This window comes from Tachysurus vachellii, chromosome 4 (genome assembly GCF_030014155.1).
Source record: "Tachysurus vachellii isolate PV-2020 chromosome 4, HZAU_Pvac_v1, whole genome shotgun sequence".
NCBI classification, from domain to species: Eukaryota; Metazoa; Chordata; class Actinopteri; order Siluriformes; family Bagridae; genus Tachysurus; species Tachysurus vachellii.
This window is the reverse complement of record NC_083463.1, coordinates 10,015,313-10,547,812: the sequence shown is the minus strand read 5'-3', so window position 1 is coordinate 10,547,812 and position 532,500 is coordinate 10,015,313. Positions and strand designations below refer to the sequence as shown.

Below are 532,500 nucleotides of genomic sequence, written 5' to 3'. Positions count from 1 at the left end.
CCGGAATATTTACGACAGTCCAGTGAAGGATTATGAGAAAATGATGGCACTTATCCAAATTGAGAGTGAGAAGGCTGAACTGAGGTAAATGGTTCATGGTCAAAGCTCACCTGCATTTCCACGTTATATATGTTTTTGTGGACACAGATCTAATTATGTCAATAACGATCATGCTATTTATGTTAAAAGACTGATAACCGAAGGCTCCATTGTTAAGTCAGTTAAAGTTGTCATGTGTTTTGTCAGCTAAACCTAATGAAAAGTCCTGCCACATTTACAAAGATTAGTAAAACGCTTTTGTTTATAATCAAATGTGTATTTTAATAATTGCTAATCACCTGTAAACACCCTAGCACATTCATATCACAACTCTCACAACCCTAACTTTAGAGTTTAATGTTTACTGATTGTGTGGGTGGGTGTGTGGGGTTGGGATGGGACACAATGTCGAAACAGGTCTTTATCTATAAAATGGATGTTTAAATACATTTCTCTGAAGATATATGCATGTAGACATTCAGGATTTTACACAAGATCCTATTAACGTCTCTTATTACTGGTTTTAAACACTAATTTGCTGCATAGCTACATATTTGAATGGGATTCGAGGCATTCAGCTTTGAGGGAAGTTAATTCAACATAATGGCAATTTTTTAGGTTCAGTTTTTTTTTTTTCCTTCCTAAAGAGTTAGGGTTAGAATATATACTCAATTTAAATTGCCTTAAATTTACATTTAGTTAAACAATGAATGGCCAATTTTAAAGTTAATGCTTTGGATTAGATTATGAAATTTGTAATTTGCACTGTTAAATTTAACAAGTAAAGTGTTACAGTACAGTGAAATGTACCAAAAATGTCAGGTTTTTGTTTTTGAGGCAATGCATAGAGGGAGATATGGGTGCCAAATATTGGTATTAAATCTTATTAATTTGAGTCTAATCTGACCTCTGCTCAGATCTTTTCACCTGTGAGTTGTTGAGGTCAATATTGCAAGGCAATATTGTGAATTGATTTTTATTTATTTATTTTTTAAAGTTTTCTACTGTAACACATTTTAAAATGAAAGTTTTTACTTATTTGTATTTCATAAGTTTCTGCTTTATTAGTCTAACCAATAAAACGTCTTGATTTATTTTTCCACAGAAAAAAGCAGCTTGAGGTTCGGAAGCACATGAGGGCAAAAGGAGATGGACCCTGGTTTTATATCGACACAGTTGATAAGAACCTTATTGACCAGAGTCCTAAAGCAACACCTGACAATTAAAGCCTGGGGTGGACATCTGATAGCCACCACCTGAACCTGAACTATTGTCATTATACAATGTATAATGGATACTGATATTTGTGCAGATATATTTGTGTTCTTTTGCTGCTCACACCAATAAAGTGTAGAAGCCAAATCATAGCTTTCTAGTATTCATTTTAAAGTTATCTGAAACCTTAAATTACATTTAATCAGTGTTTTTGTGATTGTTGCATCCCAAGATGCTTGATGTTGCAGCAACCTTTCCATGTTTTAAAAATTAATTCATTAAAATGAAATAATTTCAAATAATAAAAAAACCTAATTGGATTGGCACACGATTTTTCTAAACTATTACCAGTGAAAACACACATGTAATTACTTTTTTGTGTGTCATGATGTTTTTCACACTGTGTATTTTGGCCCAAATCTGCAGAGAATCTGTGGTAATCTGCAGAGGGTGCTGGGTTTTGTATTAATTTCTGCAATAACAAAATCACCAATCCTGAAGGTATTAATAATTTCCAGACTATACAATTAGGAAAGCCTTAATAATCTTAAATCTGTTTAGATGCAGAAAAGGTGTAAAAGTGGGACTACAATAAAGTCATATCCTAAAATGTTTTATTCCCAGAAAGGAAAGGTTGGTTTTAGGTCTGTTCTTTAGGGAGAGTTTCAGAAGGAGTGTTTTCAGCAGTTATACAACTCTTAATTGTAAAGTTCTTACTTTGCTCTATTCATCACTATTATTATTATTATTATTATTATTATAATTTTCACAGATTAGACCAACATCTGCAGATTTTTCAGTTCTCGATTGTTAAACATATACATGGCAATAAATATAGCATACCAATGTTATAGCTTCTTGGTTGCTTCTCTGACTATTCCCTTTTTCACAGTCCAGGACAGTGGGTGGAAGATGTTGTCTGAGACAGCCAGTAGCTTATACAACATCCTTCTTTCTGACACTACAGTCAGAGAATCCAGCTCCACCCCACATCATCACTGGCCTTACGGATGACTTTTTTCAGTCTGTTGGCATCAGCTACCTTCAGTCCAGCATTCAACAGCAGAAAAGATACCACTAGCTACAACCGACTTGAACATCTTCAGCATCTTATTAATCTATTGTGTGAAATCCATGTATCCAGGTAACCAGGCAACCAGGTGTAAACAAGGTCACGTTGCGCTTACTTTGTTAGCACTTATTTAAAATACAAATTTTGCCCTGCATTTTGAGATATACATTTAAAAGATTTTTTTAACCCATTATTTTAAGTCCCATAATTTTATCTTTATTAGTTTTTGTTATAACAAAAAGAGAAGGTGTCTAAAAGACATTTTGATAACTTCGTGTATCTAAACTTTATTGTTGGTTTTTTTTTATAGTATATTATATATTTTTTATAGTATTAAGTACTACTTGTCTAGCACTAATTAATTTGTGGATTATTATATATTCAATATTATATTGATTCAAATATTTTACCCTGAATGTGGTGCCATGTATCCGGAGGAAAATGCACGAATACACACAGCATGGAGTGGTTTGATGAACATGATCATGAAGTCAAAAGACTGTTCAAAACTATTCTTTTTAGTTTATGTGAAGTGTCCTAGGATTTACAGAGGTCATTGGGTGTTATCTATTTTAGAATAATAGGAACATAAACTACTACTATTACTACTACTAATAATTATGATAATAATAATAAAAATCAGAAGAAGAAGGGGGGGTTAATAATGTTCTGGTTTCTGTCACCACCATGTATTAAACAGAGTACAAAGTGGGATTTATCTAAATAATGGAAGGAAACATTGTTAATATGGACAGTTAAAAAACAAAAAAATGAACTTTAGCCTTAAGCTCAGTTTTTAGCCTTAAGAAAAAAGTGACAATAAAGACACCAGACTCAGACTAGTAGATATTAGATAGTAATACTGTATTTCATAGTTAATGTTTCTAGTTGTAAAGATTTATATTTCCCAGTGGAATCTAATCCACAGATATTCACAACCATTCACCTACTGTACATACATAATATAATATTTAACAAATGTGGTGGAAATGCTGAAATACAGTAAAGTACAGGAATTTTTACCATATTGCCCCAGAATTCGCTTTGCTGTATTTATAATCTAAGGAATACAGATCTTTAATAAATCGACTCTGGACTTTAAAACTTTCCGCTTAATTTTTTTGATAAGAGGAGACACAAGCAGGCAAATGCATCTGAATCCCTGGACATCCATAAGGATTTTGTGGAGATGCATAACAAGAGTAGCTTAATACTTTAAAGACACACACACACATTTTCGTCTAACAAAATCTGTGAAACTTTTTTTTGTAATAATCTACAGATGATATAAACTGCAGCAGGGCTGTTCAAATTCTAAATGTCCAAATGTGGCTTATACTACTTGGGTGTCATATGACTGATCAGTCATGTAACTGATCAATCATGTATGTGACCGAGGTGACTGAGGCAACTGTGACAAGGAAAAACTCCCTTGGATGATAAAGGAAGAAACCTTGAGAAGAACCAGACTCAAAAGTGAACCTCATCCTCATTTGGGTGACACTGGAGGGTGTGATCATAAATATACAGTCCAACAATTGTGTATTGATGAGGAGGTTGTTGACCTCAAAGACCACATCTCTTAGTATGTCCGAATATTTCATGAAGCAGATTCCAACAGGAGCTGGTAAATCTCTAGATATCTCGTTATCCCTACATGGTTTGCCTCATCTCAATAAAGGTCTTAAATCTTCATGACAGGCAAGACAATCAGAGCTGGTACAATCTCTGGATGCCTCGTGATGGGAAGAAATAGAAAAGCAGTGGTGCGAATTTAGCGTAGCTGCTGTTCATAATATTAGCAAGCACTAGATGATAATGTACATGTACTAGAGCACAAGATTATGGGAAGTAGTACAGTATGTGTAAGCCTGATTAAAGAGGTAGGTTTTTAATCTACATTTATTTGGCTATTGCAAAGTTTGGGAGCTAAATACGAAAAGCTCTACCACCTTTAGTATACTTGTGATCTCAGAAAGTGTGAAGGATTGTAGCATTAGAAGACTAGTTAGATACATGGGAGCTAAACCATTAAGAGCCTTGTATGTAAGTAGCAGCAGTTTGTAATCAATTCTAAACTTAACAGGTAGCCAGTGTAGAGATGATAAAATTGGGGTTATATGATCATATCTTATTGTCCTGGTAAGAACTCTGTATCCTATTTATTAAAGATGCAGGACAACCACCTAGTAATGCAATACAATAGTCCAGTCTGGACGTCATGAATGCATGAACTAGCTTCTCAGCATCAGATAAGGATAGGATGTTTATTAGTTTGGCAATATTTCTTAGATGGAAGAAGGCTGTTTTTGTAATATGGGCGATATGATTTTCAAAAGACAAGTTGCTGTCTAATATAACACCCAGGTCTTTCACTGTAGTAGTTATAGTACATTCCTATAAATTAAAGTGGAATGTGAGCTTCTGTGTACTGGTTTTTGGATTGATAATTAATATTTCTGTCTAATCATAATTTAACAGCAGAAAATTACAGGTCATCTAATCTTTTATATCTTTAATGCACTCGGTTAACCTAGACAACTTAGCAGCATTTATTAGTACTCATTTACAGCATTCAGCAGACACCCTTATCCTTCAATTTATACAACTGCGCAATTGAGGGTTAAGGGCTATTCTCAGGGGGCCCAGCAGTGACAACATGGTGGACCTGGAATTTGAACTCACAACCTTCTGATCAGTAGGCCAACACCTTAACCACTAGGCCACACCCCACTACTCTAATTCTGCAATGCGCTCTTTGTCGGAGATGTGCACCCTGGAGCGACAGGATGCTTTTTAAAAGATTCAGCCCTGCAGGACACATTCAATCTGTCCACATCTGCAGGGACAGGTGGACTTGCTACCCGCTCAGCTACTTTTGTTGTGAAGCTGATGGTAAAACAAACAGAAGAACACTGTTCTCTACACTGTTTCTGCAGATTCTTAACAGTTTTTGCAGCCAACTAAAGGCCATGTGTAATTTACGTAGTATTTTATAGTTTTATTATATGGATATGGTCAAGTTGTAAAAGGCAACAATTTCATCAAGAACCTGTATGAGTTCATCATCAACATGACCCTGTTTGACACCTTCTCTCTGTATGGGAGGATAGTGTCATGCAAATGTTTGAGTTTGAGCTGTTCTGAATAGTTGAATATGTGTGCAGCATAATTAGCATGTGTGTATTAGCTCAGTTTGATTGTAAACTGTGTGTTGACACTGTGTTTCTCCTGAAGTTTGTGGACTCAAAGTGATGCGGGTAAATCCAGTACGAGTCGGTGAAGGCAGCGGTGTTGGCCATTGAGCAACTCAATGGAAAACTGATGAACGGCCGCCAAGTGTAAGCCACGTGTAAATTAATGTTTTTACCAGACAGGGTTTTTTTTTTACATTGTACTTTAATTAAGATTAAGAATAATTAAGATTAAGATTTCTTGAACTCTTTATATACATTATATACTCTTATATACTCTTTATATACAGAGGTTATGTTTGGTCTTATGAGGGTATTTCAGTCAACATCAGATGGTAATTGTACTGCCGAAGACATAGCTTTTAACACCAGGCTTTAGATAAAGACTCTAACATCTGTTGTGTTACAGCAATATCAAGTATTTTAAGTCCTACAAGGAGCCTGAGGCTGAGGCACTCAAGGCTGAGGAACGCAAGGCTGAGGCACAGAAGGCAGAGGCACACAATAACCTGTATGTCAAGAACTTTGAAAACACCATTGACAACGAGTACCTGCACACGCTCCTGTCTCCTACAGGTGATGATAGAGAATAGGGATGCCAAGGGATTTGGATTTGTGAGCTTTACATCATCCCAGGATTACATGATGGCCATAAATGCTATGAATGGCAGGATGAGGAGCAGGAAGCGGGTGTATGTTGGACTGGCTCACCTTCAGAGGGTGTTCGGGCAGCAGTTTAACACCTCACAGAAACTGCACCAACCAGTGCTGCCTCCGTGCAACAAGACGAGCACTTCAGCCGTTGAGACACCTCCTTCAGAGAACATTGTCTAAACTGTCAAGGCAGCTGCCTTGAAGGACACTATCCAAATTTTCGAGACAGCTGCTTCTTCAGAACAATTTCCAAGCCGTGGACACTGCTGCCTCAGAGGACACCATGGAAGCGGTTGAGACAACTGCCCCAGAAGACACTGTGGAAGCTGTTGAGACAGCTGTCCCACATAATACTGTCCAAGCCGTCGTGACCGCTGCCTCAGAAGACATTGTTGAAGGCATTGTGAGAGATGCCTCAGAAAACAATGTCAAACTTTGTCCATCACAATCTCACTGGCATTGTTTGCCCTATTTGCTGCTGTGACAAATTTTTAGAATAATTTCTCCAACAGACCATGAGCATACTAGTTATCTCTGAAATCTGAAGAAATCTCAAATCTCTAAATCTTATCATGAACACATTGAAATGTAATAGCTTGTTAATAGTTTGTGAAATAGCTCGTGGACAGATCTTAGCTCACATCTGTCTCTAGTCCGTCCTGGGTTTTTCATGCTTTTTGTTTATTGGTGAAAACTACATGAATTGGCCCAGGGTTCTTCTTTTAAACTCCAACCAATGAAGACATATGTAATTACTTTCTATGGTAGCCATACTCATGTTTGATGACCATGAAATGAGGAGGGCTTTGGCTGAACGAGGGTAATGATGATGTCAATCGACGTATCTCAGCCCAAATCTGTGGACATTTTAAAAAACTGCAAGTTTCTCTGACTATCGCAGACTTTGTTTAATTTTGCATATATTCCTGTAATCCAAAAATCGTTTAATCCTTAAGGCACTGTCTTTTATTTCTGCAAACGTGTATTGAACATTCAGTACTTACACTGGTCGGTGCTGTTTTTGTGTATTGTCTTTTGTGGACTGTCTTTTGTCTTGCATTTTTTGTTTGCAATGTTTTTTTGTCTTTTGTCCTGCACTGTTTGTTTGTCTTTTGTCTTGTCTTGCACTGTTTGCACCAGGTTGCACAGATGCACTTTATGTATCTAGAACTAACTTACTAAGTCCTTAGCTCTGTATTTGTTTTATGTAGCACCATGGTCCTGGAGAAACGTTGTCTCATTTCACTGTATACTGCAACAGCTATATATGGTTGAAATGACAATAAAAGCTTCTTGACTTGACATTTAGAACGTCTTATAGGTGTCTTTCCAGGTGTCTTTCCAGCTATCACTTTGCAATTCTTATTTTCACCTGATGGTGGCAGTAGACTGACTTCATTAACACAGTTATCTGATATTCCAAGGGCCTTTTCCCTCTGTGACTAAACATGCAAATGAATTCACTGGCAGATATTTAGTTATGTTTATAGACAAAAAATGTAGCTGGCATGTAGCTGGCATAAACATCACATCACTTGATTGATTAGTTTGGTATAGGGCCTACTTTTGCAGCCAATACAGAATTATTTTGTCTTGGGAACAACAGATAAAAGTCCTGCACAGTGGCCAGATGGATTTTGAGCCATTCCTCTTGCACAACATTGGCAAGGTCACTATGTGATGCCAGTTTAGCAAAACAACCCTAAATGGCTCAATGATATTCATATCTGGTTACAGTGCCGTGCCCATCTAACACAAATAATGGGCCTGATATTGCAGCCCAAACCATCACTGATCCACCAGTGTTTCACCTGCATGCAACAGTCCAGGTGGGGCTCTTTATTGGGGCTTCTCCACACTGTAACTCACCAGAAGTGTCAAAAACTGTGAAGGTGAACTCAATACATGTTTCACATTGTCAACAGCACAAGATTTCCACTGATGGCACCAATAATAGAAACTAATATTTGGTAATGGTGCAAGTTTCCCACTAGACCTCGTGCATATAGGCGTAAAACCTCCAACACTATATTATATTGGCCAGTGTTTCAGTTTCATTGTCCAACCCCTGTATATGTGGAACCTGTAAATCAAGTACTGTTAGTAAGTAATTTAAGATGATGTTCACAAAAAACTCACAAGTATTAATAATATAGTTGACCCACGTACGGTCAAATATGTTATGCAAAAATAAATTAGCATAACCCCAACCATCTCTGTATTACAGCCAATAGAAACCTACATAGATACCTACATTGCCTTGAATATATTTGAATTCTAACCAATCAGCGTTTAGGGGTTCTGTGGACGGGGTTCGGCTGTCTTTTCTCAACAACACGGCCGTCCAGCGCCTCCGCCCACCTCCAATGTTTTCGTCGTCACATCCCTGCTGTTCACGGAGGGAATGTCGGCTGTGCGCGGGTTAAAAATAACCCCATCGTCTCCTCTTCTCCTGGTGGACGCTTGTCTCTGGGTCACTCGCAGCATTCAGTGGCTTCACTGGTTAGCAGTAGGAACATGCGAAGATGGCCACGGATCTGGGAGAGCTGCTGGTGCCGTACATGCCCACCATACGGGTGCCGAGATCAGGAGACAGAGTGTACAAGAGCGAGTGCGCCTTTTCTTTCGACTCTCCGGTGAGTTAAAGTAGAAAAGAGAGAGAGAGAGAGAGAGAGAGAGAGAGAGAGAATCACACTCCAGGTGTTGGATCACACTGAGGGTTTCCTTGGCACGTGGAAGTTGACAGAGGGATGATCAGGGAGGATATGCACGAGCACATTGAATGTAACAATATGCGGAAATAACACACACACACACACACTGTTTTGTTTACGTCTTTGTTGTTAGAGGTGTGACAGGAGGTCCGTGGGCTAGACACACACACACACACATACACACAGATGGACAAAAGCAGAGTATTTTGATGTGGAATCTGTTCTAGGTCTAAAAAAAACCCACATATACCAATAGCTTGGTGTGTATAAGGGTTATAGAGGGTGAGTGTATGGTACCGGAGGCTGACACGTTATCTGTGTGTCAGAAAAATGAAAAACAATAGCAACTTAAGCTTGACGTCCAGCAACATACAGCCTTTGACCTGAGTATTCCTTCCTGTCCTGACAAACCAGGCTTTTCCGGGACAATCCCAGACATCCATGTCCATTCACAAATCTGAGGAGTGAATTCAGTTTCTTCACACCTTAATAGCCATGCTGATTTAATGCTCTAGATGTGTCCCTTAGCAGTAGCCGTTTTAAAGGTGACTCAGCTGTTTGGAGCTCATTGCAGACTATTTTTACCCCCTTGCTGTTAAAGCTCATGTGTCACGCTGAGCCGATGAGAGCTTTTTTTAAGTCCTGGGGTCTGTACGCTGGCTCATTTCGCAAAATTAGACCAGACAGTTTTTTTTTTGTGTTCGTTTCCACTAATATAAACACCCGAGATTTATTAATCCAAGTGATAACCAATCCACAATGCTTTTAAATTCTTAAATCTCTTCAGGATTTGTTTTTGATGTAAACAGCCCACACGTATGATTTTCCAGATTTCTTAAAATTTTGTTCCATTTTGTTTTCAATAATAGAAGAGACACAAAGTTTACCTGTAACCCAGTGCATTAGCTCAGTGCAGTCTGAGTATGCAAACTAAGAGCAAAATATTTTCTAATAGGAATGAATACAATTTTTACTTTCCTTATAATAATATCATGTTACATGTTTGGTATTCTTAACAGTCTCTTGGACAACACTGTTCTACATACACTATGTTACATTGGTGTTTGTGTGTTTTCTTCTCTCTCTTTTTCAGGAATCAGAAGGTGGGTTGTATGTGTGTATGAACACATTCCTGGGCTTCGGAAGAGAACACGTGGAGAGACATTACCGCAAAACTGGACAGAGTGTGTACATGCACTTAAAACGTAATGTGAAGGAGGTAAGAAAATTAACTGGTCTTTATTTTCCATTTTTATCTGTTTTTTAAAGCTGTTTCCCGAGAGACAGACTTGTTGATCTTTTGATGCTTTGTCAACAAAACACAATCATGTAATTTGTGCGGAAATTAATGAATTAAACCATCTCATATGTAGATACATATGTATACATGGATATACATTTTTAATATGCAGAGGAGCAGCATTCGGTTAGAAATAAAATGAAAAGACTTCTTTGCTTAAACTTTTATCATATTATCCCGTATGGAACGAAAATTGGGACATGACCAAACTACTGAAATACTAAGTAAGAAATAAAACATGATGGATTGTAGTTGGGTGGGTTCTAGTAAAATAATTACTGTGATTAGTTTCTTATTCCATCATATACTAAAGTGTTTATTGCTCTTATGCCTCAGCAAGTATTTATTTATTTATTTATTAAAGAATTCACATCATTCATTTGATACATTTATACTTTATAGAAGCTATAAACATCCTTCCTTCACCAGCAGTAATTTATTATTAACTATTTTGAAGTTCATAATAAAAAACTGCTGCTTGTCTTGTTATTAAGAATTTAAGAACACTTGTGCTGAAGATTTTGTTTCAGAAAACCTAAAGTTACAACTATTTTTCTGACAGTTATGCTACCAAAACGTCCCCTCAAAGAAACCTTGAGCGTATCAACAATTACAAGTGTATTTACAGTCTTTTTCAGTGCCATACAAGTCAATGTACATATTAATATAGAAGCCCTAAAATATTTAATCTCAGTCTCAGACATCATGCCCACGAACCTTTTTCTGAATGTCTGAAACACTTCAGGAGTTTCTAAATCATCATTTGATTTGTTGTATTCTGCAGCATTTCCAGAAGATGTGTGTTGTTTTATAATGGTCCACTTAGAAACAAAGCAGTCAGGATAGAGAACATTGAGTTTACAAATTTGAGAATAAGCACTTATTGGCTTCAGCTAAATCTGTATTTTCAACTGACTGTACTCATTAATTTGCATGACTTTCTTAAATGAATGGTCTATGGTTGCATGCCAGTGTTTGCCAGTTTGTTGGGAAAACGTCATTACGTTTCATGCCCCTGAACGTGATGCGATAAAAAAAAGTGATTTGTTGCTCATTCATGTCATTCATGTCACTCATGTCATTCAGTCACCGTCTTGGGCTGTTCTTGGCCAATAAAAGCTGCTATGAAGTACAGCTCTTCTGTTGTCAGTCTGAAGGTCTGTGTACACAAGATTATAACATGGTACATATATAAAACTGTGACTTGAATACAGACAGAGCTACTGTCTTAGCTGCGGTAATAGAAAACTAGTCACTTTCCGACCAGTTCCAAATCAACAAGCTGTTTTTTTCCATACACTATCAGTTTTCTTCTTTAGTTGTTGCTGCCATTTAAATTGAGTATAAGTTGCACTTATGTCTTTGCTAGAAAACATATGTCCGTATGAATGATTAATAACAACACTGACATTTGTGAGCTGGGAGTCCAGATAAAGATACCTGGTGTCTAACGGTAATCATTTATATGCAATAACACTCTGTCTTTAGTTTTCTTGCCTGCTTTCTTGGTTGTTGTGGTGTTGTGGCTGTGTGCGTTCACACACTGTGTATTGTTCTTGTTGTTAGCAGTATGGAAATAAACAGTGATGCCACTTCTTAAGTGTTTTTGCCAAATGTGACACTATTCATATTATTGTGTTTACAATTAATAATGCTGAAAAAAAATGACACTATTCTTTTGTTTACAGTAGTGGCTTACTGTTTCCTAATAGATTATGCTATGATTCAGTGATTTTAATACCAGTTCTTATATCTTACCTAATTTGTATTGCTCAAAGCAAACGGTGATCAATAGTGGAAATGTGAGTGCAATGATTATCACTTTTTAGCAAATTAACAGTGTGTGTCCACTAACCACTATGTATTATGTGCTATAATATATACCACAGCATAGCAAGCTGCTAAGATGCTACAGTGCCACTGTGTTAGTAGCATTCTGCTGTGGTCATGATTAGAAATCCTTACTCATTGAATATTAAATTACTCTTGAATATGTAATTAAAACCTAGTGCTAATTTTAATAGAAATACTTTTTGTAGTTGTTTGTCCTTTATTCCACTTGACCTTGTTAGCAAGACTGGCATCAGTAAATAGGGCTATTTTCATGTCAGGATCTTTTAGGTAACAGCTGGATGCATTTCTGAAGCTCTAGTGTCTGCTTTTCTCCGCTCAAGGAATCGCTTGTGATTGTGACAGCAGGTCTTGTAGTATAACACAAATACAACTTAACAATGCGTTTCTCACAATAATTGTCCAGTATTACAAACAGGCGTCTATGTACCCACTGAGATAAGCTATTACCCTAGTGCTGCAATTGATTTGTACTGTATTATGAAGATTTTTATTGTAAAGTTCAGAATCATAAATAGTGTTGTTGCTTATCACAGAAAGCTACAGGTGCTGCTGGGGGTGCTGTGCCAAGAAGACGGAATGGAAAAATATTTTTAGGTAAGACTGCTGTATACTATATTCTGTATGATTATAATTTATGATGTTATATTCTGCCTTATTATTATTTTTTTTAGTGACATTTCCCCCCATATTCACTAAACTTTGCCCTCTCTTGACAGAGCTAAATTTAGGTCATTTATTTGTATGTGCAGTTAGTAACTGTTCTAAATCCAAAGTGCCACATGCTCACTCAGGTCTGATCTACTGCTGGGGAGGGTTGGTTTACAGTGGCTTGATGAGCCTGTTGCTCCTGCTCTCCCGTCAGCTGCTGTGCCCTATCAACCCTCGCGGTTGACACACTTCCACTGTTGGAGGAATGACGTTGACTGGGGTGTAGCTTCTATTGTAATGGAACCTCAAATTCTAGTTAATCTTTCCACATTAAATCTGCTCTTGCACATTCAGATCACATTTTCTTGCTTGCATATGTCATTAATTGAACTGTATGACCTTCCTATTGAGGGACAGATAAAGACTGATAGTGTCATTTGTCTCTCCTGACATTGACCAATGTGGAGATGTAATCAGCCAGGACAACCTCATGCGTCATGGGACAAGAGAGCGTAAACAGACCTTAAAATGGAGATACTTTCTCTGAGATTAGTCATTTCCAATTCTCAGTGTATGAGGTTCCCTCTCTCTGTTGATTGACAGTAACATCAGCAGGCTGGCAGGGTGAATGTCTTTGTGTAGTACTGACATGTGTGTGGGATTCTGACAGAATAGTAAAGAGATTGCCAAGCACAATTTAATCCCATCCATTTTGAATGTAGTGAAAATGTGCGAGATTTGTATCTGAAAATCTATCACTGAGTTGTTAGCTCATATTTTCTTTTATTGCTGATTGTATCTTTTTATATTCATAAAGTATTTGCTATTTTTTTAAAAAATATAAATGATTATAGATATGATTTGTTTGCTGTCATGCTGATACATGTCTGATCATCTCTTTTCATGTCTTTCTAAGATTTAGAACTTAACCGTGACTTTAACGGGGATGATTATGAATATGAAGATGAAGCCAAGCTTGTCATATTCCCAGACCACTATGAGATCCCTTTACCAAATATCGAGGAGTTGCCTGCCCTGGTTAGTGTGAGACTAATCTGTGTGTGTCCTGCATGCAAAAGATGTGATTTCAGAATGAATACTGTTTTCTCCTTCAGCCCAAAGCTCTCTAGTCTTAATATCATAGCAGAAGGCCATGTGTAATCATTAATTTTATATAGATCAGTTGACAGCAGCCACACATAGGGTTAAAAATATGTTTGACAGCATGACTGTTGTGTATCAGTGAAGAAATATTTAACACCAATTATAGCAAAGGGACTATAGAAGTATATAATTTGATAAAGTCCAATAAAGTTTGGAAAATTATTTACAAATAAAAAAAATTAAAGTTATGGTTCTTTAAACGTGGTGGTGGTGTCAAGAGAGCTTGTCAGTCATCACCGAGAGATGATTGGTCTCTTGTACACAGAATCATGTTTTTTTTCTTTTCTTTTTAATAATGTACACCATGTTCAATGTTTTTTTTTTTTAACCAAGCCTTGAATGATACTGTTTAAAGAACTTTGCTCCTTAGTCTTCATGAACTAATTATGTGATATTTAATGGCAGCACCATGAACAGTGAGTTTCACACAAATAGGGTGAATATTGGTGCAATCACAATAAAAAAATGATGTGATCGCCTAATGGTTAAGGTGTTGTGCTATCAATCGGAGGGTTGTAATTTCGATCCCAGGTCCACCAAGCTGCCACTGCTGGGCCCCTGAGCAAGGCTCTTAACCCTCAATTGCTCAGTTGAAATAAATAAATAAAATTAAATTAAAAAATGAGATAATGTAAGTCGCTGTGGATAAGAGCATCTGCCAAATGCTGGAAATGTAAATGCAATTAAAAAAAATTGTTAATTAATTGCAAATAATTTTGCAAACTATATTGACTTACTATCCACTTCACTATGGGCAATTTAGTGTAGTTTCATCCACTCACTCGCACTCATTTTCTACCGCTTTATCCGAACTACCTCGGGTCACGGGGAGCCTGTGCCTATCTCAGGCGTCATAGGGCATCAAGGCAGGATACACCCTGGACGGAGTGCCAACCCATCGCAGGGCACACACACACAAAAACACACTCTCAATCACTCACGCAATCACACACTGCAGACAATTTTTCCAGAGATGCCAATCAACCTACCATTCATGTCTTTGGACCGGGGGAGGAAACCGGAGTACCCGGAGGAAACCCCCGAGGCACGGGAGAACATGCAAACTCCACACACACAAGGCAGAGGCGGGAATCGAACCCCCAACCCTGGAGGTGTGAGGCGAACGTGCTAACCACTAAGCCACCGTGCCCCCTGTAGTTTCATCCAATCACTGCAATTTAGTCCATTTCAGTCCCAGGTTCTGACACTACAAAATTTTACTGACAAAGAAAATGTACTGTTTACAGTTGTACATAGCTTTAAGATGAATGCATATTTGTTGCTAATGGCTCTCCCCCTTCCCCCTCACATTATGTAGACAAACATTAAAGCTATTCAAGCACTCACCAGACATCGTTGTTAGTCTCTGGAGGTCATTTGTAGTCATTTGTAGAAGAAGCATATTGATTACAGTTGTCATTGAATGTCCTAAGTGTATGTCAGGTTGTGGATGTGCTGCACATGCATCAAAATACACTTTAAATCCACCTCCAAAGAAGGTCAATGACACCTGAATATATTTTCTAATGTGTGATACTCCTGACTTTAGAAAGTGTAGAATGACTGAGTGAAGAAAGGCATTTCCAGTTCTCCAAAATCTGTATCCATACAGTGTTTGCATGTTAATGACAGGTAATAATAACTTGGCTGAGAATTTGAATTATAGCCTCTATACTCAATGACGTTATTAGGAACACTATACTAATACCAGGTATGGCCTCAATTTATTTTTTTGTTGCATGGATTCCACAAGATGTTGGAAACATTCCTTTGAGATTGTGATCCATGTTGACATGACTGCATCATATAATTCTTGCAGATTTTTCAGGTGCACTTTTGTGCTGCAACTGTCCCAATTCTACCATAACCAAATGATTGTTTTGGATGTTGCTGGGAAGGCCAGTGAGGAACATTGAATTTGTTTTCATTCTCATGATACCAGTTTGAGATGAATTTTGCTTTGTTAGATGGTGTGTTATAATGGTGGAATTGCTCATTAGAAGCCACGCAAGGATGTAAATGGTCGTCATCAATGCTCAAGCAATGATTGCTATTAATGTACCCAATTTGTGTCAATAAAACACTCCCTCCGTTGACCCAAGGCAGGTTGGGTTCTTGGATTTATGCTGTTGTCACCAAATTCTTCCCCAACTGTCTGTGTGCCTCAGTAGAAATTTTAACAGTCTTTAACTGTCCAATTTAGTGAGTATGTGTCCCCTGCAGACTCTTTGTGTTCTTGGCTGACAAAAGTGGAACCCAACAAGGCCATCTAGTGTTCTAGCCAATCTGCCGCAGTGTTTTTTATGCTCATAGAGTGGTTATCTGTGGTCTTTCTGTCAGCTCGAACCAGTCTGACCATTCCATATTGACCTCTCTCATCAACAAGGTGTTTTGATCCACAGAAATACTACTCATTGGCTCATTACACCATTCTGACGAAACACAAGATAGTTTTGAGCATGTAAATCCTAGGAGAACAGCATTTATAGAAATACACAAACCAGCCCGTCTGACACCAACAATCATGCCACAGTCAAAATCACTGATACCATATTTTCACCCATTCTGAAGGTTGCTGTGAACATTACCTGAAGCTGATGGATTTTTGACTTTTTTAGGCATTGAACTGTTGTTACACAATTGGCAGATTAGATAACTGCATGAATTAATAAAGTGATCATTGAGTGTAGGTGCCTGCACAAAAGTACCATGTATTTATACTACTGTCTCTTGTAAGTTTATATATATATAAAAATGTGTATTTTTGTCCCATTCAGGTGACAATTGCTTGTGATGCTGTACTTAATGCTGCTTCAGCATACAAAAAGCAAGAGCAAGATTCATGGGAGGAGGAGCTTCAAGTGTCCAAGCATGCCAGAGGTCTCAGACAACAAGAGAACCGGGGTCGGATTCCTCCAAGGTTAGTGCAACTGCAATATCAGTTCAGTATCAGATGGACTTCCTGGCACTCTAGTAATGGTAGTGGAGGAGTTCAGAAACCCCCTTTAAACTGATACACTGAACACTTATGTCTTCATGCCTTAATGTTTCTTCAAACTGTTTAATAAGTTTGTGGAAATCCCCAGTGGATAAATATTATAATGTCCTTAATTATATTTTGAAATCACAGCATGAAACAAAACAACAGTCAATTTGTTAGGCTTATAGTCATGGGTCCCTAGAAGGTTTTATTTTTTCTGTAATTGGAATTAAATTCAATAAAATGTAAGTTTTGCTTTTTTATTAACTTATATTGTAGGCATTTTTTAAAATCAGTTGTAAACACTGAATCATTTCTGAAATGATTTATTCATTTTAAACTTCACGGTATGCTAAACAATTTTCAATGATATTACATTTTACTATAAAATACGTTAACGTTGTTAGTGTCTTTTTATTTCCGTATGATGTTATGGCTGGTATTGAAAAAAATATAATCAGTATTCACTTAACTTTAGGACACTTTTGATATCATGCAAAATATCATGCAGCCCCTGTGTATATTTAGTAAACAGATTAAATAAATTCAAACAGTAATGATATCCTCAACAACGAAAAGATGTGACTGGCAGTGTGAGGAGTTTCTTTTATGTATTTGCTTTTTGTTTAGTGGCTGGAAGTGTGCCAAGTGTGAAATGCGAGAGAACCTGTGGCTGAACCTGACAGATGGCTCGGTCCTCTGTGGGAAATGGTTCTTCGATGGAAGTGGCGGGAACGGACATGCCCTCGAGCACTACAAAGAAACCAAGTTCCCACTAGCAGTCAAGTTAGACACCATCACCCCAGATGGAGCAGGTCAGTGCCTCAGGTTTGGATTTTAATTTCTCACTGAAACTGCATTGCATGCAAGGTATTATAAGATAAGATAAGAAAAGATATACCTTTATTCGTCCCACAATGGAGAAATTTCTCTGTCACAGCAGCAAAAATATATAAAAGGAATTAATTATAAACTAATCATTCCACATGACATCAGCTAATAGGTTTGGCTTGCTAAGAACATGTTTTTTAAAACAACAAAGTGTTCAATACTGTTGTTTTTTTTAAACAGATGTTTACTCCTTCGATGAAGAAGAGGCGGTACTTGACCCTCACATATCAGAACACTTGGCACACTTTGGAATAGACATGCTAAAGATGCAAAGGGTCTGTTTTTGGAACTTCATTCAAAAATGTGCTTAGTGTTTGATTCTTTGATTTTGATTCAGATTTCTCTGTTTGTCTTTACCAGACAGAGAACGGCCACCACACAGACAACCACGTGCAGCCTCAAGCCACTGAGTGGGAGGTTATTCAGGAATCTGGCCTTAAGCTGAAGGCAGTCTATGGTTCAGGGTACACAGGCATCAGAAACCTGGGCAACAGCTGCTACCTCAGCACCACTATGCAAGTGCTCTTCAGTATCCCTGAGTTCCAGAGAGCGTAAGTGTCCTGATTGTGGTGAATAAATAGTGTACTTGATGCATGTTAGCTTACATTACGGGACAGAAATGAATGTAAATTTTGAGGTATATAAAGCAGTCTTGCATTAATTGTGGTTAAAATTTCTAGGTATGTTGGTAATCTACAGAGAATATTTGACTACTCACCCCTTGATCCTACCCAAGACTTCAGCACACAGATGTGAGTGGTAATGTGAAAAATGTGAGGCATAATATCACACATAACATATCACACATCATATTAATAAAACGATCTGAGGATGAAAGCCTGGTGTCTAAACACTACAGTGTCAGCTCCTGAAACCCTCACTTGATTAGCAATGGACATTATATTGTGTATTAGTGTTAGCCTAATAGATTTTATTATTCCATTATTATGCATACATATTATAGCAAAAGTGGAAAAGGAGATAAATAATAAGCTCTATAACCAGATCAGGATGAATTCTTGTCTGTAAATGAGTATTGAATTCTGAAAAGTTGTTCTTTGATGTAAACTGTAGCAATAAAACACACACGTTACGCCACATGCTTTGTTGTTTCTGTGTACACCAGGGCCAAACTGGGTCATGGACTACTTTCAGGCCTGTATTCCAAACCACCATTCAAATCAGAACTCATTGAACAGGTGATGAAAGAAGAACATAAGGTTGGTCTGTCCGGCTTGTTATTTGACTTGAGCATGAACAACTTAGACAGAATGTGAACAATTAACAAGTAAATTCTTACTTATTATGCAGTTCTGTTGTGCTACATTTTGGTTATGTTATGTGTGTAATAATAATAATAAGTTCTTTGTGTTGGCATTTGAATGCTTGTGATTAATCAATGCATGAATGAGTTCAAATCACAAATGATGCTGTAGCCATCCATGGTGTGGAGTCCAAGAGAGCAAAAAATTGGCTGTGCTATCAGTGAAGGAGGGGTGACATACTCTTGTCTCCCCTCTTAATTACAGCAGCACCAGTCAATCTTGGATGTCTGTGAGTTCACGCATGCGGAAGTTGGTGGATAGTGCTTTTTTCCAACTCTGCTACGTCGTCCCTTTAAGTTGCATGACAACAATTGTGACAGACTGGTTTCATGTGCCTCGGAGGGAGCATGTATACACCTTTGCTGGTTGGACTCTGACTGTAGTTCCACCAAGACGAATCACAGGTTTATATGAATGAGCTTATTCTAATCTGTTGTTATTATTATTATAGTAGGATTAGATAGCAGATGATCCACATAAGTGGGTTGTGTTTAATAACATAAAATGTTACTGTTGAAATTGTGATATTTTCTTTGAGGAGCAAAGAATGTAGCATTTATGTACCATTTTTATAAGAAGTGTCCAGTATCAGTATTGTATCAGTCAGAGAAAAATCTATAATTGTAAAGATTATGACACAGCAAAATCTTCTCAGTAGTAAGACAATAATAACACAAGCTACAATTGTAGAAAAATAGAAAGTTGGACTGCCTGTTTATAGCTCCTATAATACAAGTGATAACAGGTTTCACAGATGCTCTACAATATTAACCCTTGTATGATGTTCGTATTTTTGTTACTCAGCCAGTGTTCGTGGGTCTGGTGGACCTGCTGCATTTTTGGGTTTTTAATTCAAAACAATCAAAAATTTTATGTTAAAATACTCTACAGATGTTTACTTCATCCCAATTACAAGCAATATAAACAGCATATATGGTTAATATTTGCCCTTTACCGTTATTACATCACATTTTTTAATTAAAGTGCTACTCGTTTTTTGTTGTTTTTTAATAAAATGTAATAAAAAAAGAAAATCAAATGTAATCACGTTATGAGTGGAAAAACATCAACAAATTTACAAGGAAGCAAAGTTTTTCAAAACTATTGATGTTTATGAATATGGGTCCCACAGACCCGAACAACATACAAGGGTTAAACCATGTTCTTTAATCATAAGCAAATTTGAGCATAACAGGAATAAAACACTTTGATATGCACATTTATTGGAATATAATCAAAATCTGGAATTTAATGGTATCCCTCCATCCAGTCATTGATTATTTTCTTCTAACAACTCACCCTGCTTTGTATTATTCCTGTCATAATTTCTCTGTGTTTTTTATATGCAGTTTGTGTCACATGCATTCACATATTAATTTCCAAGAGCTGATATCACACAGCTGTTGGGTTGTGAAATGCATAACGATAATTATTTGCTATGAAGTATTCCTTACTTTTCTGCTGTGTTTGTAAAAACTGTACGCAGAATGAATTCATCAGTAACCCATTTTACTTTTCAGTCGCCTGCTTCCGCCTATACAAAAGGGAATAGATGAAGTAAAGAAGCTCACAAATGAATTGTCATTGTCTAATATGCTGTTTCCTCTGCAGCACCAGCACAGAGGGATTTCCGCCAGAATGTTCAAGGCTCTTGTCAGCAAAGGCCACCCGGAGTTCTCCTCAAACAGACAACAAGACGCCCAAGAATTCTTCCTGCATTTTATCAACCTGGTAGAAGTGAGAACTTATTCCTTTTTATCAAAGAAATATTACTGTTGTAGCAAAAGTAGCTCCATTAGTTCAATGTGGGTGGGGGTAGTTATTCTTTTTTATTAACCACTTCTCAGGTTTATCTGAGATTTTGTGACATGTGTGCGCTCCTTCTTGACATCTGTCACATGGCTCTAGTTTCAGAAGACCTCTCTGCATCGAGGGCTGCCATATTTACACTGGTACTCTTAAGTGACTTTCTCAATCACGTTAAAATTAGAACCTGTTATCAGTTACACGAGGCAGATAATGCTTCCTATTTACATTGCCTTCATGTCCAGAGTTAAACCTACTGCACTGAAAGCTCTCATGACACAAAATCAAGTGTAGCTATTTTAAACACAATCTCCTGTATTATTAATATATCAGATTATCAAAAGAGAAATAGAAATCAGGTTGTAAAATTGCAGTCATGACAGAGCTGTTTTTTTTCTCTGAATGTGTAGCCTGATTTATTAGTGGAGTCCTGGAGAGTGTGGGTTCTGTAAGCTGTACTGTAAGCTGTACTTAATTGGCTGGCTCTGGTAATTCATTGCTGTTATGGGAAAAATATTCATTGCTGATATATTTCTGTAATGCCTCAGAATAGAGAGACTGCAGCAGCATGCCTATTTTAGAGGCAGACTCTGTGAACTTTAAATTATAGACCTGCTCATTTTGTCGCCAAAATTCGGCCTGTATTTGTATGTGTATTTTTTTTAATGTTTTTTTAATTGACTATATTCTCCAATGTTGTCCCATGAAATAATGAAAGAAGGCAGTTTGCTTACTGAGTACTTCAAGGGCTTTTTATCACTTTCATTTTGTCCATTTCCAGAGGAATAGTGCTGGCTCAGAGAACCCCAGCGACGTGTTCCGCTTCATTGTGGAGGAGCGTGTACAGTGCTGCCAGTCCCAGAAAGTACGCTACACACAAAGAGTGGACTACCTTATGCAGCTTCCTGTCCCCATAGAGGCCGCCACCAACAGAGGTAAAGAGGAGATGTTGCATAAATATCATAGCAGTCCTCTCTTTCTTTCTCATTCATTCAGAATAAAGGTCTGCATTACAATTTTTTTAAACATCAAACAAATAATAAAATGATTGTCGGCCTGGATTTGTATATGAATAGGATTATTTTCGCTTATTATTTTGTGCTTATTACCACAGCACATCCTGAAGTGTTATTCTCTATACTCTTATACTACAGCAGCAGTTCATAGAAGCTCAGTAGTAAGATACATCAACTACTTGGGAAAATGTTATTATTATACGGACACCAGGTGGTGCACAGTTCACGTTTTGTCTATTACTCTGATCAGTAGTCAAAGGCTGTCAGCATCATGTAATTATTTTTGTATTGCAGAAGAGCTTATAGCATATGAAATTAAGCGGAAGGATGCTGAAGAAAACTTACATGCTCCTCCTGATCCAGTGAGGGCCCGCATTCCCTTCACCGCCTGCCTACAAGCCTTTAATGAGCCTGAGAACGTTCCGGACTTCTGGAGCTCGGCACTGCAGGCCAAGTCAGCTGGAGTAAAGTAAGCAAGGTTCTGGTCCAAAGCCTGGGAAGGGTTTTACAGAGTCGGGTCACTGAATACACATAGACTAAGGGAAAAAGGTTTTAAGAGAATTATTGTTCTCAGACTCCAACAGTTGAAACATAACAGCATTTGGTTTGATATGAAGTGTTTAAGTTTTTTGATAGAAATACTGGTTTGATAGAAGTATTTGGTTTATGAATATTTAAAAACTTTCAAAAAAACTTTGAAAATTTCATTTTTCATTCATTTATTGGGGTTGATGATTATATTTAAGCACATTGTTTTCTCCTACTAAACAAATATATATATGTGTGTGTGTGTGTATATATATATATAATATTGTTTTTTCAGGACTTCTCGTTTTGCATCTTTTCCTGACTACATGGTTGTACAGCTGAAAAAGTTCACATTTGGAGTGGACTGGGTTCCTAAAAAGTTAGGTAAGTATATTGCTTCTTGTCTGTTTGTTTTTTACACTAATACACAAACACTGAGCAGGCTGCATTGGGATATATGAATAAGCACTACAAAAGCCGGACATTTGCAGATTGCACACTTGCACATCCTGCACTTTAACATTTATATATGTTCATACTATATGTCGGACCTTATGCACATCACTGAATCACAGTGTTTCTTATTATATTTTAGATTTGATATATTTTATTAGATTTTACTGATATACTTGTTATTTTCTTTGACACACACACACACACACACACACACACACACACACATATATATTGTATTCACCTGTGCTTTATCTTTATTCTTTTTTTAACTAAATGTCATACTGTGCATAATTATATATAATAAGACAAATAAAATTTGAATTTGAATGATGTGGTCTAGGTATATACTGATATTTATTTATTCGGAGACATGCTTTGCCTTAATCATTTTACAAAACAGATCAGTGTCTCTCTTTTGTAATAGTGGACATCTGTTTTTGCCAATCACAAGCTGTCTTGTGTAACTCGGACACATCACATGATCAAAGGTGCTTAGGCAATACACAAACTATAAACACTATCAGTTTGCAAATCTTTTTTGCTTATGTTTTAGGCAGATAATGTGTGATTTAGTCCAGTAGAGGGCATCGTGGGTCCTGTTTTTACTGTTTAGCGCATTTGAGAAAGATGCAGAATTGCAGATTTTATCCAGTTTTGTGTTACATTCAGGATTTATTTCACTACTCTTGAATGTAACACAAGAAACACACAAAATGGTATGACTTTTATACACACTTCTTTATCAACTTTGTCCTGATTTTTCTCCAACCAGATATTTCTGTAGACATGCCTGACTTTATGGACTTGAATTGGCTCCGAGCTACAGGGCTACAAGCGAGTGAAGAAGAGCTCCCTGACCTTACACCTCCTATTGTCATTCCTGAGGACACAAGAGGTAACATTTTCTATATTTTGTTAATTCATTCTGTGCCTGTAAGGAAATGAACTTCCTGAACATTGCAAAATTTGTAAAAGTGCTTTAGATTCTCTAAATGCTGTTCAGAAGGTGTATTTTACATAGTACACTTATGACCATGTTTTTCTGCTGTTAAAAATAAAAGAAAAAATATATACAAATGTACAAAAAGTATATATATATATAAATCATATTTAACTGGAAATGCTTTTTTTCCCCCACAGAGAACTCAGTAAATAATTCTTTGGAATGTAAGTGTTATTTTTTTCAGTTTTTCATGTTATGCGTTATAAATATGAGTCTAGCTGGTTAGTTTTTAGTCATAGTAAATCCACCATGAGATTACTGTCTAACATTATGGCCTTTTCCTAATGAGCCCCGGTGAGATGCTTCACTTTTTGTATGAGCCATCCATATAAGCTGTAAACTGTTCATTCTTTACCATTTGTTTCCAGCTCCGGAAATAGATGAGGCCTCTGTGATGCAGTTGGCAGAAATGGGCTTCCCTCTGGAGGCCTGCCGGAAGGCCGTGTACTACACTGGGAACATGGGAGCTGAAATGGCCTTTAATTGGATCATTGCTCACATGGAGGAGCCAGGTAAGACTGTTGTGTGCTGTTCAACAAGAGCAGCTCTTATTAGAGGAATCTGTTGTCAGCACTATATACGAACACTAACCATTTATCACAGTTGGAAACTGAAATTGTGTTTTTGGAAGATTCACCGTCATTTAACCTGTTTCTCTCAGATCACTGTTATTAAAACCAGGCTGTACAATATTAAACAATATTATGGGCAGATTGTGCTTTAGATTATTAAATTACTATGTGGGCCTTATATTTTATTTCTTTATGAAGCCCTATATGTGGTGAAGGCATATTCATTATGTGCTGCATATATTTCTAATTATATGTTCATCCAAATCCTACAGTATACTTATGGAATCTTTAGTGTTTTATTACAAGAGAGGCTTAGCTTATTACTTTTGGGAATTCATGGAGAATTTACAAAGAATAATTATGTCTTTGAAGTGCTATAAGTATGAATTTATTTAAAAGAAGTAAAAACATTAAGGCTAATGGGAAAGAAACCATGTGAGTGTGAAGTGATTATAAGGTCTGTCTGGATTAGCCAGAATCACAAAAATAAAGCACTCTCTTCAGATGTTTTACAGGGAGACGGCACTTTTCCTCTGCCTGTGTAATTTGGAGTAACAATCAAAAATACACATGTATTACACAACATTAATCGGCTTCTACAATTTTTTTGTTTTTTTAAATGCTGTAGTTAGTCTCTGGTCTTGGTTGGTGACGATATATATCTCAGCATCTAACTAAATCTTCTACGTATGTGAAGACATTTTATGTGAGATTTAATGTAAATTTGAAATTTACATTAAATTTGAAATTATATGGTTAGTTATAAGTGGCTTGTTGTTGTGTATGTGGCCGTTCCAGAAGTTTTTTAGAGCCTGGGAAATTGATTCAACCCGATTCATTTTGACCATATAAAATGCTATAAGCTGATCATGTTGCTTTTCAGAATTGTTACAGAACAAGCACCTTACCTCTCAAGTTTTATAAGTTTTATACATTATCATATGAAACCCATTTTCTCAACACAAATCTAGTATTTTACTTTTCAGTCAGACTCTTGTAATGTATGTTGCTCAGCAATGCAGTCACAAGAAAGTAAATACAGCAAGTAGGCAAAGTAGGAGAGCGAGAGCGAGAGGGACAGCGTGAGAGAGAGAGAAAACCCATTTACATATGGCAGGAACATGAGTGCTTGTACAGTATAAGACCACTCTTAAGAACTACCACAACTGTCTTTGCTCCAACCAGAGGTTTAGTCTGTAATATGAGAGTATTCTTAGATTTACACATTTCTCTTCTGTGCATTAAACTGTTCAGTGATTTGTAATAATATGCATTTAGTGAAGTACATAAAGACTGAATTCAAATATTTTACCTCTCTGCTTAAGGTCAGTTGTTTAATGGAGTTTAGCAGACATGCCATCATCCTGCTTCCTTTGTGACCAATTAATTTCCCTTTCTGGGAAATTAACTGCATTTATTCCAGGTTGCAGACCACTTTCCCTGTGTGGTTGATCTGGTTAGAGTGTCTGGGTGTCAGACTCCAGGCTCTAAAAGAGCCTAAGTACTGCAATGGTTGTATTTACAGAAGTTTCGTTCTGTGCTGCCTCTGTAAAAGGGAGCAAAATAGAATAACCAGCAAACAACCAATCAGGATAAAAAGGCATCAATCATTACTTGTTTATCAATTAAGAAGGGCATCATAGCATTCGTATGCATGTCTTTAAGCTTGTAGCATTGTTCTGTACACTAAAGGGAACAGATGTATTTGAACTTTTTCATTTAATATAGTTTTCTTATACTTTCTTAAAAAGTACTTGTTTGCCTGTATGCTTTTCTGGGAGTCTGGGATTTTGGGGAAATACATACATGACACATATAAAGCACCCTACTTTCTCATTGGGGAAAATTCATATGCAGAAGATTTCCTGCTGGGTTTAATTGCCTGTTGATGTAAATATGCTCCAAGTCATGCATACTTATAGATGGCAGATGGCTCTTACTTAGACCTGTTGCGTTTTCTGCAGACTTTGCCGAGCCCCTTGCAATTCCTTCATACATGGAGGCAGACCTTCCCAGTGCCAGCTTTCCTACTGCCACCCCTCTGGATAACCAGCCTCCTGAAGAAAGCATCTCCATCCTCACCTCCATGGGCTTTCCCAGACATCACACCATTCGAGCCCTGAAAGCCACGGTATGTGATCTCTACCTGTTTATTGTTTTTGTTTATATCACAACTGTTAGCTTAATGTGTTCCTGTTTAGAGGTCTGTCAGTTATACTTCAACAATTTTAAAAGTTTAAAGACTTCCATTGCTATCTCACAGCTTCAGTACCTGGTTCAATTGTGAGCTTGGGCAACTGTCTGTATGGAGTTTCTGTCCATGTTCTTTCGTTGTCCATGTGAGTTTCCTCTGTGTTCCATGAAATATGCCAGGAGGCCGATTGGATAAGAAAATGCCTTTAGGTGTAACTGAGTGTATAGATGTGTGTGCTAATGGTATCCCATCCAGAGTGTATTCCTATCTCACACCCAGTGTGATACACCACAACCATGATAAGGGTAAAGCGAGTGAGTATTAGGCCTGACCTCATTATTAATGTATATATCCTTTTATTTTTAGCTTGCCCTGTCTTGCGCAAGTATTCACCCTTTTATCTTTCCCACATCAGCGTAGTGTTACAACCTGGAAATGTATCAGCCTTAATTGGGATTATCAACTATTTTTGTACACCCTGATTAATGCTCTCCTTATCTTGTCACTGACTATTGGTGTATGGTCATCTCTATAGTGAGGGGCAGTTGTGCTATATTCTTTCTATTTTTAACTATCATTTTAATGATGCTCTGAAAAGTTTATAAAGTTTGTTATATTGTTTAATAGTCAGTCCATGACTGATGGTTCAATACTAGATATGTTTTGATTGCTCCTCAAACTTCATGATGCTGTTTGTTTTGATCGGTTCCGTAACAAGATGATGTCACACTTTAATTCCACACTGGTGATATCCATAATTCTATGATTTCTGATGGCTCCATCAAAACTAATTACGGGTTTCGCTGCACCTAGGGTCAATACTTCACAAAAATGTGGTGGTGATATACTGAAGCAGTGAGTTTTTGTTAGATAAAACTAGGGAAATTATATAAGCTGTGGATATAATGAGATATAACTTTATACATTGTAGTTTGTTTTGAATCATTTTAGTCAGCAAAAAATTTTAGTTGCCTTGTATCCAGCTCTCATATTTATATATGAGATTGATTGAAAGCAAGTTGAGACATGTCATGATTTCGACAAGACACTCAGCGGACAAGCATGCGAGACTCATACCCTGCATCTCGGCTGCTAAATTCAACATTCAGCTTCTTGTCATGCTGAAGTATTGATGCTTATTTCGGTGAATGGTTTTCTAAACATAGTAGTCATGTTGTGTAACAGTCTAGGTTTATTATTGTCTTCTTCTACATTATATTTTTCCTCTTCGTGGTTCATTATTCAATTATATATCTTTTTATTTGATAACTATGTATTATCTCAGGACCTACGTTAGGAAACATCTGTGGTTGAAGAGTGAGGAAATTCAGGGGCTTGAGTCTTTAAGAAATCCCAGAAATGGTATTCAGTAAACTTATTTTCCTAAATATAATTTGAAATGTCATCCTATGTAGTTTTAGTTGGTAGCAGCACATTAGTGGCAATTTAGTCAGAATATTTTTTTCCCTTTGACAGCAAGTTAGGCAGAAGGAAGGGTATGTGAGGCAGTGAGCTCACATAGAGCAGGCCAATAATAGCCAAACAAAATTAGCAAATGTGCCACCTACATGTCCTACACTGGGTCAGAATAATGACAGCATCTCAGGCCACGGTGGCTATCATAACTGGTTGTGACTCATACGACTATTTCAGATCATGTGTCTTATGTCTTAAAGAAGCTTCTGACTGTACAATGACACCGAGATTTAATTAGGAAATGTAAATATTGGTTGTTCTGGGCCTCCTGGTGGTCTAGCGGTAGGATCCCGCGCTCTCATTGCCGTGGCCCGGGTTCGATTGTCAGGCAGGCATCTAACCCAGCCACTGAAGATTCTCAGTGCTGGCCCCTGTGTGTGTTTACAGAATAATAACCTGGAGCGGGCTTTAGATTGGATCTTTACACACCCAGAGAGTGAGGAGGAGAGCGAGCCTATGTCTGACATGGCAGACACAGAGCCCAACGATATGAGTTTCTCAAATGCCAACACACACAGTGACTCAACACTGTCCCCGGAGCAGGAAATGTGTAGTCCACGTGTACGAGATGGCCCTGGACGTGAGTATCCTTCTCATCAAACAGCATCAACTCAAACACTAGTGTGGAATTTAAAATGTACTCTAAAAATATTACTCATTAGAAATAATCAGGTATAATGAATTTATTATTTTATTAACACTACAAATCACAAAAGTACATTTACCAAGATACAGAACACTATTCCAGGATCTAGAGGAAATTTAAGGATTCCATTGCTTGATCATGAGGATTTATAGACCTGTCTCAACTAACCCGAGGGCTCAGGGTGGTGGAAACTGTTTCAGAAGCTCATATGCCATTTAGTAACTCAAACATCTTAACTAGGACACTTTAGTCAATGCAGATGGTGGAAACTGGCAGGCCGTTTAACATGAATAAGGTTTGCATAATGTGCTAAAAGTAGGGAAGCCAGCCAGAAACATGTTACAATAGTTCAACGGTATATTACTTTTTCAGTGGTCTATATTCTTATAGAATATGTCTTATTTGGTCTGTGTTTCTCAGATGATAATATGCAATTGTTTTACTGTAGGTTATGAACTCTTTGCCTTCATAAGTCACATGGGAACATCAACTATGTCAGGTCATTATGTATGTCATATCAAAAAGGAAGGAAGGTAAGGTTCTTCTTAGCAATTGATTTTAATCATTTTTAAGGATTACACTCAAAACTGTAGTCAACTGTAAATATTGTGACTGACTGACAAATAAATAACTCACATCTTTTTTTTTATCCTTTTGTTTTAGATGGGTCATTTACAATGATCATAGAGTCTGTTTGTCGGAAAAGCCTCCAAAAGACTTGGGTTATATTTACTTTTACCGGCGCCTGCCCAGCTGCTAGATTTGGACCTTAGGGAGTAGAACCTCACTGCCTACACGTCACAGAAGAGGAGGAGGATATAACTGACAATGCTGGAAACCTGGGAGGTGTTCACACTGTAGAGAAGGAGAAAATTCATCTCAAACCCTGCAAAGACCTGCAAAGAAAAGGCTCAACCAGTCAGGCACGGTCAAATGGACGGAACTGAATGTGTGTAATAATCTGTTCGTTTGATCATTGTTGGTTTGCTGAGGTTATGTACTGTACTGGGGATACTGAGCGATGTGTGCCATTTAAAATATGATACAGAATAATGTTCTAATATATATACACCCAAATTTGTTTTCTCTTTCAATGCCTTGAGCAAAACTCTATGCCAGTATTTTCAAGCGATATCTTCTTTTTGAAAATCATGCAAACCAGCTCTGATTTGATCCAAGTTCGATTGATGTTCTTGGAATTACATTTTGAAAGAGCACCGGAACACATTAGTGTGTTAAAAACATTTGTAGGTTCACTGAAATTTACGAAGTAAAGTGGAATTTAGGTAACGTAATATTATGCACAAATACGCACAATCTGTTAAAGTATTGTGCAAAGCAAAAATAATTGTAAAGTTTAAAAGCATCCATTTTGGGAAAAAGTTTGTTTTTGTAGGAATTAAATATGCACTGTTACAGTATCTTTATATATCCTTGATCTTTTGGGGGAAAAATGTTCAGTCTTGTAAAACTTCAGCACAACATAATTACAATACATTATTATGTATGTTTAAACCATTTGTCAGTATAACAAGACAAGAATAAAGTACCAATGATTTGTTTTGTGCAATAGATACGTGCTTTATACTCATTACCCTGTCCAGGTTCTCTGACTACGCAGGTCTGATTCACCAATGTTTTTCTTCTCAAACACGTTCACAGACCATTCGTATCCAATAAATAAGCAATATATACATTGACTAGTGGATTCAACTTTCTAACATCATATGCAGCATCTTACATCAAACTTGGATCTCAGATCCTTGGGTGATGTGAATGTGGAATTTACTCTGTACGGTGCTCAATAATACCAAATTTTCATCTTTTACAGTTTTAGGTTTTTCACGGAACGCCACCCCCCACCCTTTTAATTAATAATCATAGATTAATGCATATGAGAAAGTGATATTTCTCTTGTTTTACACCATCTACTCACCCACTTTGTTTCTTGGACTAGACAAACCATTATTTCTTGACTGTTTTAATATTCCAGTGTTGGTTTCTTGTTTTTCTCACTTTCTCTCTCTTCTCTTTCAAACTACATCTTAAGAGTTAATCAAAACGTCATACACTATGGCTGCATTCTACCTGTCTGCCTTTGTTCTTTTCAGAGTGTGAAAGACGATGCTTCGAACACCTCCTTCTTAAGCAAGCCTTCGTATTATCAGCTTGCACGCTACAGTCCAAAATGTGCAAGTTAGCCATTCGATATTTTGAAATGTATAATAGAACTTATGTGGTTCATCTGTTTCTTCATGTTTTTCAAGGAACTGAATGTCAAATGGTACAAAGATTTTATTGAATTATTTTCTTTTTGCAAATGAGTGTGCCAATCCTATAGTTATGCATATTTACACACCGTTCTTTTGTAATGGATCTTCCTATCCTAATACTGCATACAACATTATGAGGGCAAATGAGTTCATGAGAACTATCTGTCCAATAACACTATTGACTGGACTATTAAATAAACCAAATCACATGAGTGTTGACTGTTTTTTCTTTTGACGAGGCAAAATAAATCCATGCGTCATGTGTTTAAAAAAAAATAATTAAAGGTAGGTTTAGAGATATATATGCTATTAATACTATTAATGATTAAAGTAAAACAGCTGAGGTTGTAAAACAGAACAGAAAGTCCACAGTGTATATTACATTTTATTTTATTTTAAAAGATCATTTTCATATGTTTGTTCAATATTTGATATATTATGTTATGTTTAAGTGTGTTGCACCAGACTTATTGAAGCCTGTGACATATTATTAAGAGATGCAGCATGTATAGTTTCGTCATAATAAGGACAGATTCATGTCATGTCACTGATTGCACACTTGGTTGGTTCAGGCTACTACGCTTTGCATGCGCTACAGGCTTCAGTAAATCTGATCTCTTTTGTGAGAATAGTATGAACAGATATACAATAAAGTAGATTTCATCTAGATTACTAGTTGCATTGCAAAAACGATCATTATATAATCTGCTTTAAGTTAAATGTACATAAAATTTAATATATACTGAAATGCAAAATCAGGATTATGTACGTCATAGAAATGAGAGATAGAATAAAAGAGGCATGACAATTTCATGCATATAAATAAAGCAACTGCATTCAAAAAAATAAGTGCATTCAGCATGCTGTCCTCATAAATAAGGAGTTCTAGAGTATAAGGTCATCTAGATCATCTCACCTGAGATTGTACAGAGGTCTAAAAAAGGGGGGAGACATTCCTCGGGCTCTACCAACATATCGGTTAGATAATTTACAGTAGGAAGTAATCAGCTAGAAAGCACAGGCCTGTCACTGAGAATTTACAGTCATTTAAATAAGCAAGTCGTAAAGAGCTTAACGTAAAAACGATAACTCAAATAAATATATTTGGTCACTCGTGCTAAATTCAAGCAGAAAATATGTGCCCTGTAAAGATGGATATGCAAACTTCCTCATGTTTCATCCATGCTGTTTGTGTTGTCCTGTATACATGGACTAATTGAGCTAGTTATACTGAGAAGAAGCAAATAAGTGCATATTTAATTAACTAGCTACCATGTTTTTCCATGGTGTTTCCTTAGTAAGGTGCCTAAACGGTAGTTCTGCTTCCATCTTTACAAACAAAAACAAATTAAATCATGATCTCAAGTTATGCATCATTCATTATTTTGCCCAAACTGTTTTTTTTTTTTGACACTTTCACACTTCTCATCACATCACATGCAACAAAAGTCTTAAATGAGCTTTAAGACACAATGCAATAACACAAAGCATAACATTATGTCAAGTAGAACTGTGGAGGACAGTCACCTGATATTTTGTGGGTCTTTCATAAGACAGTCACATATGGCATTCAGTGATATATAGTATATAAAGATGCAAAATGAAAGCCTTGTTTCTTTGTAAATGATAACCCATCAAGAGGCGAACTAACTCATCTGCATCTACTCATCATACCCATAAAGTCTCTGAAATGACTAATAGTTTGACATGCATTTTAAATAAGGCTTTACAGTCTGTTCTGCAGCAAAGTCACAGCAAACAACAGATTTTTTCCCCGTAACACTACATTTAGGAAAAAGCTGAAATAGGACCTGTGGGTTATAGCACTGAACAATTTTAAACTATTGCTTTGATCTATCTGACAATTCAGATCTGCATCTGTTTCATCATACAAAAGACATACATGAGAAATGTAACTGCTTTGAGTTACAGACTTTTTCCATAGTTCTTCCAGCATATCCATCCTCCACCTGGCAAGACCTCACTAACTACTATTTTCTCTAAGGCATAATTCTACAGTCTTCCAGGCATTGTGCTCTTCTCTGAAATCATAGTTCTTAGGAATGTAAAGGTGCTCTGCGGAAAGAAAAAGAAGAAGAAGAAGAAAAAAAAACCCTGCTTCCTTCATTTGAAGGACTTTGGGTTCTTGGCTTTTACTCAGTCAAAAAATGCCGGTTTACATGTCCAGGTTAAAGGCTCTCATGAGCAAGTCCAGGTCCCCAATGTTTGCTGCCTGAAAGAGCTCGGGCTGGTCCATCATTGAGAGTGCTATCCTCAATGCTGCCCAGATGTTTCCAGACATGACCTGGTGTGAGAGCTGTCGACTCCTGCTCTTCCTCTGCAGGCTCAGTGCTGTCAGGAAGTTGCTGGCTGCTTCCCTGCAACAACAGATGAATTAATTGAACCAAGAACTGAGCACATGATGCTGCTAAAATTTTGCTTAGATACTGCTAAAACCTGGTTGCCTCTGCCAATCAGCTACAATTTGGCTACAGATGGACCTTGGATCAAAATAATGGCACTATGTTTTCTATAAAGAATATGAAGAAAGTGGTCCAAGATCCATCTACAGAAAGAGGAATAATGTTGTTATTCTGTTCAGGGAAGTCTGCACCAAGAATTAACATACACAGATGCCAATAATTGTGAAACCAATATTTAACTAAAAAAAAAAAGGCCTTTGAATGTGTTGCTCATGATTTACATTTATTGCCTCAGGGAGTTTTTCTTTGCCACCACTGCCTCTGATCGCTCATTATGGATAAATATAAACTGAAGATGTAAACATTTATTCTGAATTTTTAGATTCCTGAAAAAGCTGCTTTGTGAAGTCTAAAGTGTTGTTCAAATAAAATTTTTGGTTTATTTAGATTAATAATTTTGGAATTGACTGTAGTAATACTGTTCCAGTCTTCCTCATGTGTTGTGTCCTTTGGCAATATCGTTACATTGAAATCATCCAATAGGATCATTCAAAATTCAGTAATATGGATGTGGGATGCTGCGGTTGTCATATGACGCTGATTTAAAATGTAAGAACCCAGGTGAGGAGATAAACACAGACCTGTGTGCACCCAGGTTAATGCAGCTAATGCCCAGGTTGTAGCGAGATCGAATGAAACCAGGCTGGAGCTCCAAAGCTCGGGTGTATGCTTCCACTGCCTCCTCACTGCGGTCTCCGTTAGCTAGTGTTGCCCCGAGACGATTCCACAGCAAGTAGTCCTGTCAGTGTTGAGAAGGAATATATATTATTTATTTAGTTACTCCACTTCTGACTATACTTTTAAGCATTTAAGCTTTTACCAGCTTCTACAATCTGGTCATCGTTAAGAAACATGCTTTACAAATGTAATATCTGGATTTCAGTCCAATTTATTTTGTATAGAGCATTTTAATGAAAGAAATTTCACAAACCATTAATACAGATGTAGATTTAGATCCCTAATAAACAAGTCAGAGGTAACAGGAACCAGACGCAAAAGAGAACCACTTCTGTTTGACACGAGATAGAGGGATTATAAAACACTATAGTATACAGGTGTGGAAGAGCAAGTAAAGACAAACAGTACTGAAAAATGTGTAAATCCTTAGGCTATACATGTGTGAATATACCACTGTAATTTCCGGGGCCCTTGTTTGTAAAGCCTTACATAATTAACTACATTATTAGTATGAAAGAACTGAAGTGTATTAAATAATACTTTTTAAAGATAAAGCTATTTGCTTTGGGTGGATATTAGAAATTTTGATATCCAAAGTGATTTAAAGCTTTTGGAGCATGACATCTATTACATTTCCATCATTAAGTAAATGCGCAAAAGCAAATGGATTCCTGATTTATGTTTGATTTATGACTATGAAACTACAATGTCACTTTTTGATCTCCTTAGATTTATTATTTCCTGCCATGATGCTGACATAATCTCTAAGCTTTAATTTGTCCAAAACTAGACCATATCTATCTATATCTGACATCAGCATTTAAAAAAATCCCAGTATTAAATCTTTTACATTGTACATTATCCAAAATAAACCCCATTATCCGTAATCTTCTTGAGGTCTGTTTCAGTCTGTCTAAAGAATCTCTATACTGCCATGTTTTTAGAGAATGCAGCTCTGTGCTCATGGTGTGTGTCTGAGCAGCTTGATGCCCAAGAGATACCCGGTGTTGGGAAATGGTGCAGACATTATGTTTCATTGTATTCAGGAACTGAGTCCCCCAGAAGGTGAGCACACATTACCATGTCAAATAAAAGAGGAAGGATTTTGATTGTGTGTAAATGTGGTCTATGTATGGAGACTGAATTTAGCTTGGAAAGCGAGTTCAAACAAACACTTATTACACATTCTTTTAATAATGGCAGTAGAGTATAAAGCTTCACTTACGATCAAAATGAAAAATGAATTGAATCAGTAGCTTGGTGCCAGATTTTGGGCATTGTGATGGTTTACAATTCAATCTGCATTGCTTAGTACAATCTGTACATCTTGACACATCTCTTAGTAACATCTTCATAAGCACTGTGTGTGGTGAGTATAAAAATTTATGGCACAAAATGATGAAGTCAGTCAAAAAATGTGTTTCCCCTGTCCATGGTCCTAGTTCACTTGATTTCACTAGTTCAATGGTTTTTTATTCTACAGCATTTTTTCTTTTGTGCTCAGCCCACTAGTTTTTGGATATTGATTACGGATTTGTGCATATTGATCCTGTCTGCCTGAGCACTTACCCCTGCTATGGAGTCAATGCATAAAAATAAAAAAATCATGTGTCTGGACCTCATGGGAAAGAGCTGGATTTATTTATTTACCCTTTAACTTTTAACCCTTTAAAAAATTCTGAAAAGATGAATAAATGAATAAACTATGTCTAAAAATCCTCATACAATCCTATCTGGCACCAATAATCATGCTGTGGTTAAAGTCACAAAGATCATATCATATTTTCCACCATTCCGTTTGATGTGAAGATTAAATGAAGCTCTTGACTTGTATCTGCAGGTCTTTATGTATTGTACTGCTGACACATGACTGGCTGATTGGATAACTGCATAAATGCGCAGATGTAAAAGTGCTCCTAATGTGTTGTATGTCTTAGAGCAGCAGTGTGTCGGCAGAACGGGTACCTCTGGCCGGACAGACAGTGCTGTGTTAAATGCATCTACAGCCTTGTTGAACTCAGAGCTAAGGTTGTAAAGCACACCGAGGCCCGTCTGCAGGTCCGGGTCAATCGTGTCTGGATTCTGTTGGGCTGCTTCCAGGAACAGCTCTTTCAACTCAGGTAGCAGAGAGCTGAAATGATTGAGAGAAAGATTTATGGTAAGACAGATACTTATCAGAGACTGAAATCACTGAGTTAATATACTGCCCAAAATAATTAGTTCTTGCTGCTATTATAATACCATTCATGGAGTTTTGGAGCTGAAGGAAAGAGTGTGAGTTATTTTGATTACTCAAATGAATCATCAATGAATAATCCAGTAAACCAGCCTATCGTTTTTTAACCTTCTGACATTCAGTCAATTCGTCATTTTTATAGGAGTGATCAATAAAAAAAAAACATTTGACAGTCGTGGACACCTTCTTTGGAGATTCTTGTTTGGATTTACAAGTGTAAATAATTTAAAAAAAAAAAAAGGAAATTAACACTTATTTCAGTTTACGTCCCCTGGTGATCCAGTGGCAGGATCCCATGCTCTCAAAGCCACAGCCCAGGGTTTTCTTCAATTTTACTATTTTCTACTAATTTAGGTAATTCATAATGAGATAATGACATATTAGTTAGAATTATAAGTTAGAATTATTAAGTAATGTTTTGCAAAAAAGCTTTACCCCAGGGGCAATTCCCTAAAATTCCCTAAAAGTAATGAATTTGTCTATATTGGACAACAGAGAAGGTATTAAATGTGTTTTTAGGCATAATGGTTAAATTCTCCTTTCAAAATTCAAAGCAAATTTAAAATTCATAAGAAATATAGTTGGAAACCCTCACCATGCCATTGGTGCAGAGAAGGAGAGTTGGCGTGAACTTGGTGAACCCTGCAGGTTATTGCTGTTCTTCAGGTGGTGTTTATATTTGGGATTATGTCTCAGCCAGCCTAGTAACGCCTCACATGCTTCCTGCTTCATGCCTGTGTTGGTCAGGCTCACCGCCAATGCCATGAGGGCCTGAAGGTTGTTGGGGTGGAGCTCCAGGCATCTGCACATGTGAACGCACACATATATCAAAGACCCCCCCAGTGCGTGCACACACACACACACACACACACAGTCTTCAGGTCTGAATCAAATGGACTGCAGCTTTGATGGACACTAATTAGCTCACAAGCAGCATGATGAGTAGCAGATGTTTCCTTTTTAATTTACAGGTGACTACTTGCACCATCTCATGAGGGTAGACATCACGTTGCACAAAAAAGTGCTTTATAAAGTTAAATTCAGGAACTTTTTTATTATTAAAATAATATAATAAAAAAGAGAAATGTAACGAAGCCCTGGCAGCACAGTATAACTACCGTAGTGTTACAGTAAAGTTCCTGTACATTTACCTCACAGCATTTGTTGCTACATATTACTATAAATAATATATACTGGCAAAGGTTTATATTCACACTGACATTAAATTGTCCTCACAGCTTAAAAACTAATATATTTAAAATTTCATTTACATTGTTGATGAATACTAAAAAAAAAGATACAGCGCCACTTAATTATAACTGATAAGGCTTAAAAGAGCTTGAACTCACATCATTACTGCTATTTTTCTTTAAGTCCTGAGCAGGGAAAACATGCATGGGAACTCCAATGTGCTGATAGAATGGTTATTATTTTTTTGTTTGTACCTGTCTGTGATATACAGTATTTTGTAATACAACAGTTAGATCTGATCCAGTAATTTGATCTGATCGGACAAGCATAGCTCCTAGAGTTCTAATATTTACTATAACAGCACTGAGACATTTCATTACTTTCTCAGTCTTGTCTGTATTCACTACAGTAGCAATTCTAGCAATAGTTTTCATCATCTTGGAGCACAATGTGAGGAAAGCTTTCAGGAGAGCGACCAGGATGGCAGCAGTACCAGAAAGTATCTCAGGTAGGGTCCTTATAGTCTGTGCTGTCCAGCTAGCACCGGTTGTTCACAGAAATATTCAACCTCTCACTGTCACAGCTGGTAATTCCCACATGCTTTAAACAGTCCATTATCGTGTCTGTTCTGAAGAAAGCCCCAGAATACCTGCCTCATTGACTATCACCCAGTAGCCCTGACCTCTGTGATGAAGTGCTACGAAAGGCTGGTCAGAGACTCCATCACCTCTTTGTTAATCGACACCCTGGATCCATTACAGTTCGCATACTGTACTTTCCCAATGGCTTCAGCTGATGATGCTATCACGCACTTCCTTCACAAAGCCATGAACCATGGGGGAAACTATGTTAAAATGCTTTTTTGTTGACAACAGTAGACATCCATACAAAATCACAATTAAGTTGAAGGACCTGGGGTCTGAGATTTATATATATATATACAGTACTGTGCAAAAGTTTTAGGCAGGTGTGAAAAAATGCTGTAAACAAAGAATGCTTTCAAAAATGGAAGTGTTAAACATTTATTTTCATAAATGAACAAAATTCAGTGAATGAACAAAAGAGAAATCTAAATCAAATCAATATTTGGTGTGACCACCCTTTGCCTTCAAAACAGCAGCAATTCTTCTAGATACACTTGCACACAGTTTTTGAAGGAACTCGGCTGGAAGGTTGCTCCAAACATCTTGGAGAACTAACCACAGATCTTCTGTAGATGTACGCTTTCTCACATCCTTCTGTCTCTTCATGTAATCCCAGACACACTCGATGATGTTGAGATCAGGGCTCTGTGGGGGCCATGCCATCACTTCATGCTGGTTTGAAGGCAAAAGGTAGTAACACCAAATATTGATTAGATTTAGATTTTTATTTGTTTGCTCACTTTGCATTTTGTAAATTGACAGAAATAAACACTCATTATTTATATTTCTGAAAGCATACATTGTTTACAGCATTTTTTCACACCTGCATAAAACTTTTGCACAGTACTATATATATATATATATCTCGTACCTTCAGCTTTTCCCGTTAGGGGGCACCACAGAAAATCATCAGTTTCCACCCAACTCTATCCTCGGTATCCTCAACTCTCACCAGTTCAAATTCATGTCCTCTTTTAACATATCCATATATCTCCTCTTTGTCCTTCCTCTTGACCTCTTACCTGGCAGCTCCATCTCCAAATTTCTTCTACCAATATACAAAACAGCCAACTATCCATAAAATATACTAAATATTCACTTCCTTTCGTAGCCTGGCTTCCACTACTTTTTCCCATAGCTTAATTGTGTGGCTCATCCACTTTATCAACTACATCACCCTTGTACTTAAAGATCAGCATTAGAACACTTCTCTTATGTATAAATATCTAACAACCTATTATAATTCTCACTCATCTCATCACTCATCTTCTACCGCTTATCCGAACTACCTCGGGTCACGGGGGAGCCTGTGCCTATCTCAGGCGTCATCGGGCATCAAGGCAGGATACACCCTGGATGGAGTGCCAACCCATCACAGGGCACACACACTCTCATTCACTCACGCAATCACACACTACGGACAATTTTTTTCCAGAGATGCCAATCAACCTACCATTCATGTCTTTGGACTGGGGGAGGAAACCGGAGTACCCGGAGGAAACCCCCGAGGCACGGGGAGAACATGCAAACTCCACACACACAAGGTGGAGGCGGGAATCGAACCCCCAACCCTGGAGCTGTGAGGCGAACGTGCCAACCACTAAGCCACCGTGCCCCACCCTATTATAATTATTTGGATTATTATTATTGGATTGGTAGAAAAGTAATTCAAGGAAATGGCTAAATGTTTGGATATGTGATGGTCTGGAAATGCAGATATTTGGACACATCAAATTTTTATTAGAAAGTTACAGAGTCTTATATTGTACTACAGTATATAATATTTGCTGGTGCATGGTGAATATTGAGCTTTTTGAGTGTAACTGGTGATTAACACAATCAGATGAGTTTTCTCTGCTGATTGCTTAGAGGAACCTTTTGTAAGATTATGGCTTCTCTGTCTGCAATAACTATAATCTGCCAAATGTCTTGCTGCTTATAAAATACAATTTTAATAGGATCAATTTTTTTTTTTGTACAGAAATTATAAGAGCAGAGAAATATATTCTTACAGCAAAGAAATATATTCTATTCAGTTTAGATAATTATGCAAATCAACACTGCTCACATCCTTGCAGTAACCATGGGCAATTTATCCTTTTTCCTCCCATATTGCTAATGTTACACGCTCATGTAGGTATCTTCTCTACAACATCAGAAGGATTTGCCTCAGGTGCATGTTCATTCTCTTGTCATACTGAGACTGGACTACTGCAACTCACTGCTGGCAGATTTCAGAAGAATGGAATTCATTCTCCATCCCGAATGCAGCTGCATGACTTCTTTTCAACCTAAGTTCTCCCACACCACCTCATTGCTGCTGTCCCTCCACTGGCTTCTGGTAGCTGAACACATCAAAAATAGACCAGGTCCTTCTAACCTTAAAGCTCTTGTCACTCCTCGCACTGTACCATGCTCCCTCTTACTAGAACTACGTGACTAGTCCCACCATCTCTCAGGGTAAGAGGTAGATATACAGCAAGACTCTTTTGTGTTCTGGAACTGAGGTGGTGAAATTAACTTCCCCTAGATATCCAAACGTCTTCAAACGACAGGTGAAGACATCCATCTTTCTGAAACAATAAAACTAGCACTTTTCCCTGTTTGTTTTTATGTATTAAAAAAACTGAGTTTTAGGTTGATGATATCCTAAGTCTGTAACCTACAGTCAATCAGTGAGAGACCTCAAAGCTTTTTGTACGTTCCTCTGGATAAGAGCTTCTGTCAAATACCGAAAAAGTAAATTGCTAATAGCCTTTAAGTGTGCATTTAGGGTCATAATTAACTGTGCATATTAAGGTCATTTCTTCTGATAAATAATATTTAAATTCATTTTTCTTCACTTTAATCACACCATTTTCCTCACATTATTTTGTTTGCTAGTGTGCTTCAACTATTTCAAATTTGTTAAGAGCAAGTTCCATTATACATCTTTTTTCCTGAACCTTTCTTTATATCATACTGTGTTTGCCAGAGTGCTTTTGAATGAATAGTGCTGGAAAAACAACATGACCAATCCCTGGGGAGTTGTGTGTTGGCACCTCCTTACCTCTGGAGGGAGACAATCGCTGCCTGCTCATTCTCATTCTCTGCCTGTGTGGTCCCCAGGACTTGCCAAGCCTTAAAAATACAATAGAAATGGAAGGCTGAACAGCAGGGTTATCACCTAGACGCCAGTGAGGGAAATGTATTGTTGAAGGGCCACAGCACATTTCAAGGAAGTCTTAGAATTTCTAGCAATGCTGAAGAATCTTGGGTCGTGCTGAATAAATTGTCAAAGTGGTTGTAGAATAAATTTCCATCTTCTTGCTGCTGTTTTTTAGTGATAGTATTTTAGTGATCAGAATCACTTTGTTGGCAAATAATTAGCAAGTATATGAATTTGTTTGGGTGTGAATGAATGCTGTGGTGGACATAATTTACGGAATGAAACGTGGTATTACTGGAAAATAATCAGTGATGGGGTGGTGCTAAGTGGCTTCAATGAAGATTTTCTGGTTGAAAACCTCTCCTGATACTTTATTCTTCATGCACATGATATTGCTCTCTGCCCTGAGTTTTTTTTTCTTTCTTTTTTAATCTATTCTATTTGTATGTTATTATTGTCTTATTGTTTTTATCTTTGAAAGGCTGTATCTGTTTGTCCTTTGACAATGAAAAAACCAACAAATAAAAATATAATATAAAAAAGTACTTACTGTACCTAGAACAGTATATCCCATATTGTTTTCTTCCTGTCATACCATGTCAATTTGCTAACACAAATAATTTTAATTGATTAAAGAATGATATTAAAGAATAATATTATATTAAAGTGAAAAATCCTGTGAACGTTCTTTTTATTGCTTACATTATAAATGTTATAGAGTATAATAATTGTCCCATCAACACATTCTCTCTCTCTCTCTCTCTCTCTCTCTCTCAGCTTGCCATGTTATTGTGAAAATACACAGCAAAAAGTTCTCAATTTCTAGTGGAAAAACTCTTGTCAGAAAAGATTGTTATAAGATTGTTACAAGATTTTGACACTGGACACTGGAAAGGTACATAAATATCTCCTCACTAAAATCTTAATATTTATAATGTTTTGTAAAAAACAGCACGTTATTGTATGTCAGAACACTTAATTTGGATAATTTAATGTAGTTACATTATTATAATTGCCATGCCGTCACTGTTATACTAATTAAACTGCAGTGTTGGCTTATGTGGGCCTTTATAGAGCCAATAGCTCTGGGTTATATGCAAAGGCATCAGTTACTAATGAGCCTAAAAGTATTCAGCAGCATTGGGGGATAATCCAACTTGGTGCTAAGATAGAATAATAAACAACACAAAATAGACAGAATGTTCAATTTATAGTGAGGAAAGGTCTGGGACTTTTCTATTGACTGAGCCAGCAAAAGTGAAGTACACTTCGACTGTCTCATCAGAGCAGGCAAACACAGCCTTCTTGAGATCTCATCATGCAGCTCGGTTAGTTCACAGTGTGCTCACAGTATTAAAACTCAAACCAGTGAATAGCTGTCAAGGTGCATGCTGATGCATCCATGGTACTAAGGGATTGGTTTGAGAAAACAGCCTCAGTTCTTTTCACCTTTATTGTCCACTTACAGTACCTCTGAGTCTTGAGGGTCTTGCAAGATGGCCGACTCCAGGAGAAGAACAGCATTTGGAAGATCTCCGTCTCTGGCCTTCCTCAGCCCCTCTTCAAATGCATTTGGCCAGTCTTTATATGGATTGTCTGTGTGGAAGTAATATCCCTGAAACAAATAAAATATTATATACTGAGATGAATTCAATATAGCTGTTTTAAAAGGTAAATACATGGGCCTTAAGGTGTGGCTCAATGTGATGTGGTACAGTATACCTTTTCATGAGGAGATACGGTCGAGGGAATCTGGCCTTGCTCGTTCTCTGTGAGCCAGTTTCTGCGAGCCAGTTCTTCCCACTCAGCTTGCATCTTGTCCCAGAACTCAGTGTCTGACTGAAAAACACATTTGAACCAAGAAGAGTTGAATATAAACTTCACAGATCTGCAACAACCAAACTCCCTGCAGTCAGCAATCTGAATAATGAATCACTGTGCATTAATATTGATGAATGGAAGTCATGAATTTGAAACTTTGCTATAATTCCTTATTACTTGAAAGCGCAGAAAGTGAATTACTGTACTAAAGTAGCCTGCTGGCTAAAGCACGGTTTCATTTTTTGGCAAATATGTCACTATCATTTAAGTAAATATGTCATTATCACTTTTTTGGTGTATTTATTATGTCTTGAACAATTTCAAACAAAGTTTTGAACAATTTTTGACCACTGGCTCTATTAATATTCAAGCCATCTGCCTCTTAAACTGCCCACTGTGTCTGAGAACCACTCATGTGATGGTGGCTGAGTAGTTATTTGAGCTATGACAAATTAGATGGGATGTTATTTTGTTCAGCACTGTCCCTTGTGTTGCTGAGATAATTGCTCTTTTACGGTCTGTGATGGGCACAGCGTTGTTAAGCATCCAATTATTATAATTGGACGACCCCCTGTCAACTTTGAGCAGTGACAATCTAACTAGTCAAAGGGCAAAGTTGAAAGCTCATTATCTCTCTTGTCCTACAGATCTTTCAGGAGGTTTGTATGGAAGGTTATAAAGATCCTTAGCACATCTGAGCTGCTGAGATGAGAGGCTCTTCATTCATTGACATTTAAATTTGGCTTTTGTCTGAAATGTGGAAGCAAGTGCTGTTTATCTTTTCGATCTTTTTTTTAAATCCGTTCCTGTACTTTTTCTTATCTATATTATTCTTCCTTGAACAAACAAGCAGTGTAAAAATATCCCAATCACACACTAACAACTAGGAGACAGCTCTGGCAGTAGTAAAATAATAACTTGCTTTTATGTCACTCTTGCTGTAGGTATTAAATTGAGACTGAGACCTCCATAAGCTAGTATTGGGCCTGTACAATAAACAAAGCCAAAAAACCTGAAAACAGTAGCTGTCAGTTAAGACAGGTGTCAGTCTAAAAATGCTCTTCTTATAGTTTGGTGAATCTAGAGAGGGGAGACGAGAGATAAAGTTGTATGACTGTAATAAAGCCTGACATGCAGCCAGCAACTCAGCTGCCCATGACAGAGGGCATAACTGGTGGCCCTTAGGGGCCAACTGAGGACAAGAGGGCAAAATATCATCTGGGGAATGACTCATTTCCAATTATTCACTTTTTCTAAGCACAAGCCTTATACAATCACTTTTTGAGATGCTGTAAATCTACTGGTAGCAAGAACTTCAGGTAAAATACACACTTATAATCTATATTTGTACCAAAGAGCATGTGAAGCTGTAGGACACACTCAGAAGCTTGGTTTCTATGTATTTTTAGACATATTAGAGAAGAATATTGTGTTTTAACTGTAATTAATTCAGCCAAAAAATTATGCATCACTGACATTTAGACTTTGACAAAAGGCTTATTCTGCAGACTTAAAATATGCTTCCAGTTGATACACTTTTATTGTCTTATGCTTATATTTAATCATAAAGCAATCTGTGAAGTACCAAAAGAATGACAAATGATGGCTGCCTGTACACTATTTTATGACAATGATAAAGAGAATTTCATAAGCTTTAATGTCTTCTTAAGTAAATAGATTGAGCAATTAAACTCATACAGAAAATGATCAACCTGGTTTCTAGATCCACATGAGAAAATTATAGCTTGACTTTCTATGATAATTATTTAACTGCTTTAAAACTAAATCAATCTATACATCATTTATTTATGAATAATATTTAGATCTTTGTATTTTTAAAGATTAAGGAGGAGTGTAAGACATGTGCATAGGTTTTAACTCTCTATTTATTCATTTACTTTCTGTAGATACTTTATCCCCATCAGTGTCATGGTGGATCTATCATGGAAACACTGGATGTGAGACAGGAATACACCAAGAATGGGATGCCAGTAGAGCACCATGTGTGCGCACACACACACACACACACACACACACACACACACACACACACACACACACACACACACACACACAATTCACCCTCTGGCATGTTTTTAAGTGGTAACAGGAGAACCCAGAGGATATCCACATGTACACAGGGAGCACCTGGAAAGAATCTCAGCACAGAGAGTAATCTGAGTTCAGGATTGATCTGAAGGCCCCTGTGCTGTAAGGCAGAAAAGCTATCTGCATTGTCCCATTCTCCCAACTCATTGTTGTGAATCAATAAAAATAATCAACTTATTTATATTATTGAAATAATCTAAGCTCAAGTTGCATTTACAAAGTTGATAACATATATCATGGAGTCGTTTCTTACTGTTTGGTGTCAGTAGTGTTTGTTCTTTTGGCTGCTCCCTGTTCGGGGTTAATACAGTGGATCACGTGGTCCACATATTTGATGTGGCGCAGGTTTTATGCCGGATGCCTTTCCTGATGAAACACTCCTATTTTATCCAGGCTTGGGACCGGTACTGAGAGTTAGCTCATCAATGCTCATCACGGCAATGAGAGCTCGGGATCCTGCTGCTGGAACGCCATATAAAATATGTGTATTCTTTTCCTTTGCAAATATTTAAGTTAATTTAGCCCTAAATCAGAATCAATTGCAATCAGAAAGATAAATGAGATCCTTTGTATCAGTTTCTTTGCTTGCACTGTTTTTAACAGGGTGTGGCATTTAAATACTTCATGATTTTCAAGAAGCAAAGCAATTGACAAGCTGTCAAACTCTTTGTGGTAAAATCAACCCCTGCTGTGGGAATAAGCACTACCTGTCATTTTGTATCAGCTAAACTCCAGTTTGATAATAGAAAGCAATTTCCCCAACTGTGAGGTGAAAAGTGTGTTGTTACAGATGAGGATCATTCTTGAATGACAGTGTAATTTTTATGTTGAATATATGCTATGTTAGCACTGTACTGTACTCTAAAAATCAGGGTACTTAAAGCATCAACCACAGGCTCACATTTTCACAATAATATTTGCCTACCACCTAAGTGGTGTAGACCACTGCTACACTAGCCAGACTGAAGTAAAAATAAATGACCTGTACCTGCACTAATGGCACTGTCACTGAGGAGCAGCCCACCTCATGTTCAGCTGATTCTCACCTGCTGTTGCTCCTACTTGCTCCTAATGAGAGCAGCATGGCTTTTTTTGTACATGCAAAAAAAAAGACCTGGGTGGCCACAGCTCTTCTCTGCTGGTGGTCTATTATTCAGAAAACACCAAATTAAAAATACGAAGAAAAAAAGTGTTTTAAAGGGTCCGACCACCCTTGCAGGTCATTCAACTTTCTTAGACACTGGGAAGAATTATTCTGGAAATATGCCATAACCACATTTTTTTTTGCATCCTGCTCTAATGTGCCGCATTGGCTGGGGCTTAACAGATATTCATTTTTAAGTCCCTTTGCTATTTCTTTGTTCTGGACAGCCAGCAATTACACAAATGAAATGGATTGGAAAAAAGCCTGCAGCCTGAAAAAAGACCACAGGAAGTAGATTTCCAGGCAACTAAGCGCTGCACAAGGTTCGTAATTAGAACAAATGTATGCAGATAAGAAGCTACACAGAACACTCAGCTTTGAGAGACATTGGAAGTTTAAGTGTCTCAGTATGCAGGATGCCATGATCAATTAATCTTCCATTTGCACTCGACTGCAGCAAACTGGAGCTCACCAGTGAAACCAGGCACTCTGAAGTGTTAAGTGACAATATAAAAACGCTGTCTGGAGTGTTCCTTCTGGAGTACCCCTGACAGGTTTGTATCTCCTTGGAGTGTGTCTTCTTTCAGTCATTTATAGTCACCAATCATTTGTCATTTTGCCTTCCAGCACCCTGCTCCTATAACCACATATAAATATAATACTAAATAAGTCTCTTACAACCACCAGAGCAGGCAGGGACAGAGCAAGATACAGGTGCATCTCAATGAATTAGAATGTCATGGAAAAGTTCATTTATTTCAGTAATTCAAATCAAATAGTGTAAAAATAGTGTATTATATAAATTCATTGCACACAGACTGAACTAGTTTAAGTCTTTGGTTCTTTTAATTGTGATGATTTTGGCTCACATTTAACAAAAAACAAAAATTCACTATCTCTATTTTCTAAATAATATCTCTATTTTTAGTGAATTGTTGGCCTTCTGAAAAGTATGTTCATTTACTATGTACTCAATACTTTGTAGGGGCTCCTTTTGTTTAATTACTGTCTCAATTCAGCGTGGCATGGAGGTGATCATTCTGTGACACTCCTGAGGTGGTATGGAAGCCCAGGTTTCTTTGACAGTGGCCTTCAGCTCATCTGCATTTTTTGGTCAAATTCTTGAATTGATTTTGCTCGACAAGCGTCTCAGTGCTACGGGTCTCCCGGTTGGTTGTCTCCCGCTTTTTCTTCCACACTTTTTCCTTCCACTCAACTTTCTGTTAACATGCTTGTATACAGCACTCTGTGACCAGCCAGCTTCTTTGGCAAAGAATGTTTGTGGCCTACTCTCCTTGTAAAGGGTATAAATGATTGTCTTCAGGATGTCAGATCAGCAGTCTTCCCCATGATTGTGTAGCCTAATGAACCAAACTGAGAGACCATTTTGATGGCTCAGGAAACCTTTGCAGGTGTTTTGAGTTGATTAGCTGATTAGCATGTCACCATATTCTATTTTTTGAGAATTGTTTGGATTTTGTTAAATGTGAGCCAAAATCATCACAATTCTGGCACAATTAAAAGAACCAAAGACTTAAACTACTTCAGTCTGTGTTTACTGAATTTATATAATATACAAGTTTCACTATTTGAGATGAGTTACTGAAAAAAATTAACTTTTTCACGACATTCTTATTTATTGATATGCACCTGTACATATCAGCACATTCAGTCTAGTAATCCAAAGTTTTTGATTTCATGTCACAGGATATAAGTGATTAATACATTTTAAGTGTAAGTAAATATAAATATAAAGAATGTGAGACATGGTGCCAGGAGAGTAGAAGTGTTGCATGAAAGTTCCCTCACAGTTTAATCCTTAACTCAGGTTACTGACCATGTGAAGTTTCTTTGGCTGTTCTACCCATGTACATATGAGTTTCTTCCAGTTTCTTGATTTACCTTCTTAAAACATGTTCCTAGATGATTCGGCTATGTAACCAAGAATGTGCATGGTGCTCTGAGATAGACAGAGTGTATTCCTGCCTCGAACCCAGTGTTCCAGAAACAGGCTTTAGATCTGCTGTGAAAAGTTTTTGACGTTCCGTTGATAATTTCACATTTCTAAAAGAATCTTTTTGATTCTCGTCACCAAGAAATTACATAGATGTTTTCACCTAAGCTATCCATTATATAGCCTCTAATTACTATGTGATGTTGAATAATCCTAAACAGCTGGAGTGTAGCACCGAGGTGAATAGGATTATCTGATTAGGAACTTTGCTTTAACACTACCGCTATCTGAACCCACATGCTTCAAAAAGAAAGGAACAACTTGTGTGCAATATAATGTGTGATGTATTTGTCCATTGACAAGCTTTATAAGACATTCAGTGAAAAATTCTGTGTGCTGCAATCATACAATCCAATTTCACAGTTGTCAGTGCATCATCCAATTACTACTTCACATTTTAAACATGATGAGATTAAATGATATTTCACATTACATTGCACAGACAATGTTAGTTCTCAATCAGTGTCATATACAGTCATGTGAAAAAATTAGGACACCGCATGGAAGCCTGTGTTTTTTTTAACATAGTTAAACATATGGGTATTTGATCTAAAGAAAGGTCAAAAGAAAGGCCTTTTTTAAAAGATCTATAAAATGTTATGATAAAAATGTTATATAAAAAAAAGAAAAATTAAAGGACACCCCTTCATTTATCTGTACTTGGATAAAATGACCTACAGGTTTATCACAACAGGTGCAAATTATTAGAATATTGTTACAGAGCATTTTGAAGAAAGCTTGTCTTATTTATACCTCAGATATTTAGCTCTTAATGGTTTGCCTCTGGATAAGTGAGAGGAATCACCATGGTGAGATTTACATTTACAGCATTTAGCAGACACTCTTATCCAGAGTGACTTACATTTTTTTATTTCAGTTTATACACCTGAGCAATTGAGGGTTGAGGGCCTTGCTCAGGGGCCCTGCAGTGGCAACTTGGTGGACCTGGGATTCGAACCAATGACCTTCCGATCAGTAGTCGAACACCTTAACCACTGAGCTATCATTTGATAAATGATCTCAAAAGAATTTGTAATCAGATATTCCACTGTCTGAAAATCATTTACAAGTGGAGAACATTTAAAACAACTGCCAACATGGCCAGGTCAGGCCGTCCAAGCAAATTCAACCCAAGATCAGACCACGAGATTCTTAAAAAAGTCTCCAAAACCACTAAAATATCAGCACAGGACCTACAGCAAGCTCTTGTTACAGTTAATGTCAAAGTGCATAATTCTACAATCAGAAAGAGACTGTACAGCTTTAATTTTAATGAGAGGTATGCAAGGAGGAAACCTTTACTGTCTAAGAAAAACATGAGGACAAGACTGAAGTTGCCAAAGAACACAGAGACAAAGGCCAAGACTTCTGGAATAATGTGCTTTAGACAGATGAGTCTAAAACTGAATGTTTGGACACCATAACAGAGGCCATATTTGGACTAAACCATATCACATATCACAGCATTTCAGCAAAAGAAGCTCATACCAACTGTGAAACATGAAGGTGGAAGTGTTATGGTTTGAGGATGTTTTGCTGCAGCAGCACCAGACCAGATCATCATCACAGAATCCATTATGAATTCTACATTGTATCAGAAGGTGCTTGAGGAACATGTGAGACCATCTGTCAAAAAAACTGAAGCTGAAGCTGGACCTGGTCCTTACAACATGACAAAAACATACCAGTAAATCCACCAAGGACTCAATGAAAAGTAAAAAACAGTGAATTCTGGAATGGTCAAGTCAAAGCCCAGATCTAAATCCCATGAGATCCTGTGTGGTGATTTGAAATGGACTGTGCATGCAAGAAACCCCTCAAACATACAGATGAAAGAATTCTGCTTTGAGGACTGTGGGAAACCAGTTTGTCAGAAACTGTTAGACGGCTACAAGAAACATCTCATTGAGGTTATCTCAGCCAAAGTGGGAAACACTAGCGATTAGGGCACAGGGTGTCCTAACGTTTTCCTTAGATGAAATACTCATTTTGTTGATTTCTTTTGTTTAATAAGTAAGAACAAAATAAAGTTAACAAAATAAAGGATTTTTTGTTGTTTACATGCAATTATATCACTTTCATCTCCAGGCACAAATTAAAACATATCAGAAATTGACATGTTGACATTTCTTAATAAAAAACTGAATATTTAATGGAGTGTCCTAATTTTTTTCGCATGACTGTATATATAGGTATATGTATAGGTGCAAAATATACATATACATTCAAGTGTGTGTGAATTTTGTGTTTGTTTTTTAAACGTTATTGTGAAAATCCAACAAACATTCAAGGAGCATATTTATGTTTTTGTCATGTCATTTAATTAAGTATTATTACTATATGTAGTATACTATATTCAGATTGTTTTCTTGCTGTGATATGGTATGCAGTTATACTAGTATTTCCTCATCACACATTTGTGAATTTGTCTAAATATATGGCTTACTTCCACAGCTGCTTTGGCGCGCTCAAACTCCTCCTCGAGGGACTGGTTTCTAGATAGGAATCCTCCACCCCACCTCTGGTCTTTGCTCAGCCGTCCCTGTAACATGCAAAAGTGCACACACACACACACACACACACACACACACACACACAAACACAGAGCATGAGTTAGACCGCACAAGTTTGACAGCATATAGGTAAACCTCTGTGGTCTCTGTTCTGAGAGAAGAATCGCTCTGTCCTTTCAGAGCTCTGATGCATTAACAGCTCACACTCACACCCCTCTCAAACATTCTGTTGTCTTCTTCTGACATCCTTTCCTCAACCACTCGGCTTGACTGGCCCTGAACTGACATGCTGACATGCCGCAGTCAGTAAATGGACATTTGCATGTTTTCTCTTCTCTATGCATGTATGCAAAGCTTTATCATTATTTTGGATCAGAAAATGGCATGACATTTCAGAGAGGCACACGGGTAGGCATGCTGCATGTGAAGCAAAGCAACTAATTTCACAGCCTAAAAATAACATTATATAAAATCCATGTGTCTCACTAATGTAGAGCATTCAAAAATCAATCATATTAGTCGATGTTACATAATTTTAATGGACAAGAATGTAACATTTGTCCATTAAAATCATATAACACATCTGGTAGCACTTTGATTACTTTCACTTTCAATTTCTGTATCAATTACTCTGTCCATCAGTCCTTAGTCTCTTCTTTTCTTCGGAAAAATAAAGAGAAGTTTTTTTTTTTGCAATACCAAAATGATATCTTACCTAGTGAAAATTAAATTAAAATTGATCGTTTCTAATTATGAGATTAGAAATTAGACATAAATGCTTGAAACAAAAAAGCAACTGCCAAAAGGATAAGACAGTTTCAAGCTCAAAATTAGCAAAACCTTGAAAATTTAAAACTATGAAGTAAATGGAAAGTTTGTTCAATTTGTCTATATTCAAGGTATTTTTACATGTTAGGATATCATTTTGCAGTGTGGATTCCTTTTAATAATTCATGGAGCCCCTGCTTATCACAGGCAGACCTCGGCTACCTGAATTCAATCTTCTGTATAAGTCTCACTGAACAAAGAGTACAGAAGGGGGTGTTTTGGTCCTGCCTCACTGGGCATTCATCAGTTGCCAGGGTTAAGGTATTAAATGGATTTCAGGAAGTTATAATGGAGATCTCTGAGCAGACAATCAGTCTTGCTTTAGTGTGCTGTAACCCTAGCCTGAGTCCTGATGACTAATGTGCTCCATCAAACTCTGAGTCAGAGCAACAATTACCCTAAACATTGCCCTTTCCATTTTTGTGGCCCCTTATTGTTAAGAACCCAATCAACTAAGAGTTACACTGATGTGAGCAACTACGGTGCAAAATGGATCCGCATGGCAGACTGATCCGAAGAAATATTTTAGAATGCCATTTTGTAATGACCAACAGATTCAGTTCCATTCATTGCTGGATTTGATATAATAATAAAGAAAAAATAACGAAGACCAGATATACATACATATTTTGCACTTGGTTTCAGGTAATATTTAGTCACTTTCTGAGCAAAAAAATATTGCGTGTTGCGAACTATCAAACAATTAGCCTAAATGAGCACTTTAATTTTGGTTCTCTCCTCATACACATGTATGTATGTAAATAAGAAACTGAAGATCAGGTATAACAATTAAAAAAGAAATGGCCATTGTTTCGCAGTGCTATTGTATCATTCGTTGAGATGGACATTTTTGCATTTTCTCTTTTCACAACTAATAAGCCAGGACTTAGTTGAAATGACTAGTTTTTATAGGAGGTAATAAACTAAAAGTAATGTATATAATAATAATAATAATAATAATAATAATAATAATAAAAAATCAGATCTACACATTAAAATTTTTTTCAGTCTAATATATAAAATGTTTGAGACCATTTCAGAAACTCTGTGAAATTATTGTAAAGACAATCTATGTTTTAACAGTGTTCTGTGACTTGGCAACCCTGCTCATATTTTCTAAAGAGATACAGCAGGATGTGCTGAAAGAAAAACACTATTCAGCTCTTAGAACAATGGAAAAAGTACAGATTGCTCTTGCTTTAATTTTATTGTAAGCTATTGTTTCAACTTTTAACGAGTGAGTCCTGCAGCATTAACTATTTTTGTTATCACTTCTAAAATTCTGTTTTAGATTTACAATGTGCTTCTCTAGTATATTTTGATGAGGAAAGGCTTCGCTTTAAAAAAAATGTAAAAAAAAAAAAAAAGCATGCCTCCAGCTTAATGTAATTAATAGGCTGTCTTAAGTGCAGCAATGAGATACAGCTTTAGTAAATTGAAAGTGAATTTCAGATGCATCAGTAGTGCATAGTAAAGTCGATTCAAGTTGTGTTTTGAATGGACTTATACTATTCTGTTTAATTCTCGAGACCATTCCTGTGTATCATGCACATCATGCACGTTTCTTATTGTACAATGTTATTAAGTGATATCATCAGATGATCATCAGCTCAACATCCAAATACTTGTTTAAAGTCCATAATAAAAGTTATCAGTCTTCAGGTCCACAGGTTGTTTTCGTTACACGAATTTGTCCCTGCTAACCCAATCTCCTGCCTTCTACAGTGACCTGTAGTTTACTTGCTGCAGTGGACACCTTATACTGTGGTAAGCACAGGAAAAGACTGCTGAATAATTAATGAGCTATCAGTCTAACAACAGATGCTGTAGCAACAGGAATAGCAGCCTAGCAGACCTGCATGCTCCAATGAGGACACAAGCACATAACATTTGTACCCTGTAGCAAAAGAAAAAAAAGAATTGAATTGAATTGGTGCTGCCATGGCATTGTCCATTTATTGTAAATAATTTAAAAACGCTGTGGTGATGCTGTTGGCATGACATGGCGCAAATGCATATACCGCTCAGCATGTCATACATAAAAAGCAAAGAGAGGCTTACATGTCTTCCACTAATATACTGCCTGTTGAGCTGTAATGACAGAATTCTATGAGTTAGCAGATAATTTCCCACCATATATATTTCCATGTGTTTACACTATAAAACAACATTTCAAGCATGTGGTTTGGCATGAAATCGGAAAGATTACATTAAAATGCAGTATTTCAAACAAGTGGATGAAACATATTTATTTTCAATTGCTATTGTAATTTTTCATATTTCTGTAAAGTTGCTTTGAAACAGTGTCAATTGTTGAAACCGCTATACAAATAAAATTAATTGAATATTAAATAATACTTTATATAATGTATAGATTTCTGGGTATTTTATTTCAATTCCTTTCAAGTTTATTGTTTGTAGTTTGTACTTATGAGAGATTTTTTTTCTTTAGAAACCCCATAGCACTGAATTTGTCTATTAAATTGACTATTGATACTATTTTTACATAATGCGACTCGTATAATATGAATTCTATCAATTCTCTTTTCCTCTTTTCACATTGTTAAGGATGTTGTGGAGTTTTTCTACCCACCCCTGTTCATTCATCACAATTTAATTCATGTTGGAGTTTAAGTGCTATAACTACTATTCCAGAGGTGATATTTTCAACATGTAAAAAATAAAGAAGCTTACTTGAGTCGAAGGAGATGTCTCTGTATCAGCTTTGTAATTTATTTCTAATGAGTTCTTGGTGGCTGTATCGGGTTGCGTTTTGCTGTCAGTAGACCTTTTGGTGTATCATAAGGGACAGAAGCAATAAGACAGTGTTTATGGTGATGAATGCTTTAGTATGCTAGATACCCAGAGAAACATTTCCTCTACTGCTTTGTAGAACATATAATAGAGAAGAGATTTACCAAGCAAAATCTCCAGAATTTTTGGAAGACCGCCTTTTGTCCAGCTTCCATTTCCTGCTACCGGTTCTCTCTGGATGAAGATTGAGTTCCTCCCATTTCTCCAGGGGAGAAGGAATACCTGTACCCAACATTTAACAAGATAAATATTATCTAAGATATAGCAAGTGATTTATTTAAAGGTTACACACATTTCACGTTTACTTTCCCCTTCGACCTGAATACCTGAATCCAGAGAATCTTTCACAGGTGTCTGAGAGCAGTGCTTGTTCTGTTCAATGTCTACTTGGATCAGCTCAGTTTCATCTGTTTTCTTTTTATGTGGCGTGCTCTTGGATGACATTGGACTCTTTCTGGACTCTTTCTTGTCTTTGCTGTTCCTCCTGTCACCAGGCTCACTCAGGTCTAGCAGGTCCAGAGAAGAGGACAGCACTAGGAACAAGAGATATAAATGTGTTCAATAGCTTCCTGAAGTTTAGGATGACCTCATTATTCTTTATTCTCTTACCCTTTACTCATCTCCTCAAATAGCATACCACAGTTTCCCTCCCAAAATTAGCAGCACTGTAATATGATGGGAGAGGAACGACTGCTTCACAGGAGATTGGCTAATTTGGGAAAACAAAATCTAATTAAAATATCTAATCTTAGGAACAGCTCGTTTTTATCCACATTACTGAACAATGCAAAATCCAATACAATCACAATCAAAACAAAAGCTGATCTATAGCAAAAGCATATGGTTCCGTCTGTTAATTAGTATGCATGTATAGAGGCAAGGCATGGATGTTTCGTCAATGTGGCCTTTAGTTCAGAGAAATGTCTGCACGTTACATCAGCATTTATTATTTGCACTGTCTACAGAAAGAAAGAAGAAACTATGACACTCCCTGTTAATGGCCATGGCTCCTATAAGAGCAGCCACTGTAAAAAAACAGCATGTGGATCTGACAGCCAGTGGGTTCAGAATGACATTATCTTTGATTTTTGATCATTAGAATTTATCCATGTTTAGGAGATCCAGCACTATTTTTGGTTTGAGTTAAATACTCAATAATGGTCACCTAAGATCATACACATGTTTGTTTCATATATCAAGTTTCTCACAGTTGTAAGCAAACACTGAACATGGTCACTGAAACCAAAAGGAGTCAATTAGTAGAACCATTCAAAATGCAGTGAACATACACCTACATCAGGGAAAATCAATGAAAAACCATTACACAATTATTACGCTACATGATTTATTCAGTACTTTGTGTGATTCCATGATTTAAAAATGCCTATCAGAGCATAAGAGGTTTTGCTGCTCTTAACAGTCAGAGACACACTGCTGAAGCAAATGCTTTACATTAATAACCGGAGCAACCAACTGTACGGCAAATCACACAGAAGCAGGATGCATAAACTCTTTTAGATATGCTGACAGTTACTGTAGAGATGCACTCATGCAGGTATCCAATCTGCTAATCATGTGGCAGGAGCACAATGCATAAAATCATGCAGATAGCGGTCAAGAGCTTCAGTTAATGTCCACATCAAACATGTAAATAGGGAAATATTGATCTCAGAGACTTTAACAGTTGCATGGTGATTGGTGACATATGTGAAGGTTTGGGTATTTCAGAAACTGCTGATCTGAGATTTTCTCACCCAACAGTTTTTACTTAACAGACAAAAAGGAACAGGAAGTCTATACTATCTCAAATAAGCATTCTTTACAAGCAATTAGAAAATAAAAGCCATTACAGTGCATCAGCAAGACGAGGCTGTAATTTGGTGTTCATGTCAGTTTTGTCATTTGAACTTCAGGCTCTACATTGCATAGCTGCATTCCATTCTTGAACTTCCAATCCAGTGTATGCTCTCTCTCTGACTTCTCCATCAATACGACATTGCTGAAAATTAGAAAGTGAGAACTGTCTAGAAGCATAAGCCACCCAAATGTATTTCCCAGAGGTATCTTAGAAGCAAACCAGAAAACAAAAAAGGATGGTGATCTTGTCCCTAAACCAAATACAGATAGACATTTGTTTAAAAAAGCAATAAAAGAAATCACTTTCCTCTGTGATGCATATTTTAAATTACACAAAATTGCTATGGCAGCTGTTTTTGTATTAATATTCAGAAGCGAGCAGAGAGGGAGAATATTAATTGTTACCCAAGGAGAAATAAAATGGACATGTCTGTGGTTTTTCTTAATTAAGCAGATGTGACCAGATGTTCAGCTGTTTATAAATCCTGCATTCGGTCTCGGTAAGATTTCCTCAAGAGAGTAAGTCACACTTTCTTACAATGCAGCAGTATCAACTGGGGGTTATAAAAGCAACTGTAAGAGAATTTAGTCAAAAAAAAAAAAAAAAAGACTTTTTCTAGTCTTACATGATGTAAATTCGCATTAGAACTAAAGACTTAAAAGCTGTCTGATAATCAAAGCATAATCATGCAAAGAACCTGAAATTGCTCTCTAAATAAGCATCTTGTACTTTTCAGACAGAACTAAGTGCCAACACTAAGTCTTTTGTTTGCACCAAGAACCGCCCAGTCTTTATCTTAGAGTAACAAACTGCTGTTTTATTGCAGATAGAAGGATCTTCCAAATGGAAAGTGGAGGCAATCAGAGCCTGGAGAGTGGCCTCTCCAGATATATACACAATTAGAGACTAACAGCAAAGGGTTTCCTCAATGGGTGTAGATGTCTTAAGTGTCTTGTAAAAGAGGAAAGCTAGAATGCATGAATACAGATCTTTAGTCTTTTTGTGTACTTGAAATAATGAGTCTGTCTGAAACCAAGCGCTCTCATATTTCTAGCACTAGATCTTCACTGAGCCATGTTTTGGAAGCACAGTGTTCATTTGTAGAAGGCAGTAAACATCTCTCTCTAATAACGTGCTTACATATATTAAAAATTGGATTGTTCTCAACTATACACAGTACAGTGTGTGTGGAAATGATTTTCATGACTGTATGTGGCAAAATATGGACTATATTTGGAATAAAGTGCAGTTACTACATGCAGATATTGGTCTGAGGTTGCTGAAATGGTTGACTATTTAATAAATATTTATTAATATGGGCATTAATATATAAACATAATGCCATAAATTGGCTAAATAATTAAGAATCATTTATAAACAAAGAACTTGAAGTAGCATGTCCTATTGTTTGAGAGCAGATTGCGAAGGGTTTTATTCTGGTTGGAGCTCATGAACATTTAGAGTGAGGGCTGGAGCTAGACATCTTGAGAGGGAGGTCAGCTTTTCCATTACCTGCTGTGTTAGAGGTCACAGGGCGGGCAGCTCCATCACACTTGGTTTCGCACAAGAAGTCGTCAATGGAGGGGCTTAGCAATGGACGGCTCTCTTGTTGTTCACTCACCAGCTGAAACAAAACAAAAGAAAACAAGTGCAATAGTTCACTGAGAGAGACATAAATGTGCATTTTGGTAAATGCAGACAGCCACCTTTGAGAAACACAGTCTGATTTCTCAGTCCCATTCTAACTCTAATCTATTTACAGATAATACAGTACATTCAGTTCCCAGCTTTGGTCCTGGTGTTGTGTTACATGACTCCTCTATCCTTTTTTTGCTTAATGTAAGCTTTTGTTAATTCCTTGAAGGCCAAGTTGCAACAGTCCTGACATAGTCAGCTGACAGTGAAAATGAAAATGAAATAACACACTATATGATGGTTTTGGCATTTCATTACACACATGTATAGTTCATGTAATTAAGATGACATCCCCCAGCTATTCCTTATGACTCTCATCTTACAAGTGCATACATTTTTGAAAGGTTGTCTGGCCTTCAGGGAGTCCAGCATCAAAGAACTGAGAAAACACATCAATCATCATCCAGCTTTCATGGTGCTCTTTCAGTCATGTTAGACTAACCCAAGTGAAAGGACTTTGTGTGTGCACTGCAGGCATCTTCTATTGTAAGTAACTCTAGATCAGGAATGTCAGGTCTTAAAGATGGATCAAACTATAAAGCACTGACGCTGATCATTTTCTCTTTCTATGCAGCAGCTGCTTGTCTATACTGCTGCTGTAAATGTTTTTAATTTAAAATAAAATCCATACATGTGTGATTTATCTATGCTACACCGTTATGCTTCGAAGAGAAATAAGGCATTTCATGTCCTGGACATTCATAGGCAATAAATCACATGCAACATTGGATCCCATCCACAACAGACAAACTAATGTATGGGTGTGTTTCAGAAACAAATATGAGCCTAGTTTGAGATTTTTGAAATTTTTGGATTTGCCTCATTGGCGAGTACCAAATATTTAGTGACATTCAAAAATGTAGTTTAATTTTTTAATTAACTGTGAAAGAATGAAATTAAGACCCTACTAGATTGGGGAATAAAAAAAACCAAACACAAACAGCCTTTACTTCCTGTTCCTGTTCCTGAACAGAAATGTACTGTGCAGCACAGACTGTATCATGTTATATAATGTGAGTTCATGGATGGGTAAACAAGTTAAATTAAGCTAAACCATAAATGTATTCTCAAAATAAAACCTCATTAAATATCAATCAAACAGATATCCAATCCTGTTTGTTGCTCGCACTTACAAGCCCTGTAATAATGAGAACAAAAAAGTTAATTGAACCCAGACAAGGGATATGCATTTAGCCAGCAATCATGCCTTAGCATTTGCAAGGAGAAATTTGCTGATATTTTTAGCTATTCTTTAGGAGAACAGATAGTATTTGTGTGCAGTCACTTAATGCTGTTGCCATAGTGACTTTGAATACATCCCAAAACACATACAACCTTATACTACATAATCATAATAGCATCTGCTGTTGGTGCCATTTTTTAGTAGCATGCCTCTAGCACTGCTAGTAGGTTTTTGATGCTGGGGAATGCTTCAGGCTTCCTGACATGAACTTCTACAGTTAGTGCACCTTGGGGATGAAGAAACGAAGACATTACACATCTCAATCAGGGTTTATGGATCTGTTGTATACAAGTTATATACAATCTGTGAAAATGAAATGATGGTCTTTTCCAAAGCAAAATCATTAAACAGAATAGATTTGTTAATGTGGAAGTATTTGATGTATGGATAGTTATAGAAAATATAGTTGTAGCAGAAACAGGCTGGAGGTTTCACTGATAGCTCACAACTGCTCTTAAGTGCCATTTCTATTAAGCATCTGTTAGTCTCATTCCAAAAAAAATTAATTCATTCATCCTCTAATTGCAAGCAAAATATGAGGCCAGAAAGTCTTTTAGAGCTATGCAATCTAATTAGATCATTTTCTCTCTGTATTCAATTAAAACCATTCTGCACTGAATATGAATATAAAAAGACAGGCAATATTGATGGCAATCGTTAAGAGGACTAGGTCTATCCTAGTAATTAAACTAAAATAATTAATTAAAATAAATAATTGTAATTTGGCAAAAAGACAGTTGTTTGCTTATGGTTTTTGTATCACTGCATCAGCAGGTTGTTAAATTAAACCTTGTGGTTGCTCAAACTCACATTCTGAATGGAGAGAAAACAGAGCTAGTTTTGCTGGAAGCCTGATTTGGGACAGGTCCTTAATGATACTCAGAATGGGCGTTTACACAAACTGCAGTAAATCAGAAAATATAATTCGCATGACTTTGTCAGGAATTAAAATGATGACAGAGTATAGGTAATACATTAAGCTAAAGATTCTTAATATCCAAATTGAATAAATTAATTAGCATAATGTATAGTTATATATGGGCCAGTGGTATCACTTGACCTAAACTACCTATGCTAATGCAGCAGTAATATGCTGATGTACCCAAACATAATGACAACAAACAAATCTGTCTGCAAAAGAGACATGTTTTCCATGTTGGCTAAAGTAGCCTAGACAAAGCTTGGACTTTTTTTTACCTAGTGCCCTGTATCTCTCATAATGTTATGTTGTGTTCTAAAAGCATCGCCATTCATTAAGAATTAGCCAATAGTAGTTCAGATGGAAATGGGTGTTTACCAGCTGCTAAACCAGCATGAGGTGTAAAGTATTGAACTAGATTGCATCCAGACAAACTATCATGTAAATAAGAAACATGACTAATGTGCTATTTATCATGAGGTAAAACAGAAGCATTGTCAAATGGAAAGATAAATATCAACAAATGACAAATTTAGGCTACTTACTCATCTGAAACCCCCTGATATGAGCTAGCAATAAAAGGATTCAAACTCAAGTGCAGGATGTGGGGGCATCAAGGTCATATATTACATAAGTATTTAATTAGGATGGGCTAATTAGTCCAGAATAATTTTTCACTCTTCTGGGGTTTACACCAGAAACATTTTTCTGATGACCTGTCATGCTGTGTCTTTTCACAACTGCCAATGGGCCTAATAATGTGCATAATGATTCTGCTTACCCTTTCCACCCACTGCAAAATCTAGCTGGAAGTGAAAGGCCAAGTAATTACCTATGTTGCCCAACAAAAAGCATGAATAATGTTAGCTTGTACTTTCATAATAATTACAGGAGCTTTTCCTAATTCATTATCCTGAATAGGAAATTTTCTTGAGCACTTGTCCGTCTGTTGCCTCTCAGCAAAATCAGAAAAAAACATTTTGTACCTTTTTTGCTCTTATTCCCTGCAATGTATTCTTTCCCTTTGTTTACACAAGCTGGAGGGCAAATTCGAGAATTATGTAATGGAAAAGCTCAGCTAATTGTGTCGCTCGAGTATGGTTCCTATTGTCATCTCTAAGATATTGTTGTCAAGGGAAACCAGGAGCAGTGAAGCTGGCAGGAGTCTTGAGGGACAGAGACAGGCCAGCAGGGCAGGAGAGGGGGTTAAGGAGACAATCATTACACTGCTTTAGATAACAGCAGGAATTTAACTTCCTGCAATGCATGACTATTATATTTCAGCAGGACTGATTTTCCTAAAAATACTTTACCTTCCCTTCCTATCTAAATGGTGAAATTTAAGCTACCTGATGTCTCCTATCTTTGAGGCAGAATTAAATCAACGATTCAGCATTCCTCCTGTGCTTCAGGGCTTGTATTAATTTATCTGGGGAATAGAATAAAAAATGACACAATCAGACATTGTACCATTCATGATTTAGAGGTTTAAAAGTAAACCTTGTCTGTTCTATATTGATTTTTTTTTGAAGGTCCACATCTCTATTGACTTTTTAACAAAGTAAAAAATCCAGCATTGCTTGACTTTATTTCCCCCAACTGTGTTTCATTTAGTGCTTGAGAAAATATAGACCTGATGTAAACATGCAATGTAAGCCTGATTGCGGAACTGAATTGTGGAGTACCTCATCATTTTATTCACAATTCCATCAGAATTAAACCGAAAATAAGACGACTCAATTAAACTAGCACATGTATTGTTACACAAATTGAAGGAACGGATTTCACACCTACAAGAGCTCAGCATACACACAACTACATGCACACGCATATAATAAGTTTAAAAAGCATTTCACAAAACAAATGACTGGAACACACAGGAAACACACAAGCAAGCCAAGAGTGGCATTGGCTAAACCCAGACCAGACACAGAGAAGCAAAGCAACTCACTGTAATACACACATACACAAGAGAGACTGCTTAGAGACATCTAAGGAAGTTGGAAAAGAAATTCATGCTGTTACTACAGAATGAAACAGAGACCAAGGTTAGCTGCTTATGAGGTGTAAAAAACCCATTATGTCAAGCAGTGAAGTACTACTCTGGGAATGATTTCTCCTTTTATTTCATTCCACCACTTATATTATGGAACAGGCCTGTCACCTTGTGACAAAGTTGTGCTTAGGAGAAGTAAGATTGGATACAACTAATGTCTACTTAAACTCATTTAAACAAACCCAGTTATTCCCATTTCTGCAGCTAAGATTACGTACAGCTAAACATACTAAAGAGCTCCGTTTTAAACCCCATAGAGCAGCTCAGAATGAAATAAAAACAGCATGTGGGAATTGGTCAGTGAGTTTTTGATGGGAGACAAATACTATGAGTTTAAAGCTTTTAAAGTAGAGGTTACATATGGGATGGTCAAAGCCTTGCCATTGGTTAAGTCCAATCCAAACTGACAAGGCCTTTGATCCTCAGGGTTGCTGCGATATTTCTGCCCACCTTGTTGGTCATCGTGAGGAGGGGTTTGCCTTCTGGGGACGCCTTATTGGGTATCTCCTTCAGGACCATGGCAACGGCCTTATCTGCAGCCCTAGAGTCTTTCCCCTATAACAGTGAAATCAACAATGACTTGTGTCAGGACAAAAATGTTCAGTTATTCCAGTATATTAATCCTCCTAGGGTGTTTATTCTCTAATGTTGCCCATCACACACTTTCCTCACATACATCACTCTGTCTGCTGATGCAGGGGCCGAAGCAGTGATGCTAACATCCACAGGTTTGTCTTATCATAAACAGTCTTGACGTTATTATTATAGAGTTCTAGAAAGTCAGCCATTACTGTACTCAGTCATCACTCTTAAAAAAGGAGTCTGACAGATTCAAAAGCTAGTTATGTAAGAGTACCAAATTGATCCAAAAACTGACCTTTATGCTAGACAGCAAATAATATATACACCGAAAAACCAAGTCACTGACTGTGAAGAGCATTTTAACTAAGCTAAAAGAAATAAAGTAAAACAAAGAAACTGAACTGATAACAAGACCCTTAGTGTGTTGGGTTTCACAGAAGATCCTGATAGGAGAAATAAAGAGGTGGTGAGATATAAAACGCTACCAGAGTGCTTAGAAAATCTTGGCTATGGAGACTGATAGAAACTTGATCTTGTCTTATATTGTGAATTGTTACTTCGCGGTAGAACACACCTGCTTTTTATTTTTTCATTTATTTTTAACTAAATTTGTGAATTTATTTTTATATATAATTTGTCAATTTTCATTTTTAACCTACAAAACATTGTTGCTGCAAAGATTAGTACTCATATGTGTTTATTTCAAAAGTGACTTAATTTATATAGAATATTTTAATAAGGTGTGAATATTGTGAGATTTATACTAAAACTCAAATTTGCTATTTTCCTTTTCAATTAATGAATTAATTTTTGATCTAACATTAAGTCATTCCTTTGGACTGTGCATCACCAAGTCAGACATATTGTAAGTAAAAATGTTTTACATGCTATGAAATCTTAGTGCAGATGCAAGTCAGACAATGTTTGCTTGCTCAACATGATATGACATGTTCTATGTGTATATTCTATGTGGAACTGAACATACAGCAATAGTACGGCAGAAATGGTATGGATCAGTCGGCTTAATTTAAAACTGAAGAACAATGTTTGAATTATTGATATATACAGTTTAACATACAAACCTGTAAAATCTTAATATTAATAGAGCCATGTTTTGAGTGCTGTAGAATATTAAGGCATAAACATGTTTACTACTGACAAGACCTGGATCTGCTACAGCAGATGCTATAACGGAAATTTAATTTAATATATTTAACTAAACTCAGAATCAGTGCCCCCCAAAATTCACCCTCAAATAGACATGTTAAGCAGTGAAAAATAAACACAAATACAGGGTTGCAGAATTCTTTATTTGCTGACTAATTTTCTATAACTGTAGTATAGAACAGTACTTCAGTAGTTCTGACTGTAAGCCAAGCCCAAGTTTATATAAATGGACTCATTCCTATATTTTATTGCAAGGTGCCACTGTCGGGCTTTTGAACATGGCCCATAACCCACTCTGCTTCAGGGACACTGTATCACAGCTGACCCTGTGCTCTGACCTCAGCTTCCTAACAAGCTGGGACATGTGAAGAAGTGAACAGTTTCACTGTAGTGCAATATATAATACATGTGACAAAATAAAGGCTGCTAACAACTAACACAGAGACTTGCATTGTGGATGTGCCACATGAACAGATTTTTAAAATCCTGTGTCAGTGCTTTGTAGCAGCCAAAAATAAAGCTGCTCGTTTAGGTTTTCCAACATGGGAATGATTTGTTACTAAGCTAAGATTTTTGTTTTTGTTGTCTTAATAATTTCAAGGAAGTTGACTTCTACTGTGTTTGTTCCACAACCTCAAATGTAGCTAATACATAAAGCATATGATGTATCATTCTTCTTTGTGCCATTATGTTATTAAAAATTAATCAATGTTAAATAAAAAATGGCCTTGATTAATCTCCCCATTGTTGATTATTTTCCTATAACAGTCCATCCCATCTTGATTTATTTCTTTCATAAATACACATAAAAGAGTCCTAGCTGCACTTCTTCACTTCTGACATTTCTTCCAGCAGAATACTGGAGATGTCTTTGTGGGCACTTTATATATGAATAATTTGCTTTATGACCCTGTCTATTGTTAATAGTGTGTTCCAAATAAAGCTTTCCCATTATTATGATTAGGAGCTATTATGTACTTCTGTGGTATCAAAGTGCTCTTTTATAGTGGTTCGATTACAGAATGCTTAACTGACTCAAATGTGCAGAGAAAGTAAATTAATGTGATTATCGTGTAATTAAGTATGCAAGAGAACTATGACTATTTATAACTATTAACCTCAATAAATTCATCATGTATCAGTCTACTATAAGATTTTTATTTTAATCATAATTATATTTAATTGAATACTATTATCAACTGCATAATCAGGCTGAGTTTTCTATCACTTAATTCCTCTGAACTTAAAGGTAAGCTTTTATTTTACTAGAAGTAGTCCAGCCATAACTACAGAGCTGCTTCACAGAACGCTCTAATCAAGAAAACCTAGAAGTCTTTGAGACATAAAGTGCATGCTGGTCATTTTAATAATCTGAAAGGGTCTTCAACAAATCAAGTTAGCCTGGCACCCTGTAATATTGTTCTTCTTACAGATACTTACCCTGCACATCTATTGATGTAGCTTTTGAACCAATCAGCCATAATATGAAACCACTGACAGGTGAAATGATTAAAATTGATTTTCTTATTATAATGGCACCCAACAAGAGCTAGGATATATTAGGCAGGAAGTGAACAGTCAGTTCTTGAAGTTGACCATTGGAAGCAGGAAAAATGGGCAAGTGTAAAGACCTAAGTGACTTTCACATGGGCCGACTTGTGACATTTACAGTATATGACTGGATCAGTGGTTAGTTCTAACCAAAAGTGCTCAAAGGAAGGGCAACCGGTGAACTGGTGACAGATGGAAAATATCACACTATGGAATGTGATGGACAATGTTCTGCTTGCAAAACAGGACCTGCTTGTTCCTGGTTCATAAGCATGTTTTACAAATATTGTTCTGAAATGGTTTGACAAAGAGATTAAGGAGTTGCCCTAACCAGATCTCCATCTGAGCGAGCACCTGTAGGATGTGCTGGACAAACAAGTCCAATCCATGGAGACCCCACCTCACAACTTACAGGATTTAAAGGATCTTCTGCTAATGTCTTGCTGCCAAAAAACACAGCACACTTTCAGAGGTTTTGTGGAGTCCATGCATCAACAGGTCAGAGCTATTTTAGGCAGGTGGTTTTTATGTTATGACTAAACTGTGTAAGTGTCTGACAGGGATAAATGACAAATTAAAAAAAAAAAACACACACACACACAGTGGCTCTACTATAGTGTAGGGGTTATTTAGCTGACATGGTTTGGGATATGGGACTGTCACTCAAATTCAGTACAAAGTTCTTCTGACTGATCACCTTTATCCTCCGATGCAGCATTTGTATGTGTATAGATAACAAATAGAATCTGTCCTAGTGATTTCAAAAGTCAGGCCTCCATTGTAAATAAGAACCTGTTCTTAATGACTTGCCTGTAAAAATAAAGGTTAAAAAAAAAATTTAATTATTCCAGGACGACCCTGCCCTCATCTGAAGGGCTCAATAAATATTTTGAAAATAGTAGTATGTTATAGCCTTCAGATCTCAACTAGTTATACACTGGACTGATCTGGACTGATGTTGGATGAGAGAATATCTTTTGAAAGAACCGTGTTTATGGCATGTAAAGTAGCAGAGACTGATCAATGCCAAGTCACATTAAAGCTGTACTGGTGGTTCAACATCATACCATGACACTTAATATTTGCGTTTATTTGAATTTGTCAGTAAGTTTCTAACTTTAAAAATAGTTCAGAAGGAAGAGGACTGCAATGCCTGTTGCTTGTTCAGTGTTTGGTCATCTTGTAGTCCAGCTTGTGATCCTAAGATTATGTAACAGCAGTGTGGATAACGACTTTTAGTTCCAGAGCTGCTTCTGGCATGCAGTTTTTTGTCCACCATATTGATGCTCCACCTCAAACAGAAATCATGTTAAATGCCATTGATGCTGCACACACCATAAATTATCTGGGCTCAAGACACAAAGCCATTAGGTGTGTATGTAACATAGCACTGCACCGGGACACCAAAGAGAAATGAGCTATGGCCTATCTTGAAAGGAATAGGGAGCTCTTAATGAAGCCTACAGAGACGGATGTTAGGACATGTCCTTGCACAGCACTGTGCAATAGTTCATCCAAGAATTTGTCGTCCGCCTTAACCCTTCCACATGGAGGAATGAATCACGATCCCAAGCTGTTAGTTGTTTGTGAAAAGCTCCACACAGAGCAATTTCTCTCATGTAATCCCCTTTTAAGGCTTCCTCTGTGGATGTGTGTACATGAACGAGCAATTCATATAGCAATTCATGATGCAAGTACTGTGTTTTAGAGTGTTCAAAGTAACTGTTTTACAAAGTGTCTCCCATTCCACTTAATACTTTTAAACAAGCCTGCAGAAACACAGTAAGATTGGAAAGGGTTGAGAGACATGTTCAACTCAGTCGCTTCATCCTATAATCTAGAAAATATGGCATGCAGTTTAATTTAACAGCTTTCAATCTATCATGAAAAGTTGCTGAGCTGTTTTTTCCTGGCATGAACATGCACAATACAAGCCCTGAGACTAATATTATCCAACTGTCAAAAATGCTGTACTCAGCCTGGAATACACAATGACTGCCAGAACTTCTAAAATTAAGGACACTGTGTAAACCTCAGGGAAGCACAAATACAGTCCTAATTTATTAAAAAGGATACTTCTGGTTGTAAACTCTGATTGACTGAGCTATTGTTAGATCCCCAACATACACATACCTATGAGTGCTTCACAATAATTTGAATTCTGTATTAATACTGTATGACAGACCTTAAACCAATAAAGCCATTGCTCTGCCTATACAATACTTTAATCCATGACTGTTGTGTTCCTCAGCAACCAAACCTTACTGTTAACAGACTACATTGCATCATGGAAGAATTGTCTACTGTCTGCTATATTGTTTTTGTCACCATTTTAATAAAGCGATGTCACTTGCAGGTATGCATTACAGTGACCTGAAATGAAGTGCTTAAAATAAAAGTACCCACTTTTACAAATGCTCACATAACATAAACCTTCTCATGCAGTGAGTTTACTCTTTTCATGGAAAAGTAGTTGCTTAAATAGTTGGTGATGGATGACCAGATGATCTCATTTACTAATTTTCTTATTCAATGATTTGTGATCTCTTGCATATTTAAATACAAATCAGACTATATGAAGAAAGATTTTCTGAAGACACTTTTATTACATATAACCTAGAAGAGAGGAAACATCATATCGCAAAAGTCCAACTGACTCAGGCTTAACAAACTGGTGGTCAGACGAATGAACCTCTCCTTTAACCCACTGGAGAGCTTAAACATGCAAAGGACAGTCACTAATATCTGCTCAAAAACTGCTCAAAGATGACAAAGAGGGGATATTTCGATCTGATCCATACCAACTCTTCACTGGTGTACAACAGAGCTCAATACGTAGACCTTTTTTGTTCTCCCTCTATTGCTGGTCTCTAAGTGAGTTCAAATCCTCACATAAGTTTTCCTCCCACAGTCAATCATGCTTCTACATGGTTCCCAGATATAACTATGTAGAACCATATTCTGGGAACCATATCAGCTGAAACTTCCTCCCAAAAAAAAAACATCTCTAACATCCCTGGTGATGCGTCCTCATGTCAAGATCGTGTGATCTCCCTGGACATTTCAAATCTCACCATCTGTTACTGCATACCACCATCTCTTCTTGTTTCATGTCACTAAGCACTCATACTGAGTTTTCCTTTACATAATTATGAGACTCTGTCCACTCATATTCACAGAGACTACTTAGGTACATGTTCAATCTCTAGTAGTTTCGAGACAGGACTGCATCTCAATCCTTGCAGGTCTGCCTTTGCATACCATGCAACCTTCAGCAGTTGATCCATAATGCATCTACGCAACTGCAGCCTGCCCAAATTTCTAACCTTCACTGCCACTTCACTGCCAGATTTAAAACAGTGATGCTTGACTATAAAGCTAAAAACAGACTAGTGCCAACCTATCATGAATCACACCCTGTTCTTTGATACACTTCCTCAGATCCCCTAGCAGTGCTTGAATGGACCCTCCATGTGTCAGTGTCCCAAAAAGACATACATGTCTTGTCACTTATGAAATCAATTTAGCCTGGCTTTCTTTCACTTTCTGTCTTCAAATGAAGACTAAAGTCCTACCTCTTCATGAAATATGTACATAAATTACCATTTGTACTAACCCTCAACCCTGCTTTTTTAGACTGATTATACTTTTATTCCTTGACGTAGGGAAACAGTATGAAGACGAGTTATTGGTTGTAAGTTCTAAGCATATCTGTGTGTCAATCTGAAATAAGGTGTCAGTCAAATGCAATAACTGCAAATGTAAAATGTGACTTTTTTTTCGTGAAAATGAAAAAGAAGATAGTAAAGAATGGAAAAAACAAAACAGATGATCCTTAGTGTGGCATATACCGCAATGGCCATGAATGGCATTAGACACTGTGTCATTGTCATTTTTCATCAATTTGCTATAAGCACTTCAGGCGACTGATCTAATTAATAATGACTCTGAGCCTAACACTAATTAGTACAGCTTGTACATCCAGAGAAAGTGATCAAAGTCAAGTTGTTTGTATGTGTGGTCATGTTTGCAGTGCTACAAACCTCCTTGCACACACTTGACATATTTGATGAACAAAAAGGTGAAATGGATGTGCATAGAAATACATATATTTCCCACATGCATCTGCAGACCTCAGGATGGCATTTCTAAGCACAAGGAATCATCTCCTGATTGCATAAACATTGGTATCTGTCCCCCTGTGCTCTGATTATGTAAAGTTAAATATAGCTGAAAGTGATAAAAAGAGTTTATCCTTTATCCTTTATCTTTAGCACCTGTGTTTAACCTGCCAGGGAAGAGCAATGCCAAATGTGGCAGAAAGATTGAATTCACAATGCACTAACCTTAAATTGACCTTACTCGCTCTCCTTTACAACAGTGATGTCTCAGTTACTAAAGCGAACATTTTTACATGAAGACAAATAGTTCTATATTTAAGAGGTTCAAGAAAAATAAACTTGTCTAATAATGATGATGATGATGATGATTACTATTATCATTATAATTATTATTATCAGAAGCAGCAATGATCTTTATTTAGTTTACTTTTTTAGAAAAAGTATTTACATTAAGATAAGGTACAGTAAAGTATTTACACAATATATTTTATTTAGCAAAATAAAAAGTCTATAAGTATGTTTTTAGTACACAGGACATTTAAACTAGCTTTTAAAAAACCTTTAGGCTCTGGTGCAAAAAAACATTTCTTTTTGCATGTACTGTATGAGAACTACATGAGAAATTCTCTACTTGCTGATTTACAAAATATAACTGTGTTAATGAATTTACAAGCAAAAAGGGGGCTAGAAAAATATTACAATTAGTTTGTTTTGCTTGTGTTATATGTTATTCAAAGCCATAGCTTGCACTTTGATCATAGCATGTATACTGCCGGTGTACATTAATTATAGTGGTGATGTACTGCTATGACATATTTGGAACTGAGGGTGAATTAGACAAGTCAAGTCACCTAGATATGGAAAGAAACTGGAGAAATCCCAATGCAGACGTGGAAAACATGTACAGAAATTACACAGAGACAGTAACCCAAGCACAGGGTCAAACCAGAACCATGGACCTGTAAAATGGCAACACTACTCCAAATGAATGTTTGTCACATAAAACGTAATTCAACACATACGTCATTGAGGAAGGTGTTTCTTCTGTGGATAGTAGAGAGTTTTTCTCTTTTTCTCTTATTACATTTTTCCAAAATTGTAGTTATTAAATTTACCGGCTTATCAAAACAAAGTGAAACAAAAATAATGAATTGCATTTAATGGAATAATTACATGGAGATATAATTACAGCAAGGCAAACTGATTTACAACAAAATATGATAAACAAGTTGTGGTGTAGGGCCTATCCATTATATAATATAATTATTGGCTCATGTCTCAGCATGAATACAGTTCAGTGCAGCAGTGGCCAGATTCTTATCATTTCTAAAACCTATTAATAATACAGAATAGACACTAACTTTAATATTGGAGTACAACTCTTTTTCTGAATATTGTGGTTTTCCACAATAATGAAACGAAATGTAGTGTTTATTGATGCACAGTGCTATCATGTCCTGAATTTTTTTGCTGACTGTTGATTCAGTATATAATGACTTGGTGGATGTTGCTGTGTGGAATGTCCTCCTCTCAAGGATAACTGGTTTCTGTGTGTTTAGAACTCATTGAAAAGCAGTTTTGGTCCTTGTATATGACCAGCAAACTCTGATCCCCTTATGCTTTACCAGTAAGGCCCATTAGCTTCATTATTTCAGCTTAACTATCTTTACAAAGCCCTAAGAGCAGCAATTAATCAATATCTTGATTCGATCTGATGGGTTTTTAGAGGCTACTGGAATCTTTGAAGTCTGCGTCACTACTGTTTCTGTGGAAACATACACCACTGGAAAGAGGAGAAGCACGTGTACCTACACACACCAGGTCCTCTCGGGTAACAAATTACATCTCAAGAGAACTGAGCAGGAGCTTACTCTTAGAGAGGCTAAAGGAATTGCCAGTGCATCCTAGAGTATGGTCTTCGAAGTTGCTCATAAGGACGTGGCAGTGACGCCCAGTTAAAAGGTCTCACAAGGCTTTGACTGGCCTTTTTCATCTCTAGCCCAAAGTCTCTGAATCCCCTGATCAGAGAAAGCATTGCTCAATTCTCAATTTGCACACAGCTAACAAACACAATCGGAAGTGTGAACAGCAAGGTTAGAATGATCTGAAATTGATTCTTTGGTACTTCAAGCAAAACGGTGAAAACATGTTACTCATTCATATCTACATGTGTGCTTTGAGGTAGGAGATCTTGAATTACTTGAATTTCCCCTATGGGGGATTAATAAAGGGCCATTTCTCTCTCTGTCATATAACAAAGAGTGGAATTCATGAAGGGTTCATGGAGGGTTCTGGACTATGAACGACTAAAACACAAGATGGAAAAATCTGTTAATTAATAATTCATGAGACAGTTTCAGTGTACCACAGATCAATGCTCATGGAACCCTTAAGGATGAAGTTCACTTTCTTGTTTTTAAATAGTAAATTTAAATGCAGGCATGATTTTCATGCAGGCATGATTACTATGTATGTGTGGAGATGAGAAAACAATGCTTACTCATCCTACAGTTTTTTTCCTTGAATTGTTTTCTTCATAGTTACATTGGCTCTGTCTCGGCCATAAGCTGGAATATCATATCAGGGCTTCTTTTCATTCATTCATTCATTCATCTTCTACCGCTTATCCGAACTACCTCGGGTCACGGGGAGCCTGTGCCTATCTCAGGCTTCATCGGGCATCAAGGCAGGATACACCCTGGAGGGAGTGCCAACCCATCGCAGGGCACACACACACACACACTCATTCACTCACGCAATCACACACTACGGACAATTTTCCAGAGATGCCAATCAACCTGCCATGCATGTCTTTGGACCAGAGGAGGAAACCGGAGTACCCGGAGGAAACCACAGAGGCACGGGGAGAACATGCAAACTCCACACACACAAGGTGGAGGCGGGAATCGAACCCCGACCCTGGAGGTGTGAGGCGAACGTGCTAACCACTAACCACTAATTAATTGGATAGGAACATTGCTGTACAAAACATGTTTTTTTTTCAATTCTAGCTTGAGGTGAGAATTAATAGCATGCACAATTTCATTTCTGAAATGAAATGACTTGATTTTGCAAAGTCTGTGATAACATTTGTTCAATATTTAATTGGATCAGTTTTGTTGAAACAAGCAGGCCCTGGCCTGACCTTAATGTTGCTTGGAGTTTTATGAACATAAGCGTCTGGATAACAAAAGGGGTTATAAAATACTGCTGCCAACAAGATTTAAAATGTAAAATAAATAAATTCCAGTGTTGCTTTTAAAATAATTTACTGCATTGTGATAGCAATGAAAATGATGTACAGATATTAAGCAACTTAAAAGATGCAGCAAAACAACCCAAGCAAACAGGTTAATAATATATACAGTAACCCATACTTTACATGGATCCCAAGCTTATGATGTACTGACCTATTACTCCTGATCACTGAGCTGTCACATCTGTCATTGTACAAAATAATACATAACTGATGATAAATGTTTAATTGACGGAAAACACATGATTGACGGAAAACACATAACTGACGGAAAACACGACAAAAACTCAAACTAAAAATACGAGAGGCATTATCTCTTTCATTGGCCATTACTTTTTCTACCCTGACCTAGTAAAAAATCAAAGCTACTTTATCTCTCTGAGCTATGCTGTACCTTTTTATTTACACAGTATTTATTTAAAATATGTTGTATTAGGTAGAAACTAAATAGATGAATATTCTCAAATATAACCATAAACTAACATTGTTCTGTTAGAGATAGAGCTGTGATCCACCATCAGTTTCTTTACAGCAAAAGTCTATTTTTATATGTGCTGAAAATCAAACCTTGAATAAATGCAAATGAACAGGTAAAGTAATTAAACCGTTTTCTTGTTGTTAAAGTTTGTTTAACAATCACATTCCGTACATGAATAGTACTCTCAAGGTGGTTTCATTGATGTTCACCGGTTCAGTGTTCCAGGGATTTCCTCTAATTTACAACAAAGAACAGCAGGGTTTCAACCATCTACAGGGTTAATTTAGTAACCAGCTAGATGGCAAAATGCTGTGCAGGTGTGTTGAATAAAAATAAAGCACACCCCAGGGAGCCCTGCATTAATCTTTGCATATCTCGGTAGGGGAAGGGCCTTTTAGGTCCTACCTGCAAATTATCATGAGATATGTACGTGACAATCTGCAAGCTTGCAAACTTTAGTTACCACATATTGCTTATGTATACATCACACAAGACCTCACACAACTTCACACAGACAAGATAGTGGACGTGCACAAAGGTCCAGTAAAACCATTCAGTAATGGCCCAGTAAAGGGATTGGCCAGGACAAGATAAATGTGCTGCAGTAATCTGTTATAAACTGATCCATTTATTAAGCAGTTGAGTATTAATTTATTTTTAATAATTTTTAATTGAGTCATTAACTTAAGATAAGGCTTTACTCTTGTGATGAACATCACAACACATTGTTCATTTTCAAGTTCTGTTCCTCCTTAACCATTATGTCCACTGAGACCTGTGTTTACCTCACTTGTGAATGATGAAGTTTACAGAGATGCTGTAGAACATCACACCTGTGTCGAAGCTGTGAAATCTGTATAGGTATGATGCAGCTTACTGCTGAGCTTTTATGGAAAGTTTACTTCCAAACCTAATCTAACACAACTGATTCAGCTCATTTTTTTCCCCAGAAGACCATAATTAGCTGAATCAGCTGTGTTATGTTATATTTTGAAATAAACTCTGTTGGAAACCAGGACTACAGGAAGATTATAGACTCCCTAAGTATTCATTTTTGGACACCACTTATGTTTATGATGAATGCACATTTGATTGCTTCTCTACAAAAGCTAAATGTTAAAAATTCTACTTTCATGCAAGAAGGTAAACCTCACACTAACTTTGTAGACAATGTTTAAGTACATAGGACATCTAACTACAGTATCTCAGCATATCTCACATAACCATACACTGGCAGTTACACAAACTGTTTAACTGTAGTTCCTGAATAAGTACAGTATGGAATAAAAGATGACTGGAAGTATTCTTAAAGGAAAATAATCCATAGTAGTTTGATGCCATCTTTAAGTGAATTATTTTTCTTGTGATTTAACAATTATTAAAATACAGTATATTACATTTATTACAAAATTGATTGAATAGTATAGCATGCTTTTTTACTGTCTATATTTAGAATTAATGTAGAACTTGCACAAGACAAGTTAGTTGCTACATATATCTACTATAAACAGTCATTCCCTTACCAGTCTCTAGATTTTTCTCTCTCCTGTTAATAAGGCAACAAGCACACCACATATGTTACAAACTGGAAAGTCCACTGTCATGAAGACTGACATACAAGATTGATGTTAAACGTTTACTTTAAAATTTCACCATACCATTAGTATGTGTTTTCAGCATGTATTTAATTCCTTACTAATATTAGACTTAGATCATGTAGATTATCCACCAGGCAAGTCCTTTACTCTGAGTTGTTACTGTGGAAACCGCAACCTATTACAACCATAATAAAAACCTTTCAGCACTACTGACAAAGCTGCTGTTAAAGATATTAATCAACACCACACGGTTAATTAGATTTGAGAAGTCAATAACACTGTAGTGTAATATGCTCTAATAGTCCAGGACTTGAAGTGTGTAATGAAAATTCGTAGCACGTCCTGGAATCAGCGAAGACTTCTAATAATGATTATGATCATGTATTTGTTGACCTTCCTTCATGATACAAGTGTGCATTACCTATGTGACATAAGTGGCCACTTGCAGAACAAGGATATCATATCCTCCAGGAATCTCCCAGAATCCCTTGTAAGCTATCACTCATCATCATTTCACCTAATCACACCTTAACCCCATAAATACCCCTTAGTTTGATCTGTCTAATATTATGGGTATTTGGGTTCTATGGGTCCCATATGGTGTATGACGTTTTCCCTTTGCATTAACCTTAGTATATATAGCGTCTGGTTTGTATTGTTTGCCTTCGAACATTTTTAGTGAAGACCATTATTTGTTTTAACCTGCATATATCTCTGCCATGCTCTCCAAGCCTGAAATTAAGAAGCAGTGTATAGCAACAAAAGAGAAACACTCTGTAGTTAAAAATACTGATTTTCCCCATCAACATCCTTCAAACTATGTATAGAATCACATGATTTTATAAATAAGCAAACAGAAGATTTAAGCCTCAAGTCAAATAATCATTGGCTATTAATGGACCAGTTGGTTACATAAAGCTTTAATTGATATATACCATTTTTTACTCCATTAGATAAAAACTCTAATTACTAAATGTTTAATGTGATTTAATCCCATATCCTGCCAAAAGCTCATCTAATGGGCATCACCTGAGATTAAATAATGGATAAAGATCATGGTAGAGAGATCCCTCATGAGGAAATGGCAAGTATGAATAAGTAAAACAGTAAATGTTTGTTATGAAGTAGCTCATTGTTATAATGTACTGGTTTGTATGGAATCTTTTACTCTATATACAGGCAGGTCTTATTGGCTTGAATGAGCTCTAAGGACGGAGATGGAGCTGAATGTGTTCAGATGTCCCACTTTTTAATCTATATGCACTGAGCATTTAATTCAATATAAAATAAAAAATACAACTATAAAATACAACTGCCTGATAGGTGTCTGAAAACACCTACTCAACATCCTCAAAATGAAACAAGTCTGCATTTAATCATTATATTATGCTGGACAAGAACCGGACAGAGGTACTGTAGGATAACAAAAGCTTTTCTTTTTTTCCCCCTCAAAACACAGAGCAGCTATTGAAATTTACAGGTAATTATAGTAAACCTGCATTTTCCATGTTTCATGAAAAATATTTACCTTTCACTACGAACATTCATGTTAAGCTGTTTGTTTTTAAGGGTTTTGTTTGATCTTTTTCTATTTATTCCTTTTTCAGTGGTCAAATACATATATAAAATATCCTTTTTACTTGAATACACCCACAACTGTGGACAAATATATTATCTGACATCATAGTCCAAATAAACTCAGTTTATTTTGTCCAAATAAATAAACTCGCTGTATGAACATTTCCTTCTGAAGGTGAAATAAAGATAATCCTACACCCACATTGTGTGAGAGATTCAAGAAGATGTATTCAACAAATAGAGTCATAGAACTTTTTATACAAACATAAACGCTTGCTTCTTTGTCCAGTGAGGACATCTAGGTCAATTCTGCTGCAAGGCAGAGTACAATCACAAGCTTAACTTTAAGTTTTAGAGACTTTTTAAACACACACACACACACACACACACACACACACACACACACACACACACACACACACACACACACAAATCTCTTTTTCTCACAGTGCTTAAGTTTACATTATTTCATATATCTGTTATTATATACACAAGTATTATTTGAACAATATTAACTCAAACTTAAAAAAATATCTCCTTTACATAATAATAATAATGCAATGTTATATTTTCTGTATATCTTTTTTTGTAATTATTATTCTCCTTAACAAGATATGCTCCTTAACAACTGCTATACACAATTGTTTGTATATAGCAGTCTACATTGAAAAAAATAGAAAATGTGGTTGTCAGATTTAAGAGAAAACAGTAGGGTTAGTTTATTTATTCTAATTTTATAGTTTCTTATTAAAACATGATTTCATTGTTTATATTTAAATGAATGTATACCACTATCTAATCTACTACCTTAATTATGTAAAGCAAGCTTGATCAGTTAATGGAGCATTAATGTTACTGAATTTCATGAAAATTTCATGAGGATGCCACCAGTGACAGGAAAAAAATGAAGTAGAAAGAAATGACCACAATTAAATGAACTTGATCGAATCATGCATGGCATGTTAGATGTCCTATTATGTTACAGCCTCAGCGCTTCTGGGTCCTGGGTTTGATCCTGAGTTCAGGTCAGAGTGTGAAGTTGATTATTTTAAATTACATGATAAAAAACTTTGTTAATTCATTCAATTTGTAAAACAAAAATGGACAGATTTTAATAAAGTTTTTCCAGTATAATGTAGTTATTATTTTCCAACCTAATAAGTATTATGCTGTGAAACCCCTTGTTTAGACACAACAGCTACTCCTCTTTGTGGACCATAATTTTATGTTCATGTGGATGCACTTCAGGTGAAAATGAGAAGACGGCGTGGTTAAAATCTTGGTTAGCACCACATTGATGCTCATCAGAACAAAAAGCCATAAGTTCCATTAATATTGACTTATATTCTGACTCTGAACGCTTTGTCATCTAAGATAACTAGCCTTATCCTTTAATGAAAGAGCAAAGTGCCCATTTCTCTTTCAGGAATATTGCAGAAAGCAGGGGAGACACAATGAGTCTGCTGCTGGTATCACTTTACTGCACTAGATATACCCTGATTACCTCAGCAAAGGCAATTCCCAGGACATTGCCTCGATTGGTGACCTAGATCTATGGTGCTCAAAGAAACATAGCCGTATGGCTGAAAAGGAAATGAAGAAAGTCCAGTTCACAGGGGTTACTTTCACAGGTTTTTCCTGATTGGTTATATTTTTGCTTCATTTCAAAGCAATTCTCGACAAAAATGTCCTTATAGCTTAATGAACAGACCAAATCTGTGTCAGAAAAGCTTAGCCTAAAATATTTGCATAGCAGGCCATGGCACGTGGCAACAACCCTACAAAATTTGAATACAAGCCTTTCTGAAGCCCTTGCTTTGAGAAGCCCTTTCTTTAAGCTACTGTACCATACATTCCTTAGGATGGCATAACATTCATTTTTTGACTTTATCCAAGACTTCTCTGATAATAATGCTGTACCTGATGTAGCCTTATTTTAGTTGTCTGTGACTGAATCAAATTGAGTTTTCATTTTTCATTTTTTCACGTTTTAAAATTTATGCCAAGCTTGTGAATTACAATAACATCAGAGAAGATTTGTGTAAGATTTATGTGCCTATGTATCCACTTTAAACCTCATCAGCTCAAACAGAGAATGCCAGTGCACACTTCCCAATTACCAACTGGAAGTCTGTATAGTATTTTTCTCATCAGTGAGACGTGATAAATTACACATCACGGCATAATACTGCCATATGCTGAAATGACACACCTCATAGTTATGTGTAATTGTGCAGCTAATGCCGTTTGAAAGATTGATTTGCATGCTGTGTCTCCGAATGAATTTAACAAAATGTGGTGCATATGGTACTTTATTGCTGGACACAATTATTCAAGAAAAATTTTTATGCAATTCAAGGGGACAAGTATACAGTATATGCTTAAGCATATCTAGTAATATACAATTTTTAACAGAAGTGAGTACACCCCTGTGCAATATCACGTTATTGTCAAAGGATTCACAATTGTATCACGATTATTTTTATGTTGACAAATAGATTACTTCCTCTTAGGAGCAATCACAAACAAGTACTTTACAAAGACTATATTGAAAATACAGGCCCTAAAGTCAAATCTCAAAGCAACGAAAGTGAATACATATGTGATTACTGAAACAAAATTGAGTGCACTTGTGAGTTCCTATTAGCCTAATTGCCTGCACACGGTTATAAAATAAACTGTGAGGATTAGAACTTTCTCAGTTTTGAACCTGTGTCTTTCTGTATATCTGCATCATGACTTCACATGGGAAAGAATTACCTGGGGAACTGAAAACTGATTGTAAACCTTCACAAAGTTGGAAAAGGGTACAAGAAGAACTATGAAAAACTAAAAATTAGCTGAAACAACTGTTGACTTTCAGTAAACAGAAAGTATACAAAGAGAAATAGTGGCTGTCCTCCTAATATTGACACCACAGAGAGTGCACTATTTGTACAATGTAGCTCTGGAAAACATACAAACATGTGTTTCAGATACAGGGCAGAGGTTATCAATGGAAGTCGGAGTGTCTGAGATGTAATGGTAGGGACTTCATTACCTATGAGGTGCGAGAGCGCGAGGGGAGGAAAAAAGAATAAAATGGCGTTCGCCATGTGAGTTATGCATGAATGTGTGCTGCGTGCTCATTAAGAGAATGTAGAGAACATTATATATGTGACAGCTGCATAACATCAACTGCTATGGATGGCATCCAAGAAAATAACCCTTGCTTGCTCTTCAGCACAAAACTACAAGATTACACTTTGCTAAAGTACATGAAAAGAAACTGGATGTATACTGGGAGTACATTCATTGGCCAGATGAGACCGAGATGAATTTGTTTGACTCAGGTGCAGCCCATCATGTTTGGAGTGAACCTGGCCAGGACTACCACGGTAAATGCACAGTGAAACATGGAGAAGGGAGTGTGATGATATAGGACTGCATGAGTGCTAAAGATGTTGGAGAGAAGACATTTAAAGATGGCACCATTCATGGCTGTGAATAGAGTAAAAAAATACTAGCTGACAAAATGATTCCCAGTTTCCAGAAGCTTGGAAGAAGAGGAATATTTCAGCATAATAATGATCGAATACACAGTGTCAGATTCTTGCATGAGGTTCTAAAGGAGTAAAATTGGAAAACTATGACCCAGTTAATTATGATGCCTGATTTGAATCCAATAAAATATCTTCGGGGTGTTTTGAAGAGAATAATTGAGCTGCACAATCCATCCCATCTCAAGACTGAAAATTGTTCAATACTGGTACAAACTGTGCCAGGAGGAGGAGGCTTGAGTCTGTCAAAAGGGGAACGTACTGTACATAATATTAAAATGTAAATCTTTTATATAACCTATAAAAAACTATATAATCATACATAGACATTTTTCTCAATTAGACTGGATGCATTTCTGTGCATTTGTCTGTAAACTGACAGACAAAAGGTTTCTATAAACATAGGAATTCCTTCTACTGTTACCATCATCTTTTCCATCATCAATAAAGATTTGTGAACCTGAGACAGAAGCAGCTATGCAAGCCCAAGCCATGACAAAACCTCCACCATGCTTGACAGAAGAGCTAATGTGTAGATCCATTATTTCTCCATACTTTGGTCTTTTTATAATCTTGATTGAGATTAATTTGAGTTAAGAAATTTTGTTCCAATATTTCTGATCACTTGAAAAATTGGTAGGCTCAAACAAAAGGTGTCATGTTCCAAATTGTTTAACACATCTACATGAAAATATTAGTAAACTGAAAGTGGATATTCCGATCTATCTTCTCATAATCATCATTTGATCTTCAATCTATAGCAAAAAAATGAGCATATTCTTGTGATATTCTATTCAGAAACACACATGTTTTTTTAATGATTGGGCAACTGAGCAACACAGAGGCTTAAATGCACCATGGCTATAAAGCTATATTCACACCATGCACACATACATGGAATACACTTTACTTTACTTTAATTTCACAGCATTTTGATACATATCTCTGTCCTGTGTGCAGTAAAACCCATTTATAAGCCAGACAGGACAGCCTACATTAACAAAACCACAAGACTGAATGTATATCCAAATATTCGGAAAAGGCTCCAACTGTAGACCTTTTTAAAAGCAATATGTGTGTAGATGTTGATGTGAGTCATTCCAAAAATAATAAAAACAGGAAATGCACTCGGACAGAATGACATGAAAATGAACATTGACATTAAAAGAGGTAATGTTCCAGCAGAAGGAACACTAATCACTGTCTTTTCATTAAGTGCAGACACCTCAGAGGAAGGCTTTATGTCAGGAGAAATTGAAGGCCATATTTTTATATAACTCTCTCTACGAAACGAGTCTGACAGAAAAATAATTTGGATTTAATACTGGCCAGGTATGACAAACTCAAGAGGAACTTCTAATAAGCATTTTCATGCATATCTATTATATATCACAAGACACTTTTGACAAAGGAAAGACAGCTTTATACACTTAACAACCTGTATCTGCTGTATAAAGTGCTATTTTGTAGGTCGACCCAGAAGTTAGCATGTCCCGGGTTCACTTGACAAACAGTCAATAAGATTTTTCCATTACATTTTGTATTACTGCTTATTATGAAAATAAGCTCTGTGACCAGCAAAAGTTAATGATTCTTACACGTTTGTACATCAAAATAATCTTAACAAATGAACACAACATTTGTAAATTGTGAATCCAACATACCATCTTCATAAAACACAAACAAAATCTAAAATATTTTGAGCATGTGTTAGCCACATACATTATATCAGACATTTAACAAAAAAAAAAAAAAAAAACATTAAAAAAGCGATGACTTCAGGACGATGGAACCAGAAGTACAAAAATAAGAATTTTTACAACTCATTCCTGCAGCACTTTATGGATACCATATATAAATTCACAGATTTGTTATCTACATAGTAAACATTAATGATAGTGGTATAAGCACTGATGTAATTTAGTAATTTACACACAAATGTAGCTGGCAGTTAATGGGGGATCATTTGTCAGTTGTCAAGAGAATCTTAGATCTAGGGAAGAGATACATTAGTACTTTCAGTTCCAAGTCTTTTACATTCATCCTAATGGCTCAATATCTCAAAGATGCAGCAGATTAGGTTGTATTGATTCATCTCTCTTTTTGGATTGGGTTTTACTGATAGATTTCATTGTTCTTCCTGTCCAAAGCAATTATTTTTATGGTTAATATGAGAATAGTGTCAAACAAGGCCTGTTAAACTTTTTGCAACCAGGGACGCCTTTAACTATCAATAAATTCCATGAACCTCATCAGTAGAGATGCGCTTTATGAACATAATCAATTCCCACAATATTAACTATTCAAATATTAAGCTCATATTTAACTGTGGGTAATAATATGTGTGTTATTTATTAGAACACACTGTCATTAGATTTTCATAGTTTATTTATTTTAGTTCTGCTGGTTTTTAATTAGATTTTTGGATTAAACCAGTTTAATTCTATTGACCAAACAAGCTAATCAAACAGGCTATGAACTATAAGAATTTAAACTATAAGAATTTTGTGATTTCTACTATTGTAATATAATTTAAAAAAGAAAATTACAGCCCTCTAGGGTTGATTTATGGACAAATGGGTGTCCTGAGTCTCCCAAAACCAGGGGATTAGAATAAAACTCTATCATGAACAATAATGACTAACACTGCCATTAATGTCAATGGTAGGATGTTCTTATTAACATCTACTGCTGTACCTCCTTGGGAAATGTTTTTTTCTTTCCTAAAGAAAATATTGCATGAGGAAATCCATTCTTACTTAAATGTTGTGAACCTATTGACATTCGATATGCAGAAATGCAAAGATCCATCTGCTTTCCTGATGTTGAACCACAGAAGCTCTCTTATCTGTGACTCATATTCAAATGTTTGTAATAAGCAAAATCAGAGGCCACATTTCATGGAGAGCTTTAAACTGAGATAGTAGATGAAGAAATTAGAAGCCTGACATGAAAACAGCTACAGGGTTCACACTGCAGCTGGCCATTTCATGTAATGCTATTGGATCATTTTGACATTAACGACATTTGGCAGATGCTCTTATCCAGACCAACTTACATTAACCTCATTTATACAGCCGAGCATCTGAGAAATGAGGGCTTTGCTCAAGTGCCCAGGAGTAGCAGCTTGGGGCCCTGGGATTCGAACTCACCACATTATGAACAGTAGTCCAACACCATAACCACTGAGCTACCATTTGACTTAAACACACGGAAATCCCATCTGATGTACATATGTGCTGTATTACATTAAATGAATCCCTGTTTGTCATGTTTTGCTTGTAATACAAACCTTAAGCAGTTGAATTCTTTCCAGCTTGGCTCTTGGCCGTGGATGCCGGCTTAAGCAGGGACAGTGATGTCCTGATATGTCCGCTCTAAGCCTGGCATCTGGAGAGCAGATTAGGACAGTAGAGCTCTATCATATGGGCAGCTGTGCAAGGCCAGATACTGTATTGGGCTTTATCATCTCTGTTTTCATGGACCACATGTCGGCACACATTGAAATCACCCAGTTGGAATATTTTATCGGAACGTGATGGAATACCCATTTATGGCCATGATTCATTTCTCAGTTTCATTCATATGCATAGCACAATTACAGTGATCCATTAAAATCTCACCTGACATAAAATCTCTCTCAAATATTTCATCATCCTCACAATATTATCTTTCCTGGAAATGATGAAAGCTTGAACACTATTATGTACATATTCATTGCTAGGGATAAAAATAGCAGAGTGAATGTTTGCTCTTTACGAACCAGAAAACTGTGAAAAGGTCTGGTTTAGCATGTACAGCATTGATCATAATTCTCCAGAGGATTGGGTAGCAGGGGTATCTAGGTAATATGATATTAGTATGTACCCTGGACTCTCCACAGTGCAGAGTGTGGCATCCCTTCTATGTCTGCTGCGTGAACGGATTTAGAAAGCATATTGGCTGCCTTCCACATATCGACTTGAACGTATGGAGTTACAAAGCAGCTTTCTAATCTTAGGAACTGTGCTTGTTCTAAGTGATGAAACTGAGTCGGACGTTTCCCCACTCTCGGCTCTTCACTTTATCTCTATTTCGTGCACATCAGAGTCAGCCCATCCACTCCATCATGCCCTAAATGACAGATGTGCGCAGCTTGATGTGTTCTTTTCATCAGAGCGGCATTGTTCTAAGCAACTGAAAAAGACACAAAGTGCTTGATGGCAATCAGTTTTCAGGGAGACTGGAAAGAAGGGAATATATTTTCAGATGAGCAAAGTATAGCAGTGGCCTGAACTGTGCTTTTTTTGTAAGAAGGGGAGCACTTTTATAGTCAGACTGTAGAAGCTAATCACTTTACATGAAGAGTTCATCATGGAAAGCTTTTTGGTAAAAAAATTGTCTTCAAGCCTGTTTTGGAATGAGAGCGCTCTGTTCAAGATTAGAGAAGCACTTCGGCCCTGATTACACAAAAGCTTTAAGAGACTCTGATAATCATGTCATCATCCATCGGTGATCATTCCCCAAACAAAGCGGCCAGTCTACATAGATAATTTAAACGTATTCTGAACTACTCTGAACTACTGATTGGACATACATTGTTATTCTGAATATGTGTGAACAAGTATCATTCGTTTTCCTTTCACAGCTTGCCGTTAATGTTCACAGCAAACTTTAGAATAAAGAAAAAGTGTGATATCTGTTACTTTGATTGTGTCATGAATGTTAATAACAGAGGGCAAGTTTGAGTATTTCAAAAAGTGCCAATCTCCTGTGATTTTCACACACAAGAGTCCGTAGATGGTACAAAAAACAAACAAAAAAAAAAACATTGACTAAGTGACGGTTCTGTCAGTAGAAACGCCTTGTTGATAAGAGAACTCAAAGGAAAACAGCCAGATTGGATTAAGCTGCCAAGAAGCCCATAGCGAATCGAAAAGCATGCAATATACATCAAACCCTACAGTGAAAGACCACACTGGTTCCACTCCTATCAGCTAAAGAACCTGAGGGTTCTTCCTCATTCTCCTCTGTTCTCTCTCACTAACAAAGAGTATCAGCATGATTTTATGTAATGTGTTGCTGCCATATAATTGGCATGCTTAAAAAAATATATAAATGGTGATAAATAAAGTGTTCCTAATAATCTTTACTGTGAATTTATATGGTTGTAAGAGAAGATTAAAAATACATAACACATTAAAAATAAACAGTGCTTAAACATTGCGATATTAAATAAAAAGCATAATATTGTGGGCAGAATTTTAAAAAAAACAGAGCCTTTCATTGAATTGATGCAGGAAATGAAACTGTTTGCTATTCATCTTTACTGGAAAAAGTGCAGCATTGTGAACTGCCTGGTCTTTTTAATTAAAGGAAATATGACACTGTCATTTAAAAATGGTTAGGAAGTTCAATGGTGATGGGACGACAGGGATTTTGTTGAGAATAAATAAATGATACAGTGGGATACTGTTGTTTTTCTCTGAATGCTGTCAACTGTGTTGAACAGCAGGAGTCCTTGACAGGGCCACGGTCATGACTGACCTTTTCCTATCAGCTGCTCTAGCTACAAAACGAAACAACAGTGCCTGTAGGTAGCATGTAATTGCCGTTCTAGGCTCCTGAGGAGTTATCAAGACAAAATAATTCACAGACAAAATAATTGTTACAAAACAAAAGGTCTTAGTGGAGCTCATATTTATACATTAAACATAGTGTCTTGTATATTAAGGTATACATCACTGCTGGTTTTGCCATTCATTTTGTTTTACACTGACATTACAATTTTGTCATTAATTTCGAAATGTCATTGTAAATTCATTAACTACAACTACAGCTCATGTGTCAGCATTTATGGCATTTCCTGTAAATGGTAACATTTAGTTCCTTCCATTTAGCAGCAAACTACGTTTCTCCTGACCTTTTCTCTCAGCTCCTTTTCACACAGTTTCTTCCACTCGAGAAATAATAATGTGCATTTTTACCTGCGAGCGCCCACTTCTCCTCTTGCTGGCAAATAAGCCCGGCCTTCAAAGGTATTGTTTCCTGTTGACGACTGATCTTTATGTGGTGAGCTACACATGTCAGTCACACGGACCTTCACATGTTTCTTTCAGGTTACACAGTCTTTGGAATGATGATCATAGACATTCTTCCCATGTCTATGAGGGTTTCTTCTATTTTGCTCTGACCTCCCTAAAAAATGCCAGTAAGCGAAATGTCTACTTAAAATAACCTCTATGGGTGAATGACTATATGTGTTATACTGTGAGACAAAGTATTTGTGCAGTGTATATGTGTCGCTGACCAAAAGAAAAAGTGATCACTGAATACTAAATGAAAGAATGAAGCCTTAAGAATAAGAAGCCTTTTTCCAGAACGTAATTGGTTTAAAATGTGAGAATGTAAAGTTCAAGGCAAAGAATATCTAGTCTCTATATATAATCTCTCAAGTTGTAAAAAAAAAAAAAGTGCTATGACTCTGAGGTAGAGATTTATAGAGGTGTCTGGGTTAATCTGCTGAGAGCGCATGTTTGCAGAATAAGTGGGTCTGGCCAGACAAACAGGCTGCTTCAGCAGGTGGAATTCCACAGGGATGGCTGCATTTTATAGCATCTCAAACAACAGGCTGACACACCCAGAATATGAGGCTAGAGAAGCACATTACATTGCACAGATGTTACATATATAATATTCATATCCATCTTTCAACGATATCCATCATCATCTTTTTTCTAGCGCTATTGCTTTCTCATAAACAAACACATGCACACACATACACAACCCTAAATACATGCACTCGCAGGTGTTCAACCTTCGGTTTGTTGATAATTTGAATGATTCCCCATGACTGATGACAGTGCAGCTGACTGAGCGCCTCTGCACTCTTTACACTTTCAGAGTAAATGTGTGCGATTCAGGAAGTACCATGCATTAGCGGCCAGTAAGACATGGCTCACTTTGTCAGCCCAAAAATAGATGCGCTCACTGTCGTCTACCATGCTAGAAAACAGAGCACCCTCCGTGGCCTCAATAGCACCTCCATTTGTTTTCTGTGTGCCTTCATGGTGAATGTTCAGGATGGTTAGTGCTGTGGCGGTGGAACTGCTGCTGGCTGTGAGTCATTGTGTTTTCGTCATTGCCTCTGTGAAGGGAGGTCAGATAAGATGAATGGGAAGCCTGGCTGAAGCAGCTAAGTGTTTTTTTTTGCCATGCATCTAACTGAATCTACTGTACTGTCCACAAAAAATATAACACACACTTCAAGTGCTGGTGCATTTCTGGAACCTACTGTACTGTATATTAGCCTTACAATTCATCCCAAAACTATTTCCTCCCTCTCCTATATACTGTTCCATCATTACAACCTCTTCTTTTTGTATCCATTTTTTTCCTTTGTTTATCTTTTACTGTAGCTACCATATATGTATATGGAGGAGTGATTCATATCATTTGACTGATGCTATCTGATTCTTAATGGTACCTATAGAAGTGCCTAACAATTCTTATTTTCTTTTTCATTTAAAGGTACAGATTGGTCATGGATGTGATTAAGAGAACAGAACTGCCCATGCACTTCACTCTGAGACCCTTTATTAAGATAATATATATTAATATTGTGGTCGCTTACTGTACATAATCTTTGTAAGACCAGAGCGAAGGAGCGTAAGAGAGTATATTTTTGAGCACACAATCCCCCTTTCCCCAGTCTACTTAACACAGATAGAAGGTCAGCTGGTACTGTACATCCTCAGAGAGGCTACAAAAGGGAGCAGGTGATCAGCAGTTCACACTTCTGAAAGTAGAAGGCAAGAAAAACCTCATTTAGCCCCTCAACAAAAAAGAGATAAGTATGTCTAAAAATGGCAAGAAGAAAGACAAGTTAACAGCGTCATCTGTTTCCAAGAAACAGATGCAACTACATGTAATCCCAATAGTAAATGAAAAGATAACCTGTCATGAAAAAAGCATGAGAGCTTACAATATCTTAAAGCATATTGACTGCATTGATGACACCCTGCTGATCCTCAACGGCAGCAATCTCATTTCATGCAATTACACTCATATCATCTTACAGTAATTATCTGGTTCACTGGTATCAAGAGTCTCAGCATCCTCATCGTGGCCGTTTTTATTCTCTTCCAAACATTACATAACAAGGCTTTGAGTCCAATTATTTGTTTGTGTCGCAAATAAGCTCATAAAATTAATTTGCAAAATCAGAGCAGCCTTTGTATTTTCTCTCTGATCTCTGTGGAGCAGTTTTAAAAAAGCTGCTGGCTGGCTTTAGCAGCCGAAAGAGAGCGAGTAGAGACAGAGAGTGAAAGGCAGAAATGAATATGAGTAAATTTAAATAATTACATAATACATCTTTATTGAATTCATCTTTGTTGGACCAATAGAATTCTGAACCAACGGATCCCATTGCTTTTGTCGGTGGGCTTTGCATGGGCTCATTATTCGTTTGCGCTTTTTTCTAACGTAACTAACGAGTTTCATAAAAGCTAAATGTGCGTTAAACATTTTTAAACATACTTTAAACATGGTTTTTAAACAACATGGTTTATGGGCAAGGTCTTACACTGACATTACAAACTTAATTCCTGCTCATGCTTGATATGATTCACACACTGGTGAACATGTGTGATCCACAACACAAATTATCCTCAATAATAAAGGATGTATAAAAACATTTACAATTCAGAGTTGTTTTTTCTTTTTTGGCAGTACGTAAAGATCTGGAGCAGATCCTCTGTTCAGCCAAACATGTGCTTTCATGTAAATGATGAAAGCAGCTTATTAAAAAAAGCTTTTGCACAGACCATTAAAGGTTTATTTGTTTTATTTACCCTCTCTGGTCTGATTAGTTGAAGTAACAACATGATTTAAAGAAAATTGATTAAGAAAACTCAATTTTTAAAAATAAATATAAAGAGAAGTATACACTTTTCACAAATATACAATTTTCAAATCATATTCAATACTGAATCACATTCAATACTACATCAACGGTTGTGGGTATGTGATGCACCACTACAAAACTTGAATTTGAGCATTAATGCTAAATGTCTCTGTTATTCACTTGTTTTAGCTGCTTAACCAGGATTTAGGAATTTTAATTGTCTAGACCTTTACCACTTTTCGTTGAACAAGCTTGTCCTACATTTTTAATGAAAGTGCCTTAAAAGTTTAAACGGAAGAACTTTAATACAGGAACATCAAAATCCAAATATAGTATGTATTCAAGATGCTTGAATTGTGACCTCTGACTGAACGTTCTGTTGTTGAATACATAAGTGTCATCATGTCAATAGGGAACCTTTATGCTTGAATATGATAACACCGAGCCCAATGCCTGTCTCTCCCTAAACACTCAATGCCTTGACACAATCCAGATGAATGTGTATGGCTCATTGAGTTGATGTGCTGTTACAGGGCATTGCACTCTGATCTCTGAGAGGTCTTAAATAGAGATGTATTACTTTTGAGAGCACATCCGAAGCATAAAGGTGGAAATTAAAGCAAGACTCAGCAAGCCCATTTTAGCCCAATTATGAATACAGCCTAGGGGAAACATTGTCCTGTTCTTTTATTACAAAATTTAATTTATCTAACAAAACACAATCCTACTGGCTATATGGCTATCAATAGACAGGATATCAATATGTATATATATAAACACCACTATTTTTACCTTTGCCAGTCTGCTTTGCAAATTTGCATTAACATCATGCTAAAGATTTGCATATATTAAAACAATAAACGATCATCATGCCAAAGCAGCACTACCAACCAACTAGGCAGAAATGTTTAGATCTCACTGATTGATTAGTCAGAGAATAGAGGTAGCTTTTTATGGCCATTAATTGGATCACGGAAAGCGCTTCACTGTCGTAAATCCCGACAGTGTGTCTGAGCCTTGTAAGGTTTATTTCAAATATTTTCTGTGTGAAAATTCACAATATCAAGCACATAAATACAAATATTTGACAACAGTGACTAAAGCATTAAATCACTCATTTCAAACAAGTTTGATATCTCAAGAGACTTACTCAATGTGCCACACATTTCTTTTAAAATAAAACAATATCCAAAAGAGGCATGGCATTTTTATGATATTAAAGGAGTCAGCACAGAGGGAAAGGCCAGGACATAGTATGAGCAGGTTTCAAACATTCAATATCCTGATTACAGAGCAAACACTTTACCACTGCTTCACCTGGAACCTGGTTATTTGGTATTAAAATACTTTTCGGTTATATTGTCTCATCTGGTTTACTGGTCAGAGAAGACACAAAAAAGTTAGTTAAAGCACAGAACAATATTTGAGTAAAAAAGGATTGAAATCTATATACTTTCAAATACTGGATGGAAAAAACAATATCTCACTGATGTCTTAGAGAAACTATATCTCTAATATTTTTTTTTTATTACACTTGCAGATGTTACTTGTTTATTCATTTATCTTCATTTATTATGTTCAGGATGGAAGTGGATCCAAAGTCTTGAAAACACTGGGTATGAGGTAGAAATATACACCTTGCACACAAACACATTAATACATTTATTCACATCTTGAGGCCATTTTACCATAGTTACTTCACATATGAGCATGTTTTGGGGAGCTGGGAAGAAACTGGACATACACACACACACCAAAATGAATATATGAAAATATGTGAAAATCCGCACAGAAAGTAGCCAGACCTTGGGATCAAACTGTTGACACAGAAGCAGTATTATATTAGTTTCTCCACTCAAAACATTTAGTTTTCATATTTATACTATATTTATTACATTATGAAACATCTCTAGCATAAGGCACTCCTGTCTTGTCCAGTGGCTTAATGAAAAAAATAAAATCAAGATTCCATGGCAAAGTTTTTGTTTTTCTCCAGAGGCTTTGAACGCACCGTCCTTTTCTCCTGCAAAGTATCTCCCAAGCTAGCCTTGCATTTCATCCTTATAAGTAGCCTCAAGAGAAGTGACATACTTGACCTAATCAGCTTTTATAGAATATTAAAAAAAATATATTTCCCCACAGAAGAGCAGATTTCATAATGGCGAGTCAGCATTTCAAAAGCTTCCAGTGAGAGGGAAAGCACTGAGATGAGTGCACTAATGGTCTCCTTGAGTCAGCGCTGTAATTATACTTGCTAGCAGACAGCACACCTTGAGTGAGACAGATGGTCTGCTGATTTTAGGCTTTGAAAAGCTGTCATCTATCTCTCTTTATTGTACAATTCTCGGCAGGCTCAGTTATTGAAACTTCAGAAAGCAGAGCTGCATTTTACTACACATCAGCATCAGTCTGCTAAATGCTGTAAATGTAAATGTTATCTAAAAACATGGGAAACGTATGTCTTGCTCGGAGGTTAATACATTTAATACATACTTTTTAAAGGAAAAGTAACAATCAGCATCATATTGATGTCTTGTACACTTGCTGAAAATGTTGGAAAGTTGCTAAATAACCACAGAGATACTTGTCTATGTGGCTTGTGATACTATACAGTTTGTCAGGGAAATAATCATTACATAAGTAATAACTGCAGTATTAGCATTATTAAACCTGGAATCACTTGATTTAAATATAAATATTGTATTAAAAAAAAGACTGTGTACGCTGTTATGTACAGTAAATCAACTCTGCATGCTATCTGATATCTGATAAGATCAGTTGTGCTTAATCGGAAAATACCTCACTTGCTTAAGTTGATTTACTAGGAACAATGTCAACATTTAAAATCATTAAGCCTCTTTGTCGCTAGAGGGAACTCAGAAAGGGCATAAGGACCATCTTTCCTAAATCGCCTGCATAATTGTGGGGTCCCACCTGCCTGGATGTAGTATATCAAAGCACTGCAACACCATTCACATAAACAAGCCATATACACTCCCACCCCTAAACACCAGAATACTTCTCAAGTGTGTTATGAGGTGTCTCTAGAGGTTTCATTGTGTGAGAGCTCCAGATGGGCTGCTGCACTTCTCCCCAACATGTGCCACACGCTCCATCACTTTCATAGGCAGTGCAGTTAAAGGCAACAAGAAAGAGCCCCTGCTGAGCTTTCAGAAAGAAAGTGCACCAGAAATTGTCTCACCAAGGCACAAAAGGCTAAACATGCTCAAGAGGACTGCATCCTCAGCACTTCAGGATTTGAGAAATTTAGAGAGACACATGCAGTGCAGGAACACACAAAAACTTTGTTTGAGTCTTGATTTCAGTTTCAGCATCTGTGAGAATCCAACTCTTCCTTCTTGCACACGAGGGGATGATGTTTAGATATTGCAAATTCTGCACACAATGTCTTTAAACTCACAATAACTCATCATTCATTTATATGAGATAAGTGTATGGGCAAGGGAATGCCTGCATGATAACATAACAGAAATAATACTGGAGGTTTCAATGTTCAAGCTCAGCTATGACTGATTAGATCTGATGTTTTCTATATGAAATCTGATAAAGAGAAATACTGAATAAAGATTCACAGAAAAAGTTTGCTGGTCTATAAAATTACAGGCTCTTGTGACCGAGATAGGGGTTTTCTGTCTATAACCATAAAGATATTACACAAAAACAATGAGGAAAGGTTTTTACTTCTGCTTAATCGTGCCCATGCTGAGATCAAACTGCAAAGACAATGACAGATAAGAAGGTTCTTGGGTGAAAACAGTCGATCCAAAAATGTCTGAGTAAGCTAGATAAGTGGAATTTTCTCAAAGTTCAAGAATCAAGTCAAGTTTCAATGAACTGTTGTATATTTATGTGCTTTAATAAATGGACATACTTTTTAATCAGATACCAGCTCTCAAAATATAAGTGGTAATCAATCAGTGCAATTTCTAGCCATTGTAACTTAACTAGGTTTTAAAATGCTATTAACATATTTCAGTCAAAGAAAAGCCTGTAGCTTTCAGAACTTTGTTAAAAGTGTGAAAAAGTTTTTTTTCTCACATATCAACTTGCCACTCAATGAAGCTTGCTTGAGGGAATTGAACTATACAAAAGGCAGGTATTTCAAACACGTCAACTTTATCAAGATCCTGAAGGTCATACACTTTCAGCAATGGAACAAAAAAAAATATACTGAGTTACACAAGGTGTTTTATCTGTTCCAGTATAACAGCAATGCCAAGAGTGAGATGGAAAGATCACTGCAGCAGATAACGGCTTTCAGATAACTCATGATAACCGAATTGAATTGTCTTAGCCAACTCAAAGCACCAAATGTACTCACCTAAATCCTAAACCACTGCATCACTACCGCAAGCTGTAATCATCTAAGTAATTGCCATTGCTTCCAAAATGATTGGATTTATGCCTCTTTCATTCAAGACATCTGGTATGCTTGTTTGTTCAAACATAAAGACCAGATTCATTCTCTGTCTCATAAACCAGATTAAATTTCTAGTGATGTGATGGATCTTGTTCCAGTAAAAGATTATAATTGACGAGGCTGTTGTGTTGTATTGTACTGTATTAAGCATAAGCAGATACATGTCTGGTAAGTGTCACTGAAATAACATTAATTAATCTCATTATGTTGCCGTTAAAAAGAGAACTTTTGACATGACAAGAGAAACTCTGCAGGGAGGGAGTCAGCGGGAATTATTGATTTCCGATGCCTTCTAGTGTGTTAGGTGAGTACGATGTTTATTACGACTTTGTCACTGTGGACTGTGTACAGTATCTGTCACTGCAGTTGTAATAAGTAGAGATCAGTTTTCAGGTTTTTTCAACGATGCTGCAGAAAAGCAATAACCACATCTCATCCTTAGCCCTCTAACCATAACTATTTAGAGTTGAACAAATTTCTGTTTATTAATATTGGTATCCTTGGATTGTAATCCATGGATCTGTTCACAGAGGCGTACCAACAGAAACACTCATGAAGTACACTTAAAACCTCAGATTTTCACTGAGAGGACATTTGCCTGTGAATTACCTTTTACTCTACAGGGAAATTTTTATTCTCTCTCATATGAGGCTCTAGCAGGTGTTGGGTAACCCTCAAGTATACATCAGCTGGGATTTCTTTGTTCCTGAATTGCAAAACAGCTGGTTCAGCTGAATAATACCAGGGCTTTTATTTCATCATACTTAGAAAACTGCTCATAAAAATAGTGCTAAAAAGTACTCTTCAGTGCTCTTTAGACAGTCATTCTAGAAAATGTTTTGTAAACAATAATGAATAAATATGAATTGCATGTTTATTTTATTGGGCCGATCAGCCATAACATTAAAACCACTGACAGGTGAAGTGAATAATATTGATTATCTCTTACAATTCGTCGCTGTCAGGCGGAATCCTCATATCTCCAAAACCATTATTTTTCAGGAAATTAAAAAAACGCCGTATTTTTTTGAGTTATTAAACATTGTATCGTTAAAGTTGTTATTATACCTTATATTGCTATCATATACTGTTGTGTACCAACATTAACACAACATTTTCCCAAAGTCACGTTTTATCTGAGATACAAGCTTTATGACTTGGGAGCAGGGAGGTACGAGACTATGCTGTCATTGATAAGAACGGTACGGACACAGACGTCGCTGCTGCCAGCAGTGTTCAATAAAGTCTGCGGTCACGTTGAGCCTTTTGACAAGAGAAAAGGCTTCAATAGTTAACCAAAGCTAATGACTGTAGTTACATACATCTTCCTAAACTCTATTTTAAAGGTTTAAGAGCTATAAGTGATGCAATACAAAACACGATAAGCTGATTAGGCTGTCTAATAGGTGGAAATTAGTCTAATTTTACCTTTGTGGCTCACGGGTTTCTTTCTGCACAGAAGCATTACAGCTATCGATTTTTAACAAAACAGACCTACTCAAATGTATCTAACCTATTTTCACTTGTTAGTGTCCAAAAAACAGTGTTTTATATGCACAGTGCCAAGAGAGGCATTGTCTATAAGTAGGCTGACTTAAAGTCAGTAAAATAATAAAAACAATAATTTAATAGTGGTATCCAAAACATTCAATTGAATTCAAATATTATATTATCCGCGTTGCAGTGGATTGTCTTGCGCTAAATTCCTGTCCTCAGACGAGCACCAGAACTAGCGGGGGTCAAGATTTTTTTTTCTTTGAGCCCCACGAAAATCACTTTAGATATCACTTTAAGATGTGTTGATTCGTTGCGACTCAATCTTGGGGAGAAATATGCCGCGAAGCTCTCCCGTGGAGTGAAGAAGAGGTGGAGTTACGAGATTTCTCAGACAGTTGAAGTGTCCAATGGAGTTATGAGATTTGCGGTCAAGCTATTTTCAAGACTTTAGATTGGTTAATAACTTGTAAAAATAACAGACCCACGTGGGGACTGACCAATAGTATCGATATGTGAAAAAATATGAAATTGACCAAATTTGGACATACGAGGTTTCCGCCCGACAGCGACGAATTGTATCTAAGGTTGTGGGATATATTAGGCAGCAAGAGAACAGTCAGTTTGTGAAGTCGATGTGTTGGCCACACTGCAAATATTGTTCAGGAATGGTTTGAGGAACATGAAAAAGAGATCGAAAGGTTGACTTGGCTTACAAATTCACCAGCTCTCAATCTGTGGTATCCACAGAGGCCCTGTCTGAAGACTTACTGAAAATAAAGAAACTGCTGCTAATGCTTTGAGGCCAGATACCACAGCACACCTTCAGTGGTCTTGAAAAGTTCATGTCTTGATGGATCATAGCTATTTTGGTAGGGGAATCTACACAATATTAGGCAGATGGATTTATTGTTATAGATGATCACTGTATTTTGTTTGCAAAATTTGATATATAATCTACAGCATGTGCAGTGGACTGTTATCCAGCTGTTTTCTGTCTTTGATCTACAAAATAAATGACTAAGAATTAATGACAAAGCTTATGAATAATAGAAGCTGAAGTGTGTTAGAGGTGTTTTTTTTGTTGTTGTTTTTTTTTTTCCCCAATTTTTTTTGTTGTTTAAACTCTGCTAAATCTGAACCTTCTGCTTTCTGTCTGATCTGGTGAACACTATATGTGTTTTGCCAAAGTTTTTTGAAAGGCATGAAAACAAAAAGCATGTATTAGGTACCAAAATACATGGAAAACACAGATTGGGTTAAAAAAAAAAAATAATAATAATAAAGAAAAAGCAATGAATATGACAAAATATTTTAGCTTTGTTTTCTCCGCTCTAGTTCATTTAAGTAGCGCTTGTTAGCAGTCTAGCTGTGCCTTACAAACCCAGACATGAGCCTCAGGGAACGCCCCTACGTTCAGTCTGCGATCTGGTACTTAAAGAATGATGTGAGTTTACAGAGGAGAAACCTTTTTCACTCAACTAGAGCTTATATTCTATCTAGCAAATGCTTAATCACTACATATGCTTCGTTCTGGATAATATACGGATGATATATATGGTTTATAATTCCACAGAATGAGCACAGTTACACAATGGGGGTTAGAGCTGCATGGGCACTACTGCTAACAGTCAGGAAGTCACAGTGAGAGCTAACAGGGTGATGGTAGCTAAGAGACAAGTTGATTTTGAGAGGATTTGCTCTTTATCTGCTATTTAGATACTGTGACAACAACACTAATGTACATGCAGTTTTTTTATTCTCAAAACAGATAAGTGATTCTGAGCAATGGTGAATACTTGGGTTACTATTTAATGACACTACTTACGTGTGTTGTGCGGTTTGGGACACAGCCTTACTAATTCTAACTAAATGTGCACACTCACAGCCTTGAGATTAATGTTTGTAAGATAAAAATGCGCCGCAACCCACATTACAGAATGCTGTTCCTCAAGATGATTATAGAGAAATTTCCAAAATCTTATATGCTATAGTTATATAATCCATTACTACAAAATATATAAATGCACTGTTCTATCTATCCATATATAGATAATATATTCTATTCCATCTATCATGCATGCACTTACTATGTTATACCTGATAAGATTATGCATGTTCAGATATGAGCTGATTTGTTTGGGCTGATTTAATACAAGCTTTATCACCATTCATACCCAGAAAAAAATGTATTAAGCCTCTTGCTCTCTGGAGGGGACAATAAATACTGCATCTCCAGTTGGATGCAAATAAACACTGTGGAGGTAATTGAACACTGTAAGCATCCATTCAACACTGTGGGTGTTAATTTAACACTGGGGATTCTACCGAGCACAGTCATTATAACATTTTTCACACTCTTGCTTAACATAAGAACACAACCAAGATAAACAATCCGTAGTTTTATAAATCCACACTACAAGCTACAATACTGTCTGGAACCCACAGTATATACTGTAAAATAACACAATATACGCTGTTAATATAACAGTATTCATTTGTGCCCATCACTTTAAGAGTAAGTCCAATGCCACACATATTATATAACATTATATATGACATTGCTGTGGTGTTAGTGTAAGTAAGAGTTGCTGAACATGCCATTTCTGCCAATATGCTGGAGTCTTTACGACGATAGTGTTTAGCCTGCTTTTGCTGCCCAGCTGGTAAAATAAAAGGTTGTAAGTCAATTACAACGATTGCACTTAATAATCTGATCACTGATTAGCTTGTGGGAAATGGGCCAGGCAAAATTGTGTTCAGGGACCCTCACAAGCTGAGCTCTGTCCCGCTTGAGCAAGAGAGAAACGGCTCTCAGTGCAGAGCTGGAGTCCAGCACACTTTGGTGGCTTCTCTGCTCTAACACACCTACTAAACCTGACCACGACCTGATCATGAGGTGGAAAATTATCAAATGGCAGTATACTTGGGACATTCAATTCATGTGACTTCAGTGTCCATTTGTATCCAGAAGGATATAGATATAAATATAAAAAAGTTTTTAATTTTATATTCAGCAATGAGGTTGTGCAACTTATTAATCAGCTGTAGTTTTTTTTTTTTTATTCAGTGGTCTACATCTGGTCAGGCATGCGCAATATGACACCCAGTTTGTTTGTTTTTTGCTGTTTTTTTTTTTTTGCTCTAACACCATTAAATAAAGTTATTATGTCACTGTGCCAGTTTGCCACTCTTAGAACTAAGGTACAAAGCTGTACTTTTTCTTGTCTTTGGGTGGTACCATAAAGGGTAGAGCTTTTGTCCCTTAGTGTTTATCTTAAAACTGAAAATTTTATTTAATTAAATTTATTTGTATAGCGCTTTTAACAATTTCCCATTGTCTCAAAGCAGCTTTACAGAGGTATGGAAACAGAAAAGTGTGAAAAGAAGTAAATATATAATAATAATAATAATAATAATAATAATAATAAGAAGAAGAAGAAGAAGAAGAAGAAGGAGAAGAAGAAAAAGAAGAAGAAGAAGAAGAAGATGAGGAAGAAGAAATAAGGATAAAATAAATAAATTAATAAATACAATTAAAGTTTAAAATGAATTTAAAAAAGATTAACTTAAAATTTAAAATATCACAATAAATCTATATATATACTATAAACACATTAGTACAGCATACTTTCATAAATAACATAACTGAGAAATAAATGCCACTGATGTACCTTTTTTAAATCTATTAAAGGTGGACCACATGCACTTCACATGTAAAAGAGGTACAAAAGATGTCCAGTTCATGTCACCACCCCAACCACAAGGAAAAGTATCTCTTGGTGCGTTTATTTGTGAGATACAGCAGGCTGATGCTGGTGCTTGAACATATAAGCATTGCAGACTCAGGAGCAACTTTTCACTCAGTACCGTAGTTCACGCAAGAAGAAACGCTGATCATGCATAATCATAATCAACCCGCATGGAAGTGATGGATTTATTAGCTTACCTGCAGGTGCCCCTGGTACATATTGAGCTGAGAGTTATCAATTCGAGGTTCAACTAATGGAACATAACACCTCTAAAGAAGTGCTAATACACATGAAGAGTAGTGCAGGAGGTCAGTGTGAGATGTTCTTCTGATGGTTCTTGTACGTAGGTACTCTTTAGTCTCTTATCCAACTCGGTATGGAGCTGCGTCCCGATGCGTAAAACGCATTGTCTCTTTCATTCCCCTCCCGCTGATCTTCTGTAGTAGTTGCTGTTAACGCTTGCGAGGTTTATTCAATCTCCCAGCTCATCTTCCTTCCCATACTTGCCCTACCCATTCGTGTTTAGGCGGAGCTCCTACACTCCTATGCAAAATCTTCACTGCGCTCAGTTTATCATCCCGACACCTGGTTGCCAGATAGACCCGTATCATGCATTAATTGATGGGTTGGTGCTTTCGCTTTTACGCAGTTATTTATTTATATATTTATTTAGTTAGTTAGCAATGAAATACATACATTCTAGCAATAAGCAACATTTTCCCTTTAAGTGGATATCAGCTTTTAGGTTTCTAGGATAACCTCAAGTCATCCTCACCCCCCTAACCACAAGACTTAATAATGGTTGGGTTGAACACATTTCTATTTATTGCTGATGCATTTTCCAATTTAAAAATAAAATTGATCTAGTATTCGGGTTTTCATTCACTCTGGCAACATTCTAGCCACGGGTATTGCGACTCACCTTACTGATTCGATTCTTTCACCCTATCAACTGAATCGAACTGTGAGAGTTGCTTCTTTGATTCGCCATACTAGGTGGCATCCAGAAGTGTTTGGGTTAATTAGGTTCGACATTTACACTAATCCACATTCACAACTTTATCATTTTGTTTATATCTACAGAACACCATATCTTTAAGGCTTAATCTATATTTTATGATGTAGGATATATAATAATATGTACTGTAACAACCTAATGGTATTTATCCTTAGGTTAATAACCCAGATTAATAAATTAGTCATACGAACAGAATTTTTTCTAAAATTAAGTGTTTAAAAAGAAAGTCATACTGTAGGTAAGATCACAGCTAATAACTAAAATTGATTCATGATCCATGAACATATATATTGAAATGCTGCCGTGCGTCATTTTTACAGAAAATCCCCAAACCTCAACTTTTCAACTACCCTTCTACAGTCCTGACCTACAATAAAACACACATATTTGTTGTTTGTTTTAATTTTCTGTTTCTGAAACACTTTTTGATGAACAACAGATGCACCCACTTTCACTTGAGGTTTTATTACATAACAGATCTGTCAGTTCACTCTAAAGCAGCTGCTGTGGTAACAGTAAGTGAGAAAAAAATCATAAGTCTATTTATAAAGCACATTCAAAACAACAAAATTGACAAAAAAAAGTGTTGTACATGGTTAAGAGCTTTTAAAACACATACTTATAAAGAAACACAAATGAAACATAGAACACTGATAAGAGGAGCTGTATTTCTAATGCAATCACACAAATCAAAATGCTATTTTTGGCAAAAGTATGTATTTCCTCTTTATTTAAAGACTTGGACTGACGGGACACACCTGATGTCAAATAGGAGGCTGTTCCACAACAAAGACAGTTAATGTAAAAGCACAGTCATGTGAAGGGTAGAGTAGGGCTGTTACAGCCACATGACAGCTGCAATATAGCAGTGCAATATTGCTGATATACGGTATTAAACAAGTTTCCGCATTTGGATTACAGTTATTGGAGTGAGAAAACATCTCATTCAATCCCTAGCTACACAGAGTGTTTTATTACATGTCATTTCAGTTTCCTATTGTAGAAATCCCCATTGTTACTGTAAGTACTGTAGATCAAGTAAAGTTTGTTATTTTACCCCACAGAAGACTGAGCAATCAAGTTAACTTAACTGTAGACTTCATGAATAAAATGAATATAAAACAATAAAATATGACAGGCAATTACAATATAAATCTAAGCATTTGAATATACATTGAAATACTTAGCCTGCTAGTATGTAATTGCCTGATAGCTGATTGCGACTTCACTTTATTCTGCTAGCTAGGAAGCATATATACAGTATTTAGAAGAAAATTAGCTAAGTGTAGTACTGAATATGGTAAAGTGCTTTCATGTGAAAATAATAAATAAATAAATAAATAAATAATAAAAGTTTGTGTTGCTAGAAGTTGATGAGAAATAAAACAGGGTCTATAACTTGATACATGATACATGATAACTGATACATGCAAAATGAATGAAATTAATTCTTATTGATCAGAAATAAGGGGGCACGGTGGCTTAGTGGTTAGCACGTTCGCCTCACACCTCCAGGGTTGGGGGTTCAATTCCCGCCTCCGCCTTGTGTGTGTGGAGTTTGCATGTTCTCCCCGTGCCTCGGGGGTTTCCTCCGGGTACTCCGGTTTCCTCCCCCGGTCCAAAGACATGCATGGTAGGTTGATTGGCATCTCTGGAAAAAAAATTGTCCGTAGTGTGTGATTGCGTGAGTGAATGAGAGTGTGTGTGTGCCCTGCGATGGGTTGGCACTCCGTCCAGGGTGTATCCTGCCTTGATTCCCAATGATGCCTGAGATCCCCGTGACCCGAGGTAGTTCGGAAAATGAGTGAGAGTGAGTGAGAGTGATCAGAAATAGACACCCAAAGTAGACATTTCTGTGTTTTTACACTGTGAGAAATTGCTAATTGGAATAATTAGCAATTACAATTGCAGGACAAAGAATATTATAAGTATTGTGGTCTGAGTGAAATAAATAGCTCAACAACATGCACATGATCTCCAAGTGCGGGTATTGTGGTACACCATGGTACACTTCTTATTTTTAGCTGGAAATTTCAGGTCGACATGAAAGAAATGTAATTCAAAGAATGTTATAAATCAAATGATGGATGTCTCACTTCAGTCAATAGTCGATGAATTGTCTGCTGAAATAGGCAAGCTTTCATTAAAAAAGTAACTGGCCTAATAATATTATATTAGTCCTGGAATCCCACTAAAATATGCACCTTTAATACAGAAAAGAGTCCAGTGATTAAGTGACTCAAATATTTATAAATGATCTTAAGAATAGAACATTTCCTTCATTATAAAGATCCATCATAAATGTCTCCAACCGCTTTGAGTCTGATGAAAGACCTCAATTAAAATTGTATAAAGGCTATTTTGGGGGACACATCATATGGTTTCACATCCATATTAAAAAGAATATAGAGATGTACAAAAATTACTGTAGGCAGAAACCCAGTTAGAACTGCATATACCTGGCACAGCTATTCAGACTAGACTGCTTCCTGCCTTAAACTTTGTGAGTCCAGGTCACATTGTGTCTTAAATGTATTATTGTGTTCTGTCAACACATTCCAATCATTATGTAGCACATCCTAGTGTAGAACACACAGCTCAGCCAGTAAATGCTGCCAGTGTTTGTGTGTGCTGTTGTCTGGCTATTAACGATGCGATTGGCGGATCCCCAGTGTACGACAGTGAAACGTTTGGTTGGAGTGGAGCGTTTCCAAGGCAGGATGGGAAAAGTGACACCACAGCATGATAAACAAATCATTTAGAGTCAGGATAGACGGGAAGTGTGCCTGTCATCATTTCTGACATCACAGCAAATAACGTTTGCACAGGCTAGTTGTACAAAACAAAGGAGGGTTATGAACTTTATACTAGCACATATTGTACTGTTCCAAATTCTAATTTTAGTCTATTAAGATGTTTGTGTTTAATTCACACTGGTAATAATTTGTGTTTGGTTAAATGGTTAAGGAAAAGTGATGTGACCTGGGATCGAACAAAAGTCAAGATTGACAACAAATAGGAAAAATAATAATAAATAAATAAACTTTTATTGTTGAGAGGTACCAATCAGAATATGGATGTAAAAGACATCAAAGGCATTGTATGTGCCATGGGGAAATATGAAGACTGTGTAGAATGTGAACAGTGTGAAAATAATGCAGGAATAAAGAACATAGAACTCACAGGACTCATCAAAATTGCTTTCATGATGCTTAGAGCAACAGTAAAGGAGCTGCATGAATTTTCTATCAGGTACTTTCATGTGGCATTACCCAGAAGCCATTTCTGACAAAACAAAGTACATTCTAAACATCCACATAGAAGTTACATTTTCAAAAAAAATGCATTAATTCATCCCAAACTATGAAGGGAAATGTTGTAGGGTCTGATGAGACAAAGGTTGAACTTTTATTACTTTAATTTAAAAGATATGTTTGTCACAGAGACAACACACCTGATCATCCAAGGAATGCTATACCTACTGTGAAGCATGGTGGTGGTAGCATCATGGCATAGGGCTGCTTCTCTTTAGCTGGGACAGAGACTCTAATAATAATAGATGGAATAATGACTAGCTACAAATATCATGCAGTATTTGTAGAGAACGTACTGGCCACTTTCAGAAAGCTAACATATCCAAGCCAATAAAGTCAGAGCCCAGACTTCAGTTTTATAGAAAACATGTTTAATGTACTTGATCTGTTTTGAATAGCACTCAATTATTGCTTATATTTGATGTATGACCAATCATTTCCAAAGCATCTGCATCTGTTTAGAAGATAGAGGTAACGTAAGCCTGATTACGGAGCCCATTCTGCCATTTGAGATGGTATTGATTTCCCAAATAAGCATGGAAAACATGAGCCTATTTATCCTTACTTAAAATTCATGTAGCTCAATAAAAGCAGGATGAGACGAGTTTATGACTGTAATGAATGATGCCTGCCTCTGTGTCTAAAGTTTACATTCACCACTAATGCTTTAAATTATTAAAGTAATTAAATTACTATGTGCATCTTTTCTCAGAAATATTAGCTAGTCCATTAAAGACTCTAAAATCTTATTATTACATTGTGGCATCTAGACAGACATGTTCTGATGAATAATTTGTAAGCCTAAGTAAAGCAAAAGCCTTCACCTGTGTAGTGCATATTCTTTTCTGGTAAAAGACTAGCACTCTGACTGTGGTGAAATCCACACCAGTACAGCATGATCTCATGTAGTCAATGTCAAACAGTTCAGTTTACAGTTACCTAAAGCAACGAGAGTGTGGATGTGGTTATCAACACCAGTGTTCAGTCTCAAAGGCTGAATTTATGTTAGAAGATACAGTAAATGAGATAAGGATCTTTTGCCTAATAGGATGAAAGGAAGGAGGCTAAATATTTGTTAAAAAAGGAGAGAAAAGTGTGTTGGAAACAGGAAGAATCCACGATGCTTACTGCACATTTCTCCCATTAGGGCCAAGGCTATGTGATGAACCTCTTGTAGCTTGTCACCAGGGATCCAATCACAGTGGAGGTCGTCACTCAGAAACACTCAACTCCCTACCAGCACACTGACAGATCTGTAATTAGCTGTGCTTCCTTACAGTATTATGTCACACCTTGACACACATATACAAACACCAAATACAAACACAGAAGTGCAGCATGACGCATTTTGAACGTGTTGCGACTTAAAATAAATGCAAAGAATTTAGAGTACATTCAAAAGTTTAATTTATATTTTTAAGAGTATAATTTATTATTTAATGAGAATCAGTTGAATGTGAATTGATCTTGTTCCGCTGAATGAACTGATACTCATTATTTAATGTTTTATAATCATCTAGGATTTATGTATGCAAATATAAATATATATATATGCTTTTTTTTTTGCAATATAAGCACTTTTACATAGATTTTTGAAATATTTATATTAAATCCTACTTGAAAAGCAGTAAGTTTAGTTCAGCTACAGAAAAAGTGCCATGGAGTCATCTGCAGTTTGAAATCCTATTGTAAGCATGCCTGTGTAACTGATGTAAGTCATCAAGGTCACATTCTTGTAATTTTTATTTAACCATTTTAACGTCATCATCAGGGTTAGACATTTCACTGAGCACTAATAAAATTCTCCTTATGGCAAATCCTTGTGCTAATTTAATAAACAGACATATGTACACAAAATGAGGGGCAGGTTTATGATAGATTTTATGGTGAAAATTTTTACTAAAGAGATGTTTGTAAGGCTCTGTCCTTCTATGCACGTGACTGGTAGTTGTTTGTGACTAGAAATTGTTATTGCTAGTGATTGTTTTCGTAAAATATGACAAGGACAGAGGGGACTGGAGATGAGTTAAGCTTATAAACAGCTTCTGGTTGGCCTTGGTAAGGACAAGATTAGCTTGATCAGGAGGTGAGCAGGCATTTTGCATCTAAGCCAATGATTGATGATGTTTTCCCTTTACATGTTTTCTTGTTTGAAGCATGCATATAAAATCTTGACGTAATCAATGATCTGGGCCCTGCCTTACTTATGCTACACAAGGTAAGTACAAAATTGTGAAACCTTTTTACTCTTGCCCGTGCCTACCAGTGTGATACTTTATACTTTACATCTCTCAAACTCAAAACTTCCACAACAATTTATAGCAGGAAAATATAATTTTCTTGCATAGTGTTATGATCCACTTTGACGAGAAATGCCCTGAACAAGAAAAACAATAACCATGACCTCTTGCAAGGCTACAAATGAGTCAACGTAAGAAAGCTAATGAACGTTGAAATGAAAGTGAGTGTCAAGAGCTATCAGTTATAATATCCCCAACCCACACATTCACCTCATTCCACACCCTCATCAATTCTATTATTGTATTTCAACCATGGTTGGAGCTCATTAGGCAGCTCTCATCAATACATGCATGGCCAAAGGCCTCATCACACCATGTTTTTCTGCCATTTTGGGTTTTTACTTTTCTTGTAACCTTCGCTAAAAATCACATGACAAGTAAAACTGGCCACTTGAATCAGTACTGTGATACTTTTGTGATTTAAATTGTTCATGACATCAAACTGTACTGCATACTCAAGAGTCTTGTGTGGTAAGTGTTATTTTTTGTCTGTCCATAGCATTATGATCTGTATGTTAAAATCTTGTTAAACATCTGATGATCTGAAGAGGTATTCTGAGGCATGCTTATGTACAGTAACTACAAGGTCAAATACATGTAATAGTTATGTAAATATTTAAATGCCATCATCTGTGAAACATTTTTATTATTCTAATCTTCATCCGTTAAAAATAACACTCAAAAATGAATGACATTAAAGGAAGTTATTACACATATAAAAGCTAAGACATCAACACTCTTGAGAGGAGAGATATCTATAGTCTTAGAAGGAAAGACATCTATAACCCTATAGGAAAGTAAATATGTAGTCTATGTATGTAGAGGAGAGACTAATGAAGTCTTAGGAGGGGAGACATCTGAAGTCTTAGGAGGAGAGATATGTGAAGTCTTATGAGGAAAGACTTCTGTAGTGTTATCTGGAAAGGCATTTGTAGTCATATGAGGAAAGGCATCTATAGTCCTACGAGGAGAGTCAACTACTGTATAGTGTGGTGAGAAGAACTCTATGAGGAAAAAAATCTATAGACATATGAGGAGACAAATGTACAGTCTTATATGGAGAAACATATATCGTCTTGTGGCAGAGACAGTAATAGATTTGCATAAATGATTAGGGTTAGACGCAGCAATATTAAAACACATGCATTAAGAGTGTGAATGCATGGCACATGTGCTCTGAGCAGGCACTTATAAAAGGGCACTGAGAATGTTAAGCACACCAGTCCTATCATCATGACAAATAATTATCAATACGACATGCTTTATTGCTACAATTGTTGAAGAGAAGTCTAGTGTTGAAGGGTAAAAGGGCTGAGAGGAAGCGATTACAGAGCCAGTGCTATACACACAATTATAAATCACATACAATGATACAAGACAAAGCACCCAAGTACTTTATATAATTAGAATGGAAATGTCTTGGTGTGTTTCCAATCAGAGATTAATTGTGGCAAATTTCAGCAAGATACTACAGTGTTGCTACAGAGAGATGAATTACTAATATAAAGCTGCAGGTGCCAAAAATGTTTTAAGCAGATGATTTAGAGAATTTGTTAAGAGCGAGTCTCTTCTCATTTGCCTTAAATCACCACTTTTATGACGAAGTTAATTTTTAAAAACTATTTAAGACTGTAGAGACGTCTTTTGAAAAGATAAATGAATCCAAAGTTCTTGTTTTCTGATGCACTATATTAATATCCTTCATGATTTATATCTTAATCTCTTCCATCTGTCAGCACAACTGATATAATCCTTGAAAAAAGTGACTAAATGAAAACACAGTGGCACTCTTTAGTGCAAATTAGTGACGGGCATTTTTTGGTAACTTCAACAAAAGACTGACTAGACTTTTACTGTAGTGAATATGATGTCTAGTTTATAACTGGCTGCTCTAATGTAAACCATAATTAACTTATTTAGAGGAGGTTCCACAACATTAACTATTAAACTATAAATGTATGACGTGTCATTCATTCATACATATACACATTTTTAATTGTTGGTTTATTGCTGTGATGTTGGAGGAATAAAACACTTCAGGGCATACTGCTTTAGAAAAATCTTTTCCTATTCAGCAAAAACTGCTATAGCCAGTGCAAATGCAGCTTGCTAAAAAATATGGGACAAAAGACATTACATAATGAATTACTCAGCACAGAATTGAAGTTAAGTAAAGTGCTCACTGTGTGAGAAGTGTGTGTGTATTTGTGTGTTAGTGTGTGAGGTGAGTGTGGTATAAAAAGGCTGTCATCCAGACTTAAATTTTCTAATTGAACACTATGTGAGCATTTGCACATATGGGCTTACCTGAAGGCAAAATCATGCAAAAAAAGTTTTTCATTTTAGGATAAACTGACTAATATGAAGTATCATCTACAAGGACATTTCTCATGATGTCTAATAACATAAAGCTAAAGCTCATTTGAATTAAATGCTTACTATTAAGGCATAGTAATCTTTATTTTTATGCCAATATAGAACAGCTTTGCCATTATAAAAAAATCTATAACATCTATCAATAATGAGCAAGCCGGAGGTGAAGGTGGCAAGGGAAAACTCCCTGAGATGAAGAAACCTTGTAAGGAAAAAGGCTCAGAAGGGAACCTCGTCATCATTTGGGTGACACTGGACAGTAAATAATATAAATGTAAATAATGTCCTTTCTACAACATTTTATAATTGTGCAGCCGAGAGCTGCTGAGGAACTATTGGGTCAGCTCAAATTCTGAGTTCACCACAGACCCAACACTAATTCCTTCCTGCCAAAGTCAAAAATCTAAATATTTATTAATTTCTTATTAACTGCTTATTTCTGGTCAGGGCTGTAGTGGAATCCAGAGCCATTACTGGTAAACTGGGTATGAGGTGGTTTTGTATAGCCAGACCTTCAGACTGATGGCAGAAGTAAGGGACTCCATAGCAGATTTTATTGACCAAGGACCGCCAAACAGGGTGCCTGACTGGAATGTAAAGCAACCAATCACAGTTTGCTTTGTTCTGCATCACATTTAGGACTGTGAAAATGTAAAGTTAGAGTATACCTACAAAAACAGACCGGCTTGCAACCAAAAAAAGTCATGCAAATTAATGGGTATATATTATATAAATTAGCTCAATGAGGATCAGATTAGCTGATGCTCATTGTGTTACAGTTGTAAACACCACGGCTTCGTTCTTCCATGAGAAAAGTAGAGCATCTTAATGGTTTTGTTTCCAGTTGGACTGTTAAAAAATGTGCCACGCAAGTCTTCCAGAAATCTTGTAGAATCCAACCAATCAGATGACGATTTTGATACTCCTGAAGTGTTTTTTTTGCCTTATGCACCAGATGTTAATCCAACAGTGCATGGTTGTAACATCTTAGGCTGAAACTAGTTATGAGGTAGAAATACACCCTGGATTACAAAACACCTTAATCCACATGCATGCACTGATATTGACTGACAGGTAGATTTTCAGGTAGACCCAGAACTAAACATGACAAATCATTACCATTAGTTATTGCTGGTAAGGTAGAATCGCAATAAATGCTTTCAGGCACATAGATTTTGAGCAGCAGCTTAGATTTCTGTAATGATGTCACACTACATATCTGCAGTCTCTTTTCATTACCAGTCAGTTATACATCATTGTCTAACAGTTACTTCCACAATTCACTGAGCAGTAAACAATTTAAATTTGTCTTTTTATCTATTGTCTGTTGCATATTTTCCTCATGTTTAAAGTTTCAATTATGTATATATAAAACATCACTCCCTGCTATGACTCAGCTTCACAAGGGTAATTGGAATTTGTTGCTGTCTTTATTGCACAGTCTATAAATTAGAAGGCTTATAGCAGTGGACATTCATGGTTTAAATGCTAATTTTGTTTAGCTTTATCCCTGGTAACACTTTGCCATTCATTATCCCCTCTCTGTGTGACCTCTCTCAACCTTCAAGTCTGAATTGTGATGGGGAATCAAAGGGAGAGTGTCCGCTGTGACACTCGGGGATTGAGCTGATTGAATTTTGATCCTCTTTGCTAATTAGACGCTGTGCCCGCATATGAGTGGTTTCTGGATATAGATTTCTGCTGTCCTGAAGGGGGCGCAATTTAAAATAAACTCTTTCTGGGTTGTGGAACTAAAGTAATCATTGGCAAAGCTAGACAAGTTTCTTTTAGTGAGCTCCTCTATGTCCAGATCAATTTCACTACATCTGTTCATAGGCAGGTTTAATAAATATGGATGACAAAAAAAATTAGTAAATTGGGCTGGACTACAGATACAAAGGACCAGAGTTGAACTTTTCGATGTTTAGGTTGTGTTAAAAAGGTGATTAAAGAGGCTTTACAAGGGTCTCACGGTTGGTACTGTTTAAATATAAAGTTATAGTTAGAGTTGCTTACATAAATTCCAACAGAATTAGTCTTACTCATTAGTATTCCTTCATATAATGAGTGGGATAAAGTTGGAGCTTTAAACTGTTAACATCAATCCAAATGGATCTTTAGTATTTTAATCATTTTGCAATGCTTATACTTTTACTTGTATGTGACTTAAGAGGATTAACCTACCTTTGGCTGCACAGTTGAGCAGCTCTTAAGATAAATAATCAGACCGGGCGGCAGGCAAACTGTCAGTTCCAAGTTTAGCTGCAGACCAATTCACATTCCAGACCTCAGTGGAGCTACAAAGCAATTAGCACAGACATATGCTTGCCGATGCAGGACTGAATCAGAAAAGGAAAATGACTGTGACCAAAGTGGGCTCTGTTAATGGCTTTCTCATTCCCTCTGACAGGTCTGAGAAAGTAACACTTCTGGGGATAGAAATATATTCATTTTCCAGCTGAGGGTTACTGCTAATTTGTCTCTGCCTGGTCTGCTTTATATTGATATGATGAGCACACACAGAAGAGCGTGAGGAAGTAGAAATAGATTATCACATTGTTAAGCAAAATAAATTCACATAAATGTGAAAATTCACAAAAACACTAATCTTAACTCATGATCGAACCAGCAACCCTGCAGATGTAAGTAGGCGATGCTACTTGCTTCAGTGCAGTTTCATTTACCCTCAGTTCTGTGTAATGAAGCTTATAATATTAGCCACAATTCAAAAATTATCATAAGGACCATCTATGCTGTGTGGCTGTTATGGACCCGTGTATTACCCCATTGTAATTGGTTGCTATCTTTATAGAACCAGATTGATTAATTCAATGTCCATGAATATTGGCACTTACATTAAGGTCAAAATTTTACTCCTGCGCCAGTAAATTTAATTTCCCATTTTGTAACATAAGGGGTGAAATTCACAGAAAGGACGGGCCTGATTTAGATCAGAGTAAAGCAGGGTTTAGCGATCTTTTAAAGTGGAATTATACTTTGAAGGCTTTCTATTTCACAATCTAAATATGATGATCAAACACTGGCAATGACCTTTCATTATTCTTTGGCTTTTATTCCACCTCCTGGATTGTTACTTTAAGAAGCTTAACTGCATTCTGCTGTGAGATGTGCATCAAAATGTGAAGGTTGACCATAATGGTACTTTGCTTGTCAAAGACATTGCAAAGATCAATAAAATAATGATACAATTCAAGTATTTTTTTGCAGTGGCAGATTTTTAATAACAGTTTTTTTTTTTTTAATAAAATGTTGCATAAATATATCTGTTAAATTGCAAACATTAACATCTCTATACAGCTGATTTTATACATGACACTTGGTGTAAATGTGGCTTTTTGCACTTTTTGCACATTTCCAGTTACTGTTAGAAAAGCAATTAGACCATAAAAAGCCCATAATGTTTGCTTTTATTTGTTATTTACAGACCACGTACTATTTTAAACTTTATAGAACAGGGCCATGAACAATCTGAGACAAATGCTGCTTTACACAGAGAGTTCCAGTGTAAAGTAAAAACACCTACAGTATAGTATAAAAATAAACTCAAGCCCAAGTGCATAATTGTTAATACAATAAAGTTCAGGAAACAAAAAATATAAAAGTAATATAAAATTTTATAATTGCAAAGTAAAGGTTAAAAAAAAATCTTTGAACATCAAAAAATTATTCTAGATATTGTCTGAAGGTAGGTTTAAACTTTTCGAGTATGTGATTCAAATGGGTGAAGGTGAGCACATACCTTTCATTGTAGTTCGTAAATCACATTGGACATGTATTATAAATACGTCATAAATGATTACTATTAAGGTGATGGGCCGGTTTAGTAGCTGTTATCATTTATATGACTCCAACAAAATCACTCTTTCAGGCATCTGACGAGATCCTTGTGATCCTTGTCGAATGGTTCACTATAAATGAAGAGGAGTTCTGCAGACTCACTGCCTATCCTATTGAGCAAATGCTCACATTGGCTAACAAATTGATTTTATTGATGAAGAAAGAGTGGATCCCTGTGTTCTTTTCTCTCTGATGAGAAAATTGCAAACATGCACAACTCTCACAGCTATTATAATGCACCACTGGGAAGAAGTGCCTTATTTGGAAGCCCAAATTTGTTTTTATTGTTTTTATTTTCCACATAAATAAATGTGGAATAAGCATCTTTATGAATATGTTGTGGCTTTTCACACATTGGTTAACATTTCCAAACTTATGGTAGTTTGAATGCATCTTTATATTGTACCTGAATTTATTACTAGGTTTGAAATAATTAAATTTTAATTCATTTTTTTTTATAATTCTACTACTTGTATTCTTTAAGGCTGTGTTTAACTGAAACAAATGACTACCACTAAACAGAAATAAGCCTATGAGTCACCATCTAGGGGAGGTTTAACATGATAACAAATTAGGGATCACCTTGATGGCAATTTCCAGAATAAACACCATGCTTCAGTTTAAGCTCCAGGCATTTCACAAAGAGGATTGCATTTTTCTCACTTGGTAGCCCTAATAAATTAATTACCAGGTGCATCAATCAACAGTCTTTTTGCCCTCTCGTCTATTTAAGTAAAATTTTATTTATATAGTGCTTTTAACAGTCACAAAGCGGCTCTGCAGAAATTCAGATGTAGATTTACATCCCCACTGAGTAGGCCAGAGTTAACATTGGTGTTGAGAAACAAAATAATCCACTTTCAAATATTTGTATCTTTTGAAGCCAGGGGAGTTTAGCCCTGATGGCATGTGTATACCAGCTTCTCCTCTTATAATTCCATGATTTTATCAGCAAGCAAAGAATAATGCATAATAAATATGCACGGCAACTATTACAAGTACAATTCAATTTATAATGTGTTTAGCAAAGAGTTTTTATCATGTAATTGAAATTAAATGAAAAAAATTAGATGAATAGTACATCATTGCCCGTATGACTGGGAAAATCTTCACAACAATTCAACATGGACTGTATAGTAAAATGGGCTGCGATTTCAAATGTTGTCTCAGACCAAACTATATTGTTGTTGTTATCTGTCTTCATGAATAATAAACAGAGTGTGTGGAGCCTTGAGTTGCAGTGGGACGTTGGCCAGATGTTGGCTTTTGCATAAATTAATCAACACCCTAAGTACAAACCTTATTTGTGCTTAGCCTGTGTACAGTGGACTGAATGAGACACCGTTTTAATCTTGCATGAGAGCAGCACAGCACAGACTATTGTCTAACCCCTCTGATGAGTTGTGTCTCAGTGTGTTTGGAGAGAAAGTGTCCTGGTATGTTTACAGCTCTCTCTACCAATTCAGCTGCTTTAGGCATTTCACAAAAATGTGAATTAAGACGATGAATAAGGCATTAAAAAAAAAAGGAAAACAGAATGCTTCTAATATGGTATTTGGCCTTTTTATAGTAAGAAGTATGATAGATCTTGGGGAAAAAATAGAAATGCAAACTGTAATAAGCAGCAATAGTGCCCAGAACAATGGAGACAAGTTAAGAAGTAGCCTGTGGTGGCTAGGACAAGTCCAGAAATTATTGTCATTGGCCATCTCAGTCATTGGTCATCAATCAATTTGAACTTGGAGAACATGAGCTTTAGTCACGGCACAATTTGCAGTAATCATGTCATTTAGAATAAATTGTTCATAAAAAATCGGCTCCTTTTTTTATTCCCGTTCGTCATTCAAATGCACACCAGAAGCCATTCTGAATAGCACACATCCTATTCATATCTGTGTTTGTATCTGTTTAGTGCACCTTATCAGTTCATTTTGAATAATATATTCGTATTCAGTTATATCCTATTATGTATAAACCCATTATAATGCATGCGACATTTCTGCAGCGGTGCATATCTATCTCAGGGGCATGACCTGTGTGTGTCAGTTATGCTTAGGTGTTCAATGGTGCCTTCATCATGCTCCCTTTGAAGTGTGGTCAGAGGAATTGGCTTCCTGTTATATTTGTGCTATAACAGTGAAGGATGTTCAAAGGGGTCCTTCTCTTAGTTCATGTGAAACAGCTGGGTTTGCACCTGTTGCATGTCGTCTCCATGGACACATTAACCGCATCCTCAAAGGCCTGGTTTTAACATTAGAAATGATATACACAGTGTGGTCTAAGTTTGTACCAGTTAAAGCAAAGAAACTTAAAATCTTAGAAATAAGAACCCAACAGGAAAGAATGGCCTCCACATTGACCACTACACTATAGCAGATCGAATCTATGGCGCATAAGTCATAGTACTCTGAAAACAACGTGTTTGAACATGTTATTCTGCTTGTTTGGTTAAACTTTGTACAGGCATGCTGGAAGCTGTTAATAATAAAAACCTTTCTTTATTTTCTTTTCTAAGTCTAGACAGAACACACACAAGAGGCAGTGATACTGGGCACTTTGCCTAGGGAAAGTTCAGTCCAAATGAAATAATAGAAACCTGGGAGCATTTTTAGATTTGTTCCAAAATCTTGGGTAGAAATATAGTTGCTTTACAGGGCATTAGTACCAAAAGAAGGACAGTTTTGCTCCCCAGATTCTTTGCAGTTAGACTAGTCAACATTAAAAATTAGACATTAAAAATTTAGAACACCCCTTTTTCGAATGTAAATATCAACATAGACTCAATCTAAATATAGAAGAAATGCATGACTTTTGACTTATGTGACATGCACATAATTTAGTTTTTTGTATTTGCACTAAAGTAATAATAAGTTATTTGTAAATAATAAATTTTGTAGTCTACAGTACACCTTTTATTTTTTTTTCCTCATGTCATTGATTTAGGTTATTGGCTGCTAGGAGGATTCACCGAGTAAGAATTTAATTGATTTTTAATCATCTCCATCAATCATCAAATGAAGCATATTGTTGAATTTTTAACATTTTATCATATTATGTTTTTAAGGCTTATATAACCAACAATGAAAACGTAAGAGTGAAATTCTGCAGACTTAAAATTGCATTGATTAAAATTTGGTTAAAACGATGTCCTTTAAGTAAATCCTCACTTTTATTGTAATCTATGCTATTGCATTAAACTAACTGCAGTTTTTACTGTAATTAAAGCAGTGCCCAAGGAAAGCAAAGTCTAATTTAAATAACTGAATCCTATGACTGTTTGCAGAATTGTTACAAACTCAAGGGCAGAAAAAAATTGGTTAATATTTGGACCTCAATATGGAACATTTTGTGATAGATTCAATGCAATCTTTTTGTGCAGGTTAATTCAGTGGTTGACTGGATAACTCACTGTAGGCAAGTTTTTGTACCTCAATGGTTTTGTGTTTGAGTTACGGATTAAAATGTCTGGATTGAGGTCCGGGTTCGAATCCCAGCTTGGTTGTGTTGTGTGGCACCAATAATTTTTTCAGCCAAATGAGCAAATTATGTATATTTTGTACTATGCAAGATATTACAGTACTCTACTATAAATATGTTTACAGGTCAACTGTTGAATATATGTATGCAATCTGTAGAGAAATGCAAACAATAATGCAATCGTTTCACTATCAGACATCTGAGTTAACAGGAAAAGCAGCCAAAAAAGTAACTCACTTATTCGGTGTCCATTTATAGCCATCTGGATGTGAGGGTTTAAATTAATCATAGACGAGACATAATCATACAGTCATAAGACACCCTGAGAAACTGAAGATGATAAAGAGAGCTAAACTGTTTTTTTTTTATTCTACTAAATCAGTATCTGAAGTTTCTCAGCAATTTTATTTGAATAAAGGTTTTGGGGATAAAATGGACATATCAAAATGGGAAGGAAGCTTTATCTCCAGTCCCCAGTTTTGTCAGTATCTCTGTCCTCAGTATCTCCAGTCTTCCTTCACAGGTTCCCTGAGAGAGAAATGCTGGAAGGTGCAGAACGGAATCAGTGTTTTATTTAAGTCTGTGCTTAGTAAGATTACACTGTAACTTGTATCTATGATGACATTTAGATCATTACTAATTTCCACTACATGTTTACATAAGTATGGGGCGCTTCAGGAGGTAGCCACATCACGACCTAGAGTCAAATTAAATTGCAATGGGAAACAAGACTATAAAATAAAACAGTAAATAATTTAACATTAATAGAGTAATAGCTTACAGAATAGCTGTAATAGCTTGTCTGTAATAGCTTGCCTAACAGAATTTTGCCTAACAGTAAATGTCTGTAAAACAGACATTTACATGCTGGTTTCTATTCAAGCTGCTCAGCTTCCAACAAAGAATCCTGCAATCCGATTGCCTCAGGCTTATCATCAAAATTTAGCTTTGAATGCAGCTAAAAAAAAAAAAAAAAAAAAAAAGTTTTTCATATGAGAAGAACTTTGTAGTAAAATTAATGTATAATTGTTTTGTAAATTATTTAATTAATTGTCTTGGTTTAAAATGTGTCTTATTTAATTTTACACAAGTTATCAGAATCAGCCTTTTTTTTGTATTGTTATGCTTTGTAATTAATTTTAAATAGCAGGGCATTACTTTCATTAATATCTGAGCCACATGGAACAGGGTTCCTCTTTAACCAAGCCAAAACTAATTTTATGCATCACTTGCAATTATATCATAAGTAATGGAATTACAGCATTTTCGCTCCATAGGAGTAAAGCAGAAACAAATAAAATATTCTGAGCATGTTGTGTGTTGTTACAGTGGTTAATCAATTCATACTGGGATCAGAGCACTGCTTCCATTATATTACATAGAGCCTGTTAAGAATTAGATGTAGTAAGTGATTTAAAATAAAAGAAATGATCCAAAACCTTTTTAAAACATATTACACATGAAACCATCAGGAGAATTATTAAATATTATGAAAAGCATATGGATATGTATTTGGAAGAAGATGATTTTATTATTTCCTACATTACATTAAAGCACAGTGGAGTTTTTCTCTTTGCATATCCAAGCTTTTGAAGCTGGGGTCAGAGCGCAGGGTCAGCCACGGTACAGTGCCCCTGGAGCAGAGGGGGTTAAGGGCCTTGCTCAAGGGCCCAGAAATGGCAACTTGGCAGTGCTGGGGCATGAACCCTGAGCTTTAAAGCAACAACCCAGAGCCTTAACCACTTGAGGCTCCACCATAATTTACTTATTTATTAATCAACTTATTTCTTAGAGTCTTTCACTATTTATCACAGGAAATTGGATTATTGGAGTTGTGAGCTTTTACTTGCTACATGCATTAAACCTGCATTAACAAATCAAATAGACATGATATGTACTATATGTATATGATACGATGATATTATAATTGTATAAAAATATGAATAATTGGAGATGGCAATGTCTAATTTCATATGTGACAAATAAGTTACTTACATACTCACACAGACGTATTATAGAAAGAGGTAAAACACTCCAGTACCAATGAGGTGATAATCTTAGCTACAGTATGCTCTTCTATCAGAGGAAAACATTACAGGCTTGCTGAAGTAAAGCAGTTTAAATATATAATAAATTAACACTTTAAATTTAGTTGGTTAGCAAGGCAAAGATAAATCAGAGTGTGACTTAATTCTGTAAACAGTTCTTAAAGCCATTGTCCTGCAAATGAGAAATGAAAATAAGCTTTCTAGCACTAAAAATGTTCCACATGGTCACAGAAGAGTTGAAGAATTAACCAAAGGCAACAACAGTGCTGCTTTTTTCCGATAATGTGTATTTTGTATGCTCTTGCCTACAGCACATCTGTTATACATGATGTCTTCCAAGAGAGTCTACAAGCTTTTTTTTTTTTTTAAAAAAAACATATTTTGTAACAGTTGTGATGGCAGAAAGAAAATCCAGCATAGAGACATTTTGCCATGCATGTTTAAAGCATTTCCTCTAAACACCATGTCCCTCAAAATGGATCTGTACAAACTGTAACATGTTCATATGAATTTCATTTTAGCTTTCCGTCAATCTCTGTAGCTAAACTGTGAGCACTTCTAAACTCTGGGGGGGTTTATCATATTACATGTTAAATCTGAATCCTACTTCACACAGATTTACATAAAACCTAACCAGATTTACATAAAACCTAACCAGATTTACATAAAACCTAACCAAACATGCAACCTGACGTAAAGATATTCTTCGTCTGGGTATTAAAATGGCTTGAATAATCCAATTTCTAAAACAAATCCAATTAAACATCCTGACATACAGTAGTTTAAAAGTATGTGTGTTCTGTTTTATTTAAACATTTCTGCAAAAATGATATTAATTTCTACCATAAATAAACATTCATCATCTGTTAAAAATGTTCTTACTTACTGAAAGCAGTTGCATCAATAACACAAAATGCACAGAGGCTATGATTTAATTAAAATATAGGATGTCACAACAGCTTGAAAAGTGAAAAAAAAATGTGTATGATGGTCATACATGAGATTACTGAGGATGGTGAATTTTGGAAATCGTATAAACCATGATGATGGCATCGGACTGCAATGAATACAAACAGCTTTGTTACGATGGCTAAAAATTACAGTTGCTATGATAGCGTTAGAACTGCGATTGCCATGAACAGTTTTGCTCTCAAGTCTAAAATCAGTGAACAGTTTATAACTTACTGTACACAAAATAGACTTCATCTTGAAACTAGAATTTCCCTGTTACAGTTATACTGTAGGAGAACTTGATTTATAATCACACTTTCTGGTGTCACCCAGGTGAGGATGAGTTCCCTTTGTAAGTCTGGTTCCTCTCAAGGTTTCTTCCTCATATAAGCTCAGGGAGTTCTCCTTACCTCCTTCATCTCCGATTTGCTCAATAAGTTCATAAATGTAAATTTATATGCAGAATTTTCATTGTTCATTGTTAAACAGTCTATACAAATTAAATTCTATTCAATTTCACTTAAATAGAGCATTTAATAGACATTGTCTGAAAGCATAAAAATCTAAAACTGTAAATTAAAAATTACAAAGTTGAAGATTAAAATGTGACTGACATGAGGGTAGCAATGAAAATACTCCCTGACATGATATGAGGAAGAAACCTTGAGAGGAACCAGATCTCATTTGGGTGACACCAGATAGCGTGATTATAAATTATGTCCTGTCTACAACTGTATATAGTCAAGTGAAGTTGTGTAACCAGCGGCTTTTGAGCAACAAATCAAATTGATTAACATTGAATTATATTGTATGAGCTGTATATTCAGATATTTTTGTTTTATTTGAGCTTAAATTGGAAGTTAAGACTAAATTAAGTTTTTTAATAGAATTCTGACTAAAAGCTTCTCACAGATATCTGATAAAAATATTTCCTATTAATAGACTCAGACCTATTAGCTGTGGATCATTTTCCTTACATTCATTAAAATATGGTGATTACTGTAACATCTGAAGGTTGATGTCTTTTCATTATGGCTCTTCTTTGACCTTTATTTTTTTGCTACTAGAGTTGGGGAGAAACAGCTGTGCACTCCTGGCACACCCTTAACTCCCTCTTCACTTTTTTGAGCGTTTGCACACACTCTATTTAACGCTCATCTACTCAATCCAATTTATTTTCCTTTCTCTTGTTCACAGGACTCATAAGTCATATTCAGGCTAATGTTAAACATACTTCTGATATAGCACTAGTGTCCTGTTCAGGATAAAAACATGCAAGGCCATCATTATATTACATGTGACCCCCACACACAAACACACACAGTGAGCTGATGAAGATGTCCAAAGCCGTGGCTGTAATTCACACTGGCACTGTGCATCTGTCTCTGTTATGTCCTGCCAGGAGCAAAGACAGGAACAGCAGGAGGTCGGACATAAAACATTTCCAAAACACAACAGACAGTAAATGGATTGTACTGCATGAGGCATCTTCAATGCGTCACTTAACATGTTTTGCTTATGGTTCCCATTCTGTCAATCTGGAATGGAGAACGTAAAATGAAGTGTGAAGACACACATATTGAATTATATATGTTAATTGGCCTAAGTTTCTAAGTACATACACATTTACACTTTACACTACATACACTTTATACACAAAATAACTTGATAAAGTACATTTATGCACATCTGATAAATGAAACCCATGGTCTGATTTAAGTGAAGTGTTCTACCTGGACTTAATATTATATAATCATACTAATATAGCTAACATGAATAGTACTGCCTTTTAAGATGTCCAGTTCACTATATATCACCATACTGCTATCAGAATTCAGCACACACCTATACTCTTTTTTCTTATCCCATCAACCATCTTGTTTTTTGATGGATCAAAAAATTTCACTTGACAGGGAGTGTGATGTCCAATAAGCCTTTTCATCATATGCAGAATTGTGCCCATCAATTTTTAAAGATGATGCAACTGAGGGTAACACATGAGAAAATGCCATATACGATGTACGAATATCTTGACACTGAAGATATGAAATTTTGTTGGATGTGTAAGTTAAAGATAAAAATAAGGATTAATCAAATAATGTAAATAATACAAAGGAGAACTAAGATTTATGTTGTAAAAAAAGGCTGTAGATTTTGTTCAGAGCATTAGCTGTGCTTCACAGAGGACACTGTGTCCCATTCACCTGCATATTGAACTCAGGAGCATGTGAAGGATAGGACCCTCCATTACCTGCCTTTCTTTTAGAGCTATTTTTAGATTAGTTTTCTTTTAGTTTTGCTTTTAAAACCATTATTGCATTTTTTACTATTATTTAAAAAACAAAATACTGAATTATCATCAGAAGAGTGAGCTTGCCAACTAAAAAGGATCCGGATTCATGCTACCAGTAATAATCTAAGAAAAACAACAAACACAGGATGCACAATTTGTTTAATGTAAATTTTTGAAAAAAAAGTGTTGAATATTCAGGAGACAAATATTATAAAGCATATGTATAGTAGATATGTCTTTACAATAGAATTGTTCCTCTTTTATAGTCTGGAAATTCATGCAGAGACTTAAACGAGACTCCTACTTGATCATAAATGTCACAGAGAATTTACACAGGGCAAAAAGAAAGAAGGAAATGAGATTTGTAGGATCACAGCCTCCATAATGGAATTTACAGAGCTGCTGTTAAAAAAAAAAAAAAAGATATAATTATAAAACTCACTCAGGCAGGGATTTGCATGAGCAAAAATGACAAAAATAGTTCTTTGGAAAAAATCAACATGCCTGTTTCACGGATAGAAGCGTTTGTTTCTTGTTAGCAACAAATATAAAATGGTGATATAATTTAAGAGTATATATACATTCAAGAGTAAAAGTGACAGATGAGCTTGAATGGTGCAGTTTATGACAGTTTCTTGCTCTCAAAGTATTGAAAATATAAACTGACATTTTTGGAAATTCATTGAGATAAGGAAAACTCTGTGAGGATCCCAAGGCATCTAAAGATGTACTAGCTCCAGTTGGACTCAACTCAACTCCAGTTGTGTCATGAAGTATTCTGACATTCTAAGGGCAGATGCCAACTCCATGTGGTCTTTAAGAACAACAACCCTTAATCAATACACAATACACGGACTGAATATTTATAATCACACCGTCCAGTGTCAGCCAAATGAGGATGGGTTAATAATAATAATTTAGAGTACAGTATGTAAACGTTGTGTAATGGGGACAAAACATAAATGTTTGTTACGTGAAATATTTTATTCTGTACAGAACTAACTAAATAAAAAAAACAACACAATTTTTATGATCCCTTTTACTGAAAAAAAAAAGTAAAATATTTTGCAGATTCTGCTGGGCATGTGTAAACTTATGACCTCAGCTGCCAGTTTATTAGGTAGACTTGGCTATATTTTTATGCATGAAAAATTAGAATCCTGTTTACCCTGAGCAACGGGAAGGCCTCAAGCCATAACAGAATAGATTCATGATGGCAAAGAAGAAAGCAAAAATGTTGCTAAAAGAAAAATAATTAAAAATAGCCATCTTAAGTCTGAAAAACAGTGAACATAAATCGGATGTAAATAAACACAATTTCAAACATTTAATAATGTTTTTAATGTGTTTTGCAAGCTGTTCAACTCCATCACAGACATCCATTCTGTCTTTTTTAGGCTATAGCTGTAGTTAGCGTTCCTCGTCTTTGCTGCTCGATAACTCCAGGTAACGAGCTGCTTAATAGAGCTGCCACAGTCTGCTTATCTTCCAGCTGCAACACCCTGTTTTAATGAGCTTTACTTAATTTCCCCGTTTTTTTTACTCCCACTCTTGTTTAGGGCCATGGCATTTTCTTTTTCTCTTTGTTGCTCTCTCTCTCTCTCTCTCTCTCTCTCTCTCTCAGTCACACACACACACACACACACACACACACACACACACACACACACACTACATTACCTGTGCAGCTCCATTTCCAAATAACATTAGAGCCAATTTTTGAATCCTCTCTGCTAGGTACAGAGAGATTTCAGCGATAAAGTAATATTTAGGTAATTATGTCTCTGTAAAAGTGTCACAAATAGATACCTGAAATTGTGTGCAGAAACTTTTGCAGACTTGGTATAAACTAGGTAGCCTGAAATGCACATTTAAATTTTAATAGGGGCCACAGAGTGACGTGAGTGCAGAAAGCATAGCTGATGAGAAACATCAGCAGTTAAATATCCCTGACCCTACCCTAAATATGAAAATAGATATACACGAGGACGTGATGAAGAAATTTTAAAAACTATTATTGTCTCTGAACTCAAGAGGAAGTGTATTATGGACAGGCAAACTTTGTTAGAGCCCATGCATTTATTACATTTTCTGAAACTTTGGCCTGAAGCAAACCACTGATTCAAGATTCTACAGGGTTTATATATTTACTTTTGTTTACTGATTCTTTTTTGTATGTGTACATACAGTATATAGAGGGGGCATGATAGCTTTGTCCATAGTGTTTGAACGTGTGTGACTGTGCCCTCTGACCAGGTGACCCTTCATGTCTTGTGCCCTGAGTCCTCTGGGATAAGCTCTAGGTTCCATGTGGCAGGATACCTGGTACAGAATATGAATGGATGGATGAATGGATGGATGGATGGATGGATGAATGGATGGATGGCTAGATGGACGGATAGTATACATGAAGTATATAGTATTTCTAAAGAAATTTTCATTGCTCAAGGGCTAAACATCATCTGTCCCTGATTAGACTTTATAGAAAACGGCTGCCACCAAACTTTTACATTAAAGATGCTTCTTCACAAGAGAATACTTTGCCTAATCTAATAAAAAAGCTTCACTATATTTATAACACTACGACAGAAACGTCAGAGATATAACAAAATTATATTATATTTGTCTAAGGTATAATGCAGTGTTTCTTTGTAATGTCCTCTTTGGCAAACGTGGACACATAATGTGGACACAAACAGGAAGCTAAGCAGCAGTTTGTCTAATAAAGAATGAAAGACATAAATAGATTGTAGATATTATAATGGCATTCTGTTCTCTAGTGCACAAAATACACCAAAACATATGGCTGCTATAATTATAGCATTTTTAAACTCGCTTGCTGTTTATTGTACAGCTGTGTAGAGAACACAGTAGGGGTTTATAGTAATTCATCTGTAAAAATTTTATCTGAGTCTCTTTTTCACATGAAAAGACTAAAAATACATGAAGTGATAAAAACAATCCTACATTGCATTTTAATTTTATACTTTCACCAAGTTCTGAACCCTTAAACAAGGCATTTGACAGATATTGCGAGTTGCAAATATGTGTTCATTTGCAGATTTTGCATTTACGGAAATATTCCCTTTCACTAAAGAGATGTGCTGTTCATTTATTCATTCATTCATTCATTATTATTATTATTATTATTATTATTATTATTATTATTATTATTATTATTATTATATGTTTATATATGTATGAAGTTGTTGGATCCATGTCTTCTATAAAGGTTTTTAATAGACCTTGCATGAGATTTGGCTGGCAAACAGAGACATGAGAAGTTCTGTCAATACATTGATTAGAAAATTGAACAGAGTGATTTTTGAGCTAGAATTTATTTGGGAGTTGTTCAGTGACTGGACTTTTTATTTATTATTTTTTTTGTATTTTTCGGATTTCAGTAAAATGATCATTTATCTAGGAAAGTACTCAAATCTTTAATATCTTTTCAGTTTTATAAGAAGAAGAAAACCATTTTGTCACAATCTGTCACATATACATTATAGTATAGTACAGCAAAGTTCATGCTTCACATTTCCCAGACTGTATTGAAGTTGGGGTCAGTGTGAAGGGTCATGCATGATACAGTTCCACGATACGCTGAAGCAGAGTGGGTTAGGGGTCTTGCTCAAGGGCCTAACAATGACAGCTTGAATGTACTGGGGCTTTCTGATCAGTTACCCAAAGCCCTAACCACTGAACCACCTCTCACCACAAAACTGGCTGCACCAATCCAAGTACTGCATTACATTAGAAGTCAAAGCCCCAATCCATCAATCTGTTACAAAAATCTATTTAATATATGGATACCGCACTTGATCTTGGCCAAAAAGCAATAAAATCTGGCACCAAAACAAATTTTGCATGATTTATGTTGCAAATGCTAATGTGTTACTGCAAGCCACAAAACGTATGTCAATTGAAATTGACATAATGAAAATTCTCTGTTAACTTCTAATATAAATGTAAAACAGAAAACAGAACTTTTTGTCTTTACAAAAACATTAACATTTTGTACCTTTTAAATCTCTGAAAATAATTTCTAATAATGCTAATACAAAAGGAGATAGAAGATGACCTAAAACATATAAATTATAAACCTACAATGCATGATTTGTGACTAATGTTATCAGATGAATAGTAGGGGATAAGAAGAATAATCTCTATATTCAGGTTAAACATGATCTACGACTAGAACACTGACCAGCTCTTAGTCAAGGTTCATATGATGATAGTGATATATGATATATAAAATGATATATGATTGATATAAATCTAGTACACTATGAGATCTTAAGCACTTACATTCACCTCATGTTAAAGCTCTCAAAATATTACAAATGACTTTTCTCTAGTAATGTAATTCTAATAACATCAGGCCGATTTATTTGTGTCTAAATGAAGCATGTTATTCAGAACAGCTGTGATGAGATAGATAAATGTTTGAAAGGGCTGCAGGGTTTTGGCATTGCTACAGCTCGCACTGAAAGCTGGACAAATACATTCCAACTCATTAATCTTACCTATGTATTATGGCCATAACTCCAAGTTAATTATTTACAAATCCAAACAATTTTATTAGTCTCTATTTGCAAAAGTAGGTAAACAGACCATTTATATTTCTTGCCAATAAAAATGCAGCTGCATGACTTGTTTTCAACCTGCCTAAGTTCTTACACACACCCCACTGCTGTGCTCTATCCACTGGCTTCTAGTAGTTGCACGCATCAGATCAAAACACTGATACTCGCCTACAAAGCTAAAAGTCGACCAGCTCCCTCTTACCTCAAAGTTCTTGTCACTCCTTGCACTGCACTACACTACATCCGATCTACCAGCACTGCTCGACTGGTCCTACCGTCTCTCAGGGTAAGAAGTAGGTATACAGCAAGACTCTTTTCTGTTCTGGCGCCGAGATGGTGGAATGAACTTCCCTTAGATGTCCAAACAGCTGAGTCACTGGCTATCTTCAAACGACAGGTGAAGACCTCCCTCTTCCTGAAACACTTAGACTAGCACTTTTTCCCCCTGTTTGTTTTATGTGTATATTAAAAAAAAAAAAAAAAGTCTGTAACCTAGTGAACCAGTGTTGATGTATTCACTGATAGAGACTTCAAAGCACTTTTGTACGTTGCTCTGATTAAGGGTGTCTGCCACATGCCATAAATGTAAATGTGAATGCAATAAGGTTTGCTAGTGGATTTTATACCTGGGAATAATACATGGACAACATGGATTCACCTACCTTAGCTTAATTTATAATTCAACTTGTGTTGCACCAATGATTTTCAACATGGCAAATGTTGTCAACATGGCAAAAGCTTTGTGTTTTTTTTTTTGTTTGTTGTTTTTAAAACTTTGGATTAGGGAATAAACACCTACGTTTATAGAAGTTGTCTGCCTAGCAAATTTAAAATCAATTTAATTAAAGTGGCATTCCATTAAACTTATAAGTAAAAGAAATAACTCATACCTATAACCCATATTATCAAGCTGCTGAAAATGATCTTCACATTAAGCCACACTTCACCTGAGGATATATGTCACATAGTTTTCAGGATTCTTCTGTCCTATTCATCATGAACATCTCCCTCCCAGACCTCCAAACAGCACCTTTACTCAAATTCAGAATTGTCTGCTGTTGTCTGTTATCAGGTTCTGTGTTTACAAACAACTGTTTTGTGTTCCCCTGATTAGTTCCTCTATATGTTTTAGTTGTATAATCACGGAGTGTTACTGTTGTTGTAGCTTTACTGGGGGTAGCTAACGTGTTTGCTTTAGTTCATTTCATTAGTTGTAGATTTAATAAATCTTATGTGAACTGTCACCAAACTGACACAATATTACTTATGGCCAAGTCAGCTAACTTGTATAGCAACAAAAGCTAATCTTCAAAACAAGTCACTTTTTATCCAATTGAAAGTCAGTTGTGAATTCTTCTTCTTGATTCTTCTTGAATAATAACTAAAGTGATGAAGCCATACAAGTAAATCAGAATTATTCTGCGTTTGTCTAACTTTTTAATCAGTGCTTACATTGTCAACAAATAGCATGTGATAAAATAATGTTCATATGTTTGTTGTTTTTGTATTTGTTGAAAGAAAAATATGTTCTATGTTTTACACACCTCAAATTAAAACACATGGCTAGATGAAGTAAGCATGATGAATTTTTTTTTTTAAAAGACCCTAGTTTCAAATCAAACAATAAAATATCACACTACTGCTAATACATTATTACCAAACTGTCAAAGCGTCCCAGTATTCATCAGACTTCACTTAGCCCTGTGCATCATACAGCTATCACCATATGCTTCTTTTTTCCTGAACATGAAGCACAAAATCCAACCTCAGTGTCTGACCAGGCTTGTTTTTGCTAAATTATATTTTTCAGAAAACTCATTATGAATGTAATAACTCTGTGAACATGGCAGTGATCCTGTCAGTGAACTCATGCCACACCTTGAAAATGAAAAGGCTTGATGCTAAAAGAATACAGCAGGCTTCCTTCTGTTGTAACCTAGCACCCTTCTGTGGACATTTTCTGCAATCACAGCTCACTTAAAAATTACTTAAGGGAATTTATATCTGCAGTAAAATACAATTGTTAAACCAGTGTAACACATTTCTGTTTTACAGTTTAATATTCTAGCTCAACTGGGATTCTGGGACAATATATACCACATCGAAGCAGTGCTTACTGAAACACTGCTGGAGTAATACAGTAAAACAGTATCATTATTGTAAATTGATATGTCAAAAGCATTTACCTCAAGCATAAAGTAATTTATACTGAAGTAACGTGTCCCTTAGTGACACTTGTTTTCGGATTGCGTAGAAAACCCTTCCACAATCCCATTAAGGAATGTGTCGTAGGTTGTACGGGTTAGTTTTGAAAACACAAGATTAACTATCAGAGTTGGTCTTACCTTGAACGCAGGTGTCCTTTGAAGTCCCTCGATCCTCTTCAAGTTCTTCTACATAAACTATTGTTTGAATCTTTAGATGAAGGACTTACAACTTCTTGTCTTTTCAGGGTCCTCACAATGGGAGGCCTTGTTTTTATTAAAAAGCAATGTAATATAGATAAATGTGTGTAATATATGTAAAGTAAAATAAAATATAATTACAAAGAAAAATCTCCTTCAAATAATCGAACAGTATTAGAATAAGTAAAAGTAATTAGAATGCAAAGACAGTAACAAACCAAGAAACAAGCAATAGTCATATACATGTGGTTAAACCTGTGGTTAAGATATCAAGGTCGCAGTGTTCTTCTGCGAGTGCACAAGATAAACATAAGCTCATCTAAGTCAAGGCTCGCTGCTGTTATGAGAGCCATGAAGGCTCCCTCTGCTGGCCTGCAGAGGATTTGCTGCACTTTATCATCAGGACTCTATTTCCCACAATCTATTGCACCACCAACTCAGCACACCTGTTTCCTGTTTGTAATCACCTGGTCTATTTAAGCTCACACAGAACTCTCTGATGGCGCGAAGTATTGTCAGCCTTGTCTGCATTCTGAGCGTATTATCGGTTCCGTCTATTGCCTTGTTTTGACCCTGCTTGTTTTTCGTGTTTATGAATGTTTGCTACCTGCCCTGACCTACGCCTGGATTATTGACTACTGTTTAGGATTTCCTTTGATGTTGTTGTTTGTCTGATTTTTGACCCTTGCCTGTTTTGGATATCGCCTAATAAACCAGCATTTGGATCTAACCTGTTTCACATGCATGACAGCTGTGACTTAATCCTACATATATTCTGAAAGGTTATATCAGGTTATACAAAGTTACATAAAAGTAATAAAAGAAAACCCTTCAGAGTTCTCTTGAACTTCTGAAAAATAAAACTTAACAAAGTATGGTCTTCTTCGTCAGGCTATTCATGCTTTTCCCAACTGTTTAGGTACAGTGTCTGATCTGTGATGTCTTCATTTGTCAGGAACATTTTATTTTATATTAATATTTAAGTTCCTCACCTCCTACACTAGGGCCTCTATCTTAATCAGGTTTTCATCTATTTTAATTTGATATCTTTTCCTGTCCCTTTGTCTATCTTTTTTTATTTTACAATTTTCTCTTCTAGCCGGTTTAACCTCACTCTGTTTCCTTATAGGAATTGAGTTATGTTCCTTAGTAAGTAAAGAAAGTAATTAGAATGCAAAGACATTAACAAACGAAGAAACACTCTCCAAGTGTAGGCCTGCCTTTGTTTTCTGATATACACAGAGTATAACATGCACTGAGCCTGCCTACAATAGAATTCACACTCTGTATATTTCAAGATAGGTTTTTGTACACTTTTACTACATCACTTGTTGATCAACATTACACATAGGTCGCATAACTCTTGCTTTCGCCACCATTTCTTTCTGTCAGCCATACTCGCTGTACATTAGAGTCTCTTCCGATCAGAGCCAATCCTGACCTCCCTGTGGCCCTAAGCAAAATTTTGCTTCAGGGGCCCTCCTACCTGATCCGTGAGCCATGTAAACCATTTGCCACACATTCACACTTGACACCCCACTGCTCCCACTACAAACCTCCCTCCTTTTAAAAAAGTTTGCTCCATCTCTCGGTCAAAGTGTAAAACAATACAGAATTGAATGAGGTATAAACAAATCTTTATTGAATGGAATATTTTAAATAGAATTTTGAGTTGAATATTAGCAAATGATAATAATAAAATATAACAAAATAATATATATGTGTGTGTGTATATGTAAAGAAATAGAACTCAGCTTTGGATTTTGGGATTTTGAGCACGCGTGTCATTTTGTACACGATTGCACGCGCATATGAACGCATGTTCACGCGCGGCGCGGTTATCGAGCTCCCGTTTATAAACACCGTTGCCCTTGGGCGTTTATTCATGCGAATAAATTTATTCACGCAATAAATTGTTGTGTGATAGACAGACCAAGAGATGCACTGGCAGCACTGCACAGCTAATTTAGTTAGTCAGATAGAGACTAGAGACAGAATCACATCTACTTAACTTTACTGTTATTTGCTCTTGATGACATCAAACTTGAAGAGAACACAAGTTTACCTGATTGCTGTTCTCGCATTTCACTCTCATTTTGTCTCTTTTTTCTCTTTTCATGGCCAGATGGATAGCTCCGCTTCATATTGTCATCTACACTAAACATTAAAGGCAGGGTCTCCGATTATTGAAAGCCAATTTTGACATTTGAAATCACCAAAACAAACACGCCCCTAACCCAAAGGGGACCCACCCCTGTATTGATAGCTCCGCCCACACATACATACGTAACTTAGGCAACTAATGGAAAGAAATGTGTCTTTATCATAGCTGAAGGGAAGAACAATACGATTGCAGATAAACAAACAAGCAAAAATGACACACAAGCATAATCATGCAAAGGACAACATATTATAATTCTGTGAAACAAAGCAAAACCAACGTTATTTGTTATTTGTGTAGTAACAGCGTTTAGCTCGAGTTATTGACTCGGGAAACTCGAATCTGTGAATATGCGGCCAACTTCCCGCTCCTTCAGTTCTCTCCAGCGCTGGAAAGCTGATCCTATATTAACACGGTCCTACTTCTTGCCTTATCGTAAGCCTTTCTTCGCTTTCTTTCTTTGTTTTTATCCTCCATGTCAATGTTAAAACCGTTTTCTGCTAATGTCACACATGCGCACTGAACACTCTCTCTGCCGCATATTGACAAGCCCCGCCCCTTTCTGCTAATTGGCTACACGTTTGTTTTGAATTTTGGTTTTGATTTTTTTATTATTTGGCCCGACTCAGTTTTCTGAAGCATTAATCAAAAATCAGAGACCCTGCCTTTAACACGTGCTGCGTAATTTGCGGGGCCCTACGCTACTTGCGTAGTGAGTGTATAGGGCCGATCGGCTCTGCTTCCGATTTAACACTCAAAATACTTAAATGACCATCTATGGTTATATATCCGACACAGTTAAATTTCTTGTTGCTAAGCACTGGTTACATGTCTCTCCTAAACAAGCAATGGTCATATACATGTGGTTAAACCTGTGGTTAAGATATCCAGGTTGCAGTGTTAGGTTATACAAAGTTAAATAAAAGTAATAAAAGAAAACGCTTCAGAGTTCTCTTTAACTTCTGAAAAATAAAACATTACGAAGTATGATCTTCTTCGTCAGGCTCTTCATGCTTTTTCCAACTGTCTAGGTACAGTGTCTGATCCGTGATGTCTTCATTTGTCAGGAACATTTTATTTTATATTAATATTTAAGTTCCTCACCTCCTCCACTAGGGAATCTTTCTTAATCAGGTTTTCATCTATTTTCATTTGATATCTTTTTCTGTCCCTTTGTCTATCTTTATCTTATTTTGCGCTTTTATCTTCTAGCCCATTTAACCTCACTCTGTTTCCTTATAGGGATTGAGTTATGTTCCTTCTTGCGATAATCATTTGCAACTTCACTCCACATCTCATTCTTTCTCCAATTTCCTTCAACAAGCAGCAAAGAAACATCATCTGTCTATGTTTTAGTTTTTTTTTTTTATCCTATTTCTACTTCTATTTCTATTTCTATTTTTTTTTAACCTGCAACAAACCTAGGTGGCAAATGTTTGCTAGCTAGCTAACCTAAATCCTGACCAAGATTACTCTCAGTAATCTCAGGTCTAAATAAATGTTGGTGATGTTTGAACCATGTCAGACATTTAAGACATTTGGATGCAAAGATAAGAAAGACATAATGAAAAAGAGAAAGAAAGAAAGAAAGAAAGAAAGAAAGAAAGAAAGAAAGAAAGAAAGAAAGAAATGGTTTGTTGGTAGGATGGATGGATGGATGAATGGATGGATGGATGGATGGAACGCTATATCCCAACAACTTTAAAAACAACAAACTGAAACATAATGGCTAATTTTGTGTATTTAAATCCATATACTATATTATATTTTGAGGCTTTTAAGAGCACAGATTTAATTCTTCATGCTAGCGCTTGGGTTTTGTATTTTGTTTTGTTTTGTTTTTTTATCAATACAGACACAAAAAAGAAAGATAATGCACAGATATTATTTTTTTTTTTTTGTGAAATGGTAGTGTGTGTGTTTGTGTGTGTGTGTGTGTGTATGTGTGTGATGGTATAAGAGTGTTAGGGGAAACTTTGTTAGGGTTTTAAAACACAGTCTACTATTATAATAACTGTTTTATTACACATTTCTACATTTTTAGTACAATTAGACACTATAGCTCGTTTCTTTGCATTCTCAAATCACAACACAGTGATGACAACACACTTCTTAGCTAAAACACAAAACGACCCATGCTTGCATACAGGAAATATATACTGTATACAGGTAAGTATGACTAAACATAAGTTATACTTATACTTAACATTTCAGGACCTATGGATATGCTAAGTGGTCATTGTCGTGTATAACGTATCTGATCCAGAGATTAATGTATTTTGTTGTGTCGGGAGCAGATAAAAGATGCGCACATTTAAACGAGAAAATAAAATTCTGTTTGTCCTACACGAGGTACCGTAGTTTGCATCCGACGCACCTTTCAGTTGCCACCGGTGACGCGTCCCTTGTCAATCAAACCCCGCCCTTAATCCCGCCTTTTCACTGTTATTGGACAATTATTTATACACGCCTTCATAAATTTGCAGAACCGTTGGCTGATTTGGCTGTCAATCTAAAACGGAGGCTCTATTTACAGTAGGTTGAGAAGAACGATCAAGTATATCTCAGTTCAGATTAACTCAACGCTGTTGTTTAAAAAGTCATATATCCGGCTGGGTAGATATTATCATTTCTTAGGTTATTTTGTCATATTCTGACGAATAGGTGTTCGTTTTGTTTTTATCCACCAGAGGAAACCATGTCTTCGGACGAAGACCGAGCAAAGGAGATTCTGAAGGGCTTTAAATTGTATCCTTTAAACTTGTGGTACAGACGTCGGTTAAATCCCAAACGTCCGTCTAGTGTCCTTTTTAAGGGCACTACATAGGGAGTGAAATAACGGTCATGTAGTGAACTACGTCACCAATTGGGCGCTGTTTGGGATGTAGCCTGCATCAGCTAACGGTAACAGCTAGCTAACGGTTTTTAACGGCTTTATTAAACGGTATTTAACGGCTAGCGTTCAAATAGCTAAACTTTTTAAACTTTGTGACTTATAAGTCTGTATATAGTTAGATTAGGAAGTCGAGTGGCTTTTAAATGTATTAATGTAGTTGTAGATGTAGTTGGTGTATTAATGAGCATGTTGTGTAGCTAGTTAACTCTAACGACGGGTTATAACTCATCCTGCATCATCATTAACGCATTCTGATGTGATTTACGGTTCTATTTAAGGCTTATTTGCATTGAATTCGGATTGTTTTGCAACTAGAGGTGCAGTGTTAGCTCACCAGCTAAAGCTATCTGGTAAAGCTAAAGCTCCTTCTGGTAGCCTGATGTAATGCGACCCATCTCTAGCTTCAGATCTTTGCAGCAGATATGATTTGTGTTTACAGATATTTAGCGACTAACAAACTATTATCGCTTAGATATTATGCTGAAGAAACGGTTTCTACAGTTACTTCTTACTGTTGTGTTTATTTTTTCGTCTTTTAATTCCGTTACCTTTAAAAAAGTGCATATAGTGTACCGATAATGCTTTACTCTTCAACTTATTCTGTACATTAAATCTTTTTTAAAAGCACAACATACACATATTTGAACTTAAAATGTACATATTAGACGTATAACAAAATTTCAGATCAGTCCCATTCTTGTCCGTAACTTAATATTGTTATCAAGAGTTTAATCATTAATTATTCAGCTGTTGTGTTCATATTTGAGAAACTGATGAACGTTAGTTACTTAGTGAAATCTCTAACCTGCCAGTGTGTTATTGTGGAATAGTTTGCCCAATGTTCTCATTTGGTTATGTGTGTGACCTTCCTCAGTAATTCACCCTGGTAATGCTTAAATCCTTCATTGCAAGGACAGGGATTTGTTGCCTTATGTTCTTTACTGGCTTGTGTGTTGTCTGAAGTCTTGTTATTCTGTTTGCTTTGAATAGTTTGACCTTTTTTGTTTTGTTTTTATATAAATGTGTATTATATTGTAACTTTGGTTTCGGGCTAATGAATGTGTCTAGACATTTTAATTAGAAGGATGGATTGGTCTGTTCTGTTTTTTGTTTTTTTTTAATGTTACACTTTTAATGAAATGCTCTAAAATATGTATTGTTGCTTCTGTAATCACATCACATGCTTTCTAACTTTCTATAATCTATATAATTGTTGAACATAGGCATTTTGTCACTGTTCGTTTATTAGCAGTCCAGCAAAAGGCTTGTATGAGGGTTTGAAAAGGTATGAGGATGTTTGTTTGGTGTATTGTGTGACTGTAGTGTTGTGTAGCTGTGATACACCATCCGTGAGCCCCAGGAGTAAATGCAGTGTTCAAAGTAGGTCCCCTTAGAGAAGTTGCACCAAGACGTACATACTGAAGGTGGAAGTATGTGTTGTACAGAACTTCCTGTGATTTTCTTTAGGTTTTTTCAGCATTAGTAACGGAACAAGAACGTTTTCAATCATAAAAGCTATGTAAAGTGGTTGGGAAGAGATGTGACAATGGGCTTTGCCTATAAAACCAGAATGAATTTCTAGGTTGCTTGACCTGATTTAGGACAGAACATCTGAAGGGACAGTGTGTGTGTCTGTAAATAACCAGATAAAGTGTTCTCCTTTATACATTTATGCTGACACCTCATTCGCTTCCAAGACTAATGTCAAGCAATCGGAAATGCCAGCGATTTTTAAAACAGTAGGTCACATTTAAAAAATGCATGTGACTTCCATGAAAGCAGTGTCACCCAGGGACTAATTAGCCAGACTGTGTCATTGTTTGTAAGTAAAAGGCTCCCTCCCCTGAGACGCTCGCTGTGCATCACTGCTGTATCTCGGCAGGTGTGATCCCACAGACACCTGTCACCACTAGTGCTAATCTCCAACGCTATGGCCCAGTCTGTTCTCGACAGTCATCCATTTAATCAGTTCTGCATTTTAACATCCTTATGCTATTTTCTGATTCATCCGTTTGCCTCAGGTTTTCAATAGCTGGGAGAATTTTGGGAAGTTCCCCCAAGCTATTATTACAGTATAACACTGCATTAAACCTTAAACACGTCTTGTGGATATTGAAAAACCAAGTAATTAGATTTAAATTTGAGAATGTTATGTACAACAAATTTCTTACAGTTTCTGTAGATGCTCATTCATAATTTTAACTTTCCTTGAATCTGAATTTACATGAAATTGGATGCATTTGAATTATTTGTTATCTAAAAATGATTGAAATGCATTTAAAGCCAGATAATAAGGGTTTCTAAACCTTGTCCTCTATTTGTTAGCCATATAGGTCCTTTGGTGGTTGGTTTCCAGGGCGGTTGTTTGTGTTGTGGTCTGGTGCTGACACACTTAGGCCACTGCGCCTGTGTGTCTCACAGAGAGGGCAGTGAGAGACACACAAGTGGTCTGAAGTTGGAGAGGTCAGATGTCCCTGACTTAAAGCATGGTGGATTGTGACAAGCCATTGTTCTTTTGGCTTTTACTTCAGGAAGGTTTAATTAACAATATAACATGCTCTTTACCTACCAATAAATATGAAGTTCTTTAGTGTTCTGCTGCCTTAACCTGTCTGCAGAAACTGGATGAACCTAAGGGACGCAGAAACGGGGAAAGTTCTCTGGCAGGGAACTGAAGATCTCTCTGTACCTGGTGTAGAACATGAAGGTATGAAACCATCTAGGCTTTAGCCTGGTACTAACACTTACCCTAAGCATTTACTGGCTATTCCAATATTAAGCATTTGATTTGGTATAGGTTAATGGGGGGAAAAATATTTAAAACTGCTATTCCCATATTTAATTTATTTTAATTAAAAGTCTGTGCATCGTCACTCTTGTCTCTTCTAGCTCGGGTGCCCAAAAAGATCCTAAAATGTAAATCGGTCTCCAGAGAGCTTAATTTCTCCTCATCAGAAAAGCTGGAAAAGTTTCGCCTGGAGCAGAAGGTTCTCTTCAAAGGCCAGTGTCTAGAAGGTCGGCATTTCTTTGTTTTTTATATTTCTTCTTACTTTAACAATTCAGCTTTAAACCGTTGTGCTTGCTCACACATGAACAAAACTTTTATAACCACATGAACTGTGTGCCATATGATTTTAACATAAAATCCTGTTAAACTTTTGAAATCAAATTGGGACATTATTAGTTACAGCATTTTAATGTACAAATTGCTACTTTACATCCAGTGTGAAGGAGTTTTCTTTTAATATGAATAGATTTAGATGCTAATTATTAAGCTGCTTGTTTTGCTCTATTGATTAGTTTACATAATCAGTCATTTCATTGTTATGATTCTCTTTGTCTTAACTTTTAATATTTCTTGTTTTCTCCTCAGAGTGGTTCTTCGAATTTGGCTTTGTGATCCCCAATTCTACAAACACATGGCAGTCATTGATAGAGGCCGCACCTGAGTCACAGATGATGCCTGCTAATGTGTTAACGTAAGACCATTTTCTTCATTCGTTCATCTTTATAATGATGTTTTAATAATACCTCTATCAGTTTTATTTAATTGACAATTTTATTTAGGTGCTTGTTTAATACCCCCCTCCCTCCCTTTTTGCAGTGGAAATGTTGTCATAGAGACAAAATTCTACGACGACGAGCTTCACGTCAGCACTTCTCGAGTTCGGCTTTTCTACGTCTGAGATGTGAAGCCTCTTCTTTTTTTTAAAATTCTGTCATTCAGAAGGATGCACACATTACTGTCTTTTTTTTTTTTTTTTTTTAATGGCCAGATGAAACTCTGCTTAATGAGTATTTCCATGGCACTATGACAACGGCACTAAAGGGAGCAAGTCACACAGACTAAATTTCAGGTTAAACAGTCACACCAGTTTAATGACAAAGACTTGGAAGCAGGGGCAGTGATGCTCATCTCAACCTCACCATGTAAATTGTTTTATTTGTACATTATTTTCCCTATCTTATCTTTTCCCTCTCTTTTTTTTTTTTTTTTTTGTTTTTTTTTTTAATCCTGCATTGTATACTGCTTCCATGCATTATGGTTTTAAATATTTGCTGCCAGTTTATGTGGTTGCTAATATATATTTTTTAACAAACTTGTAAGATAGGCAGTGTTTAAATACATGATGTAATTATGGGTTTAAAATTTGATATCCTTGAGTGATGCCTTTTTCCTTGGACTCTGTTTTGTTTTCTTTTTCAATAGGTGTATACCTATAAGACTATCAGTACCAGCTGTATTAGCTCTTCCATATGTGGGGGAATAAATCTGTGTGAAGACAAACCAGTGGTTTTGTTGAAGCTACTCTGTGTAACCTGGCCTATTTGATTTCTTATATTAAACCTTTCTTGCCCAGGATGCTCAGAAAGGTTATCCATAACAAATTTTCTCACCATTTGTCACCATGTCTGTTTGTTTGACCTTCTTTATTAAAAGCAATGAAATGTTCTTGTATATTTATGAATGTCTCCATTGTGGATCGGACCACTGATTGGTATGACTGGAGGAAAATTACAGAAATGAACAGTTTACATATACATTAGAAATCAATATAAATTAACGATATTGCAAGGGTTTATTTTATTCTTCTTCAGTGAGTGCTTTGTGGTGGAGAGCCCATCATGGGAACACAGTGTGTGTGAAGCTGGGAATACAACCTTGATTAGATACCAGTTCATATCGGGATGCTACATGCATGTTTTCATCAAGGGGTAAGTTAGCATCGCCAGCCCATCTACTGTCATGTTTCTGTAAGGTGGGAGGAAAATACAGGACACAGAGGAACCCCACAAACACATGAGAACCTGCAAATCTCCATACAGTCAGTAAATAAGCCAAGATAAGGATCAAACTGGAAACTGCGGCGCTTTGGAGGTGACTTGCTGAGAAACTGGCCCATCCAGCCTAGCTTTGTTGAGCTGGATTCAGTGTGTTACAAGGTTGAAAACACTAATCTCTACAGAGCTAAGCTTGTGGCCCACAGGACCTTGAATCTGACGTCAATTCGAGAAACTCAAGACAGGAAAACTACATATCCCAGAATCCTCCCTGGTGCAAAAGTTGATAGTGGCGACCTTGGGGAAAACTAGTGGTACAGCATGGCGAATAAAGAGCCTAATGTGAGTACATTACACTATAAACTTCTCCCTCGTGGATTTGTAGTGCTTTTGGCGTTAAGTTCACATGAGCTGTGATTTAAAAACGTTAAGAAAACAATAGCATGCGTGATAGTATACATATAATAGAACAACTTTAGTTAAAAGTATTTACTTTTTGTATTAATATATTATAGTCATCCCTTATGTGATGGGTATGAGCTCACACACACACTACATATACAGTCACTCTCCACTTCTGTGATATGTTTCATTATTTGTTCACTATATGGCCAAATGTTTGTGGATGAACACACACACACACACACGAAATTTAACAATTAACAATTGACATTGTCTTAACGTGTCAGGCTGTGCTTGGGAACCTGGGGCTTCAAGGCGACCTACTTCTGCTAAAGACCTGAACATGAACTAGTTAGTGGTGTCATAGTAAAGGAGTTATGTTTTTCATTTGGAGTAAATCTAGTTAAAAAAATAAACCCTAATCTCTTGACTGACACAATTTACTTGATTGACTTTTTACCTTCTTCTATGCTAGCTTCTAAGGCTAGGATGATGGTTTTTACTACTTTTTAGAGCCAGTGTTTTTTTTATTTTTCTTATCCTGAATTTCTGACGTTTTTACCCACATGACATTATTTATAGCCTAACGTTACTAATAGTAGGTTTCCAAAAAAAGAGAAACGTATCAACCCACCGACTCTTTCACAGACCCCACTTTGAAAACTGTGTCTTTTATTTATTTATTTTTTTTCATTTATTATTATTATTTTTTTTTTTTAAGATAATCTTGACCAGTTCTAGATATTTTGAAAAAAAAAAAAAAAAAAAAAAAACTGGCTAATGGACACTAATGTGACTGTCAACCTTAACCTTTAGCATTTGTAGTTATTTCAAATGGTTTTGTAGACTTTAAACCTGGAAGCAGTTCTGTATTCTCATCATCTTTTCAATGTCCTTGAGCAAAGATGGTTTACATGGATCATGAAGATTAATAATTATTTTATTGTATTCAATAGTTCTTTCAGCATTTGAGGGATTTTGCTGGCCGGATGTCCTGTGGTCCTCGTGGTGCAGGGGTTGGATTGAAATTACTGATTGGTGCTGGTGCGCTTGCCTATGGAATCAAAAAGGTTACATCTACAGGTACTCTCCACTTCTGTAAACTGTATGGGCAAAGGTTAGTGGATAGCTATCACATTTATATGTAAGACTTCTGTTCACAAAGTTAGAAGCACACAATTGTAAAGAAAGTACATTATTTTCATTGGAACTAAGGGAATCAAACATGTTCCAGTATGACAATGACCCTGTGCACAAAGCAAGCCCTATGGAAATATGGTTTAAAGTGTTAGTGGAAGAACTCGAGTGGCTCAACGAACATCTTCCAGCTGAACTGGATTACTTACTACACCCCACGTAGGGTTATGATGACAGAACATACAAGTGAATTTCACCTATGAACTTAATTTTTTCAAACATTTTTCTTTATGCTCATGAATGCTTAGTTTATTGTTCTTATTTATAACTCCAAATTCAAAAGACATGCAAAGACACACATGCGTTTGAATATTTTTTTTCATTCTGCTTGTTTTATGTGTGTGATCAGACCTTCAGATGGTGAACATTGCACTGCGTGTGTTGTCACAGCCTGTGGCATCCAACCTTCCCTACATGAACCAGCATTTGGGGAAAGATTATGATGAGCGTGCCCTTCCTTCCATAGTCAGTGATGTCCTGAAGAGTGTTGTAGCCAAATTCAATGCCTCACAGCTTATAACGCAAAGAGCTCAGGTAACACATTGATTTTTACGTGCACACACACTCACACACACACACACACACACACACACACACACACGCACAGCTAATTTCCTGCAGTGGCAGACCTAAACTAGCATATGATCTGGATCATAACTTGGTGCTTGATCAAAGATGCTTTAGTTCAGATGTAACAAGATATATCAATACCTTTGGTAAGCAGTTTCCTACTCGAGTATTTGCCTACCGTCTCAGATATATTGTTGATTTGATTTAAGGCCATTTAGAGGTTACAGCTAATATCACACAAACAGCCTAAAACAAACTGAACCATACAGGCTTTCCCGCTGACTGAGGATGTGGAAGTCTTTTAAAATGTAGTTTCATTGTTACTATGATTTACATCACTTACAGTATTTTTCTTCTGACATGCTTACTAAAAAACACAAAGCAATCCAAGAATGATGCAATCTCATTGGCTGATTAAGTTGCTCAATATAATGTCAGCTGCAGCCAGTATAGGGGCTTTCACATATATGTCACACAATATTTTAATAATAATAATAATAATAAATTCATGTTTCAATAGTGGGGGGGCACGGTGGCTTAGTGGTTAGCACGTTCGCCTCACACCTCCAGGGTTGGGGGTTCGATTCCCGCCTCCACCTTGTGTGTGTGGAGTTTGCATGTTCTCCCCGTGCCTCGGGGGTTTCCTCCAGGTACTCCGGTTTCCTCCCCCGGTCCAAAGACATGCATGGTAGGTTGATTGGCATCTCTGGAAAATTGTCCGTAGTGTGTGATTGCGTGAGTTGATTGGCATCTCTGGAAAATTGTCCGTAGTGTGTGATTGCGTGAGTGAATGAGAGTGTGTGTGTGTGTGCCCTGTGATGGGTTGGCACTCCATCCAAGGTGTATCCTGCCTTGATGCCCGATGATGCCTGAGATAGGCACAGGCTCCCCATGACCCGAGGTAGTTCGGATAAGCGGTAGAAAATGAGTGAGAGTGAGTGAGAGTGTTTCAATAGTGTTATTGTATTGCTGTGTCTAGCACAAAGGAGATCCGCTTGAAACTTACTGATGTAGTGTTAATTTATAACTGCTCAGATCTGAGGGTTTTAATCATATATGTGGCATTTTATTACAGATGCCACAGTGAGACACTAACTTTATAAAGTTATGTGAATACACTAAATACAATATATGAGTTAGCAATGATAATAATAAGAAAAAAAACAAGATATGACATTGCTTTCACTCTCCGTTGTTTACTTCATCTATTCATATCATGTAGATGATTCGGACTCAACCTGACCTCTGATCTTTGTGCAGTCAAGTTTCATTGCTGATCCGTCGGCTGCTGGTTGAACATGCTAAAGACTTCAGCATCATTGTCGATGACGTGGCCCTCACAGAGCTGAGCTTCAGCAGAGAATACACATCAGCTGTAGAGGCCAAACAAGTTGGTGTGTAACACCCATCTATGCATAACTGCAGCTTTGTATCAGCACATTTAAAAAGAGATGTGGTATAATCAGAGCTGATCCTGACCTCCCTGGGGCCCTAAGCAAAATTCTGCTATAAGGGGCCCTCCTACCTGACCCATGAGCCATGTAAACCATTTGCCACACTGTGTATAAAAGCTAAAATGGCTTGCCATGCAGTATCACTGTGTTTTATAGTATGCATGAGAGCAATACTTGATCCCTGTTGGTTATTATTTACTGAGGGATGTGCATTCATATTGACCTGGCATTATGCCCATTCCAATGTAAATCCATTGGTTTCCATATTGCATTAACGTTATCAGTTATCAGAAAATTGTTGTAACCTTGATTGAGAGACTATAAACAGTTTCATTTAGGAGAGCTATCACGCTACTTTTTGTGCTGGTTCCCACACAGATGTTGCTGCTGGAAAGCGCGCGTGTCATTTCGTGCACGATTGCACGTGCACATGAACGCATGTTCACGCGCGGCGCGGTTATCAGGCTCCCGTTTATAAACAGCGTTGCCCTTGGACGTTTATTCATGCGAATGTTCACGCAATAAATTGTTGTGTGTCAGACAGGTCAAGAGATGCACTGGCAGCACTGCACAGCTAATTTAGTTAGTCAGATAGAGACTAGAGACAGAATCACATCAACTTAACTTTAATGTTATTTGCTCTTGCTGACATCAAACTTGAAGAGAACACAAGATTACCTGATTGCTGCTTTGTTCGCATTTCGCTCTCATTTTGTTTCTTTTTTCTCTTTTCATGGCCAGACGGATAGCTCCGCTTCATATTGTCATCTACACAGTAAACATTAACACGCGCTGTAAAATGAGGCAGGGGGAGGCGGGGCCTTGTGTAATTTGCAGGGCCCTACGCAACTTGCGTAGTGAGCGTATTGGGCCGCTCGGCTCTGGTCTTGTTGTCCTCTAGCCCAGCAGGAGGCACAGAGAGCTCAGTTCTTTGTGAAAAAATCTAAGCAGGATCAGAGGCAGAAGATCATCCAAGCTGAAGGAGAGGCCCAAGCAGTCAAAATGGTGGAAATGACTTCCTCTAGGCAAACTTAATACATTCTATATATGATACAAATATTTAGTGGATGTATATGTCTATGATATATGATAGTATCTGTTTTTTCTCTTCCTGTACCGAAAGTTAGGAGAGGCTGTCACAAGGAATCCTGGATATCTCAAACTCAGGAGAATCCGAGCAGCACAGTCGGTCGCTAAAACGGTTCATCAGTCCCAAATAATTTATTTAGACTCTTATCCATCCTGGTACAGTGCAAAGTTGATTTTATTTATTTGTTTATTTACTCTAAGATGCATTTTTCGATGTTTTTTTCTGCGTATCTTTTGGTTGCTTGACCATAGTTTGGTCATGGCTGGATGATGCACTGCTTTACTGTTTGCAGCTGGGAACAGTGCATATTATAATATGCTTTTCTGAAAGCTTTCCTCTCCTGTGTTTCAGGTTGTAACCTCTCAGAACAGAATATATCTGAACGCAGACTCTCTAGTCCTGAATCTCCAGTATGAGTCATTTAATAAGTATGTCTTGGTTCCACTTAACATTTTAGACATGTTTCATGCTTTCTGGCACCGTTTTACCAAAAGTGGCAGAATAATTTATAGCAGATGCCAAATTGATACTGTAGGTACCAAATCATGTGTTCAGCTGTTAAGCTGGTCAGACCAAACGCAAATGCCTTCAGACACAAGTTCCATTTGTGTCCTGCCAACTTTATCGAAGCGAGCTTTGACCTCAAAAAGCTCTGAGCTTTGACCTTTGAACACAAACCTTGATTACTTGAAAACATGGAGGCGAGACTATTGTCTCTGTAGTCAAAAAAAGAAGCCACTGTTTGATTAAGTTGTAGTCATTTTATACTTTTCCACGCAGTTTTATTTTTTCACTTAATATTTACCTGAAAATGTTCTTTCCAAAATTACATTAATCAAATTTAGACATTTATTATTATTATTATTATTATTATTATTATTATTATTATTATTATTATTATTATTATTATTATTATGTACAGTATAATGAACCAGATTGTGGAGTGTGCATTAACTTTTATTAATACAGCATATTAATAAAATCTGAATAAAGGTAAGTATTAGCTCTCAGCTGGCTGCTTTGAAATTCAAGTATTTCTCCAAATTACTGTTAGATGTGAGTTTAACCACTACACGTTTTGCATTTTATCTTATCAGCATAAAGGTATTTTATCCACTTAAAAATATGCTACAGTTTTTGTGGTTAGTTTCAGTTTCTGTCTACCTGCTTGTACAATGTTGGCACATCTGATATTCAACTTTCTTGTAACAAGTACCTATTTCCTATTAGTGTTGATGAATACCACATTTTTCATTCCAACCATTGCGGATGCTTATTTAACAAAAAGGCAATCTTGTATTAGCATCATTTTATTTCAATACACTACATTGAGGTTTTATTAAAATTGATTGTACTAATATTTCTGTTTTGTTTTGCAGAACGTCACTAAATAAAAACAAGCATGCTGCCTAGAGAAAGGTTTCGTTCTGCCTGTGTGTGTCAGCGATCACGGGGATAAAAGCAGACCCAAACGCAGGGATAACATAAAAGGGGTTTATTAGGGAAAAAAATAACAAAGGGCAAGAAACACTAGGAGACTCAGACTGGAAACACAAAACACAGGAACAACAAACAAAGAGACAGCCAACCAAAGACAGGACTCGGCAAAAAACAGACGCAAGACAACCGGTATAAATGGGGTGACAATAATCGAAACACAAGGAACAGGTGTGCAGAAGCAGGAACGGTTAAGGAAAAGGTAGGGCTAACACACGTGATACAAAAAACAAACAATAGCACATGGCACAGACCCAAAAGCAACAGTGTCCCCCTAGAGTCCCTGACAGTGGTTCCAGTTTCTAAGTTTACTGAAATCCTTTACACACATTTGTCATTACAGATTCAAGAAGATTTGTTCAATGAAGTTCTCTCATGGTTATTCAGCTGTATATTGCAGTTATATACAACAGAGAGATCTGTTATTCTGAATATCTGTAAATTTTAATTCCCTTACCCCTCTATTCCTTGGCTGGTTGTTGCCATCAGTGTATTATAGTAATGTTCATATGATCTAAATCCACCAATGTTCTGAAAAAACAAACAAACAATGTCTTTGCTGTATAAATGTGCGACTAAGACATGAACGGACAGCAAAATAAAACCTTTTTGTATTCAGAAGGTCATTGTGAATGCGTGCTTTTGTAAGTCTTTATCCAAAGATATAATGGTCAGTCAATCAAAAAGCTGTGAAATGTCAGTGTATAAATTTGACTGACCCATTACTGTTCTGTATTTTTGTAGCAGAAACATGCCTGTGACTATGCTTGGATGAAAAGGGTAATCCCTTTTAAAAGCTGTAAAACAGTACAGGCATCCATCCATCTATTCATTTTCTGTACTGCTTATCCTACAAAAGTACACAGGATCTATCTTAGCGCCCAAAGCAGAGGACACTGGGTGGTGTGTCAATCAATTGCAGGGCACAGTTGCACATTCGCACACAACCATTCACACACTACAGACAATTTCGAGATGCCAATCGGCCTACATGTCATTAGACATGCCATGGAAGAAACCGGAGTACCTGGTAGAAATTCCTGGAGCACAGGGAGATCTCTGCACACACACACACACACACAGGACACAGGCAGACATCTAACCCTCAACCAAGGAGGCAGTAAATGCAAAATCTGCTCTGCTATGTGCATGTCTCTCTTGTGAGTCACTGAAGATGAAAGTCCTTATCATGTTAGATCCCTCTGTCTCACACATACATCATTCCAGTCAGGGTTTGTTTTTGTTTTTTGTTTCCTTTGACAAGAGGACCACCTGCACTGTACAGATGGATCTGGTTCAGTGCTCAACACACCTGATTCATCTCCTTGCATCCCTGTCATCTATTTTTACATTTCTTTTCACAGTTAAAACTTCACAGTCCACATCTATCTGTCTCTTAAGGACGTAATATTTTTAGGCATGATGCAACATATTTATCTGTGCATCTCTCGCTCAGTCTATTTTAACATGCCTTTTTATAACAGCCTGAGCTAAGTGGATAAAGACATGTTGCTGACTGACTGTTTAAGAGCTTAGCAGCGGTCTCATTAAAGATCTGCATTGTATTATAATCAGATCATATTAAGACTTTTGTGTACATAAGAAATGTAAGTTGTGCACTGCACCTGTTAGAGTATTTCAATGATCGTATTTACAGATGATGTGTTGCTTCAGGTGTTGGAAATGTGTAGCTTATGTGTATATTATGAATATTAACAAGTGTGTTATTGGCTGCTTACAATTGTGGATTGCCAATGAATAAAGAATAGGATATTTCCTAACCCTTCATTTTTAAATGCATGTAATTATATCACATGGATAGTTGTTTGCTTTTTTTTCATTTATTTTTTATATATCATGTTTTTCTGAGCATCTTACAATAACTATAGCCTGAAGTGTCCTCATCTCGACCTCATGGCCAAACAGAGCACTAGGTGGCGCCAAAACACCAGCCTGCTCACTAGAAGACGTCCTTCAGTGTGATTCACGAGTAGGTGTGATTGTGGATTTATGGTCTAGGGCAAATACAGGGTTGCACCCAAAGCCAGACCACACGCATCTGGCTCGAGTGTGTAAGAGTGCAACGCGTGTGTTTGTTGCCTCGTGTTTCTAAGGCTTGCATTCATCTCTACCTGCCCTCATAAAAAGTGTGTCCGATGAAAAGCCCCATTGAGAGTGAGCCGGTGGGTCTACATGCTTATTCAAAAAGGTCTGTTGCTCCGTAGAGCCCATGCAGACGTCCCACATCCAATGTTGTCTCGTGCACATGCTCCTGCATGGATGACATTGAACAGCCCTTCCAGTTTATTATGGATGCATTCGATTCATTACCGATTACAATTCATGAATTTTCATTGTCCTAAATTCATTACAGTTTTATACATGATTATACCAATTGACAGATTAAGGTGGACACTGATTGACATACGTGTCCTTTTGATCTCTCACCCGAGCTCATTGCTTCAGCTAGTTGTTGCCATAGCAACGCTGCTGACCTCACGCTGCGACAGGCGCTCTGGGCCGGTTTCCATGGTGACCGATTTCTGGTTGCCGTGGCAACCGTACCTTCTGGCTCAGCAGCTATTCCTGCAGAGCCTACAGGCGGAAATACTACAATGTCATTTTTTTTGTGCGAGTGCATGTGTGTGTGTGTGTGTGTGTGTGTGTGTGTGTGTGTGTGTGTATTTATATCTTGGTGGGAACCTAAGGTGTCATCAAGGATAGGAACATCTGCCAATTTTAAGCTTTTGTGGACCTTTTTGTCCTCAAATCCCAATTTAATCCCTGCTGCACCTTTCTACTTACTTCCTTTAAATAGTATCACAGACTGACTGATATCAGCTGTATTGTATATGAGAGAGTGAGGGTGTAAATGTAAGTAAGCATCACTGAGCGACAGAGCGTTTTATTGAGTCTCTTAAAGGTTTGCTCATGTCTAAAAAGCTTTTCAAGGACAGTGAACAGTGTGTTAAATCTAAAGATGGCGCTCTAGGTTAACTAATACACAATGGTCATAGTGCCTTTGTCATCTGTATGCAAAGGATATAATAGTCTTATTTTCCTACTGAGTAAGCATCATAGACATGTAAATGGCTGTCTAGATCACACTAGGTGTCCTTTAAATGATGTTTTAAAAAATGTAGCTTGGTGGCAAGAAGCTGAGAACATTGTGTGTGTGTGTGTGTGTGTGTGTGTGTGTGTGTGTGTGTGTGTGAGTGAGTGAGTAAGAGAGAGGAGGAGAGAATGAGAGCCAGTTTCACATCTCAGTGACAAGTTGAGATCACGTGTACAATCTGTGTGCCTGCGTGGTTTCTGTAGCTCATTAAAGGTGTGTGTGTGTGTGTGTGTGTGTGTGTGAGAGAGAGAGAGAGAGCGAGAGAGAGAGAGAGAGACAGAAAGACAGAGAGAGTGTGTGGCAGAGGTGTGGGACATAGTGCAGCCCCTCCCCTCAGTGACACAGTGATAAAGGAGTCCGGTGTGTTTCCTCTCTCTGGCCTCTTTCATCCTTTTCTTCCTCCCTTGCTAGTCCTCTCTATGCTGTCTTCTTTATACCACCTTCTTCATCTTATCTTCCATCTCTAACAGTATCTCTATTTCTGCATTCTTTGCTCCATGTGTCTTCTACATTGATGCTGGAGATTGATGTCTGAGTGGCTCTTGTTGCAGACATCAGACTGGAAACACTCAGCCTGGTCTTTTGAGCACGGCTTTTCATCTCTTTAAGAGAATGTATGTTCAATGCTAAAGCCCTTTTGAATATTATGGACAGAAGACTATGTGTGAATATAAAACCAAACAAAAATACATTATTCAAAATGATAAGATATGAGGTTTAAAACTAATACAAAAACAGAATAGGACATGCTCTATTCTTGCTTATTCTTCACCCTGGTGGTAGGGTTTACTTTTAAACTTCATAAGGGTGAGTAGACATAAGAGTAGCAACGACATAGGTGACTATACTGCCACAGTCCATTGTATAAATCTGTTGCAGAAAGAAAAGAAAGAAAGAAAACCTTTCCCACTTGGACCATTTATACTTCTGGTTCATTTCTGAGTACAAATATTAGGAGCACTAAACCGATACAGATTGTTGAAATGCATTACACCTGTAATGCGCATGTGTGAGTCGAAATGTCAGCTCTGAGAACTCTTCTGCTGTCTTTAACGTAAACATAATTAACCTGCTCTCCATGCTCGTTATCTGAGCAGACAATTGTGTCCCAGGTTGGAGCGCATCACTCAAGCATGTTCCATTCATATTCATGCCTATCTAGTTAGGCCCTAATATAGCAAATGTATTTTTTTTAGAGCACTGGATTAATCTATCAGTGTTCCTACATTACAACTAATGCTCCTCTTGTCTGGGCTTCGTTTGAATGCAGACGTGAAGCTCAAAAAAATGTCTGGCACATATGCAGGCAGATTTTATACATGTTAGAACATTTCTGGCATCTTCATTTCTATTGAGAAGGTATAAGGTGAGTGAAGATAAGGGATTGATTTGTCTTCTCTGTTGCATGATTAAAGCATAAAAAAAATCCCTTTAAAATATTGAATGGCTTTTTGTGTTGTTTTTTGCTGTTCTTTATAATATAAGAACAATATTGATTAACCTATTCAACTTGCACCTTTTGGAAAACAGCCATTTATCAATAACGAGCATGTGTAAGTTAAACTAAAGGTAAAACATGAACCAAATAATAGGTACGTTTTAAATATGAGAAGGTGTGGTCTTTGTGTGATGTTTGACCGTCTGAAGCAGTTACCTGTTATCACCTGGAAGTTGATGATTTTCAAATAACAGCGGGTCAGAAATTGTTTTATTCCTCTATACCACAGCAATTTCCCAGTAATTACATTATTTCATTAACTAAAGAGCGACAGATAATTTGAACCTGAGTATAGTTACATTTAATCATGTGAAACATCCATGACACAAGTTACTTCCTGTTGTCTCTGGCATTATAGCAACTATAAATTGGTCTCTTCAAGTTAATAGTACAGTTTGTGATACTGTAGACTGACATTTTGGAGAGAAAATGGAAAGTTCAAAGTTTTCTGTCAGGATACCTTTTCTGTGGTTAAAAATGTACTGACTGTTCTGTCTGTCTTTATTAAGTTTTTAGAACTTCTGTCGACTTATGATATACAAAATAAATAAAACTTCTGACCAAACAGTACTGTGGCATAAATCTATAAAACATGTTACTAACAGATTTTAGAAAAATTAATAGAAAATTAATAGAACAAAACTTGTTTTACTGAACAAAATGATGATACAGTGGTTAGATAGAGATGAATGTTACTGTGTTACAATTACAAACCTACAGTTGAACTAACATAAAAAATGATATTTTTTGTCATGATCAACTAAAATAAATTTTCAATATTGCATTTTAAGCAGTAATTAGTCAGGTATATATACAACTGAGTCACTTTAGGAACCTGAATCGTTTACAGATATGAGATACTGTAACTCATATCATAGATGAGTAAATCTTACCATCACACAGTGGCAGTAGTTCACAGAGTCTAGGAGTGCTTCCTGTTTTCGTGTGCATGGCCTTCCTGTGGCGAGGACAAGCAAACAAGCCTGTGACCAATCATAGCAAACACACAGGCTGTGGTTAGGTCTGAGGCTTTAAACTACAGCAGCCTGCTGTATATTCAGGACTGGATAAAGTACTGAGAAATGATCCTTATATAAGTGAAAACACAGATAATGTGTCAGAATCTTACTCAGTTAAAAGTAACCAGCTTGCTTCTTTTCTTAAGTAGACAAGTATTAAAAAAAAAAAAAACCTTGTATTACAACTTGAACTGACTTAATTTGCAAAAATAAAATTTCAAAAAATTTAATTTCACATTTCAAGAGAGACATGATATTTTGGACAAAATGTGCTTTCAAATACAAGTAAGTCCTTCTGGCGTTAGAGGAGGTTGATATTTAATAGTGTTAACATTTGACTATTCACCTCTTGGGACTGAAAAATGACAAAGGCTTTAAAAGATATATACAATTTATAATTAATACTGTTTTCTGCTGAAATTGAATTGAAATTACGATAAAATTATTGACAAGGCTTGTTATTCTCACCATGACCTCACTGACCCCATTTAAACAGAAATTTATACAGCGATTTATACAGAAACATTTAGGTGGCTTACTTTGGGGTCAATGGTGACTTAATGGCTAGCACTTTTGTGTTGTATCTTTAAGCTTGGAAGCTCCATTCCTGCCTCTGGACCAGCGTGTGTACTTTTTCAGGGGTATTCTGGTTTCCTCTCTCAGTCCAAAGACAAGGCTTATAGGCTAACTGGCATCTCTAATTTGTCTGGAGTGTGTGAGGGTGTGTATGATTGTGCACCGAAATGAGTTGGAACCCCGTCCAGTTTTCCCCCCACCCTGTGCCCCCTGAAAATCTGTGTAAGATAAGCAGTACAGAAAATAGATGGTTGGAGAGAAACACTTACATTTTCATTCCCTAAAAAAAAACAGGATGCTTTGGACATGAAAGTTATAACATTCAAATAGAAATTCTTGACATGTCATTAATACTGACCTTGAAGTGTCTCATCAGTGGAAATGAGTAATGCTTTATTCTCCTGGTATGTTTACAACAAAATGATTAGAGTTTTTAAATAATAGAAAGACTCAGCTAAAGGTCATAGTGAAAAAAATATTTTTACACTTGTTATACCGGACCTTTAAAATACCCCTCTCTTCCCTGTCATGCTCCTTGTGTTTTTTGAAGAGCATCCTGCATTGTAACCTCAAACTATTTACAAATTCACTCATGAACAAATGCATCCTCAAGTATGAGATACATCAGCAGTGACCTTTATGATAATAAACTGTTTACTGTATCTCCCAACACAGAGCTCTCCTCTGACTGTAAAATAATTACATAATCAGCACAAACGACTGGACGGTAATGCGGACACAGCTGCCAGGTTCAAATGTTCATGGAGGAACTTTTCAGTTAAGGTTGAGTAGTGCTTGTACTCCCCAGAGATTCATGCTGAAATAATGAATAATGGAATTGTCTGTCGGAGGTGGCCTTCTATAACATCACTGACCCTTGTCATTTCACACATGGTGATCATCTCTCCATGGACATAATACTTTTTCTTCACATAATCTCATTTTTATGTGGAATTAAAAGTTATTGATAAAGATTGCTAAATGTCCATATTACATTATTCATACAATTCTATTTAATATCTATATTAACATTTTCAAACATTGAAGAATATGACACAAGACAGCTCTGTGTGCATGTGTGTGTGTGTGAGACCTCTTCAATGCCAAACCTCATTGCAATTTTTTTTTCTTTACAGAAGAATTGCCAATCACCTGTTATTATCTTTCTACCATGTTTCAGAGCACTTGTTATGCAGTAAGTGCGCATGCATGAGGATTAGTCAGAACGAGATGGTGGTGAGCTGAAGTGGACCAGAGGGTTCAGCTGTTCCTAAGTCTAGTGGAGACTGGTTTCTCACACGCCAAGATTCAGTAATTAATGTTCTTTTATCATACTTTTCAATAAATCCGAATCTCACGTCTGTTTATGAGCAAGCAACTGCTCTTTTTATTTAAAGAATACTTCCTAACTTGGCTACCACAGGCAACAATTCCCTCTTATTTCCTTGTATTGGGAAATGACACCATTTTTAAATATGTCAGAAATCTGTATACATTTATTTATTTATTTAACATTTGCTTGAAAAGGAAGTCTTTTTCTATTTAAAATTCTATTCTTAAATAATTGTACAAAAAAAAAAATCAGTGAATCAGTAGTAATTGAGTCTTTCTTTCTTTCTTTTTTCTTTCTTTCTTTCTTATCAAAACATTGATAGGAGTGCCTTTCATGCTGATATGGTGGATCTAATGCAACATGCTAGGCTCAATAACTAGCCTAGCATGTCACAAATTCCATTCTCTTAAAAATTGTCCCAGCTCCCAGAATAGGTTATAAACTTATGGCTACAAAAGTATTTCGCAAAAACGTTTACTGCCGCACCATTTGCCCCTGGACCTCCATTAAAAGTGATTTCTCTGTACTTTCTTCAGTACAAGGAAACATGACATAATGTCTGTGGTGATCACACTTGCACTAGTGATGCAGTTGGAAGAAACACTTAAGCATTTCTTTTAATCATTGCTGCTTTTCTTCCTGTGAGCTCAACTAGTTTTGGCCCACTGTTCATAGACATTTATTATTCTTTGCCACCCAACAACCCTCCTCCTTATAGACAGAGCTTTTTTGTGTGTGAATCCAGATTGCAGAAGGCTAGAAACTGAATCCTGCACAGTACAACTATATATAAATTTGTATTCACTGTGTGCAAATGCATTCCTTATTTTTCTTCACCTCTCCCCTCCCTACACTGCCTCTTTCAATCTACTGTGCTGTAAATTTTCCATGCCTCTGTCTTATGTTTCTCCTGCATTATCATTATGGGTGTTTGCTTATCTAAGTTTGAGGACATGAGAAAGCTGCGATTACAGAAGTGCTGAACACACCATACGATCTCAGTAATGAATAAAGGAGTCTTTTCCTTGAATAAGAAAATTCCAACTGCAGTGTGAGGTTAAAGCAAAGTGTGGAAACCAGTTTTCTCTCATGACTCCCTACTGAGTCATTATTCAAATATAGACTTAAGAGGAATATTCATAATCCTGTCCATGTTCAGGTGTGTATAATGTGTTTTGAAAAAGGGCGTTCCCGTATATTTTGCATACTTATAAAGCTCTACTTTGTTGGGGATTTTTTTCTATTGGAACTTTTTCCTTATAAAGTGTAAGTGTAAAACATAACACTGACTCTGTTTTATACATTAACAGTATATCTGCAGGATAATTATTGTTTTATATTTTTAATTAAATTCAAAAATCTAGTAAATATTACAAATGAAGAGCATTTTTTAAATAAAACAACTTGTTTAAGTATATTAGAGGGTTGTTATGCTGTACTGCTTTTAGACAAAGAGCAAAGAATAGCTCTATTTCTTCTAGTCCTATGTGTAAAATAAAGCTGTGGGAAAACTACCTTGTGTTTATGAACTGCAGTTCACCTGAATAGCTTAAAGCTTTTTGTCTTAAGTACAGTGGTGGTTAAAAAAAAACATTACGTCCTCTATTTCAGGCCTGTGTTTGTAGACACTTCAGCCTTTTCAAGTACTGTATGTCAGAGTGCGTTTCATTGTTTCCATTTATTATATGTTTTGACAGCGAGAGCCTGTTAAAATCCGAATGCCAGACTACATATTTCTAAAATTACAAAAAACACAAAAGCAACAAAAAGAACAAAAAACCACACTCTTTTTGTCTATATAGATATTGGCCATGGTAGGTAGTCCTTCAAAGGATGGTGGATGATCGCCCCTACAGGATTATGTGTGATTAGTTCTAGCTGTGTTTAGCTCGTCTCGGGCTGCTTTAATCAGCCATAATCCCGATTTAATACTCAGTGTTTAAAAAAAGAGGACACAAACACAGTCTATTTGTGTGTGTGTGTGTGTGTGTGTGTATGTGTTCAAGTTCAAATTCTGTTGAAATACTAGCTAACACTCTTTTGAGTGACCAGTTTTACATTCATTACATATATCTGCCATATTTGACAGATATAATCCAATATTCCACTGATATACTTGCTTCTCTAGATGTTGCATAGCATAGATTACTATACTCATACTCATAGATTACTATACTCACCTTCACTGTGAAGTAGAAAATGAATATTTCTCAAGTCTAAGCTTATTCATTTATTCCTCAGCAAGCTCTTTATCCTGGTCAGAGTTTGTGGATGATCTGGAGGCTATCCCGGAACACTGTACACAGCTGCTTAGTGTCAGTTTAGTTTAGTGTCAGCAATCCACCTACTGAATAAATCTAAAGGAAACCCATGCACAAAACATACAAAACATACACAACAGTGAAACTCTCTCTCTCTCTCTCTCTCTCTCTCTCTCTCTCTCTCTCTCTCTTTATATATATATATATATGTCAGATTTGGTCTTCACATGGTCTTACATGGTGTCAATGACTATACAATGAAAAGCAAATAAAAAGACTAAAGGCAATAAGAATGTTTGTCTTATATTAAAACATAATCAAACATGCCCTTTGTCTAATGTTTTACATGCTTATGAGTAGTGTAACATGGTTTGCTACATCTGAATCTAAATGAGTAGTGATCATGAGTAGAGCAACATTATTTGACTTGAAAATGGAAATGCAATGATATCTGCAGTTATTATTGTCAAAGGTGGAATATCTACCTAATACTTTATTTCAAGATCAAATAAGTGGAATTGACTAAGATTATAAAATAACTTAAATATATGTCATCTAAGGTGACCTCAAGCAATGCCAGCTCTCTGTCAGTATACACTCATCTACAGAGCTATTAGTAAATATTATTATGCCTTTATATGTAAAACAGAATCTTCTAGCGTAATCTATATATAGCCACATTTATCCATTATATATTCACTAGAAATATGTGTCCATAAAAGACATATAACCTATTTACTTCCTGCTGTGAATTTTAATATTTGTATAGTCATTCAGTAAATTAGTACAACAACCAAATTAGTGCACATACCCCAACTCTGATGGTAAGTGCAGGCTAATGAGAAGCCTCAGGTAAGAAACTCAAATATGAAATGATGTTTATTCAAATATCTATGAACTACATGGTTCGAAAGAGGTTATAATCATCTCCTAATGCCACTGTGTATAATAAAGGAACTTTCTTCAGGAAAGTATACCAACCCCAGGCAATATTTTTCAGTGAAGCAAAGTAAAAGAGGTATTACCTGAGCTGACAAAACCTTTATAGTGAATTTTCTTTGTGTTTAAATGGTTATGATCTAAGAATAGACATAATAGATCTAAAAATATATTTTGTTACTGGATGGATGTATGTATGTATGAGAGGATAAATGGTTGCTTTTTGATATGGATGAAAACTGTAACTCAGTGTTACAGTAGCATAAAAATAAGAAGTGATCAGATTTACCATGTATATACAAATATGCCAAATAACAGCATATACTGTATTATGTGTATTAGTTAGGAACAGATGATACAAGTTTAAATAACACTGATCACATGGTACTGTTGATGTTCAGAATAACAAGATTGGAAGCCAGGGGGCATTGGTTACAAAGCCTGATCAATATGCAGAGGAACAATCTAATGGCGTGCACCTTAGCATAGTCTTTTGTAAAGGGTGATTTTCTGATTCTCTGCTGTGTTATGGACGAGGTGGAGGTTGTTGACCATAATGACGGAGTATTCTGTTCTGTAACAGCATCCAAACAATCCAGTTTGCTCAATTTAGGCATAACTACTGATTTTAACACAGACACCTACATTTAAAATCTCAATTGATTAATTCCAAAGATGTAAAAGATAAAGATGTAAAGGATATTAAATACAGATACACATGCAAGGCAGCACTGGGTCCCCAGTTCAGCCCTGACCTTCAGGCATCATCTGTGCTGAGTTTCATGTGTTCTCTTTGTGTCTGTGTAGATAATCCAGTTTTCTCCCACCTGGTGTCCAATCCAGTGTATTAACACCTCATACCCACTGTTGCTGGATGTCACTGACCAGGAAGGAACAATTACTGATATAGTATATAAATGATAGATTGCAAAAAAATTTAGAAACCTAAACAGTTTTATACACAGTTTAGTGCAATGTTGTATTGGCTGTGAATTATTTAAAGTTCTTTACTGCAGTGAAGGAAGGCTGTGGTGGATGAGGGATAGAGCTTTGGAGAAAAAAGCCGTTTCAGACAGCTCTAATTTAATCTTGTTGTTGCATTAAGATCGAAGCATACTGGCCTAAGATATATCAAACATTGGATGAATTCTTTGAAAATGAGTCAGTCATACAAGCACGTGTTACAGTTAAACTTTTATATCCACACCCAGAAAGGCCATGAAACTCCCTCACAACTGTGAACGCTTCGATGGAAGTTCAAGTCTTTACAGGTCGGAAAAGAACATGTGATGAAATCTTAGCTTCACACCGACTAGAGTTCTTGTGTCACATTTCTGTGGCATATTTAGCATTATGCAGTTTTTTTAAATTCCTGCCTATATGGAGATGTAATTGGGCCACAGTAGAGACGTTTCATGGGTCCTCCTTCTCTTCCTCCTCCTTCTTTTCATGCACAGAGCCGTTTGAGTGGCAGCTTGCTGCTTCCTGAAGTTGCCTTTAGTGCCTTGCTCCTTTCCTCAACCAAGTCCATGTATGGTAAGGGACTAATAGAGTGGATGGGAGGAGGGACAGCTGGGAACAGTCAAGGCCCAGAGGTAAAATTAACTCAAGAACAACTATTTACTCTGATGAACAGCATGTTAAGGACTAGAGAGGAATGGGAACACTCAGTATGGGATAATACAAAACACACAATGGTAATATGCTTGTTTGAGTTACATAATATATAATAATCCCTTAAAATAGTTTTCCACAAATGGAGCTGATGTCTATTTACACCCACTAATTATTCCCTAAAAGGTTAAATTCTAGAAAAATGACAATTTAAACCAAAATATAGGTGACAGGATTGAAAGTGCTGTGTTCTCATGCCCAGTAGCTAATTCTGCCTATTTCTCAGACTCAGTTTTATTTGCTTGTGTTTCTGGTCTATTATTTACTAATAATTGTCATTTATTGTACAGAGACAGGACCTAAAGGTGATGTTTAAAAGATATAAAACGGAGCAGCATAGTCACTGGGACTAACATTGACGCGCAGGCCATAATTCAGTGCCAGTCCAGATCCGTGTGTGGAGTTTCATCCATATCTTACTTTTTTCCGGCTCACCAACACCTGCGCAGTATCACGTTTCCCCGTCCTTAGCCAATGTTGCAAATCCTACGCATGCGTACTAGCAGCTCCTCCTCCGCGTCCGCCATTTTACATGATCACGAATAGTAGCTTTCGCCTGCTGTGTCATGGTGGAAGAAGAGCAGTGTTGAGGGACTGTTTGTGAAAGGAATGAAAAGCAGCACACGACGCCTACATATCGTCAGAACATTCGTCTTATAAGGATCTTATGTACTTATTAGGACTGAATAACAAATATGAAAGTGTATATGAAAGTGTATGGCTCTGACGTCTCTTAAGGTGTCAATAAAGCCTCGTTCAAGAGCTCCCTTGATTTTATACTCAGACTAGGTTTCATCCTGCTGTTATTCTACCAATTTAAAATAAAAACATGCAGATTCTAATGACCTAATTCTAAATACATGTATTATAATGTTACACTTTACCCCAGGGAGCCTTTAAAGGTTATCTGAGGTTATGACTGACGCAGTAAATAAACTACAGCAGGTTGAACAAGCTTTTTCCACACCATATAAAACATCAAGGTTAAAATAAATCCGAATGAAAAACACAAGAAGGATGATGGCGATCATAATAACATATCCATATTAACATGCTCCTTCAAATCATAACTTGCAACAACGACTAGTTAACATCACAAGAAAGCACAGTAAAACTGCATGACTGCTGTCATGTCATTTGTATGGGAGTATTTGTTTCAGTAAAACCTTCATCAAGAACATGATGGTGGTTGTGGTACCTTGTACCTTCCTCATCTCTTGCATCTTTACTTGGAAAATATATGTAGTATAAATAATTGTTAAAGCCACTTATTCACATAACCAGGTAACAGATAGATAGATAGATAGATAGATAGATAGAACTTTATTGTCATTACATAGTACAGGTACACAGCAACGAAATGCAGTTTTTCTATCTACCAGAAGTGCAAAGAGTAGCAATTGTGCAAGTGCAGATAAACATTCAGCATATGTACAGCAGTTAAGGTGTTGGGCTACTGATCGGAAGGTCATGGGTTCGAACCCCAGGTCCACCAAGCTGCCACTGCTGGGCCCCTGAGCAAGGCCCTTAACCCTCAGTTGCTCAGTTGTAAGTCACTCTGGATAAGGGTGTCTGCTAAATGCCGTAAATGTAAATGTAAATATATGTAAACATATGTGCAGCATGTAATGAGTGTATATATATATATATATATGCATGTGTGTTTTTTCACAGTATTTTTACAGTGTTCTAACAGTGTAGTTCAGAGTTCAGTGTGCACTAGTGTGATGGTGGATGACAAAAAGGTGTTCCTGAACCTGCTGGTTCTGCTGCGGATGTTCCTGTATCTCCTTCTTGATGGAAGGAGGTTAAACAGTTTGTGACTGGGATGTGAAGACACTTTTTCATTGTAACTTAAAAATGTTGATATAAAATGTTGAATAAAATGTTTTAAACTCATGGTATCTTAAGTATGTAACCTAGTGAGCCAGCATTAATGTATTCAATGTTAGAGATTTAAGCACTTATGTACATCCCTCTGGATAAGGGTGTCTGCCAAATGCTGTAAATGTAATGTAAATGAAGAGTCCTTGATGATGATGTGAAGATGTGAAGACATGTGCTGTGATACCATCCCACAGACAGGGAAAGTTTAGTACCCTATTTGAGTGGATTATATACTTTACCTGTAATATGGATAAAAAGCAGTTGTTTGAAAAAAAATTATATTGCAATCATCATTATATACTGTATCATTTAGAAATTAGTACAGTGTGTTCTGCCTCTGGGGAAAGTGATCTGTGTGACATATTACAGTTAGGTTTAATTTGCCTAGATTTGTTTGAAACAAGATGTACCTTTTTAAAATTAGTCTGGCTAAATTTGATTTTCAAACTAGTTGTTGTTCCCAGTACATAAACACATGGTTGTGTAATTATGAAGGCTTTGGGAAAAATAAAGTTCTAATGGGAAACATTTAGGCAGTGGAGACTATGCAGTGCACGACCACTAGATGGAGACAACCTACACAATATTGTCTATAATGTCATGAGTAATCTTATGTTTTTGCCAGATGATTTTTTTTCCATTGCAACAAGGAACAGCAGTATGAATCTCTGACCACGTGATCACTGAGTACCTGCCTAGGGCAATTTTTGTTTTTCTGGGACAAAATAGTTATAAACAATTAAAAGAAATATATAGCAAGTGTTGTGCATTATATATTGTTTTTAGGTTTTGCACCTGTGAGTAAAATGACATTGTTTTGGGGCTTGCTACACATTCAGTGTGCAGGAGACAACACCTCTTAGTTCCATGTTACTTTAAGTGTTTTATGTTGTTGCAAGCACCGATATCAAGGCACCCTGACAAATGATAAATCAAACATGGAACAAATGCTTTGAAAGTGAGTCAGTCATGCACACCTGCTACTGTTACTAACTTTAATATCCACACCCATAATGTCGAAATAAACATCCTCGCAACTGTTAATGCTACAATGGAAGTTCAAGTCTTTACAGGTTTGGTAGGAATGAGTAATGGAATCTTGTCTATACAGCAGCTAGTGTTCATGCGTCACATGGCTGCACAGACATATATCTACTCTTTATAAAAGCTAAAGCAAGAAAACAAAACTGTACAAGAGGTACATGATAACTGTAAACTTATAGCCTCAAGTCACATGTTTCTACAAAACCTTATGGTCCATTTTAGATCTAATTGATTGGAATGTCATTTGAGCACATGCTTTAATAAAAATGTAAAATTTTGTACAAAGCAGTTCTCAATATGTCAAATGTCCTTAAATGTAAATGGGACCTTCAAATAGTGCAGAATCTTTAATATTAAAGATAATGAACATTTTTCTTTCTTTTAAACATTTAAACATTTTATTCTAAAACTCTCTATATTTTATATGTACTGTATTTTTATACTATGTATAGTATACATTATTTTATACTATACATTTTTTATATAATTCAATTATAAAGTATGGTACTAGAATTAATGCCATAAAAATAAATAAATAAATAAATAATTACTGCTTTGTTTTGTTAGGACCTGACCAATTTGTTATTACTGAAGTAAACATTTCTTTCAATATTGTACTGGAGAACATAAGATAGTGTAAGTCAATCTGCATTGACGGTGATGCACATCTTGAAAATGGTAATGTAATATGGTATAATAAATATTATTACTTGTTCCTCATTTTGTTTGTCAATATTTTAGTTAATTAAGCATTGTAGGCAGTGTATAAACGGCATAAAAATAAAGTTTTCTTTTCTTGTGCTCACTGAGAGAATGGGTTTCATGTGATTGGCATCATGTATCTTACCACTAGAGGATGTCAGAGCACTGGGAATGACCAGCTATAGGATGGTGTCTTGATGTAATCTCTAGTCTCCGTGTTGCTCTCATTACGACTTATTGTTATTGGCAGTGGTCACCATTATACACACTGTCAGACATCAAAAAGAGCAGAGAGCCCTGCCTGAAGTTCAGACAACGTCTAGCCTCAGATTTCTGTGTCATGAGTAAATGTCATAATCTGGACTGGCTTTTGATCTTATTATTGGTGTCATTTTTTGTCCTGTGTGTGGTGAGCAGAGATGAGCTTTGTTTGCCGTGCGCTGTCATCGATGGTGTGTCCAATCACACCAGATTTAGTATCGCTCCGCTGCTCATCTGTCTTGATAGCATGGATTTTTCTCTCTGTTGTTTCTTACCTGTGCTCTACACATTTGTAGTCATATACAGTATAAGGCTGCATTCATTAATTCAGATCTTTCATTTTTGCTTGGCTGTGTAAAAATACCTAGGGAGAAATTTGCCATCTGTCTTGAAAGGGCCATCATATCCTGACAAATATGTTATTTTCCCTTTAGCACATATCATTCTCTTAATCCCTTAACTTTGTCAGCATACCTCAGTTTCAGCACAGTTTACAGAACCATGTTAAGACAGGACTGAACATGATTAGACTTATTTTTAAATATCCAACGGTATGCTGTATGTCCTAAAAAATTAACACCAATCCAGAGCATTGTGAGTAGCGTATTGTTATTTAACCTAACCTCTAATCATCTTTATAATGTATTATACTGCATAAGTACACCACTATTGCGACGCTCTTTTAAATAACATGATAATATGCCAAGTTCTATGTAAACACTGTGGCAGGTAGTCCCTGACAACACAACACAGCCTACCATATACATTAGCATTTGTCTGATAGAATAGGAATGAGTGCTATAATGGTTATTATATACTCTTTAACCTCAGGGCCACTAGATGACAGGTTCAGCACAGCAGGCCAGCTTAGTGTTTGTTGTGTTCTTTATGTAAACCTGTCAAGGTTAAAGTTCTTGTTGTGCATCTGTGACTGCTGACACAGGGTTGCACTAATTGTACAGGTAGTCCAGAGGAATTTGTCCATAGTAAATTGCAAATTAGCCTCTTTGACAATCAGGCAAGGTGGTGAGATTGTCAGCCAGATATTTGGTATTTTTGAGCCATTAAACACACAGATTGTATTGCACCCTGCTTATTGATTCTATGCTCAATGTAAAACTAATTATTATGTACTTCCAGTCATTAGTCACCTTTGAGTACACCTTTAATATGGTCTGTAGCTATACAACTAGAGTAACCCATACTGTTGTACAATCTGTCAGTTCCCTTACCAGCTATTCATCACCATAAAACCAGCATGGATACTGATATGTTAGAGCTATGTCATAACATGATTTGCGTGTATTATACATTGTACATGTTGGTTCTCTACACAGAATTTCATTTAATTGTTCATATACTGTATGTCCTGTTACTTATTGGTCGGTAATGGACTGTTTCAATGTGCCATTATGATACATAAGCTAATAGCTTGACTTTGATTAATCTTCCAGTCTCTTTATGTTTTACTGTTTTAGTTATCAAAAACTTGCTTCAAAAACAAAAATTAAATCAGATCAAATCAAATATTCCTAAAAAGATATTTTTCTTTTTCTCCAATCTCTACCATTAGCTTGATTTTAGACTCTTCATTTTAAAATCAGACTCACAAACTACAGTTGAACAGCGCTGTGTACGTTTATTCTGCATATTTTAACTGCTTCTCTTTTCCAGAGGAAGTCTAACCAGAGCACAAGGGCTTTAAAACGGCTCTTCACGCTTTTAGGTTTTTTCATGTTTGACAGTTAAAGAGTTGTGTAAGAGTCAGTAGCATCTGCATCTCTCTAGTGTGTGTTGTTGGGCACAGCTGCATGGCATCTTGATTAACACCCATGACTGCAACTGTATATTTTGTTCTGTGAACCAGAGACATAGCCCACAAACTGACAGATGGTATATTATGTCAGCATTTTCTAAGAAAAAGAACATAACAAATGCTATAATACTATATGAATACTGTATTTTATAATAAGTATTATCAATAGCACGAGGTGTTTTTATATAAGGTCGTACTTTTAAATAACGACAGGCAAGGCAAAATCACACAAGATCTTGTTTTTATACTTCATCAAGCTCATAAACCTTGCTCATCAACCTTGTATGTGTACAGTTAGCCACTACAATTTATCATATATTTTTTTGCCATACTTTGTATAAAATGTCACATAGCCCTTTATGTGTGTGTGTCAGTTTCTGACTACATCACCACTGTTAACTGGAGACTTTGGTGTATTATTTCTTGAAGCTGGTGGTTGTGAGCTGATCAAGACACTCAGCCACACTTCACATGCACACACACACACTGCTGTCACTCTGCTTAGATGATAATATCTGATAAGTGGTGGCTTCTTTCCATTGTAGAGGTAAATGGGGATTCAAATTATTCACATAGCAACAAATAGGTCACCACCTGTAATGTATAAAATGTGCCTTATAATTATATATATATATATATATATATATATATATATATATATATATATATATATATATATATATATATATATATATAATGTATACATTAGTTAATTGTTAGTACTACATTATATGAATAAGAATTATATATATTATTATATGCATCATACTATAGTAATACTGTATTATATACTGTAATAATACTAAAGAAAGTATTTATATGTGATAATGCTTTTGTTTAGTTACTGTATCTGTAGCTGTTTTATATATCTTGTGTGCAGTGGTATAGCTGTGTATCAGTTACAATAACAATAAATAATAACATAATTTCAATGGCACAGAAAAAAGGGGGTACATACAGTACTACAAGCAATATTTAATATTACAGCTGTATAGCAGGACTTTATTAACTGAAATTTTGCATTTGATTTGGCTATATAGGCTTCCGACAGATTTTAAGATGCTTTAGGTAATGTTTAACACACCAATGAGGCCTGTAGTTGTTTCTGATATTCCCTTACCCACAGTATCATTGTGCTCTTGTTTAGATTCTTTGGTTATAATGAACTAGCAGCTAATGTGTTCTGAGTGACTTTGTCTTTATTTAACAAAAAAATTTATTTATGCCCTCATTCTCTCTTTCGCATGTCTCTTAGGTCACATCCACAAAGAGCAACTCAGTTTCACTTCGAATGAGCCAACATTATGGCAAAGGAACAATGTTCCAGTCATTTAGCCGACGAGAGGAAGTGGTACAAACAAAGCACCTTTATCTGTGCCCAGTGGGAAGTGCTCCCACTGAGACCACCTACAGCACGCTGCCCTCCCTTACATCATCATTGTCACTTGTTTAGAGTTGCTTCACTAAGCACTTACTCCTGACTGAATGATGCATGAATAACACGTGCCATTTTGCCTTGTCCTAATCAAAATGACATGAACATTATATACAACTTCATGCTTCTTCAATGTAATGTCTACTGTATATTATTACATGTATCTGATAGCTAGTGTATAGGGACAGTTATAGCTGGTTATGTGGTTCACTTACCTGTCAACTATATTTTACGTTACTTTTTGTATTCTTGACAGTATGTTATTGCAGAGGGAGATCCTAGTGGTATAACAATATAAACCTGCTGCAGGGTTTGAGACTTGTATCTGATTACGTATCCATGGCAATCATTGATGTGCCACATATTGAGGCAGGGAATGAACTCTGACGTTCCAGCCCCCATGTGTGAATGCGCTGCTTTCCTTATCACCTACAGAATGTGAGTGTGTGTGGCATGGGCTAGTTGAGATGTCAGACAGCTTTAAGCAGTGGGAATAAAAAAGAGAGGATTATGTAGGCTGGATATTCTGCAGTTCTTCATTACCCTCTAAGGGGTTGTGTTCATTTGAAAGGTGCCCTGAGGCTCTCAGAGGCTTTGCTGGCAAGCTGCAGCTTCTGATGCGGATAAGCATTAATCCAGTGTGCTCTCCAAAGCGCTCACTCTGAGTCAGGTGGAAACACAGGGTGTGCAGATTTACAGGAAACCTTATCTATTATAGTACCATCCTAAATCTTTATTGTACATATTTAGAATAAATTGTACAGTCATGAATAAACTGAGAAGGGCCGGTAAGATGCCGTATATTGATTTCCAATTTGTTCTGACTGGTGGAATGAAGCAGATTGTCTGGTTTACCCACATCACTGACCTTTGATGTTAAAACGCAAGGCCAACACATTTAGTAATTACTTACAACACCCTATGCTTGGACAAACACACAAATGCTATCATGATGCAATCATCAGGACTGGTTACCGTGGCAGCACTCAGCATCATTTCCCTCTAGCATCATCACTCCCCTGAGCTTCATTACACCAGCATTAGAACTAGAAATGGGATAGCATGATGTAATATTCGTTGCTATTACAGGCAGGTCGTATATTTGCAACCACAGAAGAATAAATGGGTCCGTAATTGATGTTTAATATTAAAACTGTATCCATTACTGTTTTTATAGGCTGAAATTCTATCTTCTTTGACTAGATAGACTTCAGTAACCATAGCTTTGACAGCCAGAGCTTGGATTGCTATAAGGCAAACTTTGACAATGCAATGAGACCTTTACTTGCTTCTGACAAACACAGCACATTTCCCTTGGTGATTGAAGAGAATTTGTCCAAAAGTATATTATAGTTGAAAAGGAGAAATGTCTCCTTTCACTGTTTGTAAATTGCAGCAAGGTAAACTGTAATCTGATGTCAGGCAGCCTTCCACTCGTCTCATCATCAAGGTCGGCAGGTCACAGCATTGTCAGTGCACACATCACATGACCACAAGGTTAAAAGCAGAACCAGGAATACAAACAGACTTTCTCCACACAAAGAAAAGTTGGATGTTGTGATTTAATTGTGAAGGATGCTGAAAGTAGACACATGCAGTTTGATTGTCCAGTCCAATACGGTTTTATTTTTGACAGTTACAATATGTTTACCAAAAGAATGATAGTTTCATTATTAGTCTTGCAAAAAAAAAACATATTGTGACAATAACTAACCAGTAAACATCCTTACACACAGCTGTACATACATGCAGAATATTGATAAATGGAAATGTATTCCGTTATCAGTATTACAGTTTATTATGGTGTATCAAGTTTGTGCCACTTCTACTTTGGTTGTTTGTGACTACTGGACTCAAAACTATGACATATTCCATTGTTGAGTGATTTCTGTTGTTCATACCACTATATCGAATATACTGTACTTCCGGATTTTTTAAATAAATGTTTTGCCCCAAATGTTTCACTGTCAGCTTCTTTAACAGCCCTCTGATTTTTCTGTATTCTCCCGCATTTGTTGTCTGTCAAACCTTCAGACAATTTCCATTTCTGTGTTATAGATAGTTTCAGACCATTAACATTTCCTAGGCTTTTATAGCTAGTTGATAGATGATGTATTTCTCGACTCTCTATCTCTCTGCTCCATAAGAGGAAACAAAGCCGATTCTGTGTTTACTACATTCAACTATCTACAGTGTTCAGTGCTCAGTGTAATAAACTCTGTAATACTGAGGCACTGTAATTACAGTGCAATTTCTTACAGATTCCTTTTTAGATTGCCTCTGATGAAGCACCCCCATTTACAGTAATTGCTTACTATCTTCTGTATATATTGGCAAGCTGATTTTGGAGAGAGATTTCAATGGGTTGTCCAAACAACACTCTCCCAACACTTTAATTAAGGGCCGTGTTCATAACACTACATGGCACCACCATAAGTTATTCACAAGGTCTCCATAACTAACAACTCTGGTGAAAAACTTACTAAGCACCAACTAAACACCAGAGACTCCTTCCATAAATGTTAAACAAATGGCTCTGTACGGAAATGAGCATATCCACAGTTATACATTACTTTAATATTTTTTAATTAGTTTTTAAAAACTATTTATTATAAGCCCTAGATTAGTTGGACTGTCCTCCAAGTCCCTCTGAATTAGCTGTTACTACAGAAACAATAACATTATTAGAAGGAGCGCATTATTATAAACCTGTGATTTGTAACTGCTGTTATAGAAGATTCATCATCACCTTTTGACCAATCAGAATTGAGAATTTAAAATAAATTAAACCTTTTTTTTTTTTATAAAGGCTTACTTAAACTAGCATAAGCTCAACATGAGATAATATCTGAGTCAAGTGACATCAATATTTGTCACAACTTCACATGAGAACATCAAGACCATCATACTCATACCGTAGCTACTTAGCTATCTTATAACTCGTAGCTTATAATATGCTGTTGTTGTTATTGTTGTTTTTAAAGTGATTTTGTTTTATATAATGATTTATTTTTTCAATGTGTTACACAGGTCAGTTATTATTAAAAATGATATGATATCATTTAGTATCTTGGAGAATTAATGTAGAAAATTAGTTCTGTCACATAAGCATATTATACAGTTAATAATAGATGCTTTCTTTGCTGAGAGCCTGAGAATATACAACTAACTCAGCGATGATATTCCTCTGATTATATGAATGTCTTCATATACAGTTTACTGTCAGAAAATTCACCATGAATGTATGTGAGCCACAATGTGACTATGACATACAGAAATGCACTAAGATAGTCAGTTGGTATGACATTTATATATAAGCTCAAAAGTGGTAAATGTAATTAATGTAGGTGTTATGAACATTCTCTGTAAATTTCCAACACAATGCTATTCATTTAAACGTCTGACGTATGAGAAATTGTGGGTGGTGTAAAAGTACTGGGATTCAAAACACTAACATTACATCTTAAACATTTGCACATTGATGTATTCATAGGAATTTGAAAAAAAAAGCTAAAGTATTTTTTTTTTTTACAAATAAATAGTGATTATTTATGAAGCTCTGACAAACCTCAAATGTTATGACATTTCTAATAACTTCCACTGTGTGGAGCTGGAGTAAAGCAGTAGAAAGGGAAAATGGATAACTTACAGGATGATAACACATAAGCTACTCTCTCTCTCTCTCTCTCTCTCTCTCTCTCTCTCTATCTATCTATCTATCTATCTATCTTTTTCTTTTTGTGTGCATGTGTGCCCATGTCCCTTGTCCTTACAGGGATATGAATAGCTGATTTGCACTTGCATATGGCTGGTCCCAGTGAGGAAAACGCTCTCTCTCTCTCTCTCTCTCTCTCTCTCTCTCTCTCTCTCTCTCTCTCTCTCTCTCTCTGTGTGTGTGTGTGTGTGTGTGAGTGTATTTTGGATGGTTGCCATCTACCTCAGGATGTCTTAATATGTCCAGCTGCTGAGATTGTGTCTTTTCTGTAAGAAGTAAAGATCCACAGCAGTTAGAAAGACTTGATGTCCTGCAGTGTAAAGGAAACTGTGTGTTTATAATGTGAGCAGTAATATTGTAATATTATATTAGAGTATTTTTTTGGAGGACAGACGGAAAAAAGAGATTCTATAACTCATGCTATAATATGCATAATTGAAAATACACTAATAAACAAGCCTTCTCAGGTTGTATTCAAGATACATCCAATTGAATTATATCAAAATCATTATCATCACATAATTTAACCTGTGGAGCTATAAAACATTCCATCACTGGCTTCTATCACTTTGAGCAAATGTTTTAAAATATAATCACCCGTTATACACCAACTCATTGATTTAACTTAATTCAAATAATGATAATGATAAAAAAAGTGCCAAATCAAACCATTAACCACCAAATCATCTTAGCTTTTATAAAATCAATTTATATTCATTTATAAGTGTAGGAAATATGATAGAGTCAATTAAATGTTTCTCAGTACTCCATCTTAAGCTTAGCACAATATCAATATGAAAATAGACTTACCTAAAAATCAGGGTTCATTGTAGTCATAATGATTAATTCCTGTCATGCCTGATGATAACTTGTGAGCTGTGAGCACTCTTCTTACCTGTCACCCCTGAATGTGAGCAGAAACTGTGAGGTCTGCTGCTTTGTAGTATTCCTACAGCTCTCAGTGCTCACCAGCACCATCTAGGCACTCGAACAAGAAAATCTGGTTGGTTTATGTTTGTTTAGGAGGAGCTCTGGAAATTAAATACTTTTCATAATTACTGGATATATTAGTTGCCAATGTCTGTAAACCAAAGGAGACACAGCTGACAGAACTGATCCTGTAAACAACTAAATCAATCACGTCATATTGACAGGACATCAGAATAATGTACTTGGCCTATAATGGCCTATACTTCATATACAGAATAGCTGAGAAATACATACATAAAGATCAGTGAGATCTGCTGACCTGCCATGACCTGCAGTAACTGTTTTTGTAACATGCAAAACTGCACAGGAAGTCATCAGTTCAACTGTTTTAGTTTCGTTATGAGCTTCACATCACCTCGGTTATTATCCACACCCTGATACAATAAGTAAATGTTAAAGTTATTAATAGTTAAATAGTTAAAGCTCCAATTCTTTCTGTGTTCAAACCTTCATTAACAATAAATACCTATACATATATACTGTATATGCTCTGGAAAACAAGTTGATTACAATGAAAAAACAATCAAATATGAAAATGTATGGTCTTGTTTTTAAATCTGTAAGTAAAGGTTTGTTGATGAATGCTACTTGAACACCTTGTCATGAAACTTTGGCTAAAATGGTATAGACTAATGGTGGTTGGTGGTGAAACTTTTCTCCTTTCAAAAAGTCCTCAAAATGTAGAGTTTTTGAACATCTCAATTTGAAGAACTGAATTTGAAATTGATTGTGCCGCTGAACATGTTTTTTTTACCTGATTATAAAGTATAAGAATTGAATTTGAAACCTTGCACATTTATTCAAGCTATTGAATACAATTTCATTTAATACATACATTTTCATACAGTCAGATAATCTGATAATCTGATGTTTGATTCTGATACCAAAAAGAAATGCAAGCATGCATATTGTGCTCTTCAAGCTTATCATTTGTCTATTCCTCTGCTACTCATAAGTAAACCCAGAGGATGATCTAGACTGAATTAGAAATGACCCTAATGCAGTTACAGTGGTTATGCATGATGTGCTGATCTATTCCAGGAGAGGTGGTTTTGTTTGTTTGTGTGGGTAAGAGGGCGGAGACAGTGTGCACCCGGCCTGAATAATCCTGCCTCGGGTTTAGAGGACAGCCTTTCTGCTGCTCTCCTAGCTGTGGGAAAACTGTGGGAGCAGCTGCAGGAAGAATGAAGTCTATATTTAAATAAAAATGAAAAATGAGAGAGGGATAAGAGGCAGTGGGGCTGAGTCTTGGCAGTCCTGCTACTTCAGTGGAAGAGAAAGCGCGAGGGGGAAGCAGAAGAAAAACAGCCCTGGAAAGTTCTTTGTTGTCCTGCAAAGCCTAAGGTGAAAGTTGTTGACTATGAAGCACATTCAATTCAAAGGAAGCTGCGATCCAAACACGGATGCTACTGACATTTAGCACTGGCATTATGTGATTTCAATGCTAAAAATAAACGTACACACAAAATTGTCTTCATGTTGTGTCTATATATAGCATTACACAATGGAGTATTCTTTCCTTCTACCACATGTGTATGCAAGAAATGTGATATAGTATCCAATCAACATAAGAACAATTGGTTTAACAGTGAGGTTGAAGTTTTAGCAATACACCTTTACCTCTATGAGTGACTTGAACTTATAATATGTCGAGATAGATAGTAAGAAATCTATCTAGATTATTTATATGAACATAAATATACTGGTTAATCTCTCACATAGTCAAAGGGCAGTGCCTGTATACTGTAAAATGTTGGCTCTTTATAGTCCTCCCAAGAGATGTCTGGTCCTGTTCAGTAGTAATAACAGAGTCTCAGAGGTAGGGGCAGAAGCAGCTGGGGAGATGAGGGCTGTCAGAACTCACAGCCTCTGGGACTGGTTAAAATCATGTGACCTACAGTATAGTACCAGACAGCAGCAAGGCAGGGGGATTTCCAGCCACGCTATTATTGTAACTCAAAATAGTCCTTATAGTAGGAATCAGATCCTTGATACTGCCCTCTCATGGTACAACTTTAGACCAGACAAAGCTTAGAGAGGGGAGGGGGGGCAGAGGGAGTGGAGAGAGAAAAAAGAGAGAGAGAGAGAGAGAGAGAGAGAGAGAGAGAGAGAGAGAGAGAGAGAGAGAGAGAGAGGAATGCTGAGGGTGTGTGGTGTTCTTTTTGATTTCAGTAGAGGGCAGCCACTAAGCCTTTTTCCATTTCTTTTGCCCTGACAATTCTACTTTCTATAGAATAATACAATATACAGGGCAGCTTAGATTAAGTGAAAGGTTGGTTTTCAATGTCAATGTCACTGAAACTCTTGACAAAATATCACCCTCAGCTGTTGATAAATTATCATTCATTCATTCATTAATCTTCAGTAAGCTGACTAGTTTATTATGCTCATAGTTGAGGTGGATCCATATCCTATCCTGGGAACTCTGTGCCTGTGGCAGAATTGCATCTTGGATGGAATGCCAGTTCAATATAGGGCACCATGCATTTGCACAAACATACAAAAGCATTTGCACCTTATAGTCACCAATCCACAACCAGCATGTTTTTGGAAAATGGGAAATAACCAGATAACTTGGAGGAAACCTACATGGATAAATCAAGAACATGCAGATCAACTCCACAAAGACAGTAGCCCAAGCTTAGGTTTGAGCCCCAGAAACTGCAGCTGGGAGGTGGCAACACTACCCTCCACATCACTATGGCACCCTTGATTAATCATGTAATAAAAAATCACTGATTATAAAATTGACAGTTACTTATATTTGAGCATGTCATTACAGTTTAATTAATTAGGCAGATGTTTTTTTTTTTATCCAAATGCAGAAACTGAGAAACAGTGGCAGCTCTGTGATTTGAAATCACACTCGTCCAAGCCTCCAGAACCAATGGCGTAACCCTGTGGAGTCTATAGACTCTTGTGACTACTTCTATAGTTGATATTTTAAAAATGCCACTACTTTCCCACCAGGGGGAGAGCTAGGCAGATGCGGATGGATATATGGATGTATGGATGTCTTTTATTATTTGAACTTATTATTATAATGATTTTTATTTTATTTTTATCCATACATACATACATACAAACATACATACATACATATAACATTCCCTATATACATACATATATACATCCATATACATTTATAGACAGTATGCTGCTTTTAGGGGTGTAAAAAAAAAAAGTGTATACACACACACACATATATATATTATATATATTATTTTCCCCTAAAATGTAAATGTAGGATGTAAATGTTTTTATGTGTGTGTGTGTGTGTGTGTGTGTGTGTGTGTGTATATATATATATATATATATATATATATATATATATATATATATATATATATATATATAATACCTGCAATATTACCTATGCTGTATATTATATTGTCTTTATTCTTTATACTTTTTAGATATTTTAGAAATTTCCCCATTGTGGGACGAATAAAGGTATATCTTATCAACTTATTCTATAAACAGGTATATGGAGAAGTATGCAAATAAAAGTGAAAGTTATCCCATGTGAAAGTAAAAAATGTGAGAGTTACTACATAAATATGACTAACCACTGAAAGTAAAATTCGCAAACTTAGCTGCAGTGGCTTTAGACACTAGCTGATGGTTTTCACCTCTTTATACTTCAGTCACTATATCCGACTGATAAAAGGTCAGATATATTGTTGAAAAATTCCTTTACAGCCTTAAATGTTTTATAGCATTCTCAGTGTCATGACATGCCTTTATAAAGACTATACATAACAATTGTAACAGATCACGTTTGAGTTTCGGTTAACGATAAAGATACCGTGAGTTTCTTTAGCATTCCAGACAAGAAATACACCTCCACATTTTCCACGAACCTTCGGCGCTGTATTTTCGTATAATTGACATTTTTTTCATCCAATCAGCTTTCGCAAAGCGTCAAGCCTGCGTTCGTTCCACTGCATTGTCCAATCAGGAGACTTCAAGACGCAATACGGAGCCGTTAGTCGGCCATCTTGGTGAGGAACTATTTTAACTTCTTTTTCTTTTATTTGTCTCTGTGTTGTAGGGACTCTTATACACTTAAAATGCTGAGACGTTGAGATGATACAAAGATATTCATGAAACGGAAACAAGAAGCGGGTAATTTGAATTGGGTGGTTTTTTTCGTTCACGAGGCGTCTATAGTCCGCCATGTTTGTTGTTGCAACAATAATTCGCACGCGAGACATTTTAAATGGACACCATCTTAAGATTGGACCAGAATTATTGCAATAAAATACAGAACATTAACTCATCGACATATTATTTAGTGTTCTCAACTCTCTCTCTTTCATCATAAAATATACACGTTGCTTGCATTTTCAACGTTACAGCCGCTGTTTCTACAACGTTCCTGGATCAGTTTCTTCTCGCCCGTAGCAAACTGCGGCTATGACACGGAAAAGCGACAAGCTGTTCTGAGATCTGTGCTTTCTGCAAACGTGAACTATTTACCAAAGCCGTTAGCGCCTCGCGCAGATTTCGGTAACAGGGCGGAGCCAGAAAACATCAATCAAAAAGAGGAGGTTTAACCAAAGCAGTCGTGCTAAAGTACTGCAACATTATCCTGTCTTGCAATATGTGACCTTGTTTATTAGACGTCTCTTTCATTACAACGCGTCCATTTTGCGATAAGGTGATGTCCTGAGCCTATTGTCAGGGTGTAATGATAACGTCCTCACTGTTTATAAATCAAGTTAACAAAACAAATAATCACAGGATAATAAATATTCTGTTAAGTTGCACTTTCCTGTAGTGTTACACCATGCATCCAGGCTAATAACACCTGCAAAACAAACGTAATACTGATGCGAGTCAACTAAAACCAATTTAACACGATTTAAACATTTTTTTTATTTTATTGTCATCTGTGAACACAAGCACGACTTTATAGTTAATCTATAGGTCATTACACACCACCCCCCTTCCTCCTCACCCCCTCTTCCTCCTCTTCCTCATCACCCCTCCCCTCCTTTCCCTCCTCCTCTTCCTCATCACCCCCCCCCTCCCTCCCTCCTCCTCACCCCCCCCCTCCCTCCCTCCCTCCTCCTCCTCTTCCTCGTCACCCCTCCCTCCCTCCCTCCCTCCCTCCCTCCCTCCTCCTCCTCCTCCTCCTCTTCTTCCTCATTCCCCTCCCCTCTTTGCTCATACAAGCCTATCCATCACAAGCAGTCAGGAGAGCAGCAATACAGTTACTATAGGCACATAAGTGACCCAGAAAGGTCGGTTTGTAAGCTCTGTAGAAATACTGTCCATTGTTCCAGTCTGGCGAATTAGATACATAGACTACGGACATCTCGTCATTTCAACCAATCAGTGAGCACCGCCCGCATTTTGAACCAACCCACGTCGCGGTGCCGAAGCGTGATGCCCCGCCCACTTGTAGACTCCGCCGCCTTCTGGCTCCACCCACTCGTCTATATTAACCGGTCCGCTAGCGGAGGAGTTTCGCCACAGGCACCAACTAAACCTTCATATTTTTTCCGAAGCGGGTTTTTTGGACACCTATTTCCATTATTTTATTCCGTGATCACATTTTTTTCACCTTCGCACAGAAATGGCAGACACAAAAGTCGACACCAGCTCGGAAATATCCGCCAAGGTGAGTTAATACATACAAAAGACACAAATCCTATAATAACTTAGTTAGTTGGTGTTGGGGTAATAAAATGATGGACTACCGGGCTGCAGATATGACATACATTTTATTTACAAGTTAAAATAAGAACAGCATTTAATGAAGAATATGTTGTTTCTTTTTCTGTGCCATTGACGTGGACTCACGTTTTCTGTCCTAAAGACTTGTCCATGTGGAGGAAATCGTGCTATAAGACGCGCACTGAAGTTGGCTTTGCTTTAATAAATACATTTTTGCAGCCCGGATCTCTGGCATTGTCCAGATCGCGGGCTTTTGTTACAGAAACGTTTCAGTTCCTCCTTTCTGAAAAGTACCTTTTCAACCTTTTGGATATCACGTCAGCTTCCGTTTGAATGCAAGCGTGATCGAGTGTTTTTGCCCTTCGCTGTGAGATTAATCGGCGGTCACCCAGCGCTCTGTTTCAGCCTTAATCTCGCCTGCGCTCCCATATGACAAGTTCCCCAGCGCTCCCTGAATCCTTCTGTGTCTCCTCCTGTAGGATGATGAATGATGCGCAGAGCGAACAGGGTTTCGCTTTGCCTACATTATGCCTCGCATAATGTACCTGTTTTTTATTTAAATCGTCGTGTTTTGGAAAGAAACGGGAATTAATCGTGTTCCGTTCCGCGCGCGCACCGCACATAAATAATCTGGCACGGATTTGCGCGCTTGGGGATTTTTATTCCAGCATCCTGCATGACGCATTTCTTTTGAAGTTAAGATTACGATAGGAAGGAGTTTGATTGTAAGAATAAGATACTTAACCGATCTGATTTTCTTTTTTTGTGAAGATACCGGACACTTATTATAGGCTACAGATGAATACCTGTCGGGTTAAATCTGGGCTGCAGATGTTGCGCTTTGGAGACATGGCGATGGAGATGATATTTCTTAAGTGGAAAAAATATATATAAGGTCATATGTGTGTGTATATATATATACACACGTGTATATAGTCTGTTCCCGTGTTTTGTTCAGCACACTGTTTGAGATTTAAGGAGCTCCACGCAGGATGCGACTCGTTTCAAAGTTCGTCCCTGTTGTGTTTAAAAAGCGCAAAGTTCCAGATGGTGCAAAGTAAAATAACATTAAATGCTCAGTTGTCCTTTGTTAAGTCTGTTTGCAGTGCGAACCATTATCTTCGGCTGTCTAATCTATAGATGTATCTCCTGTCTAATCTCTAGATTAGTTTCCCTTTTCGCTTGTTTTTTTTCCTGATGTATTACATTTCTTTTTTTTAAATAAGAGGACACTTTGATCCCCTCCCCTACTTTGAGAATGTGGGCTGTGTAGGATTTATTCATGTGAGTCACAGAGCGTTTATGGTGTTGGTGTGAACCTACAAAGCGTTGGCATGTAATGCACTGGGCATGAGGAAAGGAGGCGGAACTGTAGCTCTAAACGGCTTAAAGCAGGAGGATTTAACACCTTCAGAGACCTGACAATCCCAGGCATAAATCTTCGGACATAAAGCAGCGTTATTGCTTTTTTTGTTGTTGTTTATTGTGCGAAATGTTTTTACACCTGATGATAATAATGTCATGTTTACTTCATTATCAGATCAGTTACAATTATTCCTAAAGAGATTTATTAAAAAAGGTATAATAAAGGGGGGAAAACCCTATACGATGTATGCATGTCGCTATTGTTCTCTCTCTCTCTCTCTCTCTCTCTCTCTCTCTCTCTGTGGTTGTTCTTTCCAGCGTTTTTCTATTGGCTATGCTAAAATAATCTTTGCAATGCATTCTGGGAGATGTAGTTTTTACGCGGGCGTGTCTTCGCACAATCCAACGATGTATGTCGTTTTCTTTGGACTACAGCTTGTTGGCGCTAAAGCCAACGACGTATCAGATTACACCACTTCAATGAGGCGGCTTCATGTGGGCGGGGATTGAAAGGTGAAGCAGCCAATAGGCATTGAGAGCCAAAGTTTAGCGGGATTTTTTTTGGTGAAACAAAAAGCAAGCCACAACATGAACAGTGTAGGCTCTAGCATTAAAACGAGCAAATGGTGATGTATATTGTATCATATTTCACCTAGGACCTTAAAGAGAAAAAGTTGGTTGAGGAAGAGGCAGAAAATGGAAAGGACGCTCCAGCCAATGGGAACGCAGTAAGTTTTCTTTTATTTCTCTGTATTAAAAAGAAATTTTAAAGAAAAACAGTTTCACATGATTTACATGCTCAGCTATCCGTCAATAGCAATAACACTGTTTTGTCAGGATAATGAGGAAAATGGGGATCAGGAAAATGAAGTAGAAGAAGAAGAGGAAGATGTGGGTGAGGAAGAGGATGAAGAAGATGATGGAGAGGGTGAGACATTGCAAAGTGCCACTGGCATTTAGTAACTCTGATGTGCTGTGTCTTTGAAAGAAAGCGTTGAATGACAACATGCATATGTTTATATAAAATACACACTTATATAAACCTGTCACAACGATACAGGTGACGAAGACGAAGAGGAAGATGAGGCTGAAGGAGGAACAGGGAAGAGGGCAGCTGAAGATGATGATGAAGTAAGTGTGTGTGTGTCTGTGGGGTTTTTTGTATTTTGTGAAATTTGTACACAACCAAACAAATGTCTAGTGAATTTCTAATCCTGTGTGACTCTGTTTTCAGGATGACGTTGATACTAAGAAGCAAAAGACAGATGATTAAAAGAGGACGTCCTGCTGAACATCCTCCCAACCCTCCTCTCCTTAACTCGTCCTCTGGGGAAGACAGAAATGTGGTCATCATCAAGTAGAGTTCAGCATCTGTGTACACACACCTAACTGCAAATTTTGTAGAAACAACCAAGACTTCAAAGCTCTACCTTCTTACAAAATACTTTAAAAGGAGAATTTGTTTGTATTTTTATTTACATTTTATATTTTTGTACATATTGTTAGGAGGTCAGCCATTTTTGACAGTGATCTCTGGTTACCAAACGGTGCTTTGAAGTTGAAGCCTCTCTATGAAATAGATTTTACTTGTGGTCTGACCATGTCATGTTATCTCAACTGAAATTGTAAAAAAAAAAAAAAAAAAATTGATTTAATTCAAAGCATTCCAGTACTTTGTGTATGTACATCAGTTGTACCATACGTAGTTGGTTTGTATGAGATGGCAAGGCTGAAGAAAAGAGTTTTCTTTTCTTGCTTGTCTATTAAATTGCTATCTATTGTGGCCTGTTTGATGTATGTGTGAAATTGTTGTGCGACAATAAATCGAAATTTTATTTTGTGAGTTCCTAATTTATTTTCTCTATTTTTTTTGTTTGTTTGGGTTTGTTTTATTTATTATTTTTATTACTTTTTACAGGAGCTTTTAATGTTGCAGGTGTGGAGACTCATGACCAAGCATCATTTTCAGATATGCACTTCACATATTTCAGAAATATGTCACAGGGAAATGTACTTCAATGTAAATTATTCATGCCTTAAAACCTCAAGATCCGGTATAAATTATATTGAATTAAATAAATTTGGCTGTGTGAATTCTTCCAGTTATGTACACTTTATTTCTTTGAGCTTCAGCTTTGTGTAGATATATTTGTATCTTTCAGTGAATATTGAGTGATTTTCCCCTCACCACCACCTTCTGTGTTGTGCAGCAGTGCACTGATCTGCGCCTGGGGGGTGCTATAGAGCACAAAGTAGTTCCTTCCCGTGTTTTTTATTTTTTATTTATTTTTTTTTAACACTAGATTACTCTCTTAAGTCTATAATCAAGCACTTCATGAATTGGCAGACTTTTAGAGAGTTACTGTTATGCACTCATCTAAAGGGATCTTCTGATTTACAATTTTGGATCAGGTAAGAATATTTTAGCAATACAATTTTAAAATGTTCTGGTGAAACAGTCGTATGATTAAAACTTGAGAATCCATTTTGAATGATTAGTTCACACGATTAGGTTCATCTTTGAAGATGTAATAGAAAATGTTTACTTACACCTAGTGATGTTGACGATAAGTGTCCAAGAGAGAAACAAATGAGAATTGCAAGCAGTTTGATGCCGTTAATTATTTTTTTTTGTCTGATCAGTTGAAGATTAAGGGTGAAAAAACACCTGATCTTTTTTCAGTCTTCCTCTGAAGCCTATGATTCTTGATCTTGGCTGACAATACTGAATCCTGATGTGGTTGGCTGCTGTTTTATCCCACTCAAGGTTTGTATTGTCTATGGCCAGTTTCCTTTGACTGCACACATCAACAATGAAATTGTTCCTTCTGAAATTATTTTCTGCTCACCAAAAAAAGCGTAAATATTTAACTATTTTACTACAGGCTTCCTGTCAGCTCGGAACAGTCTGGTTATTTTGCTTCCCTCCACTCACAGGTTATTTTTCGTTTTTAGCACCATTTGTTGTAAACTCTAGAAACTGTTGTGTGTGAAAATCTCAGGAAATCAGCAGTTTCTGAAAATGCTCAAACCAGCCTGTATGGTATAAAAACAACCATGAGATCACACTTCATTCTTTATCCATTGTGCTACTCCCACATGATTGGCTGATTGGAGAACTTCATAAATGTACATGTGCTCTTAATAAAGTGGACAGTGAGTGTTCACATGATGTTCACAGCATTCTAGATTCTACCTTTCAATGTTACGGGTCCTTGAACTGTTGTTGGACTGTAATTGCTGTCTTTCACTGACTTTAACTGATTAATATTAATGAAAGTCCTGTATTTTTGTTAGTTTACCCCCCTGATGGTCATTCTCTCCTAGGTACAGACATAACTGAACCTTATTTTATTTCAGGCTGCATAAACCTAAAGTATGTGGGGGAAAGTATCCAGTTTATTACTGTACACAATCAAATTATTTGGATTTTTTTCAAAAGCTACATCTGTACTAAGTGGATCAACAAACCCAGAGCCATTAAATCAGACTACATTGCACTTCTGCTCTAATCAGACTACATGTCACTCTGGATAACTCTCTGGTGCCTGTTAAACGCTGTAAATGTAAATGAGAACGTGTGCATTCACAACAGGAATAATGACACAAATTGAATATTCAGAGTATAACATGAATTAAATTCTCCTTTCATAAGACATCGAAAACATTTTGTCTTCTTACTTGTACACAAGGATAACTCTTCATACTACTATGATCTTGATGGCTTCATGACCTAGCCATCTTTCTTAAGCCTACGTGAGACACACCTAATCATTCTTCTTGAAAACCTGTCGAGTAGAACAAAAAGCCATTTGATTGAACTGACCGTGAAAAGGCGATCAGTAAAGATGAATGTGTGAATGACGAATGTTAAATTGGGTACAGATGTAGAAGCCAAACAGTTTGATCTCAAAAGACAGTTCAGTGTTGCTACATGTGTTTGCATATGTGGATTCGTTTTGCATGCAGGTCGGTGTTGAGACAACTCTGTGGGACACAGTTGACTCAACCGTATTCAGTGTGACTGAGAAAATTCTACCATTTGCTCCCTGTAGGTATGATGTGACCTCTTTATAGACAGATACCAGCAGGAAACCATAATGACATGATTAATGCTGGAGCATGTAATGACATTGTGACAAAAATAAAGCAGATGAAAGTGGTGTTAGTGAGTAGCACTGCATGAGCATTTGTGCAGCAAAGATTTCAGTTGAGTGATCATTCTTGATTGTGTCTAGAGCTCTCTTTTGTGGTAATCATTGCTGGCATTCAGAAACATTTGATGTGTCCTTGGCCATTGAGGACATAAGCGAACAGCTATTGCAGTAGCTATATAATTAAATCTTGTCTTTATTATTTTTTTATTTTATTTTTAAAGGATTTAAATGTTTCCAGCTAGCACAGAATCAAAAGACATTATTACACACTCTTAATTTTCTGTAATTGGAGTCACATGATCAAGAACATTAAAAAGTTTGAAAGGGAACGAAGAGAAAAGAAAAGGTTAGATCTTTGTGTTATTATGAATTTAGACTTTGTCATGGTTTCCTACATATGGCTTAAGTATAATACAGAAGAAGCAGATTAAAGTAAACATGAATGATTTTGTAAATCTTGAATTCATAACCTTTAGGTTTAGGTACAATTATGTCTTATTTTGAACTAATTTTCTGTTTAACTGCTAGAAACAAATGGTATCTGTGTTAGAGCGTTAAACTAAACAGCAACAGATATATCATACAACATATTTTCATTTCATGTGTAATTTTATTAATAAGAGAAACCACAGAGCAAATTTACTTACAGTACTTAAAATCCACAATTTATGACCTAATAAACAGTAGGAGGTTATAGTCCAGTTACAGGGATCATATTTACATGTAGCTCACAGTTCCTCCTGCTTAAAGATCCATTGGTTTCCAAAGTCTCTGAGCTTAGGTGCAGGTTCAATGAAGCCCAAGCCTAGCATGCCTGGACGAATGGATCTCCTCCTATACTTCTGCTCATACAGAATAACATTTTAATCCGAAAGCCTGGCACATGCATTTTACCAGTTATAAATAAATGGACTTAAATAAATAACAAACGACTAATAAAAAATGAATAAAATCTAGTCTCACACTGTGCTTTGCTCTGCTTGCAGTATTTATCAGCCAGCCTACTCAGCCCTCGCCTCTGGAGGGCATTGATGCCACTGTGGCACCTCCTCCTGCATCACTTTTGCCACCTGGTGGTGGATAAAAATCCCTTTTTCAGTTCTCACTTACATAAGCTTGACAGTATACATTGTACAGAGGGTACCTTGATGATATAGTGCTTAACTGTGAGTCTTAATTTGTGCCAAGATATTAACGTCTTACTAGTAACAGACAAGCAAACATATATGACAGATTAAAAACATAATTAAATACTTCAGAGACAAACACAGCAAACACAAACAGATTTATGTACGATGTGTCCAGTAGTTAAATTAGATATCAGTATGTATAATCTTTACAGAACTCATCATGGCCATGTTGAATGATAGTGTGTGCATGTGTGTGTGTAGAAGGCAATTATGCCTTGTGCATTTTCTCATTTGCATTCTGCAGCACACGGCACAACAGGACTTTGATGAATTTGTGTCCTTTCATGTACATTGTAAATGATAACAAGCAACACAAAGCACAGCTCAGAGCACTGCCCAGATACCTTCAAGCATCTAGTTAATTACAGCGGAAGATGCCTGATAGAGAGAAGCCAAAAAATATTATCATTAGAAATAGATATGTGCAAATTGGGCATCATACAAATAGGGAAATGTGGCTGTCATTTGAGCTGTTTAAATCAGTGATATTCTAACATATCTCAGCATTATTTAAGAAAATGATCTTTCCAGTGATGGTGTTTGTATGAAATAATATGCTTTAGAATTTCCCTCCAAGCTAAAACTGTGTAAGTGTAAAGGCTATAATTAACCTCATATTAATAAAGTAGGAGGAATGTTTTATCCTTTAAATGTAACTATAAACCTAAATAAACAAACCCATTTAGCTGTAAACACATCTAAATGTATTGCTGTGCTGAAATAGCGTAGCAATGTTGCTCTGAGCTCTTTTATACACCCTGAAAGGAATCTCGCCGTGCACTACAGAGCATAGAGGTCAGACCAGTTGTAACAGTAGGATGAGTCTTACTTATGTTTCATCTGTCTAGTAACTGTATGAGTTCAACTGTAATTATCCTACCAGTTTTACAAGGTACTGGCGCATAGAGTTTAATGTGTGTTAATACCTGTACATCTGGTTTAACTGTATGACAAATGAAAATGAAAGAAAGAAAAAAAAAAATAACTAAATAAAGAAAGAAAGAAAGAAAGAAAGAAAGAAAAAGAAAAATACAGAAAAAAGAAAGTGAAAAATAAAATACAAGTAAAATCCTCTCTCTTTGTGTCTTTACTTTTCGTGTCTTTTTTGCTTTTCAGAAACAAAACATTTTCTCTTGTAGTCAGTGTGCTTGTGTGTGAGGCACGTAGAAGCAGATATGAAAACGCTTTCAATCGTTGTTGGTTCATGGGATATATTAGTAAGCTGACAGCTGCACTGTTGTCACATCAGACACATTTAAAGGCTTGACTCAAAAAACAAACAAAAAACCTCAAAGCCTCTTGTACACAAGGCCACAGACTCTAACAGTATGTCATATCTAAGATAGGTTTAAAGCATTCTTAAGTAATTGCTGACCTTTAATATATGGAATAAAGTCCTTCACTAACTGTGACCCGGTTCTTCACAAGGTTTCTTCCTCATGTCGACCTCAACTCTTCAAGCAGTTTCTTCTTATATTTCTGTACACCTGCTTTATTGCAATTTCTACAAACAATGTCTAAATATGGTATACAAATAAAGTACCTCAATTCCACAATCAAATTGAAATGAATTTTGGCATCTCCAGGTTGGTTACCTTGTGAAGTTTGGTCTAATTTTGTTAGAAAAGTACTGAACACACTTTATATATCTTATCAGGACAGAAACGTGTTTTGAAGCTTTAGCCAGTCTGTGTACATGTGTGGTTGCGTCTTGCCTAGATGTAATGTTTCAGTTTTGTGAATACAGTGGCTTCAATCTCCAGTGCTGAGGTGGCATTATGAGGTAAGACTAATCACAGGTTCAACATTTCATCAACAACTCTGCTTTATAGATACAGGTTTTATAGTAAAATTAGGTCAAATGTCCCAAATTATAAAAATAATTGTCATATCATTTGTTTTTCAACAGTAAGATAAACATCCTGATTACACTTTTAGTTGACTGATGTGACCTCAGATTCTTAGTTAGGTATATGGAGATAAATTATTTATTTAAAAATCTACTTTGTACATACAGTTCATACTATAAAAAGTTAGTGTTTGCCTCATACCCCTGAGGATTCCAATTTCTGCCCTGTGACCATGGATGTTGTATGTTATCCCTTTGTTTTGGTGCTTTGTTATTCTTCTTGCCAATTTTGCCTTGCTATCAGATAGCACTCCAGTCAGGGTGTCCCCACACCTTGTGCCCAGAGTCCCCTGGTATAGGTTCCAGGCTCCCAGCTACAGTCCTGTAATGTAACGGAGTACAAATACTTCGTTACTGTACTTAAGTAGAAATGTCACGTATCTGTACTTTACTTCGCTATTTAAATTTATGTCAACTTTCACTTTTACTCCACTACATTTCCTAGATAAAATGTATACTTTTACTCTGCTATATTTCCACTAAGCATCTTCGTTACTCGTTACTACAAAATAAAATGAGAAGAAATGTGTGCGACTGCAATAAGGGAGTTTTGGCGAATCAATGCTCCTAGATTGCATTGCGCATGCACTCTCTACGGAGAAGCACAGGCACGCGCAGCGTGCACGCGCAGTCAGAGCTGGAGGCGTTTATCTATAACGTTAATCGGCTGAAAGCCGCAAATACGGCAACCAAAAAGCAGTGAAATTTCACTATTCTCATTACCAGAGTTGTAGCACAAACAAAATATTAATGCAAACAATCCATTCAATACTAAATAAAAATAACATTTATTGATTTGGTCTTTGTGTTGTGAATATTTTTTATTAATGACTGCATTCATTGGACACACTGTTTGTAGAGAATGCACACATACATGAACTGATTTGATTCAAGACCGACATCATTACATCATGCATAAAATTTTGGTGTCCACTTTTGCCATTTTAAATAATACCATAACTTTTGGCTTACTATGTAGTCATATAATATATAATATAAAACTCTTCTTGTTTTAAATTCTCACTGAGGGCTAAAACCCCTAAAGATGAAACCCTAGAACCGCCCCTGCTCTTATGCCTACCGAAAGATCACAGAAATTTTACTTTTCACTTTTACTTCAAATACTTAAGTACATTAAATATCAGAAAATTACTTTTGATACTTAAGTACATTAAATATCAGATACTTTAAGACCTTTACTTGAGTAATATTCTAAAAGGTAACTTTCACTTCTACCAAAGTCTTTTTCTAGTACAATACTTGTACTTTTACTCAAGTATTGCGTTCTAATACTTTATACAACACTGCCCAGCTATCCTGTGTAGTGCTACAGAAAATGAATGGATGGCTGAAAATAGAATTGGGATAAATATCTCCCTCTGGTGGCAGAATTAACCTGTTTACCTACAATAGTCTTGAAAACCTTCAGATGTTTGCAGGCTGTATGTATTTAGTTTCAACAGTTACAAATACTACATACAGGAACAAATATTAAACACCATTATTATGATCAATGTCTGTTTTATTTCAGGTCTACCTCATATTACATACAATACTATTACACACTTTGTGCTTTTTAGGGTGAACTCCAGTAAACTGGGCCACCATGTAAAACGGGTTAACTATGCTCAGAGCTTCTTACCTCTTTTAAATAATATGTTTGTTATGTTGACATTTTGCAAATGATTTGTTTGTTTGGAGGTGTGATGAGGTGCCCTACCTGTTTTTGGACTGGGGACTAGTAAAAATACTGCAAAATGTATCTCAAGGTACATTTAGTGAATCTCCAGTTTAATAGAAATGTAAAATTGAAGTGAAAATCAGCTGAACATGCTTCTCTGAGTTTTCTTGCTGATCAGGTTTCACCTATACAAAGAAGCAGATGAAAGTGGTCTCCTGCCAGGATGTCATCACAGAAGCATATTATGATCCGTCCCAGATGTAATTCAGGTTACTGGCATTTTTATTGCCAATAAAGAACACTATAGCAGAGTGACAGCACATCCTATTACACCGCTGTCAGACAGAGAGTGTCGACTCAGTAACACCGCTCTCACAACAACCTCAACAGCTTCAGAAAATATATCCTCAAATCAGCAGCTCAGCAGTGAGAACTGTCTCAAAGTTCTCACTGGCAATATATTTGAGTGTTTTAAATTGCCTGCCTGGCATAATTTCAAATAATATTTGCATTCTTTCCATTCAGCACAGAAAGATGAAAGGCAATCTCATTAAAAAGAAACTAAAAAGACTTATATGATGATAATGAAATGGTAATATAAATTATGATATAAATATTATATATACAAATAGATAAACATATACATTTTGTTTATTTATTTATTTACTTATTTATTTTTATTATATATATTTTTTCTGGGGTATTTGGATTTGTTTTATCCCAATAATGCTGGAATTTATCTATACATACAGGATGACTTGTGGGACATACTGTATATATACATATATACATATGTATGCTAAATCGATTGGAGTTTATGATTTTTTTAAATGTTGAATGTTGTGAATGTTTTGCCATGTAATCTTCTTGTGTAATATTCAGACATTACCACTAGGCGGCAGCGTAAATTCAGAAGAAGATTTTCTTTTTTCTTTTCATAGCCCTAACAGCAAAGGGCAGTAAAACTACTATGGCCTACTAAAATATCAGAACATTTATATTTTCTAACATTGTTTTACAAATAAGTTTTATCAAGTTTTATCAAGTTAACAGCAAAGTTATGTAGAGTTTCATCTCACCTGTTACTTGTTACCTGTTACTAACCAATATGAGAATCAACTGAGTGGCTTTTAACCTGCTGTCTGGAGTAAAATATATGAAAATAACTGTAGAAAGAAATAATGTAGGTGGAAGGGCAAAATAATGGCAACATCTAGCACTATAATTATTACTACCTATGATGTTGTACAGCCATATTGTATATTTATTTGTTTGCATAGCGAGTAGGACCCTTCAGTGCGATCCTTCAGTTCTACATCATTACATTACATTACATTTACAGCATTTGGCAGACGCCCTTATCCAGAGCGACTTACATTATGTCTTTTTTTTTTTTATACAGCTGAGCAATTGAGGGTTAATGTCAGGACTCTGCCCGGACTTTGGCCATGTACCTTTTGTTTATGTTCCTTGTTCACGTGTCTGCCCCGCCCTTGTCTTTTCCTCCCCGCCTCTGCACACCTGTCCCTCATGTGTCATGATTATTTGTATTATTTAATTGAGCCACGTTGCCTTGTGCAGCGCGGAATCCTATTGTCTTCTGCTGTCGTCATGTATGGTTTTGTCTTTGTCCTGTTTCGTGTTTTTTTAAGTTAATAAAACCCTGTTTCTGTTTAGCTGTCCTGCATTTGGGTCCGTTTTTACCCCCGCGTATGTGACAGTTAAGGGCCTTGCTCAGGGGCCCAACAGTGGCAGCTTGGTGGACCTGGGATTGAACTCCCAAACTTCCGATTGGTAGCCCAACACCTTAACCAAGACTTTCTACAAGACTTTTATAACAAAACTATAACAGTTAAACAGTGTACATGTGGGCATGATAATAAGTAACCTGTGCTTATTGCATTAAAGAATTAGCCAGTGCAGCAAAACAAGCTGATGTTTCATGAATGTTATTAATGACACCATTGTGTTTTCACCAGCAGATGCCATCAATTCTGGGTGAAGACAATAGGTGCAATAGACGATTCATTAAACTATCACATCTTGTGCTTGTTACACTATACTGTGTGTTAGCATGATGCTTTATTTTGTGGCATTCAGCATTTACCACATGTCAACTTATTCTTCTCTGTAAGCTTGTAACATCTGTTCCTGTTTGAAGATTTGAAACAATTTGTTCATGTTTGATGTGCATCACCGTAAACGTTTTGGAACTGTTCACTTGGAAACATACACTTTTGGCATTTTATGTTACTCATGCACACTCCGTTAGCTGCATTTTCACTAATGATTTAGTCCATTTAAATGATGTTGAGTGCACACCCTATATATTAGGGGAGAAGTCGTGGCCTAATGGTTAGAGAGTCTGACTCCTAACCCTAAGGTTGAGGGTTCGAGTCTTGGTCCGGCCACGACTGAGCAAGGCACCGAACCCCCCAACTGCTCCCTGGGCGCCGCAGCATAAATGGCTCCGGGTGTGTGTTCACGGTGTGTGTTTGTTCACTGCTGTGTTTGTGCACTTTGGATGGGTTAAACGCAGAGAACAAATTCTGAGTATGGGTCACCATACTTAGTCATATGTCACTCACTTACCTCTAGAATGGAGTGACCTTCAAAACAGCATCATTTGGCTTAAATTATATTGTTCAGAATGTGTTTTGCCCTCTCTCCATTTGACTTAATGAACACCGGTCTGTTTTTTGGATAAAAATCCCCTTGCATTGACATTTAATTTGTTTCATTCATTGTTACATGATCTGAGATTAACAGAGAAGTCTCTCCCACTGTTTAGTCAGCTCAGTGTCTTATATAATTATATACATATAGATTAATATAGTCTCTTTAAAGCTTTCTCCTAATTATAGTTCCTCTTGTAATACTTCTTTAAAAAAACCACAGTGTACATGCTGTACATCAGGATTACCAAGAGTATATTATAAATCCAGACTGACTGCAAATCCAGATTTACTAATTAACGTTAATAACATCCATTGAATAGATTTTTTGATTATGGCCAAAATACGGTACTTTTATTCAATCCAAGTATGAAGAAGCCTTACATTTATAGACGGATTTGTCATCAAATACAAATTTAAATTCTATTTATTTGTATAGCGCTTTCAACAATTCCCATTGTCTCAAAGCAGATTTACAGAAGTATGGAAACAGAAAAGAGAGAGAGAGAGAAATATATAAATAAATAATTATAGAATACTAAGAAGAAGAAAAAAATGAGGATAAAAATAAATAAATTAATATATACAATTCATTCATTCATTCATCTTCTACCGCTTATCCAAACTACCTCGGGTCACGGGGAGCCTGTGCCTATCTCAGGCGTCATCGGGCATCAAGGCAGGATACACCCTGGATGGAGTGCCAACCCATCAGAGGGCACACACACACTCATTCACTCACGCAATCACACACTAGGGACAATTTTTCCAGAGATGCCAATCAACCTACCATGCATGTCTTTGGACCGGGGGAGGAAACCGGAGTACCCGGAGGAAACCCCCGAGGCACGGGGAGAACATGCAAACTCCACACACACAAGGTGGAGGCGGGAATCGAACCCCGACCCTGGAGGTGTGAGGCGAACGTGCTAACCACTAAGCCACCGTGCCCCCCATATATACAATTAAAGTTTAAAATTCATTCATTCATTCATCTTCTACCGCTTATCCGAGCTACCTCTGGTCACGGGGAAGTTTAAAATTCATTTAAAAATATGAACTTAAAATTTAAAATACTATATATCTATCCCTATCCCTAATGAGCAAGCCGAAGGCGACAGCGGCAAGGAAAAACTCCCTGAGATGATAAGAGGAAGAAACCTTGAGAGGAACCAGGCACAGAAGGGAACCTCCTTCTCATTTGGGTGACACTCTACAGTAAATAATATAAATATATACTGTATATAATGTCCTTTCTACAACAGTTTATTATAGTGCAACCGAGAGCTCCTGAGGAACTAATCGGCCATCGCATTAAGGTGATTGCTAATAAAGACCAGACCACACAGCTCTGACCAGTCTAATTATTTTTACTCATGCTTAAAGCACAGGGTTAAAGGCCATCAGATAAATTAGAAAATTTTTAAGTGAGTATCTATCTGTTTGGTGAGGTTTGATAGAGGTGCCTATCAGCTACTGTATACCATGCATTATTAGTGCACTACATAATTATTGCTTGTGTAAGTGTAAGAAGTGCCACACACTTATGTCACTCATTTACCTCTCAGTTCTGTTGAGGATAATGATGACAGACCTGTGGGCAAATTTGTGATTAGTTGCCACCTGCTGATAAGAGACTTCTGCTGTGTCCATTCTGTCATTCTCATAAATATTCTCTTCTTCTCTCATTTATGTCTGATATATATATATGAACATGGCAGATGATACATGATCAGTTAGTCACGTTCTGTTTGTCAGATATTTTGATGGATCTTTTAACAACTGCATGATTATTACTAACATTATTAATAAGAGGAATTGGAGAGTCAAGCTTGAAAATCTTTATTAGAATGTTGTCCTGTAAGACTTCATGTTGCTTGAGGATATAAAATAATGAACATCACTTGCTTGCAAATTTGTTTTCATTGTAGTCAGTATATCAAAGCCTTCTTTCAGAAAGTTATTGAATTCATGTGTTTGGGATTTAGTAAAGTCGCTACAAAGAATGCAGAATTTACTGTCTAAGGATATTTAATGGAATCTCAATGATGTAATAATCAAGACCAAGTGATTTTTTAAGCTTCATAAATCCTCTAAAATGACTGAATAGCAGTGTCTTTCATTCTTGGGCTTTTTCGAATAAATGTATGTTTAAACGCACTACGATTGTAAATACAAAGCACACTTTGTTGGATTAACTGTCATTTAAAGACTCATCTAAATGAACAAAGTGTGTCTTTTACAACTTTATACAATAGCTGCTTACACGCATGCTGAAATATGTCAGAAATATTTTATATACGCAAACAGCTGACTTTGTTGGTTAGCAGAAAATATAATAAGCTTGTTTCCACCAACATACTCACAGTGGGTAGCTCAGAAGAACTCTTTGTTGGTTCAAAAAATCTGACACTGGAGATTGGGATTATAAATCATTTCCCTTCTATAACTGTGTACTGTATAGGCAAAAGGATGCAATTGTGTAGCCAGGAACTTATGAGCTTATGAACAACTTATGAATATAAGAATCCGAGTCATTTATAAATTCATCAAAATTTAAATGTAAAACATTTTCTATATTATTGTACTGTTCCATAATGGAAATTTGAGAGACAAAACGTTTGTAGTGACTGCAGTCCTAAGGGTATCCAAGGAAGAACATACACAGATACCTTTATAGAATTTACATGGTACCATCCACAGTAATCTTAGTGATCTTTAGGTTGAAACTTAAAATTTAAATTGAATGTAAATTAAAATACGCAACAGTACACAGTACGTTATGCAGGGAAATGCTTTTTTGCAGTAGGTAAGCAAGTTGTAAACCAATAGAAATAAGCATTTCTGTCATAATTGATGCTAGCATTGGTAAAAAGAAAAGAAGTTTAAAATAAGCAAAAAAGTAAATATAAATAAAAATGAATAAAGCATGCTCTTAGCCGTCATGACAACAGCTGACTTTAGGCTAGTTGATCTAAAGAAATCGTAATGATTTACCTCAGTACTCATAAACATCAATGCTTCTTGAAACACAGCCAGATTAAAAAAAATTTGGTGGGAATACAATACCTCTTTTAAGAAGAGAGAGAGAGAGATTAGGAGACTATCCTTTTCCTAGCCAGGACTTGCTTCAGAAACATTGACTGATTCTTATTGATTTCATTTTATAAATTTGAGCAATTTAAAGTTAATTTTTCTCAGTTGCCTTGCAAGATTAAATGTTTTGAGATTCTGTTTGAATATGATAAATAAACAAATATTATAACTTAATACTACTATGAGACCACCAGTTAATTTTTTCCTCAACATTCTCGCTTGTCACTATGATCACTCATATCATTGTACTCTTTGTAAACCTATTGAATAACTGCTTTGTCCTTTAGGTGTTAGAGAAAAAAAGAGACCACTGTCCTCTGTGTGTCAGGCTTTATCTCGCCCAAACTGGCATTGTGTTGAACTCATGTGACTGGCATTCATGTCTCACAACATCATTTCACAGACTAATGCAACTAATGGAAGTCATGATGCTTCAACTATTACATTTTTTATTAAACTATTGTTCAGCTTTACTAAACTGATTTTTCATTCTGTATTGGAAAATGACAAACACTTCTCAATGACTATTTTGATCAAGCAGTCAAAAGGTACAGCTCTCTCTACAATTAACAGTACAATCATGACTTTCTATGGCTATTTATTTAACTGGATTCAGGTAAAATAGCTGTACAGATAGAAAGATAGAACATTGTAATAACAAACAGGAATAACAAAGGCTTGTTTTCTTGTGATTTAATTTACTTGATCAGCTATATCATTATTTTTAATGCAGGATATAGGCAATGAAGACACTTTTAGCACTAATAAACAGTTTTATTAAAGTTTTAATAATAGGCATTTCACATATGCCATTATGAAAAATGTCTTTAATCTATTATTTCAGGTGATATTCCATTACTTCGTTATACCTTACAGAAAATGCTAATAAAACATGAATGACACAAACAATGGGCTGGATAAGGATGGAAGATCCTTAATTTAATAGCCTATATATGTAATACATACAAAATGCAGAGACCTCATTATTGATCTTATTGGCTTTTAAAAATATACTTTCATACGAATGTAGTATGCATTTGTTTAATGCTCATAATATTTTCACTTTGTCTTCCTAAATTTCTCTTTGGGATCAATACAATCTTTTTTATGTCACATAATGTGAATTTTTTAATACTACGATAAAATTCTCTTTATGTTTAGATCAATTTGCTGACATTCTTTTTGGTTGCTATTTTAACTACTTCTTCCTAAACACTATTCAGATATTATTTTGAGAAACTTAAATTTGAATGTCATTCATGCTGTAAACTCTTCACTGTAGTCACAGACACAATGCATTTTAATTTCATTTTGATTTCATTTTATTTACTCCTATTCATTAACTATTGACTTTCGTAAACTTGAGGATATTCTTAAACGACAGGATCCCCAGTTCATGAGCTCATTGCACTCTTTGTGTGGAGTTTTACATGTTTTAATCATTTTTGCATAGTTTTTTCAAGGCTCATTTGTTTCCTCCCCTGTCCAGATTCATGTAGGTATGTAGTGGTTTGACTGCATTAATTACCCCTTGTTGTGAATGAGTGTGTTATGGAGAGTGGCATAGTGCTTTGAGATGGACTGGTGTCCCACCAGGGGTAAATTACCTCACCTTGCACCCAGTATTATTAGAATAGTCTCCTGATTCACTGAGAAACACCAGAATAAGGCCAGTTATACTTCACCGTTCTTGCTATTATGACGTAATTACTCACCAATTATCATTATGCAAATCACATGTTAATTGGCAGCTACTGGATTCTACTCATGTTATTATAATCTCTCGAGATCTTTGTAGCAGTAAAACGTATCTATAAAATTGTTAACAAATGCTAATCTAGTGTATTACTAAACAATAAAAGTATTTTTTTTTCCTTTTCCTATGTTAGCTAACAGCGTCAATACATAGACGTACCCTAGTTCATTGAGGGACATTAAACACACGCCCTACAGAGTGCACCTACCTAGGTAGTCAGGAAGACATTTGGGAGTCGGCTCACTGTGATTCATTTCCATATCCAGGTCGCCATTTTGGAGGAAAGTTTGGATTTTCAGGAGGCAGCTAATAGGACAGCAGAGGAGGGGCAGAGCCAGAGAAGTTTGCCACAGGACCGGGCAGGACTCGAGGGAGCGACTAAAGACGCGTTTCTGAGCGCTTATTTATCAGAGTGCCAAAACTTTTGCGTGCCTTTGCAGGACGCGTTCACGTATTGGACAGATTCAGTTTAGGAAGTTTGGCAACAGTGTGTTTTAATGCATGCCATTATACACGCTGTATAAGCTTAACACCTCTAACTCATTATTATTATTATTATTATTATTATTATTATTATTATTATTATTATTATTATTATTTTATAAGGCTTATCGGTGTGTTTCACTGGAGTTACTGGACTTCTTGCTTTCATTCTGGAAAAGTTGCAAGGATTTATTTGACTGTTTACTGTTATTGCATCGTGAACAGTTCCCTATACATAAGGATTTACTCTGTCATATGGTACAGACGAGTCATTGTAGCCTTTTTACTGAGTGTTTGACTTGATGCATTGGATGAGATCATGCCGGTGAGAAAGAAAGGTGAGAAAGCAATGAAAATGTACTTTTTTTTTTTTACACTTTGCATTCGTGCATCTTTACATCTCTCCTGTGATAAACTGACATTTCCATTTTTGAATTTAACTCTGTAATGCTCCATGTTTGTATGTCCATGATTCTCTTATTATTATTTTTATATTCCTTTAGTTTACAATAAATAAACACGTGAAGAGCTTCAGTAAATTTCCACATGAAACAAAAATTGTGATTTTTCTCCCCATCCTGATGTTCGATGTGAGCAACTCAGTGTTTTTAGACCATGGTGTGGTTGTTGCTTTGAGCATTTCTGAAACTGCTGATCTGAGATTTTCATGCACAACAGGCTCTTGTGTTTACACAAGAACGGATCCACAACTAAAAAACATCCAGTGAGTCCAGAGAACCTTATTGATGAGAGTTAATAAGTTTACTTAACGTGACATGAAGGATACAGTGGCTCAAATAATCACACTTTACAAATGCAGTGAGTAGATAAACATATCAGAAAACAAAACACATCATACCACGAAGCAGTATGCAGAAAACCAAACAAGGTTTTACGTTTGTTAGCCACAAAAAGGTCCTGAGGCTGCAGACTCACCAAAACTGGCCAGTTGGACAATAGAAAAAATGTCTCTTGATCTGATAAGTTTAAATTTCTGCTTTGACTTGCAGACAGTAGGGTCAGAATCAGGCATCAATAGCAAGAATCCATGGATGGTAGACATGGTGTAATGGTGCAGGGTTGTAGAGGGGTTTCTTGCCATTCACAGGGTCCCTTAATGCCAATCTGAGTATTGTTGCTGGCCACATACATCTCTATATGTCCACAATTTACCATCTTAAAATGAATATAAATATCACAAAGCATAAGTTGTTTTTAACCAGTCCATGAATATAGGAATGACTTTAGTGTACCTCAGGCGCTGGATCTGGATCCAGTAAACACCTTTGAGATATGATTAGAATGGGAGATTACGCAATGCAATAATGTCAACATGGACCAGACTCGCCAGAATCGGAGTTGTTTTTCAGTGTCCGTTATCCTAATAAAATGGCTACTGAATGTATGTACTGTTGCTTTTTATTGTAATTGAGCAGCATTATTTCTTATTATGTATTATTACACCATTCTATATGTCCTCTTCCAAATTCCAGGAGTTTACCCCTGCCTTACAAATATTATAAGTGTTGCCCTTACTTACTGCTCACTTGATCCTTCTTAAGTTGAAGTGTGTGTGATAGAGGAAAATACTAAAACATGTCAGACAGGATACACCAGAACCAGGCCTGGGAACATGTGCTACAGTCCATAAATCATGTAGTGCTGATGGTTTTTATGCCTCAGGTTGTGAGCTTTTTCATGTGAACTTTTCAGATACACAGCAAGCACTGAAACTCCTTGAAGAATACAGGTCAAAACTGAATCAGCCCGAGGATGCCCAGCTTCGACACTCCATCGACAGAGTTATCAGCGTGTTTCAGAGCTCGCTTTTCCATGCCCTGATAGGTAAGCATTTGCATGGTGAAATAAAGAGAAATCCACTGTTGTACTTTGCTTTTTGCTTGGACAGAAATGGTGAAACAGGTTTGACCTTACGACTGCATATTTCACACACTCAGCAGCTGCATTCAGCAATGTCAACTATTTTCCCCCCACCTGCAGCAGGTATTTGCACTCAAAGTCTGCTTTAGGGTTTGCTCTTAAGGAGGGAGAGAGAGAGAGAGAGAGAGAAGAGAAAATGCAGAAAATATATCAGAACTCTAGCTGTCACAATATCTTTTGGAAAAAAAGATTCAGTGTCATTTTATTGGGTTCAGTGTAATTTTATGGGGTTTGTGGGACATGGGTTAAATTTTAATGTTAACGGTACAGTCACTAATGCTGCACAGAAGAGGGTATGTAGTTACAAGAAGTCATAATATTATTTTCAATCTTCACTTTATGAGGCTAGCTCATAAAGACGTTTCTTAATAAACTTGTTATAACAAAGGTTCAATGCATATTTTCAATGCACTATTCCAAATGAAAGAATGATGGCAATATTGACCTATTCATACAATATTGAAAACTTAATATTTACATACTGTGGAAATATTCTTCCAGATTGAGGGGAAACTCTTTAATTTTTTTTTACAGTATCTTGCTCTGAACATCATTCCCAGAGTTATAAAGTGATATTTTTCCTTTCTTCTTTTTTATGACAATCAGCATTAGTAAATGATGTTTTGTTTACATCATTTTAGTTTACATTTTTATCTAATTTTTTTATACAACTGAGGGTTAAGGGCCTTGCTCAGGGGCCCAGTAGTGGCAGCCCATGGACATGGGAATCGAGCTCACAACTTTCTGATTGATAGTCCTGCACATTACCCACTAGGCTACCCATACCATATCTTTAATAATGATGTTCTGTTATTATATATATTGGCTCATCTCTGTTACACAATCAGGTACTTTACTTGCATAAAGCTGAGTCTTTTAATAATGTATAATGACATGTACTGTAGCTGTTGTTACAGTCTCTGTGGTTTACTATCTCTATGCTATTTGGTGTCACTGAGTGCTGTAATTGTGCTAGGAAGCTTTGTAGTTGCGGTTGAGTTGTAGGAAGATGGTTAACTCAGTGGTGCTGACTTGGATGTACACATGTTTTGAATCGTTCAGATCCAAAGCACTTACATTTTTCTTAATACAGATATTGATAGTCTGTAGTCGAGATAACAGTCTGTAATATGTTTATAAGAATCAGACATTTAGAATTGATTCAGCATTATTGAAATACAGCCATTTGAAGGGGCTTTGAAAATCATATATAAATATAAATATGTATATAAGGGTCTACGCATTTAAAATATATAAGATTTTTATTTTTTGTAATTACTGATAATATTAAGGAGTGATTTTTTTAGGCTCTTTGCTCTGCTTGACTGAGACTGAGGTATAACACAGTAAACACTGCACACGATGAAGCAACGAAAGACGTTTTTTTCCATACTGTAGGTGTGAACTCAGCAAACAGAAAGGAGAAGGTGATAATCATTATCATTTTTTGTAGCTAAAAACAGTTTAGTTCTAAAATTACATTACATTCCCTGGCCAGTATTTTTCTCCAGAAAAGATTGCACTCTGAACAGTGGCTCTCTTTCAGTGCTGGGAGTTGAACTGACAACCTTCCAGTTGCCAGTACAGAGTGGTTTACTGGCAAGAGAAAGTGCTCAGGTCTGTACCTTTTTCCAAGCAGCAGGGCATTTGGCTCTGTTTACTTCCTTGAGCATTGTTCTGTTCTTTGTAGAAGGATATTGGAACTTTGTGCTATGGCACTCAGTGTGGAAATGGGTTTTGTGTTCTTTTTAGTTCTACTCATTCTTCTCAGTCTTTTTTTTTTTATGTCAAATTAGAGTTAACTTCATGCCTGTGTCTCCTAGGTGTCAAAGTGTGTGTGACTGTGTGTATGTGTGTGTTGCCATGCAGTGGAGTACTGTTCCATTCAGGTTGTGTTCATGCCGTATGGCCAGTGAGTTCCTGGAATAGACCCCGGATAAACCATAACCTTGACCAGGGTACATCAGTTACTGAAGATGAATGAATATTTTGACTTGATGTGTTGTATTTTTAGTTGCTTGTTGTCTTGTGGCTTTATGATGAGTTTGGATTTTTTGCTCGTTATCCAGGTCCTGCTTGGAAAAAAACAACTTAAGCTGGACTGAACTGCAACATGAATTCACCATTAATAAAGAACAAAAAGTAAAAATTTATCTATCTAACGGTATATAAAAATCTTTGACTTCATGGTAACACTCCAATAACATGCCACTATTTTAAGAGCTCTCTCCTGCTATGTGTGTGTGTGTGTGTGTGTGTGTGTGAAGTAAGTAAGCTGAGCTGTGGAGGGATTTGTAGGACAGGATGTAGAGGCCTATCAGGTACACTTTCCAAAGAGTGGTCCATTAACACTGAAAGCCACTTGGCCCTGTAGCTTTGCTGAAGCAGGAGATTTTCACAGTTTTTTTATGCGTATTAAAAGTGTAAAAGAAAATAGGCTAAATAATTCACTCAAAATAAGCATTCAGAGAATCAAGTTATTCCTGAGTTGTTGCATGCAGGATTTTTAAACGATTGTAACAATTATTATATCATTATTTAATATACTTAATTTCATAATAATAATAATAATAATAATAATAATAATAATATGTGGCACATTTTTTTAATGTCATAAGGAATTTATTAATAAGCACATCAAGTAAGGGGTGTACATCTGTTAATGAATAAATCTCTGGGAACTGGTAAAAATCATGAGTATTTTATTTCAAATACTTTCGATTACTCATCTCTGAACTGCTCGACTGGATTTGATTCTGACTTGTAAGTGGTTTAGATGAGAATATCTTATATATTATTTCTATGCAAATATATTAACACTACTATTTACAGCATATTTTCACCTGGAATGTTACAAAAAATATTGCATGTTTAAATGTTGTACTTTAGTTAAGTATGAAGTTTATGACCGGTCCACCAACTCCTTATTGAAAACACAGTGATGCAATATAGTCTATAGTGTATAACTGGGCCTTAATATATTTGAATGGTCAAGTGAACTTGGATGTGATGTCGTAACAGCCCTTGCTAATGCAAAGTTGAGTAGAACCACTATAGTTTCTGGGGGTGGAGCTTTCTGTACATGGGTATAACAAGTGGGCGGGGTCAAGGACTTAAAGATGTTATTTGTCTCTACCTTTTTAACTGTTAAAAGTGAGTAGAGGTGGTTTGCAATACCTCAGTCACAGTAAGTCATTTTGGTTATGTAGATTATGTTTGATTATAGTTCCATTGTAAAGGCATAACTTAACCTGTTTTTAACAAGATTTTGTTAACGATATTGAAGATAAAACTACTCTGTATGGTCTAATGTTTGTGGACACCTGATTATCACTGCCCTGTCTTCAACATCGCATTACAAATAAATGAGCATTAATATGGATTTGGTTTGCTTTGACTGCTAAAATACTAGCCACTAGATTTTAGATTGGGGCTGTGGAGAATTCTGCCAGATCAGCCACAAGACCATTAGCGATGTAAGTTGAGTTTTCTGGCGTTACAGTTCCGAATATACAATTCATTCCAAAAGTGTTCATTGTGAATGAGCTCAAAGCCTGGCTATGTGCAGGCTGCTTGAGCTTCACACCAACCATGCCACCCCATGTGTTTACATATAGCTGTTATGCTCAGGTGTCCACAAACTTTTGTAGTTTATGAAAAAGGCCCAGAATCACACTCTTGCAGCAGCAGTGAATTCACTACTGTGTTTTCTCCGAGCAATCTATCAGATTAAGTATGTATGTATGTATGTATGTATGTATGTATGTATGTATGTATGTATGTATGTATGTATGTATGTATGTATGTATGTATGTATGTATGTGTATATGTCTTTGTATGTGTCTGCCTGAGAGTTTTGGTAAAGAAATATACTTGGATTTTTTTTTTTACCTTTTATTAGATATCCAGGAATATTATGAAGTGACTATACAGGAGAAACAGAATGAGTCTACAAAGTCCATGAAACCAGCAGAGCCTTGTTCTCCTGCTAACAAAGCAACATCAGAAACCCACACTAGTAAGGTAAGCGTCTGTTTACCAATCTGTACATTTTTAGCTAAAGATTAATGTACATGCACACACTGATTACAGCCATGTTCACTGATGAGTTTTTGAGATTTGCTTGTAATTTGTAATCTTTGTGGTCAGATTTCTCTTCATGTTGTTTTGATGAAGTTTTACAACACAAAATGTTTAAAGGTATGAATATCTTTTGTGCAGAGGGAAACCACCTCTTTCTCAAATGTGTATCAAGCAGTTGTATTGTGATCTTTACCTTTCCAGTTAATCACTAATATAGAAATAGACATTTAAATCTTTAAAATGAAACTTGCCAGACATGTCTGCATCAAAGAGCATTAGCATGTATAGGTATTAAAATGTATTTGTGTTTATACGCTCAAATCCAAATGCATAAGTGAGAAAGAGGGAGAATGTATACAGTTCTTGGAAATTCTTGATGAATTTAAGTTCTAATAACAACAGATATTTTATTCAGAAAGTGTTTTATTCCTCCGCATCAGTTTGTCAACATTTATAGTTATATCACAATGAGAATCACTTTACTAATTACTATATAGCACATTTGCATTTACAAGGAATTTCTCATGGTACAACAGGACAACACTGAGCATTCAACACTATACTCAAGGGCACCACACACACACACACACACGCACACATACACACACACACACACACGCACACACTCACACACACACACACACACACACACACACACACACACACACACACACACACAAGAGCGTGGAAATAACAAAAGTGTCAAAAGGTGCTGTCAGTGCAAAATATGTGGTTTTAATATGTGGAGCTTGTTTTCACTCACTGGAAGCATTTACCAGAGGGAAGTTTCTAGAAAAGATGGTAGCTGGGGTGTCTAGGGTCAGCTGATCAGTTTTCCCCTTACTAACCTCTCTCTCTGTCCTTTTGTAATCTCTCTTGAAGTAAATAAGACAAAAAGCACAGCGTGTTGTATTTGTAAGTTCTGTCTTGAAGACTTTCTAATTGTCGGAAAACTTGAATGAACAGCTAAGTTCTGCCCCTGGAGATCCCTTTCCAAAAAAAAACACTTAATAAACATCTCTTTACAGAAAACTTGACCATATCAACAATTACACATGACAACATATGCCATTTCTCAAATCTGATTGGTCAGTCATGGCAGTTGGACGGCTATGCTGTGTTTGAGGTAAAGTTACAACCTGTAATTCCCTGCCTACAACTGGAAAAAGCCACTGAATTTATACCCTCAACTAGTCAGCTTGGGTTAGTTTTCTCAGCTACCTGTAGACCATGGGGTACCTATGGACAATCATCTGTCCTTTTCCTCTCATACTGCTAATCTGAGAGGCTTATGTTGATTTCGGTATTCATCCATTATCAACACAGGCTGCTCAGGTGCTTGTTCAGTTCCTTGTCATTTCGAGACTGGACTGCAACCCACTCCTGACAGCACTGCCTCTGAGCAAACTTCAACCTCTGCAACTGATCCAGAATGCAGCTGCATGACTTGTTTCCTAAGTTCTCTCACACCACCCCATTGCTAGGTTGCCATGAATGATTTAAAACACGGAAAATTGCCTACAAAGCCAAAAATGGACCACCACCCACTTACATTAAAGCTTTTTTCACTCCCCACACTGCACCACACTTCCTCAGATCCTCTCGCACTGCTCAACTGGTCCTACCATCTCTTACAAGCTCCAAGGAAGGTACGCATGAAGACTTTTCTCTATTGTGCCACCTGGGTTAGTAAAAGGATCTTCCTCTACATGTTCAAACTGCTGAGTCACTGGTAGTCTTAAAACAGCATCCAAGTACCTGAAGTACTTAAATGACCAGTTTGATGGCATTCTTATTCTGTGACCTAGTGAACCAGTATCAAGATGCATTTTTTTTTGATAAAGGCATCTGCCAAATGTGTAAATGTAAATGTACATTTAGTGACAAAGTTACATCAGAACAACATAGCAGCTCAGAGTGTAAACAGTGTAACATTCCCCTTCTCTATTTTGAAATTAGTTTATAGCACTATTAGCTTTAGATCAGTTAATATGCAGACACAGTACTTGGCTAATTCTATACTACTGACCATACTAATCACTGTTTTGAGCAGCTAATCATCAGCATTAAGAGTTATCTGATGTAAGCCTGCTAGTTTATTGCTAGGACTGCTCGCTTTTGGTCAGCTAGTTAGCTTGATGCTAAGCTACTCACTGTTGTTGTTGTTGTTGTGATACAGTTTGATTCCATGAATGTTTGATGTTGACTATAATAGAATAGAACCAATAGGCACACATGCCCGAAACTATGCCTTAAACTAGCTTCTTATGAACTTACGTTCTCAAACAAACTCCTCGGATTTGAGAAGGCATCCATGTTTTATTTTCCACTTTGCACATCAAATGTGCCAAGGTGGGAAATTATGTTATTACAACTTGTGCTGCAAACTTATCATGGGACTCTGCAACCCTCCATCGTTTTTCTTTTACCAGAGGAATTTTTTACCTTCCAAAGCACAAAAACATCTCCCAGGCTTTCTTCACTGAAATTTTACTTTTGTAAGAGCTTTTTACTTTTTACTTTTGTCATGAAGATTTTTCCCCACTCACTGGTTGAGACTTCTTGTTTTCAGTAGTAGCTCCACAACATAATTGATAAAACCTCTAGCGTGAACCTTCTCACAATACCACAAGTCTAGACGTGTAAAAAAGACACACGTGTCGGCCTCCTGTTCTCCATTTCTCAAGGTGAAAGTTGGATGGGTCTCAGTGTCTTTAGCGCAGCAGTCTCACTAGTTTTTCTTTCACTGAGCTGTGCTTTTGTAAACCCCTCCTACACATTCCTTTCTATTCAAAAGAGCATGTGACAGCAGGGTGTGAACTCCATTTAATGGCTAATCAAATTTTACTTCTGAACAATCTACTTATAGTATTTATAGAAAATGTGATACATACTTGTCGGAAGACAAAATGTATTTGTTGTCTAAAACATGCACATCAGGTTTAATGGTAAGAAATCCACTCTACAGGCTTGAAGGTGAATGCGTCTTATCTCAGCAATACTGAAGAATTACAGTAGATCGTGCATATTTTTGCAGATAAGCTTGGGTTTATATCTGAAAACACTTCTGGTATCTGCTTTGGATAACCTGCTTATCAGGATGTTTGTATGTTGAAACAAAAGACAATCAAACCTTAGCTTTGACGATATTCCTAAAATGTTTGACTTGAATGTTGAATGTTGAAAACATGGTTAATGGTGTGGTACAAACAGCATGAGTGTTTCTGCTGTTGCTCTGTAGTCTTGCTGCCTGCATTTTTAAAGCTCCAGATAGATTATCATAATTAAATGATATTTGTTGATATGATTATACCAGTGATTATTTCCTAGCCTTATATAATTCTTTATGATATTATTGCAATATTGGATATTTAAAAGCACTACATTTACTCATAGAGTAAATGTATGACTCATAGAGTCATTTCATATATATATATATATATATATATATCTATATATATATATATATATATATATATATGCACTATGATTTTTGAAATCACTTTTTACCTAACGTCCCAAAGAAGGCTTTTCCATCACCTTGAATGGAACAAATGTCTAATCCGGACAAGGTTGCATATTAAGTTTTTGAATGAATTTCTTCGTAGTATTTTTGTAAAACACTCCACAGTGGTGGTCAGTGGAAAATATGGCTTTAAGAATAAGAGTTTTTGTTTTTACCTAGCCTAGTAGCAACAATATATTCAAAGAAAAGCTCCAAAACCCCCATAATATCTTCTTTTCACTCAAATGTTTCTACCTTCAAAGTAACTGGTGATATCAAACTCATTTCTTCTCTTTGAGATGCTCCAAGTGTTGATCATAAGCATCTAAAATCTGAAGGTGTTATCCTCAATCAATTCATTTGTTTGTACTGATTGAAAATGTCTGATCAATTGGTTTCCATTGCACTGGGTGAATGGAAAGCCAGTGTATTGGTCAAAAATGCTTACCATAAAGTTACCACAAGACTATACCAAAAATCTATTGACTAACCTTCAAGGTAGGAATAATTATAACAATATATAACAATAATAGGTTAATACTCATTTATTCATATATGTTTTTCATATTATCACTTTACTTCCATATACTTTCTACATATTGTTTTTTATATTGTTTCTATTTGTATCTCATTTAAATTTGATTTTTTGACTCTTTTTTATTACAATTTTATACTATTTTTATTTAATAAGGACAGTCATAGAAAGCATTTCGTTGCATGTCATACTGTGTATGATTGTGTTTGACAAATGTAATTTGAATTTGATTTCATTTAATTGACCGAATATGCAGCGTGAACCCTATTTAAGGTTTAATTTTAATTAATTTTAATTTTTTTAAAGGTTTAACTTTAATTTGAACTCAATTGCATCCAATCTAACTAAAATCAAAGTAAATAAATGCTACAGTACATACAGAATATAGTTTAGAGGAATATTTTATATTTTTTAAAGGAAAAATCGCTACCTCCAGGAGGCTGTTGTCTAATCATGTTGCGCGATTAGATTTAGTGACACATAATATTAGTTACTGGATTCATTAGAAGCTTTAGAAGCATTAGAAGCATTATTATTTTATGAGACCTCTAGTTTCATCTTCATATGCAACATCTTTAACATGCTTTTTCTGAATGAATGGAATAATGGTTACAATTTTTCTGCAATTTTTTTCTTTTCTGATAAGAAATGAAAACAAATGAAGATTGTTCCATAGTGTGTGCATACAACATTCTGTATTTTGCAGCAGTTGGTTTCTGATGGAGTATGTGCATTTATTAGATTATTAATTCATTAGTAATAACTCATTAATTCCTCATATTAATCTGATTATTGCTTGTGGTTGTGCTGTTCTCTCTCTCTCTCTCTCTCTCTCTCTCTCTCTCTCTCTCTCTCTCTCTCTCTCTCTCTCCCGCTTTCTCTCTCGCTCTCTCTTTCTCTCTCTCTCGCTCTCTCTCTGTCTCTTTCTAACACACACACACACTCACACACACACACACACAGACACACACACAGGCACACAGGAATGTCTGTGCAGGGTTTTCCTCAGCATCCGCTCAAGGAAAAAGCGAAGCCACACACTTGGTTCTTTTGACCATCATATTCTTTTTGTCCAAAAAATGTTTTTTTCGTACATCCTACTGGACTAAAATAATGACTTAACTAATATATGGTGGTGAGGTGTGTGAGCGCTTTAGTGCGGTAGGGTCAGAGCTGAGCTGGTGTGGATGTGTAGCACTGGATCAGATGAGAAGTTTGTACCGAGCTTCATGTTTCTGTGCCTCACATGCACACTCCCGTGCCACTGTTCAGGCTGAAACACAGCGCTGCTAGGAGGAGATGGTGAATGCTCTGAGCACAATGGACTGCTTATGCATTGTTAGCACTAAGGTTAAGGTAAGGGTAATGCATGTCTAGAGGTTTTTTCATAGTGATATTTACTTTCTTAAATCTCTTGTTGTGTTATATCAAACATTATAAAGAGCATTTTCTGGACTGTCTTTATTCCTTTAAGCAGATAAACAAGAAAAATAACATTTTAATAATAAAACTGATCTAAGTTTGTGCCATTTAGCATTCTAATTGACTGAAGTATTAACATATTTTTTTCTATATTTGATCATAATAGGCAGTTCTTAAAATCTACATAACTTTAAAATCTAAAGAACATTAATTCACTACTTCAGGAAAACATTTATCATAGTATGAATACATACAAAGTTGTTGAAGCTTCTGTAGGTTTTTCTTTTTGTTTGGCTTTTTTCAGAATTAATGTCATTTGAAATGCATGACCCATGTCTAATAATAATGATGGAGTTTTTGTATTTTTTATGTAATCGTAATCCAATGAGAACTGAGTAGTTGAACATGTGCAACATAGGACACTTATCATAGAAAACTCAAGTATGACACTGACTGTGTGAACATGAATGAACAACATGTGGCTACGCCTAGTCGTTAAGGTGTTGGGCCACCAATCGGAAGGTTGTGAGTTTGATCCCAGGTCCACCAAGCTGCCACTGTTGGGCCCCTGAGCAAGGCCCTTAACCCTCAATTGCTCAGCTGTATAAAAATGAGATAATGTTAGTCTGTAAATGTAAATTATGTGCAGTAGAAGAATGTAGGTTAAGATAAAGTTTCATTCCAATGTCCACAATGAAGAGTTACACACTTTTTATTTTTTTGCTCAGTCACTTTAACCAGTACAGGCCAGAAGAACTATATATAACTATAACTATAAACTGTCTATATATATGTAGTCAATTTCATGAATTGAGAAAAAGAATGTTTAGTAATTTGATTATAAATTTACGATGGATCAAAACAATGTACCTTTATAACATATGCTTTTTTTGCAGTAACATAAAGACAGCTAAAGAAACATTTTTTCCAGTTTTAAACACATCACACATTTATCATTCATGAAAGTGACCAGACTGGAAAAATTCCCTTTCCTAACTGCTTATATCTCAGCAACTGTTTAGTGATTTCTTGTAAGTGATATAAGTAAAGTACAGAGTGCAGGATGAATCATTCAATAGCCATATCCTTTTCAAGAACTTGTAGATGATTTATAATTCAACACTGCTCAAGCTTACTTGTAAAGGAATCTTCAGTGTCCATTAAACAGGTGAAATTTCTATCAGAAACACTTTGGACTGGAGGTCGGACATGAGCATATCTATGCGTCCTTCTTACATATTGATGATTTTATATAACGTGCACCAGGCTTAGTTGTGTTTGATCCTTGGTGACTAAGTCATACTTGTGTATGGGGAAAGAACATCTTTTAGTTGTACAGAAGTGCATGCGATGCAGTGGTCCCAAGGGCACACACACACACACACACACACACACACACACACACACACACAGAGCATTTCTTTAAAGTCAGACCACTTTGGCCCATATTCCAGAGCGGCGTACATAAGTGCTTAAGTCTCTAACATTGGATATATTAATGCTGGCTCACTAGGTTACATACTTAAGTACCATGAGTTTAAAACATTGTTCAAAGTTACAATGAAAAAGTGTCAAAGGTTTTTTTTTTTTTTAAATAAATGCAAAAGATAGATTTCATTCACTGATTTTTCTGTCCCATGGTGTATATGCTGTTTTATTATCATTTCAACTGTAAGCCTTTTTACTGGTAAACTGTAAAGACTTATTGGACATTTTTAATCGGTAGAGACAAATGAATTATTTTATCACCACGTCTGATATAAAATGAGTCAGGACAATATTCTATTTCATTTTCACCCCACCTGTTAGGATAAGTTTACACATAATTTAAACCAGTAAACTATCCCTAGATATAGGACAATATTGGATTTTTACCTCTGCTCAGATAAGTTTACACAGAATTTTAGAGGTTGAAGATAACTCATTTTAATTCGGGAATCTCAGAGAACAGAAATGGTTTGAAATCACCATTTACTTTGAAGATATAAATATTTGTGTCAAAAAAAAAACAAAAAACGAACTGTTTTTGATTGAATTTGTTCGCTTAATTCCACTAGTGAATGACAACTGAGATTTTTCTATAGACTGCAAGGGATATTTTTAAAATATTTTTGTATTTATTCCTTATCCTTTCATAAAGTGCATTGTACGGTGTGATTTAACACCCCCTGCATTACTTTGTCTTTACTGAGTGCTTTGGCCTTTTCACAGGAGTCTCTAAAAGGTACAAAATGTAGACACCACTCTAAAATGTGTTTTCTATAAGTATGTGACCAGCAGCAACTGTGAGATATGACTGATAAACATTTATTATATTTAATTATTGCTGACCTCCTGCATTAATGCTGGGTGTCTGAATAGTGAAAAAGACTAAAATATTATATAAACTTTTAATTTGAATGTGGACTGTTTGTGATTTCCAGTTTCAGAACAGTAGCACTCAAAACATCTTTTATCATAGTTGTATTCATATTAAGTTGTGAGTTAGATGAACAAAACAATAGAGGAGATTTTCTCACAGTCCTAGTTGTAAAATTAGGTGAAGCTGCTGAGAACCCTAGTTTGGGAACCCTCGGTTTAAAATATTCTGTAGAACCCTATAATTCCCTACAAAACGGCTTTAAACCTGTAGTTCCTTTTTTTTTTTTTTTTTTCAGATAGCGTACAAACCTCCAAACGAAGTCATACCTTAGTAACTGGATCATGCTTGGATAGTAAATGTTTCACACTGATTTAAACTGTAAGCGGATTAACATTTATCCCTTAATTGTCTTTCGGAGCAAAGATCTATTTTTGACAGGAAGAAAATAGCTTTTTTCCCCCTCTGCCTTAAGTCATTTGCTTTTGTTTGCTGTAAAATTCCATGGAGCTGCTGTGAGCGTAATGAAAAGTTGACAGTCGGTTCAGCGTTAGTCTTGTGTTGAGACAGGATTGAGACAGTCTCAGTGTCGTGTGGAGTGTAGCAGGGGGATGAATGGACGACTCGGACAAGAAAACCAACGTAAAGTATCACTTTTTTAATGATTTAATAAACTGATATGAGTCAGTGCAGTAGATATCATTTAGATATCTACTGTAGATGTTATTTATTTGATGTAATTGTGTAAAGCATTTTTTATCAACCCACTATATAACTGTGTTCTTTAATATTCTGTGGTGTTTGGATGGTTTTGTATGACAGCAAATCACATGTTGGCGAATAAAAAATGTTATCAGTTGTTTCTATGACATTGAAAGGAGAGGATAAAGGATCAGACTGAATATAAAGCCAGACTTATTTAGGTGGGTGACACTGAAAGGAGGCAGGACTGCTGCAGCTTGTGTCTTTTCTCCTATTGAATCCGATCATTGTGATGATCTCGCTCAGCATGGTCATACACTTTGAGCTGAATACGGAGTACAAGTCGACAGTCCTTATCTACAGTCCTGGTCTACAGCTACGCAGCCTTGTATGCTGCAAGCTACGATGCACTGAGCGTGCAGAGACCTTTCAGCAGCTCTTCTGGGGGATCAAACCAAACAGCCTTCTGGTCTGTAGTAACCAGTAACTGTGATACGGAACCCACCATAAAACCTGCTGTTCGGAGATGCACTGACCAGGTTGTCTAGCCATCACAGATAACTTTTACCCATTTCTCCTGTTTCCAACACATCGAGTTTGATTGATTTTTTACAATTTTTTGAGATAATCATTGTTATTCACTTCACCAACGTTATGATTCAGTTGATGTTCAGTGCATGTTACTTTCATACAATAATATGTGAACTTCTGACTTCTGACTCTTTGACCAGTCATTTATATCACTCACTGTCCTCATATGGCTGTGTTGTGGTCCACATGCATATGTTAAAGAGTACTGGAGTATAATGTGAAGTGACAGACACCAGTGATGTTAGTAAGAGTGTGTGTTTGTGTGTGTGTGTTCAGAGAAGGCAGAGAGAGTGGTTGTGTTCTAATCTTATACTTCTTCTCCTCAGTGAGTCACAGGCTTCTTGGTCCCCTCTGCTCCTCTGTATGCATATTACACAAGATTACTCACTCTCTCTACACACAACACACACACACTCATGGTGGGCTTTTTTTTACACACACAGGGACGTGCTGCAAGAGCCAGGCAGGGATTGGACAGTGGGTGAGAGATGTAAGGAGAACATTCTGGTTTAATGAGAGCCCCAGCTGGCCTGTCTTGAGCTTCATGCTGTTGTTTTCTGATCATAGTCTGATTTTTTATTTATTTATTTATTTATTTTTAAATGAAAAGCTTATTGGCGCTGTCTTTATTACTCATTAAATAAATGATTGAGAAGGATTAGATTTATGTATGATTATTATCTTGAGCTTTATTACAGTTAACTCTAATAGGATAATATTTTATTCAAATATTATTACACACTTTGCGGTATCTGTCTTGTTGGGATGGATATATTCCTTTACGTATATAGATGTAAACATATACTTCATCCAGAACGTCAAAGATAATAAGAGAATGTTTCCTCAAAAATTGGCTTTATTATTATTTTATAATTATAATTAAATAACTGCCCAATAATTCTCTGTACTTTAGCAGATGCCTCACACACTGGAAGCCTTATTGCATTATTTGTACCATTGTATATGCACTTACTATTATTATTATTATTAATGCCAGATTTTTATTTGATTCATTTTGGAGAAATGTTCAAGCTTAGAATTGCATTTTTTAGGTCATGGCCTCAGTCAGATGACCCAGCCATGTAAGAATGTAGACTGTTGCTTCTGACTCCAGAATCGTCATGGCCACCGTCTGCGGCCATAAGTTTGATGCTTATGAGATTGCAAGTCTGATATTTAATGAGTCAGGACAATATTGGATTTCATTTTCACCCCTTCCTGTTCAGATAAGTTTACACAGAATTTAAACCAGTAATCTATCCCTATAAATAGGCATAATAATCTTGTATTTGGTTTATACTAATCTCATAATAAGAAATAGTAAATTATTTCGACAAAATTAAAGACATTTTAACTTGCTGACTTTTTTTTTGCAGTTTGGTTGATTGCATGTGTTGCAGTTTAATCATGTCTAATCATCTAGTGTGTACATTCTTGTGATAAAAGTCACAAATTGTGTGTTTTAGGAATATACAATTTATAGTGTATATCTATGTTATTATATATATATATGAGCTGTGAATTAGGGATAAAGTAATGGTGGATATTGACCTGCAATGCTGGATTAGATAGGACATGTGATTAACAGCCTGTTACTCCCCTAAAGTTACACATAAATGTGCAGTCGAAGCTTGGAGAAATTTGGCTTAGTTACTAAGATCAGTATTAGTTACGACTTTTTCTGATTCTCAGAGTTACGACTTTGGTATTGTAAGAAAACAGACCACCTTCAATCAGTACATGCTTAGTGTAAATGGCATTGGGAAGTCAATTTTATTCTGTCCTGTGATGCTACGTGCAGAGCATTAAAAAAGCTGCTTTCATGTGTTCAAGCATGTGTTGGCCTGCAATCTCCCCAGTTGGTAGCTGTCATGTAAAAGCGAGATCCGGCTGGCAGATGGGAATTACCTAAGAATAATTAGGGAGAGAATGTGTATAAGGGAGAAAAGAAAAAGTGTGTGATTATTCATGGTAACATCTTTGGTAACAGATGTTTCTTTAGCATTGTTTGAAGAACTCATTACTTTGTTCATAACAGTCAGCTGTAAAGAAGTATTCAAGACAGAGGGAATTGTGTTTTCTGGCTTTTTTTTCTTGTTAACTTCAAGAGAATGAGCACTGACATGCCACTGTAATACCTGTAAAGGTTTGTGTAGGTCGTAGATTTGGAGATTTGTTTCCGTTTAACACAAATGTCATCATTTTTTAAAACCACATTTATCTTAAAACCTTCTGTATTTGCATATCGATCATAGTGGATCTTATGTAGCTCAGAGTGCACAAGATCCTCTTTAATACACAGGCTTGAGCCTCTTCACTGGTTGATCTAATGAGACACCTGTGGTCTCTCCTAAGGCTGATGCCCATTCGACTCTCTGTGACCCCACTGGCACAAGTGGAATTAATTACCTGTCCAAGTGTGAGTGTACTGAGCCAGAACGTCAGCATGTTGTGTGCTTCAGGCCATTGTTCCCGTTCTATTTTAAGTCTCATTGCTCTCTCTGTCATGCTGGAAAAGAGCTTGCACAAAGTTACCTAAAACCCAACTGCTGCGTTAAAGGAAGCGTGCCACATTGGACTGCCAGTCGGCAAAGTCGTGCCTGTTGTCTTATTCGTTTCTCAGCAGGTAGCAACGCTCCACATAAGCAACTGTCATCTCCTCTTACAGTCTGTACTGGGGTGTAGATCGAGAGCAATCTCTTTATTAGTACGGAAGCAGAGGAAAGCTTTCAATGTTCAGTGTTTATTCAGGTCAGGACCAAAACATTCACATCCTTTAAAGGACAGACTCCTATCCAGATGTTTCCTCTATTTCAGGGGATCATGCTGATGCCCATCCTGCTCATCAGCCAAATTCATGATGGACAGTTGTATCTGTAAATATAAATTAGTAATAGTCTACAACTAAGGTGGATAAGTCAACTATAAACATCAGCATGGAGATTATCAGTTGATTCATTCTTAAAAAAAACACAAAGTGTCATTTCTTAGTTAGTTTGGTGCATTGATAAAGGCTAATAAAAACAAGGTGAGTTATCAAATCTTGACTGAAAAGATTGTGCTTGCTCCTGAACAAAACAGTACCATGTCTTTATAAGCTGTGATTTTCTCTTGCAATATACAAACATTATTTTAGTCTTCCTGTATATTTATTTTTACTCAGCATCCTGTTAGAATAGTTGCATGACAGTTTGGAGTTTTCTGTTCTGTATTAGGGTGACACTCTGGAACAGAGGGTCCCAGGGTCCCCCAGTTCAAACCGAGCTCGGGTTGCTGTCTCTGTGGAATCATACGCTTGGCTTTTCTTCCAGGCACTCTGCTTTCCTTAACTCTCCCGACATCACACTGGCATGTGGACTGGATATGGTAAATTAGTCCCTAGTTTTAAATGAGTTTGTAAATGTGTATAATGAACTGGCCTACCGTCCAGGGGTTATCTCTGCCTTCCTGCCATAGTATTTGAATCTTGATCAGAATAAAGAGATTACTGAAGACAGGGGTGTATAGCATCAGATTTGGGCATAATACTGTGTTATTACAATGGTTGAAAATGTAATAGCTAGTTAGCTGGCTAAAGTTAGTGTAACATATTTACAATAAGTTAATGTATTGTATTTATGTCTACCGTTATCGTTATATGATAACATTTGTAACACTGACTGAAGCCTCTGCAAAGTTTTTGGCAGTTTTGTAAAATGGGATAGCAAAGTCTATGTCAAATTCCAGCTTGACTCCTCATTCAACACCAACACTTGGTCTGTCGCTGCATTGACTGACTTGTGAACGTGAAGACTGCTCACTTTGTCATGGTTTTGCATAATTGCCAGTAGCTAAAATTACGCCGTGTTCGCTCAGGGCGGAAGCAGCCCAACTGTCACCTGATCCCAGGTTGTTATGGAGTCAAATATCGAGTGGTACTCTCTGATGCTCTGTGCCAATATGCATGCTATTTAGATATGTGTCAACTATGTTAGGATCTATGAAAATGTAGGTAATCCAAACGAGGTAGATCCAGTTGGCGTCGTGTGTCTCGGGTTCGGAAGTAGATGTCATCAGTAGTAGGCTTTAATCTAATAAAATACTAACAGCTGGGACTGAAATACTGCCTTAACACACCATAGGTCACTCTTTTTCCACTTCAACGACATAAACACTGGCTTAATGTCTCTTATGGCACATTTATTTGATTAGGAGGACTGTGCTAATCAGCATGGACAGTGTGGGGAAAAAATGTTCTGTATAGATTGTTGAAGCAACCTACAATTTAGTCAAAGCCTTGTCTAAGTCTGGGTCTGCAATTTGCCAAATGTTGGCATATTTTTAACAAGGCTGGAAAGTTGGATTAGTTTCTGCATAGATTCTTATAACAATTAAAATAACATGTTGTCCACCCGAGTTAAATCTTTTTGCAGTAATACACAAAGGTCCTGCTGTCTTCTGTTTAATTTAGTATGAATACATTTGGCCAGTCTGCTTACTGTTAGACATTTTTGTCCAAGTAAAATAATATGCAGTCCAAGCACAACCAAATGTGTTAGGTATTTTTATATCAAATGGTGTGTTTAGAAATGTTGAACTTGACCTCAGTGCTTAACTCATTTTAGTCTTAACATTCCGGATAAGAGTTCCTGTACATCTGTGCTTATGTGCTTCAGTGTCAGTGCTGTGAATGTACTGAACTCTCTGGAACCTGAGTTGGACCTAACTGTTATTTTGTGAACAATGTACTACGAATCTCAACGCACTTTTATTTTATGTTTGACCCTGCAAGAGAAATTGGTGTTGCAGTTCATCTGTTCATCACTTTAAATATTTCTTTAAACTGAAATTAAATTCTTATCAGAGAAACATGTTTAAAACTATAAGGAGTTTGGGTGAGTTTGATTAGTGCTTTGCCAAACAGTAACATATTACAAGCCATCGTATGTGAACACTTTTAGTGTCCGAAGCAGTTTTGCTTGTAAATATGGATTGTTTTAATTGCATGGCACTGCTTGAATATTTGCATGAAATTACTTTCTTTTAATTGCTATGTATTTGGTGAACAACGTGATCGAGCCTCTTTCCAATGTGCTGCATTTAGGTAGTGGATGAATGTTGAAGAAATATTCTGCACAATAGAAATAGAAGGTGGGCATGTTGAAAGTGTGTTGTGGTTTTTAGATTCTGTCTTAGAGAGATTTTAGCTGTGGTAAAAGTGCTAAAAATATTAGAATAAAACTATTATTTATCAGTATTTCTATTTCTATGTCACCGCTTTTTGCCAGGAGCACGCACTGTGACTGAATCTAGTTATGTCTTACAGAATATGGAAGACAAGAATCTGATTGGATGTCTGTACTTATCTATGGGCAACAACGCAAACTTTTGAACAGTAAACCATAACAAGCATTTTGGAGTAAGATCCTGGACTGAAAAAGAATTTTGTACCCAAATGTTATTCAAGAGATTTTGCTTTTGTTTGCTGTTAGTACTGAGTTAATGAGACGATCTTGTTTGACTGCAGCTTAAATGACTTTTTTGTGTGAAAATTTGACTTTAGATTTGAGTCTCAGTCTGACCTGAATGTAGAGGATCTCCTAATGTTTGATGGGCTTTTACTAATATACACCACACATGACCTTACATCACTCTGCATCCTGTGTTAAGAATGATATCACCAAATGTCTTTTTTTAACTTGAGCTCTTGTGAGCATTTTAAAGCAGGTTCCAAATGGCCGTTTAAATCAGATTTAATGCTGCCATCTACTGTACTGGGAGGAAAACTGAAACAAAGTGGAACTCAGCCAAGAGAACTCAGGTGTCTTTCCAAATACAGCATTAAGATCTTCATATTTGCATCTAGTAGGTGATCTAGATGGCCGATGCACAGCAGATAACACCACTCATTACCCAAAGGGTGAATCTCAGTGACACTGCTCAGATTCATTGTTGACTGAAGTATTATATATGAGTTAAGATCTATAAAACAAAGCTGTCCAGAAAGAGTCACTGTTTGTGCATTTTCATTCCAATCATGGAAAAGCCACACCTGATTCCACCTGTTGTGAAAACCTGCACCCACCCCTGGTCTTTATGGGAATTACTGGACATCTCTGAATTAATACGCGCCTTCTGACAGCAGTTGCTGATATTCATCAGATAACACTGACTGGACCATCTCCAATTTTTGTCCAAGTTCCCAATATTCAGAATATTTGTTCTCTAAGACGAAAAATAACGGCTGCTCTTGTATCGTAGAAATGAATCTTGTTCTAAATTTAAATGCACTGTCTGTTTTTTCACTGTTATTTCACTTGAGTTATTTTTTGATAACATCGATATCATGCTTTTCTGGTATTCCATAAATCTTTCACTCTTTACCAGGATTCTGTTTTTCTGTTTTTCGAGTTTTGTACTATTTTTATTTTGTGTTCACATATACAAATCATGTTATTTCGATGTATTTAAATAAACCAGCCATATATCTATCATGTCATTTAGGATGCCTGTTCTTTATATGTTAATATTCATAACAGTTTTGTTTTCAGGTTTATATGCCAGTAAGAAAAAAACATTCTTGTCCAGTAATCTTGGTTTTTTTCTTTGGCTTTTTTTTCCAGATTGACAGGTTACTGGCAATATGTATGATATATGATGCTAATTAATATTTTACTGCACTGTAGCTGGTGCCTCCTGGTACAGTTATTGAAGTGTTAGTAAAAGGGCATTTAGTTTTTTACCACTAGGAGGCGCACATACAATAGATAAGCGAACAAGTCAAAGCAAGTCAAACATAGCAGTCTGTTACGCGTGCACACACACACACACACACACACACACACAAAATGACCACATTACCCTGAAATGTTAACAGTTATTGTGAACCATCAATGACCTCAAACTATAAATATGTATAAATATATAAAGATTTTGAGTAACAGCATAATTCATGTTACAGTTTGGACTTATGGGACAGGAGACAAAATCTGAATGGACAGAATCTACACACCACTGATTTACAGAGATTACCTGAGAAATTTACCTGAAATCTTACTGAAAATTAAACACAGCACAGGAACAAAGCAACTAAATAAACACAACTTCTAGAAACAGGTGTAGTTGTCCACCAGCTATTTCTAGAATAAGACCAACTAGGTTTTAGTTTCCTTTTTCCTACTGGCTTGTTTTGTTTGGTTATTTGTATGAGCGGAATTTGGGAAATCCTTTCACAGTACACAAAAAATTGTTTTCCTGACAAAAATTTTTTGTTGAATGAATTTATGATGAAGATGAATGCAGCTTTAAAGAAAACACATTATATTACATATTATATTATATCTCATATTATATTATATTATATATCATATTATATATATCCAATATATTTACCATTAAAGCAATAATGCAGGATTTCTTGTTTAAAAAAAGATTATTAGGTGTTATATAATGACGCCCTGACATTCCTGCGACAGTAATTCATTGCCAGCACTGTGTCCCACAAAAATTTGTCATCGCACCCCAAATTTATGTTTATAAATGCTTACAGTGTGACAGACACTGGTACAAGTGAACTATATAATATCAGGTTAGTCATTCGGTTTCTGCTGAGATTCGCCATCTTTTAGTAAAACAGAAGCTTGTGCTTGTGTGTGAGATGAGTATTACAGTGTTTCTCATTTTGACCACTGAGAGGAGTTCCTCTCCTTTCACATCAAAAGTACCTCCAGGATGTTTTCAGTGCATTGTGGGAAAAGTGTGTGTCCCATGTTTAGCTCTAATCACAGGGCTGTCACAGTGACCTGTCCTAGTGTGTCTGGGTCAAGATGTAGTATCATTGATTGAGAGAGAATTGTGTTAAAAAGGCAAGTCTATGAAGTATATCCATGTGATGAGAGTACCATAAGGATAACACACCGATCAGTAATCCAACACCTTAACCACTGAGCTGCCATGTACATGTACAAACACGTACACACACACTCTTCTTTAAAAAAATTCCAAGGATCAACAACTCAGAGAAGCTGTCATATTCATAAAACTGCTAAAAGCTAAGAGCCTGTCCATTACATTAGATTAAAAAAATATATATTTTAGCAAGTTCTCCAGTGTGTGTTATATATAATAATTATCATGGAAGGATTTTTCATACCATTCCATGCCTAATACAGGAGCCTTTTCTAGGTGTTTGCTTGAATGGTTGTTACTGTAAACAATCCTTTGTAAGCAATAAAGTCTGCATATTTCTAAATAAGACACTATATCTATGATATAATAATATGTTTATTCTAAGATTTATTTCTAGTCCTATAAATAAGAATAAATATGTGTCTGAGTAGAGTGCAGTAGAGCGCAGACGTTCCATTTGAGTTGCATTTTGTCTTTAAAATCATGTTCAAAGTATGTTAACATTAATATAATGATATAATATATATAATGTATCTTTAATGGTGACACCTCACAGGTACACCGTTTCAGTATGGTACAAGGAACATCGTCATTGTACCTTAAATATCGTACAGTCCTGAAGCAGATGCTTCCATCTTTATACACACAGGACTACAGTACAACATACTGGAACTCACTGAACTGCTACAAATGATGTTGACACAATAATCAACGTGGGTAATCAGCTAAAATAGGCATACATCACTACAGTCTGACTTCACAGTGACCTCATATTGATCAGATATTGATTAGAGTGGGATTTTTTAACATCCCACTTCTGCCTGGAATCCTGTCTCTGTTCACTCATACAGTTGTATTTTTTTTAACATACCAGCTTGTGATAAAAACACACAATGTGAAAAAAATAAAACATTCATAAAAACAAACATGATGCTTATATACAGGATATTCTGTTACTAATGATGAATAAATGCTTAGCGCATGCTGCGTGAGTATCAAGTACACTCCCACCTTAACAGACATGGCCTATTTTGTGTTCTAACTTCACAACCGGTCTGCTTACTCTATTTGCATAACATTAAAAAAAAGAGAAACAAACACCTCCTCGTAGCTTTTTTTTACCGGGTCTCATGGGATCTTGGGTCTTGATGCACATCTATAGAAAAAGGTGTCCAGACAATTTAGAAAACAAGGCAAATAATTTTGTACATGATGTTGAACCCTCAACACAGGTAGCTTTACTGGCTTAAATCATCCATCCATCCATCCATCCATCCATCCATCCATCCATCCATCCATCCATCTTATTATCCTACGTCCCTTGTGCCCCTTTTCCACCAAGGGAGTTTGAGTGCTGGTTCGGAGCCAGAGCCTAATTTAAAATTAGTTCTTTCTTTTTCGACACCCAAAATCTTTGAACCAGGAAAAGTGGTTCTTAAGTAACACCAAAACGCTGGTCTAGACTTAAGAACCGCTTGTGTCAGGGGCTAGGGCGGGGTTACTGTTAGCGCCTTAGATAATCTAACTTAAGTAGGGGCTGGGGGCGGGGCTGGGGTGGGGTTACTGTTAGCGCCGTTGATAATGTACCTTAAGCATACTAATGTTAGTATACAATATGATCAATTACAATATGATCAATTATCAGCACACATGATAGTAGGTAGCTACATGCTAAGGCTAACTTTTTTCTGTGTTAATGATAAAATAATGTTATGCACTTTCCCTTATTCTTGATTGCAACCTCTGTTTATACAAATTACATCAAGCTGCAGGTACAGGTTGGATTCGCTGCGTTTGGATGCCAATGTAAGTTTGCGAAGCCATGAGAATTAACAGTAAAGAAACATCCGCCATTGTTGATGTTGTGTTTGTGTTTGCCGCTGCTGCGCTAACGTTGCTGGGAAAGATGAGACGTATACAGTGACGTAAGACTTGGCTCTGTGAAGGCTCTCTAGCCCTTGGAAAGGCAAACCGGTTCTTAGAAGGCTCGCCAGTGAAATAAACTTTGAACTAGCACCAGCACTAGCTGTGAACCAGCACCCGGTTCTTTCTGGTGGAAAAGGGGCAATAGTGAGCCTAACCTAGGGGGTTCGGGGCACAAGACAGGGGACACCGGACACTGGACAAAATTCCGATCTTCTCACACACCCATTCACACACTACAGACAATTTCAGAGATGCGAATCGACTTACACTGTCGTCCAAATCATTGCTATGGAGCAGTGCACGATTTCCACTGAGCGTGATCAGACCTACCTGTGACTAAAAGGCCCTAAGCAGCAGGATGAGCTGTCAATCTTAATAAGAGCCTGAAAGGCCTCTGAATCCCTCCAGACACACAGTCAAGTGCTAATCTGGTGAAAGCAAACACATTTACTCAACCACAGGCCAGTGACACTGCATGCAATGTATTTTTAGTAGAATATATTAGCAGATTATATGTGTCTCTAAGTATACGGAGCAGCTTTAATCTGGGCAGCAGAGCACTTTTGCATATTATTTAGCCTAAATTCTCAGAAACTAGGTTTTACCAGCTCTAAAAAGGCAGAGCACACAGCAGAGCAGTTGGGACGTTCTGCCCTTGCAAATTGTTTTCAGATTGCTTTCTAATGCTAAATCCTCCCCATAGAGCTTCATGCTGTTGTGAAGCCTTTTTTTGCTCTCCGCTAGCAGATGGTCTACCCTTGAGGTTAATAACCAGACCAGTGGATTGTTACAAATGGTTTCCAGTGTTACATTGCAGAATTTTTCAGATCTGATTTTTTCCTGAAGCTTCTGTGTCACTTTAGTGTATTTTGCGTTCTCTGTGTGTCTGGTACGTATTTTACTTAACATATGTCACTTAAATGTACTGCCCAATATCAAGTCAAGTCAAGAGTCGAGAAGCTTTTTAGAATCATTTCTATTATATGTAGCTGTTATGTAGTGCGTATTGAAATGAAACAACGTTTCTCCAGGATCCTGAAACTACATAAAACAAAATAGAGCTACTTAAAAACAACACAGAGCTAAGGACTTAAAATAAGTTGTCCTAGCCACATAAAGCGCATCGTGTTCAATCTTGTGCAAGACAAAAGACAGTACAGATAGACAATACAAAACCGTACAGGACAAAAACACAAAATAGCACAAACCAGTGTGCATACTGTGTATTGGACAGTACAATTTGCAAAAATATAGGACTCTGACAAGGTTCAAGTAAACATATTTACACTTGTGTAATAGCAGCAGCTGGATGTTTCTGCAAAACAGCAATTGAGTAAGTGTACAAGACATCATGTAAACAGTTTAATATGGATGCCGCTGTAGACATCAATGTATATTGAATCTCTCCAATAATACACACATACACACACCCTGTCCACTGTAAGAAGAACAATGGTATGCCTGCACATACATACCGTTATCTAATTAGAAAAAAGAAAAACACCTTTTAGTCTTTCAGTGAGTCTGTGACCATGATAGTTTTGGATTCTTGTTCTTGGCTGAAAGGAGTGAAACCAGATGTGGTCTTCTGCTGATGCAACTCATCCACCTCCAGGTTTGATGTGTTGTGCATTCTGAGATGCTTTTCTGCTCACTTAACATTCGTGCTTACAGCCTCCATGCTATAAAATCACAGAGTTAGCACTTTTTTTTCATTCTGATGTTTGATGTTAACTGTCTGTGTATGCAAATATATATATATATACACAGAGAGAGAGAGAGACAGAGAGAGACAGAGAGAGACAGAAGCACAATACAACTATGTTGCTGACATCACTTTATATATGTTACTGCTGCATATGAAGGACACATTATTTCTAGCCAGTTTTTATCTAACGATGCAGTTAGGAAGTGAGAGCAATTGATACATGAGCTTCGAGCAAACATAAGTGTTTAATGTATTTACAAACCATTTTGCAACATGTCTTTTCTATCAAAAATATCTGTTACTCAGATTTAGCATTTACTGCTTCATGATATTAGCTGAATTCACTGGGTCTTATTTGGCAGGTAAAGTGGGTAAAACCTGTCAAGCACTTTATATCACTGCAAGTCTCTTTTAATGTTCAACTGTATTCATCATGTGGAAGATGTTCAGTCTCAAGGCTGTAGTAATTCAGCAAAATGACGTGGCTGCAAAGCTGTATGAATTCACATGGGTCAATTCAAATGAAATATTAAAACATGTAGTTAGCATTCAGAGCCTCACTCAGAAAACCCTCAGGTTTATAAATTCTTTATGTTTTTTTTTGTTGCAGTTCACAGTATTGGAGATGTTTGGATTTTATTGTAGTTATTGTGTATTTTATTTATAAGAATTCTTGTATGCGTGCGGCATAGTGGCTACCTCCCAGCTCCAGGGTTCCCTTATTTCATCCTGGGCTTAGATTAATGTAGAGTTTCATATATTCTTCCCATGTCTCCATGGGTTTTCTCTCACCACTCAAAATGATATATGGAAGATTGGCATCTGTAAAGCTGCTCTGGATATAAATAAGTGTGTGTCTGCACCGACTGATTGAAATAAATTTATATTACTCTGAATGGAATATTTCTAAGTCTAACCATGGCATATACAGTACAGTGTAGTGACAGACTGGTTTGGTTTAATCTGGAAAAGTTTATACAGTATGTTGGCGTAATGTGTACAGGGTTAAATAGAAAATTGTCTATTTCTTTTCTGACAGCTCGAATGTAATATAATGGGTGGCACATGAACTCGAGGAATTTTCTTACCGTTTTCTTTATTAATTGCTTCTTTAAAAATGTAGTTTCAAAAATAGTGTCTCATGCTATCAGAAAAGACCCAATTATAAAATTGCAGAGGCAACTCAAGAACAAATTAAAAGGGAAAAAAAAAAATAATGGAAATATCAGTCCTACAAAAAAGGATTTCAGTAAATGCGCTCTTTCTTTTTGTCTCGCATATCGCTGTATCTCTGAATTTCTAATACCATCATGAGCATTCAGCACTTTATGATCTAGATAAAGTCACAGCATGCTCCTTTAGCTGCTCCTCAGAGTGATTAGCATCAGCATACATGCTCAAACACACACACACACACACACACACACACAAATTCATTGTTCACTATAAAAATTGCTGAGCACGAGGCGGCACAAAACAGTGTTACAACAGTCAACAGCAGCAAGGTTTTAGGATCACATTTCATGAAGTACACAGAATTACTACACTAGATATATGTGAGATGTTTAAGCATCACTATTTAATTTTCAGCTGCGGTACAGTATTTTTAAACGTGTTCAGTGTTTAAAAAACACATACATCATTTTGGCTTTATCCATTGTCATGTGTTTCACCTCTGTTTTAAACAGATTATTTTTAAACAGATTGTTATTTTTAAGTGTGTTGGAAACAGCATATGAAACAGCGTGGTGACACTTGTAGAACTCTAAACAGAATTAAATTCCTGTATATAGTCAAGTCAGACGTTGTACCGTTTTTCTACAATTCAGCTCACTAATACTGCCTGGAGATCATTCATCATCAACCATTCATTCTTAACGGAGATAGAACTTTAAAATACTTAGGTCATGATTCGTTTATGTTTACACAAAAAAGACACTTAATCTCTCGGTGCATGTGAGTAAAACTTGTAACTCAATTAAATCTCCAACTAGGAAATGTCCCTCAACTTACTTAGAAGTTCAGGATGGTCTCCTCAACACTATGTTTAGTAAGGGACATCAGCAGCTCACAGCAGTAACAGTAAACAAAGCAGGACTTAAATTTTTTTATCCATCAGTCCATTTTCTCCCACTTATTTGGGTCTAGGGGAAGCAATCTCAGCAGAGATTACCTCTTCCTTTTCCCTAGCTACCACCTCTAGCTCCTCCACAGGGATACCCAGATAGTCTTAGACCAAACAAGAGATTTAATCTCTCCGTCTAGTTCTTGGTCTACCCTGGGGTCTTCTTCCCATTGCACATGCCAGGAGGCGTCCTAACCAGATACCCGAACTATCTAAACTGGCTCCTTACAATGCAGAGGAGCAGTGACTTGACTTTGAGCTCCCCTAAAAAGTACAAGTTTCTTACTCTATCTCTATGGCTAAGTCCATGTATTTGTGACCTCATTCTTACAGAAAATAACAAAGATGTGATCCTTAATTCACCAAACTGGACTTTCTCCATTCCTTGACTTGGCAAATTGTGAACAGAATCAGGTGAAATCAGGCAGCCCTGATGGAACCTAGAGTACATTGGGAACAAGTCTGAACTGATGTTAGTAATAGGTACAAGACTGTCTCTCCGGTTATACAGAGACCTAATGGCCCATAGTAACAGGTATGGCACAACACACTCCGGAACATCCTCCTCAGGAAACCTACATGTGACGGCGTCATGTCTTTTCCAAGTCCACAAAAGACTGGTTTGGAAAACTCTTATGAGCTCTTCATGACACATTTGAGGGTAATGAGCCTTTTCACACAGTCAATATTGTCTATACATTATGGTATTTCGAAATGGGAAGGTGATCACTCATCACACTCAGCTGGATAGTTTGGTACCAATATAAGACAAACAAGGAGGCATCCATGATATTTTTGAAAAGAACCTTCTTCTGAGATCTTCACTTCCTCTCTGCTGTAAATCAAGAAGCAGGAAGGTTAGAAAATGTCTGCAAAATATCAAAAAGTTCTGTACTAAATAAGTTTGTATATCTACATAAGTCTCTTGCTCATCATCTGAGGTAAATCACTTGTAATGTTTCAACATAAGCCCCACTGTCACATTTTATTCTTAATGATGATTTAATAGGTCATTTACACCATACTGTATATTCTATACAATCAGGTAATTATGACAAGGTGAAATATAGGTTTACTAAATATAAATATATATCATAAGTGTACCTTTGTGCTGCCTGTACACAAACATAAGCAAATGTTGAGGTTGAGATTTTTTTTCCCAGTAAAACTTGGTCCATCAGCAGATTTAGCTGTTAAAGCTTATTCTGTTCACTTCACCTCTGTACATTGTGCTACACAGCTTCCAGTCCCTGAGTCTCCTGACTCTGCAGATTGCTGAGAGCACACTATTGCTTCTGTAAATTATAAATTAATGCTGTCACTTTTTGCACCGATTTTACAGAGGTTTAACTACCTTTCTGTGTCTCATCTGCTGCTTTCCTCATATCAGCACTCAGCTTGGATTTATTAGCCTATATCAGAGGTCACAGCTCAACTTTTAAAGCACTCAATTAATATCTAACTAATATATAATCTCCGCTTTTCTTTTCTATTCTTGAAATTAAAGCAGGTAAATTGTCATACCCTGTGACTCAACCAGGTATACTCCACGTTTCCTCTTTGGCTGTCCAACGAAAGACTCCTGAATTCAGAAAGTGTAAGAACTCTCTCTGTTAAGCCCCACGATGCATCAGCTTGCCCCTCCTCTTTCTTCTCTCTCTTTTTCTCTGCCTCTGTATTTTTCTGCCTGTGCCTTGTTTGGACAGTCAGTGGCAGGAGAGTTGCGATCTTTCCCTCCATCTCTCAGAGTAAAGCATGGCAGAGGCTGCTCTTTACATTCAGCGCTGAAGCGGATCATCCCACTTAGCCCAGCCTTGCCTTGCCTCGCCTCTAATCCTTCTTCTCCTCCCCCCCTCTTTCCATCATCAGCCCTCCCAGCGCAGGACTCTCCACAGGCAGCATGGCTGCTCCGGAGCTCCCCGCTCAGCCACTCTTTCCGCGAGTCCACTGAGCGCACAGAGGCTGGCGCGCACTGAGCCGAGAGATGACGGTGCGTGCCAGGATCGGTCAGCGGGCAGCGTGTGAGAAAGCACACGCCGGTGACCTGTTCGATCGCTGACCGATCATACTAGCCCAGGCACGGAGAGCATGTCTCCCAGCATCAAGAACTTGGATTGCGTTTCGCCAATGTTGTGCCACTGCAAAGTAGCATGCACCAACAGCACCATCTCGCTCATGTTCGGATGCAAGGTAGGGAGAAAAAGCTGTGGGTTTTTTTTCTTACTTGAAGCTGTGCATCATCATTGCTAATAAATCTGTCATAAAGCAGGCATAGTTTGTTCCTTTTCATCCTGAAGTTCGACTTGTAAATTATTCTGTCATACTCAGGATCATGGAGATGACAGAATAAATCTTTCAATGCTTTGAAATGACATATAAAGCACATTCAGTTTATTTTCAGGAGTGTTTAATATTTTAATATAAGAGTAAATTCCAGCACTGAAGCTCTGTAACATCCTTATGGCAAAATGAAAAGCTTCCATTGATTTCTGACAGATGTGACAGCTCGTAGCATTGTTCTCTTTCCATCAGCTACGCTCTAGGCACTCTGCAACACTTGCTGCCTGGAGTAAACCATGCATATTTGTGTTTTATTTCAGTTTCTGAAATAAAGGGACAGAATTTCTGTCAGAGACAGAAATCATGCTTGTTTGGTGAAAAATAAATCCTGTTGATGCAACCATGTTTACCAGAAGTCATGTGCGAAATGTCCTTTCATGAAGAATGACATTATTAGGAATAGTGTTGTCTGTGTATCTGTGTTGTTTTTCTTGTAGTCTTCCCTAGCTTATTCAAAAAGAGGAGGACAAGTTACTGTAGTTACATAACTGCATAGTCCTCTGCATATCCCAGCCTGTGTCTAAATTATTTAATTACATAAACTGGATGTGTAGATAATTGTCTTGGTTTTTATCATCCCTGTCTAACGTCCCAGAATTCATCCTGCATGTCTCTGTGAAGATCTGCAGATATCAGTATACATCTATTGCTCCACTTATTTTACAAATAAGTAAAGAAACTAGATCTATACAACTAAAATGTTTGTTTTAATAAATCTGTGGCAAAAGGCACAAAATTCCCAGAATTTTTCAATCATGAGAGTTCGCCTAAGTTGCTTCACATAATCTGTTAACAAGAAAAACTGTGGCTTTATGAACAAAAAAAAAACTCCTAAAAAGTTACAAAAGTAATAAAAGTTTTAGCAAAGTGAATTTTACAGTTGAATAAGGTTTGAATAAGCAGTTTGTTAACTAAAAACTGTTTTTTTATACATCACATTAAGATATTAGCAATGAATGCTGATTGAAATCTTCATGAATAGCATAAAGTAGAAAAAAAGGATTATAAATAGGATGCAAACGTTTTGCTCTTATGACATTCAGGAAATAACCTTTCAGCCTGAGCTCAACATAATGGATATCATGTTTAATCCTCTCACAGTGTGAGGACATGGAAATGATCTATAAGAAATGTGCTATAAAGTTGCTAAATGCATGAGCATACGCTCATTGGTCACTTGTGTAATCAGATTATAATATCAGAACACACAACATGTCAAGCCATGGGATATTTTTTATTTTTAGACAACTTGTGCCCTCTGTCGCCCCAGGCTCCTGTTCTTGGCTGTAATTAAACTGATGTGGATAGTCCACTTTTGTTGGTTTGAGCTGTCTGAGATGCTTGTTTGACCATTCTGTCCTGACCTGCTTTTTGCCTTTTCTGTGTCAAGTCTAGAGAAGGTTTTGTGTAAAAATCCCAGGAGAATTAAAAAAATCAACAGTTTTAAACATACTCAAACCACCAGTTTGTCATCAGCAGTCATGCTTCTGTCAAAATCAGAGAGATAACAGTGAAATTCTTGACCAGAATCTGCATGATTTTGTGCATTGTGCCATAAATGTTACCTTGCATTTATACAGCTGAGCAGTTGGAAGTTAAGAACCTAGCAACTTGGCAGTGATGGGATTTCAACTTATAACCTCACAAGCAGTAGTTCAACATCTTAACCACTGAGCTCCCCCTCCTGTCTTCTGGCAGTGTTGATAAGATCATGTCATCTGTGTGTGATAACTACTGTAATTTCCAGATAGTCAACAATGGAGCCATTTCTTTTCTGTCTGTTAAACTTGCTTGTTTGATAGCCAACTGCAAATAAAATGGTGCTTGTCCCGGGCACCTAGGCTACTGATTGGTCACATTTTGCACGGGATGTGCATCAGCTGGTTCAAGATGTCAGCTTTAAAATATCCCATCCTTCTCTCCCTCAGGATCTTACTTTACAGATTTTTTTTTTATCCGGACAAGTCCATCAATCAGAAACAATACAAGTGTCAAACGGTTTATTAGCACCACCTGCCTGATGGTTAAGGAACCTTAGGGTAAGAATTGTGTGGTGTTCTCTGGACTGAAGGATGGGTGGCGTGGGAAGTGGGTGGACCAGTAGAGAGGAAGTGGTAGGTCAGGTAGTGGGGGATGCAGTAGGACATGCCACCACACGAATGGCTGATTAGTGGATAATTGCACATATATTCAGCTATATTGGTGTTCCAATTAAAGTGACCACTGAGTGTACATATTAAACCATATACCTATTTAGTTTTCATCATTTCTTCTCATATAGTTCTGGGTTGACACGTTGTATGTTGTCCTGTGTTATGGTTTGTGGTTTATTAGTGAGTATCAGACAACACAGAGTAAGTGCAAGTGTGTGAGCCAATGTTACAGTCCCACTGCTGAGTGTGTGTAGAAGTTCATTTCTCTGTGGCTCGGTGTTTCTGATGTCCAGAAAAAAAGCATAGGTTTTGGACAGGCTATAAATTCATTATTTATTTTTAAGTGTAAAGGAAACGACTATGTTCAAAAGTAGTGGCTTACAGTAAATAATGTAATGAAAGAGAGTTAGCTATCTAGCTAAGTGTGTTAATAGAAACTAAGAGAAAGTAATGACTTGTATGACAGCTTTGTGTTTGCTCAGGTTTGGCAGCGTTTTCCCATACCTGCGTCTTACTGATTCTGAAATGACTGCATTTATAAATTCATGTTAAATTTAAACCTAGATACCAAAATGTTTCTTTTGGGAAAGTTATAATTTTTCTGCTTGTTAAGCCCACCTGACTGTCTGTATGGCTATGTCTAATATCCCAGATGTGAATTGTGAAATGTCTGCTTGTTCCAGGCTACTGATTTGCCCATCACTGAGAACATGAGTGAAGTCTAATTTCAGGATAGATTTTAACTGCATCTTTTACATTTTACACCACATGGTTCATCAGTCGATTCTCATTCATCTCAGAGCTGCACTGCACTTTAGATATTTATTAGACATCTAGAACATTATTTCTAAGCCTGTGCTTGGAAGCATAAAAGATGAGGAATCTTATAAGTCCAATCTATCATCCACTGATGTAAAAATACAAACCAGAGCAAGCTTATAGTGCTTTACTTTATTCAGGCATATCTTCCAAAGCTCTTGACTTGTTTGTTTGCTGGACTGGAGTAAACCAATGTTGCTGATTATTACGCATTACATCACACGCTAGCTGAACTAGCCTCATTTGTAGATAAAGGATGTTTCACGTCAAATACATTTTCGCATTCATTAGACTGCTTGCTGAATGCTGCGTTCACAATCGTGTGTTTTGTCAGCAAACTTTCATGGTTAGTGATTACCTATAACATATTTTTGATTGTTGCAAATCTTTTACACTGAGACACTCAAAATGTTGCAGTAAGTATAATTAAGGCATATGAGTGGATTCTCGCTGATGTTTGCCTTTTTATTTAGCTACGGCTAAAGCGTAGCTTGCCAACAGCAAATAGGCAGTGGATCTGATCTCTCTACTGTGTGGTTAGAGGTAACTGAATAATATGTAAGGAATCAAACATCCTGTTATAGGAAAAGAATCAATTAAGGGGGTAGTGTGACTAGGATAGTTTTGTTGAAAGTAAAGTTATTATTTTCTCACAGATGTACATCATGAACTGTTTTAGTCCTCTTATACCACAGAGGTTATTCATTCATTCATTCATTCATTCATTCATTCATTCATCTTCTACCGCTTATCCAAACTACCTCGGGTCACGGGGAACCTTTAGGCGTCATCGGGCATCAAGGCAGGATACACCCTGGACGGAGTGCCAACCCATCACAGGGCACACACACACTCTCATTCACTAACGCAAACACACACTACGGACAATTTTCCAGAGATGCCAATCAACCTACCATGCATGTCTTTGGACCGAGGGAGGAAACCGGAGTACTCGGAGGAAACCCCCGAGGCACGGGGAGAACATGCAAACTCTAGACACACAAGGCGGAGGCGGGAATCGAACCCCCAACCCTGGAGGTGTGAGGCGAACGTCCTAACAACTAAGCCACTAAGCCATTACATAATGACATGAAATACATTTTTATCATTTTTTTTAGTTACAGTTAATGTCATGATATGTCTGCAAAACAAGCTAGAGCCTTGTTATCACTTGTTATATAAAATGTAATTTCCTTATTCCCGACTTCTTTTTTTTAAGTCAATGAGGCTAATAACTATAGTCAGTAAAATTGTCTTGGTTCTGAAGCCTAATTGTGAGGCAGCAGCACAATACATAATATCACGCAGATACGACCAGCAGCTTTAGGTAACATCAACCCTCAGAAAGAGGGAAATCTCACTGATTTTGACCATGGCATGATTGCTATTGCCAGACTGGCTGGTTTAAATACTTCAGAATCTACTTGGATTTTTACACAGAACAGTCTCTAGAGATGGTGTAAATATAGCAAAAAAAAACAACACAGTTCTGTTGGTGGAAATGCCTTATGGAGAATGGTGACTGGTTCAAGGAAGGATACAGTAATTCAGTAATAAAGTAAAAGTCTTAACCACTGAGCTACCACTTCCCTTAATGTGAATGGACAGCAACAGCAGAAGACCACATCAGGTTCTAGTTGTGTCAGCCACAAACAGGAATATGTGGCACAGACTCACTAAAACGGGCCAGATGATGATAAGACATAAATAATGAATGTGTACTTGCATATGTGTAGGAAACTATGTGTTTTTCATCTTGAGCACTGATTTTTTACTGTGGTTCAACATTACTTTTAATCCACACTGACAATGACATTTAGCATTTTGCAGGTTGCCAAAATTGTACAACAGACTCTTAACTGTAGAATGCCATTTATATTTGCCATTCTGTCAAGTTGCTCAAATCAAGCGACTTGACCAGCAACAAACGAAGTGCTGGAAATTAATTGAAATAAACTCTCATGCTATCTACTCAGCCAGTGTCAGCCCATTGAGTTTTTAATCCTTTCCTGCCTGTTTTCGACGACTCAAGCTGCTCTTTTCTTCTCGTCGTTTTTTTTCATAATGAGCTATGGAGCAGCTGCTGGTAATCCCTCCAGACCTGCAAAGCAAAGACACAGTAGTGTGTTACTGCATGTCTCTGCTGGCTGCTCACTAAGTTAGCAGTGCTTTATAGACTTTCTTTCTGCTGAGCATGAGGTAATTCGTGGCATTTCTCAATTAGGAGTTTAAATTTCTTTATCTTTCTGCCTGGCATCTGACTGTCAAGGGATTAACCCATTATGTCCATGTCCACTGTGCTGATTGAAGTATGAAATAGAGTTGTTACTTGTGTTTAAGTCTTTAGCTATGATGTGTGAACTGTCACGAAGTGGGGATTGTGTCAGTCTTCCTCTATATGATGCCACAGACAACTGGCACAGTGGATCCTGAGCTCCAGCTGTGCTTCACCTCCATATTATCATATGTCAGTCTTTAGGAGGCAGAATTGTTTTGCATTGATTGGCTGTTATTCATGGCAGTAATGCAGAGTGACTTACAAGTAAGAAAAGCACAATCCGGGCATGCAGTGATAATGAGTAAACTTCACAGCAAGCGCTTTATGAATGTTTCTGTTTCAGGAATAGTGCAAGATAATTATAGAAGTTAAGAGAGAGGAAATTTAGGTGAAGCAGCAAAAGCTGCAAGATGAATATCAGGCAACTTTAAATCAGCAATATACGGCGAGGAGAGAATTGCAATATTGTTCAATGTACAACTTTGAGTAACATCATTATATCATAAAGCACTGCGTAGAAGAAATATCGGTCCAATTTCACTTACAAGATAAAGGAAGTGTAGGTAGAACAATTCAAGCACCTGAAATAATGATGCGGAACATCTTGCCTTATGTACAGACTTTACAAGGTTATCAGAAACAAACAGAAAAGATAGTCAGTAGTGATTGTACAGTATGGCAGTAATGTAGTAATAAAAAGACATATGCTTGCACTGGACATTGTACTAGACACATGCTCATCCTGACAGGTGAAGCCTGACAACTACGGTTTACAAAGGTCGGCTAATCGCTACCCTCATCTTCCTGGCAGACTTTACAGGTGATGCTGATGATGTGAACAACCACAACTAGCTAGGGACGAGGTAGCCTAGTGGTTAAGGTGTTGGACTGTTGGTCAGAAGTTTGTGAGTTTGAATCCCAGGCTGCAATCCACCAAGCTGCTATTGATATGCCCCTGAGCAAGGTCCTTACACCTCAATTGTTTAAACTGAGATATACATCAATTTTAAATAAGTCACTCTAGACAAGGACTTCTGTCAAGTGTTGTAAATGTAAAAGCTTAATCTGATGATTGACAAAATCTAGTGTTGGTCCCACGTTTTGTTAAGTGCTGTTAACATCATTAACGCTTTTCAGGATTTACTGTATTGTCTTTTTTTATTCGTTTATTTCATTCACCTTCAGGAATATCTTTCGTCAGTGTTGTGGTAGATCCGGAGCTTTTCCCAGAAACACTGGAAGCAGACAGGAATACATAGTGGATGAGTCACCAATACATTGCAAGCCATCATGCAAGCACTCATTCACGCATCCAGACATATTGTACTGGTTATACGATTTGGATTGCATTAATTAACTGCATCACTTACACAAATTCTGAGTAGTTGTTGATATTGTAGTAACATTAGGTACTAGTACTTTATATCTCTGCAGTACTAGTCACATATGTGACCAAATCTAAGGATATGCCAATAAAGAGATATGCCAATGCCAGTACAGAACTTTTAAAAAGATGATGTCCTGTACAGTTTGTGTAAATCTGTCATGGACTGGATCCATATTAATACACGCTAACATTGACCAGACAGTCCCAAGTCCCAAGTCACTCTTCGAAGGAGCTTTAAATTCAGTTTCAACACTGGTGTCAGTAAGCCCTCTTTACCCTTAGCAAGGACAGACCCAGTTGCCACAGAAGAGATATCCACCTGGAACAGAAATTCTGAAGAGGATGGTTCTGCTTGAATGTTTCCTCACAGTCCTCAGGCCTCTTTATTGGATTTCCTCCACCATTGAGAGCAAGGGAAGTAAGTGGCTGAGCAATAAAGACAAATAGCAGAATAAAGAGAAAATGGAGCACAACACAACATTGCACTGACTTTGTCCACCAGTGGCCAGCTTTTTCCATTGCCTGGCTGGTGTCCAAGGTATTTCCTTTCCTGCTTTTGCCCACGCACAAGTCTTGGCATACAGTGTCAGTTCTACCGGTTCATTTTGCCTTGGATACACTGCAGATCCCGGAGGTGATAAATAAGCATGCAGGCACGATGCTGTTTTACTATTGATCTATACTATTGTGGCTATATAGAAATAGACAAAATCTTAAATTAATATTTCAGGTGCTTCAGTTAAAACTTATTTTATAGAATGTATGTATTGTTCACTGGGCTAGTGAGGAATCTGATAATTCAAATAAGTAATTTTCATGTTCAGGATTTGTAATTAAGTGATTAAACTACTCAATGAATTAAAATGGGAAAACAGCGTTCAGCGTTTACTCTCATTTTTTACAGAAGTAATTGTTAAAAAAGTTGCTAATTTAGCAGTGGCTGCTTATCTGGCAGAGTGAGGAGATAAGCCTAGGAGAGATTGTACAGCAAAACTAGATAGTGTTTTATTTCCTGTGAAGTCAGAAACTCATGGCAACTGAACTTACATCTAGAAAGAGACATCTACATTGTTCATCTGGTGCTAATTTAGTAAAATATCAATAATCATTGCATCATTGGCATTTTTAGGATTCAGATTTCTGTATTTGATTAACTGTATAAACAGTAGTCTAATTTTCTTTTTTATTCTTTAATGATTTAGAACCTGGCTGGATTCTCAATCATTAATTACACCTAATGATCAGATTTGAAGTCTTTGCTCCTTGGCTGTTCTGCTCCCATAGATGTGTGTGATGTTGCTTTACGCACATTACACTGCTCGGAGCGAGTGATGTAACACATCAACACACATGAGGACAGAAAAGGGGAGGACTCGGTTAAACGCGTATTAGAACACACTAGTGTACACTTGCCATGCTTAGTTAAAGCTTAGATCACAAGAATGCCATGATTCACTTATCTGGAGTTAATGAGACTGGTCTGGACGATCACTCCACAAACAATTATAGCTTGACAAGTACAACTGATGAGCATTTGGAACAGGATTCATGGACTCCTCAATCATAAGATTTATGCAGCATTGAACTATCATGATGAGTCTTTTCGATGCAGAACGTTATCATCATCCATTTTCTGTGCCGCTTACCCTTCACATGGTCACAGGGAACCTGGAGTTTATCCCAGAGTACTCAGGGCAAGGTGTGGGTATACAGGGCACAGTTGCACATATAGACACTTATACACTATAGACAATTTAAAGATGGATGTCAGCCTACAACCAATGTGTTTGGACTTGGGAAGGAAAACTGAGTACTCAGGAAACCTCTTAAGCATGGGGAGAACATACAAAAAACTCAACAGCCAAAAGGCAGAACTGGGAATCAAACCAGTAATCCTTCCTCGGATGTGTGAGACAAACACGATAACCATTAAACCATTGTGAACCTACCGATCATCATCATCATCATCATCATCATCATCATCATCATCATCATCATCATCATCATCATCATCATTATTATTATTATTATTATTATTATTATTATTATTATGTACTGTGTATGGTCCTCACTAAGTTACTTGGTGAGTTAAAGCCAAATCGCCTGTTCCCATGCTAACAGGGCGGATCAGGTGAGGCCATGCTTCTCTGAGAGAGAAAAAAGCTTAAACCTATTTAATTTTGCACACAATGTCCTGTCTGTAAGTCCAGGTTTTTCTAGTCAGACACAAACTGCAGCATGGGTTTATTAGGTACCTTATTTTTTTTTATATTTTTTTCAGGTTTGTGTAGCTCTGTCACGTACAGGCAATGAGTCACAATGTTCAGTTCACTTCATTATAAGGTTTAAGGTTTAATGATGAGAGTTTTGGCCTGAAAAATGGTTTCTCTTTGCTTGGACTATGTTTCACTCAGAAACTATAATTAATGTCTAGGTGAAAAGCTCAGAATCTCAGGTTATTTTTAATCAAATCAAGATATAAAACATTTGAGGTTCGGGACAGGTTTGTGTAATGCAGCCTTGATGTGAAGCGCAGTTGGAGTTGCTTTTAAGGAACCCAATGAGCATATTATTATTATTATTATTAATAATAATAATAAAAAACACATTTATTGGATCCTTGTTGTGGTCCATGTTATCACTTAACAAATACAAAATGCCATATTCAGAAATTCTTAATAATTATTTTCTCACTGAGATCATTACCATATAAACAAATTCACACATCCACCACAAAGATTTCAATAATTGTAATTTTTCATGTAAATTTACTATTACAGAAATGAGAACTGGTATGTTAGAAACCTGTGACTTTCCTTGATTCATCAATGCAGTTTTTTTTTTATAGTGCTTTTTGAGATCCTTTCTACATAATGTCTTTTGTGTGCTTTGGCATCAGTGTGGCATAGTGATGCTAATGCAAACAGCTCTCATTAGCTTCTCAAGGTGAAGTATTAATAACTTGCAGTGCGCTTTGAGCTCTGAAACCTATCATACTTGTCTATTGTCCATTAAGCAGACACAAAGTCATGGCTTTTTAATGCTTTCCAAAGTTGCAAAACCAGCAAATGTCAGAAAATAGAAAATAGGGCAATCTGCTGTCCTCAGTAGACAATACAGTATCAGCCACAATTCCTCTTATTAATGTGTACTTTCCTGACCATGCAGGTATAGAATCATATTATAGAGACAGATTCCATGACATGCACATCAAACTTTACCCAGTAACATATGTGTACCTGAGTTAGATACATAAATTGGGAATGTTGACCCATCACTGCAGCCCATTATCCAGACAATCTGGCTTCACAGAGGGTGTGACGGTGGGCCTGGGGATCACTGGAGCTCTCCGAAATGTGGTGCTTCTTCATCCTGTAGTTTTGCATCTTCCATTTTATTTTTCAGACCACTATAGGTCTGTAGTCCAGTCACTGTAGAGACCATACTCAGGTTTAGAAACTCATTGTCTATTGAATAGGCTCTCAGAATAGGCTCTCTTTGTCTCAGCAGTTGATAGATGGTAGTGAGAGGAGTGTGTTTGCAATAACAGATAGCATTGGAAATTAGGCAGAAACACTAAAAACAACAATCATCATTTTTTTAACTACAGATATGTCATCTTAAACAAAAAATTCCAATAAAAGAACAGCAACTAATAAACATTCATTGGTTTGAATGGGAACACTTTCATTGCAACCTAGTGTTGCGTTAAACTATTGTTGGTGTTTATAACATAGGTACTCTGATCTAAAAAAATTATCTTGGAAGGCAATGACATCTATAATTTAGCATTACAGTGTATTACCACATTGGTAAAGTTTCATACTACACATAGGTTGTTCTTTATCTTTGGTTGCAAAGCAAGCAACATCTTTTTTTTTTGCTTTGGTTGGCCTCTCACAGTGAGTTTTTCAAAGTGTACTGGTAGACACCAAAGCAAAACTAAAGGACTTTAATTACTGCTGGTGATACTTTAGCCACTCCTGAAACCACCTACTACAGTATCTCTGCTGTATTTTTACTTCTAACTTGAAAGGTCTATGTGCTCCCATATATATAATACTGAACAAATAGTAATGGTAAAGGCCCACAGAACCAAGGTTTGGGGTTAGAGCTTATCCTGAACTACAGTTCCTGCCTGGTTGGAGTTTTGCCTGTTACCTGTCTCATCGTATTTTTTTTCTCTGGACACCTACAGTAAAAAAGACGTTTGCTTGTTGGACTAATTACACTGGTACCTTGTGATGGACATCTGTCCCATCCTGGGTATATTCCTACCTAATATTCAATATTCCTGGGACAGGCTCTGGATCCACCATGACCCTATACAAAGAACACATGACTTGAACTGTATCACAATCCCTTTCATCCCTTTTATACACTGGCAGAAAACATGGCCTACCGTAACGTTTTCCTTCAAAACACTGTGAAATTGCATCACATCCAAACACTGTTATATATCTCAGCATAGCTGGATGGGATATATTTAAGGTAGATATGTATGTTATTTGTTCCTGATTTTTTCTTATTAGGGCCGAGCGATAACATATCTGCATCATATTGAATAAACTCTCGGTGTTACAAGCCTGGTTTATACAGTGAATATAAAATGGCAGGTTTTTGTTGTGTAAACAATGAAACCAAGATGAATTGTGTGAGAACATTTTCCAGCTCTATTGTTAAATTGAAACCTAATATGTTAATGTGTAATCAATAAGAATAATTTAAGTAGAAAAATTTCTGTATGAAACAGTGTGTTAGACTGATACAGTCTTGAGCAGTGCAGCTGGCAGTTCAGCTCATGGAAAAGCATGACTTGAAATGCCCTTGTGGGTTGCCAGGTATTGAGTCTGACACATTTTTGGGGCTTTAGGTACAGCAGCGCCAGAGTGGACTAGTGAACTGCAAGCAGGTAAGAGGAGACACTGCAGTGTGGCAGTGAATCTAATTTACTCATGCTGTGACTGTGAAGCTGCTCCATGATGCTGTCAGACTTTCTGTTCAGGGTTTGGGCTCAAAGCTCTAGCTCTAAATCTGGTACTCTAGGAATCATAAATCAGACTAGTTCTAATCTGACTATTACCATTCATTGTTTTATTACTTATCAAAACTATTACATTTTAATCAATCAATCAATCAATCAATCAATAGTCTGTATTAAATCAACAAAGCAGTTTTCGGCCTTTTAAGAACCTCTTGCAATATAATTAGATTTGGATTTTCTACTTTGATAACCAGTGACACCTTTCCTTATCTTTTAATCACAAACACGTGATGTTTATTAATACAGATGCCATTTTTTCAGACGACAGACAAATGAGTTCATGTCTATACAAATACTGTTACCAAAATGAGTAACTAGCTACCTACTTAGCTCTGTTTATGTTTCCATAAAATGTGTCCACATTCCATAAAACGTGTTTACGTTCTCCTAGAGCAGCGGTGTCCAATCTTATCCACAAAGGCTTCTGCCTGTTGGAATGAAAACCTGCACCCACACCGACCCTTTCCAGATAAGATTGGACACCCCTGTCCTAGAGTCAAGCTTTAGCGAGTTGCTTGAGCTAGCCATGATACAGTAGCTGCCTTGGGTCGAGCACTGAAACAGTGGAGAAAAGCACATTCTGTTTCACTTTGGAAAAGCAATCTTGTTCAGTAAAATATGCTTTTGTTTTTATTACGCTGCAATCCTTTTCTTTTACTCATGTGTATGTTCATTCGGAATAACCTACCAAGAGCTGTTATTTTCACTCACCTAACATTTTTCCTGCTGCTGTGTGCTGGTAGCCGTGAACTCTTCATGCTAAGATGTGCAGGAAGATGCTGTAGTATCTTCTCTTGATATTTTCACAGAGTGCAGTTTTGCATTTTGCTTTTCTGTCTTTGCCATTGTGAATTGTGTATTGCCTCCAGATCGCTGTTATTTTGTGTGAGCTGTTCATTTGTGCCACAGCATACACTAAACATGATCAGAAATCAATCCAGTATTTAAGTGTGGTACTTTATGTGAATAATTAATAAGGTTTTACAGCAGTACCTGGTTTTAAGAGACAAAATGAATTTGTTTTGTAGTGTTTGTATTGTGAGTGCCAGAGATATTGTAAGACTTGTAACTAAGATCCATATTTGTACACTGACTTTTTTGTAAGTGTCGAATGATTAGATAATGTTTATGACTCATTTATGACTTTACTTGTATATTCTTTTCATTAAGTATGTACGTTTATTGAAAGAGTTGGGTAGTACCTAGCTTTTTCCTTTTTACACGATTCAGTCCATGAGTAAATACAATAGTCCTGCCTATTTCACATGCCATTTCCAATGTTCTATATAACATACTTGCCTATTAAATAAAAAATAAATAAAACAACTGACTTGTGTAACTATTTTTGTCTAAATACAAGTGGATTGGACTTATAAGCCATGTTATATGTGCTGTTATGGATCTGAACAGTGTTTTGGGGTCTTCCCTCTGTATAATGCTGGACAGAGATGGACATAGGGATATATATATATATATATATATGATGCTGAATAATGTGGGTTTCCTCACATTCCCATGCAGCTGGATATATCAGATCATGCGTGGCAGTTTGAGGTCATCATGATGACTGTGCAGCAGAGAGCAAGCAGGGGGTTTTGCTCATTAATGCTGTGTTTCCCATCTCAGCACTATAACACTCATCTATCAGGGAGTTTTCTTCACATCCACTTGCCTTTTGGCTGCCTCCTAAGGGAAGGCCAGGCTAGCCCCACACCGCTGTACTGATTTATACCGTCAAGTTTCTGGTACACAGATCACTGTGAGAAAGTAGGCCTTGGGAGAAAGCACAAAAATAGTTTCTGTGCCTCAGATGGGGCGCATGTTCATGAACAGATGCTCAAAGCGACAAACTTGCAGTTGGTGTTTGCTTTGGATGAATCTTAATAAATCTTTCTGTTCTGTTGTGTCTGAATGGCTTATTTTGAATTGTTTGAAGGTGAGGTGTAGGTGACTCAGTGGTTATGTGGTCCCTGGGCAATTGCTCAGTGGTGGCACCTCTCTGCCTCAGGAGAGCTGTATGATGGCTGAATCTGTGCTCTGACCTGAGATTCTTTGCAATGGACAAAAAAGAATTTCATGTAGTGCATTTGTATATGTACCAATACAGACTGTATTTAGCGAGGGTTCTCCAATGGACTTGAAGGATTTATTTATTATTTTTTTAAATTACATCATGGGTAGTAACTGTGAATCTTCACACAGTTGTGACCCTAGAGAAAGATGGTGTTATTATAATAATATATATATATATACAATAATTTGTGTCACAACCACTGTTCTAAGGATTGGATCTGAATAAGCGAGTAAGTGGATTGATTGAGTGGAGGGAGGGAGGCAGGGTGGGAGGGATTGTGTGGAGAGTGAGTGAAAAAAGGAAGCGAGAGGGGTAAATGAGTGAATGGATTAAGAAGAGGGAAGAAGGTAGTGGAGGGAGGAAGTGAGATAAGTGAGTGAGTGAGTGAGTGAGTGAGTGAGTAGCGACTACGTGGAGGGAGGAAGTGGGTGGAGTTAGAGGAGGGAGGAGGTAAGTAAATGAGGTTAAAGTAAGTGAGGTGAGAGGAGAGAATGAGTAAGTGAGGTGAGTGGATTGAGTAGATGAGTGAGGTGAGGTGAGTGGATGGAGTGAGTGAGGTAAGGTGAGTGGATGGAGTAAGGTGAGTGTATGGAGGGAGTGGATGGAGAGTGAGTTGAGGTGAGTTGATGGAGTGAGTAAGTGAGGGGAGTGGAGTGAGTAGATGAGTGAGGTGAGGTGAGGTGAGTGGATGGAGTGAGTGAGGTAAGGTGAGTGGATGGAGTAAGGTGAGTGTATGGAGGGAGTGGAGTGAGTAGATGAGTGAGGTGAGGTGAGTGGATGGAGTGAGTGAGGTAAGGTGAGTGGATGGAGTAAGGTGAGTGTATGGAGGGAGTGGATGGAGAGAGTAAGTGGAGGTGAGTTGATGGAGTGAGTAAGTGAGGGGAGTGGAGTGAGTAGATGAGTGAGGTGAGGTGATTGGATGGAGTGAGTGAGGTAAGGTGAGTGGATGGAGTAAGGTGAGTGTATGGAGGGAGTGGATGGAGAAAGTAAGTGGAGGTGAGTTGATGGAGTGAGTAAGTGAGGGGAGTGGAGTGAGTAGATGAGTGAGGTGAGGTGAGGTGAGTGGATGGAGTGAGTGAGGTAAGGTGAGTGTATGGAGGGAGTGGATGGAGAGAGTAAGTGGAGGTGAGTTGATGGAGTGAGTAAGTGAGGGGAGTGGAGTGAGTGAAGGGAGTTAAGGGAGTGAGGGACCAATCAGAATCAAGGCTTTGACAGTGCTTTCGGATAAATGAAAAGAACACACATCAACAGGACCAGAAATTAAGATCTTCCCAGGGTCTTGCTCCAATGGTTTGTTGCTCCTTGATGTCAGAGTGGAGTGTGTGTACTGTGAAGCGTTTAGCAGCTTGCTGTGTATACACCTGGGCTCCCTGCTAACAAAGCCAATCAGGTCGGGCTGCAGGCGCAGCATGGAGCAAACTGTTCTGTTTGATCTGATGACATTCATCTGTGTGTTTTGCAAAAGCTTGCTGTGTGAGACTTTGATCCTTACTTCACGGTCGGCTGAAAGATGGAGATTAGTTTGGTTTTGTAATTTTTACATCTTCATTAGTCTGCTAGATTATTTTGGAGTTTTCTTTTCACTTCCTGATTATTGAGGAATTAGAATTATTTAGGTTAGCAGAACAATGTACAGAATGAATATATGCATACTGTATAGTTAATAACGGAATTTTGTCTTCTTTTCCAGAAATACAGATATCAAGATGAAGACACCACCTCTCCTCCAGAACATGGCTCGACTCGCCTGCCCGGAGATGTTCAGCCTCCCGAGCTGGTGCAGGTGTCAGAGAAAAACATCTCCCAGATCGAGAATGTCCACAGCTTTGTCTCTCATTCACACATCTCCCCAATGAAGGTAGGAGAATTCTGACTACTTCTTCGTGTTCCTTTTCTGTCCCACTTTAGGAAATGGCCAGTCTGTGTCTCATCCAAACATGCATAAACATTGTGTGATAGTTTTCTTTAAGGTTCCACACCCAAACACCCATTTTCCATATATATTCTCATTCTAATGTAATACAATACTCATTGTGTTACATTTTCGCTTAGTCTTTTTCCAATCTTCGGCTGCTCGGTGTCAGAGATCCTGTGCCCACCATAGTTTAAAATTTTGTACTTGGAAATTCTTTTCTGCTCACTGCGGTTGTAAAAAGTACATAAAATACACATAAAAAAATCTACATTACATATATTATCTTCTTTTATATTTGCAATTTTTTTCAGTTCAGAAAACAAATAATGCTAAATTAGGACATAAACTCCTCCAAGTTGAACATACTTAATCCTTCATAGAAAGCTGTTATCTTTTGTAAACGCACAATGGTACAAACTTATTCACGTTCACACAATTGGCCGGACTTCAAGTTCATTGATTTTCTCAAGGCCTGTCCACAGAGGCCTTCAGCTACGATGAGATTAGTAGTGGTGAGATCGACCACTGCTGATATCCCCAGTGCTCAAAGAAAGACTAACCTAATTTCATAAGCATTACACAATCCTTTCCCAGCTTACTCTGTCAAAACGTGCTAAAGTGAAGGCAGTTAACACAGAGAGGGAGCCCTGCTATCTTTGTCTCTTCTGGAACAGGAAGAGCACTTGTACATTTTTTTTAAACCCACATGCAACACAAATGCCAGATTGGCAGTACATGCTTTTTTAAAGGAGTGAGTTTTGGCTGAGCTCACCCCAGTGCAGCTGGATGAGTAGCCGTGCCAGGATGTGCTGAGCTGGGACCAGGCAGCCACAGATCACTGCAGCTCCATTCTCTCCCACAAAGCAGACTAAAGAGCCCTGCCTGTCACCTCTCATCAGCCTCAAGTGTACAGAGCCAGAGTTAGCGTTCATGAACACACTCACACACACACACATACGAACACAGGCACTGTCATCACTTTGAGCCTGCATTTCTCTTAAATTAGCCCATGCATTCAAGGTTGGTGATGCTGCCTGGCTGCTCGCCCGACTGATGGTTTCTCTCTACTCTTATTCTGTCTGCCTTTTGTTATTGGATATGAGAATATGAGAGAGAAATACAAATAACATTGCAAACTTGCTAAAGCAAATTTGATTGATACAGAGAAGATGAGTACGATGTTGTGAAAGGTCGACAAGCAAATCCGTGAAGCATTCTAAGGACCTATTTATTTCTGGCATAGGAAATGAGCATTCTCAGGAGTGTTTTTAGACTGATGGTATTCTTAGTCCTTGACCTAGTGAACCAGTACCAGGATGTATTTATCAATAAAGACTTCAGTAAGTCTCTCCGGTTAAGGTTGTCCATACAAGAAAACAACACATCCAGCAAGCATTTTAAAACCCATTTCAAAACCCTTTACTTAGAACACCAAGGTCATATGAGGACAATGACTAGAGCGATTGAGACGGTGATTCAAATTGATTTGTTGTCAAATTGAGCTGATGAGGCGACGACAGGTCAGGCACTTACTTTAAGCAGAAATAATGGATGTCTTACTCCACCTTGTGGCTGATGTTAGTAGCTGATGGAACTTTCACCATAACAAGAAACATCTCATTTAAATGTCATCATACATTTCATGTGTGTAAACTGCTATGTTAAATGTCATGATCTTATCTAGAGATCACATTTTTTGCTTGTTAAATGCATGTGCGTGTGTGTCATTGAGAAGTTCGTGTTAGCAGTTTTATCCTCTGGTTTAAATCCACTGCTTTAAACAGATTTGTCTGAGATTATCATCTTGTCTGTGCCCCGCTGAGTACTCCATTAAGCCTTGAATGGTGATGGAGTGACCAGACATTTTGTGGTTTAACCCACCTACCCATGATGCACCACTGTCCCCTGGACCAGTTTCTATTTAAAGAGAACTCCCTACAGGCATTTTTACTAGATATGAATGTATTGCTTAAACTTTATCACAACCAGATTTGTGTTGCATTTAAATATAAAAAGTATTTAATGGAAAATGTAGCATTTAAATTAGTAATGATGTATTTCCGAGCATTTCTGTCTCTGACTGGGCTTTTGCGTTTGCGCTCTGTGAGTGTTTGGCTTGAATAACCAGGACAGATGGAGATGGCATCTTGTGGCACTCCAGGTTGCTCAGCTGAACCAACCTGTGACTGGCTTATGTACCTGTAAATGCCTGTGCATGGTGTGATGAACACACACACATACACGATGCAGCTTCCTATGGGTATCATGGGTGTCACAAAAATGCTGGACCGTGGAAATTTAACCTAATGCTGAATTAATACTCATCATTAGGCATTTCTGCCAGCTTTGGTATTAATGTGGACATCTCTCTACCGATTTCCAGTTCTACATATTTGTATATATTAATAACAAATGTGTAGATATTCCATATGTTTAGAAAGCTGCATGTTTGCTTATTCTGAGCTCCGGGAAATCTTTAGACGCATTTTACATTTAACTGTGTTACTACGTTAGTCCTGTGATTCACTTGTCATGATGTAGCTCATGGTGGTTCAGATTCATGATGTGGCTCACATGTTTTCACATAATTCTGTTGTATACTTTTAAAGCATACAGTGCATCATGCATTTTTTTTACCTCTTGAGTCTGATTTCTGTTTTTCATGTCAGAACTTATAAAGCCTTTTGGTTCTGCTGAAGCGAGCTAGACTTTGGCTTTCCAGTGTTGTACAGTATAAACTTTGGCCTTTGTGTCTTCGTTTTATTGGGTTCTACTGTGCATCACTGCGGCTGCATGCTTCCTCTGTAGGTAGAGTCTCTGGAGTGCGTTTTTGAGAGCTCGTCCCCAGTAGGAGGAGAGGAGGTGCCGGCCCCTGCCTTCTCCACGCTTTACTCACGCAATGAGGCACTCATGCAGGTAAATGCCTAGCGTTGCAGTATACAGTTACATCCTTTTATGTTTGCCATATCATTTTACTGGGTTGTGTGATGGAAATATTGGATGGGGTTCAGGAAGCAAAGGTTAACAGAATGTCAAATATAGTATTGAAAAAAGCTGCGTCATGTAGTATTTTTTTTCAGGCACTAGATGGCAAAGATGTAACAGTGCTTGCTGGGTACCACAAAACATCAGGGATTCATAAAAATTCATGACACAATTCTAAGAAAATCCTTTGACTGTCCAGCATCATTGTAGTGGTTTAGAGAATCCAACATTATTGTAGTTATTTAGAGAGTCAAACATATCTGTGGTTATTTGGAGAATCCAGTATTATGTCTTGCATTATTGTGGTTATTTGGTAGTCCTGTGTTACAGTAGTTATTTGAAGGCTCCCGAATTATTGCAGTTACTGTATACGTAATTAGTGTTGAATTTTAGTATTATAGTACTTATTTAGATTTTGTACTTGTTATTCTTTATTGTAATTATTTAGCTAGTCCTGCATTATTGTAAATATTTCAGTAGTCATGTGTTATAATAATTACTTACATACAAGGTGTTAAATAACAATTTTCAAATCAGAATCCTTTCTGTGTTTTTACTTTCTTATTCATGTGTTGTGACTATGCTCAGAATGTACGATTTCATGTTGTTTTATGCCTCTTAAGCCGGATATTATTAGCTGAATTATCCTGCTAAAGCATACCAGTTCTAAGCTATGGATTGTTTAAAAAAAAAAACTGTGATTATACGAACAGAACAAACTAAAGGGAGTGACCCAATGTCCACTGTGCTGTGTTTCGTTGTTGGGTATTGTTTTGTTCCCACATTGTCATAGTTTTAATTTTGTATTTTTAATGTTTTTTCCTGTTTGTTAAGATGTTCATATGCCTGATGTCTGATTATCCTATTAATTACATCAAGGACATTTACTGCTCCTAGATAGGAGAATAATATTTAACATATTCAAATCGTATTAGGCATTAGGCAAATTACATTCCATGGCTTACCCTATTTTCTGGCTAGGTCTTAACCTTATTAGGATATCATTTAAAAACTAGTTTCCTAAATAAAGCATCCTGAGGGGTTCTCTCAGAATTCAGATTTTTTTTTAAACTGAATATAAAAGAGAAGCTTTTCTTTCTTGTTATATACATCAGCGACCCTTTGTGTGACTGTGCTGGAACAAAGTATTTGGTCTTAAGTTTTTGCTCAATTTCAGCAGACATTAACACGATTTAGACACCTGTCTGTCACACCTATATGTGTTGCCACAAAGTAGGAAGAACACATTTGCCTTGAATATCTTTGTATGGTGTTGCATCACAATTTCATTCAGTAGAGCTAAAAGGTTGAGCTCAAACATTCTCCCGTATGACAATTCTCCTGTGTACAATGTAAGGTACGCACAGAATGAACAGATCCCTGACCTCGACCAAACAGAACACCTTTGGGATGACTTGGAACGTCAACCTCATGACAGGCCTCCTCACCCCACATGAGTGCCTGACCTCAATAACGCTGTTGTGGCTGAATGAACACAAATCCCCACAGCTGCGTTCCAAAAATCTATCGGAAAACCTTTCCAAAAAGAGTAGTGACTTATATAAAAGCAGACTGAACTACAACTGGAATAGGAAGCTAAAAAGGCATATATGTTTGTGATGGTTAGATGTCCACATACAGTACCTTTGGTCATACAGTGTATTCTTTTGTATGAACCCTCACACGTAGCAGCATGTAAAATACACAAGTCTGAGCAACACATCACTATTTATTACTGTTAAACCTTCACATCTATCTATAAATTCACTGTCTAGAATTTTCTCCCTAATGTTATTTCTATTTGTGTTTTGTGTTCTGTATCATTATTAACCCACTAAGCACATATGTTATTATTTCTTTCTCTTTTTTTGTTTCTTATTAAAGCATTTTTCTCTAACTTGTGGCTAAATAAATTCTTATTAGCCTTGGAAAAGGTGATGGTAGCAGGTGTAAAAAGGTTTTTTAATGGATTGAACATCTATCTATCTATCTATCTATCTATCTATCTATCTATCTATCTATCTATCTATCTATCTATCTATCTATCATCTATCTATCTATCTATCTATCTATCTATCTATCTATCTATCTATCTATCTATCTATCTATCTATCTATCTATCTCTTAGCTCTTGATGATATTTCTATAAGTATTTTTATGTCTTTAAAAAGACTATGATATAAGAATACATTCTTAGATTTCTGTTTCAGGAGCTATCTGCTTTCTTTTTTCTTTCTCGCTCTATTTCTCTTATCATGACTGAAGCACAGTTATATGTTTGGAGATAATATGGCTAGGGCTTCAGGGCACTAAGTGCATTACTTCTGTTCAGCAATACTAAGTAATGGGACCTGGAGGAGAGCTCATTTCTCCTGCACACTGCCCTGAATTCTAATAAGCTCTTCTCCAGCATAAGGTTTGGTCCAGTCTTGTGCCAGCATTTAAAACTTATCACTGTGCGTGGTGTCTTCTATCATTGACCTTTCAAGAGTTCATCATAAAGAGAGTTAAAGAGTGATACGATCAGACTGTTTCACTGCATAGGCCTCTGTTCTTCACTCAGTTTTAACAATTTCAAACAAAGCGTGGTCATTTCACCTCAGATGAGGAGTTGTAGTCTCCTAGAGCTCAGATTGAAATAATTGGAGCACATAGCAGTCATGTCATCAAGTTAATAAGTGCCTCCATTAGCATGGTGCTGCTGATAGTAATCTCAGGTTCAATTGAAGAGCCATGCCTAGCTTTCACAATATCGTTCACTCATTACTAATGCCAACATTGGTGCCTTCAGAAACTCTGCCACTCTGCAAGTGGTTTCACCAGAGCGAAGTGTTGTCATTAGTGCAAAGTGAGAAAATTCAAATCGGCTTCATTAGTGAAGTGAAACATTTACTGCACTGGTGCCTGTGTCACTACAGTATAATGTCACTAACATTGTTCCATGTAGAGGTGTGACACCACCAGTGAACCAAATAGAACAGTACATGTGATGCTTAAGTAGTGTTAATAACCTTTGTGTTAGTGCGGCTTTCTATGGATTGCTTACTGAAACACTGTTTATGCATTCACTTCTTCCACCACCCACAGACCCAATCACCTACTTTATCACTCATAATTTAAAAAAAAAATCCAAAGTGGGTAGTGTTTGAAAAAGTATGTCTAGCAGATAATGCATTATGTATGACTGTATTTGTGGCAGCATTTGGGAAAAAGGTGTAGGAGTAATGAATTTTAGTGAATTTGCTGTTTTCTTTTTGAGAAATCATGATCTGATTGATCTGATCTGTCCCAGAATTTCTTAACAGCCTCAGACCTCCCAATTTACACCTGCTGCACCTCAACCTTTCTTTCTACTTCAAACTTCTCCACCTATCTCAGACCTCATTAGGAGACAGATTGACCTGTTGGAAACGTCTTAACCTGTGACAGACACCATCATTTGTTGTAGACTTTTCAAACTGCTCCGTGTTGGCCCTGAAATCTTGGGCTTCCTTACCTGCCACATAATTTCTCACTTAGAATCCATCTAACACAGACTGGGGGCTTTTCTCCTGCCCCAGACTCTCTTACAGTACATAGACCGCCCTACCTTCCTCACACTTCCTCATCTACTGTAGACTTCCTCACCCAAAACAGACATTTCCACATGCCCCACACTTTCCCAACTTTCCCAGACACTCCTATCCGACAAAGAACTACTTACAGTAGCTTCCCCACATGTTCCCACCTTCCCACTCAACATAGACATGCCCACCTGCCCTAGACTCCCCCACTCAACACAGACATGCCCACTTTGACCACATTTCCTCACCTGCCCTAGACTCCCCCACTTGACCCAAAACTCCCTACCTGCCCCAAAGTTCACAGAACTCCTCAACTGCCAGAACTCATCTTTCTCTAAGTCACTGTTCTCTGAGCTGTGCTTCACTTCATTTATTACCCCTTGTTGAAGTGTATCCTCCCTGCCTGTACTAGCCTGGCTCTGGATAGTCGAGGACTACAGGGGAGGAGGGAGGGAGACAGTGTTTGTGAAAAATGAGCTGTGTCACTCCTGGCGAATTGGACAGTCTGCGAGTCCCTAGCAGTCAGCATGCCTGTGTGTGAGCTCTCCAGCAAGCCTGTCTGCTGAATGCAGACAGGGACACACTTTTAACGTGTTAGCATTACCCTTTCTCTGCTTTCTGCTCCCTGAACTGTGGACTCACCCAGTTACAGCTCTTTGGGGAGAACAGTGGTGTGGGTCAGAGCTCAACTTCGCAGTTGACATGCTCGCCTCCATCTGGTACGCCAAAAAGATGGGCCGGCGTTTACTGAGGAGTTTCGGGAGGAGCAGGAGACTGCAGCTGCAGTTCTTGGTGGGTAGACAGTATCAGATTCGGGAGCCTGCTCTCAGAAATGCATGCCAGCAAACTCACTCTGCTCCATGTGTTTTAGCTTTGAGCTCTGCATGTAAATCACCTGGAAGGATGAGCAGGAGAGAAAATATGACACCTTAATGACATCTGCGCCTCACCTCTTGTGTGTGATGGAGCTGTTGATATTTGAGAGTTGTTGTGAGCATTTTGTTTTTTCAAGATTTGCATAATGTGTTTGTTCGTCTATGCTGCTGTTTGTACTTTTGTTGTTTTCTTTACTGAAATCACAAATTCAAGCATTTATGTTAGCTTAGGGCACGTTTAGAGTTGTTCTTTTTTAAGTCGATCTTTGGTTAGCACTAATATTGCAACATCTCACCAAGTTTCTCAGATTAGTTATATAACACTGATTACTTTTAAGTTTGTTTTATAATGAGTGAAATATGATCCTCATTTTGGTCACAATGGCCAAAAAACTAAAGCCAGAAACTTTCCTGGTACTACTCATCTGTGTAACAGCATGGAAAACACTACCCATTTCTAAAGTCAGTCATTTATTATGCAGCACCTATTGAGAAAAGATGACTTTTATGAAACCTTGCTTGTCTTTTTCCATATGCACTGGCAGAATTTATTGACCATGAAGCTAAAAGCTTAAGCTAGTAGCAGCGTCATCCAGAAGCACTTTGTCCTCGTGTTACGTTATCGATTGATTGCTCTGAACTCCATATGTTAGGTGGAGAGGTGCAGCGGGGCTCAGGGACCATGAGGCAATAAACAATGGATGCAAAAGGACCGCTTGTTTCTTTTCAGCTTGTATTTGTCCAAGTGTGAAGTTCTGCATGCTTTAAATTGGAGATGTGGATTAGCTGCAGTGTAAAACAGCAGATCTGAAAAGGCTTGATCGCTGAGACAATGTCCTGCCTTGTCATATTATCATCATCTTATTTATTTTGCTAGAAGAAAACAACTTGCGTTTGCAGCATCCTCTTCTGTTACTTTCTCCTCCGTCTGAATGTAGCTAGAAAAAATTAGAAATTATTAAAATACATTTTTTAGATATTCTGATGAACATTTGAGATGTAAAGTGTTATAATGTGCCAGTACAGAACATATACATTTTCTGTTTAACATAGCTTTATAGTAAGGTTTATAATAACAGAAAATACTAAAATAATACTGTAATAATATCAATGTTTGTATATATAAACCAAATAATAAAGTGACTGTTTTACTAAGTGCCATGTAAGACACTGAAAGGGTTAAAACGATAATTAGAATTAAAATGCTATTAGCCAAAAATTCAGAATATTTTAAAATGAACAAACACTTTTCTTTTTTTAGTATTAATGCATAAATTTGCCTATCTCATAACATATGTGATTCTGAAGCCATCTTTGTGGTTTACTAGATTTTTTTAAATTTATTTTAGCTCTGCTGACAAACACAAAAATAAACAAACAAACAAACAAATAAATAAATAAAACATTGTATTTGTACGATTTCAATTCAGCATTCAGCATTTAATCGCTTAAAAAACTTATATATTAATTATATATTTCAATACTATAATTATCTATCTATCTATCTATCTATCTATCTATCTATCTATATATATATATATATATATATATATATATATATATATATATATATATATATATATATATATATATATATACACACACACACACACACACACACACACACACACACACAAGGTAAAATGTTGCTTGATGAGCAGCAGTCATTTGTTAAGCTATTTGTTCTTGTTCTTTGTTTCTGAACCCATGTAGCTTGAGCAGAAAGGAGTGCATGAGCTCTGTGGGGTTGCCTGCTTTATTTGATGTGAAAACTGTTGCCATGGTTTTAATCCTGAGGGAATAGAAGCACAAGCTGTGACAATGTCTGTTACCTCATTTGACACCTGTGGCACACCTTAGACAGTGTCAGCCAGCACACAGCCGTCTTCATCAGGCTCCGATGCAGAGGATTGCTGTGCTGTGAGTCTGCGGGCGTTCCACTCATATTAACAGAAGCATGTGGTTATTTTTGAATTTGCTTTCTCTTTTTTTTTTGCTGCCTGTGAAAGCACAGCCTTTTGTCTCCCCCTCACTGAATCATGTGTGCGCACGGTAGATAGAGAGACCGCAGTGTGAAAACTGATCTAAATCGCAAGGAGCGAGCAGGCATCTGCCGAATCTGGAGTGCTCACTCTCCTCTTGGATTTACCTTTTTTGGCTGGAGCTTACTTGCTTATTAACCTGACATTTTTTCTTTTTTACATCTCTCTCATGTGGAGTCGTGAGTATGTTCATTAGGATGAAGTTTGGTATGTATAATTCACATCCTCTTAACCATAGATGAGGCTATTAGCTTGAAGTGATGTGATGTTTCTGATGAGCTTCTGTAGAACTGTACTCCTCTCAGACTAGCCATGTCTTGGACGTGGAAGACACAATGCCTATATTTCTTTCTTACTTATTCTGCATGGCACCACTCTGAATGCCACCATTTATATTTAATGTGCCTACTAAGGCTGTCTGTTGCTGTTAAGAATGTGCTGTGATTGATAACTGGGCCTGGCCAATCTACTAGCCTGAGTCCATTTAGATTATGAATCCCTGGAGGCGTTTGTGGGCTTTCGCCTGCAACACATGCCTGATATTTGAACCCATTTCCTGCCTCTTAGAGCTCTTAGAGTTTTCCTCGTATGCCGAGAGCTCCACATTCCCTCATTGATCCTTTTTCTGGTCTCCACTAGTCTGGAGCCGGAGCCCAGAGTGATTCGTGCTGCTCGTGGGCAGTGGCATCACACTCCTACATCCACCTTGCTTCCCACTTTTTCTCAGCAGCATTAAGCTGCTGGATGCTTGACCTGTCGCTTGCTTAGGATAGAAGGTCCACAAGCATTCTGCGATCAGATGGATTTCAGAGCCTCAGACTCTCGTTGGAGTTTTGCTTGTATGTTTTGGCTTTGTGGAATTCAGGAGGGGATGCTGTAACTTTACCCAGATGCGCTCTCCCTCCCCCCCTCTTGCTCTTGCTCCTCATTTTTCGTGGTGCTTCGTCGCTTGACAGCTGTTGGAGTTTCTTTCCAGCCGCGAAAGATCCAAAGTAACGATGAACTACATATTCGGTAACAGCACACTGTACCCACGGGGAGGCCGGGCCAACACTGGCACAGCTCACAGTGCCCCAGGGTCGAAACAGAGGCAGTGGGCCAAGCGCAGCTCCAGTGAAGAGCTGCCCTCATCATCTCGCTGGCAGCAGCTGCTCACCTTCTTCACACGCCGTAATGCCTTCAGCGACTGCATCACAGCCGGGGCTGGCCAGGTAAACTCTACCATGCTTACCACCTGTTGCAGAGATGAATATCCTTCAGCAGGGTGTTTGGGAATGTTTTTTACAAGCACTTGTATTAGCAATTAAAATTTCTCTTTTTTCAGCTGTATTTGACTTAAAATTTGATAATTGGGCATATCAAAGATGTTAGTTTTGAAAAGGTTGGTGCCATTACATATTAAAACTACCAGACTCTACCATTATATGTTCACATATGTTCACATAGGTCCTAATATGTGGATTTTTTCTTTTTAAAGGTGAACAGTAAACCTTACATTATACTGTTAAGCCAGAAATTCTAAAAACGTCTGATTTCACCCATCACACTGCATCTATGTCTTTTACCTTCATAGAGTTTACCTTCATTTCCAGATTACGTCCATCTTCGCATCACTTCTTGCATAATCATATTGTGAGCTCAGAGAATGTGAATTGTGTGGTCTACTGTATATAGTCATCATAAATCAGTGTTTGTGAGATGAGATTGGAAAAGCTCCATTGTTTCATAAGCACTCAGAAGTCCTTCGCAATGAAAGACACAGCGAACAATCACGTCGGCCTGCTTCTCTGAGTGGTTGGTTCCCATTGGGGCTAAAGCACTTAGTGGGAGCATGAGTGATGGCCCTATACCTGGCATAAGATTTAATTATAGGACATACTTAAGAGGCTGGAGTCGTGCCTCCTGCTCCTTCTTTGTGACCTTGGTGTCCAGTGTGTGGGCACACAAGGGGCAATGAACGGGGCAGCTTCAAAATGTGCTGCACCCCGTGCATCACTTATTGTGCCTATTAAAGCTGGTTAATAGGGTCATGACCTGAAATGAAATCTGCAAAGAATGGATCTCGTAACAATAGGGTTTCCAGTCTGCCTCTTTATTCTCCCCTCTCGACTCCGTTACCACAACACGATAACTTCATCTCTATTTCATGACCACTTTTCAAAAGGCAAAAGCCACAAGTGCGTCAAGGCACATTATTCACTTATCTTCATCGTGCACTGCATGACGCTGATGAGAGCGAAAGGAGTTTTGACTGGTCATACTGAGATAAAGTCTGCTCTTCTTTGTATTAGTGATATAAAATAAAACGTTATGCACAATGGAAGAAGAGGCTCCTGGGAACGAAACTGATGGTTTACATGACCAAAATTTTATTGCATTTTAAAAAGATAACACCTTAATTGCAACACTTCAATAGCGCTCAGTTTTTCTCAGAAGCTATAGTAATGTATAGACCGTTTTTATTTATTATAATATCGGATAAATAAGGAATAAAACACGATGGGGCATTTGTTATAGAAAATTAATCAATGACGTATGGTGCAGTCTTATGTGAAGCCAAAATACCGCTGACACTTTTTTCCCAAGCTGTTTATTTTCCACTCACAGCACGTCTCTGACTGTTTTATACATCAGCAATTTACAGTTATATAATGTCCACGGAATTTCCAAGAAAGCATCTCGTGTTATCAGCTTATCTCCCCCTGCTATTAACAGTTGTTCCCTTAATAACTAATGACAAAAAAACTGTAAACAATAATGATTCCTTCAAAAAATGTTAAACACCTTGACATAACGATATGTTAAACAACATAATGTTCAACGTACGGAAAACTTCGCCATATCAACAACGGTACATTTTTGGGGGGGGAAATAACTACATTTTTAATCTGTTTATTATTAGGCTTTGATGAAGTGCAGCATACAGCAAGTCCCAGTGAATTGTCTGTTACTATAGAAACAAAAAGAAATGGGATGGAGTGCATTAATATAAACCTGTGATTTAGTTTATAGACAGCACTACTGCCAGGGCTGCTCTTATAGAAAGTGAATCAGATGAGTGATATACATGTCACCTCTGCTATAATCACCATAGAAGCAACAGCACATATTGAACGTCACTCAGTTTGGAAGGTGAAATTAAGCCTCGGCGTCAGTGTTGATTCATAAAGGTGTAGGGTGTACACGACTAATGTGAAGCAGTATCAGTTAGATCTGTTGTAGCTCATGTGTTAGAGGATTATATGACGTACCCGTAAACGGGGTACATTTTCTCATTTTTAGCTTGAGTCAGAAATAATTTATGAGCTGCCACATGTCCTGAAATCCAGATGAAATACTTCCTCAGATATAGAGGGAAAAAGGGCTGGGAAGAACATGGATTTTGGAGAAAGGCATCAAAACTCAGCTTGTCTGATAAATGTCTTCATCACTAATTATGTAAGACTGTTGTCTTGCAGTAAAGTTTAAATTAGTTGAATAATTTACATTCCCTGGTTAAGGTTTTGGTACATGTTAGTATAATGATATCTTTATTTGCCTTTATAACAGGTAATAACCGGTGTTGGTTTATGAATAATTGTAGTCAACATTCCTTTAGACACCTGATGTTTTTTTTGTTGTTGTTGTTTTTTCTATATCCACAGTCTTTTGTAAATGTCTTTACTAGCTTGTTGCATGCTATGTTGGTGTGTTAAATCAATCAGCTCATGCATTGAAGGCTATGTGAAGCAGAAGCTCATTGTCAGTCCCTGTTGTTCTTGCTCATGCAGATCTATTTCTGGCAGAGGCAAACCTGCAGCACTACTGCTGAGCTTTTCTAACCAACATATTTCCTGCAAACACACACACACACACACACACACACACACACACCTAGACAAGGATCAACAGACAAGGTTGCAGTAATGTGATTTGCAGGTCTCTTCTTTAAAAGTCCTTAACTGGATAATATTTTTAAAATACACAAATCTTTTTGTCTAAATGTGTTGCTGTGTTTTCAGATTTTTACAGTTGAAGCACAAATTCTGTTCCTAATCAGGCCAGTTTGCAGTCTGAGATAAGACAAGAGCCTCTCTCGTCCTGAGGAGGTGCATAACCCTCCTGGACTCGCTGCGGCTTCAGCTGTTGCCATGGCGTTGCCATGGTAATCGGCAAGCAAGGAAGCACAGTCATGTGGCAGTACTTGTTTATTTATTTCTCTTATCTGTCAAGCACAGCATTCTGAATGACAGTGTGCGTTGTGCGGCTGAGTTATTGAACAGTCCTCAGGCCACCGTCTCCAGAGCTTTTTGCTGTACAATAGTGCATTAACCCCATCATCCTAGCCAGGACAAAGCAGGACACACGTCGCTGTTTGTGACATAACAAGGTCATAGTGAATTAGAGCGGGATCAGTGCTTTGATGATGCATCGTTCACATCTCGGCAGGCTCAACCGTTGGAGCAGCGAGTTGTGGGCTGTGTGGGAAGGAGTTTCGCTCAGCTATGAATCACAGCAGCAGGCGTGAACACTCGCCCTGCAGACAACACAAGCACGAGTGTCTCCCTGCAGAGAACGCAGCACCAACACACTGGACCACCTACAGCTCTCTTAAAAAACTGTACACCCACTCACGGCTGTTTTCAGAGTCGGTATGAGCTGTACATCCCTAGAACTGAGCAGAGTTGTTAACGTATTGTGTTACAGAATAGGGTTTTACCATTATAAGCTTCATGGGCTGTATTCAGAGTCTGCAACTTGAATTCAAACGATGCATCAGGGAAAATTCAGCTCACGACTTAAGTGCTCAAGTTGAATTTCATGGCGAGCCATTATTGATTGATTGAAGCAATTTAATACATGAATGAACAATCGAATGAATCAATTGATTTAATCGAACAATATGGCCCTCACCCTCATTACTCTGCAGCTTAGAAAATACCCCATGATCAAATACGGTCATGTTTTTTGCACTGGGATCTAGAAGTACAGTGACGTGGAGCTTAAGCAGGACATGAATATATCTTTATGTTTTTGTAAATTCAGTGTGCTGTTCTGTAAAGAAAACATTCAAGTAAGTGTATTCAAAAGATAAGCAATAAGACATTCTCTGATTAAACTACTGTCTCCTCTGACACCTTCCTTGCACCTTCCTTCCTTTTCATGAACAAAATATATTTTGGGAATATACTGTAGTTACAACAAATTGTCAGACATCAGCACTGGGTGCAATACTGCTCCACGCTTGTCTACAGTATATGCAAAAGGGAAAGGGTCTTCAAGCTACCAGGTGTAGGATTTTGGATTTTTATTTCACACTCTTTAGTAAAAAGTGCTGTTGCAAGATATTTGCAGAACATTTCATAGCGTGGGTTGTGCTGTGCTCTTCCTCCACTATGCACATTAATCTCACAGCTGTGAGTGTACATGTTTAGATTCAAGGCTCTGTTTTTCTAAATGATATGATAGATAGATAGATAGATAGATAGATAGATAGATAGATAGATAGATAGATAGATAGATAGATAGATAGATAGAACCTTATTGTCATTGCACAGCACAGGTACAATGCAGCAAAATGTTTAGCATCTAAAGCTTCAGAAATTGCTTAACAGAGTTCTGTATGCATACAATCGGCCAATTATGTGGAATAACAAATAAAATCATGCAGGTTCAGGTCAAGAGCTTCAGTTAATATACATGTTAAACATCAGAACTGGGAAATCTGTGATCTCTGTGACTTTGGCATGGTTATTGGTGCCAGATGGGCTGGTTTGAGTATTTTAGACACATAGGATTTTCACATGCAATAGTCTCTACAGTTTACACTGAATGGCACAAACAAAAAAAACGTCCTGTGAGTGGAGGATCTGCAGGCAGAATCACCTTGTGGATGAGAGAGATCGGAGGAAAATGACCAGACTGTTCGAGATCTGGTCAAATCTGGCCAGATTTGGTTATCCTGTACCCATTGATGCCTGAGGTTTTTGACAGAAGTGTTGTGTTCTGACATGTTGTACATTCTGAGATGTTCTTCTTCTCACCACAATTGTCTTTTCAAATGCGCCATTCTGCATACACTCTAGACACAATTTTGTTCTTTAGCCACATATGAATAAAATAAAATGAAATAAAAGACACAGACCTGGTAACCATAGATTTGCTCTCTGTGAAAAACTCACCTCATCTACTGTTAGTCACTAGTCACCTATCAAGATTTCTCTTTGCTATAACAGCTTTAAAACTGAGGAATGATAGACACTCTACAATGAGAATGAATATCAAGGCTGATGGTCATCAATCATTCCTGAATCTTTTTTTTTTAAATAGTATAACACTGAACTACCCTCTCATAGTCACTCATCTCCTGCCAGTGACCATATCTTTAACTATGACCATATTTGTTGACATTTGACATATCTGACCTGGTATATAAGCATATGCATAGTAACTTCCTGTCAGTTCTGTCCCAACACCCCTGAAACAGAGCTGACCTTGTATTATTATTACAGGATTGTCAGGTGAACTCACAAGAGCTTATAACAAAGTCGTGCCTAATGGTTAGAGAGTCTGACTCCTAACCCTAAGGTTGTGGGTTCGAGTCTCGGGCCGGCCACGACTGCTCCCCCCGGCGCCGCAGCATAAATGGCTGCCCACTGCTCCGGGTGTGTGTGTGTTCACTGTGTGTGTGCACTTTGGATGGGTTAAACGCAGAGAACAAATTCCGAGTATGGGTCACAATACTTAGCTGTATGCCACGTCACTTTCACTTATTTACATCATATTATACGGTATTTTTGATTAATCAGCACATTTTTCTCTAACTTTAAGGAGTCCACCCAATTCCATTAAGGAGTAGCTCCAGTCTGGTTGTTACGTTTGAATACCAAAGTGCCCAATTTCTGTATTAACTCCTTACTAATGTGTGTATAACCCAATATTGTAATCCATTTGGATACCATTTAGATATCTGCTACATATAAAAGATTAGTCAGAGATTTAATCCCAGATTTCCGGGATTAATTAACGCTTTCTTCTGGTCAGTAAAATGTTTGGTTGTAATGTAATTTCAAAGTGGAGTGGAATAACTTTACCATTATACTGCATTCAGAAACATCATTGAGAAGAATAAAGTCACGCATTATTGTTCATTGCTCCTAGCTTCATTCCCCATAGCTAGCAGAGCCCTTATCAGAAATGCCTGAGCTGAATGCAGACATCTAGACTTCCCCAAGCTCAGTTTTGGGTCGGCGTTCATTTCGTTCAGCTCACGAACTTCTCAAACGGAAACTGAGTAAGTTTACATTGCTATTGCTAAGCACTGGCAGCAGGGTAGGATTACATTCTCTCGTTGTCTAGACTGCATTAGAACAGCATGCATGTCATGTCTCAAAGCTCTCACGATGCACCAGAAACTCTGCAATTGCTTTAACTACTGATTATACTAAGATTCAATTGATTTTCCAGACTATTGTAGTGTCTCAGCACAATCGATTGAGGTCAACAAGACAGTGGATAAGCAGCATCCATTCCCTCATCCGACACTAACAATTTCATAGTAAATGGTATGATGAATATTGTGTCTAATTCTAATCTTTTTCTTATTTTTGTACTTTGGTGACTGGTCACATTTATTTAGATGATGTTTCAAAACTGGAAAGTTTAGTCTCCTTACATTTAGGAAAGATTATGAATCCAATAAATTAATTCTTTTTCCTTTGGATTTATCAATTTTGGGACACACTTCATACACACGCTACATTTTGAAGGTGACTGTGATTAAAACTAGGAAAAAGGTTTATTTGTGCTGAATTTAAGTTTTATTAATTAATTATATAGCACTTGTCAAAATGCACTAAGGAAACTGCTTTTAACAGGAGGTTAAAGGAGAATTTTTTATTAAATATAGGTGATTTGTTCACACACTAGTTTTTGCACTCATGTTGCTTGACAATCTACCGACTAGGGAAAGTAAGAAAGAAATATTAGTTTTCTTTTTAAATCATGCAGTGTCATTGGGTAGCTGACCATGACTGTATAAGTACGAAACGTTGGATGATGTCAGGGGCTGGTCTCATTCCAGTCATCAGGGCAAAGAGGAATGCCACCTAACTCAGTGAGCCACAATGAACTGGCTTGAACATCTGAGTCAAAATCTCCAGAGAAAAACACTTTACAATTAGGAGCCCACAAGATGTTGTTTAAATGTTTGTAAAAGTGATACGATCACTGGGCTGATCAGCTAGTGACATGGTTAGTTGAGCTTGTCATTTTTCTAATTAAGTGGCCAGAAAAGGCAGGTTGTGGTCAGAGAAAGAAATGTAATGTGTTTTTGAGTATATGGAGCAAAGAAGCCATTTTATTTAACCGATTAGAACTCATAAGCTAAAAAGATTGTTCCTGTTCTTAGTCTCTGGAATAGTGAACAAAAACGAGGATGTGTTTTTATAGAGATGACAAAGCACTTCTGTACGTCGCTCTGGATTACTGTAAATGTAAGTGAAACATTGTGTATACAGTAATGTGCGAAGGCCTTTCAGCATGCAAAGAAGTGCTTTAAAATAATGATGCCTTAAAAAATGTTTTTCTTATTTTGTTCTACCAGCGAAAAACTATAAAGAGCAGTATAAACTAAACAATATTTCTTGTGACAAACCTTTGCTTAAAAAATTATAGTATTAGGTACAGTTTATGCTGTTTTGTAAGGAAATTTGCTAGTACAGTACATACAAAAAAAACCCTCCAAAAAGGTGCTAATACTTTTGCTCAATACTGCATGCTAGCAGTTACTAGATTTTTGCAATACTTCTGTGCATAGCAAATGTGACCTATTAAATTAATCTTTGCCTCGGAAGCAATTTATGTGTGAAAACAAACATGCAGTAATGATACATTTTTCTAAACAAGTATTGGGTGAGTTTGAATGCGGTCACCTGCTCAGCTGTACGCATGTCCCATGTACCATACACAAGTTTCTCTGGAAACAATTGACAAGCAAAGAAATAAATTTGATTGTATTATGCAAACACATTCCATTCCTGTATCAGACAATATGAGATGCAGCCTCTTGAAATGCAAATGCTTGTTGCTATGTACATGATATCACTGATGCAACGGTACTTTCAGATGTTATACATAAACTTATACTGCACATACTGTCCATTAAATGCCATCTACTGTAGTTATATAAATATCAGTTTATAGGGCTTACAGTAAACTGTACTATTTAGTTTGGAAAGTATTATGGAGTGCAGATAAAAATGAAAGGTCTGCTATACATCCAGTACATCATGCATTTATTCTCAGTGACCTATTTATGATTTGTGCTAATTCCATGAAGGAGAAACACAAAAGCCCTGTAAATCAGAAAGGCACTGTGCAAATCTCCCTCTACTGCACACGAGTGGAACTTATCCCAGACGAGTGCTGAATGCCTGAGCTGAAATCAAGAATGGAGCATTGATTATTCATGCCTGTAAAAAATAAATAAATAAATAAATAAAAAAGTCTGTGCTCTGTCATGTGTGGTGCCCATTGGAGCTCATTAATTGGCAAGCAAGCACAGGGAGATGAGGGCGAGTAAGGCAGAGGGAGAGAAAGAGGAAGAGAGTCACAGTCCAAGAGAAGCTTGGCAGAACAGTGCAAGCAGGAACAGAGGGGGCTGGAAGCAGCGGAATGGACTGGATTTACTGCCACTCTGGGTCCACTTTCCTGCCAACCGAAGGACAAACGTCATACTCAAGGCTGTGCCCTTTTCTCTCTGAACCGGCAGAAACCTAATGAATTTCTTTGGATTCCTTCTGCCAGGAAGATGACCACCTACTACCACAACCATGAGTACTGCGCAAGAGTTACGGAGGACTGCGGAATTGGTGTCACCAAAGTAGCTAACTGCGTTCAGCCAAGGACCCAACAGAACATCCAGTCTTACCAGACCGTTCTTGTTCACCCGCAGAGGCAGTCTTTACGGCTGCAGCTTCAGCAGCAGCCACAGTGCCACCAGATCCTCTGCCATGACCAAAGCCATAACCAGCAGCAGCACTACCAGCATCAACTTCCTCCTCATCATCATCACCTGCTTTACCAGCCTCAGCCTGCCCAATCCAGCCATCAGCAGACTCCTCTGGGCTTCCACCCACACTACACCTCCTGCACTTTACCTGCCCCCACCAAGAGCAGACACAAGTTCACCAATCTGAGTGTTAAGAAAAACCTGGTGAAGAGCAAGGCTAAAGTGAGAGCTTCTGCTAGTGCCTGGTGGCTTGGAAATTCTTGGGGTACTATTTCATTGGAGAAGGTATGTGTTCTCTGTGTTGTTTTGACAAAGGTAGTAGCTTAAAAATTGTTCTTTGGTATAAAAGAAGTTATGTGATTCCCAACTGGAGTGGTTTTAGGCAGAATGCTTGGCCTGTACAAGTCTGTATTTTAGGCTTTTGTTTACTGAACAGAATGATATGGGTGGAAGACAGGATACAACGCTTCAGTTTTTCTTTACTTTATATAAAGGCATGAAGCAAAAACAATGAAATCTATCAGGTGTGCTGGTTTCTTATTGCATAGTTCAATCACATGATTGCATGCTTTCATGGTTTTGGTGCTTGCTATGTACAGTATAAGACTTGTGCCTTGTTGTGCAGTTATTGCAGAAATGAATGGGCTCTTTATGTTGTGTATGGCAGGGCTAATAGTTTTCCTGGTAATATCATTTTCACGGAGAATAAGGAATGTTTTTATCAGTAACATATTTAAATATAAGACTTTAATCAAATCTGTCCACAGAACTGGTTAATCCATTATATGGGATTAAATTAAATCAGAAACGACAATGGGCAGGACACAATGCCCCAATCATTGCAAATGATTTTTAAAATGCAGATCTTTGCTGTTACTGTTATGATAACATACTATATTAGAAACTGGCAGTACCGGTGGTCATGACATATCCACATATCCACACTGTTGGCCCATCAAGGTATCGCCTTTGTGGTTTAGCAATATCAGAGCTGCCAAAGCTGGGGTAGATGTGCTTTAGAAAGAATATAGGCTTTTTTGGGGTATTGTTTGGATCCCTAAGGACATTTGTGCTGTAGGAGCTTCCTCTAGCTCTGTGCTAGCTCTTAATTTTTCATTGCCTGGGTGGTTTGTCTGTGAATTAGCTGTTGAAGAGTACTGAAAGCTGGGAAATCGGCTGTGTCCCACTGGCTGCTTTGCTCTGTCTCATGCCTGCTCTGCATCCTCTCTCGCAGCAGGTACATACTCTGCTACAGCTTTATGTACCTTTAGAAATGACAGGTACACTGCTAATGAGAATCATAAGAGGCTGTGTGTTCTTTGTTTCTAAGGAAACCCAGCTGAGATTAGAGCCTCAGTACCAGTAGGGCACACACCGAATTAATTTAGCTACGATTCAAGAAGCAGTTGATGTTTATATAGTCCATGCACACAGTGTACTGTGTATTGTGTAAGTAATTGTACTGAGGCATTTTGGATGTTTTGGCTCTGTGTCTGTAATGCAACACATTTTGTATATGAAATAAATAAGCTATATTTATATTTAAAATAAATCTAATTTGCAAATAGTATTCATGGAGTTACCTGAAGTTCTTTAGTGGTGTAAGGCTTTTACATGATGCATTACGATTTAGATTTGATGATTTGACTGAATATGCTACAATAATATAATTATAAGATTGCGAAACTTAAGGCAACAATTCAGTATTTACTGATACCACTACAGTGTTTATTTTTAATGCAGTAATTTGATATGTGATTACCACTGCGTCCGTAACAATAAGTTGTAGAAGATGAAAACATACATTTTCTTCTCTTTGCATAATTTTCCTTGCATAACCCAGGTTAGAAAGTTTAGGGTCAGACTTCTGGAGCAGAGAGGGTTAAGAACCTTTTTCCAAAGGACCAAACACTGGTAAACTGGCTGTACTGGGGCTCGAACCACCAAGCTTTAAATTAGTAACCCAGAGCGTTAACCGATTTCTTGCCTAAAACGTAACAATTCGATTTTCATTCTTGAGGCAACACATCGATAATAATATCACTGAATTTGCTACATTAAGGTAATACTTTTATGACCAGCACAAATTATGTTTTCAGTTCATAAGACAATTCATTATTTGATATTAGCAGTGTATATGATACGATAATAACAAGATTTTTATTCGTCACCTATACAGTATGATTCAAATAAATTTAATGACCTCCAAGCAATATAGTATGTGACATTGCTTGGTTCAGAATCTGGTTTAAGCTTACTGTTAATTTCTAAATGATTTTGGTGTAGAAAGGGAATATTTTAAATTGTTGAGCTACTGTACTGGTAAATCTCCTTCCAAATCTATTTACACATCATTTTGTAAGGAAGAATGTTTCCCACAAAAACCGATTGTTGTTTTTTTGTATTGGGTTTTGATTTTGGTATTGGTTTTTAATTATAATTGATTTATAATACCGTACAGATGTTTAAATCGTTTTAACCATTAAAATTTATTCTAGAATTTTAAAAGAAATGTTAAGAAAACTTTAAGTTACAAACTTAGAAGCTGTAGAGAAGATTTATGGTTGCTTGTTTATTTTATCAGGCTTCTTCCTGTTAACAGCACTATACGTAGGTAGAAGCTAGCATCCTACAGTAGATGCAAACCATTGATTAGTTTCCAGAATAGAAAGTCTAGATTACATTAAGTTGTAAATCCATGATGAGAGCTTGTAGCGCTCTGGGACAGACTCCTATGGACAGATAAGAAGATTAGCTTGTACAGGAATGTCGGAAAGTGGAAATCAGTGAAAATAATCCAGCGCATTGCACGTTATCAAACATTTTATGGGCATATAGGATTGCCCGTGGCAGTGGCTCGCTTGGTATAATCGATAGTGAGAGTAACGATGACAACAGCTAGAATTCTCAAGTGAACAAAAACATCTTATCTGTAAAGCAATTTCGTTAAACTCATGGATTTTCCAGAAAGACGCTGTTGCCAAGCACACTAAAGCAACTGTTATTTGTTTCTCCCTTATATCCTCCCTTGTATTATACATACATATAATACACTTATATTGCTGTCACACACTGTCATTGCTCTAATCAAATCAAACACGATTTAACCTTCTGCATTACTGTTTACAATGCAGCTTTCATTCTTTCATTTTAATTCCGAACTCTTTTTAGATTTATTAATAACTTTTCTCATCGAAATGTATGCTTTAGCAGTCTACCACGAAAGGTCATTTAAATAAATTTACATGATGTACTGTGAAGCAAAAGCAATAACGAAGCCTGATGTACCTTATACTGTATGTTGTAATTACAGCTTTAATGTGATTATGTTTGTAATTGTATTCATTGTGCTGTTATTATTTCCTTCAATAAATGTCTTCAGTTTTATCCTGAACATTTTTCTAAACATTTATAGATTTACTTTCATTTTATTTAGGACTTGGCGACATGATGATGTCATTATTGATTTTTTTGAGAGCACAATGTACTGAGAATCTGAGAACATTGCAGTTATCATCAGTACATTTATAAACACTGACCATATCCATCCATTACTCAGAGCTAAAATGTTTTGTATCAATCCTGTGTCTGTCCTCATTTATTTCAATTAGAGTATTTTGTAGAGCATAAGTAAGGAATACAAAGCAGAAAAGGTGTGCTGTTATGGGTGTGATACAAAGGAAATATTCCTGTATAATCTTTGGATTTATTAACAAATTATACTTTATCCAATAGTATCCCATTTTCTCCTGATGATCGTGAAGCATATCAATGACAAGAAATGTTTAATTTTCTATTCTAACTAAATTCTCAAATTTAATCAGTTTACAGTATATATAGAATTAGATTATACATGCAAGTGTCTGTGAACTAGCTCTAACTAGAGAAGCAATAATGTTAGTATAATGTTGTGATATGAATTGAAGTCATTACTACTGTTCTGGACAGTGAATTAACTTCTGAGTCTGTTAGTTCAAACAGAGAACAGTGAATTGAACAGCACCGTGTTATAAAAACACATTGTGAAACTAGAATTAGTCACAAGAATTTTTCAATACAGCTGCTGTTTTGTTAACAGACTTATCAAATGTTAGTTCACGCACCAAAGCGTAAAATATGCAGTGAAATGCATTTTTAATGACATAAAAGTATAAAAAGAACTAGAATATAAAAGAAATAAAAGATGGAAGGCAGAAATTCCATGTACCATATGTATGTTAAAGTGGTGTATCACAAGCTTGTCTTTGTATGTTGTTTCGCCATATCTCCCATGGACAGTTTTTATCATGATAGTATTATTTTGTGCAACAAGCATCCTTCTTTCCCTGCTCTCGCTCTGTGCTAGCTGTCTTTTTATTCTACAGCTTTGATGCTAAAGGATCTCACATGATCTTCAATACTGCTGAGTGACATCTGGCCTGAACTTTGACCTCTGCTGTTTATTGTTTAGCAGGCAGATGCCGTTCCTCCCCCTGCTCCCATAATCCCTGTGATCCCTATCGCGCCAGTCCCAGCCGAGACCACTGTCATCCCTGCACCCACGTCACAGGTCTTTTTATCCTCCCTCTCTCTCTCTCTCTCTCTCTCTCTCTCTCTCTCTCTCTTTCTCTTTATCACATGCTCACTCCTCCCACTTCCATGATGATCATGTTAAGTTTAAGAGATTAATGTGAGAATGCCATGTTATGTTACTGATGCGCATTTGCACTATCAGAGCAGTCGTATGAGTGATGCAGGTGGTGTCTGTCCGCAGAAGGGTTTAGTTTGGCTTGGCTTGTTGCGTTATTGCTTCATAGTTGCATATTCTGCAGTATGTTATGCTGTTTATGGACACAGTCTGTGCTGTTAATCTGTTGCAAATGCCTGTTTAAGACTCTATCAACATGCCTAGAGTAAGTGTCTTTTGTGTTCTGTTGATTATGGCGATGTAGATGCTATTGCTTAAGCTTTTTCCCCTATAACCATGAGAGAATGTGCATTCGTGTGGAGTAAGCATGCTGGTCTGTGCTCATCAGTGTACAGATGCTGATTTATCTGTCTGTTTTTCAGGCCAGCCCGGCCCCAGTGTTGGTGAACACAGACAGCCTTGACACGTCTCCCTATGTGAGCCCATATGTGAGTGCCAATTATATTTAAATCTCTTTCCCCACAGGTCCTGTGTTTTGTGATTACACTAATGTCATTGAATGTCTGCTGTTCTCTAACAAGTCATTCTTATGTTAACATTTTATTACATGTTTATTCTGTTAATCCTCAGGCTTCTTCTTATTTATAATTAGCATTATTCTTATTGCTCTTATTGGATCTAACCTCTAACCTGTAACTATACAGACTGATCACTGTTTAACTGCACTTTTCAGCTAGAATCTTAGGAATCTGTTTTAGATTTTAATAAGTATTTTTATAAAATATTTTAATTTAACTTATGAGATTTTTTGTTAATGTATGTAGACTGTCATTTTAAATCGTTTGTCATCTGATGATGAACAGGCTTTATACTGTAGCTGATCAGTCAGGAACTTCTATAAACACACAAACACACACACACACACACACACACACACTCACACTCACACACAGACATGGCATTTGTCAGACGTGACTTACATTTTATCTCATTTTATGCAAATGAGCAATTGAGTGTTATGGGCCTAGTCTAACACCTTAACCACTAGGCTACCACACACACACACACACACACACAAACCTAGCTGAATTTACTTTATAAGAACGCTTAATCTCATTCATTTGGATGCTGTTATTAGTGATTATGTTCACTAGTAGACTAGCAGCTTGGCTTCTGTGCTTTCACTGCCGCAGCCCAAGTAGGGAACTAACCCAGCCACTCTCAGTGCTGCCCGAAGCCTCAATAAATTAAATATTGGAATAATTGTATCATGAAGAGCATAAAACCTGTAAAAAAAAATGATTTCCTGTAAAACCTGTGCCAAATTAAATTTGCAGAACAGATGATCAACTAAATATTATAGTGTATATTATGTAATACAGTGTATATTACTATAGATTATAGTGTAACTATAAATAGACTGAGTTTTAAATTTAATAAACAAACCCTTGATATTTCCCAGTAGGGTACTTCTCATCTTATTTATTTATTTTTTTTACATTCCAGTATTCTCTTCCCCTCAGCAGGGTGGTATAATCTCTGTCTTCTTAAGTGCCAAAAGACCCACTGTGTTTTCTGTGTTCACTGTTGTTGTCGTTCATGAAAAGCAAGTGCAGCACTGTGGAGACTAGCATTAGCCAGATCGCATAGCACTGCATCTTTGTACATTTCAGGACAGAAGGATGTCTTCTTTTTCAAATTACTTTGGAGTGAGTAATCTCACTAAATAAGATCTAGCTGGGAATGTTTTCTTTTCCATCACTTTTAGTTTTTAGTATTTTTAAGCATCAGTATATTTGATTCATTGTGTGATTACTAGCAGCCACATGATACTGACCAAAGGAAGGTTAGCATTAGCTTTACTGGCTGTATCAGTTAGCACACTATAGCCACACTAGAATGACGCACGGATGCTGAAACGACCCTAACAATCATCACCACTGTACAATACATTGACCTGGTAATTTTCTCCCGAATTCTTTCCTGTCCTACAATAAGCTGAGGTTTTTCCGGTAATAATTTTACAGCTCATGTTAACAGGCCCGGGGAGGATTCCTTAATATTATTGATGGATGCTAATGTCTAAGTTGTTTCCTATTCTAATTCTTTTCCTGGAAGCTGATCAGTTTGCTTTGAGCACATTCTGTGCTCATCTAATAGCTTCATCACATTACATTTGGTAATACATGCATGTGAGACAGTTCCAAACAATATTCTACCATGTGACATGTTAAATTTTATTTTTTTTGCATCCAGAGAGCTGTGAAAGTCGGGTCATAGTGTAGAGGTTCAAATTAAATGACACTCTGATCTCAGCCTCAGCCTCTGTGGCTACAAGGTTTCAAGATGTGGAAGATTACAATCCGAGAAACAGGATCATAGCTTTAGAGTTCGGGTCGGGTTTGGGTTTGGGTCAAGTATGTGTGTTCTAAACCAAGATATGTGGTTTAGGTTGATTGGCATCCCTAAACTGTCTGCAGTGTGTGAATGTGTGTGTGAGGTGTGTGCCCTGTGATGGACTGGCACCACTGGAATGCGCACCACGTCCCCTGTGATCCTGTGTAGGATAATAGATACAGAAAAAGCATGGATTTCATTGAATAGTAAATAATACTAGGGGGGAAGTATGAAGTTCCAGTGAACTGCTTTTGTTAATAATGTACTATTAATATAAAATCAAACGTTAGCTTACATATGACACTAAATTAAACCAATGATGCAAATACCAGAACTCCATATGTACTCTCATACTGGTATTTCTGGAAATAGTAGAATGTCCCATTACAAAAGTAGTGGTCTATTAAAAGATTGTAGAAAGGCATAAGGAATGGACATAAATGTGTATTGTTGGGGCGCATACAATACAAAGAATTCGTATTATTTTGTGCTGGTTGTGAGTTTTCCCAGCATGTACTATTTCAAGTTAAATATGATGAATAGAGAAAGGTTGCAATGGTCTACATATAAATTTTATACTTACTACCTAAATACTGTATAACATTCGAACAGTGCAAATTTAAGAACACAACTGTAACTTCTAAGCACCTGAAAGGTACATCTTACTACATATTGGACTAGTACTTATACTGTTGTTTACATTGGAATAGAATTTATCTTAGATATTTCATATTGAGAAAAGTGTATTTTCCACCCATAAATTAGTACAATGGCTATATGATAGAAGAGAGATGTTCAAAATGTTCTTCATTTTTAGATAATTTTTAAGTAATTAAAAAATTCACAATAGTTGTAATATTTAAGATTTCTGGCCCAAAACTTTAGGATAGATCCCTAGAAAAGTTTAAAGACTTCAGAAATATCTAATTATGCTGATATGATTTAGTGTCTAGGGTTTTGGTATCGACTGTGTATTGGCAAAAAAATGCAGGTATGGAACAGGGTCAGTGAGGACGTTTTTCTCTCTCTCTCTCTCTCTCTCTCAATCACTGATGATGAAGGCTGTTTTGTATGATGAAGAAAGTTAGAAAAGCATTTAGCCTTTAAAAGGGCCATTTGGGAGCTTAAAACCCAGTCTGTGAGATCACAAAAATAACACGTTACATAACCGGCACTTTTTAGGGCTTTAACCTCATTTATCATGTATTTTTATTTTCAGAAACATCTTATATGACTCAATCTGGGCTAAATGAATGATTTGTTTTCGGATGCAGAATGTCTGTTCTGTGCAATGCTTCCTTTGTATCTGTATGCATCAGTCACTGCTGTATTTACTGAGTACAATGTAGGATTCTCTCTCTCTCTCTCTCTCTCTCTCTCTCTCATTGTACAGTATATGAGGATTTCCTCTATATTTTACAGTAGTGTTTCCCAGTCCAATCCTTGGGGACACAAGCTCTACATTTCTCTCTGTATCAGCTTATGAACAAAGTGTTTAAGAACATTACCTGTTATATAGTAGCTATGACTGGAGTTGAAACACTTTGGTTTAGTAGGTACTGTAAGAGCTGTTTAGGAGATTCAGTCTTTGCCTGCAGACAGGCTCTGGGAAGTGAAACAGTTCTCGTGTGGCTTGTGGGTGGTCTTGTATTCATGCTGATGCTGATGCTGATGCTAATGCTGGCTCACTGGTTGTTTCCCAGTGGAAGCTCTCAAGCATGAAGAATGTTCTATTTTGAGAAGCAGGTTAAGCAGAATACATTGTTTTTTTTCTTGTTAAATTACTTATGTAATAGTAAGCTCAGACTCGTTCACTTAACCATATGGCAGTGTAACTAGTCTCTCTGTTGTGGTCACTTGCATGTTATCACATAAAACTGATTGCAAATAAACAAAAAGTAATTTTTAATAATCATCTTGGATTTTATGTGCCATCTTCACATTAAATTACATTTGCACAGTACCAACCCTTTTGTGTCCCCTTGAAGGCTTCTCTGAAATGTTTGCTGCTGAAACGTTTCATATGTATTTGTCTTGCAGGTAAATGGAACAGAAGCTGATTATGAATATGAAGAAATTATGCTCGAACGGGTAAGTGCTGTGTAGTTTACTCTCCTTCATTTTCTACTACTTTATTCTACTGCATCCAAAAATTTTAAGTTATGAAACGTTTCCATGTAGACCTTTTACTGAAGACACTTTAGAGTTAAACATGAGACAATACCCAAAAGAAATGATATGAGACATAGCCTGATACGGGCTTTACATGATTATATTGACATGAGATAGTAATGCAGATGAATATGTTATTTTAATCTTACCTTTAATTCTACAGGTCAGAAAATCAATCATTTTTGTATGTCCTCATCCCTCTGAAATTAATTTCTGGTTACACCACTGCCAGAACAACACACAACATGATTGTGAATCAGTTTTTGACTTGCATCAAGTACAGCACACAGGACTTGATAGATGCAGGGAGTGTGAATTGAAAGAAAGAACGAAAGAAAGAATGAAAGAAAGAAAGAAAGAAAGAAGGGGGGCAGGAAAGAAAGAAAGAATACACATCAAATCAAATAGAAGGAGGTATTGAGAGCCAAAGGCAGACAGAGAGCAGCCAAAGAACAGCAACAAACAATGGCATGTCATATTAATAGTTTTTGGATGTTGTGGAACTTACGTACTCTTTTTTCTCATTTCTTTTAAAAATTGAATAAAAATGCTGCTTTTTATGCATCTTATGTTATCAAGACTCTGAAATGCTCAAAGTCCATTGCTGAAGATGAAGCTTTGACACAGATTCTGTCCATATCAACAACCATACACGATATACACTTTTATATCGTCGCTGTCGGGCGGAAACCTTGTATGTCCAAATTTTGTCAATTTCATATTTTTTCACATATCGATGCTATTGGTCAGTCCCCACGTGGGTCTGTTATTTTTACGTTATAAACCAATCTAAAGTCTTGAAAATAGCTTGAGTGCAAATTTCATAACTCCATTGGACACTTCAACTGTCCACCTCTTCCTCACTCCGCGGGAGAGATTCGCGGCATATTTCTCCTCAAGAAGAGTCGCAACGAATCAACACGTCTTCTGAGGTAAATGTCTTCAAACACTGGGCTCAAAGAAAAAAAATCTTGACCCCTTGCTAGTTCTGGTGCTCGTCTGAGGACAGGAATTTAGCGTAAGACAATCCACTGCAACGCAGACTAAACCCTGTGCATTGCAGATAAGATACGGCGTTTTTTTAATTTCCTGAAAAATAACGGTTTTGGAGATACGAGGATTCCGCCTGACAGCGACGATATATATGTATGTATACATGCTGATGCTGTATATCTATCTTGTGTCTTGTTGCTGTGGTCTTTTCATGGTGTGTGACCTGTTACATGAAACTGTCCTGCACAACCTCACCTTTGGCTTATCCCCACCCAGTTTTAGATTATACGGATAGGTCACCATACAAGTGCCTGGGAAAAATCTGTTACTATAGAAACGACATATTAGATTGAGCACATTAATATAAAACTGTGACAATGACATGTTTTGTTGACAGGTTGTTACACAAAAAACATTCAAGGTTTGAGAATTCAACAATGCATCAGTATAATGGTTTTTTAATGGCTTTGTGTTTGTATGCTAAAATTCAAATTCTCTAACGTATACTGTACAGTCTGAGTTAACTTCTAAACTGTCTGCACTGCTGCCTCCATAATTAAAGTCACAAGTCAGGTCATAATTTAATTTAGGAAACAGTAACACTGAATTAGATCAGTTTAACAACTACATGCTTTTTAATAACAACACTCAATACAGTTAAAAGTTTAAACCACTGATTCGTTAATGTTGTTAAGCTCAAGTGTGTTATATTGTGTCATCTCTAGAATTGTATTCCATTGTTTATGCTCAGCTTTACTCTTTTTCTTCCTCTCCAGGGGAACTCTGGTCTGGGTTTCAGTATTGCAGGCGGCACTGATAATCCACACATCGGTGAAGATCCAAGCATTTTTATCACTAAGATTATCCCGGGTGGAGCTGCTGCTCAGGATGGCAGGCTCAGGTCAGGCAGCATATCTGGACCTGCACACACTACACCTATATTGTCATACAGCTTTTTGTTTTGTTCTTTGTTCTAATATATATCTTTACAGGTGTGCAGGGTTGCTCAGACTTTCTGGGGAAGTAGGAGAGATGTGACAATCTTTCTGTGGGTTTGGGCAGGATTGGTCAAACTTTATGTAGAAGCCAGCACAATTGGTCAAGGATGTAGGTGCAGGTGCAAGTGGGATTTGATACAGGGACAGGAGGGATTGGTCAAACTTCATGCAGGAGCAGACTAGGGTTTGGTCAGCCCCTCTGTGGGAGCAGCCGAGATCGGTCAAAATGTTTACCAGATTGTTTACCCTTGCGTCTCCTTGTCCTCGTCTTTTACAGGGTAAATGACTGCATCCTGCGAGTAAACGATGTAAACGTAAGAGATGTCACTCACAGTAGAGCCGTGGAGGCGCTGAAGGAGGCAGGCTGTATCGTCAGACTATATGTCCGAAGAAGAAAGCCCAGCTCTGAGAAAATCGTGGACTTAAAGCTTGTCAAAGGTCCCAAAGGTAAAACCCCAATTTATTTCAATTGTATAATCAGCTTGTGTTAGGGAATAAGTTGTGACTCTCGTACTTATGCGTTCCATTTTCACTGTGCATACTAGTGTCAAGCCAGTGAAGGGCATTTTTTTTCTGAAATGAGACTTTTCTCGATATAAATATTGTAATTATTCTTTCACCTTTCTGGGCTTATTGTATGCCGTCAATTTCACGCCTTAAGTGTCATGGTGGGAAAAAAATATCCATGCATATAAATATATGCATGGATCATAATCAAAAATCAAAATGTAATACATATTATTGATCCTCAGGTTTAGGCTTCAGTATAGCTGGTGGAGTCGGAAACCAGCACATTCCTGGAGACAACAGTATCTACGTCACTAAAATCATCGAGGGAGGAGCTGCCCACAAAGACGGACGTCTCCAGATTGGGGATAAACTTGTCGCTGTAAGTTTGTTATAACTGTTCCAGTCCCAGTTTCTTCACATAATCGTATCTACATAATCATTTCTAATCTAATCCTTCTAAGTTTGGACCACTTTAACCCATATAATCATATTAAAAGATTTAGTTGTACCTGTTTGAAGAACCTGTGTATGTGTTGGATGCAGGTAAATGTTGTTTGCCTTGAAGAGGTGACTCATGAGGATGCTGTGGCAGCCTTGAAAAACACGAGTGATGTAGTCTTCTTAAAAGTGGCAAAACCCACCAGTGTGTTCATGAATGACAGCTATGCTCCCCCTGACGTCACCAACTGTGAGTGTGTTCACACACGCCTTTACATTTCTGTGACCCCATCTTCAGAATGTCCAACATACGCCCTTGTGTTTTACGCAAGACACATCACCTAACCCAACTAGAAAACAAAGCAATTCTACAACCTGTCAAATCCTTGAGTCTGCAGTAGAAGTGTGAATTCTAGATTGGTCATTTCTAGATTGCTGCCTTGTATCAAAGCAGCATGTTGATGAAGTGATGCTCTGAATTTTTCGCACAGCACATGGCACTTGTGACTAATCTCAAAAGCTACTAATACTAATTCAGCTTCATCAGACACAGATACAAAGTCACTGCTTGAATTATATATATGAAATCTCAGTAGCCACGTTGTACAGGTTCATTGCCTTATGTAAGGTATAAAACATAGCAGAGTGTGCTGTTTTAGAAAAATAATAAAGATAGGGTGTTGTGATGCGAAGTGGAGGGCAAAAGTTAATTACGTATTGTCCAGTAACAGCATTGGCTATTTTAACAGTTCTTTATTTATTAAAGAAGAAAACATTCTAATTGTCTATAGTCACATGTGGAAAAAAATTTCCTGTTATAACATCGATAAACAGTCGCTCCTTTATGCTCCTTCAGCCTCTCTTTTTATATTTCTCTTGAGCTTTATAAGAAAAAAGTGCTGCTTGTTATCTTACAGAGAAACTACTTCCCTCCATCTAATGGATTTAAGTAAGCACATTAAAATAAAACTGTGCTTTGCTGTTGTTGTTAAAATTAATCCACACCTTCTAACCAATCGGAATCAGCGCTGTGGTCTAGGTTTGTTATAAATAATATCCAGTTCATCACCTGAATGATTCTTTGCATTGTGCTCAGGGGCAACTAATCCATTCCCCTGGCTATTTCAGGACGACGGTGTTAAAATAAAAATGGCCTAGCCAAGCACTGGAAGTGCTCCAGTTCCCCAGGGCGCACCCTGGCTTCTAAAGCCAGCCAAAATCATCAGTGTGCAGCGTTTTATTCTAAATGCCCGCAGAATTGATTTACACTATTACAAAGAGTGCTGAGTGATGGTAATCGATTATACAGCACCTCGCTGGTGTTTGAACATTAGCATAGGCCTAAACTCACATTCTTTCGTTTAAGCTTAAAGGCATAAAGAGCAACATTTTATTTAATCAGGAGGAGGAGAAATCAACCCCAACACATTGGCAGTCACACCCCAACTGATCTGATCTAATGTAAAGAGTCAGTATGGTGATTGTGGTGAGAAAAGCAGAAGATAACTGTCTATGTCGCTCTTCTGACTAAGCATGACATTTCTTCCAGTTAACAGTGCCAAGCTTCTTGGAAAGCTTAAAGTGAGGGATTTTATTTTGGATTTAGTGTTTTAGTGTCATTGATACTATCCAATCACATTTTAGCCCATCTCTCTCGGGAGTGATGCTGTCCCTTTACTTGAGCAGTTTTATGAGGACTTAAGAGAATGGGTTTGCTCTGAGAAGAGAACGAGTTTGTACACAGTGTGTTACATTTCACTGCAGGAATAAACACTGAGAGCATTCTGTGAGCATTTACTTTTTTGCTTGCATGTACAGCTATAAAATTTTTTTTAGTTATTTTGTGTCCTTAGAGGACAGACTTTGACCCTGACTTGACTTGATTTATAGGGTAAAACATTTTTAATATACTGAGGGAATAATATAATACAGTGTAAGATACCGAGCAGAACAATGCATAAAATCATGCAGGTACAAGTTAGGAGCTTCAGTTTTTTAGTTATCGCTCACATTAAACATCGGATTGGGAAACATTGTGACCTCTGTTACTTTAAACACGGCTTGGCTGAAATACTTTGTTAATGAGAGAAATCAGAGGATAATAATCAGACCTGTCTGAGCTGACCAGAAGCTACAGCAGCAGAGGATCACATCAGGCTCCACTTCTATCAGTCAAGAACAAGAAACTGAGGCTGTCATGGTCAAAGATTCACCCAGTTTTTCATTTTGTTTACATTTACAGCATTTAGCAGACACCCTTATCCAGAGCTACTTACATTTTATCTTGTTTTTATACATCTGAGCAATTGAGGGTTAAGGGCCTTGCTCAGGGGCCCAGCAGTGGCAAATTGGTGATCTGTGATAACTCTAGAGACTGTTGTATATGGAATTCTTAGGAGATCAGGAATTATGAAATTCCAGCTATTCTGGTTCCAACATTCCTGCCATCATCGGAGTCACAGAGCACACGCTTTTGCTTCATTCTGGTGTTTGATGTGAACAGTAACATAAGCTTTGTTCTGTATCTGTAAATGTTTTGCACTGTACTACTGCCATGTGATGTTTACATTTAAAAAGTGGATTAATGCTTTAAATATGTGTAAGGAATTCTCATCTGCCGTATGAAGACAAGATAACCATTCTTTCATCTGCTCTTGGTGCAGGATAACCTTAAATTCAGCCTCTCAGACCTCTGCTCGGTTTCTGGTTCCCGGCGAGTACTCGGGGAAGTCTCAATGAACACACTAGTCAACGTCTTTCGGAGAGAAGTTCCAAAGTTTATTAGGAAAAGCAGGAATATATAGTCGTACAAGAAGAGGGAGGGTGTGGTGGGTGTGGGTGTTGGTATGTGTGTGTGCATCTGTGTTTAGGTGACCTCTCAGTTACCCCAATAAAGTCAGATCTTATCAGGCACGTGAACCTATACTCCCTAAGACTAATTATGGTAGGGACAAGAGTGTGTCTGTGTGTGTATGGGGAGAGGATGTATGTATGTATGTGTAAGATAGAGAAGGAATGTGTACTGTAGGTGTGTGTGAGAGAGAAAGAACAATGTGCTTTATACAGAAAGTCTGCAACATTATCAGAAAAGATTGTTTTATACAATTATTCTCTCAATATGTTTCAGCTTATTCCCAGCACATGGAGAATCATATCAGCTCCCCAAGTTATCTGAGCCAGCCCACAACCCCAGCCACACCTTCACGCTTCTCTCCCATCTCCAGAGGCTTGCTGGGAGACGACGATATCACAAGGTGCCTCTCTTTATGTTATATGAGTTGCTCTTGTCTTGCCTCTCAGCTTTAACTTATGCATGTTATGCTTGCTCTTTCACTGTGAATTTATTGAAATGACCCCCGGTGATTCAAGTTTGACTCGACACGGCTCGTAAAATGTGTTCTTTCTGCCCTTCAGCTGTGACTTGGGTGCTACATAGCAAGACATCTTTTGTTTCTATGCTCACTCTCTGTCTCTTTCTCTTTATCCTTCTTTTTCACACACTCTTTTTCCATCTTTCTTTTTCTGTCCATCAGTCTTTATCTGCTTCCTCTCTGTCAGGCGTTTTTTTTAATCGTTACAGATATCTAGCGACTATGGGGCGTGAAGATGCCAGTATTTCTCTTTCTGTGTCAGAATGAAGCTGTCCAAGGTCATTAGTGCTCTCAGTTTGCACTTTATCACTGTCTAGTGGACCTCATTGCTCTCTGTTGCACACTGGTGTAGTGTATTTAAACAGCCATACATACATATTTTACAAACAGTGTCCTTTACTACAAATTAGCCATGAAAACGGTTTATTAGCAGAAACATTAGCCTTTTACAATAAGGCTCATTCTTTGTAATGACAGATTCATTATAAAAACACATCATTCGCCAATAACAGTTGCATATTTCTAGACATTTTTATACAAAGACAAATAATTGAATGTAAATTTTATGGTTTGTAGTTAAATTTTATAGTTTGCTACTTTTTGGTTTTGTCATGTCTCTATGTCCAAGATGTTGCTTTCTTAAAAATCTATCATAAGAATAAGAATATTTTAATATGTTAGAAGATTTACGAAGTTGCCAGGTATTAAATTCATTTTTTGCATGAACATTTCATTTTAATATACCTGCCCTGAAATATAATATAAATATATATATAATATATATATATATATATATATATATATATATATATATATATATATATATATATATATATATATATATATATATTCATGTCATCCTACATGGTCTGCTAATGCACATTCTACCCCGTTCGACAAAATGATAATTAAATTTGAGATATGTTCAGTGTCATTCATTTTTAATTTTGTAGAAATCTTGGCTACCTTTTTCCACCGTTAGGCCTGTGCTTGATAAAAAGGATATTCATACATAATGCTCATAAATTCATTTATATTCATTTACAGCGTGTGATACTGATTTATGTTAAGTGCTTTATGGTAAAGGCAGTTAAGTTTTTAAAAATGTATGAAGTCCATAAGGCACTGCATATGAGGAATGAATCATGAGTAAAGCACAAGGAATTTTGCAGGCTTTAGCAGGTACTAAAGAACTGAGGGATTATGTTATCTTTGTGTAACTTAATGACTACTTTATTGTAAAGAATGAATCATAGATTAGATAGACTCTACATTAGACCACTAGGAACCTGATGTCTCACTAATATGTCACTGTCTATAATAACAATGCACATCTTTTTCTACCAATTAGAATTGTATATAACTGTACATTCATTGCTTACCCTAGTTTACAATAACTATAAAGTTATAAAGATCTATCTATCTATCTATCTATCTATCTATCTATCTATCTATCTATCTATCTATCTATCTATCTGTCTGTCTGTCTGTCTGTCTGTCTGTCTGTCTGTCATCTCTATCTATCTATCTATCTATCTATCTATCTATCTATCTATCTATCTATCTATCTATCTATCTGTCTGTCTGTCTGTCTGTCTGTCTGTCTGTCATCTCTATCTATCTGTCTGTCTGTCTGTCTGTCTGTCTGTCTGTCTGTCTGTCATCTCTATCTATCTGTCTGTCTGTCTGTCTGTCTGTCTGTCATCTCTATCTATCTATCTATCTATCTATCTATCTATCTATCTATCTGTCTGTCTGTCTGTCATCTCTATCTATCTATCTATCTATCTATCTATCTATCTATCTATCTATCTATCTATCTATCTATCTTGAATTTGAGTGCAGCCTATTACTTTATAGTGTACTGTGACTATCCATGCCTTTTTATAAAGATTTTTTTTCATATGAGCTGCTAATCAGCATGGCCACAGATGGCTGAGCTGTGTTTGTTCTAGTGATGGTAGGGGGGTTGGGGACGGGTTCATATCAAACACTCTGCTTTACCATCCTTAATCCACTTTAATGGAGGGATTTGTTATCGGAAACGTGCCGTCATCAAATATGTCACTTATTTAAATTAAACTAGAAAAAAAAACATTGAGTGCACTACATAAGGCCAAACAGTACATGAAATTTAACTCCTTTGAATTCCGAGACTTGTTACACCATTAAGGTATGTTATGTAAGGACATCCATTCAATTCTTTGCACCAACTTTGCACTTCTGTTTATGGAGATTGTTTTCATGGTGGATTTTGGAAGTGAACATGTTAGAAGGAGAAAAAGGAGAAGTCATGTGGTTGTACTGCCATCTAGAGGCTCAGGGGGAACAATTCTCCTTTAGGCTCCGACTTTAGTTATTTATCTTGTTCTTACATAAACATGTTTAGGTTTAGGTTATTTAATTAAGGGGAAACGGCAAAGTATTTCTTTATGTACTCCAGTTATGTCTAGTTAAAGCTGCATGGCTGTTTATTTTATGTCATGAATTCCCAGCAGAGGGAGACATATACATTGACAGACACAAATAACCACATGCTTGTTGCATCAGAATACATTTTTAAGGCAATGGCTGTTTACACCTGTGTGTATTTATACATCGTTGTGTTTTTGTTTCCTTGTGAAAGCTCACAAAAATGTTCAAAAAAACTTGAACTAGGGGCAAACACCTATATTACTTAAATGAAGCTGTAAAAGAGTAAATAATACAAATGACACACTGACACCAAACTGTGATGGTGGCTGTTTGCACAATAATGTTTGTTATTCGATACTTTTATTATTACTTATAGTACTTGCTATGCTTGGCTACATACACACACACAAATTTACATACACTCCAACCAGACATGTTTGTTCATGCAGACAAGCTAATAATAATGTAAATAGTCGATTTGACTGTATGCAGCTTTGAGGTACTGCCACAATAACAGCATTATACACAAAGTATTCAAATAATTGGAAACCCCAATCCCCAGACTGTAGCGTTACAGTTTCCCTTCACGTTCCTTACGGGCTCGATCCCAAACGTGTTCCAGTATCACAAAGCGAGGTCTATAACAACATAGTGTCAGGATAGAGTGGACGAATGCAGCACTAATGATCTTGGTCCTATAGTACATAGAACCATTGGAACCATTTGGTTTTAAGCATGCATGCTGAAAAGTTTGATATTTGACATATGTGGCACTGGTTTAATAACCGTAATCCTGTCCATCTTGCTGTCTTGTCTTACCAGGGAGCCTCGGAAGGTGATGCTACACCGCGGCTCTACGGGGCTTGGATTCAACATTGTGGGTGGAGAGGATGGCGAGGGCATCTTCATCTCCTTTATCCTGGCTGGAGGACCTGCTGATCTCTGTGGAGAACTGAGGAAGGGAGACCGCATCATCTCTGTAAGAAGCATAGAGAGACAGAAGAGTTTTCAGCCACTATTACAAGTATCTTTTTGTGTCATGTCCTCATTAACAATGCGTGTGTATGTGTATGTGTGTGTTGCAGGTGAATGGAGTGGATCTCCGCACTGCAACTCATGAGCAGGCTGCTGCTGCTTTAAAGAATGCTGGTCAGACTGTCACCTTAGTGGCTCAATACAGACCAGAGGGTGAATATAATATGTTTTAACTCCAGAAATATTCTTAAAGGTTCCCTTTAAGAAATGAGCAAACATTGTTATATGAATTGTTACAGGAACTTCTTTTTCAAGTACAAATGCTAATTTTATTGATTACTTACACTCCCACACACAGTATGACATGTGGTGCAATGCTTTTTTACGACTGTCCATGACAAAAATAAATTTGTTAATAAGTTTACCTTTACAGGTAGGAAAGAGAAAATATAGATAATATACAAATATATAGAGACAGATCAGTGGCAAAACAGAATGACTGTAGTAAATTGGAGATGTGTGCAGTTGTTTGTGCAATATATATTGCTGTGCAAAATCACATTAAGGTCCTGATTATTTTTTAAACCAAAAATAGTTTTCTCTCTGAAACATCTTAGCTATTAGCAGCTTCAAACAATAGTTAAAATAATGACACTACACTAAGTGTCACTTAGTGTCACTACACTAAGTGTACAATAATGACACTATTTTTTTAAAAGGCTTTTGTATCATTCTCAGGCTTCAGGGACTTTCCTTTTGCATTTGACCATTTCCTTTTTCTTAATATATAAATACATACATGTAAGATTCATTTGCCTTCATATATACTGTACAGGGGAAACCAAAGAGTTTTCCCACAGAAACATAGGTGGATGGTGTCCAGCAAATCATAAAATGGACACAAAAAATGACAAAGCATTTATGGACACCATTAAGCTTGATCATCACATAAAGTTCTACCAGTTTGGAACCTGTAACGTTTGCAGACGTACACCGTAAATGGCAGGGATCGAACTTGGGTCCCCAAGGTAGGCTCGACTTCCTGCAGTAGAGAATCAGATCCAAATGCAGGATTCCAGTGCGTACATAGTTTTATTAATAAAGACATGAACCAAACTTAAACTTGACAAACAAAATCTAAACATAGTAACAATTCACACAGAACTATAGCAACATTAACCTGGTAAACACAACGACAATCACCTCGCTGTGACAATGACAATAACTCACAGGAAACAAGACAAGCATATATATATATATATATATATATATATATATATATATATATATATATATATATATATATATATATATATAGACAAACTAATCAAGTTGAACAAGTAACAGGTGAACAGGTGAAATGGTGGACACATTGGTGGACACAGGTAAGATCCTAGCACCGCTAACATAGCGATCGTATTGTGGGTGATGAGAAGACACCTGCCAGCCCCCTAGTGGTCTGGCCAAGAACCGTCCAAGCTCCTGACAGAACTGTTACAAATCATATGTCCTCCATGAAGAGAATACATTATTCATTATTATCATTAGTATTTTAAAAGTGAAAAACTGTTTATGAAAAGCAAAAGAAAAGCCACCGTACTGTCAACGACAGAATCCAAACCCAAATGCGAAGATACCAACATAAGCAGGGAATTTATTCCAACAACAAAACTACAACACATTACAAGCATGAAACCAATGACTAAAAACACAGGAAACAAAACCAGGAGACAAAAGCTGCAAAACTACACACAAGACAACGGGTATAAATAGGAAAACTAATCAAGTGTGCAGAGTGAAAACAAAAAAAACATGGCGCAATACATACAAACTGCTGGAACGCCCCCTAATGTTCCGGCAGAGAATTGTCTAAGCATGGCCCCGACACCAAACCTCCTTTAAAATAGGATTGCAGATGGCCCTAACAAATCAACATAGAAATGGCTGTATGAACATCTGAGTGACTGTTAACATTTCTAGTCTGCAAATTCTATTAAAATCATGTAAAATTATGATGTTAATAATTGATGTTAATCTTAATAATTCCCTTTAGAATAGTTTTCACCAAATGTACATTGTAGAAAGTGACACTTAGGAAATAAAAACTCTACAAAACTCTTGTCCTACAGTTTTCTACAATTCTTCAGTAGAAACATTGATCATTTTGAAGGTAAAGAAACAGAAAATGTATAGCAGCTGACACAGGATATGGCCAGTTGCCATGCAGCAGGTCTCTTTATTAACAGACACAGCAGCCAGAGCTGTTATCAGTAGTCACCTCTCTGTCGTTCTATTCTACTGAGCCACTATATCAACATTCCATGATTGATATCCTTGTCTTTTGTCCTTTTTTGCATTCACCAAACATTCCTACTTGAATCTGAATTCAAGCCATAAACAAATGGTCTCGTGTTTAATTCTGTTTTTATCTTTAATTAAGTTTTAACATACATTGCGATAAAATAGAGAAAAAGAAAATAATCGAGTGGGGGAAATGTAGTGATAGGGAATTGGTGACTAAAAGGTATGTTGTGTATGTATGCATTTAAGATTATCCCTTATAGAGTACATTGAGAACATAAAGATATAAACTGACTTTTTACCAAGTTACGTTCAGCTCTCTTTCTTACTGAAATGCACATGGACTGTAGATCACTATGTAGGGTGTATGTTGCAATTATGTTGTACCCTGGGTAGCAGCGGTGGCTTGTCCATAGGAGCATATACTCTATATCAGCTATTCAAGACATCTTCAAAATGTCTCCATCATTTACATCTATTTGTATTCTGTAAATTTACTTTGGTTGTCATTCTAGATGTTGTGCAATGGAGGGGCAGCATTCTCCCTGCCCCATATACCAATTGTGCAAAATCTGACCTGGGACCTACAATAAATATTGTGGGAGGAATCACTTTTGCTTACGCTCGCTCAATGAACATTTTGTTTACATGCAACACACCAGACATTCGTACATAATAACTATCTGTTTGAACACAGATGGATTTCTTGTTTAAAAAAGAAAGAAAAAAAACGTTGCTTGTCAAATTGATCTGTTTGTAATCCATTTTTTTTTTTATCTTGCTGTGATCAGAAAGGATATTATCAGTAAGGTATGCTTTCTAGCTAACTGTGTGAGAAGCTAGATTGTTACTGTAGCTTTGCAGTCATCATAAATGCATACACTAATTATAAAATTATAATGTTGGTTCTGAACTTTTTTGTAAATTTTCTTTACAGTAGGCAGATTAAACAACGAAGTGGCAGAATTTGTTCAGTTTCAACTAGAGATTTCATTTAGTCTCTCTCCCTTTTTTTTACATAGTTTGTTCAAGTTTTGTTGGCGCTCAGCTGAGTTATGCTAAAAATTCAGTAGATAGTGTGGTAGCCTTTTTGGCATAATTTTGAGACTATTTTGTATTTACTCCTGTCCCACTTAAATCTAACTGAAGTGTTGGTATGGTTGAAATAATAAAATTAATTCTTGGTGTAGATCGCTGATAGAAGTGTTTCCATGTTTGTTTTAATTTTTGCTGATTTTGTCGTTGTTAAATCTTTTTGGTGCCGTGAAGGCTCTAAATGCTGCTGTGAAAGATGTGCTAAATCTTTGCACATAAAACTATTTGTATTTAAGTCTTATCCTTGCTTCAGTGGATAATCTCACCTCGATACTGTAGCCTTAAACCCTTGAACTGCTGCTGTAATCATAAAATCTGTCTTGTGCTCATCCCAGGTATATTTCCAAATGCACTCATAATGAACATCATTTCAACACAATCAGTGCTGTGTGTCTTTGCTCTTCTGCACAGATACAGTATACTGTAATGATTTCTAGGCAGGGCCAGTTCTAGCCAATTATATTAAGTTGGGCTGGTACAAATATTAGAACACCTAATCCAATTCTCCCCATAATCAATATTTATAAATTTCTACAGAGCCCTAACTCATTCACACACACACACACATACACACACACACACACACACACACACACACACACAGACACACACAGACATAACCACACTAAGGATGCTCTTGACATAATGGTGTTTTTTTTTTTTTTTTACTGTCAGTGGTTTCCCCTGTTGCTTCTGCACATGCCTGGAGCTGGATGCATGTATCTGCACTACTATTACTTTATATGCTTAAAAAAATACATCAAGTTGTAACGACAGTCAAATAAAGTTATGAAACAAATACATTTAATGTCGGTTAAATTCTGAGCATTCGTTAGCTGCATTAGTAGTTAATGAGAGATTTTGAATATAATTTAAAAGAGATTTATAAATTCAGGCACCTAAGTGTAAGATTTGTGATATTTATAAAAGTAGAGAAAATATTAATCAGAAGCCTTTGTTACAATATACAGTCCCAAAAAAGCCAGATTGAATGTTTTTACAGATTGTTTCAGGCTCATTGTGATCTGAATGGTAAAGAGTGTTTATTTGTTCTTTACAGAATGAAGTAGAAAGCTATTTCATGCATAATGGCCATTGATAGTGAAATGAAGAAGACAAAGATTTGCTGCTCCTGATAGGAAAAAGAAATGTGCACTTAATTAGACAATCAAATTCAATAATGCTTTAAAGGTTAATAGTTTTGCAGTAACCTGGATGGTACCTAGAACTGGCAAAAATGAGTGAGATTTGTCTATTTTTAGTCACGCTGTGAGCTCGGTGGTTTGATTATAGTGGACACTGAGGACCAGGTGGCCGAGGACTGCTACGGCTCCATTTGGTGTTTATGTCGTGACTTGGATCAGATTCGTTTTTAAACCCTGGGAAGTGCTGAAGCCTTGCTTTAATGAAGAGATGCAGGCCTTGTGGAAGCTGTGTGTATGAGAATGCCACGGGTCACATGGTGGTCCAGCAGAGCTTTGGCTAGAGATGTCCACTGTGATCTAATTAAAGGTATGCACACATGGTCCTTTCAAAGCAATGTTGTGCTTGTGTCTGAGTGCTTGCTTATTTGTGTCGAAATTGGATGAAGTTTGGTAAAATCTGTGGTCTTAGCATGGCTCCTGAACCTGGCTTCCTTTGCCCATACCTTTCCTCTTTCGGCCAGCTCAGGTTTATACATTATTCTCTGTCTACCAAAGGACTTGGTGCACCAAAGTCTTAGTTCCCACCAGGCTTGGACAGAATCAGAGGCTTCTTGAGGGCTGTGTAATCATAGCTATTTTTGTAAGTCATGAGACAGCATGGTGCATGGGGCAGAAGTCAACACTGTAGGGAGATTCGTTTATGCCATTTTCTCTTCTCACACTTTCTTTTGTATTTCTGATGCCTTCATTTTGTCCAAGAAGAGGGATAAATAACGAGGAAGTAATACTGAAAAGTATTTAGTATTTAGTTTTCATTTTAAAACAAGGTGAATATTTTAAGTTTCTTGTGGTCATTATTGCATCTTTAGCTGTCATTTTCAGTTATTATTTGTATAATTACAGTGATAATTACAGTGTTTTTTTGACTGTGGTTTGCTTATGATAAATTGTCCTTGCTAAGATATTTCCATTAGTATCCTAATTCTTTAATAACACGCAAGCTATCCTGTCACTCATAGGTAAAAAGTATAGTTTGTCTACATTATTGTTTGAAAGTTGTGTCAGGAACAGAATCAAAGAATCACATATGGAGGTTTGACGCTTGACTCGATAGCGTTTCATTAGCACTCTTAGCACTGCGCTGGCTGAGCTTAGTGTGGGCTCAGGTGTGTGGAGGCTTTAGCCTTTCTCCTGTGGGAGATCTGCAGTGGAACAATGCTGCTGTTTTACTTTACTAACCGTGAGCTATGCTTGAATGCCTGATCAAGCAGGAAATCCGCATATGGAAGGTCTCCAGGATGAATTCATAGCGTTAAAATTTTACTGTCATTTTTTTTTAATCATTATTACTACATTACTACTACTACATTATTTTTGACTTTATCTAATGAAGCAAGTCCTTTTATTTTTATCTTTCCATCAGAAGCCTTGCCACCTGCTAAGAGCCCGGTTTTTTGTCTGTAGACAAGCAGCACAAACCCAACCCTCAGAAGCACTTTGATCTGAGAAACTAAATGGCATTGAGGATTGGTACTTCAGTGGCACTCTCATCTCCTTGTGAAGTCTAGAGCTGCCTTTTTGTTCTGATTTACTGCTAGTAGATCCTGACTTATTTAAACACATAATACTACTGAGATGGAATTAAGGTTTTAATCTAATAATGTGAATGCAAGAAAATGCATTATTTGTGCAAATGAATTGTTTTAGAGGTTATTTTTGTATATTACAGAAAGCAGATACAGTCAGAACACAGCATTAAACTGCATATTCACCAGGAATTTTGGGGGGGGGGTCCTTGGGAATTTCCTTCTCTCAGTATGCCTGTCTCTAGGCTATTTAAAAAATGTGTGATCATGACGTGCTGAAATGCATTAGCAGCAGCAGCACTGAGATTTCACAGCCCTGTCACACTCAGGCAAAATTTCCTTTTATGTGTAAAGGAGATGAGTAAAGCATTAGTCAATATTTTGTGTGAAGAAGATGGGCTTTTGCATTGCATTACTACTAATACAAGCTACCAAAAGACGATTATACAAGATCACTTTGCCTTTGCTCTGAAATTAATATATTCTCGTTCACTGATGTTTATGAAAGAATAACTGTTAAAAAGAATGACGTTCTGTAAAAATAAAGCTACATTATTGTAATGTTATGTCCTGCTTCGTCTTAAAGGTTTGTACTGAAACTTAGATCTTTTCAGATTACTGTCAATTTCATCATCGCGTTTATTTCCAGAATTTTCTACTGCCATATTCATAGGAAAGATCTCTGCTGCTTCTTACCCAAATACTGCCACAACACTGGTTCATTTTGCCTAAATACAAGAGCTATTTAAGAAAAAGTGTTATTGATCAGTTAGTAGATTGTATTTGAATGTAATTTGGATGACAGCATGCTGTAATCATTTCATTTTGATGGGTGAATGCTCTTTCATCCTCAAGCTCTTGTGTATATCCAGGGCATTGTCTGTAATCTGGAAAGGATTAGTTGTCTCTTCTGGCTAGCTGAAGCTCTGCAGTGCTTTTAGCCTGGGATTGGTGGGTTTGTTTAGCAAAGTTCTGCCCTCTCTCTCTCTCTGCCTTTGGCCATTTCTTTTTCTTGCGAAACATTCGAATGTGTGAATGCAGTCAGATTGCATTTGTAATTCAGCATTAATTAATGATCTATGCATATCATCTCTTGTGCTCTCATCAGTCATGCACTTTTAAAGTCAGAGCTGGTATTGTTAATTTTTAAAATGCAGGTAATTCACAACAGATTCGTCGCATCAAACGTCATGTTTAGCATCACATCATGCAACCAGTCAAGTACTCATACGGTTTTATCTTACGTTTCACACCAGCCATGACTGTTTACCTTTGAAGTTTATTTTATTTTCACTTGCACATGAGTGAAGTTCTTATGTGAGTGAAGAACTCCACATAAATTGGGTGTTGTGTTTATTTTTGCATGTTCTTATATTTCATCATATAATACATTGTAAGTTACAAACTGTGAGGTATTTATAAAGGAAAGTAAGAAGTTAATGAGCAACCATGTGAAAGAAGTGTTATTAGTAAGCAAGAGAGTTTGCTTGGCTTGCATTTGAGAGCATACTTGAGAGGGGTGTGTGCTGTAGGAGCTGTGTCTGGGATGGGGTGTGACTAAGAGTGGGTGTGACTGGGGGGGTGACTAAGATGAGGTGTGACTGAGAGGGGTGTGGCTAAGAGAGGGTATGCTGAAATAGGGGTGTGGTTAAGATGGGGGGTGTGGCTAAGAGGGTGGGTGTGTCTGGGAATGGTATGAATGAGTGAGGGGTGTGGCTAAGAGGAGGTGTGATTTTTAGAGGGGTGTGGCTAAAAGTTGGTGTGTCTGGGAGTGGGTGTGACAAAGAGTGGTATGACTGAGAGGGTGTGGCTAAGAGGAGGTGTGATTTTTAAAGGGGTGTGGCTAAAAGTTGGTGTGTCTGGGAGTGGGTGTGACAAAGAGTGGTATGACTGAGAGGGGGTGTGGCTAAGAGGAGGTGTGATTTAGAGGGGGTGTGGCTAAGAGTTGGTGTGTCTGTGATTGGGGATGACTGTGAGAGCGGGTGTGGCTGAGATGGGGTGTGGTTGTCTGTGGCCGATTTCTGTAGCTCTAAGCTCAAACTAAACTTATTTATTTATTCTACATATATTATTATTATTATTATTATTATTATTATTATTATTATTATTACTACTACTACTACTACTAAACATTTAATATCCCTCTCAAGATAAAATAAAATGCCAGAAATGTAAATTCTCATACCCACCACTAATTGCTGGATAAAGGAGACATAGTTATAACAGATTAATCTCGATGTGCCCTGTTGCTCTTTCTCCTGCCTGAAGCTCATATAGAAATGCAATTGACATGTGGATTGCCGAAACATTGCTTTACACTATGTGTCCAGTGGAAAATCTCAGCTTGCCAGATTTCTTAACATGGACATCAGAAGGATCATTTGCTTTGGATATGTTTATGTTCATGTGAGGCATCACATAATTATTAGAAGGATTTAATCATAGTGTACATGAGTGTGACTCTAATCTTAAATACATGCGGCAGAGCCATGACTGGCTGTTTGAGCATATTGCATCACTGCTCTCATTTCCCTAATGTTGTGCAATCCCGAGGGATTGAGGGTCTGCCTGAGCCTCTGTTCTCCAAGAGAACCACTTCATCTTTATGCTGTTTTTTGCTGTGAGTTTCATCTGCATTGATTTTTCACTATAGATCTGATGTTGCTGCAATTCTATGTGACGTTAGGGTTCATAGTGAATCTTTTATAGAGATTGTGTATAGAGAAACATTTGAGAGTGCTATTATGTTTGTGTATAAAAGTGTATTTGTTCCCTTTCAAGCTCCAAATATAGGACGAAGTGCATATATAGTCATTTTTAGATAGCAGTTGATGATTGCTTTATTTACTGGATAATTACTGATAAATACTGAACCTCCAAAATTCTATACAAAAGATAATAGATTAATTGACCTGGTGGTAATCAGAGGTTTCTTGGGGATTCTGCAGCAGGGATACAAAAGTTTCTATTCTAAAATCCCAGATTATTTATTGACCTTTTAGTCAGAAGGACATGTTACTCACTCTGCTCAGTCAGTTTCATATAAATATCCTGGAACATAGTGAGCAACTCAGTGAAACAAAAATCAGTGCCAGGGATGATAAGTGACAAATGTGCCTGTAATGTACAATATACAGTACATAGATAAGACAAAGGTGGGTTATTAATACACAAAGAAAAAGTATATAGTAGTGCTGTACAGGAGGTAGAGTCGAGCCCAAGGGAACCCTAGGGATTGAAATTTGTTGAAGTGAATAGCAGTTGTTCAGGGCTGGGTGCCAAATGGTGTATATTGCAGCCGAAATAAAGTAAGCAGAATGAGGTTATTTTGTGTTAATTTGATCTATTGATGCACAAGAACTCACTTAACATGAAGAGGAGGGTGTTCACAAACACACAGACACACACAGTTGGGAGGGGTATGAGTGCTCGTGTGTAGTTCATTAGCATCTGTTGTGTTGCCCTGCTGTAGGTTCTCAGAGAGAGGCTTTACGCCTAGCCAGCGAGTCCAAGCTCTTTCTCTCTCTCTCGCTCTCTCTCTCGCTCTCTCTCTCTCTCTCTCTCTCTCTCTCTCTCTCTCTCTCTCTCTCGCTCTCTCTCTCGCTCTCTCAAACACTCACACCCATCCCTGAGCACATAGTTCGGGTAAGCGTGAATTGGAAGCTGGCCTTCAGCACAGCATCTTTCCCCTCACACATGAGCGAGTAGTAGCAGAAAGGCTTTCACTGCGCTCTCATCCACACTTTTATCCAAACCGTTTGACCTGCAGCGAGTAAAGAGAAATGTGAGTATGAAGGATTATATGATTATATCTAACTGGATTTAACAAGGGACTAAATGTGTTGTGATGTACCTGTTCCTGTGTGGATTCTGCAGTATTGTGTTGCTTGTATTTGTTTTGTGGGAAATCAAAGATTTGTTTGCTCTGGGTTTTATTCTTGTTCACAAGTTAATACAGTCGTTCTTGTATTATATTTTACATTTGCAGTTTGTATTGATTCACAACAGAACACTTAAAAAGAAGGAGCACCGAGACAAAATGAAAGAACATTAAAAAACAAATTGGGTTAAAGCAATTAAAGTAATTTATTAAGAAAATCTTTTTCTGGCTTGCGAGAGTACAGCCTTTTCACATGGTGTAGATAAGAGTCAGCATCCGGTTATTACTTTAACAGTAAGAGCTGCTCAGTGGTGTACGTGTGTGTGTAAAATAAGGTCCAAAAAAGATTTCAAGTACTATTTTGGTTTGAGTTTGAGTACTATCTACTACAATCTTTGTAATAACTCCCTCTCTCTCTCTCTCTCTCTCTCTCTCTCTCTCTCTCTCTCTCTCTCTCTCTCCCCATTCTGTCTATAGAAATTGTTGATCATGCATCAGGCAGGACAAATGTTTCACGCTGCTTGTTTTTTTCTTTGTGCATGCAGAATACAGCCGTTTCGAAGCTAAAATCCATGATCTTCGGGAGCAGATGATGAACAGTAGTATCAGTTCAGGCTCCGGCTCACTCCGCACCAGCCAGAAGAGGACGCTCTACATCAGGTGAGACCTCCCCTGCTTCTCTGATAATTACACCGCACCTCTTGTGACTTTGTCCTGATGGTCAAGTCACCTTTCCTCCACTGTGTTCCATCACCAGTGTTATTTTTACAATTTTCTTTACAGACATTTTCTGCAGATATTCTGATGTTTCCCTTTAACTGGTTTTAAGAGATATTTTAATTTGACCATAAGAACTGTTGCACTGAAACAACATACTTAATAAAACAGAGCATTGTAAAACACGAGGAGAAACTGTCTAGAATCTGATTGGTCAGAAGATGTTGAGTAGTTAGGTTGGTAATAACAGCAGCCCTGGAACTAGTTTTGACTGGAAGGCAAGTCACAGGTTTATTTTAATATGGACATTATTATAGATGATAATTTTTATAAAAACAGTTTGGACAGGGACTTGTATAGCGGGATCAAAAAAATGTGAAATTGTTGATATGATAAAGTTTTATCTGATGAGACACATATTCATCATTTATGGAAGGAGTTCCCAGTGTCAGGGCTTTGGGTAAAGCTATTCTTCAATGTGTGTCCACGAGAAAGTCTTCAGTATAGAGGATTTTCATTAACTTTGAGAGAAAATTGTTTATTCAGTGGTGTGAAAAAGTGTTTGCCCCTTCCTGATAATTTTTTTGCACGTTTCTCACACTTTAATGTTTCAGATCATCAAACAAATTTAAATATTAGTCAAAGATAACACACGTTAACACAACATGCAGTTTTTAAATGAAGGTTTTTATTATTAAGGGAAAACAAAATCCAAACCCACATGGCCCTGCGTGAAAAAGTGTTTGCTTCCCCCCTGTTACTCTGTGGACTGACGAGACAAAAGTTGAACTTTTTGGAAAGTGTGTGTTCCATTACAGCTGGCATATAAAAGTAACACTGTATTTCAGAAAAAGAACTTCTTACCAAATAGTCCGCTACCAGCTGCTGTCTTTGAATGCCTCCTGTTGCACGTGTACAATATCAAGGAAGCATTGTAGAGTCTTCATACTTATATTTATTGCTTGAGTGTATTTTTTTTGTGTATTTAAATTGTATTGCTTTGTTTTATGTTTTGTGTTGTTTTTTTGATGTTTAATGTCTGTATGGATGTTGCACAGTTTGACCTGTGAGACACGACATCTCGCTCCACTGCATGTCTCAACATGTAGCGAGATGACAAATAAAGAAACTTGAACTTGAACTTGAACTTGAAGTAAAATATATTGGTGGTAGTGTGATGGTCTGGGGCAGTTTTGCTCCTTCAGGACCTGGAAGACTTGCTGTGATAAATGGAACCATGAATTCTGCTGTCAATCAAAAAATCCTGAAGAACAATGCGCGACCGTCGGTTCATGACCTCAAGCCTAAGCGATCTTGGGTTTTGAAGCAGGACAATGATCCAAAACACACCAGCAAGTCCACCTCTGAATGTCTAAAGAAAAACAAAATGAAGACTTTGGAGTGGCCTGGTCAAAGTCCTGACCTGAATCCTATTGAAACCTTCATTTAAAAACTGCATGTTGTGTTTACTTGTGTTAACTTTGACTAATATTTAAATTTGTTTGATGATCTGAAACATTAATGAGTGATAAACATGCTAAAAAATACAAAATCAGGAAGGGGGCTCAACACTTTTACACCACTGTAGCTGTTATAATGTAATTAACCACAGATTAACTTTTACAGACATTCCACAGCATTAAATGTATCTATGAAAAGATAAAATCTACATTTTATTATTTTTAGTAAATGAAAAATTGTTTTCATATTTTAATGGCTGTTGTATACAAAGAATAAAACATTTTGGTATTTGCAATCATTTATCATATTACCATCACTGATTATTTTCCTGTAAAAAAGAAACAATCATTTTTAGACTTTTCAAAATTGACCATAAAATCTGGACTGAAAAATGTCAAATGTGATTGGTGCAAAGTTCCCAGCATTGGTGCTCTGAGACATCCTTGCTCTGGATAATCTATTTTCCTAACTTTTTATACACTGTTATCACTGTAGAAAATGAATAATAATGATTAGGGATGCTGCTGAAGCTGAAGGTCAGAGAGCAGCTGCAGATTAAAGCGAGTCAGGGATGCTGCTGCTGCTTCTGTTGGAAAAAAATAAACTGCTTCATAAAGACCTCATCTGTCCCTATACCACAACATCCCTTACACAATATTACCAGAACCATCTGCTTGCTTTTGTTCTGTACGGTTTGTGTAAATGATGCTCAAAGTAGATGAAGCGCAAAAGTGCTTGGGTTTGCATGTATGAATACAATGTGTAACCCTGGCTTTTGGATCAGTCTCTAGTTATTATTGCTCCTGCTTTCAGACTGCACTGTCTTCCTGTATCCTCTTAATAGCTGTTTTCATAATTGCGGCTCGTAAAACCAGGATCCTCTTTGAAGCTGACTCCAGACATCTTGAGTTTTAGATCTCATATTTTATTACTTGCTTTTTCTTACACTTATTCTTTGCCTGCCTCTGTATTAATAGGTGACTGTTGCTAGTGCTAAGAGTGTTTTCTGGTTAGATTACTCAGGCTTATACTTTGTAAGGAAAGTAAGGAATTAAAAAAGGTGAGAGTCATTAGTAAGCAGAAAGAGTTTGCCTGGCTTGCTTGAGAGTTACTGTAAGTGTGTCTTCAACTTCATGGACATTCCACAACTTTAAAGGAAAAATTTGCCCTGAAAAATCCACATATTTTTTCTATTAAAATATATGTGACTTTAGTAAATCTGGTGCTAATGTGTTCATTGCTGCTGTATTTTCTTTATGCTTGCGAGAGATTTTAGTGGTTGTTTTTTGCACTGATGTAAGACACTTGACTAAATGACATTTACAATGGCATTTAATATGTTAGAAAATCATTCCACCAATCTATAGGTGTATATATAAACTCCTGAGGTAGAAGAGGAATAAAGCATACATTGTTACATGTGACATGATGCCATATAATCGTTGATAATTTTCCTCTAAAAACACACACTGTTGTGTTTTATTCCTTGGGACAGTACAGAGTCCAGTATGCTCTGGGGAGTTTTATTTTTAAACACGTGCACTTATAGGATTAGACCAACATCTACTGAACATTTCAGAGATTTATTTTCTAGCCAGTCACAGACCCTGTCCCAACAATGCTTACATTTCAAAGGCTGCAAATCTTGTAAGCCCTAATCTGTTTTTTTTTTCCTTTTCTTTTTTTTTCACATAATAAACCCTGTATGATGGAAAAAGAAGATTCACTGCCCCACTAGTGACACAGACATCTGTTATTATTGTCTGTGCCAACATATAGGGGAAAAAAAATTTAGTACAAGAGCTTTCTTTTTCCAGAACAGACCTACTAATTTTATTTTATTTGGCTTTGGCTTTTCAGTTTAAAACACATATAATAATTGCATTAGCATATTATAGCTTCAGATCCAAAAGTACTATATTTTCTTATAACATTAAAATATTACTATATATTTAATACATTTACAGAATGAAAATGTTAAATGAAGATATTATTGCTTTTTTATATTATGATATGAAATGTATAAAATTTGTATTATATGCTATTTTATTGTGTTGTTATTTAACAATGCACTAACGGCAGACAGGAAGCTCTGTGTGACATTTAAATCCATGTGTATGGAATTTTATCACTGAAACCTGTAAATGTCTGTAATCTCAATCCTTTCTGAAGGTATCGATTCCATTACATTACACTACGTTCACACATACAGTGTATATCTACAGTGAGAGGTCGCGACTTCCAGCAACATGAGCAATAGCAACCATTAGTGACTAGAAGTGAGCGTGTCCTATGACAAGATATATTTGGAAAAAGTTTAACTTTATACAAATGCTGAGTGTCTGGGTGCAGTGACTTCCAGTGGACATGAAGATACTAGAGCGTATGCTATCCGTGGCAAAGAGCACACACTTCTTTTCATATATATACTGTAGCATATATACACTGCTGAATTTTATACACAGACACCAAATCTCCCTCCAATAGGTTTCATTTTAGCATCTATAAAAATGATTTGGAATGTTATTTGTGCCATCAACTGATAAACCTTATTACTATAGCGACCAGGAGTAGGAACACCTACTGTGACTATATAGTACAGAGACTGGAGACATGCAGCGATGCATAAACAGAACATAAATTTAAAGGTAAAGGTGATCATTCTATATGTCCATCGCAATGTACAAAGCGAAAACAATGTCATTTAGTTTCCGTTCTTTCATTTTAATTTGCAGGGGATAAGACTGATTCTGTTAACAGTTACACCAAAGACTGCTGTTAATAGACCTAAAAACTTCAAATAGCTTTAAGAGAGCTCTGAAAATCTTGATCTTTTAATGAAGTTAAAAGAAAAAAGACTGAACACCTTTGATTGAAGTGTAAAATCTCCTTATATGTTTCTCCGTGTTCTGGGTTTTCTCAATTCGAAATGCATGAAAATTGCACTTTATTATTGATGAAAGAGCAGATAGAAGCTACTCAGGACAGTTTAGGAATACATGAATGCGCTTGCACAAACCTCACTGACAAATGCACATGCACACTTAGTCACATACATGGCACAAGTGACCTATTTAAAATCACCAGTGGAGAAATTTGAAACACAGAAACACACTATGGACACACTATGGCCGTATTTCTTTTACACAACAGTTCTATAAACTTTATCAACCCTTACCTGTACATTCGAGTTCAAATGCATCTCTTAAGGGCATCCTACTCATTTGGGTGACACTGGACAGTAAATAATGTAAATGTAAATAATGTGCTTTCTACAACAGTTTGCAGTCGAGTGGAATTGATAGTGCCTTCAAGTTTTAGATGCTCAAGAACAAATAGTTCTGCTCATGAAAAGCAGAAGGGGGTTGGATATCACCGTTTACTTTCAGATTACTTTCACTTTTGTGTGAAAAAAAAAATTTGGGGGCTTTTTTGGAACTTTTCTATAAATATATTTCCCTTAGTAGGCTATGTAAAAACAGACATACTCAAAAAACTACAAATTCAGACGAGTCCTGAGTGTCTACTTTGATATGAGGCTTTAACCACCACTGTAGACTGTGACCTTACTAAAAATTTAATTTTGAACATGGGGACAACAAAATGCGCTTTTCTAAAGCAAATTAATTTTGAGTAACTGACATTTCTAACACAGCATTGATAAATGGTTTTTTTTTTATTGGAAATCGATCCAGAAGGAGCTAGACTCACTATAGAGCCTGTTTACATGATGGCTAGCTAGCTAGTTGCAATTGATTTGTACCTTCTTGTTAAAGTGGCATACAAAAAAATCATCTTCCCTTTTCATTTCAGTTCTGGCATTTAACAGATACCCTTATCCAGAGTGACTTACATTTTTATTTCAATTTATACAACTGAGAAATTGAGGGTTAAGGGCCTTGCTCATGGGCCCAGCAGTGGAAGCTTGGTGGACCTGGGATTCGAACCACTAAGATATCACATCCCTGCTTTTTATCTTTATCTGACAATCTTTTGTATTCTAGTCTAAAATTATATTCATTGCTGCATCTGCTGATGATGTCACCGACACTACTATAGTAACCGATGCAAACTAGGAAGTAGAATTAGTGGACCAGAACAAGCTGTTGTTTATTTTATAGTTTGTACATTTAACTGTAGTGTTCAGTTCTAAGAGTTTTTTTTTAAAGCACTCTACATAGGGACTGACTTAATTGCACTTTCTTGTTTTGAAACTCACTATGTTTTATCTGTTCTGGCACCAGAGCCCTGTTCGACTATGACAGGACGAAGGATTCTGGCCTCCCGAGTCAAGGATTGAACTTCCACTTTGGGGACATCCTGCATATCCTGAACGCTTCAGACGATGAGTGGTGGCAGGCACGCAATGTCACCGCAGATGGAGAGGTGGGAGATATTGGAGTCATTCCCAGCAAAAGGAGGTACTGCAGCACTCAGCTTTCACTTGACCTGCATCTCATGTCTTTACCTATTCCCTTTACCCCCGTTCTCCAGTGGCTCTCTGAGGGGCAGCTTTAATTTTGGAAGATCTTTTGGTAATACTCATTTTTAAATAAATTTTTTTTAAACCAAATTGGCTTATTTATTTAAAGAAAATATTTATTGTCTTTCTCCTTAGAGAAGAAGGCAGCATCAGATATAATACATTTTTTTAACCTCCCAAAATGAAACAGATCCAGATAATGTTAAAAAAAAAAAAAAAAAAAAAAAAAAAAATCCGGTCTAAATCTTTGCCTAATCCTTAACTTCAGTTAGTTACTTCAGACTGAACTTTTTCCATCATTGAGAAATGTTTTTGACTCTTTGAGCAAAAGAAGATTAATTCCATTAGCTCCTGCTGTGTGGTAAGAGACAGATCCAGCGTGAGAACAGCTTACAGTCACAACTGACAATTGCTTCAGTTCCTTCGTAAGCACAATCATCACAGAGCTTAAATTTAAGTACTTGTAATATCTTGCAGTATATAATATACCAGACACATTTTGGACTAGGTTTTCCTTAAATATATAGTATGGTTATGTATTTAAGCAAAACTTAGTCCAAAATGTGTCTGGTGTCATTTAGCATCCTAGGGTTAGGGTTAGTGTTTTATTGAGCAGCCATCTGCTTTATGTATCTCTGTCTGGTAAAGAGGAAGTGCAAGAATACGTTATAATTACCAAACAGGAGTTGTTAATTAAAGTGGGAAACACTTTAGATTTTTCACTTTGAGTAACGTTGCTGTCTGGTCTCATTCACAACCCTACCTTCATTTCACGCTTTGGCTAGGAATTCCAACCCTTATATCAAGACTCTGTTTTGCCTTTGTTTGAGGTAACAAGCTGCATTCTATAGATTGTGCTAATTTATTATTGCACTCTACACAGATTTACTCTTGGTTTGTTTGTGTCACATACTTATCACCAGTATGCCTGTTTCATGTTTTTATCAGAAAGTCACCTGTACATTACTGGAATATAAACTGAGACTGCAAACTCTTTGTACTCTTCATCTTCACGCCAATGTTTAACACCACTCTTGTTTTGAGGATCATCTTTAAGCTAGCTAAAGGAAGATATTAATAATAATATGACAATAATAGCAGACAGTAAAACTCAAAGGAAAGGTGTACAAGACAGTAGTGAGACCAGCTATGTTGTATGGGTTAGAGACTGTAGCAGTGAGGAAAAGACATGAGGCAGAGATGGAGGTAGCAGATATGAGGATGTTGAGGTTCTCTTTAGGAGTGATGAGGATGGACAGGATTAGGAACAAGCACATCAGAGGGACAGCTCAGGTTGTCTCTTTTGGGGACAAGGTCAGAGAGACTAGATTGAGATGGTTTGGACATGTACAGAGTAGGGAGATGGTTATATTGGTAGAAGGATGTTGGAGATGGCAGGTAAGAGGTCAAGAGGAAGACCAAATAGGAGATACAGTATATGGATGTGTTAAAAGAGGAAATGAAGTTTATTCAGCGCGAGAGAAGAGGATGCCGAGGAGAGAGTTATGTGGAAACAGTTGACTCGCTGTGGTGACCCCTAACGGAAAAAGCCAAAAGAAGAAGAAGACATTAAAACACTGTCTAATTAAAGCCTAGTTTCAGTGTGTGATGAATCTTGGTTTGCTCTCACTTTCTGTCTCCAGACGAGGCAGATTGAGAGCTGATAATTGACTTCTCACCCAGTTCTGATTAGCTGCTGCAGCTCTTCTGTCTGTCACCTGCACTGCATGTGTTCTGATGTCAGACCCGAGTGCATGCTGCTGTGTGAGATAGCTCACCATTTTGAAACTGGGGAGGCTCTGAAAAGATGTGATTTATTGTACTTGCGTATGTAGTTATGTTTGCTTTGGGAAAGATTAAAGATTGAGTTATTTTCTGAGTCTTAATTCACCATATAGGTGCAATATTGTGCTACTATTTAATAAGCTACAGTAGTTGTGTTTTGATGCACTTGTCTGATGGCACAGTAAAAGCCTTTTACATGGTGAACAACACTATATATAGTTCTAATGTTTATTGTTGCATGGATGTGTCTTATCCAGAAGTAAATATCTAGCTTTTTAAATTTTAGTTACCCAGAAAGTGGCAATTATTCCTGTTTCTAATCCTATTCTGATAGTGACACAATTGCTATTCACTCAATCTGAACATTCAGTACCTGATAAACATAACATATATCCATCCACCCATCCATCCATGTATCCATCCATCCATCCATCCATCCATCCATCTATCCATTCATCCATCTATCCAGTCTCTACACCACTTATCCTACTGGGTCGTGGGGAACCTGGAGCCTATCCCAGGAGACTTGGGGCAAAAAAAGGGTACACCATGGACGGGATGTCAGTCTATCTCAGGGCACAATCACACACACAGACACAGGGTTAGGGTTACAATCACACACATGTTTACCTGGAAAATGTGCAGTTTATTTGGAAAATATGACTGATAATGCAAGATTTCTTTTTATTATTTAAGGATAGTGGTCATGTGAAGTCATTAATTATCACAGTTGTTTGACTCCTTTTTAAAACCTAACGATACTTAAATAATCTAAACCACCCTAATCAAAGGTTAACATATACTATAATGTTTGGCCACTTTATAAACTTACAGGTTGACACACAGAGGTTTAAATGGCTATTAAAGGGAAGTTTCCACACCCGTGACTCTTTGTAATTGAAATTAGTGTCTGTGCATAAATAGTCAGTGAGTTTGTCAGATCATAAGGTGATGCACTGACTTGGCTGGATACTGCACCATGGGGAGGTATTGAACTTTATAAAGGAATGTGGCACATTGAAGTTAGTAAAAAAATTAATGGTTCCAACATGACAATGATCGAAAGCACAAGCCAAGGTTGACCCTCCAATGACTACAGCAGTAAAAGTTGAAGGTTATGGAGGCCATCACCGTCTCCTGACCTCAATATTATTGAGCCACTTTGGGGAGATATCAAACGTGCAGTTTGTGCAAGACAACCAAATAATTTACAGGAACTGGAGGCATTTTGCTAAGAAGAATGGGCAGCTATACCAGCTGAGAGAATTAGGGACCTCATGCACAATTATTACAAAAGACTGCATGCCTTTAATGATACTCTATTTAATGATAGATTTAACCACAGACTTCAAATGACAATGTCTGTCAATTTTATTGCCTTTCATCTGCTATAGTATAAAACAGTGTTAAACAATCAACACCATTTGTTATTAGCCAAATAGCTGCACTCTGACCTTTGCAGGAATATTTAATCTATGCATGGTATGTTTAAAGCAGAAGAAGCTAAGTTTTATAAGATAAAATATAATTCTCTCCTATTATTAGCATCCTATTTGATAACTTTTTGTGAAACCGTAATAAAGATATTAGATATACACAGACTTACAGGTTTATCCACTGCGTTTGTTAAACTGATCTGATCTTGGCAAGAAGTTAATGACAGAAATTCTCAGATCATTATATAATCAAAATAGTTAGTGGAGTATGTTATCTTGAGTCATGCATTTTAACAGTCGAGGTCCATATTATTTTTTTAATTGAAAGCAGTGCACCATATGATGGAATCAAAGAGATTTGGGACAATATTAAAACTGTCTGCTGTGTCATGGTGGCTTCGTGCTTCACTTTGGCAGCACTTCATCTGTAATCTACATTTTTCTGTTATTTCTTTATCATCAGGGTGGAGAGAAAAGAGAGGGCCAGGTTAAAGACGGTCAAATTCAACTCCAAGTCTCGGGACAAAGAGGTAAGTCACTGAATATTACTAAAATGCTTTTCAAATCAGATCTGATGTATAGACTATTATGACGTATATTTGATGTGAGGTATAAAAATAAACTGTGAGGGGATCGTGCACATAACTGTATTAACGTCACATTCACAGATAAGTTTAGAAGAGAATACAGCACTTTTCTCATGTGTTAATGTATTCACATGCTTTGGGGAGAAAAAAGAAAGTTTTCACACCACAGAGCTGACAGCTGTTTTTCCACATTCAGCTTCATGTGCAGTGCAGAATTTAGTTTTTTTTTTTCTTAAATAAATCTTTTTAGTGATAATATATATAAATTATTTTAATAAAAATAAAGGATTTACCGTGCTAATTTTCCTACAGACAAAGGCATGTTTAAGTCTTGTTAAAAGCATGTGACAGGTTAACAATAACGTCTTTGCTGCTCTGTTCTCCATTACTGACCTAACGTGTAGTTCATACTCGCTTTTCAACCGCATATCCCAACGCAACATCAAATTAAATAATGCATGGACTGAACCGCTCAGTTAAACACAGCAACAACAAAAAAGAATTATGCTTGCCATTGATGTAAAACTGCTCTGTTCCTGCATGGTGGCTGCTTCCAGCCTCTTTTCTCTCCTGTGTGCTGTTTGCTTTCTGGTTGCTGTTCCTTTTTCACATTTGTATTAGATTTTCTTATCTGAATTATATCTTTGACCTTTTTACTTGAAAATCCATTAATCAGTCAGTTCGCTGTAGACTTGTTTTGTTCTTTTGTATGATTTTTTGTATTATATTTATTTCTTTTTTTCAGTATCAGTGTATTTCATCTCATACTCTTTACTGTCTCTGTTACCACAAGTAATGTTAGTGCATCATACCTTATACATATTAATTAATAATACATTTCAAGTTTTAGATTTCATTAAGCATGTAGTCAGTGGTTAAAATCTGTTTGTCTATGCTTCATTTAAAATATTCCTTTAAAATATGATTTTGCCAATATTGAGATTGGGAAAACATTGGGAAATTTTTTTTTTTTTTTTAACGTAAAGTAATATATTATCTCTAGTCATTCTGGTTTATGTCCTGTCAATAAACCTATGTCTTAATCTTTCTTTCTTTACTTGCTTACTTACATGGAGTTTTATTTGACTATTAAAATATGTTTACATTTAAATATTTTACTACTAAATATTTATTTGGAATTTTATAAGGCTAAAATATATCATATTCCTTAAGATATGATAACAGCTGTTCTTAGCTTTAGTATATTGCACTATTCATTTGGCATGACCACTGAGTCGAGTGCTGAGTCGACAGCTGAAATGACATCAGGTTCAGATTTTTAGTGTGCATGTAAACGCACTGGTGAATGGGGTTCAGTTTGTTCACACCTTTAGCAGACACCTCCTTTTCCATCTCTCTTTATGTTCTCCATCCCTCCCTCTCTTCCTCAGCAGTCACTCAATGGCAAGCGTAAAAAGCACATCTTTTCACATAAATTCCCCTTCTACAAGAACAAGGAGCCGAGCGAGCAGGAAACAAGCGATACGGAGCGTAAGTACACCTGTGCACATGGGACAGTGCAGGACAAAGCAGCAACTAACCGCTGATCAACACCTCATGCTCATACTGCAACTGCAATCATGCCAAAGATCTTTAAAAGGCTTTATACTTCACTCTGTTTGTGTTTTTTTATTTTTTTTTTATTTTTTAAGAATGAATATATTACATAGAATGAGAACATGTCATTGGGAGGAGAAATTCCTATTCTGTTGCAGTATGGGGGTTTGGTTGTTTATCTGTAACGCTATGCACAAGTTCAGTAACCTTTATTGTTTATTTTTTTTTTCTATTTGTGTGCTCTCTGATGACTTCTCCACAGGACCTGAGTGACGACAAAGGCTTGAGTAAGTCATCCCAGACTCCTGCAGTCATAGACCGCCCTGCCCAGTTATGAGCATGACCTCATTTTAGTTTTTCCTCTTTTTTCTTCCCACCTTTCACATTGTAATAATCTAATTAGCTTTTCTACGAAAAGTCTTAGAGTCTCACCATGTGAGCTGGACAGGTGACTTTTAATTTCAACAACCGGAACAATAAAAAATGACTTTTGCAGGTTTATAAGCTCTGTGACACATGACACACAGAGTAGGATGGCCTGACCTACATACGATCTGACTACAGTACAGATTTATAGTCTGTGATCCAGCAGGCTTCCTTTTTGCCACATTTAGGTTTAGCAGATAGTTTTGTTTTGTTTTTTGGTCATATGAAAAAGAGTTTTAAGATTGTTATGGCTTATCACTCAGCATTAAGATAGAAAATTAGAAAAATGGACACTGTCAATAGACACCATAATCAGAGCTTTAATCCTGCTGTGATGACTTTTTTTTTTATGCAACAGTGAGTTAGGCTTTATTTATTCATCATTTCATATATAATTTCTTTATCCTATTTTTAAATCAGGTTTTCTTACATTGCCTGGTGTCTTGGTACATTCTTTCCACTTGAATGGTTATGAAGAGTATAGAAAAAATAGTGCTCATGTACTACTACTGCTGCTACAGTACATCATACTGCATTAAATAGCTTCCTAATGCTGAAATGGCTGTGCAACCTTACAGCCTGTACCTGGTCTTTGTTTATTTTACACTGTCTCCAATTTTTCTTATTCAGGTAAGAACACAGTTCCCACGGAGCACTTAATTCTGTCCTGTTGTGTTGTAAACACGTACTTAGGAAGCTGTGAGAGACATCAGAACAGTCTTTTTGTTCCACAGCAGCTGCAGGAGAGTTATTACAAGATTGACATTTACATTTCTGTCGCTGTCGTCTTGATTTGCACTTCAAAGCCTTTTACAAAACACTTAACACTAGTGTGCTTCTTTTGTGGGACAACAAAAAAGAGATTTATAAAGCAAACACCCACAACTTATGTCCTTCAAGGCAGAAGTATTTTTGTAGCATGATGTCAAGAGAAAAAAAAACAGCTGTTGATGTCACGAATCTTTATTGTTGCTATAATGTAAATGATAACCGGAGCCACACATACATTTCATAATAGTAAATGTATGAACAGTTAAAATCATATACAGTATAAGTCATATAATAATAACAACTAAAGAAAAAATAGAGTAGTTGATGTAGTTTGAGAGAAATAAAGTGCATTAGGATATGCTCTAATGGGAAAGTAATCAACTTCATTGTAGTAACAGTAACATAACATAACATAACAGTTTCATATCAGGACATATCACAGCACCACGAGTTATTTTTCTATAACAGCATGTTCCTCGTTTTTCCTTTAAGAACTCAGTACACAGTTCTGATGTAAAGACATATACGGTAATTTGACTTTTTTTTTAAATTGTATCACATTTTAGCAGTAGATATGTCCAGGTGACTGACATAACTCACAGCTGAATTTTCAGTTTTCTATCTGACTTTATTTTAATATTTTAGTAGTATTAAGTGAAAATACAGAGACTTGGATACTAGCATAGCCACCAAACTGAACTGTGAAAAAATTGGACATGACTTACAAAGAGACAAGGCTTGCAGGAAGTCAGAAAAATGCTGTCGTATCCCTGTATCATCATTGAAAGGGGTCTTTAATTTTTGAACCAAAATGAGTTCTACAGTGTTGTCAAATTTTGAACGTTGTGCCCCCTTCAAGCTCCTACACCAACAGCATGTTAATAGCGACACAACTGTGAAAAAAATATTCTTTAATACAACCAACATAGAAACATGTCATTGTTAATCGGCACACTATTCTTGCTTTTGGCTCAAAAATAGTATAGTGTTAATCGGCACACTATTCTTGCTTTTGGCTCAAAAATAGAATAGTGTTAATCGGCACACTATTCTTGCTTTTGGCTCAAAAATAGAATAGTGTTAATCGGCACACTATTCTTGCTTTTGGCTCAAAAATAGAGCCTTTTGTGTAAAATTTGTCTCCACATCAGGATAAAAAGTTGCCTACTAAAAAGTCTCCTTGCCTGTCATTTATATTGCTTGTTGATTCCGAAAGCTCCACTTATACACTAGTATTCCAATGTTTTAGCTAAGGCAGCTTGCTTTGCTGTTTTAGGGGCACGGCTTTTGAGGTACTGAATGGTACCACTAGTTTTTGTTAACTTTCCAGAATCTCTTATGGGGAATGGTATATGGGGTTATGATATTTTTCTCAGTCCCACACACTATTCATGTAGTATTAAAAGGAGAGGGTTTGTAGGGTAATCTCTCTATATGGTGGAGTTGTGTGTCTCAATGTACAGCATAACATGGCAGTGTTAAAACCTACTAAATGTATCAATTCTGTGCTGTCAAACGTATAGCACAAAGAAAATAACTTGAGCGAGCTTGTTTTTCTGCAGGGGTGCATTTCATGAATGTTGTACCCTTTAATGTTGTACCCTAAAAATCCTCCCGGCTTTCACATCGCACGTTCTATTTCGGTACTGTGCAATCGTGACAGCAGAATGCAGAATTAAATTGGAACGTGTGAGATGATTGCCAGTTTTATAAGTCTCACATATCCTTAACACTGCCATCTGCTGGTCACTGAAATGAGTTGTGTGTTTCAACCTCAGTTCCAGTCCTAAAGGCATTTTGCCTGAGGGTTAGGGTTAACCCTCATTAACCATCATACAGCTAAATAAGTGCTGATGAATGTGTAAATTTGGTATGTCAGATTAAAGAAACATAGCCTTTAAGACTGGAATTAGGAATCTGTGGTTTATCTCCTGCCTTGTGTTTTCTGCTGTGGCTGTGTAGTGCTGCTTATGTTGCCCTTTTTTGATTTCAGAGCATGTAACCTCTAATGCCAGTGATAGTGAAAGTAGCTACCGTAAGTTTTTCCCTTTTCATTTCCTCTCCTCTTTTGTTTCTCTGTGTGTGTGAGATGTGTGTTTGTTGGGTACTGTGTTGATGTTTTCTCAGCATTTTTTTGTACAGAAGTTCTGCTACAATCCCATACAGATTTATGAGCATGAGCAAATGTAAAAAAAAAAATAAAAAAAAAAGCATAAAGATTATAGCTGTTAAACCCGATGAAGCGGATGTTACCTCTGTTATCAGTGACCCGGCCGTGTTATCCTGGTTGTTTATACTTTATGACAGGTGTTCATACTTCTGAATTATTACCTAGTTACTTGAGCCATGTGCGTCAGCAGGTTTAGAGTACAAGGCCTTCCTGTCTACACTTCATGTCACATGATCATCTCATTCTTCTGATTGAATGAAAAGCTTTATATGATATATTTTGACATTTACAGTAAATCTTGAAAAATGTGATTTTCATCGCAACCATGTTGAAAGTTTTTAGAGAAATATTGTCCAGCTTTGAAATACTTCTGCTTTGAGGAGACTTCTATTATCTGAGGGATTTCTGTTAGCTACTTGTAAAGGTTAAACATTTGCTTAAAACCTTTTTTTCTCTCTTCCATCAGGTGGACTGGAAGAATACGTTCTGTCATATGAGACTGTGATTCAGCAGGAAGGTGAGCGTCTTAGGTAACGGTCGGGGTAAATGAGCTCAGAGAGAATCCCTCACTGTCCTTCAAACTAAGGATACATTGTGCAATCGAAGTAAACAAATTACAAAATACATAAGGCTCAAGGCTACAAGGTTTGAACAAAACACAGCATGAAGCTAGCAGAGTATTAACTACACGAAACTACACAGAATGTTTGACTCAGTACGCAACAGAGCTTCTGTGTTTAAGTGTGTTTGTGTAATCATTTTGTCACTTCCAATTACTTGGATGCTTCTTATTATCCTGTTGATGAGATCACATGATGTTTTGCATTATTGAGTTCTAAAGTGTTTCATTGTGGAGTGACTAGTCATCACTGCTCTACACTATTTCATCATAAAAGTCCCTCAAAACATTGTCTCTGACATTGCAGTGAATTATACTCGTCCTGTGATTGTCTTGGGCCCTATGAAGGACCGGATCAACGATGACCTGATATCAGAGTTTCCTCTTAAGTTTGGGTCCTGTGTCCCCCGTGAGTTCTGCACCACACCTCTCAGATGACATTCCAGCTTCAGCTTTCAGTAAACAGTGAATGGTCTTATCATGAGTATTACTCTTATTCCTGTCGTCTCACTTTGTGGTGTAGACACAACCAGATCAAAGCGCGACTATGAGGTTGATGGCAGAGATTATCACTTTGTCATGTCTCGAGAACAAATGGAGAAAGACATCCAGGATCACAAGTTCATAGAGGCGGGCCAGTACAACAATCATCTGTATGGTACAAGTGTACAATCAGTGCGAGAGGTCGCAGAAAAGGTGAAACTCTTTTCACTGTACAGTATATACAGTCTGTTTAAATTTTTGTCGATCTATCCAGCTATCTCTTGTTTTCTCTTTTTCTCAATATATATTGACATTGACATTAGACATTTTTTCCCTTTTGTCATCCCTTCTTTCTGTTCAGGGTAAACACTGCATCCTGGATGTCTCTGGCAATGCTATCAAACGACTCCATCTAGCACAGCTATATCCAATTGCTGTGTTTGTCAAACCAAAATCAGTGGAAAATATTTTGTGAGTCTTTGTCGCTTTCATATTTAATGTTTTACAGTTTTAATAAACATTCTATAGATAGTACTTTAAACCCAATACTCTGTTATTTAACTAGAAAGAACACTGGCTGTAAAGTGATCATCACATGAATAAACTAGGTTAAGCTGACATTAATTTGAATACTGAGAAGCTGTTTTTTTTTTTTATTTCCTCCTCAGAGAGATAAATAAGAGGCTGACTGAGGAGCAGGCCAAGAAGACCTTTGACAGAGCTATGAAGCTGGAGCAGGAGTTTGCAGAGCACTTCACTTGTACGTAATACAGATGGTTATACTTATTTCACACCACTTCTTGTGTCTTTTCTTATGACTTTTATGCTGCATAGCAAAAAGGTTTTTCGATACCTATCATGCCCATTTGTAGGACTAAAGCCAAACTAAGTTTAAAACACACGTTTGTTTAGGATATCTTACTAAGCTGTAGCTTTACAATAACCCTTTGCTGGAATGGTCAGGGCTTATACATGTTCCAGCATGAAAATGCTCCTGTGCACAAAGAAAGGTCCATGAAGACATGGTTTGCCAAGGCTGAAGTGGAAGAACTCCAGTGTCCTGCACAGAGCCAAGCTTGGAATAAATTGGAACACTGACTGCACTTCAGACCAAATCACCAACAACAGTACCTGACCTCACTAATGCACTTGTGGCTTAATGAACACAAATCTCCAGTTCAAAATCTCACGGAAAGCCGTCTGAGAAGAGTGAAGGTTAATATAACAGCAAAAGGGGAATACATTTGGAATCAGAGGTTCAGTTAGCATATGCCCAGGGTGTTATGGTCAGATGTCCACAGACCTTTGGCCAATATAGTCTATGCCTCTTGAGATAAGTTTTATCACTCAAATTATTTAACAGCGCGTTTTATCCAATTGAATGCATTGAGGATATTCGGAGTAATAATTTGGCCTGACATTAATTTTTTTTTGCAATTTTCTGTCTGGTATTCTTTCTTGAGTTGGATCTTACACAGATGTAAGCTTATGCCAAAGAAACCAAATCTAAACAATATACTCTCGCTACTGGTTCTATTTTCCCTGCTTTAATTTTATTTTGCTTATTGTTTTTTTTGGGTGTGGTAACAGTAAACCTACACCTTCAGCCCATACTGCAGAATTGCTATGATATACCCACTCTCTTTTCTTTTATCCTAGCCATTGTACAAGGGGACACACTGGAGGAGATCTACAACCAGGTTAAACAGATCATAGAAGATCAGTCTGGACCATTCATATGGGTGCCATCCAAGGAGAAACTGTGAGATGGCTGAAGTCAGAGAAACTATTTTTTTTTTTTTTCACTTTTTTTCCTTCCTTTTTTGGGGGTGAATTGAAATAGGAAATGCTGCAGTATTCCAGGGTGTGTTTGTGAGAGTGGGCAGAGCTGATCCAGCACATCTCATCAAGACTCAATTCTGGAGCTCTGTGTTTCCACATTTCAGGTTGAAGTGCGACGCCTTACCAGGGCCTCACTGGGAGATTATATGGTACCACTTCCTTAATGTTTAAGGCAGGTGACTTTATAGATGGGAAAGATTTTAATGCATACACTTCTATTTTATTTGGGTTGTTTTTTCATATAGCAGTGCATAAAAATGCACTTGTGTACGATCACTCGGAGCGACACTTTGCACGTTTTAGCACTAAAAGCATGTTTTGGATGGTTTTGTTCTAGTTAAACTACGTTAATTTTAAGTTTTCCTTAGTCATGTATTTTGAGCTACATTAACCACAGACAAAATGTTTTATTTCTATCATACTGTATATTCCCAATGATCTTATAATAGGATCAAAACATGTAACTTATGCAACTATCCAGCTTCTAAACTGCACAAACCAATGGATGGTTTGAATGGTGACCTGGCACAAAATATGATCATGGGTCAAGGATTTGTGGAAGTTTACTGCTGATTAATGGTTAATGGTTTGAGGTTTACTGTGGCATGGCAGAAAATGATTAAAATTCAGGTGAATGTGTATTTTAGGACATAAATTCACAATGCAAATCTTAATAGAATTTACTGTACACTGAGATTTTAACATGTATCTAACCCTGAGTATACTGCCTATTTTTGTTATACTAAAAACTATATTGAGCTTTACTTAAACTCTAAAAATAAGGGAATAATTATCTTTATATTGAATATATCTATATGAAAATATATTAATCTATATAAATATAAAAAGAATATATTTTCCTTTACTTTCACTATAACTTTTTTTTTCATGGCCCTCAGTGAAGATGTACCTGGGGCTCATTGGGCAGTTTTTCAAACGCAGTCACTAGCAGCTTATTCTCCTCTGCCCTCTCTTCCATATGTCTCATGTGGTGTGCATGGTTTTAAGAGCAATAGTATTTATAAGACGTGTGTGTAATCAGTAAAAGAGCTGGAATACGCCTTTGTGTTTTGAGTTGTGAAGATGCTGGGTTTGTTACTGAAAGTCAGCAGAAGCTTGTTAACTCTCCTTTAGACACAGTGGTCACTCAGCTGGATGGAGAGGGTCTTCTGAGGCTCTCTCAAACAAAAGCCTTTATTTCTCCACTGGAGGGCGCTCTCACCGAATCTCTCCCAGCTCTCCTTTTCATTGTCACTTGGAGATGATTGTTTTCTAAAAGACTGACTCGCTTCCACTGGACCATGGCTTTCTAACACATTTTTGACTGGACGTTGTAAATATTCTGGTCTAATTCATTCCATTTGTCAAAAGACAAGAAGTGCTAATAAACAAATCACACTTTTATTTTATTTATTTTTTTTCCTTTTCTTTATGTCATCACAGGAGGAGCAGCTCCCATTTTCATTCAGAATCAAATATGTCTGGTGATGAACACAGTGGTTTTTTTTTTTGGTTTTCTTTTTTTTAACATAACAGATCAGTTTTGTGATTGGAAAATCTGACTACTTGTCTATTAAATTATTTTATTCATGATGAGGAAATTTAGACTTTGGATTACTTATGATCAAACTGGTTCATTTAATTTCATATGGGCTACTTGTTTAGAATAATCTATCACTGATTTAAATAAATTATGAAAGTATAAAAAAATTACACCATACACTATAACAGATATGTAGATGATTTACTGTACGATATTAGTTTAGATTAAAGATAAAGGACATAAAGGACATTTTTTTTATTTAGATTGCTTTATTTTGTGAACAGTTATGGCGCTCATCTAAGCAGGCTACCTTCCAGTTATAAAATAATAACCCACAGCACCTCCACAATCATCACTGACTTGATGGTTCGTTTTAACTAAAGCAAATGTGTCAATATGCTGAGGTAAACTAGTTTATGTTGCAACACATCAAATCATATTTAGTGAATTGGAATAGTGCTGCTGAAGTAGTTATGTGATTAGGAAGTAGTTCAGTTTATAAGTACATATGTTAATTTGATTTGTTCATAATACTTTCAGATTAATTTAGAACTGTGAGAGTAGGAGTTAACTGAGGATTATAGGAGCTAATCAAGCACTGGCTTATTTTGCTGTGTATTTATTCGAATGTTACATCAGGTTCCTGCTCTGAATGTTGGCTCTTCAGGTCTGGATTCTGCTCGAGCCCTGGTGTTAGTGGCGCCCTTCACCTGAAGGGCTTCATTGTACTCTCTGTGGGCCCCTTAGGTGGGGTTTGGAGAGCATGTGTAATGAAAGCCTTGTGTGTGTGTGTGTGTGTGTGTGTGTGTGTGTGTGTGTGTGTGTGTGTGTGTGTGTGTGTGTGTGTGTGCGTATACGCGTTAATGTGTACATGTTTTTATAACTTGGTGGGGGGGAAATGTTTCCCACACAAGGATATGAATATCTGACAGTTTGTGGAGACATGACTGTTTATTTGTTGTTTATTTATTTGATTGTTTCACTAAACTTCGGGCTTTACTTACAAAACTGGAGTCCTTTTTCATCAGGTGTAGACAGACAATTAGCTGTATTAATAATAATACATAGTCAATCAATATTCAATAATGAATATAATTGGGGAAATGCAACAAAAACAAAAACAACAATAACAATAATAATAATAATAATAATAATAACAATGGCTTAATAGAAACTCCATTCTCTCTCTCTCTCTCTCTCTCTCTCTCTCTCTCTCTCTCTCTCTGTGTGTGTGTGTGTGTGTGTGTGTGTGTGTGTGTGTGTGTGTTCGGGTTTACACGCGCGCTTCTCCCTTGTACTGTACGTGTCACTTGAGGTGTAGGCCCCAATTTGAGGATCCGATTTCAGTGACAATCGTGCATGATGAAAAAAGATTAGACACTGAGATTACTGGACAAAAAAAAACACTTGGACTTTGTCTTGATCTGGACTTTGTACTTCAGGAGCTTTAGAAAGCAGGCAGTGTTGTAAATGCAGCAGTTGAGAGCGCAGTTGAGAGACATGGGCATGTGGACGGCACTGAGCGCGCTGCTCTTCATCACACACAGCGGTAAGACATGACATCTTTCACAGCCATCATTAACTACTCTATACACCCTGTAACCACATACAGTCAATCCGATAAGTAAGTATAATCTTATAAGTAAATATTCGCATCTTACTCGTGCTCATTTCATCCTCATTATTTCCAAATTAAAATCATCAATTCTTTGTATGTAATGAAAAAGACTTTTTAAAAGATTGCATTTTCTTACCTTCTCATTACTAGTCCTTGGGCTTCTAAAATAAAAGTGGGAAAAAATAAAACAATAAGTAAATAAAGGCTACAACATAAGAGTTATGATGGTGTCATAATCTAAGGTGTACAATCCATATTAGGTTATGATGGTGTCATAATCTAAGGTGTACAATCCATATTAGGTTATGATGGTGTCATAATCTAAGGTGTACAATCCATATTAGGTTATGATGGTGTCATAATCTAAGGTGTACAATCCATATTAGAGATTTGATTAAAGGAAAATGAAATACTTTTAGTGCACATTTATAAATGTGTAAACCTCTGACACACCCTAAAGTCCTAAAACACATCCTAGTAAGGCATAGGCTGATTAATAAAGAATTAGAGTTAGGATATTGTAAAAGTGTTGCATTAATAATTGACATTATTTTTACATAAACATTTTGAAAGTTTTGATAGTGTGTTAAGATTAACTTGGTAGATTTAGAAGACGTGGAAATTTGAAGATGAAGATGGATTAATTGCTAGCTAATTTTATTTCAGAATATATTATATTATATATATTATTATAATAATATAATATAGATAATATAATATAATCATAAGTGTAATGACCACAGTACATTTAGAGTATCCCTTTACACTATGGGCTTTATAGGATGTGACAGGGTTAAATATATACTTACTAATTAGTAAGTTAAATATACATTCTCAAAAAAAAAAAAAAAAACACTTAAATACACTAAAAAGTGGAAATTTGATAGAATGGGACACATTTCTAGATATGAACATGGGCCCTAATATGACAGCAAATATAAGATTCTCTGTTTCTCAAATAAGTTAAGCTGCACAATGTGTCCATTGTTAATGTAACTGTAGGACTACTGGCTTGTGCTAAAGCAACTGTGGTGCTGTATACAGCAGGCAGCATCGTGTCTTATTACTGTAACCCAGAAAAAAAAAATCAGGGTAAAAGCACAGAGCATTATTTATATGTTGTATGTACATTTATACATTATATACGAATTATGATTCCATTTTATCACTACCTATGTGGTGGGTTCTTTCAGGTTCTTTAGCATGACTTAGATATTCTGTGCATGATATTATAAAATGTCTTTTATAAATGTTTTTTAAAGGCTTATTGGTTTATTTTTGTTTTCTCCTTAAATAAATTTATTAAGAAAATAAACAAATCATCTGTATGTCTGTGGCTGTGTGTGGGTGTGTTTCTAGTGTGCAGCCAAACCAGCATAAGATGGTGCACAATTTCAGAACAGGAGCTGAGGAAGTGCAATTCCATGTCAATAGCGTTCAGAAGCGCCTCTATCCGGCCTCTACTGAGCTGCGTACGCGCAAACTCCGTCACAAACTGTGCAGAAAAACTCATGGTAACATCTCCTATATAAAACCATCACGCTCAATAATAGTGTAGGCATTGTTTTGTCATTTCTATTCTTATCTTTTTCTTGACCAGTTTTGTCAAGTTTGAGCACAAAGCAAAGAAAACACTGTAGTAATAAATTTTACCCATGGAAGATGATTCTATCTGGCATGAACTCTTATGCCATATTTTGCTTGCTGAAGTAGACAGTAAGACTGCATTACAATAAGGGACTGTGATAATAAATGGGACATAATCCCTCTAAGATTGACGGTCAGTTTTTATGTTAAAGGGACAGTATACAGTAATTACACACAGATTGATCTGTATATCTAGATTATTAAATAAACAAATTATAGTTTATAGTTAACACAGTGGATCAGTTTCTGTCATTGTATTCTAAGAAATAAAAGCTTTTGAAAGAAATTAAGCTTTGGCTAACAAAGCTGTTTAAAAATCTCCAAACTTTAATACATACTGTATGGCTATTCTCTGTGCTTAGGCAAATGAAGTTGATGCATTTTCTACCAGTGCCAAAGACATCTATGAGATTGGAAAGACAGCCACATTTAAAATTGCTACAGCAGAGTCCAGTTCTGATGGTATGAATTTCATTTTTTCTCTTTCTTAATATATTTTTGAATCCTGCCCACCTTGCTCATAAAAAAGTAAAGTAAAGTTGAAAGCCTAGAACTTGTGTTGGTCTGACAACAAATATTTATTAATAAGTTATTTATGATATGATAAGGATTTATCTTTGCAGTGAAATTGCTTTGCATGAAGTGTGTTATCTCTAAAGATTATATTGTTCAGTGTTAATGCAGATGTTACCTCACTCTGACTTGAAGGTGAAGGAACGACATATTATGCAGTTGCAGTGGTGAAAAAGACAAATTCACACATTAATATCAACAACCTAAAAGGGAAGAAGTCATGCCACACTGGAATTGGGCGTACAGTTGGGTGGAACATGCCAATAGGCTATTTGATCGACAGTGGAAGGATGTCTGTTATGGCCTGTAACGTGACTCAAGGTGCACACATCACTTCTAAGAGCACTATTTTCTGCTTTACTGTATGCTTTGCTGTTTATGCATGATCATTTAAAAACTTTCGTGGCTTGTTCCAAAAATCCAGCTTTGTGAATTACTCAGTTATTAAAATGACAGAATAGAAGAGGACATTTATGAACCAGAAACTTTGGGATTTGTTGTGGATATTTAGGGGTTGCAGAATTCTTTAACGCTAGCTGCATTCCTGGAGCAATTGGCCAGGACTCGTCTCTGTGCCAGCTCTGTGCCGGAGATGAAAGTGGAGGCCATAAATGTGAGGCAAGCAACAAGGAGAAATACTACTCATATAATGGAGCCTTCAGGTAATGTTCTTTTCTAAGATTTATATAAATATAAATTATTCCATTCCTGGACAATAAAGACACAGAACAATAAACAGACAAGAAAAAACTACACAAGACAATACATATTTAGTTCAATATATACTCAAAACAATAAATAAGGAAGGCAAGAATATATTTAGGACATTAACTACACACAAATATAAATACTCAGGACAACAAATACACTTTTGTTTTTGTTGTGTTCAAGTGTGTTGGCTCACCCTTTCCTTAATCCGTTCCCACCTCTGCACACCTGTTCCTTGTGTTTCAATAATTACCTTCCCTATTTATACCAGTTGTCTTGCGTGTGTCTTTGCTGAGTCCTTGTCTCTTGTTTGTTTTCTTTTGGTTTCGGCTGTTTCTGTGTTCCTGTTTTCCTTGTGCTTCTAGCCCTTTGTTATTTTTTTCCCCCTCGATAAAACCCCCTTTTTATGATATCCCTGCTTTTGGGTCTTTTATCCATGAAGACACCCCTGTTCCCTGACAAAAACACTCAAAACACTAAATACACAAAACAAAAACACTACAAAACACTAAGTACACAAAACAAAAACACTACAAAACAAGACACTAAATAGCTTATACAGGACAACATATAATCAGGACAGTAAATACAAACATACAACAAATGCTTATATACAACACTGTTCATTAATTAAACAGGACAAACGAAGATGATTGGATGTAAGAGACCAAACAATTGTCTCTAAACTACAGACCTCACCCTAACCTGCAGTTAAAAAAAGAAAAAGTAGAAAAAAAGATAAAGAAAATACTTTAGCGATACTGTTTAAATAAGTGTTCTTTGTTTATTTAATGGATTTTTTGGTTTCGCCAGGTGCCTTGTTGATGATGCAGGAGAAGTAGCTTTTGTTAAGCACACCACAGTTGGTGAAAACACTGATGGTAAGCCCATTTCATTTCAAGTGACTTATTATCTTATTATTCCTTCAATATGGACGAGACAAACACAACAAAAGAGTTCAGCAGAGGACAGATTAGATAACAGGAGCAGCAGCAGGATAAACATGACATAGTAAAGAAAATTAGATCTAGATTGATTTTCTCACTTTCTCTCTTTTCTTTTAGGAAAAGGTGAAACATGGGCACAGGGTCTCAAGTCTACTGACTTTGACCTGCTTTGCCCAGATGGAAGTCGGAGTCCTGTCTCAGAGTACAGGCGATGCAATCTGGCCCGAGTGCCATCCAGAGGCATTGTGGCCCACAGCAACATCGACAGCACTGTCATATACAATATGCTTACAGAGGGACTGGTGAGAGCACTGAACTTAAAATATTGTGTGATAAATGCTTTATACCACGATGCTCTTGAATTCTTATATCTATTTTTCAGAAAGTATTCAGTGTATTTCCTCTAATGTCAATTCTGTCAGTAGTTCCACCTGTAACTCAAATCACAGCTTTATTTTAATGCACTCATTCTAATGAGACTTCTATATATGCAGATGCAACAAGCTGTGCCTTTTTTTATTATTTGAAAGAATGAAGAAAAAACAGGAACTAACACGAAGTTCCTGGAAGTTCCCCAACATTAAATGCTGTTCATAGAAAATAATCAACTATAATAATGAAATAATGGAATTATACATATATTATACAATAAAATAATACATCCTGTTTGCACATAATACTACCACAGAACGTATTACTGTAAAATATAATATCATGCCCCGTCATGTTTTATTCCATACTTAGTGATCATTTTAACAAATTTTAATAAACAATTTTCTTGCATATGTTGATCTCCAGTATTAAAAACATTTTTTTCTTTTATTTTCCCCTCAGCAAAAGTCTGGCTTTTCCATTTTCTCTTCAGTGGTATTTAATGGTGAAAACCTGTTGTTCAGTGACAGCTCGACAAAGTTTATCCCTGCTGGAAGTGATGAATACATTCATTGGCTAGGAGAAAAATACTATAACATATTGAGAGCTATGGACTGCTCTAGTGCTGGTAATCAGATTAATATTTGTATCCATGTTCAGATCAATCAGATAGAGTGAAATCACCAATGATAACTGAACACAATTTATGTTTAAAAAAGCCTGCATCTAAATTAGGACTAGAAAAATCATGTTATTTATTTACTTGTTTGATTGCTTGGGAATATCCCATATACCACACATAATTTTATATTAGTACTGTGAATCTATTTACGAAAAGGATATGAGAATTATTTCTGTTCACACATTTTTTTATATGATTTGACTTAAAAAACAATTAGGTATCTAACCATATAATTACAAAGGTTTACTGTAATATAATGGCAGAGAGAAATAAAAGTACAGTACATTTTAATCTATGTTAATATACAGCATAGACAGGGCTGGCTCTTCTGAATTGCTGTTGTTTTGATATTATAGAACTTGCTTCCACATATACTCACATACATACACTGCCTCATCCAGTGCCATTTGTATATTTCCTTTTTTTTATGAGTTTCTCATCATATACATTTCCATATGTATGTACAGAAGCAGTTATGTTGTGTGTGTGTTGCTGCACTCATATGTATGGTGTGTGTGTATGCTTGTAGATGTTCCTGAGATTCTGACCTGGTGTGTGCTGTCTAACGGTGAGCAGCGGAAATGTGAAGACATGGCGCTAGCCTTCAAAACAAAAAAACTCTTACCTAACATCCAATGTTTATTTGGAAAATCTGTGGAGGACTGCATGGAGAAAATACAGGTAGAACAATTCAGCTGAGAACTGAAATGTTCTTACTCATAGATGTTTTCTGAAGTTTTCTTAAGACTTCATTCTGTATACACAGAATAAAAAGGCAGATGCCATCACTCTTGATGGTGGCTATATCTACACAGCAGGGAAAACATATGGTCTCATGCCTGCTGCAGGAGAAAGCTACACAGGTTTGAGCCAGCCTTATGATGTCTCATTGTTTTCATATTAGTAGGTGTAGCATTTTCAGTGTCACAAGGTTTTCATTGGTGTTCACCTATGTACTAAGTTGCAGTACACTTCTGCCAAGCCTCTGGGACAATTTATTCTCAATTCATATGTTTTGCCATTTAGGGGACGCCGATGGCAGCAGCTACTATGCTGTGGCTGTATTAAAAAGAACCAACAATGACATCCAGAGATTCAGTGATCTGAGGGGACGGACATCATGTCACACAGGCTACGGCAGGACTGCTGGCTGGAACATTCCACTAGGCCTGCTCATTGAGAAAGGCCTAATCAGACCGCAGAAATGCCAAGCTGCTCAAGGTTAGTAAACAGTGTTTCTCTTTGTATCACTACTGCAGTTATTTAGTTCAAGGTCTGTATTCCACATGCTTTGGTATTTGTATTATCAGTACTTTTAGTGAATGTATCTGTGTATTTCATGGCGTGCTTGGTTTAGCTTGTTTGCTGTATTTTATTTTCCTTGTAGCTTCTGTGGCTCATATGACATTTGTAAAACGTCTAGTGCCAGCATCAGTACTATGTATCATGTAGAATGTGTTCAGATTGATTTATGCGTTTGTGAAATTAATAAATGCCTTATTATTAGGCTAATTATGGTATAGCGTGTTTACAGGTATAATTGCCTTACAAATTTCAAACTCTTTCATACCTTAGAGTTAAGGATGAATAAATATTTACTGGATTTAAGACTATCCATGTCCATTATTTTCCCCTAGCTGCTGGAGGGTTCTTTAAGTCAAGCTGTGTACCTGGTGCCAATGAGCCTGGATTTCCCAGCAACCTTTGTGCACAGTGCATCGGAGATGCCAGTGGCCAGAACAAATGTGTTAAAGGCAAGGATCTGTATGATGGTTACAATGGAGCTTTCAGGTAACTTAATGATTTTTACTGTAGTTGTAGATTTTTTTTTTTGCATTTCAGAATAAATGTATTAATGGCCTCTTGTTTCAGGTGTCTGGTTCAGGGAGGAGGCGAGGTTGCATTTGTGAAACATTCCACAGTTTTCCAGAACACTGATGGTGAAGAACGCTTAGCATTTTTCAGTAATCAAAATCCTAAATAAATAAGAAAGATGCATGGTGCTTACTAAGTATAAAAATTTCATTCTCAGGCAATGGTACAGATCCTTGGTCCCACAACTTGAACTCGAAAGATTTCCAACTGCTGTGTTCTCAAGAGTCTCGAGCTGATGTCATTCAGTATAAACATTGTAATCTTGCCCGTGTCCCGTCTCATGCTGTGATGGTCCGGCCCGACACCAACCCTCACGTTATCTTTGGTCTTTTGGACAAAGCACAAGTAGGACTTATGTAGCTTAAAAGATCAGCATTTCTTTTTGATTGAAATGACAAAAACATGTTTAATAATCATGTACAATGCTCATGTTTGGATTTACTCTCTTTAGCAATTCTATGGGGTCAACACTAACTCAGACTTTAAGATGTTTAACTCTAGTCGATATGAGGGATCGGACCTGATCTTTAAAGACTCCACAGTGACCATAATTGGTGTTGGCGAGAAAAAGTCCTATGAGGGTTGGCTTGGCCATAGCTACGTGGAAGCCCTCTTAGCCATGGAGTGCACTTACTCTTCAGCAGGTGAACACATTTCTATTCTCAAAATGAGGCATGGGTAAAGTTTTTATATTTATCTAAATGATATGAGTGGCTAGTTTTACTCTCTCACACAGCTCCAGGGCCTCTGTTCAAACCTGAGCTTGCGTTACTGTCAGTGTGGAATTTTGCATGTTCTCCCTGTGTCCATGACCATTTCATTTCACCTTATGAAAATCCGTTAGTAGGGGGATTTGCTATGCTAAAATGCCCCTGGGTGAAAATGAGTGAGTGAATGTGTCTACACGATGGACTTGCATCTCACCCAAAGTAAATTTCCTTCTCTTACCTAGTGTTCTCATGAGTAGAGGCTCAGGATCCACCACAACCCTGAATAAATGAATGAATGATTTTTTTTTTGGAATGAGTGAGGTCTTCTTTCATCACATTTGCTAAAACTGACATCTGAAGATATTCATATTTGGGATGTTTTGTACTGATTTTTGCATTATTAGACCAGACATGCATTAACTCTCTCTTTTCTCTTTTCTTGTGTGTGTGTGTTTGTGTGGGTGTGTGGGGGGATATGTGTTGATTTCTTCTGCAGTGGTGTCTTCTGCCTCTGCACTTCTGCTGACCAGCTTGGCTGTGCTCATCGCTCTTTTGGTTGTGTAGCAGGTCTATCAGCTCGACAAGGATTCCTCAGCTATTTCCATTTTATCCTGGGCATATATATATATATATATATATATATATATATATATATATATATATATATATATATATATATATATATATACAGGTCTACTGCAGCAAAGCTACTGTAAACTATATCAGCCGATATCTTAATTATACAATGAGTATACACTTGGGTATAGCTTTCAATTAGCTATTTATCAAAACCAAATTGTTTGAATCAATTGTTTGAATTTTGATGTATAATTACGTGATACATTTATATTTATGCAATACACAGTATCTGTCCTAATGACATGTTAGATAAACACACCCATTCTGCACTCTGTTATCCATACCATGTTCTCCTGATAGTCTTATAATTGGACATTAGCTTAGAACATCTGAGCTATCACTGCCTGCTTGGTTTAGTTAATCATTATAATGAGAAATGTCTGTGCTAGTCCAAGAATTTATTCAGTGTGGTTTGTAAAGTAAAAGGTCTTGAATGTTAGAATAATTTTACAAGACTAGGATCCCCAAACTTTAGGTGCATTTTCCCTGCCTTTGTCTTGACAGCACTGTCTTCATGTTCACTGTATTTGCTGAATATTTATCAGTGCACATTCACATTTTAGTGGTCAGTTACCTGAAGGCAACAGCCATATCAGTGTATATGCATTGCTTGTTACATATTTATTGACTTCAGTGTTCTGTGAATATCTCTTCCTTAATTCTGTACTTTAAGGCACACGTTCTAGCTGAAGCCTTTTATCTTTTGTGTCACTGAGTATATATTGGTCTATCACTTATGAGGAGAAAAAGGCTAAACTGATTCACTTATTTTTACCTTGTATTTCAAGAGAAATATCAAGATTAGATTTCCTCTTGCCTTTTGAGAATCTATCTTTCAGGATCAAATATTTTTAAAAGTAACTACATGTTAACCAAATAAAGCAACATGTATAATAGTCTGAGGTTCTATTGCTAATTAGCTAAATTCCTCCATTTCTGAATTTTCACACCTTCTCTATATTTATGTTTTATTCATAGTGCACTTAGTATTTGACAAATTACACCAGATTACTATTCAGATTTTTCATGAAATATTGGATATGCTTTGCAGACCTGCACTTTTTGTGTCACTGTTGCAATTTGTTTAATTTTCACAGAGAATGTATTTTTATACAAAGATCACCTTATTCACCTTATCGGTGTATATGTACTGACACAATGATTTCTTGCTTTACTGCATTGCAATTTCTTCAATGAAATGATCGAGATGTAACTAATATTTAGTTGCCAGGCCAGTGAGTCTGCTAAAGTATTATTACATGTTGCCCACATAGGGTCCTTTGTTGTTCAATAAACAAGCATAGTAAAAGTGTTGTCATTTCTGTTTTGTGACTTGTGTAGTCATCAGTCTGCATTGTGTCTTCTCAGTTTCAAAGATTTAGCTGTGACTTGATTTAGAAGCTTTTAAGGAAAAGATTGATGTGTTAAATGACTGCCTAATAGTCTGTTGTTCAGTGTTTTTTAAAAGGGAATATAACTAACCTTAGGTGCTACTAACCCTTGGTGCTACTAACCCTAGGTGCATGTTGCAGGAAAAGCATATAATTTGATGAAATAAACTGATGATATAAATAAAATGATAGTACCAATAGTACTATCATTGGTACCAATATACTTGAAAGTCATTAATTTACTGTAATTAGAACTACTAATATGCTTACAGTAAAAAAGTAACTATTGCTCCAGGCTATTCAATAATTGTCAGTAAGATATGATGCAACACAAGTAAAGCGAGCAAATAGCTTTCTAAAAAACCATGTACAGGCACCACAACCAAAGACAGTACAGGTAAAGCTAATAGGAAAAACAATACAAAACTGTAACTAGCCTTTTGTTGACACTATATAATACAAGAACTGTTTAAAACAAAAAAACGTTTATGAAAATGAGCCATAGGTCATGGAAAAGTTTTATGAGTCTGCATTTGCACAACTCAGACTTCAGGATCACTTATAAAATATGTCTTTATTTATTTATTTATTTTTTTATATCAGCCATGTCATTTTAAAAGATGTCAAAGTTCATGTAGTTACTCTAAAGAAATACATTAAAACACATACAAGGGAATTGTTAATCTGAGTTTGATTATTTCACAGTTAAATAAAACAAAATGTTCTTTCATATTTTTTCTGAGTCTTATTCACAATATTTGTGGCAATGTTCAATTTTGTATAGACCGCATTTATGAACTAATATTTAAAAAGAAATTATTTTTTTGGTTTTAAATTAATCTCCAGTTCTAGTTTGAGGTGCTGTACAGTAAAACTAAAGCTGTCTCCATGTGCTATCAGACTTGTTGTAAATCTGAGTTTACAACCTAAAACATGCAAGTGAACATCTGGATGCACATGTGGCAGTGTGGAAAACAATTATATTGCCCATATCTCTGAATGTTAATAACCTTTACATTTTCACAGTGGTGGAGCAAATCTATACCTCATGTTAACTTGATTGAGAAGATCTGGGGAGAAGCATGTTAAGGCAAAAAGCATAAAATGGATTAAGTGCTTTATAAATCTGGATTGCTATAATCAGTAGCTACAAAGCAAAAAGTGGAAATACATATGACAGATTTACCAACACAGGTTTAATAATGCCTCATGAATACTGATAACAATAACTGAGTAATATAAGTAATGCTAAGGCACAATAGTTTATGATTTAGTAATTGATGAAAGAAGAGCACTGTCCTCTACAGACACATATTTCTATTGTTTTTCTCTTGATATCATGCTTTCATTAAATCATGCCACCAAAATAGAATACAGTTAAGAAATCCTCAGAACCCCCCATAACAATCGTGAGCTCAGGTTAACTTCTTTGTGGTGTTTCTGTACATGTTCTCCACATATCCAGACTGGATTACCTCACAGCACTCAAAAAAACATGCCAGTGGGTGTGGATTAGCTATTTAAATCTGTCCTTAGGTGTTAATGAGTTGCATGGTGCTCAGTAATGGAACGGTGTCCCATCCAGGGAACACAGTACTGGTGTAATGGACTGATGATCAGGAACACGGTGTACAATATTTACCAGATTACCAGATATAACCATAGGGAGGACATAAAATCTGGACAGTAACTTGAGCTAGGGCTCAAACATTGGGACCCTGGACCTGTGACATGTTGAAGCTACATCTTGCACTACTGACGATGATGAGAAGGAAATATTATTTGAGCAACAAAATGTAATACATGAAAGTTTAATATTTCTATTGCCACACTATTAGCATCACTCTGAGGCTTTCTTTATGATCTCAAATCCAGCAGCACTTATCGTCTTCTACTCCTGAGCGCTATATGAAAAGCACTTGTTAGGGGAAAGATGAATTATAAATAAATCACTTTTTTTTTAACTACATATTAAACTATCTTTTGATTCAGAATCCATTCATGGAATCCATATACACATTTTTCTTATTAATATACTTAATACTTAATATTTTTAAGATCTGTATATTGTTCAAAATATTTTTATTATTTACAAACAAATGAACATCAATTATTATTATTTTAAACAAACATATGATTATATTCCTTCCTATAATGTGAATATTTTCTCTCATTTCATTGGTATGAGCAGTGAGCTAAGACTTTTATTATATATACACAAAGGAGAGTGAGCGTAGTTTCTAGCTTCACAGATACTGACTTGGTGCAGCGTGTTGTTTAAGCGGTGTGTGAGTTTTTATTCGGTAGTAAATAAGTGTGTTTCATGTCTCGGTTTAAGAGAGGAGCGGTAGCTGACCCTCGGGCTGGGTTTAAGCAGGACACACAGGAATGTCCTGTACCGGCTGGACTCCTGAAAACCGCCAGAAAGAGCGGGCAACTCAATCTGTCTGGCCGCGGGCTCAGCGAAGGTAAATACACTGAACGGAGAAATAAAATAAGTAAATAATTGAGAGACAATATGGAAATGTGTACAAGCTGGGGCTGATCTGTGATTGGTTGGTTAAAGTCGTGACGCGTCACTTAACTGTCAAATCGTGTGCTAGTTTTTTCTTGAATGGCGCGAGAATAACGAATTTCGGTTTAAATGTTGATCCGGTGACCTGAAAACTAATATATAACTGATTCATTTTAAGCATTTCTGTCTTTCTAACAGACAGTGAATTTCTAAAAAACAAATAAAATTTATCAGGTCTGTCTGGCCAATAAAAACTATCCCAATGATTGTAGAAATGGTGCCTGATACCAAAGCCCAAATCCATCCATCCACTCATCTGCACATCCATCCAGACAACTTAATTATCCCTTTATTCATCTATCTTTCCATTCACCCGTCCACTCCTTTACTCATCAAACCACCTCTGTATGTCTGTCTGTCTGCATGTATGCATGCATGCATGTCTGTCTGTCTGTATGCATGCATGTCTGTATGTATGTATGTATGTATGTCTGTATGAATGCCTATATGTCTGTCTGTCTGTTTGTGTGCGTGCATGCATGCATGTATGTATGTCTGTCTGTCTGCCTTTCTGCCTGTATGCATGTCTGTCTGTGTGTCTGCCTGTATGTCTGTCTGTATGCATGCATGTATGTATGTATGTATGTCTGTATGAATGCCTATATGTCTGTCTGTCTGTATGTATGTATGCATGCATGTCTGTCTGTCTGTCTGTATGTATGTATGTATGTATGTATGTATGCATGCATGCATGTATGTCTGTCTGTCTGTCTGCATGTCTATATGTATGTATGCATGCATGTCTGTTACTATGCATGCCTGTATGAATGTCAATATGTCTGTCTGTATGCATGCATGTCTATATGTATGCATGCATGCATGTCTGTCTGTCTGTATGTATGCATGCATGTCTGTATCTATGCATGCCTGTATGAATGTCAATATGTCTGTCTGTCTGTCTGTACTGTATGTATGCACGCATGTATGTCTGCCTGCCTGTATGTATATATGCATGCATATCTGAATGTATGCATGCATGTCTGTATGTATGCCTGTATGTCTGTCTGTCTGACTACCAGTCAATCAATCAATCAGGTGCTTAATTCTGGCCAGTCTCACTGATTACAGAGTACATTGTTTATCAAACTGAAGAAATATATATATATAAAAAATTAAAATGTAATTAACTTCTAAAAAACTTATTATTATTATTATTGTTGTTGTTGTTGTTGTTGTGTGGTTCTAGCTGGCTGAATATAGTTCCTTTTTTATTTAAGTTCCTCAGAGTGTGTGGAGGATAAATGTGGACCCTCCAGAGGAAGCTAAGCAAAATGTGTCCTTCAGTGCCTCTGAACGATGGTGGGAGCAAACTGATCTCACCAAACTCCTGCTCTCCTCCAACAAACTCCAGACAATCTCAGAGGACATCAAACTCCTGCCTGCACTAGTGGTTTTAGATGTGAGTTGAACACTTAAACTGTGTGTTTCTACTGGATCGAGGCGTATGTGAAGGGAATGGATACTAAACAGTTGTGAATGGTATATTCTAGATTCATGACAATCAACTCACTTCACTGCCAGGGTCTATTGGCGAGCTGGAACAGCTACAGAAACTCATCCTGAGGTATGTTTATGAGGACGTTTTGCGCAGCTTGTATTTTTATTTTATTTTTTAATGATGGCTGTTCTGTTCAGTCATAATAAGTTGGTAGAGCTGCCCATGGAGCTTTGGAGCCTGACAAACCTGAGATGTCTCCATCTGCAGCAGAACCTGCTTGTACAGCTGCCTGCAGACTTGGGCCAGTTGCGCCACTTAGAGGATCTTGTGAGTATTTAAAATGGAAAAAGTAAAATAATTAAAAACCAGGATTTAAAAAATGGTTCTATAGCAGAGGATAATGACTTGCACAAAGCCATATATAAAGTAAAAGATATTTAGATTAATTATGGCATTCCAAATAGAGGGAAGAAAAAGTAAGGAAAAAAATTTAAGTATAATAAAAAAATAAATGAAAACCAAAAGGAAAAAATAGGACAAATATAAATAATAATAATAATAGATGGTTTAATGTTTAGTCTTTATTTAATATCATTTATACTACACATACTAGCAATAAAACTTTATTATACATTTACTATGCAGTATCATTTTTTTAATTATTAGTTTAATTCTTAGACTTTAAGTACCAACATCTGCCTGAAGCTATAAATTACATAAGAGTAAGATATTTTCTGCTATTTTTTTTAACTTAATTGTAACTTCATTATTGGAGCCAGCTGACAAATTGTCATCTTGATTGTCATCTTATTAAACACTTACCCAGTGTGTCTGCACATATCTAATAGTAAATAATTCTCTCAGGACAAATAATATTCTTACATACTTATTTCTTCTTATGTATTTCTGTCATACTCTATGCTTGAATTTTAACTGACTTTCCAAATTTCCTTTTAAATGAAAGGATGTTTCTAACAACAAAATAATGGCGTTACCAGACAGTCTGGCAGACCTCAGCAACCTCGTAAAACTGAATCTGTCCTTCAACAATCTGATGAGCCTGCCGCCGGCGATCAGCGGAATGAAGAGTAAGTGTCAGTTTGTTCCTTGTTTAGCTGATGTTTTGTGGGAAAACATCTCGGAAGCCTTTTCCTTCTGTAGATTTGAGAATGCTGGACTGCTCTCGGAATCAGCTGCAGAGCGTGCCGCCTGTCCTGGCACAGATGGCGTCTCTCGAGCAGCTGTACTTGAGGCATAACAAACTGCGCTTCCTCCCGGAGCTGCCCTCCTGCAAAACACTCAAGGTATTTCAGTAGCATGGATTAAAGCTGTTTTGTTTCTAGTGGTGTGAAGAGGTTATTAAGCATACACAACATAAAGGCTCGTCAGAATCATTTTAATAAACTCATTTTAATAAAATCATTTCATTTTCAGACGCCACATGAACCACATGAATGAAACATTCCCTGCTGATGCCTTTATGTGTCATTAATATTTGAATGGTAAAAAAATCTAAAAAAAAAAAAAAGTTTTTGCACTTTTATTTTCTGTTTTTCTGTAGGAGCTTCACTGTGGGAATAATCAGATTGAGGTACTGGAGGCAGATCATCTAAAACACTTGAGCGCTCTGAGTGTTTTAGAGTTGAGAGATAACAAGGTGAAGATTCTTCCTGAGGAAATAACTCTACTGCAGGGCCTGGAGCGCCTGGATCTCACTAACAATGATGTTAGCAGGTGCCCTCTTTTTTACACACAATTCATCTCAACTTAAAAAGCAGATTGACTTTATTCAGAATCTATTTATTTTTTGTTGCTCATTTGATTAATCACATAATGGAACAGAAGGAACTGTATAGTAACTGGACTGTAGTAAATAATCAATCACATGCAGATCTCAGAAATGATGCACTAAATGATTGCTATACATGTAGACTGTGTCCGAAACCGTGCACTGTTCACTATACAGTGTAATATTTTTGTCAGACCATTTAGTTTTTTGTTGTGTTGTCCTTAAACACCATGCAGAATATCCAGTAGACTCTTTTAAGTGTTACATTGCACCTTGATAGGTGGTGATAAAGCCTGAATGATGAAGCCAGGTGAAAAATCCAATGTTATTTGGCTGGATTTACATGCACGCATTTAAACACTCATTTAAATGTTTAAAAGCAAGCCGCAGCTCACAGTATTTCAAAGCACAACTTAAGCAGCGACTTGGGAAGCAGGCGGTCGAGGTTTAAATGCCCGCCGGAAAAAACTCATCCAACCAATAGCACAGAGGAAACATGGAACATGGGGTGTAATACGGGGATCATCCAATAAAAGGTGTGAGCGGGAATGTGATGTAGTCAGTGGGGGGGAGGACACAAAGGACACTTGGCATAAATCTGAGCACATAAGGACTTAACACTTTACAGACATATAGAAGACATATAGAATGTCTTCTGAGATTGGCTGACACTAATGGCTGGTTATTAATCCTTGGCTGACACTAATGTCAGCCAAGGATTAATAATGTTGTGAAGACATTTCTACATTTACCTCTTTCTGTTAATATCCTTGATTAGTTTATTGACCCTATAATCAATTTCTATTCTCATGCGTGTGGTGCAGTGTTCCCTGTGGTCTTGGAACTTTGCCTAAGCTGAAGTCTCTGGCTCTGGAAGGCAATCCTCTGAGGACCATCCGCAGAGATATTCTGACTGTGAGCTCTCAGCATATTTTAGCTACAACATTTAGAGCTTTGTCCTCATTTTTAGACAAAGAAAATGTAAATTCTGGTGGTGAAATACCTAATATGATGTTTTTACCGTTTTTCAGAAAGGCACCAGTGAACTGCTGAAATATCTTAGAAGTCGAATACAAGGTACAAAATACTGTCCACTTCACATGATGCACATGAGGAGAATTAGGCACAGTTTTCTTATGTTGTATGATGTACAGAGCAGCCTGATGGAGATGCCAAAGAGGAGCCAAAGACAGCGATGACTCTCCCGAGCCAGGCCAAGATTAATGTGCATGCCATCAAAACACTGAAGACCTTAGACTACAGGTGCACCAATCTTCTCATCATCTCATCCTATTTAACAGATAAATGTTAACTCAGCCTTGAATCTGTGTCTTACTCTGTAGTTATGTCTTAAGTGGGATTGGAGTGGGATCCTGAAATGGTTTTCAAATCTGATTGGTGAGAAGGTGTAACGTCACAGGTTTATACTTATTAAAGTGTTATTCTAGTACACTATCACATCTATAGTAAAAGCCCCTTCACAGGGACTTGTATGACATAATAATCATAATGAAAATCTTAATCTAAATAGACTTTAAATTGTGTTGTTTGTTAACAAAGAGAAATATACATCATTAACATGGCGATTTGGAATGTTTTTTTTCTCCCTCTTTCTCCCTCTGACTTATTTACTTGAAGAGAGACTGGTGAGGACACACATAATAGTTGCAGTATTGTGAATACTAACGCCTCTTATCTCACAGACATACTACTGTACTGTATGTAACCATAAATGTAAGAATAAGCATTTAAAACTATGAAATATCACTCATTAATAAATGTAAAATTGTTACAGTTGGCAAATTGCTGTGGTGTACGGAAAGTAAAACACTTTGAGACTTGGATAACTTTACTTGTTTTCCCAGTAGCATATATTCCTTGTAAATAAACAACAACAAAAAAATATTGTCCTTCAAAACTAATCAAATTTTGAAAACACCTACAGCTATTTTTGCAGCTGATTATTTTTATTTGATCTGTGTAGAGAGCCTGTGTAACTTTTAGAAAGTTAATAAAACCATTTCTGCATGGTTTTGGTAACATATAGTTATGGTTGTTTGTAGAGTAGAAGTGTCTAAGGTGGTTTTTGGTTGTTTGTCAGTATTCTATGCATTTTCCTAGAAGGCCAAATACGTTCATTATATCAATTACTGTTACTGTATTAACATTTTTCCTCGTTTTATTCTTAGTGAAAAACAAGAAGCATCCATACCTGATGATGTGTTTGATGCAGCCAGTAACAGTCCTGTTGTTAACGTGATCTTCAGCAAAAACCAGCTGACCGCTGTACCACCAAGGTAACGAGTTCACAGAATAGTCAACAATCCGGAGACAACAGTTGGTTGTGCGTATCTGTATAATAAAGGTTTCTTTATTCTGCAGGCTTGTGGAGCTGAGAGACACTCTTGCAGACATTAATCTCGGATTTAATAAGCTGTCCACCATTCCTCTTGAATTTTCCATGCTACAGCAGCTTGTACACATAGACTTGAGGTAAAATGCTGTGATCAGTCTGAAAGATGCTGCCACGGCTGGAACTAATGAGAACAAACTGCACTAATTTCACCGATGTAATTGGATTTCTCTGTAGAAATAATCTGTTGACATCACTGCCAGTGGAGCTGGAAGCTCTCACCAAGCTGCGGAGCATCATACTGTCATTTAATAAGTGAGTATTAAAAATGTTTAAATGTTCCTCTGTTCGCATATTCCTGAATTTCTTGCTATAAGCACATCTGATGGACAACTAGTCCATGTCCAAACAGTTTTGTAGATCAAATTATTCATATGCTTTATCTTCCTTAGATTTAAGTGTTTCCCAGATGTGCTGTACCACATCTTGTCCCTAGAGACAATTTTAATAAGCAACAATCAAGTTGGAGCCATCGATCCTGTGCGGCTTAAGCTGCTGGACAGATTGTCTACTCTGGACCTGCAGAACAATGACATCATGCAGGTGCCACCAGAACTGGGTAACTGTACCAGCCTGAGGTACGGAAACCATCAGTAATGCTTCCCACAATGCGTGGAATTCATGAAAGGGCTCGGCTTCTCATAGTTCTCAGAAGAATGTAAAAATGATCTTTTTGTCCTCTGTATTTAGTTTGCACAGGCTGCTTCACATCACTTTGATATCCTGGTAACTTCAGCATAAAAGGGAAGAAAGACAGACAGCAAATCAGATTTAAGCGAATCAAGTAATTCCATAGGTGCATTTAATTAAGTTACGTTTTTGAATAATACATCAATATTTTTTATAATTAAATCACTAATACATTACTTTTTTACTATAATACAACAACATGCGTAAAAGCAAACTAGAACTCCCACCATGTACTGTTCAGATTAATCTTAGGTGATATAAATAATAATAATAATAATAATAATTATATATTTATTTTTTTTCCAGGAAGAATATGCAAATGCAGTTATTTCTTTGAAGATTAGATGGAAATCTAATACTCATATACTTTTCTTTATGCTGTGTGGTAGTGTGTGTAAAATATAACCAATTTCATTCACTTATCCTTACAATATTATTTGTATAAAATAATAATAAAAAAAAAAAAAAAACATTCTACACAAACGAGCACACGGTAAGCTTAGAAAAAACATACATGAAATCTAAGAAAGATCTGTTTATACATTAAATGTTATGTGAAGGCGACACCTAGCGTTTAATCTAGGAACATTTCTTTCCTGTATTCACTGGCTGTAGATTGCTAATTTACATAATACACTGTGATGTTCTCCAATGACTACGGAGCTCAAAACATTTCTGTCTTAATAGCAGATGCACAGTTAGAATCACTAAATTTAGCTGAACAACAGAAAAAAGAATCTGTGCTCCTACCTGTATGGTGTATGAAGCTTTGTGTAATATTGTATTTGTTTCATTTTCCTCCATTTCAGGGCTCTGATGCTTGATGGGAATCCTTTCCGTAACCCTCGAGCTGCGATTGTGGCTAGAGGAACAGATGCAATTCTTGAGTATCTGAGAAGTCGCATTCCTACATGAATGTAATGTCTGACACGGCCCAGCTACCCCCTACTGCCACATAATGAAAGCACTATCAGACTAATACTGCAGATAAGACTACAGTTTTGTGCCATAAATCTGAGTTTTATAAATCTCTCCTAAAGTCATATGGCATTAAGTTTGGAAAAGTTTCAAGAAATCACATGATATTTGTTGGAATCTCTACAGTGATCTAGAACACCCTCTTACACTTCTGTCTCTCGTCATCTTTATTATGACCACCATGTACTTGCTGACCAACTTGACAATACACAGCACTGCAAATGACCTTTATTTTATTTTTAGCCTGTGTGTCTAAAACTTGCATGAAGACCATTTGGCATGATTACAGAATGTTTGTATGTTTGTTACTTTACATTTCAACTTACAGTTCCATTAAGCGTTTTTGGCCATGGATATGTTGTTTTCATTGTCCTTCGGCTCCACAATGGAGTGTCTGATCTGCACATTTGGATTTTGGCACAGGTTTTAAGCTGGATGCCCTTCATGACACACGAACCCTCCAGTTTTATCTGAGACCGGAACTGAGCGCTAAACCCCTCGGTGGCTGGGATTGTTCCCTGTCTGGGATTCTGCCATTGGACCACCAGGGAGTTTTGGACAAAAATATCTTTTCATTATTCATTGTGTAACTCATTATTGTATCCAGAAAACCAACATTCTTATTAAACTGATTATTCAAACTAGTTACTGTACTTTAGTGTAAATTGTTCAATATGAAACATAAAGCCATTCAAAAGCTTTTTAATTTCATTTTTCATGCCGCAAAAGAAAACAGGCAGTGACAGATAGTAACAATAGTGACTTTTTATTTGTACAATAAAGACTTTCATACATTATTCAAAACACCGCTTAGATACTGAAAAAATCTGTACTCCCAAAGCCGAAAATGGCTCCGTTATTTGCTGCACAGCTTTGAATTTTTTTTTTTTCTGTTTTGGATTTTATTATTAAAATGTATTTTAAATATGTACATATAGCATCTGCAAAATGCATTCTTGACACAGAATATATATTTCATCAATTACATTGTTTTAATTCAGAAAAAAATAGGAAGGAGTAAACTTGCCTGTGCAAATAAACTGCATGATAAATTGTCACTAAATCTGCTGAACTAAAAGGAATAATTGTATTATTCTATATAGAATTACTTTTTGCACAAAAAAAATGAAACTGCATTCAAGTCCAGTAAGTCTTCATACTGCAGAAAGCTTTGAGTACATTCACAATCTATAGGAATAAATTAATTTAAATGATTTCATTCACAGTTATGTACATCAATACTGCAATTAGACTGAATAGTACCATATATTAGCATTTATATTCAATAGGATTTAAAACACATACAAAAATGACCATTTGTATATTCATATACATGTTTGACACAAATTCACAATTACTGTAGAAATAGTTTTAAGTTTGATTTGATTAAGTGTTCTCTCATCATCTAAATACTCTTTTCCATACTGATTTTTATATCTTTATAAAAAAAAATCACAATTTGAGCAAAGCTAAGTATGTCAATATATTATAAATAATTACTCAAAACATTTGGTAAAAATAATCACATTGTCAAATGCTTTGTCCCAATAGCATTATCATCAGTTTTTATCCAGACTTCAGGTTGTATAATTACATTTCAAATAAAATTGAAATGTATTTAAAAAAAAAAAAAAAAAAAAAGAAGTAAAATATGATTGGGGTCTTTCTAATGCTACATTTATATACAATAATTGACATGGGCAGGGCAGATCTATCTGTAAGGTACAATGATGATGAGCTTTCAATGTTTTTACATAAAAAAATACTTCTAGTGAAGTAAAGCAACTAAATGTTTAATTTAAAAACACAAAGCTCCCTCAGCGCTTTTCTTAATAAGACAGCTTTAAAAAGGTGAAAGCATGCTATAAACATTAAAGCTTCTTATGGATACCTAATACATAATGTTGTGAATTCATTTATTTATATCAGTAAGTGATTAACAGGCCTTAAATCAGCACACTAACTAAGCCTCGAGTGTAAAACCCTTTGTACAACTTAAAATCTGACTTTGACGTTTTTGTACCTGGTGGATTTGGATTGCATATGGATTTAAAATAATATGAATTATACTTAAACTAGGAAATGCTCATGTTGACAACATGGCAAAAAAAATAAAAAAAATAAAAAGGAGGTTCCACCCTAATAGGGTGGGTTAGTGTGAATCTAAAGCAAAAGACTTGCTCTCTATTATTATTATTATTATTATTATTATTATTATTATTATTATTATTATTTTATGCTAACCAGCAGATGGCAAGAAAAACCAAATAGCAATATTATTGCTTTTGGATTTTTCATTTTGATTTGTGCAAATCTCTATATATGAGCCACACACAATCCAGAACCCACCCAACTACCCTACTGCGGGAGCAGACGTGTGCTTACATCATTGAAATAAAGTCAAGGGTCAGCAGGATAAACTGTCTTGTGTAACGTTCTAGAAATTTACACAAGGCATTTACAGAGTTGAGGCAGTGTTATGATGAATAAAATGTCTTCAAAAGCAGATGTGCTTTCATGCGTCGAGTCTGAAATGAAATGAAAAGCCGCTTGGAAAAATAGGTACAAAATAATAGGAGATATAAATAAGCAACAAAAAAACACACCCACCTACAGCCACAGGCTGAGAGATAGAAAGTAATTTCACATTAGTGTAAGATTTTAACACACACACATTATTTATATATATATATATATATATATATATATATATATATATATATATATATATATATATATATATATATATGTAAGCCATATGTCACATTATTCGATATGTTCTCTATTGTACATTTGGCACTAGTATTTGCCATTGGTCCAGCAATTGGCAAAATTGTTCCTAGATAAAAACTTGATGTACAAGGTCCTGTGTTCCTTTTGAGCCAGAAGTCAGCGTTATAAAATTATTTACATTGTGCTCTCCCTTAAAATGATCAAGTCCACAGCTTTCGGGAAACTCTTCAGAAGAGACACTGCCGTTTGGTGTTCGATGTGTAAAAAACTATGTCCGTTGGCCTGCAATGCAAGAATGAAGCAGAGGATGAATAGAGGGCAGTGAGAGAAGTGAGCTGGGGTGGGAAGAGGTGGAGTGGCACAGGAATACTGGGAACAGGCCTAGCTCAGAGAGGATAAAGAGACACACACTGTCAGGAGAAGAGACAATAAAAACAACTAGAGAGATGCAAACAACTAGAAGAAGAAGTCATGCTGTAAAGGAGAGAAGGTGGAAAGAAGCTGGTCTTTGGAGAGATCTGTTCCTCAGCTAACTGTGGATCTGTGGAAAGAGAGAGCTCAGAGGGACCTGCGTCCTGCAGGCTAACGATAAGGCAATGAGATGCATTTAGGACGCACATTTATATCGACACGGATAATCAAAGACAGACCAATAACTGCTGGAGCCCTTCACTCCTATACAGTTATTTAGGCAGACAAAAATGGGCTTTTTACGTTTGATATATGACAGAGTTTGAATGGAACATTAAAAACTGATGGCTTAATATTCACTACAGTTTCTGAGTTTATCCTCTGGTATGTAACATTATTTTATCTCTATCTATCTCTCTAGGGATTTTAATTTCAAATCCTTAAATAGTATGGCTAAAGTAAAAAAAGACAAAGAACTCGCTCAGTAAAATGAACAAACTTAAAATTCAGAGTATATTATTGTGGATATTAGACTGAAACAAAAGACCAGATTCAATCTGTGTTTCAAAAGAAGAGTTAGAAAGATAAGAGTAAAAGTGAGGACACAAGGAATCAAAGTGAGGAATCAAACCACTGAAAGATATTTTTAACGTTTTAAAGTTCTTCATCACATTTTAAAGTGTCTAAAATGCTCATGCCTGCAAACACTGGAAAAAAAAAGAGCTTTCCAATACAACCAAATTCTCAGCAATACAAGAGACACACTGCAGCTTGAAACGATGGAGCAACCAAATGCCATCCTCTGAAACTGGCAGGCCAGTAATGTCAAAAGTTTAACACGTCATAACGGAAGACCATGCCCAGTGAACAGAACACACACACACACACACACACACACACTCCAGATACAAAATGGCACATGCAAAGCCTTTTGCTTTTGTGCTGTCACACCCTCACTGGACAATGTGTGGTGATGAAGGAGATGGTTACCTTCAGAATTTTGTCCCCTGGTCGAAGAACATTGGAGGCAGGTCCATCAGGCTGTACCCTAGTAACAAAGATACCCTATAAGTCAAAATGATATGAGGTTAGGAATCACACGGTGGTGATGGTTTAGAATCTTTGCCTTTTAATCTGGATTGATTTGTTCTTTGCCAATATTCACAGCTGATATGATCGTATGATGCTGAATACTGTATTTGTTACTCAAGCTTATAGGATAGATAGATAGATAGATAGATAGATAGATAGATAGATAGATAGATAGATAGATAGATAGATCTATTTGTTTTGCTTAATAGATAGTGTGTGCACATGTTAAGGCAAAGATTATAAAGCATTCGGCCATTTACCAGATGTGTGACCTAACATTATGCATCCTGCTAAACAACATACTGCGAGTCATTTCATTCAGGTGACGAACGGATCCGGCTTCACACATTCCCAGTGCGCTCAGTACAGCGAAGATGATTAACTTACAACAAAAGTTTTACAAGTTGTGGAGTCAAAATAATCAATTCCAATTACCAAATAGACATCAGAATATCTTCATGATATACACACAATGAAGGGCAATTATTGTTAGATATTTTTTTTTATTTACTTACTTATTTATTTTCAGATTATTATAATTAGTTAGAAAGTTATAAGTTTATTTTCAGATATTACTGATAAGATTCTAAACCATGTATAGGTTAACTTTTAGCACAGGCTGCTGAGGTGCAATGTCCGTCAGTGCTGTAGCTCATGTTTCCATGGAAACCCTACAGCAACCCTACAGATCTTGTCTTCTTTACTAAATGATAGTCTTTGTGGTAATTTTGTTAGCACTGGATAAAATGCATGAATAGTGTACCGAGAATAATTTCCTTTCATTAAATTGTGTTCGCTCGGCCTAGCTGAAGGAAAGAAGGCCTTACCATGTCGGAGGGTTTAAAAGGGTTCCCCTGCCCACTGATTCCCCCTGAGATGCTGAACCCGAGGCCTGGGTTTTTCTCAATCCGAACACAGAACTAAAAATAAGAAAACAAGACAATATGATAGTCTATGAAAGGATTATAAGCATGTACACTGTGTGCCTAAGCAGCAAGTATGTAAATAATTGAGCATTGAAATGGTGGTAAAAATAATAAAGCCTGCCATAAGTAATATTGTGCATGTAAAATATGGGATTGCTGTACATGTGCTTTGGGTGACAACTGTCAAGTAATTTGTTTGCTGAAATTGGGAATAAATCGATAAAGCCTATAAACTCATATAGGTAATACCTTCATATTTCTTATTTAAGGTATTACCCACAAAAATATAAAAATATGAAACAAATATCAACAAACATCCACTATATCAAATGATAACTTGTTGCATCATAAATCATCATTGTAATGGTCGATTGTAGCTACTGTACGCCATCTCAGCTTCCTTCCTGCTTATTATTAAAAGCAGTGAAAAAACTATATTATGAAATTGTTTAATAGCTTTATAACACTTCACTGAAGTGGAATTTATTTGCGATTTTAATTATTTCAGTTATATTAGTTTTATCCCTGCAATAATAATTGATAAAACCAATACAAGTAGAGCCAATGGAGCCAAAGTTTCTATCAGATTTGCACATCTGGAGTATGAATGAGACAACTGGCTTAGCACCTGTTCTGGAAAGCCATCCATGCTTTTCTGGCCTTTAGTCTGGATGAAGCAGCGGGCGCTCTGTGGTCGGGGGCTGGTGCTTGTTACACCCATGGCCAGAGGTGACTGGTACTGCTGGATGGACACCTTATTCATAGCTCCATCATACTGCTGGGGTCCTCGGTGCTGTGCCGAGACTCCGCTTCCCATGATGCCCTGCTGTTGGTGAGAATGATGAACCACAGCCTGTGAAAGAAATGTATGTTTACATACTAAATATATACATATACAAGATTGGATATTAGAGTTATTTGATTTAGAAAAATAAGGCAGATCAAATAGCATGAAAACCAACTCCATGATCTCATTTTCATTTAATTCAGCTCATTTTCTATTAGACCAAAATTTTTTTTTTCCATAAACCGAAATTTATGATTGATGAATCTCAGGTCTATTTTGATTTTGTGGAAAAATACTGAGTTAGAATAAACCTCAGGGGTTCTTGAAACTAGCAGATCTTATTGCACTCTCTTCTATTTTTGTCACTATGCAGCACTTTTCACTCAACGTATTTCAGGAGATCTAAAAAAACTTCAGGTACAGGAGCTCGAACAAGCAAGGTGTGAACATACAGTCTGTCATATTCGCATGGCACAAAACAACATGCATTGTATTCAATTTGATTTTGCTCAGTAGCTCTGAGTGACAGTCTTTAAACATATACAGACTAGTTGCTAAGGAGACCGAGGAAGAAAGCAGCACAGTAAGAATGAATGACTCACATAGTAGCAATTAACCCTGACATTTCAAAACATTAACACAGCAATCATGACTAGATTGAGATGCAATTCTGCGATTGAACAGCTTCAGTTGAGCAGGAAGCGCAAAAGAAGAAGAGATTATTAGTTAGAAGACATATTGTGTGCAGAAATGATGGAAAAATAATGACAAAAAAAAAAACAGACGTGGAATGTCATCTTAGGACTCATAATGAGAAACAGCAGGACTACATTATTTTTAGTAAGGGACATTTTTTTTTTTGTTTTCTATTGCCGGGTTCAACCACGCAACTGATTTTCAGACAATCCTTCACACTTTTGCACCCCCCAAAAAAAAGATGACTGGTATTGTAGAATAACACCTGCACCAACATTCCATCAAGGAGCTTTTATAAACTGTTATTAAAAAAAAGAAACTAAACTCAAATCATCTTCAAAAATATCCAAACACACAAGGCCCTTATTCTCTCTGGTGAGAAGCTCCTCATGTTACTCTACAAATACCCTATAATAATAGTCTGTCCACAATTTGGTTATATTCCAGCTCCCATCATGTCTGTGAAAGATAATTAAAGTTTTTTTAGCTGGAACAGAGTAAAAATGCGGGCTGCCTCAGATGTCCTTGATGACAGGGGTGAAGATATCTGCTATGGCATCAATGTATGATAAGGGTAAATGTAGCACATTTGAAAACAAAAAGAACAAACAACTGCATTTCATATTATTATGTGAAAAAGCAAAGAATGTACCTTTTTGATGATAGTGTTGTCAGGAGGTACATCTCTTCGTCCTAGTGAGTAGGGAGCCCACTGTGCGGTGGGAGAGACCATCTCTTGACCATTATCTAAAATATTGCTCTGTTGCAATGGAGTCTGTGAAGAGATTATTCAGTAAATCTATGCATGGTTAGACCTTTATATCATATAACAACTTGTCAAATAACTTTTTTTCTGTATCACGTTTAAACAACGGTCTAATTTCCATATGCATATCTTCCTCTATGTATAAATGAGAGGATTTTAATTAGATCAGCATTTCAAATGACAATCATATGTATCAGGGTGTACCATCTATCATAAATTTGGTTTTGTATGTGTGGGCATCTAAATAAAAATTAATTGAACTATGCGATGATGTATCTGGAGGTGGAATTTACAGTTTGTTCATCTGCACTGCAGAACTGTATGTGTTAAAGTAGTGGAGTCATGCTACCTCCACACTGCTGCTACAGTTAAACACTTCTAGCAGCCATTTAGGAACGTTTGTGATTTAGTCTTAGTAAAATAGAGGTTGTAAGAGGATCTACTCTAAATGCTTTGTGAATTACTATTAGACTGAGTAAAAGTCAATAGGTTACTTTCGTGACCCCGGTTCTCTGAAACATCGAGTGGAGAGATCCACCTTTGGGAAAGGCATCCGTACCTGACTTCTGCAGAAGCATCCAATTGCACCAAGTCTGGCTTGACAGACAGGAGCGCGTGCCCAATGGCAGGTAAGGTAACGCCCCTTACCCGAGTGCATAATGCACCTGCACTCGCTACCTTTCCTCAGTGAGCATATTCGCTTCTCGTGCAGCAAGCGGGGCAAACTTGGTGGATCTCTCCACTCTATGTTTCAGAGAACCGGGGTTACGAAAGAATTCATCATCTCGTGTTCGAGATCCACCTATGGGAGATATAGTCAACTCCCCGGTTGCCCAATACACTCACAGCAAGGCCCTGTAAGCCAGATGATGGCCAAAAAGGTGGTGCTCGGCACGTCACAAAGCAGCAGACACAACATACTGCGTGGGGTAAAAAAGCCAGCCATGAAGAAAAAGAAAAACGCGACATGTGGTAACACGCATGTTAGAACCCCGCTGATGTCCAACAAGCGGGCCACCTGCGGGAAAAAGAACATGTTTATAAACATGTGAATGGACCAACCTGGGTGTCAGGAGAGGGGGAGACTATATGCTTGAAACATGCATAACCAGGCCGGGCAGACAGGGTTGAAAGGAGTGCGGGCATAGTAGCACGTGGCTACGTAGAGCCCACACTTAAGACCGCATCAGCCACCGTGGTACGGGTAACATCAAGCCGGTAGTGCCTAACAAAGGTGTGCGGAGAGGACCAGCTCGCAGCGGCACAAATGTCCTGCAAGGGAACTCCCCCAAGAAGCAGCAAAGCCTCTAGTGGAGTGAGCTCTAAGGCCACCTGGAGGCCTGGAGATGGCTTCTACAAGCCAGTGAGAGAGGCGTTGCTTAGAGATGGGATTCCCCGTGTTCGGCAGGGCCCAAGAGATGAAGAGCTGGTCGTTCCTTCGAAAAGAGTTTGTCCTGTCCATGTAAGCCCGTAGGGCATGTACAGGGCACAAAGCATTCAATCTCTGGTCCTCCGCAGAGGAAAAAGGAGGAGGGTGAAAAGAGGAGCGCTCAATCACACCAACAGTGAAAGCTGGAAAGCATTTAGGCATGAAGGCCGGGTTAGGCCTAATCAAAACCTTATCTCCACTGAGCAAGAATTTGGTGCACGAGGAATGAACCGAGAGCGCATGCAAATCACTGGCACGTTTGGCGGAAGCCAAAGCCAGCAGAAGAGCCGTCTTGAAGGACAGCAGCTTGAGGGAGATATCCCCCAGGGGCTCAAAAGGCTGTTGGGCCAGCACCTCCGGGACCATGGAGAGATCCCAATCCGGGACTACACTCCTGGTGACCGGTAGGGAGCGGTGCGCGCCCTTCATAAATCTACGGATAAGGGGGTACTGTCCCACTGTAGTGTCACCGAAACTGGTGTGACACGCAGTGATAACCACTAAATAGACCTTAATCGTCGAAAAGGTTCTGCCACGATCGATAAGGTCCTGCAAAAAACCCAGAATATCAGTGACTGAGCACAGATATGAAACAAGCTGGTGCTCCTCGCACCACTCCTCAAACACACGCCACTTGCAATCATAGAGAGAACGGGTGGAAGAGGCCCTGGCATTCTGAATTGTGGCAATAACACGCAGGGGAAGCCCCAGAGTGCTTAAATTCACCCTCTCACGGGCCAGGGGGGCATCCTCGTCCCGAAGCGAGAAGAACATAGGACAGTGGGCGTTTTCGCACGAGGTGAAGAGATCGACGGATGCCTGGCCGAACCTCTCCCATAGCAGCCTCACTATCTGAGGGTGGAGCCACCACTCCACCAGATAGACAGGCAGCCTGTCACGTGACTCCCGAGCGACCCCACTCATGCTGGAAGCCGATCCGGCCGGATCGTTTTTGATGGTGCAATGGCGCCATCTAGTGGCCAAACTAGAGATGTTTTCATTTTTTTGTGGAAAACTGGGGCCGTAGCCTTTATTAAATTTGTGAGTGGAGTGTGAAGGGGGTGTTTGGTGACACTGCTTCTGCACTCAATCTCACGTCCTTCCCCACTGGAACGGGGAAACGCACTCTGGACGACATGGGGAACAGTGAAGCCTGTGTGGAACAGAGAATGACCCTCGCCGGCGAGGGGGGGCTGACCTCGCTGAAAGAGAACCTCCGTCTTTTGGACGGGCGAACCTGGAGGGTAGAACAGGTGTCCGGAGGGCTGGCCGCCCATGAACGCAGATCAAAAACCCCCTGTGGCCGAGCATCAGGTTGGCCGCTTTCGTTTTGGAACAGAAGGAGCAGGGTTGGGAGGCTTCCTAGCCGTGGCTGCGGCAAAAGACATCTTACCCCAGGGCTTAGCGCCGGGGAGTGAGGCCCGCTCTGCTGGGCCGGTGGTTTCCCGCGGGATTTGTTGGTCCTGCCAGTGTAGTGGGAATGACGTCCCGCAGCAGGAGCGTTAGGCGGCCGCCCAGATGGCGTCTGGTGCTGCGCCGGCTTCCTAGGAAGACACAGTTTGAAAGCCTCGTCCTCCTTCTTTTTATCATCGCAGCGCTGCTGCATCAGCGCAACGGCCGGTCCGAAAAGAGCTTGACCCCATTCAACCGGCGCACCTGCGACGCGATGCGTCTCACTATCATGGAGACCGGATAGATTGAGCCACAGCGCGTGTTCTCCGTCCACCGATAAAGCCATAGAGCGCCCGCTCGCCTGGACAGCTTGACGGGCATTGCGGAGAATGAGGTCATTAACCGTGATCTCCTTCCAGAGATCGGGCGATGGCGACCCTTTCTCCAGTTGTTGACCGAAATCAAGCAGGAGTTTCGGCCTGATACGCGGACAACAACGAGAAGAGCTGAGGCTTTGTACGACGCCTGATGAATCCACACAGAGAAGCGAATCATCTTGCCCGGAAGGACGGGCTTGGGTGGGGCGATGGAAGGCTCAATCACGGGGGGATCGCCCACCGCGGGAGGCCCCAGGGTGCGCAGCGGCATTGCCTTTTTCCCCCTCCGAGTTGGACAGCTCAAAGTCGACACACTGGGAAGCGGCCGTTTTGAGCCTGCAAGCTTTTTCGGAGCACCAGGCAATGGCTACAGTTCTCCGGGAGGTCAATAGCTTCTTGCGCATGCTTGAGACCCGTGCAGACAACGCAGAAGGGATGGGAATTCCTCGCGGAGATGAGTGCGCCGCACGCGGCCGGGCAGGCTCGCGATAGGTTGTCCACCGGAGTAGCCAGTGCCGCTTTAGAAAGCGCCATTGAAAAAAAAAAAAAGGAAAAAAAAAGCAGGCGGGCAGCCTACAGAAAAAAGGGGGGGTGCGAGCGTGGGAGGCTCGCGAAGCTAACCTGGCTGAGGACGAGCACGTCCGGCGGAGGCTGATCAAACGATATGTCCTCCTGAAGACAAAAAGTGCAGTCCAAAAAAAACCAGGGAGCTGTGAGGTAGGATAGCAGAAGTCGCGAGAAGCGAATGTTAAATGAGGAAAGGTAGCGCGTGCAGGTGTATTATGCACTCGGGTAAGGGGCGTTACCTTACCTGCCATTGGGCACACGCTCCTGTCTGTCAAGCCAGACTTGGTGCAATTGGATGCTTCTGCAGAGGTCAGGTATGGATGCCCTTCCCATAGGTGGATCTCGAACACGAGATGATGAAAGAGAACCTTACATTAAGACAGACAAGCTCATGAATTTCTCCAAACTCTGCTATTTTGGGGTCTTTTCTTAAATGAAGATGATATTATTATATTACTAGCATGTGAAAGACATATAATATGTTTACATATGACCTAAGTGAACTTTTTAGATTATCATATGCCAGTGTTTTTGTAGACCCCCCAGAGAGACAGAGGCAACAGAAGGTCAATAAAGCAAACACAGAGACACATGCAACACAGACACCTGAATATATTCACACAACATTGAGACAGTGTCTAGTCTGAAAACGTTCACACATGAAGTGTTAGATTTGTGTTAAACAGAGAAATATGAGGAATGACTTCACAGTGAATTATTCCCAATTATACCACAGCCCTGTCAAATCTGATTGGTCAGAAAGTGTTGATTAATTTTTTATAACAGTAGCTTCGACAAAAGTGCCAGCTGCAAGGCTAATCACAGCTTTATATCTACATTATCCAGAGTGACTTACATCTCATTTATATAGCTGAGCAATTGAGGGATAAGGGCTTGCACAGGAGCCCAGTAGTGGCAGTTTGGCATTCAAACTCACAACCTTCTGCCCAGTAGTCCAACACTTTGACCCTTGAGCTACCACATCCCCATGTTACATCAGTGATTCAATGATTATATTGATCTAATATTTCTATAGTAATAACTCATTGTCAGGATCTTGTATGATTCACAAAAACTGAATGATTAATATGATTAAAAGCATTCATTTAACAAAGAAATCTACAGATCTTGGTATAGTTAAGGACAGTTATTGAACATAAACTTAGCCTCCAGTCCCAACTTTGTAAATGTCAGTATGTGTTAGTATTTTTCTATTACAGGAAAGCCTTCAGGAATGAATGTTTTTTATTTATTTATTTATTTATTTATTTATTTTTTGCGGTTACCTGTAGCAACTTGAGAAGCTATGTTTGCTTATCTCATTAAGAAAATGGCAGGAATCCCATGAGGAATAGGCTGTTTATAGCTGTTTCTTGAACAGTCCTCACTATTAAATGTAACTTTAAATGGATATAGGGATATATGGGATGTGTCATTCTTTAATAAACACACATTGACAACTGCTGTGGTTTAAGAGGAATAAAACACATAGGGGTGTGCTGTTATTAGAAAACAATCAATTCCATCATTGATTCTTTGCCTATAAGAGCACAGCCTGTCATGTTTTATTCCTTCGCATTATTTTGATTTTATATAAATAGTTGAGGTATTGTTAACAGATCTCAAAATTTTGTTTTTAAAATACTGTTTATTTCAAGCAGAAGCTGATTTTAAAATATATTATTAGCATGTTCATGAAACAACTGGCTTCATGCTCCACTAAAATGGAGCTGATGGTACTTTTTATATACTCACATTTGGTAGAGGTAGCCACTGAGTTGTTTGGTTTTCATGCTTTGTGTTATTGTAAAAGTTTATTGTCATGCTTCTGCTGGCATGCGGTGCAGCATAGCCTCCAGAGTACAGCATGCCGAAGTTTACTGTGTTGTGCTTAAGGACAGCGCTCTGATTGGAGGGAAACAACCACATGACATGAATGAATGGGTGTGCCACATAGAAAGTCAAAGGCTGCTGCTGAGGTGGAGGGAGGGTTACACTCGACTGCACCACACACACTGCGTAGCTGCAACAGAGTTGAGAAGCTTGACCAACAGAAAACGGTACAGAACATCATTACTGCCAACACAACAAACACAAACACACATTTATATAAAACTAACGGTACCAACAGTGTGTGACTCAGATTAGTGGATAACTAATGGATAACAGCATATACTAGTAGACTGCTCACAGGAATAGAGAAGTTTACTTAGTTTACTCCTATGTTGAACTTCACAACGCTGTGTGTATTATCTATTGTTTTTTTCCCCTGCCCAAGAGGTACTTATGCAAACAACATAATAGTTTTTTGGTTGACGGCACATCAGTAACCTATTAATACTTTTCCATCAGACATTAAGGCTTGGCCTTACACATTAAACACATCTAACATGTCTTTTCTATTTCAAACAAAAAATGTACCCATATAACTACGGTGAATTTGGAATTCCACACAAGCCAACCCAGGATATGGGCAGAATTAAAAAATTAATTTACACAATCATCCTGATAATCGTTTCTGTTTAGAATAGCACAAAAGTCATTAGTAACCATGAATAGTTTTTCTTATTTTCATTTTTCTCTTCTTGGTTTCTGTTTTAGTTTCAAATGGCTTCTTATTCACTGAATAAGGTAATCCTAAATAGGGTATATTATAATGATGCTATACATGAACACTTACTGATACACCAACACCGAAGATATCTGTCTAGTTGTTTTGGATATTTGTTGTATTTTACCATCTTGTGTTAGTAAGAGTATTAGCAAACATGGCAGTATTTGGGTCATACACCACCATAACACCAAACTTTTGGCAAGGTTCACTTTTTTGAGGATTCACAGATAAAAATATCCTGTTTTATTATTTCTTCAGGTTTTTTTTTTTGACTAGTTATACCTGTTTCGATACCTCACCAGTTGTCAGCTTCCATACAACTTTATAAATCCAGCATATGCATTTCAGCATGTTACAAATAGTTTTGGTAATGATTTATTAACAATACATGCTGGTGGAAAAGATCGATGTAACAACTTTGAGTGAACATGACAACCATTTTGAAAACAAATCGCTGGTTAGATATCACAAAATATTCATTATATTATTGCACTTACATTGTGCTTCGATTTCAGCATTGATTTTAAAAGTACAATGTATATATATATAATTTTTAAGACCAAATTATAATTGGCACCTGTGTCAGAGATTTACATTAATTAGTAGTAAGATTTACTTACCCGGTCTAGCCGTTTTGCCTCTATGTGCCTTAGGAGCTGTTGTCTCCAGTCCACTGGCATTTTGGAGGTCATGTCCTCTGGTTTCTGTGGAACAGGCCTCATCTTCATGTCTGCATCAGGGATCTTCTCAGTGCATGTTATCATATTATAATCTGTAGGCAATTTCTCTAGCAGGGCAGCCATGGTGGGGCGTGCAGACACTGGTCGAGCTTGCGATGCCCCATAAGTCTCTGTACTGTAACTCCGCGCAGACAGTGGGCGACGCTGTGTCAGACTTTTTGTAGGGTTTCCCATTATAGGCTTTTTAGGTTCTTGATAAGATGAATATTCGTCTTCATACCTACCATTCCTCTTGTGGAACTGGGAATCAGACATATTGGCCAAGCTATTCTGTGCATCCATCATTGCTTTAAGCTGTTGGGGTCTGTTGTAATGGTCTGCCATTTGGTGCTCCTGCGCTTCTGCTACCCTGCGGAACAGGGCCATCTCTGTAGAACTTACCAGGGAATCTGCCCTCCGTAGGAAACCTGGACGGGATCGTTGAGGCTGGGCAGGAAACTGTTGAGGAAGTGCATCATCAGTGACAGGTGGCTGAGAAAAGAACATTTGATCCATTGGTTGATAGCCCCGGTAGCCTCGTGGGCTAATAAGTTCCTTTGGCAGTGTCTTGCCTGGTTGATTCACATATTCAGGGGTGTTCGGAAATGGTGGAGGAACCCGCCGTTCTGCTTTCATCACATCCATGGCTCCTTGAGGGTTAAAACTTTGGTCAAACTGATAAACCTTTTTTGGGATAGCAGGTTTCTGCTGCTGCAAAGATTTATTTGTGCCGTAGCTGTCAAGGTCATCATCCAGCATGGGAGCAGACTGGCTCCTGGACATGCTCTGTTCAAGATGTCCTGGGAGGTCAGCTCTGTCCACACTACCCTGATTCTCTATGCTAGAGCTGTAGGTATCCATGGGAATACTGTACACCTTGTATGATCCGATATCAATTTCATCTATGCTTTGAGACTTCTTAAATTTTGACTTTACCTCCTTCATCATTGGTGAAATTCTCTCAGAGCTCTTGCTTATGACCATAGTGTTGCCCTTATTTGGTTCATTACGACCCTGAACATGTGCAAAGACATTAGGCTGACCTTGCCCTGTCCCTGAGTCTCTGGAATCCAGGAATCCCCAGGCTCCCGAAGAGGGGAAAGTACCAGGTAGTTCACCCATCTCCTGCTCAAAGTCTTTTCGGTCAGGGTTGGGGCTGTTTGCTGGGGTAATTTCCAGTTTGGAGGGGAATGCTGTACGATCTTCAAATGGGCTGGGAGTCCTTGTCCAGTTCTGCCAGGGGTTTGGGGCCGGAGGCACTTCAGCATTAGGAGTTGTACGGAAAGAGTGTGGTGTCTGCTCCAGCTCTAATGGGACCCCCATGATGCGATCCTGTCGCATGAGAGGCCGTCGGCTATGCGCTGTTGAGGCACTACGAGGCTTTGTGCCTAGCATGGGGTTCCCACTACTGCTGCCTTGAGTCTCAACTGGTGTCTCCTCTGCTACGAACCCTGTATTGTCATAGTGGGGGGCATCATTCCAGCTGTCGAATGTGTCACTGAGTGGACGTCTCTCACCCCGCTGCTGCAGGGTACTGGAGGGTGGCGTCTCTCTGTGGCTGAGCAGAGGCTTTGTCTCTATGGGCTTTGGGAAAGACTGAGCAAGTCTGAACAGAAAAACAAAAACAAAAGAAAAACGTAGAAATGGGACATAGAATGGGTCAAAAATCTCTTTCTAGATGACATGATAAATTACATTTTATATGTTCATTCTTTTCCGTACTTTAAATGATATTACAGATGTCATTAATTCTTTTTGAATTATATTCAAAAATTTAAATCCTTTTCTATCCCAGTGTTATGTAGTTATCTTGAATGTGTCCTCAGAGTGACATTTCATTTTAACATTATCAAAGGTTTTTTGGTTTTATTTAATATGCAATTTTACACCTAATCTGATTAAACTACATTTCTATAAAAATCATCTGGAGAAGACTGATTATTTTAAGATATATGATTACCCTATTCACCCACATTGCCTTAATCTAAAGGTATGTAGGTTAAAACGGTTCTTGTTCTTGGATTCTTGTTAAATGAAAGATGACCTCAAATGTTATAAAAGTGATACCGTAATTTGTTATGTTGGCATGTTAGTAGGCCACCACAGAATAACATAACATCTAATAGCTAACTAATGTATGATTTGTCATTTCACTGAACTGCACATGTGTGCCCTCAGATGCAGAACGCTAGCAGGCATGAAACGTGTTGATTGGCGCCAACCTGTTAGTCCAGTGGGTCTGTGATGGACCCTCTTTGGCAGCACTCTGCATGGAGCTCACATTACCAGGAGGGTTGGAGGACCCAGAAGAACCCTGTGATGGGGAGTAGTCTGAGTAGGTGGCTGATGATCCACTGTTATTCAAGCAGTGCATTTTGTCTGGGTCTGAGTCATCGATGGATTCTGAATGGGAGGAGATTCATATCAGTATTGTACACTTCATGTTCATAGCAGCACTCTCTTTCTCTGTTGAATATAACACATGTACTCTAGTAGGACCATGAGGAGGATATAAAGTAGAATAATGGTCTCTGTCTCTAATTGGAATTGCAACAATCCTCCTATAAAGCACCTGACCGTAGCAAATCTCACCATTTCACCCAGCATCTAATTATCCTACAACGTTCACCTCAACTTTACACTTTACACAATACACAGACATTGCAGAAATGGGAATATATATATATATATTTCAAAATATTAAGATATAAAAGACGTGATATCTATACTAAAATCTACACTGGTACCACAACAAAGGCTGAGAGATAAAAAAATACATTACACATGTCTAGATGTTTTAGTCTTGGGTCCACTCTGGCATACCTTTTTTATCTTTTCCCAGCAAGACAACCTTCGGCTTGTACATAGCGGGTTCAACTAGAGTCGGCCTCATGTCGGAAATCCTGATATCATTTGGTGAACCTCCCATAGAGTCCTAGGGAAATAAATGTCAGACTTCTAACCTAGACCATTATAGATAAATCAGAGTGCTAAAGTATGTATGTATGTATGTATGTATGTATGTATGTATGTATGTATGTATGTATGCATGTGTGTATGTCTGTATGCATGTATATTATGATTTTTCTGCTGTTATGGTTAAGTAAAACAAATAAATAAATTAATTAAAACTACAACTGTAGAATTACAGCACTAAAAACACATCTAAAATAATTTCTAGCTACCTTTGTATTTATTAAATATTTTTATACCACAACACTATCAGGTTTAAATCTGGTCGGTGAGGTATTGATTACAATTATTAGTTTGAGCTGTAATTCCAACACATTCCAGCACATTAACTATTGTAACAACTAATTCACTGAGGATTGTATGGAAGTGATAAATTGCTAAATACTTTATTAGGCAAATAAAAACATATAACTGTTGATATGATGAAGCTTTCTGAAAGGAGCAATGTATTTAAACTCGTAGAAAAAAGTCTCTAACGTCAGCACATTCTGTACGTTTTCAGTCAAAGAATTTCTGGTTTCTCAATAACATTCTCAGTTGTGTTTTTTCATTAATTTGAATTGTGGGAGAAAAAATGATCAACTGTAGCAAGAACTGACTTGTGTCACAGACAATGCATATATTGCATGCCACATTAAAGCATACCGTTTTTCATTAATAAATTAAAAAAATACTGTAATTGTTTGCAATCACTAAGATATAAGAGGAATAAAACACGTTGGGACATGCTTTTATAGGACAATAAGTAAGGATGCTGCATCACACCAAATTGCAATAGAATATTTGCCAGTAACAGCATATCCCATTATGGTTCATTCCTTAGAATATGCTGTTTTATATATTGTTTTTTATACTGTTTTATTCTCATGGCAATGTTGTCCTTTTTATATGACAGAAAAACCATTCAGAACAAGCCTCATAAATGGCTGCTAGAGGGATGTAGCCTTTATGCTTCTTTTGCATAGGATTTTTTTTAGTGTTTTAACTACAAATCTACTGGAAATTTTGATTGTATTTGTATGAGAAGATCAAAAACAAACCCTGATTAGACCTCATTCAAAGTATACAGCTAGAGTTATATGAATAAAAAAATAAATAAATTATTTATTCAATAAATTATGTTCTATAACATATCCAACATTTATACTTACTGAAATGTGATCCATTTTTCAGATGCTATAATGATCTGCAGCAAAACATTATATAATAAAGCTATAAAGCATGAGTTCAACTGATGCTTAGTTCATCCTCACTCATCTTAAAAAAAGATAAACAGCACTGGAAAGACCATGAAGGGAACAAAAGCATCAAATGTCAGAATGACAGAGGCCCTGACTTCAATCATTCTGTGAATTTATCTGTTAAAGCATATTTAAGCAGCAGATTGATGAATACTAAAGATAAGTATTAATACATCACATGTTACAAAACCTCAGAACAATGATGTGATAAGAACGACTTCCCAAAGGCTTTCATTAAACTGCAGCTTAACAAAGACGTAAATCTCAAGTCAAAACGTTTGCTAAGGACGATTTATCATTCACTTTAATGATTCAGTGACTCACATTCCTCTGTCACAGTCACACTTCTAAAGCAGGGTGTCTGAGCCTGAACATTTTTGCATGTTTAATTTATAAACTGCTTTTCTCTGTCACAGGTATGCAATACTGCTGGAGCTGATTGGCCTGTGCACTCAACTCACATTTTCATCAACCTGCTGCAGTACACTGAATGCACAGAACAAACAGCTGCAGAGCAGAGCAGAGCAAACACCATCTGATCACCTCCTACCGTCCTTAACATCTCTCTGTTCTCTCTCTCATCTTGTTTCAGATCATCGCGTCTCATTTCTTTTCCTTATTCTCAGCCTTGGGTTGTCCTGTCCCAGCATTCCATACAATATCTCTAAAACCTCGTAAGCCTGATTTATGTTTCCTTTTGAACAGTCTTTCTGATGCCTTCAGCAAGTTGGAAGAAGGCAGTATGGAAAAGGCACTACCAATCAAATCTAAACTGGCCCATAATGACCTGTGAAGTGTGGCAGAAACATAGTAGGTGTAAGCACTGACCCTGACTCACACACTCTTTGGTTATAAGTTGAATTTTTAAATGGAATTATTAGCAAAATAAGGTCTTGACTTCTTAAAGGATTGTGTGTAAAAACCTGGTAATAGCATATATAACTGCACAAACTGATTTACCCATAGGTTCTAAGCAGGACTGCACTTTTCAAATGAACAATTCCATCCTGACTTGCATGTTTCATTTGCGGCATTTGGCAGACACCCTTATCCATTTATCTCATTTACATAGCTTAGCAATTGAGGGTCAAGGGCCTTGCTGAGGGGCCCAGAAAAGGCAGCTTGGTGGCCAAGGAATTCAAACTCACGACCTTCCGATCAGTAATCCAACACCTTAACCACTAAGATAATTTCCATAATTTGGAAATTAATAATGTGGTACTTATTTATAAAAGTGTAAAATGCAAATGCATGAAATTCAGGAATAATGTTTTTATGTGCAAATTAATATGATCTTTTGAAAACAAAACAGAAGCATTATTTCATCAAAGATTCTCAAAAGGGTGTCTGAGTGAGTATCTCAGTATAATGAAAGGTAGCTTCACGTCATGACTTTATATTATGGTTTCTTTGTTACCACACCTTCTCACATTCAGTAACAACAGCAATCAAAGAGCTTGTGAAAATGTTTTCTGAAATCCTAGAATAAGAATAATAAGATGTCCATTAATTTTTTACTGACCACAGCTCCACCTTCTTGTTTTCTTATTGGCTTACAAGACCAAAGCTCATTATTCACAGCTCAAAGTTCACCTGGATCATGCAACTGCTACCAGAAGCAAATGTATCTTTCCTGCTCCATGTTCTTTCCATTTTGTTTAAAAGAAGAGGAGTCTCATTTCTGCTGGTTGAAGTTTATTTGTATTTGTTCTGACCACTGCTTTATCTAAAAAAGCAAAAAAAAAAAAATGTATTTTTTATGTTTCCTCTATCGTTGTAGCAAGGGCTCAAAAATGCTGCAGTCAATCCATAGATGCTGGAAGCTCTGTAATTTCTTTATATATTGGAATCTTAATCCATAAACGTGTAGTAATGCAAATGTTAGACACTGTGTAGATCACAGGAAAAATTAAACCATGTAGTCTATTAATACTTCTTTCGATTATTTATTTCTCATGGAGTCAATGTTTTTGTTTTTGCAACTTGCAGCTACCTTTTAAATGACCTGGGCATTCAAGTCTAAATCATAATAGCAATAAGAGGTGAGTCATTAAAGTGATCCCCATTAAACATGTCAGCAAAATTCCAAAGCTTTAAATCACACCATAGTTATCAGGTAAAACTACAACACAGTGTCAACACTTGATATGGAACATGCTATGTGATTCCATACTACATTCTTCAACAGAAATTTAACATCTCTATATTTCTTTTCTTCCTGTTTACTATCCTTAACAGAGCTGAGATCCTCTGTTCTGAATGCTCATTGCTTCCCTAAGTTTATTTTGAATGCTTTTCAGAAGCAATTCGGATGAAACATAAACCAAGCTTTAGTGACTGTGGCCACATTAACATATTAATGAGAAAATCAATAGCAAACAAAACTCCATAAACAGAATTCAATGCTCATGCCATTCTATCACACTGGTGGTTGGAACGGCAGCAAATGAATTTCACCTCTTACACAATATAACTCGCTCAAAGCTTTTGATGTAGATAGATTTCCTCTGAAAACAATGCATACATTTTTTTCTCCTTTTTTTCTTCCTATTCTTCTCTCCTCATAGAGAGTCAGCTTCTGGTCAATATATCACATTTTTATATCATTTTTATATCACTCCACCAGTAAATTGTCTGCTGTCTGGTCTCTCAGCCACTTACTATGAGGCAGAAACAGGAAGAGGAAGTAAGGGCCAGGCTTGTATTCTCTGGCAGTTGCGGCTTGGGAACGATGCGGTGTAAAGAAATCTAAGCAAAACAAACATACATACACACACATACATACAAACAACACACAAAATGGTGGATTTTCTATGGAGGTCTAGAAAGAAAAGAATGTGTAAGAAGCATGGGGTCATGACCTCAGTCCTCTTAGCATCCCATAATGTGGAGCATTATGCAGTTTGACCGCAGGGTCTCTGAGACTGTGGGTGGTAGCACTGTAAGTTGTAATGGACACAACGCACGGATGTGTTTAACTCTACACACATAGTGTAGCTAATGCAAAAAAGCACTGAAAAGCCTGCCGTTAATGAATGCACATGAATTGCTGTGTTCACACACTTCCCTGCCTTGATGATGTGCAGAAGCCTGTTGTAATTTTTACTGATTTGGTTTAAAATAAAACCACCAAAAAGAACACTGCTGTTTCATTGCTAAAGCTTAATTTCAGTTTCAGACAGTGCTTTTTGGGTCCCTGCTGAGATCATAGCAGCAATTTTACCCCCATAACAACAGTATACTATATGTTAGGGGTGCTAATTTAATTATACACGAACAATGTTGCTGTAAACAGAGCAACAACTGGGTTTTTAAGTCTTCGCTACTGTTTCGAGAAACTAGAGCCTGAATATAAGAGAAATGCACCTCTACATATGACCATACTTTAAAGGTAGGGTCTCCGATGTTTGAGAAATGCTTCAGAAAACTGAGTCGGGACGACAACCTAAACAAAAATCAAAACAAACGTGTAGCCAATGACCAGAAAGGGGCGTGTCAATATTGGCAGAGAGAGTGTTCAGTGCGCATGTGTGACATTAGCAGAAAGCGGTTTTAACATTGACATGGAGGATAAAAACAAAGAAAGAAAGCGAAGAAAGGCTTACGATAAGGCAAGAAGTAGGACCGTGTTAATATAGGATCAGCTTTCCAGCGCTGGAGAGAACTGAAGGAGCGGGAAGTTGGCCGAATATTCACAGATTCGAGTTTCCCAAGTCAATAACTCCTGAGCTAAACGCTATTACTACACAAATAACACCTCTTTTCTATTTTAATAATGTAAAGAGGCTGCTACAACCACGTTTTGCTAGTAACAGCGTTTAGCTCAGGAGTTATTGACTCAGGAAACTCGAATCTGTGAATATGCAGCCAACTTTACTTAAGACTCCGCGGCGCTTATTTCCTTCTCGATAGGTGAGTAACGTTGGTTTTGCTTTGTTTCACAGAACTAATATATGCCGTCCTTTGCATGATTATGCTTGTGTGTCACTTTTGCTTGTTTGTTTATCTGCAATCGTATTGTTCTTCCCTTCAGCTATGATAAAGACACATTTCTTTCCATTAGTTGCCTGGGTTATGTATGTATGTGTGGGCGGAGCTATCAATACAGGGGTGGGACCCATTTGGGTTAGGGGCGTGTTTGTTTTGGTGATTTTATATGTCAACATTGGCTTTCAAACTTTGGAGACCCTACCTTTAATGTAACTCTCAATGCAACCTGGGGATCCTCTGATTGTACTGTTTTTGATCCCAGTTTTAGATGTATAATTCATACAAAGCTATTGTTGTAGTAAATAGCTCTGTCAAGGTCTCTGAGTGATTTAAGAATAGTTTATTAAAAGGCTCATACATGATTTCAAAAACTCGGGCAAAATTTTATGCTGTACTGTATGAACATTAACACAAAATGTCTGTAATGCTTTTTGTCAAACTGGGAACATTTTAATAACATTGCAATGTCCAAAACTATGTTCTATTAACTTAGATAGGACACTACTCATGGACGTGTGGTCTATTGTAAAAAAAAAAATCCCTAGACCTCTCCTCAAGGCTTCCACTCAGTCTTTTCTTATCATCCGATTTATCTTTAGATTTCTCATCAGACTCCTCCTCAGACTTCTCTTTAAAATCCTCTTCAAACCTTACCACCGACTACTCCTTGGACTTCTCTTCAAAATTCCCAAAGATATGAGCGGCAGATTCATGTGTTTCATTTTTTTTTAGCTTGGTTACTTGGTTTCGTCTTTGATATGTGTGTATAGTGAGATGGATAACAATGTTTATGTTTATCAACTGGAATTATGTTAAAACCATTGTAATGGTGCATATAAAATCATTTAGTTCGGTCATGAATCTTGATATGGTGGTGTTCTATGTAATGTTTCTGATTGTTTTTCTATGTGATATTGATTAGGATACTTTTTCTAACACAGTGCATTATGTCAGAAATTTTGAAAACTAAATAAATACTTTCTAGAGCATTTTCTCTTGGGTAATATTGTATACTCTTACATCAGCACCAGTAGTCTGGGGAGGCAAAAGCCAGTGCAGCATCCTCTAGACAAAAGTTTCCAAAGCTTCAACACACTTAATGTTTAACACTAGCAACCGGCTCACATAAACCTCACTTACAATATACGCTTACAATAACATGGTAGACTAAAAGCTGAATCCTAGCAACAGGAATTGTAGCACCGCTAAGCTTTTAATGGTTGCCAATCAGCAGTCTCACAGTGTACTTGACATTTTGGACTGACCTTTTTCACTGTTTGTTCAATGATCTCAGCTGCAGTATGAGCAACAGTCTAAGGAGTATCAAAGGATCAAAAATGTGGATGTGCTTCTCAGCCTGACCTGCAGGGCCACCTTTCCTTACCCAATACACAATTTAGCTTCAACACAACTTATTTAAATATAGCAAATACAACCTCAGTAGTCATGTTTCCAAAATTCAAACATGAGCTCTAATCAATGTAAAGCAAATAGTTTTTCTTGCAAGCGTTATACAGGCTTTCGGTCTGTGATTCTGAATCCTTTGCTCGGCACATGGAGGGAGGGTGCTAATGAATTTATTATTCTCATGACTCAAACAAAGCAGCAGTTCTGGCCTGGCCATCAGCAGGTGGCAGGCTTTGAGAGATGAAACGTTCCCATTGATTTCTGTTACTTCCTCCCTACAGTTCATACTCCAATGTATCAACGTTTTATGAACACCTCCAGATACCGTGTTGTGCATGCCAACATTATAGCACAATGTCAATATATTTGTGAGATTATAGTCAGAGAACAAACAAGTATTCCCATGCTTATATTGTTTTCATGATAACATGTATGTATTATAATCCCTTGGTAACTGGTAACAGCGAGTTAAATCTTGAACAGGAACTTGAAACCATAGACTTGAAAATGCAGATGCCACAAAAACATGAAAATAGTTTTTGTATTACATATATGCTTTGAGATGAGTTCAGTTGCTAAGACTAAGTTCAATTCAATTAGTTTTTATTGGTTTTGTGCTTTAAAAAAATGGTCTGCAGATTTAGATCACTAATGAGCAAACAAGAGGATACAGTAAAAGGAAAATCTCACCTGGGTGGCACCAGAGCTTAAACTGAGTTCACAGATTAGACATTTTTATAAACCTGTTACCTGATCCTTATCCTAGCTTATATTTATACACATAATTATGTGATTGATTTGTAATTGTTGTTAAGTATTGATAAGTTTATGATTTATGTTTTTATTAAGTTCATCATAATGCAACTTACTTACTGTAAAACCATTTATGTCTCGTCGGCTTTGACTATACTATTTCATTTTATGACAGGTATATTATAAATATATGTTTATATAATTGCATGTCAAACATATACTGTAAGTTCTGATTTAATCTCATTTAACCATGCAATTGATATTACTTACTACCAACAGTTTATGTCCAAGTCTTCTGCTTACTTACAGTAAGTGGATAATCTCACCTGGATATAATAAACCTGTCCCTTAGCACTGCTGCTGTAATTATAAAGAATGCCCAGTAATTATCCCAGTAACCATTCATAATACAGACATACTAAACATCTTTAAACACACTACCCCTTTTTGTACTCTTCTTCACCTGTGTACTGCAATGATCACTATTTATACTATTTTGTTCTACAAGATGTCAATATGTTCCATTAAGAGACTGGTACCTCACAAGGTATTTTCTTCATGTGGTCTCTGGGAGATTTTCCTCAACATTGTTACCTCTGCAAGCTCATTATGGATCATTGAAATCAGTTGATAACAAACCAAGTTTCACTTGATTTTATGAAATCAATTCAGCATCTCTCCACATCACTCATTTTAACTGATTCTAGACCTTTCCTATGCACTAATGTATTAGAATCAAACAGTCTAATGTGGCAAATTTTTTTTTAGATCTATGGTTTAGACAGCCAGATTTGCATTCCTGAAAAAATACATTTTTCTTGCATAATTGACAGTTTTATATTTTTTTTTATTTTTTTTTTATATTTATTTACACTTTGTATATTTACAAAGCCACTGTCAGAAGTGTACTATTAAAAGACAGGATTCATTGTAAAGATGAATTTCTTTGATTTCTTTGCAAAAAGCAAAATTTCTTTGATTTCTTTGCAAAAGGCAAAAGCAAAGAAAAACAGCTGTACCTCAGAGCTCTCATTTAGATCCTCCTTGTCCTTACGCTTTGGGATGTCGATTGCAGAGTTCATCATGACATTTTGCTCTGGCAGAGAAGGTTTGGAGAATTCTTTAATCTCCCTCTCAGTCACCTGCCAATACACATCAACTAATTAGCAATAATAAAATCATGAAAGTAACAAATAATTGGTGTAAATCCTCATATTTAAAATAGTCTACTGTTTTATTGTTACCACTAACCGAGATACTGTTTACCAAATTTATGTTACCTCCTTGGGTGCAATTTGCCACTTGGGCTCGTATGCGTCTGTGCTGTGGAGCTCCATGTTGTTGCTTGAGGAACATTTCTCTGTGCTAAGAGGGTGAGTGGTTTTCCCCACCATGTTTTGCACAGACTTCACCATGTTCTTCAGGTCCTCCGGGTAAGGGGTGGGATATCGTTTCAAATTAATCTCAACCTATAGAGAGGATGAGTGAGAATGAGGAAGAAAATAAGGTTTAAAAACAAAAGGATTGGTTCTTTGAATAATGATTGCTTTCTATACAGATTCTGAAAAATTATTGGATTGAAATTAACATTCCACATAATTCAAATTTTCCACTAGGAAAAAAAAATTGTTTAACTAATCCACTACTTATGTTAGTAAAACCTACCAAATAAGTTTATAAAATAGATTTTGAATAATATAAAATATAATATTTTATTCCTAAATTACGCTAAATTATTTACACCCCTAAAGAAATTGTAATCTAGCAGAGATTGCTGTTGGCCATAGCCTATTTATTTTGGGTTAATAATACACACATAGTCAAAAGTATGAGTATTATCCATCATCCATTTCCCCAACCATGAGAAAAACAAAAGTTTTTAGCACAAAACAGATACTCTGGATGGTTGTCATTCAATACATAAGCAATTATAAGTAACAATAAATTAGAAGCAATGCCATAAAAAAGGAAAATTCACAAGAATTGGACGTACAAGCTCACAATTGTTGAAGACAAAGATTCCAAAAATTCGCCTTTAGAATAGCACAGTTTAGTTAATAAATCAGCTTGTATACTCTACAATATCAAGTTGAAAACGTTGTAAGAATCAAACATTTCCTAACAGCTTCTTACAAAATGGAGCAGCTCCAGCAAGTGTCATTAGAACTATGAACGGTGTCAGCCAAAACATTTCCATCTGGGGGCTCTGAAAAACTCTCTCATAGATGTTGTTCCACTCCTTGACCCCTACCATAATGCCTAGTGCCTCCTCATGAAGTTGAGTAGCAAGGATGACATTGAGGCATACCTGTAAACTTTCAAAAGGATAGGAAATAATGTGAGCAAAGGGAGCACAACCTCTTAAAACACTGCTGGTGCCATATGTGCAAGGTGGAAGCAATCATTGTGGACCCAGACCGGAGACTCTGGCCCATGCCCACAAGCAGGAAGGCCTTATATAGGCAGGGAGGCTAAATATACTGGAGAATCTGCACAAAAGATTCCTCTGTCCTCATGAATGCAGAGGTCTGGTCCAATTTGTTGTAAAACTTGGGTAAGTCAGTGCCAGTGGTGTCTGTGTTAGCTGTAACCCCCACAGATCCTATCGAGCATAGCTTGGTACAACAAGAGAATGATCTTCATTCGTTAGAGCACCAAGGACTGATGATGTCGGTGGTCCAGTTTGAAGAAGTGTTCTCTGCCACATGAGGATTGTAATGACTTATGGAGGCTCAACCAGGAGCTATCAAAGCTGTTGCAGCAGTGGGTTATTACAGCTTGTCTCAACCTTGTTAGACATTACAAGAAGAGACTTTCACCAGTAAAGTCTTCACCAGTGAATTAATTAAAAATCTGTTTAAATACAGTATAGCGGCCAAATTTGATGTGAAAATGCTGGGTGCCAAAAATTTGGGGGTGTGGTTTGCACTGTAACTCTTACTATATATATATATATATATATATATATATATATATATATATATATATATATATATATATATATATATATATATGTATATATGTATATAACAGAAATATTTGATTAACTCTTATGAGTGTATCTGCACTGAGAAGTCTAGGAAACCTTGACTTTTGCAGAGTTGTCCTCCTCCTCTTTCTTGTCCTCAAAGTCAAATGCAACAGTCATCCTCTGCTGCCTCTGTTCCTCCCAGAGAGCAGGGTTAAAGCTGTCGGTGTCTGACTGGTAATCTGCAGACACATCATGTTCAAAGTGAGTTCTCCATACACAAACACCATGTAACTCAAAATCAAGAATAATGTGGAAATATTAGATATGCCATTGGGAAATATTAGATATGTCATTGGGACAGAACTTTTCTTTACCTTCATCATGTCGTGGTTGCTGGGGAAACATATAGTTCGTAAGCACCCTCTGTTTGGTTTCAGGATGAGCCTCTGTTTGCAGGGGAATAAGGGCTTTGGACTGCACAGGATCAATGAAAAAATAAACATTAAATTAAAGTCTGGCATAAGCCCCCAACCATTTAAATATTAAAATATTCTTACGGTGCATGGCTAAAATGCATCAAAAAAACCCTGTTCTTCCATGTTTGAGTGTAATCACATTGTGCCAACCATTTCGCAAACATGAGTGAAGAAAAGTGATGCATGGAATTGTAGAACTCACCCAGAGATCAGAACACAAATCTGTGTTTATGAGCCCAAAATCCCATAACGATGCCAAATGATTCAAATCGTAATGTCATAAAGTACCTTATGTCACATTTGTCACATAGTAAAAGCTGAAAATAAATGAAAACAAGCACCTGATTGTCAGATAGCCAGAGTGCAGCCAAATCTTTCAGTTTAGTGAAAGTGTAGGGAAGATTCTTCAACCTAGCAAAAAGAGAATTTAGAGTTCGAAAGATATGTTATATACATAACTGTTGTTTCAAAACTCATTCATTGGAACTTCATTCATTCTGTACATAATCTAAGACTAATAGTACTTTGCTACTTAGCAATGAAAAATGTATAGTCATTGATATAGGTAAACTTTTTAATAAGGGATTTGGGTTGTGAGATATTTCAAAATTTATAAGTGTGTTTTAACATGTGCTTCTTTTTTCTTCTTTCATTTTGTCATTAACTTAGTAGATGGGCTGGTTTGAGTATTTCACAAACTACTGGTATTTGCAGTTTCTAGTATTCTAGAGTTTATATATACATAATGGTATATAAAACAAAAAACATTCAGTGAGTGACAATTCTGTGGTTGGAAAGGCCTTGTTGACATGAGAGGTCAGAGGAAAATTGCCAGATTGGTTCAAGCTAAGTCTGCACAAAACCTCAACCCAGGTGGTGGATGTGGTACAAAACCAGAAGACCACATCAGGCTCCACTGCTTTCTGCCAAGAACAAGAATCTGAGGCTATCATGGGCACAGACTAGTCATCCAAATGGGGAGATAAAACTAATAAATAATAAAATCTAGTTTGGTTGAATCTGTGACTATTCTGTCCTTGCTAGTGTACTGCGCTGCTTCTAGTCTGACAGATAACTAAAGGGCTATCTGTCAAAGGGTTGTCTGTCCTACAATAAACACCCGGAAACATCTCTTGTTGTTTGCTGAAAAAAGGCCCTATGAAACTGTAATACAGAATTAAAGTGCATATTACAAACAGTCTACTTTTAAATACTTATAAGATACCTAAATAATATGGTTATAATAAAAAGCAATATATAAGTAACAGGAGTTTAACATTTGACATTTTCTAGCAGCAAAAATAGCTAACAATTAGCCTGATGCTAATATACTGAAAACCCGAAACTGTGCTAGCGCAATTAGCATTCATGCATTTTATGTTCATTACATGTTACAAACAAACTGCACATACTGAAGTATTTGAAGTAAGATATACATCTAAAAACACTTTGTACTTACAGACATTCTTTTGGAACTGAAAAGAAGGGTAACAGAAAGAAAACACAACAATGGCTCTCTCAACTAGTTTCTACAACTTTCTGTCGCAAAAACAAACTACGGTATGTATGAAGGAAAAAATCTCAAAACACTGATTAGTTCTCTGAAACCAGTACAGTGACCATGATAGCCTTAGAGTCATGTTCTTGTCAGACAGGAGTGGAACCTGATGTGGCCTTGTGTGGTTTGAAGTGACTGGTGACTGTATCTCAGCTTTGGATTTTCTTACAGAGACATGACTATTAGTGTAAACTGTGTAAATATCATATCAGATCAAATTCATTTAAATAAAAGAAGAGCAGTGGTGGTTACCTGTTGTCACTAAGATTGAGAACACGCAGCTTTGTCATCTGTCCAATTTCATCAGGTAGAAATTCCAGCTTATTGGAGCGCAAGGACATAACGGTGACATTTTTGCAGTTTCCAATCTGCAATAAAAGTAGATATAGGATATCTCAAAATGTGCAATTTTGTAAAACCGCTTGCCCTCATCTCTCTTTCATTCTTTTTCTGGCCCTCTAGTGTCTTCTCTCAAAATAGAAATGACAATGAAATCCTGTAATACCACCAGGATAATGGGGTTAGTAAGGGGCAGAGAGAGCGAGAGTGAGAGCGAGAGTGAGAGCGAGAGAGAGAGCGAGAGAGAGAGAGAGAGAGAGAGAGAGAGAGAGAGATACAGGACTGTGGTGGATGAAAACAAATGCAAATGTCCTTTACTTCAAAACTTTTCGAGAAAGAGAGAGAGGAAACAAAGCTAAAGCCACAGCTACCAGGCTCGTATCCAACAGTATGGAGACAGAACCTTCTGGAAAGGCTTTGATGGAAGAACTGGCATGAAAATCTGGACTTCTGGGGAACAGCCAAGCTCAGACTCAGGTAACACACAAACACACACACACACACACACAACATTCACCTGCTCTAATATGTCTCATTGTATTCATCATATGTAACAACCCTCAGTTGGAAAAGCTTCCTTTTACAAAGAAGCACTTTGTAAAAGGTTATTTAAAGATCTCTCATAACCACTTCTACATGACACTACATTGCTTAATCTTTAACCAAGAAGTAGGAAAGTTAATGAGGTGGTGTGGAATCATTTCATCCCAACTTAGCAATTAGTGTTTTATTCAAGTGTGCAATGACAGACTACAGTGAAGAGCTTAAGATAATGTAAACTCTTTCTCTCTCCTTCAACCTGAGACTTATTAACTACGGTATTTAATTTTAAAACAAAGAACTTTAAATATAATGGTCATTCCATGGTTTATATACATGACATGCATGTATATTTGAGCAAAACATGTTCATGTTATACATTGCTCTTTATGAGCACATGGAATAGAAAAGTAGCCAAAAAAGCTCTATTCTACTCACCTCTCTGGGCAATTCTGTCAGGAAGTTCTCATCAGCTGCAAAAGTCCGGAGGTTGTGCAGGTAGCCAATAGTTGGGGGCAAAGACTCCAGTTCATTACAGCTACAGTCAAACTCCTCTAAGAGCGATAAACTACAAAAACAAGCCAGAGAATACTGCTGTGTAATTACAATAACTTCACACTACAATGCTACAATAATCTCTAATCTCTAAGGTCTATAAATACACTCCATTAATACTTGTATTATATTACAGTAATTATAATCACAATTATTTGACCATACAGTGAATGTATGTGGCAAAAGATTGACGATTTTAAGCTGTATGTCAAAGAAGTACAAACAGCACATTAATTTAACCTCCTATATAAAAGCACAAATCTGTACTATACTAAAGTGCTTTAAATGCTGTATGACTCTAAGTGTAACTACATATTCCTTTCTTTAGCAAGACACTATATAAGTTTGTTCTAATATACAGACAAATTCAACCAAAACGAAATAATTTGATCACAAACTATTCAAAGTCTCATTTCATTATATTCGATTCTAGAATCACTTTTAACTCCTGTAATAAATTCACAGTACTCTATAATGAAGCATATGAAAGTGCTATGAAGAAACCACATACTGTTGATAATGTCTGCTAAAAAAAAGAGGCTTAGGGTCTAAAGGCCTGGATACACTTATCTGTGCGTACTCTGATGTAATAAAGTGTCAAACCTAAAAGACACATGCTGGGATATGTTGAACATGAATTATGGGAAACTGCCATAAAATGTGCAGCTCTCATAACAGAAAATAATACCAAATCTCGGTATATTTAATCATTTAAAGCTTATTATTATGTAGTGTACATATTATGTAGTGTACATATTATTATGTACAATTATAATTGTAGTGGTGTATCCAAGCCATGAGACACAGTGGTTAAATGATGACTTTGAGAATGACATGGTCAGTCTGAAATTCACCTTTAATACCTCTAGTTTTAGAAGGCCTTGTCAGTTTTAGGGACAAACAATACTTTTTACAAGAGAATGAATACTTTTAGTCTTGTAATATGATAAATGTGTCTTCAGTGAAACTTTTCGGTAACACTGACACCTTTGAAATATAAGTTGGCTTGAAAAGGCCAAATGGAGGTCCTCAGAATACATTAGTTATTCCCCCTTTACTGCATTTTATTTGTAATTTTTATATAGCTATTATTTTTACAATGTGGTCCATATTCAGAGATTGTGAGCTAAGATGTGCTCTCAGTACGGAGTAATCATTTACACCTGAACTTCTATTACAAAAAAACCTAGTAGGAAAGTGCAAGAGTACATCTAAAACCTAGATCTAAAAAAAATTCCATCTAAAACCTAGTAGCTTACTACACATAAAACATATTAAGATTGTTATACCGATGACTGACAGGTTCAAGGAACCAACAACAAGGGGATTAGCAAGGTGTTTGGCCACCACAAGCTCCCAAACAGCTTCAAGACTCCTTGACATATAATCTACAAGTCTCTGAAACTTTACTAGATGGTTGAGCATCACTCTTCTAAAAACAGTGAGGTGTTCCTTCAGTTACTGTTTTGATGATGGAAAGCAACATCCAACATGCCAGTCCAAAATCTACTACAGATGTTCGGTTGGGTTGTGATCTATGGACTGTGAAGCCAATATATATAACGAATATATTCTTTATTAATAATAATATATATTTTTTTTAAATAATTTTTAGAAACATTTCATAGGTAAAGGTGATCATTTAAAAGAACTTTGTATTAAATTGCAGTGATGTTTTCTTCTAAATTCTTCTAAAACAACAACAACAACAACAACAATAATAATAATAATAATAATAATAATAATAATAATAATAATAATAATAATAATGCAGAAGCAGGCAGAATTAAGAAAAGCATGCTCATATTTTAATGTGTTGTGCTGTTTTTACACTTACATAGAAGGTTACAACTGTGAATTATTAAGACATTATTCGGTTACAGGTAAAATCTTTGTTTTACATTAGTACTTCTCCCTGTGAACTCTAAACTCTGAATATGGCCTCATATAAATAAATGCATAAAATCCTATGTGCATAAAATGCATAAAATCCATTTTTAATAGCCAAAACAAGCTGTTATAGCTGTCCGTTCACTTCAGCATGCTCTACTAATTCACTAAAACATTCAGCTTCGTAATTTCCTTCAAGTGCAGTTTAGCTTTTATAGCCCTACTGAAAAACTCACAATCATATGTTATTCATTCCTACAGCTTTCTATCATCTTTAACTGCATAGTATATGCCATCTCTCATACATCTGCAGTCATACCAGAATTCCCAAACTTTGTTTCATCTGCAGGTATCTTTATACACTTGGTCTTTTCAAGCAAACTTAAAGTACTTAATCCTGTTTACTGTATTATACCCTAATCCGCCACAGAGTTTACTGAGCCAAATGCTTTGCATTCCAAAATCAATTTACCTAGATACAAAATGAATGAAATAATACACTGCATTTAAACTATGTTCATGGAACATTTAAACATGGTTACCCAAGGAAACCATTTCTCTCCATTTGTTAACAGCTGCAATTAGACAAGGGTTTTTTTTCCTTCTTAGGGTCAATGTATATTTATCTTGATAAACAGAGTCATTAGCATGGCATTTGTACAGCAGCCTGTCCCAGCTGGCCTTCCATATGCAAGGCTTTCACTGAGGCACTACTAGCCACATATGCAGGAGATGCAAACTTGTGCCCTTGCCTAAATAAACATGCTGTGGCGGACGTGTGGGGAATACGGACGCTTTGCTGGTCTACTTACCCTAATTTGGCGCGTGGACTGAGATGCCCATTTTAGATGCATGTTTGATAAACACAGCACACAGAACCGACCAATGACAAACCAAGAAGAAAAGTGCATGGAGAGCATTATGCCAGGAATGGAGACAGTTATGATGAATGGGGACGGCAAACCTGCTAAGGGACTTGAGCTCTGAGAGAACTAAATCAAGCCCTGAATTTCTTATCTGGCTTTCACGTACAGTTCATAGCTCAAAAAACTTAACTTTAGAAGTCTTTTATTCTTATTTCTAATTATTCTACTAAAGTACTGCATATTAAAATTGCATGAAAGATCTTGATGTATTAAAATGGTTTCTTAAAAGCCTGTACTAATAAAACAGAATTAGACAGTGTTTAAACGTAAGAGAGTGTAGTGCTGTGGCAAAAACGTTGCTTAATGGACGTTTAATCAAATTAATTAAAATAAAAATATTAACAACAAAACATCTTTCTAATTTAATTTGACAAACACAGAGAGTGTGACTTAATGCTTAATTTAAATCTCCTGATAGTTCATGTCCGGACACAGAACACCATTCTCAGTCAACATGCTGCCAATCAGTATTTTCTCACAGCGAGGCTAGAAGGTTTAGCATTGTAAAGGTGACAGACAACTAAGCTGCACATTCACAATCAATCAGCACAGCTCTAATGTTGAACATTGTTCCTGTCTAAATATCTCAGCAATATACAATCTAAACTAAGGAAAGGGTAATTAATGCCTTAAAGAACACAAACAAATCATCATAAAACAAGTCTGTTTTAAAAGGGCATAACCCAAAAATACAGCAGCTGGGAGATGGGCAGGGATTTGGATCTGAGAGGTGTATAAAGTAAAGGTGTATGTGGTCACTTCCTGTCTCAATCTGATGACACTTCTGATGGCCTGGAATGAGTGTGTGCGGCAACTCACCTTCCGATGGTGTTAGGCAGTGAGGTGAGCTGGTTGTCATCAACTTTTAATGTTGTTAACTTTTTCAACATTCCTATGAAAGCAGAAAAAAATCTATTTACTTTATTAGTAATCAAACATTCTAAACAAACATACTCACAGATTTGTAGAGCACAGGAATTATAGGATTATACTTACAGGAATGCTACAGGCATAGACTCAGACATGGATTATTTTTGGAAAGGTGCTCAGGTATATTGAAATGCATCCAGGTACGGGTCCCACTAGATAAAGCTGCTAATATATTCTCTCTACCTTATAATGCTTAAATTAATGTATATTGCGCCTAGTAGATTAGTCGTAAACTAATGGGATGCCTATTTTCACTTTCTGTACCTCTTATCCTGTGCAGAGTTGCAGGGAGCTTGGAGCCTATCCCAGAGGAACCAGGGCACAACCCACCATAGGGAACAATTGTACACAGACACTATGGACAATTTAGAGATTCCAATCAGCCTACAGTGCATGTCTTTGCACGTGGGGAGGATACCGGAGTACCTGGAGGACTTCCCCCCAAAGCACAAGCAGAACATGCAAACGCTAGGCAGAGTCAGGATTCAAACCCTCAACCCCGGTGGTGTGAAGCAAACTGCTAACCACCAAGCCACCATTGTCACCAACCACTCTGAGTTTTATGGTACACATAATGTTTATACTTTTCCACACAATAATGGCACTGCACATGATGATATCCAACCATGAGTATCAAAGAGGACTTCAGATTAAAGTCATATTGCTTATTAAACAACATGAACCAAGCTACTGAAATGTATTAACAGAACAGTTACAGACAATGTGGTCAAATGTAGTTGAAAGTCCAAAAGAAAAGTTAATTCCTTTTCTCACATTTACCTTTACAGCATATAGCAGATACCCTTATTCTGACCTATACTAAAGGAGCATTATGCCAGCTATACCGGATTTCTTTTGATCATATGGACCACTCTCTCTTTTTCTCTCTCTCGTTCTCAATGAAATAAATTGCTCTTTCCCTCTCACTCCCTATTAGTTAAATGCTGTGCCCTCCTCATTATTGGTAGCTAAAACAATTACTGACAAATTAGCAGTTTTGCTTTTCTGAGTAGTTTTTACTCATACATGTGTTTTTATAATTTCACTCTGTATCAATTTTAAGAAGTCTGTATGATTTTAGTGTCGATCCATATGATAGAAAGGCAGCGACTGGAACTTGACTCTGATCTCTATTTAGCATGCTAGTTTAATCTTAATCTATCTACTTCTAAAACATATAGTAGGCTTGAACATTCATGTGTCCAATAATTGAATGGAACACTATAGGTTTAATGATTTTCCCTCCTTATTCTCTTCTAATTTGGTCAACTGCCAATTCCTACCCACCAGGCCTGCTCTCTATTATACGACAGCTATCAAACAGAAAGAGTGAAGGTTAACACACTCAGAGGAAAGCATCTGCCCTCTTCCTCATTCATGAGCGCAAAGATGCCCCCACTGTCTTATGACAGTGTGATTTTCAGAGGGAAGAATAAGTATGCCATCCCTCCCACCCAGAGAGCATAAAGAACTCTACATTTTAAGAAAGCTGTAGCAGTTAATACATAATAAGTACATCATAAAAACAACAGCTAGCAAATCAAGAAAAAATCGGGTCATACCCAAAATATGTGTAATAATTTAGAGCCCAAGGACAAGGCTGCTGGTGGTTTATGTTGTGTATGTTGTGTATAGAAGAGATGTGTTTTACTGTAATGTTGTGTATTGTGTATAGAAGTGATGTGAAATTGTCTTTTTTTATTTGGTTTGAAAATTAAAGCGTCCTCACCTATCGTTTCGGGCAACTGCTGCAGCATGTTAGATGAGAGCAGGAGGTCCTCGAGAGACTCACACCCAGAGATGTCGGCGTCAAGACTCTCAATCCTGTTCTTGGCCAAGTCAAGATAGCGCAACTGCCTCAGTTTACCTATAGACTATAATGAAAGACAAACAGAGTTGTCTGGTTTGATTTAAACACTTTGCTCCATGTTTGGCAGTTTTTAAAAATTATATTAATTATTCTATTATTGTGTGTAGAGTGTATAACTGCTGTGTGATTTTGCTATGACTGTTATGTATTGTGTGCCTGCTGTCCTCTGTGTGACTTTTCTGCTGTTTGTGACTGTATTGTTCTGTTTTTGATTGTCCTCATGTGTGGCTGTGTTCTATATGGCTGTGCTATATGTGACTGTGCTGTTAGTACCTGCTGTACTGTGTGTGAATGTGTTGTGTTGTTTGTGACTGATGTGCTGTGTGACTGTGCAGTTTGTGACAAATGTGATGTTTGTGACTACACTGTTTTGTGACTGTGCTGTTTGTGACTGCTGTGCTGTGTGAATGTGTTGTGTTGTTTGTGACTGCTGTGCTGTGTGACTGTGCAGTTTGTGACAAATGTACTGTGTGTGAATGTGCTGTTTGTGACTACACTGTTTTGTGACTGTGCTGTTTGTGACCTCTGTGCTGTGTGACTGTGTTGTGCTGTTTGTGACTGCTGTGCTGTGTGACTGTGCTATTTGTGACCAATGTACTGTGTTTGAATGTGCTGTTTGTGACTACACTGTTTTGTGACTGTGCTGTTTGTGATCTCTGTGCTGTGTGACTGTGTTGTGCTGTTTGTGACCTCTGTGCTGTGTGACTGTGTTGTGCTGTTTGTGACTGCTGTGCTGTGTGACTGTGCTATTTGTGACCAATGTACTGTGTTTGAATGTGCTGTTTGTGACTACACTGTTTGTGACTGTGCTGTTTGTGACTGGTTATTTGCGACTGTCCTGCTTGTGACTTTTGTGCTGTGTGTGATTGTGCATCGTGGTGTGAGTGACTGAACTGTGCCATTTGTGAGTGTGTTGTGTGTTACTGTGCTATTCTGTGTATGACTGTGCTGTGACTGTGAGTTGTGTGACTGTGATGTGAATGGCTGTTTTGTGTTTACCCCTGGTATTGTCTGTAATGAATTGTTGTCCAGCCACAGCTCTTTTAGGTTGTGAATCTGCTCCAGAACTTCTGGCTGAAACACCAAGAGTTCATTAACACTGTAGATTATATCATTCATTCATTCATTCATTCATTCATTCATTTTCTACCGCTTATCCGAACTACCTCGGGTCACGGGGAGCCTGTGCCTATCTCAGGCGCCTAGATTATATCATGATACAAAAAAAAATGCATGACAACCAATAACATAGTGTTCTAATTAATTATTATAATTCCTATTCTGAACACTGCCAGTTGCCATCTGGTGCTGGGGACAGGGAAACTGCACTTGGCTGTGATGCCAGGGGAAAGGAGGGACAATAATGGGCATTCAATCCCTCATAATGCCATGTGGTGTGTGCTCACTCTCCAAGCTTACTGAGCCACTGAGCCACATGGCAGCAAGAGAGTGCACAGCCTTCACTCTGCAAGGGAACTATCATGTCGTATGGAAAAAGACCTTCAGGGGCTGGCATTTGGAGGAAGCTCAAATCACGTGAACAGCAAATAAATTATTTGAAATATTCATTTTAATGTATAAGAATTATATTTCAATGTATGTTCAGTCTTCTTCTGTTTCTTTTCCCATGAGAATCCACTATAGATAGATTAAGATCTAGATCTTGATCTAGATATAGATCTAGATATAGATTACTAGTACAGTACATTTAGTGTCTAGTGTAAACCTCTTTGAAAAGGAAAAGGTTGTTTCAGATTGTGTCATTTGAATTTAAAAGCAATTGGTGTTTGTGTGTGTTTTTGTGTGTGTCACCATGATGTTGTCCATTGAGCAGATTGGTATAAGGAACAGATTCCAATAGCAACAACACAGATGCTCAGTGGGGTACAACAAGCCAGCAGAGCAAATGACTTCATCAGATTCCTATTGCTCCATTCACTGCTCATTATATCTTTCAGTGTTGAGATGTTTTATCTCTTTTGCTTCTATCTATTGAGGCTGGGAATTGTGAAACAGAAGTAATCAGTCTGTCTGTGTCTAGTGGTCCCAAACCATATGTTTTGAGAGCACCATCTCACAGCAAACAAAGTCCATTTGAGAGAATTGAAAGCACATCTTCATTTGCTTTGAATACAGAATCATATTCATTCAATTATAAGATGTTGACTGAAGAAACTACTAATAATTACGCAACAATGGTTATTCGATGGTGACTAGTATGTTTCTTTTGCAGAGTTGAATGCCTCCTCTGTATACAGTATAATGGATGGCTGTGTCGTTTTGTCTTGGCCATGCTACGTCCTGTTCATTTTCTTGTTTTGAGCTCCATGATCTCTGCCCTCCAAACTTCCTCAGCATGGGCCAGTGCAATTAAGAAACTTTCTGCAGTGCAGCCTCACAGACCAGGCAGCATCTGCTCTGATCCCAGTAGGCTTTTGCACTGTAACACACAGCTAGAGCCTATCAGTGTCTCCTCATCATAACTTTTTCTTTCAAAATGTGTGAGGATCATTAGAGGGAAATGCAAACCCACAAAGCAATTCACAAAACCACCCTTAGAACCAGTTTTTGTTCTTTTTCCAGAAAACACATTTTTTAAGCTTGCTTATACCTCTAAGCCTAATTAGTCACATCTGGCTCACTATTGAAGTTGAATTAATCAAATTTCGCATAACAAAACTAAAGCTCCATCTCTCCATATATCAAAGAAAGGACACTTTCTGTACTCAGCTACTAAAAGCAGCAACATGGCTGAGGCAATGATGAACGTGCAAACAGTAAAGGTCAAAACTGCCTTTCCTGAAGTGGGACAGGCAGATTGGAAGTCCAGACAGCGGAACCATTAAGTGTCAATGGGGTTCTCTCATTACTCCAGGGCTCTAAACAGTAAAGCAGGCTTATAGCATTGCCAAACCATCTGTTCCCTTTGGAAGCACTGAAGTGAGTGTGCTTTTTTTCACCCAAGGACAAAGTGCCCTGGATAGTACAAACCTGCACATGATGCTGACGGGAAAAAACAACCCTGAAAACCATTAAAATATTTTTCTTCACTCTCGGACACTGTAAGAATGGAATGTCTGAGTCACGCTTGGCTTATTTGCTCATTTGCTCAGTATTTACTTATAGACTATTGTACAGAGGGCTTATCCATTAAAGTAAAATATGCAGTACGAGAAATACATAGAATTTTGTTATTGTTTCTGCTACTTATGACAGCTCTGTAAATCCCCAAGCAGGATTATTAATCTTCACAACTTCTACTGATTCATTAATCATTACAGTATATATTTTTTGTACCAGTAACTCACAAGCTGCACATTTTCTGGGATGGTTTTTACTGACAATAAGCAACTTTTAATGGCTTTTTAAATGAAGTAAGCACAGAAACTCCAGCCTATTCTAATCCTGAATATTGTACATGTGTTTCCATTTTTAATCAGTAATCATTCATTTTGTTGTTGTCAGTGTTTCTCATTAAATTAAAAAATAATTCAGGGTTCAAGATTTATACAAAAATTGACCTTATTTAAAGAGATCTAGAAGTGCTTCATTTATAATTTAGCCATCTTCATCATCTTCCTTAACATAATAGTAATTTGCCAGCTCAAAGGGCTGGCATTAATGTGAACCCTTTCTAAATTAACAGAAGGAAAGTGAATTATGGTATTTATGGGATGGAGTGTAACCTGGAAAAAAAACTGGACAGATTTATTGCTATTGTTTACTCCCAACTGGGTGAGCCAAATTGAAAGTCACTCAGCGTTGAGTTCCCTGTCATGCCAAGTGCTGCATGTTTGAACTGATTCATAAATAATACATCAGTGCATGATGCAACCAATGCAGCACAGCACTGAGGAATTAATGAGAGGCTCAGGATGAGGAGAAGGATGAGAAAGCTTCAATCCCCATCAAGCCCTTCTGGGTCAAAAGATTGCCGGGTGAGATGACAGCAACCCAAGTGACGTTTGTCTTCACAGTTAGACATTTTTTCTTACCAGCTCAGTGAATTCATTGCTTCCCAAGTCTAATCGCTCCAGCTGTGACAGCCTGTGAATTGACCTGTAGCACATTTACAAAAAGAAAGGAATTACATCAGCACATCATATTAACTACAGAGGAAACAGAACCTATAACCTGTATCTGTAGTCTATCAAGACAGTAAAGAATAAGGCTTAATGATTTAAATTCTTTGTACAGTACTTACTTAAATTTTGCCTTTAGCTATACGTAAACTTTTTGCAGCATCCAAAATAGAAAATGATTTATAGAGGTAAAACATGACAGGGTGTGCTGTTCTAGGAAACATTCCATCATTTCATCACCAGCTTTTATTTTTTCTCTTTCTTGAAGTAGAGGTTTGTTGATGCAACATAGACAAACTGGGCTTTTTATTGTTACAGAGAACTATCAAACGCACATATGTTTAACTTGCAGCTTTACTTCAGTTACAAGCTAGTTTTACATCTAATGTGCTAACACTGGTGACTACTTTAATAAAAATCATCAATTTAAAAAACATCTTCTTATAGTAAATGTCATTATCTCAATAATTAAATAAATGACATTATTTGTTCATTTTATGTGGAGAAACTACCCTCCAAGGTCCTGTGTCCATTGCTTTTATAGAAACAAAAATATATTACAATGAGTCCATTGACACAAACTGGTGACTTTCTTTACACCCAGCACTACAGTCAGAGCTGTTACTGAAAATTATTCAACACATTCTGACCGATCGAATTTGAGATTTGAGACATCTGTGGGTCATAAATAGACTCCAAAAACAAATCCTATGTGACCTAGGTGTAAGGAGTAGTAGTGGTTAGGCTGTTGAACTACAGATTGGAAGGTTGTTTGTTCAAATCCCACCACCATCCAAGAGTAAGGCACTGAGCAAGGCAACTGCTCGGTCATACAAAAAATAAGATGCCTGAAAGTTGCTTGCGAAATGCCATAAAGTAATTTCAACCTATACAATATGAGTTGTGATATATTTTCACCATATTTCTATTATAATGAAACAACTCTTTGTCTACTTACAAACACAACTATGTATCTTGTAATCAATGACAAGACTGACTGAACCCACAACTATATTTTGTTGTGTACATCACAACAATATAATTACTCTTACACCTGACATATCTTTCCACTCTTTTATATGAACTTTGGGGACATATATAAGGCAAGTGGACATAAGGGTCAGTGTTACTTTCGGAGGCAATTGTACATAAAACTTGTGAAATCTAGTGGAACGCTAGGGTGCCAAAACATTTGGAGGCAAGTGGAGACAAGCATGTGACGTCATCCGAAAACCTTTGACGCAATTCTCCTCCTTGGGCTTTTGATATGCCACATGTCCATGTTGTAAAAAGTTTTTTGATTTTGCATATTTTGGGGGCGAGGCCAGTCGATACACCAATTTAAATGTTTGCTCAGAGTATCACCCTAAAGGAGCTGGCCGAGTTTGGTGTAGATAGTTCGAAAGCTTGCTGAGTTATAAACCTCCAAAGTTTATAATGGGAGTCTATGGGAAAAAAGGCCATTTTTGAGACCCGGTACCTGAAGTATCGGTACTCGGATCGCTTAGAAAAGTAATAGCAACAAACTACAGACCAGGCTCTACAACATATCTGAATTTGGTTCATGTGGCTTGAAAGCCCTAGGAGGAGTTACTCTTGATAATTTTTGTCTAAGCTTAAATAGGAAAACAGAATGTTAGCTTCTACAAAGCCAACATAATAACAGAATATAAAGAGTTGCTAAGCAGGGCAATCGAGTGAATCATTATGCAAAGACCTCAGTGTGTAAAATGTTTTGTCCTGTAGGGCTCCTGCGGTGCTGTATTATGGAATACATTACAAGCTCTGCTGCCTTTCACAATATGCAACACCTTTACATTCATTTTTATCCTGAAGATTTATAAAAGGTGATGAAATTATGATTACGTGGAAATTATAACTGTAGGCCATTGCACAGTTATAAAAATCATGTTTCCTCTTGAATATGCTGCATTGTATGTAATGGTCTTAAAGGGGCAAAAGAATACTAAAATTAGATCGATAAAGTTTGGGTACTGGTAAAGATTACAATGATTTGTTTGAAGTAAGAATGTCATTCAACCCTGATTCCAGCCGTGTGCAGAAATTGAACCAAACCTCCAATTTTTTAACTCTAAACTATGCCAAATGACATAGCTCCAGTGTTGGGTTACAGAAATGACTTTTACTACAGTACATACATTATATAAATAGTTCTCTGTGTTCAGATGATTTCTGTGCACATTTAGAAAAGCTTTGTTTAGCTTTTTCTGTTGCTGTATTTCTGTCCATTGAATGAAAGTCTTTTAGCTATACATCTGTACAAACGGCAAAATGTCCAGGACAAATCAAATACATCATCTGATGAATCTAATCTAATTACTGATGTATTTGAATTGTCCTGGACATTTTGCCATTGTTTTTATCTCATCCAAGAGTTAGACAAGAACTCTTGTCTTAAACAAGAACTAATTCTTTCTTTAGACAACACAGCATCATCAAACCAAACATCAAACAACCCAAAAGTGTCAATTTTGCTCTGATTCAATGCTAACATCCGTTGTGTGAAATAAAAAACCCACGTCACTCACTTTGGCATGGTTTTCAAGTGATTCTCTCGTAGCTCCAGGATGCGTAATTTAGACAATCTAAAAAAAAGTTGCAAATATTTCATTACAGAAAATAAATTCATAATCATAAATAAACTCAGAATCAAGAAGAACAGCAGATATATGCTAATGTTTTCTAACTGTGCTTTTGAAAATAAAAAATAAATAAATGAAACCAAAAACCCAGTATTACTAAACTCTTCTTCACATGGAATTGTCATTCATTATCTAACAATGTGAACAGCCACAACATGCATTAATTAAGTAATTCACTGTAGCAACCAGCCTTTGTCTTTGTTTCCGTAAACAATGCCTAAAAACAGTGAATAATGCATAGAAAGTGAACACCTGAAAACGTAATAACAGTATTTTTTTAATATGTCTCTTTGCTTTTATTTGTTATATCTCAATTCTTTTCTGTTAGTTGTAACATGGTACTCTTTTAGGTATGGGTTTCCCCTGAATATAACACAAATAAAAGTGATTTATATTGAGAGTAGCTCTGCTTTATAGGTTTGGCATGCTATACAGAATGAAAGAAGCTGTTGATAGAGCTCTTACCTTCCAAAATTGGCGGGTAGGTACTCAAGGAAGGCATCATTTAAGAAGAGCTGTGTCAGATTGAGGAGCTGAGTGAAGCCATCTGGGAGTCTAAGGGAACAGAGAGAAGGCCATCAGCATATCACTCAGTGAGCTTTAAGTACCTCTTACTCACAGAAAAGCAAACTGGACCTGTTCTAATCCCATTACACTTTCTCTATAACTGCCCCTGCTAGAGAGACTATGCAAGTCGTTTTTAAAATTATTAGGGAGATGAGGGTGAGTGTTGTGGAATATAGACATGTCTGATTATTTTCAACACTATCAGCTAATTAGATCCCAGACAGATATGGTTTACATTATTTTTTTAGTGCTGATTATAAATATTTCATCTTAAAGAAATTAAACATAAAATCAATAATCTGTGGTTTCCTCTTGAACAAAGTTTAAGTCAGTTATAAAAGATGTATTTTAGTGTGTGAAATTACAAAACATAATGTTTCATAATTTAAAAGTCTTTTTGAATACAAAAGAAAACCTTTATCACTAGATTTAAGGCTTCAAAATCAATTCAGCTTGGGTCTCTAGTTAAAAAAACAATTTATAAGACATATTTTAATACTGATCTACTAATGTTTCTAAATGCTCTGGAGTACTGGTATAAACTAGTATTTCTAAACAGAAGTATGAAGTGTCCTTGAGCTGCTGGTAATCACACCAAAACTCTTTAACAACCGCACAATTTCAAGATGCTTTGAATTACAAAACGGATATTAAAAATTCACAAACCATCTGCTGTTTAGAAAGTTTTATTTATGTGTTCTGTGGTTCTTGTACTTACTTGGTTATGGGATTTACACTGGCCTCTACAACTGATAAACATTTACAACACTTGATATTGTCAGGAAATTCTTGAATGCCTGAAGGAATGAGGGATACATTCATAAATCAACACACAGCATTTTTGCACATAATCACATAAGCGCATTAAATGTTAGATCATAAACCAACAGATCAGGATATGCAGAAATGAGGAACATACCATTTTTACTTATATCTAATTCCTTCAGGTTTACAAGGCTAGCGATGGTGGTTGGCAGGCTTGAAAGGTCATTATCAGCAATACTCAATTTTCTCAGGGCTTGACAGTTGAAGAGTTGCTAATGGATAGATAGATAGATAGATAGATAGATAGATAGATAGATAGATAGATAGATAGACAGATAGATAGATAGATAGATAGATAGATAGATAGATAGATAGATAGATAGATAGATAGATAGATAAAACACAGAAACAGAAAACTCACATCTCAGTGGTCACATAAACAATCGCACACAGTACGACATGCAGAGAAATGCTTTTTTTATTTACAGTCCATAATATAAAAGAATCAAATAAAATAGGATCAAAAAAGAGGGTGGGGGTGGGGTTGGGGTAGGGGGTGTCACCTTTTTTAAATTACTTATAATAAAACAAGGTTAACTGTGCAAAATTGAACAGAGGAAAATAAATAAAGTGGAAGATAAACAGACAAAATATAATATGCAGCATATGAAAGTGATACAGCTTACACACAGAACATACAGTATTTTCACTGGACGGCACTGCTTTTGTGTATTGTCTTTTTGTGTATTGTCTTTTTGTGTATTGTCTTGTCTTTTTTCCTGCACTGTGTGTTTGTCTTTTGTCTCACACGGTTTGCACCAGGTTGCACAGATGTACTTTATGTGGCTAGGACTGACTTACTAAGTCCTTAGTTCTGTCTATGTTCTATGTAGCACCATTCACTCACTCACTCACTCACTCACTCACTCACTCACTCACTCATTTTCTACCGCTTATCCGAACTACCTCGGGTCACGTGGAGCCTGTGCCTATCTCAGGCGGCATCAGGCATCAAGGCAGGATACACCCTGGACGGAGTGCCAACCCATCGCAGGGCACACACACACTCACACACTCTCATTCACTCACGCAATCACACACTACGGACAATTTTCCAGAGATGCCAATCAACCTACCATGCATGTCTTTGGACCGGGGGAGGAAACCGGATTACCCGGAGGAAACCCCCGAGGCACGGGGAGAACATGCAAACTACACACACACAGGCGGAGGCGGGAATCGAACCCCCAACTCTGGAGGTGTGAGGCGAACGTGCTAACCACTAACCCCCCTAGCACCATTCAATTCAATTCAATTCAAATGAATTTGTATAGCACTTTTTACAGTTGAAATTGTCTCAAAACAGCTTTACAGAACATAAACATAAAACAAAAGATTAATATAAAGAATAATATAAAGATTAATGTAATCCAAATTTTCAAGATCAATATTAGATATGTTTAATTGTGTTTGTATTTATCCCCAATGAGCAAGTCTGTGGTGACTCAGGCAACTGTGGTGAAGAAAAACTCCCTTGAATGGAAGAGGAAGAGGGAACCTTCATCCTCATATGGGTGACACTGGAGGGTGTGATTATAAATATACAGTCTGAAAAATGTTGTAATGATGGTTCTGGAGAAACATTTTCTCATTTCACTGTGTACTGCAACAGATATATATGTTTGAAATGACAATAACAGCTTCTTGACTTGACTTGACTTGACTTTATTATAAAATAGGAAAGTGCAATGTTCTCTGTCCTGAAGACTCTCCTGTGACATAACAAACTCTTTCAAAGCACTGACACTGGAGACAAAAAGCTTCACCCAATCAGTAATTATAGGCTTATCTTTGTAAATTAACAACACATTTTAAATCCATTTATACTTTGATTATGTTGATTATTTGTTATTATAAGTCCCTATTAACAAGCTTTTACTATAGAAACGATAACATATAAGAACAGGCGCATTCATTTATATTCATATATTTCATTTAAAGCTGTGAATTGAATTACAGCCAAAAGTACCATCAGTGCTGCTGTTATAGAAAATTACTCAACAACTTTCTGACCAATCAGATTCTAGAATTCAGATGATGACTTTGTCACTCACAAACATCACTTAGAAAGATTATATTACCTGAAAACACCATTAAAATTGTATAAAAGCAATTTAGACTGAAGAAGGTAGACTGAAGAAGGTGTTTATAATGAGCAGAACATACAGTCCAAAGGCAGCAATCTCATAAGATCACCACTCATACAAAAGGAGCACTTAATTCACCCGAAAGCCCTTTTTTTTAGGCTTTTCACTGATGAGTCATATGGGCAAAAAACCCTCAGAAACTCAGAGCTTTCCCAGCTTGCATAACTGTCTGTTTATTCAGAATCTTCCATTTTTTTGATTGAAATCGATTTTAAGAATTCTGAAAATAAATAAATAAATAAATAACAAGGATGAAAGCTTAAAAACTGACAGGTAACATACATGTTTCTATATTTTAATGCTAGGAAATGAAAGATATAAAAATCAAAAGCTGTTCAAAGTTCTGAATTAGCAATTCCTCCTCTCTGTTTATCTCACAAAGCCAGCTATGATTACACGCTAGCAAACAGAGCGATTTACAAATACTTGATTGTGAATAGCTATGGGAAGGATTGCAGCACAAATGCCCACATGCCTACAGGTTTTCCCTCTACAACCTACCCCAATTTTCAGTTAAGGTTATCAACACCTTAAGCAAGTCTTCAGAACAGATGAAGCATTTTTGCCTTTCACAAAACAATGTTTGTGTTTACTGCATGTAATTTACCTCACTGCTAACTGGATTAGTGCCTACTGTATCAGATTAAGGGCCTTAAGCGATGCCTCAAAAAGAAATATACTGTATCTGCAACAACCCTGAGCCATAAATGAAGTAAAGACATCATCAAAACTGCTACACAGTATATCAACAACCACAATGCACACATTGTGTTAGAGAATGTTACACAAATATACTGTCTTGCTGTCGTAACACAAATTCAAATGGTTTTAACCTATAATCCTGAAGCCCTTGAAGATTTTTTTTTAACAGGATACTGTAAAACCAAATTTTACTATACTATAGCAAGTTTAAAAAAAAAAAAACAGATAAAGCCAGACAGGTCTGACACTGATATAATAGTCTTTGCTTGTATAGTCATCATGGAAAATGCTGAATGTAGACAAAAACCCTCAGGACAGAGACCTATCTGAAGTAGTGAATTTTGAATAGATTCAAAATTCCAGTGAATACTGAGTACATAAGTGCTGCTAAAAATATTAAATCAAAATTGCACATAATGACAGGACAGCATTAGCATAATTGCCATGGCAAAAGATGTACAAAGGTCTGTAGCCCAGTCTGCTTTCAGTAATTTCATATGAGAGAAAATGCTATTCAATTCTTCTCACTGTGCCACACAAAATTTATTTTATCCAAAAATACGAATAGTTTAAAAAACACACTATACCCACACGTATGTGGACACCCGAGCATCACACGCGTATGTGGTTCTTCACCAAACTGTTGTAGGATGTCTTTGTATGCTCTAGCATTAAAGTTTCCCTTCACTGCAAACCTGATCCAGTATGAACATGTGAACTCTATGCACAAACCTAGATCCATGAAGACATGGCTTACCAAGGTTGGAATAGAAGAACTCAAGTAGCCTTGACCTCAACCCCACCGAACACCTTTGGGGTGAACTTGAATGGTGAATACACACACCAGCCTTCCTCACTTAACATCACTGCCTGACTCTCACTAATGCTCTTGTAGCTGAATGAGCATAAATCCCCACAGCCTTACTCAAAAATCTAGTGGAAAGCCTTTCCAGAAAAGTGAAGATTATTACAACAGCAAATTTTAAGCCATCTGGACCCACAACCGTATTCATTGACATGAAAGCAAAAAAAGAAAAGAACATGAGCTTTGTCAAGTACCTTGGGAAGCTCTTCGATTTGGTTAGCATCCAGGTAGAGTTCCTCCAAAGTGCGTTCAAAGCTAAAGATCTCCTTAGGCACCTGCTGCAGGCTGCAGTGCGAGTAATCCAGAACGGAGATGACCTCCTCCTCCCCACGGAAGCATCGGCACGGCACCAGGCGCCCGATGATCTTCCTCTTGGTAGTCATCTCCAGACACTGTACTGTAAATCAGAGACTTAGCTTATTCACAGAGAAACAAGGGCATCACCAGGAGACAAAAAATACATCAATATAAGTTTCATTTTTGACATCCATATCAGTTCAGCTGTTACCAAATGTCTTACGGGGCGGATTATTTTAGATTATTGTGAAACTAAGCGCAACAGCACCACCACAGTCTGTGAGATAAAACTACTGAGAAGTGTATAAAGAAGGTTGACTGCAGTTGATTTATTTCTAGCCCAGAATGTCAGGTCACACAGCTCCTCAGTGATAGTCTTGTCAGGTTATTACACAGAGGGAAACAACCTCTAGATTTGATCTCCATATGGTCCAGTTCACTGATACATCTGTAAGTACATGTGTAATACGTGTGTAATGAAAATGGAGTATTTCACCTATTAGCTGTTTTTTCCCCCTTAAATTGTCTTTGGAGGAGAAACTAAAAATAGACTAAATACGCAATCAAAGTCTAGCATTTTGTAGGTTGAACAAAATGGCCACAGCTTTCTTGTTTACTATGTTTGGTATTTGGAGGAAACACAGCTTGAAGCCAGAAGGTCATTACAGATTTGAAACTATTACAATTGGAAATCATAAATAGAGTTGCAAATATATATTTTTAAGTTTGCGTCTGGGGGGCACGTGAGGGTGGGTGTGGGGGGTTGAGGGTATGGGGGGCTGGTTGCTGGGTTTGGGGATGGGATGGTGTTCTCTGTGTTATTATTTGCCTTTGATGAGACTTCCAGGTATAATGAACTACTGATAGACCTTCCATCTAATGTCACTGGGCATCAGGCATCTCTCTCTCTCTCTCTCTCTCTCTCACACACACACACACACACACACACACACACACACACACACACACACTCACTCCATAGCAATATGGAATTATAATCAATGGCATCTCTCTTCATGAATAGCCAGCAAACTATACAAAAATACAGATTAGTCTATACCAAAATACAAATAAGAATGATCACAGAACACATTGAAATCAAACTGTCTGATGTTTACCAGCCATTACAAAAGACTCAAAAATAACATGAATATTTTCCATATATTCCGCCTCCTAGTTTCATGCAGTGACTGTAATCAGTGATTAATCAGCAGCCTACAATCTCATCATGCCTCACTTCCTGAGAAATGGGGTTCCATAAAGGCTAACTGTGATGAATCAATGCCAGATTTCATAACGCCCCATGATTAATAAAAATATATGATTAAGATAATGTATGTACATTCCATCAGAAAGTGCTCATCAGTGGTCTTTCATGACTTGTCAAGTAAGACAATGGTCTTGCTGAGAGTTATTTACTTTGGAAGACATATACATGCAAATAATGGAGGTTTTATAAATATGATAAGAATAAAGAAATGATTCTAGGCAATCTAACTATATTACGGTTTATGCCTCCCCTTTGTGTTAATCATTTTAATCACTATAGTATCTTAATGGCACTATGTTTCTTATGACAGGTTTTATCAGATAATCTATAATATTTCCATTCACAATTGCTTTGCTATTTTTCATTGCCTCAAAAATGAGTTCATTAAAATCTAACCATGCCAAACAGCCAGGTTTCATAACTAGCCATGACAAACTTAAATGCAATTAACACTGGACTTAGAGCCTCAAGTCACAACCATAAAACTCTAAATCGAACTGCCAGCACTGCTTAATTACTTGTCAACTGTGACGTTGTAGGAAATAGCCAGCTATAAAACAGGAAAGCATAATCATTTCTGTCTTTAGGCAAAAATCCTATCAGTCACGCTGCCAAAAGCTGCACTGGAACTGCACACGAGGGAAGAAATATTGAACGGTACCGAGACATTTTTTTTTGGAAAATCTTCTGATTTGAGCAAAAGGACAAACATAACATAATTTTATTTCTGAATATTAAGTAAAAATGGTTATAAAAAAAAGGAGGAGCTAGTCTCACAAAAACAAATCAGGTAAGTTTATCTGACTCACTGAACACCAGGTGACCCTCCTGAGATTTGCAATAAAACATCAACACAACAAGCAGTTCTTATTTCAATCAACAACTTTGCTGTCCTGATAAAGAACAAGAAAGAACAAGCGTATGACTATTGAGGGATATACAAAATGTCTGGGGATCAAAATGTGAGGCTCCCTGAGATGTGGTGTGTGAGCTGGCTTTAGGGAATTCGTGATAGATTGGAAAGCTATTTCCTGATGCTAACTCCTGAAACCTGTTAAAGACAAAATGCATATCAGTTCACTAAAACAGCACGAATGAGCATGGTTTTTAGTTTATTAACTTTATTATTAAGTATTTAATGAGCTTTATATAACCCACTCACCTTCAGCATATTTACCAAATTGTTTGCCATCTACAGAGTAAAAGGTATCTAGGTTTAGGGATATTTAGCCTTATGGCACGTCTGAAGACACTTATATACCAAATTTGCCCTCAAACATTGATAAAATCCATCCATCAGTCCGTCTATCAATTTAGCCAGCCATCCATTTATCCACCCATCCATTCATCCATCCCTCCATCCAACCATCCATCACTCCAACGATCTACTGTATTCATCCATACATCCATCTTTTACCACAGCAATTACCAGCAACTGGTATTTTTAATTTAATTCATGAACAACATGACTGATCCTTACACTCCAGATTTTATTCAAAAATGTCTGCTAACAGAAAGCTTCACCATGTCAACTAATACTACATTAGAAAGACAGTGGAAAGATGCATGTTTAGTGTAACAGGGAACCAGGTATAATATTTTCAGCCTGCTACATATGAATATATTCTATTCATACTATCATTTGCCTAATTTCACAAATTACAGTGACAAAATTAACCGTCAATTGTTTACACATTCTACATCCTTGTTTACCCTACAACTAAATTATTGCTAATTTATGCGTACTTAATCATGTTTAGCTCGAACTCTGAATACAGAACAAATATAGTAAAAGCAGATATATTTTAAGCACACATTCTATGAAGTAACAGAAAAAAGAAATTCAATTTAATATTTCATTTGAGCGATTTTTCACTATTACCTAGGCAACAATGGCCAACTGCTAGCTAGCTAATTTTATATATTTCTGTCTTGCACCACTGCTGAATAAAAGACGGCTCTCAAAGCCAGCAACTTATTTTTCATGAAAGCTTCACTCAAAAATTCATCCAAATAAAAATCTGAAAAAAAAAAAAAAAAGTCTAGACTCAGATTAGCATTGTATCACACAGCACGAAGATGAAGAGCACAGCTAAAAAGATAAAGTTATCAAAAGAAAAGAAAGATAAGAGGGCAGGTAGTTCACACTCTGCAATGTTTTTCTCACCTGTTTCCAGGTTCACTGATTTGACACCCTGCAGGTGTCAATATGGAACAATACTGGAGCCAGCTAGTGAGAGAGAAACACACACCCTGGTGTTTCCACACAAACACAAAGCTTCAGGTTCCTTCAGTCATTCAAGAAGCCGTTAAAAAAGGGTGAAATTAAAACAAATGCATGAAACCTATGTGGAGAGATTTTTTTCTACCCACCTATAAGAAAACCTAAATAAAGGATCTTTAAAAAAAAAAAAAAAAAATGAAAATGTTGGGGTGATTCTTTATCACTATACTGTATGTCCTTTCTTCTGATAGAGTCACCTTGTTATTCTCTCCAGACTATTTTCAGAAACCAGACCCAAATATGAAGAAACATTTGGGTAGGCTTTCTAAAATTTTAAATGTATTAAACTTGTGTTTATTTTCTCCACCATGCTTACCACCAAAATGCAGTATAAAGTAATGTTATCCTCGAATAAAGATTCACCAAGATAATACAAGTTGTACATTTTAATGCTATACTAAACCTTCGATAGCTGTGAAAGAACAAATGATAAAGTAATAAAATTCTTACATGCATTATTACAATTTACTGTATACAGTTGACTTTAATATGCAGTAAAAACTTTAGTCGTTTCTAGGAATAAGGTCATGCAGATTGACCTGCGACTGACTTTGAAACCCTTGTTGATAGCTAATACCCCACTTTGTACCCCACACACCATGTTACACTTGTCCATTTTTGTAATCCAGAGTGGCCTTGATGGCTTGACAGTTCTCCAACCATCCACAGACCCTTGTCACAAGCCAAATATGAATTTTCATTAAAAACGTAGTGAATGTCAGACAACAAAGTCATCATAAAGGGTTCATAACACTTCCTGACAGCACATCTCACCGCAGAATCAGGCAGTACAAACAAATAGTGCAAATTCCATAGTTTCCATAATTGAGACTGAGGATCACTCAGTGTGTTATTATCGCACTGTACTGAGGTTGTTCTGATTATTGCGTTGCGATTCACTTGTGATGCTGATATTATTCCTGTGAAGATGGAAATCAATCAAATGCACTCAAATGCTAAAATGTATTTATTGAAGATAGAAATTACTCAAAATTCTAATTCTCTTAATTCTCTTCTAAGGGTGAACAATACCCAGTGTGCTTTTACTGTACTCTACTGAGGATAGGAACTAAGGATACTGAAGGTGAATTTCACTTAAACTCACCAGTGAAAGAGGCATTTCATGGAATAATGCAACTTTTGATCCTGATTCAAGTATCACTGAACAATCATATCCTTAACACAATGGGTTAGATAGCAAACCCCTCTTATAATACTCCCCAATGAACACAAACAGGTTTTCAGTGTGCCGAAAGCTGGCCATTACTTCCACACAGTGCTTGAGGGCCCTCAGTGGACATTCTAAACCAGTATGAGCAGAAAAGTTTATTGATATACTGTAGAATTAATATCTATGGCACTGATGCTGGCTTCACCACAGCATGACATAATTGAACACCTGACCCTAAAGAAGGCACTGCATGCTATGCATGCAGAATGTTAATGCAAATAATTGTAAATAATAATAAAATGTGTTGCCTAGTAAAAACTCTTACATCTAATTTTCTGCAAATTTACCAATTCAAGCAGATTTCCAACAAAAAAGAAAAATGCATCGCATATGGTTAAAAAAGCTGCAGCAAAATCGAGCATGTGTTGGCCGCAAAAAAATCACAACAAACCTCTGAGAAATTATGGAGGAACTGACTATTTTAAACAAAAGTCACCTTATACCTTTAAGAAAAGGTTTGAGTAGTTTATGTGCTCCTGAGGGAAAACCATCAATCTAATCTCTGTGCACAGATAATGCTGCTATGGTTTTAGGGTAGACCTACTGTAGAAGAGACTCCAAATCATTGTTTGCATACAAAATAAAGAGTGTAAGCCTAGTGTTTTACACTACAGTAAACAAAAAAATTATCTACTTGCCTGCAAACAACCAGGTACATGTTGACCAATTTGAAATTACGAGAAACATTAATTCTGTTCAGTCTGTCATTGAAAACACAACAGCTTTAGCAATCTCTAAGCTCTAATAAACAGAAATAATAGGCATACTATAAGCTCTACAGTCTCTACTATAAGAAATCTCTCACTTTTATCCCATTGCAATCAATTTGTTTTCATTCTCATTTCATATTTTTCATATCAAAGTGGAGGCTTCCAAAAGTTTTTACAAGATTACAGCTGATCCAGGAAAGAAGATTCCGTCTTAACCTTTGTTCAGGCCTGAAATCTAGGAACCCATTTGCTTTCTAATACTAAACCTCAGACAACATCACAACATCAACTCCAATTATTTTCAAATAACATGGCAAACTCTGGTGACAACCGGATTCCTAGTAGAGCGAACAAAATGCCAGATATCTCAACTTAAAAACCAGAGTAATAGCTAACAGATGTGGAGCATTCTGCTTTTTGCTTTAATTGAAGATTTAATGACTTGGTGTCACACCGGGAGGAGGAAGACAGACCCAGATACAGGATAGCTTCAAATAAATAGGTTTAATAACTAAAATGGGGGGCACACAGCTAGGCAGATGTGGGGAGCAAGGCACAAGGTGAGGCAGATGCGGGGAGCAAGGCACAGGGCGAGGCAGATGAGGGGAGCAAGGCACAGGGCGAGGCAGATGAGGGGAGCAAGGCACAGGGCGAGGCAGATGAGGGGAGCAAGGCACAGGGCGAGGCAGATGAGGGGAGCAAGGCACATGGCGGCGCAGCCAGAGAGGGCCGAACGAGGCACACGGCGGCGCAGCCAAAGAGGGCCGAGCAACGTTCAAAGCAGAGCAGAGGGGCTGAGTGACGTCCACAGCCGAGCAGAAGGGCTGAGAGACGTCCACAGCCGAGCAGAAGGGCAGATAGACGTCCACAGCTGAGCAGAAGGGCAGAGAGACGTCCACAGCCGAGCAGAAGGGCCGAGAGACGTCCACAGCCGAGCAGAAGGGCCGAGCACAACCCCCGACACACCACGGCCAGACCAGGTCTCGAAGACCAGAATGGGAAGGAGGGAGGGAAGGAGGGCGGGAAAGATATTCCGCCACGGGCCTGCAACACCCCCATGGAACAGAAGTGAGGCGGCATCCTCCCTGGAAAAACAGGAAGCAGAGTGGCGTCCCTCACCGGAAAAAATGTGAAGCGATGTCACCGAAAAAAGGGAAAAGTCCAGAGGGAAAACAGGCAGACTGGAAGAACAGTCCAGGAGGAGAAAAAATATATACTCCCAATAAGCCGGTCCAGGCTGGAAGCTATCCTGCTGGGTCCGAGTTTGCGCAGAATCATTCTGTCACACCGGGAGGAGCAAGACAGTCCCAGATACAGGATAGCTTCAAATAAATAGGTTTAATAACTAAGAGGAACACAGACGAAACTTGACAGGACAAAAGACCAGGAAACAATGACGATGATTCCGCACTGCTCAAGGCAAGGCGTGACGGTTAAATACAGTACTATAAACAATTAACAATAAGGAACAGGTGTTCAGAGACGGGGAGGAGTAAACAAGGGCGGGGCAGATACGTGACAATGAACATAAACAGAAGCACATGGCCAAAAGTCCGGGCTGAGTCCTGATTGTTGGAAAAGCCTTTCTTAAACTTCTATATGAAGAATGAATAACCAATGCTGGGTAATTTGATTAATGTAATTAATTTGGTTGTAATTTATCAAAAGACATTGTTTGGTTGATTATAAAATTTGACAAAGGAATTCCTGGATTTATTATCAGCCGTTTCAGTTGTTTTACAGATTACAGTACTTTAAGTGCAGGCATGTCAAGTTAAATGAGAGGTGAAGTAATTTTAATTGTTTAAACATTCAGATTTTAAGGTTTACTGACAAATGCGGAGTTTGAAATGACTTTGAATATTCATTCTGAAATATACTTGATAAATGAATGTTCTTGGAATTCAGTATTTCATCCTGAAGTGCTCTTTTATATTTAGTAGCCACTGCAATTTTCTAATTAAACCTGCCAGTTTACACAATATGACAATTATCTCATATATAGCCTGAGAGGAAGTTATCATACAAGATGTCCGTCTCCGGGTTCCAGTTTTTGCCGCATTGCTCAGCAAGGCTACAGACTACAAACGATGCCTTAACGCAGATAGGAGAGGTTTCTCAACTCCTTTTAAAAATGTTGATCAGTGACAAGCATTGCTCTTTCAGCTCTGTGCATCAAACACTTATGCAACGTGTCTTCGAATAGTGAAATCAAGCGTATCTATCGAGTACACTATGAAGCAAATTGCTGCACCATCTTCCACAGTCATGCCTGGTTCCCCAAAGACCACAGGGCAGCGGAGTGAGAGAGCAGTGTGAGAGAAAGAGAGAGAGAGCGGTGTGTTTGTGTGAAAGAGAGAGAGAGAGAGAGAGAGAGAGAGAGAGAGAGAGAGAGAGGGAGAGAGAGAGAGAGAGAGAGAGAGAGAGAGAGGGAGAGAGAGAGAGTGTACAGCTAGGGCTGCTATGGAAACTGCATGACGCAAGAGCTGCTTCTGCAGAGGCGAGAGGACATGTTCACAACTTCCAACTCTGCTCCGACAAAACGGCTCACATTTTGGTTTGTGAAAAAAAAATCTGCGGAGGTACGTCTCTGCTCCTTCACTGCTAACAGGGAGGATCGTTCAGACTACTCAAGGAAATGTCTAGAGAGCCCTATACAAAAATCTATACAGATAAAAAAAAGACTTAAATTAAAATTTGAAATCATATTTTTTTTTTATTATTGGATGGCATGTTTTACTGTCTTCTCAGAGGAAATATGCAGCATTAGATTGTCCATGCTTATTAAAAATGCATATGGATCCACCACTGACGTATAATAATCACTGAAATGGTTACCTAGGCAACCACTGCTTCAAGGATGCATGAACAGTATCCTATAAAATGTTTCCTTTCATTCCTGTTAGTGTATTTCATTTCAGGTAGTTGCTTTAATCTTTTATAAGAATCCATATTTTTTTTAAATACTGAAAATAACTCAAACACATTAGCTCTTAATGATAATTGTGATAAATCAGATCAAGTGTACATTTAAAAAAAAAAGATGGTAAAATCAAAATATTATACTGTGCTTGGAATATTACACATTATATATTTAAATTGCTGTTCGTCTTTAGAACCTCAAGAAGAAGTGGGTTGTCTGCAATTTGTATGTGTGTGTGTGTGTGTGTGTGTCTGTGTGTGTGTGTGTGTGTGTTTAAACCAATCAAAGCTACTAGCTTAAAACCACTTTTACAGTGCAGGCCTAACTGACATCAAATAATAGCAGGAAAGGAGAAACCTTATCAAGCTCTTCCTCTGATTGGTTTCTGTTAATCTGCATATGTTTTTTTTAGTTTTTTCTCTCTTTGCAAAAAAATTCATTCATTCATTCATTCATCTTCTACCGCTTATCCGAACTTCCTCGGGTCACGGGGAGCCTGTGCCTTCTTTGCAAAAAAAAAATAATAATAAAATGGAATAGAAATCTGAATTTGCATAACAACTGTCTGCAAGTGAAAACTCTCATAGTGCATGTTGAATGGAGAAGCAGCTGCCTCTTGACCTGCCCAGTCTCTTTACCCGGTCAGCAGCCCTGCCCTTAGACAGCAAAACACACAAACATCTGTCAGTGACACACCAGTTGACTTTCACGTCCACACAGCACTTCATTGTACACAGGGCTAGTAGGTGTCTTATTGTATTTGTGGTCATTTTTTAGTTCGGTGATTTATTGTATTTAGCTCTTTGTGCACTGCATACAGAATCCCAGGCTTTAGGAAGATCGAAGCAGTTAACATCTGTTTAAGTGAGAAAATTCCGTGCACTGATAAGACCAGACACTAGACGAATAAGAGCCAGCTGTATCAGAGGTGAGTGATATAACAAAGTATACGATATAAAGACACAAACTGAATTTAATAATACTATATTTAATGCTTATACATTCACAGGTAATGATTGAAAAATAAATTACACTTAAAAAGAAGTTGGAAAATCTAAAGAATGAAACAAAAAATAAACATTAGAAAAACATAAAAATAAAAAAATTGAAAATCTATTTTTATTTGTATAATTTAAAAAAATATATTTAATTTTTTAATATACACTAACATTTATATTTTTTAGTTAGATGTATAAAAATTCTCATTTAACTGTATCGTGAAAATAGCTCATAATATCAATATTATATATTTTACAACAAGGCTGGAATCCAACTTACCAGAACACACAACCACACACATCACACACATTCACAGTCCTCACCATGTAAACCTGTTCACACACCCTATAAATATCCTCACTAAGAAGCCAAAGTTAATCTCAGTGTATGAGATTACACTCACCTGACTTACAGTACCAAGCCTTACCAAGCATGATTCTGTTTTTTTGGTCTTGACTTGTTAAGTTTTTGGATTTTAGATTTGTCTATGTATCTCAAGTCAATGTATGTCAAGTTTCAGTTTGACTTTCGGACTTTCTGTCTATCCGTGTGTATGGTTTTTGCTTCATGGTTTGGAATTGTTTGTCGTGTCTTTTAAAATGAAAAACTTTTTAACTTGTAAAAACTTCCATCTCCGAGTCAGTCGCATGACAATAACGTCATATTACACAACCCTACCAGCTATACATCAGCATCTGTGACTGGTGTGTGAGGTCTGTGCAGATATATCACAGGTCACTGGGGTCAGATGGACCAGAAACACTTCGGAGCACAGAATTAGCGAAATGTTACAAACACGATTGCAGTTTTCTAAAAACTGGTTATTTTGGTGAGTACACGTAATTAAAAGCATGACTGATCTTATATTTAAAAAATGTACAATAGCAGTGCAATCTGCTTCTTCCCAGATTTTTTTCCGTCCTTAATGATCACATCAGCTCAAGTACAGCTGAAACGCTGATTCTCAGCATGTGGTTAAAATTAATACGAGAGTCGCATAAACAAATCATACATTTCTTTGGCATGGAGAAGTTTGGATTCTCACAACAAAAGCAAAAGGTACAAAAAAAAAAAGGCAGCTTTGTAGTAACTTTGTGCTATGCACATCAACCAACCACCAGGGGACAAAACTAAGATTATATAATTACATGTTACAGTTTAATAATGTGACACTAATATAAAACAGTGCTTTATTCTGTAGTAATTGTATACAGTGTCAGTCTGTATTCGTCTTAACCATGCTGACAGGTTTCAGTAGGACTGCCCGAGCTCTGGTATTCAACTCCTGTCTAGCCTTTTGTCATTAAAGTTGTTACAGTTACATGAGCATTAGCAAATTTTAATGACAGCTTCCTTGTTCATCAATTACATTTTTTTGGAGCATCTACAATATACAGTGATACCTCGAGATATGAGTTTAATTCGTTCCGTGACTTTGCTCGTATCTCAAATTGCTCGTATCTCAATGCAATTTTCCCCATTTAAATTAATTGAAATCCCATTAATCCGTTCCAGCTCGCAAAATTCCACTCCAGTTGTTTTGTTTATGTGTTTTGAATATAAAAAAATGTACAGTACCTGTATTTATAAATGACAAATATTGTATAAAAACATACCATAATAAAAGACAAGGTTAAAAAAATAAACTGGTTTTACTTCAAAAAGATGCGCACGGAGGTGTTGAGGGAGGAGTAAACAGGCGGAGGAGTTAGGAGGAATTACACTTTCACTTTCGTTCACTTACTCGCACTCTTAATGCTACTTTACACTTAAATGGAACTTAACTAAACTTCATTTAGAGCGGGGAGAGCAGCAACTAGAAAATAGAATAGAGCCCCCGTATAACAGAACCATTAATCATGCATAGACTTAAAAATAGGAAAGGAAAATAATAAATGAATAAATGGATAAATAAATAATTAAATAATTAGAGAGAGAGGGAGAGAGAGAAAAATATGTGGAGATTTATGACGTAAAATGGTACAATGAACACGGGTTCCGGCATGGTGGAGTCGGGGTTGGAGGAGGGAGTTTAAATCGCAGCAGCAGCGAAGCGCAAGAAAGCAGCTCAATGAATGGGAATATAAATGGTCGGGTAATATGGATGTCGTAACCGGATTGGTGCGTGTCGTGGACAGCTGATTAACAGCTGATGCACGCTTGACGACGTGGCCTGCCAGAATTAACGCGATGCTTGATTTCTCTTAACTGAACTTAATTGCTACAATTTCTGTTTTCTTTACATTAATTTAGCTTAATTTTCTTCATCACTTTTCTCGTCACTTGTTTTTGCCTTTTTTGTCACTCTTTCCTTACTAACATCTGCCGGTCGGTTTAATAAAAACCTGTCCGGTCGGCATATCAGATGTGGTGTAGTCGCACAAGTTCACATTTTTTAACGGATCCAACGCTTAAAACGGATCCGAAAATTACGGATTGCGACTCACTATAGGAAATGAATGACTTCCTGTTTATCGGCCGTCGTTTGACGTGTGCAGTGGAAAGGCGGCTTTAACCGAGTGAGACGCGGGAAGCTGAGGTGGGGGAAACAGAGCACACGTGGTTGTTGGAGATCTTTGTTTCGGCGGCGGCGGCTCGGATGCTCGTATCTCAAAAATTTGCTCGTATCTCAAGCCAAAAATATGGTCGAATCACAGCTCGTATCTCAAAAAATTTGTATGTCAAAGCACTCGTATCTCGAGGTATCACTGTATTATCAAACACATGTCTGGTCTTGCAGTGAGATTGAGCACACCATTTTAACAGTCTTAAATATGCTAGATTTGATAGTACAGTTCATATAAATCAGTGCTCTAGACGTTTTTTGTGATTGTTGTGGACAAAAATGCTTGATTTTATTGGAACTTTTTTCCAAAACTATTTGATTTAGTCCAATTCAACCAGTAAATATGTAAGTAATTTCTATGGTAGCTGTACTCATGTTCAACAGGTGAATCAAAGAGGATTTTTGGCCGATGGTGTCACACAAGGCTTCTTACCCCAATTCTGTTGTCCAATACATTCACTTTTTTGTCTTTAAGCTGTTGTGTTACTTTGGAGCTATGCTGAGCATCACTGTCCTACTAGAACACTCAAATTCAGGTTTTCATATATTTAGAAACTTGTATTCAGGTGGCTAATTTTAGTGTTTAAATTGAACCAGTCAAATTCAATGTAATACAGCTGGGTTACTGAAGGGTTGGCAAACGCAAACGAGCCTGGAGCATTGTGCAGGAATCGAACCCCTAACCCCTGAGGTACAAATCAAACAAACTGACCTGCCAAACAAAATATATGGTAACTTAAAATGTGTGGAGTTAATTTCTCTAAATGTGTGGTGAAAAACTGTGACTAAATATCTGCAGTTTAGGTAGAAGAATTCAAGCTCTTGGCCTCAAATGTAGTGCATATATCCTGCTAATTTAATATATATGAGAGTAGTAATGGACAGCAGCTTACATCCACACAGCGTAAACTGACGCATCAGAATTAAGGTCAAATCAACTCTTGTTCTGATGTTGTACAAAGGTTTCTTGGATCAGACAATATGGTCAATTTCCGCAATGTTATTGTGTATGTTTGTACGCCTTCACTTCAGCATATATATTTTAGTTGTCGGCTCATGTGTCTTCAACCTCTAATATGTATTCAGCAATGCGGTTAGAAATTATGCATTTTCCTCAAGACGTAAACTTGTTTTACTTTTTTTTGCTCATGACTAAGAATTGTCTGACAATCTTCTCCCTCAACCCAATACCATTCATACATCTCCTATGACCTTGTAACACCTGCTATGATGAAGTCGGTTTCTTTTCATCTTCAGTTCTGCTTGAGTCACACCTCTCTTTAAGAAGTCAAAGCTTGAGCCCACTAATGTAGCTAACTAAAGACTGGTTCCTTCGATTTCTATCAAAGACTCTGGAACGCACTGTTTCTGCACAGCAAAATTTATAACTTCAACAAAAGCTGCCAGGATGCCAACTAGTCTTGATAAAAGGCCATGCATTCTACAGAGATATTCTCGCTTTACACTCACTAAAGCTTTACATAAAGCCAGACAAAATATTTGAAATATTTTTCACTTTGTACTACTATACAGTATACTCTATATATATATATATATATAAAATACAGACTAAATTTTTTTTCATCATACTTGCAGGATCTCACAGGTTGGAGAGATTCCGTTTCATCACGTCACAGCCTTATTAATGGAGTCCCTCAAGGGTCTTCTCTCATGACTGCTTACACAAAACCTGTCCTGTCTTTTCTCTGCATCCTCCTCTGACCTTACAAATTATAAAACCGCCTTTCTGACATCTCTTCAACATCATATCTGCTCAACTCAGTTTTGACAGAACAGAGATAATATACTTCTCAGTAAAAAACTCCCTTTGGCTAGATCCATCATTCACCAATGATCACCCTCACAGTCCATCATAGCTACGAATCTTGGTGTGGATTCTGATGACTGGATTAACTTCTTACATAATGATCACATCTCATTAACCTGATACTAAGATAATTCAGTTTCCTTCATCATAACATAGCAACATTTACTGACTACAGAATCTGTTTGACCACTTGTACTGTATAAGCTTTATTTCTTTCTACACTGGAACCCTGTCTGACTGGTACATAACCTCTTTGTGTTCTCTCATGTGACCTCCCTTCATATCAATGGCTTTCTGTTGATACATGAATTAAATGTGGACATTTCTTTCGGCATACCAGGCGGCCAAATGTTCTGCCCCACGTTACACATACTGTACATATGGTTCAAACAGCATAGCTGCATGCGCCAACTCAGGTCTTTAACATTAAGATATAGTATTCCCTGTTCCCTAGTTCCCTGTTTACTCCAAACAGCCTGTGTGATCATTCCTTATGCAAAATTCTAAACATGCTTCCATCTATTCTTTTCTTGTATTTATTTTGATTATTGATGTACTTAGGTTCAAATATAGCACTTGTATAAACCAGCAGTTGTCTCTAGTCTTTCAGGTTATAAATCCTTTATAATGTTTTACATCCAACTGTCTATACATCCAGTTACTCTGGATAATAAATGTAAATTGTCATGCAAAGATGCTAAGATAAGAGAAGAGTAGTGCTTGTTGGCCCTTTGTACCATTGTTGGCACCTACAATAAGGTCATTAGCCCTCAAAAGCATGCACTGAAAGTTACGGAAATGAAGTATCCTAGAATGAAATTTTCAGGTCTGGCTTTTGTGTTGTCAGCATTATTGTTGTATTATCGTGGTTGATATGTGTTACAAAATGGTTGCTGAATGCTTACATCTTTTGGCTAATGTGGCAACAGGGCAACCGTTGACATTAAGCATTGGTGTTGTACAAAGAGCTAGAGTAAATTTTTAGGCATTAGGTAAAAGACACTGGCACATTGCCACTGACATAGCAAATTAATTGTAGTCATTTAATCTATTGCTTTCTACACAGTTACAATATTGTACTTTTTGTCTTGTTAATTATATCTGAGGAGAAACATGCTTGATCAGCTGTCTATTAACTATCACCATTCTGCTGCAACTGGTAGATGGCGTACCGTAAACCATTGCTGTCGACTTAATGAGAGAAGACCTGCTAGAAGAAAAGTAACTGTAAACATGTACAGAGAGAGTTTCTGGCTGTAATATTTTACACAATAAATCTATTTATAAAGTGTGATGGAGGGCCACCAAGAGCCCCCTGAACAGCTTCAGTGTCTTGATATAGATTCTACACGTCTCTGGATCTGTAGTAGAGGGCTGAGCATCATTCTTCCAAAGAATACCCAAACACGTCAATCCAAATCCTCCTACAGATTTCAGTTAGGTTGAGATCTGGTGACTGCAAATGATTTAATAAATATTTATTAGCCCATTTAGTTCTATAAGACTATACTGTAGGCCTAAACAAAGATTAATTCTTTTTGATTCTTCATTCTTTATTCATTCCTTTTTTGGAAGACTGACTCTTTATCCAGAACCTCAGAGCTGTGGGTTCCGAGGTGGGCATAGGTTCATCAGCTGGACACAATCCAATTTCAACAATCGAGTTCATTGGTTTGTTATATTCATTCATTCATTCATTCATTCATCTTCTACCGCTTATCCAAACTACCTCGGGTCACGGGGAGCCTGTGCCTATCTCAGACGTCATTGGGCATCAAGGCAGGATACACCCTGGACGGAGTGCCAACCCATCGCAGGGCACACACACACACTCTCATTCACTCACACAATCACACACTACGGACAATTTTCCAAAGATGCCAATCAACCTACCATGCATGTCTCTGGACCGGGGAGGAAACCAGAGTACCCGGAGGAAACCTCCGAGGCACGGAGAGAACATGCAAACTCCACACACACAAAGTGGAGGCGGGAATCGAACCCCGACCCTGGAGGTGTGCTAACCACTAAGCCACCGTGGTTTGTTATATTGCACATTCAAATTTGTATTTAATTTGGTCTACTCTCAACCAATGAATAAGCATGAATGTTTTAAACTGATTGACATTTTGTTACATAAAATTACTGGCTGTTCTGTACTTTAAATAGCACTACATAATATATCATTTGTTAATTCTTATTGGACTTTGCAATCTTGATATTGCAGAAGGATGCAATATGTAAACGAGTGCCCTAACCAATCAATAAACCGTGCGGTGGATGTCCTCACCAATCTCAGCAAGTCTAAAGGAAGGCTGCTCTTGAATTGTGGAAAAACCACGGCATTCACATAATGCAAAAACATGAACTAATTACATATTTAACCTTTCTCAAGGTCACATGAAGAATTTATTGATGAGCTCAAAATACAGTATAATACAAGACTGAATAGCAAAATAATCATCTACACACCATACTGTAGATTCGATGAGCTCCAATATGCCACACAATAGCATGTAATTATTTAGTATTTACTTATTTGTTTGCATTTTTAAAACTATATCATCAAAACCACAAACTATATCATCAATTTATAATTAATGCCAAATTAATGTTAATCATTGCTGATATCCAAACACACTGTCCACTGTACTATAGAAAAGAATGATTAGGAAGTATGTAATAATTTGTAATAATAAATTTGTAATAATTTGTAATAATTAGGAAGAATAATATTGTGTGCCAATTAACAATTTCTATAGCTGTAACAGATAAAAAGGAGCTTGCTTTATGTTAGCTATAGAGTAAAATATCAGTACTGTGCCATGCGTCTTTTATACTGTTAAAACGAATCTAGCTATCAGGTATCTCATAGGACTTAAATAAGTAACAGCTTTAGAAACTAAAAGCTGCTACATAAATGCATGAGTAATATGTCATTGCACATCAATAAAGTATTCATTAATGCACTGTAGGGTAGTTAATGGTAAGAAAAGACTGTTGAATTGCACACAAACTGTTAGAACAATGATTCAGAGGGTTTATAAGACATTTACTTCTGTGTTGTTTTTATGATGTGACATAGCATTATATCATCATTTACGAGAAATCAGATGACTTAAGCTGTACAATGAACAAAGCACACGTTTCAAATAGCGTACGAGCAGCTGTAACGACGTCAGACATGATGACGATTATCATTAACAACAATTACAAAAATAATGGTTATGCAACACTTTTATTTTACTGGATATCAACTGTTATATCAACCTATGACAGCATATGACATCACACAGATACAGTATGTCTGTGTCATATAACGTTTTATGCTTTCATAAACATAAAAATTACAATAAAATGCTACCTTTGTTTTTGTCTCGCAACACCTTTTATTTTAAATATAGCATAAAGCAGCAATAGGAGAAACCAGCATAGCTTAGTATATGAAGTACTCCACTTGACTCGAATAAACTCGAATGTAGAATATGATCTTTAGTTTTTCTTACCAAGCAGCAAAATAGTAAAAACTTTTTTTGTGCCTCCGGGGAGATAGATGCTGCTTGCGCATCACTTTCCCCTGACGTATACTATTTTCATATAACTGCATGGTCTGGAGTGAAGTGTGTTATTCTACTTATAGCACAGCAATTTTTTAAATTATTATTTTAACAGCTTATAGTTAGCTAACATCTTAGAGACCTCTCTCTCTGTCTTTCTCTTTCTTTCTCTCTCTCTCTCTCTCACACACACACACACACACACACACACACACACTCAAATATCCACTGCAGCCTGTCGTATTACTGAGAAGCCAAAGCAAATGGAACGTGTAACCAACACTGGGTGAATTTACAAGTGAGACTCCTTCTATAACATAAATAAATGTCTCCTATGAAAAAACTTCACAGAATAACTGATTATAAGAATTAGTCTCTTAGCACCTTTTTAAAAATCCACATAATTTTAGTTTTAGACTACTGTACGTAGAGTGTCCACCATACAGGCCCCTGAGTATCAGCTGTTACTATAGAAACAACATATTAAAATAAGCGCATTAATATAAACCTATTGCTCATGTTACGGTCAGACCAGTTCTTCTGATCAATCAGATTTGAGCATTCAACAGCACTGTGGTATAAGTATCATTTATTATACATTCTCCTCTCATATGCATAACGCAAGTGCTGAGCTATTATATCTAAATGCTAATTATATGAAAATATAAAAAATGTATATAATCAAATTAAACCCAACCCAACAGTCAATAAAGTCTCACTCACTCATTCATTTTCTACCGCTTATCCGAACTACCTCGGGTCACGGGGAGCCGTGATCTCAGGCGTCATCGGGCATCAAGGCAGGATACACCCTGGACGGAGTGCCAACCCATCGCAGGGCACACACACACTCTCATTCACTCACGCAATCACACACTACGGACAATTTTCCAGAGATGCCAATCAACCTACCATGCATGTCTTTGGACCGGGGGAGGAAACTGGAGTACCCGGAGGAAACCCCCGAGGCATGGGAAGAACATGCAAACTCCACACACACAAGGCGGAGGCGGGAATCGAACCCCCAACCCTGGAGGTGTGAGGCGAACGTGCTAACCACTAAGCCACCGTGCCTCCCTCAATAAAGTCTCTTCATATTTAAACATTTCCCGTTCCAAAAAAGTTCAGTTAGTGTGAAATATTTCCACACAACTGACATTATAGCAACTCTTACATTTACTTTGTTGAATAGCTGACTGGTTGTTAACGTTAGGGCATGTAGCTACTGTTGTAATCATGTGACCTTTATCCTTCACGCTGGTTAAGCTTCACACGGTCGCGATTCATGCAGTTAGATTTCAGCCTATAATTTTTACAAGATCTGACTGAATTTTTTCTCCCTTTGATATCTGATCAACCATCAGTCCTGATCTTGTTAATCAGATTGGGTGTCATCTCTAATATTTATATAAGATTCAGTGGAAATTCTCAAGACTGTGAGGAAACAATCGCTCACTTTGTCAGTAGCGACAGAGACACCAGTTGCTGGGAAACAAGATGCCAAGTGAAGGCAGATTGGACAGTAATGGTCACATCATAGCAGAGCGATAAGGAACCGTGTTCACTAGTCCATAAATACTGCTATAATCTACTTCATTACGACATCGGAAACTCTTTGTTTTAAAGTGAGCCATCAGAACAGAGATGGGTTCAGTCAGGAGGAAATAAACCGTGTGCTAACAGAACGATGGCAGAATAAATGTGAATGCTTAAGTGGATGTTGGGGGAAATGATGGTGCTTTTCCTGTACACTCTACATCACATTCAAGTGTCATGAAAACACGTCGGACTGTGTGGGAGGATGCTGCATAGAACAACTCGTTCAGCTGTAATTTGTTCATTCATTTTACAAAAATAAAAAAGAGATAAAGGAGCAGTTGTGTAAAGGACAAGGTAAGATTTGAAGGACATGGCATTGGGAACATTGTATTTTCCAGAGGCAGTTCTTTCAAGCGGGGGGCACGGTGGCTTGATTGGCATCTCTGGAAAAATTGTCTGTAGTGTGTGATTGCGTGAGTGAATGAGTGTGTGTGTGTGTGTGCCCTGCGATGGGTTGGCACTCCATCCAGGGTGTATCCTGCCTTGATGCCCGATGACGCCTGAGATAGGCACAGGCTCCCCGTGACCCGAGGTAGTTCGGATAAGCGGTAGAAGATGAATGAATGAATGAATGAATGAATGAATGAGTACTTTCAAGCAGAGAGACAAAATATGAATGACAAATTTGTTTGAATCTAATTCCTTAAGGTGGTTAATGTTTTTTACATTTCTGATCAAAAAAATGAAACCTATTATTAAAACGTTAGAGAATAATGGAAATATATTTGATAGAACAATGATTAAGTCTTCTATAGTTTGAGGCAAATGCTGGAATTATAAGTAATGTTTATTTGATTCGTTGATTTTTTTTTATTGATCATTGATAATTTTGCAATTTTCTATATGTTCATACCCCAAAAATAAAAGGAATGGAGAGAAGAACATCCAGTGTTCATCCATATATTCTACTCAAGTTTAACATCAAGGCAAAGAACTAACTCAAGACTGAGGGCAGAATTGCCCAACTGTCCTTACAATGCCATGCTGGCCATGCAAGTCGCGTCCTCATGATTTCATTCTGTCCTCCTCCTCTTTCGGCCCAATGACCACGATTATTCAAACACGGCTCGATTGCTGCCTCTCAGCATGTGGGACAGATAGTGAAGAAGGGAAACATACACAAGTCACATGTCTCTGAGTCTTTCTGCTCATAACACCCTGCTCATACTGTAACACAAATGCGAGACTTAGCTATGACTTTGAAGGCTTTGCATTAATCAGCTTCAGTTCTTGAGCTTAAAAGGCCATTTGAATAATGCAGTGATACTTAAAGATTCACATTTGTCAAGTATTATATATGTTTAAATCTTACTTGCATTGCTATAAATGCATTTCATTTAAACGCAGAACATCTCAATAGTATGCACTACTGATTTGCAGCAATATTAACTGTGGATATGTGTAAGCTCATTTTGAAGTTTTAGGTGAATTATTTCCTGTAGTGCAGGAAATGATTAAATAAATCCAGTGTTGAAATGAGAAAATAAAAATAATTTCACCTCTTGGGAAATGCAGACATCGCAACAGTTACTCCGTGTTAAGAACCTGACGCACTGTACGGTATGTGATTATGTCTATGTACTGTATGAGTCAGTTTAATAATACAATTGAATCTTTCATGTGCTTTCAGTTCACGAAAGACCATGAACGATGGTTAAAAGCCAAACAGAAGTGTATCCTGTAGAAAGATTCTTACACTTTTTAGCATTAAGCAAAAGCAACAGGGAAAAAGTGACCTAATCCAAAGAAGCTAATGTATAATCAGGGTTGTGTAGGCTACTCTGCAATTTTGAGATGTCAAGCTATAGTACAGACTATTCATGGTTTAAAATAGCTAAGCTACAGCCAAACAACCTGTTCAGCTATTTACAATATTGTCTAGTAAGACAAAAAAAAGCAGCTAAATACATTAAAGCACATTTGCCAAACTGAGGAAACTCAACTGTAATAATAAAATAAAAATGCACACACACATTTTTTAGAGTGTATGTGTAATGAGTCTGTCTGTGTTTCTGTCCTGTTTCTGTCTGCTGTCTTTTCCTGTGGTTAATTGTTTGCTCCGCCCACTCTTTGGTTTCCATGGACATTAATTGTACTCCTTCTCTCCTTCAGGTGTCTTGTCTTTGTCTCTAATTGGTTCTGCTCTGTGATTGGTTCTTGTCTGTTATTTATACTCTGTGTGTTCACTTCCCTTTTGTTGGTCGTTATTGCATTGTGCTTGTATGTATGTTGTGGATGTTCCGGTCTCCTGTCTGCTCTGTATTCTGCTCTGTTTTGCCTGCTTGTTTGTTTTCTTGTTTGTATTACCTGTTTCTTGTTTTGGTTTAAGTAAAATCAAAAACTGCATTTGGATCCTCACTCGCCTTTGTCCTGCATCGTGACAGAACGACCAACCACATGGATCCAGCAGAGATTTTGTTCCGGTTATGTCAGGGGGATTCCCCACTGGAGGAATATGTAGAGGTGTTCTTGGACTTGTCCAATCAGGTGGATTTTGGGGAGAGGGCCCTCAAGGACCTGTTCCGGCATGGTTTGAAGGACGGGCTGCGCTACCTAGTGCCATTGGGCCGAGAGGTGGGGCCTTTCACGGACCTGGCCAACGTAGCGTTGCTCCTGGGCGGGTCCTCCCTAACCGTGCACAGGACAGAGTCGGACACCGGCCCTAAATATTTTTTGGGGGGGGCAGTAGGCATCGGGGTCCGTGGGCTGCCGAGCCAGGCCAGCCACGGACGCCCGAGGCCCCTACGGTACCTCGGCCTGACCCAGGCCTGTGTACGCCGGTGACCGAACCCGTCCACATGGGTGCCAGACCGGAAAGCTCGGGCGAGGCCCGGGGGAACCGGCTGATCGCCAAGCTGGCGGACACCCCGATGGTGCCGGTTCGGGCGGCCGGCATCCCTACGGCACCGGCTGGAGCACCGAAGGCACCTGAAGCACATGAACCTGCTGAAGCGCCCGAACCTGCTGAAGCGCCCGAACCTGCTGAAGCACATGAACCTGCTGAAGAACATGAACCTGTTGAGGCGCCCGAACCTGCCGAAGCGCCCGAACCTGCCGAAGCGCCCGAACCTGCCGAAGCGCCCGAACCCGCCGAACCCGCTGAGACACCGGATCCGACCGGGCCGACCGGGTCGACAGAACCGACCGGGTCGACAGAACCAGCCGGACCGACCGGGTCGACAGAACCAGCCGGACCGACCGGGTCGACAGAACCAGCCGGGCCTACCGGGTCGACAGAACCAGCCGGGTCTACCGGGTCGACAGAACCAGCCGAACCGACCGGGTCATCAGAACCAGCCGGTCCTACCAGGTCAACAGAACCAGCCGAACCGACCGGATCGGTGGGTCCGACCAGGTCAACCGAGCCAGCCGGACCGACCGGGTCAACGGAACCGACCGGGTTGACAGAACCGACCGGGTCGACCGGGTCGACAGAACCAGCCGGACCGACCGGGTCGACAGAACCAGCGATCCCCAGCTTTGTCTCCCTGTCTCTGTCTGTCTCTCCCTCTCCTGTCCATCTTGATAGGTTCAAAGCGCCTCCTGCACCACCCTGGCCTCCAGTCCTGCTCTGGTCGCTGGCTCTGCCTGCGGCACCACCCTGGTCTCCAGTCCCGCTCTGGTCGCTGGCTCTGCCGGCTCCGCCCTGGCCCCCTGCTCTGCCGGCTCCGCCCTGGCCCCCTGCTCTGCCGGCTCCGCCCTGGCCTCCGGCTTCGCCGGCTCTGCCCTGGCCCCTGCCGCCACATGGACCTGGCCCGCCTTCCCACCCCCTGTTCCGCCTCCGCTCCACCACCCTCCGGTTCTGCGTTGGAGTGTCTGGAATCCACTCCTAGGGGGGGGGCTCTGTAATGAGTCTGTCTGTGTTTCTGTCCTGTTTCTGTCTGCTGTCTTTTCCTGTGGTTAATTGTTTGCTCCGCCCACTCTTTGGTTTCCATGGACATTAATTGTACTCCTTCTCTCCTTCAGGTGTCTTGTCTTTGTCTCTAATTGGTTCTGCTCTGTGATTGGTTCTTGTCTGTTATTTATACTCTGTGTGTTCACTTCCCTTTTGTTGGTCGTTATTGCATTGTGCTTGTATGTATGTTGTGGATGTTCCGGTCTCCTGTCTGCTCTGTATTCTGCTCTGTTTTGCCTGCCTGTTTGCTTGTTTGTATTACCTGTTTCTTGTTTTGGTTTAAGTAAAATCAAAAACTGCATTTGGATCCTCACTCGCCTTTGTCCAACCTCGTGTCAGTATGCCATCATAAAGATTTATTTTCTTTTTGGAAACTGCTCCTTCTAAATAGTTGTAACATTATTTAACTGTAAAACTGTAAAATCATCATCAAAAACCATCAATAACAACCACAGATACAGATCAGTTCATTTCTAGAAATACAGCATATTTAGTTAGCTAGTTAATATTCATTCATTCATTCATCTTCTACCGCTTATCCGAACTACCTCGGGTCACGGGGAGCCTGTGCCTATCTCAGGCGTCATCGGGCATCAAGGCAGGATACACCCTGGACGGAGTGCCAACCCATCGCAGGGCACACACACACACTCTCATTCACTCACGCAATCACACACTAGGGACAATTTTCCAGAGATGCCAATCAACCTACCATGCATGTCTTTGGACCGGGGGAGGAAACCGGAGTACCCGGAGGAAACCCCCGAGGCACGGGGAGAACATGCAAACTCCACACACACAAGGAGGAGGCGGGAATCGAACCCCAACCCTGGAGGTGTGAGGCGAACATGCTAACCACTAAGCCACCGCGCCCCCAGCTAGTTAATATTAAACTATTTAAATAGCTGTGCTTTGGTGTTTTAGGTTAGCTTCAATACTGGCAAGTTATGAAAAACATCTAGCTGTAGCTTGTAGCAAGCTGCTCTCTATTACTCATGTCAGGAACAGGCAGAATAAGTCCAGAAACAAATTGAGAGGGTTGTACTTTAGAAACGAGAAGAAACTCCATCCAATATGCAAAAGAGGTTGTTTGCCATTACAAAAGCAAAACGTAATGCACTTACAGTACATCTCATTTATAGTGGACTTAATGCAATAGCACGCCAATCAGAGTCTATTTGTTGAGATCTAAACCCAACATAACCATGGCTATAGACTGGCCATGACTTGTTCTATCAAGTTAATACACTAAGATATCTAGTTGTTGTTGACTAGCAGGACACTATGCACAACACTCTCATGTTTTGAAGGTTTGGCCACAAAAATTAGCAAAGCTGGGGATTTTGGGTCACCTTGATTCAAGGGAGTCCTAACTGCCTATATGGAGCATAGGGCCCAGGGATGCTTGTGCTAATGGAGACAGATTTAGGACACAAAGCAGCAGAGAGAGAGAGAGAGAGAGAGAGAGAGAGAGAGAGAGAGAGATTTTAAAGCTTATAAGAGAGCAATAGCAGGGATAACTCTTGAAATATTTTGCTCTCTAGCAGACACCCATCCATTTGTAGGCTTTAGCACGAGATTTGGGACACAAGGTGAGGGACATCCTGGATGGGGTAAGCACCCTTTGAGGGGCACAATCACATTCAACACATAACTTTGGACTGGGTAGAAAACAAGATAACCCGGGGGAAGCTCTAAGGCACAGAAGGAATGTGCAAACTCCATGGACACAGGGCAGAAGGAGGAACTGAACACTCAACCCTGGAGGTATGAGGAAGTGCTAATCACTAAGCCATTATTCTCTTTCCACCACAAAGATATGTCTATCGGTCCATTCATCCATCCATTCATTTACTGTACTGCTTATTCTACTTAGGGTCATGGGGAGCATGGAGCCTCTGCTAGGGGACCTAAAGCACATAGAGGGGGACACTGGACAGCACACTGCATTGCACAATTTCTCACACACTCACTATGGATAATTTAGAGATGCCAAGCAGCCTACAATGCATATCTTTGGACTGGGGAGAAATTCCGGGTGCCCAGAGGAAACCCCTGAAGCATGGGGAGAACATGCAAACCCCACACACAGGGTTGAACCCTCAACCTCCAGAGGTGCAAGGCAAATGCGTTAACCACTAAGCCACCATGTCCCTTAATGTACAGATGTATCAATCTAATTATGGGATAAATCTATATTGGATTACACATGGCATATTTCCAATTTTCAATTCAAATTTCAATCCACCAATATTGTGTAGATAACCTGAACACAACATGCCTCCATTCTGCCAGTGCTTAGCAAACAGAAAATTGCAGAAGGTTGGTGAAGGAATTTCAAGATCAGATAATGAAGATACCCAAAGCTCTGATTATGGTGTTGGTATCAAACATGAAAAAAAAAATCAGGATTCACAGCCACCTTACTGTTCAAAAAACAAATCAGCCCAAGCACTACAGCCATATTGTAAGACCTTCTCACCTGTCGTTGGAATTGGCACTGTAACTGCTTCAGGACATGATTTCCACAGAGACATGATAAGTCGTGGAATTTGTAACTGTGAACTCTCAGTCACAGCGGACCATCAGGGGCCGTGTTAGGATTCAGCACATGTACCAAGGCACAGTTCAGTACAGTTCAAAAACATGCACGCTGCACAGCGCGGTGATGCAAGCTTTCTATCCGACAGGTAAAGCGACAGATATTGCACTGGTGCTGAAATTCAAAGATGAAGAAATATGATCTCTTGGCAATGAGAATCTTGTCTATGTTGGACAACAAATATTCCATGTGCCATGGACACAGACTGATGAGCAACTGTCTTACAACCCTGCCATCAGCCAGATTCCATAAATCTGCTTCCAGCTTCAACAGGCCTGCCTTCTTTTGTAAAAGCACTGCTTTAGAAAGGGCCCTGAACACTGCAAACCATTCCGGAGGCAATGGATATGGACCAAAATTCATTGATTTGCTTATGTGCCATTCATGAAATTCAAATAAGATGTGAATCCTAAATGCCCTGTAAAAAGTAATTAAATGGTGAGTAGCTTAAATGAGCATTTTCTTGTGCATGGCTAATGGACCGCATGCAATTCCGTACTCACATATTTCTTGCGACTACGGACAAGGAATAAATCAGTAAGGAAATAACGGAAGGCGTCTGAAAATGGCTCTGCTGGAAAACATCCAAAACGCAATGTCTCGCACCATTTGTACAAACAAGAGTTCAGTCTGTGTGTAACCAATGACTTACATAATGTCTTGGAGAAAAAAGATGAGGCACTTCTTACAGCTCATTTAACACTCCCAGCTCTTGCATTAAGCTGCTGAACTCACATGAGAAAAAGCATCTGAAAAACTCCACATTATAGTAAAAGGAGGCAAAGAAGATTTGAATGACTAAATTAAAGATTTGATAAACACAGCTATTTCTTTCAGGATAAGCACACAGAAAACCGCTGTGCTAGTTTGTTTATTGCATCGTATTCAGGGATTCGAATTGGATTTTGTTATTTTACCAACATTTTACTGTGTGTTCATGTCATGACAGAATTATGGTATTTAGGAAACAACACAGTGCTATTTAACAGGGGTGTAACAATACACTTCTGTCACGATTTAACGTGATTCACGATACTGGCGTCACATATCACAATTCAATTGTAATCTAATAATAATTTGAACAAAATCTGAATAAATTTGTATTAATTTGTAAATGTTACTGCACAAGTTTGGACGAAAAAGCCTTTTTTTTTTTTTTTTTAACATTTTTGAATCACATACAGTACTAAATAATGTGCATTTATGTTACAGAGTTTAAATAAAAAACAGTTTGCCATATATGTTGTGGCATAGGAAAAGCCCTCATATGGTCCAATTATGATATTTTCTATTATCTATAGGTAGTTCTGAAAATTACATAACTTCCTGAACTGAATTATATTTCTCTTTTGCATTAAGTATAGAAGCAAAGGTTTAGGATTAAGATTAGAATGAATGTCTGCTTACTTTGACATTTTGACACGATGTAAGGATTAAGCTATGGCATATAGTTAACCAATTCAATCAAACCCTTAAACTGAATGTGTGAGCAAATCACACTTAGCATACACACCAAATTAATGTTTACAGGGACATCTCTACCTTTGGTAAGCTCAAGGTTTTAATTTTGATATTTTTGTCATGTTTGCCAAAATTCAGTAGCAGTGACATCCAACAGGTTCACAGATAGCTACATTTATATAATATAATATTCAGACATTACTCTCCTCACTACCTTTAACCTAAAACCTGTCATGCAGACCGGGAAAAGCATCATGCTACCGAACCCGAGGCTACCCGAGTTCAGTTGCATTGAACCGCGATTCCCTGAACATGAACTCAACTCGTTACTTGGTCCCGCAATTGTTCAGGAAGTAAAGTAGCCTGTGCATGTGTTTTAGCTGATGACAGCATCATTATTTTCCACAACACATTTGTCCTATGAGTGGCTGGGGAACACTGAGAGATGTACAGTGCCTTACTGCACATAATAGCACCAAAATCCTAATAAATATGAGTTTGTGATAGAATCAAGTGAGTCTGGGAAATCATGCCCAGTATGAAAACCCCCTTGGACTAGTTTTTTGTCACACATTGTAAAGTCAAAGATTTTATCAGATAATTGTCCTCAACTGGTGATTATGAGTTCAGCAAAAACATGAACTTAAAAAGAACTATTATTTTGAAAAATGTCTTGCGCTACAACTCATATGCAGTGATTCGCATGTTATTTTTTATGAGAACATGTTTCTAAATGCACAGAAATTTTAACAGGCATCTTTTTGTGTATTTAAGTTAACTATTGTTTAATAGAATACTCATAACAGTGATAACATCAGAAACAATGAATTATGGTATTTTCAGGTAGTATTTTAGAAATAAATTAGTAAAAATAAATCGATCTTGCCACCAACTGCATTGTACTCTACTCTCAAAGTTCTATTAGTAGAGCAAGCAACGATCACCTAGGTTTAGTCTCATTGGGACACTTTTTTAAGCCTAAAGTCTGTGGACTATGGTCTGAAATCTCCATTCGAAAGGGGCTTGCACAAGAGGAAGGTAATCCCTTCTGACTCAGTGACTCCGCTGACTCACACAGAACAGAATTCAGTCCATGTGCTCTACCACACAAGCCAAACGACAGACTTCAGCTCAGTCCCAAACGGGACAGATTGTGCACTATACATAGCTTAAATGCTATTATTTCATACCTGACAGAGTGCAGTGATAGAAACACGGTAAGGAACCAGTAGAGATTTCTGTTATTGATTATATTTAACCCTTGTATGGTGTTCATATTTTTGTTACTCAGCCAGTGTTCGTGGCTCTGGTGGACCCGCTGCATTTTTGGGTTTTTAATTCAACAACACAATCAAAAATTTAATGTCAAAATACTCTACAGATGTTTACTTCATCCCAATTACAAGCAATATACTGTAAACAGCATATATGGTTAATATTTGCCCTTTACCGTTATTACATCACATTTTTTAATTAAAGTGCTACTCGTTTTTTGTTGTTTTTTAATAAAATGTAATAAAAAAAAGAAAATCAAATTTAATCAAGTTATGAGTGGAAAAAAATCAACAAATTTACAAGGAAGCAAAGTTTTTCAAAACTATTGATGTTTATGAATATGGGTCCCACAGACCCGAACAACATACAAGGGTTAAGATATTTAATAAAAGGGACACATCCATAACAGCCAGCCCTAGTATATCAATGTAAATGTAATATGTATAGTAACTGTAATTGTAATAGTATAAGGACAAATACAGGTATACAGTACAGTGCCCTCTCAATACACTCAGCAGTGGCATGCTGCTACTGAAATAATGCTGCCAACACCTCAGGAAAAAAGGGCATAAAAATTACTTATCTTTCACTGCACACTTTATATTCTACTCAGCACCAAAATAGACTGAAATAAAACAGCATGATCAGGTGCTAGTGAGGCAGGATACAAAGCCCATAAACCCCTGGAGACAGAAGAGCACAGCAAGGATTGCAAACACACACACACACACACACACACACACACACACACACAGAAAAAGACAGAGACACTCATACACACATACACTGCACACACAATACAAACCATTCATAAAGAAGAATGTATTTTTCCCAACGCATTCATTTCTCAGGTGTTATTTTTAACATTGTTATTTATAATAGCGCTATAAAAGCTCTTGTATAGATTGCACATCTACATGGTACAGCAAATTATATGGACATTATGGCTCGCGTTAGAACAGCCGTTTAATTATTTAACGTAGTTGCTTCCTGATGTCAGACAGCTTCCACGAGACTCCTGCTTTTTGTCAAGACGTAGCGACTGGTGATATTAATAAGAAGCCCGATCCACAGCAGTCTCTAATGAGCAGTTTTTTTCTAGTTTGATGGGTACAGCACAGCAAGGCTCATAATGTATTTTGTCACTGGCAAGATTGTTTCTCTATAACGGGCCCATTGATACTAGCAGGTTGCCAAACAAGATAAGACAATAAAAATAATTGTGAAGAAATAAACATGGGAGGAAAAAATATTGCAGAACTTTAGTAGAGACTGAAAAGGGAATGAAGAAACAAGAAAGGGGTTGTTCACACACACACACACACACACCCACACACACACACACACACTTCACTGGTCGTCATCATTGTGGAAAACATTTAAGTATACTTTCTTACACTAATTTACCTATATACTCATGATATAAAACTGTTTAAATCTATAATTTGTATACGATAATAAAAAATAATATGAACTGTAAGCACATTTCTATACAGGCATTTACCCGGCCATACATTATTTCTTAGCCACACTTAACCTTCTTTAGATGTAACACTCACTTATTCATCTTACAGTGTGCTAATCAATAACTATGAATTATTCAAATGAAATTAATAGAGACGTTAATAGCTATAATTTATATCTGAATACACCGACAAATGATTTAAGATTTAAAGGTTTAAGATGGAAATGATAAATTATGTGGCAGTTTAGTGCAGAATTAAAATTCCTACAATGCATATATTATTTTCTGTGGTAGAGTGATTTCAGCTTTAGGGTCACAGTGAGAATAAACCTTGGATGAGACGATACCATCGCAGGACAACATACATAAACACTCATACATTCACACCAAGGGACAATTGATCTTAGACAGTCCACCTTCTGGCATGTGTGAGAATGGAACTAAAAAGTGCTTCATGCCAGAGTTTAAAAAAATAAAAAATAAAAAAACAATTGTAGGAAGTCTTAAAATGTCATTATTAATAAAACTTTATAACTATTGTTAAGTTTTCATGGGAAAAGAATGAATGTTTCAGGAAGATTACAGGCCTTTTAGATGATAAAGCATGAGGAACGTGCAAATAAGTTAAGTGCATGATATACAGCCTTGGAGTTTCTAACAGCTTAAATTAAATCAACAAATATGCTTCAGTCAGGTCATCTATGATGATGGGCATGTGATCAGTGTGGGTTTCATAACGAAATCCAGACATCAGTAATCAGACCTCAGACTTAACTACAGACTTTTTTTTGTGCACATGACTTGGGCACATGAGGTGGAAACAGAGGCCTGTCTCAGTTACATGAAATGCTGATGTTGGAGTTATTATAAGTTGATTTTTTTCCACCATATCAGATATATCTCTGTCTGACAGATTAATGTAACCTCAATATGCCTGAAATGTATGTTGTAGTATGTATGTAGGTAGTAAATATACTTAAAAATATTTTTTAAATAAATTACAATTCATGAATTAATCCTAAAATAATTTTTTTGGAACATATCTTTCCTAACTATAATTTTATTTGACTCTGTTGTGTTAAAATATGCCATATTAATAAAATAGAGTTTAGTTGATATATTAGTCAATTAAATCATCCCATTGCAGTGATATTAGAGAAAACTGCAATGGGATGCAGTTCTCAAATGCAATGCATCCTTTCAAATGCTGACATGATTCCTTTAGAAGACAAAACTCTAACTTAAAAAAGGTTTATTCGTTAAAAATTAATCAACGTAAACTAGTAATTAAAAGCAAAATATTAGAACACACATTAGAATGATCACATTTCATGAACTTTGTTTAATATCTTAACTGTCAGTGTATGATGTAAAAAAAATATACATATATTTTTGTGCCGTTTAGATTTTCACCCAAGGAAAACAAACAAACAAAAAAAAAAAGATGTACTGGAGCAAGTGCTATTTTATTAGCTACTGATTAATGAGAGTGGAATCATTAAATGAAAACAGATTTGCAGTGATTATCGTGAAGCTAGGAAAATTCATGCATAAATATACTGGCACTATACACTAGACCAGGGGTCGGCAACCTTAAACACTCAAAGAGCCATTTGGACCCGTTTCCCACAGAAAAACAAACACAGGGAGCCACAAAACCCTTTTGACATCTAAAATGAAGATAACTGTGCATATATCGTTTTTTACCTTTATGGGAAGTATAGAAAAACTGTAGTGGAAACAAAATTTTATTACAGCAGGCAAACCAAAATATTTTGAACCGTTTGAACTAACCTTAACAAAAAAGACGCTTCGTTGAAGGTTACTTTCAAATAAAATGTTCAATGTCTAATTGAGTCCTCTTCGTATTCAGGACATCAAAATTTTAACTTGCAGGCTGCAGCAAACCAAAAATGCGTCTGCTTCTGTGTGTCGGATTTCGCAAGTTGGCAGTTATGACGCATATTTTGAGCGACAAACAAATTAAACACGGTTTATTTTAATGTTACAAGAGCATCATAATCTTAGAATTTAGAATTACATTTTTTTAAAAACTTACTACAGTGATACTTCGAGATACGAGTGCTTTGACATACAAATTTTTTGAGATACAAGCTGTGATTCGACCATATTTTTGGCTTGAGATACGAGCACATTTTTGAGATACGAGCATCCGAGCCGCCATCGCCGAAACAAAGATCCCCAACAACCACGTGTGCTCTGTTTCCCCCACCTCAGCTTCCCCGTGTCTCACTTGGTTAAAGCCGCCTTTCCACTGCACACGACAAACGACGGCCGATAAAACGAAAGTCGTTCATTTCCTATGGAGAGTCGCAAAGGGGCAGGTTTTTATTAAAACGACCGGCAGATGTTAGTGAGGAAAGATTGACAAAAAAGGCAAAAACAAGTGACGAGAAAAGCGATGAAGAAAATTAAACAAAATTAATGTAAAGAAAACAGAAATTGTAGCAATTAAGGTCAGTTAAGAGAAATCAAGCATCTCGTTAGTTCTGGCAGGCCACGTTGTCAAGCGTGCATCAGCTGATAATCAGCTGTCCACGACGCGCACCAATCCGGTTATGACATCCATATGACCCCTGCACTATCCATACGACCATTTAAATTCCCATTCATAGAGCCGCTTTCTTGCGCTTCGCTGCTGCTGCGATTTAAACTCCCTCCTCCAACCCCGACTCCACCATGCCGGAACCTGTGTTCGTTGTACCAGTTTACGTCATAAATCTCCACATATCCCTCTCTCTCTCTCTAATTATTTAACTCTATGCATGATTAATGGTTCTGTTATACGGGGGCTCTATTCTATTTTCTAGTTGCTGCTCTCCCCGCTCTAAATGAAGTTTAGTTAAGTTCCATTTAAGTGTAAAGTAGCATTAAGAGTGTGAGTAAGTGACCGAAAGTGAAAGTGTAATTCCTCCTAACTCCTCCGCCTGTTTACTCCTCCCTCAACACCTCCGTGCGCATCTTCCGTAAAGTAAAACCAGTTTATTTTTTTAGCATTCTCTTTTATTACTGTATGTTTTTATACAATATTTGTCATTTATAAATACAGGTACTGTACATTTTTCATATTCAAAGCACATAAACAAAACAACTGGAGTGGAATTTTGCGAGCTGGAACGGATTAATGGGATTTCAATCAATTTAAATGGGGAAAATTGCTTTGAGATACGAGCAATTTGAGATACGAGCAAAGTCACGGAACGAATTAAACTCGTATCTCAAGGTATCACTGTAACTAAAATTAAATTAAATTTAAATTAAATATTTATTTTCCATATCTACAGGGAGCCGCAGCAGAGGGATGAAAGAGCCACTTGCGGCTCTGGAGCCGCGGGTTGCCGACCCCTGCACTAGACTACGGCGTTGGACAGAAGGTCATGGGTTTGAATCCCAGGACCACCAAGCTGCCACTCCTGGGTCCCTGAGCAAGGCCCTTAACCTTCAGTTGCTCAGTTGTATAAACAGGAAAAAAGTTGACCTGGATAATGGTGTCCACCAAATGCCATAAATCGTCTCAGGGAGTTTTCTTTACCACCATTACCTCTGGCTTACTCCGTAGGGATAAATTTGAATTACAATTATAAATTTTACAATTTTTATTCTGAATTTTTATATTCCTGTAAAGCTGCTTGGAGATGATGTCCACTTTGAAAAGTACTATACAAATAAAATTGAATTGAAATGAATGGTACTAATAATGCACACTGAAATTCAATTCAATTCAGTATATTTGTATAGCACTTTTAACAATCAACATTGTCTCAAAGCAGTTTTACAGAAGTATAGAAAGAGAATAAAAACTAATATTTAAATTGAATTAAATTACTATTTATCTTTAACATCTATTCCTTATGAGCAAGCCTGAGGTGAGTACGGGGAGGAAAAACTCCCTGAGATGATATGAGGAACCTCCATAAGAACCAAACTCAGAAGGGAACCTCATCTTCATTTGGGTGACACTGGACAGTAAATAATGTCAATGTAAATAATGTCCTTTCTTCACACTTTTGCAATTTTGTAATATAGCTTACATTGCAGCTTTCAGACTACTTAGACATCTTTAGGGAAATAATTTCCTAAAAAAAAAAGTTTAAAAAGATCTCTTGAGTTACGTTTAATCCTATGCCACATTCACAGCAATATTTTACTCTAAACTGCAGCATTGTCACAGAATGTTGTCAAACTGAGCCAAACATGATGTTGCTCTTCTCCCCAGGGCTAGTAGGCCTTCATCACTGCCTGAAAAAAATGCTTGGGTTTCCCTAATCTCAGAGGTGGACTCAAAAAGCAAAAATTATAAAAGCTTATTTGAATGCAACTGCACACTCAGCGTTTCCACAAATCACAGCACAGAAGAAACGCAGCCTCTGGCAGCTTGCAGCACGGAAAATGTGAAGTGAACAAAGCAGCTTTGATGTGGCATGACATGAGCTATACAACCAAGTAAGAATAAAAAATGTATTTAATTGCTTCTTATGCTTAGCGGTTCAACAATTTACCTATGCACTTGTGATGAAATCAATTATATATCATAAAGCTAGTGATCCTTAATGGGCCAGAAAGAAGAGTTGAGAACACCAGTGAACGATATTTGTCTGCTCATTAGTAGCACTGTTTTATAAATAGCAAGGACTAATTCTATTTCTGCAGCAGACACAAAAGACTACAGAGAATATATAAATAAATAAATACATTTTTTTGTGATAACCAATTAATTAGTGCACAATTAAAGCCTCCCAGTAGAGTACATCCTGCAGATGGTGTCAGTGAGCATAGCCTAGTGAACACTATTATACAGATGGGAACAGAAATGATTTAATGTGTGTATATATTTTACAATAGCACAACACTAACACAAATGCATATGTGCATGCATAACACAACCTTACTAAATGTCCAACTGGACTCTCCACTGCATTTTTATGCAATGTTTACATTTACTTGCAATACATTTCCCATATAGATATATACAGTACGTAAGGAATGCAGTTATAGAATATACAAACTGTATGACAAATGACATACACTAGTCACTTTATTATGAATTCCTGTACATCTGATTATTTATGCAGGTATCAAATCAGCCAATCATATGGCAGCAACACTATCATGTAGATACAGGTCTAAAGCTTCAGTTAATATTAACATCAACACACACAACAGTTTCTAGAGTTTGCACAAAATGGCACAGAAAAACGAATACTGTGAGCAAAGGAACAGTAGGATAAAACACTGTTTTGATTAGAAAGATCAGGGAGGAATGACCAGACTAGTCTAAGCTGACTGGAAGTCTAGTAAGTCTATAAAACAATCGTTCTTTACAACTGTGGTGAGCAGAAAAGCATCTCAGGATGGACAACACATCAAACCTTGAGGTGGCTGAGCTACATCACATCAGGTTCCACTCCTGTCAGCCAAGAACAAGAATCTAAGGCTATCATGGGCACAAACTCATCCAAATTGGCAGATGATTCCTGTTTTTGGCTGACAAGAGTCAAACCTAATGTGGTCTTCTCATATCAGCAGTTCCTGAAACCCTCAAACTATCCCATTTGGTACCAACATCTTAACACAAAATCACACAGATAACACTTTTGCTTCATTTTGATGTTTGATGTAAAAATTACCCAAAGCTCTTGATCTATATCTGAATGGTTTTGTTTTTGCACTGCTGCAAAATAATTGACTCATTGAATAACAATGTGAAGGTGCAGGATTGATTAGGCAGCTAAAGTGACCCGAATAAAGGTTTAGATGTTCTATAGTCTCTTCATTCTGTACCAAAAAGGTGAACATGATAAACATGTTTGAATTGATGGATGCGGTAGAGGGGTTGGCATATGCATATAGTAAAAGATTGAATACAGTCAGTAATTATTTTCCTACAAAGTGATTTACATAGGAAATAATAAAGGCATGACATTGAATGACAATGCAAAAAATGCAGCCCAGAACCAACAATTTGCCAACAAATATATTTTTGTATTAACTATAAACTACATGTTTTGTTCCATTTCTGGTTACATTAATGCTGTGAAATGTCTATTAAACAAGTTATTTCCTGTTATCTCTTACGTTTCAGCAGCTATAAACAGTCCTCTCCAGTCTTTCTTTTTTTCCTCCTGAAGTTAATGAGACTGAAAAAAAAAACATCTTCTCATTATACTAAGAATGAAATAAATTTACGTACAAGATATAAATTTAGGTGCACGGTCGGTGAATCTAATAAAGACAGTTCCATGTACATGTTAGTTATTCTTTTAAATACATAAACACCCAGAACTCTGTTAGTCGACTCTGAATACAACTAAACAGTCTACATGTAAATAATGACATATGTCTAAGTCGCTAATTATTAATATGGCTTTATATGAGTACAGGCCCTGAAGATGTGGCCTATATTCAACATATGGATGCTAAACTCCATATAAACATACTGCTCTTAGAAGCTGTGAACTGCTAAAGCAATGGACAAATGCAAAGGCACACAGAAATCACACTTTATTTGACAAAGTTACAACTTTCAAACTACTTCACTTAAGTTTAGTCTTATTTATTTATTTATTATTAAACATAATATAATATAATATAATATAATATAATATAATATAATATAATATAATATAATATAATATAATATAATATAATATCTTTGGTTTTCTGCCTGTAGAAGCTGAAAAACTCCTGGATCAAAGGCAAACAGCAAAGCACACAAATGCCTTTGAATTATCCATAAGCAAAAAGTTTAAATGACCTTGTCAGAGGTACTGTAACAAAGTTTGAATAATTTAAACATATTAAAGGTGGGGTGTACATTGTTTGAAAGCCAATGTTGACATTTGAAATCACCAAAACAAACACGCCTCTAACCCAAATGGGTCCCACCCCTGTTTTGATAGCTCCGCCCCACACATACACCAGACAAGTATTATGGTGGAACCTGTTAGGGCAGCTGACCGAGGGTATATTTTTATCAATAAATTAACTCAATGAGTAATACTATGGTAATACGAATGTATTTTTTTAGTACTGTGTGTTGTATCGTGAAAGGTTTATCTCCGCTTCACGCGGAAGACGTTCAGTTCTCTCCAGCGCTGGAAAGCTGATCCTATATTAACACGGGTCCTGCTTCTTGCCTTATCGTAAGCCTTTCTTCGCTTTCTTTCTTTGTTTTTATCCACCATGTCAATGTTAAAACCGCTTTCTGCTAATGTCACACAGGCGCACTGAAGACTCTCACTGCCCATATTGACAAGACACGCCCCTTTCTGCTCATTGGCTACACGTTAGTTTTGTTTTTGTTCTGTTTGGCAACCCAACAGGGGGGAACGATGGCTTAGTGGTTAGCACGTTCGCCTCACACCTCCAGGGTTCGATTCCCACCTCCGCCTTGTGTGTGTGGAGTTTGCATGTTCTCCCCGTGCCTCGGGGGTTTCCTCCGGGTACTCCGGTTTCCTCCCCCGGTCCAAAGACATGCATGGTAGGTTGATTGGCATCTCTGTAAATTGTCCGTAGTGTGTGAGTGTGTGATTGCGTGAGTGAATGAGAGTGTGTGTGTGCCTTGCGATGGGCTGGCACTCCGTCCAGGGTGTATCCTGCCTTCATGCCCGATGACGCCTGAGATAGGCACAGGCTCCCCGTGACCCGAGGTAGTTCGGATAAGCGGTAGAAAATGAGAGAGTGAGTGAGTGAGTGGCAACCCAACGCAGTTTTCTGAAGCATTTCTCAAACAACGGAGACCCCACCTTTAACCCTGATGATTAACTCTATATAGTGTTTGTGACATAGTTAAGAAATATGACTTGATATTTTTTAGAAATATGATCAATATAATTTCAATTCTGTACAAAAACAAGATCATAAAATTCGGCAGTGGATTTGTACCTGAGAATTTGTGGAGAATTACAGAGGAAATGTAAAAGATTTCTGTGTCCATGTGGGTTTCCTCTGGGTACTCCTGATTCTGCTGCCTTACAAAGCATGAGAAAAATACAGTAGGATTTTTATTCCTATTTACAAAACCGTTGGATAAAAACATTTTTTATCCATTGGCTTTAAGAGTCTGTTCAACAAAATGAGTTTTTGGAGACAGCAATCATAAATATTGACTTGGTCAGTATGTTGTTTCTTAAGGAACGATATCGTAACAATAGATATTTTATTACATTTAATATATAAGATAAAGGACTCCAATCACTACTAATAATTCTAAAAGTATCTCAGACGGTATTGAGTCAAGGACACAAAGTTTAAAAGAGCTTGTTATTCCAATAAAAAACAGATCTAGATGCCTCCCTCTGGGTTTTAATCATTCCAGGATGGATTAGTACAGTAATAGACTGGTACAGTAATTAGTAATGAATTGCTGGCAGCCTGCTGATGTATTGTAGATATTATGCTCTTCTTACTACAGAAGTCTGTGGTGTTAAGGTCTGGAGGAATATGAGAGCCTAGATATTGTGGTAAATAAGAACTTGATACTGTTATTACGGCTTTGTATCAAGCTTGTATGGCTGACACAAAGTCTGGTGGCAGTTTTAGAGACAGTCCCTTCGTGCTCTTGGGAAGACCTCCAGCTTATTTTTTTCCACTCAGACTGTCAGGAGATTTAAGGACATGCAATTGTTCATGGTACCAAAAGACAGATTTACTAATTACTGTTTTTCTCATATAAGATGGCGCTTCACAGTCCAGAGATGTATTTAACTCCTCAATCATTGAGTCAAGCTGAAATCTATCACATGATAAGCTGCATAGTTTACTTCGGCCAGGCACGTTATCTACGACTGCCACAGCTGTGAGTGGCTTAAGTACATGTTTCTTACATAGGCAGCAATGCTAATTTTAGCCAACAGAACTAATATAACCTTCCCTTAAATTTAACTGGTGTAGATAAACCTTTTTTTATCTAGGTGGCTCTGAATGTTCTTCCTTGTATAGCCTTAAGACTGCATGTGTTAAGAACCATTTGAACTAAAGTCTCCATCATTAAGCAATTAATAACTTCAGCATGAACACAACAAACCTTAAGGTAAAACATTAATGAATTCAAAAACAACTCATTCAACTCAGTTGGTCTTAAAGTCATAAGTTCCTGTTTACCCAATTGTACATTTTGACTCTAATGTATACAGATATATAAAAGGTTCCCTTTTGAGTCAGTTTCTTCTCAATGTCATCTCAATGAGTTTGTCCACACCACCATCGCCTCCAGATTGTTCATTTATCAATTTAAACTGTATATCCTCAGTATATTCATTTCTATAAAGCTGCTTTGTGGTAATGTGCATTGTTAAAAGTGCTATACAAAAACAACTGTTCTGATTAAACTAGTTTTGGGGGTAGGCTTTGGTAACACATACACAATAAAGGTACTAAGCTTTACTTTTCGTAGTAGTACTACTTGGTAATTAGGGCATTTCTAGCTCAGTGGTAAATTGTCTTAGATTAAAATATAAATTAAAAAGTTCAAGCTCAAGTTCAAGCTCAAGCATAGCCAAGCTGCTTCAGTGGAACCCTTTCAACAAAGCCGTCAGTAAATATAACTAATAAAAATTAATAAGTAATCAAAAAATATAAAACATAATTAATAAAAAAATTAAACATTAATAAAATGTTTAAATAAAAAAACAAAAAAAAAACATTAAAACTGTTGACATGTTTCCAAAATTTACATCCTCAACCTTTCCCTAAGTATTTTCTCTGGTAAACGAGTACAATAACAAAAGCTATATTTTGCAGAATTGTTTGTATACTTAAGCACCATGTTGATGAGATATCACAAATGTAATACCAGCTTGTAACAGGTCACTTGTTAACTGTAGCACCAACTGGGCAGTAGCTAAACAGCTATCTAATAAACACCAGTTTTACTGTTACTGTTCACTAGAAGTTCAGGCATTTCAGATACCTGAGCAATCAGGGTTATCAAAATAAATAATATATTATTACAAATAATATATAGTGATGAATATATTATTAAAAGAAATGATAGTTTTTAAATTTCACCAAAACCCAAGATCATTTGACATCCCTGCACCATTCCTATCGCTTACCCTTAAAGAGAGTAGTTACATAGCAACAAGTGCCAAGTGTGTAAAAATACGCATTAGGCAAAAGAGCAAAAGGTTAGTACAAACAAGGCTGTGCAGACTGTAGCTGATACATCTCAGAGAACACAGTTGTTTTTTTTTTTACAGTTAACAGTTGTTATACTCATATTTGAAACAGTTTTTAAGTGTTCTCACTATTAATAATCAAACTTTAACTTGCTATTAATGTGAACTAGTAGTAGTGGAAGTTATCTGTGTGAGAACATTCATTCACAAGGAATTCAATCTGCAAATTAGCCATCTAACCTTAGCTAGCTAGCTAAAATACTGCGTGGGGAATGTCTAGATTCTGCTAATGTGTGTATTTTTTTTACTCAATCTTTGTTCAACAATGTAATTTGTTAACTATTCTCTGCACACAGATGCCCAAGCCCACCACACTAGCCAAAACACAGAGCAATAATTATAAGTTGTACGCCAAGGGGTAAAACAAGCCCCAGATGACTCACTGTTGCCTAATATAACTGAAATCTAAAAGGAAACACCTCCTGTTAGTCAGTAGCTGGATTACTAGTGACTAGCTAAAACATTGAGTCATTCATTCATTCATTCATTCATTCAGAATCTAACTAAGCTAACTAAACTAACAAACTAAGTTCTCTAGATAAACTACTTCACATCTGAGCAATGATATACACTGCTAATCAAGGATAAATCTGCAGATTATCATATGCTATTTACTAGCGTAATGGGATCAGTAGTGGCTTTGTAGTTAGCATGTTTGCCTCACTCTCCATGTATGTGGAGATTGCATGTGTCCTCGAACCCTCTGAGTACTCCAGTTTCCTTCCCTTGTCCAAATACTTGCGATGTAGGCTGACTGGCATTTCTAAATTGTCCATAGTTTCTGTGATTGTGTGTGCAATCCTGTTATAGACTAACATCCTGCCAGGATTGTACCCTGCTTTGTGCCCCAATTCTCCTGGGATAGACTCTAGGTTCCTCATGACCCAGTGGGATAAACATTGTATAAGAATAGATGGATGGATTTACTAGCTTGCCACCAAATTAAATAAATGACTTACATGATAAGCAAGACAAAAACCAAAAGCACCATCAGTCTTCAATCCTTTCTCATTTTATAGTATAATATTGCACTTTTGAATGGCTGCAGGCTCCTATCCGTCAATCTGAAGTCAGACCTCTTTGTGCCTAAATACTGATGCATCTGAGTGTAGCATATGATATATGCAAACACAATGCCTGATGATTTATGAAACCCATAACACAGTGCTGACTACGAATTACTATTAGAGTAGTGCCATGGCTACTCACCACAGATTGTTTGTTCCAGTTCCAAAACATCATAGATTCACAATAGATAAGTGCAGATATGAGACTTTTTAAAATTATTATTATTACTAAATCACATATGGCTTTTGTATCTTTGTTTAGACCACCTAGAGAATATGGTATAACTTTAAATACACATTTAACATAAATAACTGTACTCACTACAGTTACTTTTTTGTACCATTTTTTCAGAGATGTGAACCTGGTATCAGGTTATCAACCTGGTACAATAATCAAAATGAGAAACAAGCTCAGTTTATTCAATCAAGATTCTATAATTGAGTCTAGGGCATGCGGGCAAAATGTTACCAAATGAAGTTGATTATAGAGTCCTAACCACTGAGCTGCAACAATATTCAAACTAGAAAAAAAAGAAAAACTGCAGTGTGAGCCGGTCTGCTGACAAGAGTCTTGGACATATGACAAGTTTCAGTATCAATGTCAGTATCAGTATATGCAAAATTTAAAGGGATGTTGTGAGATAATATATTTTTTAACACAGAACAGAACAGACAGCACTTGGCATGAGTATGCTGTGTAATGCAAATGACACACTCTTCTTTCTACTCCTGTCCCAGAGCAATTCAGACAATGTTCAGGCCCAGTGTCCCTGGCTTGCCAGCAGAAGAACGACCATTTATCTCTGAAGAGCCACTGGGCCATCACAGAAACATTAGTCCACTGGCCCTGTCCTTCAGCTTTTTGTTCAGCTGTCAAGTCTTGTCCTCTTCTATAGCTCTAGAGCCACTGATGCACCAAAATCTGCTTACATCTGTTCAGAATGTTATCTGCTTCTCACACTGTTTCTTAGGATAAAGCTAGGCGACACATGACAAAAGAGTGTGTGTACAGTACAGTGCTGCATACAGGCTCGGAGAGACCAAATTCACAATAGCACCAAGTGTTAAAATCCCAATGCTGCATCACGCAGCACGTGTAAACAGTGTGTCTCTACAGCTACAGTAGTTGCACTACAACAAACTGATTTTGGGCATTTGCAGCGTTTCACAGACGCCCTTATCCAGACTGACTTACATTTAATCTCATTTTATACAACTGAGCAATTGAGGGTTAAAGGGCCTTGTTCAGAATCTTAGCGGTAGTGGCTTTGTGGACTTGGGTTTCAAACTAACAACCCTCTGATCAGTAGTCCAGCACCTTTAAAACTAAGCCTCAAGATGATTTATCACCAAGATCTAGGTTTTGCATCTGAAGTAGGGCCTTGATCTTATAAAATAATATTTGAAATACGCAAATTTTATAAAATAGTAAAACCCGACTGAATTTGTACTTCAAGGCATATTCCACTTTGTGTAGCCTTAAGAGTTAAGATACTTGTTAGAGCTACACAATATATAGTCTGTCTATTAATATTAAGCCAAAATGCAAACATGCCCACCAAACCACCAAAAAAAGAAGTACAATAAGTCTGACTTTGAATCCATTTATTGCTACATTTAAATGTAGGTCTGAAATGTCTGAAAAACAATAAACTATTATTAGCCATAAACATTCATTTATTCAATTGATCTTGAAGTTCATTCATTCATTCATTCATCTTCTACCGCTTATCCGAACTACCTCGGGTCACGGGGAGCCTGTGCCTATCTCAGGCGTCATCGGGCATCAAGGCAGGATACACCCTGGACGGAGTGCCAACCCATCACAGGGCACACACACACTCCCATTCACTCACACAATCACACACTAGGGACAATTTTCCAGAGATGCCAATCAACCTACCATGCATGTCTTTGGGAGGAAACCTGAGTACCCGGAGGAAACCCCCGAGGCACGGGGAGAACATGCAAACTCCACACACACAAGGCGGAGGCGGGAATCGAACCCCGACCCTGGAGGTGTGAGGCGAACGTGCTAACCACTAAGCCACCGTGCCTCCTTGATCTTGAAGTTAATAAGACAAAAAGAAAACAGACATAAAAAAACAGAAATTACATACAAAACCAATATAGTATTTGTGTACTGGTGTAAATAAATATGGCATTGATGAAAAGATAGTGGTATACAGTAGGTGAATGAATAGTTAAAGGAATGAAGAGTAACTGAGATCTGATAAACCACAGAAGTCCATTATTGGGCTAGTTTTGCCTTACTTAGGGTAACATAACCAATAAAAGCATGTTCTTTCACCTTTGTTTATATCTTGAGTTTGCACCTTGAATTTTTTTAAACAGTACGTATTAATTTTGCCCAATTAACTCAATAAACTTTGTTCTGTCTAGGACATGACTTGGTGACAAGACAGACAGTACTGCTTTGATTTGTATTGTACACCAACTGTGAGCTGCACTTGAACATCGGATGTGGAGATTAAAAGGAAAGAGGTAATGGTGTGATCACTTACTGTTTCTGAGTAAGAAAAATGAATGGTATGATCCATGGCAACTCAAGATTGTTCCTCTGACTTCACAAAAGTTAAATCAGTGTTCTTTTAGCTAACCCACACCAAGCAGGAAGAAACACTGTACAAACCAGCCTTAACATTAACGGTTAGAAAGAACATCAGTCACAGTTGCACTGCAGGTTCTCACCACTCTCCAGTCACTACAGTGTTTCCTGAATGAACCTCTAGACGGTTAAACAAGCCACACTGATTTATTAAGATTAATATTCTTAATAAAAAGCAAAACAAACAAACATCTGAGCAGCTGTACAGGGCCTGAGTGAGGCCTGAAGCCCTGCAGCTTCAGTCAGTCATCATGAGAGACATAAGACATATGAGCCAGGTGAAGACTTTGCGCATTGCCTGGACAAACACAATATGCGATACAAACTATACAAAAAATAGAAATGAATAACAGTGAAAGACTTACACTGAATCGTAGAGTAACTGTCCATTGGACTAATTCAATAATCCAGATGTTGAGAAGAGAAGAGTAGGAGGATCACGGAGCATCACAGCACATCTCTCTCTTTCTCTCTCTCACACGTTCTCCCTCTCTCTCTCTCTCTCCCTCTCTCACACACGTTCTCCCTCTCTGTCTCTCTCTCTCTCACACACACACACTCTCTCTCACACACACACACACTCTCTCCTATCCTTTTCTCTTTCTCTCTCTCTGTCTCTCTCTCTCCCCCCTCTCTCGCACACTCTATCTCTCTCTCTCTCTCTCTCCCTCCCTCTCTCACACACACACTCTCTTCTATCCTTTTCTCTCTCTCTCTCTCTCTCTCTCTCTCTCTCTCTCTCTCTCTCTCTCTCTAATACAACACTCTCCACATCATCCGCATCGAAGCCCGGTCATCACATGAGCATCTTACTGTCAGGGAATAAACCAAGTCGCTCATTATCATCCCCAGTAGAAGAATTGAAGTTCATGTTCAATTCATGAACTGCAGGCTTTTCTCCTCCTCACGCAGTAAAAAGACTCCTATATAAAAACCAAGACTCATAATTATCCTAATAATATTATCAAGACGCCCGGACTTCATCGGTTTATTATGATATCTTCCTTCTGTCTAATTCCGGCCATATTTAGCTATTTATATCCACACTACAGAGAGCGCACGAAGCGGTGAAGTCCTCTTCTCCACCTTCTTCACCGTTACAGGAGAGGGAGGAGGAGCAGGAGGAGAGCAGACCGGTGTGTACCGAGAAAACCCGACGCTGTCAAAAATAGACTGTTCAGCCAAACTGCGCATGCGCGGACGAATTGCGCGTGCGCAGTGTGTAAAAGTTGACTGAAAAAGTCGCAATGTTGCACCTGCTAGTAAAACCGGTGATCTATGCTAATTGGTTAACCCCCCCCCCCCCCCCCCCAAAAAAAAAGTAAATAAAAAATACAAAAAAATAAAATGAATAAAAAAAAATGTTGCTATGATAGATTTGATAGATTGATATGTGAACAGTTTGCATGTGAAGGAACCTGACAGTTTTTATTTTTACACTATTTGTTTTTTTTTCCTCCAAATATTGTTGCCAAATGTTGGAAGCTCACAGTCTTTATTAACAATTACTAACTTTATTAACAATTTAGAGGCTCAAACCTGCTCCAGCATGACAATGCCCCTGTGCACAAAGCAGGCCATAAAGGTGAACCCTGTGTACCAAAAACTACCCGTAACAAAAAATATCTGGGATCAGAAATAGTGTTTATTAGTGTGTCCCACGTTGTAGTGTGAGAAGTAAGACGACGATCCCAAAAGCTACCCAGATGGTCTATTATTTCTGGTACATTTCTGAAGATTCCTGATTTCTGGATCCTTGCCGAGCTTTTTCATCTAGTATTACCCACAACTCCATGTGCAAGGGAGGAGATGTTTTGTGACGTTTGCTTCGTGCATTTTAGACACATTTTAGAGAGGCGTATATGAAATGTGAAAAAATAAACCAAGGGATTGGTGAATTAAATTATACAGAACTAAATATATAAGGAATTATGGATGAAGAAAATCTAAAATGTATGTAATGAAGAGTGTGCTTACGATGACAGTGCATGAAACTAGGTGAAAATCCTTTGCTACGCACTGAAATGTATATGCATTTCTTCAAAAAAAGAATTTGAATAATTTCATAGCACAATATAAGTAGGCAAACTGGCATGCAGCAATGATTTGCTACTAATGATTTGGTTGGAGTGGAAGAACTTGATTAGCCTGCAGACAGCTCTACCAGAACCCAGAACCTGTGGTCATGTGTTCCTAAAAGGTTAATGTACATGACCTAAATTAACTTAATGGATATTTTGCAATAATCCATCCATCAACTTTATCCATTCATCCAACCATCTCTGAGGTGCAAAGCAAATACACTTATATATTTTGTTAGAGTTACATTTTATACATCACCAGAGCCAAAGGATGTGTGCTGCATCACCTGTGATAATTTTACCTTATGAAAAGCATGTCACAGCATGTCAATGTTTCTAATCAAATATGCAATATAGGAACGCTATTAAAATTAGTTAACAAATAAATAAGTAATTAGTAATTATACTTATAATTATATTATAATAATTTAATAATATAATTACACTGTATGTATTCCATACAGAGTGCCTTATTATTATTCCATTATTGTGAATTATAATCCACAATTTGTGTTTCGATCTGTACTATGGATTTCCTTTAAAACCAAGACAAAGGCAGTATAGGAAGCTAAAAGGAAATCCCTGCAGTAGAGGAAGAGGTCTTGCTGAGATTACCGCAGCATCAACACTCATAGCAAATGAAGCTCAAAGTAATATGTAAATAAATACAGACAGCAAAACCTGAAAAAAAACAGGCTTGTTACATTTATTTAAAATAACTAGGCTCACACAAACTGATCTTATTTCTCTTTACTTTTGAATGGCAAAACTGCATTGTCTTTTCTAATGCACAGTTTTCCAGCTCCCTTTCCCACAAACAGATACATTTGTGTTGGGTCACTAGAAAGAAAAAAATCTCTTCTGTCACATTTGTTTACACCAGCTGCACTCAAGTCATGCAACCAATTAAAGATGCAGACGCAGTGTTTTATACTGAGAAGTAGGCAATTAGCATTACAACACCTAACTGACACAGCAAGACAGCAAGCGAAGTGTATTGTGTAGGGTATTAGCTCACCAATACACAGAGATAAACAAACAAAATTGTTTCAGAGGACCGGACCTGACAAGTGTGTTTTTAATTTCCCATGGTGAAGAGTTAATATTACTAAAATCATCAGTTTGGTGTCATTATTGAGACAGACAGAAACAAACTTCTAATGTGTTTGCACGAATATCAGATGTTTGCTCAAAAAATAGACCTTAGTATTAATTTATCTTTAATGAATATAAAATTGGTTCTAACATTAGTTATATCAAGTTAAAGAAAATCATGATAGTACACAAGCTGTCACTGTCAGTGATTATCTGTTAGTAATAGACTTAGCATTTCTCATACTGATTTTCAAATCAATGTAAACATACTACATATATAGCACAGTTGTTAAATATTAATCACACTTATACCACCACACCAATTAAGTTTATAATTTGATTGGGCAGAAAGCGTTTATTAAGTTTCTATAAAAGCAGCTCTGACAATACCAATGGCTGTAATTAAAATTAATTATTTATAATAATATGTTTTCTTTTAATATGATATAATTCCAATAGTAACACTGCATTCATAAGATACACATTTTCTGAAATCTAAGATAGTATTATCTAAGTATTGCTATTTTATCTCTGTCAGTGATTTTTTACAATCAGTAAAAATGTTCAGTTAAGTCTTCAGGACAGTGAACTTTCCAGTTTATCACATTTCATCTGCATTTTATTTTTGTCTTATTAGAAAATTGTTATTGTTGGCAAATCACTTTGGTATAAGAAGAATAAAACACTTCAGGAAATAGTATCATAGAAAAAGTGAACTTAGTTCCTCCTAGTTGTTAATTATTTACCAACAAGACCCACATATTAATTAATACATATCCAATTCAATTACTTGTCCTAAACAATTGTATAGAAATATATCTAGATTTCATTAAATTGTGTCATTGATGTATATAAACACTTATTTAAAGATCTAAAACTGAACAGATAACAGGGAGCTTTGGCAGTAAATGTATATTGGGGCACTGAATTTCATTTGAGCACTGACAAAATAATATTGGTAGTACTGCAAATAAAAGTCTTATTGCAAAAATGACCACAGCATTTCTGGGGAAAATCACATTTCTTCTACTTAGTGTTACTCTTGCTGTGTTTTTATTCAAAATACCGTTACAAAGCACTGACAACAGAGAGTGCTTCAATAAATGTTACATAAAAAGCTCATTACAAAAAGCTTCAGCATATCAATAATTAACTATTACAATTATTTTGTACTACTACTCATCTACAACTGATAGGAAAGTATTTCAGTAACATAATATCTATCGAGCTAAATCAAAATTCACATTCAAACTCGCATTTCATGATACCTTTTAGCACAGCATCCTCTGCATGACACGAAGCATCATGGCTCTAAGCCTTATAGTATGACAGACATAACAAAGACAAAGCAATTAAGCATAAACGTAAAGGATTTTGGCTTCAACAACATCACCTCAGAATTACAAACTAATTATTTAAGAACAGCATTATTCAATATTCCGATTCCTTTTGTAAATATTAATTATGGAAAATGTTTTATAGCCAAACTCTGTTACTTGAACAGATATACTGTGACATATTTCTGACACAGAATATAATCTCATGAAACCCTTGAAGCCCTTTAGCTGTCATTAGCAATGCTAATTATTTAATATTTGTGAACAAAATTATGAACATGAGTTTAATGTAAACATCCTCTCAGTAATCTGGTTAAAATAGCCTAGATTAGCCAGAGGTTAGCACTGACAATAAATATTCATAAACATTTATGACTACAACTTGAAAATCTTCTCAGAAAATCTTATTTTAACTAACTAGCTACTGTTAGCAATGAAAATTATGAACGTTTAAAATTTTGATTGAAAAATCCATTTAATGATCTTGCTAAAATAAGCAAATCTCTAGCAAATCTTTTAGACACCCTGTCAGTATAGTTAGCTAATGTTAGCAGTGAAAATAAAGAATGTTGATAGATTTGATTTAAAAATGCACTCAACAGTCTGTTTCAGTTAGCCTAGAATAGCCAGGGTTTGTAAGTATTCCATTACATAAAAGTTAAAATAAAGATTACCTGCCTTAGTTTGCAAAACACGTCAAAATGTGCTTTCCTCAATTCTCTGAAAGTTACATAGTTAAACATTTATGCTACACTAAGTTAATTTGGACACTTTTAGCTTCTCTTTGTTTTCTGCACTCAAAGCTGGCAAGCTATTATAAATATGATTCCTCTGTGAAATGCCTTCAGAGCTCCTAAAGGGATTACGTTGTCCACTGGCTCAAGCAATACGGTATGTGGTGCGGAGTGCTAAATTAAGACATCATAGATGAATTAGGATTCTTTATAGAAGGAGAAGTCTTACCCTCCATTCCTTTGATTCCCCATATATGTAAAATCACAAAACTGAAATATCAGGAGAAAGGCCAAAAAAATTCTAATTTAAAAATAAGATTAAGTAAATTAATTTTAACATGTAACTGCATCTTCAGTTTATACTCACTGTACAATTCATCATATCCGTCTTCTCACAAATGGTCCAGTTAAAATAAAATCAGGATTGATCCAAAACAAAATAAATGAAGCTAAAATAATGGAACACAACACAAAACTGAAGACTAAGCAGTCTTAAGAAAGTAAGAATTATTATAAAATCCAAAAAAAACAGTATTCAGTAGAAAGTGGTTAAAACCAAAAACAAAAACCAAGTCGCAAAAACAGACAAACAGTGTCTTATTGCTAGTTCTGTGTTCAGTCAGATTTAGCTTAGCTGAGTTTGACTGCTGTTTTCCTTGTGTAAGCACAGACAAGCTGGACAGCACTATACACCACTGCAGCAGCATCACTCTGGGATCTGCGTTATAGGTTTCAATCCCCATAAGAGCACTCAGCTGCCAGTTGTTTTATTAAAAGATCTGCATTATCTTCCCTTTCCCCAGATAGGCCTTTTAATGCTGAGATCAGGATCTTGGCACAGTACCTGTGAAACGTGCATTACAGATGGATGTCTGGGCAGATACTGGCAGTGAGTTCAGCTAAGTGAACTGTTCTCTAAGGGCCAATGGATTACTCCAGCCTAACTGAATTACATGACACTTCTCAGTACATACAGTACCAACACTTACAATGTGACCGTTAATAATATCAAGTAAATAACCAAAGCAATTGTTCACCATTTTATGGATTCTTAAAGCATAATATGGGTATTGGGACTTTTACAAAATGTGATGATGGTAAACTACAGCTTCTATGAAGTTACAGATTCTTTGCAACAAAACTGTATCTTCTAACACAAATGTTTTATTAATATATACAGCATTTAGTAGACACCGTTATCCAGACCAGCTTAAATTTATACAATTGAGCAGTTGAGGATTAAGGGCCTTGCCCAGGCACACAGCTACAGTATGGCAGTTTAGTAGTCCTAGGATTTAAACTCACAACCTTCCAAACAGTAGCCCAATATCTTATCCACTGAGGTACCACTACTACAAACATTTAGCAATATGTACACCCTTATCTACAAAAGCATAAATGATCCTTTACCAACATTCACTATTTTTTTCTTAAGAAAATAATTAGTGCAACTCCAAAGTATAATTTTGTCATTGTTTTCTGGCTGCTAGGCACAGAAGCAGAATAATCCAGAGAAAAATCCTCAATCCTAAAAAAAAACCCCTACTGCATTCCATTTCCAATGCACTGACAAAAACCTTAACATGACCTTCAAAATTTTTCTGATAAGACTCATCTTTTCTGGCAGTTACAACACCAAGGGAATTCCAAGATAAGACCTCTTACTCTCACCAGAACCTTGCATCAGAACCTTGTACATAAAGATGTACAAAGTAAAAAGTGCACATGCATACTGTATATCGTGACAGTTTTTCTCGGCAAACAACTTTTGTTAGTAGAAGTTCGGTTTCAGTCTGTAAAGTTACACTGAAGACTTAACTTACAAATATTTTCCCTTTTTCAGTAATCTAATGTCAACTGCCAGACAACAAATCAATAAAGAAATAAAGTTTTAAACATTTTTTTATTATCAGTGTTATTAAAGGCATCGATCAGTTGTAGCATTTGTATTATTGTATAACACTTGCAAGCCTAATTGCATTCACAACACTATTATATCTAATATTCTATGTTCATTTCTTTTTCCTTTTCATGATTTACATTAACTGAACTATAAATTTAGTCCAGAAATGGTTTTAATCCAAATCCAGAAGACAGTTTTAATATGAGAGATTTGGATTTACTTAAGTCTCTAAAGTATACTTCATACATTCACACATTCATCACTTCATCAGTTGTTTTTGTTCTTTTGGCTGTGCCCCAATCGGGGTCGCCAAAGCAGATCACCTGGTCATCATATTTGACTGGCACATGTTTTACTCAGGACACCCTAACTGAAGCAACCCTCCCATTTTTATCCAGGCTTGGGGCCGGCACAAAGAATTAACTACTTAGTGGCTGGATTTTCCAAATTATAAATCCATTTAAAACTTCTCATGTTCAACTGTGCTCCTTTTTTCCAGGAGAACAAAATCTCCTGAAAATGCCCCGGGCGGGAGTGGGCGGTCAGAAAATTTAGCGGGAGATCCGCGGGATCCGGTGGGATTTGGCGTGTAGCCTAATAATAAGAATGGAGTCAACACATGACGTTGAGAAGAAGATTAAAGCGGCTGTTTACTTGACAAAAAGCAAAGCAAGGCAAGTCAGACATCTGGACACAATTCTCAATTGTCACTGAAAAAAATGGGAAAGAGTTAAACTTCGTAAGTTGCAATAAATGTGCAAAAGTGTTCATTTACAACAGACATAAATCTGGCACGTCTGGCCTGAGGCGACATACCTGCACAGTTCTCAGTGGTCAAAGCAAGCTCTCATTCTCCAATAAAGCACTTCCTGCTCACGTTAAGCAAGATACTATGGAAAAATGTGTCGCACTTTGCTGTAAAGATATTAGACCGTATGACATTGTTGCCGGGAATGGCTTTGTTGACATAGTTCAGCACTTTGTTAACGTAGCCGCTAAATTTGGTACATTTGATGTGAGAGATGCGCTGCCACATCCAACCACTGTGTCTCGACATATTGAGGAAAAAGCACAGTTGTTAACAGTTAATCATTTGGTGCATGTCTGTGTATCATGCAGTAAGTTTAAAAAATGAGATGCCGCTAGTTGTGGTTTTGTTAAAACGGTTAATGTTTTATAATAAAAAACAAATGTTTTTTTCAGGTGTGTTGATTTGGTTTAGTATTCATTTAAATAAGATAAATGAATACTAAACCAAATCAACACACCTGAAAAAAACATTTGTTTTTTATTATAAAACATTAATAAACATTAAAACGTGGGTGGGAGTGGACACAAACATTGCGGGTGCGGGCGGGAGTGGAACATGCAGCTTGCGGGCGTGGGCGGTCCTGGTCAGAAATTCAGCAGGAGCGGGCGGGTGCGGGTTTATAAAAACAGTCCCGCGCAGGGCTCTAATATGGGGTACCTCAAGAGTCAGTTTTAGGACCGCTGCTTTTTTTCAGTATACATGCTTCCCTTGGCAAATATCATTAGAAGGCATGGGATTAGTTTCCATTGTTGGCTGATGATATCCAGTTTCATATCGCATCAAAACCAGATGAAATATCTAAATTACCAGGACAAAAAAAAATGATCATATAGCCACAATTTTATTATCTTTACACTGGCTACCTATTAAGATTTAGAATTGATTACAAACTGTTGGTACTTACGTACAAGGCTCTAAATAGCTTAGCTCCCATGTATTCTAACACACTACAATCTGTCACACTCTTTGCAATCACAAAACTCAGAAATTCTGGTAGTTCTGGTAGTTCTGCTTTGAGACAATGTCCATTTTTAAAAATTCAATACAAATAAATTTGAACTGAATTGAATTTTCTTCCTGCCTGGGGATCGAACCTGGGCTGTGGCAATAAGAACATCAAATCAGCAGTAATTACTTTATACTGATCAGGGTTGTGGTGGTTCTGAAACCTATCCCTGGAACACTGGATGAGAAGCAGGGGTGAGATGGAATACTAGTCTGTTGCAGGGCACCATACATAACCATGTTCACGCATTCATTCACACTCTTGAGCATAGCTAATCCACCCACAAGAATGATTTTGAAAAATATAAGGATACCAGGAATCCAGGATGAAACACATGCATCCACTGGGAGAACATGAGAAATTCCACAATGACTCAGGTTCATTCTGGGATTTTTCCAGGAGTTATGTGGCGTAGCTACCCACTGCAAGACATGCTTCATCCCCTGGACATAAAAATTGTCGCTAATGGTAACATGAATTCAGAAAACACTGAGTAGGAGGGACCAAGTGAGAAAAAAATATAATATTTAATTGTAGACAATGTAATCTTCCATTTATAATAACCAGGTATGAAACCATCTTCACTAAATAGTTCACAATGCTGAGTGCAATACATTCATTCATTCATTCATTCATCTTCTACCGCTTATCCGAACTACCTCGGGTCACGGGGAGCCTGTGCCTATCTCAGGCGTCATTGGGCATCAAGGCAGGATACACCCTGGACAGAGTGCCAACCCATCGGAGGGCACACACACTCTCATTCACTCACGCACTCACACACTATGGACAATTTTCCAGAGATGCCAATCAACCTACCATGCATGTCTTTGGACCGGGGGAGGAAACCAGAGTACCTGGAGGAAACCAGGCACAAGGAGAACATGCAAACTCCACACACACAAGGCGGAGGCGGGAATCGAACCCCGACCCTGGAGGTGTGAGGCGAACGTGCTAACCACTAAGCCACCGTGCTCCCCTGAGTGCAATACAGTATCAGCAATGTTACAGGTATAATACTATATTTGAACCATAGACTGTTCATCAATACCAACAATGGGAAGAATGTATTTGCCAAATTTGTCAAGATTGTAAGACATTTTGTTAAGTGTCATGACAACTTTATATAAGCAAAATGTTTTGCTTCAAAGAATGTGAATCTGCCAAGTTTCCTGTATGTTTCCTGTGTGTCAGAAAGTTTTTATTTAAGGTTTCGTCAATGCTCCTACAACAATGTTTTAAAATTTGTTTTTGTCAAACAAGGCTTTGTGAGATGGCTTTCCACACTGTGGAGTTGATTATTTCCCTTTACGCTGTAAAACATGATAGCCCAATATGTTATGTGCACTTATTTCCTCTTTTTTTCTCCAATTGTCATGACAGATTCTGGATATTGAACTCAAGTTTATAAGTTTTCACAAGAGACACTTTAAGTAATCCATTGTGAGTTTACCCCCATTTTTAAGGCAGCAGGTCCTTTCATTAAATTCACAAGTTTACCACGACTGAAATATTTTACAGTGTAACAGCCCATATAAAGTGTTTTACTCCTATAATATCATAGAAATGTCACTGATCATTATGTTACATGTTACATGTTATCTAAAGAACAACACATTATAATTTTAATAAATTTATAGTTATATTTAATGTTGTGGAAGGTACACAAGAGAAGTTAATTCCTGTTATCTCACATTAGAGCAACTAGAAACAGTCATCTTCCCTCTATTTTTCCTCTGTCCTACAGTTAATAAGACAAATTGTTGTGTTACTAAGAAGCTAGAAAGCACAAAGCCCCCTGTCATGAAGTCTCTCAGGGGTTAGAAAGCTGTATAAAGTTGCATCTTTATCTCTGACACTGGAGACCTCTTCCAAAAAAGTGAAATTAATGCCTCCTTAACAAAAGATTCCAAACCATATGTTTTTCTTTGTTAAATACAAAAAGAATGCAATTTTAATCCACTTGTTATTGGACTTGCCCAAACCCATGGAGAATGACAAAATGAGTCCATTCATATAAATCTGTGATTTACCTTCCAGCCAGAACCAGTGTCAGAGCTGCTGTTACAGGAATTTAATCAACACCTTCTGATCAATTAGATTTAAGCATTCAGCAGTGCAATGGTATAGAATGTTACAGCCAAACCTTCTGAGAATCTGTGTAATACTGTGTGATCATTTCTGAATGTTGTAATAATGTACTTGTTTACCTACAAAATTGCATTAAATGTCCCTGAGATGAAAAGCAGGAAAAAATCTATTGCACAACCTGAATTAAATAAATAAATTACAATCACAATTGAAATTTATCAGGTTCTTCCTTAGTTAGGCTGGTTTTGCCTGTTCTTCTTCCTGGAATGACTAATTTGCCTGAATTAACCTTGCCTGTGCCCTGCGATGGGTTGGCACTCCGTCCAGGGTGTATCCTGCCTTGATGCCCAATGACGCCTGAGATAGGCACAGGCTCCCCGTGACCCGAGGTAGTTCGGATAAGCGATAGAAGATGAATGAATGAATGAACCTTGCCTGTGTTTTTAAAATCTCTGCCTGTTTTGACAATGAATCCTGATGTTAAAAGTCTATATTAACACTGCATTTGCACCCCAACTCCTGTTTCTCCAGCACAGAGATTTACCAGCCGATTCAATAACTGCATACACAGCAACCGCTTTTCATTGATCCTTTCTCATGAAGCTCTGTTCATGGTATTATTAGAAAGGCTCCAAACAAGGGAGCTGAATATAATTAATCCCAACATAACTATTAACTCAGCACTTCCTTTTAAAGCTCTGTGAAGGTTTCCTGAAGGCCTACACATCCATGCATCCCTACCTTAGTGCTTATCCTACACAGGGTCCCAGGGAGCCAGGAACCTTTCCGAGTGGCTTCAGGGGACAAGGCTAGAAAAAACCTGGATGAGGAGCCAAGTCATCTCAGGGTGCAACTTAAGACACACTACGGACAATTTAGAGATGCCAGTCAACCGACAAAACATGTCTTTGTTCTGGGAAAGGAATAAGAAACCCCTGAAACTTGAGGAGAACAAGCTGGTATCGCACCCCAACCTCAGAGTAAAACAAAAATTTATTAATACATAAGTCCATAAATGTAAATTTAGCTTTTACTATCGCTTTGATCACAGCGACTAGTCAAATCAACCAAATCGGCAAGTCATTTTTCACTTCAAAGGTAATTGAGGCTATAGCAATAAACTTTTAATTTCTTGTTCTAATTAGTGTAAACCCATTTAAAGGTTCTTTTTAGTTTTACATTTTTTAAGTTTGCAATGCAGTTGTAACTCTTGTAAATATCTGTATTTTACAAATTATGTACATAAAGTAAATTATTATTAAAATACGGAATGCTATGACATCATGAACTAAATTTCATTAAAACAACAAGGAAATGACCTAAACTAGACTAATACAACATTTTTTGAATGAAAGATTATATCCACAGAACTGTATAATGCACTTAATTCCACCTAATAATCCGTGTCTTAAGCATCTGAATACTATGAACACTATATTCATATCTATGCTCATATCTTTCCAGTCAGCTCTCTGTTACCATGGTAACCTTGTCTCATGCCCTGTTCTCTCAGACTGAGTGTTAAACTAAACTACAATGGTAAGGGACACAGGATCAGAAACTTGTCTCATGGCATTCAGATCAACTATGTGATGATTCAACTAAATGATGATTAGGTGAAAAATAAAGAACATACTCAAAGTACCTGCTATAAATCCTTTCTTTCTTTCTTTCTTTCTTTCTTTCTTTCTTTCTTTCTTTCTTTTCTTTCTTTCTTTCTTTCTTTCTTTCTTTCTTTCTTTCTTTCTCTTTTTTTCAATACAAACTGAAAATACACTGAACCTCAAAGTACCATAAGTTCAAACAGCAAACAGATCAAAAGATAAAAAGACTATCAGAAATTTGTCTCCAAACAAGCTCTGTTATAGAAAGTAATAGTGTTTTACAGACTCAACCGAGGTAGAGTATTGGCTCTCACAGAGGGCAGAGAGAGTGTAGAGCTACACTTCGTAGATCTTCTAGGTTAAACCTGTCCACTTGAAGTAGAATATAATGTAGCGGATATCCTGGGATCATTGTCTCTTTCAGAAGATTAATGGCTGCTTCTTGTTCTTGCTTTTTTTTTTTTTTTTTTAATGTAACTGGTAGAAGAAGTGAGTGTGTGCCTTGTCTGGGACAGCTCACTATTTCCTGCTACGCTCTTAGAAAAAAAGGGTTGTAAGTTCAAGGGTTTCCTCTTGAGAAATCCTTAAAGGTTGTTTGTAGAACCCTATAAAAGAGTGTTTTCCGATCAGAAACATCAGACATAAAACTTATTTTGGAAGCAAAGAACCTTTAAAGTGAAAGAAATCTAAAAACACACTTTATATCACTTGGCCTGAGGGAAAATGCTAATCCTTATCTTTATTCAAAAAAGAACACAGATTGTGAGAACATGCCAGTTCATATATATATAGCACCATGTTGCAAATTTTAACAATCTAGCAAGCTAACTAGCAGATAACAGCTAAGTAGCATATCATTTAACCTTAGCTACAAGACCTGCCTTTATGTTGTATTTAATTATTTCTGTTTATTAATTATCTTGTCATTACTTTACAAACATCAGTGTTATTGCAATTTTAGTAGTGGCTAATATACCTAATTTACAGGCAGGAAGCCAAAGACGCATAAAAAATAACATAAGACGTTCCATATAAACAAATGTGAACTGTAGGATAAATATAAATGACAATAAATAGCATGGACCTGTCAAATATATTTTCTATTTATTTTTTTATTACAGAATGATTCCCTATAAAATATATATAGAGGGATCCAAACTTCATTTAAAATTGGAAAATAAACAGAAGGTTGAAAATACTTTAAATGTTGAAATATTGAATATAAAGTATGCAAATATCTCGATCTAAATAATTTATATAAATTTCATATCTTTAGTAATTAATATTCACATATCTGCACTCGTATGGTTTTTACAAATCCTTGTGGCATCCATGACAGCTCGAGTGCCCACTGTCATTAAAGAAAAAAGGGGACAGAGCAAATTCTCTTAAGGTCATGTAAATATTCAACTGATTCTACATTTCACTTAAGTTGTTGTCAGTAATATAATTCAAATAAAAAAATGCAAAATAGAAGTATTTTTACTAGGGCTCCCAGACTTTTGGACCTCACTGTGGCTATAGCATGCTATGTGTGCAGTTGTGCCTCAGTGGTTAAGGCTGTGGGTTACTGATCAGAAGGTCAAGGCTGCTGCTGTTGGGCCCTCAAAGCAAAGCCCTCAACCCTCTCTCCTCCAGAGGTGCCAGATCATGTCTGACCCTGTGCTCTGACTCCAGCTAACAAGCCGGGATACATGAAGAGAAGAATTTCACTATGCTGTGCTTCTTGCTGCATGGTTTGATCAGCAATTAAGCTCTAGATAGGAAGGCATTTTGATATGTTGATATGCCGTATAACCTCACCTTGAAGCAGCATCAGTACTAATTTATGTCTGCTCAATGTGTATGATTTATAGCCACAGACTGGAGATACCACACAGTCCTCAGTCTTTTGAGCCTCCTCAAAAAAGTATCAGATCGGCATGATTAATTTGTTAGATAACTTTCTACTTTCTCATCAGAATAAGGTTTTTGTGATTGTTGTACAAACTCTGCTTATTGCGGTGTTTATTCTGAGGTGTTTTTTCCGATAGGAATGGGAACACTTACTCATCTAGTTGGAATCTTGCTGTCTGAAGAATACAGGGTTAAACCGTGGGCAATGACCGGAAGCAGATCCATTGCATATTTGTACAAAAGCTAAAATGAGATATTAATAATTCCTCCTGTTTGTCTGAGCAGAGTTTTCATCTCCGTTATAGCATAAAGATCATTATGCCACACTGGCACTGAGAGAGCATAAATAACCAGAGAAGAATTCACACTATGGGCTGCTCAATCCAACACTTTGGATTTCTCTTTTTTTCAGCTGAATGAGGTAGTGGAGGCTCAATGATCAGATGATTGAGGGTTTCAAGCACCAGCACTGCCAGGATGCCCCAGTTGGGCCCTTTAGCCAGGCCCTTAACCCTTTATTGTTCCAGAGGTGCTGTATCTTGGCTGGTCCTGTGCTCTACCTACTGTTTTCTAACAAGCTGGAAAATGTAAATAAAAGAATGTGCTATAATGCATGTATTGTAGGAGGCTTCTTCTCCTTTTTTGTCTTCTTCTTCTTCTTCTTCTTCTTCTTCTTCTTCTTCATCTTCTGTATTATAAAACTCTCTGCTGTTGGCATCGTTAATTATTTTACACACCTCGCTCCTGAAGAGTTTGCCAACAAATCTGAAATTGATGCATTCTTCTCATTGAAACCATAATTTTTTTGTACTACCCTCTAAGGTTTATCTGTAGCTTTAATAACTTCTCATCTGCTCATGGGTGTCTAGTATATAAATCTAGTTAGGATTGAAGTCTGAGAGCTTATTCACCTGTTGAATTGGTAAACAGAGCAAAAGGTGGGAATTGTTTATCAATTTCAAGCTTCACAGTAAAAAAGGGTTTAAAGACATCCAGAACAAGCAGCATGTTAAATATTGTCCGTATTTAAACATTAATATGTAGAGTGTCAAAACAAGGCATCATCATTCCTTTAATATTATTTGTATCATTGTTGCTGTATACTGTATAGTGGACCATAGCAAGAAAGATGTAAGAAGTTATTCTGTAATCCATTTACAGCATTTGGCAGATTTACATTTACAGCATTTGGCAGACGCCCTCATACAGAGCGACATACATAAGTGCTTAAATCTCTAACATTGAATAATCCAACACAATATTCACAAGATATGTTACTCTCACCTCTGTTCCAGGTCCAGTCTAAAGTTGTTAATATAAAGAACCTTGTTTATAAATGTTTTAATCCTTTTTTTATCTAATTAGTAGCAATATGGCACAATAGATATTTTATAGAATCAGACACACCAGTGTTACTGATGTCTGGATCTGGTATGATTAAATGAAAAAAAAAAACAGTTAATATCAGGGACTTCAAAACACCTGACAAAGATGTCATTCATTACAGATTCATATGTCAAATGATCTTACAGCAAGAATCTGCATATTCTGATCTTAAAAAGTATATATCCTATGGAAAATGTGTACAGGTTTGCAGGTCTGTCTATTATTGGAGAGGACCATTTTTCTTATAAGAATAAAAACTGCATTCAGTCTCTCATTACATCTCTTGGCTTATCAAGACAGCCTGAGGTAGACTTGTTAATCATTTGGCTGTGTGCCAGGGCACTTCTCTCTGGCAAAGCAATACTCTAGTCTCTGAGGTGTTCGAGAAAGCCACAGTCTCTCTACTCTTTGGCTATTGTTTAATGATCAGATGTGAGTTGTTTCTTTCAGATAATGGCGCTGGCCTATTGAAAAGCAAGTGTGCATGCCAAATGAAATATCTACTCTGATTAGTTCAGCTGTGAAGAAGCAACAGATAACATATAAGGTCAACCTTGTATAAAATTACACAGCTTTCGAATGTGATGTGTAGTACTGGAACATTTGCTCATTTGGCTGATAAAACGTAATAAAAATCTTGAACAAGATGGCCACTTATTCCTTTGGGGATGTGATAAAGGTTATGTAAGGTACAGGGTCCCAACCCTGGTCCTGGAGTACCTCATGTCCTGCTATGTTAGAAGCTACGTCCAAATGTATCCTGTCAATTACAGTATGGTGAATTTTTAAAATGTTGACAAATAAATCACACAGTGTAGGCTTAATTAAAAGACATTTATAAAACGTCTTGTCTACTGGAGCTTTGTCAACAATTGTAACCTTTGCGGACATACGCCGCAGATGGCGAGGATCGGACAAAAAAACTTAAATTTAACATAACAAAACCTAAACATGAAAACCATAAGTAATAAACAAAACATAACCTTGACATGACAACATTTTATGGCTCGCACATGACAGCGTTAACAGATACGACAATAACAACAATGTCTTTTAAAAACAAAGAGAACAAGGCAGGCATATATAATGCAACTAATCAGGATAAATAAGGACAGGTAAGGGTGTAGCACTGCCCACATAGAAACAATAAGTGGTCTGGCAGGGAATTGTGCAAGCTCCTGACAACAATCTTGCAAATCTTTTATCTCATCCATCAATGCTTGGTAGCTTGCCTCTCCGCTGATAGTTAAGCAAAGCCACAAGTATTGAGTTCATGAAGTTTCAGCATACTGCACTTCATTCTTTCAATTGAATACTTGCATCATCAATGTACGTGGATTGTACTTCTTGTTGCAATTTTCAGTGTGAACACACTACTAACTAATTTATATTAGAAAATAGCATAGAATTGTGCATAGAAGTATGCTATTTGGAACACACCTAGTGTTTAACTGTTAACTAATCAGCTAATAAATATTCATTCTCAAGTAGAAAGTGGGTGTGACAGAACTGGAAAAACATTAATATGTGCAGGGCAGGTGTTTTTCCCAGGTTTGTGAATATGTGATGTTAAGGATAAAACATGGTGGTGATATGACGCAGCCACACGAAAAGTAAAGATATTTGCCATTACCACCCTGAAATGAATTATTTTCCTATAACAGCATGTCTTGATTTTTTTGTACCTTGTATACCACAGGTTTAGCCAACGAGCACTTTTTATTCATTTATTGTTACTTTAATATGTTGGGAAATCTGTGAATTATGTCGGTTACTCTTTACATTATAGTAGCTAAAACAGTCGTTTCTAAACCAGTCTCTCTCTCTCTCTCTCTCTCTCTCTCTCTCTCTCTCTCTCTCTCTCTCTCAATCTCTCTCTCGCTCAGTTATTAAGATAAAAATGCAGCTTTTCTTGTTACCACAAAACCAGAAAGCACACAGTCCTCTGAACTGAAAACTTTCAGAAAAAGTTTATTTAAATAAACACATAATATAACAGTGATTTGCCTTGAAACCATAACTAGTCAGAGCTGCTGTAATCGGAACTAAATCAACACCTTCTGACCAATCAGATTCAAGAACTCAGCAGTGCTGCAGTAAAGCTTAAGTCAGCAGGTTCTCCTCTCACTTAACAGGAGTGGTAAAGGAGTGTACCAGAGGTGTAAGAGGCCATCAGTGTGCTGTAGCACCATTTAATAAATCATTTAAGACATTGCTGGGAACTATTCTCAAACTGTGCTTAACAAGGGGAACACAGTCACATAGTATTTATCTTCTTTATAAAGTGAATACACACCTCTGTTTTTTTTATATCCTAGGTTCCTAGGAATTTGTTAAACCGCGTTTTTTAATTTGAATGAATGGAACTGAATGAATAATTGAGTATGCATGCCTATGTTCCTGATTCTGCCCATTTAATGTGCTTCAGATTTGTATTTTAGTTTCCCTTACCATGGTCTTACTGTTAAGACAAGCTAAAACGACAAAAATACAAATAAAATACAACTTATATAAATAGAGGTAATGGCTATATGTTGCACAATTGACATTTATCCATTCATTTTCAGGAATTTTTGCCATGGATCCAAATCCTGTTCCTGGGAACACTGGGCATGAGACCGGAATACACCCTGGAAGGGATACCAGTAGATTGCAATGTACCATGCATGCACACAGTCACATGCTCAGTCACACCTAGGTGCAATTTATCTTTAGCCAAATCCACATACACCCATGTTTTTGGAAGGTGAGTGATATCTGGAGAACCACAGAAAACCCCACATAGACACAGGAAGCACATTCACAGACAGTAACCTGAGCTCAGGATCGAACCTGGAGCTGAGAGGCAGGAATGCTACTCCATTGAGAAACTACAAAGCCCAAAATCTTGTATGTGATAATCTCTCTTTTTATTTATTTTTTTTTAGGAAAATAAAATCACTGTAACGCACAGTGTGGCTTCCTTCTCAGTACCCTCTTGTGGCTTATTGCTTTATTTTATGTGTTGAATCATACAGCCATTTGCTTTAGCACTTATTCTGCCAATTTTAGAATTATATGTGTTGCAAATTGAGCATGGAATGGATGTAGTGAATTCTGTTCAAATTCTCACTAGATGTTGTGGCGTTAGCCGAGTTGTAGACCCGATGCACTCAGCCACAAACAGCTCCATAATTTGTTGCCATTTCACTTTCAGATTGACTTCATTCACCAGGAGGAAAAGCTTATAAATGTTGCATTAAATCTTGGTAATTACATTTTTGTAAATAGAAGAAAATCAAATTGCATGAATTCCACTTTTCTTAAAGATAACATAGTGGTGTAGTGTCTCCTACATTAAAATCCCCTGGACCTGTAACATCTAAAATACCAATTAAATCTAGTTTCGAAGTTTGTATTTTAAAGGATTTCAGCTTAATAAAGCTTAAAAAAGGATGAATGGCAGGAGTCTTATGGTTTTCATCACACACCGCATGCCAATTACCTGTACACTCATGTCACAGCTGCATTTCTAAGTTACAACTAATCATTCCTTATTACCTTAACATCTACAATAAGGCTTGCTGTTTGATACTGTGCTTATTTTTGAACAAAAAATAAAGTATGATATTCACATACCTAGGTATAGTCTAGAGATCTAATCAGCATCACAGGCATGTTAAATAAGCAGCAAATTCTTTATGACGGCTTCACCAAAAGGCTCCTGCTGACACAGAGACAGTGAGCGGGTGTCAGATAGAAGGAGCGATTAGATGAACCAGCTTACACCACCTACCACGTTCTCTCTTCAGAGACTCCAGACTTTCTCTCCTCTTGGCTTTACCGCAGCGTAGCTATGCGCCATCTGTCGCTGTTGCCATGGCAACAAGGCCCATTGATCTACATAAAATCACAGACGGAGATATTCTGGTCTGATCTATTAGCATGAGTCAAACGGCATCTCCGTCTTGGCTAACTGGTGGACAGTAGTTTCAGACATCTTTCGGACCGTAATTACCATAATTCTGACCTTTAAATGGAAACTGATAATATAGTCCTTATTCCTGATCATAATAGCTGACACATCTTTAATTCATTCATTATTAAAGGCACCCTGAGCTGAGTAGAAATGAGCAGATCTTAAAGCTACTTGGAATTAGGTTTAACATCGTTTATTAGGAGCCTCAGTGTTTTAAGATGTGCTAATTTCAACCCGGTTCTGGGTTGCTTTATTGGCCGTGAATAAAAGATTTGTCAGCCATTATGAGTAGGAATAAGAACTGGGTAATCAGTTTTCTTCTAGAGGTTTTAGAGATAATTATGTTCAGAAAGAGATAGAAATGACTGATGGTTTTCCAAGACAGCGATGCAATGTGTCCATGACAATGAAATATGTTTGTGGAACAACCATTCCTGGATGAAATGTGTCTTTGTAAATATGTAGTCATGCTGGAAATACAAACCCAAACCCACACACACACACACACACACTCATAAAATCTGCAGAATGTCACAGCAAGGAATCTGAGTTCTAATCTGAGCGAATATGGGGAACTGAGAGTCGAAAAAGTTAATAAGGCCTGAGATTTCTCTATAGAATTCTCTGTAGATCAGTGTAACGAACATGAAAAGAACTTCATGAAGAGATCTTACGTAAGAAGGCTTACAACACTCTTTAAAGTGAAAAATAATTTGCTAGAATCTGGACTTTTCCTGATTATAACACACCTTCTACTCTTTTTCTCTTCTTTTTGCTTAATGAATCTTTTATTTCCATCTAAATGAATGTGAAAGAGAAAAAAAACAGAGCTGGATCTTTTTGACTAAATAAATATGCAGGCTATATTTAACAATCTGTAGCAAAGTAAAACCTCAACAAGCTAGAGGAATGAGCAAGGTGAAACTAAACAGATGTGTTCAATAAGAGCCAGGCATCTCCGTGCAATTTCTCCAATGATTAAATTGACCAATCTCTGAGCTTCAGTCATATGTCTTAGTTAGAGGGCTCTCTGTGGAGGGAGATGTCAAGGAACTCTGATAGAATGCTTTCAGGAGATGCAGAATTATTGATGTGATTCTTTGGTGCATTATATTAATGAAGGCTATGTAAGGAATAGAGCATCAGTGTGGAGTGGTGTGATGACGTTTGATGCGATACACTTATTTTTTACACCTCGATTTTGATTATTTTCCAAAAGTATGATATAGTAAAGTATTAACATATTTCAGGTATCTTAATTCAGAAGATTTTGGCTTTTCTATATTGTCCAACACATCTTACTGCTAATGTCATCACCAGATTAGAGATCTAACCAAATACAAATGCTCTCTCATAATGAGTTCAGATACATACACAGAGATTTAAATGAGATAAACATACATTATGAATAAGATGCAAACTATTTAGGGTATGTTGGATTATTTAAAAAAAGAAAAAAGAAATAGCATGTCCATAAAGGACATTCAGAAGTTTTCAGGGGTAAGTGGTCAGATATTAAGGTTGTAGGTGTGAGAGAAAATGGTCAGTTACAAAGGTTATGGCTGTGAGGCATGGTCAGTGTTATGAAATGTATGGTTATGAGAGAGTGGTTAGTTATGAAGGTTGTGGGTATGAGTGAGCTGTCAGTTATGAAGGTTGTGGGTATGAGTGAGCTATCAGTTATAAAGGTTGTGGATGTGAGTTAGTGGATAGTTATAACGGGTTTGAGGGCGTGATCGGATATAAAAGTTGTGAGTGTGTGTGAGAGCTCAAAAGGTTTGAGACTATGAAAATGTGATTTGCAGTCTGATGCTTTCACTGTATTTATTAATTCATTCTGGTTCAAAAAAGGTTATTTAAGCAATGTATGCAGGTACAAACTATTTAACAAATATGCTGCCAATTCTACCACTGAGAATTTCCCACTAGTTTTTGCCAGGTTTCCGGCATAAAGTGTAACATTCATATTTGATTTTAAACTTTCATTTAACTTCAGTAAACATTGCTGTGCTTGCAGAAGTGTGGCATGGATGTTCACCATTAATGGGATGCCAGTCCATCACAGGGTCACATTCAAACACACGTTCACACACTTATTTTCACCTATGGACAACTTCATTCATTCATTCATCTTCTACCGCTTATCCGAACTACCTCGGGTCACGGGGAGCCTGTGCCTATCTCAGGCGTCATCGGGCATCAAGGCAGGATACACCCTGGACGGAGTGCCAACCCATCGCAGGGCACACACACACACTCTCATTCCTATGGACAACTTATCTTATCCAATCCATCTTGCATGTTCCCCCAGCAAAAAAGATGGAGTGAAATCTGGAGGGATCGGTAAGACAGTAACCCAGGCTGGATTGAACCAGGAGTGCTGGAGCTGTGAGGCTGCAACATTACCGCTCCACCAAGACACATTCAGTTTGTATTGACTTAAAGAAGGTAGTGCTGGGATTTAATTCCCGGTCTTCCGATCAGTAGCCTTTAACCACTGGGCCACCACTCTCTATATATCTCCATGGGAACAAGCCTTGCTAATTGTGCATACAGGACTATCAGCATGCTATCAGTAATATTGTCCAGAGTGAAGAGAGGATGGTGAAAAGGAAAATGAGAGAGAGAGAGAGAGAGAGAGAGAGAGAGAGAGAGAGAGAGAGAGAGAGAGAGACATAGATACTAGCTCAATAGAGTATGGGCTCTTTTGAATTACAATTAAAATGTGACCCTCAAGAGTTAGCATACCGATTCATACTTCCATCACTCAGCTCTAGTATGATAAATGACTTGGCTCACAAACCCGCCTGTCAAACAAGTATCAAAAAGCCAGGAATTAAACAGAAATGTACGTTAAACCAAACATTACAGGCATTTTCTTAGGTACAGCAATTTCACCAAAGCAAGGAATGTTCCATTGTAAATAATTCTTCCTGTTTGTGAGATGAGAGGACTGTGCAAATACTGTCCTCACCCACCTCTCTCACCCCTGAGGCCTGAGGAGAAAGTGTTAATGAGAACACCTGGCCAAAATGCTCAGAGCAAGACATGTTCCCGAGACCATCCATTACAGCCCCGTTCGCTTATGGAGATCAAACAGATCTGTTCCAGTTCCATCCATAACATTTAACAAGAGAGGCAGCCAACTGCTATATTTCTTTTTTTTTTTTTTTTTTGAGACAGCAATGTTCATCATCTCAGTAAAATTGAACGCACTACCATGGCAAACATTAGTCATGCTCTAAATTGTCTCTGCTCATGTTGTTTAACACCTGAGGCAGAATGTAAAAAGCACCAAAAGCAGTGAAACTGCCTAGAAGCATCTAGATTCACTCAAATTGTTTCCTTTTCAGCCAGCTGCACTGCCAGATATCAACAAAAATGACATTTAAGAAAAGCACTGCCAAATAAAAAGCAAGCATGTGTTAGAATAAATGTTGCAATCTCCAGATATCTGGTGCAAACCACATCTTACAGTAAATTCTCTTATAATAAACAGCTCCACATTATAACTGATGGACAGTTCTTTCCACTTTTTAGTCAAAGAAAGGTCAGAATTTAAAATATCTGGTTCTACATGCAACCTTTAATATATATTTTTCACTTGAGTTAATTATGTAGGTTGAAACTTGGATCATCAGTGAAGCGAATGATTTTTTTTTTTAATGAAATATGAGGTTACTGAAATAAGACTCATCATGATGACTGCAGAAAACCATAGCAGCAGGCCCACAGCAATCCTCTTGCTATTCCAGTCACTTACCAAAGTAGAGATGGGATGCCCTTTAGTATTTTCTGAAGCCTGCACTCAGATTTTGAGCCCAGGCAGATCCGGACAAAGCCTCTGTAGATTAATACTGATGGGTAAGGATAGCCGTCCAGCTCCTTTATGTGTATTCACTCTTGTTGACCTGCCACATCTTCAGCCTCCTATCCAAATCCACTAGGCTCTGATTAGATGTTTAATTAGGTCATCCATGCCTCCAATCTCAGTCCTGACATGATGACCAGCAGATGCTGCCCCTGGAAGCCACGTGAGCCTGTAACATTCAGATTTAAACAGCAGGTTACTCTCCGTTTTTGCAGCTCAGTTCAGATCTCACAGCAGAAAATTCTAATGAAATATCTGACAAGGGTTTAAAAACATAACAGTCAGGTACAGTGAAAGGTCTAATGAATGATGGGGTGGCATGGATGTAGAACAACTAATAAGTTGACTTATTTCAAATAAGTCAAAAAAGTTTTATTTTTTTTGTCACGTCATATAAACGGTGGTGTGATGCAGCACATCCAGTTAACTGAATAATTAATTTATAATTTATTCCTCTTTTTCCACAACAATCTGTTTTTTATTTACTAGACAACTGCATGTCACATTTTTTTATCCTTTATGTCCTCTGAGTTCCACATATGTTATCACTTTTGTTATAGTTGGTTACTTCTCCAGGTTCTGATTTTAATGTCTATTTTATTTGCAGGATATCCTGTTAGCTTCCATCCTGCGGAATTTACGGAATGTCAGAAAACATAAAGATATAGCTTTAGCTATGATCTTTTACAAAGTGGACTCGTTATTGCATCATAAACCTCAACAGTCTATCATGTTACAGGCACATGCAGAAAAGTTAGGTAACGGATGAGGTAAAAAAAAGTGACCAGAGGATTGAGGGTATTTTCTTTAATCTTTGAGTCTGATTACTCTGAAGCTTTCTTCCAATTCTAGTCTCAGGGAGCTTTTCCTTGCCACTGTTGCCTCTGACTTGATCATTAGGGATAAAATGAAAATGTATAGTTTATATACTAAACTTAAAACTACTTTTTGATAATGTACATTATTTAAAGCACTATAGAAATACAATTGAATCGAATTTTCAGTTTATTGGGACTTAAGTTGGATGCTCATGATATGTTGACAAAGGACACAATAATGAAAACATAATAAAATAACATTCAGGTTAATTCACAATACAAATCCCAAAGACACTAAACGATGCATGAACTGTCGGCTTGTCTGGACTATAACATACTGATTTCCCCAGATCAGTGTAAAACATATAACGATAAAAGTGTAAAGTTTGGACATTACTATTAGATACACGGTGTTACTCCAGTTCGTATACAATATCCACCAGTGTATTGACATTGTACATTTAATAAGGGATAAAGGAGATTAACACAGGCTATAACCAGTGCTAATGAGCAATAAAACTCTGGTTTTCTTTGCAGTTTATGTGTTTGTCAATGGTGTTCATTTTCCACACACCCTCAGGACATCGTTACTTCAAATCAGCCCCTAATAACATAGCTGGGGTCTTAGTGTGATACTAATCCAGAACAGGAAGACATACCACAGGACACACAGCAAGAGCAAGAGCCTATAACATGTATCTCAGTCAATGGATCTGAACATGCCTTCAGAAAGACAGTGAGTCATAGCAATGAGATGCAATCGTAGAAAATCCCTTTAAACTTCATTGTAGGGATAAAGAAGGTTATGTGAATGATGCTAGAGACACCCTGCCTTAGAGATGTAGCTATTTGTAGATATGTCCTGAAAAACCCAAATCCAAGGCCTAAAGCACATGCTATTTTTGTTCCATCAATTCAGAGGTTTCAATGCCTTACAAAGTAATAACATTCAACTGCTGTAAAATCATAACTTCAAGGGATCCAAGCACTATGTGTTGTACTGAATCTATGTGAAGGTTAATAATTAGTGATGATGAGGATGATGCTGCTGATAATGATGATGATGATGATGATGATGATGACGATGATGATGATGAAGATGATGATAATTCAGATAGTGTTATTTTTAATTCAATTTCTTAGCCAAAGGACATCTGAATTTCCAACATATTGCTTCAACAGCTGTTGCAAATAAAAATAAAGGTCCTGTAGCAATATATACCAAATTTAGTATGGGTATGCAGGACTGATTTCCGGTTTCAAAACCAAGCAATGCAAATTATTTAAAAGTATTCTGGTATAATCAAGTAGTACCTCAATGGTTAACCAGAAGGCTGTGAGTTCAATCCTACCATTGCCCATCTGCTACTCATGGGACCTTGAACAAGGCCTTGGGACCTGCAATTGTTCAATTGTATGAAAATAAGTTCCACTGGATGAGGGTGTCTGCCAAATGCCATACAATGTAAACATATGTTTTGGTGCCCAAGATGCACAAAATTTTATGTCAGTGCAAAAATTATTGCCAAGATATGTACTCCTAACTTGTAATGCCCCAGTGAACAAAAAAAAAATCCATTATAACTGTAAAGGCAGGGAAACAAAAATACAATTTATTTTTTGTATTTATATCATGCATCACTTTATGTTGACAGTAAGGAAAGACATTAGTTTCATGTCTTTATATTTAACAGTCTCCTTGAAATGTTTCAGTGAAAGTGCTAATACAGTTTTTAGGATGGCCTCCAAATGCCAGTTGGTTTTCCATACCTGAGGCTCTGACTGCATTTTAAAGATTCCCAAGTCACAATGGGCGTTCTAATAAAAAAAATGAAGACGAAGAAAAAAAAACACCTAACTTTTAGACAGGCAGAGAGATTAAGATTGGTGAAATCGCAGCTTCTGCAGAGGAAAAAAAACATAGATGGAAATCAGAGCCAGTACTCTCAAAGCTACCCTTCAGTCTTGTCTCAAAATTAGAGACTCCTTCATAATGAGAGATGGAAAAGAGAATGAATCCAATTTACATTTAGGCTACTGTATGTTTGTAATATACAAAATATTTGCATATCAGATTCAAACATCAGTGCTGTCTTTTAACAATTTGTCAGAGAGGCAACAATGAAACACAAGCTGTGTGGGCAAATTCTAATGAATTCATAACTGATATATGGCTATAAAAACAATACAGACATCTGTTATTTCCAATAAACCATTCGTGAAAATGGAATTCAGCTACAAAGGTACAATTCGGTCCAAAACGGCACAAATAAAAGAGAAATAATTTAATAAAGGCTGCAGAGGGAAAAAATGGAGCAACTGTCCCCCTGGTTCTGCATTTCTGGGACGTATCATCAACATGGCTTCTATTGAAGTACTGCAAACACTGAGACACATTCATATGTTTATAGCGGACACTAAGTCTCATCTGGTAATGATGGCCTGGGGCGAGCAATGAGGATAACCAAGGTTGCCACATGAACAGGGTACATAACACAAGTGTACCTTCAGGCACCAAATAAAGCCCATATGGCCTCTCACAAAGTAGATTTCTTTCATGCCCCTGCCTGAAGTGACTCTGTTTTTGAAAAAAGGGATATGGTGTGCCTTTTGTCATCTAAAAATGACTATGCTGTGTGTTTCAGACAGGACCGAGCTTTTTGTGTCTGCACATGACGGCATCTCTTTAAAAAATGTTCTTACTGAATTTGGCCTGTGCTGTGTATACTCATATAGTAAGAGCTCTGGATGAGATGAGTCCAACTGCAAGAAAGATTAAATATGACAATCTAAATTTCATGTGAATACATCATTGCATGCAGTCACCAAGGCAACTGAAGGCACTTGCATGACAAGTGTTATGAATGTTATATTATGAATAGCCCTCAGACATGAGATGAGGGTATGTAATATTACATAGAAGACTGTGGATAAAACAAAGAAGCTAAAATCCAGCCAATTCAGACCACTGGCCTATTTTGATTTTTGGGTGCCCTGCATTTTCTAAGCGTAATGTTTCTACAGAAACGGTACACTCAACAAATGTGACCTAAAAAGAAACCCTCATTTCTCTTCAGCAACAGGGTCAGGGATACTGCCTGTATAGAGTATTGTATTTTTTACTTTCATGTCCATTTGGATTTTATCTAAATCTGGGAGTAAGGTGGGAATATACCTTGGAAATGCCTCAGAACCTCCAAGTTCCTTCCACTTTCAAAAAATATGCCGGTTGGTTGCCTGACTTAAAATGTACCCTACTGTACAGTATATGTGAAGGAGTGTGTGAATGTGCCTGGTGCTTTATTATGAACTGGCATCCCATTCAGGGATTATTCCCAGCTCACATCCAGTGATCCTGACATGAATTCACTGTAATAAATATCAACAATTATCCAATTAAATATGACTTTAAGCTAAACAAAAGACCTAAACATCTTTTTTGCACAAACGAGAATTTGATGGGCATCCACTGCAGTACAGTAATAACTAAAACTTATACTTTGGCTACATTTTTGTAACTATGGGATGTGGTAGCTTAGTGGTTATGGTGTTGGACTACCGATTAAAAGGTTGTGAGATGGAATCCCAGGTCCACCAAGTAGCCACTGCTGGGCCCCTGAGCAAGGCCCTTATTGCTCAGTTGCATAAAATGTAAGTAGCTTGAGATGAAGGCATTTGCCAAATGCCAAATTTAAATCACCATAAAGGTTTTATTTTTGAATAAACATTAAGTACTAAGCCAAATCAAATATTGGGGACATAAATTCCAGTGAAAAATAAATAGTAAGCCTAATATGGATGCCAGAAAATGTTTTTAAGTGCAAAGTCAGAGTAGAAAAGTTTTGATTTCATAAAGAACATTTTATAGTCCTCTAATAAACCTGCTGGTTCAGGTTTTTGATTTGACCTCAAATCCTTTCACATAATGCATACAGTGATAATAAGAAAGTTTTTGTAAACAACATTTTGTTTAGTAATTTAATTTTTTTAATCCATCAATGAAACTGTTCTTGTAGAAACCAGATAATGATTATTCTATGAATTTTGTCTAAAGAACAGTTTCTGGCACATTTACAAGACTGTACATCAGTCTTAATAACTCTTATAGCATGTTCTATGCTCTGGGTGATTAGTGTTGTGGCTTCTGAACAAAAATCCTATTTAGCCTGAAATGGAAGCTGATATATTTTGCCATTACTGAAGCTATTCATCTTGGTCTGAAAAGCAAGAATGACTTTCTAATGGCAAAATAATGTGCTGTGCCTCCATTTTCTTCTGAGCTGGAGCGGAAACTGACAAGAATCATCATCTTGCCATTGCAACCGACCACGTGCTTCTTTCACTTGTAAGGAGCACATGTCATGGACTTAATCAATCAGAATCAAAACAGCTCAGAATCATGGCCTACAGACTAAACAATGGCAAAGGCACACAAAGAACGATGCTCCATCCATGCTATAGCCAATGTCTAGTGTGTGCAGCGTCTTGTGGGAATTTGGCTGCTTAAAGTTCTCCTCCAAGTATGTTGAAGTATGTTTTTGAGTTTTTAATAATTGTCAAAAGTGACATTAAATAAGGGATTCACCAGAAATATCGTGCTGGGTAATTGTAGTTTAATTGTGTGTTTCAAGAACACACTGATATAAGCTAAATGATACCAAAACTTCACTATTTTCATTCATGTTTTCACTTTGTTCATACATGTTCTGGGCCTTAGACTTTAGACCTTAGTGCATTTGGTTGACTGTTGTATAACTGAGCCACCTTCCATTAACTGCAATTGTCGTGACAGCTGTCTTCATGTCTGACATCACATGCTATTTTCTCTTGTGCTTTGGCAATTGTATACTACAGGACAGATGATGGTATGCACTTATACTTTCAAAACACTACATTTTCTGTGAGCATGGAACAAACTCAGGTACAGTGGTCATAAAATACGGTACATAACATCAGGGATGGTTAGTATGAATGTGCTAGCAGGTATAAGCCCTTTCTGTCTGTCAGTGATAAAAAGACTTCAAAAAGTATTTGTCATCAGAAAAATACACAGAGTGGTATGAACAAGTGATGCTGTACTTTTCAAAACAAACAGAAAAACGAACACTTTATTAAATGTGTTCTGATGTAACCTATGACATGTAACGATGGTTTATCATAATGGGAAGCTTAATCCAGCACTAGAACTAGCATGTAGAATATAACAGAAACACTTTCAGTCAGTTTAGTTAGTCTTAAAACTAACCCATCAGATTTAAGCTTAATTAAAACCTGACATGTTTACGGTTTTTATTAGGGAAATTTTTATTTTTAATGTAAAAGTAGATATCTACAAATAATAGTTGAATTATATGAATATTTATGTAAGAAAATTAATTAAACCTTAATACAATGATCTGGATTTCTAATGTATTTATTTTCAGTTATACTTAGCACAGAAGACTGAATAAAGCATTGCAATATTATTATTATTATTATTATTATTATTATTATTATTATTATTATTATTATTATTATTATTATTATATTAAAAGCTATGGAAATAATTCTAGAATGATTTTTTATATAAGTCCCTAGGTACATATAATCAAGGCGTCCCAAGCACCACATTTCAATGATATTTATGTCAGGTACAGTAATTACACAGAGTGAAACAACCGCTAGATTTGTGACTGTCACTGACACATCTGTAACACGTCATCAGCAGTGATTGAGAAAGCACATGTGAAAGACAGTCATGGGTTTAATAAACAGGTGACGTATATTAAGTCTATCATACTAAGCCTCTACCATTGTAAGTAGAAGCTCAAGTGGTTAAGGTTCGGGATCATTAATCAAAAGGTCAGCACTGCCAAGCTGCCACTGTTGGGCCCTTGATCAAGGCCCTTAATCCTCTCTGCTCCATTAGCGCTGTATCATGCCAGGCCATGGTACAACCTCCAAAGCTGGGATATGCACAGAAAAGACTTTCATTGTGCTATAGTGTATATATGGCAAAAAGGATTTTTCTTATTTTCATCTAGTGGGAAAAAAAAAACAGGGGCAAACTAAGCACACATTGTGTAAACCAATGACAAAATGCACAAAAGAACAGATGACAGAACTGTATATTAGTATTTTTTGGTTTGAACAAAAAGGTTACAACGTCTCTGTTTAACATGTTTGGTATAATGAGGAAACACTGCATGAAGCCACAAATCACAGTGAAATAATGAACGCAGCTGCCTATCTCCTAGTGTGTGTGAGTGTGTGTGTGTGTGTGTGTGTGTAATAGTTTGCCCTACATTATTATTATTTCATCAGTGAGATCTTGTGATATACTGCATTGCTCAACTCCAATAGTTTCATTGTCAAGCTATTGATAGATAGATAGAGATTAGCCCTCCCATTTAATATCACCACCAGCTGTCACCGCATAGAGAAATAGATGTCGTAAGAAATGCTAAATAGATACTTTACGTTATTCATCTTTCTAAGAAGCTACCATGCCAGAAATATTAAGAAAGCTATCACAACATATCTGCATTATCACTGGACATGCCAACAAATGGCAGCAAATGCCACAGGGTAGTGTTAATGTAAGCTACATTATTATAATTTGGAGTTATTATAAGCAGTGAGCCAAATTATAGCCCCAAGACTTCAAGCGAAGTCAGATAAAAATTACAAGCCCCCCAGTCACTTTATCTGACACCAACGTCGTCTGCGCCCTTTCGTGGTGACCCTGAAAAAAGATGACATATCACTTCATGTACACTTTTTCCTTTTTCACTGCTTCCCCAGACACGAAAAAGAAGAAGACAGAGGGGGAGAGACAAATGTCTGGAAGAGCTGATTAAGTGCATGGGGTCAGGCGGAAATGCCCGAGCGTGTGCTGCAGTGCTCACGATGAGGTGCACAGAGACTACGTTTTATTCGTGACTTCCACAGAGAGAGATGCTGCCTGAGTGGGCCGAATTGCGGCCATGCTGCACTGAGTTGCCATGGAAACTGCAGGGAACGGGGGAGAAAGTGCAAGACAGCGGATGTGCATTAAGTTCTGTCATTGTACCACCTACTGTAGAACGCCAAGAGCATGCAAATTATGACGAGGCACACAAAAGCACTCACTTTTAAATGTAAAAGAACCACTTTACAGGATACTACAATATGAGGAATCATTTTTACTTACTGAATGAATTTTATCTCTGAAGTGCCGAGGTTCTGACTTTTCATTTTCTCTATTTAGAGGCGATAAGATGCTGAAGGAGGCCAGAGCTGATATGTCACACACAATCTCCAAAGCAGCAAATAAGCAAGTGCATCACCATGGCTGAGATTTTTATACAGACAACATAATGCAGATAACGTCTAGTAAAATAGCCAAAAAAGACTTGACAGTAATTTCAAAATGCTGCCATGGCACCATCTACTGAGCAGATATGAACAGAGATGGACAATATACTGCTGATTCTCCAGCACTGCAGATCTCCATCACTTTTATGCCCATCTTATCATCATATAAATTTTTACATTCATGCTACTGTCGCAGGCATGTTTCAGTGGTTACTGACTAAAATTATAGTTAACAATTCAATTCTATAAATAACCTTTATTCTGGAAAAGGTACCAGTATTTCTTATTTGTTGTAAAAAATAAACTATCTGAATATCTACTTTACACACTAATAGCTTAGTTTTTTGTATTTTATTTTTATTTAATCTTTTCATAATTATTAATAATGATTTAATACTTAAAACTTGCCTGCCTTTTTTGTGTAACTGTCTCCATATTCTTCTCGGTACTGTCTAGTATTTGTGGCCCACAATACTAAAGTATTACTGCATATTCTATGTTCGACATACCTACGTTTGTTCCTCAAAGCTTGTTGGTGAACTCCAGACTGAATATGCAGGAAGGAAATCCATACATCACATTAAAACCATCAGTCTCATTAATTAGACTCTATACCCAAATATTTATTATTAAAATTAGTTTTCAGGTTTGTTTTATTTCAGGCTACTTATACTGGTAAAAAGTAATAGTTTTAAGAAAAAAATAATAATAAAAGAAAGAAAAAGTAGATAGCCATTTGAGGGCGTAATATTGCCAATGGATCAGTCCAAACTGAACAGAGATTCATCACTGAAACAGATGTAATGGTTGATGTGGGAGCTTTGACGCAATCATAATTTTAACCCTTTACACACCCTAGATATGTTGTGGGTTCAGGTTACATTAAACACATCTGTATCTACATAGCTTTTCTATTAGTTTCAATGTATTGAGAGAATATTTTTGCTTTAAAGCAAATGACTAAAAATACTGTCAGAATTTTATGGGCTAGAAAGTATAAGAGGAAATGGTTAATTGTTTAGTCAGAAGAAAAGGAAGGTAAATAATATTTGAACAATCTTTTCATGACTTTAAGTCATAGTATCATATCCAAGCTCAGGTATTACTTTGTGAAATTAAATATTTCTCCTCTCCAGAGTGTCTTTAGAGGTTCTGTGTAGGTCCTTTAAGAAAATGGTCTGTACAGAATTTCTTCATTAACCACAAAAGATCTCCTGAGATACCCTTAATTCTAAGATTGTATGAACAATTCTACAACAGACAAGGTTCCATATAGAACTTATTTTATAACTTTTATATCTAGCGTTTCTAGGAATACATGTTCAGAAACAGGCACCGTTATAGAAAAAGAGTCCTAAATATTACCTTAAAAGGCTGTTCAGTAGGGTTTTCTTTAAAAAAAATGCTCCATGTAGAACCTACCCAAAAAACTGTAGCACTAAACACTCCAAGAACCACTGGCATACAATTAATCCTAAGAATGAATTACAACTAGCACTCTAAAGGGATCTTGAATCTAAGAACCTGGTGAATGAAAAAGATTTTATGATGAATCCTATAACCAGGGTTCTAAGTAGAATACCTTTCAAAATTTAGAAACACTGAACATCTAGGAATGCAGCTCCAGACATTTAAGGAAAAAAAGCACCCTCAAATGCACCCGAGAGATTTCTTCCATTTTTGTCTCCCTGTGGAAGCATCAAATGTTCTATGTTTAACCCAATCACAAGAGGTTGCCCATTTAAAAAAAGGTCCATGTTGAACCTCTTTATAAAGCTAAACCATTAACCACCTAAAGAAACCCTGATATGTGTAGTTTAATTATTAGAAAAAATTCAACCAGCACTCCAGAGGCTTTTCAGTTTGTCTCATTGGGGACCCCATAAAGGTTTTATATGGAACCCTTCAACAGAGGGCTGGACCAGATAAGGTCTAGAAAGCAAGAACCTTTAACAATCCAGGGTTGTACAGTTCAGGTACCGTTTCAGAAAAGAAATCCAAATACTGTAGTACCCAAAATGTGTTATTCTATCTATCCCCGAGGGAAAGACATAACTTTCAAAGAAAGGCTTTCCCTTTAAAAAAAATCCACATTACCACTTTATAAAGCTAAACAAGAGACTCTGGGCCCCTGGGCTCTGCCTTGTTCTACAAATATATAAGAAACAAGACTCCAACTAGCAGCCTAATGGGTTCTTTGGTTTTTCTGGTTCCCATTGTGAAACCCTTGAAGGCTATATGTAAAATGTTCAAAGATTTGCCCTTTCACAAAAGAGTCCAAACAAAGGAGGGGTACAAAGGAATACTGGGTCATTGTAGAAATACCTGATTAAACAGTAATATTAACCTGACCAGGCCACAATTTCCACTCTTCTATAAACAAATCAACAGCTTTGATCATTTCGGTGGCCTCATTATCATCGATAAAACAACACACATTAAGCAGTGCCAAAATTCATTCACAGATGGTATTTGCTGGTCAAATATTACTCGTTAGGGAAGAACTTAATGAGAGCTAAAATCAGCATCAAATTTCTTTCGCACAGATCACAGGGATGACAACAAAGTTACCGGTAGTTAAGCAGAGCTACTGCATGCTGCTTATGGCAGCATATCTGCTGGTTAGCAGAGAGATACTTAGATACAGATTATAAGTGCTTTTGATTAGTAACAGGGACTGATCCAATGAGCTGAATGGTGTTTTCCATTTTCTAAGACTAGACTAGACACCTATTAGATCATTAGAAGTCTGATACTGTATGTCTGACAAGTCTGAGATCACTTTCAAGAGAGTCACCCAGAAGAGACAACAACTTTTCTTACTAAAGAAAACAATAATTTACTACATACACCACTGTGGAATTAAATACAAAGCGGTTTCATTGTAAATGACTGTGATCCATGTCTGATGGCTGACGCAGTCTCAGCTGGGATTGTTGATAATGCGTTTGTTCCAAAACATATGTAATGCTTATCATAAACACAATTAAAAAGAAATTTAGTCTATAGAAACGTACTAGCAAAAAAAAAAGTCTAATTTTTTAAGTAGAAGAAAGTTTGTTCGTAAGAATTTCATGCCTCTGCACTTATTTTACCCATAATAACCTACACATGAAAGAGCAAAGAAATAAAACATGAGCCATGCTGTTATCAAAAAATAATCAACAATGGTGTGGTGTGACAGAAAGCTGATTATTTTCTATTCAAACAAAAATCTGCCAATGATTACACTTTCGTATGAATTAAAAGAATGAGACTTCGTATATTTTATTTGTTTATAGTTACATTCAACATTGTGGAATGTCCGTGAAACATCTCACTTTCTGTTATCACTGTTTTAAATAATAATCCCTGCACAAGTTCTTCTTTTTTGTGTCTCTTGTTGAGTTAATAAGTTAATTAAGGTGACATAAAAAACCCACAGCTTGTCAAGTTACAGAGCAACTGCAAAGACTTGCACAAAGCAAAAAATTACAGCTTTATCTCTGAATATCGCAAAGTGCTGACACTTCCCAAAACACTAAATTAACTAAATAATCACTTCAAAAAACTTCACCGTATCTAACACTATTTGAAAATGTGTTTGTGAATTTGACATACAAGTCTATGTATAGAGCACATTTCTATAAACCATACATCCGTAAATACTGTCACAGCTACTGTTACAGAAATCCAGACCTTCTGACCAATCGGAATCAAGCATTTCACAGCGCTGTGGTAGAAAGCATAAAATTTCATGCATAGAGAGATTTCCATGCCACGTACCGTACAGCTGCTATTTAATAAAACAGCTATGAATATTCATACCATCTATGAATAGATGAATACCAGGTCAATTGTGCAAGATCTGTTTCTGCCAAATTGTTGAGTGAATATGGAATAGGTAATCATGAGTCGTTTTGCACATCCTGTTGCTTCAGAAAAGTGTGAAGAATTTTTAGTTTAAATGCCACAACAGAGAAGGGCAATAGAAGGAGAGATGTGAGGGGATTCACTATGCATTCCAGTCACATTACTCTTCTCTTTCGCCTCTCATTTACTTGCCTCTCCTCCCACGACCAGGCTGGCTCCAGAGTGTTTTAATAAAGAGCCATGAATTGAAAGCTGGTGGGTTGCTTTCCCACTGTGGTCCGCTCAAGTTTGATGCAAAACCACAGCAGTCTGGGAAAATTGGCACATCACAGGCACTTAGTGCTAAAACCAATATGGGGAACAATTAACACCTCAGCCCAAAGAAATGACATCTGAAATAGGATATATATCATATGAGATAGTGTGTATAAAATGTGGTGTATTATATAGCATTATACCACAGTGCTGATGAATCCACTCATAGGTCAGAAGGCACAATGAGGTGATAACTATTTTTCCCCCAAACAACATGACTTGGACTGTATTTATGGCTGTAACATTTTTTAAGTCTGACACAGACCCAAAGTCCTCAGCATTACATGATGGAGGGCTTTGTGCTTTCTCTCTAACGTGAAAAGCTGCTTCAATTCAAGAGAGAAAAAAGGAAGAGGCTAGTGAAGGAACGATGGTTTATAGATATTGATAAATTCATATGGTATAAGAGGAACAAAACACTTTTTATGTCCTACTTAGCCAACTCCATCTAATGGCATCAACTGAAACTAAGTATAAGTAAAACACAGTTCACGATTTTTACTTAGCTATGAACAGCCATGTGTCTGTGAGTGAGTGAACGAGGAGATAAGCATGCTAAAGAACTTGAACACTGCAGTTCAGGTCTAATACTAAAACTCTTGGTATACTGCATCCCTGCAGCAGAGCATAACCATAAGCCCTTACTCTCCCTCCGCAGAGAACGCACTCCCGCTTCAGACGCCTACTCACTGCTTCAATGAAAGCTCATCTGTAGGCTGAAAAGCCAAAATGTTGCAAAGAGAGAAAGAGAGCAACAAAACGAGAGAGAGAGAGAGAGAGAGAGAGAGATAGAGAGAGAGAGAATGCAAAAGAAGGTTATGTTGCATATTCATAGCCAAAAACAGCAAACAGCAGTGCTGAGAGAAACACTGGGTCCTTCCTGACCCGATCCAACAGAGCAAATGACCAGACAGAGGCAAAAAGAATAAAAGAAAAAGAAATAAAAGAAAAATAAAATGCAGTACATGCTCATGTTCATCATCTCAAACCTGACAAATCACAAGGTGAAATGTGTTCTTGAGGTGGCTTTCAACACTGTGGTATGTTTAAAGGCCTTGTGTCTGTACAGCTGATGGAAAATAGACTGTCCTACATAAGGAGCAGAAATTGTTTGAAGAACCCAAATTCGGCTCTGCGCAGCTCACCTGTTAGAAAGAGACATGCAGCAGTTTTCCCTACCACTGAGTCTCAGGGCCAAATTTCTCAGTCTCTTTGGCCGCCACACATTGTGTTAGGACACGCCAAACCCACAGTAGTAGGTGATAATCATAATAACGTGCTAAAGCTTCAGCTCTGTACTGTGTGTGTGTGTGTGTGTGTGTGTGTGTGTGTGTGTGTGTGTGTGTGTGTGTGAGTATGTGTGTGTGAGTATGTGTGTGTGAGTATGTGTGTGTGTGGGTTGGCCTCTTTGCAAAGAGAGGATGCTGCACCATGGAAACCTGTGCAGATATTCACAGCTAATTATGCAGCGACCCGCTGACAGATATGAGTGCGAAGATGCACCATGGAATTAAACTGCCAGCTCCAGTTGCCATGTTCAACTGCAATGAAAAAAGGGTGAGATAAAGAGAGCTGAGATTTACACAGAGAGAGTTAATACCTCAAATTAAAAATGTCTCAATTTTAATGTCTTGAACTAGAAGAAAACAAAAACAAATCAATCGTAAGAATGAAAACTTTTTGCCCTTTTACAACTGAGGTAATGTTGAACAGAAACAGACTTGTGACGTAATTTTTTTTTTTTTACATTGTTATATTTTCACCCAAAAAGTTAAGCAACACTATAAAAGAATCAAATATAAAGTGGGTTTGAGGTAACATCGGTTTTCTAATGAAGCAGTCACATATGTGAACATAACTATCAGGTATTTTAGTATTCTGTATGCAATGGAGGAAATATATCTAAAAATTGCCAAGCCATTAAAATGTGAGTATTTGTACCCGAACTTTCTGTGATAGTCTGAGGTTTATTTTCTAAAAGAACTACTTAAATAGTTGATTAATGCTCTATAATAGCATATCTGGGTAATATCAATTGTCCAGTATTAAGAATTGTTTTATTTACTAGAGAACATATCATATATCTCATTAATTTACAGTTACATTTAATATTGTGGATCATCCACAAAAAAAAAACAAAAAAACAAAGACCTCCCTCCTGAAGACTCTCCCATGGGGGAAAACCTAAAGTTACAGCTTTACCAATGATGGTTTCAAAGTGCTGACACTGGAGACTCCTTGCATAAATGTTAACTAAACATCTCTTCACAGAAGACTTCACTAGATCAACATTTTTTAAAATCTGTTGAATTTCTGATATCCAAGTCCCCTGTAATTTAGCTGTTATTACAAAAATTATAACATCTTCAAACAAGCACGATAATATAAACCTGTGATTTTCCTTGCAGCCAGAATTATGTTGGTTATAGAAAACAAATCAGCATCTTCTGACCAATCAGAAGTGCTACTGGCTAAGTGATTTGGAATTGCTTGGTGGTTTTGGTTATTAGAAGCTGGTAGTCATGTTGTGGAATAAAACCAAAAAAGGTTTGTTTAAAAAAATGCCAATGAGCAAAAATTCATTTAATTCACTAATATGAAAATTTACATTTGACACTACATTAAGCTCAAAGGTTGCTTGAGCTCAAAAGTAGTGAGGTCTTTCAAAAATGATGTAAACACCTCCTCTGCACCCCCTCCCAAAAAATGAGTCAGTGAACTGGGCATAAACCACGAATATACAGTAGACCAACATGAAAATCTGACAGTACTCTGCCATACAAAGTTTAGACATACATATGATAACTACATCCTACTTATCCTGGCATTTTACACGACGTCAGGATAATTATGAAATCAGTAAACAGCTCTTCCTGATCTTTCCTGCTGAGGATTTTCCAAGGGACGAGTGTATATAGGACAGGGTGACCTAGTTGACAGAAGACCTACTTTAATTTGATTGGCTTTGTTAAGGCAATCCACTCCCCTGCTCAGTAGCTCAATTCAAACCAGGTCTGTTTGGGTTTTATTAACCCTGTGCTCGTATCACCATACACGCTGGGGCATTCAGATTAATCACAGCTGTCAATACGATTGACAGACAACAGCTAATACCAAATAGAGAAACTATAATAAATCAATTATATATAATCAATTATAATGTCCATCATGTGGTTTTCTCGACTTGCAGGAACTATAGGAGTCCTGATAATGTGGACATTTCCTCCTGACCAGAAAGCTTAGCTTATTTGTTTAACTTATACACATACACCTATTTACAAAAAAGTAGGAATAAAAAGTAGGAATAAAAAGAAGGAATAATAAAATAAATGCGAGAAAATACAAATAATGCAACACATTAACTAAAAACAAAAATTAAATGAAAGCCTTTCATTCAATGACAAATTTGTCAAGCATGACATTAAAGCATTGATTCATAAACAGCTCATGTGTTATAGACCACAAAACTGAGCTTTACAGAAAACCTAAAAGCTGCATATAAATCATATACATGTTATTACAATGTCTAACAAGCTTTTATATGCTCAAAAATAAACTTACCTAAAAATACCCAAAAATAAAATATACCTCTTTCTTTTCAAGACTTTTCTGATTCACAGTACATGACTTACATTTTTTCAGGACCATCGGCTTAATTTCAGGGCATGTTTTATGTTTTTAATTTATGTTTTAAATGGGGCCACATAGGTTAGCTCAGGGTTCTCCAGGTTTCTTCCATATCCCAAATGTAGGTGGATTCACTATTATGAACTGACTTTAGATGTGAATGTATCTACATGATGTCCTGCAATGCACTGGTGTCCCATTCGAGGTATAATCCCATCCTATACCCAGTGCTCTTTGTATAGGTTTCATATCTATCATAACCCTATATTTTTATTTTTCCAGATATACTGAGGCCTTATTCCTATATTTACACTAAACTATTTTGCTAAATAGTCTCAAAGATCCTTTGAGATAATGTCCATTGTTAAAAACATTATACGAATAAATTTTAATTGAATTAAATTGAATTGAATTAAATCACTGAAAAAAGAAGTTTTGTGTTTATCTAGGGATGAATAAATCACCCATTTATAAATAATTGAAAAAAATTCCATCATGTGAATTTCCAAAATGGTGGCGTTCCCTGTTCTCAAAATCTAAATGTGAAAAGTTACATCTCTATTTCATCCAGGTCTTATTTCTCTAGCTCTGTTGCAAAAAATTATAGGGAATATCCTAGTTATCTGCTCGATAATTTCTATTTCAGATTTCTGTTTTTCACCAAAGATGATCACCGAAGTCAGTTTACTCCCTGCTATGTATTAGTCTTCTTAAAAAATAAATATCCACAAGGAGAAAAGTTCTCCGTAGCATCAGTATTTCTTTTTAAACCTTTCTTGGCACGAGTGCTCTGACCTGGCAGCAACAGTTAGACAGTAAGAGGAAAGTTGTTGTCTCTGTAGTAACTCACGGGCTTGGATGTTGCTTTAGTACTTTGGTTGTATGTATATTATACATTAATTTACCCGTTTAAAGATTTTAATTTTATTTCATGAGCTACAACAGCTGTTCATAATAAATTTCCCTTTGTTTATTCAGATTATGGATTGGACTGCAAACAAAATTAAAAAAACAATGAAAAGTAAAATCAATATTCTATTCATACTGGATATGTAATTCTCTGTTTTATTTTGGGACCTTAACAAGCTTTAAGCCTAAACACTGGACTTTATAACAAGCGCACACACTCCTAACAGCATGCAGAAGTGTGGCTAACAAATAAGCTTTCGAATATTTCTCCACCAAACTACAGTTACCCCATGCTACCGTAAATTGTATACACCGGTTCTCTTTAATTAACTTACTGGCAATGGATCTACTGAATGCAGCAAACTGAGACTGAAACAAGCCAAGATATTTCAGCGGCTGCACCAAGACATGGTACTGACTGCACTGAAATATAATACAGAATAATTCAATAGAACCTGAAACACATCAGTCATAACAAATGTAAAATCCACTTAGTTTTAATGCAACTGCAAGGACCGAATTACTGAAAGAAAATATATAGATACACAAATAACTACAAATATGTAAACCTTTACTATAGATGTGTTATGCAGTGCCACAACCTGTACCTCTATCTGTTTAGTGAGCCAACTATCTGTTTCTGGATTCGGATTTAAACCTAAAGTGCACGGTTATAAATGATTTTAGAAGACGGAAAATACAACCCATACAAATCATTTACATTTTATATAGGTACAGAGTATTAGTCAGCAAGTGAAATATATCATAATGAGTTCATTTTTTCCCATCCTACTATTTGATAATAAAAAATAACTGCAACATGAATAAATACATTAGATGTAATCTACACAAACTCAGTATATGTTCTTATCTCATTTTTATTGAGTAGATTGTATAGGTCTGATTTTACAGTGTTTGAATAAGTTGTATAAGATAAAGATTGTTCACACGATTGTTTTTTTGTTTATTCCTAACTGTGAAATTTTCTAGCAAATTCTAGCTAATGGATAGCTTAATTTAAATGACCTCAACTTTGACCAGGCAGTTACTAAGGATGAATGAATCTGTGCTGCATGATTATGTTAATGAATACAGTCTTCATTCGTTATGTCATTCGAATGATGCACCTCCTATTTGAATGCATTATATGTTCATTCAGAGTAGTGACATCTCAACATAGGGTTTTGTTTTTCGGTATTCACTTTTCAATCTGAATGAAACTTCTTTCAGTTTGGCTCAGAGTTCTTATGTAAATCTTAATATTGTTCAAAGCTAAACAAAATGAAGACCAAAAAGTACACATAATACATATAATAAGAAATTATTTCAGTATATACTGAAAAGCTCCTCATCATTGTTTCACTCAAAACCTTTATTTCAATCGTAAAACCAGAGACCATAAATTAACAAGAGTCTGCTTTGATTATTTTTGGGAATTGGAGAGTGAATGCCAAAAAATTGTATATATACATACATATATATCAACTATTACCGTCATGAAGTGACTTTGCAAAAAATCTAGTTTTAGATTTAAATTCCTAATGAGCATATTAGAGCAATCTAATTTGTCTAAATTTAACTACTCTTTCAATCAGTTGGTGCCCTTTTTTTCTATAATGTTGTTAAGCAGAGTCCCAGCTGTTTTTCAAGGATGGATAGATACAATTAGCAATTTTCACCATTCTCAAAGAAACAGAATTCCACTTTAAACTCTTTTATATTTTTAAGCATTTGAATATAATAGTCCCTTTTATAGAAATTTAGATGTCCTTGTTCATGATCTGGAAATTACAACCTATCCTCGACTTCTTACAGTTATTCGCCTGTTTTAACGGTTTAATAAAATGGGTTTAATTAAAAAGCTTTAAAAAAAGCAGGAGTTTTCGTGTCATTGATCCTGTCATCCTGTCATTTGAATGTTCAGCAATAGAAAGCTCTATGGCTCTAATAAATAGCTTATAAACACAGTGTGGAAAGATGATACATTGAGCATCACAATACCCATCCCTTTCTGATCCCAAGCGTGGGGATATAGCCTGGGCCCAAAAAGAATGTAAACTTTGGCAGTTTCTACTATCTATCATCCAAAAAAAAATTTGGCTTGAAGGAAATTTGTTGCACTCAGTCAGTACAATAGTGAAATTTTTCAGGAGGATAAGCCAAATTTCAGGGTGACACAGTGGTGCAGCAGGTAGCCTCACATCTCAGTGGACCTCAGTTCAATCCAAAGCATTATCACCCAGGATGAGACATCATGTTATACATGTTCTACCTGAGTCTATGTGGGTTTCTACCAGCTTCTCTGGTTTCCTCCCACATCCCAAACCATGCATGTAGGTGGACTGGCTATTTTAAATTTCCCGTAGGTGCGAATGAATGCAATGAACTGTCGTCCCATTCAGAGTGTATTCTTGCCTCACACCCCAGTGTTCTCGGGATAGGCTCCAGATCTACCGTGACGCTGAGTGTGAACTTAATTTAAGAATATTTAATATAATAAATGTGTTGAGAGATGCCCAGATATTTTTTTTTTTTGAGTTTACAGCTAAAGGGCTGCAAAAGTTTCAGAACCCCTGTTTTGTGACATCCCAATATGATGGTGCATGTGGAAACCAGTGATTTAAAGCACAGGTGGACACACAAAAAAGTGGACAAGGCTTTTCACCTGCAGCATGCACAGTGCTATCCAGGATACTGAACCAGAGCAGGCAGTTTCTCCATAACCAACACGATGCAGATGCACGGAGATACACGGAGATGCTGAGATGATGGGAAATGTTTGGGAGGGGAAAAAAGCGCGGACAACATTAAAACATGACGTATTGTTCTAAATCATAAAAATCATAGATCTACATACCGCATGGAGCTTTGTGCTCATTTTGTAAGCCAAAAACAACAAGGTCACTAAGGCGGAGATTTCGAAGGTGGAATTGGCGGCACCTCGTTGAAAATCCGGCAAGAAAATGCGTTTTCACTGGACCAGATTCTGTCTTTCATGTGTCCTGGTTCTCCGTGATAATGCACAGTGCGTTCAGTGCTTCATCTCCATGGTGCCTGTGCGTGTGTGCGTGTGTGTAGCAGTAGGCTTTAATGGCTGCACTGGCGCGCGACGCGACACGATACGCCGCTCCTCCTCACACTCCCACACCGGCAATCATACAAGTTGGAGGTGACCTTTCTTTAGTTTTAGAAACATATTTCACATCCTTTACAGATGACAGGAAGGAATATCATTTCTTTATCATCTATAGTCTGGGAAAAGCAGGTGAAAAATCTGGTGCAAACGTTTAAAATGTGCAATAAGTGCATTAAAATCAGTAGTGTGCTTTATGCATGCCAGGAAATGCAGTGTGAAAGCATCATGTGCATATTGCACACAACCATCATAAAATGTACACTGTGTGTGCAACATGTCTATGCAGCCTAACACTACCATGGCAACTAAGCTGTCCATTTTATCTAAAACACAACAGTGAAATGATTAAACTCGCTTTAAGGTTTGCGTTGCCTTTCAATCCCATCCCAAATGTATCTACGAGAACAAGAGACAACAAATGCATAATTTTATTTAAATATACTACAGTGGTATGGATTAATGAAGCTTGATAAGAAGGTGTTTATTATTTACAACATGAGTGCCAATATACACATATAATATAGTATTTATGCAGTTATCTAATCAGTCGATCATTACACACATACAGATGAAGAGCTTCTGTTCATATCAAAGAAAAGAATAAAGAAAAAGTGCATGTGTATGTGAAGGTGTACTGTACATATTGTCATTTTGAGTGGCCTGAATATTATGTCTGAACTGTGTGTTTGTGTGTGTGTGTGTGTGTGTGTGGGGGGGGGGGGGGTGTTGCTGGTGCTGGTGTAAGTTTATTACACGTTTATGGAAGGAGACTCCAGTGTCAGCACTTTGACCACGGCAACCTTTGAGAGTTTTTTCTCATTAACATCATAAGAGAGAATAAAGGAATGGCAGTTTATAGAGCAACTGTTTATATAACATAAGTGATAACAGGGAACTTGTCTTGCGGATGTTTCACAATATTTAAATCTAACCAGAATCGAGTGAAGAATTTGGCATTCACAGACACATTAAAAATAGCAAACCACTATGGCAGAAGAGGAATTGAAGATAGGCTATGCTGCATGCAGGAAAACCATCTACTGTATTTTGGTGTGGTTTTACATAACACTTTACTATTTAGATTGTGGCTTTTGTGCAGAGTTTGTTAGCTAAACATTTTCTGTTACTATTTTTCCCCCCAGATTAAACAAAATCATGAGTTACATTACAAAAAAATCTATTTAACATTCATCAGAATGTCCTTAATTAATTTTAGATTATATATGGTTTATCCTTGTGCAGGTTTGCTAAGAAGCCACATCAAACTGAAAAATATAACCAACTCTGACTATATCTGGTGCTTCCTGGAGGAGTCTGGCTTCCTCTTTAAGTCTCGACTCCTCTCAGAGTTTCTCATGTTTTTTTTCAGTCAAAATGAAATACACCAAAAATGAAAATATGCGTTTACCATGCGTACATTTAATCAGCCCAGTCTTTACCGTGGAAAAAAACTGCTTTTCCAAGTCATTGACCTTGTGCCTCAAACTAACTTGAATAGTATTCTAAAAATATATGTATTTAGGTGGTCTCAGTCACTGTGTGACATTCTGTTGTCTATAGAAAGGACATTTTAAAGCTAAAAATAGTCGAAGTGGCTAGATTCACTTTCTTCCTCAGCATGTTGTAGGGTATCACTCTGCACAACCATTAGAATCAGGCAGGAGGCGTGTCATATAGGAGTGATTCAGATGATTATATAGTTCCAGTACAGAGGTGGACACATGATAAGATCATTACATCGCCCACGAGGAGTAATAGTAAATGCTGTCCAGTCTGGAAAAAGACTAGTCTACAACAGTCATATTAAGCTGGTTAATTTCATTAATTAATCAGTCCTGATTTCTCAGTCTAGTATCTTTATTTTCTCTCGATCATTTTTACTGAGAGATGAATGCATTTAGAAAGTGGTATAGATATGATAGATTTGTATTGGAATTTTCACACTGTTTGGTTCAGTGTTTTCACACTGATTGTGATTGACAAAGATTGTCTGTCTTGCATGCAAGCTAATTAATCCACACTACTGAAAATCGTTCTAGATGCCATCACACATGCCCGGGCTACGGATTTTCTCACTCATATAGTGTAAATAGTATAGTTCGTTTATTTCATTTAATGCGAACTGACATTTTATATAGAAACAGTGCTGTTTAGCCAGATGTTGTGTTTTTTATTCGAGTGTGAATGAATTGCTGTTAGAATTATTTGAATGCTAGCCTTACCTTATTTGTTAGGTATCTCTTATCTTATCTCTTAGCTGTGCAAAATTAAAAGTTTTAGACACCCTACTTTACCTCAACTAGTCAACATTTGGGATGAGGGAAATATACAGTCTGTGAGATTATTTTTTATTTGCCCAAGCTCACCTATAGCCAATAATTTTTTGTCTCACAATAATTTTTTGTCTCACGTTGCTTTATCAAAGCATCTGACAAATAAATGCTTGTGAGTACATTAAAGGAGCTTTACAACAATTCTATTGCACTTGATACTGTGAGAAATTCTACTGTGTTTTGAGGTAATAGTGAAAATAAATGAAAATTAGATGAAATAATGAGTAGGACTAAAAAAATGCAATGAAATTCTATATTGTAGGAGAGAACAATTCATTTTCACCTCAGGGTAAGAGGTAGGCATACAGGAAGACTCTGGCACAGAGGCGGTGGAATGAACTTACCCTAGATGTATGAACAGTTCTGTAGAGTCACTCGCTAGCTTCAAGAGATGGGTGAAGACCTAGCTCTTCCTGAAACATTAAATTAGTGCTTATTCTCCTTGTTTGTTTTATGTACTGTATATATATATATATATATATATATATATATATATATATAAAACAGAGTTTTACGTTGATGGTATCCAAAGTCTGTAACGTAGTGAACCAGTATTAACATATTCACGGGTAGAGACTTAAAAGCACTTTTGTATGTCTCTCTGGATAAGGACATCTACCAAATACCATAAATGTTAATGTAAATATCATTTACAACACACTGGAGTGATAAATTCACTAGGATAAGGGGAATGCAACACAAACTCAGATCTGTCTTTAAAACTAAATATTTGCCTGATAGATTTTTCATGATTATTGAAAGCACAAGATTGCTTGTTTGTCCCATATTATCTTATCTATCTCGTGGTGAGAGTATTTTATTTATTGACTGGAAAGCCGTGTTTATACCATGTGTAGTCTCAGTAGCAGCGCATAACTGTTCAGAGGTTATCAGACTTACGAGGTTGCTGCTTTATTTTTACAGTTGCTTAGCAACAGTCAGATTTCTGAAAACTGCTGAAGGGAAGGAATGAATATAAAAAGTCTTAAGAGCTGTTCATACTGTACTTCAGTTTTTTTTTTATAAATCTATGTGACTATAAGAAACTCATTTGTGTTGGATATTTACTATTGTGTCTTTTGAACCATGGTACAATACAAAAGATGAGAGAACTGATTATTTTTATTCATCCAAAAAGTGGAGCCAGCTAAAAATGAACTCATTGAGTGGTTTTAAAATTGATTGTTGATTTCATTTCAGTTTTTGTTGCATAAGTATTCACCCCCTTGAGCTTTTCCAGATAGGATATAATTGGGATTCAGACTTTAACCTGTGTCACATTAAAGTTCGAAGAGGGTGAATATTTCTGCAAGAAATTGTATTTTTCTCTTTTGTAAAATATATTTAAAATAACAAAAAGCATTTAAATACAAATAAGTAGGTCATAAATAAATAAAAATGATAAAATAGAATTATTTTGTCTTTTTCTTTGTTGTGAAGATTGGAGAGTCACTGACCTGCGATACCACAAATTATTCTAAATTTATTTACACTGTTAATGGCCCTTGTTAGTTTATTTCTTGAGATTATTTACTGAGATTGAGATATTTATAGGAAACAAGATGAAATATTATAAAACTGCAATTTTACTATCTATACAATTATGATTACAATCTTTCTACAATATTTCTAAATTTCACAAATCCCTGCTAAATATATATTTACCGCTACATTTTATATTTATATCACATCGTCCTCTGCAAATAACTGTGTGTTTACTTGTTCATGGTTGTATAAACACTACACGGTAGAAAAGACATTATTAAAATTGACATTATTTACTGTCAAGACATTATTTACATTGATATTATTTACACTGACATTATTTACTGTCACATTATCACCCACATTTATCACCCTAATGAGGATGAGGTTCCCTTCTGAGTCTGGTTCATCTCAGTGTTTCTTCCTCATATCATCTCAGGGAGTTTTTTCTTGCCTTTCTTGCATTTCTTCTGTTTCTACACTTATGTAAATCTGCTTTGAGACAACATGAATTGTTAAAAGCACAATACAAATAATTTGAATTGAATTGAATTACATAGTGGGGGCACGGTGGCTTAGTGGTTAGCACGTTTGCCTCACACCTCCAGGGTTGGGGGTTCGATTCCCGCCTCCACCTTGTGTGTGTGGAGTTAGTATGTTCTCCCCGTGCCTCTGGGGTTTCCTCCGGGTACTCCGGTTTCCTCCCCCGGTCCAAAGACATGCATGGTAGGTTGATTGGCATCTCTGGAAAATTGTTTGTAGTGCGTGAGTGAATGAGAGTGTGTGTGTGCCCAGCGATGGGTTGGCACTCCGTCCAGGGTGTATCCTGCCTTGATGCCCGATGACGCCTGAGGCACAGGCTCCCCGTGATCCGAGAATAGTTTGGATAAGCGGTAGAAAATTAATGAATGAATTAACATAAACTTTTAGCTCATAAAATCTCACAACCTCCGCTTCAGTGTTGGTATTCTGTTCTCAGGCTGATCTCACCTAATGTAGGCCAGACAAACTTTTCCTACATGTTTTGCTGAGTATTTTGGCAAACAGCATTGCATATGGTTGAGTTTGGTATCATTTCTATGCTATGGTTGTCCTGTTGAAGAGCTTCGACCATCTGAACTGATCTATTTTACATATTCGACATACACTATGTAGCCAAAAGTATGTGGACAACTGAGCATCACATGCATATGAACAAGAAGACTGTCGCATATACATTATAGAACAGCAAAATTCTTTCTTTGCATATCCCAACTTTGGAGGTTGTGGTGAGAGTACAGCATCAGCCATGATTCAGCGCCCCTGGGACGGTGATGGTTAGGGGCCATGCTCAAGGGCCCAACAGTGGCAGCTTGGCAGTGCTGAAGCTTGAACCCTGCTCAACAACCCAGTGCCTTTAACTTCTTGAGCCACCACTGTTCCAGCATATGTGAGTCTTCCCCAAACTGTTGGCACAAAGTTGGAAGCGCATAATTGTATAGGATGTTTTTGGATGTTGTAGAATTAGTTTTACATCATTGAAACCAAGAGGTTCTAAGCATGGAAAATGATCCTGTGCACAAAGCCAGGAATGAAAGAACCTGAACAGAGCCCTGACCTCAACCCCAACAGCTACTGCCCCCAGATCTTCCTCAATCAACATCAGGACCTGAACTCACTAATGCTCTTGTGGATGAATGACCACAAATCCCCACAACTTCATTCTAAAATCTAATGCAAAGCCTTCAAAGAGGAGTGGAGGCTCTTATAACAGCAAAGGGGAAATAAATCTGGAATGGGATGTTCAAAAAATAGATGTGGGATGGTTAGGTGTGCACAAACATTTGACCATATAGTGTATGTACACATACTGTATATACTGTATATAGTGCAGATAGGGATAGGATAAAGGAAGAACTGTTGGGTAAACTATTGTTCTCAATGAACCTGGCATATCCTCCCCTAGAGTCTCATTTGAAAGTTATAGCTTGCTGACTGTTGCATATTTAGCATTATTTTCATCCAGCAATGTCTGCATTCAGGCTTTACGATGAAATTAAGGCAACTTTTCAGAGTAGGCTCTCATCAGCACATACCCAAAACAGCTGCATCTGTATTTCTACCTAGTGCTAAAAGAAATAAAATAAAAATATCTGCTAGTGTGTATGAAATTTGAATGAATAAAAAGCTAATTGTATGTAAGGTCTAATATCACACAAATATCACCTGAAGTCAGATATCATTTTCGACTGGCCGCACACGATCCGGCTATGAATGGACTCCTGAGTTAAAGCTCTATTATTCTGTGTATGATCTATGCTCAATAACAAGCATGTGTCCTTTGCAGCAGTGTGTGGTTTTGTGTAGATGTTTAATGTTCAGTGTAATCAGCACTGCTCAAAGAATACACGTCCAAGGTTATGTGTGTGGGCACAAACTGCAGGCAGATAAATCAGATGTATATTATGTAATTGGTCTTTGGTGTGTGTGTGTAATGACCAAAATGGAATTTTCATGCACAGAATTTGTGTAGAGATTACAGCAGTTGTTGATATGAGAGAAGTAAGGTGAGAATAGCTGAAAGGAAGTCTACAATTATACATAACCAATTTTTATAATCATGGTGAGCATAAAAGCATCTCAGAACACTAAACTGACACCCAGTGATTTTTTTTTTTTTTTTTTGTAAATTATTGACTTGAAAATTGCATGAACTGTTGAGACTGCATAAAAAAAGGATAACAGCTGCCTCTGAAAACCAGCACATCTGGAAGGCAAATAATTGATTAGATAAGTGCATTATTGTACTGGTGTTCTTAATAAAGGGGTTGGTGTGTGTGCACAAATTTATGAACCTGTCTAATTTCATTTTGATGCATATTGCACATTTTCTGTTAATCCAATAAACCTCATTTCACTACTGAAATATTACTGTGTCCTTCAGTTATTTGATAGATCAAAATGAAATTGCTGACCCAAACACCCAAATATTTATAAATGAAAATAATGGAAATTGTCAGGGGTTCCTAAACTTTTGCATACGACTGTAAATCTAGAATAAATACTTAAATCAGATATGTATTACATAATTGGTCTTTGGTGTGTGTAATGACTGAAATGAAGGTCCACTTCTGAATCCTGAATACTGAATCAGTCTCTTATTCATATAGTTTATACAGTAGCTAGTGGAATTGCAGTGAAGCATAATAACAAAGATAGCAGGTAAATCCACAGTCTAGCCACATGTAAGCGTTACACGGTATACTGCAAGTGTCGTGTTGTCTAGACTCAAGACGAACAGTTTTCTAGAGTCACAATTTGTATAAAGTTGTATAAAAAAGACAACTTTCTCTAAGCAGACTTTTTTTGATGATTTAAATTAGTCTGTGCGGCACAGCATGGGATTGTATAAAAGATCTCATGAAATTCTCATTCATTCACATCGGAGCTAGTGCAACTGAATAAATCAGAGCACATAACAGTGAGGAGAGTTTAAAAAGAGGTCAGTATAGTTCATACTGTGTGGCCAAAGCAATTAAATCAATTTTCTTATGCTAAACATTGCAGAAGGTTAACAATATCTTCCTACTTCATTTAACTATATACTCAAACCTACTAGCCGAAGACCATGTAAGGGTTCATGTCTATCAGCCAAGAACAGAACCCTGAAGATTGGAAAAAAGCACTGGTCTGATGAACAAATGGAAACAGCATGAATCCATGGACCCAACCTGTCTGTCTACAGTCCAGAGTGGTGGAGGTGGTGCAATGGTTTGGGGAATGTTTTCACTTTGGGCCTGTTAATACAGATGAATCATTCCTTGAAGGCCACAGCCTATTTGAGCATGTGTAGTATTAGTATTGTGGGATGTGGTAGCTCAGTGGTTAAGGTGTTCGACTACTGATCGGAAAATAGTGTCTGCTAAATGCTGTAAATGTAAATGTATAGTGTTCTTAATAAAGTGCACTGTCAGTGTAATTTAGTGATTAATTTAAAACAACTATGAGTGTGTAAATAATTGACTGGCTGCTTTGAAAACTGTTAAACGGTAAGTGTGCTATAACTAACATAAGTTCAATTTCAATTCAATTCAATTTATAGCGCTTTTAACAATTTCCCATTGTCTCAAAGCAGCTTTACAGAAGTATGGAAACAGAAGAGAGAGAAAAAGAAATAAATATATAATAACAATAAAGAAGAAAAAATAAGAATAAAAATAAATCAATTAATATATACAATTAAAGTATAAAATTAATAAATAAATAAAAAACCCTTAAAATTTAAAATACTATATATCTATCCCTATTGAGCAAGCGGAGGCGACAGCGGCAAGGAAAACCTCCCTGAGATGATATGAGGAAGAAACCTTGAGAGGAACCAGACTCAGAAGGGAACCCATCCTCATTTGGGTGACACTCTACATTAAATAGTGTAAATGTAAATAATGTCCTTTCTACAACAGTTTATAATAGTGCAACCGAGAGCTCCTGATGAACTAATGGGCCATCGTAAACTCTGAGTTCACCACAGACCTGATTGCTGTAAAGACCAGACCATACAGCTGTATGTATGACACAACATCGGTTCAAAAGAAGGCATGAAAGTCTCAGAGCGGCTTCATACACAACAATCCCATGAGACACTCTCTGACCATGCAAATCGTGACCACCGAGGCAATGCGACTCCAACCAGGGGTAGAAAATCAGTGTTTAAAATTCATGGTTGTTGGTGTGAGATGGGCTGGTTTGAGTATTTCAGAAATCACTGTGCATTCTGGGATTTTCATTTACAACAGTTGATGTAGAAAGCTGAAGAAAAAAAACAGCAATAATAAAACAAAACACACACACACACACACACACACAAATACATTTTTTTGCATTCATGGTGAGCAGAAAAGCATCTCAGAATACACAACTGACATTCACTGATGCTTTTTTTTTCCTTTGCACTGTTGTTCCTAATAAAGTGGACGTACACAGCAGTGATAAGATATGTATATCTTTTATCGACTCAGCAATATTTTTACAGAATGTAATAAAGACTTGCAGTGTTCATAAAAGAGATACTGCGAAAATACTTCAGAAATGTCCCTCTCACTAATAATCCAGTAATATATAGTACATGTAAATAACCAGCAGGGGGAGACACTGCATGTGAATTGATAAGAAACTGCATCACAGCAACAGGTAGACTTTCCAACCGCGCCTCTGCTGGTCAATCTAGGGCTTGTTCCCAATATGGCCCACAATTGGGCATTAAGTGTGCTACGTAGGCTGCATAAGTAGCTACTTCCACCTCTACGTAGTAGCCCTAGATAGGGAGCATGGAGGAATTTGGGATTTAGCCCAGGTTGTCTCCTGTAATCCAGAGGAGGCTTGGCAACAAGTACTCCGACTTTCATTAGGCTGCTAACAGACGAACTTTATTAGTTTCTTTATTCGATTTGTGTTTGTTTTTTTTTTTTCTTCACTTCAAACACGTTTAGGAAAGATGAATATATTAATCTGTATGGATTTTAATAGGTGTTTTACCTTTCTGTTGATTAGAAAAGACGCTAAATAGCCCGTCGTTAGCTTGAAAACCTACCGGCTGTATTTATACTTTAGCCTAGTTTTGTTTGTAGGTTTAATTTAACTGTATTTAGTTTTGTATATTCAAAATAAATCGATACCGTTGAACGAATTAAGTTTATTTACATTTAACGGGTTAAAGTTATTGTCGTTAGTTTGTTTTTATTCTGCGTTAGCTAATATGCTAGCTGCATCCGAGCTAGCGACTCAACCTAGTGGATTTGAGGGAAAAAAAAGTTAATAACAAACGTGTTTTTATTAAAATTGTCTCAGGGACGATAGAATAAGAGTTTATTAAAACGTATGTCGTAAATGCACGCAGTTTTTTTTAAAGTGATTCCTAGTCGGAAAGATTAAGAAAATAAAAAGGTAATAAAATCTCTAGCTTTCAGCATCAACGCGCTGTGTTTACGGTCACAGGGTCAAAATGCTGCCGCTTTATCGTCTCGTTTTTAGACAGTTTTGAACGTTTATTAGTCTTTTCTTTTCTGTACATAGTAAAAAAAAAAAAAGGTTCCGAACGGAGTTTGTTCCTCGTTTGATTTAAAAGCAGGGATAAATCGTTAAGCCCGCTGTGGGACACGCGGTGTGTGAAATGGACGCTGTGGATCATCACCTGGGTTTGGAGCCGGGATTCAGTGTCCGGGATCACAGACCGCTTACAGACTCGGACAGGACTTTAGCTCAGAATGGACACGGTGGTGAAAGCTGGAAATTAGTGTGTGTGTCTTTGTATGGTGGAGCTCCGTGGGGGTTCACGCTGAGAGGAGGACGAGAACACCGAGAACCGCTTATCATTACCAAGGTAAAGTACGACACGGTCTGTCTGTCTCTCTGCCTGTCTGTCTCTTTGTCTGCCTGTCTTTCTGTCTTTCTTTCTGTCTTTCTTTCGTTCTTTCTTTTTCTTTGAATGTCACTAATTTTACTTCAGGTGCAGTATTAGTCTTTCTTTCTTTCTCTTTCGTACTATCTTTCTGTCTTTCTTTCGTTCTTTCTTTCTTTGAATGTCACTAATTTTACTTCAGATGCAGTATTAGTCCTTCTTTCTTTCAGTCTTTCTTTCTTTTTCTTTCTTCTTTTTGTTCTTTCTTTTTTCTTTCAGTCTTTCTTTCAGTCATTTTAAATCAGTAATTTTATTTCTTACTTTGCATTTCACCAATTCAGTATTAGCTTATCTATCTATCTATCTATCTATCTATCTATCTATCTATCTATCGCAGTCATCTTAATTACCTTACACTATTAAGTACTTTTCCTTCTGTCTTTCTGATGCCATATCACTCTTAATATAATTCTTATATGTTTGCCTTCATGAGACGTCTGTGTTGTAGCAAAGAAAAATATTAACTATAGGATCTACTAAAATACATGGAGTATTAGCTCATATTTTCATATTTCACTATTCCTCTAAATGCACATTTAATACATAATAAATGTATGTACTCTAGAGTATACTGAATACCTACTAAGGGTGTAATGATACACAAAATAGAAATTTAATGCAAAATATTGGGGTCTCTATAAAATACATATTCAATACATATATGCATTGTGAATATGTATCGTTTTCAAATGATTGTACACTTTTAGCTTGTGTGTATGTGTGTGTGTATATATGTGTATATATGTGTGTGTGTATATATATATATATATATATATATATATATATATATATATATATATATATATATATATACACACACACACGTGTATGTGTGTGTATATATATATATATATATGTATGTATATGTATGTGTATATATATATATATATATATATATATATATATATATATACACACACACATACATACACGTTTGGGTATGTATGTATATATATATATATATATATATATATCAGTGTGTGTATGTTAGTTTTTTTTAAATATATATTTTTTTTATTATTTTAAAATGTAAACTGTAAAGCCATTTTCTTAAAATAATTTTTTCCCCTCTTGTTTCTCAATTTTTTTTCTCTACAATGGTGTGCTTGCAACTTTGGGGCAGTAGTTCGGGGCACACATCCTATCAAACATAATGGTTTGATAGTTAGGAGTCCACATTCTTTTGGCCATATAGTCTTTCTGCCTAGTAAACTAACTGTCTATCTGAATATCATAGTAAAACAGAAATCTAAAGAATCTAAATCAGTAGATTCCTGACTTTTGTCCTATGATTAAACCTTTCTCTCCTGATGGGAGTGGTCTCTTCCAGGATGAATCCACCCACCTTCACATGGTACAAAACCTTGCGTAATAGTTTGATGAAGATGATTTTCTTCTCTATCTTTCCCTAAAGGAGAAAATTGTATTGCTTTTTCTAATCTATAAGGTAAAATACTAATAACCGAAATCACTGGGCGATATATATTTCAATTATTAGATTTTAATCAGAAACAGGGCATCACTGATACGACTCAAACTCGGATATAATTCAGTTTGTGTGCATTTCAAAACATTTCAAAATATTACCAATATATTTTTTTGATAATTGGTTTCATAAACATAGTGAGCTCCACAAACATGACTTTAAACCACACTGGATGTGTTTCATACTCTTTAGTACATGAGAAGGAATGACTCAAATCTGCCTGCAAATTGCTTTAAATATGGGTTGTGAACCAAGTTGAAAAGGGGTTTAAAAAGTGTTTGCGTTTAAAACAGTTTTTAGTGCCAAGACATGCTGACAAACCCTCACCAATCAAGACTAACTTATCTCCATTTGCTTTAGTGTACTCAAACATTCTGTATAGACAACTGAGGACTGTTAACTCAACCTAACAGGAGATGCCTGTAGAGTATATTCACAATTTTAAGTAAAGAAAACTGCAAGATCTGCTATGGTGGTTAAGCTTTTTTATGTTCTTGCCGCTGCTGATGAAATTGTGGCTCCGTGTCGAGCATCTGTATAGAAACGATTGAAAATTAAGCACTAGGTGATCAGTAGCTTTACTCTTGTTGAAAGTCGCCGCACCAACTCACTCCTTATTTACATAAAGTTAGGCTTTTCTCACATTTTTCGTGTTGTTTCTATGTGCCAGTGGTTGCTGCCTTTTTGGGTTGAAATTCGAAATAAATTTCACACGATTGAGGATTGTCCAGAATGTCTAATATAAGCTTCTTCCCCCACCAAGTTATTTGTCTTCCAGCTCTTAATTTTGTGTTTTGGAAAGTCATGTCTTTTTAAACTGAAGTCATTTCAAGTATGTTTTGTTCACGGTACATTGGGTTACTGTGACACTACTTAGTTCTTTGCACTAGGAAATCTTTTCTCTAAACTATTCAGTTTCTAATCATTGGAACATATTTCAACTATAGTATGTTGAACCATTTTTGTTTTGTGCTATCAGATAAAGATAATTACTGCTATGTTTTTGTATAGGAACATTCTGGGTGTCTGAGGCATGATGATCATGACTGCAACATATTAAAAAGCCTTGGCACATGTATTTGTTGTTGACATAAGGATATTGTTTCAGGATAATTTATTAAGGATATTTATTTATTTTTATAAATAATTGTGAAGATCATGTTAAAGGTTTATATTTTTTTTTCCAAGTTGATTTCAAGTACTGTAGTTTTGGAACAGATAGCTGTGTTAGATTGTATCACAAGGTAGAAGTTAAAATGACTTTTACTGGCTAAGAGCCAATATTATCTTTCTACTGACTTGTTGACTATTGACTGTGTGCACTTCTGATTAAGATAGAAGAGGGCACGATTGACTTTTTTTTTTTGTTTTGTTTTTGGGCTTCAACCTCATGCATAGTTGGACAAACAATACATTTTGGGGATGTAATGATACTTTTTTAGGGATGTTTTTAATCGATTAAAACGGACATAATTCAATTTTGATATAATGTTTGTGTTTGCTAATGTGCGTTGGTGTGCAGGGTTGCCAGGTCTCAGCAAAACCTCAATCCAAACCATCTAAAAAGCTGAGCAAAAAGACCTGAAGCTAGCACGATGAATTTATACTTCGGAAAAGGACGTAATTTTTCTTAAGCCTTTGTGTTGGAGACTTAGTGGGCATGCATATCTGATTTGTTGTTTCATAACTAGCCTTTTTCTCATAAAAAAAAAAATCTGCAACCCTGCTACCACGAATTAAAGGGAGTGTGTGCTTAAGTTTGTGACCTCATTTTACAAGCAGTAACTTTTGATAAATAACTGACTTGTTGAGAATGCACCATTGTGAAGTTTAGAGATGCTGCCCACATTAAAATCTTTTGTTTTTGCCAAAGTCAGAATAGATTGCTTGCGGACTACTCCACTAGGAATCTATAAATTAAAAAAAAATGCAGACAGAAAAAAAAGCACAAAATCTGCTTGATCCAGGTGTCTGGGCTACTGATGTGTCCACCTCTGTAATGTAGAATTGATCATTCACTGTGGAAAAATATTTTTTTTCCTGGATATCAGTTCTTATAAATGTATAAAGGACTGATTTTCTGGACATGTTGATCCCACACTAGGATGCATTTATAAGATCTATTGTGAGTAGGAGAGGAAGTGTAGACTAGACGGCATGTGGAAAAGGGGCCCAGAGTGTCCTGCATTTATTCACATGGACTGAAATGGAAACAGCATTTTCAGCCTTGAAACACATTCTTTGGCAACTCATTTAGAACAGAGGTTGAAACTCCTCTGTGTTTTGACTGGTTAATTATCAACTCTGAAAGACCTTGCTGGGGCATTTCAGGCTGTATTATACATTCACTGTGGAATGACCTACATGCTTTGACTGTCTACTCTTTAGCTTAAACTTCTTCCAAAGTCCAGCAGTGTGCACATTCTCCAACAGCAGTTTTACCCCATCTCAAATGCACTGCCTCGACTTACTTACTCTGTGAACTCACTGTACTTTTGAAAGCCATGTGACCCGCAGAAGTAGAATTCCTGCCATTGCTACGGTTCTTAAGGAGATCAGAAGTTTAGGCTGGATCCTTTTTCTTGGCGACTCTCTGAACGGTTGGCACCGGCTAGAAGATGCTTTTGAGTTTGTAAGTTTGAATGGATATTCTGTTGTTCACCTCCTGACAGTCTTACTCAGCAGGGAACGTTGGCATTTTTCCAGACCTCCTGGAGCTGTGGTCAAACCTCAGCAGGTGATGAGAGCAGTTAATGTTATACTCTTATACCAGCATGTTGTTATTTTAAGTTATGCCTTATATAGAAATCGTTCATCCGATTTAGTAACCTTTACGTTATTAACTAATTAGTCATTTAAAAAAAAATCTGATTTTTTAAAATAGTCACATTTGCCATTTTCTTGTCACATGGCCAAAATTATTTGTATATATAAATATATATATATATAATATACTACAAATTTACCAGATATATAAAAATAATAATAATATCTGGTAAATTTTTAGTGTCTACCTATCTTAATCTATATCATAAATGAATGGAAGGATAGATTTGGGTGCAAGGCTCACAAAATTTGCCATTGATTTTTGGCAGAGCAAACCTCTTTATCCTTCCTTATCTTCTGAATTTCACAAGGCCAGTTTTAGTTACACTGATACCTGGAGTGTATACATGACTTGCCTTTTTTTAACATCCACGCACGCACAAAGCAGCTCTGTATTAAGGGTTGCATGATTTTTTTTTTAACAAGACAAACAGTAATTAATAAACTGTTTATTTATAGTTATAGCATAAAACTGTTTTTTTCAGGCAGGTTTATTTTTTTCTTTTCAGTAAAGCACATGCCAAACTCATTTAATTAATCAGACTTGATACATTCCAGTATTTAAGGATATACCAGTTCTTTGCATGGTTTGGGGAAGTCATGGCTGGAGAGTTTGACTCCTAACCCTAAGGGTGTGTGTTCGAGTCTCGGACGGGCAATACCACGACTGAGGTGCCCTCGAGCAAGGCACTTACCCCCCAACTGCTCCCCGGGCACCACAGCATAAATGGCTGCCCACTGCTCCGGGTGTGTTTCCGGGCGTGCACTTTGGATGGGTTAAATGCAGAGAACGAATTCTGAGTATGGGTCACCATGCTTAGCTGTATGTCACGTCACTTCACTTCACTTCATGGTTATGGTTTAAGGATGAGTTGAGGGTGTGATGTCTACAGTAGCGTCTGGGAGTTTCTTCTGCACGACTTTTTGACCCTTGCTTCAGAAGCATAAATAAAGTCAAGGCAGGCTCAGATCTGACTCTGTCTCTGTGAAGGTGTTTTTCAGGCCCAACACTGGTCACAATGGTAATATCTATGAAACAGTGACTTTACAGTCACTGTAGCATAACTTTACAGGACAGCATACACAAGGTGGCTTGTCCATTATGGAAACTGTTTGAACAACTTTTTACATGTAAAATATTTAAATCTGAGATTCTGGTATTCATCCTGACTTGTAAACGTTTAGCACAAAGACAGCACTAAGTATTGTTGAATGATTGTGTGTAATATGGTCCCCTACGCAAGGACTACTACATAAATGGATGTGCTGCAATAGACACAGACTTTCCACTGACAAATGTTCAAATAACACTTTCTTTTAGCTTGTATATTGTTTCATTTGTCACTGTGAAATGTGTATGAAACAAGTTAGTTTCAGCTATCACTTAATTTTTAATAACTAAGAATAACTCTCCCCAGTCTCTCTTTTCTCTCTCTTAAATTTAATACATAAACACAGCTTTGGATGTTGCTGAGAAAATGCTGCAAACATTTGTGTTCCTTATGACCGTTACAAAGTGGAGACACTTCCAAAGATTTCCTCACAGAAAACCTCATATCACCACATATGACTCAAAAAAATCTCAGCTGCACATTTTGACCATTATTGCATACATGTAAAGAAATTATTTATACTATCTGATTACACCAAGGTGAGGATGGTAAATATCATTAAGGGAAGTGGTAGAAGGTTGTGAGTTCAAATTCCCGGAACCACCAATCTACCGCTGCTGGGCCCTTAACCCTCAACTGCTCTGCTGTATAAATGAGATAAATGTAAGTCACTCTGTATAAGGGGGTTTGTTAAGTGTAAATAAGTGTATAAAATAAATGTATTTCAGGGATATTTTCCAGAGCACCATCGCCTCTGGCTTTAAGGATAAATGTTCTTTTTCGTTTAAGTCCGTCATACAATTCCTGTGCGAACAGATAAGTGCATTTTAATATACTTTATAATCCTATTGTCTGCGCCATGATGTTATAGAGAGCTATAGAGAATCTGGACAAATATGTATGGGACAAATATGTACTACGGGTTAAAGAGGGAATGGATTCAGACATGTCACGTGTTTCTTTAGAATGTGCTAAGACTCTTTGTAATGTTTGTAGAAAACACTGGCAGTTTAGTAATAGCCCTAATTGTCATCAGTAAATAACTAAACTAGAACTCTGTCAGTACAGTGATCTCACCACAATTAGTTCCATTATTTACTTTAGAGTTTGGCTAATCTGTTGTTTATCAACTGAGGAGAAGTCAATGCAAATGCTGCCATTTCCTCATCCTACCCTGATGGGATGCGTATGCATTTCTGCTCTCGATGCCTTTTGGCCCAATTTCTCTGAGGGTTCGTCAAGGCTCCTTGAGTAAACTGGCAGTGCCAGGAACATGCATGGAATGTTGGAGCTTTGCAGAATTCTGTAGTGAATTATACCTGACAGCCTGAAGCCTGTTGAAAAAGCACAATCTAGCATCTGGGATAAATTTATTTTGGATTAGAGAGACCCGGACTACTTTTATAGGCAAACCTTCACTTGGAATTTAGCCATTAAATGTTTAAATGAAGGCTGTGTACACACTGCGGTGCACTTCATTCCCCCCAAGAACTAACTGAGATTTTCATGACCTCTGTAGGACCCTCCAGGTTTTTAGGTCGTGTGTGTTTTAAGGGATTTAGGTTCCCATTATTTTAGAAAAAAAAAGACACCCCTTGTTTTAAGCCTGTAACAATGTGAAAGTTGTTCTAATTGATACCTGTCGGTATTAAAGAGGTGGATAAATGGTATTAGTGACAAGCTCACCTTTCTCTGTGTCCTGGTTCTTTACTTTGTATACACGTAACCGTTCATCGCTAGATTACTGTGATAAAGACTTAGCTTTCTTTCACTAAGAGCCTTTGTTTATGAACTCAATTTAGTTGTTCGCAGATTGTGCTAATTAACGGAAATAAATGCACTGGAATAACAGATAGGAAGCTGGCTTTATTGAAACGGAAAGTATTTAGAGTTGAAATGAGAGAAAACTGGAACTAATTAAAATTCCCTGCATTCTTTTCATACCTTTGGCAAAACCAAAGGTCTTCATTGTGTTTATTTTAAATCCCTCTTTTCTGTGATCCCAAGTAATCCTGTTTTACACTGTTTACACACTGGATGGCCACTTTCACAGGCCTCATCTGTCTTTAAGCTCAATGTGATTATATTCTTTTGTGGAGAAATGGATCAGATAAAAACACCTTTGTATATAAAAACCTGCCAGGTATACAGTATATAAACGTTTCTGAGTGAGACCAAGAAAAAGCCTGTCATGACAAGCTTATCTCAAATCGAATGTTTGTGTTCACATAGAAAGCAAATGCATTTATTAAGGAAAAAAGGACCTTGTTCTTTTGATATGACCTTGATTTATGCTGTTGACCTGATGACCATGCTGTTTACACCGAATTCTGACCCGTTTCTGTCAGCTAGAACCTGTTCGATGTTCTACTCTGACCTGTGTCATTAACATGGAGTTTCTGCCCAAAAAGCTGCCTCTCATTGGATGACATTTGTCTTTTGCATTCTGTCTAAATTCTAGAGACGTCTGTGAGTAAAAATCTTAGAATCTTACCTGTTTCTGAAATAATCAAACCATACTCTGATGTAAACACATGCCATAGTTTAAAGTCTCTAGGACCATACAGTGTTAATTTGTCACAATACACTTTTTTTTGCGATATGAGCATTTTAACTTTTAGCTGTCAATGTTTCATTTATGATGTTACACATCATCCACCCCCATATGACACAATAATCTAGTGTTTAGTCTCAACTAGATTGCTAAGCTCTGGGAAGAATGATGTTTGGATTAAAAAAACAAAAAGGTTCGAAGATAGTATTAGCATGTTGAAAGACACCACTCGATGGTATCAGTGGAAGTATGTAAAGCATGTGGGAGTCGTCTCGTGTTATCTGAGAGAGTTTTGTCCCATCCCGCTGTCATTGTTTCAAGTCTTCCCACAAGCAGCGACAGTAGGTCTATATGCTTATTAAATTCTCAGTGCTTCGTTTTCATCATTGTGCAGGTTGTGATTTATGGGACCTCAGTACATTTTAAAATAATAAACAATCTGTGACATTGAGCTAATATCAACTTTTATATTGTGTTGTTTTGTATTGGTGTAGATTCATTTTTATAGATTTACCATCAGGTATCAGAGAGACTTAAAAAAAAAATGTAATTCACACATCTGCACACATGGTTAGAATTGTTAGCTTCAACCGTTCTAAAGAATGTATGTCAAGGAAACAGGACATGGCGTAATATTGTATTAGTGACTAGTATACATGTCCAAGACAAAAGCATTGTGGTGTGTGGATTCAAGGCTGTGGGATAATTTGGGAGCCGTGTGTGGGAGCGCTGCGGGACCGAGAAAAGCTGTTGACTCAGCACTGCACACAGGACAACAGTCAGCACAACACGCACATTCCACACACAGGTCCACATCCTTTCCCCTCACCACAGCGAGCTACAAAATGCAAGATTTTAGCAAGGCGGAGGACAGGAGACATGAACTAGGCATATACCTGTAGTCATTTGCACATATTAACCTGGACGTTTAGCTCGGATTCACAGTTATGAATGTACTTTTAATTAACGAGGTACAAGTATGATACTGAGTAAAGGTCTGATGCATGTAATGTTTTCTACTTCACTAATAATGAAGATTGAAACCACACCACACAGCAAGAGAATGGCTTATTTTTTAAACACGGCACCATCAGATCTGCGAGAGGTTTTCTTTCTAAGAGAACATTACTCTCGAATCAGTATCAGGTTTTGATCATTTCTATACTGCTTGGCTCCTCACTCTAAACTCTAGCAGCGTTTTATCATCTTATGCTGAGAGAACTCTAGAATGTCATCGATTGCAGTCAATATATTGGCTTTCTCACTGTATGTTATTGTGTTTAATCTGTATATTTAATCTTGTATAACAGGGTTGCACTTTCTCCATAATTTTAAGTGCCCAAAATAATGAATTGTAAAAAAGGTGTTTTAATGCGGCGTAATCAAGTGTCATTTTCCACTGCAATAAAACTTCTCCACTGTCTGTGGCAGTGCACGTGTTTGTGTTTGACTGAAATTATTTAATGAATAACGAGCACATAATTTTAACACGTTGCAAGAGTATCACAGTCATTATAGCAGTTCGATGTTTAGTAATAGTCGAATAATTCAGTTTAACTGCCACATAGTTTATAAGACAGCACCCAGTTTGTGACCAGCATGGGCGAGCATCACAATGGATTATCTTTCACTGTAATTTGCATGCTATATTTAATATAAGATTGCTCTCTCCTAGCAACGCGAGTAAAAGCTGTCTAACATAAAGCCTTCTTCTTCTGTTACTGTCATCCCAGTATTTTGTATGGCTGCAACAACTAATTAAGAAAATTGATTAAAAAAAAAAAAGTCTATTGTGTATAACTGTATATCTGCTGGAAATATTTTTAATTAGACTTTGCTCTGACGCACTTCAGCACGCTTACCTCAAAATATTTAGACTCGATACTCATTTGGAAATGGAAACGTTGGCGTTGGACTGTCTGAATCAGCCAAGCAGCCGATGGATATTTATTTTGAATTGTACACATCAGATTTTTGCATCTAAAATGTCTCGATGCAAAATAGTGTGGGGAACCAGTAGAAAATGCACAGAATCATCCAGCCAGTGATTCATTTGATTCCCGGAATAGTAAGATAAAGATAACATTCTCACACAATGAGAGATATGATAAATGTCACTAATGGCACATAATATCCTGTTACTGAATTAATTCTTTAGTTAACAGAAATGTATTAAACAAGTTAAGAACTAAATTTATAACTTATAAATAAGCATTCATACATTACTTGATAGTAAGTGATTATCAGAATAATTGATGGGTGCACCCAAGCAATTTTGTGACTTACTGTTAAATGACTGTAGATTGTCTTTGTACAATGCTACTAGAGGAATTTATATCTGATATATGAAATAAGAACTGATGTATACTGAATCTAGCACCACTTCCTCACGCTCCGCTGTGTATTGTAGTGTTGGATGATAACTGGACTGTTCTGGCTGTGTAGCGCGCACTCTGGTGTTTTTCTATTGTTCTTTGTCATTTATTCTCTCAGTATGGTATGCTGTGCCAGAGGGGGGCATCCACTGGAGTGTCTGCTTTTGATTTAGCTTTTGAGGTTGTTTTAAGTCTTTGCTTGTTCAGGCATTTCTCTGTGTTTTCCTTGTTTTATGTTCTCTAAATGAACCCTGGATTTACAGAATCCTGCACATTCTGAAATAATAAACACAATAAAGCGTGCATTGTACACAGGCCAGAAGAAAAACATCCTTAACAAGCACTCTGTTTCGGGTCGGACGGTTTAGAATATTATGCTGATCTTTCGGAGGATTCGAGCCAAATTGCTTTTGGGCTTTGACTTTACTTCTTTAACTTCAAAAGTCACTTCAGTCCCTCAGATGATTTGTTCAGCAAATTAAAAGAAAATACATGCAAGTTTCCAAGTACCACAAACAAAATCCATCAGCTAAGACACGTTTAGTGTCTGAAGGTTTTTTTAGTTTAAGATCAATGTTGCTAACAATCTGGAGGAGTTTAGTGCATTTTAATTTTGTTAAATTGTGCTTACGCAGTTGTAGGTTTTAAATTCACCGGCATGACCGAGGGACTTTTAGTGCTACACTTGAAGACGCAGGCATTCTAATGTTATACATGAAAATGCAGGAAAATTCAGTCTCTTTTAACCTTGTCTGTGTCATGCTATCTACACTACTGTGTAATAGGGCTTGGCATAATTCAGCCTTGTATATAAAGAGGTGTTCTTTGTTGAAAGGTATTTTCTAATCCCGTTGTTGGTGGGGAAAAGCCAAATTCCACTCTTTCTTGTAATGAAGCCTGTGAGCTTTAGGGTGATCTCATTAGTTTAGCAAATGTAAAAGCACCTTCAGTATGCTGACGTAATTGTACCCTATGATGTTAAACAAACGGTATGCAGCCCACGTTCCTAATCTCTAAAACTGCCAGATGATGTCTGCAAACAAATCCCAAGTGAACTTTACAGTAACCTGAGAGGCTCCGAGTGCTGTGCCATTACGAAGCCCACCGCGGACTCTTGTATTGAAGGGTTAATTTTAAGTCTAATGGTACAGCGCCTTGTCTTGTCCTCCGATAGCATACCAGCACCCATTTTAGCTTATTACACATCATTTCAGGAATTCACTTCGTCCAAAAGCCTTCACCTTCCCCAAATCCACCTTTTATGAGAGAATAAGTAAAAAGCATATGATTAACCTGCACTAACAGACTCTGCTGGAGCCTGACCCCCGCTGCGCTCATTTAGTGAGCAGAACATGCCATTCTAGTTTAGTCATTCAGACCACAACTCTAAGAACAATAACTTATGACAGAGCCTTCTTTCATTGCAGCAAGAATATAATCTACAACACATTTTTACATGAGCACTTCGGATAAGCACGGTTTATTGTTGGAGCGCTGGCTCAGTTGTAGGTCTTTCCTGTCCTTCTATCCCAAGACAGGGATAGAGGGACAGGATGTTCAGTGCTTAATAGCAAATTATAAACCATCATGTCCATCTTTGTACCTTGAGAACATGGCTCGAGCAAACCCTACCCTTACTTGCACTTTTCATTTTATTATTATTTTTTTTATCAATGTCTAAGTACATGCACGTTGACCGATATTGTATGTATACAACTCATCTCATTGTGTTATGTACAGTAGCCTAAAAATTACTACGTAGCATTAAAATTTCCAGAAATTTTATGAAGAACTTGAAGGATATGCTACAAAAACTCATAGTGGGTGATTTAAAACAATATTGTAAATAATGATATTATAAATAGTAATGTATTTATTTATTATTATTCATTCATTCATTCATTCATTCATTCATTCATTCATCTTCTACCGCTTATCCGAACTATCTCGGGTCACGGGGAGCCTGTGTCTATCTCAGGCGTCATCGGGCATCAAGGCAGGATACACCCTGGACGGAGTGCCAACCCATCGCAGGGCACACACACACTCTCATTCACTCTCACACTCACACACTACGGACAATTTTCCAGAGATGCCAATCAACCTACCATGCATGTTTTTGGACCGGGGTAGGAAACCGGAGTACCCGGAGGAAACCCCCGAGGCACGGGGAGAACATGCAAACTCCACACACACAAGGTGGAGGCGGGAATCGAACCCCGACCCTGGAGGTGTGAGGCGAACGTGCTAACCACTAAGCCACCGTGCCCCCCTTTAAATAATATTTATTATTAATCATTTCATAATCATAATCCATAATATCTCAGAAAAGCTTATTGTAATACAAATGTAATCTTCTCCGGTGTTAAATGAACAAAACCCTGACGATACCCATCACCCTCTCACATCCCTTATTCCATGTCGTAACTATATATGGGTTCATTCCCCCTACTTTTGTGTTCAGTATTACACAATAACAGAAATCTGAGCTTTATTAAAATAAATAAAAAACTCTTACATAGTGTTTGTCCTGGTTTCAAACACACGTTTGCCATTTAAACCCCTCTCATTCTGCATGCATTTAAAATGTACTGTAGGTTCTTTACATGCTTGTGTTTTATAAGAGAATTTTGCGTTTCAGGTTGAAGAAGGCAGCAAGGCTGCAGCCGTGAGGCTCCAAGTAGGAGACGAGCTTGTAAACATCAACGAGGTTCCCCTGAGTGGCTACAGACAGGAGGCCATCTGCTTAGTCAAGGGCTCCCACAAGACTCTTACTCTGGTGGTGAAAAGGTAATCTAGGCCCATACGCACACGTACACAGATGCATGCGAAGCCTCACACACCTGTTCCCCGTGCGCCGACAGCTCCCATCTCCATGGCTACGTTTTAAATGCTGCCATGGCGATGAATCGTGGTGGTGCGGGCGGTGAAGTGATACGCACACTAGCTCTTTGTTCTGAGCTCTGTGTGCTCAGTGTGTGTTTGTCATGTTCTGTGTGTGGATTATAAGAGCATGAGGCAGTATCTTTGCCACATAACACACAGCTATTAATCTTTCCTTCACAGATAAAATTACATCACCTTTGCATTAGAGCAGTGCTACAGTCTTGGGTTCAGTACCAAGAGCTTATTTTTACTTAACTATTCAAAAGTTTTAGTCAGCTGACGCTTACTAGGTTTCTCATTTAAATGACATCCATTTAATCAGTTTATTATTTGTCTTAAATGGTGGAATGTTCACTGTACAAATGCCTGTTACTATAGAAACGGAAGATATATTAAGGTAGATCTTCTGTTATGAAAAATGAATTTACACATTCTGACCAATCAGTTTTAAGAATCCAGTAGCATTCTGGTGCATTATTACTAAATAAAAAATAATGCACCAGAATCAATCGTAAAAAAAAATTATAATTTGCATAACCTGCTTCCTACATTATTTGTGTTGTTGCAGCTCCATAAGCCTATATTTCGTTCATAATTAGATGTGGACTTGTATCGAAGAATAATCCTGTCTCTAAAAAAAGCTTCTTGGGAATGGATTTGGACTGTACATTATGATGACTGTGCTTTATCGTGCTGTGTAAATAGAGTGCAAACATTAAGGTTCTGACTGAGAAGTCTCCGACTGATTTCATTACGAGCCTTACTTCTCAGTTCAGTTACGCAAAAACTGAAAAGTTCCCTTTTTTAACAGGGAGGTATGTCCGATCTGTCTACAATGGGGTCCAAAAGTCTGAGCGCACTAGTGAAAAGACAAATTTTTAAAAATTATTACATGGATATCGAGGTTTCTCAGTATTTAAAGACCATGTGCTTGAGCCGGCATGGACATCTGTACAAATGCAATTGGGAGTGAGAGATTAGACATGAGGAAATTCTGACCTTTTGCACAAAGCAGTTGACAAGGTCAGCTTCACAACATTGCTTACATTTAAATTGGGACCGAAATGACGTAGAATTTGTTTTTGATATTTCATAAAAGAAATAACATCCCGGATCTTAGACTATTGGACCCCACTGTGTTTGGAGAACATCATTCTTTAAATGTAGTGGACTCAGGATCTGTGTTAGATTTCTGCCCACTATTATTCAATTTACTGGAAGTTTTGATTTTCATACTCAACTTTTAAGACACAGGTGTATTTACATTTACAGCATTTAGCAGATGCCATTTTCCAGAGCGACCTACATTTTTCTTTTTTTTTTTTTTTTTTATACAAATGAGCAATTGAGGGTTAAGGGCCTTGCTCAGGGGCCCTTGCTCAGGGGCCCAGCAGTGGCAGATTGGTGGACATAGGACTCGAACTCACAACCTTCCGATTGGTAGCCCAACACCTTAACCACTAGGCTACCATGTTCCCATTACCCTACGTACTGTATTTGCAGTGTGTGTTAGCTAACCCTAGAGCTGTCACTTTCCTGCTTACACACACCTGAACCTGATATCTGCTGAGGTAAATCAGTCATGGTTGAGCTTGATGCGATCAGCTCTGCCTGCCTGTAGAGCTCAGAGCTAGCATTAATCTAACACATGCGGTTCACTTAAATAAACCCTTCAATTTTTGTATTAAAAGGAATAGAACTTTCCAGAACTGGCCAACCCATACTGAGTAAATTAGTTTTCCACCTCAGTAATTAACCCATCCTCTAATTACATGTGATTTATCTTTGTGTAACCGAGCTATCCTACCAGTTAGTGTTAGCAGATCAAGTCAGTACCTTGCAGTAAACACATTCTTTACCGGCATAGCAAAGTATATGACTATATAAACTATTTTAGAAGTTGTTCTGCTCCATTTCTGCGCTAATAAATCAGTGCCATGTTTCGCATTGAGTCATGGAGAACACTATGTTTCAAACTAGCCTGTTTTTCATGCTTCTCTGCTAACACATTTTTCTCATTAAGTGTTGAAAGGAATATGCATGGGTAAAACACACACAGACGGAGTGCTGGTGGCTAGTAATGACGTATCACTCATTCAAGTTCCTTAAACGAACTTGAACCACATCGCTGTTAAATGTTGAAATCAGATTGGTCAGAAGTTTCATTCACTTTCTGTAACAGCACCTTGAAAGTTGTTATTGTTTCTGTAGTAGCTCAATACCGGGAACCTCTATGGCAAATGCAACACACAGTCTATTGCTAATAATAAAATTTGTTAATTTTAACATTTCTCTGTCCCTGTAGGATTTCAGAGGGTTTTTTTTTGTGATTGTTGTTGTTGTTGATTGTGTGTTGTTGCAAAAATGCTTGATTTTTGCTTCTGTGCTTTTTTGTTCAATTGCAAAGCACAGAATTATTCTTTTAAACGCCTACTAGTGGAGTTTAGAGGCATATTTAATTATTTTCTATGATAGCTATACTCATGTTCAACACGTGATTCGAGTGCTTTGGCTTAATGCCTGTTTTTGATAACGTCACACAGCAAATCTTGGCAGAAAAACTAAGGTAATTTTGAAAAATTGGATGCTTCTCCAAACATCACAGAGATATCAGGAAGAAAATCATGATATTGTGAAGGAACTGATTTGATTTCTCCTAAAGGAAAACCTTTAGGACAGAAGACAAGCTGCATTTTTTTTGTTTTGTTAGCTTGGCAAGGGGAAACATTTATGGGTTCTATAACATCAATTTAACTTGTCTGCATTTCATAGCATTTAATGTATCTCAATACAGAAAAAAATTTGTTCAATTGTGGTATAAAAGAAATAAAGCACTCTGGGAAGTGCAGTTTATATCAGTAGCAGTTAATGTTTTATGTAACCCCCACCCCCAGGATTATTTATTAATAATCCAGGATAGGATTATTTTCCTATCACAGCACACCTCCAAGCAAAGCATATATTACTGAACAACAAGGAAGTAGGAAAATAGGTGCGTTCCTTTGAAACTTCTTTCAGTGGAAAAAAACGCTAGAAAGAAGATCCTTGTTTAACTTCCGTTATGAGTTCTGGCTTTTCTAGTCCTGTGACCACTAAACAGAAATGTTTCTTAGACATCGAGCAATTGGCGCTCACAGTATGTGTGCCGTTAAAGCCTGGAAAGGCCAGTTTGGCCAGATTCATAGAGTTTTCAGTAGCACTGCAGGTTTATAGCAGGCTAAAGACTGAAAGTGTGTAAAGTCTTCAAGCACTCTCTGCTGTGTTTGAAGACATTAGGTGTAACGTTAATGTGTTTGCCTAGTCCTGTGTTTCAGTTGCCCAGAAAGCATGTAAGCTTCAAACTGGGAAGGGTGTGTATCATGCAAATAGGGTGAATCTGTAAATTTTATGGAGTGCCTGTGTTTGTTAAGCTGTTAAGTCCGGTATCTGTAAAGTTATCTAGACCTGTGACTGTCTAATCCCTAATCCTTTATTATTCTGGTATTTTAAATGTGTGAAGTGTCCACAGATACTGGCTTATCTCTGACTAATAAGGAAATGGGGCTGTCTGAACTTGCTTACATCTGAGGGCGTTGTCTGTGTTTTGCATACGCTGACCTCATTTTGAAACCGTGAAGTCATACAGAAATGAGCGAATTGCCAGGCTTGTTCACGTCAATGCTCTGGTGGTGCGACCTGTAGGAAAAAAAAGTCGTTTGTTTAGTGAAAGCCGTCCTTTTCTTAGACGAAGTAGTCTGACAAATCTATCTTAAACTGTTATTCAGGTTCTAGCATGAGTAATAGTTTTGCGTGGGATCCAGTTTTCAAAACACACCTGTGCAGAGTTGAAAATACTGCACTGGGATTAAAATGGGATTTGAAGGCAGTTTATTTTGCATTATTTGTCACACCTCATTTTAGAGACTGTCTGGTTTGCAGCTTTGAAGACATGTGTGAAGGATTAGAGGCCATTGCTTTAAATGGGGAAAAAACTACAATGCAGCTTCTGTATTCTGTTGTCTACAAAACGTAAGGTGACCAAACGAAGAACCCAAAGCTATTTGAAAAGTAGCTGACGCCTGATAGCCGCCAGTTGGCTAGGTTTCTGTTAGCACAACACAAAAGATGTCTCCATTCCAGTCGAGTGAGTGCACCGCACACTGACCCACTGAAACAAAAGCGGATTGCTCCATTGTTGCTCTGGGCAACCATAGTGCCCAGTAGACTTTGTTTGTCTGGTCATCATGAGCTTGTGAGGACACTGAGCTGGTAGGCAACCATCAGTGTTACCTCACACGACAGAACGGTGCCCAGCTAGTGGTCTCAGCAGCACTCACTACCGACCCTGGCAGCTTCCTTGTAAGCTTGGGTTGTTCCATCATCATCCCTTTATTTACACAGTGGGACGAATCAATTATACTGCCAAGCCATGTAGAGAAAATGAAGTTTTATCAGATGTTGATGCCTTAACAGGTGCCGTATATAATTAAACGATTTGATCTCTTAGTGCTATGGACACCAAGACGATATAATGCAGGTGTTCATCCAGTTCATTATTTTTTTTTATAAACAATATACTATTTGGCCAAAACCTGGTGTCCACTTAATCATTACACCTGTATATGTTTGTTAAACCTCCCATTCCATGTATCTATATAATAACCTCCACTCTTCCAAGAAGGCCTTCCAGTAGCTGCATTTTGGAGTGTGGCTGGAGTCCATGTCTTCATGGACCTCGCTTTGTGCACAGGCGTATTGTCACGCTGGAACATTATCGGGCTTGACTTCTTAGTTCCAGTAAAGGATAAATCTAAATGCTACAGCTTTCAAAAATATTCTGTACATTTCTATGCTTCTAACTTTGTGACAACAGTTTGGGGTAGAGCCACAGAACGGGTCCTTGTCTACAGTGGCCTCAGATATGGATGATAGGCTTTTGGTTGTACATCCTTCCACACTCTATACCCTCTACCTATATATCACCATCGATGCCACAGTCTCCAGTACATACAACAAAAACACTAGCATATTGACATCAAGCATATTATCCTCTTTAAATTCAACAGGCTTGAGTGATCAGGGGAAAAAATCCTCTGTCCAAACTTTTCACGGTTCTTGAACTTTAGCTAGCTCACTAAACTGATTTCAGTAATGTGTAAACCTGACAGTGCTGCGATCTACCTTTAAAACCACTGGCTACTCAGGCAAGCATTGTCAATGCAAATTACAGCAACATCCGGAATCAGATTGCACCTCTCAAGCTGTTTCATGGGGACTCTTAGCACAAGACTATAAATTATGTCCAAGGTATTCTTTAAAGTGTTCCATGTACAATACAACAAAAATCTTCCAAGGCTTCTTAGGAAAACAGCGCTTTTATGTTGAACATGTCTGTTAGCGCACTGGTTAACTGCTTAAAACGAGTGACTGAGGCACTTTGCTGCCTCATGCCTGGCTTTTTATTGTGAGATGGTTATTACAGCCATCTGGTGGCTATGAGAGAATATTGCCACTTAAGCGCAAGTAGAACGGCCAGGTTAAAGATTTTAAATATTGTATTTAATATTTTATACTAGTACGAAGCATGGTAACAGGAGCAGTTACATGGTGCAACAGGTTTTACTGGTATGTAGTTAGTTAGACATCACAGTGGGACTTGCTTTGTATTTGACCAACTAAAAAAAAAAAAAAGCAGGCCAAAATGTGTTTCCATCAGCCAGGTCACCTCCGGCAGTTGGCTGACGTGCTCTGATCGGATTTCAGGCGGGTTTAAATGCCGTCTGCACCATGTACTTGCATTAGACATTAGGGATAAAGCACCGGTCCCACAGGATACAACATTTTCTTCCAAAGACCAGAATACAGATATACCAGATATACCAGATATACACAAGTCACAGTGAACTGCAAATATAAATCCACAGCACTTCTGAATGCTCACATCAGATTAGACAGGTGTTGATTCATTTCCTGTAACAGTAGCTCTTACAGTAATTCCAGCTAGATTTCTAGTTACAGCTTTGTTAATGCAGTCTTTCAGGTCTTTCCATTGGGCATACTCTATTTCTCTATTTTTAACTATTCTAAATGGAGCCAAAATATATTTTCTTATTTAAAAACATGTCTGGTTGTTGTTATGCTGAAGCTTTCTGTAAGGAGATAGTAATCACATAGAAGATTATTTATTGTTTATGAAAGGAGTCTCTGGCATCAACGAGAGTACCATGGGCAAGTCTTCAGGACAGAGGACTGACAAAAACTGACTTTGTCATGAGAATGTTACACAGTATAAACTGGAACTGTAAACGGTTGAAAGTTTGGAATGCTGTTCATTGATTAATTGAACAGTTTTGTTGAAACGGTGCTGTAGTAATGCTATAAAAGCAAGAATGCAGTTGGTGACCTGCTGTTATTGGGAAAACTACAGGGTGGTAATGCACCACTGCTTCATATGGGGCTGCACCACACCACAGCAGCACATACTCATGCTTTATTCCTTAATTATATTAACCTGTTCTTGCATAATATCACCGGCAACAGAGCAATGTGGTAATTATTTATGTCACTTATACAGCATTTGTTTTGTCATAATTTTGCGCTCATCATGACGTGTTCCTGTTTATACCCATGCCGTTTAGAGTTATACATCATTCCTACTGATGTGCACAATGTCTGTATAGAGTTCACAATACAATTACATCCAGAAAAGCTCCTCTGTGCCTAACCAAAGCAGGACCTGTGCTTGTGCCTGTTCACTGAGCTGAGGATGACTATTCTGAAGGAGTCAGGCTCTCTTTTTCCTTTTAAAATTTTTTACAACTGTGCTCCATATTACTGGCCAGTGCTTTTGTAATGCTATTACCTGCTAATGAGGATTAAATGCTAAAGGCATTTCTCATGTGAACTACTGTGCTTTCCATTGACAAGGTGAGTGTGAAGCTGTTTTCACAAGAATCAAGCAGGGATAATTACAACTAGTCTAATCTAATTGTGGATAATTCCACCTGACTCAGGCAGCTTCTGACCATGAAATGTTTGGGAACATTTACACCTGAACATTTAGTGCAGCAATAACTATTAGCAGGTGTATTTGCAGAGAGTCACTTTGTCTTTCTCATTTTAAGTGTTTAATGATGTATGAGTGAGTATGAACCCAGTTCACCTTCCAGTAGTGCTGTGATCCTGGGATCCATCCAGGCTTTTGTTCTCTTCCCATGACAGCTGTTGTGTGAACAGAACACAGGGAAGATGTGATGAAGGATTTGCGTGCCTGTATTTGGCTTGGTCCGTACATTTCAAAGGCTTAACGACCCATCTCTGACATTTCACATACATAGCTTCATGATAAGCCTACTTCTTATGTTAGGCCAAAAAATTTCATAAGCGTGTCAGAGCTGCAAAATAAGGTCATGCTAAAAGAAACGCTTGACATGTAAAGGTTTGTCAGCCAGGTGAGTTTAGGAAGGGCACATTTCCATTGAATATTTCATATTCTTCATATTTAAAAAAAGAATAATAAAAATAAAAACTCCTGAAGCTCAGTGCCAAGCAGACCTACTTTTCATTTATAAATTAAAGCATTGTAGACTTCTCCAGGTCTCTGAAGCATTGTTGGATCGTTCATAAAACAAGAACAAGGACGAGTGTGTGTGTGAGTGGTAATGTCGACAGCTATGTCATGTATAACGTTATAAACAGAAGAGCTCCAGTTTTCAGCACAGACGGAACCAGCCAAGTGTGCAGCCATGAACTCAACGCTTGGTATGAAATGCAGCTCAGGAATGTGTTGATCATTAAGGGTCATTATTAAGGCCTGCTTCAGGTGGTTGCTTAAAAAAGCCTTTGTGTCGGCCATGGAGGAAAAAAAAACAACCTAGATAAATGGCTGAATCCTGTATAGCTCAGAATTCTGACCATCATTTTTCAGGCTTGCTATCTAGTGTTACCGTTAATTACTTTTTACTGTTTCTACCTGTTTATTAAGCAGAGGCAATTAAACATGAACCATTCTGCTGAACATAATCTGTACATGATGTCATTCTGTTTTGTCTTTTCAAAGAAACAATATAGACAATAGCTAGTTAATGTTACTTATACTACAGCACTGTTGAATTATTATTTTAAATTTGTTCTAGAAGGAAACTAACATTTAGGAACGGAGTCTCTAGTGCAAGCAAGATTTTTGTTATAGGGAAACAAACATTTGCACTTTCTATGTTATTTTCTGCATTTTCCTTTTCATATTAACCGGGAAAAAGGGAAGACTATGAGAGGCAAATGAGGGAATGGAGCGACAACATATGTGACAACAGGAACCAATGAACTGCAAATGTTCCACAACATTTCTTTAATTAATAAAAGCATAAGTTGGGGAAATTGCTGTCATATAAGAGGAGTGAGACTCTGGGATAGGCTGCTGTTTGAGCGTAATCAAAGCTGTCCATCAACTTCATGCTATAATAATTTGTTGTCTTTGTGGCCGTCAGAGGAACGCTTGTGTAGACAGGAGGACAGATTTTTAATCAAGCCCTAAACTGTGTAGGTCAAGCCCTGATCACAGTCTACTATATGCCCTCCATGTCTCTTCCCCTGTTCTTACAGGTTCTGTACAGCATGTACTAGTGTAAGAGCACAGCTCTATAGCTTTGTTTGAGGTTCTAACCTGCTGTTAATACCAGATGGGCCATGTCAGAGCCTGAGACATCCAGTCTGACACAGCAAAGTCACTTGATCCATCTGGAGGGGTTGAGGTCAGGGGGCATGTTTGGTGAAGTCTGCTGTTGCCAGAAAGAGGCACCCCACGCAAGAATGAAGAGGGCATCTCTGGTGTCACGTGGCCCAAGGAAAACTTTTGCTTTTCGAAACTTTAGACATTTATCAACATTATAAGGTACCTGTTTTTTTTTTTATCATTGCTTTACTCTTCAGTCTGTTAGTATTCAAACGTTCTGCTAGTTGTTGAACACTGTCTGTTTAAGAAACAAGTGCACCCTGCAAAAATCACCGTGTTGCCATGGTAATGGAAGACACGTAGGGTTGCAGCTCAACTGGATGGTCCGACAGCGTTCAGTCCTCTCAACTGCTCATTAACATACCATCTCTGAACCAATGGGGAGGTGGAGGCTGCTGGATTACTTAAAGGGGGACAGGCTATTACAATAGCCCCCTCCCCAAATCCTTCTAGGAGTAAAAACCACCACAGTGGAGATCTAGCCTGGCTAAAGTGTAGAAACAGACTTTAAAACATCTAGTGTAGGTTCCAGGTGTGTAAATAGGCTTCATGACCGGTTCTTTTGCTTTCTTTCCTTCTTTCTTTTTTCTATGGAAACTGTAGATGTTTGAAAATGCTCCCTCTCTCACTAGGGACTGGTCAACCATTGTCCTAACTGGTCTTTGATGTGAATGTGGAATGCAGTGCCTGAGGAGTCAAATGGAGCAAACCCGGAATCAGATTTGCTTTTCTGGGAAGTCTGATTAGGAATTTCTTTTTGTTTTCCTTCTTGCCTTGAGGGGTCTGCTTGGTGAGTTTCTAGACTTATTAGCTTCTCTTGTTTGTTCCAACATCCTTTTGTCTCATAGTCGTCAACCTTTTTATCTAGCCATCTGTGTGGCTTTTTATGAAACAGTATAGCGCTCTTTCCTCACGTGAAGGAGTGCTTGTTAAAATGTGCAACCTGTTGCATGTGCCATCTTGAGCTGGTTTTTATAACCTTGACCTACAAAAGAAAATCTTTAATCATCTTTGCTGATTGCTGAAAAGCCTATTTTATCCCGCCTGCAATTTATATTTTTTCTTTATTTGTATATTTTTATTCTCTCCATTTAGAGTTTTACCCCCAATGCCAGAGCGCTATACAAATGCTTTCGTACGAAAGAGTCCGGATTGGTTGTTGCCTTTTCATTGATTTGTTTTTCTTTGAATGTGTGTCTGAAATAAAAAAAAAAAAGAAAAAGAAAGGAAAAAACTTTCAAAGGGATTTTCCTCTCCTTGCCCCCCTCCTGGCCTCCATTCTCCATTCTGGGCTCTGCTGATCCAGTCCACTGGCATATCTGCGCTGGACCAGCTGTAGCCCTGACAATGGCAGCAGCATTAGCATCTGAATGGCTAGCGCCATGTGTGGCTAGCACACAGGCACTTGAAGCAGTGCTGTGTGAAACAAACAGCAGGGGAAGCTGCTCCAATTGGACAATCAGATCTCTTTTTCCTTAATTTGTTGTGTATTAATCTGTTCTGGAATCTTTGTAACAAATCATGACCATCTTGTTCAAGTAGCTGGTGAAGTTTGTCTTTGTTTTAATATACCCAAGTAAAGTCACTGTTAGAAATCTAATAGCAGACTGTTGAGATATGAGGCAAGCTCACTGGGACAGTGTTAGTGAAATTTTTACTGTTAAACAATGGGGTAAGTTATAAAGGAATTTTCCTTCAAACTGCCTCAAAGTCACTCAAAGCAAAGTAAGAGTTGCGTAGCCTGAGGCCTTGTCCTCTGTAGATTTATTACTTAAACAATCCCTCATGTAGTCAGTTTAACATTCAAGTTAAATGGTAAGTTTCTAGTGTTACCACTGGTTCATGTATTTCTTCTTACACTGTTTTTTTGGGACTCTTTAACGTTTGCCTTGAGACAAAAAAACCCACAGTAAGTTCGAATTGCATACAATGAGTTTTTCAGCTCTTTATGTTCATTTTGTGTGTATGTGTATATATATATTCTTATTCTTTTACAGAATGTATTTTCAGATTATCGATAAGACTTGTTAATGGAGTGGCTTTGTCTGGGTGACTCCACACCACTGCTGTTTGTGAAATAATCTGATATGTACGTACATTTACATGCTTCAGAAATGTTTATGGTCAAAATTTAGTTTTTTCAAGGACTTTTGTGAGACCTTAATACAAACACACAGTTCTGATAAATATAGGTATATAGTTTAAAGCATGCAGGCTAGCATGGGTATAATAATGTGCTTGACTGTGCAGGTCCGTGTCAACACCCTGGTAAGAATTTACCGATTGTTTGAAACTTTGTTCCGTTCACATCACAAATTCTGCATTATGTTTACAGTTGCATAGCAAACAGAAAACATTTACTCTGCATTCTGGTCTATTCTATGTTGCAGAACTATTTTATTTCACTTCCATCATGCAGATTGATTGTTTTTTTCTGTCTTTATTTGCAGTGTAGTGTATAATCTGCAGTACAGGCTGACATTGATCAGAATTTGATTCATTTTCTCTGACATCATGGCTTACACTGATTCCAGCTGCAAGCGTTATGTTGTACACATAAAATGTGTTCTATACACTACTATGACTGACAATCCACATAAACAGGTTTTAAAAAAAAAAAGTGTGCTTGGTCATACAGGGAAGCATGACCAAGCATTTTATTTAGCATTTTTAGAAGTAGTTAGGGGTGAAGGTTAAACTATTACTTTACGATGTTTGACTCTACCAGACTGATAATTTTGTGCTTTACATTTTCCTTGAAACATGTCAAACATTTGTTTTTTGTCATATTCCAAAAAAAACAAGACTGGTGAGGAAACAGCTGAAACAACTCTAAGATGTAACAATTTCTATTTACATTTATGGCAGACTCCCTAATTCAGAGCGACTAACATTTTTATCTCTTTTTATACAACTTAGCATTTGAGGGTTATGGGCCTTACTCAGGGGACTTATTACTTCAGATGGGTTTGACGCATTCATTTAATCCACGTTTTGATGGAACATGCATTATTTTTTTTCCCCACAAGATGTCTCCAGTCCTATTTAATTCCTGGTTTTTATGTCCCATGCATAAGAATTCATGGAGCATAAAATCAGCATCAAGGCCCTATAATGTTTTAGAGTCAGAACCCCCATCCATGCTTAGACATACTGAGACTGTATGGCTGAAGTCTAAAGTAATTGCTCCTTACCTACTTGTTCATTCATATATTTTCTAGAAGCACACTAATAAATTTCTATTGCAATATGGTTGGAAGTACAACATTTAACACATTCTGCACTTATTTGAGCCTATTTTTGTGTTGATTGTCCATAGCACTAGTTTGTACTGCCATCCTTTTATTGTCTGAGCCAGTTTGTTTTACTTAAAAGAATAGCACTAGAGTTCCTGTCCATCAATCTCCACTGAGGTCAGAGATTCAGTCTGTGTCCCCCTCCCTCTAACCCCCTTCAGGAGGATGAAAATGGTGGATATTGTAGCACAGAAAATGCCGTCAGAGAGTGACGTTCATGTGGCCCGGAGCTTTCTAACGAAGATTTTGCGAAGTTCAATGAGGTACAGTATTGATGTAACCACCGGCCAATCCCACCCTTTTCCTGTGCCATCCCATTCATCCCAGATCTGCTCCATGAATTCATTTCTTCCCGTGCTGTCTTTGTCATCCTTTCTCCAAACAATCCTATTTGCAACAATTCTTACGGTGTGTAGTAGCTTTCACTGTTGCTCTGTGTGCTAGTTTGTAGTCTTTCCTGGGTGTTTCAGTAGATTGTAATTTGTGTTTAATGTCATGAATAAAGGTTGTTTTAATTATGTGGTTGTTTTGTTCAAGAACAAGTTTGATAACACTAATGTAATGTATGCCTGTTGACTTTTCCCCTGCATGCTTTGCAGAAAGAATCATTTCAAAGGGTATGTTTTAATGCAATTAAGGTTTTTATATAATGATGTATTAAAGATTGTAGGTGAGGTGTTCATCAGTACATGGTTTGTGCATAACTATATTTTTGTCCATTCAAATTTTTTTGTCATACATTTAGCAAGATATGCATGCAGATGCTATGCATTTTAAAACATTTTCTCACTTATACCTCTCTCTCTCTCTCTCTCTCTCTCTCTCGCTCTCTCTACCTCTCCTTTCAGGAAAAATGAACCCATGAGCAGGCCTCACTCCTGGCATTCCACCAAATTCAATGAGAACCAATCAGACACTGCCAAAACACAGTCCACACCCTCGCCAGTCTGGCAAACAAGATATGATGCAAGGTAAAGAGCACTCTTTAAACATATCATTATACCTCTCTTAAATCAAGTAGTTTTCTTCCACTGTTATTTCGTGCAATCCGGTAGTGTCAGTGTAGTGTCTAAAATGTATGCTTGTTTCCTTAGTTCATTTCCTTGGGATCAGCCTAATTTGCGCAGAGTTTCAGACCAGTTCAGCTCCTTGGGCAGTATGGATAGTTTAGAACACGGCTCTTACCCCTATCCACCTGGACGCCTGTCTCCAAGCAAATCGAACGGCAACAGTGTCGAACATTTAGTGGGTGGAAAAAGAGATTCTGCTTATAGCTCATTTTCAACTAGCTCAGGGACGCCTGATTATACACTGTCCAGAAGCAACACAGCTTCAACAGAGAACATGTTGTATAAAGTTAATCAGTGGGACTCAGGAAGTCGGCCTAGCAATGGCAGACACAGCCAAAGCCTAAGCGAAGGGGTCCGACACGATGATAGAATTGGTTACCTGCAGCCACCTTCAGTAAGCAGTGGTCGAGAAAGCCCAAAAACAGAGGACCAACCAGGTAACCGGCATTCGGCTTCAGGGAGGTCCAGCATTGCACCTGTTTGGCATGTTCCTGATATGAAGAAGGCCATGGCCCCATCACCTCCACCACCTGCACCACCAACCCGCAGCGATAGTTTTGCTGTGACTAAGATTCATGAAAAGGGTCTGGTCTCCAGTCACCCAGAGAATCATGGGATTCATACCCAGTCAAAGATCCAAAGCAAAGGATTAAAGACAGCAACAGATGTGTCTGAAAGTAATCAAAGGATTTACCATGCACCGGCCTCAGGTCATGAAATATGTCAAAATAACAACCCGCAACCTAAAACTGGCATGATGAATTCATATGTTGCAGGTGATGGCTATAGTCAACAAACGCCTCTTCCAAACTCAAACAAGAAATATTCACCATCCAATACTGATCCATCCTGCACTCACTTTGCCTACCATAAACGTCAGTACAGTGATGAGAGCAATTTTCAAGTGCCCCCCAGGACCCCATCTACAGGCAAGTCACAGAGTTGTTATAGCAGCATGCAAGAATTAACCACCAGCAGCCATGTCGCACACTATAACCAGAACCAGATCAGAAGGCATGTTGCATCACTGTCCAGCACTGCTATTGACCACAACCCTGATAGTCAAAGCCCCAACAGGTATTACTCTGCCACATCTCGGCAACCCTCTCAGGGAGGGACCCAGGTCTCTTTAGTGCGGGTGGAGGACAGGAATGCTAGTTCTGTGATGGAAATCACGCAAAGTGGAGGTGATAGAACTTCTATAAGCTCTCAAGGACAGCTCAAGGACTGGTCTAATACATCTCAGGTACTGCAGCACCCAAATAATAAAGACAGCAATGGATATTACAGACAGGTCGACAGCCAGCATCGGGTGAGCACAGCAGTTAGTAAGTCTGCTTTTGATGATGCAGCAACAAAAGCTTTGGAGGTCAAGGGACCCCAGAAGCAAAACACTGTGACCAACTCAGACAGCTATTTTATAAAGCAGGGAAAAATCTCTGAATCTTACAGGTTTGGAGAATCCTCCAAAGAACAGTTACCATCTAAAAGTGAGATTACTCTGTGTCCCCAGAAAACCCCTTTGCTGCACTCTCTATCACAGGACAGTAGTAGACACATTGAAGTACAAAGTGAAATGATTAGTGGTGATGGACAACAGGATTTCATTGATCCTCAGAATGGCAGGCAGGTTCGACGTCCTGACCGTTTTGCCACCACATTGAGAAATGAGATCCAGATGAGGAGAGCTCAGCTTCAGAAGAGTCGAAGTGCAGCGGTCTTGGGCGGAACAGCTGATCCTGAAGAGCCTTCAGTCTGGAATTCCACAGATATCTCTTCACCTTCCCTTGATGGTTCCTTCACTAGTGCCTATAAAGACCATCTGAAGGAGGCCCAAGCTCGAGTCCTTAAAGCTACTTCTTTCAGGAGGAGGGACTTGGAGCCAGTGCTACTAGAGCACCCAGGAGATGAAGTCCTGTCCTCTTCTCGTAAGGATACACCATCTCTATCAAGTGTATCTGAGGTCCCAACAAGTAAGCCTGCTCCGGGTACAAACCATGTGTCCCGTATATGTGGCCGAAAACGTTTTCCAGTTGAGAAGAAAGTACGGTCCTACTCTGAGCCTGAAAAGATTAATGAGGTTGGTGTTGACGAGGATCCAACTCCACAAGATAATGACGTATCTTTGGTAAACAGGCGTAAAGTCTTTGAGACAACAGGAAAACCTGCTTATCGCAAACCCATGTTGAAGCAAAATCTGCAAATACATGAAGACTCCAGACCAGATAAGCCTGTCGAATTGCCTCAGTCTGGCCAAAATGATGTCACCAAGAAGGATAGCGATAATAAGGCAGTAGATAGTGGCCCAAATTTTTCACAGAGACTGGGCACTTTTGCAGAGTATGAGGCCACATGGAAAACACAGAGAAAAGCGGATCCCAGGACGTCTGGAAGGTACCATTCGGCTGATAACATCCTCGATTCAGCAGTGGACGAGCGACATAAGCCCTCCTATTTCCATGAAAGGTCACGTTCCTCTCCATCAGAGGACTTCTATGGTCAGGTTAGTTTTTTCCATTTGACAAAAAATTATTTTATCTGAAACCTGTGCCTTATCACAGTGTTATACATATTTGGAGGTTTATCTCTGTTTTGCCCTTTTGGAAAGCTTGTTTGCTTTTAATGCTGTTTAGACAGGGTGGCTGAATGACTTGTCTGAGAACGAAGGCAGGGCTTTAGTCAAACATTAATCCATGTCTAAACAAAAAGTCACGCCCTCAGACCAGGAAAGTAGCAATTCACCCAGTATAGACTGAGGTTAATCTCACTTTGAAACAGGAAAACCATTTCATTGTTTGATGCATTTGTTACATGCCTTAAAATATTTAAAGCTATTTGTAATATATTTTGTTCAGAAAATCCCAGCACAAGGAGGGAAGACGGCTGAGTACTGTCCTCCAGAGAGAAAACTCTCTGATCATGACAACTCTACATCAAGGTGAGTAAACATGCTAAAAGTTTAATGCTCCTACAACGAGACAACTTTCTGCTTAATGAATGCTTTATCAAAGGTCCAAGTAGAAAGGTATATATTTTTTAACCGTATATTTTACTCAGACTAAACCTTTCACACGTATTGACTGAAATATGTTGATGAAATATGCCTCTGTTGGAACAATCATTTTATTCATCTTGGCATGAGATTGGAAGACTAGGCTTTTATAAAAAGGCAATGACGAGATTAAAAACGAGGCACTTCAAATGTTCAAAAACAAAGCTTTGTTAAAAAAAATAACTTATGTCACATAAATATTTGCAGGTAATATTGAAAGCTCAATCATAATTATTTAGATCACAGTATCGTTAAATTGTCAACTTTGATTAATTAGAAGTTTTTCACTACCATCAGCTCTGCCAATCCTGCCAGCTGCAGTTAAAAGTATCTTTATATTAATGTACCTCATATGTTCTCATATGTTATCGTTTCTATAATAACAGATCAGAGGTTTTTCTTTTTATATACTCTAAAAGTATATTATTGACACAACCTAATTTTTCCCCAAAATCCGTCTGTAAGGTTTGATCAATGGACTTACCTCAAAGTCAGTGAAATTAGAATTCCTTTTGGGTTATATTTATCTGTTTTGCAGCTGAATTTAAATAAGGTGTTTTTATTAATGTACACAGGAATAACAATTCTCTAATTTGGCTTTCTAAATAACAATTTTTGTTCTTTACGTATTTTGTACACATTGTGTTGCTTAGTCAGGTACTACAGTAGAGCTTTGACCCTGCTGTGACAACACAACCATCCACAGTGCCTGGGGTTTTGTGGGATGAGGACAAGAATTTGAGAATTTAATATTATTTTGAATTTAATCCTTATTTCATTTTAATGAAAGACAATCAATGAAAGACATTTGTTTCCTCTCTGCTGTATTTTATTCAGACTACATAGTTTGTAATATTGAGTTGACTTGAGTTGTCTGAGTTGTTAGATTCTACATCATACATTTTCTCAAAGGCAAGCAGTGATAAAAGTTGTCATCATGCAGCATAAGTCTGAACTCTATGAACAGAATTCAGAAAGCATACAGTAGTCATCTGAGGCACGAGGATCAACATGCTTAAAGTCTTAAAGATTTATCTCTGAAATTTCTCATTTATGTAGTACACTGATTTTAAGGTATTGTCTCATAATACTGCACACGATTGTCAATATTACCACGACTTAATAAGATTCAGTTAATAATATCTTCCTGATTCTAAAGGGCCTTTTTACGTTCTACCTTGTCACTTTGTGTTTTCTCTGATCCGATAGCTATCTGATTTGTTAAAACTTCCATTTACATTAGGCCACATAATTGCGTCTTGGCGAATCGGATATCAATCCGATCTTTCTACTCCCGCCCAAAATGCAAATATATTTTACCTAATTTCCGGGGTAATTGAAATGTAACACGCTTTGGTGTATGCGGTTTTCAGAATGCAATCAAAAAGAAGACACAAAAACTACTGTTTGCTGCATTTTCGCTGGCCACAGCAGTGCATTTTAAGACCCAACGAGACATCTGGGTGAAAGATCACCTGCGAGTGACGTAGCTATCCGATCACAGAAAAGGCATGAAGTGACCAGGTGTAAAAAGCCCCAAAGGGTACACCTCTACAACTGAGGGGCTTTTTACACCTGTTCACTTCATGCATTTTCTGTGATCGGATAGCTATTCCGATCGTAAAAAGACCAGGTCTAAATGCCCTCCGAAACGTTTTCGAGACTGATATAAATCCTATCGTCCAAACCACTTCAGAAGGTGGTCTGGGACGCATTTCAGATGAAACTGGACAGGTGTAAATGAATGTGGTTGTTCAAGCCACATACGTCAGCGCTATACTCCTCCCAAACGGACGTATGTCACACGCAAGTGACTCACGAGTCGTGCATCATGCCAGAAACAAATGCACTGCTGCCGCCAGCGAAAATGCAGCAAAATATAATACAATAAAATATATTTGCATTTTGGGGCGGGAGTAGAAAGATAGGATTGATCTCCGATTCGCCGAGACGCATTTATGTGGCCTAATGTAAATGGAACAGTTTTAACAAATCAGATAGCTATCGGATCAGAGAAAACACATGAAGTGACCAGGTGTAAAAAGGCCCTGAGTGTTGTCAGACTACAACACACTAGATGGGTAATATGGTGAAATCTGATGCTTAAAACCACATACAGAACCATGTGGATATCAAAACCATGTGAGACCACGTAAGGAATAAAAGGCTTTTGTGTGACACTCTACTGTGCTAATGCATTAACCATGCAGGGAACAGAGGCAGTGCAAGCTGGACGTTAGTCTTTTGCTGCATTTTCTGAACACTAGTTTCACTTTGGATCAATTTGATATATTTTCTCAAAAGCATCTTTATTGATGAAATCTTTATGGATATAATTTTCCAAGGACAGAGGGTCATCATTTAGAGTTATTTGTGTGTCGTGCTCATTTTCCATTAGAAATGTATTGATACGTGTTGTTGTTATTAGTAGTATTTGGAAAATCTTTGACCTAAAATATTAAAAGCTAGCCTGGTGTGCATAGCTGCTGAGAAGGCTACAAACTATATACATATGACACTGTTTAAAAAAAAATAATAATAATGAAAAAAAAGTAACATTTATGACTATAAAATAAAGAACAATAGCATTTATGATATGACAAGAAATGTATACAACCCAACAAAACTGACTGAATTAATCAGCAACTATTACAACACTGGAGTTATTGAGCAAAGTTCGGGCATGTGAGAGATGACGACGAGACTCGTGTTTAAATGCCATGTAGAGGAGACTGATCTGGATGCTGCAGATATAAGCATTTAATTCTTTAAATTTCAGCTATAACGATTTCTCAGCTTTATATTTTCTGTAAGATGATTAGGTTGTAAATTTAGAGGAAGATGCAGCATTTTTAAATATAACCTTATAAAAGTATAAAATAATATAAAAATTTTTATTTATAAAAGTATAATTAAAATAAAATCTTTATATTCAGTGTTCTCAGTTTTTTATGGTAAAATGCTAGAACTTTACTTATGAAGACTGTTCAGGAAACACTCTAGGTTTCAATACTATATTTAGGAGAATTGTTCTTAGGACACCCTACATTTATTGTCTTTGCGGTTATTCCATTTATGTATATATAAAAATTATGTATATATAAAAAGAGTTTCATTATTTGTGTGTGAATTGTTCTGTATAAGGTGCACTTCTGCTTCCATGTGCTGTTTTCTCTGACCACAGTATTGACCTTGCAGGTATTTTTCATTCTCTTTCTTTCTTTTCTGCATCATCTTTCGGACTTACAGGCTTCTCCTCGTTCTTTCTCCGTCGTCTTTGGGTAAAAGTAAGGGGTGGCTCACGTTAATTAGCATGTTTCCCACTAAACCAAACATCCATCATCATAAGCTTGTCAAATTGTAACCTATAAAATGATCATGCCTTCTCCTGCCTGTAATTAAGGTGTTGTGAAGAGCATGTTTACTGTGCATGCAGTCCACAAAACCCTTTGAAGCTAACTGAAGTTATTTAACAGCAGCCTTTTATATCGCACTAGGGAACAAAAATACTATTACACAGACATGTCATTAGACATCGTCTTTGCAGAAAAACCTAAATTTTTGTATTAGAAAGGTACTTTAGATTATGTATGTATTTTTTTTTTGTGTGTGACGTGAATCCTTGTAGCTCATTCAGGTAAAATTCAGAGCTGGGAAGAATCAGTTGAAAAGTCCACTTCACTTAACGTTTATTGTGTCACGCAACCTAACTTGCATGGCAAAATCTACTGTAAACGCAGGGTTAAGCTACAAGCGGCCCCACCCAAGTGAGCTTAGCTTCATTGCGCTAGGAAGCACCTGTCACTACAGACAGCCAGATCTCCTGGTGCTATGAGACAGCCACGGTGAATGCTCTTCTTTCTGTGATACCGAGTCGTAATTTCTGAAGAATTTATGCTGGTAAGTTGCACTGCTTTAGGGGCTGTGCTTATTTTGATAGAAGAAAAGGTTAATCAGTTTTATCTTAGCTAACATGGAAGCTGTCATTGTCTGAAATCGTTGAGAGTTAGTGAGAATCGGTGACAAGTACTGTGTTGTACATGTCTCTGCACTCCGTGATTACAGACAGTCAGCACTTAATTGGTGGCTCACTGCATGTCTTTGCACGCTGACGTTAAACACACCTATTCTGCTCAGCACATGCATTACGCACATAAAAGATTCAGTTGTTTGTTCTGCCAATGTGTATGTATCTTACGTATGACTCCCAAGTTGATGGACATCCAAATGCACGTATGTTTAATGCTGTTCATGCCATTCACTTGTTTGTTATCGTTTATTAAAGTCATGTAGCCTGTTCATGTCGTTGCATGCAATGTTACTTTTTTTTTCTCTTCCTGTCATGACACACAGGATATTTCTTCCCACTCTGTTTTCTATTCTTTACTCAAAATGCCACTTTCTCTCTTTCTGTGAAGTCCAGCTGCTGCTTCTTTGTGCCTAACAGGTATTTGAACAGTCTTTGTGGATGTGAATTGTGGTCAAGGTAGAGTGCTTTTTCAAATGATCATCAGGTTATTTTAGTTTAGAAAAAATGGTCTCTGTGCTTAAAATCCATCAAAGTAGCATACTCTATGACGTGGGTTTCAACTTGTATTTTCTCAGTACTTGAATTTGTGAATGATTGCTTGCTTTAAAAATGAAATTTCCAAATAAGAATGTAACCTTTGTAGAAATATTTTTTCTGCCCATATCTCCTCTCTGTACCAAGCATGTTTTGTATTGCTGAAATGTTTTATAAAAGGCCCTCAGTGACCCACCATTCCTACATGAAACAGCTCCACAAGAGGCTTGCTGTCCCTCTCTGTTGCTACAACTTATAAATCTACAATCACTGACAGCAAAAAGAGGATAAAAAAAACAAACAACTAAAACAATTGAGACTGAGTGGAGAAAAGCGCTCTGTTGGCCGGTGGCTGCAGGGAAAGAACATTCATTACCCAGTCTGTGACAGGCTTGTGGGAACAAAAATATGTGTGGTATGACAACCAGCCTGGGAGTTACCATGGAGAGATGGTGAAATGTGGGAGAAATGTCTGCTCTCCTATCGGTTTACGCAGCACACAGTAAAGCTTTTGTGCATTGAAAGGACAGAGATTCACCGCTTCATGGTTTGATTTGTTTTTGTCTAAATAAATGTCCTGAAATATCTATGCATGTCTTCCCTCAGGTTGAGTGACGGAGGATACAAGGGTGTATTGCCCAAGTCAACTCAAGATTCACCATCAGTTTTGAAAGAAGGAGAGTTGGAGAGCAATTTCTCAGATATCTCATCCACTCGTAGATCTCCTCCCAGCCCTGCTGGTCCTTCTCAACATTTCCTCAATCCCACTTCTAATGCAAAGACCAAAGGCTCCAATTCTCTGAGACCTCCTCCGACATGCCTAGACAAGTACAAATGCCCCATGGCTGCTGCTCCTGTCAACACCTCACAGGGTGGAACCGGTGTCTCTCAATCTCCCCTTAAAGACATTGTTTCTAAAGACGCCCCAGTATCCTGGAAGGACCCTGGGTTTAGCCAAGGTCCAAAAAGAGAGGAGGAGACTCAACTGGAGACCCTTCCCCTTCCTCCTCCTCCTCCTCCTCCTGAGCCTCATGCCCACCTGACTCCACCCAGCATGGAAGGGCAGCGTTCACCATCACCTCACTTTGCTCCCCAGAGACTTACTGACAAGCCCCCTGTCTCTGTCTCCCAGCAGGATGAAGCCACAGGAAGGTAAGACATTCCTACAGATCTTAGTAACAACACCGCTTGCAGGAGGATGACGAGTTGGAGCTCTTGAAGGTTTTCCAATGTTTTGCCACGGCTGGGTTTCTGTTTCAGTTGCACTCTACAAACGAACACTGGGAGCTATAACTGATGTTCGGTGTGGTGATTTAATTACGACCCTGCTCTTGTTCTGCTCAGTTTCGAACAACAGGGTTATTCATATACTGTGCTGAAAATGGCGACTGAATGATACAGTATATCATCATACATGTCTCACATTTAGAGTTTGTCTCTGCTTTTTTTCCCCCTAAAGAGCAGCAACAGTATTTTTGTGCAATCCTTGCTGTGAATTTCAACCACTTTGTTCACAGGGAGGAGTCCAAAGGTTAGAGTGTGCGATTATGTTTGAGCACAGGGAAAAAACAAACCCTGTCATTTGGCAGAAAGATGGAATATCAGACTCAGAATATACTTAACGTGGCGCTTTTTTTTTTTTTTTTTAGGATTTGTTATTCAACAGTGGACTTGTAATTCATGATGGTGTTTGTTTCAAATATTTTTTGTTATTACTATCTTTTTTAATCTGTTGTAAACATTTTGAGATATTAGTCAAAAGTTGTTTATAATTAAATGCCACGTCACAATATATTTTTAAGGTTCCCTAGTAGGATGCATACAGAATAGGGTAGAAAGCACTTCTATCCTGTGGAAGCATTTGTTTGCCTTCACTCTCCTGGGTTTTTAGCTGTCATGTGATTAGGGGAAAACTAGCTAGTGGATGGGAACTGGAAAGCTGGCATGAGACCAAAAACTATGGAGAATTTTTTTTGGGTGGTGCGAGATAAGTGTTTATGAATAGGCGTTCTCTACAGGTATGTAGAGTCCAGTCCCTGTGCTTGCATTTCTAAATAGTGAATGTGTATTTTTTTTTTATCTTGTAAATTGCCTATGAAAGTATAGTATTTAGAGTCATCAGTTTTTCCATGACAGTGTTGCAATTTCATCTTTTTTTTTTTCTTTGGTAAGGCCTACTTTTTTTTAATTATATATTCTATTTTAGGATGGACAAGGTGACTGATGATAGCAGCACTGTGAAAAAAGTGCCCATCAAGATTGTCCACTCTGAAAGCAGCACAGAGAAAGAAACTCGACAGTACCTTCACCCAAGCACAGAGACTTCTCTCAACCCACAGCCCCCAGTCTTGTCTCTGTCCAGTCTGGGAGCACCAGAGCTGTCCTCCTCTCCATTTTGCACATACACACGTCAAAGAGAGCAGGAAAATGAAGCCACAGGCTTTCAGAAAGACCAGACGTTTCATGCTGATGTCCCAGTGCCTCAGGAGCCACAAAAAAGCCCCTGTGTGGAACATGGCACAAACGGAGTCTTCTCAGGCAGCCTCAGTGCTTCCTCTCACTCTGAGGAAGATGAGAAGAGAGAGGTGTTGGCCAGGGACATCATAGACAAGGATAAGTCTTTGGCTGACATTTTGGACCAGAGCAAGAGGAGAACCACTATGGACCTGATGGAAGGGATTTTCCCAGAAGGAGAGCAGCTGGTTGAGGAGGCGCACCAACGCAGGAGAGCTGCACCCAAACTGACTCCCTCACGTAGCTCTGAAGAGAGGTCAGGTCATGGTTTTGCAGTTTTTCTGCACCGTGCTTTGCATTATTCAATTGTTTGTCTTGGTTCTAAAACCTAGACTTGATGTTCATGAAGAGTAGACTTTGTATATATTTGTATATAAGATTGAAATACACTTTCAGTTCATGAACACTGTTCTGAAAGAAATTGGAAATATAGAAAAGTTGCTGTGTACATCGCAGTAACATCATGAGAACTGTTGCCCCCTGGTGATCGAATGGAGAATTGCACTTTTATTCTTTTGGGAGGAGAATTTGGTATTTTTGTTTTATTAATTAAATGGAATGAAATTAAAATAAAAAATTTCCGTTGGACCTATAATGTATCCATAAGCATGTTTACACACAGCATTTCTCTTACTCTGTATTGTTGCTTGGAAAACACTCTTGCTTCACTTTATCATTCAATACTGATACCTGTCACCCTTTTCTCAGGAGGGAAGAGGACAGCATGGTGGCGGCGGCAGCAGCAGCAGCAGCAGCTTTGGTGACCAGCTCGGCTTATTACAGCACGTCAGCTCCTAAAGCAGAGCTGCTTATTAAAATGAAGGACATGCAGGAGCAGAGCGTAGAGCTTGAATCAGAAGAGGAACTGGAGGAGGTCAACGACACTGAGCTAGCCAATAAGAAGGTAGGGTTCACTCATACTGCCCAGTCAGCTGAATGAACACAGCACTCCATTCTTGGCAAACATTTAATTAGACAATTGTCTGGCGGTAGTGCAGCGCATAAAAGCTTCAGTTAATTCTCACCTCAAATATCTGAACGGGAAATGTGAATTACGTTTTTGACCATGGCATGATTGTTGACGTCAGGCAAGCTGGCTTGAGTCTTTCGGAAACTGCTGATCTCCTTGCATTTACACACGCTACAGTCTCCTGAATTTTATACGGAATGGTGCTAAAAACATCAAGTGAGTGACAGTCCTGTGGGAGGAAATGCCTTGTTGATGAGAGAGATGGTAGAGGAAAATGGCCAGATTTTGGTTCAAGCCAGCAAGAAGGATAGAGTGACTCATGTAATCAATCTTTAGTTCTGAGATGCTTTTTTGCTCACCACAGTTTTATTGTGCAATCTCTAGAGACTGTTGTGTGTGTGTGTGTGAGACAATCCTAGATCAGCAGTTTCTGAAATACTCAGACATTTACATTACATGTACATTTACAGCATTTAGCAGACGCCCTTATCCAGAGCGACTTACATTTCATCTCACTTTTATACAACTGAGCAATTGAGGGTTAAGGGCTTTGCTCAGGGGCCCAGCAGTGGCAGCTTGGTGGACATAGGAATCGAATTCACAACCTTCCGATTGGTAGCCCAACACCTTAACCACTAGGCTATCACATCCCCACAGACCAACCAAAAGCACAATGTAAACATTAACTGAAGCTGAAGAACTGATCTCGCATAAGTGTCTACACTCTGATGTTGCCATTCGATTCATTCCGTTACCTAATCAGTTAATGTGTAGGTGTATACATTTACTGTAAAAAAAAAAATACTGCTTTCTGGAACTGCCTCCTGGTGTGTAAGAACTTTCCTTTGCAACAAAGCACTACATGTCCTTAGGTCAACAAGCCCCTCCCACCCCCTACCCCATCCCAGTCAAACTTGGCATATCTCTTCATGTAAATCAAGATTATATACTTAAGTTACAGGAAAGCTTCAGATAGAGCTGTAATAGGAGATTTTGAGACACAACACAACAACATCTGTTTTCATTTATAGCAAGAGCTGATCGAGAGCCTGAGCAAGAAGCTGCAGGTGCTGCGGGAGGCACGAGAGAGTCTGCAGGAGGACATGCAGGACAACAACGCTCTGGGCGAGGAGGTTGAGGCTACCGTCCAGGGCGTCTGCAAACCCAACGAGCTGGAGAAATTCCGCATGTTCGTCGGGGACCTAGACAAAGTGGTCAGTCTGCTGCTGTCTCTGTCTGGACGACTGGCACGTGTAGAGAATGCCCTCAACAGCCTGGAGGAGGACACACCACTCGAAGAGAGGGTGAGGAGCCAACTAAAACTGAACATGTACCCAGATGAGGCTGGTTCCTCTAAAGTTTTCTTCCTCATAGCCTGTTTCCTTGCTACTCTCATTTCTGGCTTGCTCATTTAGGATAAACTGACCAATTTATAAATATAAAACTTGTATCCTGAATTGATGTATTTTTATATAGTTCTGTAAAACTGCCTTGTGACATTTGTCCATTGTTGAGAGCTGTACAAATAAACAAATTTATTTGAACATAATAGATATTCAAAGTGAGCAAACAGCATCTTGATCGTTCTTCTCTCACCTATACAGCGCACGTTGATGGAGAAGCGCAAGCTGTTGATCCGGCAGCACGAGGACGCTAAGGAGCTGAAGGACAACTTGGATCGGCGAGAAAAAGTTGTTTACGACATCCTGTCCAGCTACCTGCAGGAGGAGAACTTGGCCGACTACGAGCACTTTGTCAAGATGAAGTCTGCCCTCATCATTGAACAGCGCAAACTGGAGGATAAGATCAAACTGGGCGAGGAGCAGCTCAAGTGTCTGATGGACAGTTTGCCTCCAGATCAGATGGTCACTCTGCTGAAAAATGACAAATGAACTTAACACTTTTAAGTGATACTGCATCCAGATTTTAAAGTCAGAACAGATCTGAACAGACTCTGGCATTGCTGACACCCTGCTGATCCAAGGGTTTTCAGAATGTAAACAGAAACAAACCACTTTCTGACTGTTTTAGAACCACACCCAACTTTTGGGCTGCATCGTTACCGTTCAAAACTGTGTGATTATTGTGATTATAAACCATGCTGTACTGGATAAAATGCAAATTTCAAAGCGCTTATCGTGACTTAAGATCATAAAACTGTTTATCTGATGCGTTACCCTGACCATGTCCCAGTTACTCTTTCAGTATCTAGTCTTTCTGTAATTCTTCGTTTTGACCACTAGTGGGCAGTGGACGATGGTTACATTTGCCTTGACCACATGGTGCAAGCCACTTTCCACTTATTCCTCGCACTAGCATACACATAGAAGACTATAACATGAACATTTACATCTTATATTCATAACCTTCTCAGATATTTAACTTTCTGTCCAGATTCAGTAAGAAGGCTGACCTCGAGATTTTCATGATTTTCACAATTGTGCATTATTTCATTGGCATCAGTTCCTGCCCTGTCATGTCTAAAACAGTTTCATGTTTTTAGTAATTTATTGTAGACTTTTAAATCTGTAAATAAGACTAGAATATGCTAGTTTTTACTCTTTCACTTACTTGATCTTAATTCGAAAAACTGCCCTTTTAGCTTACATGCACGGTTGAAAAAGAATCGTATATACACCGTAAAGCGTAATGTCGGAATTAGAGCCACCTCAACACCTGCTTTTTGTAAAGTATTTGAGGGACTGCCTCAGCAATACAATATTCTCACTGAGAGTTGAATGCTTGTCTATAAAATAATTTCCTTTTGCCCAACGATATCTCGAGTGTTTTGTTTTGTTTTTTTTTTTTTGTATTTTTCTGCTGTACACATTGCACAACAAAAAATGGACGTGTTACTCACGTGACTGGTGAAGTGTCTCAATGAACTAAATGCAAGTCCAATCTGGGTATCAGAAAATCTTCACAAATATTTGTCAATATTGGTTAATCTATAAAAGAAGTGTTCTGTCACATTATAACAAATTGAAGGGGATTAGTAGTATTTAATAACACAGTGGTGATGAATACTCAACTGATTATCCAGAAAGGTTTTATTCATTTTCTGTAACATCAGCTATAATCCTCAGCATCGTGGAGCTGGACATGAACCAGGCACCAGTGTCTTTCACATCCAGCTCCGTCATGATGATGATTCACACAATGAGGTTGTGTTCTATTCCAGATTTGTCCTGCTTCCTTTCCATTGGATAGGATGACATGAGGCCTGTGTGTCACATTGTGAACTATTTTAGTGCGCTGTAAGGGTTTGAGAGATTTCAAGTCAATGTCTCCCTTAGATGGACGGATGGGAGAAAAAATATCCGTACAGTACAGAAATGTGATTGCAAATTCATCATGATCAAGTTAGCGGCACATGAGCTTCAGTTCACATCAAATATGAGGATGGCGGAAAAAATGATCTCTGTGACTTCAGCTGTGGCTGGATTGAATATTTCAGAAACTGCTGATCAGCTAGGATTTTCAAACACAACAGTCTCGAGTTTCTACAGAATGGTACACACACACTTGTACACCACAACACCCATGTTTTTCTTCCATACAGTTGTTCTCACTTGTTTAGTGCTTGTAAAAACGTCTTTCAAAATCATGAAACCAAACAATTTTTCATTAAATTGATGAAATTGTAAATGATTTTAGATCATCATAATTTAATCTCCTTAGGTCCTGCACATCTGTTCTAATGTTTGTGCTACATAGACTATTTTGCTGAACCTAAATTTAAACGGTTAATGCAATTGTAAGAAATATATAAATTTACTTAGCATTAAAAGTGCTGGTGGAGGAAAGTGTGGTCAGGGTTTATTGTTCACATGATCAGAAATAGAACCTCATTGCACCTTTACCACAGTTGGCAGAGAGAGAGAGAGATTATCTGAGCCTTTATTCATCTTTAAGTTCTAGGTTTAAGACAATGATTTAAGAATGATTTTAAGATCTGATAGAGAATTAGTCTTTAGGAAATCTTACAGTCCCTAGACTCCAGTCCCTCCTGGAGTTTTTCGTGTTTGTTCCAGCCAAGAATGCTTAGTTTTCTTGCAGCTTGATCATGGGATTATCACACAACAGTCTTTATAGTTTACCAGGAAAAAATAAACTTAAGGAGAGCAGCAGAATTGCTTAGCTGACCGAGGTTCGAGGAGGATGTCCAGACTGGTTCAGTCTGTCCAGACTTTTACAAGAGCGATGAGCAGAAACTTGCAGAATAGCTACAATGGGAAATGTCCACACGGAACTGCAATCCTGATAGCTGTCCTCATATTTGACGTGCGTAAATCGAAGAGGATATTTGGCTGGATGTGTGTTGTGATGTCACACAGAGATCAAGCTCCTTTTTATATCACAGACTCATCTTAAGGGACAAATAGTCATGTAGACTTTCTTTAGTATACATGTAAATAATTGGGGTTACACAGAGACTTTGGGGTGATCGAGAAAGACACTAACAGCCACAATATAGACAACTATAAAATAAATAAATAAATAAAGATAGTAATATTTTGAATAACTCGATGCTAACCTTTTTGCCCATGAGTAAACATTACAACAGGAGAGAGATTAGAAATCTGAAAAAGTCCAATATCATATTTCAGTGCATGGTTCATGTCCTGTGCTTTTCTTCAGAGTTATTACATCAAGCCAGAAAGCTGTCTATAAGCTTTAAAGGTTGCATCACGTCTATTTTAGTTCAGGTTCAAAGTATAATGTGCACAAAATAATATAATGAGCACTAAAAGATGTAATTAAAGTTTGTCGATGGGGAAGAATCACTGCACAAAGTTTTGAATTATATAAACCCATGACAATGCCACAGCATGAAATGTTTAGAAAAAGACAATATTATGAAAGAAATGAAAAATAAAGTGGAAAAAAGCGAAATGAATCCGAAGTGATGGGAGTGAGCTGTTCATTAATCATTAACTACACTTCTAATCTTCTTATGTTAAGTCCGAGTGACTTAAGTTCATTTGGCTTCAGCATCGTGAGACGTGAGACGTGATTTGTGTTGGGACGTGCGTTTTTTTGTCGTGTCAGGCTTTGACATTGTCTGAGGTAAAAGTCTCGATTTTTTATATTGGAATAATCCTTTTAATCGGATTAAAGTCGAACAGTAAGTAAATGTTTAGATTACACTGAGATTTCCTGTGAGACTATTATGGAATAAGGTTCCGTGGTTTGACATAAACGTCTTTTACGGTGTAGATTGTTGAGGCTCTGAAATTTTCATGGCTCACAAATGAAAAAGAACAGATGCTACAGCTAGAAGCTTTGTCACAAACATTTCTCTGTAGCCAGAAAAGATTACAGCATAATCTAAACACACAGTAATGATAGAACCTGCACGCAATTCTAATAAATATCCATTACAACTTTCTTTATCTTTCTTCTACATTTCCAGAGAATCTCTCTCTCTCTCTCTCTCTCTCTCTCTCTCTCTCTCTCTCTCTCTCTCTCTCTCTCTCATCTCTCTCCTCTTATTCTTTCTCTCTCTCTTCTGCCTCCATCTCTCTCTCTCTCTCTCTCTCTCTCTCTCTCTCTTGCTCTCTCTCTTCTCTGTCCTCTCATTCTCTCTCTCTCTCTCTCTCTCTCTCTCTCTCTCTCTCTCTCTCTCTCTCTCTCTCTCTCTCTCTCTCTTTTGCTCTCTCTCTTCTCTGTCCTCTCATTCTCTCTCTCTCTCTCTCTCTCTCTCTCTCTATTATTATTATTATTATTATTATTATTATTATTATTAATTATTTTATTTTGAGTGAGAGAGAGAGAGATGAAAACATAATTTCACATAAAAGCAAAGTTGTTATTGTTCTTAAATACATAACATGAATCTTTAAGTCATGTCTAAAATGTATTTTTTACTTTGGGTAACCGTTTCCAAAATTGTCCGTAGTGTGTGAGTGCGTGAGTGAAAGAGAGAGTGTGTGTGTGCCCTGTGATGGGTTGGCACTCCGTCCAGGGTGTATCCTGCCTTGATGCCCAATGACGCCTGAGATAGGCACAGGCTCCTCGTGACCCGAGGTAGTTCGGATAAGCGGTAGAAGATGAATGAATGAATAACCATTTCCTACATTACCCCCAATGCCACTCGGCAATGCCAACAGAACCAGTGGTAACTAGTCCGTCACAGCCTCACTGATAGACTCAGCTCAAACACATCACCATCCAAAACATTTTTCATGCTCATGTCCCTGTCAGTACCATGTTGCGTATTGTCTCATTGATCCCTAACTAGCTGAACTGAGTCACAGCTGTAACTCAGCGCATTCAGGTTTCCTTCAGTATATCTGCATTGCATTCTGGGATTTTGAATCCAGTGTTTGTCTCCACTGCTTCATACTGAATCTTCCATTAACATGATACTGAAGAAAGGAAACAAGTTTTTCCTTTTTTTGTTATTGAGAGTGTTTTCTATTAAGTTGGAGTTTTTTTCTCCTATTTCTCTTTTTTTTTAATTGCATAACAGAAACAATAACATAACATACACATATAGAGTTTCACAGAATATTCCATTTCTATCAGTTTCACTCCTTATAGCATTAAATGGCCTGGGACGGGATAATTTAAAAGAATTCAAGGACCCTATATCTTTTTTTTATTTCTTTTAAGACCTCAATGTATTGCTAGATAATGTTATTTTTAATATTAGTCCATTTTTGTTTTTTTTGTAATTATATATTTTCCATATATTTATTATTGTATTTTCCAATTATTAAATTATGTAATTATTAACTTATGCTCTAAACTTTTATTTTTATACAACAAAAATAAATTTTTACCTGAGAGTCGAAACTTAAGTTTTTTTTTTTTGTCTTGAATATTTCTGAATATTTTACAGTGTAGCACTTGGATATGTTTGACCATGACAGTAACTTTTTTTCATACTGTAGGAAGCCTAATGACAGAAGGTTCCAGAAGGCTACATGCAGCAACATTTACAGACATCACTGACTGAATTCTGGTCTATGCACTTAAACGATGAGCTACCTGGCCCACTGGCAGTTCTTTGGGCTAGTGCTGGCAGTACTGGGATTGATCCTAATGATTGCCACCACTGGAGTGGATGATTGGAGGGTGTGGTATGTGGACGACGTGTCCGTCATCACCTCTGGCACGGCCTGGGTCGGCATCTGGAGGGCTTGTTTTTATAGCAGCATCCTGGACACGGCTAAGTTCTGCCGGCGCATAAGCATCACAGACTCATTTATTCCTCCAGAGATCGCTGCAGCGCAGGTGCTGTGTATGACCGCCGTCCCTGTAGGAATCGCAGCAAACCTGATTGCAGGATACGCCATGAGACTTGCCTACTTCAACATAGATGGAGGGCATGTCAGACTTTTCTTTTTCTCAGCAGGTGCTTTATATTTCCTTACTGCAACGTGCTGGCTGATTCCTGTTTTCTGGAACATGAACTCGGTGCTTGAAAATCATACAATTGATTTCCCACCAGAGTTTCTTCTACCTCCTGCACCATATAAACAGGAGCTCGGTCTGGGCATCACAACAGGAATCGGCTCCTCTGTTTTGCTTATTATAAGTGGGCTGCTCTTCCTGTTCTACAGGCAAACACGTAAACCCAGGAAACACAAAGCTGAGGCAACTGGAGGTAACATGAACCTCAGAACTGATGCTCTGGACACTGAGATTGTGAGAGAAGGCAGATATAACCCAGCATTCAAGATAGAGGAAAAGCTGTAATGTAGATTTATGGATCCTATATAATGCTATTTAAACATCTTTACCTTACACTTCCAACCAATCAGATTTCACTCCACTCTGTCACAAAGTTTATATGGTGTTAAAAATGAGCTGTTTCTTTACCTTTTCAAATATCTCCTACTTCTCATCGTGGTCTATCCTAAATATACTGTAGTTCAAATATACAGTATACAAGGGAGATGTGGAAGCCTAGTGGTTAAGGTTTGACTAGCGACTGGAAGGTTGTGGGTTTGAATCCCCAAGCTGCCACTGTTGGGCCCTTGAGCAAGGCCCTTATCCCACAATTGTATAAAAATGAGGCAAAATGTAAGGAACTCTGCATAAGGGCTTTTGGCAAATGTCATAAATGTAAATTAACACCATCTGACCAATCAGATTTCAGCAGCACTGTGGTATGGTGTGATATAATGCACTTTAATTAACACTCAAATCAGCATGTTGTACTTTTATTTTTTATTTATTTATTTTTTTTGCAATTTGTTTTGACTATGCAGTGTAGTGTTTTTGCATTTTCAGGGGTCAGGGCTGCTGCTGTGCTGCAAAATCACAGGATGTGCCATTATGGTTGGGTGTAGAGGTGTTTAGTTTAACAGGACTAAAACATCCTTTCTGTTTTTTTTTGTTTTTTTTTTCATTTCAATGACAAAGGAGGCTGAACCAAAATGCAGTAATGGCTTTAATGAGAATGTTCATGTTGGACTCGTTTTAAAAAATATATAGTGAAGAAAGCTTTTGTGTTCAAAAGTATGCATTGAGAAGAATCATCTTAGAATCAAGTGCTGTAGCAAAAAACAGTAACTAAGTTGATTCCTAGATGTTCTTTGACATTAAATGCAGCTTTAAACAGATGAAGAGTGTGTCATTCCTTAATGAAGACTGTTCATCGTTAGTTAAATACTCTGGTATTAGATGAATGACACTTGATGATGTGAACACAATTCATCACAATCCGCTTGCCGGGCCTGATCATATCACTCGACTCTCTAAAAGCACACTCCATTTTTTATTTCTTACTTTCATTAGTTGCACATGAGTTATATAAACAGCAAGCAGAGCTAAGAGAATGAATTACAATTTGATGGAAATGTAACTCACTGCATGGCAAAATGTAATAATAATATTGAATGTAATACAGGTTCATGCTACTTAATAAAAAATGCTTACATTTTTCACTTAACCCAGTTACTTAACCTACTTTTACCAGAACCCCAGTGTTCCATCTCACCTGCAGAATGGAAATTGACTTATCAGGCAACGCCAATCAGCATAAACAAATAATTGATCACTGCTAGTCTTGAAATCAAAATGAGTTTGATTTCAGCATTTACATCGAGGATGTAAACAATTGTGTGAAAGAAAGCTAACTGTTTCTTTCTGAGAATATTTAATAGATTTTAGGTTAGCTAAAACAGAAATACTTAGAAAAAATTCTTAAATCCCTGTAAATGTCTGTCTGTACAATTCAGATATTACAGATTGCATGTGCATCCTCAGTCCTGAACTCTCTATATGTTAATTACGCTCCCTTCTCTCTCTTAATATTGATGACTTCTTATAATAAGATACAAAATGCAATGACACTAGACTGTATGTAAGGTTTCCATTTCCTATAAAATAAATTCCATTCCTATATTAGTCTTCATTCTGTACATGACCATCCTTTTTATTAGTCTAGTTGTTCTACATACTTTCTCCCAGTTTATAGTAAATGTTGTCTATCCATCTGCTCTCTGTACTTCTTTTCCTACATCATGTGGAAAATCTGGAGCCTGTCCCAGGTAACACGCTGTACAAGACAGGAGACACTCTGGACACGGTGCTATCCCAAGCCAATAGCAATGGAATGATATATATATATATATATATATATATATATATATATATATATATATATATATATATATATATATATTTATATATAGAGAGAGAGAGAGAGAGAGAGAGAGAGAGAGAGAGAGAGAGAGAGAGAGCAAAAGAGAATTGTGATGCAGTTCATAGTAAAATGAAACAATGTTCCATGAAACATTGATGAATGAAACAATATATATATATGGACATACTATTTGATATATATACAGTATATATATGGACATACTATTTGATATATATATATATATATATATATATATATATATATATATATATATATATATATATATATATATATATATATATATATATATATATCAAATGGTATGTCCATATATATATATGCTGCTGTCAAATAGTATGTCCATATATATATATATGGACATACTATTTGGCAGCAGCAGTTTGGAGCAGCATTGAAATGTCATGTGCAAAAAGTCATCACACACACATACACACACACAATTTATAGATGCCAGTTAGCCAATAATGCCTTTAGTCTAGGGGAGGAAATCAGTGGAAACCCCTGAAGCCCAGGGCGAACATGCGAAGGTGGTTGGAATCAAACCCCCAACCCTGAAGGTGCAAGGCAAACATACTAACCACTAAGACACCATGTCCACCTGCAATAAAGATGTTTAGTGTTATTGCTCCTGTCATTGTAATAAATGTTAATCTCTTATCTGTAGCCATGACTGCATGATGGTGCTTGTGCTGGAAAGATTAGAAGCTTGTTTCAGCTTTATCTCTTTTTTCTTCTTCATTTATTTTGCCAACCAATGGACGTTTGTGGTGTTTAGATATATGAGCTTGTTTACTCTCATAACGTTCACCAGGCCGTGATTCTCATATACATAGATAACAGGACTAAACCTCTCATCTGCAGTCAGACATTTTTCATGTGACTCTGGTTTAAATTTAGCTGATTTGTGAATAGAGGGATAAAATGCTTCCTACCTTGAACCAGAGGCTTTTGTGACCCCTGCTAGGACTGGAATGAAGCTTTATCATTAGCTCCCAGCACGACACCATCCCTTATTACTGTATTTCATTGTTGCTTTGCATGGCTTAATCTTATTATACTTGAATTGAAGAACAATTCTGATAAATCCCACTGTGAATAACATGATTTTCTCTTTTTATAAAACCACATAATCCTTCTGATTATATGATAAAGGGAGATTAATTAGTTCTTGTAGACTGAAGCTGATTTTATTTTCTCTTTGCATTGCATTATACTAGCATTTGTTATGTACAATATTTTACGTTAAAGATACATTTCTGTGCAAAAGTATTAGACACCCTAATTTTTTTGTTTGTCACTGAGTTTGTCCTAGTTGTTTCATTTTATGTCTTCTGCATTATTGTGACTGTGAATAACTTTTCAAGTTTTCAAATATATTGCCTTTATATATAAATATAAAAAAAAAAATCACAGAAAACATTTATGGAATTATGTATTAGACTACTCACTTCAGACAGGAAATGAAAGATGGATGTGAGATTTTGACAGTTAGAAAGATCCAAAAGTACTGAGGAAGATTCTCCAGGTTGACATGTAACAATAACTTTTGATTTTCTTAGAAAACTGCACTAAATGTACCTCAAGGCACTAATGCATCTTTAAAGACAAAGATTTATCATGTGAAATATTGGCATTCTAATCAACTCTGTTTAGATTAGAGCTGTTTTCTGTTCTTTATCAAAATTTTTATTTTTACATTTATATGAAAAAAATATTAATTGACATTATTTTTAAGGGCATATTTGTTTTCTTTATATGTTTACGGTACTGTAAAAGAGTACTTTTTAGTATGATCTGAGGATTGGATGGATATATCTGAATATGAATCTGTAATTCTTAACAAACTGAAAATATATTCAACTATTATCAACTATGTATTCTGACCATATTTCAATATAAACTGGCCCAAAATCCACATCTATAAAATATATTTATAATACTGCCTCTCTGTAGAACTAAATTTTTTTTTATTGTTTTTTAATGAATGCAGATCTGGCAAACCTCTTTTTATATTTCTTTCAGGAATTCAGCAATCCCAAAGACCTGAAAATAAAAATGAGTAAATATTATTAGCTGGCACATTTTGCCACTATAATCAACAGTTAAACAATGAGTTAAACAGTACTCTGATGTCTTGAAACCTAGTCCCATAACCTATTGAGTGATGTTAGAAAGAAAGAGTTTCGGAAAGATTAATTTGGTTAACACTGATTATCAGCTCGGGTGATGTTGATAATCTGAACTGTAGGAGGTCTGTATTTGTGTATTGTGTGTTTTGTAAGTATTTTTAGCTTCACTTCCAGGTCAACTCCAAATACAGATACAGATACAAATATGTATTGCACTAAACTGATCCAGATCCAGATGATAGCATTGTTTTAAACTCATAACCCACATGTCTGTATCTGGCTAGATATCTTCATATGATATGACAGTATAACAGTATAAAAGCTCACATACCATTTTTAAATCTATTCATTAATTGTAAAAATGTAAAGCATGTTAACATATTTGATTTGTGAAATATAGGTCTTACAATTATTTTTCCCAAGTCTTCGGTTTTATTCATCACCTCATCCACTTTACCTAAAAGAGACGAGATTTGTGATTTGAAATTAGGTCTTTCAGGTATGTTTGTACTCCAATTACAATCAAGCTCAAAAAACAATGTTTTTTAATGTAATTAGACATTTCCCATGTCACACAGAGTACTGTACAAAAGGCAAGTATCCTAGGTTATTTATATAAACACGTTCATCCTCAACATCAATCTAGAGATAAAAACATCTGGAAGACATCTTAAAGGCCATTGAAAAATCTTAGTCTTACTGTATGTTCACTCTTTGGACCCTTTGGTACTGTTTGGGTCCAATTAACCTGGGAAATGTTTGGGGATTTAAAAGCACTACACAAAAAGTCTTTCACAAATAATGTCTTTATCTCAGTGCCAAACATATAGATTAGAATTTTTAGAGTTGCTAAATCACATTTAATAATGAAATCGTAATTTGTTTTCGTGATACATTTATAATTTGTGTAACAAACATTAAATAGTATACATCTAGAAAAATATGGAATGGAACAAAGTTAGAATTAATTCAATTTGATTTCAATTCAATTTATTAGTATTGTGCTTTTTAACAACTGATATTGTCTCAAAGCAGCTTTACAGAAGCATAGAAACAAATTAAACAGCTTAAACAGATTAAAATTAAATTACTATTCATCTCTAATATCTATCCGTAATGAGCAAGCCTGAGGCAATGTGGAAAGGAAAAACTCCCTGAGATGATATGAGAAAAAACCTTGAGATTAACCAGACTCAGAAGGAAACCTCATCCTCATCTGGGTGATTGTCAGGAGATACTGGGGCAGTTCCCTGCCAGACCACCAGAGGAAGTGCTGACAGATGTTTTATCATATCATAGTCTGTTTTGCTTGTCATGTGTTATTTCCACATGTTGTGCAACGCCCTTTCTATTGATCTGCTTTCCTGCTTTGTTTCCCATTTACCCTGATGTTCTGCCCTATATATACCTGCCTTGTCGCACCTGTCTATGTCAGTCATTGTGTTTGTGTGGTACAGTGCAATGGCGCTATGTATTCAGGTATCAATTGAGGTAGTTATGTTTTCGTTACTCATACTTTACATACAATCGCTTTGCATTTTCTCTATGTCTTGTTGTAGGGTTAGTTTTGTTTTATGTTAATAAAGCAGTGCTTCAGTTTCATCCTGCATGTGGGTCTGATTCTTTGTAAGGCAGGTGATTGAGACTACTGTAGAGATCCGGGTTCGATCCCCGCTGTTGTCTGCGTCTCGCGACTGTCACAGTGATGAACATGAGAGAACAAAAGATTAATGCAGTCACTGGCAATGAAATACAGCTCTCAAAAATACAAAACATTCTAAGTAGAAATATAAAACAGGCTTGAGATTCCTCAAAGGGTCATCAAAAGGGTCAATGGTCGTGTTGAATTATACAACAGTGTTCTTTACTTTCAGAGTTTTATTTCTTTGGTTCTGACAGAAATGTCATCGAGCTCTGTTTGAACCTGATGAACAACAAGATACTGTAGACTTAACAGCCACTTAACAGTTAATGTTACCTGATAAATGGAGTATAATGACATGTGCATGCCTATAAAAGATTGTGTTAATACTTTACAACAACTTCAGTTTACTGCCAGCACACAGAAGAGATCAATGTGTCTAAGGGTCATAACTGATACAATCAGCAGATATCAACATGACATAAATAAATAGATTAAAACCTAACCTTACAGAATATGTAAGTAATTTCCCCAGATTTCGTGGAATATAACACTTTTCTATCATTATAGTTATAAGTTTTTTTTTTATTGAAATTTAAACATTAATTTCTTGGTGGCTTTTGATGATAAACGTTTGCACATTAGGAGCTAGTGCTGTGAGAAAATGTTTCACATCTTGTCAGCTTAACAGAAAAAACGTCGCTAGTTTTGGTTACACCGGTATATGTTCACGGTAAATAAGGGGAAACAGAGCATATGATATAATGCTTGTGAAACGGTGTATAAAAGTCTATTTAATATACTGAGTAGAATATAAAAATGGTTAAATGGTTGATTTTGTTATTGTGTTAATTCCTTGCTTACATAAATGTTGTTATTAGCAGTATGTTTACTATGACTAGTGAATTCCAAGAATTCCACTCTTGGAATTCAACAATTCAATTAAATTCAATTCTGTTTGCACAAATACAACAGCCTGTGTGTTGTTTTATTGAAGTGTTTTTGTTTTTAGTTCCTCTTTCAAAACTTTGTTTACATTTTATTGCACTAACAGTCATCTAGTAATTATGTGTTGAAATAGAATTTCCTCTTCCTTAGCAGATACCCAGTTCTTTTGGGAATACAGTAAGTGGCAATTAGCAGCAAAATCAAAGGGCTGTTTGTTTTCCTGATAGCAATGCAGCTCTTCTTATCTATTGTCCATCACAGGAAGTTGTAAGTGTATACGCCCTTTAATCTGGCGTCTTCTGGTCTGAGGACGCTTAGTCTCAGCTGGGATTTTTGCCCCTAACTGGAGACTAACTAAAGAAAATAAATATATTTCAAAAATGATCTGCAGCATCAACATGCAGTAACGTGAAAAAAGATCTGATGCTTTTATTTGCATGAGGGCAAAAGCTTGATTGGGAAAATATGATCCTTAATAAAAACTAAAATAACACAGTACCAGTGAGTAGACCCAGATTTTTGATCCAGACTCATTATCTGTTTGTTTAGACAGATGTTGCTCACTAATCTCTTGGGAGTTTAAGTATCAGGCTGTATCAACTAAATTCATTAAAAATCAAACTGACCCATAATTAATTCATACAAAGTATTACATCATAGCACTGATATTCTTCTGCCATTTTTACATTCATTTAAAGATAATGTGTTTTTGAAAGCCTAGTGAAAACTAGTGTCCGAAGACTTTATTATCTTTTATTAAACACATGTCTCTTTGCTTAGTCGATGTCTTTTTCCAAGGATAAATTGGCCAGTAGTACCCTTAATCAGGTCAAATCAGAGTCATCAACGTAGTAGAAGGAGGAGGCAGCAGGGTGGTGGTTTGGCATTCCTCATTAGGACATACTGTTCATAGAGGCTTCATTAAACACAGCTTATTCCACATGCTGATATGAAGAGGACATTAGGTCCAATTAGTCTCAAGCACACTGTTAACCTTTTTCCAAACCCTGACAAAAAGGTACTTAGTTTCTTACATGTAGAGATTAGAATGCATTCAGCGAAAATGCGATTTCTTGTGATGCATTTTTTGTTTGGTTTTTTGTGTCATTATGGATCAACAGCAGATGTTTTTCAAAGGCTATTTTTCTCCCAGTCACTTAACAACTTAACAATAAGATCTGCATTTGTTATTGACATGAAGAGGTTTCAGAAGAACTTGTTTTTCCAACAAGCAGTTTTGTTCCTAGTCATTTTATTAATATTGTATACATGTACAATGTATACTAGCTAGATATATGATAGTATATACAGAAATACACTCATGTACTCAAGTGTAAATATACAACAATACTTTTATATAAATGTACAGTAGCTATAAATTTATCACCAAATATTTCAATATTCCATTTTGTGACATATATAGATATATAGTTATACATTACAATTTACTAGATGAAAAATATCGCTTGGAAAAAAAGCTTGTGTACATATGTCTAAGCAGTTTAAGAGCATTAATTCACAGTGGCTGCAAATAGAATAAAAGTTATTACTGATAGGAGAGCAGTGCAAAAATATTAGCACATTCCAGCAAGTTACCTGTTGGATTGCAGTGACCAAAGAAAAGAGAAGAGTGTACATTATAAAAGAAAAAGTCATCAGCTTATCTAACCTGTCCTATTAAACACTCTGAAGGTTTCTTGGCTCCTGCTAAACGTACTCCACATGCCTTTTGCCTGAGCTGTTCACAGGCTGAAACTTTTCTTGGTGATGGTATGATAAATGCATCTCGTTCTCATCCGAACCGCAACATGAGGTGAAGAACAACACAGCAGAGACTATGTGAAAAAAACCTGCAGCCCAGCCGACAAACAGTGCATCGCCAAACTCCCAGCGAGGCACAGTATGAGGCACTGTGTGATCATGGAACTTCAGAACGGTCTCATGGGCAAGGTTGGAGACAGGATAGAGTACGAGGATGCCAGCTATTAGGCCCATAACGCCCGCTGTGATCTTCATGCCGCTCTTCACCTTCCTTCCCTGCGATCCCCCACAACTTTTCACCAGTCTCAGACCTGGGATAGCGATCAGGAGGCCCAGGAGTGCTAGTGCGTCTGAAATACACATGCAGACCCGGGCCAGTGTGAGGTTGTGTGACAGACCCAGAAGGGTTTCATAAGCACGACATTCAGTGCCTGCCACCTCCTGCACAATACAGGACTCCCACAGGCCCACTTCATAACTCTCCAGGACAAACAGCTCAGTGGAGAGGCTCAGCCAGCTGGGCATGAGTGTAGAGGCGAGCGAGCAGAACCATGCTCCCACTCCCACAAGCATACCCAGAACCTCCAAAAGACTGGAACATGGATTCGACATGGCTCTTCTTACAACTTCTGGAAGTCTTGTTGTTGAAGAGAGAGAGAGGGAATAAACAGAGTGAGAGTGAAGAAGTTTTTAAGTCTTTAAGTCAATTAGTCCTGACCACTCCGACTACTTCACAGTCCGTCACTTTCCACTCAAAAATGCACACATCATCTCAACTTGAGAAAAGCAGGAGGAGGTGGAAGAGGAGAAGGGGGAGGAGGAGGAGGAGGCGAGAGAGACAGAGAGCGGGCAAGAGAGAGTACACTGATTTTTAGCCCTGCCTTCTAAACTCTATCACCCACCTCACACACACCCATAGAGAGCAAGAGAGAGAGAGAGAGAGAGAGAGAGAGAGAGAGAGAGAGAGAGAGAGAGAGCACGGCAGAGCAACATCCTCAGCAGAGCTAGATATATTCTGCATATTCATTTTAATTTTTTTTTTTACACATTTTTGTAAACACGAGTTATATCCTTAATGAAAATTTTGTTTGAAACTTTACATTTTGTATAATAACATAATATTTGTATTGGAAATCCTGCGGTTATAGTTATAGTTACTCTTACAATTAGAATTGAAATTTTAACAATTTGCAGTCAGCAAAAGCTTGTTATATATTCCTTCATCTTCAGTAACCTTTCTGGATAGAGTCATTGTGGAGACACCCTGGATGCAATGCTAACCTATAGCAAGGCAAAATAAACACAGACACACAAACACATGTCTAGGAACAATTTAGACTAGCCAGTCCCCGAGGAAGGAACACGACAAGCGAACACGTGGAGCAACGATGACAACTAGGCAAGGTGGCCAGAGAGACATCCTCAGCCGAGAAAGGGGGCAGAATAACGTCCTCAGCCGAGCAAGGGTGAAGAACATCTACATCGGTGAGACAGGGGGTAGAGCAGCGTCCTCCACAGGACCAGCAAGTGAAGCCCCTTGTGGAACCAGGAGGCAGAGCAGTGTCCCCCGCAGAACCTGGAACTGCTTCTAATGTTACTGTATGTCCAACACTACCAGAATTCTGCTGCACCCAAATATACTGTAGCTTTCTGTTTTCAAAAAACAAACAGGTACAGCTGTGCTCAAAATTATTCATATCCTTGGTATTTTAATAGTGTTTTTAATAGTGCTTTTGAGTCTTCTGGGATGAGTTTTATAATACTTTCATATATTTCATATGTGACAAACAACATGTGATATTTCAAGAATTATGATAATTCATTTGTTTTTAAAAATCACCATGTTCAGAATTAAAACCTCAAAGCCCTCATCACTCCTCGCACTGCACCCCGCACCCTCCGATCTACCAGCACTGCTCGACTGGTTCCACCATCTCTCAGGGTAAGAGGCAAGTATACTACAAGACTCTTCTCTGTACTGGCACCAAGGTGGTGGAATGAACTTCCCCTAGAGGTCCGGACAGCTGAGTCACTGGATATTTTCAAGCGGCAGTTGAAGACCTACTTATTCAGGAAACACTTCAACTAGCACTTCTTTCCTTATCTTTCGCATTTAAAAAAAAAAAACCCTTTGACACTTTTTCATTGTAACTTTGAACAAATGTTTTAAACTCATGGTATCTTAAGTATGTAACTTAGTGAGCCAGCATTAATGTATTCAATGTTAGAGATTTAAGCACTTATGTACGTCGATCTGGATAAGGGCGTCTGCCAAATGCTGTAAATGTAAATGTAAATGTAAATACCATCTATCTAGGTCTCCTGTACCACTGGCAGTGAAGCATCCCCATAGCATGATGTGATCCCCTTCCAGTGCTGTACTTGACCATTAGGATGGTATTCTTAGGATTGAAGGCTTCTCCTTTCTTATGCCAAACATATGCAACATCCATATGTCCAAAGAGCTCCAATTTAGTCTCATCTGACCAGAGGATGGATGACCAGAAGTATCAGCATCCCGGTGTCTCTGGGTAAGGAGCAGTGTCTTTCTGGGGTGATGTCATGGAGACCACCTTGATGCAGAATTCTCTGAATGGTGGATCTTTATACTCTCTCCCCTGCTTGGTTGAGTTTGTCTATTAGAGCTTTAGTGGTGATACAGGAGTAGTTGTTTGCATCGCAGCAGATCTTTCTAGCGACTCTAAAGGATACTTTGTGCTTCCTGCCACACCCATCCAGGTTTTTGACAGTGTTTAACAACTTGTTGATGATTCTCTATTCAGTTCATACAGAGACATCCAGTTCTTTTGAAATGTTTGCCTCCACTATGGTCAACACGCATGTAAAGATTATGACTGAATTCTATTTTCTTGGCCAATGTGACAGTAACTGTAAATAATTAAAGCTTTGCCCCTTAATTATACTTTACATAGCAGGTATTACCATTTAACATAATTAGGCCTTAATTGATTAGAACTAAATTAATGAAATTGATGATAGTCACTGGAGTGTGAAACCATGTGCACTTTCACATAAGAATTTGGAATAGGGTATGATTAATTTTGAACAGGTTCAAAAGAGAATCTCTGGCCATGCCCATTGGTATACAAATGAAGTTTAGCTAACACATATGTGGGTTTGTGCATAGCAGCTAATTTATATTGAATACAATGGAAATTTTGCCAAAGCAGTTTTTATAAATGAAAACATTTTAAAAGTACTGTTTTGTCCAAGGGGTATGAATAATTTTGTTACTCAAAATGTGTAGGGTTGCCCTCTGGTGGTGTGGCAGGGAAATGTCCTGGATATCCCTGACAAAAGGCTCATTAACTGTTAACTGTAAACATTAAAACAACTGTTTATAGCATTTAAAACCATTGTGAGTACTTTTTGTAAAATAATTTTGAACATTTTTAATCTTTTAGCAGTCTGTAAACACTTGAGTATCTGTGGAAAGGGTTGCCTGTGTTTTTCATTTTATTTCATAATGCTACTTTTGCATTGGTAGGTCTTGGGTTATGGTTACAATTACAATTAGAAGAGACATTTTAACCATTTATACCCAGCTATGTTTAAAGCAAAGAATTTTAGTATTCCTTTATCTTAGTTAATCATTCGGGGTCTGAACACTGGGTTAACACACTCACACACACAAACACACACAAGATAAACAAATGAGTATTATAAGTACAGCTCTATTTCTGTTTTGTTTTAATGAATCAGACTTTAATCCATTTACACACTGTATACACATTTAAACTTTATTCTAAGGTTGTTATTTCCAAAACTTTTAAAACATTGATTTAGACATATTTGAAATTATTATTCTTAATTCTTATTTCTTGAAAGTAACTTTAAGAGCATCTCCTTCTCTTTCAAACTGCAACATGAGGCGAAGAACAACATTGCAGAGACGACAAGAAAAAAACCTGCAACCCAGCCGACGTACAGCGCATTGCCCAGTTCCCAGCGAGTCACTGCATCAGGAATTGCAACATCGTTGAACTCCAGAATGGTTGCATGGGCGAGTCTGGACACAGGATAGAGTCCAAATGCAGCAGCTGTCAGACATAGCACACCTGCTGTAATCTTCAGGCTGCACCTCACCTTCCTTCCCTGGGACCCTATCCAACGTTTCGCCAGTCTCAGACCTGGGACAGCCATCAGAATGCTTAGGAGTCCTAGGGCGTCTGAAATGCACATGTAGATGCGTGCCATTCTGAGGTTGTACGACAGATACAGGGGTCTTTTTAAGGGATAACACTCAGTGCCTGTCAGTTCATCCACCACACAGGACTTCCACAGGCCCACAACACGGTTCTCGGTTGTCGACGTTATCTCATTGTTGAAGGTCAGCCAGCCGGGCATTAGTGTAGTAGCGAGCAAGCAGAACCATGCACCCACTCCTGAGATCAAACCCATAACCTCCAAAATGCTGGAACACGGATATGACATGGCTCT

The 532,500-nt window shown here is 37.2% G+C and overlaps 14 protein-coding genes across 38 annotated transcripts in view; 10 read left to right on the top strand and 4 right to left on the bottom strand.

The window, feature by feature from the left end:
- The window catches only part of ndufb5 (NADH:ubiquinone oxidoreductase subunit B5), a 5,539-nt gene extending 4,138 nt beyond the window's left edge, over positions 1 to 1,401 (top strand). Inside the window, exons 5-6 of the mRNA XM_060867677.1 lie at positions 1 to 84; positions 1,145 to 1,401. The exon at positions 1 to 84 is cut by the window's left edge and continues 23 nt beyond it. Of these exons, the coding sequence (XP_060723660.1) occupies positions 1 to 84; positions 1,145 to 1,265 (205 nt within the window). The 3' untranslated portion in view covers positions 1,266 to 1,401. The remainder of the gene's footprint in view (positions 85 to 1,144) is intronic.
- A 7,086-nt stretch (positions 1,402 to 8,487) lies between these two features.
- On the top strand, positions 8,488 to 31,232 carry usp13 (ubiquitin specific peptidase 13). 2 transcript variants are annotated; one of them, XM_060867676.1, is made up of 21 exons: positions 8,488 to 8,810; positions 9,982 to 10,107; positions 12,576 to 12,636; positions 13,607 to 13,728; positions 16,632 to 16,774; positions 17,465 to 17,649; positions 17,906 to 18,000; positions 18,086 to 18,276; positions 18,406 to 18,477; positions 18,852 to 18,924; positions 20,662 to 20,787; positions 21,638 to 21,791; positions 22,167 to 22,341; positions 22,696 to 22,784; positions 23,629 to 23,751; positions 23,997 to 24,023; positions 24,228 to 24,371; positions 26,396 to 26,562; positions 28,489 to 28,681; positions 29,196 to 29,280; positions 29,411 to 31,232. In XM_060867676.1, the coding sequence occupies exons 1-21, from the start codon at positions 8,700 to 8,702 to the stop codon at positions 29,505 to 29,507; spliced, it is 2,559 nt and encodes an 852-aa protein (XP_060723659.1). In that variant the 5' UTR covers positions 8,488 to 8,699; the 3' UTR covers positions 29,508 to 31,232. The 2 variants fall into 2 exon arrangements, with proteins under 2 accessions (XP_060723659.1, XP_060723658.1); XM_060867675.1 differs by having other exon boundaries at positions 8,489 to 8,810; positions 18,852 to 18,945.
- A 160-nt stretch (positions 31,233 to 31,392) lies between these two features.
- On the bottom strand, positions 31,393 to 99,291 carry pex5la (peroxisomal biogenesis factor 5-like a). 3 transcript variants are annotated; one of them, XM_060867672.1, is made up of 15 exons: positions 99,053 to 99,291; positions 62,865 to 62,969; positions 58,014 to 58,125; positions 54,970 to 55,176; positions 54,748 to 54,865; positions 54,524 to 54,617; positions 53,891 to 53,920; positions 50,935 to 51,030; positions 43,123 to 43,239; positions 42,872 to 43,015; positions 41,302 to 41,372; positions 37,013 to 37,219; positions 36,147 to 36,312; positions 34,085 to 34,242; positions 31,393 to 33,398 (listed from the first exon to the last, which is right to left on the bottom strand). In XM_060867672.1, exons 1-15 carry the CDS (start codon positions 99,071 to 99,073, stop codon positions 33,197 to 33,199), a joined length of 1,848 nt encoding a protein of 615 aa, XP_060723655.1. In that variant the 5' UTR covers positions 99,074 to 99,291; the 3' UTR covers positions 31,393 to 33,196. The 3 variants fall into 3 exon arrangements, with proteins under 3 accessions (XP_060723655.1, XP_060723656.1, XP_060723657.1); XM_060867673.1 differs by lacking the exon at positions 53,891 to 53,920; XM_060867674.1 differs by lacking the exon at positions 62,865 to 62,969.
- Positions 99,292 to 132,160: 32,869 nt separating this feature from the next.
- Positions 132,161 to 136,994, top strand: pde6d (phosphodiesterase 6D, cGMP-specific, rod, delta). Its single transcript, XM_060867671.1, has 5 exons — positions 132,161 to 132,387; positions 135,154 to 135,242; positions 135,425 to 135,550; positions 135,909 to 136,014; positions 136,140 to 136,994. Exons 1-5 carry the CDS (start codon positions 132,338 to 132,340, stop codon positions 136,219 to 136,221), a joined length of 453 nt encoding a protein of 150 aa, XP_060723654.1. The 5' UTR covers positions 132,161 to 132,337; the 3' UTR covers positions 136,222 to 136,994.
- Positions 136,995 to 137,522: 528 nt separating this feature from the next.
- Positions 137,523 to 144,241, top strand: phb2b (prohibitin 2b). 3 transcript variants are annotated; one of them, XM_060867067.1, is made up of 4 exons: positions 137,523 to 137,659; positions 138,676 to 138,802; positions 139,266 to 139,450; positions 143,410 to 144,241. In XM_060867067.1, the coding sequence occupies exons 1-4, from the start codon at positions 137,639 to 137,641 to the stop codon at positions 143,422 to 143,424; spliced, it is 348 nt and encodes a 115-aa protein (XP_060723050.1). In that variant the 5' UTR covers positions 137,523 to 137,638; the 3' UTR covers positions 143,425 to 144,241. The 3 variants fall into 3 exon arrangements, 2 of the variants coding, with proteins under 2 accessions (XP_060723050.1, XP_060723049.1); XM_060867066.1 differs by lacking the exon at positions 143,410 to 144,241 and adding an exon at positions 140,747 to 141,126; XR_009648317.1 differs by lacking the exons at positions 137,523 to 137,659; positions 138,676 to 138,802; positions 139,266 to 139,450 and adding exons at positions 142,038 to 142,141; positions 142,382 to 142,458.
- A 29,017-nt stretch (positions 144,242 to 173,258) lies between these two features.
- Positions 173,259 to 176,693, top strand: ptmaa (prothymosin alpha a). The gene is made up of 5 exons (XM_060867670.1): positions 173,259 to 173,421; positions 175,499 to 175,570; positions 175,680 to 175,770; positions 175,903 to 175,973; positions 176,077 to 176,693. Exons 1-5 carry the CDS (start codon positions 173,377 to 173,379, stop codon positions 176,113 to 176,115), a joined length of 318 nt encoding a protein of 105 aa, XP_060723653.1. The 5' UTR covers positions 173,259 to 173,376; the 3' UTR covers positions 176,116 to 176,693.
- A 14,902-nt stretch (positions 176,694 to 191,595) lies between these two features.
- dlg1a (discs large MAGUK scaffold protein 1a) lies at positions 191,596 to 306,805 on the top strand. Of its 6 annotated transcripts, none has more exons than XM_060867664.1 (26): positions 191,596 to 192,127; positions 193,503 to 193,634; positions 197,632 to 197,753; positions 238,359 to 238,526; positions 241,392 to 241,499; positions 262,490 to 262,588; positions 263,089 to 263,154; positions 267,104 to 267,154; positions 269,005 to 269,129; positions 269,504 to 269,673; positions 269,979 to 270,115; positions 270,280 to 270,424; positions 273,302 to 273,428; positions 276,783 to 276,939; positions 277,046 to 277,148; positions 287,488 to 287,602; positions 293,365 to 293,541; positions 297,288 to 297,354; positions 298,806 to 298,902; positions 302,159 to 302,200; positions 302,802 to 302,852; positions 303,262 to 303,363; positions 303,478 to 303,650; positions 303,799 to 303,908; positions 304,106 to 304,197; positions 305,097 to 306,805. In XM_060867664.1, exons 1-26 carry the CDS (start codon positions 192,109 to 192,111, stop codon positions 305,201 to 305,203), a joined length of 2,862 nt encoding a protein of 953 aa, XP_060723647.1. In that variant the 5' UTR covers positions 191,596 to 192,108; the 3' UTR covers positions 305,204 to 306,805. The 6 variants fall into 6 exon arrangements, with proteins under 6 accessions (XP_060723647.1, XP_060723646.1, XP_060723649.1 ...); XM_060867663.1 differs by having other exon boundaries at positions 298,803 to 298,902; XM_060867665.1 differs by lacking the exon at positions 298,806 to 298,902 and adding an exon at positions 299,231 to 299,255 and having other exon boundaries at positions 191,598 to 192,127.
- A 1,402-nt stretch (positions 306,806 to 308,207) lies between these two features.
- Positions 308,208 to 317,902, top strand: meltf (melanotransferrin). Its single transcript, XM_060867661.1, has 16 exons — positions 308,208 to 308,371; positions 309,800 to 309,954; positions 310,450 to 310,549; positions 310,796 to 310,981; positions 311,172 to 311,322; positions 312,182 to 312,249; positions 312,433 to 312,617; positions 313,150 to 313,315; positions 313,899 to 314,050; positions 314,136 to 314,232; positions 314,396 to 314,590; positions 315,007 to 315,160; positions 315,242 to 315,309; positions 315,402 to 315,589; positions 315,696 to 315,888; positions 316,451 to 317,902. Exons 1-16 carry the CDS (start codon positions 308,293 to 308,295, stop codon positions 316,516 to 316,518), a joined length of 2,205 nt encoding a protein of 734 aa, XP_060723644.1. The 5' UTR covers positions 308,208 to 308,292; the 3' UTR covers positions 316,519 to 317,902.
- A 2,317-nt stretch (positions 317,903 to 320,219) lies between these two features.
- lrrc40 (leucine rich repeat containing 40) lies at positions 320,220 to 328,865 on the top strand. Of its 2 annotated transcripts, none has more exons than XM_060867660.1 (15): positions 320,220 to 320,452; positions 321,844 to 321,958; positions 322,050 to 322,123; positions 322,195 to 322,324; positions 322,962 to 323,085; positions 323,159 to 323,301; positions 323,559 to 323,731; positions 324,611 to 324,701; positions 324,818 to 324,863; positions 324,941 to 325,049; positions 325,976 to 326,083; positions 326,169 to 326,279; positions 326,377 to 326,454; positions 326,592 to 326,777; positions 327,699 to 328,865. In XM_060867660.1, exons 1-15 carry the CDS (start codon positions 320,373 to 320,375, stop codon positions 327,802 to 327,804), a joined length of 1,674 nt encoding a protein of 557 aa, XP_060723643.1. In that variant the 5' UTR covers positions 320,220 to 320,372; the 3' UTR covers positions 327,805 to 328,865. The 2 variants fall into 2 exon arrangements, with proteins under 2 accessions (XP_060723643.1, XP_060723642.1); XM_060867659.1 differs by having other exon boundaries at positions 321,777 to 321,958; positions 327,699 to 328,673.
- Positions 328,866 to 330,626: 1,761 nt separating this feature from the next.
- Positions 330,627 to 464,157, bottom strand: lrrc7 (leucine rich repeat containing 7). 10 transcript variants are annotated; one of them, XM_060867651.1, is made up of 30 exons: positions 463,990 to 464,028; positions 463,798 to 463,892; positions 444,169 to 444,445; positions 376,841 to 377,043; positions 373,027 to 373,144; positions 372,826 to 372,904; positions 372,006 to 372,095; positions 371,427 to 371,483; positions 368,791 to 368,854; positions 365,795 to 365,869; positions 364,655 to 364,799; positions 362,815 to 362,887; positions 361,882 to 361,899; positions 359,063 to 359,192; positions 357,998 to 358,113; positions 356,529 to 356,598; positions 356,086 to 356,185; positions 355,826 to 355,950; positions 354,021 to 354,209; positions 353,760 to 353,882; positions 349,252 to 349,338; positions 345,200 to 345,311; positions 344,599 to 344,779; positions 342,278 to 343,982; positions 340,799 to 340,948; positions 335,165 to 335,287; positions 333,658 to 333,882; positions 332,931 to 333,023; positions 332,002 to 332,076; positions 330,627 to 330,882 (listed from the first exon to the last, which is right to left on the bottom strand). In XM_060867651.1, exons 4-30 carry the CDS (start codon positions 377,027 to 377,029, stop codon positions 330,775 to 330,777), a joined length of 4,620 nt encoding a protein of 1,539 aa, XP_060723634.1. In that variant the 5' UTR covers positions 377,030 to 377,043; positions 444,169 to 444,445; positions 463,798 to 463,892; positions 463,990 to 464,028; the 3' UTR covers positions 330,627 to 330,774. The 10 variants fall into 10 exon arrangements, with proteins under 10 accessions (XP_060723634.1, XP_060723633.1, XP_060723635.1 ...); XM_060867650.1 differs by lacking the exon at positions 463,798 to 463,892 and having other exon boundaries at positions 463,990 to 464,157; XM_060867652.1 differs by lacking the exon at positions 463,798 to 463,892 and having other exon boundaries at positions 376,841 to 377,038; positions 463,990 to 464,157.
- Positions 341,853 to 514,709, top strand: shroom2a (shroom family member 2a). Of its 5 annotated transcripts, XM_060867647.1 has the most exons (12): positions 473,471 to 474,444; positions 487,517 to 487,665; positions 499,929 to 500,030; positions 500,367 to 500,384; positions 500,616 to 500,738; positions 500,862 to 503,340; positions 503,693 to 503,775; positions 509,060 to 509,605; positions 510,660 to 511,223; positions 511,676 to 511,871; positions 512,969 to 513,241; positions 513,542 to 514,709. In XM_060867647.1, the coding sequence occupies exons 1-12, from the start codon at positions 474,235 to 474,237 to the stop codon at positions 513,827 to 513,829; spliced, it is 5,031 nt and encodes a 1,676-aa protein (XP_060723630.1). In that variant the 5' UTR covers positions 473,471 to 474,234; the 3' UTR covers positions 513,830 to 514,709. The 5 variants fall into 5 exon arrangements, with proteins under 5 accessions (XP_060723628.1, XP_060723630.1, XP_060723629.1 ...); XM_060867645.1 differs by lacking the exons at positions 473,471 to 474,444; positions 499,929 to 500,030; positions 500,367 to 500,384 and adding exons at positions 341,853 to 341,856; positions 478,637 to 478,745; XM_060867646.1 differs by lacking the exon at positions 500,367 to 500,384.
- Positions 514,710 to 516,906: 2,197 nt separating this feature from the next.
- On the top strand, positions 516,907 to 520,842 carry cldn34a (claudin 34a). Its single transcript, XM_060867642.1, has 2 exons — positions 516,907 to 517,007; positions 518,837 to 520,842. Exon 2 carries the CDS (start codon positions 518,925 to 518,927, stop codon positions 519,642 to 519,644), a length of 720 nt encoding a protein of 239 aa, XP_060723625.1. The 5' UTR covers positions 516,907 to 517,007; positions 518,837 to 518,924; the 3' UTR covers positions 519,645 to 520,842.
- A 5,850-nt stretch (positions 520,843 to 526,692) lies between these two features.
- On the bottom strand, positions 526,693 to 528,886 carry LOC132844326 (putative claudin-24). Its single transcript, XM_060867640.1, has one exon. The coding sequence runs from the start codon at positions 528,649 to 528,651 to the stop codon at positions 527,986 to 527,988; it is 666 nt and encodes a 221-aa protein (XP_060723623.1). The 5' UTR covers positions 528,652 to 528,886; the 3' UTR covers positions 526,693 to 527,985.
- A 2,893-nt stretch (positions 528,887 to 531,779) lies between these two features.
- LOC132844327 (putative claudin-24) overlaps positions 531,780 to 532,500 on the bottom strand; it is an 854-nt gene continuing 133 nt past the window's right edge. Inside the window, exon 1 of the mRNA XM_060867641.1 lies at positions 531,780 to 532,500. This exon is cut by the window's right edge and continues 133 nt beyond it. Coding sequence (XP_060723624.1) covers positions 531,868 to 532,494 — 627 coding nt within the window. The 5' untranslated portion in view covers positions 532,495 to 532,500 and the 3' untranslated portion in view covers positions 531,780 to 531,867.

Coding starts and splice junctions, on each gene's coding strand:
- shroom2a (XM_060867647.1), top strand. CDS start 474,235: ATGGACGCTGTGGATCATCACCTGGGTTTGGAGCCGGGATTCAGTGTC. Junction 500,739..500,861: donor CAAACAAGATATGATGCAAG/GTAAAGAGCACT, acceptor TTGTTTCCTTAG/TTCATTTCCTTGGGATCAGC. Junction 503,341..503,692: donor CAGAGGACTTCTATGGTCAG/GTTAGTTTTTTC, acceptor TATTTTGTTCAG/AAAATCCCAGCACAAGGAGG.
- ptmaa (XM_060867670.1), top strand. CDS start 173,377: ATGGCAGACACAAAAGTCGACACCAGCTCGGAAATATCCGCCAAG. Junction 173,422..175,498: donor GCTCGGAAATATCCGCCAAG/GTGAGTTAATAC, acceptor TATTTCACCTAG/GACCTTAAAGAGAAAAAGTT. Junction 175,771..175,902: donor TGAAGAAGATGATGGAGAGG/GTGAGACATTGC, acceptor ACAACGATACAG/GTGACGAAGACGAAGAGGAA.
- meltf (XM_060867661.1), top strand. CDS start 308,293: ATGCAGCAGTTGAGAGCGCAGTTGAGAGACATGGGCATGTGGACGGCA. Junction 308,372..309,799: donor GCTCTTCATCACACACAGCG/GTAAGACATGAC, acceptor GTGTGTTTCTAG/TGTGCAGCCAAACCAGCATA. Junction 315,889..316,450: donor GTGCACTTACTCTTCAGCAG/GTGAACACATTT, acceptor TTTCTTCTGCAG/TGGTGTCTTCTGCCTCTGCA.
- lrrc7 (XM_060867648.1), bottom strand. CDS start 420,893: ATGGACAGTTACTCTACGATTCAGT. Junction 365,870..368,790: donor GCAATGAATTCACTGAGCTG/GTAAGAAAAAAT, acceptor TTGGTGTTTCAG/CCAGAAGTTCTGGAGCAGAT. Junction 335,288..340,798: donor AGTGGCTACCTCTACCAAAT/GTGAGTATATAA, acceptor ATCTCTTCACAG/ACTCCATTGCAACAGAGCAA.
- lrrc40 (XM_060867659.1), top strand. CDS start 320,308: ATGTCTCGGTTTAAGAGAGGAGCGGTAGCTGACCCTCGGGCTGGGTTT. Junction 325,050..325,975: donor CTGAAGACCTTAGACTACAG/GTGCACCAATCT, acceptor TTTTATTCTTAG/TGAAAAACAAGAAGCATCCA. Junction 326,280..326,376: donor CTTGTACACATAGACTTGAG/GTAAAATGCTGT, acceptor ATTTCTCTGTAG/AAATAATCTGTTGACATCAC.
- dlg1a (XM_060867663.1), top strand. Junction 287,603..293,364: donor AAGAGGACGCTCTACATCAG/GTGAGACCTCCC, acceptor TTCTGGCACCAG/AGCCCTGTTCGACTATGACA. Junction 297,355..298,802: donor CCAAGTCTCGGGACAAAGAG/GTAAGTCACTGA, acceptor TCTCTTCCTCAG/CAGTCACTCAATGGCAAGCG.
- pex5la (XM_060867672.1), bottom strand. CDS start 99,073: ATGTACCAGGGGCACCTGCAG. Junction 43,240..50,934: donor GCGCCAAAGCAGCTGTGGAA/GTAAGCCATATA, acceptor TGTGTTTTTCAG/TCAGACACTGAGTTCTGGGA. Junction 33,399..34,084: donor ATTAACCTGGGTGCACACAG/GTCTGTGTTTAT, acceptor CTGTTGTTGCAG/GGAAGCAGCCAGCAACTTCC.
- LOC132844326 (XM_060867640.1), bottom strand. CDS start 528,651: ATGTCGAATCCATGTTCCAGTCTTTTGGAGGTTCTGGGTATGCTTGTG.
- pde6d (XM_060867671.1), top strand. CDS start 132,338: ATGTCTTCGGACGAAGACCGAGCAAAGGAGATTCTGAAGGGCTTTAAA. Junction 135,243..135,424: donor ACCTGGTGTAGAACATGAAG/GTATGAAACCAT, acceptor TGTCTCTTCTAG/CTCGGGTGCCCAAAAAGATC. Junction 135,551..135,908: donor CAAAGGCCAGTGTCTAGAAG/GTCGGCATTTCT, acceptor TTTTCTCCTCAG/AGTGGTTCTTCGAATTTGGC.
- cldn34a (XM_060867642.1), top strand. CDS start 518,925: ATGAGCTACCTGGCCCACTGGCAGTTCTTTGGGCTAGTGCTGGCAGTA.
- phb2b (XM_060867066.1), top strand. CDS start 137,639: ATGGCGAATAAAGAGCCTAAT. Junction 137,660..138,675: donor TGGCGAATAAAGAGCCTAAT/GTGAGTACATTA, acceptor TGTATTCAATAG/TTCTTTCAGCATTTGAGGGA. Junction 139,451..140,746: donor TTATAACGCAAAGAGCTCAG/GTAACACATTGA, acceptor ATCTTTGTGCAG/TCAAGTTTCATTGCTGATCC.
- usp13 (XM_060867675.1), top strand. CDS start 8,700: ATGGCCACGGATCTGGGAGAGCTGCTGGTGCCGTACATGCCCACCATA. Junction 23,752..23,996: donor CATTCCTGAGGACACAAGAG/GTAACATTTTCT, acceptor TTTCCCCCACAG/AGAACTCAGTAAATAATTCT. Junction 24,372..26,395: donor TGCTCACATGGAGGAGCCAG/GTAAGACTGTTG, acceptor CGTTTTCTGCAG/ACTTTGCCGAGCCCCTTGCA.